This window comes from Ursus americanus, chromosome 19, assembly GCF_024610735.1.
Source record: "Ursus americanus isolate L20-20 chromosome 19, mUrsAme1.1.p, whole genome shotgun sequence".
NCBI lineage: Eukaryota > Metazoa > Chordata > Mammalia > Carnivora > Ursidae > Ursus > Ursus americanus.
In genome coordinates this window covers 29,083,505-29,660,220 of record NC_142145.1, presented here as the reverse complement: position 1 = coordinate 29,660,220, position 576,716 = coordinate 29,083,505, and the positions used below count along the sequence as shown (strand labels likewise).

Sequence of the window (576,716 nt, the reverse complement as noted above, 5' to 3'; positions counted from 1 at the left end):
TTACTGCTACTTGCTTTCACCACATACCGTGATTCATTTGCTTAAAACCACTGCAATAGTTGCTGCCATAACAAATGCTTTCCTGAGAGTAGATTAATGTTCCCTTTTGTTTCCAGCTTATCTCCAGCCTGTCTGCAGTAATATACTCAACCCAAACAAGCATATTTTTCACTCACAGCCTGCCTTTTATGAGTCCCACTGACAGTTTCTTAATAAATAATGCATTTCTAAATGTTCCTAAGCTTTTCTCCTTATTAATAATTCCAGTAGCTTTCCCATGGCTGAAAGGTTTTATTTGGTCACTGGCTAGATTTTATTCTTGCCTGTTTCTCTACATTTTACTTTCTTAGACTACTCCCTGGACAAAGAGGATGTTACAACAGTTCCCCTTTCAGAGCAGATGTTCGATAATTATGAGTTAGTACGCACTAAATATTCAGATCTGTAGCAGAGACTTTCTTGGATTTTGTTTGTTCGTGTTTGTAGCTCTGGTTCTTTTGTCATGGGAACAAAAGATAATCCTTACGTTCCATTGAGAGAAATATTAGTGCTGGTTCTCAGGAGGCATATTGGCATCACGTTTGCAAAATGCACTCTCAGGTCAGATTACCCCGTTTAGACATGAGAACTTTAGGGTTGGTGTTTGTGCAAAACTGTGTTTTGTTGATAATGATGAGAAATTGGAACTAATGCCCGAACATAGGCCTTTGTCACCAAAAGAACATTGGCTTAATTAACTCAGAAAAACACCAGCAAATTCAAGGAAAACAAACAGATCCACACCATTACTTTTCCACCATGTGTTCCTCTCTTCTTTTGATAACACTAATCTGGATGTCTTCTCTGTTTTACTACAGGAAGCCTTTTCTAGATAGCCCATTTTCATGGCTCCCTCTTCTGAAATCACTTGACTATATACTACCCAGCATATGAATTCAGTTTGTGTTCTCTTGTCAGATTCTCTTATCATTTCATTGTTAGGATTTCCTCCAAGTACACATATTGTAAATTTTGGGAATATAAGGCTTTGGCTTAGTCCCATAGCATTTAATATGTGATTTAGTAGAGGAAGGGCACTAAATATATTTATGTCCTGATTAATTGATTTGTTTACATCTATTTATGTTTTATCTTTTGTATGTTTTGTATCTTTTTTTTGGTGTACTTGTCAAGAAATTTCTTCTTTGATGGAAATTCCACAAGCCAGCAATTATGTTTTCAGCTTCTTTTGTATCTATGCTGACAGCCAGATTGTTCTCTGTACAGTAGGTGTTAATAAATGATGCTGTCCAGCAGAAAGAAAGAGGGGAAGTTCCACCATGATAAGGAACTGTTGAAGTAAATTCTTCTTTCTGGAAAATTAAACAGATCTTCACTGACTACAATACAATATATAATTTGTATCATGAGATTCCTTGTGCTGTTGTAAAACCGGGTTAGCATCTAAATTGACTGCATGTGCTCAGCTTATAAAAAGGAAAAGAGTGTTGCAAAAAAATAATAACTAAACTCATTTGAATTGTAGGAAGACTTGAAAAAGAAATTCCAGTAATTCTATTTCTGATAGTTTATGGTACGCATTATTTTGCAAAAGCATTTTGTCTTTGGAAGGCAGATGCTGCCATTTCCCCCACTTAACTGTATCTCTCTCCTCAGTGCATGCTGGTCAGCTGCCAGCTGCCAGCAGCGGGGTTTCTTTACTTGAACACTTTTCCTTGCCATGGGAAACCCCAGCTTTGCATCCTTTTGGTGGAATAATTCTGAGGTGTGGGTGCTCGGCTAACTCCTAGAGTTACCCTGTTGGCTGAATCTCCAGCCTCCTGTGGTGGTAGTTGGCTTGAAAATTTACCATTCACTCCTTCCCTTCCCTTTAGCATGCTTCCCTTTCTTATTTCAATTCCCTGCTCCCATACCAGCATTGCCTTCATTGTCCAAGTAAGATACTTATATTTGATTTTTTGAATCTATGTCTACTTTGGGGAAATTCAAATTAGGACACATTTATTACTCATGTCAACAGAAATTCCTCCTTGACAAATACAGAGTTCACGAAGAAGTCTTAATATTTTTTTTTTTAGGTCTTTCTTGAGAAACAGGCATAAGCGTTCTCATGAAGAGGGTCTGACAAACAAGCTCAACCTGTATCCTCCTTGAAATATACAGCCTCTTATTCTCTGGACTGCTAAAGTCTTTACTCTGACTTGGAAAGAAGCACTCACCTTCAGAGTCCAGGGAGAATTTCGGTTTTTACATTTATCCTTGGGATACTAAGGAGAAAGGAGTAAAATGAAGCGCTGATAGTGTGGGCATAACATCGCTGAAACAAAACTGCAAACCTAAGTAAGATGTTTAAAACCCAAATCACTTCTAATCCTCTAAATTGCCTTCATTTCCATTTCAGGGCTGATCCAGGCACATAGTTGCTCAGGAATAGCTGCAAAAAGTTGGTCCCTGAAATTAGAGTTGGGATATGAGGCACTGGCTCAGTGAAATAAAGAGATGTGAGTACCCTGAAGCTGATATTCTCTCAGATCTAGATCTACATATAAATACAGATGCCATATATCTCAGAGCTCGGTTTACCACTTGCTGGTGTATAATTAGAGTATTGAATACTGTGCACGTTCACTAAGAATGTGAAGTTAACATATTACGTGTTACACAAGATATAAATCTCAGAGTTTGTTACATCTTATATTTTGGGGTCCAGTGATTTTAGGTATGATATCCTGTATATATTATATGTAATTATTATTTGTATGTCTATTATATATGTAATAACTATACATACATTTTTATTGATATATTTGTGTCATATATTTTATATATGACGTTGTGCGGCACACACATACATGTATATACATGTGTAAAACCCCACTCATACTCCCATGAGCCTTCCTGAGGTCTGCTACTCTCTTCCCCAACCTTCTCTCCTAATTCTCAGTCCCCAAATGAACACTTCTCTACCTACCACTCCTTTGTTAACACGTAAACCACTTCAACCTCTGCAGCTTTGTTCCTGATGTGCCTTCTTTCCCCACGCTCTCCTTTTCAATCTGTTGAAAATTACCTGCCCTGCAATGCCTGAGGTCAGATGATATCAGATTTCTCAACCCAACAAAAACTTCCTCTGTTACTTCCAAGTTCTTCCTCTATATTGAATGTCAAAACCACTCCATGGTAGTTCTTATGGAGAAATTAGTTGTTCATGGGTACTGTCAAGTCCTTTCCAAGTTGACTGTAAACAACATGAGAGTTTTACTTATTCTTATTCTCCTGATAGCTGACATTTCCTGGGTACTTAGTTTCTCAACATTTTATTCAAACAAATGTAGGATCTGCTATATTAAATCATTAGCTGGACCCTTGGTATCACTCACCCTTGTTTTTCCCCCTTTTTATTTTTTTTAAAGATTTTATTTATTTATTTATTTGACAGAGAGAGAGAGACAGCCAGTGAGAGAGGGAACACAAGCAGAGGGAGTGGGAGAGGAAGAAGCAGACTCCCAGCGGAGCAGGGAGCCTGATGCGGGTCTTAATCCCAGGACTCTGGGATCATGCCCTGAGCCAAAGGCAAATGCTTAACAACTCAGCCACTCAGGCGCCCCTGTTTTTCCCTTTTTTTGAACATTCTCCTCAACAGTTGTTTCAAAATATTTTCAATCTCCACAAACCTTGTAAGTGTGCATCTTCCTCTGTGGTTTTAGAGGATGATGTGCTCCTTTTCCTGCTCAAGGGTGACCTTTCTCTCTGTGCCTTTTGTGTCCTGATTGATTCTCCTATTTCTTCAGCCTCTCTGTCTGTATTGATTTCCTGCTCAATCCTCGCACATCCTCTAATCTCTCATTCCATTCCCACTACATTCATTTCCTGCCTCCCATCCTGTCCTCACATGACTGGGATCCATTGTTAATCCCACTTCTGGACATATTCTAAGGGGTTCTCTTCAAGGACACTAGTTGTCACACACAGGAGACATTTTACAGTCTTACATTACTGGATCTCTCTCTGTATTACTTTTCCTTGTCTACTTCAGTTTTTTCTTTTATTTCATACCACTATTGTATAGTTGTTGTATCTTCTTTCTCTGTGATAATCCTTTGTTCTTCAGTGTTGGGCCCCCTCTTCTCCTCATGTACTCCCTCCTTGCTTGATCTCCTATCTCTGTATTGTATCAATTAATATTTATATGCTGTATCCCAATCAATATCTCTACTACCGAGCTCTACTTTAAGCTTCATTTTCACATATTTGATTGCATGCTAGATATATTCAGCAGGTATCTCAAACCCAAGTCCAAAATATACTTGCTATTTGGTTCTTTAACTAATTTTCCTTTTTATCAATCACCACGGGCCACAGAGTTTTCCTCCCAAATCTTTCTGCAGCCCACCCTAACTTTTCCATCCCTGTTACATAGTTCATCTGTTAAATAATTCCATCTCTCATGTGGACTATTGTAGCAGCTTTCAAATTGGCTACTGATCTATAGGGCTGGTTCCTCAAACCCAATCTCCACTCTGTCACTAAAACAATCTTTCTAAAGCATAAATTCAACCATATTGTTCTGCTGAAAATCATTCAGTTGATCTCTTCCATAATAGAGTATAGTTTACTTAATGCAGCATGTAATGCTGCTCATGGTCTGCTGCCAGCCCATTTCTGTAGACTTATTTTTCTCTAATTCTTGTCCCGAACTTTCATCTTAGCAATATAGAACTTATTGTAGTGCTCTGCTTAGTTAGTTACCTTTACTCTGTGCCTTTGCCTGTATTTCTGCTCTGTTGTAAGTAACATCTTTACCTCCCTTTGCCAACTGAGCACGCTCATTCTTTAAGACTTAACGCCAGGGGGGCGCCTGGGTGGCACAGCGGTTAAGCGTCTGCCTTCGGCTCAGGGCGTGATCCCGGCGTTCTGGGATCGAGCCCCACATCGGGCTCCTCTGCTATGAGCCTGCTTCTTCCTCTCCCACTCCCCCTGCTTGTGTTCCCTCTCTCGCTGGCTGTCTCTGTCCCTGTCAAATAAATAAATAAAAATCTTTAAAAAAAAAAAAAAAAAAAGACTTAACGCCAGGTGTATAAATAGACCATTCCATTGGAAGGCCTTGTTACTTACAGGAGTTTAGTATATAATCAAGGTTACAAATGAAATCCATATATAAAAAATGGATTATGTAATAAATGGTATTGAGACAGAATAGTTGCCATTAAAGTAAAATGGTCTCCTATGTCTTATACCAAAATGAAATCTTGGTGGATTAATTATTTAATTACCAAAGCAACGGCATTATAAAAATAATAAAAGTAAGAAGTATAAAAATAATAAAAGTAAAAATGGTGGCGAAAAGTATAGTAATATTAAGATTTAAGGAAGCTTTTCCCAGCATAATATCCAACCAGCAATCTTTCATAAAGAAACAAAACCAACCAATAAGCAAAACCTTGACGTATCTGATGACATTAAGAGAATAATACCTGTATGGCAACACATACAGAAACATGCACACCCCCTCCATATGTTCCAAAACAAAGACAAAATACAAACATCAAAGTATTTGCAATTCACAAGACATATCAGTGGGTATTTTTTCAAAATATTCTGAGTTCTGCGAATTAACTTGACAGAATGATGAACAGATAGTTCATAGAAAACGAAATACTAATAATTTTTAAGTAAAGATACTTGCCTTCATTCATAATAAGAGAAACGCACTTAAAATACACTGTGGCACCATTTTTTCACTTTTCTGAAGGGCAAAAATAAAGAGTTTGATAAGACATGGAAGATTGTAAGTAAATAGGAAATCTTGGTGTTTTTGCTTGGTAATTTTGAAATGTATTTTTAAAAAATATTTTATTTATTTGAGAGAGAGAGAGTATGAGGGGGGGAGGGTCAGAGGGAGAAGCAGACTCCCTGCTGAGCAGGGAACCTGATGCGGCACTTGATCCTGGGACTCCAGAATTATGACCTGAGCCGAAAGCAGTTGCTTAACCAACTGAGCCATCCAGGCACCCAACACAATATGTAATTTAATTCTTAATGAGAAATAATTTCTTAGCAAAAAAAAAAAAAATTCTTTTCATCACTGCTAACCTTAACTCTGATATTCTATGCTGTGGAACTAAAGGAGAAAGAAGGCAGAATTTTCAAAATGAAAGGAAAAGATAAATCAGAAGAGAAGGAAAAACGAGGGATGCAAATAGGAGGGGATTTCATTTTCTCATCATCGTACTTGAACTGTAGTCAAGTCACACCACTGTGTTGTCACATTATTGAACTTACTTCCTATAAAAGGAGTGAGGTGGTGGGGGAGCCCATCCACTCTGCTCTCCCGGGCACTAGGAGACCACGGGAGATTTGGAAGAAAAGCTAGAGAAGGACCAATTCACTCACCTCCCCGTCAGCTGCTTCACTTGTTCCCTTGCCTGAGACTTCTACACATTGGTCTTAGCTCTGCCCCTTGTAGCCAGGAAGAACAATGCAACTTGCCTTTCAGAAGATGACCTGTTGGACCTTGAGAAAGTTTCTTTAGTTGAAACTGAGAGTTTGATGGGCTTCCTGAAAATTGTATCCTCCCTTTACTGCCTACCAGGAAACAAAGGGTCTTGTATTTAACTTCTTATAGGTAATTGACCAGCAAGGAAGAATTTAGTTTTTTCTGGAACCATTTATGTTAGATAAAATTGAAACATCTTATTAAAATACATTGACCTTTGGTAGCTAGAGGCTGGAGTGCTAAAAATATTATTAATAAAATGAATCACATTCCATAACAGGACTGGGGCAGTTAAAATATTGAGAGAAATGCCAACTGTTTAAATGTAGAGAATTTGTGGACTTTTTTTGTTCTCCTCTCAAAAGGTTTTATTGTTCTCTGGAAACAAACTGGCTCCAAGCCCAGAGCCTGCTAACTATCTTTTCAAACTGACACCGTGCTAGAAATTTATCATTCTTTTTCGTTCAGGCAAGGAACTACATAACGTTAGGAATTATGGGTGCAAAATTCTCTTCAGGAAGGATTGTATTCTTGTAGTAGACTAGGAATAAAGACAGAAAGAGGTCGGGTTGGATCTCTATTTTGCCATTGCATGCCATGGCTCTTCACATTCTTGCAACATAACCCAGCATGTATGAAACTCCTATCTCCTTCTCTCTCTCTCTCCATCAAATTTAGAAAGGGGTGTCAGGAAATCTGTACTGAGGTCAGAAATCACATTTTGTTCAATAGATTGATTCATTTGACATCAAAATGCTGATGATTTTCTTAGACTCAAAAAACTAGGGTGTGGGCTAGGATTAGAGAGGTGGTGTGTCGGTAGCAGATGGTTTCTTCATTGCATCCCTGTTCAGGGGCTATTCAGCTGCTCTTGAACAGCCCCCCAGAGACAGCAGATGAGTCTTTAGAGATCTAGCTCCTAAAGCTTTTTCCTTTAACATAGCTATGTACTGCCTCCCTGCAGCTCTTACTCTTAGTCTGTGCCGTATTCGTTTTAGCCTAGTGGAACCACTTGAATCCGTCTTCCTCATGGTGGTCTTTTGCACACTACAGGAGTTACTTTATCTCTCCTTCGGTTTTCTCTTCAGGAAAATGCGGATTAATACTAGTATCAGGTTCTAGAGTGGTAACTGCCACTATTTATAATAATAGTAGGTGGTTAAAGCTATTGCTCAATGATATGAGTCCTACAAAGTGTCTAATACGTGTCTGGCACAGGTTAGCATTCAGTAAATGTTGGCTATTTGTACTATAATTTGTCGACAATACCACAGTCTAATTGAGTTTTCTATTTAGTATAAATATTCTTTACTACCCTTATTTCTGGGTGGAGTGTAAGAATTCCCTTTAACACAGCAGCTAGAACCGAACATGGCATCTTGGTTGGGGACTGAATGACAACACTGTAGACTATTTCTGGGAGTGCCCTCCTGGGTGTTATGATTTTAGCAAACTGCTTCTACCAACTTTACCTTTTCTAAAAGCCACTAAACTTTATGAAGTTCCTTGTGCTTGAAACTCCCAAACCTTCTTCATATGACCTTTACATGATCCAGATTCTAATTTGTGCCTTTTATAACTTAAAAAGAAATTTTGGCATTTATTCCTAATAAAGTTTATATTGTTTGATTTCCTTTTGACCTGTTGTAAACAGGTTCTGTGTTTCAAATAGCTATTTGTCTTTGATAGTATCCAAAACAAGTCAGATAGGCATGCTACTTATTTCAAGCATGTATTTTAAGTGATTTTCAATATAAGAATAATCTAAAAAAATTTTGGATTGCTCTTAAACGGTACCATCAATGACTGTCGAGTCATTCCTGTGTAAACATCGGGATCTGTTTAACTATCCAGATATCTAATGCTTCATTATTGGCAATATTCATGTGAAAGCAATATAAAGTGTAACAAATAGACCTAAATTTTGCAACTTTGGTCAATCAGTACTGGAAGCTGAGGAAGTAGGAATCTAAAACAAATTACTGAGGTGTTTTGGGAGGGGCCCAACCCTGCATATCAGGGTTCATACCTTTCTGGGTAGGGTGATTGGCCCAGCACTAGAAATTTAGAGCACCCAGCTGTCGGTACCAATTTGTTTTAGGCATTTTAATTTCTACCATGGGGAAGTGTGCTTTATCTTTACATCTACTTTATATTATCTTTTAGCAAATGAATGTCTATCAGCATTCTAGTCTCAGGCTGTCAATTCAGCACTTAAAATGATTTGCCTTTTTCTTTTAAGAAAAATATCACTGGGAACAAAGGAAGCAATCAATTTCATATCAGTGAAAGAGCTAAGGTTTCACCTTCTAGTTGGATTATTCCTGCACATCATTTCTGAAAAGGTAATTGGAAAATTGTGCACTTAGGTGGTTAAAGACTTGTTCAACCAAAAAGTAATATTTAATACTCTGTCTGCTAGGCAAAGCATTTGCTAGGAATTCAGAGAAAATCTGTCATTGACCATAGGGATTTAGAAGAAATGGCTTCTGAAGGATTGGTAGAGAAGATAAGTCGGGTCTAGGTCATGGATCTTCTTACTGGGTCTGTGGTATCTTCTATAACAAAATTTCATCAATTTCTGTAATAGAAATGAAAGCATTGTGGTTTTAAGGGTAAAATTGCTTTTTCACTCTGATCCTTCCCTTTTATAAGCAATCAAATAGTATAGAGATATTACACTTATTTCTATACTCACACAACTCCTGTTGTATGGGTGAACTTTGTAATATTTTATGTCAGCAAAGTACTCATTATTTAAAAATCCCTTTAAAAACTAATGTAATTAAGTTAACTTGCAAAGCATTTTTTTATTGTCTAATGTGCCCCCCTCCTGCTATAAATATAATAAGATATGAAAGAAGTATAATATGTTGATAGATTCTCAAGATAGAAAATTTTTGTCATTGAGGTATTGGGTTGACTGTTGTGGCCCAGTAACGAATGGCACCCAGAAATTTGGTAGACTCGGGAATTCTTGACATTCCACTGCTAGAATTTACTCCCCTCAGAAGCATTAGTGAAATACATAGATTTTATTGAGTAGATGGTGGGAGAAATAGAAGAGTCATTTTGCCTACCATGCCCCTCAGTACAGTCCATAGCTAAAACCTGTTGACATATCTCTTTTCGCCAGTTGTCCCCTCTCTCAAACCACCAGACTTTAGTCACCTCTTTTCTCTCTCCCCTTAAAACACTTCCTCACCAATAGATTTCACCCCACTATCAATAATGGGTAGATCATCCAGACGGAGAATCAATAAGGAACCAGCAGCTTTGAACAACACTATAGAACAAATGAACCTAATAGACATATATAGAGCATTCTATCTGACAGCAGCATAACACATTCTTCTCAAGTGCACATGGAACATCTTCTAGGAGAGAGAATATCTTAGTCCACAAAACAAGCCTTAGCAAATCCAAGAAGATTGAAATCATACCAAGTATCTTCTCTGACCACAATGATATGAAGCTAGAAATGAATTATGAAGAGAACTGGGAAACTCACAGATAGATGAAAATTAAGCAATGTTCTCCTGAACAACCGTTGAACCAAGAGGAAATTAATAATAAAATAAAAAGATATCTTGAAATAAAAATGGAAATGCAATATACCAAAACATGGGATGTAGCAAAAGCAGTTTTAAGAAGGAAGTTTACAGCAATAAATGTCTACATTAAGAAACAAAGAAGATCTCAAATAACCTAACACAATGCCTTAAGGAACTAGCAAAAGAAAGAAAACTGAGCCCACAGTTAACAGAAGAAAGAACTAATAAAGATTAGAACAGAAATAAGCGAAATACAGAAAAAAATATACTAATATTTGGAAGTCTGACCATAGTTGTCAATGAATAGAAAGAGGAAGAGTTTATCATAAGTGGAGTTTATTTCATACAGGGGAAGAAAAATCTTTCTTGTCAGTGGGAGGTGGTGCCATGAGAGAGCAGAAGTGATGTGGAAGAGCCCAGAGGCAAATGTGATGGGTTGTGAGGAGTAGAAAATGCTAGTAATTTGGAAAGATTCAAGAACATGTGTGATTTTTAATTCTCAGGCAAAACTAGTGGAGAGAGCATACTTCTGAGAAGGTCAGTATTTAGTAATTTAGTTCATACAAGGCTATATGTGGCTGATTATAAGTGAAGCAGTTATTAAGTCGCGAAGGAAGGAATGGCCATGGACTTCAGCAGCTGCCAATATCATGCCCAAAAGCCCAGGCTGGACCAGCCGTAATCTCACTTCTCTCAGTCCAGGGTAGAATGGGTAAGGTGACCCATGTGGCACCACAGTGAACAGAGCAAGGACCTGAGGTAGGGGCCAGGATCATGCAATAATTCTTCAACCTCTGAGCTGTAAATGTTTCCCCTTATCAGGGATGACCCTACTTTTAGAAAGAAAAGTCTAACATGTAGGAGGGAAATCCCCAAAGGCCAAATAATTACCACATAAAAACAAGCTGTTAGATGAAAGAGATAGATGAGCTTTGACACAGAAATTAATTAAAAATCACATTTTTGGCAATCTGACTAAGACTTTGTAAGTTTTGATCCTGCTGAAATAGTTAAGATTAAAATGAATTGTGAAAAGGAAATGTTATATGAGCTGGAAGAAAACATATGCTATGACAAGGGGAGTAGAAGGAGAGCTAAAACATAAGGGTGATTGTGAGCCTGAGTTGTCTGTCAACTAGAACTACAAACCGAAGACACCAGACAAGGTAGGAAGTCTGAGAACCAACTGAAAGTCAGTACAAAGAAAGCAGTGAGGGGAGGCCAGTGAACGATGCAGTAAAAATCTCTTGAAGTTTTGAGTTTTTTCTCTTTGGTTCTCCAGACTTGGGTTGACATGCAGCAGGTAAAGTAGCAGGTTTTTCAAAGCAAGACCGTGCTTGCTAGAAAAGGATGCCCTCACGTGAAAATGCCTGACTCTTCATTGTCTTTTCTCAGCTCTCCAGATGTGGGTTCCTTTCTAAAAGAAATTTTCCTTAAAGTAGAACCTTCATCTTTCACAGATTCCTCAGTGACAACAGTTGTAAAATCATCAAGGCTGGCAAATTTCCTTTAGGCTAAATAGCTTGCAAAAGATTGAAAGGGTCCCTTTACTTAGAGTTTTGCATCACTGTATAAAATTATAAGTATGCATGTTAGAAAAAATTCACCAAAGTTGAGCTTGGTCAAAAGTACTAAACCAAACAAACAATGGAAAAGTACATGCTTGAAATCAACCTGAAGATTGGATTTTTGTCTTCCGGCAATGCTCTTGTACTCATGAAAGATTGAAATTAAGTAAAAAACATGACTTACTATATAAGTTCTTATAGTATAAGTTTGTTTTGTTTGTTTGTTTTTGGAGGGGGGGGTTCTGTTTTTTGGGTTTTAGGGTTTTTTTGTTGTTTTTTTTTTTTGGTTTTTTGCATTTTGTCATAGTAATTTCTCTGGATTCTATGTGAATTGGTCTCTTTGAACTGAAATTCTTCATGTTAAACTTTTTTTCCCCCTAAGCTTGCATGGATTTAGATTTAAGTTCATGCGTAATTTACTCTTCAAACGTGACTGGTTTGGCTGGAAGAACTATAACTGAATGGCTCTCTAAGCACAATGGGCACTGTTACTTCACTGATTTCAGCATCTAGTCTTTGGAATCAGCATTTCTTCAAAATCATTCAAGAGGGACTCTTCCCCAAAGGTTCTAATTCCACGTCACCGAGTTTGAAGAGTGTGTGGATCTCTGTGCCTACCTTCCTTTTTGGCACGAATTACTCTATTTTGTCTGCTCCTAAGCTGGTTTCAAAAGGCCTTATTCCTTACTGCAACCAAAGGACCAGTTTGTTTATTTTAGCCATGTCATGGTTGGTTTGGTTCAGTGCTTGTTCAGAACAGTTAATCAATCAGTCACTGAGTGACTCAACAAATATTTATTAAACAGCCCCATATGCAGCAGTCTGAAGCAAAACACTGTATCTGCCCTCAAGGATGGAGGGTCCAAGACTTGACATGTTCTTATTGGAGGAGGAGACCCCAAAATACTGACTCTTGAAATACACGTAGAATGTGGATGTGCAGAATGGGTCATTGCAGACTAGGTCACTGACATGAATAAAAAGTGAACTGAGCCTAATGGAGGTTGAGACCCACAGAGAGTCAGCCATCCAAAGCGCTCTCTGTTTAATTTTGTGAGGATTATATATAATTTTGTGGTCTCTACCAGATTAACTTTCCTGGTTATGTAGAGTGTATTATTTTCATGTTGCTACTTAAGCAAATTACCAGGAACTTGGTGATTTAAATGAGCACCATTTATTCTCTTACAATTTTGGAGATCAGAAGTCCAGAATTAGCTATTTTGAGCTAAAATCAGTGTGTCAACAGTTGTGTTCTGTTGAGCTCTGGAAGCTCTAGGGGAGAATAGGTTTCTTTACCTTTTCCAGCTTCTAGAGCTGCAATCCTGGTATAACTTGGTACATGGCCCTTTTCTCCATTTATAGAGTGAGTGGCAGAGCATTTTGCTTCAGTGGTTATATCTCCTTCTTTATCAGTGTCAAATCTCCGTCTTCCTTATAAGGAGACTAGTGATTGCCTTATGGCCTGGATAATCCGAAATAATCTCATCAGAAGATCCTTAATTTACTCACATCTGCAAAGTCACTTTTGTTGTATAAAGTAACATTTGTAGGTTCAAGGGATTAAGGTATTTTGGGGGGATGTCTTTGGGAACCATCATGCAGCCTATCGCAGACTTCTATTGAAATGACTTCGTACTCTAGGAAAAAATAGTAACAAAAGAAAATGATCAGTCCCTCTGTTGGAAAGATGGGCGAGGATGAGGAAAATATGCCCAGAACCGGAAGTAGAGAAGTGACTAATTCAGAATGGATTATTGAGTATGTGTTTGGCCTCATGTTTGTCTTACAGGCACTATTTGTTGCATTTGAGATACTTCTTTGTCGGGCCCACCTTTGTCTGTCAGTGGGGATACTCTGAGGCATGGACTCAGACTCATGTGAGTAGGTTTATTCAAGGACCGAGACATTGCCCCTGATTGGCCACCTACTTTGAAGTCAAGAAGGACTCCCATGGCTTCACACCATCATCGTCAGGGTCTGGCATCTTGCTCTTTATCTGGCAGAATACCTTCTTTGTCTGTGCATCCAGCAGTTGGGATAATCTTAACATCTTCCCATCAAGGAGATTTCTATTCAAACGGACATTCACTCTGCCTCCGGGCCACATAGGTAGATGTTCTTACTCTAAGCCAACTCTCTTGTCATGCTGCCAGCCAAATTCATCCTTGAAGCACAGCACAGCCCAGTATTTCTTACACACAGTATATCCATGTGCATTTTTACATTTTTATTCATTCAAAGCCTATGGCCTATCTTCTTTCTTCACACATGGCATAGTAGCCCAGGACACCGAAACCTCCACATACTAACCCTGTGATTTCATGCTGTTCACTGTTCTCCCATTCCCAGGACTCTCAAAAAGTGTAAACTCTTCAAATACAAACATTCTTACATCATATTTATATATCTTCTTAGCCACTGACATCATCTTAAAATACCAACCTGAGTATCACTCACCATTAATTGCTCTTCAAATGAGCACCATTTCAGGGAGAAATGTGAAGCGATAGGACTTAAGTACTATTTATGTTCTGATAATATATTATTGGGGGCCTTTGATAAATCACTTCTCAACTTTGAGTTTCATACTTATCATACAGGGTGATGGTCGGGGTAAAAAGGTCATGGTTACAAAGGCATTCTGAAAGACAGTATTAGTACAGAGAGTTATTATTTTTTCAATCACAGGAGTTGTCATAGTCAATTTAGCTATAGGAATCATATGAAAACACTTTTAAGTTTAAAATAACTTCTGAGTATTTATCAATAAAGTTTTTGAGTAGAGAAGGATCACAGATGTTATCTGGTCCATATCCCAGAGAAATAAGTTCCATAAAGGCTAAGACTAGTTAGTGGCAAAGCTGGAAAGAGTCCAGACTCTTTCTTTCTTTTTTTTTTTTTTTTTTTTTTTTTTTAGTTTAAAGCTCTGGTTATTCTACCACTAAATAGTATATATAATAAATAATAAAAAGTGTGGCTGGATTCCTTATCTTTGATTTCTCCACTTAGATTAATAATGCTTTATGCCTTCTGAGTTCATTAATTAATCATATTTTTGCTGTTTTATGTTATACTTTAATATATTATTAAAGTTTTGCAATTTATTTTCGAGGCCAATTTACTTTGTTGTTTACCTTTGTAAATTGCCATTTTTTAGAGTATCGGCTTCATAAGGAAATGTTTTTGTTTTGCTTTGGAAAGTTTCTTCTTTTATTTCAGTCATTTTGGATGAGAATCTTCCAAATATAGACTGCATTAGTTTTTGTTACTTGGAAAAGATGAACCAAATTATAATTTTTCTCAGGTGATTGGTTATATACATAGAGAACCCCAAATAATTTACAAATATCACATCAATAAAGTTATTGAGTACATACGTTTTTGTTTTTGTTTTTTTTTTACTGCCTTTCTACAAGTCAGTAGACTTGTTTCCACCATCATTGTTGGAAAGGTCTGAGTCCCCTTTTCTCCCGCAATGTGATGGACAGATAATGACAGGCAGACCTGGGCAGGCAATGCAAACCTACCTAACTGCAATGGAACAAGTATCTTTTCATACCTCAACCTCAGTGATCTCATCTGAAGTCTGGTAGGAACAGTAGATGGTTCATTTTCATTACTGAATAGGATTCATTTGCCTGAACATCCAAAAGTTTTTCCATTCTGTCGATGGACAACTGGGCTGTTTTGGTTTTGTGTCTCTTGGGCTAATATTTAGGATGGAGATTGTGGGATCACAGATAAATATATCATACTCAGAATTTGAAGCTGCCTCATCCCCTCTGTGATGCAGAATTGTAGCATAGGATGAACAATGTGTTTCTAGGTCTCTGGGGCCACATCTCCTTGACTGAAGTCATGAAATCATGGATCACACATCCTAAGATGTTCAGAGAGGTAATTAATTAATTAGGGGTAAAGCTCCATTCCTTTTGTATATCTACAGAGCTAGAAATTCCTACTTACCTTTCTTAAAGACTGTAAAATTGAAACTGTATTTGCAGTGAGCTTTGAAAAATTGCCTTGCCAGGGAAGAGCTAAGTTGTATTATTATTCAGGAGACATATTTGGACTGGTGTATAAATTGTGATAATCCCGAGTCTTTGAAAGTACCGAGGGGAATGGATAGATCTATTTTTTAATCGGTTTAGACAGCTGTCTACACAGCTGCATCCTGGCTATTCGTCTTCACCCAGTCACATGGCCCAGGACATCTGTCTGGGCTTCTTCCCACCCCTGAGAAAACTAATGAGGTCGTCAGATACACATTCTAGCCAGATCTGGAGAGACTCAGTGAACACTGGGATGACTGTTGGTCTGGTTTTTTGTTTGGTTGTTTTTTTTTTTACATTGTAGGCACATGTTTTATAAAATATCTCATTATTTTCAGGGTGGCAATTCCAAGTGCTATGACACAGGACACCTCTTTTGTTTGGAGTGAACACAGCATTTGTTTCCCAGTTAATCTCTAATGCTGGCTATTGCTACTTGAAAGATTGAATTTTTTACAATGAGAGCAATTGGCTCTCCTTATTCTGGAAAGGGCCTCCCCCGAGAATTGGTGTGCGTCTGCCAAGGAAGAGATAGGAAATGCTTCCCTAAATTTGCAACCCCAGAAAAGGGGATATGTCCGTCACCACCCTGGCACCAAAATTCTGATCCTTAGAAATTGATATACATTTGCTTCCTTTGTTCTCCTCCCCTGCAAAATTTCTCTCTCTCAACCCTATTTAACTCCACTGCTGGCCTTTGTCCTCAGCTCTACCTGTCCAAATCTTGCTTGGTTTTCATGTCCAGTCATCTCCAGTGTTAAGCCTTATTCACTCCTCGAGTATGTTCTCATTTCCTTTCTGTTCCCACTGAACTTCATTTTCACCTCTATTGGCATTTGTGTTCTCTTGTCCACCTTCCTTACTAGTGAAGGCAGCCAAGATAATACCTTATTTATCTTTGTGTCTGACTTGTTACAATGCCAGTGGTTAACAATGTCCCAATAATTGTCCTGATACTTATTTCATATTTTTGGGTGATTTATGGGATAATCCACTAAAAGCATTCAGTATGTCCTTTGTATGAAAATCCTGAAAATATATACACTATAATTGTTGGAATATTCTTAGATAGACTAGCACACTAAATATTGCTATCTGCAAAATCATGATATCATTGTTGTAAAATAATGGCAACTGAATATAATGTGTCCCATTTCACCAGACGTGAAGAGTCAGGGAAGGAGAGGGGCTGAACTGGCGAAACCCCAAAGAATATGATTCCAGAATAGTATATTCCTGGCAGCAAGTTGTGAACAAAGTAATGTCTCAAAGACAAGATGCTTTTGAAGGGCTTCCTTCAGGTTTCTTTATTCATCTTCGGGTTTCTTTGGAAACATTCATTCTGATGGGTGTTTTGATTTTGTATAGGTTCCTTGGAAGAGAGATGTTCTAGAAAATGAGATATGAATATGCACTTCATGATTATAAAAGCAGCTCTCGTCATTGGAGCGGAGTGACATCTCCATGGGACCGACTACAGGATGAACTTGAAGCAGGCTGAAGAAAGTACGGTAGGGAAAGGAATGCTTCACTCCTTATTGGGTTCAAAAGAGGTTGGAGGCCTGTTTTCTGAGTAGATGGGGAGATGGTTAAACATATTCCATTTCTTGAAGGTAAGATTACCCCACTCCCATCCCCACCACAGAAAACTCAGGGATGAAATATCAGTATGGAGACAGGCAGGGGGCTAAGGAAGAAGAAGGACAGAAGGAAGCCTTTGGCAGATAGAACTATGCACAGAGGACTCTGGAAAAATTCCCCTTGGGCACCCAGTTTGTTTCTTTTTCCTTAACCTATCCCTAAGTCTTCAGAAAGTTTTGTCAAATTTTCAGTCTGGTGTTTGCTGTTCTGGGTGGAATGAAGGGAGGAGCCATGCTTGGAATGAGGTGGAAAAAGGAAAGCCAAAGCAATGTAGAGCAGGGGTGTGAGTGCGGACTGACAGGGGAGGCAGATGAGAGACCAGAGACAGATAACCGCCATGCATGATAGTTTACCTGGTCGGACTCCTTATTAGAAACTGGAGATAGAGCTGCCTGCAGTGAATCAGTATCAGGGATCGAACGATTGTTAACTGAATGTTAACAGGAATGATCTCCTAAAGGCTGGAAAATTTGGGGACATTTTGTTTTATCTTCATAACTGGAAGAAATAGACAAAACTCTGGGAACACCAGCCATCCGCTCTTCCTCTCTTTAATGGCCAGGCCATGAATTAGAAAACCTGAGACCATCCAGGGAGGAACAAATATGATAATGTGATTGGCTGACCTGAAGAACGCAGGTGTCCTCTCAGTGTGGATCATGGTGAGACTGACATTGAAATAGGCTGGAGAATGGAGAGAAGTGGCAGCATGGATATAATTTCCTTTCTGATCAGCCTAGGAGAGCACTGATGAACAGCCCCTCAACAAAGAGGCCTTCGCCCTTTGTACCACTAAAACACAATGTGGGGGGGAAAGCCTTGAAATACTTAGGCAATGTGTAATAAGATCATTTTCTTCCTAACTCCCCTGTTTTGCACGATCATATATATATGGTTAGACTAAAGCAGTTGGGTTTGCTCATTGGGCGGGAAAATCTCTAAGAACAGACTTTCTCCTAGCTCTGACTATGGCAGTGATAGCTCACGTGTGACCTTTGGCGGGGTGTTGTGGGACTTGCAGCACAGGCCCTGGCTATGTCTGGTAGGCACAGATGCTCTCCACTGAAAATGTTCAGATGGGCCAAAGTGAGAGGCTCTTGGCTCTGCACATGTTACCAAGATGAAGGTGGAAAATTAAACATAATTGCATCCATATCATCCAAACTAAATGACATTTTAAAACTCTGCATATGGATTTTGTTTCCCTTTTTTATTGTTATGGTTTTCAGAGGCATCTGTGAGCACTTGTGGATGTTCAAACTAGGATGCCATGGTGCACTTTAGTAAAGGTTTTTATCTTATGATAGAGCACTGAGTTTGGAGTCAGGCTGCTAGTGTTTACATCTTGGTCTTGAGTGCCATTTCTGCTTAATAAACGTGTTGCTATTGGCAAATTGCCATAATTCTGAACCTCGGATTCCACACGTGTAAAATAAAGTAGAAATATATTTTTTAGAACAAACCCTGCTGCTCACCTTCCTTTTGCTCAAAACACTTTAAGATCTTAAAGTATCTTCCTGCCTACAGGATAAGGTCTAACATCTAACATGGAGTCCTGGGAACTCTGATCTCCGACCTCTCTAAAGGTACTTCTCACTCCCCCTTCACATCTACCCCCTCACAAAGCTCCCCTCCATCTAGCCATCTTCACTCCTTATGTCTGCCACCATCATGCCACCTTGTTTCCTGCCTCCTTGCTTTCTCTTCTGATACTCTTTGTGACAAAAACACGGTCTCCATTCCCTTAGCCTTGGCCAACTTGATAACACTAGGTCCTTTCTGGAGTGTCACATCTCATCTCTTCCATTTAAACTCTGTCTTCATATTTTCTTTGTTCGTTTGTTTCATTCTCAAATAGAAACAACCCCCTCTCTTTTGAGTTCCTCTTGACTCAGAGTTTTTTGTGTTCCCGACATGTAACATAGAACTTAGCAGACAAAAAATGCTTAATGCCTTTGTTGAATGGCTGGGTCAATGAATGGCAAGTGAGAAGTCACAGGACTGTACATTAATGACACTGGAATAACCCGTAATGTTCACCAGTTAGAACATCATCCTTATGTCCCTGTCTTCAAACTCACTGTAGCATCTCCATCAAGATTAGAGAGCTGAGACAATGAGGAACTCACCATTTTAGAAAACGTCATTCAGTCATCACCACTGTAGTTGAGATCACTTCTTTTCCAACCTAGTTTCTTCAACACCTCCTCGTACAACCTCAGCATATCAGCCTGAAGAAATGTTTTCTTCTACATAAGCTATAAACACAACAAAATTACTTTCGCCTCCCAAAGTGGGAGTGAACAATTCAGGCCTGAAATAAGCACACCAATAGTGGGGGGGGGCGGTTGTTAAATGCTACCTGTTTCCTCCACCCATCCCTCCCCTCCCCCATGTATATAAGAGGCATCCATGTCTTTCTCGTTTCAAATACGAGCATTGTCTGGGTAGCCCTTAGAAGGCTTTGGAGATTCTGTTCCCGGTTTAGAGCTTAAAGTTTTGAATATTATTCTTCCAGGAAAGGAAAAAGAGTTGTATAAGAATAGGTGATAGGTGGAAGAATGACCTTTTCATAAAAACAAAATAGGAATTATGAATAAATGTTATTGTTACCATTTAAAGATGTTCAAATATATTTTAATTGAAATTTAAATATTTCTTTAATGAAATTCCTGGTGCATTTCTTTAGAACTCCAGAGCCTAGATATCAAAGCGTAAAACCCAGTTATCTGCACCATTTCACCAAATTGAACTCTCTAGCGCTCAAGAGTAGACCATAGATAGCGTAAAGGCCTTTGTCAGTTGACAAGTCCATTTTCTAGGATTTGTAACAAATCCTTGTTAAAACTAAGGCAACATTTTCACAAAGCCAAAAAAAAAAAAAAAAAAGGAAGTCAAATCCATTCCAAAGCAGTCACTCAAGATATTTGCCTCATGAATTAAAAAAGCAATTTTTAGTGGACATATATGAACCTCTCAATGATCCCTTTGTGCATTATATGGACACAGCCTTAGAAAAAGCTGCATGTGTGAGTTAAGGGGAAAATTATTCTTGTAGCAATAATTCATCATATCATGATAACATAGTTGAGATTCTTGACAAAAAGTCTAGCTACACCAGGGAAACAAATGATGCATGAAGCAGGGGTCTGAAGCATTTAGAAGTATGACCTGTGTGACCCACATCATACTGAACATCCTCTGGGGCAAGGCACACCTCTTAGTATTCTTTCTGATACCTAGAAATAAAAAATACAAATCCATCTCTCAAAATCCACAGAACAGTCATGCGAGTAAAGCAGGATGCTTCCATCACCAAAGTTCACTTTCCTGTTAAGTATGTTCATTGAACATCTTGGCTATATTTTAAATTGTATTCATTCTTACAAAATTATGGAGTGACATGCTCCCATTCAGGTGAGTTTGCTTTCACCTGGTAAGAACAGATGTTTTTGTTTTTTTTCTTTTCATTTTCTTTCTTTCTTTCTTTCTTTCTTTTTTTTTTTTTAATGTGAGCTCCACTGAATGTGCACAGCAGTTAATTTTGGTCAGCCTGATTTGCCTGTCATTCTGTTTCCTTGAAATGAATGGTGCTGAGGATTCAGGCAACAGATTTCAAGGTGTAGCCAGATTCTACAACGTAACTTTCAGAGGCCTCATATAGGCTATGTTCATACTTCCTTTTAAGTAGCTTATTTCAGAAATGGGGAGCTAACCCAACCACTGCTCATTTCATTGATGCCCATTCATGCAATGCTTGTAGAGAACAAAGATTTTTTAAAATTTTATTTTAAAGAGTGATACCTGGATTACTAAATTCTAAGTCACAAATATGTTTTGTTGACATCTTACTACAAAGAAGTTAGGTGTCAGTGGTCCAGTGTCATCATTTTTGGGGGAAGTAATTGAGGGGAGAAAAGGGTATTCAGTCATTCTCTAAAGTTGGATGCTCCATATACCGTGGAAATCACATAAAGGTCTGATATAAATCTTTACTTCATGTGTCAGAAAAGACTTATGAACTAGGGTTTGATGGAAGAAACCCTGCGCTGAGTCCCATCTCATTGTGCTCATCTCACCTTCCATGTGGAGTTGGAGCTCTTACCCTGGGAGTACCCTCTGTGGTCCATTTTCTTTAGATTCCTGACTCTTGTGTTCCCACTGCTACCATTGAATTAATCTGATTGCACAAAGCAGCTCTGAGTTGTTTGAGTTGCACTTCTGTGTGCAGTGGAAAAGGTACCAGGCTTGGAATCAGGAATGCAGTGCCAACCCTTGGCAGTTCTGTAATCTTGAGATGTGTTCAGTTTTCTTGAGAGTAGGGTTATTGTAATGTTCAAATGAGCTGATACCTATAAAAGCGTAGCCTATGAAGAAATCAGGAAAAGGTTACTAAGGTTACTATCACTATTTTGAATTGCTATATGCTCTGGTAGGAAGTGAGTGAAGTTCAATACGGTGACGTAGGAGAGAAGCATAGTCAGTGACTTCTGCGAAGTGAGATAGGCTTTATCAGGTAATATTCAACCTAAGAGTTGTTCTTCCGCTGCCAAAAGTCAGTTACTTATGACAACGATTCTGAAAATATGGTCTACAGCCCAGTATTATCCAGAATGGATAGGTCAGCAATCCTGACAACTGATGTCATAAGAAAAACTATCTCCATTATTAGGGGTCACTTGTTACAAAAGGACATTTAAAACTTTATAGCTCCATAAAAATGTACTGTGGTGTTAGAATAAACATGAATTGTTTCCTGACTCTGACCTGTGAGCCAGTGGTATTAATTTGACCCCTCACCATTCCCAAGACAAATGTGTCCTTTTATTAAGCAGAAATTTATTTTGAACACTTGAAGTATTGAACTTTTAATTGCATTTTTCCTCAATTTTTCCTGATTGTTTTTTATTTCACAAACTCGTCATCTTTGCATTTTCTCTGTTGCCTTGGCTTTTCTTGGAGAGGAGGTTTGTACTTGCTTTGGCATGCGTGGAACAGGGTGCAAAATGGTCGTCCCTTAGGATGGCCCATCTCTTGGACTTTGGTGATGCCCCTTTCTGCCTACGTGTATGAGAGAAAATGGCTGGGAAGCCTCTCCATCATCTCCTCTGAAATAAGTCTAAGGACGTTAAGGTTTTGAGCTAAATACTATAGGAATTAGACTCAGCTGCATCAGACAACAAAAGGCTGGTTATGCCGATGTGGAGCTAGATAGAGAGTGGCCGTTTCACGGTCAGGTTAGCCCAGTTGTCTTAACCACTAAATTGTTGTTGCCAGCTTGCAGAGATAAGATGAATTGCTAGGAGGCTGACTTGCAGATAGTCAAAGCAGTCAGCTGTAGAGACATAGGCAGTGTAAAATGGAGGTCAGCCACGCACACTGCGCTGGCAAGCATTGAAGGGTTTTGCGGCTTCAGGTCATTTATATGAAATGAGCTACATGGTGAAAGGAAGGAGACAGCTTCTTAGGAGCACTGAAATTGGGAATTCATAAGGATTCTGAAAGGAGTCTTGGAGAGTAGCTAAGCTAACCTCTTTCTGTTATTTCTAAAGAAATTGAAGGAAAGAGAGATTAATGCATTAGTCAGCTTCACTATAGTTAAGGAGAAAGCCCATTGTTTCAACTTCCTATTCAGTCCTCTTCCCATAACTAAGGGAGGGGATTTTGTGCTTCCTTCCAATATTCCCTTTTCCCAAAGTTGGAACTGAGGTAGTCTTATATTCTACTCTACACCAAGGCTGATGTGATTTTTGATAAGTGGATACATAAGAGGATGAGGGCAACATCAGCCTCACAAGGAGGTAACATGGGTGTCCATGAGACGTAGGGACCGATGTGGAACATGGGAAGAGGGTTTTCCTCTTGATGGCAGAATGCTCAGTCTTTAGTTCAGAGTTTGGACTCAGACTTCATTGTACATGTCTTACTATAATTATACATGCAAGGGATGCAAGGGTATTCTTAAAAATAACTATACTTGGGTTTAGCCCTGAAGAAAACAAGGTTTCAAATGTGTCATGGTTATTGTGCTGTTGCTATTTTTGTTTAATGCCACCCAACCGGTATTCGAATGCTGATGGTATTTCTGAACAGTGGACTGCATGATTTCCAGGTGGTGGAATTACGAAGTAGGTGGTTCTGCTGTTTTGCAAGGACTAATCAGACTGGAGGGACATCCTGAACTGTTAAAGATAAACTGTAGTCCATGACCTTGTAATGCATTTGGAAAAAAAAAAAAAGAACTCTTGCCTATGTACATATATTCCCATAATATTCAGTCCTCAAATAAAAACCAAAAACATAATGAAACAAACGAACCGAAAGCCCTGACAAAGTAAATGATGTATTTTATTGCCATATGCCTTTTATTTGGTTCCTGTGCAATACACAAACTCCCCCAATGTTTTGAGTTGCTTGACAAACGTTATAACAAATATTATAACATTTTTGGTATGAAAATATTTGAAATTGCATTTATTTCTCCTTATTTCTATTTTTGCCAAATCATTGGGCAAAACTTTTAGAAGTTAAAAGCATATGACTTTTACTTTTTATCTATTCCTTAACAAAGTTAGGTGCTCGATTATATTTAATTCTTTACATTGTCCAACATCTTAATTAAAAATTCATAAAGAAATGAGAAAAGTTGATGAAGATCTGTAAAAGAAAAGTTCACAATTTCTCCTGATAACTAGCACCGTAAACTTGGGGGTTTTAAGAAGGAAAAAAAGTCCAGGAATGACTTTTATAGCCTTGCTGCTGTAACTGCATTTATGGTTAAGTGTCAGAACACTATCAGTGATAACATCTTGCTGAATAAGCGGGTAGCTCACCTGATCTCCATCTCCCCAGCACCTAATAGATATTGTGGGCACACAGATAAATCTCATTTTATGTTATGCTTGGTAACAAAAAAGAATTAGATTGTGTTGTTCTATCAGGCAAGAGGATATATATCTGTTGTAATCATCCATAAAAATTACTCTAAGTTGAGTCACTATGAGCTTGTTGGGCACATGCAAAGTCTGGATAGTGTGTTGTGGCCTATTTCATGCTGACTTGAAAAGAAAAAAAAAAAAAAAACTTACACCTCTGAGTGATTTGCCACCAGACCTTTAGAAATGAGACGAATTTGTGGACTTTCTTCCTCAGAAGCATATTGCAAAGGAGAAGTATTGATTTTATTTCATTCAGGCAAAATTGGTTATTTATTTTTACTTATGACCATTATAAAACAGGGCTGAGCTGCCTTGTTATGATCAAATAAGAATGATCTATAATGTTTTCCCGCGTATTGAATAGAATCCAAACTGTATTGGGGTCAGCAGTGTTAGATAATTTCACGGCGTTGAGAGGCAGGGGCAGGATGAAGGCAGCCTGTGGACAGCATATCTGAGTTAGAGCAATGAACTTCGGCTGTGCATACACTTTTATTAGCACAAAGGAATCAGAAGCCTCATTTCAGAAATGATAATAACATGGGCTTAGATGGCCATAATAATCTTGTAATTATTTTTCAGTCAATTGGCCTATTTGATGATTCCTGGAATGAAATGCTCTTCCAACTTGACATTTATTGGACACACACACACACATGCACGCACGCAGACACAACGTAAATAGAGCAGTATATTAGTGTCAGATGCCTTTGACTTTCAACATCCCAAAGGACAATGCATCTAAAACTATGTAAAGTGAAATTATATACATATTCATCAAACACATTGAGTATTTTATTTTATTACTCCTTAATATAAAGGATGAGGAAACTGAGGGCTATTTCTCTATTGCCTCTATTACTTCTTTATATCTCTCTAGTCCCAGATCAGTACTTATGCCGCTACCCAATGCTGGTTTGTTCATGGCTCCACTGTGGATGGTCTAGGATATATGATAGAGGAGTCTTTATCCACAGTGCTTCGGTCTGGTTTGGTTTTACTCCATCTTGTTCTCCCGCTTCAGACCTCAGCCTCAGTTTTCCTCTTCAGATAGAACTTCACTGATGATCTTATCATCTGTCTCTCTATTATGCTTTCATTACATCCTGCCTAGTTTCCTATTAGTATTTAGGAAAACTTCTAATTAGTTTATGTAAAACCTGCCAGCAGGTTATTCCACTCTTTCTACCCCTGTGAAAGTTCCCCGAGCAGGATCCTCATCTGTGTTGTTCCCGGTCTATTTTCAGAATGTAGACAGTGCGTGGGGCCATGTAGGTGCTCAATTTATATTTGATCATTGAATAAAAGAAGGGAGAATGAGAGAGAAGCAAAGAAGAAAAGAAATTGCTAGTGTTTAAAGTCCAGAGGGGAAGGGATCAAGAATGTTAAATGGTGGGGCGCCTGGGTGGCACAGCGGTTAAGCGCCTGCCTTCGGCTCAGGGCGTGATCCTGGCATTATGGGATTGAGCCCCACATCAGGCTCCTCCGCTATGAGCCTGCTTCTTCTTCTCCCACTCCCCCTGCTTGTGTTCCCTCTCTCGCTGGCTATCTCTGTTAGATAAATAAATAAAATCTTTAAAAAAAAAAAAAGAATGTTAAATGGTATAATAAAAATATTCATAAATAAACCCTGTAGAGATATTTAAAAAAAAGGAAAAGGCAATGGTGTGTGTGCGCGCGTGTGCATGCGTGCGCCTGTACGTGTGTGTATCGTACAGGAAGTAGTAAATGGAGACAGAAGTAGGAGAGATTGAGAATGTTTGGAAGACATCAGAAACAAGAGTCTAGAGTAGGCTGAATGAATGGCCCCCAAAGATGTCCACATCCTGATCCTGGGGGCCTATGAATATGTTACTTTCCATGGCAAAAGGGACTTTGCAGGTACCATCAAGTTAAGGATATTGAGATGGTGATGTTAGCCTGGATTATCCAGGTGACTTCAGTATAATAACAAGGTCTTTATAAAAGAAAAGCAGAAGAGAATCAGAGGAGATGTGGTGATGGAAGTGGAGGTGAGAGAGAAAGAGATGGTGAAAGAGTTGACATTGCTCTGCTGCTGGTTTTGAAGACACAGGAAGAGGCCATGAACCAAGCAAAGCAGGTGGCCTGGAGAAGCTAGAATAGGCAAAGAAATTGATTCTCCTTTAGAGCCTCTAGAAGTGACCTGGCCCTGCTAACCCTTTCTGAGTATCTGATATCCAGAACTTTAAGATAATAAATTTTTGTTATGTTAAGCCACTAAAGTTATGGTAATTTGTTCCTCACTCATAGGAAACTACTGTGGGATCCTATTAAAGATATGTCTTAAGGATTAGTTCCTTTTCTCTTTTATAAATCTTATTTTTTGAATGAAAATAACAAATGCTTATAACATAAAACATGGAAAATGCAAAAAATATCTACAAGAGTCTAAGATTACCCTTTAACCCCATCACCCAGAGAAAGAAATCTTAATATTGTGTGTTTTATTTTCACAGATGGACTTTTGATCAATGAAGTCAGGGAAGGGGGAATATTAGAGCTGGCATTAAAAGCACTTTGCCATACTGAAAGGAGTACTTACATTTAGTTAATTGTGAAATTATAAATCATATTAATTAAGCATTATTTCCTTAGCCTGAAGTATAATAGAAATTAGTGCGATAAAGAAGAAGTATCAGGGGAAGCTCATATCAACCGCCTTCCCCCTTTTCTAGGTCAGTTTTTCTTATGAAGGCCTGCACATGGCAGAGATGACATTGCCCACTTTGTTTCACCATCGTGTCTTGTTCAGGGGGTCTGATAGGTGTCAGCCCATAATTAGAGTGAAGTGGGCAGGCTTGGCACCCAGCTCTGTTCCTAACAAGCCATGTGACTCACAAGTCTTTCCTTTTCCCTGTATCTCAGCTTACCCATAAAGTGTATGTCAGGTTATCTTCCAGGCCCTTCCAGCTCTAACTTTCTATGGCCCCATTTAAAGCACTCTAAGAAGAATTTGTGTTATTTCAGTTTCTGTAAACCTGATTTTGTTTCTAAGGGACTCTAGTGAGAACTCAGCTGTTTGCCCAAATCACATGGTAGACGGATTTCATTTCTGAAGGAGTTAAAGAAATCACAGTTTCTGGGAGAAATGGGAGAAATTGTGAAGAAAGATTTAGCTCAAGAAATTTATCTGAACCTACAACATTTTCATCTGATGATGAGCTGGATACATTTTCAGATAACCTTCAAGGTTCTCAGGATTTTGTTTAGAGACAGCCAAACAAGTGTCGGAAGAAGAATTGAATTTAGTAATAGTGTCTCTTTTACTTACTGTGGTCATTTTAAGCTTACTAGTCTGGGAGCGGCATAAGGAGTGTAAAAAAATGCAAATCGTAGTTCATTCACCTGGGTTGTCTGACGTGGGACCTCTCAGTGCAGATGGCCCTAAGTTTGTATCTCACATCCAAAGTCTGAGATAATAGAGTTGAAAAACCAAACAGACTTGTGTCTACATACACAAACTGGTTTTAGCGGGGGTACTAGTGGTAGCATTAAATTAAGCAGTTATTTAGAATGGGATTATAAATATCCAAATGTGGTCATGAATATTCAAATTCAGTAATAGACCTTGCTGAATTCAGCTACTCCTCTGAATTCTGTTTAAGCACAGCCAATGACCTTAAAATTAGTGCTAATAGCAAAACCCCTTTACCCATCGCAGACTTCCCTCTTGAGTCTTTCTTGAGGGAAGAGCTGCTCCCCTGGTGTGGCAGAAAGTGGATGAGTGTTTTGAAGAGCCATTCAGTTCATTATTTGCAATAATAATGAAAACATTGGCTGAATAATTTAAACGTCTGAATGAGTCATTCATAACCAAGATCTGAAAAGCAACTCTTTACATTTGAAACAATCCCAAGCTTTAAAAATGTTGTGCCTTGACTGGGTAAATCAGGCTAAATAAAAAAAAAATTGAAGGGATGATAAAGCTATTTGGAAAAATGTTTAGATGTTTAGAAATCAGAAAAAAAACATTCCTTAAAACACAGACCTTTATTAGACAAAGCGAGAGAAATGTCAAGGGCATTGCTGTTTGGGTAGAAAATTCATCATTTTAAGTACAAGAACTAAATTGTGTTACTCATGATAGAGAAGGGCTTAAGAACCTAAGCTGTGGATCAGCACATCCAGGATGACTCTTGATTCTGGCTCTGCCGTGTATAGAAGTTCAGGAAGATGACTTATCCTCACTTACTTCCCTGTACAATGGGGCTATTAGTAGCATGTGAAGGTCTGTCTGTTCCTGGAGAGTTTTGAGGGAGGTGAAGTAAGTTAATACACATGGTTCCTGAAAAATAGTAAGGGTCCAGTAATTGTTAGTTTTTCATAGCAGTAGTAGTATTTGTAAAATATGTTCTGAGCAATTCTTATTGGGAGGCAGCAAGCTAGAATTTGAGGACAGAGTGCCATTGAGCAGCTCACAGTTTAATGGAGTAAAGCTCCATACAGTAAATAGGTAAATAAGCATTATACAGTACATAAGCATATTAATATAAGAACCAAAGAAACATAGGTAAGGCATTATGAGCTTATGGAAAAGGTATGAAATAATGGTAGATGGCAAATTCAGGAAACACTAGGTAGAGGGGGTGATATTTGAGCCCTGGTTTGTATAATAAGTTGGAATTTTCCAGGAAGAAAATTATTTTAAGTGAGAAGGATTGGCTTTTTAATCCTAACAGAAGCTGAGTTTGTGTGTGCACCAAAGTAATTTTGTGTCCAATTAATGGTGCCTGATTCCATTTATCTAGTTCTTAGTATTTATGGGGTGTGAGGAGGAATATAAAGGCGTAAATCTGGAGAGGAGACAAGAGCCAGATTTTGAAAGACATCATTTACAAGTCTAAGGACTTTGGATTTAATCTTTTAGGCAACAAGTCGCTATCAAAACTTGACAAACTGGAGAGTGACATGATGACATAATATTTTCTTGTGTTTTAGAGAGACCACTGTGATAGCCTGCTTAAGGATGAATTTTAGGTGGGGAGATATGTAAAGGGAATGCTGTAGGAGACTATTTCAAGTCTCAGTGAGATACAGAGAGAGCTCGATTATCTGAGAGTGAAAGTGTTGATGGAGAGAAGAATCTAAATGTAAGGGGAAGGAGTTTAGATTCTCAGAAAGATGTGGAATATGAGAGACACAGAGCTGTCAAGGATCACCTAATCGATGCTTATAAGTTGGGTTGACTGTTTTAATCACTGATACTACAAATCAAGACAGAGGGATGCAGTTGGGGTTTAGATTGGGAAGTGGAAAGAGATTGTGTTGTTTCGGAAGTGAGTGTGAGGTGGTTAGCTTACATAAGAGAGGAAGATCCTGTGCCACGTGTGATTATAGATGAGTGACTGAGGGGAGACAGCTTGGATGACCATGCTTGGTTAGGGCGTTTCACATCTGCAAGAGTCAGATACACTGAGGTAGTCAATGTTCTTAACCAGATAGAGACTGGAAAAGAGGGTTCAAGGAACAAGGATCATCTTTACTGAAAGTGAAGACTTAGGATGTTCTGCTCACATTTAACCAAATGAAAAAGTAAATGGGGTAGAATGAAGACAATCAGTGTCTCTGTAAAAAGGTTGTATGTACTTGTACTATACTTGTACCTTTTCTCCAAGTTTGAACTTTTATCAAAATGAACATGTTACCAGAACAAACAAAACTTCACCATAACTATCAACAGTAACATTATCAAATAATTACTTACAAATGATTTTAAATCTAAAATTTTGTGTAGGATGGAGCAGATTGACCACGTTGATGAAATATTTTTCTTTAATTTTATTTATTAGTCATTTTGTTAATGTTGCCAAGATAAGATTTTAACTTCAGTGCTAAGTTCCCTGATAAAGATTAATGAAAGTTGACTAGTAATATGATACTGTGAAATTTCCTAGTTATTCAGAGTGAGTGATTAAGTGAATTTGTTTTCAGTTCAGTCAGTGAATATCAACTAGATTTCTTCATGAAAATTCAGGAAGGAATGGGGTGATCAGGTTACCTAAACTGAGGAAGTGCATTTATGGGAATTCAAGTCCGTGGGTTTTGGCACTGTTAGATGAATGTTCATATTAACAGTAGGCAGCCCATTTACAATCTCTGACTTGGGGCTCTTACTTGGTAAATGCCACAAACAATGGCATAGCCCTTTTTTTTTTTTTCCCTGTAACATTTTTCCATTTCCTTTAGCTTGAGAAAGTCTATTAGAGCCCAAGGGCTTGGAGGAACTCCATATTCTTATCTGTTTTCTTTGGGAGGGTATGCATAGAGAGACATGTTACTTTGGTTCTCTAGACGTGGTCATAATGTACCAGCCAGAAGGGTTTTTTTATGGGCTTTGCCACATGAGATGAAGGGGATTTTGTTATTAGAATATCAGTTCCAACAGAGATAACTCTTAAAATTGGCCATTTAACAGTGTCCTCTGCCATCTGGCCTTTAAACACAAATATATGTTTGAAAAAACTCCTCAAAATTAATTTTTAATGAGCAAAAACATCAGAAAAAAGAATTTCATTTAAACTTAGAGTTTTCAAAGAGCAGTGTAATAATAAAAATTTGATGTGAAAAAAATTTCATAATTTACATTGGGTGTTACCTTCGTAATAACCTCATCCTTTGATATGCTGTATGATGCAATTATTTTGGGTACAGTTTGTAATCTCATTCCTTGGTTGCAAACTCCAATGGTCTTTTCCTCAACTGCATGATCTTGTGTAAGTTATGCAACCATGCTAAGCCTCAGTTTCCCCCAAATGAAGATAGTAACAATGCCTACACCATCAGCTTATTGTATTAAATGAGATAAATATTTAGCATGGTGTTCAGTCTATTCTAAGTAATCAATGTACATTAGCTACTATTATCTTAAAATGAAAGCTTTAACAATTTATCCTTTCTGACTAAATGTATCTTTTATTTTAGTGGCACAATGAATCAAAATAGTCACATTGACTGACACTCTGAATTTACCTTTCTCTGGCCAATTTAAGTGAACTCACAATGTCGTTTTGTATAATAATCCATCAATTATATAGTCAGGTTTTGGAATCCACTTATGTTTCCTGTCTTAGCCCTTGTGGAGGATGCAGTATTTATGTTTCTCCATCAGGATTACTCTTTTAGCTAGAACTGAGCACCTGGCTACTGTTTGGATGTTTTATAATGAACTTGATACCTCTCTCAATTACTTCACTTCTCCTTAATTCAATAAGTAGATCACACTCTATTTTCATATGTGAGGACTGTGCAGATGATAAAGATGCCATCCTCAAGGGTCAGTCTGGTGGGGGAAATAAGTGATCCTAGTACAGTGATACATGTAGCCCAATAAAAGCTCCTAAATGGGAAGATGCTAGTGGAGGCTAATGGAATAAAATGATCAATTATTTCTAGTAGGTCTAAGCGGGCTGGATTGGGAATGGAACTTGAGCTGGGCTCTGAAGGATGAGTAGACACTCTGTTTGGAGTTGCAGACAGAAGAGCCCATATAAATATATGAAGGAATTAAATAGAAAGCATATGCAGAACAAGAACAAATCATTGTTGCAGAAGAAAAGTATTAAGTGGGTGGGGGAGAGGAAATGGGAATGGTTGGGATAGACAGAATAATCTGATGTATCTTGATTATTTCCATTCCCACCACATTTCTTTATGGGAAATCTAGTTGTCCCATCTCATTGGGCTTATAGTAAAGTACTCTGTCCCCCATATGTCCCTTTCCTGTTCCATGTGAAATGATGATGTGTGTATTCCATCATGGGTGATTTCCTTGCATGGAGGGATGAGGGAATGGACATCTCCAAACAACAAACACTCTTCCTAATGTCTCCTTTCTGATCTCCAGTGGGGCTTCCATTCATTATTCCATTATTCCAAAAGCTACAGTGACAGATTCTGTAGATTTCTGAGGGTTTCTTACTCCTCCAATAATGTCAAATCAATTCTTGATTCTTCTGGGAAGACTGTTTATTCTGAAGGGGTCACTGAGGAGCTCCATGCAGCTGCTTGCTCAGACTTTAGGGGAGACTGTCCAGTTTCCTGTCCTATCCTCTGAGAAGCCTGTGAAACAGGCCCTGCTGTCTTACTCCTTGTTGATTTTAGCTTTTTTTACCCTGATTTTCCAAGTCAGGTTAAGTTTTATTGCAATAGCTAAAGGAAAGTTCTGAAGTTCTCTAGAGGAACCTGCTAAGAGAGATGGTTTCTTGGCAGTACACAGATTCACTGTTGTAGGATATTTGGCCAAAGCACAGAGTTTATTTTTACACGTCATTTCTCTCCTTACAGAGGGTTAGAGAAGCATCTATAAAAATATCAGAAACGGGTCTGGGTTTCCCATCTTTCCCCAAATTGGACAGGAAACGGGTATAGATTTGGGGGCTGTCTCTTGATTAACAGTATCTCAAGTAGGGGGCATGGAGTCTGCCTTTTAAAACAGCACTGACCTCACTGTGATTCTTTAGCTTGCTAAAATTTTAAAACATCTGATATGAAGTAAAACAAAAATCAGAAGCTACTGAAGAGCTTTGAAAGTTGTGTTTTGGGAAGATTAACGTGCTAGCATGTACAAGATGGATTAGATCAGGAGAAACGGGGGGCCATGACACATTTAGAAAGTTATTGCACTTCTAAAGCAGGCGTAAGGGCAGGAGGATAGTAATTAATCTTGGTGTTTGGGTGGATGCATGACTCTAAATCATGGTAATGAATAGAGGGGATTGCTGTATGAATGTTTATTTTGATGTGTGTGAAAGGTATCCTCTAGCATACCAAACCCTGCCCCATCATTAAGAAATTGTGAAGGGATGGGCATGTGCTACAATTTAAAAGGGCCACATGTTCCCCTTAAGTGTTGACAGGAAAGTTAGAATTGAATATGACCATTTAACTTCTCAAAGAAAGACATGCACTGAATTAATAAGATCAAGAAAGCCTCATCTTGCCATAGCTGTGAATGCGACCAGATGGCCAGTCACACACGCCTCTGAGAAACACTGAAGTGCTTTTGCTTTCTTTCTTTCTTTTTTCTTTCGTTCTTTCTTTTTTAATCTATCTTATAATTATTCCAAGATGAAAGCTATTATGGGAAAAATCCATAGAGGTAGTCCAACAGTAAAACCAACAGGGAATTCACAAGAAACCGAAATAAAAATTAGAGTCCCCATGGAGACAGGCATAAAGAAGGTGTGCAGCTCTCCTCTAGTCATCCAGGTAAATGTAATTTCAGAACAGATTTTCTGGAAGTGACTATTGAGGGGCCAATGCCTTTCATTCTACAGATGAGAAAACAATAATCCAGAGAGGTTAGTGGACTTTTTTTTTTAAGTTTGCAAACTAATTAATGACAGAACCACAACAGAAACATTCTCTCCTGAAGACTCCTGCTTTCTTTCATCCACATCACAAAGTGTTCCTGTTTTCCTCAAAACAAATACATGCCACATCAACATAAATATGTGTTTTTATACCTTATTGATTTTTTTAACATCAACTTTTTACTCCAATAATAGCATAGGTACAGAAAAATAATGTGCAAGTCGTAAGCATTCTGATAAATGAATTCACAAAATGAACCAGGTAAAAACAATGCAGTTAAAAAAAAACAATATTATCAGTTATTCCAAGTTCTTGCAGTCTTTCCCATTCATCACTATCTACTATATTCTCCCAAGGGTAGCTTTTTAAAATTTTTAACAGATTAATTTTGCTTATTTTTTATCTTAGGTAAAGGAATTGTAACGTGTATATATTTTTCTTTTGACTTTTTTTTTTTGCTCAACATTATATTCGTAAGATTTGTTCCTGAAATGTGTAACTGTAGTTCATCATTTTTATTGCAGTTTAGTATTTTCATTGTATGGATATTTATGCTGAATAAATTCAGATGATGTATTTATTCATTCTACTGTTGGCAATTACTTAGCTTGTTTCTAGTTTTGGCCTATTAGAAGCAGTGCTGTTTTGAAATGTTTTTATACATGACTTTTATAAATAAATTTGCTCCTCTATTGGTTATATGCCTAGGAGTGTAATTACTAAAGCATAATATATGAGTACATTTAGCTTTAGTAGATTCTGCCTGTTTACTGGCAAATACTTATGTATATGAATGTTTGATTTATAATCAAGTTAGCACAACAGAGATGGGGGGGAGGATAGTCTGAATAAATATCACTAGAACAGTTAGATATACATTTTTTTAAATGAACCTTGATCTCTACCTCACACTGTATGCAAAAATTGTGTCAAGTGGTTTTTAGTTTTGAATATTTAAGTTTAAAGAATAGAGCTTCAGGAGGTTAGATAATATTGTCATATGCTGTCATGATTTGGGGCAGAGAAAAAAAACCTTTTTATCACCTATAGAAAGCATGTTTCCTAAAGAAAAAGATTAACCACATTGACATTAAGAACTTCTCTTAAGAAAATTAAAAGCTAAGCCACCCAATGGAAGAAGGTATTTACAAAACATATAACTGTTGAAGGGTGTGAATCCAGAATATATAAAATCTACAAATCAGTAAGGAAGAGAGAGAATAATAAAAATTGGGCCAGATCTGGAATGGGCACTTCATAAAAGAAGATATCCCAATAACCAATAAAAATAGAAAACTCATATTAAAACCCATATTAGATGCCCCAATAGATGCATCAGATTAGTTAAATAAAATTCACTGGAGATGAAGAAGAGCACTGGGTTCTCCTACACACTGCCGATTGAAGTGTTAATTTGCCCAACCACTTATAAAGACCTTTTGGTATTATTCACTAAAGTTATAGACACTCATCTGAGTCTACACTCAATAATAGCATGTACCCCATGGGACAGGTGTAAGAATGCTTACACAACTTTATTCATAATACCCTCAACACAAAAACAGCATGCACATTTTGTCAATAATAGTACAGATTGATAATTTTGGGAATCACATGATGAAGTATTATTTAGTAGGGGTTAGCAAATTTTTTTTCAAGGAAGAGCGAGGGAGTAATAGTGATAAGAAGTGTTGCAGAGAGGGAGGTGGGCTTTGGGGTATCATCAGCACTGTTTCTGTGCCTGGATGGTGTTTGTCCAGTTTGTTTAGTGATGCCTCATTGAGCTGTACAATTTTTGTGCACTTTTTAAATAATATGTTATATTTCACAATGCAAATGTTTTAGAACAATAAACTCATCAAAAATTTGATTGAAAGTCCTTACGTGAGAAATAGAAGGGAAGTAGTGTAGGGTGGGGAAAAAAACTACAGCTCTAAAAATTATCAGACTGCATTGAGAAATATGATATGGAGCTAAGTTCACTTGATCTTTTCATAACACCTTTACAATATCACCATGGTGGTCTAGAAGAAATAATAAGAGGTAAATAGAATTAGGGAATGAAGGTGGGAGCTATCTTTGCAGGACAGCATTCTTTAGTGATATCACAGCTTGGTTTGGACAAAGGTTTGGGAGGGAATAGTTTCTACCCGAAAGAGATTAAAAAAATGCTGGCTTTTCTAATGCAGTCATATTTGAAATTATAACCCCTCCCTCCATTTCTTAAGGTGGCAGCTGAATTTAGCAAAGTGGGAAAATACCTGATTAAACCCGTGTCATGGAGTGTTCCTTCTTTCCCTCTCAGGAGCACTGGATCTGTTCCTAAAGGGCATTGGCATGCCATCTTGCTATCTTCAGGACACGTTCACCCAAAGCTGGCTCTGACTGGGAACAAGGAAGCCGGTAGGCACCCAAGACTGAGGCAAAAGAGGCTTCAACACCAGAAACTCTTCTTGTGGTGAACTTGTTGAACCTTCATTGCTCTCTGACACCCGCCCCCACCTTCTCTCAGTCTCTGGACACATTCTGTTGACTAATTTAATAGGACTTTTCCCAGCCATTTCTCTCTGCAGCTCTCTTGCTGTTGACTGTTTCATGGACAGTTGACTCCTTGATTTGCCCTCTTCTCTTCGTAGGCTCATCCTTATTGTTTTCACTTTTGTTTACATGGCCTCTGGTCTGTTCATTTCATGTGTGCTCCGCTTCCTGTATCCAGCTCTTCACCTGATCATTTAAACGCCTGTCTCCCCTGACTTAACATGACCTTCGTAGATGAGCATTTATATGCCTGGGGCAAATGTGAAGTTTGGAGATACTAGTTTTATAAGAAGAGCAGACATAGATAGGGAAGAGGCAAGGAGGGAGAGTAATAGCCAGTAAGGCGTGTAAATAAATCATGAAAAGAGTGAAAAACAACTTGCTTAGGAACATGATGGGGTTGAGACTAAAGAAGAGTAGCTGCAGGAGATGAATAGAGGGTATGTATTGATTGGAGGACCACATATTAGATCAGAGAAGAGAGGATAGTTTATAGGAGGGTAATACCAAGAACCAATTTTTAAGGACAAATAAACATGTCTAGTGTAAAGCCCAACTTCAATTTCTATTAATGGAAAAGAATGCACTTTTGTTCTGAAACTAAGAGTTGGACATCGAACCCAGAAAGAAATGGCAGCAAATCCTCAAATTCCAGAGCCAGGCATCATCTCATACTGTATACTAAACCGATTCTAGCATGTTCAGTAATGATGTTACAACCAATAGCGGGGGTTGAAGAATAGTAATTTGATCAAAATTGTCTATTAGCTAGATGCTGTGAGAAGTTCTGCTGGAGATAAGATGAAAGCACAGGTTACAGACTATTGATAGGATATGGACTATTAATACCAAACCAAAGCAAAGAATCAACTCAAAATCACTGTGCTTCCGTTGACATCCCTGGGCCTCTTGGAAAGTGGTCTTTATCCACTTTCCTATATCATCATCTGTATGAGTCAACATCCCTGCTTTTGTCCATTTCTCTTTTCCTTTAACAAGGACAAAGCTCTCTTCTTGGGTCCTGGGGAAGTGCGCAGCCACTGCAAGCAGGGAACTTGCTCTCAAATCTAGTAGTGACACAGAAAACAAATAATTCATCTATGAATTATGTAAGTCAGTCCCATAAAAAAGCGCAGCTTGCTAAGAGAGTGTATAATTGGAGAATTAATCTGGACTGGGGATTCAAGGAAAATGTCTGTGAGCTAGTGATATTTATGCTGAATTCAACCTACCGTAGAACTCTTAAGATATAGAGAACAACATCCTTTTTCTGCCTCTCCCACAACCCCTGCTCATCCTATCCCCAGTCTGGAACTTATCCCTTGATTCCTCATGACAGTAGCCCAGTAAATTCCTTGGAGCGGCTGACGTCCCCTAAGGCTCTAAACAGATTGGAAAGGTGCATGTTTAAGTCATTTTATATATTTTTTCTGAGGTCCCATCATTAATTTTAGACCCTCAAATGTAGCACATCACACTGGAGTAGAAAGTTTTACTCAAAACAAATTGAAGAAAGCTGACAATGCACAGAGGTGGGTTTGAGATATAGGGGATTGGGCATCATCAGTTTCCATCACCAATTTGTGGTCTAAATACTTTTTCCCCCTTTAACAGCAGCAACTAATGTAAAAGCAGTGAATACTGAATATTCCTTCTTTGAAGGGTTTATACACTTACCATTTTTGTCTTCAGCATTGCGGTGATTATCCAGCAGGATGGAAGAAACAGCATGTGCAGAATAGCACAACACACTCCAAGAGTGCCAAGGAGACTCATCTTGGCTGGCGTGGTGTGCTGTCTCACTGTGGGGGGAAGGAGGCAGTCTGGTGTTGTCGTTGGGAGACCAGGCTTTTGACACAGGGACTGGGGTTAAAAGTCCTTGCCTCAGTTTCTTCATTTGTAAAATGGAGATAAGTATTATACCATCTCAAGATTGTTTTGAGAATTTAATGGGGTGTTGTAACTTTATACTAATAAAGACTATTCCTGCTGCAAATGATTAAAATCAAATTTAAATTAGCTTAAACAAACAAAAGTTTTTTTTTTTTCCTTTGTTACCAGTGAAGGATAACGATGAGGTTAATTGTTAGGTAAAATAAATTCAGGGAATCAAATTGCCAAAAGAGCTGCTGCTTCATCTTGTTCATCTTGCTCTACTGAGTCTCAGCTTCATTTTTTTCCTACTGCAGACTAGTTTCTGCTCTTTGTTGGGAGACACAACACAGGTTCTTCTAGAGTTCATCTTGCCTTTCAGTGTCCGTGGTTGGGAGTGGGTTTACATGTCCCTATTTCAGTACTATACAGATCTCCAAAAGGATTTTATTTCTCTAACCTGGGACTGCAAGTCCACACTTGTAGTTGTGGGCTGGGGGATTTTAGATTGGTATCCCTAGCAGAACGCTCATAGATGGAGTATGGGAAGATCCCCAGGAGGACCAGGGAGGTATCGTTGTAGGAGAAAACAGGAGACAGATTAGGGAATAATATAAAGTGCCACTGGAAGGTGAATGTTAAGTAGATGTCAAGTTTGGCAAGGTGGCAGAAATTAATCATAAAGTTTGGGAGTCCTTGGCTTAACAAAAGGGGCTGATGAATGACTTCATTAGAAGGGGGAAGAAGCAAAGGGAGAAATCCCAGCCAGTGTAGCCATTCCTTACTCTCACTTCATAATTCGGAATTTGCCCAAAAAGGAAGCCTGAGAGAACACATTTGTAATAGACAGAATGATGGTCCTCAAAGATACCTGTGTCCGAAATCTTCACAACATGTGAATGTGTTTCTTTCGTTGCAAAAGAGACTTTGCAGCTGTGGTTAAGTTAAGGCTCTTGAGGTAGGAAGAGGATCCTGGAGGGTGTGTGTGTGTGAGCCCGAAGTTCTCACAAGGGCCTGCGTTAGTGGAGGAGGGAGGCAGGGAGTGAGCCAGTGAAGGAGAGGTAATAGGAAACGTAGAGAAAGGAATGTGACCCTGTTGCTGGCTTTCGGTGGAGGAAGGGGCCACAAGCCAAGAAATGTAGGTGGCTTCTACATCTAGAAAAGGAAGGGAAATTATTTCCCCCTGCAGTGTCCAGAGGAAAGCAGTCATGTCTGTGACATCTCGATTTTAGCTCTGCGATACCCATTTCAGAGTCTGATCTTCCGAACTCTAGCATGATAATTTGTTTTTTTAAGCCCAAAGTTTCTGGCAATTTGTTAGAACAGCCACAGGAAATGAATACAGCATTCATGCATTCTTCTGATATCTCTCTTTTCCTGATCTCCCTCCCTGTCACCATACCCAGTTTGCTAAGTCTTCACCATAATTGGTATGACATTCATTGGCTCGTATTTCCCTAGAAAGTGGGACCACAGCTTTGAAAAATAACCCATCACTAAGTGCTCAGGAGAATAGACTACTTTCTCTTGCTGTTTCCCTTTCTACACCCACTGGTGATGGGCTTCTCCTTTGGTAAGCTCATTGAGGCAGAGCCCAGGTTAAAGACAAGTGATAGGTGGGTTTATAGTCTCAGTTCCTGTAGCTTGGATAGGTACATTTACTTTTTTTCATGCAAGTCTCTCTAGAGAGATTTCAAATGATAATTATTCAAATATTTTTGAGTCACCTTGAGAAGCTATGACTTCTCTAGTTTCTGGGAATCATGGGGAAGAGTGGATGGTTCACTGCTGGCAGAAGAATGGCAGAATCACCATGGGAAGAGCAGCAGAGCACATACGGGAACCTGGGGCTCCTCCTCACATTGTCCATCTCTAGCAGTTTGCTGTCAGAGCAATCGTTAGATCTCTAAGCCTCTGTTCACTAACTTGCCCTTCACTGGTATATTGAATATGCAGGAGTCACACATGCAATCAGAGCACAAATTTGTTTTCTTCTTTCATTGTTTAGGAGGGAAGGAGCCACTTTTCCTCCATAATCGAGAGGCAGACCCATAACTGATCTCTTAATTCAGCGTCCTACAGTTAGCTGGAGTCACAAAACAGATTTATGCCTGTACTCAGACTGTGCAACGACAGTTCCAACTCCTTTACTTGCTCCCCCAGCTGAGGTTGCTGCAGAGGGAGATAGAGCTCTGGGCAGCTTCTTTCTTCCCTTGATCTCTCTCTTCCCTTTCTCCCCAAACTTGCAATTTGTGAACCCTTCAGGGTTGAATCTTAGTGAAGGAAGAATGGTAAATGGAGCAGAAAAGTTCTTAGGTGGCTAGTATGGTCTCATAGTGGGTTCATGCTCTCTGACTCTGGCTACTGTTCTGTGCCCATGTGGTTTCCTCCATACGGTTTCCAGATAAAGTAAACAATGCCCAGCCAAATTTGAATTCCAGATAAATAGCACATTTTTAGTTACCTATGGCCCACGCAATATGTGAGATATACCTATATTAAAATATTATTTTTGTTTTTCTGAAATTCAAATGTACCTGGTACCTCGTATTTTTATGTGCTGAATCTGACAACTCTGTATCCTTAGGAACTCCCCATTATTACTGGCAACATTTAGCTACAGTTGCCTTGATGGGGGTGATCTTTGTATTCAGACAGAAATGCCTGTATATCTTGATGGGGTCTGTTTGCCTCTATGGATGCCTTATTAGATAAGATATAAGACAACTCTCACAACTACTGTCTCATGCTTGGCCTGCATTTGGTCAGTTAGAAACACTCATGCAACTTTTGTCCTGTTAACACTGGGAGTGCACATCATCAATTTTACCACCTCACCTTTGTTCCTGCTATCTGGGCTGCTACCCAGCTGTCTCTTGACTTTAGCTTTTCCAGCCCTTGGTCAGACACCAGTCTACTGCGCCTCAGCAGCAGCAGCTGATGATACATCACACACTCAGAGAGGTTACCCTGATGTTCATTCGCTAAGGGGGAGGGGCAGATACTTCCCAGGGCTACCCGTAGAGGCAGGGATTCACAGCAAAGAAACCGCTCCTTCCAAAGAATGTTTTCCACATTCCCTCATTCAAACTGCAGTGACCAAATTCTCTTATTCCTTTATCTCTTGTAATTGGGTTTCTGCATTTTCCTTTGGAAACTTGCGCTGTGGTCTGGTAGCTCACTTTGGTCCATCTTGTCTGTTTTATCTTCCAACAAAATTTCTCATTTAACATCCTGTCGGTGTAAAAGAAGAAAGAGTTTGGGGTAGATGACCTCCAAAGTCTTAGGCTAGTTTTCTACGTTTCTTTGGGGCTTACGTTTCTCTCCCTCCCCAAGTCAATTTTGTCCCCTGAGTTGTTAGACATCTTACGTCTGCTATACAAATTGGTTCTGACCAAAAGTTGCAGTGTAAATGTTCTTTTAGACCATTAGACCTCTCACTTGAGTAACTACAAGAGCAACAAGGAAGAAAAATTACTCTTACACAAGATATATGTATCAGCAGTGGATGTATCTTTCTAAAAAGCCATTCTGTAAAAATATAACCGTCCTTTAAATTTTCCAAGGTTCCTCATTGCCCGTAAGATAAAGTATGAAGTCCTTGGTAGGACATTCTTGAATTCCATAATCTGGTCTTTATTAACCCTCTCATTTTTTTTTTTCCTTTACCCCTCTTCGACATCTATCCTCTTTTTGGCCACAGTAAACCACTTAAAGTTTCTCAAATGAATTAGGCTACTTTATCCTCCATGCCTTTGCTTACTGTCTCCCCTTGTCTTAAATGCCTTTCCTGACTTTGTCCAAATGGTCAAAGATAGAAGTCCCAGAAATGACCTGTTATAAACAGATTTCATTGATGTGTTCTCATTTCCCTCTTCCAGGGAACTGGAGCACCCCGGTCTGTGATCTTTGTTGTATTGCACACTTCTGAAATGATTTTGCAGATGAGTGACTCCTTAGTACTTACTCCTTTTTGATATTAAGTTTGTCTCCCTCTATCAGACTCTAAGTTCTTTGAGGCAGGGTCTATATAAGTTTTCTCTACAACCCCAGCAGCTCATTTAGTATCTTGCATGTGGCATGTATTTCCTATATGTTGTTCAGAGAGTAAATTAATGGTGTGTGGGATCCCCTTCCATATGGTTACTTGGGATAGAACACCATGATTCTGTTCATGTTGCCTCTGCCCAAATTCTTTAAGGAAATCCCATTTTGAAAGTTGGAGCTATTTCAGAGCCATATAGGAAGGCAGTCTTGGTCTTCTATAATTTTTGTAATTGGAAATAAAATAAAACATAGTAGAATAAAATAAAAAAAAATTAAGCCACCTAGAATGTAAGTATTGACTTCCTTTGAGAAGATTTAGTATGGACATTAAAAAAGATTTATTTTTGAAAAGGAGTAAATGGCAAAGATGAATATATTTCTTCAACAACAGCATCCCACAATATCTAATGGACTATTGAAAACACTTTTACAATGGAAAGGACAGTCTTTTGTTTCTACAGGTACAGAGTCCTGAATTGATATTTTTTCCTAAATATTTTGAGTAATGTTTCCAGAGTATCTCAAAAAGTTTAGTCCATGCCCTACTAGGTATTATAGGTTCTGTGGCCACCTAAATATATTACCATTTGTTTCTTTTTTTTTTTTTTTAAGATTTTATTTATTTATTTGACAGAGATAGACAGCCAGCGAGAGAGGGAACACAAGCAGGGGGAGTGAGAGAGGAAGAAGCAGGCTCATGGCAGAGGAGCCTGATGTGGGGCTAGATCCCATAACGCCGGGATCACGCCCTGAGCCTAAGGCAGATGCTTAACCGCTGTGCCACCCAGGTGTCCCACCATTTGTTTCTTAATAAAATAATAAAATCATCTTGCTTGAATTCTTATAGACCTTAAAATATTTTATTCTTATTTGATGACCTAAATGTATGTGAGAGACTCTGTTTACAAATAGATAATACCCAGGCCATCCATATAAATAGAACTGTGACCCTGCAGCAACTTGCCTAGGAAACCAGCCTTTCATCTACAGTTAACAACCCAGGAAGCCAGCCTGGTATACGTCATACTTGCAGGAAGCCAGATTGCTACCTCTAGTAGCCAATCAATTCCCTAATTTTTGTCCCCACTACCAACTTAGGACCACCCAGAGAAAGCCAATCATGCACCTGACCAATCACATAGAATCCCTCCTTCTAGTTAGGCTGCCTGCATGCTCCCCATTCCAACAGCCTCCAGTCAGGGCATACCTGGAGCCTTCCCTTTTTTTTTTCTCACTGTTGTAGCTTTTCCCCTCCTCTGCTGGTCTTTGAGTCTCTGCCACCACACAAGAAATAAGAGCTGGCTATCTCACTGTATCAAGCTCTGTTTAGCCTTTGCCTTTCTCATTCAATTGGTCTTTGTTTATTTCTACGTATGTGATGCTCATGCCTTTTTCTTTTTCTTTTTTTTTTTCTGCTTTGGAACATAATAAATAACTTTACAATTATTTTAAGTCCCCCCCACCACACACACACACTTTTAATGAAAAATTATGTGGAATCCTGGCCACGATTTATCAGGCAATTCCTTTATTTTTAGACTACAGACTGTTTCAGATCTGGTTGGATTCTGATTTAACCTGATAGCTCTTTCTAGTTTCCTTTTATTCTCATTGCTCCTGATTACCTAGTCACTAATTGCAGTTTTAATTACACTCTCATCTTTTCTGAAGATCAGGAAATTTTTAAGAGAAGATAAAAGCAAAAGTAGTTAATTTCCTGCTCACAAAGGATCTCAAAATACGTTTCATCTTATGAATCAGCAGTCCCCAGTGTTTCCTTCTTCATGGCCCGTTTGAAAAGTTTCTTGATAGATGAGGAAACTATAGTGCAGAGTGCTTGAATATGTGCACCGTTGGTGCTGCTCGATGGGAATTACAGGGTAAAGTGCTGTGACATGCATTCTGCAAGCAGCAGCACAGTAGAATGTCATTCTGTCTTAATTGTTCCCCTTGGTGGATGGCTTCCTTGGGTTGCTATTTTGGAATCACCCTTGTCTTGGGGGTTATGATCATGAGATCTCTTCTCTGTTAGTCTGCTGGTCCTATATCATGTATCCGATCAAATGAAATGCTCTAAATGCTAGCTAGGTTGAGGGCTCCAGGCTGTTTGTATTTATTTACAAATGCTATGTGATTTTGTTGTTGTTGTTGTTGTTGTTGTTAGAATGCATTCAAGAGAAGATGAGACTTAACTAGTGTTGGGTGGCAGAGTAATACCTACCATGGTGCTTAGATTATACTTCAATAGGTTTTGTCCTTGAGAATGTGACAGATTTCATTAAATTAATTTTTAAAAATTCATTTAAAAAAACAGATTTTTCAGGGGCGCCTGGGTGGCGCAGTCGTTAAGCGTCTGCCTTCGGCTCAGGGCGTGATCCCGGCGTTATGGGATCGAGCCCCACGTCAGGCTCCTCCGCTGGGAGCCTGCTTCTTCCTCTCCCACTCCCCCTGCTTGTGTTCCCTCTCTCGCTGGCTGTCTCTCTCTGTCAAAATAAATAAATAAAATCTTTAAAAAAAAAAAAAACAGATTTTTCAAATCAAGAAGAGTTTTCAAGCTTTGACTGTGTGTCCTTTGCTATGTCAGACCATGAAGGGATTGAAAAATGTTTATACCCCCCTTTTTGAAGAGGAAACGTACATGCAAATGCAACAAAGAAAGAGGACTCTGTATTTTGTTTTTATGTACCAACCTCCCCCACTTTTTTATCTTAACTGTTTAGAACATCTGCAAGTACCCTCCAGAACCAAGCCTCTCCCTCTCTCAAGGTTTTCACAACTTTCTGGCAGTTGAGTTTCTCACTGCTCTAAATGCTCCAGGCATTTCTATCCTTCTCCTAAAGCAAAACGTAAATTGTTTCCATGGGCGCCTGGGTGGCTCACTTGTTTGAATGTCTGACTCTTAATTTTACCTCAGGTCATGATCTCAGGGTCCTGGGATCAAGCCCTACATCGGGATCCCTGCTCAGCTGGAAGTCTGCTTAAGATTCTTTCTTCCTCTCCCTCTGCGCATTCCCACATCGCCCATACGGACACATATGCGAACTCTCTCTCTCTTTCTAACACAACAGCAACAACAACAAACTTCACTGGTTTCCATTATGATGGGGCATACCCTTGTGACTGTGATTCCAAACCAATTTATACTGGGACATTTAGGAATCATCTGAGTTTTACCCATTCTACATGAATTTATATTTCAGCAGTAGTCTCTTGAGAAAGTCTCACTGTGGGGAATAACATACCTTTGGGAGGCCAGAAATGGAGGTGTAAAATGCTGCTGACATCCCCTAATAGGACATTTTGATGACCTGTCTGGCTTACCTGTGTTAAGTCCAACTTTAAGAGTGACCCTTATAGAGAACCAAATATGGTTCCAGAAAGTCTGAGGCCATCTTCCTTTAACAAGTAGATTGCTGTGAAACCCATAAAATGACCAGGATTATGGTTTGGTGTGTTCGTATTTTCTTTGAGATATTATTTCCTTTCACTCCATCTCCAGGCACTTCTTCAGAAGATGATAATTCTTTCTAGGAAAGGACTCCCTGACCATCCTCATCAGGTGCTAAGGTCTTGTTTGTTCTCTGTTCCAAACACATTTAGGTGAATACTTGCTCACCCATCCCTAGCAGAGGTTATAACAGAAATCCTGAAGTCTTGGTTGTAGAATCAGGACACAACCTCAGTGTTACTGTTTATAGGCCCACCCTTTGGTGAGTCTGTAATGTGTACTGTGCTTGCTGTCTAGGAGACCAGGAGTAGCTTCCAGATCCCTCTTGCTCTGTTGTTGCTCCATTTTGTTCTTGGCCCTTTCTCTTCAGTACCACATCTGTGGGACACAGACCTTTCTGTCACGGTCGGTTTGCTGCCACCTATCTTCCCATCACAAGGGTTCTGCATTGTCCAGAACTGAGATCATTTTTTTTTTTTAAGATTTTATTTATTTATTTGACAGAGAGAGAGACAGCCAGCAAGAGAGGGAACACAGGCAGGGGGAGTATGAGAGAAAGAAGCAGGCTCCCAGCGGAGGAGCCTGATGTGGGGCTGGATCCCAGGACTCTGGGATCACACCCTGAGCCGAAGGCAGATGCTTAACAACTGAGTCATCCAGGCACTGAGACCTAACGACACCCTGCAGACTCACTGTTTGACTTGGGCTATTAGATTACTTAATCTTTCTCAGCATTGTTTTGATGTTGTTTGTGTTTAAAATGGGACTGTAACATCTACCTTATAGATCTTTGCAAAGATTTAAAGCATTATGTGGGTAAAATGCATAGTTTGGTATATAAGTTCAAAGCTTAGTAAATGGTAATTCTCCTGGCTTTGATTTTTACTTTGGCGTGGTCTGATTCTGAAGGCACTTCAAGTCAACAAAACATCTTTTTTGTTGTTGTTAAGATTACACTAAAAGTTCTCAAAGTTAAAATACATTAAAAATTTTAAAACTAGATAAGGAATTCATTTTTTTAATAGTTACTGAATGACTTAGGATACTTAATATGCTATGATTGAATTTGTATGTTGTCTTCAAGGGGTACTTATTCATAAAAAAATGAATATGTGTTTGATTTTTGATGGGTAAAGAATGAATCACATGATCTGAAGTCCTTCCTTCATCAACTGAATCAGCTAGGGTCAGGAGTGGGTAAATCATAACTGGAGAAGGAGTTATATTCAAAGTTCTGAAATTGGTGGAGTTAGTCTTTGGTATACTGGTCTCTTCTTTCTGCCATGTCCAGTAACCTCACTGTCTCTCCTCTTCTTAAAAACTCATTAGAAACATAATAGTCAATATTTAAATACCAGACATTATATGTCACTGGTTTTCTCCCCTTTCACCCCTTTGTGTTTTTAGTTTTATGTATAGGAATAGAAAGAAGATTGGTGCCTGATTAAAAGGATTTGAGCCTTTTTCATGCAGGGCAAAAAAATGTTGAGTAAAAGGGAAGTCCTTTCCTAGCCCCCTAAAATTAGCTTTCAGTAATGTTCAGATTTTGTTCGTTCTTATAGACAACAATTTTTGAACCTGTTCAATTTAAAAGATAAGCAGATTAGAATACAAGCATGGATGCTTTAAGAGTTATGCATGCCTCTAAAAAGACTAAGAATGAATTCTAGGGCAGGTGGCAAATACGTAATGTTACATGCAGCAAGTCCAGATATAGGACAGCACAGCCGTGTTATGTAGCTTCAATAACTGTGAAATTAGAATAAAATTATTAAATATGAAATATGAAAACAAGACAACAAATGTGAATATTCTCTCAAAGCATGTTACACCTATGGGACTGAAGCAATGGAGTTCTCATGAATCAGAAACCATCATGTCTACGAGCAGTGTGGATTTTTGAGAACATCAGGAACAGTTCTTTCTTTTCATTTGAAAGTAAGTGAAAAGACAGTAAGCTTGCATTTTGCTGCAGTAAATACTATTTATTTAGGTAATTTGGGCAGTAAAATTACACAGTCACAATAATTGTTTTAATGACCCATTTGGGTTTTTTTTTTTTTGACACAAATTGTTTCCAATAAAAAGGAATTTATTAAATAGAACTCAGTATTTTTAGATGAGCTCATTTAGATGAGTTTGTTTACATTTTTGGGATAAATCACAAAAAGAAAATGATAAGAAATGGCGTTGATTATTGTCAAGGGTAAAATTGGGACTACTGAAAGGATGAGCACTGCAATATGATTAAATTAGATTTTCTTGGTGATTTTGATTCTAAGGGCTTACTGTTAGTTTAGGTTCAGTCTTTTGCCTTGATTGGAATTGTGCTTATGTGGATGTATCTGGTGAATGTGCTTCTAGATATGCATGCAGGTCTTATGAATTTCACTTCTATTTGAAAAATGCAGAAGTACTTTATGTTTGTTTGTGTGTATCTGTAGCAATAGGCAAACTTCTAAAAATAATTAGCTTATGGAATAGAAATGTAAGAGTGTAGTGTTTGCTTTGGCAGCGTGTATACTAAAATTCTTGCACAAGGATGACACGTAAATTCATGAAGCATTCCATATTAAAAAAAAAAGAAATGTAAGAATATAAATATTCATATTAAATTTCTAGGTTTTTTCCCTAGACATTCCACCACGAGCCCTATATATATTCCATATATCAAAGAGGCGCAAAATAGTGGGAATCTTTTTCATTTAAGACAGCAGATAAGACTTCTTATAAACTCTGGAGATTTTAAAGACTCTAGTCTGTAATTATACTGACCTCTCCACAAGCAACTCTTTATACAAAGAGAGGGTTAATCGTTCACTTATTCAATATGTATCGAGCACACTCTGAGCGCCAGTCCCTGACCATAAGGAATGTAGGGTTTAGGGAAAGTGACAAGAAGGCAGTAGTTACATATGAAATCAATGTTCTGTGACAATATGACATGAGACACATAATCCAACTATTTTAGGGAGTCAAGAAAGACTTCCAAGAAACAAAGTTTAAAATGAAAGCAAGGGAGAAGAGGACATGAAGTCGTGGGAAGAGCTTTAGGTAGAAGTTAAGGATTGCAGAGGCTCAGAGGCATGGGAGAGAATGATGCCTTCAAAAACTGTGTAGAGTTGAAGGGCAAGTGGCAAATTGAGGCTGATGAGGAAAAGGGACCAGGTCATGAGAGGTCTTAATAACTGATCTAAGTAATTAGAACTGTATCCTGTGGCAATAGCAATTCCTTGAAAGATAACACGCAGGGAAATGATATGACCAGGCTGGACCCTTAAAAAGCTCACTCAGGATGCTGTGTGGAAAATGGATTATTGGATCTAGAAGTTGAAATGAAGGATAAAGTGCTTTGAGGCTGCGCAATATGGGAAAGAATATTGGTAACTGGAAATGAGATTATGTACTGATGGTACCAGGAAGTACACACATTTCAGAGATGTTACATGTGGGGTAGAATCAAAAAGTCTTTGTGAGAGATGGAAAAGTGGGAATAAGAAAAAAGTAAAAACCAAACTCATGCCCCGGTTCCTGGTTCAGGCACCTGGGTTTATAGTGGTGGTGTTCAATGAGCAAGGTAGGTCTTTAAGGGGGATAGTTACTTAGTCAGGATCATTCTACTTGTTATAACAAACGATCCCAAAATCTCAGTGACAAAACACTGAGAATATTCGGTGTTCCTCACCACACAGTTTAATGGAAAAAAGAGCCTCCCTCGCGGCAACTCAGGGATCTGGGTTCCTTCCATCATGTGGTTTCAGAGTCCTCTGATTCCCTTTGCACTGGTGGAAGAGAGAGATTTTTGTCATTATTTGAAGGCACTGGGATTTTTAAATAGCGTTTATTATTATCCTCACTAATATAGAAGTAGAGTGCTACCGTCACAAACACCTAAAGCATGTGGCAAAGGAGAGTGGTCAGGAAGCAAAGGGAGAGGGTGCTGACCTTGGAGATGGAAAAGATGCCTGGTTGTGTACTGAGCAGCAGAAAGTTTGCAAAAAGTGTTTCCTTTAATAACTTAGGAAGCAGACTCCATGTACCCCAAGTGAATTAGCAGCACTAGGTAGAACATGCCAGATACAACCTCAGGTGGGTGTCATTGGTGTTAGCGATCGCCTTGGGCAAGTGGCGCCCTGCAGACAGGACCTCAGGGAAACAATTGGCTTTCAAGAAGCTTGGCGAAAGGTGAGGAACAAGGTAATATTGTCCCTAGATGTGTGTGTTGCGAGGGGAAGGTGGCGGTGAAAAGAAATTTTAAAACAAGAGAGGATAAGAAGGAATGTGCGAATGATCCACAGTGCCTCATTTCCCTTGAGGATTATGGGAAATCCTGTCTCATAAAACATTGCAGTTCTACCTTCACTTCTAATACTAAAAAAAAAATTCTGTGACTTACTGTAAATTCCCATGAAGTTAAATTTTAAACTTATTCAGTGCCGGGGATGTCTTTTACTTCTGTGTGTTCCCCAAGGCTAAATGCAGATTTGAACACAAGTGAGTGCAATACTTATCTTATTGATGTTTAACCACTATAGACATTGAGATTGCTTAATCGGGAAATGAGATTCTGAAGAAAATACTTCGTATTAGTTTTCAGAAATAGGAATCTAGTATATAAATTAGAAAAGAAAAAATTCCTATTTTGCAGAATTTTGATGAACGTTACCAGGGAATTTTTAGAACATTCTTGTGCAATTATTTTTAATTTTAGTTTCCAGGCCACGAACAATCTCCTCAGTTATAAATATGCACTGTACAGAATATAAAGCTGCATAGTTACATTGAGTCACAAAGGACTTAGGTATTTCTATAATTGTGCTTTTACCTTACCTTTTTATTTTTGCTTAATCTATTAACAATATTCAGACCAAGAAACTACTAAGAGCATTTTCGCTTACTTTATTGTCTAACTTTCACATTAGTTATCTAATCCTGACACAGCCTAGGAAGATAGGCTAGGAAGATACATTTATTACTACTTAGTGACAGATCTGGGATTACAATTCAGTTTCTCTGCTTCCTAGTGCAAGGGTCTTGCACTATATAAGCTCAATCAATGATTTTGTGACATTTATGTTGTATTTAGTTCATACGGTCTTGCCAGTTTTTTGTGTCTGCCTTCCTTTTCCTGGTTTCTTTGATACATTTGCAAGGAAGAAAAATTAATCCCACCTAAATAGATTTAACACATCCACCAATATTTATTTGGTAGATGGCTTATAGATGGTGAGGATTTGAGGGCCACCTCTACCTGAGAAGCCCATTCAAACTGCCTGAGACCTTTTTCACTGTACAGGGCTGACATTTAAGGTCTCGATTCTGTGTCCAGTCTTAGGGTTCTCTGGGAACCACACTGCAGTGGCTGAATCTTAGAAGCACCACTCCTCTTAGCAATAACGTTCCATCAGCAGGTGGGGACTGGTCAGAAGGGGGTATTTTCTGTGCCTCAAATCACCCAGTGTTATTTGTGTTATTTGCCTATATGCAAAGTTGACTGGCCACAGAAGGAGAGTGTTATAGGCAAAACTCCTGGATTGGTTATCAGGGAAACAATTTCAAACTGGAGCAAATTTTAATTTGCAGAGATTGTATCCAGAGTTGTATTTAGTTATAGGAAAAAAGGGCATGTAGCACTAGCTGAAGTGATAACTCTGTTATTATTTTAGTAATGGTCAACTTGCATTTTAATTGTCTCCTCTGTTGTCAGATTGCAGATAATGACCTGTCCCTTTCATGAAGATAGAATAAAAAGAACAAAAAGAAAGGAACATGGTCTAATGAATTCAGATGAGTGGTGCTGAGCTGTTGAGTTCACACCCAATTCTGTGCTCGAAATGACATTCTTAGTGGTCAGATCTTTTCAAACAGTATTTTTAAGCTATGAAAAAAAGATAATTAGTTGTCAGTTGGAGATATTTCCTAGTGTTTCATACAAATTCTTTTTCTCATGCCAATTTTGAACTAGGTCTTGCACCCAATTTTAAAATACCTTGAAACAGTGCTTATATTGGTGTTAATTTTGCCCAGAGAATATTAAGTCTCCAGGAAAGGAATGCCCCTTGGGAATACAGCACATGGTTTCAATTAAAAAGATGTGGACTGATCAGTGGGTATGCATTTTACAGTTAGATCCACCGTCAGATAGCTATGTATTTTCTTGAGAGAAATCTTTTAACTTCTCCATGTCCGTTTTCTCACCTATAAAATGGGAAAATAATGCCTGTGCCTTTTGCAGGAATTCTAGGGTGTCAAATGTACATTTTCAGTGGAATAAATATTTAGAAAATATAATCTCATTTAACAAGCCCAAGGTTGATAATTATGTTCTATGTCCTAGAATTCACTAGCCATCATGGACCTGGGGTACTTTGAAATGTAGTATACTTTTTTTTTTTTTAAGTTTCTATTTTCAAACTTGGCTCACAGCTTGGATATATTTGAGTAAAGCAGCTTTTCCTTATGGCCTCAATCATATGGCTCTTGAGCATATAGGGAAGAGTGTGAAAGAAGAGGGTGGGAAAGCATAACATTAAATATTCAAACTCCCTAGAGTTTTCTTGGCTTGAAGTGTTGTCTGTAAAAAGAAAAAAAGGTGGGGTGCGGTTAGGGGAGAAGAGAAAAGAAAGGAAAAAGACCGGAGTCTTTTCCCTTGTCTATTAAGACCCTTCCTATGGTCAGATTTACCTCCCTCACTTTTTGTTTTTTTTATTTTCATTAATTGCTATTAAGAAATCAGATTAAACTTCATTAATCTCTCCTGAGCTCTGGTTGAGTTTGTATACACAATCTAAGGCAGATCTCTGCTTAAGAGAGAAGCCCCCTCCCCATGCTTTCCATTATTGAATGCCCTGTTTAAAATTCTGCTTTTCATTTACGTCACCTGTGTATAGCTCACTGAAAGGATTGTTGAGGGAATGTACCTTGTTTGGGAGTAAGTAGCTCAGGGAAGCAAACCTAGCAAGTAGCATTCCGTTTCTTGGATAATGGTGCCATCTTCCTGGCACTTATGGAGACAATGAAATATTCATGAGTTTCTTAAAGGCTTTTGGAAAGAATGTGTGCTGGAATGGAACATTAATGAGCCAGTCTCTTCTGGTTTCATGCCAGGCAGGGGCTGTGAAATAATTAAGGTGTGACAAGCCAGAGTTTACACAGGAGGAGGTGGAAAGAAGCAGTCCTTCAGCATTGGAAATGTTCCCCCACCATATTGAAATGAAGACCCATCTGGTCCAAGTTCTCTTATGTGCCTTAGAGTACTCTCTTTAACAACCTCATGGTACCCAATGCGTTAAGAATTGTTTTGCTAAAAACCTGCCGAAGGAACACTGAACTACTTCAAACATGTTTGGGAATCATTCAATTAGCCTTTATTGTGATCAGCACTGAGTTAGGCATTGGGGGGAAAAAAAAGGACAATTGTACCGCAAGGTTCCTGCCTTCTAATACCCCTGAACTAATTGGAAAACTATGGAAAAAACTACTCTGTGATCAGTTGTTAAATTATGTAGAGCTCGAAATGATAAAGGGAGAGATACAGTGAGGACTTTTGAATCAAGAGGTTTTCATGGGCAATGGGGGACTTATCTTGGGCCTTGGAGAAAATATTAGACTTGTATGAGCAGAGGAGAAAGCGAGGGTTCATCTGAAGAGGAATAAGAAAATGAACAAAAGTGTAGAGAAAAGAATGCACAGAACTTGAAGAAAATGAAAATATTCTGTGATGCCATATCATCAGTAGACATGTGGAAAATAGCATTCCCATTTCTCACACACAAAAATATATAAATAAAATGAGCCTATGTCCTCTTTGGGCAAATGTTGGCTCACCATGACATCCAGACTCTGTGAAAGGGAAGGTGGCCTCCCAGGAGAGACTGACTCAGTCTTCCAGCAAAGTAGACAAATTGAACTCTGAGCAGTTTTTATGTGCGCGGATCTTTCATATCAGATCATGAAAGCAGACATTTTCACAGCTTTACATTAAATATGCAAAATCTCATGGTTCTTTCATAAGAGAAAATATTCATGCTGCTTCCCTTGGTCACCCATACATTATCCTCAGAGTTGTCAGTCTGCGGCTTTCTCTGCAAGGCTGGGCTTTGGAGGTATTTAATGGCTGCATTTGCCTGTTTATTTTTCTGCCTTCTCTTGAACAACTAACACTCTGCACAGAACACAAGGTTTTGAAAACCCATGTTTATCTCCATCTCTCTGGCTTACAAACCAGGTTAGAGAAATATGTAAATAAAAAAATTTAAGAAAAGTCACCCATGTTCTTACAGAGAAATCACAGCTAATGTTTCGAAAAATTTCTATTTCACTTTTTTCTTTTTTACCCTATATAGCATGTGGACATCAGTTATTCATTTATGTGTGTGTATATTTAGTGTAATTTTAATCTTACCAAATGCATAGTTTGTATCTTAATTTTCCCCTTGTGTTATGTTAGGAAAGATTTCCCAAAAAATGTTTTAAAAGTATGCCATTTCAAACTATAGTTAATCTCCACATAACACACCATAATTTATTAAAAATATTCTTTATTCTTGAATATTTGCATGTTCATAATATTTCATTATTGCAATTAACACTTTGATAAACACCACTTAACATCAATGTATAATTCAACACTTACTCTCTCAGGGTAAATTCCCAGATGTAAGTTATTTGGATCAAAATATATCAACATTTTTAGTGATTTGGGCTCATATTGCCACACTGTTCCCCTAAAAATACCAACTTATCATCCATTCAATGAAAGAGAAGGCCCATCTATTTCATAAAAGATTCATTGTCAACTTGAATATGATTTTATAGGAAGATGTTAGTCAATTTGATCAGTGAAAATAAAGGCATTGCTTTCATTGCATTGTTTATAAAGTTGAACATTTTCTTTTATTTCATGGGTATTTGTGTAGAGTGTGTGTGTGAGAGAGAGAGAGAGAAGAGAGGAGGAGAGTTGTTTCATCATGACCTTTACTCCCTTGTCTTTTTTTTTTTTTTAAGTAGGCTTTCGTAGCTATTAACAACAATTGTTATTTTTATGGTGCTCATAAAACTTCTAATAATGATAAACGTGGTTTGGAAAGTAATGAGGAATTATAGCCAGGACGTCTTTATACCAAAATCCATTTATCATAGCAATAAAATTGGAATCTTATGATTTTTTAAAACACATTTTAAAATAGGTTCAAGTCACTAGGCATGAGCTTTAGAGGCTGATCACTTTTTTCCAAGAACTGATTTTCCAGTCCCAAATCGATTTGTTGCTCCTCATCACTTAATAACACAGAAACTTCCACGTGGTAGATGCTACTGAGATTCAGACACAAACTTCCAGAAGAAAATGCTTGGTTTTTGTTTATGTTTTTTTTTTAAGTGACCGCAGTTGATACATTTCGTTATATTAGGGAGGAAGCGTTGTTCTTTAAATACATGGAAATATTTAATAAACAATTTTATCTTGGCAGTCTTTAACTTGCTTGTTCATCTCCCTTCTTCCCACATTCCCCAGGTGTAAGAGCATCATTCCCCAGAAGTGTAGTCTCGCTCTTCCATTACCTTCTTCCTTTCACCCGATTGTCCTTCATGAGTTATAGGGATTTTTAAAAAAATTTTTTTCTTTCTTTGTTTTGCTAATCTTTCAGTGTAATAATCTTACTTCCATCTGTTTTTCCTGTATCATTCACAGCTTAATAAAAACTGTTCTTCAAGAGAGGGAAGGGCTCTGCCCTTAAAATACCATGTGTATTTGTATTTTAATAGCATCTAATCTGTAGAGTTGAGAAACAGGAATCTTCCTCCAGAATGAGCTGAATCATTCAATATAATGCAACAAAAGGTACATACATATATAAAATAAATAATATATAATAATAATATAAATAGAAATAAATAATAGAGAAGAATATATATAAAATAGAGAATGATACATATAAAATATATTTTATAAAGATATGTCGTATGTATATTAAATGTTTTCATATTAAAAGAGCTTATGCTTAGCCTCATGGCTATAATCCCTGATGGATACAACCTAACAACATCGTTGCAACCTAAATACTTCACTGTAAGAGTTAAAAACGTTATCCTTGTCAGTGCAATAATGTCTCAGGGAGCAAGACTGGTTGGTGTACAAATCTAAATGAACTCCCTCTGTCTGAGCAGAAACCAAGAGTTGGATGCTTGACCAACTGAGCCACGCAGGCACCCCAGTATATCTTGCTTTGAACAGCACATATATATATTGTTTCTTCTAGAATGCAGCCTCCATATTTCATTTCATCTCCCAATGTTTAAAACAGTGCCTGGCGTAGGATAGCCCCATGATAACTAAGTGGTGAATGAAGGAGGGTATGAATGAATAAATGAATGTATAGTCTTACTACCTCTGCCTTACTTCATTGTATTGGAAATAATACCTCAGGCCCCTCAAACATTTAAATACTGAGGAAATCTCAGTCTTACTCTCAGTATAGTTTTCCAGGAAGAAAAATGAATATACAAGTTTGCTACGTCCAAAGTCACTAGACACCTAATAGATGAAAGGAGAATTTCTGGGATGGTATATGTATTTACTCATACCCCATCTCATCCTGCTCATTGAGGCAACTTAGGATGAGAATGAAGTTAGTAGTGAAGGAAATGAGACAAATGGAAACCGAGATCAGGAAAGGATGAAGTTAGTGCATGTAACTGCAGGCAGATGTTGCCCATTTAGCTTTCACTGCCCCGGTGTAAAAGGAAAGAGGAGATGGACATCAGCTCAAGATTTGTGTCTGTGAAGACAAACAATACCAGGCATGTGATTTGCTAACTCTCCATACTTGTCCTTATTAAAGCCTTTTACATTATAAATTCTTGCATCGTTTCCTGTTTTCCCTGACAACTGGTATGCTACAGGATAGCTGCTAAGCTAACTATTTTCTCCGCATTGCCAGGTACACAGTTTGGTTTTAATAATATTTGAGAACAAAAGAATGAATGAGTGAAGGAGTGAAGGTTGAATTAAGAGGATAAAGACGTTTAGGGCTTGTGCTGAGTTGGGGGGCTTCATGAAGCTGGAGCAGGTGACTCGGGACAGGTCAACTCTAGGTTTGGGTGAATGGCGGGTATGTTGACAAGTTGCAAAGACAGTAGGAATAGATTGAATAAACCTCAAATAATTAAATGGCTTTCTGCTCTGTAATGCAAGTCTAGCCAGCTCAAGAAAGCTCTGATTCTAAAGTCGGTATATTGATGTGGCAGATCTTAAGGAAGGGGTTAAAGTGAACGAGCAGTGTTTTTGTTTTTGGAATTCTTGGGCACACTGACATGTTTCAGTCACCGAGTGCGATCTACCCCCAGAAACAGTGGCCGTGGGCTTAGGATGGGTGTCTGAACCCGAATCCTGACCTTGTTCCTCTGCCTAGCTTGACTTTTGATCACCTTCATTTATTATTAATTTACTGAGAAGCTGCCTTTTAGCAAGCATTTTCTGATATTTGAGATAAAGTGAAAGATCCATACCCTGCCCTCACATAGCTCAAGTTCACAGAGTAGTGGACAAATAAAGTTGGATATTTGAAACCTTCCCGTAGCCTATGGCATCATTGCTTGGGAAACTCGGGGTCCATCTAGCCAGATGCCAAGCTGACTATTAAGTTTCCACTTCAAGCTGCTCACTCAAACCACAGCTTCTCTTGTCTCAGGGCTGGCCTGTCATGTCAGAGTCCCCAGGACTCACCCTGGAACCAGCCCCCTGATCAAATGTCTTACCATCCAAAGGATCTTTTCGGGTATTCTAAGCACTGTCCTACTCTAGATCATTCCCCTGCCTTCCTGACCTCTCTCTCTCTGTTGCTGCAGTAGACAGTCTGGTTTTCTGCACTTGAAGAACAGGATGAATTCAGCACAACTGAGCCCTGATACCCCTCAGGAATATGACCCTGCAAAATTATTTCAGCTCTCTAATCCACAGTCTGTAAACAGGAATCATATGCCTTTTTCTCAAGGTTTCTGTCACAAAGAAGATGAGATATTATTTTATCACAATGCCTGTCATAGGGGTTCCTGTTTTCTTTCTCAGTTCTTGTGAACAGAAGTATGGCCAGTAAACAATGCCTGGAGGAACGAAGTAGAAGCCTAGGAAAATTGAAAGAGTCCATTGAATTCTTAAATTGAAATGATTCCTCTGGAGAGTACCCTTAAGTAAGTTACTGAAAGCAATAATTTATTAGTAATATTTGGGACAGAGTGACCTTGGGAAATGTAGTGTAGTTTTCATAATCACTCTGGCTTATTGTATTCATTTTATACTTCAAGATACAGTGACCTAGATGCTATACAGAAAGAAATTTACAATAACTAAGAATCACCATGACTATGAATTGTTTTTAATTCAAGTCTATCAAGCTGCTGTAGCACCCATGTGAAATATTTAGCAATTAAACATAAAATTACAGAAAAAAGCTTTTCCAGAAAAAAAGATAATTTCTCTCATTTTTCTTTGAATAATGCCGGTTTCTGTGTGTGTATGTGTGTGTGTATTTGAATAACACTGAAGTTTGGGGTGTCATTGTACTCTTTAACTGTTGATTTGCATTTGAAGTCTTCCTATGAGTGTACTCTAAAGTGCCAATTTAGTTATATTTTTATTCAGTCAATCCCCCACACTTGCTCACACTAGCTGTTCCTGAGGCTATGAGTCTTTATTAAGGTTATAAAATGCTTCGACCTTCATAAAAGGCACAGTGACTTCCCTTGAGGTCCAAAGCATTAATGATGAGGTGAAATGCAAAATCATTATCTGAGGGCAGCATCTCTCCTACCACAGAAGCTATTCAAATCATCCAATTGAAAGGCAAACCTACCCAAAAGCTAATAAAGAATTCTCCATGGCAGTCGAAATATTGGACAAATTGCTTTTCAACCTATGATAGGATGTTAACTGGGTGACAGCCAAATGATGCTGCTTATTCACTATATTCCACCTCTGTAAGCTGGGTAATTGATGGTCTTTGGGTCCAGAGGTCAAAAGTTGTTGGTGAGTTTGCAATGAGAAACTTCGCTGTGGAAATGGGCAGTGGTGAGTGTTTATTACCTGCCATTGTTTCAGCACCAAGGGCTCTAAAAGGAGAGCCATGCTTCATTCTGGGTTAGTGTCACATTTGCATTCAAGTATTCATGAAAACTTGTAAGTGCATCGGTGGAAAATTGAATGCTGACAACATGAGAAAATGTCACTTACATGAAAACCAGCATATAAAGACAGGGTCTTACCTTCTTCCTTTCTCAAACACAGAGCTGTGTGCACCTATGTATGTAACACCCATAGGTGATGCTGGTGGCAAGTGTCTCTAGTAAAACAAATCTGTTCATTTCATCCTAGATTTGGAGGCTATATTAAAAAGAGCCTCCAGTATTTGAGACTAGAAAGTCCATGTTGACCAGTATTTATTCTACCTTTGTATATTGAAGCTTACTCATTTTTTGCATGATGAAAAAAAGAGTTCTGCATGAATACATCAAAATCCAAATTCCATATAGTCCTTATATTTATCATGAAGTGGGTGTTCTTGGGCTTCTATTATGTAACAAGAGCATTTGTTATATGATATCGGAGACAAAGAATGTTCTGGTTAAAAGGGATCTAAAAAATCATCTAGTTCATGGGTTTCCATCTAGTTCCCGAGTCCACAGAGGATCACCAGTCTATAAAGGTAGAAATGTAGGTTGATAATCACGTTCAGTATTTCATAAAAGTTGCTGGAAGTCATACATTTACTGGTTGATATAGGGTTCAACTTTATTTGCTTTTGACTGGCTTGATACCAACTCAGGGCATAAGGAATACTATTATGTGTGTTCTCACTGCTATTCAGAAGCTCTAGTTAACAGCAAAGTAATTTATGAGAAGGACATGAAATCTGGGTTTTCTGTTCAGGCTAGCCAACTAAACTTAACCCTTAATGACTATGTAGTTCTTGATACTGTGGAAGCATTTTCTCATATAAACTAGGCATGAAAGCATAAGAAACCATACTGGCATTTGCTTTAGAAGCACATACACTAAAATTGGAATGATACAAAGATGAGTGTGGCCCCTGAGCAAGGATGATATGCAAATTCATGAAGCATTCCGTAGTTTTAAAAGGAAAGGCTATTCTAACACACAAACTATTTTTGTACTGGAATTTGCAAACCTGTAATACGGAATTTTCCTTTTGGCCAATAATCAATCAGTATTTCTAAGTCACTTGGACATTGCTGATTCTAAGAAATTGAAACTCTAATCATTGTGACAGCTACATTGAAAAAATAATTGTACTGAAATTAACTTATCTGCGTTTGCTTTTAATTTTTAAATGTTTGTGAGAGGAGAGGGTATAGGGAAGAGGAGTGGGTGATTTCTTTTGTAGGTATAAATAAATGCACATGCACTGGGTACCAGAACACAAAAAACACTAGCACGGGAATGAGAATCAAGAGATCTGGTTTCTGGCAATGACTCGGTCGATGTCTATGGCAGTTTTAAACCATTTTTATTTATCTTAATTTTTAATTTCTAAAAATCTCTAAGCGTCTTCCAGTGATGCACTTCAGTGATGAAGCTACATTTTTTGTTGCTGAATGCCCTTCTTATTCTCAAGAAAGATACTTAGGAGATCGTGACCCTGGAGTTATTTATACTGGAACTTCAGGCATATTGAATGTAGGAGGTCTGCTTCCTAAAGACTCAGCAATTTTGTTTCCTCACTTTGGGGAGGCTAAGTGCTTTTAAGGGCATGAGTAACAGACTTCGAATAAGAAGGATTTTAAAGTAAATTTACCTTGAGCCTAGTTAGACTATGGTAACCCTATGAAGACTCAAGAAGTGAATTAAGTAAATGCTGAGAAGCATTTGGGAAATGCCTTCTAGTTACTCCCAGCATGGAGTGTTTGGACTCTGGTTTCTTGGGGGAAAAGAGAAGTCATGAGAGTAGCTTAAAGAACAAGTTGTGCTTGAACCCATCTCGCTCAATATTTCCTGCAATATAATGGAGAAAAACAGAGATCAACAGAACTACATGTGAACAACACACTCCACATTCTTGGAGATAGAGTGTGGCTTAACTTAAAAATAACTGTAACCAGAGTGAAGAATAAGGGAAAAAAGAGAAAAATAAAACCAAGTCCCAGCAGATGATCTCTTATGTTCCCACAATGCTACAAGACTTTGAGGTCAAGCAAGAAGTGTTAAAAAAAAAAAAAAAAAAAAAGTACAAGGAAGAAACAAGAACAGAACTAATGACCAGAGTAAAGTTAAGCCAAAAACATTGCCAGGAAGAATCCGTCTACTCTGAGTAGGCAAAATGGGTAAAGGGGGTTGAAAGGTACAAGCTTTCAGTTATAAAATGAGTGAGTCATGGGGATGTAATGTACAGCCTGGTGACTATAGTCAGTAATGCTATGTTGCATATTTGAAAGTTGCTAAGAGAAGAAATCTTGCAGGCTCTCATTGCAAGGAAAAAACTTCTCTGTGCAGTGATGGATGTTCACAGGAGTTGTGATTATTTCATAAAGTATACAAATATTGACTCATGTTGTACACTTTAATATAATGTATGTCAGTCATACCTCAATAATAATAAAATACAAGGGGAGCTAAAAAGGAAGTCACTTTAGAAAAAGAAATTGAATGAGTGAATGTAGTATGAACAGATTTTTATGTCCAGCTAAGGTGTTTGTCAAACATTAAGATTTTTAAAAACCTATAAAATGGTTTTTTTTAACATACAGCGTATTATTAATTTCTTGGGTAGACTTTAATGATTCAGCACCTGCATGTAATACCCAGTCCTCATCACATCATGTGCCCTTCTTCACGCCCATCACCCAGTTACCCCAGCCTCCCACCCACCTCCCCTTCAGCAACCCTCAGTTTGTTTCCTACAGTTAAAAGTCTCTAAACAGTTTTAAACTCCTACAACTTAGAATATTCAGTATGTATGAGCTCTCCATGAAGAATTTATTAGATTAGCTTTATTCAATTAATAGATGAATGGGAACACTTCACCAAACACTGATGGGCTTTTTATTGCGTGTAACTGTGGACCTAAGACAAAAACGTATCACTGGATATGGGTGAGGGTGGGAGATGAATACACGGATATTGTATTTTGTGGCAAAGCAGAAATAAAGCAATTAAATATGAGTGGAGGCGACAGAGGGGAAATAGAAAGTAGAATAAGCTCATTGGTTGACATATAAGGAATAGGTAGGATTTCAAGGGTACTGTTAAAAACTAACAAACCAGAAAGTCAAGTTATACTAGGCTCCAAACTGAATTTTTATCCAAAACTCTTTTCCAAAGAAAATATAGAACAGAGGGCATTATAGAGGATATAAATTCAAAGGTAACAAGTAGAATGAAAATATAATTTTTCCTAGTTATAATTTTTTAAAGATTTCATTTATTTATTTATTTGAGAGAGAGAGCCAAGAGCCTGATGCAGGGCTTGATCCCAGGACCCCGAGACCATGACCTGAGCCAACGTCAGATGCTTAACTGACTGAACCACTCAGGCATCTGGCTAGTTACCATTTTTAATTAAAGAGCAAATAATACACGTTTTGTAAAGAAATAAATGTGCAAGTATAACCTAATATACATAATGATAAAATTATTGTGACAAAAATTGAGACCAACAGAATTGAGACATTCAAGTTAGAGGACACACATCAGTCATCTCAATAAATATGAATGAAGTAAACTTGTTAAAACAATGTGATTTTCACTTTGGTTTACATAGCTGTGCCAGCCATATGCTGTATAGAAGGGGAATAATTAAAATGAGTCAGAAAAGCAAGAAAACAAAACAGACAAAGGTTTACTGGGCCCACAGAAACAGTGAGAAAGAAGGGATGTGAACTTGGTATCAGATAAAGTAGTATTTAAGCCAAGAAGCTATAAAATTGATCAAAGATATGTTTTAGTGCTAAATACCATGATTCAAAATGATAAGAAACTTATGAATGAACAAAAGAATACAGCAACCATGTTGATGTAGTAAAAACTCTAGAACATAGAAACGGCATATAGAAGTCTATAAAGACTGAATTATGAATTATAATTCCTAATTATAGAAGTACACCAATCTCAAATCAAGACAGATCAAGTAGACAAACCAAAAATTAAAGAGCCAGAAGACTTGAGCAACTTAATAAAATAGGTCTAATAATTATATATCAAATTTTAGGCTTTGATAATAGAAAATACACTTTCTTTTTGGGTGCTTATGGAACATTTACAAAGTTTTCCATATACCAGTTCACAAGGAAAACATCAAGATGTCCTATAATGCAGAAGTACTACAAAATACACCCTCCACTTACAATGCAATAGAACTAGAAATTATTAACAAATCAAAACATTAAGAGGCCTTTCCAGGAATTTAAAAAAAAAAAAACACAACTCTTCTATTGGACAATTCTTTGGTGAAACAGAGGCATACAGATTGAAACTACAGAATTCACTCAAATAATAAAAATGCTGCATATAAGAACCTCTGGGATATGCTGTAAGCAGTGGTCAAAGAAAAATTCATAATACAAACACTCCCACCAGTAGAAATTAAAAAAAAAAAATGAAAACAAATACCCAGCTCAAGAAACTAGAAAAGGGACAAGCCAAAGAAAGCCCAGGAAAAGAAATCATATAAAAAGGCAGAAGTTCAGTTAGATTATAGGACAACAGTAGATTTGGATGTGTGCAAGTGTGTGTGTGTGTGTGTGTGTATTTTTGCAAGTTTCCTTGGGATTGGATGTGGGGGGTGTTTCAGTGAGAAAACCATGTAGTCTTTTGGATTTGAGGAAATCTTAGGAAAAACACAGATAGCATTAAGATAAAAAACATTTATATGTACTTTTAAGTACACTTTTTTAATTGTTTGAACTGAAATGGCCACACAGCAATTCAGACCTACCCTAAACGGCACTTATAATAAAAGTGATACCACAAGCAAGCTGCTAATTCAGCAGGTATACACACACACACATACATGCACATGAATTTTTTTCTGTAATTTATTATTTTACAACTTGAAATTGGGAACGTATGACATTTTCATTACATAAACTGATTGCTTATACTGAAATGGCAAGAGGGGACTAATCCCGCACAGACCCTGAGCAGAGTTGTTGCGTTCATCTCTGTACCTGATAATAGGAATAAGGGACTCTCTAGTGTGCAGTGTCTGTCCTAGCCAGCGTGGTGACAGGAAAACAATGGACATTACTCTTGAGCAAATGAGAGCTATCATCAATGCCGCACTTCTTCAGTTATATTTGGGTTTTAGACTTATATTCTTCTAGCTTCCTTAATGCCCAGTGTTACTACAATTCTTTCAGGGGGGGCAAGCTCTTCAATATGTTGTCTGAAACGCTACCTCACTCCCCATTTTCCATGAAGCACGCCCGTGAAATGCTTTATTGTCAAAAACAATTGCGTCTTAGCCGAGCACTCATTTTGATTGGATGAGCTGAGACAGGATGCCTTATCTCGTAGAATATGTCTACAAGGTGAGGCTGAGAACAGTTTTGAGGGTTGAAATTGTATCTTACACAGGAGGACCTCGCGTATTCCAGGCTTTCAGCATATCTATCGACTGACTATGCCAAAGAGTGAACAGTTGTTTGTTTTTAACAATTTCTATGCAGATACAGTATTCCCTTCTTTAGACACATTATGGGCTGTCAGTTCCTTTTGTTGTTGATATCTCCCTAAAATTTCAGCCCCCAAAAACAAAAGAATATGCTAATTCTACAAGACTAGGCCTGAATTATATTTCCCTAGTCAGAAAAATAGTTTAATTACTTTATAAACTTTTCTCATTTAAAACAAATTTATCCTGTGTCTTTGATGATTACCATAAATTGCAGCCATGCTCCTTCTAATATATTATATTACTATTTGGTTTCTCAGAAGATTTAAAGGGTGCCAATTTTCTGTACAATTTATCAGACAATATTCAGCAGTGCTGTTTAGAGCAAACTTATAAAAATACAACTTACAAAAGATTTATCACATTGCTTGCATTTTAGCATGTTTCTAAGACCAGTAACCTAGTTTCTTCTTGCCTGCTTTTGACAAGAGTACGCTTATAATATTAAATATTAACTCTCCTCCCTGTAAAAAGGCACAGATATTATTTATTCAGGCTACATTTGTTATAAAATTATTTAGAGATTTTCATACTCTACTGCAATGCCTATATAAGGATAATTCGTCTGTATTTGATTTGATTGTCTTTCCCTGTAAATTTTATTTAGTAGCCTTTTCACCTACCCCTGCCTAAACACACACACACACACACACACACCTACACACACACACACACACACACACACACTTCTTCAGCATATATATCCTTTTGGTTCTGAATTTTGATGAATACACCTGCTACTAGATCTCTCCTATTTTCACTATTTGGCTGGCAGAGGAAGTTGACTACATAGGACCAATGCTTTTATTTATATTCTTTCTTTCTATCTCACCACACCCTATCCTTCTCACTGAATACTTTATTGGTAAAAATCTGGAATTTTCTTCTGAGGGGGGAACACCCAGACTATGGGCTCTGGCCCAGCCCAGAAACTTCCACATTAAGGTTTTTGGGTGCCTGAATAAGATGAATTGATCCCCCTCCTGATGTGCGCAGCCCCCTGATCCTCTCACTAAGGTGAGAAGGGCAAGATGAGCCATAGCCCTTCTTGGATTAAGCCAGTATCATTGAGTAAAACCCTAAATCCTACCTGCTCTACAAACATATCCTAATCATTAAATTAGTTAGGGGCGATGAGGGGGCAGTTCTAGGTTGCCTAAAGCTGTCTAAGTCTGGTTCCTTCAGAAGATGGCGCACCACTGAGCAAAAGACGATGTGGAAAAGAGAAGCAGAAAATCTCATCTGTTGAGCTCTCATTCCGTATCTACCACTAAGTTGTTTATTTTACTTTCTTATATTATTTAAAGTCATTAAATTCACACCGTAGTCTTGTCAGGTAGACATTGTCATGAGAACATTCAAGATCACGCAGCCTGTAAGTCAGAGCTGCAGCTGGCACGCTCCCTGACCCATGAAGAAGCGTCCCCCTGAAAGCTCCCACAGCTCCTCTGCTGGCCAAGGTGACGGAGATCCCAGACTCACATCAGAACTGAGGACTGGCCTTATATTTTAAGTCTCTGTGGATATTTACATTAAAATTACAAAAAATTAAAAAAAATTACATTCTTTTAAACACCTAATGAAAACAGGTCTCCAGTGAAATCCATGTTCTTCTTTCAAAAATACAGAATTGGGCTGGGTCTCACCTGTCTTACCAGGTACCCCATACCTCTGCCGTCTTTGCAGAGGCATTGCCATGTAACTGAATTCTCTCCTGGTCTCCCAAAATTTGGATGTCTTGCCGTATGTACTCTTTTCTTCCTACTGACTGAGATGAGCTGAGCACCACTGCTCATGAAGTCATTTGTTGAAGGTAGCAGAGCCATTGTCCCTCTGGGTCTCTGAATCATGGCATGTGGGTAGCTAGCTACCCATTGCCTAAAACAGCCATCCTGGACTGTTACCTTTTTCTTTCTTAAACCATTGAATTAATGTTGGGTGTCTTATGGCAGCAGAATAGCTTTGTCTATCCTAACCAGGGAGCACTTTGTTTATATGTTCTTAATTTACTTAACTTATAGAATTTTGCTGTGTAAAAATATGGTACACTGTAAGTAAATGTGTTTTGTTGGTGAGCTTATCCTGATAATTAAATTGATGTCTTCACACATGGCCAAATTAACTATCCAGACAATTTAAAAAAGGGAAAAAAAGATTCCATCAAACTGGTTAGTGGTCAGTTTGTAGAAACAGTAGCTGGTAATTTTGGACTGGTTTTCCCTTTCTGTTCTATTTTAAAAGTACCTGTGGACTCAATGCCAGATTAAGTGTTTTCTCACCACATACAAGCAGTAATTTTATTCCTTTGCTGCCCTCCGTTGTAGCTATGCCCTTTGTTTATCTCAAACAAATTATTTCTCCAAAAACATTAATAACAAAGAAAAACAAAGACAAGTATTTCTAGCATTTGTATAATCCATTTTGTTGATTCAATTTCTGTGTTGTCTTTAAAACTGTCACACTGCCTTCTTTATTATTGATCAGTTTGGTGAAGTCTTGCTGGAAAGGGGGCAATGGGATATATCAACTCTCATAGGTATTTCTTACTCTTTTTTTTTTTTGAGATTTATTTATTTTAGAGACAGAGTGAGAGAAAGCAAGAGCGAGTGAGAGCATGCACTGTGTGGGAGGGGCAGAGGGAGAAATCCCAAGCAGACACCCCACTGAGCAGGGAGCCCCATGTGTGGCTCAGTCCCATGACCCATGAGATCATGAACCAAGACCCATGACCCATGAGCACATGAACCAAGTGCTCAACCAACTGAGCCACCCAGGTCCCCCATCTCTCATAGGCATTTCTAACTTCCTACAACTAAGACATGGTTATTTTTATGGAATAATTATTGCAGAAAGTTATCATTTCAAACTTAGTACTTTTTCTTTCTTTATATAACAGCTTAAACCAGTGTCTCAACAATACACTTAAATTTGTTTTCATGGTCTTAGAACAGGTGGGCACATACTAAGAAATGTCAGATTCCATCAGCCCTGCTGAATATAGATATTCCACTTGGTGATTTTCAGTATAGTAGGAGAGAAAAAGTCAATCTGTCAAAATAGCAAGACAGTAATATGTAATTTCAGTCTTCATCTCTCACCTTATCCCAATTACAAATGTTTTATCTTTGTTTATATATCTACTTTTACCCTTCATGGACCTGGCATTCTCAACTGTGTGATGTAAGTTATGAAAACATCCACTGGATTCTATCACATTTTAAGTTAAAACCTATTACACTTGAGGAAAACAATGCAAAATCTTTAACTTGGTCCACAGTGGGCATGATGAGGCCCATGCCTTCGTAACTTTAAGTTGTGCTACTCTATGTCTTTATCATTTTCAACATGCAGTAGGCTGGGTTTCTTTTTCTTGTTTGTTTTGGGGTTTTTTGGTGAGTTGCGTTTTGTTTTGTTTTGTTTTTCCAACACCTAAGCACTTTCCTACCTTAAAGCCTTCTCCCTTACTGTTTCCTTTTCAGGAATACCTCCCCCCCTTTTTTTCTACATTTCAAGTTAAAGGACATTCCTTGAAAAAGGCTTTCCCCAACCTTCAAATATGGCGCCTTGTTATAACTGAGCACTTACCAGTATTCGTAATTTACTTTTGTATCTAATTGTTAGTTTAATAATCATGGATTCTCTTGGGGCACCTGGGTGGCACAGCGGTTAAGCGTCTGCCTTCGGCTCAGGGCGTGATCCTGGCGTTATGGGATCGAGCCCCACATCAGGCTCCTCCGCTATGAGCCTGCTTCTTCCTCTCCCACTCCCCCTGCTTGCGTTCCCTCTCTCGCTGGCTTTCTCTATCTCTGTCGAATAAATAAATAAAATCTTTAAAAAAAACAATAATAATAATCATGGATTCTCTGGAGTGAATACCTTTTATTTCCTCAGCATTCCTCTGCACAAAAATATCTTTCTGGAAACTTCTTCCCCATTCCATCTATGTTATCTTTCCTGGAAAGGTCTTTTATGTAATTGTAAGCCCACCCCAACAATTGTCTAGCAGAGATATAGACACCTAATTCTGTCTGAGCACCTTCTTCTAGTCACAATTGATTGCAAAAGGGGCCAGAGTTCTTCCCCCTAGGGGAAGATTCTTCAATCTGCAGTAATCACAATCAGCCTTTCCTTGAGCAGCACTTGGTGCTCTTGACAGCCTTATCTCCACAATTTGGTGAACTCCTAGACGTCCACCATGGGAGAGAATGGGGCTGACTTACAGAAAGAATCAGAGATGAGAAAAGGAGGGGGAGTACCAACAGTATTTGGGTGCCTGGTTCTGGTTGTTCCATCAGTGTTGTTACAACATTGATCCTCTTAGAGATACACTGACTTAATGAGATAACTCAGTCTCTTCTGTGCTTTTACTGAAGTTGGTTTGTGTTAGATTGCTGTTACTGGAAGTTAAGATGGCTGACTAGTAGTATGTCCTAGAAAATATAAGCTCCACAAAGTCACCCTTTCTGGCCAGGATGCCCATCCTCCATTTCTTCAAAACAAACATTTTTGTGTGATTTTGCGAAGGAGGCTCTATCTGCTTAGGGTATATTAAACTACAAAGGAACCACATACTAATAATCCTACTACTTTGATTTCTTTATTTTTCTCTAGACTGTGGATGTTTGTGTGAAAGTTTTTTGTCTTGTTTTGAAATCTAGAAAGTGTCCAGACTGTAAAACTTAACTTCAATATAGGATTTAATACTTGTTTTAAAACCAACCACTCTAGACTTTAAAAATTCTCCTCCTTTCTGTCCTCCCAAAATGTAAATTCTCATTTGAAAACAGGGTAAAACGTTGTCTTCTGAATAAAGTATCTTTTTCCGATTTTTAGCATTTACTGCTTGCTTAGTTCTGCCACCTTAGGTGTAAGTGGGGAGGAACCCAGCTATTGGGGCACATTTGCCTGAGAATATCCTGCTAATGAAGGATCCGGGAATCCAACTGAGCGACGTAAAAATGTAGGCTCCCCCTGCTCTCTCAGAATTCCCACCCTGGGACCAGGATCTGGCCACCTCATCATATGCTTAGAGTATTTCAGGGGGTAAAGTCAAATGCGAACCATGTTTCCTGCTGTTTCACCATGATTGTTTGTACAACAGATGCCGGCAATCCGTCAATGCCAGGAGAAACTAAGAGGAAACTGCTCTCATGACCATAGACACCAAAACACAGTCTTCAATCTTTGCTTAGAAAACAACAAAGACCATTATTTTGATCTTTGGGGAAAATATCATTAATATTAATATATATTTTAAACAATCCATTAGGAAGTAGATTAAACATAAGCCTTATGGAAATAAAAGTTGGATAATTGGATGGGAGAAATAATAGTAATAATGACTTTAATGAAATGTAACTAATCCTTTATTGTTTACAAACCTCTTAAGCCATTAACACATGTAATGTGTTCCTCTCACAAGAGCTCACATTTTAGAGATGAGGGAAATGAAATTTAGTTAGAGAACATGATTAAGTATTGCTAGATAATACATAGGGCATCTAGTTAAATTTGAATTTGAGATAAACATTTTTTTTTTTTTACTTTAAATACATTTCAAATAGCGCATGCTCATCTAAAATTCACATTTAGGTGGGTGTCCTGCATTTTTATTTGCTAAATCTGGGAACCCTAGATAAAACTAAGGTCACAAAGTTAGTAATGGGCTAATAAACAAGAAATCCTTAACAACCACTGGAGAAGATGATGGTTGACATGAACTTTGAAAAGATTGTAGTATACACCATTGTGGATTTATTGTCAGGACATTGCAGGAAACATGATTTCTTCACATTCCGGATTTCCAGGTGTGAAGCTAGTTTAGAAGTTATCCACGAGAGGCGCCTGGGTGGCACAGCGGTTAAGCGTCTGCCTTCGGCTCAGGGCGTGATCCTGGCGTTATGGGATCGAGCCCCACATCGGGCTCCTCCGCTATGAGCCTGCTTCTTCCTCTCCCACTCCCCCTGCTTGTGTTCCCTCTCTCGCTGGCTGTCTCTATCCTGTCGAATAAATAAATAAAATCTTAAAAAAAAAAAAAAAAGAAGTTATCCACGAATAGGCACCAATTCCGGTGGGCATCTTTAAAATATGTGTGGTATACTGACCCAGGGAGAGCTAAGAATTAACCAGGCAGATTTCTTTACTCGCTACCTACCATAACCACTAATGACTGAGGGTTGAAGCTTTCTTTGAGTGCAATTTATGCTCTGGGATATTTATAAAGAACAAGTCCATCATTAGAAATAATGACCAATGGATTTCAGGTCTCAGCTTGGACCCTGTAAGAAAATAGATTTTAAAAAGGGCAAAAGAGAAGGAAGATCATTTAGCCTTTGAACTCTTTGGGAATCAGTATGAGGAATAAGTTAATGAAGCTATGGTAGAAGACTTTGGTAGGCTTCTTTTGGTTCAATCTCCAGACCAGATCCTTATACATCATACTAAGACCTACATATATTTTTCACTAATATCAGGTTTAAGACTGCTAAGGCTATATATGAGTCCAAAGATAAAAAGGTAAGAAACCTATAGCTTCTATAAAACAGAAATTTTATCAAAAATTTAAGCTCTTAATTCCAGAGTTAGCAATCATAGAGAAATTCTCAAGGGAAACATATAGCATTTCTTTCTAGATGTGAAGTAATGAGTTCTGTAACTTGTTTTATAACTAGTATCAAGCTAGACAGACTTGGTCAGTGGACTGGTTGTGTTACTCGACTGTAAGATATATATCATAAGTTTGGGCTTAGCAAACATTTTCCTCTTTTCAATGGGCATATTCACAGAACACTAAGAATAAGTGCCCAAAGGGAAGTCAGGACTATTGATAATCCTGAGGAATGGGACCTTTTCCTTCAGGTGGCAGAGCTGAAAACAGAGTACGCCCTCCAAGGAGGGAATCAACTGAATGACATTTAATAAACTTAACATCACTTTATTATGTTTTAGATGGATCTACCAATTCAAACATTCACTCATAAAACTTGAGTATTTCTAGAATAAAGCAACTTACAAGTAACATTCCTGGTGTATTCTTAGAGTATCATAAGAAACGATGACATAGGCCTCTATGGCCTGTGTGGAATGAATGATACCAGTGAGAACTCATCAAGCCCCGATGTGTATGAACTTAAACTAAGTGAAAAACATTAAGAAGCTTAACACTTGACCACAACTGCAGCACTGAAAAGCATTAATTCCCAGAATGGTTTTCCAGGGCAGTGCTAAAATTTATGTAAAACATAGACATATCTGAAAAGGATGAAATCACTTGCATCTGAGGAACTTAATTCCTGTACGTGATGGTGAAAGAGCAGATCAAACTGCAGGTGGAAAGTAACGCAGATTGAATTGAGAAACACAGACATCACTGTTAGGGAAGATCTTTGGGAAAAGCTCCACTGAAGCTCACACTTCATGGATTCTGAAGCACTATTTCCATCTTACTGGGACAGAGAGGTCAATAAATAATGGTCATTTTGGAGTCAAGCTGCTGTTTATTCTCCATAAATTATTCCCTGTAAGTATTACGCTGTCAGAGAATGAATAACACATACTATTTCCTGCTTAAAATTCCTTCCTTTTGGGATGGAGCTTACTTGCCATTGGAGATGTAAGTTCCTTAACCGATTTGAGTGTCCCTTTTTTGACCAGATGTGACAGAAAAGAGAGGTCTAATGAGATTTTACCACAGGTGCAGGTATAGCGCAAGGGAGCAGGTTACAAATAAATTTTATCACAGGTTCTCTAGTCTTCATCCCCCAAAAAGGCACAAAACAAGACACTTCTGCCTTTTGCTGGAATGGTTTCACTGCCAAAGGCCATGGGTGCTGGTTGTTTGCCCCAAATCACAAGGGAACAATGCCAGGTGCACTCAGAGAAGCGAGGTGTCTGACCTTGACACAGCGGATTGAATGCAAGGTAGATAATAGATAAATCTAGTCCAGGCACCGCACGTGATACGAAGTAAAAGTTCTTGTAAAACACTTTCAGCGGTTTCTGTTATTTGATTCCTGTAGTATTTGACTCATTCCAGTTGCATAAACAAAATTCACGCCAGTCCTGAGGAAGAAAGGGTCTCTAATTTTGGCAGATTAAACAATATCCTCTGATTAAACAGACTAATGGCAATGCCTACTTTCTATCCTGAAGCCCAGTTGGCAGACAGCAAATCAAGGAAAACATGAACTCTGCCAAAAGGGTTTGGAGGTCCTTCTTCTCTTACCTCTTTATGAAATAGAGATGAGGGAGGAGAGAGGAGATATTAAACTGTGGGCCAGGGAAACATACATACAGGCATCGATCGAATGTGCAATGGCTACTCAGCCCACAGCTCCTCTGAACATGTTGTGTATCCCCCAAAGTAGGGAGGACCAAAAAGGAACCAGAGATACCCTTATCTAGGATGGAAAGTTTATGTGAAGCAGAAAATTTGTGTGAAGAAAAGAAAAGAGAAAGGACCTTATTGGAAATTTTAACAACAAAGGAGTGAGGTATCTCTCTTTTGCCCAAATTCATTGAAATAGTTACTTGCCTTACCAGGCAGATAAAAGGAAACATCCATGTAGCTCAGGACCTTGCATCTTGGATATTGATGTCTCTGGGAAGATTGCCAGTGTCTCCACTTTCCAACAAGGGTTTTTTGATGAGTTTTATGTAGTTATAGACCTATTCATTGTCAGAAGTGAATGGCGGTTGGACACATGGATTCTGGCTATGTCTGCTCATTCTGTAGGGCATATTCACCAGAGGTCTACCTCTCTGAGGGGCTGAGAAGCCTCACTGGAGAAAGTTTTCTCTGAAGAGAAGAACTGATCAGGAAAGTCTGATCCAGTAACACAACCCTAGTCATTAGACAGAGGATGTATCTCTTGGATTTAAACTGAGGCTTATAATACAGGTCAAGAGAAAGGACTGTGAGAAAAAATATTTAAAAAATTGTTTTTGGTAAGACCTAAGTCTGATACTACAGAGTAAGGTGGCTCTTCAGCAGTAAACTTCTGATAAACCATCACAGAAAAAGAAATAGTGAAATTTTCCTGCTCTTGATATCAATCAGATTTGGCCCATTGGAGGCTCCAGTGTATCTCCTCTTTGAGCCTCATTTCCATCTATAAAATAGGAATGATATTACCAGCATGTTATGTGATAAAGGGTAACATGTATTCAGTGTTAGTTGATATATCAGGAGTGGAAAGAATATTGGAGATTACCTATTCAATAAATGAAAAAGAAGGAAGGAAAGGAATAACTAGAATGAGTAAATTTTCTAAGATTCTAAATATTATTATTTCAACAAATCAATCTGTAGATTTCAGTTTTATTTACTCATGGTCCAGAATTCTCAAATATGCTAGATAACTTATATCTATGACTTACTTTAAAATACTCTGGCCCGGGCAGTGAGATATTATGTATACGCTAAATAGTTAAACTTCAGCTTTAGGGACAATTCTCCTCACCGAGAATCCACACTGCGGGGATGATAGCAACATTATGTGGAAAAAGTCTGTAGTTTAGAAGCAGCTACTACAAGGTATCTTGATCAACATCTCCTATTCAAGTTAGATTGGTGAATGACAGAAACATTTTTATTGATGAAATTATTTTGCAATTTGCTTAAGAAATGATAAAATAGATGCTTATTGGTGAAATTAGAAGGTATTTAAGACATATGGATTGATTATAAGAATCAGAATCACTTCCCATCTTTGCAAAACCAGTGTACAAATCTAGGAGATCACCAGTCTTTGGGGATAGTACCGAAGACTAGGCAGTCCTGACATTGGTATAAGACAATAGATGGGGTTGCATGATGATGATGATGATCATGATAAGAGTAACAGAATTTTACCCCTGCCAGGATGTCATGTGTGTCTTGAATGGATCTTTCAGGTGAGGTGGTGGTCAGAACATTGAGAAAGACAGCAGGGACTACAAGCTTACAGAGACTTACAGGTGGAGTGAATGGTTCTGCCTACTTACAAATAATGCTGCTTTTATTTTTTAAATAAACATTGTTTATGACTCAAAATTTGATCTATGACAGCTTTTCAGTGTAAATGCTGATTGCAAGCTTTTGAAAGGAGCATCATAGAGCCTCCAATATTTCAGTGGTTCCCATTGTCTCCAAAAAAACCCAAGAGTGGGGTGCCTGGGTGGCACAGTTGGGTGGGTGTCCGACTCTTGGTTTTGGCTCAGGTCGTGATCTCAGGGTCATGATCTCAGAGTCATGAGATCAAGCCCTGTGTGTTCTCTCCCTCTCCCCCCCTTCCCTCTGTCGCTCTAAAATAAATAAATATTTTTTTAAAAATTGCTTCAAAAGAACGGAAGAGTTAGCATAGACTGGCTTGAGTCAGTTCCCTTGCTTAAGAATTACAACTGTTCGTGGGTGTGTTAAGCACTGTAGCTGACCAAGAGGAGAGAGATGTGGAGGAAGGGATTGCATTTTGTTGCTATTCAATTCAGAGTTGGAAGGCAGTCTCCCAAGGTGTATGCGGAGCTCACACTGAAAAAAGTTCTTTTTTTTCAACAAATAATCATAGTTCAAGATGGGAAATCTAAGGGAAGTGACTAAGGAGAAAGATGTTATTAAGTAAGGATATGGATTTGAGGAGATAAGAGTAACACTTTTTGGAAGCACTCTCGAGAAGTTCCTTTTGGAGGGGGGAATATCGACACCTGGGAAAGTGGCATTAAATAAATAATGCTGCCAAAAGCACATCAGGAGCTCTGAGCACAGATTCACAGACCTGAATTAATGAGGACATCTTGTATTAAATCATTTGACAACCTGGATGCTATTTGTCATTGAAATGTAACTTAATATACATTTTATATGCTATAAAATGCTCACCTTCAGACTGAGAGTATTACGTTGTGAATATATAAGTGCATGCGGATGTGTGTATTTTTCTCAGCCAAATTCTCTATGGAGATGTGTACTGTCAGGGCGCACCCTTAGATGGTTGAGCCGGGGGACGGGGAGGGGGGCAATTATAGGGCTTCTGCAAGTGGCACCTGGTGATCTGTTGAAGAATTCCTACTAATGGGGAAGGTTGCATGGGCTCCTTATGAGGCATATGGATGCATTTTAACCCACTCCTTCTCCTCCACTCACCCATCTGTACACTGTTGCCAAATTCATGGTCCTCAATGCCCAAATTTGTCTTGTCCCTCTCCAGTGTACAGCCTTTCAACAGTTACCCATTTGTCACAGATGAAATCCAGATTCCTTCCCCTGGCAGTTCAGAGCTGGCTAGGTATAGCCTACAGCAACCCCTTCTGAGTAAGCCAGGGATTGTGATGTTTGATGCAACCACCTTAAATTTGCTTGACCATGCTTTTTCTCAAGACTTTTTAGTCTGCTTGCTTTGCAAAATCTCATTCTGAAAGAATCAAAGGTCTTATATTTATTAAAAAGGGAAAAATATGGGTGTGGCTCTGTTCCCAGTTTCTCTAGGTAGTTACAGATGAAAAGAAAGAAGGGAATTATTAAAAAAAAAAAAAAAAAAAAAAACCCTGTTCATAAAAAAAAGACAGCTTGCCCACAAACTCTGTCGAGGCATTCACAAGCAATTTACATAATCAACATGAATTCCAAGTATCTCTGTGCTCGATTACATTAGATAAAAACAGTTTGCTCACTATAAATCCAGTTGGCTCTCCTTTCTATTTACAGTTAAAGAAAAGCTCTTTTTACCTTAAATGGAAAGAGGGTGCTCTAGAATGAGAAACTTGTATCAAGACGCCAAGGAAGTGACAGTTTACCCTCCTAAAATGATCAATTATTCGAGCTTGAGTTTTGCCACTGGAGTAAGAAATATCTAAAGAAAGAATTAAGAGGAAGCGATGGAGGGAAAGATATCTGTGCAGCCCCAAATGAAAAAGAGCTTGGCACCATGCCCCCGTAGTATCTGCCAGCCCTCCCATCTGTGGCCAGGATGAGTTAAGGTATGATAAAAAAAATCTGTATTCTGATATTTGTGTCTATCGGTGTTTCTTTTTCCTTATTTTTCCTAGTTAAAGATGAATTACAACCTTAGATTGAGATGACAACATTGGTGGTTTTTTTTTTTTTTTTTTTTTTTTTTTTTTTTTTTATCTGAGACTTGTTAAAATGTTGAACAGGGCGTCAGTGGAGGTTTATTATGGTGGGAGCAGCATGTGGGGCAGCTTTGCATCCCAAAATGAATTTGGAAAGTGGAAGCAGAGAGAAATGAAACAAACAGCAATCCCTATCCTTTACTTTCCCACTAAAAGTATTCAGAAGATTAGAATTGCACACCTGGCTAGAGGCAGGCTGAAGAACATACCCTGAGTTACTTCTGTCTTCATTTAATACTTGCAATTTATTCCCTGAAATCCTAGATTGGTTTCACATCTCCCTCCTCCACCTGCCACCTCATCCATGTGAGGCTTAGTCCACACCAGACACACAACGATCTTCAGATTGCGATGGTGGTGGGGGCAGAGAGACAGCTGTGTTTGCAGGGGGAAGATATGTCTATGCTCTTTGCATCCCATTTCTCAGACCCTTTGGTGTGGCATTCTTGGTGGTAAAACTCGGGAGGGCACGGTTTGGTGATAGATGTGACTTTTGCTTTTGAGAGGTAAGAGGGAGGGAGGTTGGAAGGGAAACAGAGAGTTAGCCGTTTGTGGAGCCCTGGTGGGTATTTCTATTTCAGTTTAACAGGTGAGGAGAGAGGACAGGGACTTAAAGCCAACACTGGTGCAAGAATGAATCTTCTTCTGGCTTGAGAGTCAACAACTGAAATCTCTTAAAACGATGGAAAACTTTATCTGAACTTCCTCCTACTCATTCCCATCACCAAAGGTGGTGTGTGTGGGGTGTGGGGGGAGGAAGTTGCCAAATTTGTGGATCAGAAGATTCCGGAACAGTGAGTAGATTATGTTATGTAGTGAATGAAGTTACTCCCTCTTTTTTCTACTCTGTTAACACTTCAGAGAGAGAACATTTCATGTGCTTTATTTTCATTTCTCTTTTTGCCTCTCTGTCTCATGACAGTGGAGAATATATAATATATGATGACATATGATATGGTGTGTTGCTTTAGGACAGTGGTGCCCAGACTTTGAAATTTTATGGCTCAGTAGCATTTCCAGGGACTTATGTAAGCACGTTGATACTATTTTGCAAGTTCAACATGTATCTCTATATAAATAAGTACAATTATATATACCATTTTCCATAATCCTAATATAAAAGAAGTTTTAACATAAGAAACAAAGTAATCTCAGTGTTTCCAAAAAAAATAGTAAATTTGGATTTAAAAGAAATCTTATCAAATCTCTACTGATCACATGGAGACCATCATTTCGAAGTATTCAGATCTGAAAGGGAAAGTTTATTATTCACTGATACTAAGCTACTAATTTAAGCCAAATTCTAGATCATATTTTTTTTTAAATCAGTTAATATGGTGAATTGTGTTGATTGATTTTTAAAATATTCAACCAGCCTTGCATTCCTGGATAAACCTTACTTGGTCATAGTATACTTTTTATTTATGATTGTGTTAACATTTCTGAAACTTTCTTTAGAATTCTTCCCTTCATTTCATGAGGGATATTGGTCTGTAGTTTTCCTTTATTGTAACAGTTTTGCTCAGTTTTGGCATCAGGGTTTAGTTGGCTGAATGGTAATTATCAAAAAGATATGTCTAATACCCAGAGGCTGTGAGTATTAGTTCATATGGTAAAATAGTAACTATCACCTTATATGGCAAAAAATGTGGTTAAGAATGTTGAGAGGTTTGAGCTTATTTTGGATTATCTGACTTGCTCCCAAAGACAAGTGCTCACGTAAGACAGAGGCAAAGAGACATTTGGAATAGATAGAAAAGGACGGGACACACAGAAGAGAAGACGATGTGCCAGAGGCAGAGATTGAAGTGATAGGGCCACAAACCAAGGAACACCAGGACTGGATAATCCCAGAAGCTGGAAGAGATACGCGTTCTCCCCTAGAGGCTTTGGAGGAAGTATGGTCTTGCTGACACCTTGATTACAGACTCTCAACTCTAGAACAGAGAGAGAATAAATTTCTGTTATTTTAAGCCAGGCCACATTTTAAGCCATTATTACAAAGTTAGTTTCTAATAATTTATTATAGCAACCCCAAAGAAACTAACATACAGTATAATGATAGCCTCATGGAATGAGTTTCTACAACAGTTTGCAGAGAATTAGTACTATTTATTTTTCAGACGTTTTCTTTGAATGTATATATTTTTTAAAGATTTTATTTATTTACTTAGAGAGAGAGTGCACGCACGGAGGGGGAGGGAGAAGCAGACCCCCCCTGAGTAGGGAGCCAGAGGCAGGGATCCATCCTAGGACCTTAGGATCATGACATCAGCCAAAGGCAGACGTTTAACCAGCTGAGCCACCCAGGCGCCCCCAGAATGTATCTCTGAAGAGAATGTGTATATCTGGCTCTGGTCTTTTCTTTGTTCATTTTTTTTTCCCTACCAAGTCCTTTTCTAATGAGTATAGGGCCAATCAAGTTTTTTTTTTTTTTCCATAAATAAGCTTTTAAAGTTTTATCTTTCAAAAAATCGTCCATTTCATTTATATTTTCAGATTTATTGATATTGAGTTGTTCTGATGCCACTTATTATTTTTAATAAGTTTTAATATTTTTAAATAAGTTTTAATATTTTTAAATAAATCTAATATTTTTTCCTTTATAGTTGTTTTGGCATAAGTCGAAATGTGCTCCCCTTTCACAATGCCTGCACCCCCCCTCCCAAAATGTCATATATTGAAGTCCTAACCCTCAGTACTTCAGAATGTGACCTTTGTAGGAAATCACATCACTGGAGATATAATTTGCATTTGTTAAAATGAGGTCATACTGGAGTAGAATAAACTTCTAACCCTGTATGACTGGTATTCTGCAAAAAGGAGTAATTGGGGACACAGACACACTCCTAGGGCGAATGCCATGTGAACATAAAGCCAGATTTGAGGTAAAGTATGTACAAGCACAGGAATAACAAGGATTGCGAGGAAACCACTAGAAGCAATGGGAGAGGCCTGGACACTTTCTCTTTCATATTCTTGCCTCCAGACTGAGAGACGATAAATTTCAGTTGTTTAAGCCACCCAATTTGTGATACTTTGTTGCAGCCCCAGCCTTTAGCAAACCGATACAAAATGGGAAGGTAAATCCGGTGCCTATTAATATATCTTGGTCCATGGGGCACCTGGGTGGCCCAGTCAGTTAAGTGTCTACCTTCGGTTCCGGTCCCAAAATAGAGCCCTGCATTGGGCTCCCTGCTCAGCGGGAGTCAGCTTCTCCCTCTGCCCCTCACCCTGCTCTTGTGCTCTCTCTCACTCAGTCTCTCTCTCAAATAAATAAAATCTTTATATATATATATATATATATATATATATATATATATATATATATATATATATATATATATATATATATATATAAATCTTGGCCCAAAGCAGCAAATACACATAGTTTATATTATAACTGATAAAGGTTAGTTAGCCGACTCAGTTTTGGAAAAATGCCATATTGAAGGTCAGTAATTCCTTTGTTGTAGATAGCAGTCAAATGATGCTGCTGAAAAGTGCGATAATGAGAAGGGTAGAAATAGGAAATTGCTCCAAAATGAGAAGGGGAACAAAAGGTCCATTGGCTTGCCAGTTAAAATAGAGATTTCAGGAAGGACAGTAAATCATGAATCAGAACATACAAAGCAGGTACGGCCAGAGAAATCAGGAGCCCTGGATCTGATGGTAAGGAGCTGGAGAGTCCTTTTGAGGTAAGACTCTTCTCACCTCCTGCTACCAAATGTGGTGTGCTATGGAGTGTTTTCCCTAGGGATTGGAGCAGACTCACAATCCACACTCTAGTAAGAGCAGACCAAGAAAGAACTCTGAAAAGTTGCCTTTTCGGGGTTATTTCCATAATGCTTTTATAGTCGTTTCCTCTGACAAAGGATTTCTAATCCCATAAAAGAATTTTGTACGTGGTTTACATGTGAGGTTTAAAGAACAATTAAGTAGAAAAATTGAATTAAATGGGCCAAGTTTAAAGTGTAAAAAAGTCTTCTGTGATAGGAAAGCAAGTATTTCATCAAAAGAAGTAAATACTTTAAAGTTAACCATTTCTTCAAAATCCTTGCTATTTGTGATATTAACTTTTTAGGTCATCCTTTGCTCTCATTCATACGATAGCCCATGGCTGATTAACCCAAGACCCTTGCCTTCAGTTGTCATTTGTTTTCATGTGTTTTTGATATGTATCTAGTGGAATATTAAGAATGTATTGACTAGCCGAAATAAATGGGAAAAAGATTTCCCTTGCCCAATAGATCCATTGTCTTCAAATCACTACCCCAAAATTGTCAGAGCTAGACTTTTCACTCCCTGGAAAGACCAGCTTCATAGGTAAAAGATAATAAGCCCTTGGAAACATTAATTCTAGCTTCCCGATATTTCAGCTAATTGAGGCAAATGACCCAAGTGCAGAATTTGCCAGCAGCATAGGTTTTATTTAATATTAAAAAAACCTTTCTTATCTATAGAGAGCAGCAAAGAGAGATTTTGACACACACATTTGTCTATGAAGCAATAGTATCTTTTCTGGCCTTGCCCTCTGGGAAGAAAAAAGCAGAACAAAGCATAGGCATCTTGAATTTTGAATAGATATACATTCAGCTGCAGTTGTAGGTTACCTACAGGCTATGTGCCTCTAATTATTTCCCCTTATAAATTCTAATTTGTCTTCATGGTATCTTAAAAAAAAAAAAAAAAAAAGATTAATGAACATTTTCAGGGAAGGAGACCATAATCCCTTAGCATGTTTCCTTGACATCTTGTATAACCTTTCAGCATCTTTCTCATATTTTCTGGTTAATTTAATCTCGTAATTTTTGCTAAGGCCAGAATCTACCAGAGAAAAATACAAATAATAGGTCAGAGCTCTCTCTACTTTCTTATAAAGCCATTTTCTTAATGTGTTGTTACTCTTGGGCACTCTATTCTCTTGAATGTAGGTGTTTAAGTTTTGGGTATCTCCAAAGGGAATGAATGTCTTGCATTCAACAACACAAATGTTAAGTGCTTTTATGTACCAGACGTATACAAAAGCCTGAAAATTCCAAGATAAAGAAGACACAATTCATTCCCTCAAGGAGTGTTCATCCTGGCTGGGGTGACAGAGATATTTACCATTACCATAATGCAACATAGTAAGAGGTGTGTACAATGGGATGAAAAAACACCATGGAATCCCAGAGAAGCAAACAGTTTTTCCTTGTAGCCTTTGTATTCCACTTCACCTCCACTTAATAACTACAAAATGCAATCTCTTAGGAGTAATGAACTTGAATGTAATAGCTTCCAAAACAGTAAAATGGCAGTTTAGAGTTTGCCTTAGGAAGGAAGGTACCCTGAGTTTGATTTATCCATGACTTGAAGATATAATCATCTCAGACTGGAAGGATTCCATAGAGCAAGCATGGTGAAAATCTGAAGTTATCTTTGTTCTAGGCTGAAACACTTCGTTCTGCACACATCCATGTACCTACATAACTTTATACACCTTTAGAAAATTTATTATCTGGGTATTAACGGTGTCTCTCTGGGCAGGAGTTTACTCTGAGTATGTGAGAGAAAAAGATAACACAATTGATGATAAATGACTAGAAAGATTTTAATCTACTTTATTTGTTTCCTATGTACCATTTGGAGATGATTACATGGGTAAAAATGCAGGTAAGCCAACTTTTTCCCTCTCCCCCTCCCCACATCTTCAGGTTTATTGATTTTTTAAAGAAACAGATAGAAGAGAGAAACACAGCTAGCTAGCAAATGCTTTGGTTCTTAAAAATATTTCTATGTACTGCATATAATCTATTTAGATGTGTCTAATTGAGATTTAAAGTAGGGTAGTTTCTCTGTAATTATATAGGATTTATTAGTGAGTGGGGGGTTTATAGAGCCTGGGAAGGTATTAGAGTAACGATTCAGGGTGCAGAGGCCTTTCGTGTTAACAAATAACAGTTTTTAGAGCTTATAAGTGACGATCGATATTGCTGTGCTTGGTGCATGAGAGTTCTTGGATTCTCTTTTAACTTCATCAGGGATCCCCACGTTCTAGGACTGAGAGGGAATGAGGACAATTGCTTCTGCAATTGTTAAAAAAAAATTTGTTTTAGCAGTATTATTTACTCGAACTGTTTATTTTAAAATATTCTCAGATCCACAGAATGATTGCAGTAGTACATGCCCTTTCCGTAGTTTCCCCAGGTGGTGGCTTGGGCCACGTTTGCCTTAGCATTTTCTCTCGTTTCCATTTCTTTTTCTGTACCATATGACAGTAAATTGCAGTCATGATCACCTTTAATGCTTCAATGCATATTTGCAAGAAAAGAGACATTCTCCTAGTAACAGTAGTACAACTGTCAAAATCAGAAGATTAGTATTATCCAATTTTACCATCTTAAAAACTGACCCCCTTCAAATTTTGCCCATTACTTTAGTGATACTTAAAATGTCCAGGATTATGTGTTCTATTTCGTCATCATGTTATTTTACTCTCCTTCAATCTGGAGGAGTGTCTCAGCCTTTGCTTATCTTTCTGGACATTTCTATTTTTAAAGAGGATAGTCCACTTATTTTAGATTTGATTGTATTTATAATTTATGCAGAATTTATGCATACCCAAATAATTTGGGAGGAGCAGAAATATATTGAAAGTGATGGTGTGATCTTTTCATTCCATCATATTAAGAAACACATGATGTCAATTTGTTACTTTCCTGGCATATTAACTTTTATCACTTGATTAAGTTGGTGTCTGACCCATGTCGTTACTATAAAGTTAATAAGTATCTTAAATTATTAACAAGAAACAATTTGAGAGAAGATATTAAGACTTTGTAAGGAAGAGCTCTCCCTTCTTCCTCATATATTTTTTCATTTATTTACACCAGAATATAGTCATGGATTCTTATTATTTGAGTTATAATTTACAATCTGTCATGGGTGTATGTGTGTATATATATGTACGTGTATGTATATTACATATATATAAATGTAAGTATAGCTTATGCTCAGATTATCCCAGTCTTGACTCATAAGAAACCCTTCAAGCTGGCTTGTCTCCTAGGCAGACCTCCATCATTTTCTGCATACTTACTTACTTCCTGTTATAATTTGCTCTAGGTTCATCTGCTATTTTTTGTGCTTTAGTTTTGGAGTCAGCCATTTTTCCCAGAACATTTCATTCATTCATTCATTCTTCTTTTTCTTTTTTTTTTCTTTTGTATTAATGTTATCGAACCTGTCTTTGAGGTATTTAATATCAGTTGTAACATGGAGTATAAACATTTCAGTTATACCCATCTGACTCACTTTTATAATCATGTGTGATTACCCTTTGAGGTGGAATGAGGACATCTAGGGTCTACATAATTCTTTATGTTTTTCCATTAAGATTTGCCAATTTTTGCCCAACGGAAAAAATAGAAGAGGTAAGAACTATGACTGCAAGAGAAAGGATGACAATGAGGGTGGTTGTGTGTGTGTGTGTGTGTGTGTGTATGTGCGCGCGCGCGCATGTGCGTGCCCACATGAACAGATTTCTGTTTTTGAATTTTTAAGGATTGTGTGTTATTTTGAACTGACCTAAGCCAGTTTGGTTATGAACAATATCCTGATATTTTTGGTGAAAATTAATATATGTCAATAGTTAGAGATAAATGATGGATACACTTTTCTTCTACACTTATGGGGAAAACTAACTTCACACATACAAACATTTCTTAGCAAGGAGGCATAAAGTAGGCCCATAACCTTTTTTTTTTTTTAAGATTGTATTTATTTATTTGACAGAGAAAGAGACAGTGAGAGAGGGAACCCAAGCAGGGGGAGTGGGAGAGGGAGAAGCAGGCTTCCCATTGAGCAAGGAGCCCGACATGGGCTCAGTCTTAGGACCCTGGGATCATGACCTGAGCTGAAGGCATATGCTTAATGACTGAGCCACCCAGGCACCCTGGCACATAACCTTTTTAATAGACTTGACAGAATCTTAGATCTGACCCTTTGTGGGTTCTAAGAGCACTTTGCAAAGTAAGTGCCCTGAACATAAATGTGACAATATATTAGGGGTGAGATCCAGCTGACCCTGATAGGCAGAATCAGGTTACCAAGAGCCACTTGTTAGACACAAAGCCAGTTATGAATTGTGAAATATGAATAATGAAGAATTCACTAGATTCTTATACTACATGGAGACAATAGTGTGGACTGTCTCAATACTTAGGACAATCCAGGTATTTTAGCCACCATTAATTTCACCAAGAAAACCTCAAAATTTTACATTTTTATTCTAATTAACAAATCTCAAATTTTACTACTGTAGGGGTGCCTGGGTGGCTCAGTCGGTTAAGCGTTTGACTTTTGATTTCAGCTCAAGTCATGATCTCAAGTTTGTGTCGGGCTCTGTGCTAAGTGTGGAGCCTGCTTGGGATTCTTTCTCACCCTCTGCCCTTCCTCTTTCTCTCTCTCTCTCTCTCCCTCCTAACCCCGTCTCTCTTAAAAAAAAAAAAAAATTACTACTGCAAACCCATTTCTAATATTTATTATGTGAACTAACTTGTATATCAAATATACATTTTGGCTGAGTTGCCAGATGACTGAGTGTTAAGATGAAGATTCATCAGAAGCCAAGTGTGACGATAATATATCATCATTTTGACCACTCTGGTATATAGAGCAAAACTAACATCGCTTCCCCATCCACACAACATCAGCATCATCTAATAACCAACAAAATGTTCTCTTCTGCCCAAAGATGTCCTTCGTCCTTTTTCTGTCCCAACCATGATCCAACCTAAACCATACATTACATCTGGTTGTTACATGCCTTAAGTTTCTTTCAAGTTTCAAGTCATTTGTGCAATGTCATTCTACCAATTGACCTGTAAATTGTTAATTTGGGATTTGTGTGATTACTTCCTTGTGGCGTCATTTAATTTTTTCCTTTGTCCTGTAACTCCTATAATTTGGAAGTTAATTCTAAATATTCAGTTAAATACAAGTTAATTTTTCCCCCAAAGAGACCTCACAGGTGATTTCATATGCTTCATATTGATTTTCTCACCTTGAAGATCATTATGCACCAGTGACTTTTCATGGACTCATTGTGTTTCAATCAATACTGTCATTATTATCTTTTTGATGTTCACCTTGTCACAACTTGGGTCAGTGGAACCCCTTCATGCTGTCACCTTTGCTCTCTTGATGTGATCATAGTAATTTTTGAAAACTTCCCAATTTTCTGGCACAAAATATCCCGTGTTCCCCTTTTGCTGTCTCTGCTTCACACATGAAAATTAGCCATTTTCCAAGGAATTGGATTCTTTGGGTTGAAAAATATATTAGGAAAAACATCTGGATTCTTGGGTATATAACAAGTTTACATTATAGGGATGATCTGATTTTTTGACAGTTTTGATGGATACATAATGATGTATTTTTTTTTTAATCATGAGTGCAAATTGCTATTTCTGAATCAGTGCTAACAGTACAGTGTGGATATGGGTAGGGAGTGATTGTATTTATTTATGTATTTATTGGAGTATAGTTGACACACAATGTTACATTAGTTTTAGGTGGACAACATAGTGATCTGACCAGTCTATACGTTAGTATAACACCACTTGTTCACCACAGGTGTAGCTGCCATCCATCACCATGTGACACTATTACAATACCAATGACTATATCCCTTGTGCTGTACCTTTCATCCCTGTGACTTAGTCAACTCCGTAACTGGAAGTCTGTACCTCTGGAGTGGGTGCTTTTAAAATAAGGGTTGTAGAGAAGTCATCATAGAAGAAGTAACACGAAGAACGTGAAGACCATATTAGCAACTCCAAGGTGTTCCAGTTAGTAGAAGCAATCACAAAACCCTAAGGCAGAGATTTGCTTAGTGTGAGCAACAGTGAGGAATCTAGTGTGTGTGACCTGAGGGAAACCAAATGACAGAGGAGAGAATGAAAAAAGACAAAGATCAAGGTGTGAGGGGTTGAGGAGGTGATGGCCAGGTCATGTGAGTCTTTGTAGGTATTTTTAAGGACTTTGTATTTTATGCTGGGTAAGATAGACATTTCAGGATTTTTTTTTTTTTTTACTTTGAGATAACCAAAGATTAAAATGATTAATAACACCGAGGCCTGGAAAGGTGAGAAGATATAGGAGCTTAAAGACTTATTGAGTGTTGGGAGGAGTGTTATTGGATCAACATTTTGGAGGAATTTTCTGTAAGATGCATTAAAAGCCTGAGATGTTTATAAATTTTGATTTTGGAGGGCCACTTGTAAAAATGTTTCTTAATGAAAAGTAAAAACAAGTGTTCAGAATCATTTACAATAGGAAAAATTAGAAACAACAATCTACTAGTAGAGAAATGATTAAAACTATGATCATGCAGCCTTTAAAATGATAACATGAAACTATTTTTCACTTGGTAAAATATCATATATAAAGGAAAGCAACAAAGTAAACAAAAAAGAATTTAATGAGCTACTTCTTAAAAAAAACTTATTCTTAAATACGTACTCAACTTTCTGGCAGGAGTGATAAAAATCAAAAGACAGATGTAAGTAAAACATAATTTTAAAAAAATAAACAAGTCAGTTATAATAGAATTTAAAATATCATAATAAATATGACAATAAGTTTGCCAAGAAAAAATGAGAAGTAGAAATTCCTGGAAAATTCTAAAATGCTAAAGTGACCCAAGAAGAAACTGAAAAATGAATAGATCAATAAATTTTGATGATAGTAAAATGCTAAATGGAAAACAAAAGCTACTTCCCTTTTCCCATCCAAATATAACAATATTTGGCCTAGATAACTTTTTAGTATCACCTACCAAGCTTTTAAGAAATAGATAATATTTATCTTATATAATATTTTCCAGCAGACAAGGAGTGATTGTTATTTTGTGGGGCTTATATAAAATTTATCCTCAATAAGATATAGACAGAATAAGAAAAGACAATTATAAAAATTCAAAAGCAAATAATTAGATAGATTCCAACAATGCAATACAAAAATATTTATCATGATTAAATAAGATTTATACTAGTATTCAAGATGGTTACCAATACATTACCATACAAACCCCTAACCACGACCTATAAACCTTGCATGATGTGGCCTCTCTCTACCCTTTTCGACCTAATTTTTGATTCTCTCCATTTCTACTAGATTCTAGCCACATAGATGGCTATCTTGTTCTGTACAGCATCAAGCTCTTTATTGACTTACAGCCTTTGTACCTGTAATTCCCTCTTCCTGGAATTTTTTCAACAGCTTTCCTATTGACTAGCTCCTCTTTCCCCATCTCAGGTCACCTCTTTGCTCTCAGAGAGACCTTTTTTGACTACCTATTCTGAGAGTAGCCTCCCTGCCTACTCTTCCTTCCAGAATTCTCTATGTCTCTTTAAAAGTTATCATTAGGTTCTAATTTTCATCATTACATTTGTCACTGTCCACACTGTCTTGCCTGTTACATGTTCATTTGGGCATTGTGTAGTTCCCAGGACTAGAATACAGGCTTCCTGAGAGCAAAAATTTTCTCTGGAGTTGTGCTGATCACATAGGACCAGCTACACAACTTAACATAAACTTCATGAATGAAGGGAGCATGAAAAAGTTAGCTAGTACCTCAGTTCTCTCATATATTACTTGAGCTAATAACCAGTGTCCTATATACCTTAAAAGATCTTTATGAGTAATAAATAAGATATAGGAATGGCCAAGTCTATTTTTATTAGTATTATCACCTAATTGTGACCTTGGTTGTTTTCATCATTACAAAACCAAATAGAATCACAAAACACATTTTTATTCTAGTTCTTGCCAGCATCATTCATATGAGGTAGGTCATATGGCAGCTGGATGCTGTAATCATTTCTAATGTTCTCTCTTCAGGGATATAGATATACCATTCAGTACCTGCCTGAAAACCAAGATTATTACTATCATATTTTTCCACCACTGGGCTGTGTCAAGGATGTTTATGTGTGTTTTGTTGCCTTGTAAACAGATGAACAAGATCCAAAAGGGAAACTGCATTGGCCGTGCTGGGATGAAGGGCTGGCTTGCTTTTTAAAAGCCATCAACAAGAAATATGGGGCAGCTGAGAGCTGGTTGTAAATGGAAGGCATCTGAGACAGGAACAATCTGTCCATGAATGAGGCAAGCTCCCATAAACCAGCAATAAGAAGAAATGGGTGTGAGGCACAGGAGACACATCAAAGTATTAACTTTTAAAAAAGTGGGGAAAATTTGATCTTTAAAAAAGGAGTCCTGGGATAGGATTATTCTCAAACTTTTCTGTTTGGTTCACATTGTGGGTTTCTTATGGATATCGTATTTATTTATTTATTAATTTATGTAGCAGCACTTATGGAGGAATCAGAAGGTACCAAGTCTTCCTTTGGGTGTTCTGGAGGCCACAAGCATGATCAACCAAGTTTAGGACCTCGAGTATGGAAGATGGTATAAACATTTTGCATACACTTTTGAGTGTTTTGTAGTTTACCAAGTGGTTTTGTGGACGTTATCTTACTTGACTCCCAGAACAAAGTCTATAAACATATAGGACAATTAAACCAAGACTGTCTAGGCAAAGTGACTTCCCCAAAGTCCCTCAGTTGGTGATGAAACTTAGAGGTAAATCCAGGTCATCTGCTTCCCAACCCAGTACTCTTTCCTCTCCATTACACAAGGGCTTGCTGTCTCTAGGGGTGGGGGTGGGGCACACATAGTTATAACACAAACCATGACATAATGTCTGTCATGTGATAGGCTGCCATCAAGTAGCTGGAGAAGGAGAGCATACCTGGAGGAGTGAAGGTAGAGGTTACCTGAAAGGTGTGGCATTTCAACAGAGAACAAAGTCATAAAACAGCATCTGCTAACCAAGGACTCAGGATCTTTTTGGTGTTTATGATCTAGTCCATATCTGAAAATGTTGCAGAGCAGGCAGCACAGGCAAGCGATGTCTGAGAAATTGCCAAGTGAGAGCAATCGTTAAGAAGAAACAATAGTCAGGAGCCATAATCAAGAAACCTTCACTGCACTGGATCTTGAAGAAATGGCTACCTGAATTAATAGGAGGTTGGGATTACAGGGTGGGTAGCAGCTTCAGAGGCTCTGAGACATAGTGTTCTGGGGGATGAGAAGAGACCTCAATGGAGTAGAAACTGCGCTGAAGAATAACAATAGATATTTCCTTAATAATCATATGGTTTCTCCTGAAATAACCAAGCTCAAAAGAATTAACCAAATAAAACCTTATGATACTCCAGTGTGAGGCCGGATTTAATTAGTGTGCTATAATGGCAATTCATTTTGACAGAGAGCTCAGGCTGCTTTTTAAGCAATCAAGTGAGAATTTATTATAGAGAAGGTCTCTAATATTACTCAGGCTACCCCTGATGGCTATTCAAATGGGGACTATTATTCAGGATTTAAAATTTTGTTTCTTGTAAACACAAAGCTGCCAGTTGTGAAAAATTTAGAAAAGGCTGACATGAAAATGATTCATGATGTTAAATCCTGGGTACAAACCTATTGCTAAAATTGTAGAGTATTTTAGTCATTAAATTCTAGTCTTTCATTTGTAAACTGTATAATATGCATGTGCATACCATGGTTTTATCTATATGTTGGGTATAACCACATGTATATGTAATTGTATGAAATGAACACACATATATAGGTATAGATAGACATAGGTACAGATTAGACTTAGAGTATGATCACATTATGTATACAGTTCTGTGTCCTGCTTTTTTTTGCTTCACTTAATAATTGTGGAAATTGTAGTGTATTATGTAATCCCAAGTGCTAACCTCACCTCTTTCAAGAGTCTTCTTCTGGCAGACATTTGTGCAAAGTAGAATTTGCCAGACAATTGTCCCTGAGTCCAATCATCTTGCAGGTGTTCCATTTTGCAAGTTTCCTGCCCCTTTAGTGGCACCGTTTCCTCTGCAAAGGCTCTGTGACTAATTCTAAACCAACCCTGTCCTCATTCAATTCAGCCACCACTGCTGACCTCACCAAAGGGGTAATGCAGGGAAGGGCCCTATCTATGAATTTTTGTGAATATTACAAAAAGAAGAGTATACGTGTACAAGACACTTGACTAAAGGATGGGAAATAAACAGAGGTGTTTAAAGTTCTGGCACAGGGAGTAGGGTAGAAAGTAACTTGGATGCCAATTATGGAATTTTCTGGACTCTTAGGCACAGTAGCCAAGATTAAAATCTCCCTGGATTCACCATTTCCTGATTTGTTCCACTGTCTTTAGGTATGCTCTCCCTGACCCTGCCACTCCCCTAAAAGGACAGAATGCCCTAAAGCATCACACTTCTCAAAGTCTAGCTATTTGTTTTCAGAAATACACAGAGGTGGGGTGAAGGGAGGCCAGATGGAAAGGGGCTAGTGTACATTTCCCAGAAGACCAGTCCAGGCTGGGTGTGGTGAGGCTCCAGGTCTGATCCCCTGTGTCCTTTACCAGTGTCAGACGATAAGCCTTTCATTTCTCGTCTTCATGGGGAAACTATTAGATCAAACTCTCTCTATACATTTATGCATATGGACATGCATACACTAAAAATTGTAATTCTCACAAAGAAGATGATCTAAATCCATTTTATGAGAGCATTTTTTTCTGAATGCAGTAATACACCTTCCTCTGCTCATGATGAAGAGAGAGTTTTGTTTGCATGATTCGGTAGAAAATTATCAGATATCATTTCCTCTTTGTACATCCTCCTCCACTTTAGTGATTTGTAAGAAATACAGTCTCATAACTGTGCTCTTGAAATGATAGGCCATCCCTGAAAATAAAGTTTTTCTTAACCCTCAGAAAAATTTCTTTAGCTTGTTATGTTTCTCCCCTGAGAACTGGTATTTACTTCACTCCTCACCAACTGTTGACTATTTGTTGTTTTCATCTCTCTTGTTAGAGATGTCAACATCAACATTTATAAAGAAACAGGCATGTAGAGTTACTAATAATAGTGAAAACAACAAACTTTTGAAAAACCTGGATTTCATTGACTACCCCAGGGACTTTGGACACATTACTTCAACTTATGTGCTTCAGCCTCTTTCTTTTCAGAATTATAAGAGCAAAGCAGTCTCTGGGATCCTTTCAAACTCTCATCTACACCTCTAAGAATAATTAAATTGGTAAATCTTAGCCTGGAACCAGTTTATCTCCAAATACCTTCACCTGTCAATGATATCAGTCAAATAATTATCATTCACAAAACTAATTATCTTTGATTTAAAGTAGCATTGCATCTGTCCTAGTTATTTGGGAAGAATATTTATTGTATAAAATCAAGGCAAGGGAGAGAGTTGTGGAAAAGTTGGTAATCAGTGAGTAACTAAACCACTTGGATCATTATTGCAGGCTTTCTCCATGCTTTCCTTCACTGAACATTTACTGTTGAGCTCTTGTTATGAGCTGGACACTGTCTTAAGCACCAGGGATCTAGCAGTAAACAAAAAGATTTCTGCCCTAGAGACCTTAAATTCTACATCTAAAGAATCATTAAGGGATAGACTAAGGGGCTTGTCAGTGATGAACTGGGGAAAGTATGGATGCCCTCATAGATGTGAGGAGGTATGAGACTTTGGTTCCTAAATGGTGTTTGGGGAAGGATAACATGAAGAAGGATCATTTCTACTGAAACAAAATAAAAACCTCTCTAGCCCAAGTCTCAACAACTCATATTTTTGCTTATTTTGGGCAAGGTACCTGGCCTGAGTGATCTCACCTCTTTAGAAGTCTTTAAGTTACTAATATTTTCTTTTGCCTATATTTTGAAATGATGACCAGTAAATTTTGTCTTCTGATTCTATTCCCCAAAACTTCCAGATAGTTCTCAGATTCCATTCTCAGTGAGGTAATGATAAAGGCATTCCAACAAGCTGATATTCATTTATGGCTTCCATTTCTCCCCCCAGTCTTTGCCTGAACCAAGGTTCACAAGTCATGATACTCATGTTGGGATCCTGACAGTGGATATATGCTCCCAACCAAACGTTAGGTGTGCTGCCATTTCCACTGGAAATTGAACTGTTTTCAGACCACTGTTGTACTCAATGGAAATGTCACAGTGGAAATTATAGAAGCAATAAGATGAAGTTAAAGGAATTTAGGTTAGGACTGATAAAGATGAAAAGGAAAATCAGTGGCTAAGTACATAAAATGGCAAGATGATAAAATGGATATAGAGGCAGATCCAGATTCTAATATTGATATGACTACCCATAGTGCCAGTGGGTAAATCATGTTACATCTTTGAAATTTAGTATCTTCAGCCATGAAATTAAACAGTTGGGTTAGAATATCTCTAGTATCTAAATATATCTTGCTTGTATGGTTTAAGCAGTCTTAGTTAAAGCATATAACCCCTGAACTTTTCCAGAGCCACAATTCTATAATTCTTACTTCTCCTAGGATGGTTTCATTCTGGAGACAAGGAGGCTAAGATATGACATAATTACCTTTTTATGTTTTTAAGAACAGGAGTTACTAATAAAATACATAAAGGATTTTCTTTTACAAGTCCCTGAACAAAGAAAAAATAGCCTAAACTTTTGTAGCGGGAGTATCTTGACTTTCAGAGAAAAGACAAGGAACACTAAGAGAGGTAGCTAAGAAGATAATTGATAACCAGTAGTTTTGGATTAACTATTGGATTCATTTTAATTACAAATAAATCAGTTATTCATCTAATGGGAAGGCAGGAAAGTTGTGGTGCTTTATAAAAATAATTCCAGAAACTATTTGATAATCTTACCTTCAAAAATAGAATATGGCAAAATTTATGGTTTATCTCTTCTGAAAATGAATTGTAAGAAGATTGATTCTTCCACATTTTTCTTTCATTCTCTGTCTGGTCACTTGCTCTGAGGGAAGCCAGTGGCTATGCTGAGAGCTGCACTGTGGAGAGGCCCATGTGATGAGGTAGTTGTCTCTGGCTGAGAGCCAGTGAGGACCTGAGGCCTCCAGTCCACCTTCCTGTGAGGAACTAGGGCTACCAACAGTCGACTGAGACTGGATATGGTGTCCCCCAATCAGGCCTTCAGATGAGACTGCAGCACCAGCTGACAGCCTCCCTGCAACCTCCCAAATGACCTTGAGTACAAATCACCTATCTAAGCATTCCTGGATTTCTGACACATAGAAAATGGAAGACAAAAAATTGTTATTTTGAGTTACTAAATTTGGGAGTAATCTGCGATGCAGCATTAGGTCATAAACACAGAAATGAACCGTAGACCCTCTCAAATTCCCATTCCCTTTCCATTTCTTTGGAATCTCATTTGTTAAGAAGTGAAATATACACCTCTAAGTCTGATCTCCAAAATCCATTTCAAAGTTTTTCTAAATTTGTCACACTTCATTTCTATATAGACCTTGAGTTGCAGTCTAACTGAAACTAGAATTTTTGCTGAAATTATGTTTTCAGGATAAGGCTTTATATGTTTTTCTGTAGCGTGGAAGGAAAAAAAAAAACAGCCATTCCCACCAAACCATCCAGGAGTTCCAAGCACATCTCATTCATAGTGTGTCCCAGAGTTTAAATATGTTGACTTTGAGACAAAGGGAACTGAGTTTGAGTTCTGACACTGCTCATTGAAAGTTGTGTGACTCTAAGTGAGTAACATCCTTACATCTAAAAAATGTGCATAATACTTGCCTATTTCAAAGAATTGATGTACAGATTAAGATAGTGTAAAACACTGCATGCTTGACATGTTAGCATTTAATAACCATTTCTTCTCATTATTGTTATTCTGTTCCTTAATTATGGAGTTTTTCTGTGTTATCTAATTCAGATACTCTCCCTTTCTTTTGAAACTTGACTGTACTTTTTTGTTCTTCTCCAAGGACACTTACTATACTCTTTTTATTATAATTATTTTGACCTCCTAATAATGTTATGTGAGGATAGTAGCTTATTTATTCTCTGAAGTACCTTACATTAGTAACTGCAAGTAAGTAACTCACTCTAAAATATGCTTGTTGACTTGAGTTGAACCTTGGCTGTTGAAATGATTTTTGAAAATGACATTAGCTCCTTTTTTTTTTTTTTTTTTTTTTTTCAAATCTCACTGAAAACCGGGCCACCCAGGTGGGTAGATATTTACCATATTCTTAAATTCTCTGTAAAAAGACTTCCATGAGAGAAATGAACATGTGGGTTCTAGCTTAGGCTCTCGTCTTGCCTCACTGTATGATAGGTCAAGCCAGCCAACTTGACAAACTTAGTTTCTTCAACTCTCAGTCGAGGCCAAGATGTTTAAATTCCTTTTCAAATCTGACTTCTGAAAGTCATCCTTTCCTTGTACATAATCCATCCAACTCCAGGATGGCTTGGTGGAAATGGCTCTTTTTTTCCTTCCATGCTACAGAAAAACATATAAAGCCTTACATTGGGTTAATCTGCAGGTAGACCAAGAGATTAGCATTTTAGAACTCCAGTTTTTTTGTCCCTTTCTGGCCTATATTATACGAAATCATTTCCTTGAGGGACAAATAAAATTGACTTTTTAAAATGCTCACTTCGGTCTCCTTCCTTTGGTTTTACAACACGAGTAGTCTGACATGCGAATTTAATGACACAGATAAAATCCTGGTAATGCTCACAAAAACTGCTTTTATGTGTGTTCTGGTTCCTGAGCAGAGTGAAAGCTTATGTGCTGGTCCAAGAAACAGGGGAAAATGGTTATTTGAAAGATAGTAGAAGTTTATTTTATGCCCTAGTCTCATTTATGCCACTAGCTGTGATTACCTTAAAGTCTCACATATATATATGAGATATATATATATAAATATATATATTATATAAGGCAATATATAATAAAAGGCAAAGGAAAAATATTTTTGTTTCTAGCAAATTGTGCTGTTTATTAACCACATAGGTATATTGATAGAATATATTAAAATCATAAATTTTTGGAAAACTGGAAGAGAATTAGCTTGGGCATTATTTTATCTAGTGATTCCTAATCTAGGGTTCCTGAAGAGCGGTTTTCAAATATTTTTCAAAGCCCCATATAAATTATACATTGATCTATGATAGAAATATACAAGAACAATTTTGCAGAAACTTCAGACAAGAGGAGTGGGAATAATAACTGATAATGTTTGGGCTGGTAATTTTCAGCCTTATCCTTTTATAGATAAGGAAATTAAGCCAAAATATTTGAATTATTTTCTCAGGGTGAATCAAGATGCTGGTGTCAGGACTCACAAACCATTTGCTGATCTTGTTCAGAATTCTTCTACCTTCTCTTTTGGCTAAAAATCATCCTGAGTCTGAACTAATTCTTTGTGGTCAAACCAGTCAGGGCCTTATACTTCCATCTGTGGGCCAGAGAGTGCCCAGGTGAAAGCCTTCAGAAAAGTAGACTCTTACTTTGTTCCCTCACACCACCACACACCGCCATGTTTGTAACTCTCTGATGGTCACAGCCATCTCCTTTTTTATCCACTCCTCACTTCTTGGGATCTGTGCTATCCCTTTGCTTTCGTGCTGGTAAGAACCTGTCTGGTCCCTCACTGACTTACTCACAGTCAAAGTTGTTATTACTGTCTCTTTTTTTTTGACTAGCAGTCTAGAGACCAACTTCAGGGAATCTATGAACTCCATGAAATTGAATATGTACTTAGGCAAGTCTCTGTAAGTGTAGTTGTAGGTGTAGTTGAGTCAGTACGTGTACGCATATGTGTAAGAGCACAGTCATGCATGTGTAGGTAAATATTGTTATTATATTTTTCTTGAGACTCCATGCCTTTCACTAGACTCTCAAAAATAATTCAGGACACAAAAAAGATTTTAAAACTCCTGCCTTATAAAAAAATTTAGCATCCTTTTTCATGATGACTACATCTAAACCCAGGCAGATCCTGCCTCGCTTATTTCCAAGGATTTCTCATCCTTCTCCCAGATCCTTATGTACTTCTAACACATACTTCAGGCTATAGTGTAGGTCTATTTTTATTAGACTCAGAGCTCTTTGTATAAAATGAATATTTTTCTTGCAGCTCTGCTCTTTTTCCCTTCCTGTCCTGCTCATTCCACTTGATCTCTCTAAATACTTCATACTATTTCTCCTTCCCCTTGTCCCCTCACCAAATGTGATTATCAGGGTTATTATTCATAAGAATTAGAATCTCCAAATCAACCTTGTCCAGATCTCTGGCCTGATTGCATCTTGCTTCTATGATGATAATCTCTGCTCTCCACCTGAAGCTGGCATCATGCTTCAGCATTCTCATGAAATTCCTAATAATTTACATGAATTTAAGGAACACAGTGACAAATATTCCCTAATGAAATAAACTTTTCTTTTTTTAACCTCATTTGCTCCTTAGAATTGGGAGGTTGATAGGGTTCACTACTCTGGATTTTTTAAAAGACAAATCATAATATAATAAAAAATATTATTATAATAAAAGACAAATCCAAAGTCCAGAGAAATGTAAAATGTTTTCATGTTCAAAAATTCAGTCACTGATATACCTGACACTATGTTGCACATCCCTGAACTGTTCATCAAGGCCTAACTGCAGGCCTCTGTTTAGCTTAGTAACTGGGTAAGGCCAAGAAAGTCTGTACTACCAGAAGACAATGTGTTTGTAATAAGAGAAACTAGATTTAAGTCATAGCATTGTTGTTTACTAGATTTGGGACTTTATGCAAATTTTCAAATAACTTATCATCTCTGGATGTCATCTCATTCATTGTTTATGGGGGGGGCACTCATGTTTGATTCTCTCTCGTCCCTCTCTGCTCTAACACATTTAATAGTCTTTTGTTCATTGACTCTGCTCTCCCACTGGCTGAGGAGCTGCTAACAATCAGGCCAGATGTGTGCATAACTCCATCTTGCTTTTTGGCATTGAGGGTAAGAAACTTGTACTTCCTTGAAGGAAAGAAGGAAATTCTCCTGCAGAATGTAGGTTCATATGACCCTAAATATCTCATCATTCAGCTTCGTAAGGGCAAAGGGAACCAAACGACTTGAAGCGGGATTTTGACACGCCTGTCTTTGCCAATTCCTGCTAAATTGCTGATACTGTTTCTCTTTGTGAATCACTCCACACTCACTCATTTGTGCCATCGCCAACTGCTCTTGTTGGCAGGACCCTCTGAGGGCTTTCCAGGCCACTGCTTGTGGCGCGATGCCAAATGGATTGTGGACGGATGATTGACAATCAAATAAGCATCCTGCCTTGTGGCCGTGCAAAACATAACTGTTATTATTACGTATGGAGCCTTTCAAAACACCATGTTAAATAGCCCATGTGAAAGGAAATTAATGCCAAATTACTATGAGGAGCTACTTTTAAAACAGATGAGTTGAGAAGCCAGGGATGCTCCCTCCTAATCAGTCATGAAGATTTTTCTCATTTCTCTCTCTTCATGTCTTACATAGTTCAGTTACCCATCATTTACCCATTAATTTGCTGCAAGAGCCTCTTAACTAGACTTTTGCTCTTGGTCTTGTCCATTTCAATCTATGTTTCACACTGCTGTGTCTTTCTGGAAGGTCTTTTACATCATTCAAAATAAAATGCAACCTGCTTGGCATTATAAAAAAAACGCCTTTCCTGAGAGAGGCCCTTCCAAACTCTCTAGCTTCCTCCTCTGCCCCATCTCACTGCTCACCTTCCATATAACCCTGCCAGTCTTTTTGGTAGTTTTTTGCAACATAGGCAAGTCCTTAGTAACAATGAATACTTAAGTGCAAATTTTTAATGAAATCAGTTAGCTTTCGGAGTCCTGAGTCAGGTATTCCTAGCAGGAGTGGTTTTGGTTGAACTTCAGTGTATGCAGTTGGCCCTGATCATGGAGCACAGCTCAGAGAGAAATAGTTTATATTGAATGCTTTACTGGCCTGAATGGTGGCCTCCAAAAAGCTCTATCTATGCACTAATCCCTGGAACCCATGCATGTCACCTTACAGGGCAAAAGTGAACGTTAACTGTATGGCTTAGTCTGTTTGGGCTGCTACAATACAACACCACATATGGTGGCTTAGACAACAGAAATTTATGGCTCACAGTTCTGGAGGTGGAGAAGTCCTAGGTCATGGTGCTAGCAGATCTGGTATGTGATGAGGGCACTCCTCCCGGAACACAGAGAACTGTTTTCTCATATCCTCACATGGTGGAAAGCACAGGGAGAAGTTGCAAGCTCTTATGTGTCTTCTGTAGGATTCGTGTCCTATTCATGAGGGCTTTACTGTAATGACCTAATCACCTCTCAAAGACCTCACTTGCTGATACCATCACACTGGGGATTAGGATTTCAGCGTACAAATTTTAGAGGGACCCAAACATTTAGATAGTTAAGGGTATTGGGAGGAAGTGCTCATCCTGGATGATCTGGGTGGGCTCTAACTGCAATCACAAGTATCCTTATAGGAGAGTGGCCAGGGAGTCTTCAGACAGAAGAGTAGAAAGCAGTGTGCCCAGGGAGGCAGTGATTGGAATGAGGTAACAAGCCAAAGAATTCCTGGAGCCACCAGAAGCTAAAAGAGGCAATGAGGAATTCTCTCCTAGAGGCTTTGGAGTGAGCATGGATCTGCCAACACCTTGATTTTGGAACTTATGACCTCTAGAATGATGAGAGAATACATTTCTGTTGTTTTAAGCACATTAAGTTTGTTATAATTTGTTACAGCAGCCACAGGAAACTGATACAAGCATTTTAGTAAAAAAATATAGGTAACTAGGGAGCGTAGAATCAAGCAGAAGGAGTAACTGAAGGCTTCTAAAAGCATGTAGATGGTTTGCCCAATGCCAAGTCATCATCCTCACATCAAAGGTAACTTAGAGATCATTTCACTGTATATTTTATATGACAGAGAGGAAAGCTCAAGATCACTGACATTCATTGGCCTCCCAAAGGTGAGTGGCAGAACTGTGACAAGCGCTCAAGTCTCCCAAGGACCCCAAGGCTCCCTTTATCAGCCCTCATGGCCACTCAGTTAAAAATGGCACACTGTTCAATATAATTCTATTTCTAATTGTAAAATGTTGAAATATGGCTAAGTCTCTAATAATAGCTTCAGCTGAATTATGTTACCTTATTATTTTTTATTTCAATTTTTTTTTGAGTATAGTTGGCCCACAATGCTAGTTTGGGGTGTACAACATAGTGGTTCAGCTTCTTTAAATGTTATGCTACACTCACCCCAAGTGTAGCTAAAATCTGCCCCCATACAGTGCTACTACAGTATAATTGACTATATTCCCTATGTGCTGTACCTTTCAAAATCAATTTTTTTTTAATTTTTAATTTAAATTCAATTAATTGACACATAGTGTAATATTGTTAGGGTACCGGGAAGTCATTAAAAATATTCTAGTCATCGAAATAGATACTATAAAAATTTAAGAATGTACAGGGAAGTGAATTCACCGTATACTTTTAGGGAAAAAAAGAAATTCACACAGAAGAATTCTGAGCACAATCTCATTTTTATGAAGAAATCATAAAAGATACTTCAAAATATAGATTTGAAAGGCTATACACCAAAGTGTTACTTGTAGTTCTCTGTGATCACAAGGATTAGAGATGGCTTTTATTTTTCTTTATTTTTATCATTTCTCTATAATAAATACATATTGATTTTATAATAAAAAAGGTTTTTGTTCTTAAGTTTCAAGGAACTCTTACTGTATGTCTATCCCTCAGGTGCTGCTCAGGAGACCAGATATAGACATCTATATTTCATCTGAAGATTAAGTTAGGGGGTTGGGATTTAGGGCTAGTACAAGGCAGGAGGTAAAGTAAGAATGAACAGCAAAGAAATGAGAATAAATATGGTTGACAGATGTAAAAAAAGGGTGGGGGGAGCAGATACACAGGCTGGAAGGTAGCAAGTCTGTAAAGGGCCTTGACATCTTCTCAGTTAGCTAGCTATGTATCCTGTTTTATATTGCCCTAATCAATTCCAGTGAATAGATTACTTTGAAGACCCAAAGTTTTTCTCTAAGTCCGATCTCAGACAGGGCAGTCTCTGGAACATCTAGGCATCATAGTCTGAATGGCATAAAGATGCACCTTCCATGAAGATGGGAGTCTGCTGAAGTCGGCCTGACCAGGGAGGGGATGGCTAGTGATAAGAGTGAGGGGTGCCTTGACCTGAGAACAGGAGAGAATTTAGTCAAGAAGCAAAAGTGTATGCAGATCTATGTCTGTATTCATGTGACCTTCAGCCCTTATGCTACCTTGCTGGCCTTAGGAATTTTGTGAAATTAGTTTTTCATTGAGAGTTGACTTTTGAACAGGGCAGAAGAGAGGATCAAGAGCACTCCAACCCGAAACTAGAATGATAAGAAAAGTAAATCTTTAAAAAAAAAAAATTACTGGTGTTTTGTATCTTGCCCCATAGCCGGTTCTAGCTGTGCTTATAGCCGAAATAAATTGTTATTCATAGCCTCTTTTGGGGATTGTAAATTGATATGACATACTTTTACTGGGAAACAGTTTGGCACATTTAGCAATTTGTCCAAACTCTTGAGGACATAATTTGAAAAGCAGACAAAAATCGTGTATAAATATGCCATCACTGTGATGTTCATAATATTGAAAACCTAAACAAATTAAATATTCAATGTTAGATGAATGATTAAGTATTATATGATAGATTAATATGATGGACTTTTTTGTAGTCATTAAGAATTATGTTTATAAATAATTTAGTGAAAAAAGCAAGTTATTGTACATGAAACTTTATACTAACCACACATAATTTGCATTTGTGTATGTGTGTGGGTATATATATATATATGTATACATATATACACGTATGTATATACATATATATACACATCCATACAGAAAATCCTTTGAAGGGTAGCTTTCATTTATTAAATTTATAAAAAATTAGCTTATGCATACCACTTTGCAAGAGTGTATCTATTGGATGCAGTGAAATATATAAATAATGTCATATTGATCCTTCTCTTCGCAAAGTAATGAATACCTTATTTTTTCTATATCAGAAGTTCCAAAATATTAAAGATACAGACTAATTGGAAAAATGGAGAAAACATCAAAATAAATTTCCTTCTTTATTTTAAAAGAATGGCGTATATTGATAGAATTCATTTCCTCTGTGTTTTAACAAGTTATTATTTGTAGGTAAATTCTATTAATGCTAGGATAGTTCTTCATAGTTCTGGGTCCTAGAAGAGACAAAATATGAAATACAAAGTCTCCCAGCTAATGAATTCCTTAGAGGCATGCCTTAACACACACACAAAGTAAAACAGGAAAGATGTATAAATAGAATTGCCAACATTAAAATTCCCTCCATATCAAATAATGATTGACATCTTTACTTTCTCATGGACACTGCCTGGCTTACAAAGAATTCCCTGGCATATAGAGGCTGCAATTGTTGTGAACTACTCAGAAGCCTACTCTCTCCTTTCCTCCCTATTAGCAGCCTTTCCTTGCTAAGGTAACTCTCATTTTGTCATATTATAAAAGGCTATGCATTTCAAGAAAGGCTGGATCAGAAGGCAAATCTCGCTGTGTCTAAATCAATCATGGTAGCAACATTCCCCACACCACTGATACGTGAGGTGGTTCTCATCAATGAGATGTGACGAGAAGTCTGCAGATGTTGCTTCTGGGAAGAGTTCTTAGCTCTTAAAGTAATAGGGAAGGGATAATGCCTTTTCTTTCTTATGGATATAGATGCGGGGGGATGTGATGCTGCAGCCATCTTGCAACTATGAAGAAGCTAGACAAACATTAAGAATGACCGAGTAAAAGCTCGGAAGAATGTATGTCTTTTTCAAGACACTTTTCAAGATCCTGAATTAGCCGATTAGGAGCTACCCCAGAGCTATCCTACCTTATACTTCTTTTTATGTGAAGTGACAAAGCTCTTTTATGGTTTAAGTTCTTCTGAGTTGGATATTCTGTTGTTCAAATAATTTGAACTGATATTGAAGGTAAAGAAACTGTTGAGTTGAATTCAGTTATAAGTATTACGTGAGGTCTGGGTTCCACCAGTAGACGCAAAGTGCCGGGAGAAAGTTAGAGAGGGGCCTGTTCATATAGGAGTTTAGGATCTGCATTAAAGCTTCGCAGTGATGAGAAGCCGTTAGTGGTTCTGAACAAGAAAGTGGTAAGATTTGATTTTGCTACTTTAATGCATTTCTGTGTGTCCTCAATTGTTTCCTCTACCCTATTTGGAGTTAATTCTTCAAATATAATAAAGCCGTTTGCTTCTGTTCTTCCCATCTTTTCCCTTAGCCATTTGCCTTTTCATTGATCTTTTATAAGTCTTATGATCTTAACCCTAATGCTATTAATCCAGCTCTCAACTTTTGACCGTATTTCTCTTCTGTTCTCTCCTCTGTTTGGCCCTTGGCTCTGGGTATGCTTTTCAGGGCTTTTAGTCTCTCCAAATATAAAAGTCTTTTAAATGCACAAGGTCAGGGTGAGGGCTGCATTTACTAAAGTGAATACCAATGTAATTGAAGAATCTCTTTGCAAATTAATAATTAGTCTTGAATGAATTTTTCTTTTAAATTGAATTTCCATGCTAAGAATTGATTTTTTAGAAGGCCAACTACAAATGAATATTTTTTTTCTCATTTTGAATTCTTCATCTTTTTCATAACATGGAGTCCTTAGATTCTCTCTGAAGACTTAAATTTGCTACTCATATTTCTGTGGAATTTGGAGCTTGAGTGAAATACAATGTATTTAAAATTGAGATGCCTTTTCCTTTTCCTCTTCTCTGCAATTACGTTGTGTTCTGTTACATATCCTCTGGAATATGCCTGCTTAAACATTTAAGCAATATTCATCAAAGACCTTTTAGATTTTATTTCCTTGAATAATTAAAATAGAACTAAACAGATCTGTGCATCACAAGGGCATTGGTTTCAAGCCTGTTGGCTGTTCTGCTACATTGGGGAAATTGCATGTCGAACATCAGTTTAATTATAGAGCATTTAATAAGTTTACTGACGTTATGACATCAATGGAAAAGGTTCTTTTTTTTTTTTTTAAAGCCTTGATTTACTTAAAGGTCAGTGACTTGATTAAGAAATGAGACGTAGGCAGCAGTGACCTGCCTTTCAATAGAGTTGGGCATACTTACATCCTTTTGAGACTTCATTCTCCACTTTCTGGGCATTTTAGCAGTGGTACCTACCAGGCTGAAGTTGTAGTGGGAGAACCCTCCTATCTGACCTTCCTTTGTAGAGTGCAAAAGCAAAAATAAAGATTCCCCTCGCTTCTGTCTTTTAAGGATCATAAATTATTTTGTTTTGCTGCAAGCATGCTGGCTGATTCACTTCTAAAAGGAAGAAGGCTAATATTTTCCAAATGGACTCATGTGCTCTCTGACAAGGCACATTATGACAAGACATTCTCATCTTTTCTATGGAAAGCCTAGAGCACAAATGCGTTACTTCACCAGCACTATCTACATTTATTCATTTACTTACTCATTTAACACCCACTGTGTAAGAAATTCTGCAGTGTTTCTCAATGTACATAACCTCATTTATTATTCACGTCCATCTGTGAAATAGCCTTTTTTGGGGGAAATATTATTCCCATTTTACAGATTAAGAAATTGAGGCTCAGAAAGATTATAACTTGCCTAATACTATACGGCTTATTTGGTTGTTTAAGATCATTTGAAATCAGTGAGGATTAAGTGATAGGCAGTTTTGAAAGAACAAAGATAGAAGCTTGTTTAATAGGATTAAAAGAATAGGTAAAACAGACAAAAAGGCCGAAGAAGAGAAGGCCCTGGGAAGGTTGACTTTATCGTCCTGCCATGCGCTGGTCCACAAAGCAGCCTATCCCAAGAACTGTCCTCTGTGCAGACTTTTCTTCTGTCTAGCCTCTTCTATATTTATCCAGTCCTCTCCTTTTTGAAGATCGCATGCACTCTCATCATTTTATTTCTCTCTGAAGAGCTTCCTGTAGCCATTCCAAAAGCTGGACCTAAAAAGGTCTGTTAGCAACAAATTTTCTCCCTTTCCTGCCACCTGAGAATGGGTCTATTTCCCTTTCATTCCTAAAGGATCATTTCACCCGATATAAGATATGGGTTGCTAGTTCATTTCTTTCAGTATTTGAAAAATGTTGTGCCACTTTCCTCTGGTCCCCTTGGTTTCATGTGAGACATCTCCTGTCATTTAAATTGTTTTTCCTTTTACTGTTAATGCATCATTTCTCTCTGGTTGCTTTAAAGATTTTTTTCCTTTGTTTTCAGTTTAATCATGGTGTGTCTTAATATAGATTTCTTTGGGCTTATCCTGTTGATAGTTTTCTCAACTTCTTGTATCTGTATGTTTGTGCGTTCCACCCTGGTTTGAGAGATTTTCCGACCTAACTTCTCTGAATTATTTTTCAGTCTGCTCTCCTGTTTTTCTGGAACTTTGATAAAATGAACATTAGATCTTTTGTCATTATGCCACAGAATGCTGATGCTCTGTTCTTTTTTTTTTTTTTTTGAGTGTAATTGACATACAATGTTACATTAGTTTCAGATATACAACATAATGATTCAGCAGCTCTATACATTATACTGTGCTCACCACGAGTGCAGCTACTGTCTGTCCTTGTACAATGCTAGTATAATACCTTTGACTATATTCCCTATGCTGTACCTTTCATCCCCAAGACTTATTCATTCCATAACTGGATGTCCGTACCTCCCAGTCCCCTTCACCCATTTTGCCCATCCCTCTCCCCCCATCCCTGTGGCAATCATTAGTTCTCTGTATTTATGGGTCTGTTTCTGTTTTCGTTGTTGTTGTTGTTGTATTTCTTTGTTTTTATTTTTGTTTTTAGATTCCACGTTTAAGTGCAATTGTATGGTATTTGTCTTTGTCTGACTGATTTCACTTAGCATAGTACCGTCTAGGTCCATCCATGTTGTCCCAAATGGCAAGATCTTATTCTTTTTTATGGCCTAGTAATTTTCCTGTGTGTGTGTGTGTACACGACATCTTTATCCATTCACCTATTGGTGGACACTTAAGTTGCTTCTGTATTTTGGGTATTATAAATGATTCTGCAATAAACATAGGGGTTATATTTGAATTAGTGTTTTCATTTTCTTTGGGTAAATCCCCAGTAGTGGGATTACTGGTTCATATGGTATTCCTACTTTTAATTTTTTGAGGAACCTCCATACTGTTTCCACAGTGGTTGCGCCAATTTACATTCCCACCAATAATGCACAAAGGTTCCCTTTTCTCCACATCCTCTTAAGACTTGTTATTTCTTGTCTTTTTGATACTAGCCATTCTGACTGGTGTGAGGTGGTATCTCGTTATGGTTTTAATTTGCATTTCCCTGATAATTAGTGATGTGGAGCATCTTTTCATGAGTATTGTGTTCTTTGGAAAAATGGCTACTCAAATCCTCTGCCCATTTTCATCATTTTATTTGTTTTTCTGGTGTCGAGCTGTATGTTTTTATATATATTTCGGGTATTAACCCTTCTTTGGATATATTGTTTGCAAATATCTTCTCCCATTCAGTAGCTTGCTTTTTTGTTTTGTTGATGGTTTTCTTCACTGTGCACAAGAGACTGTTCATTTTTGTTGCAGTCTTCTGTTGTTTAGATTGGGTGAATTCTATTGATCTATTTTCAGATTTACTAATTCTATCCTCTGTCATCTCCATTCTACTTTTGAGATCATTTAATGAGGTGTTTTTTTTTATTTCAGTTATTGTATTTTTCACTTCTATACTTTGCATTTGGTTCTTTTTTAAAAAAATTTTTCTTTGCTCAGTTTTTCTACCTTTTCTTTTGTTTCAAGAGAATTCATAACTGGTTGTTGAAGCATTTTTATGACAGATGCTTTCAAATCCTTGTCAGATAATTTCAGCATCTGAGTCATCATGGTATCAGCATTAATTGATTGTCTTTTCTTATTCAGATCATGATTTTCCTCATTTTTGGTATCTGTTATATCCTGGACATGTTAGTTATTTTGATAGGAGATTGTTGATCTTACTTAATTTCCAATTCAGATAGATTTGTTGCTTAGGTACATTGCAGAGTTCTGTTCTACTTTTGTGCGCTTTCGTTCCAATGACAGCTCACAGATCCCTTGCAATGTTAATTTGCTCTGCTTCATTATTCTGGTCATTATTCTGGTAGTGCTGGGACTCAGTCTCTGCCGGTGCTATATTCATGGGCAAAAGGCACTACCCTTCTATCACAGTCCCTGTTCTGGGTAGGCAAGAGGGCAGAAGCCACTGAGTCTGGGTCTCTCTATGCCACTAGGTAGAGGCCAGAGAAGCAGGGCTTCGCTGAAGCTGTCACTTCCAGATTAGATTGCCACCTAGGGCCTCAATCGTGGGGTGGGGGCTGTAGTGTTTTGAAGTTTTGCTATAGCTCCTGGTGATGGTAGTCCTCTACCCACATTGCCCTGGTTCCAGAATGGAACTCTGATGGCTTGGGGTCTCCTAGTGCTAGTGGATCAAACTGCTGTCAAGTCAGGTTGTGAAGTAGAAGCTTGTATCGTTCAGGTCTGTCTTGTGGGCTGTTGCTGGCTGGTTGGGCAATTGCTGGGGTCTCAGTTGTGAAACAGAGCCTGGGACTCCCCATTATGCCTCTTTTGGGCTTTATTTTCTCTGTCCTCCCTCCCTCCCCCTTTTCTTTCTTCCTCTCCAGTACCTAGTCTGGGAGTATATGAGAAATAATAAAGAGACTCTGAGAACTTATATTGTCATTCCTCAGTTCCTGAGGTTCCTAGCTGGTCTCCTCTTCCAGCTTTCAGAGTTATCATTGTCTGATGAAGAATTTCCAGGATATTTTATTTATAGGAGAGAATCAGGGAATAGTTAGTCTCTGCCCTATTTTAGAAACAGAAGTCTCCCCAAACTCATTTTAATCAGTACATGTTTGCTGGGAAATTAGGGTTTCTGTTTGAAATTTCTACAATCATTCACATAGGTCAACATTGGTGTTTATATAATAGCCAATAAAGGGTAACACCTCTACTTGTCTCTGCCATAGTGTATTTAAAAAAAAATCTGATTCAGCCCCTTTTTCTGAATTAGAAGGGATAACAAAGGAATGGAAATTAGGAATAAGGAGCCTAAGATTCTAAGCTGGGAGCCTCAAACTTGTTTTGAAACATATATGTAGGGGTGCCTGGGTGGCTCAATCCTTAAGCGTCTGCCTTGGGCTCAGGTCATGATCCCAGCGTTCTGGGATCGAGCCCCGCCTCGAGCCCCCTCTCGGGCTCCCTGCTCAGCGGGAAGCCTGCTTCTCCCTCTCCCACTGCCCCTGCTTGTGTTCCCTCTCTTGATGCCTCTCTCTCTGTCAAATAAATAAATAAAATCTTAAAAAAAAAAAAAAGAAAGAAAAAAACGCATATGTTTAACTGCATCCCTAGTATCAGGTTAGTCTTATAGGATAAATAACCTGCACTTTGTGAGGCTCGCTGCACTTTCCTTTCTTCTACTGAGATCAACAACAGGGTCAAACTAGAGGTTCGGAAAAAGTTTGAGGGGGAAAAATGCCTTATTCCCTTGTTTCTCACAGATGTAATATATCCTCACCTCATTCATTTCCGTTAGGCACAACCTCTTAAGGCTTGCTGATCTTCCTTCTTTATAAGAAGAGTCTCCAAGTATTGAGCAAACACATCCTGTTTTCTATTAATGAGGTTTGATGTCTTCATCTTCCCTCTTTCCTTCATCTCTAAGAGCCTGATTAGCTTCTCAATTACAATAAAATAGAACACAACAAAAGAACCTCAGTCAGTTTCTACAGATTGTGTTCTGAGTCTCCAGGAAGTGACCTTAATGAATTGGGATGGGTTGCAGGAATCAACATGTTATAATAGGCAAAGGACTGATGTGTGGAATACCAGCATATTAGGGAACTCTCTAAGGATGTTCAGTGCAATTGTGACCTGCTATAGCCATACTTTCGTAGATAGAGTTGAAAGGATCCTTTCCTAGATTTAATTGAAAAGATATAGTTTAATCAGTTTATTTATCTGAATAAACTCCTTAGTGTGTTCAGAGAAGGGCTTTGTAAAATTCGATGGGAAAAGGAGGAAAGAATATATGGTCATTGCTATGAAAATGACAGCATCACATTTTCCAGAGTGACCTGTTTTCTCAAATTTTTATTCAGCTCTGAGTAAATTATAGGTATTAAATTACATAATTTCTGATAAAACAGAGTTATGGTATTTTACTCTATTCTCCTTCCAGTCTGTTCTCCAGAGCCAGAATTACCATTTTAAAAGGCAAATAATTTATAATTCATCCGTTAAATCCCTTTTACAGCCTCTCATTTTTCTCAGGATAAAGTCCAAATTCAACTCTCACCTGAACAGACCTGCATGGTTTTGTTCCAAATTTCTCCTCCTGTCTCCTCACGTCGTGGACCTCTTCTCTTTTCCATCCCTGCTGTACTGACCGACCCCACTTACCGTGCGTCCGCTTGCCTTGGGGCAGATGTGCAGGCTGTCCTTGATGCCTGCAACGCCTCAACATCCTCCCTCTCCACTTGGGCTAAACAAGTCGTGCTTCTCCTTCATATCCCACACAATCTTCGTGTCTTCAGGGAAGTCCTCACTTCCTTAAATCCTCCCATTATGAATGATATTTACATGCCATCACTCTCCTTACAGTATTGGTTATAGTCCCAATTTTAATAGTACAAATTGAAATATTTTATTGCTCTCTTTCTTCCTGATTAGACTCCAAGAGTCCAAGGGCCATCACTGTTTCTGTACAGTTATATCCCCAGATAGGCACTCAGAAATATTTTTTGATATATGTATGAATGGTTCAGCTTATTATGTGATTACTGAAAAGTTAGTAAAAAATGTCAAGCAAGGTGTGCTGTATACAACACAAGCTCAAAAATATTAAGTGAATGAATACATGAATAAATATTGAGTGAATTAACATGATTAAATGTATTTGAGTGAATTAACTACTTGTGAATTAGTAGATCATCTGTCATTTTAGTTTGACGGTTTTGGCCCTAGATTTGCATCTGTAGAGTTCCTCTTTCCTCTCAAACAGGAGGAGGGATACAAATAATTTCTATTAACCTATTAAAAACCTAATAAATTCACAGGATATGCTATAAAATAAATTATGCAATGTATGCCAAAGACCAAGATGAACCATTCAAAAAAATATCCATCTTTTTGTGTCTTGGCCCCATCCCCATTTTATGTGGAAACTGATTAGCACTCAGAAAGGTGAAGGACTTGAATAAGCCAAAGTCACAAAGTCTGTGTGTGATTTAGGCACGATGTGAACTTTGTGTCTGTAATTCATAGTTGTTTTGGCTTTTCCTGTGTCTCGAGGGCAGTGGTACACTGAGAGTGCTTTTATTCCTCTCTTTACCTCTTCTGCACATAAATATACACTCGAATTGCTGTAAGTCCAGCACTTCTCAATAGTGATACATTTTAAATCTTGGGTAAACTCCCCTTAATTGACATGCTCGCCCCCTTGTCGGATGCATTACCGGGAGGGATGACTTACGATAGCATTGCCCTCAGTGTCCTATTGGCCTAAGCTAAAAACGGAGGTAAACAGTCCTCATATTTCATAGATTTTAAAGAGACACTATGGATCTACTCTAGAAACCATATTTTTTTGTTAATTTATTACCTGGTTTTAATTACACCTCTAGAGAAAGCTGAATGATACCCAAATTGCAACATAGCCAGTCCACAGAATAAATTATTGTTGTGATCTTAGTGGCATGCTGGGCACATCAGAAAATATGTTTTCCCTTCATTTGAGATCACTTTTACTAAAAATGGAAGTGACAATAACCTAAAGTTATTCTAGCAGAAATTGGTGTCTGGAGTTGCTGACACCTCACGAGCCTGAAGTTGTCACATCTCTCTTCCCTCTCTGCCTCCTCCTTGAGAGAGAAAAAAACATTAAAGGAACAGGCATTTTCAAATTGGTTTTTGTCCTCTTAGGACCCTACTGGGCAGTGAAGGGCATGAAATGGAGGACCAGAATGAGGGTGAGGAGACATGGCTAGAGGATTCTCTTTGCTCTGAACCTCAGAGGGAACAGGGTTAAATGATTTTTATGGTTGCTTGAAGCACTAGTATTTAATTGATTAACTTACTTATTTTTATTTAAAGTTTTTTTTAATATACAAAGGCTAATTACTATGGAATATATTTTTTAATATTTATTTATTTGAGAGACAGAGAAAGCATGCATGAGTGGGGGGAGCGGCAAAGGGACAGAGAGAATCCCAAGCAGACTCGCTGCTGAGCCGGGAGCCCAACATGGGGTTCAATCTCATGACCCTGAGATCACAACCTAATCCAAAATCACGAGTTGGATGCCTAACCAATTGAGCCACCCACGTACCCCAGTATGGCATATATTTTTTTTAATGAATTGAATACATATCACACTGATATTATCATTAATTTGATAATACTTTTATAATTACTTTGCACCCGTTTTTACAGAGCTGAAATGTTGATTGATAGGCTTTCCTAGACATAAAATTTAATTATTTACACCAGGATTTTGAAGGGAGAGAATTACACCAAGTTATCTCAGTATGTAATAGAATATTAGAGGCAGAGTAGGACGTGAAGCCAAAAGGGTGAAGGAAGTAGGACATAGTCTGTCCGTGTGAGTTTTGTGTACATGCTTACTCCCTGCCCAGCTTCGGTGGTCAACATCCCTTTGTCCTTGCACAATCCTGTCACCTTGTTCTATCCTGTACGTCCCTCGTTCCCAGGTACAGAAGGCTGCATGGACCTGTTATCCCCCAAGTGATGCATGGTTTAGGTGCTCTTGACTCATAAAAATTCACATGTTCTTTTCCCTTCTACTATAGGCCCATCTGCTCTGCTTTTAAAAATAGCAACTAATCATATGACAAATATATTTATGTTGTTGACATTTTAATGAGAAATTTTCTACTTTCTTACACTTACATTTATAGTGGATATATGGACTGAAAAAAATGATGGCATTTTGCCATCTAACCCCATATAGAAACTCTAATGGGAAAACCTCAAGCAAAGCACAAGGTTTCAAATGCAAGCTGACAGTAGAGGATTTAGGCTAATTTGGCTTTAGGGCATCTCCTAGTATCATGTAAAGACCCAAACCAGAAGAACTACAACTTCAGTGTATACAAATATGTTCAGAAGACTTAAGGTATTACATGTGTGATGGGGATCTTTATGTTCTGAAATATTTTAAAATATTCTATCTTAAAATTTTTTTTTGATCCATGGCTTTTTTTAAAAAAGTATGTGACATCTTTATTGAGATAGGTTTCCATATTTCGAAGCAGTAGATTTTGGTGCTTCGGAAGAATAGAAGCCACCTACAACAAGCAAGGCATTTCTCATCTTGGACTATTAAATTCTATTTTCTTATTTATTTTGCACGCCAGCATGTTGTTGAAGGATAACTTAGGGAAAAAAAAAGCATGCAGCCTACTCCCTTCTAGTAGGTGGCTTGTGGAAGAGAGACATGAAAAACAAATGGACTATACATCAGGATCCTCTTCCTAATCCCACACCCCAGGTCCCTCTGACTGACAAATTGTGGGAGGTTCCTTACGACCAATGACAGGGAAGTTTGAGAACTTGGGCTAGTAACCAAGTTTCCCGTGGTCATGGACACAGTTAGTGTTTATAGCTGATATGGTACATTCTAATTGATCGATGCTGGTATATCACTTTTGCTAATTAATCCTAAGAGTAAGCTAGATTCCTTTGGGAAGCACATGAGCTCAATAGAGGTGGGGGGCAGAGCTGCAAAGCTTGACTGAGGCAGTGCTCAGGAATCCCCATGGCCTGTGTATGAGAGGTATAGGTGCTGGTAAAAGTGCCTAGAAAAGACCTGGGGTCAGAGTAAAGACACTGTGTTGAGAAGGACCTTGAGATCCAAAGGCAAAGAGCAATTTCATGCACACAAGTAGAAAGTGCCTATTTACCATGGCCCAACCTGCGTACCTCCAACATATCATCAGAGTCAACCAGTCCCATAACAGAATTAGATGGTTGCCAGGGACTGTAGGGAGGGGGAAGTGGGAGTTACTAATCAAAAGCCATAAGGTTTCAAGCAAGATGAATAAGCTCTAGAGAACTGATGCGCAACATTTTACCTCTGGTCAGCAGTAATATATCATATAGTTAAAAATTTATTGAGGGTAGATGTCAATGTCAAGTGATATTATGACAATAAAATGGAGTTTAAAAAAATCAGGCCAGACCCTTATACATTGATTTTGTATCTTGTCACTTTACTGAATTCATTTATCAGTTCTACTAGTTTTTTGGTGGAGTCTTTAGGGTTTTCTATATATATATACTATCATGTCATCTGCAAATAGAGTTTTACTTTTTCTTTACCAAGTTTGTAATTTTTATTTCTTTATGTTGTCTGATTGCTGTGGCTGGGACTTCTAGTACTATGTTGAATAAAAGCGGTGAGAATAGACATCCTTGTCTTGTTCCTGACCTTAGGGGAAAAGCTCTTAGTTTTTCACCATTGAGTATGATGTTAACTATGGGTTTTTCATATAAGGCCTTTATTACATTGAGGTATGTTCTCTCTAAACCTGTGTTGTTGAGGATTTTTATCATGAATGGATGTTGTACTTTGCTGAGTGCTTTTTCTATATCTATTGAAATGATCATGAGGTTTTTATCCTTTTATTGATGTGATGTATTAATTCTTTTGGGAGTACTGAACCACCTTGCATCTTGGAATAAATCCCACTTGATCGTGGTGTATGATTTTTTTAAATGTGTCATTGGATTCCATTTTCTAGTATTTTGTTAAGGATTTTTGTATCTAAGTTCATCAAATATATTGGCCTGTAGTTGTCTGTCTGTGGTACCTTTATCTGGTTTTGGTATCAGGGTAATGCTGACCTCATAGAATGAACTTGGAAGTTTTCCTTTTCTATTTTTTTGGAATAGTTTGAGAAGACTAGGTATTAACTCTTCTTGAAATGTTTGGTGGAACTCCCCTGTGAAGCCATCTGGTCCTGGACTTTTGTTTGTTGGGAGTTTTTTGATTACTGATTTAATTTCAATGCTGGTAATCAGTCTGTTCAAGTTTTCTCTTTCTTCCTACTTTAGTTTTGATAGGTTATATGTTTCTAGGGACTTATCCTATTCTTCTAAGTTGTCCAGTTTGTTGGCAGACCCTTGGTTAAAAAGATTAAAGAGGATGATGATACTATAGGACTTAGAAGATGAGGAGGGAATTCTGCCATGAGATCATGTAAGCCATGCCTTTCCCCTATAACCACATACAGTTTTGGAAAGGAAACAGGACAGAAATTTGAATGATCAAACACTGACCTAAGTACACAATGCAGAGGTTGTGTTATTTAAAGATATTTCTTAAATTATTGCCTCATATTGGCACTAAACTACTGCAATGAATTAAAATTTAGTACCCCCTTGCCCCAGCTACCCTTTAGTCAGGGGCTTGTGAGAAAGAACAGATGAGTTAGAAATAAAGTAGCTGTTTGTTCCTTGCACATCTGAGTATGATGTGAGTAATGTTTGACCCAAGTGCCCATATTTTTTCCTCACTGGCATTTTCTGTGGAAGTTCCCAAGCTCAACCTGTACCTACTGACCACAAAATATAGTATTTTAGACTGCTATTGTCTCTGATCTGAGAAATTATTTTATCATGGGGACCTACAAGATAGTGAAAAACACCTAAAAATAGATAGATGATACATTTCTGGGTAGTAGAAAACTGTGTTTAGAATTTCCCAAGTGCCTCATTAAACTCACACACACGAGTGTGAGATCTAGAAAAGTGCTTGGTACATAGTAGGCTTTTGGTCACTATTTGATAAATTGTGTTGGGTGATTACACAGTCATCTACAATGGACATGGATGCTTATTTTCAAGACTTTCTTGACACTCCCTTAGCAATGCAGTCATGTGTACTTTGTGGTTTTCTTCTCTGAGCTTTTGAGATTGACTTAGATATTCTAGGTCTGGTTGGAAGTTTTCAGGGATAATGATCAAAAACAAGATCTTGGCACTTAGGTCTTATGCCAAGAGAATGAATCGATAGCCCTTGGGCAGAAATATCTAGGTTTTATTCTTCTGGAACATTTCCTTCTGCCCAGTCTTCCAGAAGAAAGACTGGTTTAAAAGAATGCTTGAAGGCTGCCTTAATCTCTGCTTATAATAACTATCTCAAATCCATGCAGCCCCCAGGTGATAAATTACAGACCTCTTTCCTTCTATAGAGTGAAATAGTAGGACTTGCCAAGTGTTACCCAATCTAAACCTCACTAAAAGTTTCTAAAATATATAAAATATTTATTAGCATTCAAAGAGTATAAAGAAAGAAGAGTAAAAGAGAGATACAAAACTCTAGAGCCAAAGGCAGTGGAGCTTACAATAAAGACTGAGTTGTGTTAGGAAATGAACCAAACACTATTAGTATTCATAGATTAGGTACTCGTCAGGTTTTCAATGATGGAGTTCCATCATATAAAACTAAGTGCCACGTGCTATGTTTCCTAGATTGCATACTCTAGCAAACAGAAGAGTTCACAGGATCTCCTCAGACGTGGAAGGTCAGGGGCTCCAGGAGGCAAAGAATGTACTAACCCCTTACGGGACAGAAACAGAGTATTAAACATTCAGAACCAATGACAGGAGGAAGCAAAGACCAGTTCTGTAACCCTAAGAATATCTTTCTTTATATCATCTCCATGCGTTCTTTTTTAAAATTTGGTTTTTCCCTTAATTAGGAATGCCTGAGAATGAAAAGATGAAGTGGATTTGGTTTCAGGACGCTGTGGAATGGGAAAATACTTTGTGCCCTACACCATAGAATATGAGGGTTGAGAGAACTCAAAGGGAGAGACTTGGCAGCATTTAATTGTATGACTAGTTCATAGGAGCAAGAGCAATGAAGTCCCTGTGGTTTTGACAAAGGCCTTGGTTCCAAGCAATAAAAGGACCCACAAGTACACTATTCTGAAAGGCTGAAACTTTAGTCCACCAGTTAAATATTTATGATCTCTAAATTCCTTCCAGCTGTATCCATGTTACTATGTAAAATGTGTTCTCTCATCTCATAATGTATAATCCCACTGTTCTACAGGCAAGTGAGTTTTCCAACTGTATGTTAAGCTACCTTGAGTGAGTCATTCCTGCATTTTCAGAGATTAACAAGTTCTAGGGGCACTGAGAAAAAGAGAATGAGTGTTTACATGTTGTATGATAACTATGCCCTTCATCCTTCCTTTTCTCTGATTTATGATAAAAACTGTCCCCAACCCATGAAGACTGGTTGGATAGATTCCATCTCATATTTATTATTTATTTAATACTTGTCTGTTAAACATTCAGAACTGTTCAGGTAAGGTGCTTTCTAAGCTTGAATTTGAATAAAACAAATCACACAGTGGGATCAATACGTGAATAGACAATTTGATTTCCCATGATGATCCTTTGTAAACAAATAAGAAAAAGAGCCTCTAACTGGTGGTGGTTCATGGTTTGAGTAAGAAGAGAGAAGAAATTATGGCAACAGAGGGAGAATATAGGGTCTCTGGATTAACAAGTTTCTTACCCTGCAGGTGGTTGGTCCCAGTGTAGGTGAAGCAGTCCTAGGAGGGACTCCCACTGCAAGGAAGCAGGGTGTCTTTTTATGAACATCAGAACCACCAAGTTCCTATTAGCCTCTCTCCGCCTGCTACACAGACAATATCCTTTTGCCACAGCTCAGTGACTTCACTGTGATAATTTTGCCAAAGCCTAACAGGGCAGAGCACTGCAAATACAGGGATATTTCCTCTCAGCCCCCCAATGACCCACAACTGGTTCCTATTATTAATAATTCCTCTATCTTCACAAAAAAGCACCAAGACTTCTACAGTTAAGACAGGGCTGCAGACTCCTGCTCTGAATTGCTTCCTGAGCTGCTTCATTATTTACTGAGATTCCTGAAATGCAAACAATCAGAGTCTTATCAGGCAAAGGCAGATCCCCTGAGCCTTTTATCATTCTGTCTGCAATTTTGAATTTCCTCTATAACCAGACAGCATACCAAATGAAGCTAGACTCTTTAAAGGGAAATGAGGCAATTGGAATGTCAATTTTATTTAGTAATATATTGTAAAAACTTAAACAGCATATCCGGCTGATTGACAAAATCCTTCCAACGGTTAAGGGCAAAACAAAACTATCTCAAGAGGTACAGTTATGCAGATCTTCTTTTACCTATAGGCAGATATTTAAAGAGAAAAGGAGAGAGAGACAGAAAATATTGAAGCAGAATGCAACATCTGGAATTGTCCGACTGATAAAATTCAGAGAGAAGGGAGTTAGAAGCAAGGGTATCATGTCATGTTTTCTTTCTTCTTCTTCAGTGAGCCTTTTAACTTCTTCCACAGGCTGTCTTTTCTCTTCAGTTTCTTTTCCATCAGAGATGGCATGGACTCCTTCTTGCGGATTTCCCTCACCAGACCGTGAAAGGCATCATCAATGCAGAATCTGAGGGCCGCAGAGGTCTCAAGAAAAGCACACTTATATTCCCTGGCCAGGCTCAGGCCTTCTTCTGTGGAGACCTAAGGGAAAAATAAGTGATAGTAAAAATAGAGAGAGGAAGAGATGCTTCAGTCAAAAACTATGTTCTCAGGATTGTGGGCATGTTATATGAAAAAAATACATAACAGAATTTGTTGTAAATGGATTTCTAGAATATCTTAACTTGAAGGACAAATGAGAAATCAGAATCCTAAAAGGGCAACTGATTAGAACTTGTGGTCAAAACCAGGGCTTAAGAGTAAAACTGCTTGGTTTCTAAGTTTCAGCTCTCCCACTTTTGAGTTTTGCAAACTTGCATAAATTTCTTAACCTTTCTGGCGTCAGTTTTCTCATTTGTAATCTAGAGTAATGACACCTACCTCCAAGGCTTTTTGTTAGTATGTCTGTATGTCTGATGCACTTTTTACAGATAATGTTGTTGAGTATATATTGAAAGCTTTATAACTACTGTTTTTAATTATAGTCCAGAGCTTTCAGTTAAGAATAAGCAAGGATGAAGTTGTTGTGAACCTGAGAAATGATCTTCTGCCAAAGGAAAACAAAAGCCAAACACCACCATTGTAAGTCTCTAGCTAAGCACGTCAGAGCACGGTTAGAGCTCTACACGAGTTTTGTGGCACTAAACCCGGCTGTGGTGGATGTTATTGCAATGGGTCTTCTAGGGGTGATAGACTGCCTGAGGTCAGGACTATGCCTTAACATCTCTTTACTGTCCACTACAGCGCCTGGCACCTCAGTCACCACTAGAGAAGAAAGGATGATTACAAAAATACCTGGATTTAAAAAGTATGAATTAAGATGCAAACATAAGTGTTGCCCATATATTTAAACAGGAGATGATATGACACTGTAGCTGGCTGCTAATAATCCTGCTCAAACTTTAGCATCCACATTATGCTCTATTAGGTTATTCACACTGGCTTGAAGAAAGCAGGAATAAGGCTGCTTTGACTCAATGTGTTCTGAGTGAGAACTCTCTTTGTCCATTTGTATGTTCATATTTCCTGCCAAATGGGAGTGTATGGTGAACTGGAGAATCCATAAGCCTGTACCCCTGACTGTGACCAGGACTATGGGGGGTAGAGTGCCCAGTTCACCAGGGTGGATATATTCACCAGACATAACTAAGGAACTTTATTAAAGTTCATCATCTTAAAGCTTAAGCATCAGCTTAAAGCTGACGACATTTTGGAGTTGTTTGTAACCAAAACAGAAACCACTTTTCTTAACTAATACACCATGCTGTAATAAATGGTTGAGCTGGGATATAAAAACGTATCTGATTTCAAAGCCAGGTTCTTTCTAGTCTTTGAAATATCAGCCTCACTGAGGGCTTTCTTTCCTACTGGCAAACACACCAGTACTTTGTTGAGCTCATTACTATCTTTTAGTAACTAAAGAAATGCAGCTAAAAGTAACCAACTAAAATTATTAAGATTCTGTCTTACCAGCAATTAGACAGTCATATATTTATTAACTTGTCTGCTTTCCAAGGAATCACAGGTGACAGTCTTACCAAATGTTTTGACACTGCATACCATGTGTTGCCATTTATTTCTCAGTCTCCTGTAACAATTTGCCCAACTCAGAAGGTCACAGACACATATTTGGTGTTCTTTTATAGCAACACCGCATTTCTGGTATGCTTTTCTAGATCAATCGCTTCATTAGGCTACACACACACACAGCCTCAAAATCTCTGTGGCTTGCAAAAGTGTTTCTTGCTCTTACTGCTTATTAGCAGCTAGAGGGCAGACTATGTCAGTTCAGCTCCAGGCTAGGGGATGATATCTGGTTTGTCCTTCCTGTCGTCTTCTTCTGAGACTCAGGTTCAAAGAGCCCATCTTCTCTGGGATATGATGTTCCCATGACAGAGCAGTGGGCAAGAAGCAGGGATAACTTTACTTACCTCTCAAAGGTCAGAAGACAAACGGGGAAACCTAAAGTCAATGAAGCAGGATGTATACTCAGCTCACAAAGAATTGTAAAGAAATAGAATCTACCAAAACCATTTATATGTAAGTGCAGCACACTATCCAGTTAAAAAAAAGACAAACAAACATTGTGAGACCAATTTTTTTAAAAAACACTTGTAGTCGAAACACCTTACATGTAAGGATAGAGAAAGAGTGAAATTTGAATGGAAATTAATAAGAAAGGTGTTATATTGATATAATATCAAAGTAGAAAGTTAAAACTTACTACTTAAAAAGATGAATCTATTATGATATACATTTGTATGTACCAAAAATCACAGCCTCATGTAATAAGCCAACGGAACTAAAATCCAAAATCATAGTGAGAAATTTTAACCATTCTCCCTCAGCAGTTGAAAGAATACATAGATAAGTCAATAAGGACGTAGGTTTGAACAAAACACCACATTTGATCTAGTTTATATAGGTAAGATGCTCTACCCAACAACTGAAAAATTCACATTTTCTTCAAATGAACCTGAAGCATTTATAGAGATTGACTTCATGTGAAGCTATAAAGCTTGTTTCAAAACACTACAAAGAATCAAAGTAGAAACTCAAATTTCGTGATCAAAGTAGCAACCTCAAAAAGTTACCCAAAAAAATCAAATTAGACCAAAGGAAGCAGAGGGAAAGAAAGAATGATAGAAATAAATAAAGTAGAAAATAATCATGCAGTGTAGAAGACTAAATCTGAAGATATTAAATTGATAGAGCCCAAGCAAGACAAGGTTAAAAGAAGTGGAAAAGGGTACAAATAAACAGTATCAAGAATGACAAAGTAGACATAAGCACAGATCCTGCAATCATAAAAACAGTAATTAGGGAATATTCGTGTCAAGAAATCTAACAAGTTAGATGAAGGACAAATTCCTAAAACAAAATTTACCAGAACTTACACAAGAAGAAACAGAAAATCTGTGTTATCCTACATCTTAGACAGGAATTAAATATGTAATTAAGACTTTTCCACAATTAAGTCTCTATAACCAAAAGCCTTCTTGGTTGAATATGTGTGGATATATGTACCAAAAGGCTTGTACAAAACAGTTCATACAGTTCATATCAGCATTATCACAGATTTAAAAAACCTAAAAGCAATGTTACAAGTGAATCTGATAATTTGTTGTATATAAATAGAATGGAATACTGTTAAATGCAAACAAATCATACATTGTTAGATAAGTCTTACAAACATAATAGTGTTTAGTGACAGAAATCAGACCTATGAAGCATTTTTAATAAACTAGTATAGTTGTAGATTTATAGAAATGTGGCAAAGATAGTACAGATAGTTCTCATATACCCAACATCTAATTGTTCTTCTTGTTATATTAATATGGTACACAATTACACTCTTAGAAAGTTGAAACACAAGAAAACTAGGTTAGGAGTCAATATGTATTTCCTTTGGGAGGTGTCATAGGGAGTCTTCTGGGTGCTTTTTATTATCATCCTTGATCTGTATGGTGGCTTCAGGTGGGTTCACTTTGTGATAATTTACAAATTGTATACTTATAATTTGTGTACTTTATGGTGCATCAATGAAAACCTCAAACAAATGTACTATATAATAGGAAGTACCCCTCTGAATTTGGAGCATCACCATTTCCTTAAGTTCAGTAGTATTTCTATAGCTAAATGTTTCAACATCCATAGTAAATAGGATATGTAAAGTCTCAGATCACATCAGATCATGGCTTGTCACAAAATGAATCAGGTCTGGTCAGATTTTGCAAAATTCGTTAAAAAATTTTGTATTTTCGATTTCTGAAATCAGATAACATTGTGGACTTAGGTTTCTAGTGGGAAGGTTCAATACCATAAGGATTGCAAATCATCTCTAATGTGTAATTTCAATAAAAAATATATTCAAATCCTGAAATCTTTTGAAATGCAGACTGTTATAGTAAAATTCATAGGGAAGAATGAAGGAAAAAATGGGAAAGAACTATTTCAATTCTTGTAAGGAGGAGGCAGCCAGAACAGTAACAATGGCATTAGACTCATCCTACTACAGTTCTCTGTATATTTATAGCAGTGCAGATAGTGGGGTATTAGTTAAGGGCTAGACAGACAGACCAGTACAATGCAATGGGGAATCTAGAAACAAGATGATAAAATATATGGGAGCTTGATATACTATTGGGTAGCATTCTAAATCAAGGTTTGGAAGTGAAGGTACATTCAGCGGTACCCTGACATTGAGTCATATTCATTTTGGGTTATTCTTGATGTATGGAGATTATTTCTACCAGCACAGGAAGGTAGTTTATATTGGGGAAGAATAGAAGTAGAAGGGGGTTGAAGTCTTCAACTGAACATGTATTTTTTTTCTTACACATTTGAAAAAATCTGTTTATACAAACATGTTTATGAAATGTTTCCTAGTTATAAAAATGAATTATACATCATTGGAAACATCAAAATTCAGTTAAAGTCCAACGTAATAATCTTAATCTGAAAAAATTAGAAAAATTCTATCCAAAGGTTCATATTGAAGTGTAATATAAGCAAATAATGATGTAACTGCTTGTTATTGTAGCAGGATGAAGTATTTTTAACTCTATAGCTCCTCGTTGCTTTGGTAAGCAAAGTAGTAATCATGAAATGTAGTTGCATATATTCTTAGATTTATTATCAGAATATTAATTCCATGTTACAACTCAATAATTTTCACATTAATGAAATCCAAAAGGAAATTAAACTTAGTAAAATATTCAATCTCTTCTATAACTCCTGAAAAATTCTTACTAGATCACCTAAAGTTTTTAAGAAAAATATTCAAGTGTGAAAGCATACTTTAAAATTCCCATATTTCAATAAAGTTTATCTCACATCAATATTGACAAACCATAATTTGTCATCCCTACATCAGACATTGAGATCAATATACTATATAGCCAATGGAAGAACTTGAGTCCAAACATGTAAAAAGAAAGTAAATTCAAAAAACATCATTAAATTTTTACACATTCTGGGCTTTATTAGTAATTTTGGTTTTTTCGAAGACTAGAAGTATTTCAGCAATATCACTGGGAATAATTTTTAGTCCACTAATGGTTCTGAGTGGTTCAGAATCAGAGTAACATAACAAGAAGTAACAACTTCAAATTAGGCCTCAAAACCAGGGTATGTAACATATTCATCCAATATATATTATCATCCTAGCTACCCAAATTATAAGTAAAATTAAGTATTTTTAAATGCCAAATATTCATCCATGCCATACAGTAGCTGCTAAGAAAGAAGCACAGTGTTAGAAGGAATTAATATTTTTTCTTAATCTCCCAAATTAGGAGTTTCAGCTCAAAAAAGTTAAGGTCACATACCTAATTAAGTAGAACAACCATCAAGTTCTACTCTATTTCATCAAGTATTGTGTCCAATCCTTGCTGTTTCTCATGGGGTCTTTCCAGTTCTCTCTGCAAGTATTCCATATATATATATATATATATATATATATATATATATATATATATATATATATATATATATATATATATATATATTTGATTATTCTGATCTGAGGTTTTATAACTTGGGATGATTCTTAAATTACAAACAAATGGCATGGAGCATTTTACATTGCATTTACAGAAAAAGAAAATTTTAAATAGACAGGGAAAAATATTGTAGAAAGATTATTTGGGGGTCAGAGAAGGAACAATTGATATGTATTGTTGTACCACTGTGCCCCTCAACTGCATGGATGGGGAGTTTGTGATTAAATGTGCCACCTGCAGGCCTTAGAAAGCATTGGCAGAAAAGGGAATAAAGAAAAATGTTTTATACAATAGAAAATTTCAATAACCCAGGGGAGTCATCTTTTTAATAGATGTGACCTTTTTCACCGAGAAAGATCACTGTGTAATATGCCAGGTACTCCCTGAAATGCCATTTCCCATCTGCCCGAGGAGGCATTAGAGCACAGCCACAGCTGCATGGGGGGTTGAAGAGACCATTGGGGCATGATGGCAAGCACAGCCTGTGCTAGTCCTGGCCCAGCTGCTGGTGGGAAGTGGCAAGCATGCTGGTCAATTAGAGTTCTAGTCTCAACAATCTGCTCACTTCAGGAGCTTCACTGCTCTTTACTGTAAAGGTACTCAGGGTAATGGTGGTCATCTAGTAACCTACATAATTCTGAGTAGCACGAAAGGAAGCTCTGATACTGAGTAGCACAAAAAGGAAACTCTGGCAGAAAGATGAGTCTGACTCTTCCAAGTGAAGCTTCACAAGTGTAATATCTTTGTGGTTCAGCCTACTGGGTACTATTAAAGTATTCAGGGTACAGAACAAATTCTTTGGGATTTGTTTAATGTCTTCCTGTGTTTCACTTGATTCTTACCCATGAAGATAGTAATTTTCATTATAGAGGCTATGTCATCAAGGTAACAGGAATCAGTTTCTTGAAGATTTGGGACCAAAACATAAGGAAAGTTTGCCGAAACTTAGTTTTCATTTTGTTTAGTTGTGTAACTGATTTTGATCAGTTTTAACAATGAGTAGCCTTGCCAGTTTCCTTGACTAGCTCTAATGAAAGTGCTTTTGATTTGTTTGCTGGTTATTTTTTTTTTTTAAGATTGATTTATTTTAGAGGGACAGAGAGAGCACAAGTGGGAGGGGTGGAGGGAGGAGAGAGAATCCCAAGCAGATTCTGTGCTGAGTAGAGCCTGACACAGGGCTCAATCTCACAACTATGAGATCACAACATGAGCTGAAACCTAGTGTCAGATACTTAACCGACACTGCCACCCAGGTACCCCTACAAGTTATTTATTTTTTTTACAGTTATTTTCCATGTAAAGTAAGTGCATACATGTCGTCTTAGACTCCTTGCAGGGAAAACCAATACACAGCAAAGCCCTGGCAAGAATTTCCCACCCTCAGCTGCAGTCACTGACATATGAGAAACTCATTCTTTTTAATTTTCATTCCAGTGTACAGTGTTATATTAACTTCAGGTATACAATATAGTGATTCGACAGTTCCGTATATTACTCAGTTCTCATCGGGTGTACTCTTAATCCCCTTCATCTATTTTACCCATCTCCCCACCTACCTCACCTCTGGTAACCATCAGTTATTCTCCATAATTAAGAGTCCGTTTCTTAGTTTGTGTCTTATTTTCCCTTTCAATGTTTTTTCTTAAATTCTACATATGAGTGAAATTGTATGGTAATTGACATATTTGGCTTAGCATTATACTCTCTAGCTTCATACATGTTGTTGCAATTGGCGAGATTTCATTCTTTCTTATAGCTGAATAATATTCCATTGTTTATATATATATGCATATACTGTAAATTCTTTATCCATTCGTCTGTTGATGGACACTTGGACTGCTTCCATAGTTTGGCTATGGGGAATAATGCTGCAATAAACATAGGGGTGCATATATCCCTTCAAATCAGTGTTTTTGTATTCTTTGGGTAAATACCAAGTACTGTGATTATTGGATTGTAGGGTAGTTCTAATTTTTTGAGGAACCTCCATACCACTTTCCACAGTGGCTGCACCAGTTTGCATTTCCATCAACAGTACCCAAGGGTTCTTTTTTCTCCACATCCTCAACATTTGTTGTTTCCTGAGTTTATTTTAGCCGTTCTGACAGGTATGAGGTGATATCTCATTGTAGTTTTGATTTGTATTTCCATGATGATGAGTAGTGTTGAGCATCTTTTCATGTGTCTGTTGCCCATTCAGATGTCGTCTTTGGAGAAATTTCTATGTATGTCTTCTGCCCATTTTTAATTGGATTATTTGTTTTTTGGGTGTTGAGTTGCATCGGTTTTTCATATATCTTAGATCCTAACCCTTTGTCAGATATGTCACTTACAAATATTTTCTCTCATTCAGTAGGTTGTCTTTTAGTTTTCTTGGCTCTTTCCTTTGCTATGCAGAAGTTTTTTTATTTTAATGTAGTCCCATTAGTTTATTTTTGCTTCTATTTCTCATGCCTCATGAGACCTATCTAGAAAAATGTTGCTGCAGCCAATGTCAGAGAAATTACTACCTATGTTCTCTTCTAGGATTTTTATGGTTTCAGGTCCCAGATTTAGGTTTTTAATTCATTTTTAGTTTATTTTTGTGTATGGTGTAAGAAAGTGGTCCAGTTTTCCCCAACACCATTTGTTCAAGAGACTTTTTCCCGTTGCATATTCTTGCCTCCTTTGTCAGAGATTAATTGGCCACATACTTGCTTATTTCTGGGCTTTCTATTCTGTTCCATTGATCTACGTATCTGTTTTTGTGCCAATACTATACAGTTTTGATTATTGCAGCTTTGTAATATAACTAGAAATTTGTGTTGGTGATACCTAAGTTTTATTTTGCTTATTCCGGGTCTTTCACGGTTCCATATAAACTTTAGGATTGTTTGTTCTTGTTCTGTGAAAAATGCTGTTGGTATTTTAATAGGGATTACATTAAATGTGTAGATTGCTTTGGGTAGTATAGTCATTTTAAAAATATTTGTTCTTCCAATCCATGAGCATGGAGTGTCTTCCCAGTTCTTTGTGTTGTCTTCAATTTCTTTCATCAGTGTTTTATAGTTGCAAAGTACAGGTCTTTCACCTCCTTGGTTAATTTCTAGGTACACTTTATTATTTTTGGTGCAACTGTAAATGGGATTGCTTTCTTATTTTCTCTTTCTGTTGCTTCGTTATTGGTGAATTCATCTATCTGTTCTAGTAGTTTTTTGGTTGAGTCCTTCAGGTTTCCTATATACAGTACCATGTCATCTGCAAAAAGCAGAAGTTTTACTTTACCAATCTGGATACGTTTATTTCTTTTTGTTGTTTAATTGCTGTGGTTAAGAATTCCAGTACGATGTTGAATAAAAGTGGTGAGAGTGGACAGCCTTGTCTTTTTTCTGACCTTAGAGGAAAAGCTCTGAGTATGATGTTAGCTGTGGGTGTTTCATGTATGGCGTTTTTTGTGTTGAGGTATGTTTTCTCTAAACCTACGTTTTTGAGGTTTTTGTTTTTTTTTAATCATGAGTGGTGTTGTACTCTGTTGAATGCTTTTTCTGCATCTATTGAAGTGATCATAGGGTTTTTATCCTTTCTCTTATTGACATATCATGTTGGTTGATACACAGATATTGAACCACACCTTGTATCCCAGGAATAATCGCAGTTGCTCATGACGAATGATTTTTTTAATGTATTTTTGGATTTGGTTTGCTCATGTTTTGTTGAGGATTACAATTGTATTTCTCTGGTGTTGGTTGCTACCTCTCTCCTCTTTCATATGTGATTTTGTTTGAGTGCTCTCTGTGGTTTTTTGTTTGTTTGATGAGTCTGGCTAGAGCTTTATCAATTTTTTGATCTTGTCCTGGTTTCATTGATGTGTTCTATTGTGTTTTTTGTTGTTGTTTAGTTTCCTTATCATTTATTTCTACTCTATTATGTAATTCCTTCTGCTAGTTTTAGGATTTTTTGTTCTTTTTCTAGCTCCCTTCGGTGTAAGGTTAGGTTGTTTGAGATTTTTCTGCTTCTTGAGGTGGCCATTTAAACTTTCCTCTTAGAACCACTTTTGCTGTATCCTAAAGATTGTGGTTTATTTTCATTTGACTCCATGTATTTTTTGATATCAATTTTGATTTCCAGGTTGACCCATTCATTGTTGAGTAGCATGTTTTTAACCTCCATGTATTTGTGCTCTTTCCCGATTTTTTCTTCTGGTAGATTTCTAGGATCATAGTGTTGTGATCAGAAAAGATGCATGGTAGAATTCAGTTTTAATTTGTTGAAAATTGTTTTTCAGCCTAATATGTGACCTATTCTGGAGAATGTTTTCTGTGTACTTGAATGTGTATCCTGATGTTTTAGGATGCAATGTTCTGAATAAGTCTGTTAAATCTGTCTGATCCTATGGGTCATTCAAAGCCACTGTTTTCTTGTTGATTTCTCATTTGGATGATCTGCCCATCAATATAAGTGGGGTATTATTGTATTGCTATCAATTGGTTCCTTTATGTTTGTCATTAGCTACTTAAAGTATTTGGGTGCTTTCATGCTGGGTGTATAAATATTTATAATCATTGTCTTCTTGGATTGTCCCCTTTATTCTTATATAGTGTCCTTTGTCTATTATAGTCTGTTTTGTCCAATGTAAGGATCGTTACCCCAGCTTTCTTTTGACATCCGTTTGCGTGGTAGATGTTTCTCCATCTCCTCACTTTCAATATGCAGGTGTCTTTAGCTCTGAAGTGAGTCTCTTGTATAGATGGGTCTTCTTTTTTTTAATCCATTCTGTTACCTTATGTCTTTTGATTGGAGCATTTGGGCCATTACATTCAAAGTACTTATTTTTCTCCTTATATTTTTAAAATTTTTTAATTTGTTAATATACAGTGTTATATTAGTTTTGGGTGTACAACTCAATTGTGATGTATTTATTGCCATTTTGGTACTTGTTTTGTGGTTGTTTGTGTAGTTCTTCTCTGACCCTTTCATAATTTGCTGGCTTTCTTTAGTGATATACAAAAAATAAAGAGAAAGGAATCCAGGTATATCTATTACTGGTTTTTGATTTGTGGTTATCATTAGGTTTGTATATAACATCTTTTGCATATGGCAGTCTGTATTAAGTTGATGGTCACTTAAGTTTCAACCCATTCTTCTCTCCCTGTCATGTTTTAGGTATATGGTATCATATTTTATGTCCTTTTATTCTGTGAACCCCTTGACTAATTTTTACAAATATACTTATTTTTACTGCTTTTGTGTTTTCCACTTTTCTTATTCCTATTTATGGTCTTTCCTTTCCCCTCAAAGAGTCCCCTTTCACCTTGCTGGTTTAGTGGTCATGAACCCCTTTAGCTTTCATTTCTTTGAGAAACTCTCTCTCTCCTTTTATTCTGAATGACAGCCTTGCTGAATAGAGTATTCTTGGTTGCAGATTTTTCCTTTCCTCACTTTGAATATATCATGCTACTCTCTTCTGGCCTGCAGAGTTTCTGCTGAAGTATCAGGTGGTAGCCTTATGGGATTTACCTTATAACGGTCTTCTTTTGCTGCTTTTAAAATTCTCTCATTTTTTGCCAGTTTAATTACTGAATGTCTTGGTGTGGACTTCCTTGGGTTGATTTTGTTGGGGGATTCTCTGTGACTCCTGGATCTGGATATCTGTTTCTTTTTTTTTTTCTAAGATTTTATTTATTTATTCGACAGAGATAGAGACAGCCAGCGAGAGAGGGAACACAAGCAGGGGGAGTGGGAGAGGAAGAAGCAGGCTCATAGCAGAAGAGCCTGATGTGGGGCTCGATCCCAGAATGCCGGGATCACACCCTGAGCTGAAGGCAGACGCTTAACCACTATGCCACCCAGGTGCCCCACTTATAACTGTCTCTTATAAATGTTCTGCCCCCTTTTTCTCTCTTCTCCTTTGGGGATCCTTATAATGCTAATGTTACTATGCTTGATGGAGTTTCTGAGTTCCCTAAGTCTGTTCTCATTTGGCATAATTCTTTTTGTCTCTCACCTGCTCAGCTGGATTACTTTCTTTTACTCGGTCTTCCAGGTTGCTAATTTGCTCCTCTGCTTCCTCTAGCCTGCTATTTATTCTATCAAATGAATTTTTAATTTATTGTGTTCTTCATGTCCAGTTGGTTCTTAAGGGTCTCACTGATGTCCTCTACTCTTTTCTCAAGTCCAATGAGTATGATCATTAATCTCTGTTTTAATTTGCTCTCTTGCCGTGGTTTTGTTCTATTCCTTTGTTTGGGACATATTCCTCTGTGTTAGGAAACTCAGCTATGTCTCCTGCTCTTGAAAATAACAGCCTTATGAAGAAGTCCAGTAGTTCCCTACAATGCAGTATTCCTGTTCACCAGAACCTGGTGCTTCAGGGGGTGTCTCCATTGTGTGGTGCATGCACCCTGCTGGTGGACAGTGGTCGCTAAAACTCTGAGCCCCACCCTGGCAGGGGTCCAAGTCTGCTTGCAAAATGAGACCTGCAGTCACCCCTGGGACTGTGTTTGGCCTGGACAGATCTGCAAAGCAAGCAAAACGAGTAGGGTGCACAGTTGTAACAACAAGGTGTACCTGGGCTATCTCAGGGTCCGCCACTGTTGGTGCCCAGGCTGTGCAAAATGCACAAGTGGGGAGACATGGTGTCAAGGAGAGAGGGGAATCCAAGGACTGAGGCAGACATGGCTGGGGAGGGTAGATCTGCTGAGGTGGGGAGAGGCAGGGCTTAGTAGTGAATGTCAGCACAGTACTGGTTCCTGTAGAAGTCCTTCAGCAATCCCTGCCCCTCTGGGACATGCTTCAACCTGCCCTGAGACCTACTTCTTCTCATGCCCCCTGCAGTGTTCTGGCTTTTTGAGTAATTGTACATTTCCTTCTGCCTGGAATGTGCTCATCCTAGCACTTTTTGTGGTTGTTTTCTTCTCATCAGTCATGTCACAGCTTAAATATCATCTCCTGAGGTACCTTGCCTAACTATTCTACAGAAAATATTCTGCACATTGCCAGTGATTCTGTTCCATTGTTCTGCCTTATTTCTTTCTTGGCACTTAATTATTCTCTGAAATCATTTTACTAATTTATTCCTCTGTTTATTTTCTGTCTTCCTTTGGTACAGTGTAAGTTTTGTTATAGCAGGAATCTGTCATTCTTATTCACCTGCCGTACCTGGACCCAGTACAATGGCCAGCACTTAGAATGACACTCCTGGATGCCTGGCTATAGGAATTATAGCGCTGGGGTTACAATAAATAGAGGAGCTAGTTGTCAGGGCAATAGGAAAATAAAAAGGAAATTCCAAATCACTATAATCAGTGCCATGACAGGGCCCAGCACAGAGCACTATGGTGACATTTCTAAGTAGTGCCCAGATGCTTATTAGTGGTTCTTGGCTTCCTCAGGGAGGATACCTTTGTAGGAGACCTAAATGATAAGCAGGAATTATATAGATTGGGGGGGGGGGGGCAGGGGAACTGGAAGTAGTCTCAGATGGAAGGACTAACAATGGCCTAAGGCAGAGGTGATAATGGTGCTTTTGTGGGATCATCAGCAGTTAATGTGGTTTAGAAGAAAGGAGGAAGGAGAAGATCAAAAGCAGCACTATCAGAAGAAATTTAATGAGCTTAAATGCCTAATCTATGCAGATTCCTGTGAAATTCGTTTGAAACCCATCAATTAAATTTTTTTTAAAGCCTGAGTGCCTACTCTGTGCAAAGAAATGTAAAAGGTGTTCTCTTTCCTGCTGGAGAGATATTGATTGAATGGAGAGAAAAGCAGGACATAATAAATTATATGGTGTAGCCAGTCCTTCTGAGGCACAGGATGGTAATGGCTCTAGGGTAAAGGGTTTAGACTGCTTTGTACGAGACATTTGAAATCTCCAAGGCCTTGTGCTTTTCATCCAAGAAGCCCTGGTATGCTAGGGGGGGAAAGGTTGCCATGGCAGCCAGTAGTTGCTATGAAGGGAAAAAAGAGAAGGTTAATGCTAAATATTTTGCTAAGAGCAATATCTGGCTGCTTCTTTGAATTTTTCTCCTAAGGACTACTTTTAAACTATCTTGTTAAAATTATAAATCAATAAAGCTAGGCAGTCTATGAAATATATATGTCAGAATATATCTATGTAAGTATGCATACATGTACATCCATCCTAGGATATCTTCCTATATTTGCACTAATAAATGTGTATATTTGATGTATATTAAATTACACTTTAAAATTTTGGCCACTTGGAGTACTTCAGTGTCAAAAAATATTTCACCAGTTAATGAATTTATATTTGGTAAAAATAGAAGGAACTTATGTATTATAACAACAATTATAATTAAATTGTATAGCTGCCTAATGTCTGGATCCCCTGCAGAATATAAGACTGTGAGGGCAAGGAACATTGCTTTCCAAGCAACACCTCAGTGTTTAGCACATGAATGAAGCTCATCTTCCTTGAATGGGTGGGTGAATAAAGGGATAGAAAGGCAACCAAGGGGGAAGCAACCAACTGCTACTGCAAAAACTCTCCATAGAGAGCTCATAAGCCCAAATCTCATTTGAACTGTCAAGGGTTTTGAGTCCCACAAATGCCCTATTTTATATGTACATATGCATACTGTCTGTATAAGACATGTGCGCTGCAGAATCTCTAAACAGAAAAAAAGAAAAGGGCTGGGTCATGCTGCTTTCTAGAATGGAATCCAGGGATCACAGTGGTAGATGACTCTGATGTGGCCCAAAGGAAAGCCAGAGGTGGTATAAGGGTTCCTCCAAGTTTATGGTTGGTCAACATATGTATCCTTTTGGATTATATTCAGAAAAGGTACGCCTTGCAGAGAAGAATGAACCTGAACAAAGTACATTTGATGCAAGTTCTAAGTCTTGGATCTACAGAATATAAAACTGAACCAGTGTTCCAGGGAACTGGGCATTTTTTTTGAAAAATTTATAAGCCTGTGCTTATTGGCACTACTATAAATTTAGTTTTCCAATTTTAGCAGAGCCATTGGTGCCCTTGTCAATCATTTTACTTATTAGCTAGTGGCCTTGTCTATTCCTCATTTAGGTCTTCAAAATCTTCACTTCTCATTTTCAGCAGATGTCCTTACCCTCTTACTTCACCTCAATGAGAAAATAATTAGTATAACATTCAAGACCAGCACCTAGAAGCTCACCTGTGTTATTACTCTCAAATGAAGATAGGTTACCAATTCTGTCAAGTCCAACGCCTCCATCCAGGCTCTGTCCTCTTCAATACCTGTTTTAGTCTGGCAGCATGAGTGAGTTGTACCCCCATCTGCTCTATATTTTAAGCCTTTCTAATAGTCCCTTTTTCCCCCAGAAAAATATTCAAGTCACCTATTTTAAGAGTCCAATTCTTGTTACTTTCTTATATCTGTCCTTTTGTTCACCATTAACTATAGGTAAACCCTTGTACAGGGTTAAAAAGGTGAAGAATGGAGCTGAGGCATGAAAGTCATTGGGAGAGGATATTTGGTAAGGGGTTAATATTCAAAATACATGAAGAATTTACACAACACCAAAAAGCAGTCTGATTAAAAAATGGGTGGAGGACCTGAATAGACATTTCCCTAATGAAGACATACAAATGGTCAACAGACACATGAAAAGATGCTCAAAGATCGCTAATCATCAGGGAAATGCAAACCAAAACCACAATGAGATCACTTCACACCTATCAGAAAGACAAAAATGGCAAGTGTTGGTGAAGATATGGAACAAAAGGAACCCTCATGTACTGTTGGTGGGAATGTAAATTTGTATGGCCACTATGGAAAACAGTATGGAGGTTCCTTAAAAAATGAACACTATAAATACTATATGATCCAATAATTCTGGGCATTTACCCAAAAGAAACAAAAACGTAGGTTGCTTTCATATCTTGACTATTGTAAATAACACTGCAATAATAGAGGTGCAAAAAAGTCTTTTTAAGTGTCCACTGATAGATGACCAAATAAAGAAACTGTGGGGTACACACACACATATTATTGCTCATAATATAACTGAGCCATAAAAAAGAATGAATGAAATCTGGCCATTTGCAATACTATGGATGGACCTAGAGGATATTATGCTATGTGAAGTAAGTCTGACAGAGAAAGACAAATACCATTCAATTTCACTTATATGTGGCATCTAAAAGAAAGAAAAGAAACAGAAAAAAAAAAAAAACTAGTGCTGCCAGAGCGGAGAGAGGTGGATAGGCTAAATGGGTAAAGGGAAGTAAAAGGTATAGGTTTCCAGTTATGGAATGAAGAAGTCATGGGATGGAAGTTACAGAATAGGGAATATAGTCAATGATATTGTACTGGCATAGTATGGTGACAGATTGCAGCTACACTTGTGGTGAGCATAGCGTACAGAATTGTTATCACTATGTTGTACACCTGGACCTAAAGTAACACTGTGTTTCAACTGTACTTCAATTTTTAAAAAAAGGTATCAGAGGTTTATATGCTGATTTAATCATCACTCTGGATTCTGCTCCCCTCCCCACCCATTCTCCTAAAATGGTTTTGAAAGGTATAAATATGACCCTTGCTGCCAAACCCAATAGGTGCTTCCAGTGATCTTTCAGCATCTGCGATATTTGACAAATTGACTACTTTCTTCTTTAAACTTCTCATCTGACTTGGTGACCTTCTTTCCTGATTTTTCTAACCTTTTTCTGATTACTCTTTCAGTATCTTAAAAATACTATACTATTCTTCACTCACTTTTCCCGTAACTATGTGCCCATGGATTCTGACCTTTACTTTGCTTCTGTTCTTATTTGGCATTTCTTCCTTACATATTCTTATTCAAGCCCATAGCTTTAGTCAGCATTAGAGTTCTCATGAGCCTCTATGCATGAGCCTCTATGAGGTCTTCAAAGCTCATCTCTCAGTTTAAGTCCAGAATCACATGTACCAGTCTCTGCTGGGCAGTTTCTCTGAAATGTCCCATAGGCACTTCAAATTTGTGATCAAATTATTTTTCTTTGCCACATGTTCCATCTTGGCTAATGGCACCAATATTCCTAGTAATCTAGGCAAGATCTTTAAAATCCTTCCAGATTCCTCTGTGTCCCATATCCTTAAATCTAACTGATAACCAAGCCATTTTATTTTCATCTTTTTATTATATACTGACATCTTCCTTCTCCATTTTCATGGTCAGTGCCTTAATTCGGGGCTCTTGTTAAATTATCCCCTAAATGATTTTTCTACCTTCAAGACTTGACCCCCTCAAATCTGTCCTTCATACTCTAACCAGAGAGAAATTTCTAAAAGCAAGTATTTAGTTCTCCAGTTTATTTTTGTGATTCCCCCATCATCAATAACAAAGCAGGTGGCACATAATAAGTGCTCACAAAACAGTGATTTATTCCTACAACGACTGATACTAGATGAAGTCAGGCTCACCTCTTGTTTGGATAAATAACTGCCTCTCAAATCCCAATTTCCTCCTCAAGATAGAAAGGATAATACCATCTCCTTCAGAAGGTTCCTATGCAGATTGTAGATTATGTAGTATTGTGGTCCATAACCCCATAGCACACAGAGTGTACTTAATAAATATGTACTTAGTCATAATTACTAGTGGAGCAGTCTGGGCTCTTAGAAGAATCAAGGGCATCAGATGGGCTACCAGAATTAACAGGATATGGACCATTGAGAGACTATGGACTCTGGGAAACAAACTGAGGGCTTCAGAGGGGAGGGGGATGGGGGATTGGGATAGGCCTGTGATGGGTATTAAGGAGGGCACATATTGCGTGGAGCACTGGGTGTTATACGCAAGTAATGAATCATGGAACACTACATCAAAAACTAAGGATGTTCTGTATGGTGACATAACATAAAAAAATATTATAAAAATAAAAGGATACGGAATATCCTCAAAACAAAGAATTCAGGATTGCAATGGACTTTAGGGTCATCTTTAAGCCACTAAGTCATTACATGTCATTCCACAACAACTCTGTCTGTGACTACTTTTGGTAGGCACACACCAATTGCACAGTCCTCTGTAAAATGACCCCTTTTTATCAAAGGTTCTTATATTTAGTCATAAGAGAATTTGAATTATAGAGCTGAAATTGCCCCGAGGCATCCTATACTCCAAATCTTAAACAGTTTGAGAATTCCTTAATTTTTGAGATACTGCAGTTCTTCAATGCTGGAGTTGGCACTAAAACCCAAGACTCTCTTTACCACCACAGATGCCCCATTGTCTACAACACAAAGACTCTGGCCTGAAGAAACATTGCCTGGGACAAGTAGAGCACATGGGCTGTAAAAGTGCAAAGAAACTTCCTGAAGCAAGCAGGCTCGCATGGAGTTGAGGGCAAGACAGAGACTAGAGACTTTCCCCTATTTATTCAACAGCTGAGGACTCTGGGCATCTGGATCTGGGGCTTTCACTTTACTAAATTTAAATTTTTATTTATATTCTATGATTTTTTTTATAATAGAATGTGTATCTACTAGTTTCATCCCTTCGGATCTGGAAGACATATGTAGATTCAAGCGGCTGCACAGATGACAGCTTTTAGCTGTTAAAAGAAGCCCCTCTGTGGCCTTAGCAACAACTTCCATTTGTTGCTTCTCAAGCCCAGTTGCCCAGTCCCTTCCCAGGTGGACAAAATGACCTGTTTTCCGATGGCTGTGCACACAGCGTGCCGGAGAGAGGAAGGTAACCTTGACAAGTCTGTTAGGGAGCAGCAGCCTGAGACTGCATCTCCAAGTCAATGACACCTGTTTTCTCTTCCAGATTCTGGTCATGTCAGAGCACAGAGCAAACAACACTATCACAGCGCTGACTTGTCAGCTCCCTGACATTATCTGTGCTCCATCCTCCACAGAAGCAGCTGAGAACATAGTCTGCGTTAGTCAAAACAGCAGGTCTTAGTCAGATACAGGGAGAAAAGTATGCTGCTTGAGAGCATGCTTTGTGAAACCGAAGGGCCTGAGTTCTAATCACATCTCTGCTGCTTACTAGTCGAGTGACCATAATTGAGTTACTTATCCTTTCTAAAACTCAGTGACCTCATCTTAATGGGGTAAGAGATAGAAAGGAAATAACAGAATGCCTCATACTTATTATATGTTAAATGTACTACAATTTGAACTTTTTTGTTTATGCATTTAGTACATAAAACTGGCTTGTCTCCAGTCAGGAATTGTGCAATGCTGATGAATGAGAAGTTTGATTCTTGTCTTTACAACTACCAGAGTGGGGGAGGGGACCTTCTGTCAGAAGTAGATCAACTTGACTCCATTGCCATATCTATCCTCAGAATGGTTCAGTTCTCCTTTGGGCATATTTTACTAAATGTGTCATAAGAGCATTTTGTTCAAACCACAAGTCTTCCCCTACCCCACACCTCCCCCCAGCCACCATAGTTAATCAGTAGGGGGTGCAGTTACTATTTCTCCTCAATCTACTAAAAACCATGAATACTGTTTTACTTCCTCTATTGTTTCCCTCACCTTTCTCCAGCATAGCCTCTTAAATTTCTTATTTTCCTCCATTTTCCTATTTTCTACCTTTACCTTTTCTTCTCATCCTTCTCTAGATCTTCACCAGCCAACATTCTACTAATCCCTTAGGTTTTTTAAAGTAATTCCCAGACTATTCCTTGAACTGTTTGTTGATCCCCAAGACTCAGTATGATTTCTCCCTCTTTTTAAGTCCCTAAGCATTTGTCTTTTGTCACTCACTCAGTCTTTATTACGATTAATATTTTTCTTGCTCTGTACCAAGGGTAAGTTTCATGGGCACACAAGTAGTGCTCCTTTTACCTGTGTGTCTCCTACACTTGGAATCATCATTAAATTGGCTCCAAAACTGATGCCGTTATTTCCTAAAACTAACTGTTTATGAAATTCTCCCCTCCTCCCAATTAATTCAGTGTTTGCCTTAGGGATTCAGCCCCCCTCCCTTATGGTATGTGCCTATCAACACAACCTAAATTTGCTCTTGTGGTCAGATCTTAGTCTTTCACAGTGACATCTAATTCAGCAAAATTCCCAGTTCCCTTAACCAGTTGTGATTTGGCTAAGTGCAAGCCATGCTGAGTAGAGAGGTAGACCATGGAATCACAGACATTAGAGACAATTAGTGTTGGAAGGAAGTCAGACATCATTGCTTTTATGGCACTCCTGTGAGATGGGGGCACAGAGACCTTTTATAGACACTTCCAGTGATGAGTTTATTCCTATATCAGAGAATCCCAGGCTATCATGTATCTCTCTCACTGGCTGAAAGTCAAGAAGAAAATGTCCTCCCTAGATTTCCTAATTCTGGCCTTGTAGAGACATTCAAAATACCACCTCCCCTCCATCACCTTTTCTTCCATATGACAGCTTTTTTAGTACTGGAAAACATAAATGATGTCTTCCACTCATGGCTTTACCATTGACTGTATTCTGAAAATGGCACTGTCTTATTTTCAGAAGACAGTCTTCATCTTCCAGAATCTTAAACTAAAAAAACTCAGAAGAAAAATGAGCAGATGGTTCCGTTTTGCTTTGTTCTTAGAGTAATATGTGACCCAAAAAAGTATCTATAAAACAGATAAATAGCAGCAACAACAGTGAAACTTTGGTTGTAAGATCATTACTTTTCTAACCACAGAGGATGCATAACTGCTTAACCACACCAGGCATTAATGTTTTTGTTTTTTAACTATACTTGTTACTCCCTCTGCTAGGATAAGGGAAGATAGTTGGGCCATGACATTTTAATTTCTTTGATAGACAAGCAAAAATGTAAGAGGATGATATATACCCTCTGCAATGGCATTATTGGCACTACTTCCTAGGAAATAGCTTCCTTTGGTGACTCATTCAAAAATATATACATCTTCCCTACCTTTTAGCCTCTTATGGATAGTTGCAGTGCATTTATTCATCTCAAATTAACCAACACACTGAATTTGTCTACTGTAGCTCCTCAATACATATTTACTAAACTAGAATAGTTAAGGTGAACATTAGCAAGAAGAGTCCTGTAATGTATCTGCTTTTTGTGTGTCTAAGGTAGGCAACCCTAAATGGACAGAGAAAGAGGAGGGTGAGCTGGATCAAATAAATAATGCTCAAGGGGAAATCAATGGAATTTAGAAATGACATCGACACGAGTTTCATTCTATGGAGGTGAGCTACATTTGCTCTGCAAAGGAACATATTGACCGCACTGATTTGGACACCAGTGTCCTTATCTATAAAATCAAGGGAAATGATATCTAAGGTTACTTTCACCCCAGTGATTTCTCAGACTCATTATTTTTTTCCCTTTCTCTTGTCATGCCTGCCCAGTCTTTTTTTTTATGTCCCATTTCCAAGAGTATTACCACTGTTCACCCAGTTGGTAACCATTCCCTATCCTCCATACCCTACCCATTTAAAAGTCCCTGCACTTTCCTGGATGCATCATTTCCTCTGCCTAGATACATTGCAAGGAATGTGCCACATCTGTTAAAAGTTTAACCTCCAGTGTCTTTGTAGTAGTAAAATAGTAGCTTCACCCTCCACCCTGTGTATCTATCTTCCCAGCTGCCTTACAGGCTAGATGCCCTTTTGTCCTTATAAATGGCACTTCTTGAGGGTAGAAACTATCAAGTTCATTTTGTACTCAGAATTTAACCATAGCAGGTATCGATAAATATTTGTTGAATGAGTTGGATTCACACATAAAGTCACAGCATCACTAATGTTATCTTCTTTTCTTCAGACTTGTACAAGAGACTGCTATGGAAAAATTTCTGACTGACCTTCTTATTTCGCTAAGTCTGTACCATCTCTGAGAAAGCTATGAAGTATTAGCATAAATAATTAAAACAAAGGCTCAAACTAATTTTTGATGCAGCCGTATAGTGTTTACTTGCTAGCTGATCTGAGAAATTTGAGAGTCCATTTATCCAGCTATCTTGCAAAGTCCTTATTGCCTTAATATTTAGGGGCATTCAATCTATCCATCATCAGAAAGCTTCCCTGAGCCTATGTTTTCTTCTTAATGGGGGCTTGGAATATCCATTAATTTTGCCATTAGTTTATGGATCCGATGTTTGGAATGAATAGTGAATGCATTTACAAATTAGCAGGGTGAATATTTTGCAATTATGAAGGCAATTAATATTTTGTGTCAGAAGAAAAAAAATCTTTCCATAATCAGGCATTCAATAATAAGAAATGTTGCCTGTGCCTGTGTTGTAATTTCAGAAGAGTAATGCTAATGATCCAATTCACGGACAATTTAAACTAACTTGGAAAATGTCTTCATCTTTTCTAAGACCAGTTGCCATACAGCCTGTCCTCATGAAAAAGGAAATATTTACTGTCTCCGTGAGGTATTTTACAACATTAAAATTCTGTTTGTGGCTTTTGTAAACCTCCCCTGGAAAATTACAAGTGAGATTAAAAGGAACTCTGACAGCCTGGGGAGGAATTGATAGATGACCTGCCATCCTGAAGACAGCCGTCTCTCTGCTAAGGTCAGCCCTCACATACCGAGAGGACAAAAGCAAAACACGAGGTCCAGGGAGAGCCAGGAGGCTGAAAGAACAAAGCATGTTGACATCAGTGATCTCTAGTCCTGGCCTAAGGGGAAAGACTATTCTTTTATGTATGTTTATATATACACTTAAATGTTTACTTGCATATTTATTTATACAGGCACATAATTATATATATATATATAATTTATGCATGATTTAATATATATCGTATGTGTGTGTATCCACATGGGGGCAAAAAACAAAATACAGTGATTTTTTCCATGTCCTTGACTTAGCCTTCCGGGAGATTTCTGCCCCGCATCCTGAACTAGTTGAATTTGTACATTCACCCTTCTGAATGAGTTTGTCAGAATGATACTGGGATCAGCCCAGGATAGATTTTGGTGGGGAGTTGCACCATTAACAAAAATCATCTAAATCAGGATGGCAGGCCCAAGCACTGGTCTTGACACAGCCTAGCAATAAATTGCCCTCAGGGTGCCTAAACCTGCCAACCACCAGTCATTAGAAGTTCAAGGTTTCCATGGATACCTCATCCTGGGTACGGGTGAAATGATAACTCTTCAGAAGCCCTTTGCACAAACAGGGTGGCTTGGAGTTAAGTGGGGGTTAGCCTAATTAGTTACCAGAGGGAAGCAGATTTCTATGAATGGCTTTCAAAGCCCACTTTAATTAAAGGTCAAAAAGGGATGAGAAGTGAAATTTTTAAAACTCAGATGTGATTATATTGCTTCTCTAATACTATTGAGTGATTCCATATTACCTAAGACAGATATCCCTAGGTTTCTGTTTTTCACAGACTAAGTTTTTGGTTTGTTTGTTTTTTAATTAGGAGTGAGGTGGGCTTCTGTAGGCATCTACAGAATGTAGGATTTCAATGATAGACATCTATTTTTGCCTGCCCAGATGACCTTTTCCCCCTTTTTGAAATAGTAGCCCGATATCCTTTGGGACAGCTATCCTTTTTCTATTTATCAGCCTAATAATTATAGCTCCAAGGGTATCTCCCTACCTAAAATTTTGGTTGCAGAATTAAGTAATGATCTAAACAAGGCTAGCCACCCTGCTCCCTTGGAATTTCACTAGCACTATTCAGAAATAATCATGATAGCAATAGATAGGTAAGCACTTGCACTTCGCAAACTAAAGTCAATAGAAAAGTAAGAAAAATGGAAAGATTCTGATGATATTGTTAGGGGCTCTGAATCTAGTTACGCCTGAAGCGAACGGAATTGGGTTTTCCAGTTAAAGGACTTAATGAATTCATTTTTGTGTGTTTTGTTGTTGTATATAGAGAGTTATGTAAGAACTGAATCGGTTCTGACTAATATACTTGTCAAGTTTTTATTTCAGCAAATATTATAAAATGATGTAAAGTGTTACTGAGACTCTTTTCTGGTCCCCTGCGGTTATCAACGACTATAGGAATTACTCTGGAAAGAACCCGCAGTTGGAAACAAGATAAATTTCAAATGGCCAGGTTTAATGAGAGCCTGATTCCTGGTGCCAGGCATTCATATCTTATATCAAATTTCAAACTAGCTAGGTATTATTTGCTTCAGAAATATTTTTAAAGAGACTAAAAAAAAGAAAATTAATTTTAGGTGTGCCAAGAACACAGTGAGTGCAACACTCTTTTCAGTTTTCCATTCCATGAGGGCTACTCTGTGATTGCTTGTAAAATATCCCATTTCCTAGCTGGACACTGGATGTTTTCTGAACCGCAGAATATGCCAACGTGCTCATTGGACTATGGAAATGAACCTTAGGGAGAGGGCAGAGCAATGTAATACACTGGGAACTCCAGTCCTGATTTCCACAGATCCAAGGTGGTCATGGCTGAAATCCCTAGGCTATCTTGTGGCCTGGATTAGGTTTGGGAAGAGATTTCAGTTTCTAGTTGGCCAGGGACTGTCCCGGAAAACCAAGACTTGGTGTCTGGGAGACAATGCAGAGATGACTGTATGAAAGGAAAGAAGTGTAACCGCAACATGGAATGTTAGAATTATTTCAGATCTCCTGGGCACTGATAAACAAGCTAATGTAGCAGAGATAATTTGGGTCCTTGTCAACATCAAAGACCAACCTGTAGAGTAGTCTCTAGTATCCACAGCCAGCAGAGAAATCACAGTGACTTAGAACCAGATACCAATCCCTTCTCTGTAATTCCCTCTCTTAAGGTTGATAGAATGGGGAGGGAGACAGTAAGGTGAATTAGCATTCCCTTCCTTTGGCATGAGTCTCATTCTGGATTTGTGAAACCTCAGCCCAGACTTTTAAAGATGGAACTCTGAACCAGACAGTGGCAAACCATAACACCTAGACTTGGTTAAGTATTTACCTAAATTAGGATAGCCTTAAACTAGAACTGATTAAAAAGATTGATATTTTTTAAAAGATTGAGAGAGAAAGAGAGCACAAGCAGGCAGAGCATCAGGCAGAAGGAGAAGCAGGTTCCTGACTGAGCGGAGAGCCCAATGCAGGGCTGGATCCCAGGACCCTGGGATCATGACCTAAGCCAACGGCAGATGCTTAACCGACTGAGCCACCCAGGTGCCCCCAGGGTTAATATTTTTAGGAAGTGATAAATTGGCAATGTAAAATTTCCTACTTTCCTATGCCAGTTTACAATGGATAGGGACTTTAAAAAGCAAAGTAGATTTCAGTTATGTCTGAGTTGAGACTGCTCAATACAATTTTCCCATCCAAGTACAGACACTGAAAGAAGAATGAAGAAAGGAAGGGGGTGGGAAACTAAACCTATTCTTACCATCAATTCATTAAAGAAGTTCATTTTCAAAGCAAAATATCAAATGAGGTGGAAAGAACTAAAATGAAAATAAAAGATATAATTTCATGTAGGGTAAATGTGAAAAATCACCTACATGGTCCTTTTTTGCTATTTCATGGCGGAATAGTGCAAATTGCATCATGGACTGGCATTTGGACACAATACAGACTTGCATGACACTTCTGTAATTCCTGCCCATTTACCTTTTCAGAACCATCTCTCACTTTGCCCCTAGACTCTTGGCTCAAACCATGCCAAATAATATAGATTTTCTTGAATGTGATTTATTTGTCTACCCTTCATGATTTTTGTGCCTGCTCTTCCCTTAACTGGAATTATCTTTCCTTACTTGTTGGCCTTAACAACCATCAATTGTATATCAAGACAGAAATGAAATGTCACTTTCATTGTGATGCCATTCTTGACCCCTCCAAGGTGATTTAGAAGTTTTCTCTTATGTACTTTGTGCATTCTACATAGTATTTATCACATTTCTTTCCATATTTGTTTTCATATTGATTAACTTGAAATTAAGCTCTTTGAAGACAGGGAGAAGCCTAATGTAGTGGTTATAAGCATGAATTCTTATACTAAGAGAATTATAACATGTTTATAACATGTTATGTGAATTCAAATGATTGTTCAGTTCTTTGCTCAGGCACTTGCTAGTTAGTGGCATAGGCAGACTATTTACCTCTCTGCACCTTAGTTTATCTGTTATTCATTGTACCCAGAATTCAGTATACTGTTTACCATATTGTGTGTGTATATGTATAGATTATTAAAATTATGGGTGAATTTATTTGAACAAATGCATTGAAGATATTAAGACAACCTTCACCTTGAATAAGAGGAAATGTCCCTAAATAATTTGTAAAATTTTGTTTCTTTTCCAAATGGAATTATGTTATAGCTGATACAGTATAGCATAAGTAATTGAGTTTGGTGCTTTACTGACTGGTAGCAATGTGATTCTGGGTATATTTATCCCTCAAATGTGAGCTATATTGTAGTGAAAAGAATTACATTGACCTTTTGTGTAAGGCAGGAATTAGAAATATTGACATATTTCCCTTTGCAACCTTTTTAATGACTGTCAGTCCATGTATTACTTGTTAACATGGCATTTATCTTAGGTCCGAAGAAATATAAAATTAAGATCATTGGATGATGATGGCAGAAGACATTCCATTGAGGTTAGTCAAGGAACTATAAACTGAAGGGAACTTGGAAGTTATCCAGTTCTAGGACTTGGGATCTCCAGAAATTAAATGACTTCTCCTAGGTCACCCAGCAAATTAATGACAGAGCTAACATGAGCCCCTATGTCTTCTGACACCATGGTCAATGCTTAATGACATGAGCGGGACATAATGAGTGCTTCTGCCTGCCTCAGATTGCTCCTTGGAAATCAGTTTCTTTGGAGGCAGAAAAACAACCTGGCATTGACACAAACCTCCTCACTATTCTTAATGGCAGAGTTTCTTGACCTTATTTTTTTTCTCCAAAACAAGGATCTTCCTCCTGAATTTTAGTTCCGTAACTATATGAAGGCCTCTTCAGCTGCACCCTCAAGTCTCCAACCTTTTATTCTTTGATACAGAAATCCTACAAACTTCTAAGCCTCCTTTAAGTACTCAATTCTTGCCAGATAAAATTGTTCAGACCTCCAAGTTGATTCTTGACAATTTCAGCTGGATGCTCAATCTTTGGCAACCATTCTTTTGCTTTTTTCTGTGGCCATCACCCCTTGTATTTCATATAACTGCTTGACACATTCCTCCTGTCCCAGAGCCAGCTGCTTCCACCATCCACCCAAGAAGATGGCCTGCCCCTCGACTTCCCAAAGAGTGTAAGTGGACTAGGCAAAACTGTCTATTTTCTATCATCAAACATCTGGTTTGGACTCTATTGTTTCCTTTTTAGCCCTTAAATGCTTTTTTTTCAAGGCCAATTTTCACACTTGACCTATGGATTTTACTCCTTTTCACTTCCTTCAGAAATTATTTCTTCTCCCATTCACTCTTGCCCTCTTTTTCTTCCTTCGAGCTTCCTTCCTTCACCAAATAAGAGACACTGTATCTTCTATGTTTGAAATTTTTTTTTCCTGGATTATTTTTATTTCCCCTGGTCACTATCTAGCTTCTCTCCTTTTCCCAGTGTGATTTACTCAACACTCCATGCTCATATACTACCCATAGATCAACTCACTAAAATTAGGCTTTATCGTTCCACTGAAACTGTTCTGACAAAAATAAACCATTACAAATACATGGAAAGGCATCTCATGTAAATGGATTGGAAGGCTTAATATTATTAAGATATTAATACTTGCTCACCTACAGATTCAACAAAAGCTACCAATACTAATGACATGTTTTACAGAAAAAGGAAAATTCATCCTAAAACGTATGTGGAATCTCAAGAAATGTGAAGTAGCCAAAACAATCTTGAAAAAGAACAAAGTTGGAGGTCTCATACTTCCAGATTTCAAAACTTATTACAGAGCTGCAGTCCTCCAAGCAGTATAATACTGACATAAAGATGACATATAGACCTACGGAATAGAATAGAGATCCCAGAAATAAGCCCTCACATATGTGGTCAAATGATTTTTGACAAGAGTTGCCAAGATATTTCAATTGGAAAGTATATTCATTCATTCATATTCATAAAAGATGTTGGGAAACTGGATGTATTCATGCAAAACAAAGTTGGACCCTTACCTTACGCATACATTAAAATTATCTCACAATGCAACAAACACCTAAATGTAAGAGCTAAAACCTTGGAAAAACTTCATGACATTGGATTTGGCAATTTCTTGGATATAACATCAAAAGCACAGGTAATAGGAGAAAAGAAAATAAATTGGACTGCATCAAAATTTTAAAATTCTGTGCAAAGATATAATCAACAGGGGCGTGCCTGGGTGGCACAGCGGTTAAGCGTCTGCCTTTGGCTCAGGGCATGATCCCGGCGTTATGGGATCGAGCCCCACATCAGGCTCCTCCACTAGGAGCCTGCTTCTTCCTCTCCCACTCCCCCTGCTTGTGTTCCCTCTCTCGCTGGCTGTCTCCATCTCTGTCAAAGATATAATCAACAGCATGAAAAGGCAACCCACGGGAGAAAATATTTGATAAGGGGTTAACATGTAAAGAACTCATTCAATTCAGTAACAAGACAAGCAAACAATCTGATTAAAAGATGGGCAAAAGACTTAGACATGCCCAATAATAACATAAATAATTACTCAACATCACTTATCCTTAGGGAAATGTAAATCAATGAGATACCACCTCATACCTATTAGAATGGCTACTAACAAAAAAAAAAAGAAAATGTTGGCAAGGATGTGGAAAAACGGCCACCCTTGTGTATTGTTGGTAGGAATTAAAGTGGTACAACCACTATGGAAAATAATACAGCAGTTCCTCAGAAAACTTACATATGATCCAGCAATCCCTCTTCTGAGTATATACACAAAGTAATTGAAAACAGGATGTTGAAGAAATATCTGTACACCCTGTTCATAGCAGCATCATTTGCAATAACTAAAAGGTAGAAGCAACCCAAGTGTCCATGGACAAATGGATAGGCAAGATGTGGTGTATACACACAATGGAATGTTATTCAGCCTTAGAAAGAATTTTGACACATGCTACAACATGAATGAAATGTACTTAACACTACTAAATTATATACTTAAAAATGGCTGAGATGGTAAATGGTATGCTATTTTATGATTCTTAAAAATATTTTAAAATAAAGATCCTACCCCATGTTACTAGGAAAGAATGGAGTAAAGATTCACTTAGTGTTTATTCTTAAAACAAAACAAAGCAAAACAAAAAAACCCACCCTTATTATCATCTCCAAACCCAGTATTGTTTTGCAGTCTTGGCTTTCAAAAAAATTATCTGTAGTATTTATGACTACTACTCTTCTTATAAATTCCATCCTCACTGGATTTTGTAAAATATGATTCTCTATCTCTCCTGCTGGCCCTTTGTCTTCTATCCATACACTAAGGATAGGTATTGCCCAGAAATTTGAACTCAACCTCTGAATACTAGTAGTAATGTCCTTGGGCTTGAGTGACCAAGGCCTTTGCCAGGTAGTCCCTGCCCTATAAAAGAGCCCTCTTTGGGCCTCCTTTGCTGATACCCACCCACATAGTGTGAATAGGTCAAGATTAGCTACTAACCTGGATTCCATACCTTTCTACAATTTGGGACCTCGGAATTACCTGCCCAAATGGTCTTAAACCTGCTTCCTGGGTCTCATCTGTAGATCCATTCTCCCAATGGAAGTCTTCCCTTTACCAGTAAGCAAACCCCTGTAGAGGGAGGTGGTCAGTTGGTGGCTCTCTGAGGCAGATGGCGTGTGAGGAGGTATAGAGAGTTTGGATATGTGGGTAGAAGGTCTCTTGAGATGGGGCACCTGGGTGGCTCAGTCGTTAAGCATCTGCCTTCGGCTCAGGGCGTTTTCCTGGCATTATGGGATCGAGCCCCACATTAGGCTCCTCCGCTGGGAGCCTGCTTCTTCCTCTCCCACTCCCCCTGCTTGTGTTCCCTCTCTCTCTGGCTGTCTCTAATAAATAAATAAAATCTTAAAAAAAAAAAAAAAAAGGTCTCTTGAGATGAAGTACAAAGTCCTAGATGAAAGGAAAGTATGGGCTTGACCTTGGAACCTCCAATGGCATTCATTTTTACTCTTGCCCAGGCAAGATCAAGATTACTAGAGACCTGACTGTATACATTCCCTAGACATATTTATTCACTCCCATATTTTAAAATCTCACCTGCTTGCAATGGATTCCTGCATCTGTGGCCTTGACCAGTATTCCCTCTGCTAAATTCAAACATGAATTTCTCATTGCTCCCCCCTGAATATATCTACCTGGATTTCCCCTACTCTCAAATGTCTAAAGATAAATTCAGCATACCCCTTTCTCACAAACATATTTTGCACTCCCTTGAGCTACTTTACCTTATTAATAGCAAACCAACTTCCTAGCGATTCATTGTAAATCCCTATTTCTCCTTCACCCCCAACAAGCAAATCAATTATTAATAATGTCCCATTACATCCCAGGAATCCCAAATGCAATGTTCATGAACTATTGTGATACCTTCAGGGACAGGAGATAATGATGGATTTTAGAGGCCAGCTGAATGTTTACCCTTCTTCATGGGCTACTGAGGTACAACATGTATAGTATAAAGAAGTGTTTATAGCCACCAAAAAACAATCGGGATCATTCAGGAAAAACTGATTCAAAGTAAAAGTGAGCAAATTTTCTCATTGGAGATGTCCATCAGAACTAACGGGGTTCAGGTCATGCTACCCTAAAATATATATTTGTTTTTTGTGGGTTTTTTTATAATAATTTTTTATTATGTTATCTTAGTCACCATACAGTATACCTTAGGTTTTGATGTAATGTTCCATGATTCATTATTTGCGTGTAACAACCAGTGCACCATGCAATATGTGCTCTCCTTAATACCCATCACCGGCCTATCCCAGTCTCCCATCCCCCTCCCCTCTGAAGCCCTCAGTTTTTTTCCCAGGGTCCATAGTCTCTCATGGTTCATTCCTTCATTCTTCCCTTCCTTCTCCTACCGATCTTCCTATTTCTTATGTTCCATAAATGAGTGAAACCATATGATAATTGTCTTTCTCTGCTTGACTTATTTCACTTAGAAAATATATATCTGAAGCTGAAGGTATTTGAGAAAACAGCAGAAGCAGGGAGGCCACTCCCAACATTTCTCCCACTGCTATCCCCTAACATAGATCTAATACCCTCATGTGAAAGCTGCCCTCCCTCTACCTGGAAGAAAGGAACATTCTTATCTTCAAAGACAAAGGAACACTGAGAAGAATCCAAACAAACAGGGCTTGCTGAGTTCCCCCCAGTTCACTTCAGGGTCTTTAACCTATCCTATTCCTCCATGACTTTCCACTTCTCATCAAACCCAGCTGAAAAACACTCAGGTCTTTTTCTTCTGGTATTTGTTTTCCTTATGAAGTCGCCAATGTCATGCAAAACTTATATTAAGTAAGTTTGTATAAAGACAGTTAAGTATCAGTTTAATTTTCAGATGAAGGCAAAGACCCTAGAAGGGTCAAAGAATACTTTCTCTTTCCCTCCAGAACCTAACACTAAGTTTGCTTATATTAATTCATAAGCCTTGGCCTTCAACGATTGAGGGAGGGAAAGGCTGTGGTAGTTTGAAGGATGTTTGTCTTTACCTTTGGGATGCTCTTTATAAATGCTGCTGCCACACACCAGGACTAGGGTTACCTTGGAGAGCCGTTGGTCTGGGTAAAGGGTCAGGAGAAGAGTGCAGACATGTATATTTAAAATTCTCCTCCGGTTTGACATGACTTATCCTCTGAAAAGAGTCATATCTGTACACAGAGCCCTGTTTTTTAATATACTTTAAATATCTACTCATCCAAGGAATAGTAAAATTGTTTTTCAGACCCCTTCTGTGCAAGGCAAAGAGTAAATATTGGTATTTTCTTAATAAATATTTATGTGCATGTAAATAAGTAAAAGTCTTTATTTATGAACTGATCATAAAGTTTGAGGCAGAACCGACATCTCTGGCTCACTGAGAAAAACAGATCGAAAGGAAATCAATTCAAACCAAAGTAACAGAAGGTAGCTCTTTGTATATGCTTGGAATAAATGAGAGAAGCAGAGCAATAACATTGACAAACAATTTAAGGTATGAATATCAGGGATATAAACTGATAGATGAGAAAATAGTTTATTTTCTAGATCTTAGGCATGGCATGCTAAGGTATTAACAATGGCGGACTTCTGTAGTTAGCCCATACAGAGATAAACCAACTGAAATATGTCCTTTTTTAAGCAAATTTGTGCAAGATCTGTGCTATATGCTCGATGAACAAAATCAGATACAGTCCCTGCCCTCAATGAATCTATATTCACTGTGTAGAACACACAGTAATTAATTATTCAACATAAAATAATTGCTATGAAAGATAATTGACACTTTAATGAATACAAACATTTGAATATATCCTATCAATTAAGGCAGAGAAATGAGCCTGAAGAAGTAATAATTGAGTAGATGAGGACAGAATGTTTGGCATTAGCTAGATTTCCCATGTCTGTCTCTGTGATGTGAAAGCTGGATTAGTCCGCTATTATAGTCTTTAATAATTATTTTAAAACACAGGAAAATATCTCCTTTCATTTTATTTGACTTTTCTGTAAGTTCTAAAGGCTACATAAAAGAGTTTGTAGAAAATCTTGGACCTGGCATGCATGAGAAGGTAATGGAAGTGACAATTTTACCAATGGTGTGAAAAGCAATTAATCAGTGTCATTAGGAGCCGATAGGTTAGCACTTCCTTTAAACAAAGTTAAAAAGATATTTCCAAGCCCATAGAACTTAAAAAGAAGGAAGGTAATTCAGACCACTTACAAAATGTTTTCTCTCCTTTAAGTTTCAATTCAGGACTAATTCTGTTTCAATGTCTACATATTTAAATGGTAGACTCAAGGGGGTTGATTTTACTTCTTTTTCTAACTGCATGGGTGACTTAGCTGGGTCATTTTCTCAGACACTATCTAATAATTTGACTCTAGGGCAGAAATCACTAAGAGGCCAGAAAGAGGATTTTTGCCCTTTTCCTTGGAGAGTAGCATGCTCTCTCCCTGCCCTACAAATTGACAACATCATTCCACTGTCTGTGAAAAGCCTGGGCCCGAGCCCAGAAGACAAAGCACAGAAACACCACAATTCTGTCTTTTCCCTAGACAGTATCTATGTGGTACAGAGACATATGGTCAGTCAGTTAACAAGACATTTTCTCTACATAGAATCAAGGGTTCACATTGACTACGATTTTATTAACCAAACAACTAATTGGACACCATGGAAATAGAGCCTTATTCCATTTGTTCATTTTTTAATATCAATATTAGCATAAAATAGAAGGAAAATCAGATTTCTAACTAGGTGTCATTTTCCCACAAGCAAACATTTTTTAAATGAGAGGCTCAGAGTAGATTCTGAAATTTCATCTTTGACCTGTAGTGACAGAAATACAAGCACAACCATGACCATATGTATGTTTTTCTTCTAAGTTTAGATGCAAAAGTATGACAGCATACTTAAAATTGTATTATGCTTTTGACTACTTAGCATGTTCCTTATTTATATTTTTCTCATTGCAAAAGAAACAAGTAGAAATGGTATTTTTGTTGAGAAGGTCAACTTATGGTAAGTCAAAATAGGCAAGATTATGTTGTAACGACACACACTGTAAATCTCAGTGGTACAAAATGATGAAAGTTTGTTATCTACACCAAATGTTTGTTACAGATTGCCTGAGGACTCTGCTTATTGTAGTCACTTAGGGACACTACCTACTGGAATAGCTACCATCTTTAATAAGGTCAGTCACCATGCTCAAGAAAAAGCGCTGGAGAGCCTCAAAGTAGCAATTAAATGCTTTAGACTAGAAATGACACATATCATCCCACTTAAAATTTACTGGTCAAAACCAATCATGTGGCTCTACGCAAGCATAAGGAAACTGTCCAGAAGGCAAAGATCCAAGTATATTTTTGTATACAGTATTAATGACTGTCCTATCCTTTTAGGAGGAAACTGATAGATTTCAGATAGGCATTGATGCATTTCCTCTTTGCTCAATTTCCCAAAACTAGTTTCCAGACAGAAGAAACCTAATACACGTTGTGTACACACACACATATTCATACTTTCTTCTTCCTAATGCTGCTTAGTAGAGAAATAAATATATATTTAAGGCAGTAAATTGAGAACATGAGAGATCCCTTAAAGGCTCAAAGGTAGGTTCAGCTTACTTTAGTAAGAAAAATGGACAGCTGTCAGTGTGCTGACTTTTTGGATGTATTGTAAAGCAGAGTAGAAGACAGAGTGAACAGAGAGGAAGAGTAGATTCTGAAGAAAGGTTTTTCCAGGTCTTAGGAAGATGTAAGCATATGAACAGTTGGAAAAGAGAAAATCAAAAGGTGAAAAAGGAACTGAGGATAAGGATAGACAATTTTTATAAGATTATTTCATTATTTCATTCATTCAACAATAACTTATTGGTCTGCTGATAGGTACTAACCCCATAGTTAGCTCTGGATGTGGAATATATAAGATAAATGCAGTCTTGTCTTCATGGAATTCACTGGTTCAAGGAGGAGATAACAACATCATCATGATAATCTTTAACCTTGAGTACTTAGTACAGACTCATTCTCTGTGTTCATTAAAAATTATACAAGAAAGTAGAAAATTCCAGTTTTAAGTGATTCTTATCAAATACCTTATTTAATTCACAAAACTAAGAACCTTATGAGGTAGTAGTATTATTATGCCCATTTATAGATAAGGATGTTGAAAGCTTAGAGAGGATTAGTAATTTGATGAAAGTTCCAGAATAGAGTCTAGATTAAAATCTAAGGATTACGACCCTATATCCCACACTCTCAATTATTGATTACACACACATACACACACAAAAGATAGCACACATAAAGCCCTATGCAGGAGTTAAGTGTGATGAGAAGCCACAAGGAGGAGATTAAGAAGAGAAGTGACATTATCAGAGTTACATTTTCAGAAAGATCAATATGTATGCGAATAGCCACAGGGACTCTACAGTAGAAAAAAAGGAAAGAAGGACTCTATTAAGTATTTTGAAAATATATGATAGCAGTTCAGAATGATGGTAGAAAAGGTGGTGGAAAATGGTCAGATTTGACTTTGAAGGTATTGCCCTTGGGTTGCATGTGGGTTTAAAGAAAAACTAGAGATTGTTCCTAATTTTTGGTCTGGTTAATTGGGTGAACAATGTACTATTCACCCAGTATTATTTACTGAAATGAAAAAGCATGGAAGGAAAAGCTTTAGGGGTAGGAAAAATAAAGAATGTTGTTCATAAATCTTTAAGTGTGAGATGCCTTATTAATTATTCTGTTGGAGAAGAGATGTTAGTCTGGCAGTTGAAAATACACATCTGGATTTCAAAGTAAAGAAAAATAAGGCTGGAGACAAAAATTTAGGATTCAAAGGTAGCTAGATAGTGTTTAAGCCATGGTCCTGAGGGTTTGAATCTAAATAAGTCCCTGGGACTTTCCACATTTGCGCATCAGGAAAAGGAAGAGAACCAGTAAAGGAGACTTGTAAGCAGCATCCAATAAAATAATAAGATAATCTGGGAAATGTGGAAACCTAGAAGCCAAATGAGGGATGCTTCAACAAAAACCATGATCATTGGCACATGTTGCTTATAGGTCAAATGAGATAGTCTTGAGAACTAAGCATGGGATTCAGTGCAGTTATGATGGAATTCATCGGCAATATTCATATCATTTAGTTAGAGGTCATCCATCATTTCTGATTTATTGGAGATTTCAGAAACAAAGCCTTATTCGGTAGTCTTATTCTATCTGTGGAATGTAATATTAACAAAAAATTGAATTTTCACAGTTTACCCCATCAAAGAGGCTGGCGACCTTCTCCTAGAATTATATCCTTGCCAGAAGGAGTGTCTGGTTATTATGTGAACACTATAAGATTAAGTTCGTTACAAACATAAAAAACGAGATTATAGAAATAATACCAAATTCAAGTGTAGTATTCAGGCATTAAAATAGAACTATTAAAGGAAGCATAAACTATATCATCTTTAACTATAAAATAATCATAGATAGACAAAATATATTCTATAAAATGATCGCCAGTACATAAAGAACAGTGGTGCCATTCTAACTCCAACTTTACTTTTTCCTCTTATTGATCTTCATTTGTAAATTGGTTTTCAGGAAAACTTTTTTTGGTCTGTCCTACAGCTACCATCAGGAACTTTGCTATTCAAAGGCCTCGTGTTGTCTGTGGCTGGCTGCTATGCTTTTAAGAGCAAAGGCACAGAGAGGGACTGATGTATACATGTATTCTAAAATCCTATCATTAAGCCCCTTAGTTAATTAGGTCTGGACTGCTCCCTTCAGCAGTCAAAGCAGGAATTATATGCTCATTTTCTCTCTCATAGTGTCACCAAAAAAAAAAAAAAAAAATCTTTACAGAAAATATGGCAGCTCCAGATGGTGAGTTTCTGTCAATTAAGAGAACAGATAATTTTAGTTAACCCTTGGAAATCTCACTGACAGACATTTCTCCTCTCCTTTTCATCTATAAACTCCGTAAGATGTCCTCACGTGTGATCACTAATGATTACTTGTACACAAATATCTACTGGACTTTCCACAAGGACCTTTTTCTAAAATATACAGACATAGATTAAAAATGACATTTATGAAAGACCAAGAGATTTTCCTGGTGAACACTTTACATATAAGTAAAAATGACAACACACATACATGGAGTACTTGTAGAAGCTATTCTGTTGCAAGGCTTCCCTCACCAGACCATGTCAGTGACTCTCCAGTCACCATCCCCAACTTTATTATCTTCCAGTTGATGTCTACATCCCTTTCCCTTGAGCCCTAGAGGCTACAGCCTGCATGTAAACATTCCAAATGTCTAAATCCGAACAGCCAATTTCTCATTTCATGCATTTTCCTTATTTCTTGAGCATCTTAAAACTTTTGAGCACTTCCACCAGAAAATGGGCAAAGACAGCACATACACACAAAGAGGCAATATATTTGACAGTAAGTTACAGCACTAAAAAAAATTGCCTGGGACGAGACATTCATTATGATTCATTAAACTCCCTGACTGATTCATCTGACTTCTCTATGTAACTCCCTCAAAAAATATTAACACAACCCATACACATTGTAAAAATAAGCTTCAAAGCAAGAAGTTTGACTAAGAGCTTTTTGGATTCCAAGGAACATTAAAGAATAAATTAATAAAGCATTAGAGCATTTATTTTTGAAAATTTGCAATTGTAAATTCATTCTCTATCTTTTTGAGATGCTAATCTTCTACAACACAGGAATGTTTTCCTCAAGGTCCAGGGAGCCATTCCTTTGAAACATAATCACTAAAAAGGATAGGATCCCTGTCCCCCATCTCAATGGAAGGGTAGGAACCTGACTTCAATAAGTAGACAAATAGCAAACACAGATGGCCTAATCACACTGAACAAATTCTCTCCACCATCCTCCAGTTTGGTTGGTCGTTTTTTAGTTTTTTTCCCATTACCTCACCCCCATGTTTAAAAATCCTCCCAGCTTTTGTTTCCAGGGAATTGAGTTCAGTCCCTCTGCCTTATTGCAGCATCTTGACCCCTATTGCAATGGTCTTGGATAAAGTCTTCCTTTCCATTTTTAACAAGTATCCAGTGCAATTTTTCTTTTATAGTATTATAGCAGGGGCTGAGAAAGATGTGGAAGAAATATAAATACTATTATCATCCTACAGAGTTTATAATCTGTTTAATAAATAAAAATACACAAAAGAATTAATGCAAAAGTAAGAGGAATATAGGTTCTATGAAAAGTGGTCAATGTGATTTGAAAATAGTCTGTAAATGAAATCATTAGTTAACACCTGTGTGAACACAAAGGTAATATCGTCCAAAGGGTATCTCTGACTTTGCCATTGACTACTCTTTAACTTAAGCAGGTTACTCAATAATATCTGTGCATTCTTGGGGTGCCTGGGTGGCTCAGCTGGTTGAGCTGTCAGCTCTTGATTTTGTCTCAGGTCATGATCTCAGGGTCCTGGAATAGAGCCCCACATTGGGCTCCATGCTCAGCCAAGAGTCTAGCTGAGGATTTTCCCTCTGCCCTTCCCCCCACTTGCACACACACTCTAAATAAATACATAAATCTTTAAAAAATACTAATATCTATGCATTCTTTATGAAATAGGGAGAGTAGCTGATTTACCTATGAGACTTAAAAATAGCCAATAATTATTGAGCACTTAGGATGGGGCAGGTGTTATGTTCTAAAATGCTTTACCTGTACAAATCATTTCATTCTCACAACTTTAGGTATAACTATTTTCATCCTTATTTTACAGGGGAGGAAACTGATGCACAAAGATAGTAAATATCTTGATCAAAAGTATCATCTTGTAAATGGCCACCCTAATGAAAACCCAAGCACTATACCCTACTGTTTACTTAAATCTGTGGAAGTGTTTTCAAACCACAAAAACCAAATACATGGAAAATAAATATAAAAAGAAATGAAGGTCCACTCTGAGAAAAAGGGAAAACTTAGTTGATTTCTGAAATTTCTCTGATTTTATGCATTCTGGTATGCAGGGAATAATAAACATAAACTCTGTAAATTGTAATTTCCTGTTACACCTTCCAGTTTCTACATTCTAAAAGAACACAAATCTGTCTCTCGTTTTATTTAAAATGCTGCTTAAATATCTATACGCTTGGATCAGAAGCATCATCTCTCATGAATGTTTTTCTTCATAATACTGAGAAGGACAGATGGGAATTCGTGCCTTCTCTCCACTGAAAGCAACAGGGAGAAAGCCTTGGAGCTGTGAACCCTTCCTTTTGTTTACTCTGCCTGGCCCCCCGCCCCATAGCAGCCTCTGGGATCTCTCCCTGAGAGCTTCAATGGCAGCTATTCTGAAGGTCAGGTCTGTGCTCCACGTATCTGTCACTATATCCCTTACGATTTTCAGGCAGAAGACTGGTAGAATTGAGCTGAGTTATTGATAAATATTGATAGTTGTATATGAAAATGTACCAGTGCATATGAGCTAGTTCTGATGTGGGAGGGATTTCTGCTCTCTTGACTCTCCTCTCTCTTGCTCTTTGCTTTTCAGTTATTTGCATACTTGTTAACACACATCCTGTAGGACACGCAAGGACAAGGAGAGCTATGTAAACTTCAATGAAACCATTCAGGTAGAGTTGTAAGTAAGGGTCTGACAAGACCAAGCTAGAAATGACAGACTTCTGCTCTTTGATGGTGGAGCAATAAGGAATTTTCCTCTTTTTTGCATTGTTTTTTTCTGGCATATTTTTCATAATTATGAATAAAATAAACATACTACTTTGCAAATGCATTAAATGTTAGCTTCATTTTTCAGAAAAGAATTAACCATTCAATATCTTTGAAAACATAAGCAAAATGTGCAGTTTCTTTGTATGTTCAATATTGATTTTATCTGGATGCCAAGTATTGGATCAACCCTAGAAGTCTAGAAGAAAACCATTTAACCATCGATTCAACAGACATTAAGTTGGGCTACTCAAAAATTGTCTCTGGCTCCTATAGATTATTAGTAGCATTAACAAGAATTACTGCTCATGTATTATTGAGCACCTAATATGCTCCCAGATATGAGTGTTACATGATGTGGTACTCAGCTTACTCGAACTAAATTATTACACCAAACAAGCAGCAAGATGATCTATCTTTTCAATGTAGATATTTATCCTCTATAAATTCTTATTCCTTCATATATTTTGCTGCCTGGCTAGCAAGATGATTGGTAGGTAGGTAGAGGATACATGTATATGACATAAGACAATAGTATTTTATAAATTCAAGACAATTCAGATTTTAAAAAAGAGGGGCGCCTGGGTGGCACCGCGGTTAAGCGTCTGCCTTCGGCTCAGGGCGTGATCCCGGCGTTATGGGATCGAGCCCCACATCAGGCTCCTCTGCTATGAGCCTGCTTCTTTCTCTCCCACTCCCCCTGCTTGTGTTCCTTCTCTCGCTGGCTGTCTCTATCTCTGTCAAATAAATAAAATCTTAAAAAAAAAAAAAAAAAGAATAGCATACAAAACAACATGCAAGCTATAAAATGAACGTTCTAAGAATAAGATTTCTGGAGATCAATGTTCATAGGGTGAGTCAAGGAAACTAAAAAGTAGGTAAGGTCTAGCAGTTTTGTTTTTAAGCCCAAGCACAATGTGACCCCCAAGAGAATCTAAATGCTTCAGTAACAAGACAGAGAACCTTAAATGTAAGGCCTGGGGGAAGTTTAATCTTCTCTCTTCTCCTGGGGAAAAGTAAAGTGTCAAAGATAGACACAGAATAAGGAAGATTATTTCTAGGGAGCCAGGAAAGTGAATGATCATAAGGAGCCAAAGAGAGAAGGTGAGAAACAGAGGGCAATCACCAGTGCGTAAAGTCACACATGATCCGTCACCAACTAGTGCAAGAGCCGGATTATTCCAGGAACTAAGCTGGCGCTTATAAAGTCTATAGATTCTAGTATTGGGAATGTGTTTAAGTCCCATTCCTTTGGTTCTAAATATTAGCGCTTTACTAAACAAATGCCTCTGCAGATTCTAACACCATAAGTGGAATTAATTGTGTGACATGTATACCTGTCACTCAAAATACCCAAGAAATTAAGAGGAATGTGAAGATTAGTGAGGGCTGGAGTGGCCAGGGGAGGCTTCATGAATGAAACAGAACCTGAACTGGACATTGATGAATGGGCAGAAATGGACTGGCGGAGAGTGGTGAGGGAGAAATCAGGGCAAGAAAAATTCTAGGAGGAAAGGAATGGAAGCAGCAATGAGGGAATGTCAAGATTTGTAGAAGGAAATTAGGCATTTTACATGAATTGTTCCAAATTCTAGTTGGCCTGTGCAATTTTAAATGCACTCCTGAACACTAACTTCCAAGAGTAACAAAATTATATGATTTGCTCAACTCAAATAACAAAATTTATGCTAGTTGAAGTAAAAATGTTGACTTCTTAGTTTACAATTTTTTTTTTTTAATTTTGCGGTGGCTGAACAGAAAGGATGATGGAGTACACAGCCCGAGTGAGGCCTGCATTGAAATGTATGTGTTCAGAGTTACATCAAGCACTATTTAGTTCGCTTGAAGCCTTCCATGGGCAACTGTGAAGAGAAGACTGAGTCTGAAGAGGGAGAAGAGAGAACTCAATAGTTTTTCCCTAGGTTTTCTCAAATATCAGGCAAGTCTCACAGAAAGTGATACTGTATTGTCAATGCTGACTTCACATTAGGAATAGTTTAGTTTATGTGTGAACATTTAGCGGACAGAGACAAAATGGTCAGATTATAACTTGATATCCAATGGAAGGTGGCAGTTCAATTCTGGCAAGGTCATTCATTGTCCCTTTTGGGTAATATATTATGGATATTTGTTCCTCGAACCTTTGGTCAGTCATAACTCAACATCCATGTACTCCCAGTTGTTCAAGGAAAACTTTCAGTGGAAGAAAATTTCAAAGAATTAACACTGGCAAAGCCGTATTTTCCTTGTTCACTAGTTGATTAGAATGAATGTAGTTGTACATACACAGTGCAGCCATAGTTACAAACTCGTACTCACATTAACATATCTTCCCACACCCCTTTTGCATATCTAAATTGTACAGTGTATATCTAAGTCTCTTAAGGCCAAACTCAATATATAGTCCCAGAATACAACCTTCCTTGCCAATTCCCATCTTCACTAATCTCTCCCTATAGACTTTTTTTTTTTAATCTTAAAATAGAATGAGAGATTAAGGCAACAGAGCATTATGGTTTATGAACTTAGGTGATGGATTTAGATAATACTTCAGTATGGACCATTGTTCTGCTATTTTCTTTAGGCTATCAGGCAAATTACTTAATCTCCCCTTAGCCTCAATTTTCTCTTTGTTAGAATGAGACCAAGAGCAGTCCTCAGGAATGTTATGTGAATTGAATGAGACATTTTCCAGTATGCTCTGCATGGTGCTTGACTGTAAACTCTCGATAAATGGAAGGCATCTTTGGAAATAATGATAGTGATATTACTATTAGTCATCCAAAACAGAGGAATTTTTAAAAAATGGAATGACAATTTTTGATACTGTGACTACAGTGCTTTTTCTGTCAATAAAAATCCTAAATATCCTTTAATACTCTGTTCAAATCTTACATCTATCATTAAGACTCTCTCAAATACCTCAGTAACCATTAGTCTCCTTTGAAATATCCTACTAGTCAGAGGAAGTTACGCAAAATTTTAACATGATTTATTGAATACAGAATGTGCTTTGAATTCCAGCACATCTATGCTTGAAACTCTTCTCTGTAATTTCCTAGCTATATAGCATTAGACAGGTCTCTACAATTGATCAAATACAAGGGACTTTCCAAGTTCCAAATGAGAGGATCCAAAAGAAGTTTTAAGTTTGTAAAGTGAATTACCTATTTAACATTTAATTCTAAATCTAGTAATAGATTCAAAAGGAATTATTAAATAATGTATTTAAGGCATTCTTTTCTGTTTTAAAAAATGTATCTAAACTCTTCATAATCAACTTTGACATCGATTATAAACAGAAGCATTTGTAAGGTCCTCAAATACTGTTTTCCAGATCTGGTTGAGACACTGCACTTTCGAAATTTCTGAAAAATGCAGTCAGTGGAAACTTTACTTCAAGTCTCAAGTTTTTTTGCAGAGCTTTGGCACAGTTGATTTTTATTTCCATTTGTTTTGTAGGAATAACTGAGATCCTAATGATTTACTCTATTCTTTTTCTAAATGATCTTCAAAAGTCTTATTTATACTCATCTCCATTATTTGGAATCATCATTAAACCCAGGTTAAATTTCTTGGCATTAAGTGTTTTGGTTTTTTTCCCCCCAACTCTATTTCTGTAAACACTTAACACTAGCTATGACTGAGGTTTTTCAAGCTAGGGTGTCTTCCCTGTATGCCATTTTCTTGTGGAAATAAGGTAATTTGAGAGAGTACTCCAAATCTTGAGCATAACTGAAGAACTCAGCCATAAGGCTATTCCTTTTTTAAGGGATAGTTTCATATCTGAGCATATGTGGAACTTACCTTCCTTGAGCTTCAGCCATCTTCTAAAATGGTGCTATCTGTATCTACAGTTACAGAACTGTTAGATCGTTAACTAAATGAGATGGCATGTAGAACACCTGGTATTGTGTCTAGCACATTTTGCATTTTTTATACATTTCAGAATTATAAGGAATCACAGTTATCATCAAAGAATACAGATGCCTGGATCATTTGCCCAAAGCAGTGCAGCTAAAATGAGAAGCCAGGTTTCCCCAGTCTATATTCAGCTCACCCTTGGGTAAGCATTTAAAATGCCTTTTTTTAAATTGAATATACTATGGATGAAAGTAAATCATTTCAGAACTAGATTAGTGGAATACTGATTTGTAGCAGATTTTTAAAAGATGAAAAAGAGAGGTGAGTGGCCCCAATCTCTGGCATATGGGGGTTAAAAAAAAAAAAAAGTCAATGACTGGGGAATTGTCACAGAAACGTAACTGGCAAGGAGACAATACATTGACAATTAGGTTATCTGTTAGGACTTTTTGCTTGATAGTTGCTTGATTCCTGCTAGTGTAAGTTTTAGGTTTCCAGTACACAGAAGATCTGAATTTATTCTGATCATGTTTAACCTTTCAAATAAGAAGAGTTTTCTAATCACAATTGTTTAATTAGGTATCTGCATTTCATATGTACTATTATTTACTTGAGGCATTTAAAAATTGACTCACTATTCCAGAAGTTAATATATTTATAGAAGAATTTTATATCACTACAATTATATCTTTGTAACTAGTTGGGTATATTTGTTACTAATAGAAATTAAATTCACTCATTAAAATACATACACAACTATCAAAACATACAGATATTAAAATGTAAATATATGTTTCTTTAAATGTGCTTGCCTTTGCTAGTTCACACAGCGGTTTGGGAGCACATGTTTGGCAATTAGATAGAGTCCCAAGTCCTAAGTCTCAGGACTGCCCATCATCCTGTTTCATCACTGGTGGTAATTATCACTGGTCTTTTATGTGAACTCTTTGCTGTAGTCAGAGCTCCTCATTTTTACTCACATGTTCTTGTAAAAATTCTCAATATTATGACTTTGTGTTACACCTGAAAAGACTACCACTTTTCTTGCCATCTATCAAACTTGCTGATTTTTCAGATCCACTCTTACCACTCCAGAGAACTTCCCTATGACCCTGTATTGTCTTAGCCCCATCTCGTTCAGAGTTCATATAGCTCTTACTGTCATACTAGGCCATGTAGAGTTTCCAAGCAGAATGAAACCTGAGAGGTCATGAAAATTATCAGTAGGAAGACTGGAGCCCCAAAGGGCAAAATGAAATTTCCAGATAAGGGAAATATGTTCATTTTAGCCTGTGTTGCTTGTGCTTTTGTTGTTTCATCTAAGAAATCATTGCCACGACCAATGTCAATGAGCTTTTTTCCTATTTCCTTCTAGGGTTTTTATTACAGTTTCAGGTCTTACATCTAAGTCTTTAATTTATTTTGAGTTAATTTTTGTGAGCAGTGTAAGATAAGGGTCAGGACCCCACTCTTAAAAATTGAAAATTCTATAGCTCTTTTATTCATAGGGGTTATATATTAAAACAGAGACTTTAAAGTCTTAACACATTTTAAAAAATAATAAACCCCATTATGTGTTGACATAAATAAATTCTATGAAACAAGTAATTTACAAAACAGTATTTGATGAGAATAGTATTGTTTCACATTTTTGAAAATCCATGTGTCTTAACGAAAGACAGGTTTTCATACCTGCTTCTTCTATGGCTAATTTTATGTGGAGACTGGGCTAAGGAATGTGTGGCAAAACATTAGATCTGGATGTGTCTGTGAGGGTATTTCTGAAAATGATTAGCATTTACATCAGTAGACTGAGTAAAGATCTACCCTCCTCACCACATCAACTGAGCATCATCCAATCCAATCCCTTGGGAGACTGAATAGAACAGAAAGGAAGAGGAAGGGTGAAGTTGTTCTTTTTGCTTGACCTGGGACATCCATCTTCTGCCCTCAGACATTGGACTGGGGACTTGTCCCCTAGGATCCCCTGGTTCTCAGTCCTTCAGATTCAAACTGGATACCACCCACTTCCCTGGTTCTCTAGCTTTCAGATAGCAGATAAAACCCTTACTGATACAGCAACTTAATTCCATATTTGCTAATGTTATTTGGTTAAAGTATATAATGAAAATCTGGGCTCACACAGATACATAGTTGGGAGGTTTTTTTCCCAGATAGTTGCACATATTCCCTTTTGATACTACACCAGAAGCTGGAAGGAGTCGTCTCTTAAAGGCTAGTTTCAGTGTGGAAATTTAAGACCACATCAGTAAACACTTTAAACCTTATTACATTTAAAATCCATTGGTCAATCTTGAATTTTGAATGAATCTTTTTGCTTTTTAAAGATTTTATTAATTCATCTGAGAGAGTGTGTGTGTGTGTGCTCGCGTGGGCACCATGCGCAGGAGCAGGGAGGGGAAGAAGGAGGAGCAGACTTCCTGCTGAGCAGGGAGCCAGATGTGGGGCTGGATCCCAAGACCCCGGGATCATGACCTGAGCCGAAGGCAGACGCTTTGCTGACTGAGCCACCCTGGAGTCCCTGAATGAATCTTTATCCATAAATTGTTTTTGAAAACAGCTACAACTTTCATTTGGAAAACACTGGTTTATGATCAAAGCTGAATTTCTAAATGTTGACACATTTCATTATAAGCTATCAAGAAGTCAGATTCATTAACATTGCCATTGATTTCATCAGAAACGCTTTTAAGTGTTGGACAGCTATCCGGGCTCACATGATACATACAGATTTTCCAAACTACTAACTTTTATTTGAAAGTTTGATAATACGGTCATTTGTTTTCCTTGAAGTAACAAGCTCATTCATTTGCTTTTGAGAAAATACCTAAGTCTGAATAACTGTATTTTGTCAGTCAGTCATTATTACAAGTAAAAAGTGATTTTTCTGTGAACAGAGTGGCTAATTTAGCATGCCACTGGATTGCCCAAGTGGTTTTCCTGGAGAAAACCATCCAACGTCACTATGGGACAGAAGTACTTTATGTGCACCTACCATTTTTTTCATACGGAATATTAAAGACATATTTTCAAGGGTAGAAATTTAATAAAATTTCTACCAATTCACCAAAGACATTCTTAAATGAAACTGATATATTTTTACTGCAAGTGTGGGGTGACCAAAAATAAAAAGCATTACTAGTATAATTTGGTACCATCACATTGACTTATTCTAAGGCACCAGCAGTTTTATGTATTATAATTTCAGTACTGTCAGTGCACATGTCAACACACTGAGAAAATGAAACACTGAAAATATTAAAACACACTGCTTTAGTAGTATTATAAAAAGAATTTTGACATTAAGGATTCTCTGAATTGGTCTGGGGATCCCCCAGTGGTCAATGTACCATGCTTTGAGAACCACTGATTTAAAGTTTAATATTTTATGTATATATGGAGAGAGAGAGACACACACACACCAATGACTGCTTTGGCCAAAATATGTTTTCCATAGCCAACAGCAGTGCCACAAATTTTATACTCTCTCAGAAAATAATTACTTCCTCCTCTTAAATCCAGGAACGCTATTTATAAGGTCTCTAAGTAACAGTAGTTTCCCTAGTGTTTGCTTTCTATTCTACAACTGTTAATCATTCTGAACTACCAGCTCAGTTAGGATCAAGCACAGACTCATAAATTGACGAGTAGCTAATGACGATTATTATCTTGACTGTAACCCTCTCTTCTGTGGAATCACTTTGACTCTCAACTATCAAATCACCACCACAAAGCACTTCATATTATCAGTTTGGGAAATACATGGGGGTATGTATTAGAAATACATTTTTTAAAGCACTGGTTTTTTTCCCATCTTTCCTCTTAAGAATATTTATTTATGAAGCATGGCACTCTTTTGCACAACACCAGGCAGCTTTCAAAAGAGAAGCAGAACACCAGGAAAAGGAAGAGAGAACAATGAAGAGTGAACATCTATCTACCTGATAGTTGATAGTAATGCATTCCAAATACCTATGCAGAGATAAATATTTTAGGAGTGGAGATATGGAGGACTACATATGTGTGTGAAAGGAGTGCTTGCTTTTAATTGTGTTTAAGGTAAAAAAACAAACAAAAGTGAAACCCCAGTGCTCAACAATCTTAACATCTTGGGAAAATAGCTTATTGTGTCACCACCTAAAGTAGCCTGATGATGAGATAATGCTCCTGATTCCTCACTTGATTTTGTGTGGGCCGTCAGCTTAATAATGACCATAACAAAGGCAGTGTTTCCTGAGATGAGAAGGAAAGAAGTAGACCCATTTGTCAGGTAGTTCAGAAGGCTGCATGGAGTGTTTGACATATATGACCTGACGTGAGTCCTCCCTAGAGTCCCCAGACAAGAGGCTTCTGCATTCCCTGCATGTTCTTGCTTGGGGGACTATAGTTTAAACAACAACAACAACAAAACAACAAAAATCGGGAAAACTGTATCAGTCTTCAGTGTCTTACTGCGAATTTTTCCATTGCCTTGTCTTACATATTTTTGTGTGTGAGTTTTACTATTGAACATGTTGTTTGATTTTCTTTTTAATGAAATGTTTTTTTTTTTTTAATGAAATGTTTTTCTGTTTCCTTTTAGATTCCAAGAGACAGTTGTCGTGTAGCACATGAATAGGGCAGATACGGTTCCAAAGGTTTATTGGGTTTATGAGCCACAATATTGGGATAGTTAATATTTTCTATTAAAATATAATTCTGCTTATCACATTAAAAAGTAGTTAAAAGGGTAAAAAAAAACTGAACTGAAAGGGAGAAAAACCTGAACCCCAAATTAATTTCTTGTTAGTCATAGGACAAATAAAAATTACCTGATTAATGTCAGCTTTTATTCCAAGGTCTAATTCTAGTCTTTCTGCCCTCCTGTGCAAAACTGTAGTGAAAGTCATGTTCTGTTAACCGTACTTTCCTCCTCCAAAGTAATAGCTAATTATCGAGTACTCTTATCCAAACAGCAGGGTAAGTTTGGGAACCTCTCCTTCCCCATGAACATCCTTACTGTAAACTTCAAGCCCTCAAAAAGAATATGTGTTTTAATACTAATGTTTTCATTAGTTTCCAACTCCTCATTAGAATGGTTTGAATTGGCTTTAGCAGTAAGGCAACCTGGTATACTATTTGTGGGTCCTTTAAATGTGTAGGTTACAGGAGGGGGCAGCTACATGTAAAATACAATTCATCTTTTAAGTTTAATTTTGTCCATAAAATGATCCTAATCAAATTTTCTAAGTATTTTTCTCCATGTTTCCCAAAATCCATTCTCCATTTAAACTGAACTATTTTACTTCTTGGCCCCGTGGACAGGACATGGGCATTTTTAACCAAGTCCTATAAACCGCACATATCCTTCTTCTCTGTTTAGAAACCTATTCCTTCATTTAAAACTAGCTCAGATCTCACGAGTTCCACCAAGCCCATCCCCACTTCTTAAAAACCCAGTCATCTTTCTTATCTGAACACTTCTTATTTAAGGGCATTGTCTTACTTAGAGAACCGGGGGACTTCGGCATAGTGATGCTAAAAAATGTCTTGAAACTGAATGAGATCACGTAGCAATTGAGTGCAGTTAGAAAATAAGGTCTGAACACTGGTAACATAAGGAGGAACCAGAGGAAAAACAACTAAGAAGAATCAGACAGGAAATCCAAAGTGGAAAAAAAAAAATCAAGCAAAATAAGACAGTATTTCATGGAGGAGAGAGTTGATCTACTCTGTTGAATACTGATAAATCCTGAGTTATTTTACTCCCAGATTCTTTTTATTAAGTGTTAGAGGAGATGAGGATGAAGATTAACTAAAAAGTTTGATTTTTTTTTCTTTTCATGTTTTTCCTTGGACAGCCTGATAACTTTTGGGAATGCCTTCTCTCATCTCTAAGCCTTTTTTTGTTTCCCATTAGCACCCCACCATGAGCACTTTTTCTGATACTTCTGTTTTCTGTGCTACCCAGTTTAGCACTTAACTAATGTACATGAAAGAACACAGTAATTTCATAAACATGTATTTTATTTACCCCCAAGAGGGCCAGACCCTCCTCCTCTTCCCCCTTCCACAGTAGGGAGCTCGGCCACACATTACCACTCACAGTAAGAACTGTACCAAGTGTAAGGTGTAGAATGTACTTGTCCGGGCTCTAACATGGACTCAGTACCCAGTCAAGTCACTTGTTTTTTAATCATTGGGGTCCTCATTTTTAAAGCACAAATATCTATGGGTCACATCAAGTCAGTCATTTATATATCACATTGAATAATATAAATCATTGAATAATTTATTATATGAAAATAATGGGTTTAGCTAATTAACTTGTCAGTTCTGCATTTGTTACAGTGTTTGGTTCTACATTATTCTTTCAAAATTCTTGTAAAAATTCTCTGCATTAGGAGGGTAAGAAATACAAGTAGCAAGGGTTGGCTTTTCTTTTTAATGTTAAAATAGATAGTGAGGTCTTAGAACAGGTTATACCTCTGATTTCTACTTTTGATTTTAAAAACGGCTTACATGGATGTCTCAGAACAAACAGCTAAAATAAACTCCAAATCCAGTAAAGGCAATGGAATTGTCATATGGTACACTTTTATTATAGGAAACAGTTCATATTGTACGGTTAAAGCTGATTCATATCATGCCATTTATCAAAAGAGGAATGAAAAATCTTCAAGTCCTGCCTTGCTAGCTGGGAAGGATGTGATTTTTCTTTCAACATTATGAGAAATAATACATATTAAAAATGATGAAAATAACTGTCAAGTCAGTTGACACTGGTGAGAGGCATACACTGTTTACCTACGGCACCTTCCACAGAAAAATCTTGAATATGTCAAAGGTGTAGAAAAATTGTCATTAATGTTTAAATTGTTCCCCTCCCTTGAAACTAAGGAGGGGGACAGGCAAGAGCACCCACATCTGCTCCTGAACACAGTGAGCTAGGTGTTAGGTACAGGGGCTTATGGGATTTTTCTCACTGGGTAGTCTTTCATTAGGCATCTGTATGAGGTGGACACTACTATCCTGGTTTTCAAAAAAAAAAAAAAGTTCATGTAGTATGTGATAGGATTAAATACAGTTCTAAAAGATGTCCATCTTTTATTTTTGTTGTTGTTTTTTTTTAACCTTGGAATGTTACCACATGTTTCAATATTTTTTTCCTTTCACTTCAGACCTTCATCCAACCTCCTCTAAACTGAACTCATCATAGTTCTTCAGAATCTGCTCCTCTTCCTGTTTCCTTAGTCAACAGGACTAGTATCCTTTGTGTCTCTAAAATCCTCTTTAACAGTTTCCCTCATATATATTCTGGGTTCTTCCAGAGTTCAGTTAGGAGAACTGCAATGTAAGGTCAAAATGGGATGAATTGCAAAGATTATTTGACACCTGTCTTGTAAAGCATCGAGCTATTGTTCCTGCTTTCTTTGGTAAAGAGAGGAGTTAGCTTGGAGCGTCAGGGTAATGGAATAAGTAGACTTTTGATGACAGCATTACAAATAAGTTAAAATCCCATTTTTTTCTGCAACCATCTGCTGCCTAATCTTAGATATCCCCAAATTCCTATTTGCCCATTTGTAACAAGAACTCATAGAACCTCATAGGTGACTGAGAGATTTAAGGAACACAAACATGTGTTCTACAGAGAGCATCTATACATTAGGTCCTCACTACATATTAATCTCCTTCTCTGCTCTTTGCTTACTTTATAGCCAGGTAGAAGAAATGGAAAGGATAGGAAACCAGGCACATAATCTAAAAAGAAACTCAAAGTCCCAAGAAAGGATCACTAAAGAAATTAGAACACTTCATGGTTGCGGATTGCAGTACCAAGAAGATGGAGACGATGGATTTACTTTAGTGGTGTCGCTTTTTTCACTGAAAACCCAGGAAGAGAACACACTTCTCTGTGAAGTCCTGGGATCTATAGCCAAAATTTCATCTCTTTCTATTGCACAAGATTAACAATTACAAAAACCCACAAGGGAATAAGATTGAGTATTACAGAGATTAGATTACAGCTCTCTATTTTGTTACAAGTAATTAATTTGAAAAATTGGGCATTTTATATATTGTTTATTACATATCATGAGGAAGAGCCCGCAAAACCCACCTCAGCACAGGCAGATCTAAGACAATCAAGACTTGGTTGTGACTGTGGCTCTGGGTCACTATTTGGCTTTGAAGCAGGACTGCCCTAGAGGCTTTCAGAATACATTTGCCTCTTCAGCTGAGGTCCAACTATAAACTGGATTTACATGGGAAGAACGCATGGGAAACAACATAGTTGTCCCTAGTGGGAGGAACTAAGGAATTTACTTATTTAAAAGGCAAATTTAAATGTCTCAGAGAACACTAAAATGACAAGGTATGATCTCCTAGAATACAGTAGCCAAATAATGGTAACTTTGGTAGAGTAGAAGTTAAGACCTGGATTAAAATTCTGCCTCCATCATTTTGACTAGGATTTTGAGTTTACATAACTTAGATCCTGGATTCTCTGTACACTTACTTGTCCATCTTCTTTATTTGCTTTCATGTCTGCATATTCTGTTATTCTAGATCATAATTCTTAACTTCTGTAAAGATAAGTAGGCTGTTACATGGTTCCATGGAATATATGATTTTCTGATCTTTGGAGACATTACCACTATAGAACTTTAGCCTGTGTTTCATTCAGCGTATGTATTTGAGATTGTTCTGTATTTACTACTCGTTACCGCTGTCTTCAATCACTAATTATTCATCAAATACCCCCAGGTATGAAGAACCATTCTGAGTTCAGAAAGCCCTAAACAACTGTCTCAAGAAATTTGCTTTTGGATTCATTATTATTAATTCTGAAGGAAACAAAACCAGCCTAGGATTTATGAACCTCATATTACAGAAAATTTTACTCTACAGTCAAATGAAGTTAAAGCTGAAATCACTTCCAGGAAACGGTCCCCTTCTTATTTTTTTAAGCATTGAGATTATGTATAGTTGATGAAAACTAATTTGCTTTAATTCAATTTCCAATAGTTTATTATAATATTGGCTTTCCCTCCTAATAAAGTCTATTGAGCCAAAATTAAGTATTACAAAAATAAATAGAATAGAACACATAACCAATAGATATTAGATTGGAAAGATAATTACAGATCTTCAATCAGACTGTCCTGTCTAATGGGGCTACAGGAAAGCAAACTTGTTAAAGGACATTAAATTGTGCTTTATGTTCAATTCTGACCTACTCTCTCCCTAACCTCTTCCCCCTACTATTGGCACCTAGCCAATTAATGGCTACACTGCTTGTTGAAAATTGTGTTGCCACAGATTTCCAGACAATTGCTTCAGAAAAATGTTTTGTCTTTCTTCACAAAGGCTTAATTGGAAACCTCCTGTCCCTCTGTTAGGGAAAGGCTAGTGATAACTCAGATGCAGATGGAGCCATAAAGAACCCTCCCCTCAGGAGCTCAGCATGCTGGAAAGAGGATTTTCACAGGTCTTTAATCATGATCAACCCAAGGAAATGCACCCAATCTTACTGCCTAAACTGTTTATTTTAGTTTTAGTGTTTGTTTGTAATTACTTGTTATCCTCCACTTCTGTCACACTGTCAACATATTAACTTTAGCAGTTACCAGGAGGGAATTAAGTAATCTGAAAAATAAATAAACAGGGCACCTCTGTCAGGCCTTCAGAGGTTGAAGAAATAAGAATACAGTGAATCACATAAAATTCCACCTCCTTGCCCTCCCTGCCCCTAGTGAAGCTTTGACAATGGATTCAAAGTTTGTTCTCTTTTCATGAAATTCCAATGTAAGTATGTATTAAGGTGTTATAGCAGAGTAAGATTATAGACTTTCCAGGAATGGACCTTAGAGATAACCTAGTCACCCCCTTTATCCAAAGCACAATTTCTCACTCCTGGATTTCTCATTAAATATTCATCTTTCATATCCATTCAAACACCAAGATGAATGTGTGAAAATATACTGAATTCGCTTGTTCATCTTCATTGCCATTACTGTAGCCTAAGCTAATACTGTGCCCTGATTGAGCTATTGCAATATCCCCCTAATTATTACTTCCTTACACTCAGCTTCACTCACCTGTTTTCCTCTCAGCGGCTGGAATAATCTTTGAAATCAATCCATGTCACTTCTTTTCTTTGATAATTACTGCTTCATGTTAAAATAAAGATTAACGTCTCACAGAACCCTGAAGGATCTGGATTCTGCCTAACCTTCTGGTCCCATCTAAGAATACCCCTCCCCATGATGACCCCTCTCCAGCCATACTGGCTTTCTTTTTGTTTTTTATTTGCAATGAGCAACCTTCTGTCTCCTGTTTTTGTGCTTCCTCTGCCTCTTCATTTGGCAGGCTTCTCAGCTAGAACATCACCCCAATTAGGCTAGTCTGAGAGACTAGCCTAATTCTCCCACTGATGAGGAAGCAGAAGGCTAGCTGAAGACAAAGGATAAGCAGACACCCTGCAACCTCCCTCAACCCCCCAACTCCTGGATGGAATATGTGTGATACTCTTCCAGGAAGCTCCCAACTGTCTTAAGGTTATTGCTTTACTAGAGGGAAAGACAACCTTAACTTGACAATGGCAAGGCCTCCAGTATCTTGTAGGTCCTCTTCAGCATATGAAAGTTCTTTTGAAAATGCCCCTTTTCCCTTACCTTCCCCAACCCCATAGTATCTAATCAGCTGCTCCTCACAGCCCCAATGCAGCTCTTTCTGCCCCTAGGTCTTGTCCCAGTGCTTTAATAAAACCACCTTTTTGCACCAAAGACATCTCGAGTCTCAAGAATTATTTCTTGGCCGTTGGCTCTGGACCTCACCCCACCACACCTCACCTATGTTCCAAAACCACATCACCACTACAAGTTATTATAGATCTTGCACTTGTGTTTCATTGAGTTTATCATAATTGAAATTTAGGTATTTGCATATAGGTTTTATATCTCCCCTCCTCACCTAGGCTATAGGCTCCATGAAGTAAGGAATGTTCTTATGTCTGTCTTCATTTTATCCTGGCACTTTAAAAAGTATCTGACATATGGTCTGGCTCAATAAGTGTTGGTTAATCAAAAGAGTAGCTGAATAAATGACATTCATTAAAAAAATAGCATTTCCAACTACTTTGTGAGATGGATCATCGCACAAATGGCACAACAAATTCCATCCATTCTTGGTCTGGTTCTCGAGCTACAGACGATTGGTCCTATACGGGTTTTGAGACAGTATATTTCTGTATGCACTTACTGCTATTTTTTTAGGATGACTTTTACTCTAACTTTATCTACTTTACATAGCATTAGGTTTCAACTACTAGCTGCTCTCCTCGGGATCTTGATTTCTATGTTACTTCAGGGATTTTTATTTAAACCATTATTCACACTCACTTTAACCTGCTCAACTTCCTCCAAGAGGTAAACTTCAGAGCTGAATCCTTATGGTAATTGTCCCTCCTTTTGTTCTCAGGACAATGATTGGTTCTTCAACCTCCCTCACATTTTCCTCTTAGTTTCCTTTTCTCTCTGAACAGCTCCTACTTTTTTGAATTAACAATCATATCCTCTACTCCATTCTATCAGTTCTGCACGCATTCCCTTAGCAATTTCATATTCTCGCATAGGCTTCACTAGCACCAATGATTGGTGACTGCCATTCTTTACCTCTCATAATCAGCTTCTGAGTTACAAGGAAGAAGCTTAAGCAGCTATTTGAAAGTGTTTCTCAGGACAGTCTTTTGTATAATATGCAAAAATACTAATTGGATGTTAGTGCTAGTAGATATAGCTGCAGTTTGTTGAGCAATGTACTCACAGCTTATGACACTGGACCTCTGCTCAGTGTCACTTTAGACATCAGATTTGAAGAACTACAGGGCTTTGCCTGCAATCCTGTCTGTAGTTTATTTATCCATCTATTTTTATTTGACATAAAAATGACTTATAAAGCAGGTATGTAAATAATACAAGAAACAAACTGCAAAGCTCAAATGCAAAATATAGGAGATATAAGAATCAAAATTGAATTGAAATTTCAGAATTAAATAGAATTAAAAATCGGGTAAAAATTGAAAGCATGAATTTTAATTAGGATTATAATTAGGATCAATGTTATTTATCCTAATAGTCTTATACTTGCATTCAAAAATCATAAAAAATACAGAGATGCTTGAGATCTTATTTAAAAACCGGTTCATGCAGAATGATAGCAGTTTATTAGGCTGCATGCTCAATACGATAAGCCCAGGGGTATGCTGTAGTTACAAAGAGGAGATGCAACTTTAGGTTGAATAAATATAAAAATATATATAAATATAAAAGTGCTAAAAATAAGAAATTGAGCAATTGTATTGCTTTTGGCACAGGTCAAAAAATATCTGTTGTCTGCAGTTTGGAGCAGCATGTTTTGATGAAAATATTTATTGAAGTATGCACTAACATGAAAGACTGATGAACAGTGTCTAATATCATTTCCTATTTGCACACTGACAATATAAAAATAGGAAACACTGCTAAAAAGAGTAAAGGCTAAAAGGATGGAGGCATTATTTCTTTTGTAAATCCTTCCTGGGATTGACAGTATGTTTCATCATAAAGTGACTCTTTAAACTACATACAGGGATCTTTTTTTTCCCCCTCTATTCATTGTTAGGATTGATTGTCCTGATAACTTGATATTGTTGATTATGTAGATGTTTATATTCTCTCTCATTTACTCTCTATGTGGGTGTCCTAGAATCCCAAAACTATGTTGATGTCAGGCAATTTGAAAGCTTATGCCTTATCTACTTCTGAAACAAAGCAAAACAAACCTCTAACATTTCATTTTATGCTTCTTTCCTGGCAGTAACTATGGGTTTAGGAATTAGCCCTCAGGGAATTGTGGCTCTGTCACCTACCTGCATTGTGACCTTGGGCAAGATACTTAAGTCTAGTTTCCTCATCTGTAAAATGGAGATAACAGTGCCATTAATCCCTTTATTCACTGATTCGATACACATTCACTGTTTTATCAACAGTAAATTCCAATAACTTCATCATCTCAACCTGGGCTTCCTTCAAGTTTTGTTTGCTTCTTTGGGTAAACTGTACCAAATTTTCCCAGCCTCACATTATCCAAAGAAAAGAACTAAGCGACATTATTTAATACGAAAATAAATTAGGAGAAGAAAAGAAGTAGCTTGTTGCCTTTTTAATTTACTAATGTCTTTTTATTTACAGAAACCACCTACCTCTCAAATGGCCATTTATTAATTAGTCATTGTTTTTAACTTATGAATACTATAGCAGAAGTGATATTTTAGGTGATGGAGTTAATTATCTTTCTATTCCATTTACCTCTTTGTTGAAATTTCCCCTAAAGTTATCCAGAATTATGTCTCCCTTATCTGGTAAGATTACTGCAATTCAGACTCAAAAGGCATTTTCAAACAGGTTTTGGTAGTAATTTTGGTCAAAAAGATCAGTGGTGATCAATAGAGCTAGAAAGTAAATTATTAGTCTATATGTATTAAAATAATCTAAAAAGAGTTTTGTAGGTGATGTCATAAGGCAAAACAATGTTTTTTTAAAATGTAAAACAAGTTAAGAAATGTATAAAAGCATTCAGTTTAAAATAAAAATATGTTAATTCTCAATGAGTTTTGATATAATTATCTTTTTTTCAACTGAATAAATAACACATGTTTTAAGTTAAGATAATGGCACATATCTCACTTGATATAGAAATTTGATATTCTGATAACTTTAGAGTTCTTACATTGGTAATGGTTTTTATTATCTAAAAATGACTCCAATAAAATAATATCTGAAATAATTTTTAAATTGTTCACTAAAGAAGGAAATGTTAAACTATCTCAATAAGCTAATCTTTTTATGATACATTAGTTGACAAGCAGTAAGTTTCTAGTGTGATAAAGCAAGCACAAAAAATTCCTGTGCAGATGAGTGACATCAGCAAGATGGCCAAATAAGATGCCCCTTGTCTGTATCCCTTCTCCCTCAACAATAATTAGGCATTCATCCACTAAGTGGCTTTGTGGGAGCTGTGGGATCCAGTGCAATACACCAAGGGACTCAGTGGGAGTCCTGCTGAACTCTGCCTTGTGAAATGCACATGCAAATCTCAGTCCCACTCTGAGCCCTGAGGGGGCTCATAAAATGACTCTGGTCTCCTCGATTATAGTCCAGTAGCCTCTGGAGAACTCTAATTTAGATAATTTGCCCATGGTCAAGAGAGTATTTGTGGAGTCCAGAAGTCCAGTGGAGAAGTTCCAGCACACCATTAGAGGGGAAAATAATCATCCAAGTTTGAACACATAGGATAAGAGAAGAGAAACCATTTGACTTTTCCCACATCACCCGTCTCATAATGTGGCACAGCTAAGTGTCAGAAGAATCCTTCTCAGCCATGATTTCTTTGGCGTGGGAAAGTGAGAGCATGTGAGTGCCCAGCCTCCCTAGCTGTGCCAGACACTGCCAAAGAGATCCATTTCTCTCTTGTTTTATCCAGAGTACTGAGTCATGAGCTGTACAACCAGGGGGCAGTGAGCTGTTGGGAGAACAGCACCCAGGGCTCTGAATATATCTGAAAGTACACAGATCCTACAAACATTGCCCTGGACTCCTTTGGGAGACCCACCCATGAGCCACAGGGGTGCCTTACTTGTGCCTTTCCCCAGATGGCCCATGGGCATCCCAGCACTCCACATGCCTTACCCATACACTTCCCCATCCCATGGGCAGCTCCCTATGGGCACTCCCCAGTGGCTGTGAAAGCAAGCTCTCACAAATGGCTAGTGAAGAGAAAGCCAGCTAATTCTGTGGGTAGGAAAGACCACAAATTTGAGCCTTTACACTGCCTTGGAGAAGCAAAAGGGAGGGTGTTGGCATCTGGCATGGTGTATGACAAGAAAGCTTACAATCTTAAGAATTCTGCCACAGGAAGGAGCAGTAAGTGCAGGGTAAATGCATCTATAAAAGGGTCTGAGAAAGTCTCAGAATCCCTAGCAGGGCTAACAGAAGGTTTTTCTCTCTGGAAGGAGTCAAAAATAATTAGAGGAGGTGACTGCTACTTAAAATGTGAAAATGGCAACGCAAGACTTGAAGGAACATGAAAAATCAATGAAACAGGACACCAACAAAGTATCACAGTATTCTTCCAGTAACTGACCCCAAAGAAATGGCAATGTGCAATTTACCCAATAAAGAATTCAAAATAGCTGTTTCAATAATTTCAATGAACTATAAGAAAACACAGTTCAATGAAACCAGAAAAACAATACACACCCAAAATGAGTTTAATGAAGAGATGAAAATCATAAAAAAAAAAATTAGAAATTTGGGAGCTGAAGGATACAAAGAACGAAATGAAAAATGTAAAGCAGAAATAAATGGAGACCAGGAAAACAACAGAAAAGATTAATGAAACTAAGAGATGGCTTGTTTTTTGTTTTTTTAAGATTAACAAAACTTATAAACCTTTAGCTAAACTAAGAAAGAAAAAAAAATCAGAAATGGAAGAGGAAACATTACAACTGATACTACAAAAGAAAAACAGATTCATAAAAGACTACTATAAACAATTATTTACCAACAAATTGGATAACCTAAAAAAAAAAAAATCCCCAGAAATGCACAACCCACCAAGACTGAATCATGAGGACCCAGAAAATCTAAGCAGACCAATAATGAGTTAAAAGATTGAATCAAAAACCTCCCAACAAATAAAAGGCCAGAAACAGATGGTTTCATGGCTGAATCCTACCAAAATCCTACCAAATGCATAAAGAATTAATGTCAATCATTTTCAAACTCTTCCAAAATAACAGAGGGAACACTCCCAAACTAATTTTACAAGGCCAGCATTACCATCAAAACTGAGCCAAATAAGGACACTATAAGAAAAGTACAGGCCAGTATTTCTGATGAATATAGATGCAAAAATTCTCAACATAGTATTAGCAAACAGAATTCAACAGCACAGTAAAAAGATCATACACCATTATCAAGGGGAATTTATCCCTGGGATGCAAGAATGGTCCAATACGTACAAATCAATAAATATGATTCACCACATTAATAGAATGAGAGATCAAAATCCTATAATTATCTCAATAGATGCAGAAAAAGCATTTGACAAAATACAGCATCTGCTCATGATGAAAAACTCAACAAGTTGGGTCTAGAAGGAGTGTACCTTAACTTAATAAATGCCATATACGACAAACCCACAGCTATCATCATACTCAACAGTAAAAGGTTGAAAGCTTTCCCTCTAAGATTAGGAGCAAGACAAGTGATCCATTCTAACCAGTACTGAAAGTATTAACCAGAGTGATTAGGCAGGAAAAAGAAATAAAAGGCATCCAAATTGGAAAGGAAAAAGTAAAGTTTTCTCTGTTTACAGATGTTATGATCATATATATAGAAAATCCTACAGACTCCACCGAAAAAACTACTGGAACTAATCAACAAATTCAGTAAAGTTGCAGGATGCAAAAGCAACATGCAGAAATCAATTGCAATTCTATACACAAACAACAACCTAAAAAAGAAATAAAACAATCACATTTGTAATAGCATCAAAAGCAAGAAAATACTTAAGATTAAATATAACTAAGAGGTGAAAAATCTATACCCTGAAAACTATATGACTGTGATGAAAGAAACTAAAGACAACACAATATAAAGACATCCCATATTCATGGATCTGAAGAATTCATATTGTTAAAATGTCATTACTCTTCAAAGCTGTCTATAGATTCAATCCCGATCAAAATTCCAATGGAATTTTTCATACAAATAGAAAAAAAAAAAACCCTTAAAATTTATATAGAAACCCAAAAGACCCCCAATAACCAAAACAGTCTTGAAAAAGAACAAAGCTGGAAGCATCACACTTTCTGATTTCAAACTATATTACAAAGTTATAGTAATGAATACAGCATGGCACTAACATAAAATAGACATAACCAATGGAACACAATAAAGAGCCAGAAATAAACCCTTACATACAACTATTATTTGGCAAGGTACCAATAATAATGGGGACAGGATAGTCTCTTCAATAAATGGTACTGGGAAAACTGGATAATCACATCCAGAAAGATGAAATTGACGCCTATCTTATACCAGTTACAAAAATTAACTTGAAATGGATTAAAGACTTCAATAGGAGAAGGAAGGAAAGAATGAAGGGGGGGTGGTAAACAGAAGAGGGAATGAACCACGAGAGACTATGAACTCTGAGAAACAAAATGAGGATTTCAGAGGGGAGAGGGGTAGGGGAATGGGCTAGGCTGGTGATGGGTATTAAGGAGGGCACGTATTGTATTGCATGGAGCACTGGGTGTTATACGCAAACAATGAATCATGGAACACTACATCAAAAACTAATGATGTACTGTATGGTGACTAACATAAAAAAAAAAAATACTTCGATGTAAACCTGAAACCATAAACTCCTATAAGAAAACATTGGTGAAATGCTTCTTGACATTAGTCTTAACAATGATTTTTTCAATATGACACCAAAAGCACATGCAAAAAAAGCAAAATAAATAAGCAGGACTACATTAAACTAAAAAGCTTCTGCACAGTAGAAAGATCAACAAAATGAAAAGGCAGCTAGAGAATGGGAGAAAATACTTGCAAACCACGTATGTAATAATTGGTTCATATGCAAAATATAAATGGAACTCATATAGTCCTATATCAAAAAAACAAAAAACCCCGAACAATCCAATTAAAAACCGGGCAGAGGACCTGAATAGACATTTTTCCAAAGAACATATACAAATTGCCAACAGGTGCGTAAAAAGATGCTATCACTAATCATCAGAAAAATGCAAATCAAAACCACCATCAGATATCACCTCACACCTGTTAAAATAGCTATTATCAAAAATATAAAAGATAAACGTTAGCAAGGATGTAGAGAAAAGGGAATCCTTGTACACTGTTGGTGAGAATGTAAATTGGTACAGTCACTATGGATAATAATAAGATAATCTAGTATTCTTAGTTCTCAGGATATATCAAAAGAAATGAAATCAGAAACTTGAAGACGTTTGTATTCCTAGGTTCATTGCAGCATTATTCACAATAACCAAGATATGGAAACAATCTAAGTGTCTGCTGATGGATGAATGCATAATGAAGATGTGGTATAGATATACAATGGATTATTATTAAACCATAAAAAGGAGGAATTCCTGACATTTGTGACAACATGGATGGACCCTGAGGGCATCATGCTAAGTAAAATAAGTGAGACAGAAAAAGACCAATACTGTATTATCTCCCTTATATGTGGAATCTAAACAAACTAAATTCATAGGAACAGAGAGTAGAATGACTGTTGCCTAGGGCTGGGGGTGGAGGAAATGGCGAGATGTTGGTCAAAGAGTACAAACTTTCAGTTATAAGAAGAATAAGATCTGGGAATCTAGGATGTAACATGGTGACTATAATTAACAATACTGTATTATATACTTGGAAGTTGCTAAGAGTGAATCTTCAATGTTCTTACCCCCCCCCCCAAATGGTAATTCTGTGGGGTGATAGGATGCTACTTATCTCTATCATGGTAATCATTATATAATACATAACACATCATATACCTCAAACTTACATGATGTTATATATCAATTATACCACAATAAAGCCGAAAGAATTCTTATGCACTTTTGTAGTTACTTAAGGTATTGACCAACTCAAATCCTTACAAAAATTCAAAGTTGCTTCCTTTCTCTGAATGTTAAAATAATGGAGAAAAAAAATAATAAATCTTGACCTTATCAGTTATATGTATTAATTTTCTCAAAGAGAAATATAATGACTATCCAGATCAGCGTCACTGAGTCTCCTCTAAATGTTTTTTCAATGTATAGGAGGCAGTCAGTGTTTGTTATTGCTGGTAAGATATCAGATGGGGAAGAATTTTTTTTCAAATTTGGTATTTTAATATTGTACCAAGACTTTATGTGTTTTCATATAATTCACATGCTAGGGTATATTTTATTAAACAAATAGGAAATTATCAATTGGTTATTTTTTAATAATTGGTTATTAGTTATGTATTTTGGTACAAGGAATTCTTCAAAGCCCTAATACCACAAGGAGCAAGACAAGATTTTCACAAGTGACACAATAAAATTGAAAATGAGGTATGTATAAATTCAGAATTTTAAGAATTTATACTTTCAGAAGAAATACAGAAAAGTAGAAAGCAGGTGAAAGAAGACTGGTCAGGGAAGTTGTCACGGGAAGATAATTACTCTTTGTTGAGTTTATTTCACATGTGTTATCATAGACTTTTTCTTTGTTAAACTGAATGCTTTGGGGAGCAGTCTGGATCTTTTTTTTAACATAAACCGTTGGTAAAATGAATATAAATTCTGAATCAGCTATTGAGAACTTCTACATAACCTCCCAACCTAGGGAAACATTCTTAAAGAAAGGCCTATACAGAGCCTTTTTGAATATTTCATACAATATATTCTCATAAAGATCAATTGCCTTTTTTAGTTTTTAACTATACCAGTCTCCGAGCCAGTGATCTGATTGGTGAGCAGACAACATTATGGGGTTTAAAGGAGACAATTAGACCAAGATCCAGATCTCGTCTCCTGTTCTGATTAAATATTGAAATCATTTTATTCATTTTAACAGCTTGGGAAAATTATTTGGCTGACTGTTGAGGAAAAGTTGGTGAAGGAAGGATTACAGTAGGAAACTGCACAATACTTAACTATAAATATCCTCCAATTATAATAAATTCTAGTATCAGTTTTAGAATCTCTGCTGGTAAGATGTTAAAAGTCTCCAGATAATGGTGTTTTTTATGTCTCATTAACCAGTTTTCTAGCGTATGTCCCCACTGTAGATAGAACTGTCTTTGGCAAAACTTCACCATTTTATTTGTCACATACATGTATTTGAATCTTCAGTGTCTTAACTTAGGCTTTTAGAATTGAAAGGGAAATCAGAGGCCAACTACTGTATCCAGGAAAGTTCTCAGAAGTGATCCTGATAGATTATTTCCAGAGATAGCTGGCCTCTTAATACTAAGAACCTCAAGACCTCATAAGGCAACTCTTGGAATGGTTAGAGGATTCCAGTGTCTGTCAAAGAATGTATTCTACTGAACAATATTTCCTGCTACCTTTCTCTACCAAATTGTCTCAGTTCCTCCTATAGAACTATGTATAAGTAAGTATAATTTCTGCTTCACTGGCACTTCTCTCCTTATTTAAATACAGACCTCATCTCACCCCAGTGACAGGCACTTACTGAGTGCCTAGAGTTTTATGGGCAATATGCTAGCCATCCCAAGTTTCTTCAGTCTTCATCTTATGATTTGCCCTGGGGCTTGGATCACCTCTGTTCTCACCAGGTTCCGCTGAGGGATTCAAATATCAATGAATAGACATCCCACTCACATATTATGAGTACATGACACACAGGCAAAAGCTCTGTAGAGTGAACACATGTCTTTCACTATATAATCCTTATATAGGGCATCTGAATTCCTTACTGTGGTAGAGATAGGCTAAATGCTCACCAGTCCCAATTCTTCTTTTTGGACATGTAGGAAGACTATTTCCCAGCTTTCATACTTACGCAGGGGCCATGTAACAGGAAGCTGACAAACGTAGGGTGGTCAAAGTGAGGTCAGGTATTTCCAGGTCTAGCATAGACCCCTGTGTCATTATCACTCTAATTTCCAAACCACAATGGAAATGGCACAAGCCTGAGAGAAGCCTGGACCCCTGAGTCATCCTCTGGACAAAAGCTGTCCAAACGACATCAGATTCTAATATGAGTAGCCTGCGTCAAGTCCCTGAGAGTTTCTCTTTTACTGCAACAGAGTCTAACCTTCTTCAGTTTACTGAGTGATGCCTGAAGTAGGATGCTGTTGTAACCCCAAATTGGTTTGCTAATTGGGTGGCCTGCAAGCTAAAAACTGATATCAGATGCTAGAAAGACGGAATTCAGTGATATACAGTGGAAAACATATTAGCAAAATTGTTGCTGAATAGATCCTAGAAGCCAATGCACTTGCCTAATGAGATTATGGCACTAAGGCAAGATTTGGAAAATAAAAACGTTAGCCTTATGTGTTGGGTTTTATTATCTGTGCTTGGCAAGGGGTTCTAAGAAATAATTGTCTAGTTTCAAAAAGATATGAAAGAGAACGTAGGCAATCCAGAAAAATGGTACCTTACTTGGACAATTGCTTCTAGACCATTATTTTCAAATAGAAATATGAGTCACATGGATAATTTAAAATTTTCACTAGGAAATATGGCTACTAAGCCATATTTAAAAGGTAAAAAGAACCTGGTGAAAAAAAATATGTCTTTTAAAAATTTTTATGAACTATTATTTCAACATGCAATCAATATAAAAATGTTATTTTTTACACTTTTTCATACTAAGACTTCAAAATCCAGCATGTACATCACATCTCAGTTTGTACTAGCTACACCTGGATGTTCAGGAGCCATATGTAACTGGTAAGTACAACATCAGACAGTACTATCTATCTAAATAGATACAGAATTCTGTAAATGTTCTGTGTAGCAATGGGCCAATTAAAGTTCTCGGTTGAGTAAAGTGATTCAGGAGAGACCAGGTTAGGTTACAGCTATCTCTGTTATTATAGAGGACATCTCTAATGTGGCTGCCAGCATAGAAAGAGACACAGTATAAAAAAGCAAATAAATTAGATTTAAAAGTTGTATCTTGCAAAGAATATTGAGAGTAGTTACAAAAGCACATCGATCAGAAGTTTAATAGCTTTTTCTGGGAAGTGCATTTTCAAAGAAACCATACACTCAATTTAAACATGGCTGACTATTCAACCCTTAAAATTGAGCTTTCAGCTCCCAACGTTTCATGGACAAGAATCAGCTTTTAGGTCTATATAGGCCCTGAAGACAGTATGTTTCCCAATGCTCAAATCAGAGATTAAGATCAGGTATTATAGATTAGGTAACCCACCTTGACTCCTGGTAGGGAGTCCTTTAAAATAACTGTCAAACTCAGCTTCAGAACTACTAAGGAGAGGTGACTGCTATATTTCTCATTTGTTCCCTTTACTGAATGGTAAAGTCTATTGGATTATTCAGTTTGTATTCTGTCACTATATGGGATGTGACAAGAGGTCTATAACATCTTTTTTTTTTTTTAAAGATTTTATTTATTTATACGACAGAGAGAGAGATAGCCAGTGAGAGAGGGAACACAAGCAGGGGGAGTGGGAGAGGAAGAAGCAGGCTCACAGCAGAGGAGCCTGATGTGGGGCTCGATCCCATCACGCCGGGATCACGCCCTGAGTCGAAGGCAGATGCTTAACCGCTGTGCCACCCAGGCGCCCCTATAACATCTTTTTTGGTGCATAGGTCACTGGATGAAGAATCACACACACACACACACACAAAGTGAAACTGACTGTACTTCTACCATAAAACCATCTGTGTAATCACACATTTTCTTACTCTCTGCAGCAACTATAGATACTGTGTTAAAGAGGACAGCTTCGCAAGGTGGAAGAAGCCTAGTCCTTGAGTCACTACTTGGAAAAAAGCCACCCAACAGAGTTGCTCAACCTACATCAGATCATGGCATGAACTAGAATAAATCCCCCTGCTGTTCAGCCACAAGATTTTCTTCACAGTTGTGATAAGAGCTAGCAAGCATGACCCTCAGGAACCTCCTTACTCTAGTAAAGCTTCTAGACTTTAGAATCAAAAAGTAGCCACCTTCTGCCACTATCAAGGCACTTTGCACTTAATAAAGAAAAACAATGCATGAATAAATAATGAGGCAATAGTTCAGACACCCGAAGGTGGATCATGCTTAGACTCTCACTTGAAACAAAAGATTGATCGCTTTTTTCATGCACTGGGAACGTACTGGAAAGTTAAGAGAATATGTTCATGCTCATGCATCGTGACTTTAGTGCCCATATGGAAAGCCTTTGCTGTCAGTTTCAAAGGTTCATTGAAAATAGCTGGTATCTGACCTGTTTTGTTCCCATCTAATGTTGTTTGTAACTGAATACTTTGTGTCAGTGTGAGTGTATTTGCAGTCGAGTGTAAACAATGAGAACTCTTCATTTCTGTGCAGCTTTTCTGTTAGCCTTTCTGTAAGTGGAGCATGGAATTTCCTATGCCCTCTTTTAGCCAGAGTGGCATTGTAGGATGCAAGAGTTGCCTTGGCAACTCCACCTGATTTAAGCAATAAGACACAACAGAGCGTGTTTTATGGGGCAATTAATACATGTTTTGGTACATTTCAACCTGATATTATTTGCTGCCCAAGGTGCTTATTAATAGTCCTATAAAGCATTTTGCAAACATTGCTCTGATAAAAATGGAAGCATTCATTTTAAAAATCCAATTTCAGCAAGAACTCTTTTAATTACTTTTCAGAGATGTTTCCGTTTTAAGAAATAGAATCTGATTCTTGGCTAGAATAGGACTGGACCCTGAATAGGACAGAGTACAGGTAAGTTTTGAGGCATCATGCTGCTTTAAAACAGTCTGTTAACGTCACAACTTTTATTACATTCAGATCTAAAAAGAAACCATGAGCCGAAGGGGCTTAAGGCATTCTGACTAGCAAGTGAATCAAGCCAGTTATAGGTGAAGAATTACAGTAATAATTGAAGTATGGAGTCACAGATGGTGGGTTAGATATCAAAAATATGAAAATAAACTTTTAAAGACAGGATGTCCTAGGGGAGCTTTTTACAAATACATCAGCATTTCTAGGCCAACAATATACCTATCAAATATAAATTGGAGAAGAAGGAACATTCATCCCAACGTGGATTAGGATTTATATTCTTAGGAAATTGAAGATAACTATCTTCTATGTATCCCCAACCTTTCATCCGTATCTAACAAAATACATTTGATTAACTTATGGCCTTGGTCCTCAAAGTAGGTGTTCCCTATCCCAGCCCACTGTGACCCAAGCCAACTGTCTCTACTTGTTTGAGACTCCTTATCATCACCACCTGACCAAAGCTGATAGTCTCTAACTCCCATTTTAATTTCCAGGTAGGATGAATTTGAAAACCTGTACTCTTGTCATTCTGTTTTTCTAGCTATGTCCTAATTAGGAAAAGAGAATATGAGCTAGGGTGTGCAGTTTGAGGACATGGGAGATGGAAGATTATTAATGGAGAGGAGTAAAGGTTATTAAGGCGATCTTTACCACTTTTAACAGCAAAAGCAAAACCAAGAACAAAACGAAAACGCCTTTCTTTGTATATCAAAATCTGAGACTAAATTTCTAGATCAGTGGCTTCTAATGGTTTATATGAATCCTACCTGCTGATATGTACCATTTTAGATGTTAAACTAAGAATTTTAATTATATTTATTAATTCATTTAAAAATAACAATGATAAATCATTGTTTGTTACCATAACTTTTTTATTAAAAGGGCTTTTTTCCAAAACAAAACGTTTGTGAGACGAATGGCATTGTGTTACCTTTCTACAAATCTTGTCTCAGGACAAATATAAGAAAGTTGAATTCTGATATTTGGTTTTTCATTTAATATGGTAGAATATATTGTTTTGGGTAGTACATGCAGACGGTCTGGGCTTATGAAGTTGCAAAAGGAAGGAGTATTTGAAGAGACTTTCTGGGTAATGGTGGATATTGTTGTTTGCTATCATACCAAAACAATAACTAACAGTTCCTTGTGCCATAAAGACTGAAACTGAGTGAATGGCTTGTACCTTCTTACATTTAAATTGATTTTTCTATCTTACATTTTGAATAGATTTTTTACTCATGCCTGATTTTGTAACCTCCTGTATCGATCATTTGGAAAATATTGGTTCACTGAGCAATGCTGATCTTCCAAATGTTAACACATTGATTTTATAATATCAAAGAAATCATATTTATTAATATCATGGCCAAGCTCATGAGAGAAATCTTTACGTAGAGAAGCTGCAACTACTATTGGGCTTCTCTGTGCCACAGAAGTGTCTTTTGTGGACTTTCTATTTCATCGATAAAATACTTTTAAAAAGACATGTACTCAAGGGAGGAGATTCAAAAAAATTCATAATTTTTACTGACTTAGCAAGGGTATTTTTAAGTGAAGCTGGCTTTCTTTTTTCCTTTTTTTTTCTTTTGGACCGCATGGCCATGAAGAATACAAGGACTACTAATGCAATTCAGTACCACTGCCTTGATTTTTGCTAAAGAGCCAACAGCATCATAGTAAAGAGGCTAGTAGCAACTTAGTATTATTATGAAAATAGTTTCCATTTGTAGGGCCTCAGGGGTCTGTTGTTTGTGTTTTGACTGCAACTATTCTAGATTAACATTTTGCAAAGAAATTAACCCTAAATTTACTTGATTTAAGTAAATGACTCCTGAATTTGCGAATGCCATATAAAATTTTCAGTCCTCCCCTAATAGAGGAGGCATAATTAAGCAATACTGAGGAAATGCAAAACGCTTCATTGTAAATAGGAATTTCTAGGCTCAGCATGTGAAAAGAATTATTTTTCTTTTGAAGGAAATAACTTTTTATCACAATAATTTTGAAGGATGATTCCTATGATATGTTTATGGGGAGTGTATGGCTTTAAAAATACCTTATATGGGTCACAATTGTTCATATATAATTACATTTTTGTTTTGATTTATTATCCCTGTGGTATTGATTTTTTAAATTATGTGTCTCTAAGTTTTCAATGTATAAGTTTGTTACCTTAAATTAAAAAAGAAACAATAATAAAAGACCCTTTTATTATGGGTAGGTCATTTCTTCCTTAGAATTTTCTTGATAAGACACAGTCCTTAGGCAATTCTGTTTTTTAGAATGGGTTATGACATTTTATAGTTTTAGACAGCCTTGAATAAAGCATTCATGTTCTGAGAACACTGCTGCTATTTTAAAACCTGGTATCTGAAAAAAAGAAAAACATGGTGTCTGAAAACTGTATCATAGATACTAAGTCAGAATAAAAAATAAATAAAAACTATTTCCAGTCCTTGTGCTTTTGCTATTATAAAAACTACTGTCCCTTAAAAGCACAAAGGCTAAAGAGACAAGATTATTTTAATACAAAGTGAGTGCATATCTCATCTGAAATAAAATAAATTAGATGTGAGTTTGCTTGGAAGCTTCAGCAGGTGTTGGTAGAAGGAACAATCGATGCTAAAGATGTTAAGGTAGGATTTTTGATTATACTGGCTTATAGAGAAATGAAAAAAGATTCAGGACTGGTTCTTTTAGCATATGTGGGTGATGTGTTAGGAAGAACCCAGCAGACTTACTGAGCTGTCAGGTGGCTGTATAGTCAGGATTTTCAGTATGCTGGAATAAATATGAACAAAGGCTTAATGACTATCTGGAAGGCTTAGCATGGCATCTCTCAAGGTTGTTTTGCTCAATGAGCAAAAGCAAAATCATTTAGCATCTATCCCCTCACCTCAGTGTTGAATGAGCTAACTGAAGACACTGAGTCACTGCCGGGAAGGAGTAGAGTATTGACACAGCGTCCTACCTCACAGATGCCGGCTCTTTAGCATGCTTTGGGGTCTGCATTCTGTTACAACACATCAAGAGAATCTGGAAAATGATGTACTTCATAGGAAAGTACACTCATGCAAAGAACACACATAAAGGACGTGTAAAGTCATGATTTTGTAGTACATAATCACTAAAGGGAAGAGCTATTGTTTCTTCTCTAAAGAGAAAGGATAGTTCTATATCCTTTTTCAACATAGATGCCATGATTAAAAAAACTAAAATCTATGTTTTAATTAACTACACGTCATATGAATCAGAAAGCTGACTAAAAAGGAAAGAAAAGGATTTAGTATCTTTTCTTGGGGAGCAAGAGGAAAAGGGGGCTACCAACTGAAAGTTGGATTAAACTAAAAATTAAATCATCTGTGCTTAGTATAGTTTCTTCATAAAACTACTTTGGCCTTACTTTGTAAATATGTGAAAGAATGTAGGAGATATAAACCATCACTATGTGTAAAAATTCACCAAAGGCTGGACTCAGTAAGTAGTTGTGAACAACTCTAGCAATAACCAAACTACAATTCTACTCTTCTATTTAGATGAGTTCTCTACCAGTACTAGTTACTAAATGTAAAATGATATGGATACTGCCAGAAATTTTAGCCTCTTAAGGTTTGCAAAAATGAGCTGGCTTTCCCAAACTTTATATTAGTACCATTCCAATAAGAGGACTTAATTTAGAATGTGTTTACATTGGGGGAAATTTGTATTAGATTTAACCTCGTTTTCAAGGATTTTACAATACTGGTGAAATAGGACAGGCAAAACAAAAAATTAAGGTCATATATACTCATCACATTATATGATAGGTAACAAAGATAGCAGAAACATGAAATACAATGTTTAAAAATTCTGATTTTATTATGCTATGAAAATAATCTGGGTCATAACGTTTTAGTACTAGAAATAAATTTTGAGAAAATGAAGCAAATTATTTATTCAAATGAAAAAAGTAGGGATGACAAGATTAAAAGACTTGACCAAAATTCTCTAACTAGAGGTAGACTTAAATTACTTAAATTCAAATCTCCTAAATCCCTGTGTTATTTCCTCTCCATCACACTAAGCTACTCAATCATATGTTACATGGATTTTCATCAAACAAAGCTTCATTTTGAGCCATGAAACTAGAAAATTTCAAATGAATTTTCAAAGCCATATTGAATTATTTACTTAGTTATCAAGAGACAGTTCTAAATAAAATCTTGTATATCTCATCCATTGGGATAAATGTTCAACCTTTTCAGTCTCACCTGTATGCCTACTTTGTACAACTAATTATTACCAGCCCTGAAAAATGTTTTACATGAATCTGCATGTAATAAAGTAACTGTCTAAAGAGAAAGGCAGAGAATTAAAGAACTGTAGGGTAATATTTAAGAAGGTATGATTTGGGGTCATACTAATAAATAATGGGATTCATTGTTGTGGGTTATTACAAATACTCCTGTCAAGATTACTTACCTATGGAAAAGAAATTATTGCTAGCCTTTATAGTTAAACTCCTCCAGTGAACTTGCAACACAATCTAAGAAAGACATGCTCATTAGTGGCTCATTACTTAGCTGGATAATTGCTGTTCATATCAGCAACACAAATCACAGAAAAAACTTATTAAGGTAACCTATTAATTTTTTTTTCCTGACGAGCTTCATTATACAGTATCTTCTCCTAATTAATGTAATCAGTACCATAAAAAATCCAAGATGAAAGAGAACTATTAGGTCATCTGCATTCAACTACCTAGAAATGGAGAGGCCATTCTCTGCAATGACCAGTCCATTAATCTCAAGCAAAGAACCTCATAGACTCTACTATAAATAACAGCTTTCCCTTTAAAAAGCCCTACTACCTATGACATTAAGTCTCTTTACTCCTGAGAAAAATTCTTTGATTTCTTTAAGAGGAGGCCAGGAGCTAAAATTCAAAGCACCTCCTCCACATGAAACTTTTAATGCCGTCTCACTAACTCCAGGATGAAGCTCCCAAATCTTAAGGTATGAAATCTAAACTATTCCCTTTGCATGGCCTTTAAACAGTGTGACCCACACTAGCTTTCCAGTTTCAGCTTCCTAGTATTGCCTGCTCTCTTAATTTGAATCCTAAAACTTCAGATACGTCTTCCCAAGTGTTATCTCCCCAAGAGAGATAGCTTTGCTTTAGTCTATTCCATTTTCCCAGTCTGGAAGGCCAGACTCATTCCCTTCAACTTTACGAATATGCAGGAAATTTTAGACTTTGGGTATGAAGTTAGAATAGATAACCCCAAACCCTCTTCCAATACTTGGATATTATTATTTTTTATTTCTTATCAATCCCTGAGATGTCATCTGTCATTCAGATCATATAGACCATGCAGACAAAATAGAAAGTCTAGAATGGGATGATTAGCACAGACAAAAAAAAGAACAAAAAAAACCAAACCAAAACAAAAAAACAAAACACAATCTCCAATGCTGCCTTGATTCTTGACCAGTTGCAGCATTATCTATGGTTTCCCACTGAGTATTAAATGATAGGATCATATCACCAGTAACAGAAACTGTCAGAGTTTACAAACTGTTCACATTGAAGGCATATTTGTAGAAGACAACTATGTGCAAGGATATCTAAAGCAGAAATTGTTACGCAGGGCCACAGCCAGAAAATAAAGTGCTGAACTAAAATTGAAGGATCCTACGAATACTTGAGGCCACAAAGGACAATGTAACTATCTAGGAATGTAACCCAGGCTAAAAGATCTAGCAAGAATTGAAAAGTTATGTACAATCAAATGATTAAACTTTGTGTTTAATCTCCTTAGTAATGGGGCCTGAAAATTTTTGTCTTTGGGGGGGGGGGAGGGTAAAAGAGATAAATTTTAAAATAGCTGGTAAAGTGAGAAAGTGATAAATAGCCAGTAGATAAAAATAAATACTATCTAGAAATCTACAAATCACCACGTTTAGTTGAACAATATAATGAGAATTGAATGATTCATTTGAAACACAGGGTAAGGTACTAGAATTTTGGATTTATGATCACTGACAGGCACAAAATATCAAGAGAACATATATAAAGTGGGGAGGAAAAAAATCAACAAATGTTATAGAAAAATAATTACCCAAAGAATGCAGGGACTCATATTTAATGGCAAGCAAGCATCAGGTAAACTATGAGGGACTTGTAAGTATTGAACATTTCTTCGATTTTATTTATTTGAGAGAGAGAGAGAGAGCGTGCACGAGTGAGGAGGGGCAGAGGGTGAGGAAGCAGCAGACTCCCTGCTGAGCAGGGAGCCCTACACGGGGCTTGATCCCAGGACCCTGAGATCATGACCTGAGCCAAAGTTAGAGGTTTAACTGACTGAACCACCCAGGCACCCCAGTATTGAACATTTCTATACAAATATGGAAGTCCTGGACCTGTAAGTACATAAAGAGGATACCTGCAAGCAGAAGAAACCCCAGAGATGTAGAAGTACGCAGAGGAGTGCGCTGCATTAGATAGGAGCGACACAAGTCTCTTGTGTGGACATTATTAATGCTATTCAACTATTTCTATTTTCTAGGACACAGTAGGATTGTGTATATATAGGTCGCCTTTAAAGTTAGTTGTGGCCATGTGACAGGTTTTGACCAATAAGATATGAGAAGTTTTTAAAACTGTGTATAAGTCTTTATATTCCCATATTCCTGCCTTGAGTGCTATTGACATCCAAATAAGGAGCTTCCCTCAACTTGGGCCACTTAGCAAGGATCACATGAAGTAGAACTTTCTGCCAACCAACCCAAAATTGACAAGAGTGTGAATAAAAAAATAAATTTTGTTGTTTTAACTCACTGAAATTAGAGAAACATTTTCAGTATGAACTATGTCATCTTGAATGATATATTTGCCTTGGGAGGAATTGTTAGAATGCATCTATCTCTTTACTTTGTTATATTTGTCATGTAACATGGTGAATGTTTGATTATGACTATTCCGTGCCTAAACTCTTTACCTTCTCAAAGACAAGATGTATATCTTCCTTATTTTGCATCCTTAGGGCCTAGCACAATACTTGACTTTTAACAAGATCTCTAATGCATTTTTGTGGAAGGAGGGAGAGAGGAAAAGAAATGAAGAAAGGGAGGATTAATGCAAGTCTCTTGGGTTTTTCATGCTGATTGCATATCTGAAAGAATGATCTATTCTAGAGAGTTTGTGACTTATATTTAACCCTCCCAGAGATGAATCCATTCTAAAAAACCTTCAAATAGTTGTAATGCTCCAATCATACAGGGAATATTTCTCAAAATATGGAGTCTGTAAACCTTTTAGTTTGTTCACAAGTTTAACAACAAATTTTTAAATTTAAGTTTCCAATGGATATCTATATTGTTTTTAAAGGATATTCTGTTTTATTTGCATGACCACCTCAAGGAATAGTGGATCCTGAGGTTAGGTTCATGTTACAGTCGATTTTGGTCTACTTAAAAGCTAAGTGACTTTAGGGGAGCCTGGGTGGCTCAGTCATTAAGCATCTGCCTTCGGCTCAGGTCATGATCCCAGTGTTCTGGGATTGAGCCCAGCATGGAGCTCCACATTGGGCTCCCTGCTCAGGAGGAAGCCTGCTTCTCCCTCTCCTGCTCCCCCTGCTTGTGTTCCCTCTCTCCCTGCCTCTCTCTCTGTGAAATAAATAAAATCTTTAAAAAAAAAAAAAAAAAAGCTAAGTGACTTTATGGCATGGAGCAAAAGAGGAAGTATAAAAACGCAGTGAGCAACTTTCATTTTGCATATATAAACTTCTAAGAATTCAATAGCAGTTAATTGAGTAGTCAAAGTGAATGAAGAATTTTTACTGAAGGCTATTTTTATATACTCAATATTTTGTTTTGAAGGTGTTTAATGAGTTGCCTTCTTTTCGTTGCCGGCAAACTCCCAGAGGGTGCTATACTGATGGTCTGATGACCACGCTTCAGATAACAAAAATCTGGATTTTAGTAAAACATTTGTTTAGTTTCCTCAGACTACAATCTGTCTCTGAAGTAAAAGAGAGAAAAGAGCTAGACTGATCTTCCTATTCAAACTTGGTCAAGCTGAAATCAGAGCCCAGATACAGCCTGAACACAATTCCCGAGTATCTCAGAAAATGGCATTTTTAGACTCAGCCAGGCAGCATGCAGGATTGGTAGAGAGAAAATCTGTTTGAATTACATCAGCATTTTTAACAGGTCTGAACTCACTTGGTAGGTAAAACATTCACAATTCCGTTGAAGCTAAATTGATCATTTGATCACGATGTTCTCAAAGTTTATTCTCTTTTAATACTTTTCATCTACTTAAGTGGTTTCGCAGAATGAAAGACAATGGATTAGATTTGCAGAGTTTTGTTGGCATAATGGAAAAGAAAATCCATTTTGTGACCAGTTTGATCTATAATAATTAGTTTCACAATTATTATCCAACAATGTCTTTGAATAATTAATTGGATAATGTTCATGTAGGTTTGAAATTACTTCCATCAAAAGGTTAACATTTATTAGATGTCATAATTATGATATGTACTAAAGGAGTTTAAAATAACAGATTAGCATAGATTTGAAGGCAATTGCAATATAATGGAAGTAAAACTGGTTAAAATTCAAAATCTGTCTGCATTGGGTTTTTTTATGTTACTTATCTTTAAAGGGGGATTGAGAGATGGAGCTTAGTCCAGGGGAAAGAGGGAAGATTTTGGAACCAATGGTATATCTGGGCTTGAAATTTTCATTGGCCAAGTAATAATTATATGACCTGAGACAGGCCAGGTTGTCTGAACCTCAATTTCTTTATAGATAAAATAGTAAGAATCCTATCTTTCAGGACCATTGTGAGTATAAGATATAATAAAGTATCTAGTGGAGTGCATACACAAAGCAAGCATTCAATAATTAGCCATTTATAATAACCATTATCATGGTTAATATGGAAATTTTTATATTTTCTGTGCTACATTTTTAAAAATAATATATAACATGAATAATTTATTTAAATATAAAGCTTACATTTATACTAGAGTACATGTTAAAGAAATATATTAGTCATGTTATTTTGATACTTCATGAGTTTTTATTGAAAACTGTAATCACTATTATTAATGAAACATCTGCTTAATCTGCTCAGTTAAGATAAAATGAGATACTATATGTGAAACTTCTTTTAAAAACTATAAAGTATGGTGTAAACATGCGTTAGCTCATCAGTCAAAATGAATTGGCTACCCATTACCAGATATACACAGTCAAAATACTGATGCTCAGAATAGGCAAAATTAGGCAAGCTAGATCCATAGGGGAACTTTGTAATACTACTTTTGCCTGTTTCTACTATGCATTACAAATGGTACTATGAGAAACATTTTAAAATTGTAAAAGATGATCCTTTTCTCCTACGAAATGTGGGGACAGAATTCACACATGAAGCAATTAGACTTTTAAATGGTAGAGTGTATGGTGCTATTTTTTTTGTATATGTAAATATTGAGAAAAGAGTGCACTCTTTGGGTAACACAATCATGGAATAAATCTGTGTGGAGGTCTTGGTGTCTAACGTTCATCTTTGAAGGTTCGGTTGGATTTGGAGTGGTTGCTGCAAGCAGCAATAGATCACATTCACTTAGCTGAGGATGTCAAGGAGCACGGGCAAAGCGTAAGGAATAAGCAAAGAACACTGTAAGCACATCACTAATTGTAGTGAAAAGTGGATCCGTGGAAGACATGGTCAATATAGTTGGGTAGATAGCATGGGGCAAATTATGGAGCATCTGGACTAAAATACAGCAGCATTTGGGAGCAATGTGAGAAAACAGCGACGCAATAAAGGCAGTGCACTCAGTCAACAATGAAGGGGTGTTCTATGTCAAAAGAATTGGAATGGAGAAAAATTCAGTCACCAGAAGGCTCATAAATATTGAATAAAGTATTTTCCCATTTCTCATTTATATTTCAAGTGTTAAATGTGATGAAAACACTGCACAGAATTGAGAAGAGGACAAAAAGCCCTATCACTGATGTACAAATGTTAGATCAAAAAATCATTTGTTCAAGAAAACAAATTACAAATGAAGACAGAGATGGTAAGAAATTCAGTTTGTGAGCAAAAGTGGGATATTTTTACACAAAACAAGTGTTTCTCTTTCTGCATTATATGATAAGATGATATAACTGAAAAGGAACTGGTAGCATCCAAAATCATGAGAGTTACCAAATTTGTATTCAGCATGTCATAGGATTATGCAAAAACAACATAAATGCTACAGTCCTTGCATTTGTATTCTAACACTTGATGCTGAAGCCCCTTAGCTCCGTTTCATTAGAAATCACCAGATATTTGGACTAGCATGTAAACAATATGTCAAACATAGAAAATACTGCAATTCATAGAAGTGTTTATTTCCAAAGAATATCTTGTTAAATCTTTATTATTTTAGATATGATTTTGTCTTTCTTCTTCTAAAGCAAGCCTGTCTTTATGATGTTGTATTCTCCACACGGTGGGCTTTTATTAACTGTTTTTAATGCACACCCTTATGCATAACTCATTATACTTTACATATATGAATTAATTCACCCTGTTCATATTATCCCCAGGTCTTAAAAGATGGAGTTCCTATTTTATATTACATAGGAAAACAGTGATTTTGCTAACACGTACCACTGATATGACTGAACTCATCACCCAATTCCATCTACCAGTTAAGTTCATTCAACAGAGAATTCAGTAAAACACCACCAACAAAAAGCAATAGGTACAAAATACAAACCAACTTGTACACACACACACACACACCAAAAATGACAATTTGGGTCACGAATTTTTTATCCAAATTACTTGAACAGTTTAGTGAAATTGGGTGCTTTCTATGTGACTCCAACCTGAGTATTCAACTGCATTTTTATTATACCACTGGCATTCACCTGTAGTTTAGCTTTGGAAGAACATTCATTCATTCATTCATTTGTTCACTACCTTTTAAGTATCAGACACTATGCTCAAAGCTAGAGATCTGAAGATGAATATCATCAGGACCCTGACCTTGAACAGAAACAGAATGTCTAATGTGAGGCAGAAACGATGCAGTTTAACCTCATGGCAAATTCTGAGGGTTCTTACAAAAATAATGCATGAGAGGGCATATGTTCATTCATTCATTCGTTGGCAGTCATGGCAAATTCTGAGGGTTCTTACAAAAATAATGCATGAGAGGGCATATGTTCATTCATTCATTCGTTGGCAGTCAAGGAAAAGAGGGCACATAAATTCATTCACAAATGAAGGATGCAGGAGCCAGAGAAACCTTGTTAGGATTAGAGGACAGTTTAAGCTTCTTGAAGGACGAGTAGGAGTCTCCTACATGAGTACCTGTGGGATGTTCCAGGAAGCAGGAACAGCAAAAGCAAAGGAGCAAAAGAATGTGCAAGCCTGATATACTTAAAGAATTCATAACTGTGCAGTATTAACAAACTGTAAAGTGCAAGTTGAGAAAAAGTGGGAGCTTATACAAATGTGATTAAAGCAAGACCATTGAGAAGCTAGAGAGCTCTAGAAAGGTTTAAGCAGCAGAGTGCTATGATAGCATCTCTATTTCAAAACACCACAGTGGCAATATAGAAGAGTGAATGGGAACAAGGTACCATTAGGGGACAGACATTCATTAGCAAGTTATAATCTATCTCAACCATATAGATTTTATTAAACACAGCATATGCAGGGACCTGGTAGTTCATTATGGGATGCAGTCACTCCGTTGATATTTTACCCATTCATCCTTCACTTTCTCCCAGGGCTGACATACAGCCAAATTATAGTTAAGCTGTACTAATTCCATACCAGATGGCAGAAAACCTCTACCTTGAGCCCCAGTAGAGCCCTCCACTTGCTGTTCCACTCATATTAGTCTCTCTTTGGCATCCCAAAACTTTCTCAATCTACAGGATCTTGCTCTAAGTCTATGGCCAGCGTCCTTTTTGGTAGGTGGGTGCCAAAACTATATAGATTTTAAAATACTTTGAATATTAATCCTGCTATCATCTACATCTTGTTTTATACAAGTCTCCCTCTTGTTCTCGACTTTTGGCTCTCTCTTGGTTGATCATCTTTGTTTCTCTTCGGACTTCATGTTTGCATTCTGTCTCTCCACCTACTGACTTTTTTGTGATCTAACTGGGAGCTATTGACATTTTCTCACCGCTTTTGACTAACTTAGTATTGTTGACTTTTTGAGAACTATTTCAAATCCCTGGGCTTGGACGGACAGAACAGATTCCAACCAGTTCTTACGTAGAGCACACAAAAGACAGGAGATTCTGATAATAGATAATGCACAGAGACCTGGTCTTTCATCTAAAGCACATTACATGAAGGATGAGATACAGCAAACAGAACTGAAAAAGTTATTTAGAAAATAAACTACATAGATTTATAAAGGATTAACTATGGTTAATTAGAAAGGGAAGCTGGGTAGGATATTAGCTAGGATTATTCTGAGGTTTTTGATGATTCTGAGGTAGACAGCATTGCTGTCATTTGACACAGAGAAACCAGGATGAAATGCTACTTTGGGAAAGAACACTAAGTTTAATTTTGGAAAAATTTAGTTTGACGGCCTCTGGGACATCACATGATGATGCTTGAAGATACACAGGGAGGGACTATGAGTACGTAGGCATAATTTATATCAATGAGTAATACACAGTATTACCTAGGAAGAATATTCAGATCAAAAAGAGAAATGAACATAGAGAACACTACCATTTAGAGAGTTCATAGAGAAAATGGGACAAAGTAGAAGAAATGGTCAGAGAATTAGGAGGAAAAAATTCATTGTCCTAGAAACTGGTAAAAGACAGTTTTAAGGAAAGGACAATGTCATCATTATCAAATAATGCAGGAGATTCTGATAGGAAAATGAAATGGCACATCTACTGATACAGACTAATATCAGACCAAAATTCAGTGCCGTGAAGAAAGTGGCATACTAATTACAGTGGGGTTAAACGGTAAACAAGAAGTGACAACCATTTGCAACAATGTGGGTGGAGCTAGAGAGTATTACCCTCAATGACATAGTCAGTCAGAGAAAGACAAATACCATATGATTTCACTCATGTGTGGAATTTAAGAAACAAAAAATGATCAAAGGGCGGGGGAAGGAGAGGCAAACCAAGGAACAGGCTCTTAACTATAGAGAACAATGATGGTCACCAGAGGGGAGGTGGCGAGGGATGGGTGAAATAGGTGATGGGGATTAAGAGGACACTGAGTGTTGTATGAAAGTGTTGAATCACTATATTGTACACTTGACACTAATATACTGTATGTTAACTGAAATGTAAATAAAAACCAAAAAAAAAAACATATGGGAAGAAAAAAGTGACAAGAAGGGACATTTTGCTTTAGGAAGTTGGTCAAGATTAGAAGAGAACAAGAAAGAGATGTTTGTACTTGTCATGCTTTCCACTTAGAAATCAAAACTAATGTAAATGGTAACAATAATATTACAGTTTTAAAACCTGTCTCTAGTAATCGACTGTGTCCAAGAGAAGGCACTAAAACACAGTCCCTGCTTTTAAAGATGTTCAGAATCACTGTCATTGTGTGCTAACACATAAACAAGGGAGGATTTGTTTTAAAAAACAAACCAAGGCAATTAAGGAAGAGCTGTTGTACCATAGAAGTTAATTTCACAGGAATAATACAAATTATATGTTATAAATGCTCAAGGCTATTCTGTTTTGTTTACGAAGGTAGAGAGAAAAGGTGGGCTGAATAGTCTTCCATTTGTGTCTCCAGCTTCACACTATCTTCTGCACTCTGATCTCTACAAAAGTTTGATCCACAGGGGCTTTCAAGGCTTTCTTACTCTAATTTTCAGTAGGATTCAGCCAGTGGGGAACCATGGAAGTGACTGATGTGAGGCAGGGTAATATCAGACTATTTATTTTCCTGGCTTCCTCCTTAAAGGGTCACCTTGGTTTGCCTCAGACCCTCTACTGAGAGGCACAGAGCCTGTCATATGGTGCCCTTTCTTCCTGGTTTGGTTAGCCACTCCTGCTCTCTATTCTGTCAGGTCTTAGTGATGAGGGAACACAAGGCTAGCTGAAGACGAAGCATAAGCTGACACCCCGCAGCCTCTCCCCACGCTCCTACTCCTGGGTGGGATATGTGTGATACTCTTCCAGGAAGCACCCAACTGTCTTAAGGTTATTGCTTTACTAGAGGGAAAAACAACCTTAACTCCACAATGGCAAGGCCTCTGGTATCTTGTAGGTCCTCTTTAGCATATGAAAGTTCTCTTGAAACCTCCCTTTTTCCCTATCCCAAACTCCCAAGTATATAATCAGCCATGCCCCCCCCCCCCAATGCTGGTGCAGCAGCTCTTTCAGCCCCCAGGTCCTGTCCCTGGGCTTTAATAAAAACCACCTTTTTCTTTTTTTTCTTCAACCAAAGATGTCTCAAGAATTCTTTCTTGGTCATTGGCTCCAGACCCCACACCACCAAACCTCACCTATATTCCAAAACCACATCATTAGGATCTTAACAACTATGGGATACCATACGTATACATTTTTTTTCTTGACTACAACTTTGCCTACCCTTGCATATAGTCCTTTTATCTTTTTTGAGTGGGTCCTCTGTTTCCTGTTAGGACCCTGACTGATAGAGAAAGCTTCATGTAACTGATGGAAATTGGAACCAGGCTCTGTAGAAAGAGGATTTGAGGGACTGAAGTCAATGAGGAAGAAGGAGCAATGAACAAAAATACCACCTTAAACAATGGCCTAAGGATGGTATAAGGTAGATTTACATGACTATAATAATTTTGATAAAGTAGACAATTCATGCTGTGAAAATGGTGAAATAGGCTGTAATTATTACTTTAAAGCAATGGTTGTCAACCAGGGAGGATTTTGCCCCCAGGGGGTATTTGGCTACATGTGGAGACATTTATGGTTGTCAAGACTGGGTGGGGGGAGGGGGGCCGGGGGAGGGGGGCCAGGAGAGGGGGAGTGGGTAGTGAGGGAAATGCTACTAACTTCTAGTGGCTAGATCCCAGGAATGATGCTAAGCATCTTACCAGGCACAGGATAGCACAACAAAAAATGATCTGGCCTAAAATGTCAATAGTGCCAAGGTTACAAAACCTTACTTCACAGCCAATTGTGGAGCACATTCAGGAACCCTTCGTTGCTTGTCCTTCCAGAAAAACTCAGCCAGGCAGGGAAGATTCATGAATTACTTCAGCAAATACTGATTACACACTTTGTGCACAACACTATGAAAAGCACTGTATTACAAGAGTATCAAACACCGTCCCTAAGCTCCCAGAGCTTCGAATCCTATGGAGAAAGAAGACATTTGTCAAATAATTACACAAATAAATGTGAAATAGAAGCTATGTTAAGTGTGGCCACTGAAAATACAGCAACTTAAAATAGGCGGTAGGAAGGATTGGTCTAATCAATGAGGTCAAAAAAGACTTGCGAGGGGAGAAATTCAGTAGGAATTAAGTAAGGCAGGAAAGAAAGCTAAATCCAGAGGAGACAGCATGTACAGCCATTGGAGATATGAACCGTTGGCCAATACCATCTATGTGTGTGTGTGTCTGTGTGTGCACACGTGCGTGCACGCGCGTATACTTAAATTGTAAAGCATACTGTTTTCTTGTTAAAGTATTTTTATTTTGGAACACCTGCGTGGCTCAGTCACTAAAGCAACTGACTTCCCCTCAGGTCATGATCCCAGGGTCCTGGGTTTGAGGCCTGTATCAGACTCCCTGCTCAGTGGGGAGTCTGCTTCTCCCTCTCCCTCTGGCTCCTTCCCCCAACTCATGCTCTCTTTCTCTCTCAAATAAATAAAATCTTTTTAAAAATAATGTATTTTTATTTCGTGATTGCATTTGTGTTTGAAACTGTTTAATCTCGGGTGCCTGGGTAGCGCAGTCGTTAAAGCGTCTGCCTTCGGCTCAGGGCGTGATCCCGGCGTTTCGGGATCAAGTCCCACATCGTGCTCCTCTGCTGGGAGCCTGCTTCTTCCTCTCTCACTCGCCTGCTGTGTTCCCTCTCTCACTGGCTGTCTCTCTGTCACCTAAATAAATAAAATCTTTAAAAAAAAAAAAAAAGAAAGAAACTGTTTAATCTCCAACTAAAGAATAAATTCACTAGAACTAAGAGTTGTTTCCCATTCCTTTCAAGGCTTCCATACCTACAAGGAATATTCTGTAAATTGTACGAATTATAATTGGTTCAATGGCTAATCATGTGCAAAACTCTAGATCCAAAATTTTGACAATGTCACTCATATTGAAGAAAACGTGAGTGCATGTTGATGGAGAGATGAGGGTGGCAGTCTGAAAAGGAGCTGTCCCAAATCTCCTTAGACCTTATATTCTAGACTGCTTCATCTGTAATGCTTGGTTCCAGTATGCTATAAGTACAACATTAATAAAGACACAAACAACTTACCCCAAACTGGAGCAATGGCTGAAATCACAGGAAACTGAGCGCAAGACCAGGCACCTACCTTCTGTTTTATCTCCAACTAAAGAATAAATTCACTAGAACTAAGAGTTGTTTCCCATTCCTTTCAAGGCTTCCATACCTACAAGGAATATTCTGTAAATTGTACGAATTATAAGCTCTGCTCTAACAACTCTGATCCACAGAAACTTCCTTAAACTGTAGGTCTGCTGCTCTCTTGCTAAAGAGGTGTACTAATAAAATTTTCATTCTGCATTTTTAAGACAACAATGATACCATGTCTTTGAGACCGCAGTAAAAAGCACAAAGTACTATGCCTACGTAAGGGCATATGCAGCAATTTGAGAAAAAGAATTGGGAATTCACAGCTTAAAAAGCATCCACATGAAATTCAAAATGCAAAACATTGGCCAACATCCAAAGAGAATAACAACCACAATAAAATTGGCAAGGCAGGCATTTACTCTTGGCAGCACAGTTCAAACACAGGGAAGAAGCTGATTGATACCCACTGCTGAGACTACCAGAGAAGGCTATTGTGGGAAGCCCATCTGTGGCAAAGAAATCCACATCAGAATGGCCACAATATGGCATCTAGATCCTATAGAGGTCCTGCTAGGCCAGATGTATTGATAACTTCAAATCAGACAACTCTGAAGTCTGCTTTTTGACAGGTTAGGACAAACAATACTTTGATCTTTCATCAGAAAAAGCTCTAGGGGCGCCTGGGTAGCGCAGTCCTTAAGCGTCTGCCTTCGGCTCAGGGCGTGATCCCTGCGTCCGGGATCGAGTCCCACATCGGGCTCCTCCGCTGGGAGCCTGCTTCTTCCTCTCCCACTCTCCCTGCTTGTGTTCCCTCTCTCACTGGCTGTCTGTCAAATAAATAAATAAAATCTTAAAAAAAAAAAAAAGAAAAAGAAAAAGCTCTAGGAATGCTCCCTCAACTGTACTACTTTACAAAATAAAACTGCAGAACTCATCAAATTCAACTGTAAGGGCATGTATCAAAAAACGTCTCACGCATTTGCTTCAGAATTATGGAAGTGAACACAGCAAATAACTAATCCCTGACAGATATTTAGGCTTTCCCCTTACACAGCTTGGATGAAAAATCAGCCAGAGAAAAATGAACTTGTTGTCCATACATTTAAATCCCACGGGCATTTGTCAAATGCCTACTTTGTGTGAAACACTGGTAAGACTATAGAAACAAATATTAGGCAATTAAATAATTGTTAGGATAAAAAGCATATTTGGTGGAAATAGCATTGTAGGAGAGTCATATGATCAAGCTTCTTCTAAGATCTGCCTAATATGCTTATGTGTGAGGCTGGCAACTTCCCTCTGTACACTTCAGTTCACTAATAGTAAAAAGAGAAGTGGATTGGAAAAAAATAATAGTAAAAACAATGTGTAATTTATTGCCTATTATGCATGGATACTATACCAGGACTTTTTACATCTATAACTTAATGTTCACAGCAAATGTTTGAGGTAGATATCCATGTTTAATGAAGAAGGAAACTGAAGGTGAATTCACAGAGCCAAATTCACAAAGTGGGCAAGAGACAGAGCTGGGATTGAAGCCTATTCTTTGCCTTACCTGTTTCCCACTCTAGTATGGGGGTGCTGCGTGGTGGGGGTTGGTGAACAAGCATGTGTTCAATCTAACTACATTTTGTAAAATTTGATAATAACATCAATCATTGTCTTTTCAGATGAGGTCTTTTGGTTCATCTTCATATAGCTTCCATTCACTTCTTTATTTATATCAAAATAACTTGTTAATAAATCACCAAAAAAGATCAATTTTACTATTACCAATGGCTTCTAGATTCACAAGTTTAGGACTTTGGAAGAAAGATTTGAACTTCCATTTCTCTCTTTCAACGTGTAGGACCTTGTTAATTTTGAATGCCACACACTGATAGAAGTGAAAGTGGAGTTGGTTAAATCCTCTTGGTTTAATTTCGTACATTCACTATTTAAAAGTGTAAGAACGGGGACGGGGTCGTAACACAGGAAGTCAATTAGACTGTAACAAAGAATAGTCATAAACAAGGAATGACTTATGAAGATATGTGCTTTCACTCCATTGTCCCTTCTTGCTTGGAATTAAGTCAATATGAGGGGGCGATATTCACAGCTATTCTTGACACTACATTTCCAACTGTAACAGTAGACAGAAGATTCATATCCATGCTACTTTTCAACCTTTTTTCTCAAAGATGCATAAAATTATATGGTAATCTAAGTATTAAGCTGAGGAGATAATAACTGACATTTCAGATCTAATAATGCATAGTTATAAATCAGATAATTTTATATCTCTGCAGATATATTAATCTAAAAATCCATTTGAAGCAGTGGGATTTTAATAATGATATTCATATCAAATTATTCTCCTAGGCGAATCTCTTGCTAAAGCTAGTTTAAATCCTGTTTTTTTTTTTCTTTTTCATTACAGGAAGAAAGAACTAAGGAGAAAAATTGTGAGAAAAAAGAAAAATGTAGACCACATAATATCACTGCTTTATTTGTAGAATTTCAAAAAGTTATGTCTGCGTCTGATAGAAGGTCACGTTCAGAGGGCCATGTACATGAAGCTGAATTAACTTCCATTTACAGGCTAAAAGGAAAAATATTGGATTGGACCATTCTCATCAATTTCAATAATTGCAGGAATTTGACATTTTGCACACATAACCAGTTCTACAATTTTGACTGAATTAATAATTCTGTTTAGTCAAATAACTTGATGATTTAGTTAAACTTATGTTTCTCAATTTAATGAAAAATAATGGTCACCAGTTTTTTTTTTAATTGGTCAAAGCAATTTCCATAAATACACATAATTCATCAAGACAAAACAAATATTATATGGAGAAAATGGGGCAAAGAAAACAGTAAGAAAAGTGCAGGAAGCCAAATTCTTTCCATAATCTCTTCAATATAAGCTAGAGGTGGATTATGAATTGAGCTCTAACCTTTTAGTAGACAGTGCAAACAAGGAGACATGGCCAGCCAGCCACATGAGTGTCTTTTAGATATTAAACGACTGCTCAATGAATACCAAATATTTCTAGTACTAGGACCAAATAGAAATTTTTCTTAAAGGAGTAATTCCTTGAATCAATGTTCCTTAAAACATCCTCCAAGTATACGCCACTGGTATATTAACATATAATGTTGGCTAGAATATATTTGATTAAAAATATATAAATAAGGCATTCCATAGAAAATTATAGCCCAATTTACTTAAGCATATAGATATAAAAATGCTAAGGTATGAATAAACCAACTTGACTAGTATATAAAATAATATCAATGACAGTAACAGCTATAATGACTGAATTTTATGTACACAGTATATAGTTTATATCTATATATATTAATTCACAACACTCTCTAGGGAAAATTAGGATTTTTAAATGAAACAAAAAGATATTGTTCATTTGAAAACTCGTGATTATCCAGCACATCCTCTGGGCTTATCTGATTCTATAGACTCTCTGTGTCTTTCATTGTCTTTGAGCTATTTCACAGCTCTAAAAATTATAGAAAACTGATTTAATGCAAATAATTCTTGAGTATAGAAATGCAAATATTTGTGTGTTGTGGAATACAATTTATTATTGCCCTGTGGCATATAAGTTGGCATATCTTTGTAAATTTATTTCAATATTGCTTATTGCCTATATGTGTGATACTTTTAATTCTCCTTTGAATCAATTGTGACACCTTGATGAGTCCCTCATTAATTAAATTATTGATGCCTGTTCATTTCATTTTCGTATGAAAGTCAGGATTTTATATTTTTCTTAAAAAAGTTATTTACACACACACACACACACACAGACACACAATGAGGTAGGCACTCTTTTATATCCATTTTACAAAAGAAAAAGCTAAAATGTAGAGGTATCAAGTAGCTTCTCCGAGTAGCACTTCTACTCACACAGAAGTGATATGGCCAGAACTGAAACGCGAGAGTAGTTAGGTTTGTTCCAACATTAGGACATCTGTTATTGTAATAGAATACAGGAACAGGGGTGCTCGGGTGGTACAGTTGTTTAAGCCTCTGACTCTTGGTTTTGGCTCAGGTCATGAACTCAGGGTCATGAGATTAAGCCCTTTAGAAGAGGTATTAGAAATTGTTGGGGAAAAGGACAAAGTTTTAACAAAGAGTCTTGAGACAATTGACTTGCCATTTGGAAAAAAAAAAAAAATAGCCCAAGATTCCTTCACTGAATCACATACAAAACAAACATCAAATGGATTAAAGATCCAAAAAGAAAAATTAAAACACAGAAATTATAAGAGGCTGACTTTAAAACCTCAGGGTAGTCAAAGATCTCAAATCAGACTTAAAAGGCAAAAATCATATATAAAATAAGAGACATTTTTGTTTAAAAATCAAACACCTCTTTATAGCAAAGGGCTCCAACAAGGTAAAAATCAAAGGATAAGTAAAAAACTAGGTAAAAATATTTGAAGCATAAAGTAAATAAGGGATTCATTTTTGGGAAAAAATATAAAAAGAATTTTCACACTCTGTGGAAAGCAAACAAATAGAACACAATAGAAATTAGCTATAGGCTATGAGTAGGCAAGAGAAAATGTAATGGTCACTCAACATACAAAGATTTCCAATCCATAAGTAGTAAGAGAAATGTAAAATAAAACAACAATGAAATACCTTTTTATCTCCACAGATTAAGAAAAAAAAGGGAAGAAGTTTGACATGCCAAATGTTGATAAGGATATATGTTGATGAGGAACTCTGAGACTGCTAGCAATATCATAAATTATTACAGCCACTTTGGAGAGTGGTTTGTCAATATTTAATATATTTTACATGTATATTCATCAATCCTAAAAATAGCTTAGGAAATATTTAGTGCAATTATTATCCAACACTTACAGCAGTCATTAAAATAAACCTCACAGTTGTATGCCAATAGAATAAATATATTATCTTGAACATTACTGGAAGCATCCTTAAAAATTATATATTTGCAAAATATCTACTTAAGGTGACTTGTTTAATTTGCCAGTGGATTTCTCAGTTACCATCCAATTACATGATTAGAGGCTTCCATTTAAAGTAGTAACCCTAGTTTTAGAACAGTTGACATGTAGCCCTTCATTTTGGCAGAAATTAACAAGATCATTAAAAGAATTTAATTTGTTGAGTTAATGTAAAACAATCAATCAGCCAGCTTAGACAATAATGGGTCAAGACCCTTCACAGAATGAGAACTGACCCAGGGTGGTATCTTGAAAGGAGACTTAACATCAATCCCAAGGAGAGAAATGTGGAAAGTCAAGGGAATTGTCATCATGTCCTAGAGCCTGAAGATTCATAGAATCCTGCTCTCCCGTGGGAAACAAACAGAAGACTGAAAAAACCTTGCCTCGGTCTCATCATGTTTCCCAAAAACGAAATCTGTGTTCTCGAAGTACGATGAGCATCCTTCTCCTTACGCTCTGCTCTCCCGTGCAGGAAGAGAGTATAATAAGTCCTGGAAAAATGGGGGTTCTGACAACAGGAGCACAGCTTTTGCCTATTTTGAGTACACCTTTCACCATGGTCTATTGGTTGTGAGCACAGAGAAGTGCCCGGACGCCCTGCCTGGATGGTTGGAGGAGATCTTTAGGGATGTGGAAGTAAGTATACTAGAGACGGATCAGAGCCAGCAACTTCACTGTTCTCCTTACACAGCCCATCCCTGGAGCTCCAGTTCTGATTCTTTAGAAAAATCAGTCCTGGCAGAAGAGGATGGGAGAGAGAGCAAAGAAGGCACTTCTCTGAGGAAGACTTACCTTTTTTCTTTTTTTGAATAATGAATAACAGATCACAACTCTTAAAGCAGTTTTAAAAACTAAGATTATAGAAGTAAAAGATAACCTTAATTTTAGAAAACACACATCCCCTCGGATATCAGGTCTAGACTGTCTAAGCTGACAGGAAGTAATACCTTCACAGAAGTAAAATTATGCTACCTATACAGGGATAATTAGTCCTTGTTGGAGGGTTGACTCATGTGTTTCCTGTGTTGCTAGACAGAGCTTAGCAAGGAGGTATTCTGAGGAAGAGGAGAAGAGCTCAGGTATGGCTTCCAGTACTGGGCAGCATATGGTAGCAGCTAAAGGTCAAGGAGAAAGCCCCCCTGACTCTGTTGTTGGACTGGACTTTCTCAAACCAATACCATCTTCCTATATATGCTTCTTAAAAAATCGGTGAAAAGAGCAATCAAACTTAAGGAAACTAGGAAAACTATAAGAAACAATGTAAATGTTGTGGGAGGTAAGGACGTGTGAATTAAAAAGTAATTAAAATGAAAATAAATAAAAGTAGTAAAAACAAAAAATACAGTATAATTAAAAGAATTAAAGGACCAGAAAATAAAAATATTGCAAAATTGAAGTGAAAAAATTAAATAGATGGGCTTAAAAACCAATGGTAGGAATTAAAAAATAAATAAAATGGAATAAAGCCATATTTAAATGACAAACAAAAAAAAGAGTAACACATGAGGAAAGGGGGAAAATTAAAATTTCTAGAAACAACCGAAGAGAGAGAATTTGTAAGAGGCTTCAGAGCTGCCCAGCTTTCCTTCTTGGTATTCTACAATGCCCCATCACGTGATACTCACGGGCAGAACTCAGAGACAGTGCCTTGCCAGCTGTACCTACTCAGCCATCCCTTCCTTAAGGAGCAAGCTGATAAAGTTACTATCTGTAAAGGTAAAAACACGAGTTTTTATGGCAGAGCTATTGGTATAGTTTCTGACTTACAAAAGCAACTGCCAGTGTAGGCTGATAAAACATCTTCGTTTGGTGTTGCCTGGTCAAATGTTTTCTCTTCACAGCAATCGTTGGAAAGAGCAGCGTATACTACTCTCCACTCTAACATGGTCAACCTAGTAATGGTTTCACTTGATTCACGTAAATGGATGCCAGTGAGAACTCTTTCAATAAAAACTTCACTTGGTTGTTGAGGAATATTCCAGGAGGAGAGCCTCTATAAAGGGCTGAGGGGGAATTATACACTGCCCATTCACTGAACTTGATAGAATAGTGGAAGATTATTAAACTTTGGATCTATAAAATGTATAGACTCAAAATCTACCGGAACTAAAGACAGGAAGTTTGCTAATCATCTGGAGCTAGAAACAGAGCTTCTGTTAGAAAGTAAAACTCAGGGGTCTTCCCTATCACTCTGTACATCTTGGCTGAATGCCCTATAAGTGTAAAACAATAGGTGATCTGAGAATTTGAGGGAAGATAAGGAACAAATCCTGATCCAATCATAGATAGGCTTGTAATAAATGTCTTTGATGATAGTGTGCTGGAGCTTTTTCCTTACCAGGACCATTAAATGAATCGAAGCTGATCAAGGTTTCCACTTAAAATCAGAATCACTGGGTCACCAATTTTACTTTCTTTCCGAAAGTAATTGGTAGAAATGGATTCCTTGTCCCATAGTATTTTCCAATTTCCTCTTCTGAAGAAGGGCACAGAGCAAAGATGTAGGAACTGGAAGTGCTTTTCCTTATTGCCTAATGAAATTCTAGTGTGCTGACCTCTTGACCGTGATATATAAGCCTAATGATTTTAAAATTACTTTTGCCTGCTGAGTTGTACATTCTAGCCTGGGACTAACTAATTATCATTTTAAACTGAACAGATTATGTAAATGAGTGTGCTTGATAGTTTATTCTTTTCTTTGTGTATACTAGGAGAAGCAGGAATGGTTTCTCAAATAAAATGAATTAAACATCTGTGCTTAGGATCATCTCAGTGCTAAAACGCTTGTTTTCTCATAAAGCCGGTTTTATATCTAAACAAGCAAATGCTTCAGAGGAAGATTGATTTGAAGGACAGCAAGAGGCTCCCATTCTCCACAAAACTAGCTCCTGTTTTTGTTTTTGCTTTTCTCCTAGATTCTTCCTTTTGGGTTAAGAATTGCCCTCAGTGATTTTTTTTTTAATATAAATCCACTAATAGTTGGGACATATTTCCCATGGTAGGATGGTTTATCTTATCCTCTCTTCTTCAAATTTTTTTATTTAAAGTCAATTTAATTAACATATAGTGTATTACTTGTTCCAGAGGTAGTGTTTAGTGATTCATCAATTGCATATAATACCCAATGCTCCAAGTGACAAGAGGACAAGGGCATATATGCTCAGTGTGAGGGTGGAAGTGCCTTTTGTTTGAGGTCCTAAAGGAGAGTCTCCAAAGAGCAGAAACTGACAGAGTCAAAGGACATTTCTTCCTGGGGAAAAAGAAGATTAAAGAAAGAAGAGAATTAAGTTTACATCTGTGAATGTTAAGAAATCTTACATTTGATCCAATTCCTGCAAGGCTGAAACATAGACAAAATACAAAGTAAACTTGCAGAAGTATGTCCAAGGAGAGTTGACCGTTGTTTCTCCTCCACTCCCTCATGTCACGTAAGAATCCCGGTTGGGAAAATCATCTGAATGATCAACCCTGCTTCTATTCTTTGCTGCCTCTTCCCTTCCCTGCAACAGCTGAGATCCTGCAATGATCTCCTGGCTTCTAGAACACTAATTTGGATGATCAGACTTGAAACCCACCTGATTTTCTTTTGACCCTACAAGCTCTTGGGCAAACCCAAACCACAGCAGATCATGTCCCTTGTTTTCATCGTTGAGTTTCTTTTCCTAGGTCAGGTGCAGACTCAGAGGAGAAAGCTTCGGGGCAGGCTACCACCAGAGAAGAAGTTTTATATGAAATTCTGGAAATGGGTTGGAAATGAGGAATCAGAGAGGAGGTTGGTGAAGAGGCAGCTAGTGGTACAGTGTGTGCCACTAGATTTGGCCCTTAATCACTCAGTGTTTGGTCCAAGAATGAACCCAACCATCAGGCTTAATCATAAGACTGAAGCAGCAGCAAATAGCCCAGTATTTTAAATAAATACGCAATCAGGCAGTTACCAAATAACATAAATGCCAAGTTAGAAAGCATCGGTGAAATAAATTTATAGTCACTTCTCCACCCCATTTACAAAGTCATAAGAACAGGTATTCTCCTTCTCAGTTATTTTTTCCTCAAAAGCTGATTTTCAAGTAATTTCCACTCAGAATATGGCTTAAGTGCTCTCCTAATAAATAGTACTGAATGGTCCTGAATGCAAGTCTTGACTTTTAAATGAGAGCACATACTCTCAGCAATAAAGTTACTTGAATTTGTATAGCACTTTGCAGTACATGTGCATTCACATATACTGGCTCATCTAACAAAATAAGTAAAATAACGCACCCATGATCATGAAGGTTGAAAGTCACAGATGGACTCACAATGATTCTCTTGAGCCAAAATCTCAAGTTATCTCAATCGCAAATTAAACTAGAATCACTTATTCAATGTATTATTAATTCAACTCAAATGAGTTAATATAATTCAAGCACTAACTATGTCCAGCATTTTTTGTAAGCATTGACAGAAAAAAAAGGAAACAAGATATTGTACCACTGTCAGGAAAATTGTACAGGAAGACTGTAGTGAAAGGCATATAGCCAATAAAAATGGAAGGGGGAAGAAACATCATGTTGTCTTATTGTCTCCCAGGTAAGATGCGTGGTAATTTAAAACATGCTATTTTAATCTTACAAACAATCATACAAAGCACCTATCGCTCCATTCTACGTGGTGAAATTGCAAACAGAGAACTTGTGTAACTTGTTGTCACCCCCTTTGAAGCTGGTGTGGCATGAACGTCTTCAGCCTCATCTTCTCCCCACCATACTATGCCCTTTCCCTGAGATTATAAAGAAATAAAGGGCAAAACTCATCTACTAAACAATAAGAGAGACTATCGAAGGACCCTGTTTTGTTCATGGTATGATTGAAAGTTTCCTAGATTGAGGATCAAAAAGTCTGCAGTCTAGATTTCTATCTGCTTTAAACTCGTTTTGTAGGCTGGGGCAACTCATGTAAAATACACTAAGAACCTTAGTTTTCCCACCTATAAATGGATGGGTTGGATTGGACAAACTCAAAGGTTCAGCTTATTTCTAAAATAGTGCTTTAACTGATCTTGGTCCATCTACAATAATTACATCACTGAATATTTGTGACTCCACTATTTATATATGCAATAGGCCGGGGGGATAGAATTTTGCATGCTCTCTCTCTCTCTCTCTCTCACACACACACACACACACTTCCCACAATGGTTTTGAATAGCTTTCAAAATTTCTTTCCAGTGATAACAGGATTATCTCTATATAAATTATTTTCTACTAAATAATAAAGGAAAATAATTTGAATTACAGAGATAAAGATTTTAAAAATTAGAAGATATGTAAATGTAAAGTTATACAGTGGAGACTCATATTATTTTCTCAAAAATCACACTAATAGGTCTGTACAATAATTTTGAAAACTTAAGTACGAACCTAAAAATTAAGCTGAAAAGAGTTTGATGCCACAGTGAATTCATTGCATCTTTCAGAATGCTTTTGACATGCTTGACATAAATTAGTCCCATAACAGACATGATTGCTAAACTATCTAAGCACAAAACAAAATTCATTAAATTTTGCTGAATGAACTGGTCAAACAGGAGTCCTCGAACTGTCCTCACTCTACAGTTCAAAATAAGAAGACAAATGATTCTACTTGAGGTCCACATGCAGTTATAACTCAAGACTCTTCCAAGTTAAGATTTCTCACTTTATTTCTAACCAGAGTGAAATTTCAAATCAAATGATTCTGGAAATCTATGTTTTACTTTGGCCATACCCAATGCACTTGTAAAGACATTATTTCTCCCAAGCTTACATTAGTCCACCCTATTCATTAGACATTTTCTTTTAAAAACTTCCACTTCTATTTGTTGATTCAAAGGTTTCTACTCAAGATTCAATAGCTATGACAGGTCATGTACAAACATGTGCAGAGAAACACACATGAAATTAGAACTGTACCTTAGAATGGCAACCTTTGAAAAGAAGGTTTTCAGTATGAAGTAAATAATGCCTGCAAATATTGAAACCAACTTCAGATAACATGGGGACCAGGTACTTTCAAACTCAAAATTCATGAAGAGTCTTAAATGAATGGGTAACACATTGCTCTGGCCAGAATATTTGATTTGCTCAAAATGGAATTACTTAAATAAAATTAATAAATTTGTATTCATCTAAATATGAAATGGTTTCATTATCATCAATAATGTATTTGTTTGTATGAAAGTATCCAAATCATTTCACTTTTTAGGGCTTCATTTTTTTACTTTGTAAAATGATGGTAGAGAACTAGCTAATCGTTAAGTTCTCCTCCTGGGTACAATATGCTTATTTCTCACCTAAGAACTTATTTCTTACATTCTTCCTATGAGTTGTGGATAGAAAAGAAATTGGGACAGTAATAATCCATAAAGGTATATGGTACCAAAGGTATATGGTACACAAACTTTAACCAGACCAAAAATAAATAAGTAAACCTTCATTTCATATTTGATCATCTTTTTTGTTTTTCAAGAAAGTGTCTGTACTTCCTTGACTTTCAGCTCCCTGCTAGGTTAATGCCTCCCAGAAAACAGTGATTTACACAGCCACCATTTTAGATTTAGACTCATCAGTGTCTGATAGAGGCTCCAGGAGATGACTCAGAGTAGAATGGGTGGGGCTGGGGCCATAGCAGAAGTCTCCTGCTCCGTCTTGGGAGCCTGGACCTGTGGAATAGTTGGAGACCAGGAGGCAGCATGACAGTCCTGGGCATTGGACACCAGAAAGTCAGAAGACAAGAGAAAAGAGAGTGATGAGAAGGCAGAGTAGGTAAACCTCACTTCAGAGTTTTACCTCAAAACGGTACTGAGGAGAGCCCTGGGGATGACAACTCAACTTTTCCCCCATACGAGGTTAATAATCACAAAGGAAAATTAAGCCCATAGAAACGATATGGGGGTGCCTGTGTGGCTCAGTTGCGTAAGTGTCTGACTCTTGATTTTGGCTCAGGTCAGGATCCCAGGGTGGTGAGATGGAGATCTGTGGCAAGCTCCTTGCTGAGCATGGAACCTGCTTGGGATTCTCTCTTTCCCTCTCCCTCTGCCCTTCCCCCCTCTCTACATGGTCTCTTGCTCTTGAAAAGGAAGGAAGGAAGGAAGGAAGGAAGGAAGGAAGGAAGGAAGGAAGGAAAGAAAAAGAAAAAGAAATGATATGAACAATAACAGAAAACAAAAACACCACCAGGCTGTTTAGCTTTTGTAAGGAATAGCTATGCCCTGGTAATGATCACTTTACATTGAGATCACCAAATTATTCTGGGAGGAGAGAGCATCCTCTATGCCTAGCCTTCAAAATGGAAAGAGTTACAAGTTGAGTACTTCAGGGTTGTTTTTTTTTTAATGTTTTGTCATTTGCATACAGATTTAATCATGCCTTTCCCTAATATCTAGAACCGCAAGAATGCTGTTCTTGATGGTGTGGACTGTGGCTGTGTGTAGTACAGGCCTGGACCACGAGAAACATCTCAGACCCACTAACGTCATTAATGCAGTGTTTTTCTAACTTTCTGTGGGTAAGGCTCACTTTTTTATTTTCTTTTTCCAGCCATCACAGGTGGATACACAGTCCTGCTGTGGTCTCCTGTGTAGCTCAAGCTATCTGGAAATAACCATGTCAATTCAATCACATTCAAAACAGTCTATCTCCTCTTCAGTGGAACAGTTCAACTCATTATGCCCTTGAATACGATGACAATGTTAAAATGCTCTAAAAAATTTTTTTTCTAAGATTTTATTTATTTATTCGACAGAGAGAGACAGCCAGCGAGAGAGGGAACACAAGCAGGGGGAGTGGGAGAGGAAGAAGCAGGCTCACAGCGGAGGAGCCTGATGTGGGGCTCGATCCCACAACGTGGGGATCACGCCCTGAGTTGAAGGCAGACGCTTAACCACTGTGCCACCCAGGCGCCCCTAAAATGCTCTAAAATTTTTGAAATACTTTCCAGTTTTGTATTATTTCATCTTATACTATTAAAACACAGTTCATGGACTGGCATCTGTTCAGAGGACTACTTTGAGCAGAAATGCTATTCAAAGCTGTTGGTTGATTTGAATATGAATTTGAAAAATCCTCTCCAATAACAAGATTCTCTACATTAGGGGAACACAACTACATGAAAGGAAGATGAATAAAGAAAATACTGGAATTTAGAGCAAATCATGGTTTTTCTGTAGTCCCTGTTTGAGCCATTAAATGAAACTAGGGCAAAACTATTAGTTTTATTAAATTACATATTTAAAAACATTCCTTTAATTGAAATTAGGTATTTTAAGAACCTGCATACTTGAGGTTTGGGTCTACATAGTACCAAGGATATTAGGTAAATATAGATAAGGAACAGTGAAACATTGCACAGAAAAATAAGTAAAGCATGTTACCAAGTATAATTCAGGAAGGAGAACACGTGAGTGAATTTTTTTGGCGGGGGGAGAAGGGTCGGGAGGAGGGAGGGTGGATTACGGAAGAATGAGTACAGATTATCAAGACAATATAAAAACTTCACCAACTTAAGGATGACAAATTTCTTCTCTGAAGTGCTGGAAATCCTAGGTTGCACATGCAATCTGACCCCTGATTATATTCCACTGTACTGCTAATTGTTTTTATATGTTTTAGAGACTTTTATCCAAGCAGATTAAAAGCTCATCAAAGGTCAGTTTCATTAATACTGTCCTTTTTCTTTGACTCCATAGAACTGATGTTGATTTCTGCTGTATAGGGCAGAATAAGGTCCCAGGGAATAGCCCTACTTTTTTCAGCCCTTTTAAAAATATTCTTCCAAAAGTTTACTCTTCAGTAGCACTTTTTTATTAGAAAATATGGTGGACTGGAGCCCCATTGATTTTTAAAAAATAACTTCTAGAAGTCCTTCATCTTCTAATTATTGTAATTACTAATTATTAGTGGTACATGCTGATATCAACACTCCATGTTATGTTTTATAATATTGCCTCTAATCTGCCACAGCACCTGGGTATTATGCCCTACTTTATATATGAGAAAACTGAAATTCAGAGAGGTCCCATGACTTTCCGTGTTCACATAGCTACTAAGTGGCAGTGTTATTATGAAGTATTAAAGCAGTTCTGTCTGGATCCAAAACTTCTTTTTCTTCATAGTGCTTGGTGTTTCCTATAGAGCATGTTATCTTTTCAATTCCCTATATCTTTTTGTCTGAAGGTCTCAGAATTTGAAAACCGGAAGTATCAACTTTTAGATACCCTAAAGCCCACGGGTTCCGAATAAGCACTAGATAGCTTGCTTCAGCTGTTATTTACAACCAAAAAGAACAAGCATCAGAAACAGCCACATATGTTATTGAAACTGGCATACACAACTTTCCCTCGCTTGAGAAGAAGGAGCTTGCCAGAGTTCATGCACACCTCAGCCTGCAGAGCAACTTCCGGCAACAACTGCCCAAGCCAGATGGGTCCGGGCGGTACGCATCACAACACCCAGCCCAGAATGACAGGGTGAGGGGAACATGACAGAAATAAGCCCAGCTAGTAAACATGTAAAAAATCTTCCCTCATCCCAAACAATCCATTGTACACTGGAAAATGAGAAGAGCAAAATCCCAATAAACCAATAACAAAAATCAAGAAAGGCCCACGCTCCATGTCTGACTTTAGCTGACCCCCATTAGAGAGCCATTCCTTCAGAATCAATACTCCTAATGCATAACTATAGACACCACCAATCAATGGGAAGTGATAAAGGAAGCAGAATCAATAAACATTAGAGGGGCTAGAGAGAGTGAAGAAAGGGAAAAAATGCAGTGCGAATACTGTACTTTGTTAAAATGAGAGGTATGGGAATTGCTTGAGAACCACCTGCTTTCTCCCTAATCTAAACTATTTCCCTCCACCTGAAAAAAAGCTTATGTTTTGGCCTTAGTTGACTTTATGAGCAGATGGTTAATAGCAGTGCGACTTGAGGACTTCATTGACCTAAAAAGTCTGCTCAAGAAAATACCATGGTCTGGAATGACACCATGAGAGACTCACTTTGTCACATTAAAGTGTTCTGTTCTCATTGGTCTTCTTATAAAATGCAAGCGCTCCTGGAAGATTAACATGCCATGTCATTACCACTGAAATATTAGTTATACAGCATCAACTACTTAGCAAGTACTTAATATTAGTGTTGCCAGATAGAATTCACAACACCAAACAATACTCAGGGCTAAGAAACCGAATATGTGAATGGACAAGAGCCCGATTTTTTATACATACATATTTTTATATATTTTATTATTTATATATACATCGAACTCTGACCCTTAACATCCAGCAACCTGTCAAAGAAGCCAGCTGCAGAAGCCAGATTGCTATAAATCAGACTTGTAGAAAGCCGGACCGCTCTCTCCAGTGACAATCCAGGAAGCCAACTACTCTTTTATCCACTGGCCCAAAATGGCCAGGACTTGACAAATAACTGATTAAGCTTCCCTCATTTTTGTCCCTGCTTGGAATTTAGGACCCCCCAAAAGAAGCAAACCATACACCCCTAACCAATTACACAGGATGCCCACTTCCAGTTAGCATACGTGCACCACTTTATTTTTAACGGACAGCCTCCCTCCATCAGGTTATACCTGAAAACTTCTGGGTTTTGTTTGTTTTGTTTTTGTTTTTTATTATAAAGCTTTCTCATTCCTTTGCCTGCCTTTGACTCTCTGCCAGAATGCAAGGGACAGTGGCTGATTCCCTTGCTATGAATAAATAGACTTTGCTTGTTCTCATGTGTTGGTCTTCATTTATTTTCACAGAAACTACTTACACTAAAAAAAATTATTGTTTATCTGAAATTCAAGGTTAACCAGGTATTTTGGTTTTTTTTTAAAAGATTTTATTTGAGAGAGAGTGTGAGTGAGAGAAAGAGAGCGCGCGCACATGAGCAGGGGGAGAGGCAGACGGAGAAGCAGGCTCCCCCACTGAGCAGGGAGCCTGACTTAGGGCTGGATCCCGGGACCCTGAAATTATGACCTGAGCCAAAGGCAGATGCTTAACCTACTGAGCCACCCAGGCACCCCTGTTTTTTGGGGGGGGTTTGTTTGGGTTTTTTTTTTTCTTGTTTTTGTTTTTGTATCTGCTAATTCAGGCAACCCTACTTACTATATACCAAGAACTGTTGTGAGCATTTGACATATATTGCTTTTACCTCACAATATTCTGAAGTAGCTATTGTCATTCCCAAATAGGGCAATGGTGGTTTAGTGACAATACGCCCCAGTGCTAGAATGAGGGAGTAGAAACTCCATCTGTCAGACGGCAAAGCCCATGCCCTTTACGACTTGACTTTCAAAGTCTGGCGTTTCCACCATAAAATTTGCACCAAATTCCTACTTAGGAGCACCTGAATGTTGATCTGTGAGCCAGAGAGAGGCCGAAATTGGGACATAAAGATCCTAAGTAGAGAAAACACAGCTGATGTGCTAGATCAGGGAGAGGAAGGAAATGAGAGCAAGTGAATGACGTGGACGGCATGTTTCTGTACAAGCTCTGATGAAAATCCCATTTAAAAAATGTCAAATAACAAGCATAATAATTATGATAGACATATCAGAGAAACTCACACATATTTTCCTTTCTCTCTCTGCCTTGCTTACCTTAAACTTGGAGGGAAAAAAACAGCCTTCAGTTAGCATTACCGCAGCTTCTCATTCATAAAGCCTAAACTAAATACACCAACAGCTTCCTTGAAGGAAAGTGTGCAGTTTTTAAATTATGGAATGATAAAATGTTGTTTTCTAATTTCCCTTCTCTAAAGAGCTATATGATAAATTTAGGGGAAATGTGGTTCTACAAAAATATATATAGATATATTTCTTGCTCCTGATAGTTTGCTTCTATCATTTAACAATAAAAATATATAACCCATAATTTTTCCTCTTTATATCCTGGCAACCAAAATTAGAGTCTAATTTAGGACTAATCTAAATTCTAATCTAAACTGCATTTCAGATTGCACACCCTAAGCTTCTTTAAGATCTTGCCTTCTCTCTATATTTTGATATCTACCATTCAATAATTTTATTACGAAACACCAATAGACTCAGTATATTAATTTAGACTGTTTCAGTTATTTCCCTTTCCACTTATGGATTTTAGTTTTCTCTTTTAAAATTATAAAATACGTAAATGCTTCCATGATTGTACAAGAGAGCAACCTCCTTATTTTTATTAGTTCAGCCTAAGATTCTCAAGTTTTTAAGGCAGTTAATTTTTGCCATGAGGGCACATTGAGTCTCTGTTTTCACTCAGCCTTCCAGAGCTGTGTCAGATAGCTCATGGCACCTCAGTGCCGTATATACCGCATCCTATATTCATATAATGGAGGCTTTTAAACAAAGTCAGAACTTCACATTTATTCCTACTAAATTTCATTCCTGCTGTGTTTCCCCATTGTTCCAGGTAACTTCCAATCAATTGAGGTGGTAAAAAAGCATTTATTTGCTCTGGGATGATATGCAACTAATTTGTCTATTAATGACGTTTTTCTCCCGGGGAAAGTATTCCTTCAGGATCTTTGCCAGATTCACCTTCTGCTGTGATGCACGTCTGACTGTCATTTGTTAATTTTATTTGCGCTCATTGATCCATTAATATATATCACACCCACAACTTAACTTAGTTTCCATCTGGTGGAAAGGGTACAGGGATGTTATCAAATTGTCTAGGAAATAAAATCGCCTTGGGTCTCTCATTATCGATGTCTGTCATCCTCTAACAAAAGTGTATAAATTACCTAGTCAGAAAGAGGCTGAAATTGAAGATGCAAATATAAATTACTGATGTAAAATATTTGATTTCCCTCAAACCATTTTATTGAAAATAACTCTGTATAAAAATTAATTTATGTACATCTCTATTATAGGAGGTGGAGTGACTAGAAGTCTTATAAATATGTTCCTCAGATGTTTATCAAACATATAAGCAGAGCTGGAACTTTAAGAGAAAACTCATTTACTTCACCTTCCTACCTCAAGCTGAGATAAAATTTCAATCCCTCACTTTAAGAAGAAATGTATTACAGCTTGATAAAGAAAATACCCAGTCCTGATAGTTTCTGCTATGGCAAAACTAAGTTTCCACCAAATCACTTATTAGCTTAATAAAGAAGTCAACGCACATAGTTAGCATATGGTGAATGTCCAGTGTTGGCCTTAAGCTAGGATAGATGTAAGGAAGTATAAACATGTGAAACTATTTTTAATGATATATACCAATAAGAGATGAATGTCAAATAAGGTATAACTTGAAAATACAAATTACAACACTGAGTAGGATCCATATTCTTTTTAACATAACAAAGTTTCCAAAGGACATATATTAGGAGGGAATGCTTTCTCTCCAGATGTTAAATTTGCACTTATTTGGGGTACTAAGTGTTAATATTTAGGTTGTTCATTCATTGTAGTGGGCATTTGTGAAATTGCTTTTTGAATACTCACTATGCTTTCTCCTTACCTAGGTTAACAACATCAAATTCTCCATATGGTAATTATCTTATTAAACATTTATATGGTTTAAATGAGGCTGACTCAAGCTCCCAACCCAGATGTGAGTACGCAACCCATGCCTAAATCAATTAGTGAATTATATCTCCTCTCACAATGGTGATGATGGGCATTGGACCACATCTTTCAGGTCAATGAGAATCAGGTATAAGACTTTCATTCAAGCTATTAGGGAAGAGAAAATCTCTTTGCTGTTTGTATAGTCCTTGAGATGTACTATTGGCAACCATCGTGCAAGCACGAGGAATGACTATTTAGGAATGAAGTCATCTAAAAGAAAATGTGCTCAAGAAGTGAAGAGGACCAGGTGACTTCGACCCCCTTAGAATTGTAATGTTAGAGTGGAAAGAAAACTTGGAGATAATTTCTTCTAATATCATTCTAAGTTATAGAAAACTGAGGCTCAAGGAAGTTCAGTGAATTTATTAGGTCTCCATCAATCTCTAAGCCAGTGATATTTTTAATATCATGTCTTTGTTGGAATCAGTTAAATTCACCATATTTACCTAGCAACTACTGTACAGTAGATATTATTCTAAGCGTTAGGGATATAATGGGGAATAATGTTAAGTGTCTTGTTATCAAATAGCTATTGACTTCTTGTCAAGGCAGTAAACAGGCAATCACATAGAGTGTAATGAGTGCCATAGTAGGGGTAAGGACAGTTCTGTGGGAGCACCAAAGAGACACCACGCTTGAATTATAGGAGAGAATGAGAAAGGGACAACATGTTCAACTAAAACCACCATCCACGAAGACTTCTTATATTAATGAGTAATGCCTAAAACCCATGAACTTTAAAATCTGCCATCTCTGCCTTTCAAAAATCTTCAGCTGCTTATAGGTCTCTTCTGTGAACTCCTGTGTCCCCACTAATAAAATACCAAAAGGAAGCAATAAAACATTAATCTCGCGATAATAATTTTGAGATTATCAGATAAAGTTTTATGAAACCCTTTGATGCTCTGGTTAAGATCCCTTCCATGGCATGACTACCTGTCTGAAAATTTGGTGCATAGAACTCAGACACAGAGTCACAAAGGAAAAGAACTAAAGTAGGAATATGCGCACAGACACACACGCACACACACACGTCTTTAGAGCTCCAGATTTAAACTACAACTCTCTTCATTTATCATTTTATTGGCCTCAGTGACATTGGAATAAAGCAAGCAAGCCTAGGGGTTTCCCAATTTAGAAAGTCATTGTGACCTATTGCTATAGAATTTTGGCAGGTATACAACTGAGACTTGGATATCAGAAAATTGCTGAGGTTTGTAGCAATGACCACAGAGACAGTGATGAAACAGGGTCTCTCAGCTCAAAAGATGTCTCAGAACACAGATTAAGTTTCCCAAAGGAAGTGATGTAAAAAACAGCATCTGAAAGACAATTTGAGTTACTCTGGTAAAGAAAAGGGATAAAAATATTCTTAGAAGAAGGGTATATATTACTTGTGGCAGAGATAGGACTAGAATGATTTAAGAACTATTAACAATGCAGAATCTAATTGATAACTAAAACAGTGCCATACATCTAAAAGCCATTTGAAAATATGTGATTATTAGTTGTATAGAAGGATGGTGAGGTAATTAAGGGTAATATTAAAGTTTTTGTGCACATTGCTGCCATTAATTGCCACACAAACATAAGAATGTTTGTAGGAAGATGAGGAGTTCAATTTTTAATGCCTTGAATTTGAGAAACCTATAGGATATAAAAATTGAGAAGCTGGATATATAGGATTGTATAACCTATATATAACCAGTAAAAAAAATTGATAATATAGATTTAGTATCATTAGCATATTGAAGACCACTGGAACTATGAGAATGGAAGAGATTGCTGAGATCTCTATTTAGAGAAAAAGAGTTGAAGATAAAACTCCATGGGGCAGTAAAAATTAAAGGCTAAAAGGAAAATACATTAGAGCCTAGGCAGTAGTTAACCTTTTCAGTAGTGTGAAGAGGTCACATAAAATACTAAACGAAGAAGTCCATCAAATTAGACAACAAATAAGTTATTGGTAAGCTTGACTAGGGTAATCCCAATATGGTATTTGGAAAAGAGGACTGAATGCATTGTGATGAAGAATGAAGCAGGTAATCACCATGGTTTCTTCGATAATTAGCAGTGGCTAAGTCAACATCCTTTGAGAACCTTTACAAAGATTCCCTGATCTCTTGTCTTTGTGATGACTATCAAATGTAGCCTGCATTATTTTGTTTGCTATATAACAAATTACCACACATTTAATGGCTTAAAAAAACACCCATTCATTATTTCATGGTTCTGTAAGTCATATATCTGGGATGACTCACCAAGGTTCTCTCCTTAAGATCTCACAAGGCCAAAATAAAGATGTCAAGTGGGCTGGACTGTCATGTAGATGCTCAGGGGAAAGAGACCATTTTCAACTCATTCAGCCAATTGGTAGAATTCAGTTCTTAATAGTCTATAGATCGGAGGTCCTGGTTTCCTTGGTGGTTATCAGACTAGAAGTGTTCTCTGCCCACATTCCTTCTCTTATGGCCATCTCCATCCTAAAAGCATCAAGGCTGACAATATCTTTGACTTCCCTTCTTTCTGCCGCCAGCTAGGAAAAACTCTGCTTTCTAAGAATTTATGTGATTCGATTGAGCCTGCCTGGAGAATCTTCCTTTCTTCAAATAACGTGTCAGAATCACAGAAGTGAGATCTCATCATATTCATGCCCAAGTGGAGGGGATTATATAAAACCAAGGGTCATTTAGGGTCATCTTATCGAATATACTTCCCTCTTTTCTTCAGGAGAATAGAAATTTTTACTAGAATTGTCACTTTTCTTTTTATATAGTCGAAACCAATTACAATAACTATAAAGTCTCTGTATTATACTATGAATAATAGGAATAAAATAAGCACTCTGAATTATAATAAAATAACTACTGGTATTTTATTTCTAATAGTGGTACAGGAACATTGGATAAAACGTCCTGTGAGTCACACACACACACACACCCCCAAACAAAAAGGAAAAATCAAAGCATGGACTTGAAGGCATCAGAGAGCTACAAAGACAGTAAAAAGCTGGAAAATATGAAAATCCAGAGTAGTCAGCACAGAACTTGGTATCACTTTTCCCTTCTATGAAAATCGTCCTGATTCTTAAAAAATATAGGTGAGAGTCTCAGAAACAAACCACAAAAAAAGTTCAGATCTTCTGGGAGATAGAAGGATAAATATTGGAGCCCTGGATCCACTAACATTTGGTCCTGATAGATCCATATGCCCTGGATTGGGACCATAGAGGGTTTTATCATAGGAATGAGCCAGAAATGAATGAGGTCTTGAAATGTTAAACCCAAATTCAAATAATCTCAAACACTGAAGATAGATTGTTTAACTGTCCTTTGTCACCACCCAGAAAAAAATAAAGTTTGGCTAAAAGGAAAATACTAGGACTTATGCTAGTTCCAAAGTATTTAATACTCAGGTCTTAAAAAATTAAGCATATGATTAAAAAAAGGAATTAAACCCAAAAGAAACAATGGGTATTATAAACAGAACAAGAGTGGATCCAGCCAAGCACAGTTAGCCAGAATAGACTTTTATATAACTATGACTAACATATTCAAGAAATAAGACAAAGTTGAAAATTTAAGGGGTACACTTCAAAAGTCCAAAGAAAAGTTCATAGCATCAGAAAAATACAATTCCAAATGTAGATAATCCTAATAACATACTCAACCATGTGACAAAATTGACCTAACTTGACAGATAAAACTGACAAAAATTTCAGTAGAAATATACATTTAAGGTGCATTGTTGGGAAACTTGACCTATTTACAGAACAATATACTCAGTAACTGTAATATAAACATTCTTTTCATATGCACATGAAACACTTATAAGTATTGACCATGTATTTGCATTAGGAAAGCTTCAAATTCCAAAGAACAGAAATCATGGAATATTCCAAAACAGTGGAATTAAGCTTAAAAATCATTTAAAAATGGAAGGAAATTTTTATGTTTAGCTATTAATAAATATATAAATAACCAAGGCCTGAACCACACTAAAATAAAAAGCTCTGCCCAGCAAAGAAATCCATCAATGGAACAAAAAGGCAACCTATTAAATGGGAGAAGATATATCTGAAAAGGGGTTAATATGCAAAGTATATAAAGAACTCCTACAATACCAAAAATAATCTGATTAAAATGAGAAGAGGACCTGAATAGACATTTTTCCAAAGACGACATTCAGATGGCCAACAGACACATGAAAAATGCTCAACATCACTAATCATCAGGAAAATGAAAATTAAAACCACAGTGAGGTATCACCTCACACCACTCAGAATGGCAAATATCAAAAAGACCAGAAATAACAAGCATTGGTGTGGTTGTGGAAAAAAGGAAACCCTTGCATACTGTTAGTGAGAATGTAAATAGATACAACCACTGTGGAGTGGAGATTCCTCAAAAAATTAAAAATAGAAATACCATGTGGTCCAGTAATTCCACCACCAGGTATTTACCCAAAGAATACAAAAACATTAATTAAAAAAGATACACACAGCTCTATGTATATTGCAACATTATTTGCAATAGCCAAGATACAGAAGCAACCCGAGTGTCTATTGATAGATGAATGGATGAAGATGTGATTCCTCTCTCTTTCTCCATTTCTCTCTCTCTCTCTCTCTCTCTCACACACACACACACACACGCACGCGCACAGGAATATTACTTGGCCATAAAAAAGAGTGAGAGCTTTCCATTTGGGAAAATATGGATGAACCTACAGGGTATTATGCTAAGTGAAATAAGATAAAGACAAATACCATATTATCTCACTTATATGTGGAATCTAAAAAATAAAATGACAACAGAAACACAGAAAAAAGACTTTTAAATGGAGAGAACAAATTGGTAGTTGCCAGAGGGGAGGTGGGTGGAGGGATAGGTGAAATAGGTGAAGGGGATTAGGAGGGGGGGAAATCCAGTTATAAAATAAATAAGTCATGGAGATGAAAAGTGCAGAATATAGTCAAAATATAATAACATTGTATGGTAACAGGTGGTGACCACATTTATCATGGTCAATACTGAGTAATATACAGAATTTTCAAATCACTGTGCTGCACTCCTGAAACTAATATAACATTGTATGTCAACTATACTTGAATAAAAACAACAACTAATGCATCAAAGAAGAAATCACTATGAAAATAAGAAAATGCTTTGAAATAAATTATAAAGAAATAATATGTTTAAAATGGGGAATATCGCTAAAGCTGTGTCCTGAGGGAAACTCAAAGCTTTTTTCTTTTTATGAATATATGAGAAATAAAATCTAAATATTAGAAAGGTAAATATCAATCTTAAGAATTAAGCAAAATAGAAAATTTAACTCCAAGGCATAATAGATGCTAAAAAGCAAACAAGCATAAGAGCATAAATTAATCTAATAAAAAAGCTAAAAAAAGCCCTGAAAAAAACTAATAAAGTTGAAATAACTCCTAGGCATACTGAACAAGGAGAAAGAGAAAATGGAAAGTTAGCAAAATTGGGGGGGGGGGGGGAAGGTGGCATATATACCTCCTCTATTAGACACTGAAAAAATGACAAGGAAGAATACTGTGAAAAATTTTTTTTAAATTGACAAATTCCCAGAAAAATACTTAAAGCTGACAAAGAAAAAAAATCAGAATTGTCTTATAATGATTAAAGAAGATGTGTCCATAACTAAGAAATTTTACAAAAAAAAATGGTAAATTTCACCATGAATTTTACCACATACTTAAGGAAAAAATGATCTTATATAAATTCTTCTAGCTTGGTATTGTGTCAGTTTTGATAATAAAGTCTAGCATGGGAGTTACAACCATGGAAAAGTACAGACCAATCTTACACAGATGACAAAATCCTAAACTAAATATTAGCAAACTAAATCTATTAATATAAAAAAGGCAATACATCACAAGTTGAGTTTATTCTAGGAATTCAAAATATTTTAAAAAGCCAAACAATGTAATTCACCTCATTGACAGAAGGAGGAAAAAATACACAATCACCTCAGTAGATGAAGAAAAATTCTATAAAATATTTATTCATATTAAAATACTCAGCAAACTAGGAGTAAAAAACGGGAATTTCTTCAAACTCATTAGAAGTAACCAGAAAAAATCCAGAACAAATATCATACTTAAACGTAAATGTTGAAATTTTTCCTTTAGTTAAGCTTGAGTTTTCCATGAATAACCATGACTGTTTTTCTGTATTCTATCAGACTCCATAGGAAGTAGTTTTAAGTTAAAAGGGAAAAAGTGCAAATTGTCCTTAAAGATATTTTTCTGTTCTAAATAAATTGTAGGTAATTCTTTTAATAAATAGAATGAACCCCAATCTAGATGGTCAAAACTGCGTAGGGGAACAAATTTTACCACAAAGCTATGCCTCTTTGATATATATTTGCAGATACAAGAGAAGCTCTGAAAACCTAATAGAAGTTACCGTTTTGTAAGAAACATTTATAAGGGAAATTTCCATTAGTTAAAATATTTCCCTTGCTCTACCAGGAAAAGGGAGATAATTCAATCTCTAGAAACCCTTATCAATGGAGAAAGCATGGATTTATAACTGTATAACAAACTTACTGTTCTTACTGTGCTACACCTGGTAACTTCTCATAACTGACTCCACATTCTCAACATCATCTTCTGTCTTTGGGTGGAGATGGTATTTACAGTGATGGCTTCAATTATATGGGGAAGTTACCCAATTTTCCTGGGTCTCTCTCATGTATATAGTAGGTATGCAAGTCATTAAATTTTATTTTTCTCCTGTTCACCCATCTCATTTCAATTTGATTCTTATACCAGCCAGAAGAATTTAAAAGGGTAGAGAATTTTTTTTTGCTCCACAACACCTGTCATTTTTCCAGTTTCCAGTTTATATAACCATGATTTCTAACCTTTAAAAATACATATATTTTTATCAAAGAAATTTAACTTTTACTTCATATTTTCTTTGCTGGGCAGATAGCTGAAATAATTTAATAACTATGCTCTATGTAGGCCTTTGGGGAGTAATAATTATAGTCTGAAATATCATAATTTTTAGGGTTCCAAGAAGGAAGACATTATATATATATATACACACATTATATATATATACACACACACACATTATATATATATATACACACATTATATATATACACATTATATATATATACACACATTATATATATATATACACAATGTATATGTATACATACACATATAATACATACAAATTTATATATAATATACACATTATATATATGTATACACACACATAATATACACATACACGTATGTATATATGCATATATACAAACATTTTATAAAAACAAAGGAAATGAGCATTAGCATTTAACAGAGTGATGCATGTCCCGGGCAGTCAGTCAGCAGAACCTCAGTAAGAGAGATAACTAAACATGTTATCAGGCTGGCTGTCAAATTTATAAACCTATTTTTTCATGAATTTACAAAGTTTTATCATAGACACCGTGATGTTCCATTTAAGTCCCCCTACAATAAAGACCTTATTGCCTAGCTTCCAGGAGCATGGTGGTCACTGGACAGTCTTCTTTATTAGCTCCTTTGGGAATTGGCTTTCTCCAAACCGCCCAGCCCAAGTGCCATTCCAGTGTGATTCCAGGGTGATACAAAGTCTGAACCCATGTTGAAATATAAAGGTCTGGCCATCTTGACACAATTGAGGACAATCCAAGAAGGCAATTCAAACTCTCTCAAATGGATTTGGCTGAGACTGTCCTTCGGAATTTATTGCAACACGAATTCTCCCTCTGTTCCCTTCTCCTTTTTCTCTTCCCTTTCTCAGGCGTGGGATCCCAGTACTCCTTAATAAATATCATACATCCTAAAGTTTCATCTGAGAGTCTGTTTCCCACAAAATCCAACCTATGACAAGTCCTAAGGTTTTAAAAGAGTTACAGTAGCATAACCTTTCCAGGAATGTGAAGCCTGAGAGGTCTTTTCAATTTAAGTTAAACAAGTGTGTATCTCATCACATATCACAGGTCTAAGTTGCAACAATTAGAACCTGGCACTTAGCATAGAATAATAAGATAGCTAACATTTATACAGTACTTATCATTTGGCAAGTTTCTGCATATTTGTTTATGTATTTATTCCTTATAACAGTCTTGTGAGGTAGGAATTATTCTTCTATTTTTTTAACAGATGAGAAAATGGATGACATACATAGTAAAGAGCTAGTCCAGGTCATAAAGACAGAAAGTGGCTGAGCCAAAATTCAAACAGGCTATGGGGCCACAGTGCTTTTATCTATTAGGCTGGACTGCTTATTGTTCGCAGAAGCAATTTATAAAGTTTTGTTAAATAGGAATAAATAGTTTCAAAGTATAGTTCCGAAGGGATCATTAGAGCGCTCCAATTTAGGAACTAGTAATTGGAAAAACTTGATTGAAACAACTATTTTGGTGCTTGCAATTGTTGACCTAATTTCAAGAAAAATAAAATCGCTGATTATTGTCATTTTTCTAAGATAATTCTGTAAGTATGTAGATCACTATTTCCAGGTCTCCTATCCTTTTGTAATTATGAAACCAAATTATGGGAAACCACAGGGATGACTCTTGATTTAGTGTCTGTGTTTCCCAGTGCATCTAAACATATTTTAGTCAGACTACCCGAATTCAAATCCTATACCCCCTCCCACCCCTTACCAGCCTTAGGACCTTAGGCAAGTTATCACTCATTTGAACCTCAGGTCTCCCATGGGTAAGAGCAGATGCACAATATTTCTCAGGCTAACTGTGGGGATTAACTGAGATGATGTATATTAAGTGTTCATCATGTGTGTGGCATGTGGTAAGCACCCAATACAATTATTAATATTGGTATTAGTACTACTGAAGCACCAAAATTATTTTTGAGAGTGGGCTTTGTCAAGAAGAAAAACAAGAAAAACCCTCTTCAACACAAACTCTGTAAATCATATAGGGAATCATGGGAGTATATCATCAGGGAATCACCCCATATAAACCTAACAGGATAATGTCTATGAGTTATCTATCTCTAACCAACCTAGCATGATGAGCTGGGAAATTCTCAAGAGGCAGGAAATATAGCAGGTTCTTAGCTCAACAGCCAACAATGATCTAACCTGGGGTAAGCCATTTAACCCTCTTGGACCTCAGTTTTCTCATCAATTAGGACTGTATGAAATAAATTCTAAGTTTCCTTTGAAATATAATAATACATAATTTTCATGCTAAGTATTCTAAAACCAAGGCCCAAAGTACACTTCCCTCCCAGTTCTAAAATATTCTAGGGAGCAAAATTTGTATTTAAGCAAAACACCGTGTGTGTGTGTGTGTGTGTGTGTGTATGTGTGTGTGTGTCAGAATAAAGTAACAAGGTGAATAAAATGTGAATAAATCCATTTTGGGGCCACACGGGGACATCTAAGGAAGAAAGAGATCTGTCAATGATAACTCTTTGGAGTGCTCCCCCTTTTACATCTCTCTGTTTAATTTGCTATCAAAACAATCAGTTAACATCTGGCCAGGAAATTTAAAATGCCACCAGTTTTGAATCATTTTACCCTGGGGCATGGCTATCACTCAGTTTCACCATTACCCACATTATCTAAATTGCTTGAACATGTTTATGCACAGTTAATGGATTGTATTGTAAAGAGTAAGGATGGTCTGGACATAAATCTGGTGGCAGACCTCATTTGATGATGAATGTGTTAATAGCCTTTACACATGTCAAGCAGAATCACTGGCATAGATATTCCTAGAAGATGGAATGATTTCAAAGGCTGGGACAGATAATTGAAAATGGATGAATGGAAAGAAAAAATGTCCATAGAAGCCAGGTGTAGAAGACTCAAATTTACCTTTTGATGTTCCTGGCCTTCATAGGAGATCAATTAAAGTTGTCTCTTTGACAGAGAGTTTCAGGTGCCTACCTACTCCTTCTTCCTGGTTGCAAGTCCCACTTTGTCCAGGATGCTTCCTTAACTCCCTGCTCCCAGACCCAATGATCTCATCCACTTCTGAAATTACCATCTTGACAGCTCATTAGGCATTCTCTCTACTACCATGTCCTGTCACTGTTATATGCATCGTTTCTCCAACTACTCTCTAATTATCACAAGTCAGGAGCCAGAGGTTATAGTCTTTTATATCCTCCACATTGCCTCCCACAGTCGTGTACATATAAGAGGTAGTCATGAGTAAGGAAATGAAGAAAATAAATGAATTCATGAATTCACAAACTAAGTGGTAATGTCAACGACCAAAAACAAAAAACAAAACAAACAAAAAAACCAAGAACAACTTTGCCTAATTTTGTTCGATTCCACTATTTTCTCAGATAATGCCAAAAATCCAGCAAAAATAAGACTGCTATGACTCAGCTGTCCCGGACCATTTGAGGAGGTCATTCTCTTTCCTGCCTCCGCAAAACCACTGGATACTTTATAATTTACTTTCTAATATAGGATCTTCTTTAATCTTGACAGTAAGCTAGAAGCCGATGTAAAAATCCTAATTTTGCCTGTAAATTGTCTTAGAGTCTTAGTATTACAGAATAGGACATTGGGAAGTCATGTGTTTTGGAACTATAAAACAACAGCAACAACACGGTAACAAAACAGAAACAGAAAGTGAGAGATTCTTCAGAATTGTGCTCAATAGCTCCTAACACGTCTTACGTTTAGAACCAGAGACACTGGTGGAACAGTTGAAAGGCAGTTGTTTATAACATTTTCTTCCTTTCTACCTCTGTCCTCTTGAAAGACAGGTAAGGGTCTCATAGCAGGAAACTAACACTTATGGGTAAAGTGTGCTCAACGAGGGGCTGTAGAGCTGAGATGGACTGCAGGATACAGGAGATTCTGTGTATGCATGCAAAGTCACCCCTGATCTCTGCCTGTTGGCAGACTCTAGGCTTGCATCTGACTCCAGTTAGAAGTCCAGCACAAGGACGCAGCAGTGCTAACCTCTGCACACTATCACTCTCAATTCTCCACCATGGATTTGTAACCTCTAAATTAAGTCATTAATTTCTCAAGACATTGATTCACATACAAAGTGTACCTTAAGAGAATAAAGTGGCAGATTATGATACAGCTCACTCTCATTTAAAGTTTAAAAACATCTAGATGAATTAGTTAATCAGGCTCCTAGGTGTTGCTTTAAAATCCATGAATATGGTTCTAAAACTTAGGAAAGGTCAGTTTTGATAGAAATTGAAGGTTGTAAAAAAAAAAGGCTATAATGAATTTAGAGTACAAAGGATCACAGATAAAAACCCTAGTGAATTAGGGGACATGAGCAAATACCAATAAGGCGCTGAACAGCTGAGCTGAGTCTGAAGTAACGTGGCCTTTATCACACAGTTTTCAGACAGGAGCTCCTTCCTCACTCACTCGCACCATGTGTTTGCTGTTCAGAGATGTTGTTGAGCAATACGGAGTCAAAGGTAAATGACAATGAGGTCCATTTCCAAACATTCTCCTTTTCAAAGATTCACCCTCTTTTGTGATCACATGTCCTCTACAACTATATTGCTTCTGCCTATACAGCTTATAATTAAATGTCTCTGTAAAATTAAGTGGATTCAATTTAACTCTCTTTTGAAATGTTCTTTTAAGGATTCTGTAATAACTTGAGATGAATCTATGATACCTTTCTTGTATGTGTGCTTAAAGTTAGCTCCTTTTGCCTTTACTATTGATAAAGTGATTAAAAAAATAGTTCTATCTGCTAGGACATTTGGGCTACTTAATGACTTGCTGTAGGATTGTCACAATGGAGACTGCTTTGCTGCATGTGACAAGCTCTTATATTTTCATAAACCTTGATCATGCACAAGTCAGAACCCAAATGAATCACAGGCACAAACTCAGGCTATGTCTAAGCATAGCAACTAAATACATCATTTAGAATAAATGGATAAAGTCTCTGTTCTCTGAATTCCTATTACTTCATCATGAGCACTTATTTTTTAACATTTACATGTTAAAAGCATAAAATATGAAGGAAACAGAGAATCTTACACTTGAACAGACTGCCCATTTTCTTCACCTATGACTGTATTTTAGGCTCCTCTCCTCAGACCTTAAACTATTATTATTTTAATTCTGATTCTGTAGAATTTCTGAAAATCTGAGGTCCCTTTCTTATAGATCTGTAGCTCTTACAGAAGCTGTTGAAGCCCTGTATACATGCACAATAGTTTTAACTAATTACATTGGTTTTCAAACTAGTTTTGGTTCTGCAAAAAATGCAAATATTTCTTCCTAAATCTCTCACCTCTGTGTTTAAAAACAGGTTGAAATAAATGCTTACAGAGAAATTCTGGGTTCATACACTGATCAAAGGATTAAACTTGATCCATGCAAAAACCTTATCTTCCACTTGGAAGTTCCTTTGAACTTCATAGAAATATCCTTCTCTACCTTCTCTTCTTATTTCACATGACTGGCATAGCTTATTACATTGATCCTTTAACTGTATCATACAATTTAGCAATTTTTAACTTAAAAAAATTATTCTTTACAAATTTGCTGTCTCTACAATTAGGTTGTGAACTCCTTGAAGGTAAGAGCCACATCTTACACTTCTTTGGTTTCCATATTCTATAGCCCAGAACTTTGCCCAAAGTGATTACACTATATATACCTTTATTGCTTTCTTGGTTAATAAGGATCCCAATTCCCCAACCAATAAGTCAGAGAAAGATAATATAACTTTTGCTTGATTGGCAGGGGCCAATGTATTGTTCATATTATATCTCTACAGCTCCTTGCCTAGGATCTTTAATACAGTGAGCATATAATAATGAACTGGCAAGTAAAAGATCTGAGAAAAAAAATTCCACCCTATGTTCCCAATAAACACAGGGTTAGAGAATTCTTATGTGGGGTTATTTTGGACCTTCTGTCTTACCCAGGATGCTCTGTTTTTAATATTAGTCTCTACATTTCTTTTAGGATCTTAATAGTAACTGTGAATTTAAATTGACCTTTGGAACAGAAATGGACATAATTTTCCTTCCCTGTCTTATTGGAATCAGGCATATTTTCCTGTCTATGTGTTAAACAATAAAGGGACCAGGCATACAGTCAACAATACTGAGAATGAGCCGAAAAAACTAAATTATTTGATCCAGGAAATACTTCTAGAAGGTAAGATTATGACCCAACTAAAATAGCTTTGTATGAAGGCTTACAACTTGCTTATCAAATTCACATTAAGACCTTACTGTATCCACCAAGTCAAAGCCAGTATCTCACAAATTCTAAACTATCTCAACCATATACTCTCTTTGCAAGACCCGCTTAAAAATTACACATCCTAAATCAAAAATCATAACCTCCTCTGATCTCCCCACTCTGAGACACAGCTAAGAGCCTCTAAAGGTGGTGCTCTCTCTTATTGCATTTGATGTTAATAAAATAAATTTAAGTTTTTTACAAGTTTTTATGGTGATCCTCTGAGAGAGTCAACAGTAAACAAACCTTTAGGGCAAGAAGGAAATCAGTCAGGTGAATTACACATTATAAGCATTCTCATTTCTGGAAACCAGCACAACGTTTTGCACAGCTAAGACATGTCTTTCACGAATGTTATTTTAGGAGATTTGAAATATTTTTTACATTCTTCACATAACAAAGCCTGTTGCGAACTTGCTTTTGTTTGAAATCAGCTTATCAGTAAAAACTTTTCTTCATCAAGGAAATACTCTTAACCCTTTTAAGAGTTTCATTTAAGCATTACCATTTGAAATTTATATAGAGATTAAAAGGTAAATTTTTATTCCAGAAGCACTTGTAAAGGGCAGAATAGTCACTCAAGATATACAATTATAAGAGAGGTTAACCATCTTCTGCTCACTGCTATAATTCACCAAATGTATCACACAATAAAATTCTGTGATAACTCACTTTTCCTGACAAAACCTGTAATGAGAACAGAAAATGGAATAAATTCATCTATTCACTTGACCCGACATATAAGTAGAAAGGGGGAAATGCCACAGAATTACACCTTTTAAAAGTCACCATTCAGCTATAATCTCATGGTTTTCCTTAGATTACTTAGCAATATATCTTTTATAAATCTTACCTCTCTTCCATTTAAAAAAAGTTCAGAAAGTCTAGTCAGCATTGCGGACAGTATTATAGAGTTTAACCTAGAAGAACACACAACCTGGTTCTTTCTATTGTCTGTAGGACTACCTTGTTTCAGACATTATATCAAAGGCAATAGAAAGAGGAAGATAGGCAAACGTTTGATAAATATTGAACTATATACCTGTCACTAGTTCAGTTGAATCATAAAATTAGTAAAATTTCAGTGTTTTAAGATCTAGTATGTCTTCATATCTTTATTGAGGGTGATATCAAGAGGAACACTGGACAAGAAGTCACAAAAGTCCTCTAACAGGATTTTGCTTTTACTTGTATGTCACCAAAATCAACTCATTTGAAATCACTAAGCTTCAATTTCCCTTCTAAACATAAAAGGGTTAGACTAAAAAGTGATGCTTGCTTGGTGGGGGAGAAGAATTATTGCTCTCTCCCCTAAAAGAAACGTTGTTGATTGTCATTACCTGGGTGGGGAAGCTATTGGCACCTATTCAGAAGAGGCTGGGAATGCTAAGCATCCTACAATGCAACAAAGCATTATCCTTCCCAAAATGTCAATAGTTTCGCAGTTGAGAACCTGGCCTAGAGTACTCAGAGACCCTTTCAAACTCTATAACTCTTGTCTAACCGCTTTGTCCAAGAGACTCTTTTCAGCTAATTTTTACATCGAACTACACATGTGTACAACGGCACTGAATTCTTATGAAATACACTAGTGTTATTTTTTATTCTAGGGTTTGTTTTTTCTGACCTAGTCTGCTCCTTAGCACATAAAGTTATAATTATACATACAAAATAATAAAATAGAAATGAATTACTAGAGAAAAAGATACACATTATAGAACAAGACATTTTAGATCAAAGAGCTCAGCCTTGCTGGTGTATTTATACAATGACACCCCATGCACATCACAGCCAATACTTGGAAAAGGCCTCCATAATGCACAATATTAGAATTGTGCAATGAAGTGGTCGTGCATCCACTGATCTAAATGGGGTCCTTACTTTTGCAACTGGGGCACATAGAATGCATTGGTAAGGAGTAGGTTGTAGGCTAAAGACAGCTTTATGGAGAGAATTGCATAGTATCTGAGCAAAAGCCTATGGATAGAAAGATAAGAGTAAAAGCTGATGGAATAACATTCATTAAAGACTACTATTTTGGGCTCAGGTAGAACTTCCTTTGGTATGTAGGCAATAAAATATGACACAGTTATGGAGAGAGGGCATCACTCTGCTCCTGTATGAACACACATGCTGCTCTGGAACTTGAGAGCTTTCAGAAGTATAGACATTAGAGCTGGGGAGAGAAAGAGGCAGCGAATGGGGCATGTTAAAATACTGCAAAGCTTGGGAGAGTCAGACATGTTTATTTAATAAATACTCATTGACTGCTACAAGCATATGGTTATTGTTCAGAGGTGTGAAAAAGTTGATTTTGACATTTTTTGAAAATGTTCTCATTAGGTTTATGGTGAAGATTTTTGGAGGCCCTTCGCCATTTCATAAGGGCTCTTCTGTTACATTATAACTTGAACAAAAATTATTATTATTTTTAATCTCTAGTTGGGGAGAGGAAGGAAATAATAGAGTGGGAATACCCTTCCTTGGAGGAGTACTCCCTAGGCTGAGATACAGAAACATTTCTGCCAGTCCCTGAGTAGCCCTCAGTAGGCTGTTGAGGCCTTTGTAATAAACCTGCTGGTTATGCTTTTTTTTTTTTTTTTTTTAATTTCGGGGGCAAGGCTTTAGGCAGAGGCTGAAAGAGATGAACCAAAGAGAAAAATGACATCACTCTGTCCAGCCATGTTCATATACTCCCAGGATGGCAAGGGTCTCTGAGGGTTATACTTCATGTAAGGGAATGATTTTTCTTCCTTATTACCTACCTCTGAGAATTAATCTTCATCTTTACGAAGGGTATGTGTATGTGTGTGTCTGGGTCACAAGTCTATTCATATTGTACCCAAATGTACAAAGATAAAGTAACATATCTTGTCTCTAACTGATCTGATCTTTCTTATAAGACTTATACCTATGCATAGTGAGGAAATAAGACAGCTGTATTTGGGGCCATCTGCTTTTAAGTCTGTTAGGACTCAATAATTCAAATGCTCCATTTTGATTTACATTGGATGATTTACTCAATATTCCACATTCGTCTCCTCTGCTGCCAGACACTCTCAAATGGCATGTGAGTATGGAGAAAGTATTTGAGCAACCTAGTGTCTAGGCAAGATTTATCATTCCTTTCCTGGGTGTCATCCTCTGAGATGTATCTGACCCTGTTCAACCTCTGGATTCTACCAGTAAGAGACTATGATTTGGATATCTGAATCTATTTTTGGTACTCTGACAGGGCCTGCCAGCTGCTTCAACTTCCTCTTGTCTCTCATGCCTCTATGTCTCTGCCATGTGTTTAATTAGGTACTTATTTCAGACTCTCCAACCCACGTCTCTGTGGTGACACCACCAGGTACTCTGACACAGTATGACCAATAGCAGGCACATTAGCTCTCGGTGGAACATTCACAGGAAGGAGAACAAAGTAGGGCTCAGAAATACAAAGAGTTCTGTTTGTCTGACAATGCTGTTCCACCCTTATTAATAATTTGACATTTTTCTTATGTTGGTTTGGGTCATTCATTTTGTTCAGAGATCCTGCAGAAAAGTGTTCCTCAATAGTTTCTAAAAGTGTGTCAATAATCTGTCTTCTATTTCTGTCAATTTATCCTCTTCGCTAGATGCTAAACAGGGCCTAAAGGAGATTAGAAAATTCTCTCTCAGTGATAGCTGGCTTTTGATCCTGTCATCTCAAAGCATACTATAATTTTGATTTCTAGAAGTTCTAGCTTTCTCTGTATTCCTGCTACCACATCTTAATCCTACCCTACACTCTGGAAGTTGGATTTTTAAACTTTATGGGGGGATGGGGGAGAAGGTCAGGCATGTTGTTTTTACTGTTTTTCTTTTTAAAAAATACTGCCATTTCATATGTCTGTAATGTGATTCAGAGAGGCAGAGAGATGGTCTAATTTATGAAGCCAAACATTTTACCATAGTGCTTAATAGAATTGCATTAATCAAAGATTAGGAATCAACTTGAGGCCACGTTTTCCAAAGTATAACTTGTGAATGTCATGTAGATTCCATATTTTTTTTGAGTTCATCAAAACCTAACCTAATTCTAATTCTCACAGGATCTCTACACAGTTTTTGCCAATGTCCTTAATCTAGGTTACATATCATACATTGTGCTCTACGACCTAAATTCAACCTGTCTGAACGCACACCTACAGTGACCCAGCCTCCTGACAAGGTCTTGCTTTTCACCTCAACTTAACTCTATTGCTGGCATATGTAATCCACCTAGTAAGACTATGAAACTTCTCAGAACAAAGGACACATGTCTTAATTCTTTATATTTTCATCAACATCTATGATTAGGTTGGGCATAATGCTGGAGAACATAAAATACATACTAATACATACATATATAAGGTACATAATATATACATCTATTAATACTTAGAATCTGTAAATCCCCAAAAAGATATCAATTTTGGATTTGCATGTTTCTTGTTTTATTCTGTTACTTCTGTTTTGGGGGAGAGAGATATCAAAAAGATCAACTACTTTCATGCAATGATTTGAACAAAAGCCTCAGTCCGGGTAATTGTAGACTAATACTTGTAGATCATTGATCATACTCATAGAATTTACTATGTTGACATGCCAATGAAATAAACTCCATTATAGATGAGAATTTTCACAGAACTATACTTCAGTAAAATTTCCTTGAGGTGCCTGTGTGGCTCAGTGGGTTGAGCGTCTGCCTTCAGCTCAGGTCAGATCTCAGGGTCCTGGGATAGAGGCCCACATCAGGCTCCCTGCTCTGGAGCCTGCTCTCCCCACAGAGCAGGGAGCCTGCTTCTCTCTCTCTCTCTCTTTCTCTTTCTCTCTGCCTGCTGCTCCCCCAGCTTGCACATATTCTCTCTGTCAAACAAATTAAAAAAAATCTTTTTCAAAAATTAAAAAAAAAAAAAATTTCCTCTTGTTGCCTTTTGGCATTCAAGAGTGTGTGCATGTGTTTAAATATTTTGGACTTCTAATTGGTCAAAAGGCCACTTTGAAGAATACATGTTTCGACTCAGTAATGGCCAGAAAGATTTCCATCCATGCATACTCCTTCATAATCCTCAAGAGTACTTGTTTTAAAATGCAAAATCTTAGGTCCTATCCCAGATATACTGAATCAGACTGGTGAGTTAGGTAACTCAGTCTGCTTTTAAAAACAAAAATGCTTTCTGGGTTAGACGAAGTTTGTGAATCACTAATTTAAACACACTGTGGGTCCTTGGGGCATCGATTCAGGCTGTTGTGGATTCAGTGAAATACAAGAGTGTATGACACATCAATCCAAGGTTGGCCATAGCACAAGTGTAGGAGGAATTAAAATCTTCCTTCAGTGAAGCTTGAAAAAAATCAAAGGAGTCTTAATTGAAACTGTCATGGTTTACCATTATTTTCCCATTAAATATGCCAATATTTAACCATTCTTGATTTTCCTTTTGTTTTTAAAAATGAGAAGAGAATTTTCCCTCTATGCTTCTATGCTTTTCCTAGTTTCTGTAGTTCAACTAGAAAAAAATTCTCTGGATGAAGCAACAAGGAATTTATCTGGACCTCTTATAAAATAGTAAAGCAAATACTTTTCAAGTTAGAGTTGAAAGCCAAACATGCTCCCTTAGGAATTCTAGGAAACGGACTTCACAATTATTCTTCTATATTAACTCCTATGACATTCATGGAATCTTCCCCATTTCTCCAGCCTTGTTTCCACTACTGATTACTGAGTTATCCTCCCAGTGCATAAGCTTGGAATAGGTCTGCAAAATACCTCACTGCTAATCTCAGGTCATGCTATCTATTTTCAAATAACCACAAAAAGGTGTGTATTTCAAGAATAACTCTAAATTAGAGAAAAGCAGAAATGATTGATATCTATGAATTGGGAGACTGAAAAAACCAATTAGGTATTAGTTTCATAGAAAATGAACAAATAATGAAATATCATAAGACATTGATTTGGGGAACTAGCAACTCTATCCATAAATTGAATAAAAAGACTATTTAAAGAAATGGAGAAAAACTATAGAAAGGTAATACTATTAAACCGAATCAATCAACCCTTTCAATAACTTCCTGAACCAGAACACACTAAATAACACTTTTTTATCCATCACTCATGCCTGCCTGCTGCTTATCATGCCTGTCTTTTACTTGAAAAGCCTAAACCATCACAGAAGTAGGACCTGGTATCAGCTCTTGAGATACCCACATCACTAATGAGATTTTCAATTTGCTTTTCAATTTCATCTTTTTCCACGTTATGCCCCTGAATAATTGAAAAAAAAAGTTTTATAAATTACAAATCCCCATGAAACCTCTGTGTACAATAGTCATTTAATCATTCAATCCTTTCTACTGTTATCATTAATAGAGCAATTGGCATTTCCACTGCACACTCTGTGCCCGCTACACTGAATGGAAACTACCGTTCTTTCACAGAAATTAGCAGAAGTCTGGGCCCTGACTCAGAATGAGAGAAACACAGGAAAGAAACTAAGAGCCCTTTCTTTAGTTAGTTAGATACTTCAAAGAGACTCACTCATATTGAAATTACCGGTCTTTTTTTTTTTTTTTTTTTTTTTTAAAGATTTTATGTATTTGACAGAGACAGCCAGCGAGAGAGGGAACACAAGCAGGGGGAGTGGGAGAGGAAGAAGCAGGCTCCCAGCGGAGGAGCCCGATGTGGGACTCGATCCTGGAACACGAGGATCACACCCTGAGCCAAAGGCAGACGCTTAACGACTGCGCCACCCAGGTGCCCCAGAAGTTCTATGCTATTAGAACCATATCACTTAATCTGCCATTCCCTCTATGCCCTGTAAAGAACCATGATCCTTTTTTCACCAAGCCTAAGTCTATACTACTTTCCTCATTCCTGTCCAGCTAGAAATTCCAGGAATTTCAGCCTACAGGTTCAACACTGCCCAGTCCCCCACTAAACCTTACTAAGACAGGTGATTTTTAGGAGGCTCCATATGCATTGGCAGATGAGGGTTGCTTTAGACCCAGCCCACCATATGACCTATGTGCCATGGTCTTTGCTGATCTATGAAAATTTTTGCCTAGTGTAAAGCCCAAAACACCTTCTTCGTTTACTAGGTAGACTGCCAGCTATTCTATACCTGAGTATCCCGATGAACTTCAATCTGATTGACTACAGTCCAGACTTTGTGACTCATTCTTCTGAGCTCTCATTCCCAAGAGGACTGACTCAGTACTTCATATCCAGAGCTGCTTATAGGCCAGTTACTAACTGAACTAACTGAACCAGAACCACGAGCATTGTAATCTAATTTTTCCTGAAGACCCCTGTAGGACCTCAGCATAATAATGCTAATCTTAATCCATCATAAATTTTGAGGATTGTGATAGGTGCCACCCCTATGTCTCCCTAGACCATGGTCTTCTGGGTCTCAGTCTACTGTGCTTCTCAGTCTAGAGCTGTTGAAGCCCCTGTGCAACTTAGACCCAAGTATATCTCTTATTGTTGTTACCAGCCCACAAAGGTTGAATTCTTTGACAAAAGCTTTCCCTGTGACTTTCACATGGTATATGGTGATATTTCTAAAAAATGGGCAGATGAAGATGTATGTCTATTACCATGAAATTTAGCATAGGAGATCTTCCCCAAATTTGTAATACATTCTAGATATCACTCACTTATTCATTTAAGAACATATTCCTAGATCCTTTTGCAGGATAATAAGCAGCAAAATAATCTAGAACAGTATTTTGCTGTATCTGGTTTTTAAAATAGAAATAAGACATTAAAATCCTAAGAAGAGATTATGGTTTTGAAACAGTTGCCATGAGAAGCTCATGGGTTATTTCTTTCCATCTCCACCGTCTTAAAACATTTAAGTTAGCAATGTACACCTTAAAATAATGTGCGTGTCTTATCAGTCCTTGCTCAGAAAAATATTTAATGTTTAAAATGAACAAATGTACATCTAGATTAGGACACCCAGAATATTGGCTAATATTTGTAAAACAAAAATACACCCGTTCATAGGCAAGTAATCTGTGGGCAGAGTCAACACTGGGCAAAACTCTGAAGAAAAGATTATATTCTTGTCCCTTCCAGCCCCTAAATTCTCCATTAAACTACCTTCCCCTTGCTCTCGAATCTCTATTTTATCCCAAATCAAGCATGTACAACCCATTATTCAAATTGAGAATGGCATGCTTCTTCTCCATGTTCTAAGGTTATATACCCTTCAGAATTGGCCTTAGTGCTATCAAGAGGACAATTATTTCAATATTTATTTTGTGCCAGTAAAAGAATGATGTTGAAGACATCGTCTTCTGGGGTCATTCTCTTTGATAATTTATGAATGTAATTTTGTAATCTTTAGAAAATATCTGCAACCCTTTATTCTAAATATTCGCCCACAGTATTACTTAGCTCAGATGAATAATAAATTGATACATATATTTAAAAGGGTCATTATCCTTTGGATTTAAACATCTTGAGACAAATCAAAAAGTCCTTACTGTAGAATCTTATTTCTTATATTCATGTAATGTACTTCTTTTGCCCTGTTTTGCTTGATTATACCTAGTTCTAGGTCACCAAAGGCACTTAGTCATTTCATCCCGCCTCAGGTTTAATACCTTCACATTTTAAGTTAGAAAAATCTCTATTTTGTCAAAATGGAGCCATCATTTATTCAACTTGAAATATGATTTAATGCTCCTTACAAGATTGTTCTTTACCTTAATTAGGAGGGAAGCTTCTTTATGACCTCCTCCTGATTTTCTTTCACTTTAAAATTTTACTTTTTTTTTTTTTTAACACTGCCAATTCTGCTAACCTGAGAATGTTAATTAAATGTGGCTGGTGACAAGAGGCTTTGCAGGGATTCTTTAAATTTTATATTTCTTATGGCAGTGATTTTTAAGTGAGAATGCATTAAAATCACCTGAACAAAACATAGTTTTTGGGCCCTAATCCTAGATTTAGATTTCAGAAAATGTGGGGTTGATTTAAAAAAAAAAGTGTATTTCTAACAAGTGCCCAATAGATGCAACTGGTCCAAGGACCACGCTTTGAGAACCACAGTCCTGTAGAATTCCGTCTCATTGTACTCTATCAGCATTTAGTCCAACAGGCAATCAATACCCTAAATAGAGCAGGTGATTTAAAAAAGTGCTATTCCTGCCCACATGGTTCTCAGCAATGGCTGCATGCTAAAATTATCTGCCATGGGTTGGGGGGGGGGTATTCTTAAATCTCTGGAACCCCAGGTCAATTAAAGTGGAATTTCTGGGGTTGGATCTCAGGCATAGTAGTTTCCATAGGTGATTCCAACATATAGCCAACCTCGAGATCCACCATTTTACTTTAAGGAGTATTTTCATAGGATAAGTCAAAATCAGTAAGTTTGAAAGTTGGGAACACAAAATTAGTCTTATCAATTTACACTATATGATTTACCAATCTACAAAAAGGACACACGCAGATTTTCCATAATTCTTTTTAAGTCACTAAGTTTATTTATCTACTTCCCTGCCCAACCACACACATTAAAAAGAAAAGAGATTTAGATCCATGGTAATTCACTTGTGTATTCCTGTGTTTTCTTCCCCAGTAGGAGCTCTCATACATGCCCCTTTATCTCCATGTCCATACTGAATAACTTACTAATGACAGCCAACATTATGCTGGCCATTTGGGGAAGAAAAAGGGGTGAGGTTCTATTTTGAAAACCTAATTTTAAAGAAACTGAGAAACCCGAGGCTGGATCAAAGATATTCCATAATTTTCTCAATGTCTTATGACTAGCAAGTTGAAGTATAGCAGACAATAGTTTTAATTTCACACATTCTTTCACTGAAAAACTATTAAATGAGTGTTTATTATTTACTAGGCAGCAGTATAGGCACTGCATACACTTTTAACTTCTACTGTGTAAGAAGTCAATAAATACTTGAGTAATGCTCAACTATATGAAGGTTCAATATACAGAGATCTCATGAGGAGATAGTGCCATCTTCGTTAACATCCAAACAAAAGGATCTGTGCAGTGAGGCTCATCAATGACTTAGAGCTAACCATGTGCCAGGATGCTACAATTCATTACTGGCAGCAGTCTCTTGGAAATTGGAATACCATAGAATCACTGGAGAATCAAGAATCTCAATGGCCATCTTTTTTCTCAACCTTCCTCCTAATTTAGTATACCTATCATAAAACATCTTTCACAGATAATGATCTAGTCCTGGCTTGAGCACAGAATGAAGGGGCTCTCACTTCTTTGCTAGACAGCCTGTCACATTGCTAGAAGCACTAATTGGTGAATTCTGCCCCAAATGTGTTTCTATGCACATCATCCCTTTGGCTTAAGTCATAACATCATTTGTGGGACAAATATACCCTTTATCCACATGATCGTCTTTCAATCCTGGTTTCTTAGATGATAATTATTTAGGGGCCATTTGTCTCAATACTTTGCTGAGCTTTAGAAAATATAGTTTTCTCTTCTGATGACCTTGTTATCTGGTTCAAATTTATATACAAAGCAAATATTGATAACCAGAATTCTTTGTAGTAATAGAACCAAGTGAGGTGTACCTAGTTAATATTCTGAGGATGTTCTACCTTCTAAAGTCCTTTTTTCCTAGGATTGTATTGTTACTTAATTATTAAACGACATTCTAAAAAGTATCACTTTAGAAACAAGGACTCATCTTTGAAGTATCACTAAAGAAGACAGCATACTTGAGGGAAATCTGAGCAGGAAGCCAATCAACAAGACCACCTCACTCACTGTATTCCATGTGAATGGTTCCCTATCAAGTTGCGTAATATGATAGCTCTGCTGAGACGATAAAAAATAAACTCATTGATAACAGCACTCAAGATAGAAGTTTTACCTTAAATCCTGGGAACTTTACTCTCAGCTGTTCGCCAACATCCCACTTAATTTTCTTCCAAAAGACTGAGTATTTCATTTCAGGGATTAACTTTCTCATCAATAGAAACAGGTTATAATCATTGTTATAATGTGGACTGCTATTAAGCTATTAATTAACAAGTTACTGTGTGCTCTGACTGTGATGACCTACATCACACAATGGGCCACTCTTGCAATAGCCACCTTATGATGGGAGATAAGTATTCAGTTCATGTTTGTAAAGCACTTCTAACAGTAAGTCTTCCATAACTGTTCCAGTCAATATTTACCTAAACCCTCTTAATGCTATTGCATTAATAAGCAATAACACATTTTACAGTTATTCCTTAATATTCCTCTATTTGTCTGCTCTTTCATCTAAGAAACTATTTTTAAAATTTTATTTTTTTAATTATATTTTTTAAAATTTATTTAAGCTCTTCCTGGAAGTCATAAAAATATTTATGAAGTGAAGATATGTGTGTCTGTATAGGTATACATGTGTATATGTGTGTGTGTGTGTGTGTGTGCGCGCGCGCGTGTGTGGTGGTGGTGGGTGGGTGGGTGGGGGACTTGCCTTGGCCTGCAGGAAGAAGAGCTTGCAAATAGAAGCATTTCAGAGAAACTGTGAACCTCATCCCTTCACAGGCAAAAAATGTATAGGCAGCCTAAGAGCTGCTAAGTAACTTCGTTTTTCTAAGTAAGGAGCTATTTCAAATGATCTGTGAATCCAGAAACCACAGTAGGGAATGCATACAAGGGTCCTAAAATTACCCTCGTGTGTCAAGAATATGGACATCACCAATGGCCTTGTCACAGGCTTGCTCAATTCAGGGAACTAGCTCCCTGCTAGGTTGCCAAATGAAGGAAGGGAATGAGCGTTCAAGGCTATCCCTGTTTGTCTCTTATCAAAGTACTGTAAAGAGTGATCCCTCTATATGTAAATTTGATATTTAAAAAAAAAAACAGGATTTTACAGTGTTTTATCTTTCAGTGTAACATTTTATTTTAGTTACAGATAAACTGGTTCTCAAAATGGCTAAGACAATAAAGGGAATTGCTTGGCTCATATAGTTTAAAAGTCCAGAGACAGGACTGGATTCAGATGTGTCTTGTATTAGTCGTTCAGTTGTCACAAAGACCCCAATTTCTTTCTTCCCCCTTCTTGGTCCATTGCATTTGGCTTCATCTTCAAGGTCTGCATTGTAGACCTATATAAATTCCAGACACCCCAAACCCACCCCTATGATCACAAAATCACTGCCAGTGAAAGGGGGCTCCTCTTCGCCATAGCAGCTGAATAGCAGCCTCATCCTAGAACTCATTGGCTAGACTTGCATTTTGCGTCCAACCCTGAATTCAGCACTGTAGTCCAGGTGAGCCCAAACTTTTTCTGCGCACATCACCCTGTCAATAGTTTTGTGGGGTTTTTTATGCCCCAGTCTAAATAAAACACAAAACACTTCTGTTTACTTGGTGATTAGGTCCAAACATCTTAATAAGTATGTTTTAACAGTGTAGTAGCTGTTCAAAAATATAATGTTAAAGTTATTTTTATTTTTAAATAATCACAATTACTAATGGGATACATGGGCCCCACACAACTTCTCAAACCTTGGAATCAGATGGGACACCTCCACCCTTGTTTCCTGTTCCACTTCAATTTTTCATTCAGCACCGATTATTTTTATTACAACCACTGCTGAAGAACCAATTTCACAAACATAAATGCTATGAAAAGTAAGGCTTTACAGTCCAGTGTTGTTTGTAATGTCCAAGAGAAGACATGGATCACTGTTTCTCTTGAAATTTTAGAATATCCCATGGCGCACAGTTTGAGAACTATGAACGTCATCAGAATGACAGAATATACTATTTAGGTTTAGCTGTTAACTCAGTCCCTAACCACAGGGTGAGGTTGACTCCACATGGCGGAGACTGGGGACAGCTGCTTCATGAAGGGGAATAATTCAAGGTGCTGTTTGTTAAAACCATTGAGAGTGTTGCTGGGCGGTAAGATGCCCATTATATCCAGTTTGTTTTCCTTAGGACTGAAATGTAACTATTTGCTTCTCGTGTTTTATCTATTGAATGAAACTTTTGGCTCCCCAAAGGAAGAAACTTTCGGTAGTTGAAACAGTTACATTTAAAGTCTATACTTTTCCTACATTAAAGTCCTTACAATTCATATTATTAGATTCCCTTCTGTGAGTAGAGTGATGCTGATCGAGTAATAGGTGGTGTTCAAGAACTGATTACTGGCTGACCGTGAGTGTGGTGAATTCTCATGAGTGAAAACAAGGAAGCAAACCAAGGAACATTTTCATTCTAAATAACGTTCCCTCCATTTATTTTACAGTTCTTGAATGTTTTTTGTTCTCCTAGCTGCTCCTTGATGTCTTGTTTTTTAAATTTAAGTATATTAAGGAGAAAGAACATTTTTCTTAGGCTGAACAGAAAGAATATTCAAGATGATGAAAGCAGATATTGGAAAAATTTTAAAGCAATTCTTCCACAAAATTAAAAGGAAAGAACACTGCATTCCTAAAAAGTCATTTCTCTGCAGAATGAGGGGGCACATTTCTAAGCTAATAAAAGAAAATTAACTTCTCTGTCCTTGGCAATGGTTTTGAAGCAGGAGGAGGCTAGATGGCATAATGCAGAGAATACAGACTTGGGAATCAGAAAACACAATGGTGAATGATCTGTGGTCCCTAGGAGAACACAATGTCACTTTCTTGCTGATAATTGCCGAGTTTAACTTAGAGAGTGCAACTCTAGATACAGAATGGGAAATAAAAGCTGATTCCCCATCACAGCATCATTCCGCTGAGAGATGGACGGGAGCAAATTATGAATCAACATAACCCTGCTCTCGCCTCTGAATTATTGAGTATAAAACTAAAACCTTGGAGAGGCTGAAACAATCTATCAGCTGCTAAGCTTTCGTTAGAAAATTAGCTCGTGATATGTAATGGTCTTTCTTATACATTTTAATTCCTTTAACAGTTTAAATAGAATTTGAGTAATAGCTTCTTAATGTTCACCACAGAAGGTAACTAAATCTTTAATGGACTCCTGCTGCAGCCTTCTTAATATTGTAATTTAATTGAGGTTATGTAAAAGATTTTTTTTTCATATTTATACTTGCAGATTTGTTGAGATCCATGTTTTCATCAAACTGTTTTTGCATAAACACAACTAATATTCGTATGTGCCTGAAATGGGGATCTTTACAATAGACGAAGCCTCCTTCTCTTCTGCATTGTCGAATCCCTAGATTTGAAGATATTGGATTTTAACAGAAAAAGTAATGGTTGGCTAAATGCTTAATTTTTATTCACACATGTACAGAACCAAGAACCTATCTTGTCTTTCCCTGGTCTTGCCACTGTGAACCCTCTGTTTGACTTCCTGGTACACCGCTCACTTTTCTCCATAATCAAATTCTTCATCATAGTTACAGAATCTTCATCATAGAAAAACAATTAAAAAATGTTTTTCTCCTTTAGTGGGGAATTAAATTTTTCTTAGGGACCAAAATGTAAAGCTGTAGTTATAATGATTTGCCTACCTCCCACAGTTGGGAGGAAAGAAGTGAAATCCATGTAAGGGACAGTTTGCACAGACTGCAGAGAAGGCTCATTCAGGGTTGCCTGGAGAATCATACCACCGAGTAGCCCGTAATCTATTCCTGCTAAGTTTGAACTGATCACGTGCATGAAGCCTGTGGTTTCATAGTATACTCCCATACTTGGGCTGAAGCAGGTAGAAAAATTCAGAAGCAGCATAGTCAACATGTCACCATGACTGGCATCATGGAGAGCCGTGGCCTCCAATAGATGGCTTCTGCATATTGCTGTCTCCTCTCTTAGCTTGCCCTACAGCGCTGGGTGTCACCACTGTTCCGCAGCCCCTTCCACTCAGTCTTCTCTTTCTTCTCATCTTTTGTATTCTCTCTGTAGCTTTAGCCTGGTATTCTTGTTCTTTTAGGCAAATGACAATGGCTATGGTCTCACTTTGATTCAAATTCTGGCTCTCCCCCTTGGACATACTAATTTACTCCTTCCTAGTACCAGTTGGAAGCCTTCTTGTCTTCTCTACTTAAAAAAAAAAAGGCGGGGGGCGGGGGGAAGGGGGGGTGTTCCTGGCTGGTTCAGTCCAGAGCAGAGCTCACCACTCTTAACCTCAGGGTCAGGAGTTCAAGCCACGTGGTGACTTGGAGCCTACTTGAAATAGAAAAGAGAAAGCAAGCAAGCAAGCAAGCTATCCTATCTGCTTCACAGCACTGTTGTGAGGCTTGAATGAGAGAGTACGTAGAGCATAGCACTTCACATACTATAATGTACTAGGAAGGGTCTCTTGTTAGTGATGCTTTTATTTCTGCATGAATAACAAACTTTTCAAGATGTAGAAACAGAGATGATTGGTGGTAGGCAGGCAAAACCTTCAGTTGATGCCATTTCTGTACTCTTTATTCAATGTTGATTTCATGCAACTACACTATTGTTTAAAAACTTATTTTATATTTGTAAAAAGTACATTTAGAAACCAGGATGATTTTTATTACCATTACAGATAACTTCAGGAAAAGTAGAAAAAAAGATGGGAAAAAAAAAAAAGAAAAAAGATGGAATAAACTCTTTCACTAATACCAGCCCTCTTAGTTTCCTTTATCCAGCTCCACCCATTCTTTTTTTCCAGCCTTTCCTCAGCGGTGGAGGGTGATCTAATCAACTGAAAGAGTTCTAGGGACACAATATACTGCCTGATTTTGCTATTTGCATTTGAGAAGAGCACAAAAGGGGAAAGAATGCTTTATACCAAGGATTTAACCTTAGGTGATGTCATTCTTAGTGTGGAGTTTAGGAAGGAGATGGTTCAGCACTGTGTTGTCTTAAACTAGGATCCCTCTTAAGGCATCAACCTAATGACTAACCTAATGACTAAATGTCAATTCACTCACACACACACACACACACACACACACACACACACACACTCAACTCAATTAGTCACTGGATTATATTAGAGTCAAAAAAGTTTGGAGCTGGAAAGGTCTTCACAGACCATTTACTAGTTCAATATTCTGACTTTTTAGTATAAAAATTAGGTGTCAGAGAAGTGAGGTGATGAATACATCTCTCATTAGGATAGCCAAGATTATATAACTCAGGCATTCTGGCTCACAGTTCAGCTTATTTTCATCTCATATTCAAATACTCATAATGCATCTTGAAATCAAACATCAATTGAATTGTCTATGAATTTTTTTTTCCAAGAAAATACACTGACTTGTTCAGAAAGATTGTTCATATGAGTTATTACTTCTAAGGGAGTAGAGAGAAAGGGAGTATCTAGGATGATGCAGAAAAGGAATGAGGTATTAAATTAACTTTGTTTTCAATTTCATGCCTCTTTGCTCTCCTTGGTACCCACCACTTGTGAGAAAAGTAATCACAAGGGGTGCAAGAAGTAAAAACATTGAATAACATTATTACTGGATATTGTAAAGTTAATAAATAAAACTAGAAAATACATTTCTAAGTAGTTTTGAGTAATTCATTCTTCATGTCCATTTATTTAGAATTCCATATTTATTTTAGTATTTTTTTTTCTAATAAGTAACAGATAATGGTCTGGAAAGCAAATTGTTAAGTGATAGCATTTGTACTATTGTTTTTTTTTTTTTATGGGTACATTCCGTTTTTTTTGTTCTTACACAAATTAACACTTTGTGAAAATTAACTGCTATCACACGCATGAAAATATTTGAAGGTCAAGTCTTAAGAAATTCAGAGATCTAGATTTTTAGAATTCCTGCCAGTCCTGGCAAGTACAATGGAAAATCTAAGCCCTTTGAGATATACCCTTCAAAATTTTAAAGTCTACTTTCCCTAGATGGACTACTTTCTGTATTGAAAAATGGCATGGATCATTAGCGCTGGAGGAAATTTCTCCTAGTTTTCAAAACCTTTCTCTTTTACAGATTGTCTTAAGAGTTCCATATTTCCAGGGCACCCAAGGAGTAAATAATAATTCTGTGTTTCTTTCACCTCCCATGACCCATGGGAGGTATCATTTTCAGAGTTTCACTTTCTGTGAAAGAGAAAGGCATTCTTGAAGCAAAACAAGAACACTACCAAACTATGAAAAGAATCAAGTCAGCTCAGATATAGGGAGAAAATAAATGATTAGGATGTATATACACACGAAGTTAATGTGATCATGTTTCTCTAGAAATTCTCAACATTATGTTCATTATGTCCCATTACGTTAAGCGTTCAGTGGTCCATTAGATCAAGGGTGAAGATTGTATCTTATTCATGTCCAGTAACTGATTACTTAGGTACCGGGTAAGGAAGGTGTATTGGCTGAATGAATGAAAGCAAGGTTGAATGAGCAAAACTGACTCTAGTTATGAACACCACCTGTTGTGTATGTACAGGCAATGAGTAGAGAGAGGTGAATATCCAAAGAGACACATTTGGAGACAGGAAGGAGTTGGGAGGGAGAAGACCAAACTTGAATTATTCATAATTTTGCTCAGATTTATTCCCGTCTGTGTCCATCAGCCTGTGTGGAACAAAAGAGAGCTTATTCCTAATTCAGATTGTGGTATGACCAGTCTTGAAATGAACAGAGAACAGCTGATTTACTATATTCAGTCATGCTTTATAGTAAGTAGTGAGGCAGTTGATTGGACTTACCATGCAGCAAGGCAAATTTAAAACAACCAGTCAGCCAAGACCCTCCATATACTATTGTCTGAGTTCACTTTGAGTTTCCATTCTGCTTTCCTCTACCCAGTTTATGCTCTGAATCACATCATCTGAATGTTTTATAATGGAAGCATGTATCTTAAATTTCTAATTATATTCTGGGCATAGGAATGGATCATTCCAGAGCTCATTGTTCATTTTTTTTCCACATGATTGTAAAGATCTTATTTTCTCCTTGCTACAGAAAATAAGCATTTCATGCTTTTTCCAAATTAGCCTCTGGTTGCCATTTACACCTCCACATTTCAGATGAATGAGATCATGTTGGGCTCTTGCCTTCCACTTGATTAGTTTTTAACTATTTATTTTCTGCCATTCAAGTTTATTGCTGAGCAGTAAAAGACAAGCTTAATGGGCCAGTATTCAAGGATGGGAAATCATCCAGCTATTGAGGCATTGAAGATATCAGATTAGAGGCAATGCTGATCCATTCTCTCCACACTTGACATCTGTCTGCAAATGCTTGTTGGCCAGAATGTAGGCTGGATCTCAGACTGTGGTGTGCTATTTATTATAAGGCTGAGAATTTTCCATTCTTCCATTTCTATTTAGAAATGTTATCCTTGTAGCAGTGTTTGTTAAATTCAATGATGACCAATTACTTATAACTGGGACTCTGGCTATATACTTTAAGTACTTTGACCTGGAATTAATTATCAGTCCAGTTAATTCACACTGATGCTTTACACTGCATGTACTAGTATTGGCTGATGGAACTGACTAGGTAATTCAGTCAAAGGGGATGAGTTTTTCATGTCAGCACGTAAAAAGGCTAAAAGTTGATATCAAGATCATGAAGTCTAGTCACCAGCACTGTTAGCTAGCTTGACTTGGGTCAATGAGTGAAACTCTAAGGTTTGATTTTTGCTTCTGGTAAATGAGGTGCTTAGGTGAGAGGAGGATCACAGTCTACTGCCGAGCATATAGCTCTACTTGGATAATGAATTCTGGTCCCGGGACACCTCTTGCAGTCTATGGGTATGCTGCTTGTAATTCTAGTAAATTATGGAGAACTAAGAACATTTTTAGATTTTTAATATGCCTTCCCCCAAACTTTATTTTTTATAGTGGGTAAGAGGGTTGATATCCAAGGGGGTCATTGTAGGACCAACATGTATTTTGCAGATAGGGACTTTACTGACAGCACCTGCCTGTAGCCTTACTTTTCCAAATAGGCATCTTACTCCAATAAAAATCCTATGTTTACAGAATGTTCCTTGTGTGCCAGAAACTATTCTAGGTGCTAATATCACAGTGATAAATAGTCCAATGTCCTTCATAAGCTCACATTAATTGCATATGTGGGTGTGGGTATATATGTATACAAGTAGTGATTTTCTCCACGCAGAAAAGAAGTAGTTGGGGAAAAAACCAAAAACAAAACCTTAAGAGGTTATATTTATATTACGATGTGAGGAAATTTTCTTCCAGGAAAATTTTTACTCTGGAATTGTACATACAGGAGAGTTGTAAGTTTGTTTTGCCTAGAGCATTTTCCAACCAGATAAAGATAGCATCCAGGAGGATTTGGATAATCTATTTGGAAGCAGTAATAATAGCAGGGAATCTGATAGTGAAATAATTTCTTCCTCGATAAAAATCCCTTATGATATTTAAAAAATTCACACATAACATACAAATATGAAATTATCATATATGAAACTATAACAAAAATGATATATTAACAGAATCATTTAAGAATTTAAAAAAAATTCTCACCACACAACACACATCACTACTTAGGTCTACAATACAAAATAAGAGTACTTTTGGATTGCAACTAAAGAAAGAATGAAGTGGGGTGGGTGGGTGTGTGTGTGTGTGTGTGTGTGTTTTAAAAATGCATTTCAGAACCCTGGGTAGACCTAGTGTGTTCACATATGTAAAATCCTGAGTGCTACACAAAATACTACTAAGCTAAGTTAGTTTTGTTCCTCACAATAAAGCCAGTAACACAGGAAGCTGGTGATCTAATATTGCTTAATGGACTACTGCACAGTGCACGATGTCATTGTAATTGCTCTGTAGTTAATTTGAGGTACTTTCTGTATTTGTTCCGTCTATGACTATGTTAATTTCCTTGCCAAACATTATCATACTTCATGTGTAAATCCTCTGTCAAAGAAATTGGACATTAGAGCCTCAGCAGGAGACAGATTCCAAATAGCACTTTTGCAAATTGGTTACTACAGGTGAATGCTTGAGGTTTCTCAAATTTCCTTTGGCTTTGTCCAACATTTGTGAGGAAGAGCAAATCTTTTCTCTCAGTGGGAAGCCCCAGTGCTATTTTCAGAAATAGTTGAATTGTGAATATGTAAATAATCCTTTGAAGTAGCATTTTATGATTCTGGGCATATAAAAAGAGTAAAGTTTTATTCATAGGTTGGGGATCCCAAATGTTTGGGACGTTTGACTCCCCAGTGGATCCTCTGTTCAGATAACTCTTCAGTAAAACTATTACTTCTAAAAAAGAGGACTTCAAGGTCATGAGTCCAACTGTCCTCATTTTCTGATCAGAATCCTAGTGGGGTTAAACAGTATCCCTAAAAGGGTGTGGCTCATTAGTAACAAACCAGTGTCTTTTCTCCCATATTGTAAATAATATAAGCTTAAGGGTAATTCAGCCTTAAAAAAAATCTTTAAAAGTTTGCAAGACAATAACAGTATACATAAGCATACAAATAAATGTAAATTATAAGTGTCACAACATTAAGAGTTCTAATGTCCTGAGACTTAATAGTTTAGAAATATGTTCTTAAAACTCCTGCCGGTTTAAAGACAGAGCGTAGCAGTGAATCTCAAAGGCTTTTCTAAGAAGACAAGGGTAACCCAGGATCTAAAGCAGCCCCTCCTGGGAGCTGACAGCTCTTGAACTTTATATATCTTCTGAGGCTGACTTTCTCCATGGACTGTCAGTTGAATTTTCGAAGCACAAAGGGTACAGACTCTCAAAGGAAATCAACCTCTCACACTTCCCTAATGTTAACAGTTATGATTATAACTATGAGAACCCAAAGGCAATTCTAGTCATCTGAGAAAAGTTCCCTTTGGAGATCTCCGTATATAACCCTGAAATAAACAAAAGGAACTTAAAGTCTAACCTTTGTCACAGTTGATGGGTTTCTATCAAATATTTTCTCCATCAAGGTTGTTGATGTTATGTAGACCTCTTAGGTTGTGTCATTCCAGACATGCTGCATGCCTACTTCTCAATATTCATTCTCCAATCCCACCCCCATTATTAGAGATGTTCATTTGATCTGCATAGAGAGTTCTGTCAGTCCATATTTATGTTACCCAGAATACTAATCCAGTAATTTGCTCTTGTCCATAGATCACAGATTTGTCAGATGAGCAAAATATCACCTAACAGGCTCTAGTTCACCCTTTACTCAGTTGCCAGAAGCTTCTACTACAGAGTCCCATTGAAACTGTTCCTACCAAGGTTATCAAAGTGAATGGCTTGGTAGCCACTAGATCATTCCACTGGACTGACTCCTAAGTTGCCATACTGAATTGCTTCTTTTGCTACTTCATCTTAACAATTGGTTAACTTCATGTTAACAAATGGTTAAAAGAGGTGTGGCTAGAAGCAAGCTAAAAAGAGAGCATTGAAATGGAAGCAGAAAGCAAACACAGATAACTCAAAAACTTTAGGTGCTGCTTTTATGAGTAACATTCGTTTCAAAGGTGACAAATTGGACTCAATTATACCTCTAATAAAAACACTGATCACTAATGGAAACGAGATGGGAAGAGCGCCCTATTGCAAATTAGAGAACAGTCAACTGGAATCCACAGTAGGAAGAGATACAGGAAACATAAATACATTTTCATGAATGTTTACTATTAAAGGAGAAGGCTAGTGGGATAGCAGTAATATCCCAGTAGTCTTCATATTGTAAGACTTCCTATAGAGATATTAAAGACCAACAATCAACGTCACTTAAAATAAATGTAAGACTTTTTTGAAAGATTCAAAACTTATTTGCATATACAATTTCTGGGATTCTTGCTTAATAATCAATTCCACAGCTTTATACTTCCAATGCTCCAATATTTTACAAACTTCATCAATCACCAAGGGACCAGACATGGAAGTGAACTTATTACATTAGTTCTCTCACATGATAACTAAAGGATCTAAGTCTAAAAATAACACTGCTTCCTCCTTAGGAAGTGTTTTATTAGCAACAAGAATGTGTGATTAAATTAATTTAGTGTGGGTTTTTTTTTCCTTCAAAATGAATTCAAGTTATTCTTTAAATGAAACTGGGAAATAAAAGCAAAGTGGTCAAAACAAACAAAAAAAAAAGCGAAAGGGTCATCTTTGATTTACTGCTGCCTGTGGTTTTCCATGATAAGCTGCCGATTGAAGCATATATTTTAAAAGTATAAATTTTGAAATATATTTCTATTTCTGTCAGTTACAGTATTTGCTTCCCACCTAAAAATCATGAAAACTCCATCAGACAACAGAGGGATGAATATTTTAAACAGATTTTAGTAATTGCATTGTGAGCAGAATAATATAATGAGCTTAATAACAAATAGTGGGGTATAAATAGATTCTAATATTAAAATGATGGCATGCTAGATTTCAAAATAGGAAAAGATAGACCATTAATAAATTGAGCTGTCTGGATTTTATGAACCTATATCCTAGCTATTTTGCCTCTATTATGAACAGAGAAATTCCAATGCCAGTCTCTCACATTCTTTCATGGTCAAGTAGGTCTGCAGCAACATTTGGGAAATTATGTACGTTGTTGTGAATCTTAGAAAAGGGAAGGTAACTGGGCACTTAAGTTTTATTGCCCTTTCTTCATTTAATGAAATCTATGCAGTATGTGAGTGGATTGGCAGATTATTTTGTAGCACATAATGAATGCTAACATGATTTCTGGTGCAGTGCCTTAATACAACAAATGAACCAATATAGAGAGTAATAGGAGGGGAATGTATAAATTAAACTACAAATAATCACAGTAGTAAGATTGGCTGTTTTCTAATTATGAGATAATGTGAGGGATGCCTGGCTGCCCCCAAATTTCTTTGTATTAGATACAATTTATCTAGAAAAGCACACAAGAGAGGTCTAATATTCTCTCTTTGCAAGAACTCAGTGACACATTCACAACCAAAGAATTAGAATTGAAATCTTATGTCATTTAGGGTTGTTCCTAAAAAGAAAAGGTAGAAGTTGACAGGGTTGGTGTGCTATAAAATTATGATGTATAAAATAATTGTTACTAAAATTTGTCTACATCTGAATAATGTTTTGCTCCATTTCGTTCATTTTAAAATGTGATTTGGGAGAAAAAGAGATGTAATGCTGCTGAGACTAATCATATCTAGTCAGATACAAGGCTAAATAAAAGCACCAAGAACCTAAAAGATTTGTTAGAGGAGTTACTATGGAGATAACATATATACAATACAAATAATCAATAAATATTGCACAAATATGAAGAGAGAAAACAGGGGTTTTCCTTAAGGAAAAATATAACTTCTAGATGGAAAAAATAATCTTAACTAGAATTTTATACGAAATGATGTACATATTTGATTCCATGGTAGCTTCTCCTTGAGTTTGACAAGCAGTATGAAATAAGAAGTTTCAGAGTTTAGGTTTAGTTGATGATGTAACAACTGGGTCAATTAGAGCTTCCGGAAATTCAGATAAACAGATGGCCAAGTTCAGAAAGGTGCAGAGGTGGCTGACACATACTGTCATGGAAAGGTGGGGAGTACTGGCAACATGCTACAGGGGCTCATACACGGAGCATGCAATTCAGTGTAGAGAAAGTTAATACTCTGTCCTTCTTGGAGAGTGCACAGTTGCATATTAAAAGAGATACAGAATCATGTAGTCAGATTTCAAGCCATCCTTCAGTACATCTAAACTTCACTCCCCATCTATCTGAACTCAAGAACCCCTACTTACTGGGCCATCTGACCCAGTCTAGTTTAAGAAGCAATCTATTTTGCCCAACGGTACACTCTCGAAAAATCACCTCCACATGTGGTCTCAGGGGGGTACACTGTACCCTAATCAAGTAGTACTCTTTCTGCTTTTGCCCTCAGAGGGTCTTTTAGGGACATTCAGATGCAAGAAATCCCTAGTACCCAGAAGTATAAACTATAGAGACGGGGAAGAAGTGAAAGGGTACAACTGAGTCAAGCAAAGGGAAGAAACTATAGTTTTAGAAATCAAACTTGATAATGGGAGGATGTTGTAGAGGCCAGGTATAAAAAAAGTGCAAAGTAAAGAAAAGCATGGGTTTTGGAGTCAGGCTGACCTTTATCAGAACAAAAGATGCCAATATAACTTGTAAAACTTGGGAAAGATATTGAATTTTCTCTAAGATTTACGTTCATCATCTGAAAAACTAATATATTACAGATTTGGTTATAAGTTTTAACAGTATGTTGTGTTTATATTATTTATATGTTTATTCATATTTACCCATAGCAGTGCTTGGCATTCCATGTGTGCATAATCAGTAGTAACTGCTTCTATTAGTATTTCTGCTATTCAGTTTGCTCCAAGTTAATCAATAAGCTATGCCTCTAAGGTTTTTACTTTTTCCTTTTCCTTCCTCTTTCCTTGGGAGTTAAGATGAAGACAGTTCAGATGTGCTAACAAAGGCATGCTATATGGTACTGGTCATAACAACCAAGGCAGGGCTATTTGGTGCATTACCTTTAATATGAAAAACTGTTCAGAAGCAACAGCAGAGATTCAAATATGTTCAAAGTTCAAAATGCCCAACTTATCCTGTACCCTGTGATAACTGATTCATAATTGTGTGTCATAGAACAACTCTCCCGACAAACTATCATCGTCAACATATCTTACAAGTAACAATGCACAATTCTGTAGATTCCTGGGTGGTTTTTTGTTTTGTTTTGTTTTTTTAAAATAGATGTTTCATTGTTTAACATAGTGATTTTTTTTTTTTAACATCTTAGTTCCAGACCTGCTATCAACCTTGATGCAAAGGAATTGGCAGCTTCAGGATCTTATTTACTGAGATGCTATCATATTGAACAACAGAAACAGGATCCTTCTTGATGTCTATAGTCTTTGACATAAGAAAAGTTTTTCTTTCCAAGCAGGATTTTATCATACAGAATGAAGGAAAACAAATCATCCATCTGCTCTGGGCCCTATAACCCAGGGACTGTTAAATAAATACATCAGAATGATAAAATGACTTCCAAAGATACCATCAGGAGCCAGCTAAATCACTGAAAAAATCCAATTTCTTTTCTTGTCCGTTAACATAGAGGAAATGGATAGTTAGAAAGCAAAGGACTAGGAATGAGTCACAATAAGGTGCTAATATGTTTTTTCTTTGTATTGTGTAATAAGGTATTACGTTTTCTCTGCAGTGTACTAAAGATTTTCTTCTTTTCCTTTTCATATCCTGCAATGTAGCCTCTAACCTGGAGTCCCCAGCCAATGGCCCCAAGCTAATCTTAGTTTCCCCAGTAATTTGCCAGCTGATGAAATGGTAAGATTTGGGGACTGATCAGTGTTTCTAAATATCCTCATCATATTATATAGTAGTGATTTACTTTGCCTCAAAGCATGAATTTTGGGAAAAGAATTGAACCACATCTTCACAAGTATGGATTAAAATGGGGTGAGGATATAAACCCTTAGGTTAATTCCTTTTTAGGCAATTACCAAGAAGATTGCTGATTTCAATCTCACATTGTAATATTTGATTTTAATAATGAACTAATTAATGGACTCAATTTCTTTCAAAATGAAGAATAGCTTCTGTGATACTATTCTTTCAGCTGCCCTTAATTTGTAGATCTGGATATACTATCACCATCAAAAGAGTGGCTGCTCTATTTTATAATTGTGCAGGGAAATAATATTTTTCTTTTATATGCTCCCCCAGATCCATCTGCCTTGTCTAAAACACATCAAATCAGACAGGAAATTTCCTTTAATGAATACCTTACTCAGAATGTTAGTTATTAATAAATTAAAAGGATCTATAACTTGATCATTTTAGCATCCTCTCTATACCAGTGTACACGTGAATGTCTACCACTACACCTATAATTGGTGTTAAATGTGTACTAACTTTGTTGTTGCAATGAATCTTGAGACATAACCAATAGAAAACTGGTAAAACTGTAAGAAGTAGGTGAATCCACTAATCTAGTTGGAGATTTTAACACCCTAACAGAAATGGATAGATCCAACAAGCAGAAAACTGGTAAGGTCATAATACAATTCAACAGCACTACCATCAACTGGATAGAATTGGCATCTATAAGCAACAGCAGAATATGCATTCTTCTCAAGCTTACATTGAACATTCACCAAGATGGACCACATCCTGAGCCATAAAGCACAGCTTAAGTTTAAAAGAATAGAAATCATACAATGTCTGTTCTCAATGACAGAATTAAATTAGAAATCAATTACCCCTCCCCCCAACACACACAAAAAGCTGGACAAATCCCCAAATACTTGGAGATTAAACACACTTCTAAATAACATTTGGGTCAAAGAGGAAAGTCTCAAGAGAATTTTAAAAATACATATACTTTTAACTAAGTGAAAATGAAATCACAATCTATCAAAATTTATAAAATACAGCAAAAGTAGGACTTAGAGGGAAATTTATAGTATTGAATGCATTTATTAGAAAAAAAGATCTAAAATCATCTGGTCCTTTGCCTTATGAAACCAGGAAAAGAATAAATTAAATCTAAGTAAGCAGAAGAAAAATAAAAATTAGAGTAGAAATCAATGAAATTGAAAACAGGAAATCAAGAGATCAATAAAACAAAAAGGTTGCTCTTTGAAAAGATCAATAAAATTAATTGCTAGCCAGAATAACTAAGAAAAAACAAACCACGTCACTAATAGTGAAAATAGTAGAGATCATTACAGATCCCATGAACATTTAAAGAAACATAAAAGAATCTTATGAACTCTGTTCCCGTAAATTTTAACCTAGATAAAATCAAGCAATTTCTTGGAAAACACAATTTGCCTAAAATCACAAAAATAATCTGACAACCTGAATAGGTGTATATTCATTAAAGAAACAATATTTCAATAAGGGATAGCTAGAAATCAACAGGCCCAAATTGATTCACTGTAGAATTTTACCAAATTATGCCAATTCTCTATAATCTCTTCCAGAAGTTAGAAGCAGAGGAAATCTTTCCTGGATCATTCTATGACAGCAACATTACCCAAAAGACATTTCAAGAAAACTCCAGACCACTATCTCCCATAAGCAAAGGTGCAAAAATCCTCAGCAAAATATTAGCAAATCAAATCCAAAAATGTATTAAAAATTATACACCATGACTGAGTGGGATTTAACCCAGGGTTCAAGACTGGTTCAGTTTTCAAAAACCAATTAATGCAATCGATTACATCAAAAGGCTGAAAAAGGAAAATATGTGATCATATCAATACAGAAAAAACTTTTGATGAAATTCAACACCCATTAGTGAAAGAAGCTCTCAGCACACTAGGAATAGAGAGTAACCTCCTCAGTTTGATTTTTTTAAAAATCTACAAAAAAAAAAAAATCTACAACTAACATCACACATAATGGTAAGAAACCTGAAACTTTCCTGCTAAGATCGGGAATAAGGCAAGGATGTCTCCTCTCACCATTTATTCTCAACATTGTAGTAGTAGTTATCCTAGCTAATTTGGGGGTGGGGGGAAGTGTGTATGTGGTGGGGGTGGGGGTGGATAAAAGGTGTACAGATTGGGAAGAAATAAGACTTTGTTCACAGGTCACATGACCCCATCTATGTAGAAATCTAATGAAAAAACAAAAAAATCCTACAGGTAAAGCCACAATAGCAAAGTTACACAATATAAAGTTAAAAAAGAGAGGAAGTAAAGCATTAAGACACTCTTAAGTATGGAGAACTGAGGGTTGCTGGAGGGAAGGTGTGTGGGGAGTGGCCTAAATTGGTGATGGGTATTAAGGTGGGAACTTGTGATGACCACTGGGTGTTGCATGTAAGTGATGAATCACTAAATTCTACTTCCAAAACCAATGTTACACTATATGTTAACTACCTAGAATGTAAATAAAGCACTGATACCAAAACAACAACAACAAAAAACACCCAATACAAGGTTAATGTCCAAAAATCACTTGCTCTCCTATATACCAGCAATGAACAAGTGGAATTTGAAATTATCATAGTGATCATTTTGTAATGTACAAAGATATCTAATCCCTACCTTGTGCATCTGAAATATTGTATGTCAATTACAGTTAAAAAAAATACCATTTACATTAGCACCCCCAAAATGAAATACTTAGATATAAACAAAATAGTACAAGATTCATATGATAAAAACTATAAAACTGTAATGAGAGATATCAAAGAACTAAATAAATGGAGAGATACACCATGTTCATGGTTAGAAAGACTCAATATTGTCAAGGTAACAGTTTCTCCAAACTTGATCTACAGATTCAATACAATCCCAATCAAAATCCCAGCCAATTATTTTGTGGATACTGACAAGCAGATTCTAAAGTTTATATGGAGGCAAAAGACCCAGAAAAGCCAATACAATATTGAAGGACAAGAACAAAATCAAGAGGACTAACACTACTTGACTTCAAGATTTCCTATAAAGCAGTAGTAATTAAGGCAATGCAGTATAGGTGAAAGAACAGGCAAATAGATCACTAGAACAGAATACAGAGCCCAAAAATAGACCTCCATAAATACAATCGACTGATATTTGCCAAAGTAACAAAGATGATACAACAGAGCAAAAAATCTTCAACAAATGTTATTGGAACAGCTATACATTCACATGCGCGCGTGCACACACACACACACACACACACACACACAAACAACCTACATGCAGACTTTTCGACCTCCGCAAAATTTAACTCAAAATTGATTAAAAAAAAGATAGATTTAAATGTAAAAGGCAAAACTATAAAATGCCTAGAAGATAACATAGGAGAAAACCAAGATCACCTTGGGTATGGCAATGACTTTTTAGAAGAAAATGCTTTTTAGATAGATTTTTTTCTCATAATCCATGAAAAATTTATTGGTAAACTGGAGCTCACTAAAATTAAAAATGTCTGCTCTGTGAACACAATGTCGAGAGAATGAAAAGACAAGCTACAGACGGAAAAAAATTTGCAAAAGACATCTGATGAAAGACTGTTACCCAAAATATGCAAAGAAAAACTTGACAAGAAAACAAACAACCCAATTAAAGAATGGACCAAAGATCTTATCACTCACAACGAGGATATACAAAGACATATAAGCATATGAAAAGATGCTCAACATCATGTGTCACTAGAAAAATGCAAATTAAAACAATGAGATAAATGAGATGTCACTATGTACCTATCACAATAGGCAAACTCCACAACAGTGACACCACCAAATGCTGGTGAGAATGTGGAGCAATAGAAATTCTCATTCATTGCTGGTGGGACTGCAAAATGGTAGAGCCACTTTAGAAAACAATTTGGCAGTTTCCTTAAATTCAATATTATCCTTGTTGTACCAAACAGCAATCATGCTCCTTGATATTTACCCAAAAGAGTCGAAAATATATGTTCACACAAAAGCCTGCACATGGATATTTATAGCAGTTTTACTAATAATTTTCAACATTTGGAGGTAATCAAAATACCTTTCAGTAGGTGAATGGATAAACTATGTACATCCAGACAATGGAATATTATTCATTACTAAAAAGATATGTATTATCAAGCCATGAAAAGACTTGGAGGAACCTTAAATGCATAGTACAAAGTGAATGAAGACAATCTGAAAAAGCTACATAATGTATGACCCCACTGTAGGACACTCTGGGAAGGGCAAAACTATGGAGACAGTAAAAGGTTAAATGGTTGCCTGACATTGTAGGGGCTGCGGACAGGTAAATAAAATACAGAGGAAATTTAGGGCAGTGAAGCTATTTTGTATGATACTATGATGGTGAATACATGTCATTATACATTTGTCAAAAATCCCTAGAATGCATACCAAGACTGAACCCTGATGTACACAATGTTTCAACTTAGATTCATCCATTTTGACAAATACACCACCAAGATGTGGAATGTTGATAGTAGGGAAGGTTGTGCATGTTTGGAACAGAGGGCATATAGCAACTCTGTACTTTCCACTCAATTTTGCTATAAACCTAAAACTGCTCTAAAAATATAAAGTTTGTTAATTTAAAAAGATATAAAAATTAAAATGCATTTTAATATAACGGACAGTTCAATCGATTGTATTTGTTATATATGTTCCAAAAATAAATGTTATATACCCTTTATAAAACATCTAGGTATTCAGCTCCCGTTGGGTATACTGATATATGAAAAGATTCTATACTGACTCAACACTAATCAATGTATTTGCCAAGGTATAGTTATAGTATGTAATTAACTTAGATAACTTCTCTTTAACTAGGATTCCTTGCCTTCACCACATGCTAAAATTTTCAATTTCACTTCACCTTAGATTATATTATTTGTCATTATAACTATACGTGGCTAGTTGCATTGCTTTCTTGCAATAAAGGAGACTCACCATTGACCATACGACACCATGGATATCTAATTTCTTAATATCCCTGCCATGGTGGGAAACTTATGATCTTGAACATGTTAATTCAAAAGGGTTGTTGCTAGAAGAAAGGTGCTGTTTTTACAATGTTCCAACTGGTTAAGTCAGTTGTCTGCTTTAGAATGGGATGATGAATGGCAAATATGCCTTAAAGCTAAGGAGAAAAGTCATTCTGTGATGGACACATTATTGACAAGCTTCCTTTTAAAAATGTATACTGCTATCAAACATTTATACATATAATTACAGAAGATAAACACACACACTGTATCTCATGTAACATAAGCAGGCATGTGTGTTGACAACAAAGGGACAGAGAAATGCAGAAAGAACATTAGGTTGTATTGATATTTATACCCTTTTACTTGAATACTCTCAAGTAGGGATAAGAATCACCACTCATTTAACCAGACTTGCCCTTGTGCTATGAATTTGTTTTGTTTTCTTCTAAGAACATACATCTATAGAGATGAAACCTCCTCTCATTTCCTCCAAATGATCAGATCCTTTTGAGTTCTTTTAATTATCATTAAATATATTTACATGTTTAGGCATTATATATTAAACATTATGCTATCTTGCAAGGAGCTGGGTGATTTGGGCACCATTTCTGGCTACCACTGAGATGACCTTAAGAAAATCATTTGACTTGAGTGGTTTCAACTTATAAAATGTGAGTTTTATGGTAGTTTATCATTATATTGCCTTCCAGTTCTAAATGTCTATTTCTTTATGAAGCAAACACAGTTATTCTTTATTTTTACTATTCATTACCATCCTATTTTAAGCAAGTCTAAACAGAAACTTTCAAAGTTCCTCATAGCAAAAACAAAAAAACCAAAACAACAACAACAACAAAAAAACAACATAGAAAAATGTACCTAACATTGTGAATTGTTCTTTAAATACGATTTCCTAGATAGCGGGAGGGCCATTTTGCAAAACAAACTTACCTTTTGTAATTCTTGAAATGTGAAGAAAGGAAGAGGAGGGAAAAAGGACTGAAAAGCCAATAAAAAGGCCCAGAATATTTGCCATCTTAGACATTTGCTATGTAGTGGCCAAGGTCATTAATGTGCCTGTAATTGAGACTCAGTTTGGTTCCATGTACCCTTAGCTATGTTGCCAAGTCTAAAAAGCCAAACATCAAATTAAAAATAATAAAGATAAGTCCTCTCACCTCTGCCTTCTTAAGTTTCCATAAACACAGAGCTATTTTAAGGAACAGAACAGCTGCCTGGGGTATAACTGTGGGAGGGAATCTAAAATATCATTGGAAATAGACACAATGAAGAAATTCATATCTACCAGAAGTTATTTTCAGTTTCTAGTTGGGAGATCTTGATAAGCCTTTTTGGGTGAAGGGGAAGTTTGAGCCCTCTGATAGACAGACTCAACTCAAAATAGATTATTCAATGGCTTAAAAATGGAAAGAACTAGTTAACTGCAAAGCTTGTATTTGGCAACGTGCAGAGCACGGGGACAGGGCACAGTGATACAGCCAAGACGGACACTGGCATCATCAGCTCATCTTCCTTGCCTTTCTCTAATGCTACATTCAGCCTCAATCTTAAACTAAACATTTTGCTCATATTTTAAAAATAGCCGCTTGAATGTCCATCAAACTTACCAGATATTTACATGCTTCTATTTGTCATATGGTCCTCTATCTCCATATTACAAACCAAATGATTATGATGATCTCAAAATAAGTTACTCAATTTATTAAAATGTTTTCTCTGTGTCTTATCTACATAGGTCATAAAAACCCCACCAAATGTCCAAACAAAAACCTGCACATGGATGTTTATAGCAGCTTTATTCATAATTACAAAAACTTGGAAGTACCCAAGATGTCTTTCAGTAGGTGAATGAATCACCTGGGGTACATCCAGATCATGGAATATTATTTACTGCCAAGAAGAAATGAACTATCAAGCTATGAAAGGACATGGAGGAAACTTAAATATATATGGCTAAGTGAAAGAAGCCAATCTTAAAATGGCTACATACGGTATGATTCCAACCATATGACATTCTGGAAAAGGCAAAAGTATGGAGACACGTGTTTGCCATAGGTTGGGAAGAGGGAGGAATGAAGCAGCAGAGGATTTTTAGGGCAGTAAAATGACTCTGACACTGCAGGGGTGGATACAAGTCACAGAAGGTAGAACACGAATGTAAATTGTAGACTTTGGGTGATCATGACATATTGGTGTAGATTCATTGATGGTGATGAATGTAGCACTCTGGTGAGGGAGTTTCGGTAGTCAGGAGGCTGTGAGTGTACAGGGATGGGAGGTGTATGAAAACTCTGTACTCTATGCTCAATTTTACTATAAACATGAAACGTCTGAAATAATGCAATCTATTAAAAATAAAAACAACAATGAACCTATCCACGGTCAAAGGCCCAGATCAGTGTTACCTCCTGCCAAATTTCATGCTTGCCTCCTCTGATCTATACTCTGTGTGCTCACTTCTGAACTCCAAGCACTTCTCACTTGGAGCACTAATTCAGACCTTGCCATACATCCTAGCCTACATTGTTAAAAACTCTTTCATAGGTGTAGGCCACATTTTTCATCAAGTGAATATTTTTTTGTAAAATCTAACCCAGGGTTGGACTTATTATGATCACAAAATCCTCATATTAATGTATTTAATACTAACTTAATTGGAACTCATTGAATTATACAGATCCTTAAGCTATTTAAAAAAGACAAATCTCTGTTCTTAGAATATCTTGCTGCTTCAGAGAAAATAATCCTGCTTAAGAAGTTGAGATCTGCATTCCTAAAGGATTTTGCCCATATTAAATCTTATCTGCCATTGTGCTGTCTGAACCTCGAATGTTCAGAATCTGGAGTTGCTTTGAATCTAAACAAGACACACCATTTGAAAATGTAGCTGGACAAAACACCAAAAGCTGTTTGGGAAATAAAGGGACTAGAATTATGTATATAAAATATCCATTAGTGACAGAATGCTTCTGAGAAAACCAAGAACACCTATTTTTTTTTCTTCAGAGAAAAATGGCTAAGTAAAATTACCTGCAATTCTGTTGTCTTATAAAAAGATTGTCTAACTCATTCTACTCTGCCTGGGAGGAAATTTGCTTACTGAATTCACAGTGGAGTATTAACAGGTCTCTGGTTGGTCCATTCTCAAAGTGGTCTAAGTTAGGTTCCTTGAAATGTGAGAACCAACACTGCTTATCTCTGCTTACTGCTTCAACCTTTACCAGACTTTGAGACAAAAAGTCATGACTACAGCATAGTGGACTTTATTGAATTTTTATTACATATATAGTATCAGTGAACCCTAAAATCCAAAGCCCAGGGCATTTTGAGACCTCAGATTTACACCAGGCTCTTTAAACCTGATAGTTGGATCTGAAAAACATGGAGTTGGTTATATTAAGAAATGAACCATAATAGAAATGAAACACCACCTTTGAAATAGCGTCCTATATGTTCTTGTTAGTAGGAGGGTTACAAATATCTGTAACAAAGATGGAAGAGAAAAAGAGGGAGTCAAAGATAGAAAGAGCCATCATCTTCATTCTATCATGGGCTGCTTTACCACCACTCTCATTTTTATTCCTCTGATCTTTTTTGCTCTTAGTCAAAACTCATATTCATGGAAGTGTTTTTTAGCTCATCAGCTTCAAACAATTGACACTGGAATATGACTAAGCTATAGGATTCATCTCTTCGTGAAATCTTTACATCTAAAAGATCAAGATTTAGTAATAGTAATTTACCAGTGGAGAGATTGCGAGCTGTGTCCAGGATAGCAAGCCTGAGAGAGCTCTTTGTCTGTCAGAAGGCTGACAGCATTCAGTGGCCACAGCACAGCTTAGCTGAGCCCTCGCAGCCATACATCACTACCGTCAGATCCCAATGTACCCTGTGGTGTCAGCGACGTAGAAAAATGTGGAGACGAGACATTGTCATAGTCAAAGCAGCAAGTACTTTGTAAGGTAGCTGGCAAAACAAAAAGATTGTCTATCAAAAAGGCATAGATGTCACGGACTATGAATTTCTTGGAGGCAAATTTTAGCCGAAACCAACAGAAAACCAACGGGAACCAATCATTATCAAGACATATGGAAAGATTTCAGTCTCAAGGGAAGCAAAACTTAAGAAAGCAGCAGGCAGAGGTGGGTACAAACTTCAGGGACAAGATGAAGAAGATCTGAGGATCTAATGTCTAACATGGTGACTACAGTTGATAATACTGTATTATATAATTGAAATTTGCTAAAAGGGTAAAACTTAAGGGTTCTTATAAAAAAAAAAACCCTAAATATGTGAAGTAACAGACATTTTAATTACCCCAGGGTGGGAATCAAATCATCATGTTGTGAATGTTAAACATATTACAATTTTATTTGGCAATTAAACCTCAGAAAATCTGAAAAAAGTAACTATTCAAAACTGTAATTCCAATTTGTTAAAAATAAAATATTCCCTTTTAGAGAAGGTCACATCCACAGTTATTGAGTATTGAAGCACAGACATCTTTTGCAGGCACAATATTCAACCCACTACAAGGTGTAAGACATCTGACCAACAAGAAACCAAGTTCAGATGGTAAAAAGGAATCTGAGTCCCTGTAAGGATATCTAGATAGTGAAAAAGAATAAGCAGGTGAGTGAGCAGAGGGTGAATAAGGATGGACCAAATGATGTAATGCGAGACATATGTTAATAGCCTGGGTAAAACAAAGAGAATGAGTCATCTCTGGATAGAACTGAAGTTCTAGATCAGAGCTGTCAAAACATCACAACAGTGAGTCTGACTTGATAACTGGAGATTGGGAAATATAATATGGGCTCCATAGGAAGGCTGAGTTAGGCTGTGTTTCTCACAGAGTAGTGCACAGACCATCTACCTGTATTAGCATCACCCTGAGTCCTAGGTCATCATGCACCTTCTGCTGCCCCATCATGGCCACAAAGAATCTCAATCTGCAGGTAAGGAATAGGAAGGTTCAAAACTGATGCTGGGTTATTTGTATGCCCACAGAAAGGGAGGAACTTTTGAGGTAGTTGAAAGTTAAGATGCTTCCACTATGGGGCTTGGTGGGTGAGACAGAGATGCAGACTGGTGAGAGAGATTGAGAGTTGAGATTCCCGTATATAGAGAGCATTTATAGAGAACAAGGCTGTGTGGTCTGTGATGCCCACCTCTGCCTCTTCTGTGCCCCTGTCATCTGTTCTTCCTCAGCATTTCCTCATTTACTCTATACCTAAAGATCTTTTCCTCCTGTATCTATTTAAAAAAAGTTTCCCCCATTTCCAAGACTCTGTTCATGTTGGTTTTTTCACATGTGTTCTAGGATAATCACCTCTATTTTGATGCACGGTCAAAGGCGTGAGGTAATGCAAACCTGAGGTGCACTAAAAGCTCAACTTTGAGGTGTTCATTTCCTTCTTGAAATATCACTTAAGATATAAAAGTGTTTGAACATGCTCTGGAATTTGGATATTCTAATGTTCAAAGCAAAGGCCTATCTTGGCAGCATCTCTTTTTCCCTCTAATGGGAGAATTTCAAGGCAATTTTTCTATACACATTACTCATTCAGATGAGTTGGTTGTAAAATAGCTAAGAAAACATGACCCAAGACATTTGTGTAGTTAAATGAATCAGGAAAGAGTATTTTTCTCCAAGGGATTACAGTATTTAATTCAAAGGGCAGCATTCAAAAAGTATTTAAGAAATCTCCGTAACTACATAGCACCATTTAACAACAGTTTACATTAAAAAAAAAAAAAAATCTTAGTAAAGGGGTGCCTGGGTGCAGTCTGTTGAGCACCTGACTTGATTTTGGCTCAGGTCATGATCTCAGGGTCCTGGGATCTAGCCCTGCACCAGGTTCTGTGCTCAGCCTTTATTCTGCTTGTCCCTCTCTCCTCCTGCTTGTGCTCGCTCTCTCTCGCTCTCTCTCTAATAAATGAAATCTTTAAAAAAAATCTTAGTGAAAGAACATATTTCTTCAACAGTGTGCTACATATATAATCCTATATATTATTAAATCAAGCAAGTTAGACTAAAAATATGAAACTATACAATCTCAAAAGAATTAACAGAATTGAATAAATGAAATTAATGAAAATGAATCAGAAACTAATTAAGTTGATTATTAACTAAATCCCAGTAATATTTAATAATCAATTAGTACATACAGAACATGCATTATATTTCTTAATTTAAATTAAGTGTGTGATTAAAAAAACTTAATTTAACTTTAATGATGTGATTTTCATTCTACAAAAGTTAATGCTGTATAATTTGGGTGAAAGTTCTGCTTCTCTTCTCAGGTGGAAGATACTACAATACCTCACATGTGACAGATACTTCACAGTCACATAATGAGTTTTAAAATTAAAAGTCTCTGTGGTTTTTTTCACAAAACCTACCTTGGAGTCAAGATTCTATGTGGGAAAGTGAGATTAGTAGTCCATGCCATGACAGAGGCAGGCAAGCACCTGTTGAAATTAAGCTAATCCCCAGATCCAAATGATTAGGTTTTGCATGTGCCAGGTTAGCACTGCATGGCTCTTGCACTTATTGTACCATAGCTTTCAGAGAGAGAAGGTAAAAAGCACACCTGTGAATACCTTTCAGTGAAAGAGTTTCTTTTGATGGTACTGGCTGTATCTAAATACCATGCCATTATCTCCCTGGTTCAAACTTCTACCACAGGCTTCCATAAAAGGATAAATATTCTATTAAACAACATTCCCTTTTTAAAGATCAATGTTGATAGTATTTCAGTGAACAAGATATGTGTGGATAATAGAGATTCGACTTTGTAGGCTGAGTCAGGAGGGCTCAAGAGGAAAGAAAAAAGTTTGAAGGATGTTAAATGGAAAAAAATTATGTAATGATATACCAGAAAAAATAACAAGTGATGCAATCAGAAAGTAAAGAAGGTTTATCTTCAACAGTGATTCTCAAATTGTGAAACATAGAATTTTGGGCATTCTTAAGAGTTTTTCCGCAGATCTAAAAGGTCAAATTATTTTCATACTATTGCTAAGATTTTATTTGGCATTTTTCCCACTGTGCTGGCATTTGTACTGATGTGTGCAAAAGCAATATTGGGTAAAGGGGCTGTGGCTTTAGCATGAATCAAGGTAGTGACACCAAATCGAACTAGTACTGTTGTATTCTTTGCTGCCACATACTCATAAAGGATAGCAGTTTAAGAATAAACTTGATGAAGCAGTCAAAATTAATTTCATTAAATATTGACCCTTGAATTAATATATTTTTAATGAAATGTGAAGTGTGCATAAAGCAGCTCTCTGCCGCCAATATACAAGGGTTTTCTAGAGTTAAAGCACTTACACAATTGGCTTGAGTTATGTGCTGAGCCAGCCACATTTTTAGAAAACACTACTTTGCTTGAAAGAATGATTAACAGATAAACCATAGTTATTCAGGCTTAAATATCTGGCATACATTTTTCTTGACAATTAAGGAAATGAAAGTTTCATATCAAGGAGTACTACTGACAATATTTGTGGCCAATAAGAAAACTTAAGCATTCAAGCAAAAATTAGAATTTTGGAAACCTTGCATCCTCAGTCGTGGACTTCCCAATTCTAGAAGACTTTTAAAATGAAACTGATAAGTAGAATTAATGAACCTGATATTTTATAATATTTAATCAAATGTGTTACCATTTGGATGATCTGTACACCTTAGTGAACGAACCAGTATTGTCCAAGAGACCAATGTATATTACAAAACCATGTGGATTTTCATAAAAGGTCTATTAAAAATGCAAAGTAAACCAATGAATTTTAAGATATGAGAGTATGAAATTCCATTGACATGGCTTTAGATTCTACTAAGCAACTAATTTTTAAGAAAATACCCCTTCTTGAATTTTCTATGTTGTCAAAGAAGAATATCCATGGCTATCTGTAAGAGCTATGAAAATGTTTTCCCTTTTCTAAACTTAAATTTTCTCCATGTACTGAACCAAAACATGTTCACTGCAGATTGAATTAAAAAGCAGATGAGAATTCAGCTGTCTTCTTTTAGGCCAGACATTAAAGAGATTTGCAAACAGTATAAAACAATGTCACTATCAGTAAATTTGGGGGGGGGGAATATAGGTTGATTTCATTTAAAAAATATGTTATTGATCCTAACATGTAATCAGCTTACTATTAATTTGAATCATGTATAATAATAAATTTAAAAGTTGTTTTAATTTTTAATATGGTAAATATCAATAGATAAAACTCAGATAAACAGGTCTTTGGGGGTCTTCAATAGTTGTAAGAATGTAAAGGGATCCTTGAAAAACACTAGCCTTTATGTTTGTTCACTTATAAAATGTGTATAAATGTCATGATGATGACTAGTGCATAGATACGTAGTAAAAGTTTAAATTAAAGCAAATTACTATGAATAAAAGTTCAGAAGAGGACAAGAGGAAAATGAAATCATGTAAAGGCCTAGAGGGAGTTTCAAATGTTACTAAGAATGCTCTGATTCTCTAGTTGGATGTAGTTTATTCATGTGCATTTTATTATTATGTATTTCATAATTTACATACATTCTGTTACATCTACTATTTCAAAATCTTAAAGTTAGAAGTAGGATTCTAAATAACAATTAGAAGGTAGGAATGGGAAAAATTGGAGGGCAGTTGAAGCATGCTAAGGCTTCGTTTCTCAAAATATAAGAACACCTACTAATTGTGGCTTCTCTTTGGGAAAAAGATAAATATGTTGGTAGAAACCTGGAAGATAACATATGAGGTATGAACCAGAACTCCCAAACAATGAGATAAAAAAATTATTAACTAAAGACAGGAATACATCAAAAGCTAAATAAAGAGAAATATCACAAATGGGGAAACATTATATAAATCTTAATATATAGTTATGAAATATGCAAATAGTTTACATTGCTTTTCTGTCTATAATACTGGATTTAAAATTGATACAATATTTTTACATGCTAGTTACAAGAAGGACAATTTAAACAATATGACAGAACATAAAGGAATAGAGAACTCAAAAAAGGTATAGTAATAGAATGTGGGATATAGAACAGTTTAAAAAAAGAGATGGAGAAAAAATAGTAAGAGAAGCAATCTGGAGACTTCCAGGGAGGATGGTGTAGTAAAGTCTCCTAGGCTCACCTCGACTCATGGATACAGCTGGATAGCACCCACATCAGTGTCAATAATCCAGAAAATGATCTGAAGAACAGAAGAACAAACTCTCCACAGCTAAATTTAGAGAAGGGGCCATGTTAAAGAGGGTAGGAAGGGCAGGCATGTAGTCAGGGACCACACAGACCCATGGGGCTATCTGGTGGATGTAGGGACACAACAGGAGCAGAGAAGAGAGAGGAGCAGACCCCCCACCAGAGGCACTTCAGGCTAGGGGACCCACATGAAGAAGATAAATCCCTGTAATATCTGACTTTGAAAACCAGAGGGGCAAAACTTAAAGGTCAGCAGGCTCAGCTCTGGGAGAGATGGAAGGGCAGAGTCTCTTCCCTTGAAAAGACAGCACAACAAAAATCACACTGAGATACAGAAAAGAAGAAGCAGTTTGAAACCAGACCTGGGATCTGGGGAGGAGACCAATATGCTGGAGGTGTGAGGAACTTTGGGAGAAACCTCCAAGAACAAAAGAGCTGGCAGGCACCATTTCCCTCCCCGTCCCCCAGTCTAGATACACAGATACCTGCAGGAACCAGCAACGTACCAACACTCTCCATCTAGCTTGCCACCAGTACCTTGCCTGCATGCACTTTTGCAGATCCATACCCTCCAATCTGGCCAGCCTGGGAAGGAGTTTTCTCAGGCAGCTACATGTTCCCTCCTACAGCAGACCAGCAGGAACTTTGCTGGCATCACCACACCCTTGATCTTCTGTGGACCCACCTCTCTTACTCAGCAGGCCTCAGCAGTTTTCCTAGGAGCTATAAGGACCTTCCTGCAGTGGTCCAGTGCAAACCTTGATGGCACCGCATGCCTCACCACTGCGTTCTTCTGCAGACCTACTCCCTCCAATGTGCCCTTGGCCACAGTCCAATCAAAGTGGGGTCACAAGCCTTGCAGTATGCAAGCAGCCATGACAAGGGAAAGCACAACTCCAAAGTGACTTCTGCCCCAGGGAGAGAGGAAGATAACCATCAGTCTGATTATGGCCCAGGCAGTGAACAGGGGGCAGATATCAGGTCTGACTGCAGGCCCATCCACCAATGAAAACTCAAGAGACAACACAGGGGAAGCACCCTCTGGCCTAGTGCAACTGCATCTCTGCTAAATGCCTCATATGATTTCTTTCAAGCCCAAGGCAACCCCAGACTGGCCCACTAACAGCACAGGGACTAAATCTTGCCTCCAAAGGCAAAGAGAGCTATTGCAGACGACTAGACTGACAGCAAATACAGCTCAGCCACAATAGCGTGGTATATGCAGCACACACAGGCAACACCCTTGGAGTAAGAAGTTCTGATGAACAGGAGACATTGCACAACAGGGAACTATACAACCTCTTCTTCATAAGGCCACTGTTTTCAAGAGCAGGAGACATAGCTGACTTTCCTAACACATAGAAACAGACACAGAGAGTTAGACAAAATGAGGAAAGAGAGGAATGTGTCCCAAATGAAAAAACAGGACAAAACCACAGCAAGAGAACTAAAATAAATGGAGATAAGTAACATGCCTGATAGAGAATTTACAGTAATGCTCATAAAGATACTCACTGAAATTGAGAAAAGAGTGGAGGACATAAGTGAGAGATAATTCAATAACTGAAATTAATAATATGCTAAGTAGAATAAGTCATAGACTAGAGGAAGCAGAAGAATGGATCAATGACCTGGGAGACAGTCATGGAAAGCCATCAAGCTGAACAGAAGAGAAAAAAATAACAAAATGAATAGACCAGAGGAATGCAGCGGCACCATTAAGCATAATAACATTTGCATTATAGGGATCTCAGAAGGAGGAGAGAGAGAAAGGAATGGGTTCAATCTTAAGTGACCATCAATTTAACATAGACTGCTATATGCACACAATTTATATACAAACCTAATGATAAACACAAATCAAAACTGATAACAGATATGCAAGAAATAAAGAGAAAAGAAGTCAAGTACATTGCTAAAGAAAGCCAATAAATTTGTTACAGAAGAGACCAAGACAAGAATGAACAGAGAACTACAAAAACAAACATTAAACAAGTAATAAAAAAGAAATAACTATATACCTGTCAGTAATTACTTTGAATGTATATGGACTAAATGTACCAAACAAAAGACATAGGGTGACAGAATGGATAAAAAAGCAAGACCCATCAATATGCTGCTTACAAGAGATTCATTTCAGACCTAAAGACACATGCAGATTGAAAGTTAAGGTTTGGAAAAGTATTTATCATGCAAATGGAAGTGAAAAGAAAGCCAGGGTAGTAATACTTATAATAGACAAAATGGACTTAAAATAAAGACTGTAACAAGAGACAAAGAAAGACATTATAGAATCAAAAAGGGAACAACCAACAAGAACATATAACAATTGTTAATGCATCCAACATGGGAGCACCCAAATACATAAAGCAGCTCATAACAAAGTAATCAAGAGCAATACATTAATAGCAGGGATTTTAACACCTCACTTACATCAACAGATAGATCATCTAAACAGAAAATCAACAAGTAAACAATGGCTTTGAGTGACATATTGGACAAGATACATCTAACAGATATATTACTCAGCATATTCCATCCTAAACAGAATACACTTTTTAAAGTGCAATGGAATTTTCCAGAATAGATCACATATGAGGTCACAAGTCTCAACAAACTGAAAAATATTGAAGTCATACCATACATCTTTTCCAATCACAACACTATGAAACTAGAAATCAACCACAACAAAAATACTAGAAAGTGCACAAATATATGCTATTAACAATGAACGGATCAACCAGGAAATCAGAGGAAATAAAAAAAAATTATATGGAGACAAATGAAAACAAAAACACATTGGTCCAAAATCTTTGGGATGCAGCAAAAGCTCTTTTAATAGGGAAGTTTATAGCAATACAGCCCTACTTCAAAAAGTAAGAAAAACCTCAAACAACATAGCCTCACTCTTAAAGGAGCTTTAAAAAAAAAAAAAAAAAAAAAAAGAAAGGACAAAACCCCAAACCAGTAGAAAGAAGGAAATAAAGACTAGAGCAGAAATAAATGAAATAGAAACTCAAAAAACAATAGAACAAATCAATGAAGCCAGGATCTAGTTCTTTGAAAAGATCAATGAAATTGACAAACCTTTAGCCAGACTCATCAAAAAAAAAAAAACAAAAAAAAACAAAAAAAAAAAACAAAAAACAAAACAAAAAAACAACAGAGGACCCAAATGAACAAAATCCACAAATGAAAGAGGAGAAATAACTGACACAACACAAATTTTGTATTTATAAGCATTATAAGAGAATGAGAAATTAGATGCCAACAATTTTGACAATGTAGAATAAATGCCTAGAAACATAAAATCTACAAACCCTGAAGCAGGAAGAAATAGAAAACTTGAACAGACCAATTACCAGCAATGAAATTGAATCCATAATCCAACAACTCCCAACAAACAAAAGCCCAGGACCAGATGGCTTCACAGATGAATTCTACCAAACATTTAAAGAGTTCATACCTTTTCTTCTCCAAGAATTCCAGAAAACAGAAGAGGAAGGAAAACTTCCAAGTTCATTCTATGAGGTCAGCATTACCCTAAAACCAAAACCAAATAAAGACCCTACAAAAAAAGAGAACTACAGGCCAATATCTCTGATGAACATAGATGCAAAATTCCTCAACAAAATATTAGCAAACCAAGCCAAATAATACATTAAAAAAAATCATTCATCATGATCAAGTGAGACAGATTCCAAGGATGCAAGGGTAGTGGTTCAATATATGCAAATCAATCAATATGATACATCACATCAACAAGGGTAAAAAACCCCCACATGATCATTTCAATAAATGGACAAAAAACATTTGACAAAGTACAACATCCACTCATGATAAAAACCCTCAACAAAGTAGATTTAGAGAGAACATATCTCAACATAATAAAGACCACATATGAAAAACCCATAGCAAACAGCATACAATGGGGAAAACTGAGAGCTTCTCCCCCAAGGTCAGGAACAAGACAAAGATGACCACTCCTACCCACTCTCATTCAACATAGTACTGGAAGTACTAGCCACTGCAATCAGACAAAAAGAAATAAAAGGTATCCAAATAGGTGAGGAAGAAGTAAAACTTTCACTATTTGCAGAAGACCTGATACTACATATAGAAAACCCAAAAGACTCCATCAAAAATCTATTTGAACTGATAAATGAATTCAGTAAGGTCACAGGATACAAAATCAATGTACAGAAATTTGTTGCATTTCTATACACCAATAATGCAGGTACTGAAAGAGAAATTAATTAAACAATTCCATTCACAATTGCAACAAAAATAATAAAATACTTAGAAATGAACTTAACCAAGGAGGTGAAAGACCTGTACTCTGAAAACTATAAAACTGATAAAAGAACTTGAAGACGGGGCGCCTGGGTGGCACAGCGGTTAAGCGCCTGCCTTCGGCTCAGGGCATGATCCCGGCATTATGGAATCAGGCCCCACATCAGGCTCCTCCGCTATGAGCCTGCTTCTTCCTCTCCCACTCCCCCTCCTTGTGTTCCCTCTCTCGCTGGCTGTCTCTATCTCTGTCAAATAAATAAATAAAAGCTTTAAAAAAAAAAAACAAAAAACAAAAACAAAAACTTGAAGACAACACAAAGAAATGTAAACATATTGCATGCCCATGAATTAGAGGAACAACTATTGTTAAAATGTCTATACTATCCCAAAGCAATCTGCAGATTGAATGCAATCCCTATCAAAATACCAATAATATTTTTCACAGAACTAGAACAAACAATCCTAACATACATATGGAACCACAAAAGTCCCTGAATAGCCAAAAGAATCTTGAAATACAAAACTGGAAGTATCAACATCCCAACGACCAAGATACACTACAAAGTTGTAATAATACAAACCATGTGGTACTGGCACAAAAGTAGACAGATCAATGGAATAGAACAGAAAGCCCAGAAATAAACCCATGATTACACAGTCAATTAATCTTTTATAAAGGTGGAAAGACTATGCAATGGGAAAAAGTCTCTTCAACAAATGGTGTTGGGAATACTGGACAGCCACATGCAAAAGAGTAAAACTGGACTACTCTAACTATACACAAAAAAACTCAAGATAGATTAAAGACCTAAATCTGAGACCTGAAACTATAAAACAACAAGAGGGCACAGGCAGTAATTGCTCTGACATTACCCAACATTTTTCTAGATATGTCTCCTGAGCAAAGGAAACAAAAGCAAAAACCAACAATTGGGAATACATCAAAATAAAATACTTCTGCACAGCAAAGGAAACAATCGACAAAACTCCCAGGGAGCCCGATGCGGGGCTCGATCCCAGGACTCTGGGATCATGCCCTGAGCCAAAGGCAGACACTTAACGACTGAGCCACCCAGGCGCCCCGAGTATTTTCATTTTAAACCTTGTCTCTCCCTTGGAATGAAAGTTTGCATTCCCCAATACTGATTAGCAAGTATCAGTAGAGGGAGAGATGTGTTCTATGGTTGAGAGCTGCCAGCCAGCCTGAATTCACATTACATATTCAGTTTACGCTCTGCCCATTATTATGACTCTCTTTGCCATCAGGCAAGAACTAAGTAATACAAGTTTTCTTTTATTCTCAAAACAAAAACCAACCCGTTCTCTCTTATAATGTCTCATTTTTATAGACATATACTGAATATACAGCAAAACAATCAAAGTGCTGAAATCACATTAATGTCATCACTGCATGAATTTCTTTATAAGAAATGTCTTTTTTGATTGTCTTTATTCCTTGATCTTTTCTATTTAAAGCAAATTTTATAAGAAAAAGATAAATCTTAATATAATAGTAACATGATATACTTAAGATATTCCAACAATGTTTCTGATATTATTGGTCTCTTAGAGAAAAACCATCTTCTATCCAGCCTCTCCCCTGCTGTTCCTCATGGCAATTTTAATTGCAGATTCTCATTTTTGTAACATTACTGATAGACTGGAAACAGATGACATACATCATTAATTGGCTGTGTATAGAACACTGCATTTCAGAACCTGTCTTCTTTTGCAAGAGATTTTGTCTGATATTAGGAAATCACTTAGTTTCCTCCATTAGGACAATCATGACTGAAAACAACGCAGCTTTTCCAATTATTCCCAGTTTCCTTACACTACACTTGAGGCTTGGACTAGCCTACCTTCCTTCCTGGTAACTTTCATGATTTCCATTATTACACATAGTGTTGGTGCTTTAAAGGATGTACACACATATTTTCAAATTGCCTTTCCTTAGCATGGTGACATTCCATGGGATTATTATCTCTAACTTTCTGTTTCTCTCCATCTTTCCTCAGTTTGTGTCTAACAAAAAGAACCAAAAAGCAATATTTTTTGCCTATCTTTGTTTAAAGTCTTTCTTCTGACTTTTTAGTTTAGTATACAAGAAGTTCCTCTTCCATTCAGTGCATAATTTTCGTAGGCAGATGTACACAAAATGGATACAGCGTGAAAAGTACAAAGGCACTCGCAAGTGTAGAGGTCACAACAGGAAGGGCACCCCAGTGTGTGATGTTCAGCGAACAATTGGTTTAGTGTGCTGATGGTTTAAAATTCAAGGCATGGGAAGTTGGCATAACAGAGGTACACAAGGGCTGTGATTAGATGGGATCAGGCACTGGACTTTACTCTGCAGACTATCAGAATGATTATGTACAAAGGACAAAATTACCAGATACATTCATATTTAGAGAAAAACAAACACAAGGCTCAAAGTAGGGACCTACCAAGGGTGTTTGACACAGGCTGGGAAAAATCTACCATAACCCCTTTCCCACCTGTTGGTGATTGACCCTGCTTCCCTTTACTTCTACCATCTACTAACTAGGCTTCTGCCTCCCAAGTCCCAACAGAGGACCAGATGGGTATAGTCGGTATAGTCCTGGCTCTTATCAAGACTAGTGGGCCCTCAGGGGCCAGGATCTGGTATATGTAGCTCACAGAGTTTTTCAAAAATAAAACTTAATCCTACTCATTGGTATTTAATTTATGATCAGTTTAGAACAGCTAGATGTATGTACAAGGCCGGCAAGCTTAACTGCTATAACAAAGAATCCACTGGCCAATGAAAGAACATGTCATTAAAATTTGAGGGTAAATTCTCATTCTGGCAATAGCCTACCAGGTAATTTGGAACAACCCTTCCACTGAAATAAGCTAGGAGACTTGGAGGGATAGATCATGACAAAGTTCCTGATTAGATCAAGTTGATGTGGGACTTTTTTTTAATTTTAGTCTTTCTAGTTTCCTACAGAAGTAAATTTGATAGGTCACAGTGACTCAAAAATGAAGAGTAATTAAAAAAATTTAGGTGGATAAAATAGCTATTCATCACATTTTTAAATAAATGTGTTTTGCATTTTCAAAGACATAAAAGATTAAATTCTTTAGTGAGATGAAATTTTAAAAGAATTACTAGAATTTAAAAATACAACAGTTGAAATTAAGAACTCAGTGGATGAGTTTAAATCAAATTAGGTATAAGAGAAACAGTAAACAAAAAGAACATTCAGAAGAAGATATCTAGAACAAAACATAGGGAGATAAAATGATGGAAAATACAGGGGGGAAAAAGTATAACTCAGATGCAGGATAAGGTGAAAAGGACTAATATAGGTCTAACTGAATCTTAGAAGGGAATACAAAATAATATAAGAGTAATATTTGAAGAGGTAATGACTAAGAATGTTACAAATATCATTTTTTCCAAAAATAAGCCCTAACTCAAAGAGCACAGATTTTAACAAGTAACACACACCCAGACAGAGAGCAAATAAGCAAGAGAGAGAAATCCACATAGGTACATCAGAGTAAACTTCTTGAAAACTAAAGACAAAAAGAAAAATCTTAAAATCATCAGGGGTGGGAGATGTGGTATAGGAGGTGTGGTGCAGAGTACCTTCAATTAACAATTGGATGGGTATCTGATTTTCCAACACAAAGGATACCAGAAGAAATGGAATTCTATCGTCAAATTGTTGAAAGAAAATTACTGCAAATTGGCATACATGAACTGCCACCCAAAAGTATATATTCTTATCAAATATATATGGGACATTTACCAAAAGTGATCATATGGCATGTTAAAAATCAACACTTAACAAATTTCAAAGGACTAAAATTATACAGAGTATATGAAAAATGGTGGAAAATAAGTTCAAGAACGAAATACCTCATAAGTCACCACACGCCCAGAAATTAAGGGCTGTCCTTCTGAAAAACCCATGACACAAAGCAGAAATCACAATCAAAATTAGAACATATCTTGAACTTAATGATAAAATAGGACATAGGAATTTAGGGGATGGCTATAGCAAAGCCTTCAGCGGGGGGACAGTTACAACCTTCAATGCACATAAATCAGAAACAGAGAGATGAACAGATGAAAGTCAATGATCTGAGTGTCCATCTCAAGCACTCAAAAAGAATAGTAAGTACAATTCCAAATAATTAAGAAAAAGAACTAATCAAAATAAAAACCTGACAATTATAAAGTAGGAAAATTCCAAGATAATCTAATAAAAATAGTGAGATATATAAAGGATAATATATGAAGACATGGGTTTATTCCAGAACTCTTGGTATGTTTTATAACTAAAAATGAATAAAATTCACTATTAATAAAATAAAGCCCAAAGTTGTGCTTTGAAAAGACTAACAACATTGACAAATGCATGCCAGTGCAGTTCAGTAAAAAAAGAAGCACAAATTAACACTATCAGGAATTTAAAGGGGTTATCATTTCAGTTTCTACAGACACGAAAATGATCAGAAGAGCCTATTACAACAATTTCATGCCAATAAATTTGCAAATTTGACAAAGTAGAAAAAATACTTAAAAAAAAATTATTCAAAGAAAAAAAGACCCTCGCTGAATGGTCTATATGGTAAAGAAGGCAAAGGACTGAATTAGTAAATTAAAGACAGATCAATAGAATGTACTCAATCTGAACAGAGAGAAAACAGATCAAAAGAAAAAATGGAATCCTCTGAAGTATTTCAGTACAGAGGGGATAGCTTTTCCAATAAATGGTGCTGGAGCAATTAAACATCCATCATCAAAAAAACCCCAAAGTAAAAAAACCCAAACACTTCATATAAAAAATAATTCAAGATCTGTGTTGCCTGGATGGCTCAGTTGGTTAAGCAGCTGCCTTCCGCTCAGGTCATGATCCTAGGGCTGTGGGATCGAGCCCCGTGTCGGGCTCTGTGCTTAGCGGAGGGCCTGCTTCTCCCTCTCCCTGGCGCTCTGCCTACTTGTGCTCTCTCTTGTCAAATAAATAAAATCTTAAAAATATAATAATTCAAGATGGATTGTGCTCTTAATTGTAAAACATAAAACTTCAAGAAAAGAACATAGATGAAAATCTTTGGGACCTAGGACTAAGTGGTAGTCTTTGATTTGATACCAAAATCATGATTTATTCAAGAAAAAAATAGACATCATCAAAATAGAAGTTTTTCCTGCAAAAGAGCCTGTTAAAAGGATGAAAAGGCAAATTACAGACTGGGAAAAAATATTTGCAAATCATATATCTGACAAATCTCAAGTAAACAAAGAACTCTCAAAACTTAATAGTAAAAAAAATAATAAATGGAATAATCTAATTATACAATAGTCAAAGGACATGCACAGACATTTTACCGAAGAGGCAATACAGATGGCAAATAAACACATGAAAAGATGTCTGATATTATTAGCCATTGGAGAAATGCAAATTAAAACCATAATGGGATATCACTATACACCTAACAGAATGTCCGAAACGAAAAATAGTGACAACATCTAATGCTGGCAGGGGTGAGAATGTAAAGTAAGTACAGACACTCTGGAAAATGCATTGGTATCTTCTTTCAAAACTAAAAACGGACATATCCTAAGACCCAGCAATTTCACTCTTGGGCCTTTATCCCAGAGAATTATAGACTTGAGTTCATATAGGAATTTGTATATAAATGTTCATAGCAGCCTTATTTATAATAAATGAAAACTGGAAACTATCCAAATGTGTTTAAAGGGTGAATGGATAAACTGTGGTTACATCCAAACTGAATGTTATCCAGTAATAAGAAGGAACACATTACTGATAAACAAAACTTGGATGTGCCTCAGGATATAGTCCTGAATGAAAAAGCCAATCTCAAAAGGATGTGTACTGGATGATTCCACGTATGTAACAATCATGAAATGAACTATTTGTGTAGAGATAGAGAATGGAGTGGTGGACTGATGGTTGCCAGGAGATAGGGATTGGGGTAGGTAGGGGATCCATGTGGCTATAAGGAGTAACAAGGGAGTCTTATGGTAATGGTACAACTAGGTATCTTGATTATAGTGGTGGTTATGCAAGCTACATCAATGATAGAACACATATACCCACAAATGAGTATAACTGGTGAAATTCAGTAAATTCTATGGATTAAACCAATATCAATTTCTCATTTTTGATATTTTATAGTTATGTAACATAATACTGGGGATGCTAAGAGAAGGGTGTACAGGGCTTCTCTACCCATTTGTTTGTGATCTCCTGTGCCTGCACAATTATTTTAAAATAAATTTAAAAGAGGATTATGTAATTTCCTAAACATATGGTCGAATGAAGTTAAAGAGTTTCCAGTATGCAAACAGGAAGTGTTCCTCTTTCAGAAAATAGGTTTCCTTCACTACCAGAAAGTTCACTTTAGAAAACTCACTTTTGCTAAGACCTACATTCGTATCTGTTTTTGCTATTGGAATGAAATCTGAAGATGATTTTTTCACTTTTACGGAATTATTTACTTCTTTGCTTTATGTCCTTCCGGCTCATGAAGGGTTTCATAGAAACACTCTACTTGGCAGATAGCAAGGAAAACCTGTATTTGTAATTCAACCTATCAATATCATTCTTTTGAATTTACAGGATTGTCTTGGTCTCTATGATACCTATACTTATACATATACCTGCAGACATACAATGTTTTGTTTTGTTTTGGATAAAGCCAGAAGCCTGAGAATTGAAAATTATCACAAATGTCAGAGTTTGGCTACACAAGGATACCTAGGGAAGGTCACAGAAAGCTGAAATCTCCAGTAGGATAAGAATTTTAAAGCTTCACTTACTTGGTATTTCTTTTTGGACAGCCCTTTTAAGTGATAGATTTAAAAAATTATAAGTGATCAGAGCAATTTTATAATCTTGAATTTCATTTCGGAGCTCCAATCTGATTCCCCATGTAGCTTTTCTTTCCTCTTTTCCTTGAAAAGAAGCTTATTTCTAGATGCCTCTAATGACTTGTCAATTTTACAAATGTGACCAATGATCCATGAAAACCAAACAATTCACTGTAACGCCATTTTAAAAAGGAAGGGAAGCAAACAGTTATGTCAGTTCAAACTGAATAGACACAACCTTTGTTCTAATGAAACACGACACTGCCAAATGGAATGCCACTTAGTTGTAGGTGCCCAATATATGCGCAGCAAAGTTTAAATTTTTTATGACACATTTGACTGGAGAAGTGGATTTAATTCGTGTTATTTTCATCACTGTTCTTTTGATATAAGCATTAATTTTTATTTAAAAATTTTTATTTTGTATGTATGTAGGTGCTTGTGTGCATATGCGTGTGCGTATGTGTACGTACGTGTGCATGAAAGTGCATGTGTTTTTCTTTTAGGTTTCTGATATCTCATTTAAGACTTTGGAAAATGCGTATAGGGTCTAGATTCTCTCATATGGAGTCTCAAGTATAAATGATCTCATGTCCTTTCATCAATATGCCTTCTAGCTCAATGGTTCTCTAGCTTGCTGCAAAATCACCCCATTTGTTCAAACAGACTTTTGTGCCTACTTCCATTGTTTCTGATTTATGAGGACTAAGAGCCTGAGAACGTGTGTTTGCAACAATGTTTCTACGTGATACAGATTCTTTTGTTTAGGGGACTATTATTTGAGAACCACAGATCTCATCCAGGTTGAGTTTGTCCATACATGGAAATATTAGCTTTTCTGGAATGGCCAATAATCTTTTTTATGTCTTTCTCATTTATTGCCAGTTTTTACTCAGTTTGACTTCATTTATGATCTAACAGAAAAAAAGCGCTCATTCCTCCAAAGCTTTGTTCAAAATTCATTTACTCCAAGATTGCTACTTTGTTTCACATTTGAAAATTAGGAAAATAATTCCAGAATTGATTTTACAAAGTCTGTGCACCAAAGCCTATACACTTTGGTTATCAGAAAACTTGCTAGGCCTTCCTCCAGTTTTAATTTATCTTCCTTTTGAAACAATCCTTACATATTTCATTTGCTAGAGTCTAACTTGTGAAACAGATTAGAGCATAGTAACACAAAGAGAATTTAAATGATCCAGGTGAGGCATGAGGATGGTAGTACATAGTATTTATTGAGTCCCTAGTTTGTACTGAGTACTGTGCTAGATAAGCTAATGACATTATCTCATCTACCCTACCCGAAAACCTATGAAAGTGGTATTATCCCTGTTCTACAGAAGCAGACACTGAGACAGATTTTGGAGTGCACGAGATTGGTTAGGGATCAACACTTGCGAAGGAAGAAGTAAGAAACTGGATTGAGTCAAGGGAGAAGCTGAATGACAATGCAAGCCCAACAGAGTCTTTGCCAAACCAGCATGCAGATCTGGAACAAGATTTGCTTGTCGTGATGTCCCACTGGGTTGCAATGGCTAGATATTTATGTCCACACTTCACTGGAAATGGGTATCCCTGGGAAGAGTATGACCTGACAAGGACGCTTTGTGTAGCTGGGCATAGCCCTGAAGTGGTCTACTGACTATGCCTCTTATCTCTGTGCTGGGAGGATGTACTTCTTTGAAGGAGAATTTGGGTGTTCGTTGAATTTGCCACTGATTTGTCCAAGAACACAGTGATTGTCTCAGTGAAAATTCAAACTCAGGACTATCGGATTCTTTTGATGATATACTTTGTTATTTTCTGAAAAATACTTGCTAAGTAATGCCTTAACCTTGTCTTGAGGAGTCCATCATGGGCATTCACTGTCCTGTGTGACAATGCAACAATGACCTCAGGTACCACTGAACAATGTAGCAGTTTGTCCCTACATGCAAGGTCTCTATCCTCACTGTAATTTTGTCACCTGTCATCCTGTCAGGGTGCTGCATGAGCATGGAATCCATGAATAGTCTATTGCTTTCACCCAAGCTGCCATCATTCTTCATCCTGATGACTAAATCTCCTGACTGGTCTTCCTACCTTAGTTCTTGTCTCCCTCCAAGAACTAGATGGATAACGAAAATGTATTCATGCCACAACTCTGCTCAAATATTTGAAGTTATTTCTCTTCCTATGTATGTATATACAGATGTATTCTATGTGTGTATAGTTTTATTCCTGACACCATTTTTACAGTGTGCAGTTGATACATACACACTGAAATCGATCATTATCTCCCCTATTATAATTTCAGATTCTTCTAAAGTTTTTATTGGTCATTTTCATTCCTGAACAACCAGATTCTAAAAAAATGCCCATTATCCATTCAGTTATCACTACGTATTTCCTAAATAAAATGAATGAAAAAATGGTGTTCACAAAAAGAAAAAAAAGATATATAAGGATCACAAAACTGATTTGGGTTCAAATTCTAGTTTCAAAACCTACTCAAACTAGATAAATTACATCAAACTCTAACCTTTGTTTTTCTTTGTCTTCTATCTCAATTGGAATTAATGCATTGGCATTTTTAATGAAATGAAATAGAATAAGGCAATGTTATGGAAAAAGATAAGTAGGGCTAGATAATTGTGAAATTTAAATGTGTATCCCTATAATATTGTATAAATTACAACTCTCTTCCCATAAAAAATATAAACCCTCATCATTGGGAAAATGTGTTGATAGGGATTATCTAATGTACTGATAATAGATGAATTACTATTTTTTTCCCACTTTTTAAAATCTAAGTGGTATTTGCAATTACTGCATTATAGCATATCCAAGACACTCTGGTACATATTTATGCTTTGTGTGTGACAAAGTGTGTCTTCAAGGCAGGCCCTATCTCTGAAATTATTCTGAGGCTACTTGATATGTATGTACCAGGCAGGCTGGTCTTCCCAACCCCTCCTCCTCAATATTCCATGGCTTGTGCACACCCACAGCCCCACGATTCATTTCCTCCTTTATCTACTCTTATTGGCCCTTCCCAAAAGAATTGTCACCATTCATCTGCTCCTTCGTACCTGGTTGGGATGCTTCTCCATTCCGCATCTCCCTTCCCCCAAAATGCTGTCTCTACTGGTTTTCAGCAACAATTGCACATATGCGTGGTGTCATACTGTTCAATATTTAGTTCCGTTGTTTAATATAATGTTCTGTATCAAATGCATAGATCCTTTCTGAGACGAGAAAGTCCCTGAGAACAGAGACTGGATTACTCATTCCTTTACTGTGCTGCAAAGCCACCACCGCTCTGAAGATAAGCAGATGCTTGGCAGAACTCTAAATAGATGTTATTTTTCTTAACACAGCAATTTCCGATCTCTGCAGCTTTTATAGGCCCCCTCTCAGTGAAAGAATTGAACCGTTTTCATTAGATAGATAGATCACTGAAGAAGAAATAAGGAGTATTTCATGATCCCAGATCTGCATTCAGAGAGTTAGTCAGACTGTGGAAAGCAGAGTTTCAAGGCTTCAAACTGAGTATTAAGCTGCAATTAGATTGTCAGCGCTGAAAGGGTTGTCAGGGTCTATCTTCAGGATAGAACAGTTTGTGGTCTGCGACTGATATAAAACTTTTCTAAACCAGCTCCCAGATCCTTGGAACTCACTCCATTTGTAGCACCATTTTTACTTTGCACAGGTGGTCAGGGTCTTACAAAAACAAAAAAGCAGAAATTATTGCCTTTGACTCCCCAGTGTGACAGCAGGAGGCACAGTAGGGACAAAGACCATGCAAGCTCAGGGACCTAATGTAGTCTGGGAATCTAAAAAGGGCTGTATCATAGTCTGGATGGACTCTGGACAAAATTGTGCTACTGATCAGAAAACAGTGCTTTTCAGTAGTTTTGAGTATCATTTCCTTGTCCTTACTTTTTCTCACATTCTTCCCAAGTTCTGGCTATTACTGGCTTGTTCAGCACCTGGAGCTCCTCATTCCACCTCCAAAGAGCTAGCATTCTGTTCCTTCCTGCTCCAATACAATGCAATTGCTTATGTTCTCTCCTCTGAGGAGCATGCTAAGATCCTGAAGCTGATGTAAAAAAAAAAAAAAATTCAAGAACAACAACAATGGTTTAGAGGCCAAAAGTGAGCTTTCAAATCAGAAACGCTGGACATGTTCTCATAGCCCTAATTAGCTATGTGACCTTGAGCAAGTCGCTGAATCTTTAAAGCTTCAGATGACTCATAGCTAAATAGGATCATAAAGGAGTGTACTTCGTGGCCTTGTGGTGAAGATGAAATAAAATTACGTGTTCTCAGTGCCTGGTATGGAGACTTGCAATACTAAATGCATCATCAGTATCAAAAATGAGTATTATTCTCAGAGAAAATACTCAACTTTAAACAGAGCCCTTCAATATTTTTGCTTAAAGATGTCATTAATGATGAAGGACATCAAGCACTAAAACTTGTTTCTTTTTCTTGGTATAAATGGATTTAGGATTCACCAAAATGGATTCAGAATGCAGCCACCCACTCTACCAAACAAGCATGACAAGAAACAGCTGTCACCATCAGCACTTTCCCTTCAACCACTTTCTATGAGGAGGAGGAAGAGCTACCAAGTTAAAACCCTACTTCTCTGCCTCCTAGCACTGAACATAAGCACCAGCATGATTTCTTTCAGAAACTTCCAGAGTTTAACGTTATTACTCTAGGACTCTTCATAAAACTCCTTTGAGCTGGAGATGATGCAGGTGTCGGCATCTTTTCATTTTTACATGGAGAAAAAAAAAAAACTCTGAAATGAAGACCTAACCTTTGAAGAACATAAGAGTACACGTGATCAGGGTTTTAGTCTTAAATTTGTCACTAACAGCATGCTTTTATTAAAATCAGTTTCTATCAGTATATTTACTTCTCAAATATCCTCATCCATCAACTGCTTGCCTTACAACTACACAGGGCAGTTATGGGGTTAAAATAAAGTGTGAACGGAAAGCATTTTGAAAAGGAACAACCACTCTACAATTATAGGAACAATTATTCCCATCACAAACACCACAGCCAGAAGCCAAATTTGCATCTCAACACTTCATTATTGGAGACGTGGGTACATGAGCCATTTTAAAAAGATTGTAATTTGAGTTTTCATGGGTTTTGCACTTTCTGTGACTATCTTGTTTACTTGCTTTTATCTGAAAGGAAAAGTCTGTCAAATCTGCTAAATTACTCAGCTTACTGTCATTTTTCATATTTGTTTCAGTGATATATGTGCTGCTCGAGTCTCATCACTGCTAATCTGCAATTACCCAGACTAAGACAGGGGTCCCGTTGAATACCTTGTGAGCCGAGGGAAGCAGAAGCAGAGCCAGGATGGTGAGGGGAAGGCACATGCTAGCCAGTGTTGGAATCATGGGAGCAATCATTCTAGAGACAATCTGATTAACTTTTGCCTGAAGAAGGTTCCCTCACATTCTCACAACCACTAGCTTACAAGAGCCACTTGTAGCTCTTGACTGGCATTCAGTTAAAGGTTTATGTTCTCTAGGAATTCTGAGAAGTGCAATAAAGGTGGTCATGTTATTGCTGATGGCATACTTCTGTCTCCGGGTGCTCCCTCATGGCACTTCCCGGAAGTCCTTAAAAAAAAAAAAAAAAAAGTAGAACATTCCCACTCTTCAGAGGAGTATCTGAAAGGTTCACTGCTAAACCTATACTTCTCTTCTTCCTTTTTGTCAAGTACTGCAAAATAGATTCGTATTTAGCTGGTGAGATACACTTGAATTCCTATCTCAAAGCCATGTAACCATATCATACTAACCATATCAAACCATTTGCTTTGAAGAAAGAGAAGTAACAAAGGCAGGAGAACAAGTGCAGAGGAGACAAATATTATAGCTCCTAAAAAATAGCCAGCTGCCACTTTAAGAGGCTTAGATTTTCAAGTAAAATATAGAAAAAAATGCCACTACAAAAATTTATTGCACTAAATCATAGACCTGTTTCTGTATTAAGTATAGATTTATAAGCATTGAATCTATATGATATTTTCACTTTAAGAAAACTTAAGATGCATTAGATGCAAAAATCCAAATATATGAAACACTTAAAATAGGAGAGAACAGTTTTAGTGAAGATCCTTAACCTTAGCAAAAGGATTTATTAGCAGGCTACTTTAAGTCTAAAAATCATTAGCTGGAAACATACAAACTATTAAAATCCAGCTCAAATTTAAGGTCAATGCAAATAAAGAGAAAGCATCTAAAATTAGAACTAAACCATTCGATTTAGAGAATTGATTTATAAAAGTTTGATTTGCATGCAACTTCTTAGTACTTTAACTTTGTACAAAGTAAGTCATGGCAATAGAATTGTGAGATGATTCGCCTGGTCCCTGAACTGGGTTTTGGTCGTTTAATCTCTTCAGGAGTACTAAGGAGCACGAGGAGGACAAAGGACAAGTATTATTACCCTGTAGAGATGAGGCCATCACAGCTTGCCCATCAGGCCCTGATAGTGTCTGATCAGAGAATAAAGGAACTACATGAAATCTGGTAATGGATCACAATCCTTGGTTCCCACATTATCAGAAACTAGCCATGTTTTCTGCTTTATCAATTTTGTTGGTTTGGAGAAATGAACTGAGGATCACAAATGATACAGCAGACGCAGCTTGAAGCAGATTGATGGTATATGGAAGGCATTTCTTATTCAACCTGACTTGTTCTGATTCTGGAGGGTGGGAGGGGTCCTGTGAATTCTAATGGTTAGTTTGGTCTTTACATTGTAGCTGGATCCCAAAAGCAAGCATTTTAAGTGTTAAATGCAGAAACCTGCAAAACTCTTAGGGCTCAAACTCTGAAAGTACACAGCTTCACCTCTACTAAACTCTAGTGCCCCAAACCAAACATAGGGCCAGCCCAGATCCAAGGAGATGGGAGAAACAGGTTATGCCTCTGGTCGGAGTGGTAAGGACACTGCAAAGTAGCACGTGGAATGGGGTATATTGTGGCAGCTGATACAATCTACCATAGGATTTCAAAGATTTCTCAGGAAAATCACACGCATCATTTCCTTCTCATAATTCTCAGTATGAACCTTGGAAAGCAGCCATACTTTACCAAGTACTCTGTACCCTTGGAGTTAAGAACAAACAAATAAAAAAATGTGGCACTCACCTGGCGGAACTGTTCTAGGTCAATTTTGTTGCCCACCAGCACCAGGGGAATTTCATAGGTGTGGCGGACTTGAAAAATGAGCTCTTTAAACTTGGCAGCTTCCTGGAATGATTGGCGGTCGGTGACAGAGTAGCAGATGATGAATCCCTCCCCACCTCGCATGTACTGCTCCCGCATGGCTGTGAACTCTGCCTGCAGGAAAAGAGTGACATTGTTACGTAGTTTAAAACAGTGAAGCCAACATGTAAATAAAATGTCAAAAGTAGATAAATTATGAGATGAAGTAGTTTGGGTAGAAACTTTGTAAAAGTTTATTTCTGGGCGTTGCATATAGAAAAGCAGTAGGAGATATAACTGTACCATTATGAAATCTGAATGCTTTAAAGTGTTCCGAGTGTTGATCTTTAAGCATAGAAAATTTGATTCAAGAGATCTTGGGGGAGATATGTTAAATAGCAGGTTAACTAATGAATTCTTAGGGATTATATATATCCTTTTAATAGCTTTCTACTTAATGGTCTAGTTTTAGGAAAGGGAATCTAAATTTGTATACTCTAAAACCTAGAGGAACTAATTTTCTCCTCAAAAAGATGAAAAGAAACACAAGTTTAACCTTGATTATCCCTGTGAACAAAGGAAGTTATTAGCATAGATAATCCCAGACCCAGTTATGTGCTTGGGTTTTCTTAGATTTGTCTCCCAGAGTGGTGTAAGAAGGGGGAGCTTGACAGCTGAGTCATGCGGCACTTTCCACGTTCTGCTCACTCTTACATCCTCTTCTCTCTTGGAGGAGGAGGACAGGATCACCTTCCAAAGGTACCGATGTCCCAGTCTTGGAGACACTGCTGTCTCAGCTTTGCATGTTGCAGCCCACCTGAACTACAATTTCCTGGCAACTCAAAATTCAGTATTTGGTCTGAGCAGCTATCTGAACCATTCCTTTTAGTCTGAAGTATCTGTTTTCCTTCACTGTTACTTTGCTGAATCCATTGTTAAAATCACAAGGGCTGGTTAGATACAAGCCAGGGGAAATATAAAACTTAGACTCTGGAGCTGTGGAACAAGCCATGTGAAATGATAAAAGAACGCAAGAACGTATTGTGACTTGGAAATAAATCATCGAAGAAAGCAAGCTTCACACGAGCTTAAGCTGTATTTGAAGATCTTGAGATGTGAATTCTTCACCCAGCAAGCTATTTATAAGAATTACTAAAATGCGGTCTTCAGAGTAATTGTTGAAAAAATGTCAATTTGATTTAACATAGCTTGATTTTTGAGGGGTGGAAGTGTTTACGTAGATCCAGAAATTGTGGAAAACTGAGGGTCTTACAAGTGTAGAGAGTAATAAAGTTAACAGGGTATGGAGTTAGTGGGTGAATCTTTGAAAACATTTTCAGTCAACACGGAATGGGTGCAAACAGTATCACTGGGTTCAACCAATCATTTTAAAGTTTTACGAACTTGAGCCCAGAAAGGGGGAGAAAAGGAGAGAGAGAGAGAGAGAGAAAGACTTGTCCAAGGATGAACAGCTAATGTCAAGTTGGTTTAAATAATTTATCTTCTCTGATTTGCACTATCTCAACTTACTTAGTACTAAAGTTTACTTTACCTCAATCCTAAATTTCACCATGTAAGTGTCATGTGCTAACATGGGAGAAAGAAATTCTACTGGGCCTCAGTTTCTTCATCTCTAAGACAAAGTTGGCTTATAAAATTTCTGACATCCCTCCCAGTTCTGGCATTCTCTAATTCTGAAAACCCTTTGCCTCAGTCAGAATCCCATAGCTGATGTGGACTGACTAGAGCAGTATGGACTGAAATTGCTAAATGAGGTTTCCCCGACTTAAAATTAAACGTTTTTCAAATAGAAATGGTAAAACCACTGTAGAAATATGTGATATTTAGGAAAATATAAATGGATTTTTTACATCAGTGTATATAATAAAAGTGCACCGTAAAAGTGCAAAGTAACCTGGAAAAAATTTATTTTACAATTTATAGTTCACTGTATTTGCTAATTACTACCTTAAGAGTTAAAATTCTTTATTTTTAATTGCCCATTGAAAAATAATATACACGTTGCAAAATATTCAAGAGGTACAGAAGTATATAAAATTAATTTTTCTATCTCCAACCCTAGTTTTCTTTTCCAAATGCAGGACAGTTAATAATTTACCCTTACAGAAATCGTCTATGTACACACAAGCAAAGACATCTACATTCCACCTTTACATACTTCTTATACTCAAATGGGCACATAATGTATACAATGTTTACTTTTCACCTTAAGATTTAACATCCCTAATATACCTTGGAGACCATTCCATATAAGCACAAATAAGTATTAGTTGCCATGAATGCATCATAATTCCTTTAATACATGTACCATAATTTATGTAACTAGTTGCCTGTGAACAGATATTTAGAGGTCTTCCTTTTCCTATTATCAACTATATTGCAATACAGATTCCCAAACATCCACGTTGCACAGATGTAACTGTGAGAAGTAGCACTGCTAGATGAGGGAGAACACAGATTTTTACTTTTGGGAAATAGTGCCAGTCTCACCAAAGATACCGTACCAATAACCCCAACATTATAAAAACGTACCTGTTTCTCCTCATTCTCACCCATGCCACTTACCAAATTTTTCTACCTTTTATAAATTTTAGGGTAAAAAATAGAACCTTGTTTCTTTCATCTGTAGTTACATGCGAGTCATACTGAGCGTCTCCTATGTTTCTTATACATTTACAAATTCTCTCCTAGACAGGATTTTAAAAAATGAAATGTTTTTTATTCTTTGATGTGGGGATTGAAAAAAAAATTCTAACTGGAGAAGGTTCTATGTGAGACATAAAAAAAAAAAAAAACACAATACATTTGAGTACATTAACAATAACTACATCATACAGAAAAGACCAATAAATATGAAGAAGTCCAACACCTATTAGGCAGGCAGGCAAAGTACAGGAAAGTAAAATTCACAGAGAATATCGGATGAATGAATGAGTGAATATTGTGCTGGTTAACTAGACTCCAAGTCACATATACGTGATATTAATAGATCCACCAGTCCTCCCATTTGCTCTGAATTGAAGTCTCCAGGGATGAGGTTCTAGCATTAGTATTTTAAAGAGTTCCTTGTTTGATTTTGCTTTGCACCTAGATGCAGGGGTATATAACGGTGTTTGTGCTCAAAAGTGGTCTTTACGATCAGAGCGCAGAACCTGGGAAGCATAGTACATGACTTCTAGGTCTGTTACTCAGAATACGTCCTCTAACAAATCACCTAACCCTTCAGCACCTCAATATCCTTTGTCAAAAGGGATTAGGACACACATTTAACTCGTCTTACAGGGCTGTAGAAAGGATCAAATGAAAGAAGAGATGTAAAAATGCTTTGATCAATTTTTAAAATACAATACAAATTAAGCCTATTATCATCTCTGGTACAAATCCTGCAGGATAGAAACTTTCACTGGGAGTACAGGCATAAAATCCTCTTTGAGCTGCATTAAATATAAATGTAGACATATTTCTCAAATATCCTTAATCAGAAAATTAAGGTTTTGGGTTTTTTTTTTTCCCTCCAAATAGGAAACTCTTTTCCACCAATAAAACAGATCTATTAAGCTATCCCAATGAAAGGGGAGGATACTTCCTCTTAGCTGACCTTACCTATACTAACTCTTTTCATACCATCTATGGGTTTTTCTTAAAGATGTACTGGAAACTGGTGTGACACATAAAGTTGAGCAGAATCTCTGCAGCTATTATCAACTTAATAATATATGATACTGAAATCACTTTATAAGAAAAATGTTATGTTCAACATGTTGCTTCCGTCTTTATTCACCCATGAATTAAAGATCTCTGTGCTTATGTTCTGCGTATCCTGAATGTTAATATCTTCTTCATTTGCTTCTTGCTATAAATGAAACTTGTTGGTTAATTATTCAGGAACGTGACTAGATTCCATTTGCTATCCATAAGTAGAAAAATATCAATGAAAGAGGCCTACTGTGTAAAATGTTACAAACGTCCATTTCTAATATTATTATTATTTTTTTTAAAGAGAGGGAGGGAGGGTCTTTGGGGCCATGGGGTGAGGGGAAGGGAGAGAACTCCAAGCAGGCTTGATGCCCAGCACAGAGCCTGAGGCAGGGCTCAATCTCGAGGCCCTGAGATCATGACCTGAGCCGCAATCAGGAGTCAGACGTTTAACCGACGAAGCCATTCAGGTGCCCCTTTCTCTAAGATTTTCTAAGCTATTCCAAGTACAACAGTGTAGCTTCATCAGTTCCCTTTGATAGGTTTCCTTGCATTAAAATAGGGTGAGAATACTCTTAATTCTGAACACAAAGTATTCTGATTAATCTCATATTCCAGTTTCTGGATTATCAGAGTATTTTAAGCAGGCTTTCAGAAGTATAGGGACTGGACCAGCTCCCCGTTTTATTTAACGAGTGCTACTACAATATAGGAGTGCCACACTGTTTACAACATGCACTAGCGCTATGGTCAGGCCAATCCCCAAATGCTTTCCAGCACAACACACACATATACCATTGTCTGTGGTTGCCATACTCATGATAGCCACCTCTCCATACCAAACTTAGGTTCCTAGTACACAAAAAGTAAATGAGAAAATAAGTCACTCATGCCAAGTGGTCAGATACATTAACTACCAAAAAAGTCTAGCTCTTTCCTGGTTGGCCAAACGTAAGTAGGCCAGGAGGAAACAAATGAAGAGCAATGAAGTGCTACATGATCCATGGGGATTTAGAAAATGCCAAGAGCAGTCTGCAGGAGGAGAGCAAAGAGGACGTGGTAGACAAAATGTGTTATTTTTTCTTAAATTTGTCAACTGCAAAGGGGTCCTCAACTTTCATGCAATCTTACTTTCAAAGATTATGTATTGTTACCCTTAAATAACCTTTCATGACCCAAATTCAGTATTTGCATGGCACTTAAACATCAGGGGCCTGCATACCAGTCCACAATTCAGTTTTTGAAGGGAGGCTGTCAGAGGAGCAAAATGGCTGTTGTTGCTTTTGTTTGCATGTTTTTAAAGAAGGAATAAAAACAAGAATGAAAATATTATCAAAGTGACAAAAGTGTAGGTATCATAAATTTGCTGTAATTGATGCAAAGTACCAAGATTGAAATCAATAGTGGTGGTGGTTCTTCAGCCTCAAACTGAAGCCTTAAGGTCGTTGAGAGTGTTCAATTAAAATGGAAATGAACAAAGAACTGTTAGAAATGCTAGTAATGAATGGTCAAAGATGGTATCTAAAAGGCCAAATATAATTAATGAATTTATACTATTTTGTAATTTTCAGAGAACATAACCATGTCCATTATCCATTTGTCTATCATTGTCTTTCAATATTTGACATTTCTGTATTTTCAGGAGTGCATTAAATCATGGAATACTGCCTAACTCATTCATCAAATATTTATTGAGCACTTATGTGACAGACATGTCAGATTTGAGATGGCTTAATACATATAATGAAACAAAAATATGAGTAAATGTGGAAAAGAACAAATAGAAATTAGAACATTGAAACGAAGATAAAGTGGTTTGATCTACAAATTTGACTCAACTTGTAGAAAATCAAAGCTACACTGGGAACATGATCAATTCCATCACTCTTGTGGTCAATAAAAAAACATACTGATGTGTCAGGTGACATGAGTCTCTCCCTGAGCACTTAGAGGTGAATGCATTTTCTCTTATGAGGTTTCAAATAGGGCACAGTGCCCTCAATGTCAACAGGATCTGCAGTAGCAGGTTTTCTAAGACTAAGTCTCAAATTGTGTTTTTTCAACTTAAATCTCACCAAACATTTTGTAGATTTACTCACTGATACTGCTGCAACACTCAAGCAGGGTAACAGAAAAGCTGCTTTGTAAAAAATACTACATGTTAAGATTGTGAATGATAGTTAAAAATATTTTGATTTTCATGCTGGAAAAAAGTGGAAGTCCCAGATTTAATGCCTAGATGTGTCATTTAACACTGGTGGATTCATAGTGCCTAAAATCTGGCTATAATAAAGATCACTCCTACATGTGAGGCTCTTACCTCAATACAACTCAAAATGAATGCTGAGGTTGCACTGCACGCTACGTAATTCATGGACTCAGCGCAAAATGAAAATGTGGGGACCCCTGTTCAAAAATTGAGCATTTCAAGACAGCAGCAGCAGAGCATTCAAGCAAGTACAGGACCCTTCTCAGCATGGAGCCCTGGGTGATTGCACAAATTCCTAGCCCATGAAGCCAGCCCCGTTGGCATGGTAGAATCACAAAAGAACATCCAAGAGTGTATGTGAGAAGAACTCCAAAGAGACAGTCCCTGGGCAGGTCTTTCAGCAAAAGGGGCAGTGGCAATTCTGCTCTGACACTAAGTCACTTCTGAAGCTTCCTGACCCCAGTGAGGGACACAAGATTAGACAAAGGGTGGGAAGTGTGGGATTGGGGAGAAAATGACGGATATGTGGTAGGGGACTGAAATATGTACTTCATATGGGAAATGTTATTACTGAAAAAGACAGGAGTATGGCATATGTAAAGGGCTGGCATGTTCCTATTGTTGAATGAAGTCACATTCTGGAAAGCCCTGACAACCACGTTTCAGATTTGATGTGATAGGAAAACAGAACTCAAGAGAATTTTTTTTTTTTTTTTTTTTAAGGAGGAAAGTAACCTGCAGCCCTATTTCAGTAGGATTGATCTGGCAACAGGAATAAGGGGGGAGAGAGGTTAAAGGCGGGGGGCGGGGGGGATGAAGGCTTTTACAGTAACCCTGAAGTGAATTTCCATAGGGGAAAAAAAAGGGAAAATACTTGAATGAGAGGTCACAAAACAGAAAAATGGAGAGAAGACAAATATTTCTGTCATTTCAAGGAATAAAAAGACTTGATGCCCACCAGTTTGAGCATGAGAAAGAAGAAATGGAAGCATGCTATTGATGGTTCTATTAATAATACGAAGCAATAGGTTGGGCTTTTGCACATGCCCTGACTCATTATTAGCTCCCACAATAATAGGGGGGGGGGAGCAAAGCAGAGAGATATTAAATGATATGGCCAAAGTCCTGGAGTTGCCAATTAGGAAATCAGAGACCTATCATGTCACACTTCCTCTCCAAAGACAGGAATTAAATTAAATCTAGCACCAGTTTTGGTAGTTCTGGAGCCTGGGAAACTGCAGAAGTGTAAGACAGAAGTGGATTGAGAAAGTCAGGTATTTAAGGCCCATTTTGTCTCACCCAGATTTGTGCTTGTTCAATCAGAATTGACCCTAGGCACCTGAAAGGAACTGTCCACAAGTAACTGGAAATCTAGCTTATGGGAAATAACAACTGAAGCGGGGAGAGTGGAAAGCCACAATCAGGAGACATGTCTTTTGGACTGACCAGAAGGGCAGGGGTTACGGTGTAAAGCAGACTTATCTGGATCAGTTTGGTGGGGGAGGGCAGGGATTGTTTTCATCACTTTTTCTTTAAAAAGTCTGGAGCTCTGTCCCATTGAGAGTGTATTTTTCAATTGTAAAGGAAATTTTATGAAAACAGTTTTTGACAGCTATTTTCTCATTTTGTTCCCTCTTGCCAAACACGCTCAGTACTTCAGTTTCCAGGTTTTTGCATTTTTAACTCTATGTGTTGTAATTCATGTGCTTTGCTCTCATTCCCAACACTAGACTAAGCTACCTGAGACTATTCAGCATGTATTTTCCAAAGCACTAAGGGACCATGCCTGGATCAGAGCCCAATAGATAATTACATTATCATTTGGTTAACTACTTACTTTAAGCTAAATGTTTTTAAGAGACGTTACTGTTCTCTGGATGATGTACATTTAAGGAGAGGCTAGAGGATGAAGACAAAAGGAAAATGAATCAAATCTCTAAACTAAATGGATAAGATGTTTAGTTATTCAACCCTATACAGGTAAGGGCAGGTCTAGTTTAACTTTTTATGTAAACGCATATTCCACTGAATTCTGTATCAGTTATAAAGTAATTGAATGCTCCTTATTTCATTTTCTACTTTCAATCATTTGTCTTATTCTAAGAGAGGATGAATTTTCTCGTCTTTGGATGCATCAGGAGTCTGCCTTTCCCCATCTGATTTGTATTTCCTCAAAGACTTAGAGTTTCATGACTGCCTCTGGTGGTATAAATCCACTAAAAGATATTTCTCATCACAGCTGGTTTCCTGTTTATGTTGGAGGTCACTCACACTGGGAGCTGCTTTCCTGCTGATAAAACCTACAGAAATGCATCTTGGAAGACGGTAGCATAACTGTGCCATGAAGGATTCTGTCTACTGCATTTTAGTCATTCTCAATGCGATACTGAAGTGATGATCCCAACAAAAGTTCAGTGAATAAGAAAACCCACATGCCAAAATTCCATTTTCTAATTGACTTAGAGCATATGATAGGAGACTATTCTAAAGAAAAATGGTACGTTATATACACATGAAATATATAGTATCTAAGAAAAATGTCATTTATGTCACATTCTCTAAAAAGCTTATCACACAAGGTAATTTGTATTTCTATAGCTGAATGGGAAAAATAAGTTACTCTTTGGTTCCTTCCAAGGTAAAAAGTAAATCATCTTGTTTTGTAATACGGTAATTTGTCACTAGATAGATAACCCGAAAATTTTAGAGTTGTATTGAGAAGGTGGCATATTCTCCCTATATAAATGAGGAAAAGATGCCCAGAGAAGATGTGTTTGTCCTCCTTAATATCAGTATTACAGTGACAAAATTTCTTTCTTTGATCAAATTCTGCTTAAGCTCTCCTGAACCTATCAACTAGGTCTCAACTTTTAAGCTTCTGTCTCTCTGCATTGTCAAGTTTTAGCAAAACTCCTAAGTTCATTTAGCTAGAATTTTCCATCATCCGTATCTCATCATCCTCAATATCTAATTATGGTCCTCAACCTCTACCATCCTCCAGGTGATGTCTGATCACCCTGGACTGGCTTCAGTAAGAATCCTGCTTTGTTGATTTAGCCAGAATTCCCCCTTATACCCTAAGGATTTTTCTTAGCAATTTCCCATCCACTGATTCCCCACTCTGCTCCTCAGCTTTAAATTCCCACTTGTTCATGCTGTATTCAGGAAACAAGCTTGATTCTGTTCCCCTTTTGCAGTATTCCTGACTACAACCTACTTTTTACCACTTGAACTGTCCAGCTCTGATTTTCCTTCAACAACTGGGCAGAGATTGCAGGGCTCCCGACCCTCGTCAAGTACGAGCTATACCTCACCTTCCAGTTTAGTTACAGCCTCCTGTGTGGCTGCTCTAACTCCTAGGCTCTCTTTTCCAATCAATCCATCATTCATTCATTTCTCTGTCCAACTAATCTTCTTTAAGTACTGCAGATTCCTTATGTAGTTCATCCGCCTCCAAAGGTCCAATGGTTACCCATCTGCTTTCACATCAAATCTATACTCATCTGCCTGATTTTAAGACCTTATATAATCTGATATCATGCTGCATATCCACCTTTATCTCCATTTAATCCTAAATATGCACTCTCTGCTGTAATGGGGTCACTTCCTTCAATGGCTTGATATTAGCTGTCTCCTCTCTCAATTGTGTCTTCAATTACGCTGTTCCCCACACTTGAACTTTTTCTAGCTGATAGAGATTTTAGTGATTATTGACTACAACTCTTACTCTGCAGATGAGAAAATCTAGGTCCAGAAAATTAATGATATCATCATTTTCTCATGCCGGGTCAGAAAAACTAGTCTTCTAATCTCTTTTATATTGTTGGAAAGCCAATTTTCATCTTCAGTGACCTGAGTGCATACTCTTCATGGTCAATTATTTTTTTCTTCTTTTATGCATCTATGTTAACAAACCCAGCCCTTACTGATAATTATTCTGTTTTGTATATTTTCCTCACAAACCTCAAAAATTAGCAATTATTTCTCTAACTCAAATATATTATTTGAGTTAGATTATTTTTTTTTAAATAAGATTTTATTTATTTATTTGAGAGAGAGACGGAGAGTGAGAAGGAGAAGCAGACACCCCGCTGAGCGGAGAGCTGGATGCAGGGCTTGATCCTAGGACCCTGGGATCATTACCTGAGCCGAAGGCAGATTCTTAACTGACTAAGCCATCCAGGGCACCCCTATTGGAGTTAGAGTTGTATCATCAAGTAGATTCTGGGAGTCAACATCAAGGCTTAAACTATTTCTAATGTTTCTATCAACCAGATTTTGGATATATGAAAACTTCAATTAAATTGCTATTTAAATGGCCAAATGCCATTTCAGATAAATTATGCTTGTTCTATATAGAATGCATATGCTCTAGAAAGGAGATAAGCAAGCTTCTAGAACTACAGGAGTATGTAAGAGACTTATAAGACACGTTTTCCTTGATCAATCTTAAAATCTGGAGGAAAAAGTTTTAAAAACTTATACTTTTAAAACCTGTCTACATAAGCAAAATCAGAATTTTTGTTCATGTCAGCCAATATCCTTCTTTCAAAAGAAAGAAGTTTGACACTTTGTATGCCAATATATAAAAACTTTGAATACATAAAAAAAATTATTTGTCCCAAATTATTTCAACTTCCTACAGTAACTGTACTTTCCAAATAATTTGGTTATATGAACATAATTGTGCTTCATTCCATTTTTAAATTAACTGAGTTCCTCAATGTGTTCCTAAAAACAAAATAACTTTGTAATTCTAGTTTGATGATTTCAGAATCATTTTCATCTAGCTATTTAAAATGCAATAATTTCAAAATTACGCATTTAACTATAAGCCAAGGAAAATGATATAATGAAAAAAGATAATGAGAAGTGAGTTTTGAAACTTAACATGGGTTACTTTCATTGCGTTGTTTGTGAGATGCCTCAAAATGGATTTGGTGGGGAAGATGACAGGTCTTGTGAATTTAAGTTGAATAAAAAGCCATAGATATTAATATATGCTTGTATAACATATAGACTTTATTATTTTAAAAATGCACTTGGCACCTGGTCTATATAAAAATTTGAAGCATTCTCAGAAACCATCTCTACTGCAGTGATATTTAAAATTTGGAAATTTGCTGTTCAAAATCATTGACAATTTCTCCGTCCTTTGCCCCTCAAAAATGCAATTGTCATGCTAGATTTTTAAAATATCAATAGTATCATTGGAAACAAAATGATGGCAACAGTACCTCAAAATTTCTAGAATATTAAAGGTAAAAACAGAAACAAGATCATCAGAAGGCTTCCTAATGAAATCTTGGGCATGTCACTGAGTCACAAACCTACAGAAAAAGTAAGAGTGGGTCAGGGAGCAGTTATCATGGTCACTAAAGGAATAGCTGGGAAAATAACCCCTCTTTACCCCACTTCAACAGCTATGGTTTTTTTCCCTGTGAAAAGCCATGCTGATGCTATTAAAGAGAGTAGACTCTCTAGCTGGGGAATACCTTGGTGTGAATTTGAGGAGGGTAGAGGGAGAGAAAGCAGATACTGAAGTGATTCTGAACTGCTTCACAGGACAACACAGTGGGGGCAGTGGTGAATGAATGAGGCACTCCTCAGATAGAAAAAGCACCAACAGAATCCCCTACATCATCCCTAGAGCACACACCTCCACACCCCTCACCTTTTTGTGGAAAAAGACCTGCTTGCAAGTCTTTCAGATTTCAGCATTTATGGATGCTTCCAGACTGGTTAAGTGCCATGATGTCCTGCGCTAACCTATCGTAGTGCATGACAGACAGTGTTATTGCTATTGTCTGCGGTACTCTGGGGGGATTATAAGATCCATGAGGGCAGGGAACCTGTCTAGTGTGTTCATCCTTCTATAGCCTTCACACAATAACATCTGGCATAGTAGACACATCGTATGTTGGATAACTAATAGACGAACTTTTAAAATCACAGTATCAGGCATTATCATTTAACCGATGAAATTTTCAGGATGCATATAAACTTCCATTTCCCAACCAGCTTTTGTCATAACAAAAGTGGAACCCAAATTTCTACTCATACTGGATAATATTAGGAAAGTTGAATTTAAGTATTTGAAACAACCAAGAAAAGTACAAATGTCCCCTGTCCTGGAACTCATAAATAAGAACTGTTCTCAGAAATTTTAGAAGACTGACATGAAAAATTAGAGATACCATACATTTTTCTAACCTTCTCAACATTTTTCCTCAGTCCTGGTCACTCTGTGATACACATCTTTTAGGAGCTATCATACTTAGAACATCAGTATAATCCTGAAATATAGGTTCTATTACATGTGATGGTCTTATTCCATATCAAGGTCAGATTACAGATTATCATCAAGATGAAATTACAAAGAGAATATGATTTAAGAGTCCCATAAACATGAATTTGCTGGGTAAGTTTCTTCACTTTGTTGACCATCTATTTCCTTATCTGGAATATGAGAAATCGATGCTTCTCTAATACCATTAAGTGTAATAATGTGTCATTATATAGAAAAGTGACTTATACTATGTTTGGTTCTAAAATGGTTTGCCACTGAAAAATATTAGTTATACCTCTATCATTTTTATCCATCTTCTTGGAAACCAAAGTAACGAACCCTGATTTCAATGTTTTACTACTGAATATTTTAGTCACCAATTTAGTTTGCAGTCTTTGAAAACACACTTGCTTTCCTGTGCAGTACCTATGTAGAGAGTACTGTTATCAGAGTGAGTCTAAAATTATGTTTCATGCTATTTGGACCTCAGAGGTGTATTAGAGAAGCTGAAAAGGGAAATAGTAAGAGTTTGACATACCAGAAATATGGTGGCAAGCAGCCTGTCTTGCATGGTTTCAGAGGTAAGCAGAAGAAGGAAAAAAGGATAAGTGGGAGATGTGCTCTGGAGTACATCAAATCCATCTGCAAAACTGATTTAGTTATCAACTAACCACAAAGCTTCCTGCTCTACATATTTCAGAGTTGAATCCAATTTGCTCAAATCTAGATTGAATAAAAAAGAACAAATAAGACATGGATGGAATATTTCCGGGAGTTACATAAATTTACAAATAAAGATAAAAATGCATTGGGGAAAAATAAAAGCCTTCCCAATCTTACCAGATCAAAGAACCCAGGAAATGTTAATTGTGACTATTTAGGGAGATAATGGGATAAATAAAAACCTTTCAAGAGGCAAGTGATTGGCCAAGGTTATAGGAGAAGCAAATGTAGGATGGGGTCCAAGGCCTCAAGAGCTCTCTACCTCTGACAGAGGACTTAATGGCTGTACAAGGTTGCCTCATGTTAACAAAACCTTGGAATCAGGCAGAAAGTATAAATGGAAGATTGTTCATATATGGGTCTCCAAGGTAGTCTGAGAGTTCAGTATTTAACAGAGGTAATAGGATTGATGTGAGAGAGAAAGGCAAAAGAAGAAAAATTGCCACTGTGCTCTTGATACAATAAATGTTTAAAATTTGATATGTGAAGGTTGTAAATGAGACGAGAAATAGTGTGTGGAGTTTGGCTGAGAGGATAAAATAATAGAATGAAAGAAAATGAAAACAAGACATTTTTAATCAACACATGCAGAAAACCTTATGGTAAAAAGTCCCATCTAGGAGATATTTGCAGTGAGACTGTGCAAGCTTGAAGCCACGTACTTCATGAGATTTCTGTCCCACATGGAGAAGAACAAGATGGCACCTAGTCTTCAGGGTTGAGGAGAGGTGATCACAGTTGGTAGGCACTTCAGAAGTTTCCAAGTCTTTTTCTTCTCTCCCTTAAAAATACCACTTTTCTAAGCCGCTGAAGGAAAACTTGACCAGGTGACAAATTTTAACTTTAACTCTAAAGACGATGTTGCTTCCACAAATAGCAAACTGTCTACTCCAGTGTTAGAATTTAGCATTAATTGAAGAATGATCCAAATATGGAAACTATTCTTTTTATATTAGGGAAAAAAATCAACATTAACCTACTCTGACAAAAGATTAGTCATATACACAGATTACATCTGATTTGTTTAGAAGAGATTCAATACAATTAACTTAGAAAGGTTTGAATAGAGCCATTCAGAACATAAAGCAGAGGATTTGAAGTCTGGAAAATGTCAGAAAATGAGGAGTAGGAGGAGAGGGAGACTAGAACACTGCTGCAGAGCCACCCTGCCTGGGTTTGAATTCTAGGACTCCCAGGGACTCTGCTTTTTCATCTGTGCAATGAGGTTAATAAGAGTATTTACCTCACAAGGGTTTTATGATGATTAAGTGAACGAAATACAACCATGGCTTTGTGAAGATTTCTCTTTGTAAAGCACTTCCAAGAGTTTCTGTGACGCGGTAAGACCCCTGTCCTGTTGGTTTCCTCTGCTTAAACCAAGATAGACCCAACAGCTTTACTTGTCATAAATGATCAAAAAAGGAGTGTAGAAGTTACAATTTGGACTTACCCTTTTTAATCACCTCTTTTAGACTCACGGGGTTACAAAATGAGTCTAAGGCAACAGATAATTTCCTATAGAAGGGAATTTTAATTATCCCCTAAAATGACTTACTAATGCTTAACCCAGTCTAACTACTACAAGAAAATAATTATTTTAAATTTAAAATATGTTTTATTTCACATTTATTCCAAATGTGTGTTCTTTAGTTTTAGTTCTTCGGCATTAGTTTTTACTTCCAAAAACTGAATTGCAATTCTGGTTACAGACCTCATTCTCCCTTTCAGCACTGTGCTAGAAAACAACGTGACTTTTGATAGCTCTTGGCACATCATGTAATATAGAAAACAAAAATACTTCAGTTTTTTAAAATTTCCATAAGTACCAGAGTTTGAATATAGAACTCAAGCCAGAAGGATTTGCTTGAGATGATTAAATACAAATTCATGGCAATTTGCATTAATCTGGCCATTTCCCTATTGTTTGTCTACCTGAATGAAGGTCTTGTAGGTATAAATCATATAGATTAACGCTCTGAGAAGCAGCCAACACTGGTGTTTTAACGCATTTGTGCAAGTTAATGTAATGGAAGCTGAATAACAATGCCTCAGGAAAGATATATTCTAACGTCCCTATGCATTTGCTTATGCAGTTTCTGTGCCTTAAATTCCCTTTTCATTCCTCGAAGTTCAGCTTCAATGTTGCAGGTCAAATCTTCTCAAGCTTCTGTTCAAAGTAGAAATGCCCGCTTAGATTTTCAATGTCTCACAATGCATTCTATATATACCCCTGTTGTACATGCTCTACTGCATGGCGGTAGAGAGACCAAATACCTGATAAGGCGCCTGCGCACTGCACTTAGTAGGCCCCTCATAAATATTCATGAAGGGAATGAAGAATCACACTTTATACAGTTTAGAGGACTCTTTCGTCAGCTTGATACAATGGTATTGAAAAGTATTAATAGTTTTACTTAACAGGTTAGGAAAATGAAGCTCGGAAATATTCAGTACTTGAAGCAAACTCACAGAGTTAATGAGTAGAAGGATGAGGATTTGAATTGAACTCCACCTGATGCTAATTCTGATGCACTTCCCACAATTCCATGCTGGTAAATTTGCTAACTCTTACAGCAACAGTGCCCTTTGTTTCCTTGTACAAAATCCCAATAGTCTAGGACTTTAAATGCAACCACTGATAGTGTAAACCGGGGCTGCATTTATTCCTAGTTTATCTTGAAAATTGCATTCACTCATTCAGGCTTGACACTCAGGTTTCTTCTAATACATATATTTGGCTTACTGACATTCAGCAGAAGGGGAGTTTTAAACCACATCTAAGGGAGAGAAGGACTAGTTTAATCATGAATGTGGGGAAGGGATATCCAGACTGAGATTCTATAGAAGCAAAGAGAAATGAGCAAGTGGTGTATATCATTTTAAGCAGATTTGCATGACTGCAGCCAAGAGCTTCTGTCAGGGAAGAAAATAGACTGGTTGTACACAAAATCGGGATAGGAAACTGTCAAGATGGCATGATTTGAGGGATACTAAAAGCCATTCCCTTGCCTAAAAATACTTTCCCTACTGACCTCCCTCCCACCCAGTAGGACTTATTTTTCCTGAGTTAAAGCATCAAAAGTTTCTGTTTACAGACATATTCGCTTTCTGGGAGAGATGAAACTTCCATTGTTTGCTGCTTATAGGCATAATGTAAAGTAGTTGATTAGCAAACAGTAATGCAAAGGGTAACTAATTTCTTAGAACTGTACCAGTAAATCCAGAATGAGGCACATAGACAAATGTTTCTAAAAATATCTTCCTTGAATTCATTGCTCATGTTACTCACGTACCCATTTACAATGTTTGCCAGAGCAGTCAGGGATAATAATCAGAACTTGAATAGTCTCAGGATACTACAGTTCCACATGCGTAACATTCCATAGGAAATAGCACGTCCTTAAAAGGAGAAACACCGCCAATTCATTATGTGATCTTCAGTAAGTAAGTAAGTCATATAGTCCTCACAGGCCCAGTTTCTTCATTTTTAGAGAAGGTAATGATAATCCCTGTCCTTCTCAACCAACAAGACTTCTGTGAATGAGTCACATCAATTTCCTTCTGGAGAAAAAGTGCTAGACCAATAGATTTGCTTTAAAATACTAATATCTGATACATTTAAATAGAATTAAGAACATATCATAGTTATTATCAGTCAGGTGTTATTCTGGGACATTATACATATAAAATTTCACTTTATTTTTTAAAAGATTTATTTATTTTAGAGACAGAGAGCACACACATGAGTGGAAGGGGCAGAGGGAGAGGGCAAGAGAATCTCAAGCAGACTCTACATTATGCCTAAAAGTGTTGAGTGAGGAGCCCAGCGTGGGGCTCGATCTCACAAACCTGGGATTAATCACAAACTGGGCCAGAACCAAGAGTCAGATACTTAACCAGATGCCCCCAAATTTCACTTAATTTTAATAACAATCTGATGAAGGAGCTAAGGAACTAAAGAGAAGAGAAACTAAGGAAATGAGAGGTTAATTTTTTCAAGGTCTCACAGCTAGTTACATGATAGAACTAAGATTATTGTGATAGGTACTTTTATTTTTTTTCATTTCCACTGTACCAGTGTATAAAAGAATAAGCTATTTTCTTACTGGTACTCAAACCCTCAAGGTATCATTTACATTTAAATCCTTAGACACACCATTTTAGAGCTGTTCAAGTTAACAAAATAGTATGTCAAATACCTACACTGATTTAGCATTTGCCTTTAAAGGTAGAAACACTCCCTTAGAACCTAGAAATAACAATTGAACATGCAAAAACTTCTCAATCTGGATTGGCATATGGACTGTTTTCATCTCATGTAGAGGCTAGAGGATACTGTCACAAGGTCTCAACCTCTATAATTAGGCAATATGCATGTCCCTCCACCACTGGTACAGGAGAGGAAGAGTAGATTCTCCACATCTGAACCCTCTCACTGCTCGGGGGTCCCATAATTTACTTCCTCATATACTTAATATGCAACTGAATTTCAATGCTACATGCAATCTTTCCTTCTTAGTTAATAGTCACTCTAGCTTCAGTCCTAAATTATGGAATCATCCTTGACTTTTCTCTAGTTTTCTGTGCCTTAGATTAAATCAGCATATTTTGTCATTCACTGTCAAGATACATCCAGACTCTAGCTACTTTTGTTTCACTACTGACATCACCTTGGTCACGTCACCATCACCTCTCATGAGGTGACCACCTCAGGTCACCATCACCTCTCATCCACTTTATTATAATAGCCTCTTACTGCTCTTCCTGATCCTACACTTGCTTCTCCCAGGTCTGTATCAACACAACATACAGAATGAGCCTCTTAAATATGTCAGATCAGGTCCTTTTCTAGTACAGTCCAGGACAGGCTATTGTCTCCCCATATCATTCAGTGGAAGAAACAAAGTCATGACAATGGGCCTCAAGGCCTTATTTCAGACTGCCCCTCATCCCTTACCTCTCTAATCATGTCTTTTAATACATTCCCCTTGCTCTTTACACACCAGCCATCCTGGCCTCTTCTCCGCACTTGAAACATGCTGATCATGCTCCTGTCTCAGGACTTTAATATTAACTGGCCCTCAGATGTCCACATGTCATACTCCCTCATCTCTTTCAGGGCTTTACTTGAATGGTACCTTCCAAAAAGAGCCCCTCTTACCCCCTCTACACTCCCTGCTCATTTTTTCTCCACATTTCATAGTCCATCTAACAGACCATTGAGTTTGTTTATAGGTCTCCCCTACTACAATGTAAACCTAGGGATGTCAAAGATTTATGTCCCTTTTAGTTCCCTAGGATATGCCTGGCACAGGGCAGGTGATCACAGGGTCTGAGGAAGGGGTGATCAGCCAGGTGGGCATTTGTGATTTGGAGAGGAGGTCTATATCTTAACGGCACAGCATCTGCTTAGCTCTATAGTACTGTTTTCACATGGTAGGAACTGCCAGAAATCTAGATTTTTGTGATGTATCTCCTAATTTCAAGACTGAGAAATGATTTTTTTTTAAAAAGTTATTGTTTTAGCTCTTCAAACCAAACAAATCCTATATAGACAAAGGTAGTTATGCCCACAAGTTCCAACTTTGGGGGCTCTACTCTGAGTCTCTAATGTTAAGAATTCTTTTAGAGCTAACACTCAAAAGATTTCACCTAGGTTCTGCTTACTGGATCACACTTATTTCCATGAAAATGTGTAATTTATTAGAGCCAATATTTTCCACCATCCCTGGAGAGGTATTATACCACTTCTGGAAAGTCTCTCCATTTAGCCTTCTAGGAGAGACAAGAAGGCAGTCACAATGACTAAAGGAGTTTGGAGAGGGACTGTTTTAATTATTGCAAACTAGTAAAACTCAAGCATTAGTTTGGGGGTTTTGTTTACAAAACCACATTTTGCAACATTTTAATGACTAATTACATTACTGAATGTGGTAGATTTCTTTTTTGATCAAATGTAGTTTTTTTTTGTCTGATAATTTTAGCACTTGTACTTTATTAGATATATTATTAGTTCATTTAGGTCACTGGCCACTTAACATTAAACTGCTCGTTGATACCTATTTCATAAGAAATTTCCTGCAAAGGGTAATCACATTCTATCAACATGAAGAGCTGATGAGTGAATTTAACGATTTTAAAACCCCTTGTCTCAAGGAAGAGAAAACGTTGGGATATCAGTTTAACACACATTTAAGCATAGGACTCTTTCTTTGAAGAGTCAAAGCAGATTGACAAAGATCCCTTTTGTTAGAATAATGCAGGCTTAAGATGCCTCCGAGAATTTGGGCACTAACCCCACGTGAACTGGGTATAGTTTTTGACACTAGAAACCTGCATGAGCAAACATGAGTTTGTTGTTGAGCATTTCCCTATGACAGAATAAACATAGGCTTATTTCAATCAGACAGCGATCAGCTTACATTTGATCTGGTTATTAATTATTTTGTCTTAGTGTGATCTTTAACTTCTGGTCTTATCTTTTTTTCAAAAAAAAATTACTTCTCAGACTTGTGCAATGACTCATTGTATCTTATCTGTTAAAGACAGTGTTTACAAGCAAGCTACACAGAGCAAATCTGACAGTAAGATCAAATCAGTTTATCAACAACCAAGAGGCAAAATTAATCAAAACTTTTGATGGATTTTCAGCTAGTTATTGAATTTGATGTATGTGCCTCAAAAAACACAGAAAAGAGGAATATCAGACAAATAGCGTTGTAGACCAGGAAAAAAAAAAAGCACTGATTGGGTAATGTTTTTACTTCTTTTTAGAAAATCATACAGAATCAAATTTTAAAGTTTATGAATACTTTGGAGGGAGGAGGTTAAGATGGCGGAGGAGTAGGGGACCCCTCTTTCAGCTGGTCCCCTGAGTCGAGCTGGATAGGTACCAGACCATCCTGAACATCCACAGAATCAGAATGAGATGCAGGAAGATACATCTGGATCTCTACAAATGAACATCTCCAGCACTGAGTATTGAGGTACGAAGCGGGGAGCCGTGAAACCGTGCACAGATATCAGAAGATAAACGGAAGGGGGAGGGAGCCACCACGTTCAGGTGCTGGGAAACGGTAGCCACCTGCACGGGGGAACGAGCGGACTCGCGGACCGGCACCCGCGAGAGAGCAGACTGAGACCGTGAGCCAGGAACGTGCACCACCAGACTGAAACAGAGCTCCAGTGCGCTCACTGGAACCAGACTGAGACCGGGAGCTCCGGAGCGCGCGGGGGCGGCTGGCGGTGTTAGAAACACAAAGGACAGAGATGCGCCGGCCCTGGAAGTGAGGGCTGGGAAGCCGGGTGTGGGGCACACAACCCAGGACGCTGCAGGGTTGAGCAGCACCAACAGAAACAGAGTTAAAGTGGCCAGAACATCAGTGGAGAACGGTCCGCGATCCCTCTGTTCTGAGACAGAGGCTGAGACTCGGCCACTGCTGCTCTGACTTTCAGAAGAGGCACAGCAAACTGCCAGGGAAAGCCACCAGAGAACAAAAGCCTGGAAATACTGGCTCACAGTGTGCCCACCCCCATCCCCCCTCGCAGGGGACACGGAGAGTCTACCCAAACAGGGTTGCCTGAGTATTGGCGTGGCAGGCCCCTCCCCCAGAAGGCAGGCTGAAAAATCAAGAAGCCCACATCCCTAAGATCCCTAAAAAACAAGTGCATACTGCCTGGGTCCTGGTCAATAATTTGGGCTCTGGACAACGCCACAACCTCTCATCAGAATGACGAGAAGGAGAAATCCCCCCCTCCCAGCAAAGAAAAGACAATGAGTCTGTGGCCTCCGCCACAGAACTAATGGATATGGATATAACCAAATTATCAGAAATGGAATTCAGAGTAACAATGGTCAAGATGATGTGTAGACTTGAAAAAAGTATTAAGGAAAATGTTAATGAGAATATAGACTCTCTAAGGGCGGAACGGAGAGCGAATCTGGCAGAAAATAAAAATTCTATGAGCCAAATGCAGTCAAAACTAGAGGCTCTGATGGCCAGGGTGAATGAGGCCCAAGAATGTATCAGCGAATTGGAGGATGGGTTAGTAGAAGACAAAGCTAAAATAGAATCTGGGCTCAAAAAAATCCACACTCAGGAATGTAGGTTATGGGAGATTACTGACTCAATGAAACGTTCCAATGTCAGAATCATCGGCATCCCCGAGGGGGTGGAGAAAAACAGAGGTCTAGAAGAGATATTTGAACAAATTCTAGCTGAAAACTTCCCTAATCTAGCAAAGGAAACAAGCATTCGTGTCCAAGAGGCAGAGAGGACCCCTCCCAAGCTCAACCACGACAAACCTACGCCAGTCACATCATAGTGCAATTCGCAAATATTAGATCCAAGGATACAGTATTGAAAGTGGCCAGGGCAAAGAAATTTCTCACATCCCAAGGCAAAAGTATCAGGATTATGTCAGACCTGTCTACACAGACCTAGAATGAGAGAAAGGGTTGGGGGGGCATTTTTAAAGCTCTTTCAGAGAAAAACATGCAGCCAAGGATCCTTTATCCAGCAAGGCTGTCATTCAGAATGGATGGAGAAATAAAGACCTTCCAGAATCGCCAGTCACTGACCAATTTTGTAACCACGAAACCAGCCCTACAGGAGGTATTAAGGGGGGGGTTCTATAAAAGTAAAAAGGCCCCAAGAGTGATAGAGAACAGAAAGTCACAACCAATAGAAACAAAGACTTTATTGGTAACATGGCATCATTAAAATCATCTCTCTCAATAATCAGTCTCAATGTAAATGGCCTAAATGCCCCCATAATATGCCACAGGGTTGCGGATTGGATAAAAAGACATGACCCATCCGTTTGCTGTCTACAAGAGACTCATTTTGAACCTAAAGATACATTCAGATTGAAAGTAAAGGGATGGAATACCATCTTTCACGGCAATGGACCTCAAAAGAAAGCTGGGGTAGCAATTCTCATATCAGATAAATTGGATTTTAAACTAAAGACTATAGTTAGAGACACAGAAGGGCACTATATTATTCTTAAAGGATGTATCCAACAAGTGGATATGACAATTATAAATATATATGCCCCCACCAGGGGAGCAGCAAGATACACAAGCCAACTCTTAACCACAATAAAGAGACATATAGATAAAAATACGCTAATAGTAGGGGACCTCAACACTCCACTATCAGAAATAGACAGATCACCTAAGCAAGAAATCAGCAAAGAAACCAGAGCTTTGAATGCCATACTCCATGAGTTGGACCTCATAGATATATATAGAACACTACACTCCAGAACCAAAGAATACTCATTCTATCTAATGCCCATGGAACATTCTCAAGAATAGACCATGTTCTGGGTCACAAAACAGGTCTCAACTGATACCAAAAGACTGAAATTATTCCCTGCATATTCTCAGACCACAACGCTTTGAAATTGGAACTCAACCACAAGGAAAAATTTGGAAGAAACTCAAACACTTGGAGACTGAGAACCATCCTGCTCAGGAATGAATCGATAAGACAGGAAATAAAAAATCAACTTAAACAATTTATGGAGACCAACGAGAATGAAAACACAATGGTCCAAAACCCATGGGATACTGCAAGGCAGTCCTAAGGGGGAAATACATAGCCATCCAAGCCTCACTCAAAAGAATAGAGAAATCTAAAATGCAGTTTTTATATTCTCACCTCAAGAAGCTGGAACAGCAACAGAGGGACAGCCTAATCCATGCACAAGGAAGCAGTTGACCAAGATTAGAGCAGAAATCAATGAATTAGAAACCAGGAGTACAGTAGAGCAGATCAACAGAACTAGAAGCTGGTTCTTTGAAAGAATTAATAAAATTGATAAACCACTGGCAAGACTTATCCAAAAGAATAGAGAAAGGACCCAAATTAATAAAATTATGAATGAAAAAGGAGAGGTCACAACCAACACCAATGAAATTGGAAGGAGTATTAGGAACTTTTATCAACACCTTTATGCCAATAAATTAAGCAATCTGGAAGAGATGGAGGACTTCCTGGAAACCTATAAACTACCAAGACTGAAACAGGAAGAAATTGATTTTTTTTAAACAGGCCAATTAATTATGAAGAGATTGAAACAGTGATAAACAACCTTCCAAAAAACAAAACTCCAGGCCCGGATGGTGAATTCTACCAAACATTCAAAGAAGAAATAATACCTATTCTCTTAAAGCTATTTCAAAAAATAGAAGCAGAAGGAAAGCTACCAAACTCATTCTATGAGGCCAATATTACCTTGATCCCCAAACCAGGCAAAGACCCCATCAAAAAGAGAATTACAGACCGATTTCCCTAATGAATATGGATGCCAAAATCCTCAACAAGATCCTGGCTAATAGAATCCAACAGTACATTAAAAGGATTATCCATCATGACCAAGTGGGATTCATCCTTGGGATGCAAGGGTGGTCCAACATTCGCAAGTCAATAAGTGTCATAGATTTTATCCAGAAAGAAAAATTTAAAAAATCATATGATTCTCTCAATAGATGCAGAAAAAGCATTTGACAAAATACAACATCCTTTCCTGATTAAAACCCTTCAGAGTATAGGGATAAAGGGTACATTCCTCAATCTCATAAAAAGCCTACAGCAAATATCATTCTCAATGGGGAAAAGCTGGAAGCCTTTCCCTTAAGATCAGGAACTTGACAAGGATGCCCACTTTCGCCACTATTATTCAACATAGTACTAGAAGTCCTTGCAACAGCAATCAGACAACAAAAAGGGATAAAAGGTATCCAAATCGGCAAAGAAGAAGTCAAACTGTCTCTCTTCACAGATGACATGATACTCTATATGGAAAACCCAAAAGAATCCACTCCCAAACTATTAGAAGTTATAGAGCAATTCAGTAACGTGGCGGGATACAAAATCAATGCTCAGAAATCAGTTGCATTTCTATACACGAATAATGAGACTAAAGAAAGAGAAATTAGGAAACCCATCCCATTTACAATAGCACCAAAAACCATACGTTACCTTGGAATTAACTTAACCAGAGACGTAAAGGACCTATATTCTAGAAACTATAAATCACTCTTGAAAGACAATGAAGACACAAAAAGATGGAAAAATATTCCATGCTCATGGATTGGAAGAATTAACATAGTTAAAATGTCCATGCTACCCAGAGCAATCTACACTTTCAATGCTATCCTGATCAAAATACCGAGGACATTTTTCAAAGAACTGGAACAAATAGTCCTTAAATTTGTATGGAACCAGAAAAGGCCCCAAATCGCCAAGGAACTGTTGAAAAGGAAAAACAAAGCTGGGGGCATCACAATGCCAGATTTTGAGCTGTACTACAAAGCTGTGATCACAAAGACAGCATGGTACTGGCACAAAAACAGACACATAGACCAATGGAACAGAATAGAGAACCCAGAAATGGACCCTCGGCTCTTTGGGCAACTAATCTTTGATAAAGCAGGGAAAAACATCCGGTGGAAAAAAAGACAGTCTCTTCAATAAATGGTGCTGGGAAAATTGGACAGCTACATGCAAAAGAATGAAACTTGACCACTCTCTCACACCACTCACAAAGATAAACTCCAAATGGACAAAAGACCTCGATGTGAGACAGGAATCCATCAAAATCCTAGAGGAGAACATAGGCAGCAACCTCTTTGACATCAGCCAAAGCAACCTTTTTCATTACACATCTCCAAAGGCAAGAGAAACAAAAGATAAAATGAACTTGTGGGACTTCATCAAGATAAAAAGCTTCTGCACAGCCAAGGAAACAGTCAAAAAAACTAAGAGGCAGCCCACGGAATGGGAGAATATATTTGCAAATGATACTACAGATAAAAGACTGGTATATAAGATTTACAAAGAACTTCTCAAACTCAATACGTGAGAAACAGATAAACAAATCATAAAATGGGCAGAAGATATGAACACTTTTCCAATGAGGACATACAAATGGCTAACAGACACATGAAAAAATGTTCAAAATCATTAGCCATCAGGGAAATTCAAATCAAAACCACACTAAGATACCACCTTATGCCAGTTAGAATGGCAAAAATTGACAAGGCAAGAAACAACAATTGCTGGAGAGGATGTGGAGAAAGGGGATCCCTCCTACGTTGTTGGTGGGAATGCAAGTTGGTACAGCCACTCTGGAAAACAGTGTCCCTTAAAAAGTTAAAAATTGAGCTACCCTAGGACTCAGCCATTACACTACTGGGTATTTACCCCAAAGGTACAGACGTAGTGAAGAGAAGGGCCATATGCACCCCAATGTTCATACCAGCATTGTCCACAATAGCCAAAGCGTGGAAGGAGCCGAGATGCCCTTCAACAGATGACTGGATTAAGAAGTTGTGGTCCATATATACAATGGAATATTACTCAGCTATCAGAAAGAACGAGTTCTCAACATTTGCTGCAACATGGATGGCACTGGAGGAGATAATGCTAAGTGAAATAAGTCAAGCAGAGAAAGACAATTATCATATGGTTTCTCTCATCTATGGAACATAAGAACTAGGAAGATTGGTAGGGGAAGAAAGGGATAAAGAAAGGGGGAGTAATCAGAAGGGGGAATGAAGCATGAGAGACTATGGACTATGAGAAACAAACTGAGGGCTTCAGAGGGGAGGGGGGTGGGGGAATGGGATAGGCTGGTGATGGGTAGTAAGGAGGGCATGTATTGCATGGTGCACTGGGTGTTATACACAACTAATGAATCATCAAACTTTACATCAAAAACCAGGGATGTACTATATGGTGACTAATATAATAAAAAAAACATTAAAAAAAAAGAAGTTTCAGTGCAGTAGAGGAAATCTAATATGACTGCCACTGTCCAGCAAGTCTATTGCTTTGTTTTATGTTAAAGACCTATGCTAATTTGTGTTACTGACTTGTGTACCAAAGCAATGGGTGAATTTATGAATGATAAAATGATGAAATACCTAAGAAGCAATAAACCAAAAGATTTAAAAGTATATAAAAAAATAAAATTTATGAATACTTTGGATGCATATCTTATGTAACTGTACATTATCCTTTAAAAGATCTTCAAATATAAAATTAAATACACTGCCCTTGATATGTGAACACTATTAGAGAATATAGTGATTTAGTCTAAAGGGGTACAAAAGTTAAAAGCTGATTTGGCATTGCTCTCAAAAAGTCAAGCTTTAGTCAACCTGTAATGTAGACCACTGGTTTGGAAACTAGCAAGCATCAGTATCACCCTGAGGGTTTCTTCACACAGACTGCTGGGCCTCAGAAATTGCATTTTTAACAAGTTCCCCAGGGATACTGATACTGCTGGTATAGGACCTACACTTTGAAAATCACTGATGTAGCCATCTCCTCCTTTTCAGGAAGTCTGTGTCATGAGCAAGCTATGAGGGCGCACGCGCAGTTGTGTCTTCCCACAAGGTCAGCTTTGTTCGATCATAAGGCAAAGTGGAATCACAACAATAAAGCAGGTTCAGGATTCCAAACTCAATGACAATTCACTATGTGATTAAACTTGGCTTCTAACACAGCACACAAAGCAGGACAGGAGACAAGCCACGTAACAAGAGAACAGAAGGGCGCAGGAAGTGAACGAACCAAACGCGCAGTCAGTCTGTGAGCGCACAGTTGAGATAGGGCCTCGATTCTGTGTGGGTCAGCTCTCAGCACTCACTGCTTCTGATGTTCAAGCAGGGAAGGATCTCGGTTCTGTTCAGAGATCCATCGGGCAGAGCCCTTGGTGGCAGTTGCTTTTTAAATGGTCAGACACAGAGGGGTCATGTCTGAAGAGTCTGACAGTTTGCTGCCAAAATCCTCCCCTTCTTAAAGGGATGTAATCAGTTTTGAGTCCCTGCAGACCTCCGTTGGTTTTATTTATTACGAGTTCTGGGGTGTCAGCTGACGTTGGTCCTGGCGATACCTCCTAGCGTCAGTACCTTAACTGCTTGAGTCATTGCTTGACACAGGCCCCTGCTTGACATGAGAGACTCCATTTTGCTCTCTACAGTGTGTTACAACTGTATTAAACACAACACAAAATTCTTCTGTTCAGGAGGTAGTCTACAGTCTTTTAAATCACAGTGAATAATGCTTTGAAATTTAGAGGGTATATTTTTTAAACATTCTATTTTCTCATGTATACTATACCTATAATTCAGAGAGATTACAATTGCTTAAAGGCTATTTATATGTTTAAAAATATTTTATTTGAGAGAGAGAGAGAGAGAAAGCACAAGCGGGGGGAGGGGCAGAGGGAGAGGGAGAAGTAGACTCCCTGCTTAGCAGGGAACCTGAGTCAGGGATCTTTCCCTAAGAATATGACCTGAGCAGATGGCAGATGCTTAACTGACTGAGCCACCCAGACACCCTATTCATATTTTTTATTTGCTAATGGGGATATTATTTTAGGGACAGAGCATTCTTGCTAAACCGTTTAAGCAGCTTTATAATCTAAATCTTGCCAACTTCATTCTTACTAAAGGAGTTGGAAAACAACTAGGAACTAGGAATGACCAAGGATAATGTACTGACCTAAAAATCTCAAAAATATCATTCCTGCTATAGAAGGTTTAAGATATAGTCCTCTACCAGTCCAAAAAGACATAAGTAAAAGTATATTCAGTCCATCAGTAGGTTCCAAAGATAAAGAAATTAAAAAACAGTGCCAAAGATAGCCCTGAAAATCCCTTAAAAGCTTTGAATTTCCTGACCAAATATTCTTTTAGAAGCTCAAAATATGGCCCTTTTTGCTTTTTTAAAGGCTCATTTTGGTTGGTTCTAGACTTTCTTTCCTGGCAAGACTTATGTTGGACAGAAGGGATATGGGTCAAATAAGGCAATCTCTCTCACCTCTCTCTGTATATAAAAAGTATGACTAAGAATATGAAGAGGCATTTCAGAACTTCCAGCTGAGCAGATCAGGGAGTGGTTCATGGAAGAGCTAGGTCTGTTAGTTCTTGACCCAGGGATAAAATTTAGACATTGCAGCTTCAGGGCAAACTCACCCTATAAGAGCAAAAGGGTATTCACAAAGCCAAGGAGGTTGAAAATTGAGGTGCATGATTCTATCTGGAGAGGAAGCTTAAATGAAAGTAAACTGAATTCCTTTGTCTTGAAAACAAAGTTGACAGATTAATTCATTTGTGGAGTTCAGGTCAAATTGTTTGTGAATCCTTGATCACTTGAATCTTTACAATTCAGTGGGAGCAAGCATTTCATTGCCCATGGCTGAGCATATTAAGGCAATGGAATCGAGTTTCTCCAGTGGTTTGTTTTGCATTTCCAATATTGACCTTTTTTACTTCTGATGTCATTTCACACTGATTTTGCATGGCATATACACAGAGAGCCCCTTAAAAATCACTTGATTAAAAATTACTGCACTTAATAGGAACTTTAAAAGGTAGAAACCCCAAATGAAGGATTTTCTGTACAGAGAACGAGGTCATGAATCATCAACATTGCTATTATTCAAGCAAAGTATACTAAGCATGAGGCAGTCAGAGGAGTTAACACATAGAAAAGAGGGTCAGTAGCACATAAATGAAGTATAGCTCAAACTCAGAGCAGAGAAAAGAAGAACTGAAAACTGATATACAATCCCACTGTTCATAGTAACTATATAGAAAATATAAGTAAACCAAACAAAATGTACATAGTACTTATCCTAGAGAGTAGGTGCTATTTTTCCATATTTTTTGTCTTATGCCTAAATATCTGAACTAAAAATACCTCCAGGTATAATTTGTATATATTTATATCTGTGTCTGTACCTATACAAATTAGATGAATTGTACCTAATTAAAAAAAGTTAGCAGAACTACTTACAGAATGCAGTTTTCAACAGACTTATTTCTGTCTCTGTGTGATACATCATACCTCCTACCGTTCTAAATGTGGCACATATAATATGTTTTTAATTGGAATGAATTAAATTTAATTTTATGCAGAGAATATTGAAGCATTTGTGATATCGTTAAGCATAAAGAAAGATGGGAAATGCGGATTGGGAATAATTTTCTTATAAATACAACGGTCTCATATGTTGTTCAAATGTTTAAAGGCATTAGCAAGCTCAGAGGAGAGGGGGTGGCTTGGCCCTTCCAAGTTTACACCCAGTGCCAGATCTTTGATATTTGATCTTCCTCGGCAATAGTCTGAGATCTATAGAAGCACAGGAGGGTTTGCAATTTAGACTGAAGTAACAGTGTGGCAAGTTCTAGGGCCATGACAAACAGGCATCTTATTATTGAATTATATTAAGATGAGCCACATCAGACGAGAGGATAAGAATGACAATCAACACAAAATATAAGTTCAGGAAGTACAATGTGTTCTAGCTGATGGCCCTGGACAGAATGCAAACTAGGGAATATCTCTGTTTGCCCAAGGGGTCCCGGATTATGCCTGACTTGTCTTGATTCTTTACTAATACATCCCTTATATGCTGAAAAGTGTCTGCTTTGGATGATAAACTACATGGTCATCTTAACCAGAGAAAAATCACAAGAAAAACACTTTATTTAAAAGGGGATCACTCCTTCAGGTAAAGTAAGCAGAATGTTCTACTACCAGAACACTTCTCCCAAGTCTCCCTCAGGCCACCCACTTTTCTCTCCATTTCACCTCAAGATACAGCCACACCCTAATGCACAGAAAGAGAAATGAGAAAGTCAGAGAATCCTGCCCACCCTGGAAGCTTGGAACTCTCAGAGCAGCTCTGCTCTTTTTAAAGCTTCATTGGTTTTTCAACTCACTTTTCAATTCTTCCGATTTCCCACAGCTCTACTTCCCATCTGTGTTTCAGCCAGTTGCACAGCTGGGGAGAAATTAAAATAGAGATTGCAGAAGCAATACTCACCACTAGGAGCTCTAATTAGATGCCCTGTGACATAGACCAGGGTTTCCAAGTCAAAAAGAACTACATCACACATCTTCCAGCTCCAAAAAGTGTGTGGGGGGGAGGGCTGAGAGGTGGGACCCTATGAAGTGGCAATCCATCCCCTTTGATTTGAAGGTGGTAGGAAATTGGGAATGAAGGACCTGCAGAAGGACAGGACAACCTGGGGCTTTGGATTTAACAGCCTGAGAGCTGTCCCACTGGTGAGGAGAACATTTAAAGAATCAATTTTGTTGAATACAAAAGGAAAAATCACCCTGAATTTCCATCCCAATTGATCTGCATTCCAATCTGTTCCCCAAAGGGGCTGTCTCATGGTATAGACTCTATATACACAGGAAGAATCATACTTGCTTCTCAGTAATATCCATGAGATAGAGAAGCATTTCTTAGCAGTTCTACGTTTTTAAAATTAAAACCATTCAAGTACAAGATGGAAAAAATTGAGTATTTCAAGATGCATTCCAAAGAACACCAGTTAACTATTCTACTCCTCCCAATACTTTATCCTTCTACATAAATTTTCAGCTAATTCCTCTATACTTAACCTCAAGCCTTATCCTTTTTTAGCTAATAAAAGAAATTTTACAATTTCATTAAATACAAAATTTGATTACACACACACAGATATACAGTTATATACATAATATCTATAATGGGTAAGGAATAATATAGGCACCACCCAGCTTAAGAAATTGAGAACAAGGCTCTTCTTCCTGAGGTACACATTATCCTGCATTTTTATGCTCCCTTTCTTTATAGTTTTATGTTTGTTTTTTTCAGTACATAAACCTCCACTTCTTAGCTTTACCAGGAGTCCACAGACTAAATCACATTATTTTTCATTGTTATCTTTGTTCACGGACACCTAGGTTGTAGCTTCCAATAATCTACAAAATCATCCCCATTCATCTGCTTTGTTTCTTCTGAAAATGTGCTGCAATCTCTCATCTATTGTCTTCTCTCATCTATTGTCTTTCGTGAGTATAATTTGTCTTTTAATATCAAGTTTGTCTTTCAATTTTAATGTTTTGAAAGAGTGAAAATAGACACGTTAACAATCTGTCATGTTTACCTGCACGTCATGACACATCATTTAAATATAAATTTAAATCTCTCCCAAAGCCTTATCCTTTATTATGGTATTGACTCATGACAAAGGGATTCCAAGAATCAACAATGAGAAGGCCAAGATATTTAATGGAAGAGTGAGACATCTCAGCATTTCCTAAGACTGCATACTCCACACTAAGGCCAGACAGAGCAGTTGCTTTGGAAGTACGGAAGGAGGACAAAGAGGACGTTATCCGAGTGTGGGAGGCATTTGCAGAGGAGCCAGTGCTGCTTTGACTCCCATGGCCCTCTGATTCTGGCCTATCAGGGCAGGAATCCTCAAAAGGCGTCCAGAGCTCAACACCTGGTTAAGACTATTTGCTTCTTACAGAGTCATCAAAACATGTGCCACAGAAGGGTCTTGTTATGCTTGTAAATGACAACTTTAAAGGCTTGGATTATTCCACACAGTCTCTTTTTCCATAATATACCAAGTTCTTCCCAACTTTGGTGTGATTCCCAGTGTCAACCTTTTAAAAATTATCTTTATAAATAAAAGTTTAAAAGAAGTATCAGGAAGAGTGAGATTTAAAAAATAAAATACTAAAGTTAACACTGGAGACCAGATGATATCTGGAGTCCTCCCAACTACAATGTTCAGGCTGAGCACTGACACCGTTCTTAATTTTCCAAGAGAGATTCTATTTCTCACCTGAGATTTGAAAAGAAAGGCTCTCAAGTTTGCTGAACACTATTCCCTTGCGAACTACAGGGTTTATGTTACTCAAGTTTCTTAAGTGGTAAGAAAAAACATCTCAGAGAAGAGTGGGGGGAAAAAGTCGTCTTACATACTATAAATAAATAAAATTTCTAGGGGGTATCAACATCAAAAAGAAACCAGATAGATGAAGGATAAAAATTTGGTCTTATATAGGATTTTTTTTTTTTTTATGAAGCATGTTCCTTCTTATTCAAAATGTCGACCACCCCCCCACCAAGTTCCATATTATGTAGATTTCAGTTTTTTTAATTTCTTACTAGCTTGACACTGAATATATTTTGAATTTTCATTTTCTTAAAATAACATTTTATGGTCTTAATTAAAGACCTATGTAACCTCATAGCCTTTTAAGGGATTTTCCCAGTGCATCTCCAGTTCCTGATACCCAGCCCATTCCGTGAGTTAGTGCTTCCTTCATTTTCTACCAGAAACGCCTCTCTCCAATAGACCTGGCTCATAGGATGGAGCAATGATTCTTATCACTTTCTTTGGTTTAAAAGGACTGATGTGAAACTCTCATTTTTTCCTAATACTGATATGAGTTTTCAATTCTAGTGAACAAATATAATAAACATATCATCTCACCCCTATTGTTGGCAAAACCATTGCTAAGGAAGTGTTCTAATTATTGACAACATGGCCAATTAAAATGTTGCGCAGAATTATGCAAGAAATACCCAAGAAATATATACAAGAAATTGTCCCCACTCTTTTCTGCCCTTCTCTCAGAATCATGCAGAGAAGTTTGGGAACTTATGTGGAATAGAGAGACCAAAAGCACGTGTACTAATAAGTGTAAAACAGTTGCTTAAATACAGGTAGAATTCTGAATAAATATATTCATGAACTGGATACAGCTAAACTATTATGAAATGTATTTTTAATTAGTTTACTCCCTGAAGTATAAAACTATACTAAACTTCTGGGAAGACTGAACTGTGCCTCTTTCAATTATCAAATGGAGACTGTCCATCCCAGTTTCTATCCTCTCCATTAAAAACTTCTATCTTTATTCTCAGCTTTATCCTCTCAAAAATATAAATCATTTTGCATTCATCATCTGATTTACCACCTTCATTACTTGAAATACGGTAAATCTAATCACAGATTGATTTTCATTGCCATCTTCACCCCACTTTTCCCTCTCTGTATAGCGGAATTAGGTCACAGGAAGTGAGTAAGCAACAGGTTGTATTTTTCTTAATACTACTTGTGTTAGGAAGTCTATAAAAACATTTTACACCAAACAACTTATTACATGTAGAGCTCTAGAAGGCCAGCCGGGCACCCTATTGTTTCCATGTTAGAGATGAAGAGATTAAAAGATCACATAATGTCATATTTTAACACATTTCTGAGGAAGTCATATAAGCAGTGATCAAATTTTCAGAAAAAAAAGTTGTGTATGATAGTTCAAGCTGTTTCAACACAGAAACCACAAGAGCCATATCCACAGGTCGAAAGTTCAGTAGCACTATTGCTAAGTCAGCCAAGAGTTACTGCTGTTGGAGGCCAAACTGTGTGAAGAAAGGGAGAGCCTGGAAATACCCAAGAATTCAGATAAAATTTGGGACAAATAAGAAAACAAATACCCAAAGATACTAGGTTGATGTAAAGACAGAGGCCAGTTGACCGGATTTGCACATGTACAATAATGACTTGATTATGACCTTTCTTTGGTATTCACATTGCTCCAAAACTTCCTCCAGTAAAGTTTTAAAGAGGGTACTGTCAGGTGAAACCTTAACATAAGGGTCACAAAATCCTTGCATTTCTCACCTTGTATGATTTCATGGTTTTTCCACGTGAAAGAGCTAGTCAAAGTTAGAACAAAGATCTCTATTCCCTAATTATTTGCCTGAGTCTAAGTCAGATGTTCTGATCTAATTGGTCTGGTATAGCCTGATCCTCAGGATATTTTTAAATTTTAATTGTTTGAGATTTAATTCTTATAACATTTACATTTTAAAGCACACAATTCAGTGTTTTAGTGTATTTACAAAGCTGTGTAACCATCATCACTATGTCTAGAATACTGTCATCACCACAAAAAAAAAAAAAAAATCCCCAAATCATTTGCAGTTGTGCCTTATTCCTCCTTCTCCCCCACCAGATCTTGCCAACCAATGATTTACTTTCTGTCTCTATGGATTTGTCTATACCACAAGATTCATATAAAACTGAATCACTGGAGGATCAATGAGTCTAGGTTTACTCAGGGCATTGAGACAATCCTTGGCATTCAGGAGAGACTGACTTCCCTTAGCATAAGACCAATGCTAGTTTCTACCCACACCCCAAATCCCTGCTGGGGAACACTAATGATTAAAAGAAATACATCAAATCCCTACTAATCCAGCCAACCCTGACTCAGTGTCCCAGAAATAGGAGATCACTTTTTATTCTTCTATCTGTGCCCTTTTTGTGGCCTTTGTACTGAAACTTTGATCACTTAGGTATCAAAATAGTGCATCTATAACCTCCACAGACTATTCAGGCTTTGTGGCATAAGATGAAGGTTAGAGATAAATGAAATGTACTGAAATTGGATTTCCTCTCTGCCTCATTTCACTGGTTTGAGATACGGCAAATCTAATCACAGATTGATCTTATTAAGGCTAATGACCTAATGATTAACAAGAGAAATGCATCTGTAGTCAAATTGCCTGTTTTAATTATTCCAAGGAGCTGCACCATCAACGGGCAGCAGGCTCTTGCCTGAGCATTTGCTTGCACCTGGTGCTATCTCCATTATTATTCTCCTGGTATCTAGCAGAGGAAAAATAGCCAAAAACTCAGATGTACTTAATTTCTCTCTACTTACAACAGGCAGTCTGTAGCAGAGGTGAAAGTTTTGATCCAGATACGTGTCACAAATTGCCATGGAATCCAGGTGTTAAAGAAGGCAGCTAAGAGAGGAGATGAGAGCAAGCTACCGAGGCATTTGGCAAGAGGTAGACTCTTGTGAATCAGGGAAGCCGTATTCTGACCCAAGAAACTAAAGATCTAGAGGACAACATTTACTGATGATTTGGGCAAACAATATTTGGTGTCTGGGCTGTCCGATGGCCAGGGACTCTTAGGGACAGTAAAGACCTGAGCTGGCCTCATCCCGCTAAATAGCATCAGTTGAAAAGTATAGTAATTTTAGATGATAAACATTTTATATTCATCTTAAACATACAAATGTGTATTCATCCTCCAATCTTTGACGGTGAGCCAACACACCCCTTTTTTAAAATAAGTCTGCCAAATGGAGTTATATTTTTGCACAAAACATCCATAATGCATCGTTCATGCTTTAAAGTTTTGGTATCTTTAACGTGGCGCAAAAATTTAAGACACTTATGAATTCAGAGTTCAAAATCATAGATTTTTAATGCCACCTTTTAAAATCATCTTGCCTATCCCTGTTTCAGGGTCCATTTGAGAGGCAGGGGAGCGGAGATCCATCATTAACACACAGTTTTAAGACACTCAACTTTGCTTAAATGATGACTGTCCTCTCACAATATTTTATCAGTCCATGTAACTTACTAAAATTATATCATTACAAAATTACATACAACTGGAATAAACTGGTTGAGGAGCAACATCCCCCAAATCTTGATAAGCCTACTGGGGAGAGCTGAAGTGGAGAACAATTTGCCAGATTGATCATATAATTTTAGAGAGGAAGTATGAACACTGGTTAACCTGGTGAGTGAATTAAAGACAGGTCTGGTTAAGAGTTCCTATTTTAACAGGTAGCAGGTATTCTGTCATAGGCTTTGGGAGCCAAGGGACTGCCCATTTTTATAAGACAAAACATGGTCTATAAAATGAATTTTTTATAAAGACTTTATTCCAAGAGCAGCAATTTAGAGACTTTGCAGTTTTATAAACTTAGATCTACATTTCTGTTTTTAAGTATAACTTTGCAACAGCATTTTAGCAATTTTCATCTGTCATTCTACATAGGGCATAAAGTCCAGATCTGCTACGTTACAAAATATATAGAAACTTATTGACCAAGGTATTAGCATTCCAATGCCTAAATAAACATTCAGAGACAAGAAAAGACCTTTTAGATGGTTCCAGGTGCTGGGGTAAGTATAGTTTCTGATCAGCATAGTAGTATCAGCAAGCCAGGAGTGAGTTAATAGAATAATACACCCTATGCTCAGAGTACCTAAATAAACTAGGAGTATTTTTCATCAAAATTATGGGAGAAGTGTTACTATAATAAGATCATCTTACAGAACGATATATAATTTGAACATGAAAAATATTAAACATCAGACCATGACTAGAGTGTCATGATACGGTCAGGTTTTTTTATTTTTATTGTGTGTTTTTTGTTTTGTTTTTTTAACTCTGAAACATTTCCCTGAAACTTATTTCTACATCTGAAATAACTCTGGAATTTGCCACTTCTTTCCATCCATCCAGCCAGACTATGATCCTTCACCTGGAATTCTGTAATGGCCTCTTAATCATCTTCCTACGTTTACTCTGTCTCCTTACAGTTCTTTCTCTACACTATACCAAAGTGAACATTTAAAAAAATACAACCCTGATGCAATCCCTATCAAAATACCAACTTTTTAAACAAATATAGAATAATCCTAAAATATGCATGAAACCACAAAAGACCCTGAATAGCCAAAGCAATCTTGAAAAAGAACAAAGGAGGAGGTATCACAATCTCAGATTTTAAGATATCCTACAAAGCTATAGTAGTAGGCTGCAGCTACTATTGGAACAGGATGGCACTGGAACAAAAATAGACACACAGACCAATGCAACAGAATAGAAAGCCCAGAAATAAACCCATGCTCATATGGTCAATTAATCAATGATAAAAGAGGCAGGAATATACATGGGGAGAAGAGAGTCTCTTCAACAAATGGTGCTGGGAAAACTGGACAGCTAAACTGGACGGTATTCTTATACCACACACAAAAATAAACTCAAAATGGATTAAAGACTTAAATAGGAGACCTGAAACCAGGAAACTCCTACTAGAAGACATAGGGAATTCTTTTTGGACATTAGCCATTTTTCTAGATATGTCTTTTTGGGCAAGGGAAACAAAAGCAAAAATAAACTATTAGGACTACACCAAAACACAAAGCTTTTGTACAGTGAAGGAGGCCAACAAAATAAAAAGGCAACCTACTGAATGAAAGATGATGTTTGCAAGTGATATGTCTAATAAGGGGTTAATATCCAAAATATATAAATAACTTAAATAACTCAATACCAAAAAAAAAATAGTAATTCAATTAAAAAATGGGCAGAGGGCCAAATAGACATTTTTTTTTCAAAGAAGACATACAGATGGCCGACAGACAGAAGGAAAGATGTTCAACATCACTAATCACGGGAATGCAAATTAAAACCACAATGAAATATCACTTTACACCTGTTAGAATGGCTAAAATCAAAAACAAGAAATAAGTGTCAGCAGGGATGTAGAGGAAAAGGAACCCTCATGCACTGTTGATGAGAATGAAAATTGGTGCATCCATTGTGGACAAGAGTATGGAGGTTCTTCTAAGAGTTAAAAATAAAATTATAATATGATTCAGTAATTTGACCACTGGATATTTACCCAAAGAATAAGAAAACACTAATTTGAAAAGATAAATGCACCCATATGTTTATTGTAGCATTGTTTGCAATGGCCAAATATGGAAGCAACCCAAATGTCCATTGATAGATGAATGGATAAATATGTCACACACACACACACACACACACACACACTCTCTCTCTCTTTCTTATTCTCTCTCCCCCCCATTGTGGAATATTACTCAGCCATAAAAAAGAATGAAATCTTGCCATTTGCAACAACATGGATAGATCTAGAGGGTATAATGCTTTGTGAAATAAGTCAGAGAAAGAAATACCGTATCATTTCACTCAAAAGAACAAAGTGAAAAAAAAAAAGGGACAGTCTCAAATAAAGAGAACAAACTGGTGGTTGCTGGGGATGGGTGAAATAGAAAAAATTTGTACAACCCTGGTTACAATGGCTAAACTTGACTGGCTTAAAAAAATAGGACCCTGACTTTGTTATTCTCCATCAACAACTTCCAGGAGTCCTGGATAAAATTCTGAATGATTAATTTGTGTTGGTACGAGCAGACCAACCTTGTTAGCCCCACCTTGTCACATCGGTCCTCCCACACGTGACCTGTCTGGGACGTACTGGACCTCTCAGTTTGCAAACCTACCATCATCTCCCTTGCGACAGACACCTCCAACAAGCCAATTCTCATGCCCGGAATAGTTTGTTTCTTCCCCTTCTATCTGCCTCGTGAACTCAAACTCCCATCTTAACTTAAAGCCTTCACGCAACCCTTCACATTAGGCCAGGTTTTCTGCAGTTCCTTTAGTGTACAGTTTTTTGTCTTCTGCACAGAAACAGGCTCTGTGAGATAAGAACCCATCTCTGCTTCGCTCATCCACTTCCTCGGTCCAGTTGCATAAGTTAACAACATAGTCTACTAATCAACATTTTCTGACTAAATCCATTACTTGTATTGTTTACAAGATAATTTGGGCTCTTATTGTTTGTGTAATTGCTAGAATTAAAAACTGCAGGGTATTTGTTAATATTCAGACGTAGGCATTTTAAGACAACCAATGAAATACTTCTATAGCATTTTAAAAAGTTAAAGTAACACTTCATTTCTGGTCAAGGATAAAATACACACATATACCATATATTCTAAGATATGTATCTTTTTCATATATAATCTGTATATAAAATGAGACTATGACAAGTATTAAATCATTGCTCTTAAACTTTACAGTTGAACAGCCTTCACTGTAGTTCCTCAACAGACACTAAATTTAAGATGACAGCTTTGTGGCTTTTTGAAAATTTTCATACATCAGTCTACTCTCTGGGATTTACATGTTAAGAGGCAGTTTACTCTATTTTGAAGCAAACCGAATGGAAGGCCCAGGCTAGAATGTTGCTATTTTCCTAATAGGCTATAAGGACGAGTCATTTGTCAGATTTAGGTCACTGCACCCTGTTTAAGATTAAATCATGTGATGAAATTGTTGCACTAATAAAAGTTTATAATTTACTTTTACTATGAACTACTTGCTTAGAGGTTTACCTGTTCCCAAGGGAATCAATAGCCTAGTGAAGACATTACAGCTTTTAGAATATAACGGAGTCATTTATCTTATGCCAGATGGATTTCCAAGAAATTTCTGAGATCATGACTATGCATGTAGACCCCTTGAAGCAATCAGCTGCTACCTCTTCACTAACAAATTTAGCAAAAGTCAATTTCCAAGAAAATGTGAATAAGACTCTGCACAGAGGAGATCAAACATATTTTTTAAAAATGGTATCAACAAATGATTTGCAAGTTCTTTTCTGTCTATTAATCAGAATGTCCCAAACACTGTTCAAGTTTTGCTCTTCTGTGGGAGATTTCTAAAAAACACAGAATCTTCATAAGCGTTCACTATTCTGAGGATCACCTCAGAAAGAAATTTAAGAAATAGCACAGAAGTCTGTATTACCCTACATCGTGAACAAACTTACACGGGCAAAAATCCTTAGAAGGCATGTGAAATTCAGAAGATTTGGGACAAACTCTTTGAGTTATTGCCAGTGTTTGCAGTAGAACTCATAAATGATCAGGGGTCCAAGCTGATGGTTAACACCAGCTCTATCATATTAATAAGCTATGGAGGTATTTCCCAAGTTAATTTTCTCAACAGATCCTATACCTGTGGCATAAGCTAGCACGTATTCATCAAGATTATATACCGTTCACTATTACGGCGAATATGTTGACTGTGTTTTTTCTAGACGAGGTATTGCTCGTCATGCCCTAAGTATAGAAAAATCTTTGTGTTATTCAACATGCTTCTCAAAATATCATATTTGCATATTTTTAATGAATCACCTTTTCTAAAGTTTTTTTTAACATTTAAAATTACTTATTAGTTTTTCGTTTTATTTATGCTCCTGAAGTTTCTCAATGCATCTTCGAGAGTCTGATTTGTAGGATTCCAGATGCAGTGCCATATTTCAAAACTATGTTATTCATAGGTTGCACAGCTAATATAGCTTTGGGGATTATTTTAAAAGTCATTCCGGTTTATAGGGTTTATACATAAAAATAAAAAAGCATAAATGTTATAGTCACTATATATCCCCCTAGCATTTACTCTAATTCTCTACTATAAAAGAAATTCAAGAACTTCAGTTTTTTCTGGTGACCCCAATCTGCATGGTCTTCCCTCAAAGATGAATAAATGGGGGCACCTGGGTGGCTCAGTTGGTTAAGCGTCTGCCTTCAGCTCAGGTCATGATCCCAGGGTCCTGGGATGGAGCCCTGCATTAGGCTCCCTGCTTGGCAGGAAGCCTCCTTCTCTCTCCTTTGCTCTCCCCCCACTTGTGCTCATTCTCTCTCTCTCTCTCTAATAAATAAAATCTTTTTTAAAAAGATGAATAAATGTCGGGTTAGAAATATTATTAATGTTGTTACCAGTGATTGTAGAAGTGGAGTTTTGAAAATGACTACACAGTTTATTGCTGGACATATAAACTCAGGTTCCATACAGGAATTCTGAATCCCTAAAATGATTATACACATACTGAGAGTTCTCATCAAGACCTTGCTAAAGCTATTCAAGACACAAGCAAGCTTCTTTTACTACTACCCCCCCCCCACTGCCCTGCTGTCTGTCCCTCAATTGTAACCACACATTTGTAGTCCAGTACAATATCAGCATCAGAGCAGACATGGCACCTGTGACCAAGTCAAGAGAACAGTTGTGGCATCATCAAGTCTATTGTCAAGATTTTTGACCATATGAATGATTGGACTCCCTGGAGCCACCGCCCATATCACTATTTAGGCTACATTTCCTATGGTCTCACCAGAGCCACAAAGTGAAAGCAGCAATAGATTCATCTTTAACTACCACAGCTACTAAAATGAAGTTATCTACTAGTTTACTACCAATTAATGGAAGAGCTTCCCCAAATGGTATTTGTGATGACTAATTTTAGGTGTCAACTTGACTGGGCTAAGGGATGCCTAGATACCTGGATCTATCTTTGAGGGTGTTTCCAGAAAGATTAGCATTTGAATTGCTGAACTGAGCAAAGCAGATGGCACTCCCCAATGCCGTTGGCATCATCCAACCTGTTGAGGGTCCAAATAGAACAAAAAAGTGGAGAAAGGATGAATTCATTCTGCTTCAGCTGAGACATTCATCTTCTGCTCTCAGACACTGGAGATCTTGGTTCTTGGGCTTTTGGACTCATACTGGAATTGACACCATTAGGAGGACACCAGTTCTTAGACTTTTGGATTTGAACTTACACCATAGACTTTCCTGATTTTCCAGCCGGCAGACAGCATACTGTGGGATTTCTTGGCCTCCAAAACTGTGTGAGCCAATTACTGCAATAAATTTCCTCTTAACCATATGAATATTGATACTTTTATTGGTTCTGTTTCTCTGGAAAACCCTAACTAATGCAGTATTCTCTTAGAGGGGAGAGAGGACAGTCCTTTCACATAGCACCAGATTTCCTGTAAATGTACTGGTTCCATTGACTTTCTATAGTTTAATGAAAAGATGTTCAACTGAATTTAGATCATTATAGTTTAGATAAAAATGACTGTCTCACTTATGTCATGTCTATTTTTTATTGCTCTATAACTCAGTATTCTAAGTACAAGATTAAAGGAGAGAAACGTTTAGGAGTGAGCTTGGGTAGCTGTAAAGGCAGACTTATACCACATTTATACATGAAACCTGCCCCAAATAAAATAGTCATTCTACAAGGAAGCATTTTGGCTTTCCCAGAACAGCAACTTGGTTTTGAAATCAAAGCTGAACATTTGCAAAGAAACGTAATAGCATTTTATTGTAATGGGGCTTTCCTGTATTATGGTTGGGGAAAAAAAAAAAAGTGGGAAGGGGAACCCATTTAAAATTGTTTTAAAACTATTTCTATCCTTTGAGGAACTCAGCTCATGTACCATTAAAAATATTACTGATAAAATGCATTTTGAATTTCCATTAGATATTTTAGCTTTCATTTGAAACTTGAATTGATTCAGGATGAGAGAACAGCACTTTTGGATAATAAGCTGCAAGAACCTAGATAACTGTCAGAGCAACTCACAGAAGTATTATGTTTAGGTATGAAAGTGTATTTATCTAAAGAGCCTTTGGGAGTTGAAAGCTTTGCTTCAAAGATGAAAGCTGGGTGCAAAATTTTTGGTTTAGGAGCCTGGCAGGAAAAACATGTCTTTTGATTTCTTAGTGATACTAAAGATATGTAGTAGATGAACTCATCATTTAGTTTCAAACTGCCTGCCTAAAAGAGACCCCCTATAACTTTGAGTAATTGCTAAATGAGGTGTTCATTATCATTTTCATTTGTATTAAAAAGAATTCAGAATTTAGAGGATGTTTGGAATACAGATAAACTTAAAGAGTCTCTAGGATAATTCTATTATAAGTGGCTCATCAAATTCCATTGATTAGAAGTTTCTTACTTTGAAGGCACTTAATGGCTCTGGGGCAATATATTTTCTAATTCTTTTGGTCACAGTTTGTCTCCAGTTGCTCATTGAAGCCAAAATCAGCGTGCTGTTTACCAGTAGTTGGTCCTAAGAATAACCCAAGTTCCTTGAATGACAGCAGGTCTACTGCCTAATTGCAGAATTGATTTCTAATGGAGAAGTTCAGTTCCCCAAACTCCATCTCTTTCTGAATTTCAAATGAAATGCAACACACTTATTTTCCAGAGCTTTTAAAGATTCTGAGGCATAAGAATAGGTTTAACAGAAAATAAGTTCACCAGGAGTCTTGAACCAAAAAACAAAAAAAGTTGGACTGATTCTTTTCTTCCCTACTTGATTAAAAACAAAACTAATGAGACACTAGACAGTGACATAAGACATAGTCCCTCACTTAAAGGACTTTTTAATCTTACAGAGGAAACTGGCCTATTTTGGATATATTAACTATGAAGTATATAAGGGCTACTGGCATTTCCCAAGTGATTTTCTACAGTATTCTGTTTACCATGCTCAGGGATCCATACTCACACCAGCCAAATTCATGTCCTTATTTCTGGATAAGTTTTCTTCCCTTTATTATATGTCCCCAATGTGCTAACCTGGGCCGCAGAGTATAGAATTATGGTCTACAAGGAAACATCACACTTATTCCTTTAAAAGCCTTGATTTAGTTTCAAAAACCCAATTTTCTATTTCCTTTTGAAACTGCTTAAAAACAAAGTTGAACAAAAATCAAAATGGCTGCACAAATGCTTCAGGGAAGCTGGATTTTAAAGTAACTTTTTCTATAGCAAAGTTACGTTTATTAACATTAAAATGACATTAGCATAATATGAATTGACACAACCTTTTCTCTTCTCTTCCTTAAACCTTCCCTCCTCAAGCCTTTTGTTTCAGGAACCAGGTACCACCCCAAAAAGGACTAACCAGGCTGGCCACACAGACAACCCCTGTCCAAAGAGGCTAGATCTTGTATATCCCTATAAAACTCCCCAGCCCCTTCCTCCTGGCAGGCCAAAGTTTTTGAAGGCCAGAGCCTGCTGCAGCCTCCTTTGCCCCGCAAAGCAATAAAGCTATTGTTGCTCTTTATCCCAAACTCTGTCTTCCTGTTGTATTTCAGCTCCCAAGCACAGAGGTGGATTTTCGACAACTTTCCTCCTATTCCTGTCCCCTTGTAACTTTCTTGATTTTGCAAGATGCTCCAAACACACCCAGAGTCATTCTATTCCCCGCAAAAGAATACAGAAAAAAAATTTAGCATAGTCTTACTATATTCCGGGAAAAAAAAAAAGAAAGAAAAAAGAAATCAAATCAGGGGGAAAGTTTTTCTAATACCTTTGGTTTTATCATCAAAATTATCTACTCCTAGAAGGTTTATGATGATAGGCATTATCACCTACTTGATTTTAATGAACTCGGTTATTGGAAGTTACCTGTATAAATATTCCTCTCGGTGAAATTAACAACTTATTGGGAGAAGCCCTTCTGTGTTATCTTTCTCTGCTTATCGTTTTGTCTGAGCAAAACAGTTGATTTTCATTCTTAAACTTAATTGAGAAGTACTCTTATGACACATTAGTGACATTTTTTTCTTAACAAATCAGGTATCTCTTGCCTCTACTACTAAATTGCAAATTTCTTAAAGGCAGGAAACATTTTTGAAATTTGTTCCAATCTGTCATAGCTACTAGCACTGTTGAGAGCAGGAGCAGTGTTTGGTACATAATAATTCACTGTTGAATGAAACAATTTTGAGAACAGAATAATACAGCACAAATAATAATCTAAGCTATTTTAAGAATGCTAAGAGTGATTTAAAGACAATATTTGTCTAATTCTACATACCCCATTTCTGCTGGAAATGGGAAATATACAGGTCATATGCCCAAAGGCTTTATTCACTTTTTGGACTACTTATTCTTAACTGGGTCCCTACTTCAAGATATAGATGTACAGGAGTTACAGCAAGTGGTATGGGCTGACCCTACTGTTCTTGCTAATTTGATCATTCATAGAGAGGTCAGTTGGATACAATATTGTGTTTAATTTATATCATTTAAATATTTTCCTAATGGACCAATATACTGAATGTAACTCAAGGAAAAAAAAACCTGCAAATACCCTTCACATTTAGAATTAGGGGAAATAAACTCTTTATGCAAAATGTTATAAAATAAATAAAGGGAGGGGAAAATGATGGCGAACAAACTCTCGTACTGATAGCATTCTTTTTCCTTAGATTCTTCCTTGGTTTTACCATTGTGAGTTTTTGATTCATTGTTCCTGTCAGTTCCTTGAACTGCTGGTTTCCATCTTAGATTCTTTTAATCAAAATATCATTAGTACTGTCAAAGAAGCGATACATTAATAGCAAACATTACCCGTCATGAATGGTTTAATGCTGTCCACAGAAATGGCTTTTAGAGGAGGCAATGTAGCCACATCACTGCCTGATTTCTGAACAATTCATGGGCCTAGCACAAGCTTCACTCTAAGGGTGGCATTTAAAAGCCACGTAAAGTAATTACCTTTTCTGAACACTAAGATATGTGACCTCCAAACCCCCTTCTAATTTTGAGTGTTCACAGTTATAGTCATTTACATAGGTATTAAGGATAAACATTTAGGAATTGACTGGGGATTCTACTAAGGACTATCTTTGTGCAGGTTGGGTCTGCACAGTAGCCCACAAGTAATTACAGGGTACAGAGCTCCACACTGTCCACCACAGAAGTGGAATACCAAAGGAAAGGCTTTGAGTGATGAGGTCATTGAATGACAGCCTGCTTTTCAGCTATTTTTATCAAAAATATAGTTCAGAGAGTCTTGGGAGTCATTTTACTTAGTACATTTAGGCTAAGTATGTATCAATTTTTTTTTTTTTAATTTGGCAGGTTTGGATTTGAAATTGCCAAGTTTCAGCTAAAAATATAAGTGATAAATATAAACCTTAGTGTTCCACATATCACATTGGTGAGTAATTAGATGCTTACAACATGGTTTAATAAGGAACACTCACTGCTTATAAGAGAAAGCTAGAGGTGACAGGATGAAGACAGCAATGAAACTTCACATGTCTTTCCTCAGTTCTGAGTCTTCATGCTTTTTTTAAACATGTACAAAAGTGCAAGCTCTTCAAGGCCAGGGACTATAGTGATTTTGTTTCTTTTGTCCTTATAAAATGATTAATCCAGTGTTGTAAACTTCTGGATGCCCAATTAATCATGTTAGGAATGAGATCTGTACATAGATATATACAATCTCATCACTGCATTTCCCATATGCTGAATTACTAAGGACTTTGTGATGTGCCCCTGAATCTTCCACACACTTTTATACGATTCATGGTCTGGCTCTTTTTCCCCTATGTCAATAGAAACTTATATTTAGAACAGCATTTTAAAATGGTCATCTTGTAGAAGCTTTATATACCATATTTTGTCTTTAGTAGAAAATCCAAAATATCATTTATCATTTTTGAGAGTTTAATGTTATTTTTGAATATCATTGTACCTAGCTATAGAAATGCTTGCCATTACATCAAATGATCCCAGATTTACATGCTTCTAAAATATTACATTTCATCTCGTGTTTTAAAATAATTTTCTCTTGCTTCTAAATTATAGGTTGTCAGTTTTTCTTTTTCAACTTATATAAAAATATTTACTTCCAGAAACCCACTTCTGAAATTCTGTTTCTAAAAGTACTGGAGGGAAAAAGCAACGGCCATGTATGATACCTACCTCCAACAACAAATAGATGGGGACTGAGAACTGACAATCTCCCCCTCACCCTCACCGTGAGAAAATTCTTTAAGAAAACAGGAAATTTATTCCATGGATTTTATTTATTTATTTATTTATTGACATTTGTTTTGGCTATTACAAGTCTTTTTTTTTTTTTTTTCCTGGTTTATAGTCTTATTTGCATAGCGGTGTGCTTTCCTGACTTGCATATTGACATCACAAGTGGCTTGTTTTGGTTTTTTCACCATAAGTACACTCTTTAATCCCCATCCCCTATTTCCCCCATCCCTCCACCCACCTCCCCAACAAGTGGTTTTGTCATCACCTTTTAGAGCCATTTTATTGGAGAAGGAAGCTAATAGTTTATAGTTTGGATGAATATATGAATTATCATCCAAACAGAGCATTTTTGAGGGAAAGGCAATGTTAAAAAAGAATTAACAAGCAACTAATTCATCTATACCAGCAACCAACTAGGAATGTCCTTGGAAAATTAGGATTCAGAGCATTCCTATTTGTAGTAATGCTAATAGTGAATTGTTTTCAAGTGTCTCAGACCCAATACAATCAATCACCATGACTTGGGCCCGTTTTCCCCAAATCAAAATCTATGATCGATCTGTATCAATTTAGGACATAACTCTGATTATGAACATGCCCTCTATATTTAAAACTAGACTGACCTTTGTTCATCCTCTTAATGCTAACGCTGGTAATATCAGTTTGTACTTTAACCTCTGTCTATATTTTTTAGTGTATTTTAAAATATTTCTTTTACTTTCTCTTCTTATATTTCTGACTATTATGGTAATCCCTTAAGATAAAGCCTTATTTCTAGAGTTAAAAGAGTTTATATAAAAATAAAGAGAAACCCCACTAAGTGCAGTCAGGAAGCTAGAAGGGGGAGCCGTATCATCAATGTCAACTACAGGAAGAATTGTCAATTCTAGACCCCAGGAGAAGAATCAAAGAAAGAATCATCAATTATAGGCTTCAACAGGGGAAGATGTACACTGAATCTTCTACAAGAAATCAACTACCTCTGCAGCTCAGTCAATGACAAACCATCACCCTGAACTCTTGCTTTTCTCCAATCAACTTGCATTCAAAACAATCCCTGTCAGCTTCATCTTTCTCCATAAAGATAACGTTCTTCCCCTTTGTTGAACTTGTCTATGGTTTTGCCATAACTTGCATGTCCTGACCTGCAATTCTCTACTATTCCTGAATAAATTCATTTCCAATGGTAAAATAATTTTTATTTTTAAGGTTAACATTATTTAATAAGCAGAAGTGGGATCCAGAAATGACCCCCAATAACTGAAGCTAGTTAGCAAACAGGTTCTGGTACCCACAGAGCCAACTGAGCTCACTGCTTTCTCGCCAGCTCTGCAGTTTGAAGTTAAGTTTTCACCTGGATTTTGAGCTTTCCAGGCTTTACTCAGCATCTCTTTTAAGGCTTTACCTTTTCTGAGAACACTCCTTTTGCTTTGAGTCTGACTCCTATTTGGGACTGGACTATTCCCGTTGGAACTGTGCTGGGCTTTGGTTCAATTCCTTTGGAACTGGGCTATTCCTGTTGAAACTACTGTTTAGGATTTTTTTTTCCTCTAGAGAAAAACCTCTAAGTAACGAGATCACAACCATCAAAATGCTTTGAGGGTACCCCTCACCCCCATTCTGAGACCCTGGCCAGATTTTTGTTTAAATATTATAGTCTCCTCCTGATTTGCATTTTTTAAAAGATTTGTTTACTTGAAAGAGAGCGCATGCGTGCGCAGGGGGAAGGGCAGAGGGAGTGGGAGAGAGAATCTCAAGCAGACTCCCCATTAAGCATGGAGCCTGATGTGGGGTTTGATCCCATTACCATGACCATGAGATCATGGCCTGAGCCTAAACCAAGAGTCAGATGCTTAAGTGACTGAGCCACCCATCAGGTGGCCCCTGATATGCATTTCTAACTAAATGGACCAACCCAACCAAATTAGAACATTAGTGACCATTTGGGGCATTTTTGATCTCCCAAACTTTTCTCAAAACTGAGTTGGACAGTATGGTACTAAATTGTCAGTGAATGGGATGTCTATTGTTGATCAGTATTTTGAAACTTCCAAACATCATCAGGAGTCTAAAATTGCCTCTGTGCAAAATTCAATTGCTAGACTAACTGAGGCAAGCAAACAAAGTAACAAAAAGGCTCTGAGGCTTTTTCCTTCCCCATCTTCTTTGTCTCAGGACACAAGGCAGCCACCTTATGCTGAGGTCCCACCTTTCATAGCATTAACTTCCCCACTTGCACTGGGTCCACCTCCTCTATAACTCTCTTTTCCTATTCTAATTCTCCCACCAAACTTCCATTTTCCTCCTCATCTCTCCCCTGGTCTCCTTCCTCTGTAACCAATTAAAACTGGCCCCTTTAAAGTTAAGTCTTTGGATGATTCAAATAAACCCCAGATTTATTCTGTTCCCTGGACTGGGGGGGGGGGGGGGGCGGGGGACTTGTGAGCCATGCATTTTCCTGAAGTGACTCAGGAGCCTCCCACACAATTGCTGAAGAATTTGGCATAATTATTCAAACTTACCTACCCGGTTTCTTAAATTTACATCTAAGTTGGTCAAACACTGGAAGATACTAGTCTGACAGGAACAACCTGAAAGGGATTTAGAGAAACTGACCCCCTAACTTTTGGCAAACTGCTAGAACACTTGCTGGATAGATATCTCCACCAAGCAATTACAGTAGTCTTTCCTAAGCTTGTTGACTGAAACAAAATTCAGGCTGGTACACAAAGCCTGATGAACCTGTTTATTACTGTTATAATCAACCCCAAATTGTCTTTAAGGAAAATTCTGATCTTTCTTTAGATGTTGAATCCACCTGAGTAGTTTTAACTTGATTAGTGAGCTGAGCTGTGATCTCTTTTAGTTAAAAGGACCAGGATGGGATGGAAAACTATATCCAATCCCAATTCAGTTCATATGGCAAAACAGTACACTGGCACCCTAGATGAGTCACCTAAAAGAGAGACCTCTAAAATTTTTAATTTTCCACCTTGGCAAGTGAAGGCCCCTACACAAAACCAAAACCTCCTAGCTTCTGCTGTTATCGCCAGGAGCCAGGATGTTGAAAAAAACACAACCATCTTAAGTGCTCCAGGCACCTTCAGCCCTCTAGCCAGCCTCTTATGTCCTCCTGATTCTCAGTGAGGGGGTTCTGAGGAACTACAGGGGCTCCTCCTAATCCTCCCTCTTAATTGGTTCCAAGAAACCACTCTCCAGGAATGAATCTCTGTCCTTATTGACACCAGAGCTACATTCTCAGTGCTCAACCCCACTGTTCTAAAGCCCCTGCCTCAGCGTACTAAAACAGTTTAAATAGTGGGCGTGTCCAGTAAATCTCAACAGCTTCCTGTCTCTGAACCTACTCCCATCATCGAGGCCCTTTGAGAGGTACACACTCTTTTTTCCTTAGTTTCTCTGCCCCTATTCATTTAAGGGGTAGAGATTTCTTTACAAAATGTGCCAGAATTCCTTTCTCTCAAAAGGGGGAGATAATTCTAGAATTTGACAATAGTAATCAAAATAGCCAGCCAGGTGAATTAAATGGACCTTCAACATCTTCTACTTGTGCCGTCTGACAGTAGTACTGTAGCGAGTCTGGGGATACTGACCATTTGTCCTTATCAGATCAGCTACCATCCTCTATATGGGCAAGATTTTTAACTGGTATTGACAGAATCCATAGTGCGCCTTCCATCAAGATTCAGATAGACCCCTCAAAACCTCTTGCAAGAATAAATAACCTATAAATAAATCCATCAAGGCATCAAGCCCCTGTCAGAAGATTACAAGGCTTAGAACTTCATTGTTCTGCACGAGTGGCTGCAATACCACTCTTTTACCTGTGAGAAAACCCTACATACAGCCAAGGATGGAGGTTTGTCCAGGACCTCTGAGAAATGAAGGACACTGGTATCCCTTGACACCCTGTTGTTCCTAACTCCCATTTGCTATCAGAATCCGTTTCCACTGAAAGCAAATTTTTTCACATAATTGATTTACACGGTGCCTTTTAGTATTCTAGTTGATAAAGACAGCCCGTATCTTTTTGTTTTCACTTGGGAAGAATGGAAATACACCTGGACAGTAATGCGTCACCGTTTCACAGAGTCTTCTTTTCACAAACCTCAAAAGCAGATTTGGAGGAAATCGAGTTTTCTGCAGGCTCTATTGTTATAGTAAATAGATTATTTGATTCTCTGCTGTTCTTCTGAATCCTCTTCAAAGAAAGGCGGCATCTACCTATTAAAATTTTTGGCCTTAAAGAGACAGGAGTTCCTGCAAAAAATTAGTTGGCTCAAACTCAGGTTCACTACTTAAGGTGTCTGATCTCAGAACAAGGACTACATTTGGACCCAGGTTGGCTTCATAGCATCCTGGACTTCCCAAAATCTAAAACTGAGTGCAAATTAATGAGATTTTCTTAGAGTGGCTAGCTGTCAAAATTGGATTCCAGGCTTCTCTTTTATGTCTCAACCTCTGTCTGCTGGTACTAAAAGAAATGACATACCTGATCCTATGATACGGAAAGATCAGGAAGACAGCTTTTGGGACTTCAGAGAAAAGCCTAATAAAGCTCCCTAAGATATCTTAATTATCAACTGTCCCTTTTCCTCTTTGTATGTGAAGAAAGGAAATGCTTTGGAGTACTCACCCAAAAACATACAGACCATCATGAACACATAGAAGACTGTAGCACAGGGCTGTCCCCCTTGCCTCAGAGCCATTCCTGACACTACCCTTTTACTTAAGGTCACTGAAGAAATAATCATGGGATCCCTCCCTTAACCACCCTGTATTTTCACCAAGGGTAAAACCATAAACATTTATACCAATAGTCAACTATGCCTTTGGGATAGCTCATGACTTTGGAATGTTAGGAAACATGAATAGTTTTCTTACCTACAGTGGGGATAAAATTAAGATGGCTCCTTTATCCAAAATTTACTAGATGCCGTACTTTTGCTGGCTGTTCTCCCTATTAAGGGTTCTGGACATTCCAGACTCAACTCTCTGGAGACCAAAGGAAACCATCTGTTATTTCCGCCAAAAACATTCACTCAAGCAAACTAATAGCCAAAACTTTGTCATGGTTCAAAAGGATGTTCTCCCAAATAATAACTTGGAAAAATTGATAAGAGATACCCAACAATTGGCCCCAGAGAAAGTATAGCAATATTGGCAATTTAGTAATTTTTCATTCGATAAAAAGAGAGAACTCTCCTTGGACCTAACAATTTGGTCCTATGGGAAATTCTAAAATTCTCACTACTTACCACTATACTATTGGCATTAAACCATTGGCTTACTGACAATGATAGCATTCTTTAACCAATATTGGTGGGAAAATATTGATAAGGCCACAAAAAAATCCCTACTTCACTTGTCCCATCTGTTTAAATTACAATCAAGGAAATCCTATTCACACAAATGAGTTTCATACAGTTTCCCCCATCTCATGGATATTAATATGTTCTAGTAATGGCTTGTATGGTTCCCCCCCCCCCCCCACTGGACTGAAAATTTCCCTTGTAGTCAGGACACTGCTTCTTCTGTGGCTAGAATTCTTTTAGAAAAGATGAACCCTACCTAGGAATCCCTCTTAAACTCTATAGTGATCAGTTAACCCATTTTACTGGTCAGGTGCTTCGACAAGTCTATGCTGTTTGGCTGGTTTTACAACACTTCCATTGTGCATATTGTCCTCAATCCTCAGAGTCAAATGCACTAATGGCACTACCAAGACAACCGGAAAAATTTGTCGACCTCCCTAAACACCTTGGCCAAAAACATTGCCATTGATCCTTTTAAATCTCAGATTCACTCCGAAACTCAAACTCTCATCCTTTGAGATAGTTACAAGATAAGCAATGTACTTGAGCCCCAATTCTTTTGACACACAGTTAGCAAAAGCAGATCTACTTAAATTGTAACGGTCTAACTGCTTCTGTGAAGAATAACCAACCACGCTTTAGCCGAGCAATCTTTACACAGTGCACTCTTGGGAGAGGACTTTAAACATCACACCTAGCAACCTGGACACCTCCAGAAAGATTCTTTTGAACCTCACGAGAAGGGCCCTTATAATGTATTGCTAACTGATCCTTGTGCTGCCAAACTCCAAGGAATAGACTCTTGGATTCTTGTGACCCATCTAAAGAAAGCACCAAACTCTGACTGGACCTACACACCATCTGGTGAAAGTAAAGATTTCCCAGAATTGAAGCAGCAGACAACATCTGATGAGACAGCTTTCCCAAGATGTCCAAACCAGGCCTGTCCACCTTTTCCTCACTGTTTGCTTCTACTATCTGTTTTGTGGAAAGAAAATTCCCTTGTTCACATTTCCCAAATCCTTGAGAAAGGGGGAATTTTTTTTTTTTCCTGAATATAGCCTATCAGAAACTGCATCATGACTCTGTGACAATTTAATTTTGCACTTGCTTTTTCTGAAGGGTTAGAAGACTCTGAATTCACAAAAGTCTTTCCTCTGAACTATTATCTAACTGGATTTTTATCCAAATTTGCAAATTTATAGGCTGTATTATTGGCTAACATTTGTTTACAACATTTTTTGAGACACTAATTTAATACGTCCTTGAATTTTTGCTATTTTTGTAAAAAGTTCATTAGCTATTGCTTCATGTTTATACCTGCATTCTATCTTCTCAAATGCACTTGGTTAATTCTTTAAGTGTACTCTTGCAGTATTTACTATTTTGCTTTCAGTGCCTGCTTTAATCTGGGACTTCCAGGAGGCATACATGACTCCAGGCTTGCCTCCATAAGAACTTTTCTACCCTAAGTTGGAATAAGTGCCAATAAATATTTCAGTTGGCTACCTTCAGATCTAGGGTCCCAGTTCAGACCCATCAGACAATTTGTAATTGTTTTATTACTTCTCTTCTGTATAATTACTTTAAGTTTTGCATTTTCTTGCCTGTCAAACTTTTGTAAAACTGATGTACCCAATAAGACAATTTTCAATGTTTACGATCTTAATAGACTATAGATGAGAAGAACCTGAAAGCTTTCCCTCCTCACCTCCCTTGTCACCCAAACATGGCCATAAGTGGTTTCCAACAGTTTGTGCATTTACCTTCTTATGTAGAACATGACAAGCAGAAAAGATCCTTCCTGGCACCGAGGCACAAAACCACTAAGGTAGAAAATCTGCCTTTTGATCAGTGATGCTTCCAGAGAAAGATCTTGTTCAAAAGGAGAGAATGCGCAAATTAAGAAGAAACCTCTCTTAAGTGGAGTTAGGAGGCTAGAAGGGGGACCCACAGCACTCAGTATCAGTTACAGAAAGAACTGTCAATTATACGCCCCAACGCGGGTATCAACAGGACAGAATTATCAATTCCAGACCTCAACAAGAAAATATACACATTGAATCTATAGGAAATGGACTACCCCTGCAACTCAGCCAATGAGAAGCTATCATCACCTGAACTCTTGCTTTTTAACAAAGGACTTTATTCAAAACACTTCCTCCCAAATTCCTCCTTCTCTATGGAATAACATTTGTTGGGCTTGCCTGTGAGTCAGCAGCAGTGAGGAGGACGACACATGAGGGAGTAACAGAAAGAGCAGAAATCTCTAGACTTCCTTAGTGCCAGATTGGCTGACCACAGAGTTCGTTAGGGGCTAAACCAAATACAAGGTTGCAATGACATTTCTCATTGTTTCAGAATATATTAATATAGGAGGTAGCCAGGTATTGGGGGAATGCATAGGTCTAGGAAGTTGCAGTGACTGGATATATTAGCACACCAAAAAATATATAATTTCAAGTGTTTGGAGGATAATTACTTTTATTATTTCTAATAAGAAAGAGGAAGATTCAATACATTTATAATTAAACTGAACTTATGTTAGTTTCACTAAATCCATGTAAAAATTGTTTTTTAAGCCCTTCTATTTGACTGATTTTTTTTATTTATTTAGGCCAGAGCAAAAAATAATTTAGGCATCCGAGATAACCCATTACCAAAATTTCTACACTTCTGCTATACTGCTTATCGGAATTTGCTGCACGTTTAGTATTCTCCCATTGCCCCAAATCTCAAGCATTTTAAGAACAGAGGCCAAAATTTATTCTATTCTGCCTTTTTAAAAAGGTTTTATTTATTTATTTTAGAGAGAGAGAAAAAAAGAGAGCAAGTAAGTGGGGGAGGGGGAGAGAGAGATGGAGAGGGAGAGTGAGAATCTCAAGCAGACTCCCCCCTGAGCTGAAATTGAGTCAGACGCTCAACCAACTGCATTTTCTTGATGTAGGATAGTACTTCATCTGTACTAAGGGATTAGAAACAAAGTAAGAAAGAGCTTGAGTAAGAGTATAGACTCTGATAATAGCTGGCTCAATAGCTTGTCATTGTTTTAGTTAAATATATTAACCTCTGTAAGACTTAAATTTTCTATTTATAAAATGAGTAATAGGATTTTTTTTCAAGGAATCTGAGACCAATATTGGTTGGAAACTATAAAAAGGAAAATTTAATCTCATTGTTAAAAAAAAAATCCTTACAAATAATTTAAGTTTCTTAAAAGCTCTATTTGTCTGTTTCTAGAAGCAGAGTGCCTAATCAATTGAAGTGGTCAAACACAGGCTTAATGAGCATTTGGCAGGGGCACTGAGCATTGAAAAGAGAATTTAAATGCTGGAAGAATGATTAAGGTAAATGTCCTTTCCAACATGGCATTTGGTGATGGCCAATGATTCTTCTGTGGGATTACTGTAGCATTGCAAGGCTTTGTGCATTAACACAAACACTTTGGCAACTGGTCCTACTAACCAGTATTGCCTCCAAGGGGTAATTTCTTTGTATACCATTTTACTCAAATTCTAGGTGGCAACAATAACTTTTCTACTTCCTGGATTTGTTGTAAGGATAATAAATTTCAACAAATGTTAAATAGAAATAGTTACAAAAGAAAAAAAATGGTACTATTAAATATGTTTCAATGGTGTTCTCTACTGTCTCCTGTGACATAAGTCTTATTAACTCAGCTGTATAGATTATCTCTTGCATGTGGGAGATTAATAGTTTGGAAGCCAAAAAGTCACCATCTTTTGAGCCTGATCCATTCCTATGTTTGGCTGCAATTGAAGCTAGCTCAGAAAAATAAGGGTATACACGTGTAATAATTTTTCAAATTGTTTATTTACAATTTAATTGATTCCAGAGCATAGAATCTCAGAGTTAGAAAGCACTTGAGTCAAGTATGCAGATTTCTCTTTCATCACTTACCACTTCATCTACCAACAGGTAATATTGTCCATCTTTAGGCACACTGAACTAATGAATGCTCCTTTAATATGCTGTATCAGTCAGCTATTGTCATGATAATGCTGCATGACAAAGCTACTCAAACTTAGGAGCTTGAAGCTACTATGTTCATGGTTTTTCTACTTCACCAGTCTGTGTGGTGACTGGAGCAGATGTACTTCAGGCTATGAGTTGGCTGGGCTTTGCCGTAGTATTTGATTTGGGTTTAGGTCTGTTCCATGTGTTTCCCTCCTTCTCCTGCAACAAGGGTTAGCTGCCTCATCTTTGTGCATGGCAGTGCCTCTTAAGACCTTGACTCAGAACTAGCAAGTTGAGTCATATGCCTACATTTCATTGACCTGAGCAGTGATCTGGCCAAGACTACACCAATGGGGAGGAGAAACATCCAGCTATTTGTGATTACATTAGTACCAAATGGGACCAGGTAAGTGTTCATACATATTTGCAGACTGCATAACTATAAGAAATACAAAGGATTTCACTTTCTACCAAAGCATAATTCTAGATGACTATTTTGGTTTTAGTATTTCGGTTGTTACAAATGTCTTATTATATTGAGTGAAATTTAACCTACTCAATCTTCTTCCAATTAGGCTTAAAGTTCCCCTGAAAAGAAGTATATTTTTCCTTGGATAACACAGCTCTTTCAAGTAACTGAAATAATTTCTCCATTCTAAATAGCCCCAATGGCTTCAGTCCTCCTCCCCCACCATAAGCCCATTATCCAAATGTCCCTCGAAACAAATGAGTTTGTTAATATATGGATTTCAAATAGTCTTAATAGAGCTCATAAATATAGAAGAAAACCATGTATTTCCAGTGGCTTATACCAATATGCCAGTTAATGCAGTTTTTTAAAAAAACAGTTCCATCAAGTAGATGAAATAAACATTTCAACATATACATTCTTTAAGTACAAAAGGAAAACAATGTAACGAAGATCTGTGTACCTATGACCTAGGTTTTCAGCTGTTAACACTCTCCTTTATTTCATCAGAACTTTATGAAACATGAATCATTACATATACAGCTGAAGTCCACTTTGTATCTCTCCCCTTCCTGCTGGAGAAGTAACCACTAGCTTAAACATATTCCAAAAAATTATCACAACCTACACCACCACGTAAAATTATATATATCAAATAATCAATCTCCTATAGGCCACGTTTTTTACAATTAGATTAAAAATCAATGAAAAGGATAAAAAGTTATGTGGAAAGAATGCCTGCTCACATACTGACTGCAGTGTTCTATTTCGGTTAAATGTGTTCTCAAATCTACAATGGCACTAACTTTTGATGTAGCACTTACTGACAGAGGTGCATTTAAGTTTCCCACTATACAGGCTTTTGGATTTGTGCTTTTTAGATTTACACATAATTTGTCTTGAATGTTATAGACCAGAATTTATCTTTGATTTTTTTTTCTATTGCAATCTGACATTTTTACACCTTAATAATGCTTTCTGCAATAAAATCTATTTTGTCTGATTTTAATACAGATATACCCACTTTAGGTTTGGTTACTTTTTGACTATTTTTTTTTCCTAATGATTCTTTGATTTGCCAACTCTCTGTACTCTTATGTCTCTTTTAAGCCAGAGAAGTACAGGCTAGTTTTGTTCTTTTATGCAATATAATGCCAACAATTTACTTGACTATTCTGGGAGAGAGAGTGTATCAATTTCCATTTATTTTGACTCCTGATAGGTTTATATTTATTACGTTTCCTGTTTCATCTTTCTTTTCAACTTCAAAATGTATCAATTTTTAATTTATTTTCCCATTCTCCTCTGTTAGTTCTTAAGTTATATTTCTAAGACCTTTTTTTTTTTTTGAACAGTTTGAGGCTTACAATTGAGAGGTGTTTTATGTCTAGCATTTGATATGTTTATATTTTAACATGATCATATTTAAAATATGAAATAAAATCTCCATCCTCCTCCCAAGTACAGCAAGTCTTTTTAAAGGTTTTTTCACTCTCTTTTTGCCCATTTTACTTATACTTGCCACATAGTGTTTTAGTCCTAAATTTTTATATACACCAACAATGCTCTCCTCCTCCTCCTCATAGCCTTCCTTCTCCTTCCTCTTATGTACACATTTGTAAATTAATGTACTGGATTACACTACATCTTGGTTATGTCACCCTTTCCACCTAACTATCTCTAGCCTTGGTTGCATGAGCATATATGCTAAGTAGACCTTCCTTTTTTATGTCACTAAAATGTTTTAAAGAAAAACCACCACCAGATTAGGGTCTAAGACAAGTTTTGCATTCATCTGAAGAAGAATAAACTATTCCGTTAATTTTATCACCTTAGATGGCAATATTACATCTACACTTACATTTTTATGTTTAAAAAATTAAAGGAATGTTAAAATATTCTGGTTGGCAATGAGTCACGTTTTCCTGCCAATTCTTTTCTTATTTAATTTCTCATCACTATTGCAAATCTGCTCTTCTGTTTGAATTGTTAAACTCTATTTTAGGGTAAATGTATTTGAGATTAAAGCCTAAATTGGCCTCAGAGATTAGAGAGATTTAAAAAAATTACCTACCTGGCCAGCGGTGTCCAAAATGTCCAAATAAGCTGGCTCATTGTCGATCCTAACCTGGGTCTTATAAGCATCTTCTGAAAAACACAAGACCGAGTTCACATTCAGATATATTCAACTGAAGAAGCATGATTCATTTTTAGATTTCATAACCAAGAATTTCTAAATAGGTTAAGAGAATGAGATATTCTAGTCAAGTACACAAAGAAAGAAGGATATAACCCAGGGAAATATAGGAGTGTGTTTCCACTTAAAGTGAAGTCAGGTTTATTTCTCCATTAAGAGAATATTATGATTTGAGGTACCTTGGTCATATTACCTACAGAACAAATCTTGAAACAAATTCATCAGTTCTTTTTTCTGTCTTGCATTGCAAATTTGCATCCCAACATCATATTCAATGACAGACTGAAAACTTTTCCTCTAAGATCAGGGACAAGTACACCCGCTTTAACTTTTATTTAACATAGTACTAAAGTCCTAGCCAGAGCAATGAGGCAAGAAAAATAAAAATCATACAAATTGGAAGAGAAACAGTAAAATTTTGTTTATAGATAACATGATCCTATAAATAGAAAGCTCTAATGATTACATGGGGTGGGAGTGGAGTGGAGGGGTTTTTGGAACTTCTAAAAAATTAAGCAGTTGCAGGATACAAAATCAAACACACAGGAGTCAGTTGTCCTTCCATACACTGATGAGAAACAATTTAAAATAAAGTGTTTTCATCTATAATGGCATCAAAAGGAATCAAATACTTAGGAATAAACTTAACCAAGAAGTTAAAGAAATGTATACCAAAAACTATAACAAGTTTTAATGTATTTGTGTACTTATTAATTTGTACAAATTTATATATTCTGGATTCTAAACATCAGATAGGATTTATAAATTTTTTTCCTATTCTGTAGGTTTTTTAACTTTATTAATAATGGCATTTGATGCATGAAAGTTAATTTTTATGGAGTATGATTTCTTTTGTTGTTCATGTTTTTAGTGTCCTAAGGATCTATTCTAAAATTCAAGGTCATGAATATTTAACCCTGTTTTCTTTTAAGAGTTTTGTAATTTTAGCTTTTGCCTTTAAGTCATTGATCCATTTTGGGTTTTTTTTTCCCTTTTTAGCACCTTTCTCCTTTTAAAATTTTTTAAATTCAATTAACATCATTAGTTTCAGATGTAGTGTTCAATGATTCATCAGTTGCATATTTTTTCTTTTTTCAAGATTTTATTTGTCAGAGAGCGAGAGAGTGAGAGAGCACAAGCAGGGGGAGTGGCAGGCAGAGGGAGAAGCAGGCTCCCCGCTGAGCAAGGAGCCAGATGCAAGACCTCATCCCAGGACCCTGGGATCATGATCTGTGCAGAAGGCAGACGCTTAACCAACTAAGCCACCCAGGTGTCCCAGTTGTGTGTTTTTTTAATATGTTGTTTGGTAAGGATATAAATTCATTCTTCTGCATACAATTCTCTTATTATCTCTTTATCTGATTATTCTATAAGGTTGGTACTGATGTCCCCAATTTCTTGAGTTAACTCTGTCTTCCTCAACCTAGCTAAAGCTTTGTCAATTCTCTTCATCTTTTTGAAGTAACTTAGTATCATTTTCTCTTTTTTCTTCTATTCTCTATTTACCTCTCTTCTAATCTTTAGTATCTCCTTCCTTCTATTTGCTTTGGATTTAGTTCCCCCTCCCCCATTTCTTAAGGTTTAAAGTAAGGTTATTAATTTGAGATCTTTTTTAATGTGAACATTTAGAGTTATACACTTTCCTTTCAGCGGTGCTTTTCTGCATCCTGTAAATTTTAGAATGTTGTATTTCATTTTCATTAATCTCTATTTTCTAATGCCTTCTGATTTCTTCTTTTACCTATTGGCTGTTTAGTTTCCACATTTTTGTGTATCTTTTTCTTCTGCAGCAGATTTCTAGTTTCATTAGAAACTAGTGACTGGAAAAGATAATCTGTATGATCAATCTTCTGATATACACTGGGAAAGTTAAGGAATGCTTCCTGGAAGAAGTAGCACCTAACCTGAGTAGGAGTTAGGATAAAGTTAAGACAGAGAAAGCCAAACTGAAAGCCAGAATCCCAGAGGTTATAAAAACGATGAGAGAGGGGCACCTGTGTGGCTCAGTCAGTTAAGCATCCAACTCTTGGATTTTGGCTCAGGTCATGATCTCAGAGTCCTAGGATCAAGTCTGGTGTCGGCGTTGGGCTCCCCCACTCAGCGGAGAATCTGCTAGCTTCCCTCTCACTCTGCACCTCCCCCTGCTCATGCTCTTAAATTTTTTTTAAAAAATGATGAAACAAAAGTAACCTAGATGATTTTCAGTGTGATTAAATCCTAGAGTTTTGGGAAGAGAATATGAAATTTATGAGATAAATCAGACTTGCCTATGAATATATTAAATGGAATCATATTTTTGAGGGAGGGAGTCAGACTACCGGGGTTTAAATCCTGGCTCGATCACTACCAGCTGTCCGATTTTAGGGGAGGAAAAAATCACTTGGTCTCTCTAAAATGCATATTACTCTTTTGAAAGTTGTGGTAATATTTTTATTTAACTCATGGAGTTGTTCAGAGGATTCCGGAAGATAATGTGTGAAGGGCATCCAGCACAGTGCCTTAGTGTGTAGAACATGCTTAATAATGCTTACTTATGGTTTTTGTTTTTAACAAATCTGGACTCTATCATAATACCATTATCAGATACGCATTTTGGAATTCTCACTTGGGCTGAAATGTGGCAAACAGACCCACACATGCACACACACCATCATGGTCTCTACTCTCAAGAACTTAATCACGGTGGAAGACACACACACACACACACACACACACACACACACACACACACACACGCAATGAGATGTTAAGCTCCAAAAGGTATAGGGCATATAGCATACCCCTTTCCAGGAAATCCGTTCCTTATGACTGTGCTCCAGAAATGAAATTGTGGGAAGTCTAACTAGCAGGGTGGTCAGTCTGGTATAGTTTGAGCAACTACCAGCCATTCTGTAACACCATTCAGTATATGGGCAACCACACTATTTTCCATTCCACTGTTCTTTGTACTTTCACTGATCTTCCTCTTACACAAGAGAGACCTTGTGGAATTTTTTTTTTTTAATACATAGGGTTGTTTTTCAATTTCATAGGGAAATAAGAATAGTTACTCTGAAAAGGACGCTGTGACCTGAGAATCACATGTGAGTCTTTCAGATTTCATGTTTGTTTATTTAACTCAAAGGCCCCAAAAGGAGCCTGCTGAGGCCAGGAGCATGCTGAGTAATCCAGAGGAGAACTGCTCTGTGTGATTATCTGAGCCCCAGATAAACCCAGCACATGAAACGTATATCAAATAAAAGCTTCTCCTGGGATCAGAAAACTCCTTCAAAGAGACTTGATGTGAATTGGCTGGAAATTAAGCCAGGCCTTCTATCCAAGATTTCCTTCTCTCTTTTAAGAAGTGTCTATCACAGAACACGTTCCAGTGTTGTGAATCTAGGTCACCTCCCTGGCCTCCATAGAAACTAATCCCTTTCATTTCCTTCCAATAAACAATCTTCCCTCCTGTTTCCATCCATCCACTCCCTTTGAGACCTCCCATGTAGAAATGCAGTGACAGAAATACTCTCTTGAATGCATATAAACACCTCCCTGAATTTCAATCATCCGCTTATAGACGAAACCCTGAAGTGAGCTCATTTATCTTCCAAAGCAAGAGGCCAAATGTATACAAAGCTTTATCAGGCAGAAATAGTAGCAACTGCCTGCTATGGTTTTTGCACCGAGAAGCACAATGGAGCTAGATTCTTAGAGGCATCCTAAAATTCCACCTTAAATTCTAAAATTCTACCTTAAAATGCTCCTTAAAAATTTGTTTCAAAACACTGGTGTTTGAGACCTTTACTTCTCTTAGGATAGGTCTTCTTCACTTTCCTTCTCCAGAGTTTTACAGGAGGAAATCACCAAAGACCTGTATTAATGCTTCACACCCATCACTAAATTTTGGTGTTATAAGGGCCAACCCAAGATTGGAGTTAATAGTACATGCTAGTCAGTGCATAGAAGTTCTAGAAGGATCAACTAAAGTGGAATATAAAATGGTGAAAGGAGAAAGAAAGAAAAAGAGAAAGAGGAAGGAAGGAAGGAAGGAACAATTCAAACTCAAGGCATGTTATGTAATAACTTTTAAAAAAATATTGCTTCAAGTAACCATAAAATCATATTAAAACTAAACCACTTCTACTTCTGCCATTTGTATTTACCAATGTGGGAGTATTCCCCCCCCCCAACAAGTAAATCAGAGGATTTGGTAGGACAGGTTTATAATAATCTTCCAAAAAACAAAAGTTTATAATTAAAAACCCTTCAGATGTTCTGAATAACCTGTACAAAAAAATTCATTTAATTCCTTTACAGAATATATTTGAATATCTTTGAGATACGTTGATGTAAATATGAAACTGGGATAATTAAAAACCACAATGTGTAACTGAGAGAAAATATTACATTATTGTTCTCACTAGAAGACCTTTTAAAAAATCTTAAGATACTTGAATAATTCTTATATGGTTTGCCATAGAAGAAATGTATGATAACTGGTATTCCACTGACGATATGTTTCTGTAACTCTGAGGTAATATACATCCCTAAGGTATTAATCATTAACCCAATTCTTTAAAACATAAAAAGGATCGGGTTCAGATCATTTACAACTTTCTCAAAGAATTTCTTAAATCATCCTAATTGTGTGTTTGTATATGTATAAAACAGAAACATCTTGGAACAAAGTGCACTGGGAACTTTCTCTTGAAAGAGAAATCATGGCTGTATCAGTAATGATACAAATCCAACGTATGAACATGTGCTTGAGTATGTAATCTGTGCTGCACAGGCTGAGAGGCACAGAATCTACCACGTCGACAAAGACAGTTGATTTCTATCCACAGTTTGTAATCTTGGGAGAGTACAGAAACAGGCAATTGCACTGTATTGTAATGAGTGTTAACATCAGAAGCGTTTGAAATGGCCTTATTTAGAAAGGGAGCAGAAGACACCCAGCTGAAGTTGAGCTGAGGTCAGTCCTCAAAAGCAGCAGATAGGAAACAGGGTTTGCAAGGGAGAGGCCTGGTAAGAGGCCAAGACAGACAGGGAATTGCATGGATTCTAGCACAGCCCCTCCTCTTGAATGTAAACATTCAGGGAATTCTAGTAAAGGTATATATGCCTGCTGGATTTGAAAAAGGTTTTGAAAAGTGGCTGAATTTAGCTTCAGAGAGGACTCAAAGTGAATGAGAACACACTTCCTTACCATGGAAATAAGAGCTGTAAATAGGAGTGTCAGACTAAGTCCTGCAAATTCATGGGTATTATAAAGCAGAATTTAGATTTTTTTCTCATGCTATAAAATTGAGAACTGAGCCACGTTTATTTACATCTGGGAAGGGTAAGAGCTCTGTGATGATACTGGACTTACACGGTAGTTGAAATCTTTCCTATAGGCATAGAAGTAGATTGTAGGGGGGTAGTTCATACCAATCAGCATTTCCCTGCTGCTCCCAGGGAAATGCCCAATGTCACTGCTCTGGGAAGTTTAATTCCAAGGGGGACAACCACATGCATTCTGCAGGGTCCTCGGGTAGATTTTCCACATCAGATCTTTTGAGATGGTGCAAGCTGAAGTGTTTCCTGTGGAATCAGAGGAGACCACCTGGAGATTTGCACCTGCAGAAGGCCACTACTGGGAGAGGCCATTCCAAACAATGGCTTCTCACAGCAAGGATAAGCCAACAGAGAGGTCTTTGGAAAGATGTAATAGTCTTCTTTAGTGAGAAGACCTGTAGCCTGGCAAGAGGCTGCTGAGACAGCAGCAAGATCAATGTTCTTCCCCAAAACTGCCATTTACAGAACATATTTCAGGACATCCACATCCTTTCAATGTTAGAGCCTTCTAACCCTTTCCTTTCAGCCAGATAGAGAAGTTTGTGGGAAACCTGATTCCTTGGCTGTCTTCTGACAAATAGAAGTGAGAGGTAACAGGATTGGGCTACAGTGACATTGAGTGTTTCAAGTCCTTTGTCTCTACCTCACTTCTTTTAGGGTCAGGGAAAGAAAAGAGTAGATGTTCTCCTCTCCCCAGCTCCTTCAGCAAGAAATGACAAGTCTCATTGCTACCTTTCTTGCCCCCATTCACATCATCATGTCATCCTGATGAAAGGCTGCATGATCCTAAGGCCATGATCTGTGAAATGGTTGTCTCCTAGATTTTAAAATAGGATGCATTTACATACAGACTATCTCTTCACAGAAATAACCAGCTTTTCTGCTTAGAGCAACTGTGGGAATGCCACAGTTGTATCAGCTCTTCACTCCCTTGATGGATGCCTCCAGGAGGGTTCCGTGAACTTCTGCAGACCACAGATACAATATGAGAACATCTGGTGGCAGAGATTTGATTTATACCAAGACCATGGTTTACCGAGAAGATGAAATAGGTGTACTTTTCCCTATGCCTCCTGCAACATACAACATAAAACCACAAAAATTGTTCACAGAACAAGCTCAAGATGACTCTCAAAGGTAGAGAGGAAAAGGCAGCCTGGCTAAGGACTTCAGGATCCAAGGTATAACCCAGTGGTAAGTTCTCTGGGTTTTCTTTTTGCCACAAAGACTTGGAACTGAAAAAGCTGGCAGCCTGGAAACACCAATGGGTACAGACAAAACAAAAAAGCCCAGGAGAAATGAAGCGGAGCCTAGCAAGACAGAACACATTTAGACTAACTGATCTAACAGTGAACCAATTTAGAACTGTTCAACAAATTAAATACTTAGCTGTAAATAGAACAAAACATGCGCAGACCTTATATGCTAAAAGCCATGTAACACTGATGAAAGAAATTTTAAACAATCTAAATGCAGAGGCATACCATTTTCATGCTTAGAAGACTCAATGTGGTAAATATGTGGATTCTCCACAAATTGATGTAAAGATTTAACACAATTTCTATCAAAATCTTGGAAAACTTATGTGTATGTGTGGATACGGGCACAATTTTTAAGTCTCTTATGAAAAGAAAAAGGAACTAGAGAAACTAAAATATTTTGAAAAGCAAAGTAGGAGGAATCCGTTTTCCTGAACACACAACTCACTGTGCAGCTATAGTAATCACGACCACATAGTATTGATACATAGCTCTATAAAACAGAATGGAGAATTCAGAAATAAACCCTCAAAAATATAACTACATTTTGACAAAAGTGAAAAAGTAATTTAGTGAAGAGCCTTTTCAACAAATGGTGTAGGAAAAATTAAATATCCATTGGCAAAAAACAAGCAAAACTCCAGCTAAGCATACACATACTTTATACACAAATTAATCTAAAAATGAATCATAAGCCTAAATATAAAACTACCAAACTTTTAGAAGAAATCTAGGAATAATTTTTACAATCCAGTGCTATGCAAAATATTAGACTGCATATGAAAAGTCCATAAAAGGATAAGTTTATAAATTGGACTCCAGAATTTTAAAACAGGTTTTGCACTATAAAATACCCTAGTAAGATTAAAAAACAAAAACAAACAAGCTAGGATGGGAGAAAATATTTGCAAACCAAATATCTGACCAAGGACTGCTATTTAGCATGCACAAAGAACTCCCAAATCTCAAGAACTATCTATTTAGAGAGTGAACAAAAGACATGAAGAGACATTCCATGAAATAGGATACATACACGGCAAATAAGCACATAAAACGTGTTCAACATCATCAGCCTTAGCTGGCATCATGGACATGCCACCCGTTCAGTCACGCAGTACTCTACACTTAGAAGGGTCTGTGCTTGGTTTGATGCTTTGCTTTCACTGTAATTCTTAATTTTAGAATAAGAAATCTGCATTTCTTCTTGCACTGGACCTCCAAAAAATTAAACAGTTGATTCTGATTACAATGTGGGGAAAGTGGCCAATAGCTATAAGACTGAAATAAGAATCCAAACTAAATTGGGTAGGTTACAAAATCTTCTAAGAGCTTGAAAGTCAAATTAGAGGTGCCAAGACACAGTGATACTGTTGGTGGAAAAATGAATACCAAGTGAATTCTTACAAATGTGAATACATAATTGGAAGACAAAGACCCCACAGACCAGTCTCTTAGTTGTTTCACAATAGAATCCTGATCCATCCTGGAGATACTGCCTAAAGATAATAGATGTAGAAGTCCCTTGCTAAAAAAAAGTATTAGCCTTAGGTAAGTGCAAATTAAAGCCACAAAGAGCGGGGACGCCCGGGTGGCTCAGTCTGTTTAACATCTGCCTTTGGCTCAGTTCATGATCCCAGAGTCGGATAGGAACCCCCTTCAGGCTACCTGTTCCGCACAGAGTTTGCTTCTCCCTCTCCCCACACCCCCGCTCAGGCGCTCTAATAAAATCTTAAATAAAATCACAATGAGCTATTACTACATACTATCAGAATGGCTTATAAAAAAGTGATGAGTTAAGCCTGGTAAGGATATGGAAACAGATTAATAAAAAAAATTTTAGGGGGGTTGCCTGGGTGGCTCAGTCAGTTAAGCATCTTTCTTCAGCTCAAGTCATGATCCCAGGGTACTAAGATGGAGCCCCAGGTCCAGTTCCCTGCTCAGCAGGGGGCCTGCTTCTTCCGCTCCTCTTTGCTCATGCTCTCTATCTTGTGATCTGTTTCTCTCTCAAATAAATAAAAATCTTTTAAAAAAAATCTTCTGTAGTATATATTTTTTAAAAAATATATTCCACATGTTGGGGCACCTGGGTCACTCAGTTGGTTAAGTGTCTGACTCTTGGTTTCAGCTTAGGTCATGATCTCATGGGTCATGAGATTAAGCCCCCCCTTGGGATCCCTGCTCAGCAAAGATTCTCTCCTTCTGCCCCTCCCCCCACTTGTGTGCATGTTTGCTCTCAAAAAAAAAAGGTTTTATTTATTTTAAAGATTTTATTTATTTATTCAACAGAGATAAAGACAGCCAGTGAGAGAGGGAACACAAGCAGGGGGAGTGGGAGAGGAAGAAGCAGGCTCATAGCGGAGGAGCCCGATGTGGGGCTCGATCCCAGAATGCCAGGATCACGCCCTGAGCCGAAGGCAGACACTTAACCGCTGTGCCACCCAGGCGCCAAAATAAATAAAACCTTTAATATGTCTATTCCACATGGAAAATGTAAAGCAGCAATTGCATTCTCGGGCATTTATTACGGAGAAAGGAAGACTTACGTTCTCATAAAGACACACTAATTTTTTTCCCCTAAGTTGTTTGTGGTAGCTTTATTCATAATAGCTAAAAATGGGAAACGTCAAATATCCTTCAATGCGTGAATAATTATACAATCTGTGGTACACCCATATCATGGAATACTATTCAACAATTAAAAAAAGAATGGAATGTTGAGACATGCAACAGCCTTGAACAATCTCCACAGAATTATGCTATTTGAAACAAGCCAATTCCAAAAGGTTACATATTCTGATTCTGTTTATATAGTATTCATGAAGTGACACAATTATAGATATGGATGACAGATTAGTGGTTGCCAGGCATTATGGAGGAAGTATGTGTTGTTCTTAAAATCTACATAGAGGATCCTTGCGGTTACGAAAATGTTTTGTATCTTGACTATCTGTATCCTGATTGTGATGTTGTACTAAGTTTGAGAAGTGCTACCATTGAGGGCAACTGGTTAAGGGGGCATAGAATCTCTCTGTATTTCTTATAGTGCCATATGAATTTATAATTATCTCAAAATAAATTAGATCAGTATCTGCTTGGTATAAAAAAGTCCAAAATCTCAAAAAAACTTTTTAGCAAGATAGGCATAGAAGCAGCTTGCTTTATCTCTAATACTGAGTAGCCAAAAAAAAAAAAAAAAAAAAAAAACAAACCTTAAAGCAACCATTATGATTAATGGACAAATATTAAAACCATTCACTCAGGTTGAATACAAGATGAGAATTTTCATTATTAAAGACTTTTATTTACTCTATGTTGGTAGTCCAACCTGTTCAATTAGGCAAAAATATGACTGGTGTAAAAACATTTAGAAAGGGAAAATGTCACGACTCATAGAAAATGTCTTTTGGATATGCAGAACTTTTCAAAGATTCTATACATAAATTCATAGGTTGAATAATTTAGAATTTATTACTAATCAGTTTTCTGGCAACAAAGTCAATACAGGAAAAAAAATCAACAAGCAACAGAATAAACGAAATTATGGTATTAACATAGCATCAAAAATACCAAATCCTAAAGAATAAATCTGGCAAAAGTTTTGTAAGTCTTCCCAGGAAATTGTGAGACATTATGAGAAGAATTAAAGATGAAAAATAAGTAGAAGTGTATCCCACATTTATGAATTCATAAATATTTTAATGAGGTCAATTTTCCCCTAATTGATCTATAAACACATATCACAGAATTGGGTGGTGGGGGAACGCGGATAGATTCACCAACTGATTCTAAGTCAATATGGAAATGAAAACGGCAAGAAACAGTTGAGACAATCTCAAAAAAGAACATAAGCTCTACCATATACCAAGACTTACTGCTAATCTATAGCAATTAAAACAAGGTGATATTGGCACATAGAAAAACTGACAGAATGGGAACATACTAATGAACACTTTTTTTTTTTTTTTTACAGGACAGAATTGGCATTTCAAAGCAGTAGGAAAAAAAGTATTTTCAATAAATAGCACCGTTGAACAGGTATAAATATTGAGTAATGGAAGCGGACTGCTATCTCACAATGTACACAGAAATCAATTATGGTTGGGTTGTATATAAATATGCAAAACAAAACAAAACCTCTTGGATACTATAGGATAATACCTTCATGGTTTGAAGCGGCAAGACTTTTTTCTTTAAGATTTATTTGAGAGAGCGGGGGAGCGCAAGAGCAGAGGGAGAAGCTGGGGGAGAGAGAGAAGCAGGCTCCCTGCTGAGCAGGTATTTCCCCATGTGGGGCTCTATCCCAGGACCCTTGGATCATGACCTGAGGTGAAGCCAGACGCCCAACTGAGTCACCCAGGCACCCCTGGCAAAACTTCTTAAAAACTAATATAAACACTAACTATAAAGTAAAAGACTGACAAATTAGAATATATTTATTAAAATTGTGAGTACATTAAAACAACAGATTGGTTTATCAAAGGCACTATTAAGAGAAGGAAAATATCAGCCAGAGTGTGGAATAAAGTATATGTATCAACAAAAGGCTCATATCCAGAATGTATACAGAATTTCCACAAATCCCTCAAAGAGGTGAGCTTCTCCAATGAAAAGTGGGCAAGACATTGAGGGTTTTTAAGTGATAATATTTATTACTATAATTCATTAAGCACTGAAATTGTGCTAGCATGGTAAAATATTTTTCATTATGTCATTTAAATCTTATAATAACCATATGAAGAACTATTCTCACCTCAAATTATAGATAAAAAGTTAAAGGTCATACAAGTTATGTCATTTGCCCATTATCACACAACTTGTAAAAAGCATGCTATTGTAGAACAATTTTCACTTATCCATTTATGGATACTGGATATTAGGGATATGAAGATCAGTAAGTAATACATGGCCCTTGTCCTTAAATGAGGGCACAATGGAAGTATAACAAAGTCCATTTGGAGCTGGAGGTTGGTGAATAGGCAAAGACTTCATAGGAGAGCTCACCCTTGGGCTATCTTAGAAGGTATCTCACTGAGAAGAGTAAGGAGAGAAAGAGTATCCGAAGTGGAGGGAAGAGTATCAAAAAGAGTATGATGTCTCTTCCTCTTCCTTCCCTTCCTCGGGGTTGGCAGGCATTGATAGTATGGGATGCTTCACAAATTTTCTCAAACTTTCCAATTCAAAAAATTTTAATTCAATTTTAAATTTTAAAACGGTTCCAATTTTAGTAAACATAAAGTGAGCACCTTTAATATGGCTGATAAATTTAAAGCTGTACAAGCTTATTAATGATCAGTAAAAAGTGAAAACTATAGGATGCAAGTGTTTTCACAACAGAATAGCAGATTTTTTTTAAAAATGGCAATACCGTAAATAGTGCACTAGTGGAGCCATGGAGAATGATCAACTGCTACAGGGGGCGCATAAACAGAAAACTATCTGGGACTATCTACTAAAGCTCATCATACCTATAACATGTGTTACATAGAATTGCTGGCCTCCGTTCTTCTCTGTACAGCTATTACATCTGTATACCCTTACCATGGCCTTACAGTGGGCGGAGTATGCTTACCCATTCTTTGAGTTTAGGCTTGATCATGTGACTTACGTTGGCCAATGGGATGCCAATGGATGTGATGGGCATGGAGGCATGCAATATACATGTGCAGTGGGGCTCATGCTCTTTTGAGGCTTTTATCACTATAAGAACATGCCCTGAGATACCTACCGGTTTCAGAAGATAAGACATTCCAACTAACGTAGAGGTGTGTGAGGGAAAAATACATTTTTTTACCAGATTTGGGGCAGTCTGTTATAGGCAGTTGCATTCATCAGGAATATATGCACATGTGCACAAAAGGTGTGAATGAAAATATTTGTATTAGCCTTGTTCATACTATTTCTAAACTACAAACAACCCAGACTTCAGCAGTGGTGTACTATACAAATGAATTCTAGTTCACTCATACAGTGGATTATTTTTGTATGAAATTTAGACAGCTACAGCATGCAACATTGAATCTTATAAACCATTCTGAAAAAGCTAGACATGTTTCCATTTATATAAAATGGAAAAATGTACATATTTACCTTGTGATAAATCATTGTTTTTTTTCTGTATTTGTATTATACTTTATTTCTTAAAAAGGTTTTGTAAAGGAAGTATTGTGAGCTCAAGTTTAAAAAAAAAAGGGAGAAAATACCCAGTTCCAGTTCTCTGATTGTTCATATTGTTTCAGGTAATGTAAGTAGAGAGTTAGGGATTCGTGGAAAAAGATAGAACTTTCTTGACATAAAAAAGTCATTTTAGGTCCCTAGCCATCTTGTGATGGGATATATGGGCCGCCAGTACTAGTTGCCCAAAGAACATTTCTTGCAGAACTTCCTGAGATATACAGATGAATAGAATCCCATAGATAATGATTTTAAGGGAACAAAAGAATGTAAGGACAAACAGCCACTATCAGGCCAGGAGACAATCTAATCATAAGGACAGTAAATCAGTGGTCAAACTCCCCAGTACTGGTTCAAAAGTAAAGATTGACCTGGCACACATACTTGAATTACCTTTGCAGAATTTAAACCCCTTTGAGCACTCAAATACCAGACACTAAAGACAGAATTGATGATGCTGACTCTTGCTGGCCATCGTGACTTTGACCTGATCTATCACCTTGAGATGACTTTTCCCCCAATTGTACGCTGAACTTGCCATTGGACAAGCCCCTTCATGAATATGTATGCACCCTAGGCTTAAAACTGCCCCAATTTTGTTGTTCAAGGAGACACTGTATTGGAAAACACCCTCGATGTTCCCCTTTACTTGCCACAAATAAAATCCTTCCATTTTCTAGTCTTTGGTTTGGTTGTGTCTTTTGGCTTGATACCCACGAAGAGGGGGACCCAGTTTTGGGTAACAGTAACACAATATTTGCACAAAACTAAATGAGGACTTCTTTTTCTAACAATTCTTTTTCCTTTAATCTGTATCAATTCTATCTCATGTATTGAAATGACAACTTCTAAGATATTTCACCTTCAAATTAAATACATTCTGACAATGCCGACAAATATGGATTACAGAGATGGAAACCAGAATGGTGCCAAAGGACCTTCCTGTCCAAACTACCTGTCTCATTGGCCTGGCATTATGCCCCAAATTCCATCCCTTCTGCTTCATTCTCTCTAGTTAAGATAAGCCATTTTATTTCCAGGAACTCTCTATTAAAATGCAATAAAACTACAGGAGAGGTAAAATATTAAGCTATTATCAAGCACAAACACCTTACTCTGAGATTACTTTTGCACAAAATTAGCTGTCATGAGAGAAAGCAGAAAAGCAGGGCCCGGGGGAATGATTAGGAGGGATGATAAAGGGGAAGGATGGGAAGGAAAAACTGCTAACAGCTGTGGGCAGAGAGACTGGGAGTGTGGGGGGAAACAAAGGACTTACAGCAGGCTTGCAGGCACCAGAGGGCAAGCAAGGACCCCAGGCTGGGGCAGCAGCCCACTCAAGACAAATGGGTACAGAAGAGGAAACAGTTCATTCTCCCTCCTTCCCCAAACTGATGACGACATGAAGTTGTTCTGTGCCCCAAGCTTGCAAAGCATGGTATTTTAACAACTGGACCCTACACATAGAGGAAAAACATTCAGAATTCTAATCTTGCTTCTTGTGAAGCTGGATCATCTTTACTCTGTCAGCCTCTCTAGGAATCAGAGCTACGAAAAGGAAACTTCTACTACAGATGGAGGGTTAAGAGGGGTATTTTTAGGACAATGGGCTAGAGCAATGCTGCACAAACTCTCCTGTATAGACAAGTCTCCTGGGGATCTAGTTGAAGGGCATGGGTTGATTCAGTAGGTCTGGGGCCAAGTTTCTGTATTTCTAGTAAATAACCATGCCATACCCATGCAACTGGTCCAGGATGAATAGCAGTACGGCCCAACAGAAACAGAGTACAAGCCACCTATGCAATTTAAATTTTCTGGCAGCCACGGGAAAGCAGAAATGGAAAAAACAAATTTTAATGTGTTATTTAACTAAATTTATCTAAGATATTTAACTGTTTAAGCAGTACAAGAAAATATAAGAGATCTTACATCTTTTCTTTGTAATAAGTTTTTGAAAGCCACTGTGTATTTTACACAGGAAGATACAGAGCTCAGTTTGGGCCAGTCACGTGGCAATTGCACCACAGCCTCATAGCTACTGAATCGGTCCTGGCAAATCTTGAGAAAAGCACAACTGTGGCAAAAGCAGATACCTCTACAGACTCAACACACAAATATGGAATATTCTGTCAGTCATTGGTGGCCTTTTTCATTATAGAAGAACGGGTATGAATTTAAAATATAAGTGATTGTATGTTAACTACCATGGAATTTAAAATAAAATACAAGCGAATGATGTCCCTAATTATGTTGCAATCCTTTAAGTGATATTTTATAATTTCCTTTGTCAGTGTTGTCCAGAGAAACACGGTATGTAATAGCTTTATTTTAGATTTTATTTTAGAGCAAGAGCTCAAGCAGGGAGAGGGAGAGAGAATCTGAAGCAGACTCCCTGCTGGAGATTGATAGTGTAAATTGTAGTTCAAGTTCAAAGGCTTGAAAAACAGGAAAGCCCACCGTGTAAGTTACAGTTCAAGGGCCTGAAAGGACCATTTCTTCAGCTCAGCCAGGCAAATCCCTTTGACTCTTTGCGTTCTATTCAGATATTTACCTAATTGGAGCAGGCCCACCCATGCTGGGAAGGGCAGTCTGCTCTGCTCAGTCTAGGACTTCAGATGTTAATATCATGCAGAAACATCCTTGCAGACACACCCAGAACATTTAACCAAATGCCCGGGCCTGATGATCCAGTCAAGTTGACACAAAATTAACCATCTCATTTCCCTTTGAAGCCTTCCTGTTCTTGCCCAATGAGAAATTTTATACCCCATCCCATACTTCTATAATACCTTGCAAATAGCTCTATTAAGGCACTTTGAACATTCTATTCTAAATAGCTTTCTTAATCTTAGCTATTTGAAAGCATAGAACATAGCTTATTCAACTTTGCATATGCATTTTCTATCATTGGGACAGGCACATAAGTAGTCAATAAATTCAGTTTACCTTCTGTGTCTACACACTGCTCAATTCTCTCAGATGTGTAGCTTAACTTGGACATCACTGTATATATCGCAATATGCCCAATTTAAATATGAGAAAAAGAACAGAGGTAATTAAACTTCACAAAACTCACAAAGCTATAGTAAGAGGTGGTTAGAGACTAAACTTGGTCTGTTAGGTACAAGAAGCTGTTTTTATTTTGCCACACTGGTTGTTTGTCAAACATTAATCAAATGTGTAAAGAGTTTTACTTTGACAATTAAGTGCTGTTTCTTATATGAATTGAGTGAATACATAACTTCCAAAGCTGGTCCAATCTTAATACTCAAATATACAGGGCTGAATCTTTGATGAAACTATATTTAGTAAAAGAAAGACAACAACAAAAAACATACAAATACCACCCAGCATAGTGGACAATTGTAAAGTTTGTGGTCACCCTGCATCTTTTAGGTCTTACATTTCATGATTGAAATAGAAGCAGCAATCCACTTTCCCAGCTGCCTTTGCAACAAGGCTACAGACACATGACCTAGATTCTGCCAAGCTGATGTGTCCAATCAAACCCTTGATTCAAATATGAGCCATAGGAGGATGCCTGTGCCCCAGGTATGTGAATTTCTGGGAGGATGACAGAGCATGGCAAACACCACCCCCATGCACAGAGGCAGCAAGGGCAGCCTCATTGCTTAATTGGTGCAATCACCGTGTAATTTAGACCCCATTCAGGATGCATATCCTTGGAATTCACTTCACTGGATCCCTTTGGTGGTTATATGAATGATGTATGCGTGTAAGTTCTTTCCAATTTGGGGCATCTTCAAATCATCCTAGAGGATGGACTACCTACCCCTCTTTTGAGAGGACTTGAGCTTGACTACCCACTAGCCTGGCTCTTCTAGTGATATGACCCAGCACTGGACCCCCCCCCCCCCCACTTCTTAGAAAATTCTACACCAGGCAAGATTTAGTCTTCTCATCTTGTCCACAGCAGCAGTTCTCATTTAGAGCCTGTGTCACCTTCAAACATCTGGTCTCCATTTACCTTTCTACCAGTCTGTGGGAGCAGCCTGGTGTTTCAGAGCTATGCATTAGAGCAGAAGACAAGGGCACACAGCTGCTGATTTTTATAATATAGAATTTACACTTCAGTTTCTTCCTCCCTTCACAGACACCAAATGTAGAAGATATATGCCAAGTCTGGAGGCTGTGTGACTGGCACATGTCCCTCCCTACTTGGTTAGTTGCTTACAGATGTGTCTGTTTTCCCACCTCCTCCTCCTCTCTCTTATGTCCCATATGTCATGGTTGAATTTTGGAAAAACAATGTTTGAGAAGCAAACTAACCTGGAGTTGTTACCTGTCTAAAAGTTCACTGCGATCCGCACATTTACGCCAGATGGTGATGCTGGTCCTGTAAACCACGTGTGTCATCGCAGATTCCATCTACTCCCCCCAAAAATATTTTGGCCACTTTCTACCTATTTTGTTCTGGGGCATAATGTTAACAAAACAGATATGCTCACTGCCCTCACATGTTTATCTTAAAGGCAGGAAACCCAAAGTAATACACAATGATAAATACTCACGTACAGTTTTATTAAGTCAAGGTGTTCTCACCAACTCTTGAAAAATAGCCAATGATTTCGAAGAGGTTCAGGACAGCCCCCTGCCCCTAAGAAGGTGCCACTTTGGTATGTGGATTATTTTGAGCTGAAGGCTCAATTTCAGTTTCCAAACTTGCTTCCACTCACTGCTATGCATCCTGTGTTCTAAGAACACTGGACTATTTTTTGCTAAGAAATGCCTTCTTCCACATCTCTATTACGAAAAATGCTGCTCACGCTTTAAGGCACAGCCCAAGTATAATCTACTTTGTAAGGGTTTGCCTTACCTGTCCTTTTCTGAGTAATTAACATCTCTTTTCAACTACTCCAAACCAATTTACCACACCTAACACCACTTAACTTTTGCTTCTGCTATAAGATTTTTCACAACAGAACAATAGGCACTGAACAATACTCACTACTTTGATCAGTTGATATTAACCTGAAATTCAAAGTGCAGGATCACATTTTTGAAAAAAAAAAAAAAAATACCATAGATTATATATGGTACAGTTCCAGATGGTCCCATTCCCTTAAACTCCAATATGAAAGAAACCACCTGGAGTTGTGAAAAAAACAGAGGCTCAGATAGGAGGAAAAGGGAGGACAGGTAGTATATTTAGGTGCATACGTGCACTTCCTACTCGCAGCTAGAGGAGGTGTTGGGATATTTGTAGGGCAGGAGAGGATGTTTCTACTGGAGAGATAAAGTCAAGCAGTCCAACTTGGCAAATTAAGGATGTGTTTCAAAACCAGAGATGGCCCAGATAATTATGAAGTGATTTAGGAGAATTGGATGAGAACCAGTACTTGGCCCATAGGGACATTGGGGATTTTATCAGGAGACGTGAAGGTTTTAATTCCACTTCTTTCAGACTTTAGAGAAGATTTGCAAAAGATACAAAAGACATTGTATCCAGAAAGATGACAAAAGGCATGTGTAATGCTGATGAATGGCAAAAACATCAGAACTCCCCCCCCCTTTTAGAACTGTATCGAGAATCAAAAGATAAAACTAACATTTGTAAAGAGAATGAAATCCTAAGATTGTGATCAGATTTTAAAGGAATATGTAGCTACTCCAATGGAGTGCAAATCTGTCTTAGATTAATAGCATTTTAGGCTCCCACAAAGTATGCGAATGGCATTTTGAACCATTGCTGTGCAGGGAAATGGGATTCTGATGGGTGTTGGTCTTGCAATCTCAGTTGATAAAATGCAGAAGTATAGACTGGTACCAAATATGATTGAAGGGATTAGTAAATGTTCAAATTACTCTACCCACAATGATAAATGGTAAACTGTTTCAGTATGTATGAAGTTTTCTAGTAGTCTGCTTGATACCCTGTCATTTGCCACAATGCGTTTTCCATTCTTATTAATAGTTTTGATGAAGGTACAAAATGATACATATTCACACAGAGAGATGGTTAAAAATAGAGATAGCAAATACTTTAAATGATAGAATAGGTATGCAAAAGGTCCTTGACAGGGTTGAAAAATGGACTATTTATAATAGGACAACATTCACTGGGGATGGATGTAATTTTCTGAGGATATTTCCTACCTCCCTTAATGTCTATGGGCAGCACGAGATTTGAATTCAGTATTACCAACTACATGAAGATTCTTTTATTGAAAAGGATCCTATCATGAGTCAAGGAAATAAGGTATCTACAAAAACTGGGCAAAATCTCAGGTTGGAATTGGAAAGGTGCAAACATCTCCATTTATTTAGGAATGAAGAACCCACCATATTCTCTACTGGTCAGGCCATAAATCAACTCTTTTATTCATCGCAGTGAGAAGTCATTCCAAGTGAGACAGTGATAGACTGATGTACACAGGGAGGGACAGGAGGAGTGTCTGAATTTGAGATCTTGGTATAGAAGAGATTAAGGAATAGAGGATACTCAGCCTGGAGAAAGGTCATGCAGTAGATGTTTAATATCTTTGAATATTTTAAGTGCTTTCATGTGGACAAGAATTAGACTTGTGGGGGGGGTGGCTTTGAGGGAAAGGAAGACACAGTGGTTAAAGGACAAGGAAAAATATATTAACAATATAAGGGGGGAAAATACAAGTAAAGAAGAGTAATTGCCAAAAATAGGATGAATTTTCTTGAAAGAAAATACGTACAGGCAAACATGAGTTGTAGTCAAGGAGATTTGGAACATCAAATTCAAACAAGAGATCCAGTCTAACTGTCCAGCTTAAGACTTACTCCATCTTCTTGAGGAGGAACCACAGAAGCAGAGGAGTGAGATGGCCGTAAGGACATTGGGGAATTGAAATTAAATGAGCAATAGGCATTTGGGATTTTATCTGGAAGCTTAAAAATGTATTCTCATGCCTTTTAAACTTTATTTTGTTTCTCTTTATGTCACATATCTTCTCACTGCATTTTCTTTTACTCTTATCAAAGGTCCATTCTTGAGTTACCAGAGGATTGAACTTTTTTTTTTTTTTAATTCTATTTTAGGCCTGGCAAAATTAAGAAAGCTATGAATGCCTCCTACCTCTCCTGCTGTGTGTGTACATGTACAATAGGACTGAAATTTCAGAACTTCAGTAAGAACAATTCAAGAAGGATTCCTTTGTATCAAAGGTAATTTTTAGAAATACCCAAATGTTACTGACAAACTATCACCCTCTTCCTGAAGATGCACCTCAAGGCACTCATAATAGAGCAAATTGGCTTCAACTTCCAGCTGAGCCCTTGTAGGGATGGACTACTGTATCACTGAACCATGGAGGAGGGATTATCCTGAGCCACAAGAAATCATGATCCATTATAGTATCTGTGGTAGGCAGAATAATGTCCCCCCCCCCATCAGTTTCATAGGTTTTGATTCTCAGAACCTATAAACGCATTATTTGGCAAAGGAACATTAAGGTTACAGATAGATTTAACATTGCTAATCAACTGACCCCAAGATAGACCCATTATCCTGGATTATGTGCCCAGGGTAATCACACGGGCCTTTAACAAAGAGAAAGAGAGACAGACAGACAGACACACATGCATGCCAAAGGGGAGAATCAGAAAGACATGACTAAGGAAGAAGGGCTGGAGAGAAGCCATGTTGCCAGATTTGAGGATGGAGGAGAGCCACAAGCCAACCAATGTAGGCAGTCTGTAGGAGCTGAAAAAGGCAAGGAAACAGATTCTTTCCTGGAGACTCTAGAAAGAAATGCAGCTATGCTGATGCCTGGATCTTAGTCCAGTGAGACCTATATCAAAGTCCTGACCTCCAGAAATTTACAACAAATTCGTGTTTTTTTAAGCCATTACACTTATGATTTGTTATTAGCAGAAATAGAAGACTGGAACATCCAATCATAACCTTTATTCAGGAAACAAAGGAGCATATCTAAGCAAGCAAATAGGATTTCATTTCAATGCAGTTTTAAATAAGATTTGCCAATGCTAGATTTCCCCTCATTTGCATAAATATAACTTATCTTTGCATGAAAACACTAGGACCTTGGAATGCCTTAAGAATAGAGTTGATTTGTTTAATTCTTTCAGAGGGAAACCTCTTAATATATTAAGGATGAGCCTCACTTTTTCCCTTGCAAAAATTCACTAAATCAAAATGAATTTCTTCCATGCTACTCACACCTACTTTGACTTCCATTTAGTTGACCCTGATGCCAAGATATTTAATAATTCGAAAGGAAAAAAGCTCCAAAGCTTTGGGGGGTTATTCTGCTTACCTAGCTAGTAAATTTAAGACTTGAGATTAATACTTTTGTCTTCCTGATGCTAGAACTCTAATTCTCTCCACTCTATCATTTTCAATTTTTTTTCTCCTCAGTGATATATGCAGAGACCTATTTTGATGTTCCCATGGACTTAACCAATAATTTGAAGAATGTTCATTATAGTCTAGAATAGTGTGTCTTACACTCCACTTTGAAAAATCTCTCATGCCCAACCCACTTCCCAAGATACTCAGTATAACCTCCTTTTGTGGCAACAGATTTTCTTCCTCTGATGCTTCTGTGTCCCATTCAGCACATTAGGAGAAAGATTTAGGTATGATAGAGATTGCTCCCCCACCCCCAAGATACCTCCTTCAACTGCCAGGAGCAGTACAGAAGTTCTTTAATCATCAGTAATGATGACTATTTTGCTTAGTCTTGAGAACTTTTCTGCTTAAAACTCTGTGCACTTATGAAAAACTCTTTCATTTCATACTACTATTTATAAGCACACCTTAGAGGTTGAAGAACGCTGAAGAACAGGGTCTATCATAAGAGATCCAATTACTAAAACTTTCCCATTGCTGTGACCTAGGCCTGACTCAACATGCAATCACAGGGCGGCACTCTCCAGCAGGTCAGATTTCCCTGCCCTGCTTAAAGTTTAGCTCGTTCAGAACTGTGGCTAGAGGGTTTATGGAAACGTGACCTACAATCCTTGTTGTGCATTATGGTATTTCCAGTATCTCAAGGGGTGCTATAAACATTTAAGATTTTCAAAAGCTTTTTATTGTTAGCATGGGCCATGTAGCAGGACTTCCTAATAAGCAGATTTAAATCGACTGGGAGAGCTCAAATGCCCCCCATGCGCCCTGAGCTTTCTGGGAAGCACAATTAGTCCATTGTGCTGACTCTGGGCTTTGCTCTCCACTGATCTTCTCTCTGGAATGCCCTCGGACCTGCTTCACAACTCAACCTCGAGGACTCCGGCTAAGTACTTCCTCCTTTTTCATGAGCCCATTCACTAGATCGAAGTAGTAATTGCCCTTTGCCGCTCTCACTCACTGATTACCCTTTGTTGTGAGGTTTTCCACAAGACACTACTGTAATTATTTATGTTGTCTATTATCTGTTAGAGCATCAGATCTGCAGGCTCAGTGACCGTCTTCACGTTTGCCTGTCTGCACAGCCTTGACCATACTAACTGGGTGACAGAAGGGGAATCAAACCGCCAAAGAGGGGTCAGGCAGAGAAAAGACCACTGCACCAGAATCTACAAAAATTATGTGTAAGCCCTAAGATTCCTTAACTGTGTGCCCGTAAACAAATCACTGCAGTCCTTTTGAGACTCTTCCTTGTATAGAAATTTCTGCTGTAACATTTGCTTTATAAATGCAAATTGGTTTCAAAGCACTTGATACCTTAGCAGATCATTTAAACACGAGTTTCTTCTTTTTAAGCACAATTTGGTCCTTGAGAAACAGGTGAAAGACCTTGACCTACACGAACTGAGTAAAAATACGACACACACCTTTACACACACAACACATACCTCTCAGTGACCTAACGACACCTCAACTCACCACGTATTATGAGCCTCACTAATTCCATATTGGGTTATTGCAACTTTCTGTCCAGTTTCAGATCGCTTTTCTTCCAAAACTTCATAGTAACTTAAAAGCTACAACTCTTCCAACACCCACTTCCACAAGGACCTTTGGGTCTTTTTCAAAGAAAAGAGAATTATAGTACTTACGTTTTAACTATTTAACATGTGTGAAACTCTTATCAGGTTCCTATCTTTTTAAAGTTTTAATAGGTCATTGATGAAGTTTGAGTGTTGAGGCTATCCATTTTTCCCAATAAACATTTTTTTCCAGTTAGTGTAATTTTACATAGCACAGTTATTTTTAGGAATGTATGTTTTATTTAGAACTGACTGGGTAGCTCAGTAGGTTAAACATCAGACTCCTGATTTCCGCTCATGTCATGATCTCAGGTCATGAGACAGAGCCCTGCATCTGGCTCGGGGCTCAGTGGGGAGTCTGCTGGAGATTCTTTCTTTGCCCCTCTCCCACTTCACATACGTGCTCTAAAATAAATAAGTCTTAAGAAATAAGAACTGACTGTATGTAAAATGGTAATAGAAATTTATGTAATCTCCCTACCTCATACTTGTTATTGTAATATGCTAATATAATATCAAAGTGCTTAAAAGGTTAGCATTATAAGTTTTGCTAATATATTCTCTCCCTTTTCCAAGCTTGCCTGTATTTCTAACTGCCATTATTTGTGGTGGATTCTGAAAGGTGTTTGCTCTCTTATTCCTATTCTTGTATCCGTTCCCTATTGCTATTACGCAGTTACCACAAATGTAGCAGCTTCAAACAATGCTGTTATGGACAGAGATGTGTTCCTTCAATATTCTTATGTTGAAGCCCTAACCCTCTATGTGACTATATTCAAAGATAAGCCTTTTAAGGAGGTAACTAAGATTAAATGAGATCATAACGGTAAGGACCTACTCAGATAGGACTGAGGTTCATTAAGAAGAGACACCAGAGTGCTGTGTGTGTGTGTGTGCGCGCACGCACATACACACACACACACACACACACAGAGGAAAGGTCTGTGAGGACACAGTGAGGAGGTGGCCATTAGGAAAAGTGGCCTCACCAGAAATGAGCCCTGCCACCACCTTGATATTGGAATTCCAGCCCTCAATACTGAGAGAAAAGTTCTATTAAGATACCTAGTTCATGGTATTCTTTTATGGTAGCAAGAAGGCAAATATAAATGTCCATTTATTAATCCACCGTCCTTACTCGTCAGAAGTCTGGGAATAGCACACTTCCTCTTATCACAGTTTCATACGGCTAGAATCAAGGGATGAGCAGTTAGGTTATAATCCACAACTGTGGGTCATCACGCAAGTTCATTTGGGTCATTGGCACAATTCAGTTCCTTGCAGTTCTTGGACTGAGACCCCAGTTTCTTGTTGGCTGCTGACCGGAGGTCATTCTCAACTTCCAGAAGCCACCTACCTGCACCCACCCCCTCAGCATGGTCCCCTCAACACAGTGCCTTTTGCAATGCCAACAAGAGAATTTCTGACATCCTTAGTCTCTGACCTCTAAACTTTAGGGGTTTATCTCTGTTTTGGTTGACAGACTTCATCGTAAATGGGACCTAAATTCAACTAAGAAACCTAAAAGACATTGGAGAGATACCTTCACATTTGTCAAGTCATGTAGTATTTCATGGGAATGACGTCCTATCATCTTTGCCATAATCTAGTCATTAGAAATTACAGGTCCCTCCCACACTCAAGTTGAGAGGATTACATGATGATATAAGTCATGGATGTCATTTTACAATTCTGCTTACCATGAGGGAAACTCCAGTTCTGTTCTGTAGCAGTGTTCTAATACTCATTAGCCCCCTAATATTCTCTTGCAGGTAGGGACAACAGGACTGATTTATGTCAATTTCCTAGATGAGGCTTGCAAGATGCAGCTTAAAAAGGGAAGAATGGTCTTGAATCTGGTTTGTCCTTTGATGTATACCTTTTTTCTGTCTTGAATGTACACATAATGTCTAGATTTCCTGGAGATAACCTTTTGTTCATAAGAATTGTAATAAACAGGATGGTAGAACAGAAATTCATGAGAATATTGGTCTCAGAGTCCTCTTTGCTGTTACCAATTCTGGATTCCATGCCTCCAGTACTTTTTATATGAGAACAAGGCATTTTCTGATTAAACCCTGTCTCTATTATCATAGATAAATAAACTAGAACTGGTAGCACAATCACGAGTAGCTCCCCCCTGTGGCAGTGCTAGGAAATGTTACCATTAACATCCCTTCTTCCCAACACAGTTCACTTCAAATAGTGCAAAGAGTCTAAGTTCCCTCGTGCACTCCCTAAGGCTTTAGAGAAATAAAAATCTGATGCTTTTAAGCAAATATTGTATAACCTTTATGGGAGGGAGGGAGCACGAAGTAGGGTAGTAAGGAAGGAAGGAAGGAAAATTAAACAGGGATTATCAAATAGAATTACTAGATTGTTTCCAGTCTTCAATGTTTACAACCAATGCTTGTGATAATTCTATCTCATTTTATTCAGTCTGGTTTCAAAGCCTGCTGTGATGAACTCTTGGTAATCAGACAGAATATGAAATTTGATTGTAAGAAGTAAAGGTTTTGCTAGTTATTCTGAAGTTGATTTACAAAAATGGGGTGTAAATTGGCCAATTTACAATAATTAATATACAATAAATTTCTATTTCTATATACAGAAGCAATAGTTTACAATATTTTAAATATCCACAATAAAGGGTTTTATCATCTGAGATTAGAAGATCATGTTTTGAGGCCAGAAAAATCTCACTAAAAGGATAGTGAGAAAACAGTATGACACACACACATCTATTTTCTCATTATGGGGGGGGGGGGTTCACTGTGTTACCCCGAAGTCCCATGTTGGCAGGGATGGCACTGCCCAACTCTATGGCAGTGATGTACAACAGAACAATTAGTGTTAGGTTTCTCAAGAAGTTAAAGTTGGATTCTGGGAGGAAAGTGGTGGCATAAGTTTTGAATCTCCCTCAATCCCAACCCCCAACTAAAATAATCACTCAGGACAAAACCATAACCTAAATGACAAAGTATCTCACCTACCCTAAAGAACTACAGGTCCTAGTTAAGGTTGACATCTGTGCAGGAGAAAACCGAGGTAAGCCACATGAGGTCTGATGAATTTGCGAAGTCTAGTAAGGCCGCCCGGTACACACTCAAAGGGGCAAGCAGCCAAGTGGAGAATAGTAGCTGAAAGTGGGAGGGATTTGCACACTTCAACAAAGTGGGCAAGGAATGCTCAGGAAACATGAATGTGGAGTAGACTATTCCCCCCAAATAATTACAAAACTAAGCAGCTTTTTTCCATGAAAGAGTGCTACACCAGGAAGAAATTTTGGGGGAAAAAAATTTATTAAGCATGACAGGCTTAACAGAGACAAGGGGGGGGGGGTAGTTTTAGGTAAGAGTAGGGGAAGAAAACGAAGAGAAGCACCCAGAAAATAAGCCTCAAACAGAAAAAGTTGTACTTTATAGCTGTAAAATGAGAAGCTACCATAATTGGTGCTTCTTTCTCAAAGTTTGGGAAGACATTTCCTGTAAAAATGTGTAGCAAGATTGAAGTCGATTTCTATACAACAACAATAGCAACAACAAAGTAACATCCCTGTAGACAAGAAAAGTAGGCTAGAAAGAAAGCCCAACAACATTTGGAAAGGTTACTAAATATTTGAGTTCAAACGCATTAAGAAAATACAAAGTAACACATCGAACTGGAAGAACTCAAAAGTAACAGGGTAGAAAACAAATGTCAGAAATAAAGGCTAAGGAGGAAAGCACACAAGAGTAAGCAAGTAAATACATGTAATGCCCTAAACAGAAGATTAGAAAATCCTTTAAAGGAAAATATTAAAAATGAGTATGATTCAAGTACAAACATATAAAACAGGCAAAGAATTTCCAAAATATTAATAGTAGTCTCTAAAGGAAAACAAAGAGCGAATATTAAAAAACTACTCAAGATGATTTACTGAGATCAAAACAAATTTGAAACTGTATTAAAAGAATAGATTGTGTACCTGAGAAACTAACCCAGAATTATCACTAAGACAAAGCTTAAGATTATTAGACTTTATCAAAAACAAACAAGTTTCTGGGAATCCATGCAAAAAGAATAAAAAATAAAAAGATAATTAGATTGTCATCATACTCATTAGAAGACAGTATTATATTTTCGGGTACTTAAGAATGTAACCAAACTAACTTTCAAGTATAATGGCATTAGACACACTATCATCAGCATGCCCAAACTTAGGAATGCTGACTTGATAAGCCCTATCTTAAGAATATACCCAAGCAGCACCTTCAGGTGTTACCAAAATGGGAGACGTGGATGTAAATGGTGATAAGCATTATTTCTAGGTTACCTTTATATTTGGAATTATGACCACATAAGGGAGCTTATGTAATGGCCATATGCTCAGACAATAGAGATACACTACAACTATACAAAAAATGAAGAAAATGGGGCCAGCATGTGTGAAATTTCAAGTTTCAGTAATCATTTCCCAGCTCTGTTAACTGTAAAGGTCTAGGATCACTGATAGCTCAGTAGAAATGATTATTCCTAGCACATAGGTTACGGTCTTGCATCACCATTTTGCATTACAATAAACAAGGGCTTCTTAGAGAAATGGCTGTATCCAGTTGTGTGGTAGGAAATGAACAAAACAGCCCAAGAACATCTTGTCCTAGCAGAGAAGAAAGCTATTAGTGATTACTGGAGGTGTGTTCAAAAGCCTCAGGAGTCAACTTGGAAAGACCGCCACTGGCAAGAAAGATGGTGTAAAGTAAACATCACTAAGAACAATGATTGCAATGAAACAAAACCCGTCAAATATGTTTAAATCTATAAAGTTGTAAAAGTCTAATTGACCACTTTTAGAGGATCCTGGAGAATCAACTCATTTCTTTGAATACTAGTAAACAAAGGGAAAGACTCAAGCAAATATTTCGCCATTCCTGTACAACCAAGTCACTGAGTAACCAAGTAGCTTGAGATTAATGCATTTAACTACATGATGCATAACATTAGAGGATAATTATACATTTAAAGCAATCAATTCCTTGGAAACAAAGTGATAAAGGGGAGATCTATAGATTATGGGATTATAAATCCTTACATGTAAAATCATAATATATACATATAGATATATATTCAGGGAGTCTGGGGAAGACAAGACTCAACTACAGTGAATTGGATGATAAAATTATAAAGGCAAGTTCAGAAATAATTTCATAAAACATGGGATCACATGTAGTAGAGAGGGTCTAGAGAGAGCTTTTCAGATGACTGGCAAAGTTCAGTTTTCTTTCATGGGTGGTGGTTACAAGAATTACAAGGATGTTTTCCTTATAATTCATTCTGCTGTACCATGCTTTATGTTATCTTTAATAAAGAGCAAGTTAAAAAAAAAAAAAAAAACAACCTTAGGGGCGCCTGGGTGGCACAATGGTTAAGCGTCTGCCTTCGGCTCAGAGCGTGATCCCGGCGTTATGGGATCGAGCCCCACATCAGGCTCCTCTGCTATGAGCCTGCTTCTTCCTCTCCCACTCCCCCTGCTTGTGTTCCCTCTCTCGCTGGCTGTCTCTATCTCTGTCAAATAAATAAAATCTTTAAAAAAAAAATAAAAATTAAAAAATTAAAAAAACTCTTAGAGTTGGTCATTCCATTTATCTAGATCATTTATTTCTTTATGAAATAAACCTTATCATATCATTCAATATCAACCCTTTGAGCACATCTTATATTTCCATGAGCTTAAGACACAAAGTTTGGGTAGTTGTACATGAATTTCTTTCTGTCCTATAAAAAAAAATGTTCTTAAAATAGGAACATTAAAGATAATTTATTCTTTTAAAAACAGCATAAATATATGTTATAGCAAATGAAGAAAGGATTCAGAGAAGTTTCTAACTATAAACCTGAGAAATCAGGTCTTTTTGGAGCTCAGTTTCCTAATTGGTTAAAATGTGTAAGGATTAGGTCTATCCTGTTAGAGTTATATGGTTAAGACTCCATTGAAATCAAAGGGCAACAAAGCATTATTTATCAACAGGAAATGTGCTAACCTTCCACCATTCCAAGTAATCTTCAAATTTTAATAAAATTTTAAAGATTTAGTATTTGTTCTGAAATATAATTCAATACCAGTCAATAGGAATGTCAGTCAAGAATCTCAAACTTGTCTAAACATAATCTAAGCCATTTCAATTCCCCATGTCTAACTCAAAGATTTTAGTTAAATATATACAACCCAGTCAAACATTATAAAAATATTTAGAAAATGTAATATTGTTGTTTTTCAAAGAAGACAAACAAATGCAAGAAACTTTGGTTCTATTTTTTCAATAAGTTGATCTTACTGTATGGGTGGGTCATTTAAAACAAAATGGCCCAAATGGAATTTGTACTTAGTTTTTCTAGGGTACTTTGATGTCAAATGTGCAGGGATAGGAAGCAGCAGCCTTCCTTAAAGAGTTAAAATGCTTCCACTTTCAATACAAATGGAGTAGAAAAACAAGTGTCAGGCAACAGAAAGTTTGTCATTGGTAGAGTTTAGAGAAATTTGGCAGCTGGAATATTCTCACAACCCATCCCTTCTTTCAACAGCTTGAATATTTCCATGGTCTTATTAAAGACAATTTCAGAAATGTTTTTCTGCATCACTGGATACCATTTTAGCCAGACTAAATCTTATGGAAATTTATGTTTAATTCTAAGACATGTTCCACCCACCACCCTATTCCAATTAAAGCATGACATTGACACATCCCATGCCCCCGCCTGATACAGTGTTCAGAATCCACACGATTTCACATGCTGGTATCTCTCCAAACCAGGAAGCCACTTTCACCTCTAATTTGCATGATGCATTCATTTTCAGATCAGTCACGTGATTAATGAGCATCTTGGAGAGTGTCCAGTTTTATCCACTCTGTCATGTACGCCTTATTCCCATCACCAGACTCAATTAACTCTCCCAGCTGTTGCCAAGTGGTTGCACTCAGTATAAATTATGCTTGTTCATTTGTTCCAGAAAACAATCACATCCACTGCAATTTAAAAATTGTTTTCCATTGGTGAGGATAATTAATTGTTAAAATGTGTTTCAGCAAGTATTTCCCCTTACTACAAAGACCAAACCTTTCAACTATTCAATATTCAATATTTATCACACGCCAAACTTGTACTCCACAACCTTCATCTCTGCTCTCTGAATAACACAGTGCAGGTTTGTGGAAATTCTCATAGTGAGCTATTGCAGTGGAACTTGAATTAGGCTTCAGGACTGTACTAAAAGGGGATTAATGTAAAAATGGCTTTATAATGAGGAAACTGAAGAGATAAGTTATTGTTTTCTATCATTTTTTTTCTCCCCCTCAAAACTCGATTGAACTTTGCAAATTTTTATGCCTCGAATATTCAGTCAGAATATGAAAATCAAGTTCTCTTTGTCTTCCACATCATTTCAATTTGACAATTTTTCCAATTCACACGTATTAAAAAAAAAAAAAAGATCCTATTTCTTCTCTAACAGGTTGGAGTTGTTAATAAACCCTTGAAAATAAAGGAGTTTCTTTTTAAGATGGTTTCATTTTCAGTGGAAGTTCCAGGCTGTATTTCTGTTTCACAAAGGAAGAATAGCATTTGGGGTATCTTGGTTCTGTGTTGTTTGTGGGTAAAATAACAGTTTAGGGGCACCTGGGTGGCTCAGTCATTAAGCGTCTGCCTTCAGCTCGGGGAGTGATCCCAGGGTACTGGGATTGAGCCCCACATCAGGCTCCTCTGCTGGGAGCCTGCTTCTTCCTCTCCCACTCCCCTGCTTGTGTTCCCTCCCTCGCTGGCTGTCTGTCAAATATATAAAATCTTTAAAAAAAAAATAAAATAAAATAACAGTTTAATTGAAGAACTTTAGATTTTTTATTTGAAAATGCACCCACATGCACGTGTAACCAGAGCTCTAGGCTGTGATTAAGTTTCACGGGAATAGAAAAAAAAAATGTAGAGATAATTGTGTTATAATTGGGAAGTTTTCACATGCTTAGCTTTGCATAATGGTTTGGTGAGAAAAATGGTAGAACATTGCTTTTCAAGAGATAGCAGTTCCCAAGATACAATTCTGGGGGCTGGGGACACAGCATGGAGGTAGACTAGGTCTCTGTTTCTGTGATAAGACAATGAAATAAATCTATATCCAAGAAAAATAGCAGATCTTGATAAGTGTGATAAAGAATTTTATAAAGGTGGTATAACAGAGGGATAAATTCTAAAGAGAAAACATTTATGAGAATACTTGAATAACAAAAAGAATTCAGCTGGAGTAGTAGATGGAAAGGTCTTTGGGTAGAACTAACAACTAGTAGGTACAGTCACCAGAATCAGGATCAAGGTTGTTGTGTTCAAGGTATAGCATAAAGTTGATGCTATAGGCCTGGAGAATAATAGGCAAGGGGTAGTGTGGGACCGGAAGCAGATCAGAGTCACACCACACAACTCAAGTTCCAATACAAAGCAAGGGGTGGAGAAGCCTCTCAGACTGCTGGATGGAAGAGGACAGACCAGAGAAGAATCAGGGGGGACCAGGGAATTGTAATCTGTAGCATAAATCAGCTTTCCCCACTTGTTTTAGCTCAAACAAATTTAGATTAAGGAGGACTTTAGTAAAGAGAACAGAAATTAAAATCCGACAAATCATCTCTATCCTGAAAATGAACTATTCCTAGGCCTAATTGAAGAAATTTACATTAAAATCCACTGATAGGAATTTGATCCTTGTAACTCTGTTCACTCTTCACCTCACTTCCATAAATACTCCTTTCCTTCTAATCCTACAGTTATTTCAGGCTCAGACCCAGTTTTATGTATTCCTACGACTTCGAAACTTCGCTACCTTGAGGGATCATTTTTGCTTTCCGCAACTTCTGAACAGTTACAAATGCCATTTCCTTGAAATAGTCAATCAAGTGTTAAGTTTCATAGACATTGACCCTGGAACAACATGGGGGTGAGGGGCACCAACCACCCCCTCTGTAATTGAAAACTGGCTTAGAACTGTAACTCCCCCAAAAAACTACTAATAGCCTGTTGACCAGAACATTTACCAGTAACAGTTGATTAGTGCATTTTATGTTAGTGGCACCTGGCTGGTTCCGTCAGTAGAGCATGTAATTTTTTTTTTTTTTTTTAAGATTTTATTTATTTATTTGACAGAGCTAGAGACAGCCAGCGAGAGAGGGAACACAAGCAGGGGGAGTGGGAGAGGAAGAAGCAGGCTGATAGCAGAGGAGCCTGATGTGGGGCCTGATCCCATAACGCCGGCATCACGCCCTGAGCCGAAGGCAGACGCTCAACTGCTGTGCCACCCAGGCGCCCCGAGCATGTAACTCTTGATCTCGGGGTTGTGAGTTCAAACCTCATGTTGGGTGCAGAGATTACTTAAAAATAATTTCTCTTAATAAATACATTTTAGGGATGCCTGGGTGGCTCAATCAGTTAAGCGTCTGCCTTCAGCTCAGGTCATGATCCTAGGTTCCTGGGATCAAGTCACGCATTTACTTCTCCCTCTGCCTGCTACTCCTTGTGCTTTTGCGCTCTGGCAAATAAAATCTTTAAAAAAAAATTTTTTTAGTGCATTTTATATGTAATATATACTGCATTCTTTCAATACATATTTTGTAGGTTTTGTTTTTTCAGTAATGTTATTTGTTATTCTCAGATATGTGCTTTATCTACCAGTTCTCAAATTGTTCCAAATCTTCAAAACCTTTTCTGATTTATTGAAGAAAAAAAAATCCCCAAATAGACCCATGCAGTTCAGACACATATTGTTTAAGGGTCAACTGAACTTAAATAGGTGTCATCAATATTTTGATATAAAGTCAAAGACTGTATGCTATACATGGTAAGATATTAGGGTCAGAAGAGCTTTCTGGGGGCTCTAATGTTACTCTAGTGGCTATTCTTAGGTCTGCTTAACTCAATCCATAACCTTGGACAGCATTAAAAAGAATAGAGCTGTGCTGTGAGCAATGCCAGTTGTGAAAGGGTTAATACTAAAATTTAACATTCTTCAACGTTCATTTCATTTCCTTTATATATGGTGTGACCCTGAAGTATAAATTACTGGGGACTGAGTATTATTCTGTAAAGGTCAAGACTATTTGTTTAAAATTTACTGGATTGCCAAGCTGTGGAAAAATACCTTATTGCCTTTTCTGCTTTTTCTTCTATAAATCAAAATTAGTGTTTTTCAAATGGGAAAAAGTGATATCTATATGTGACCTCTCCAGAGCTGCATTCTAAACTCAAATTGATGTACGAGAGAGTAGTCTTATTTAAAATATAGTACCGATCATTTATTTTGGGAGATTCATGTATCATACTTCTGAGGATACAAGAAAAAAATTCAGATTTCAGTGAAGTTTACAGAAATACAAACGGTTGTAACTTTATCCTGGTTTTTCCCATTCCTGACTTTTTGAGGGTTATCCCCACTCTTTTTGGTTTTACTTATACTCCATGCCGAGGATAATTCAGCAAATTATATGCTTATATATAAATAAGAGTTAGCATATATTTACAGGGTATGATTATAGAGATTTTATTTTTAAATCAGGACTTCTGATGGTTTATTAAATCACGTACTATGTTGACTCAGTCCTTATCATACCCCTATATTTTGATAAGGCAGATAGATATCAGCCATATTTTATGATTGAAGAGACTCTGGTCCTAAGAAGTTTAAATAACCTGCTAAAAACAGATAATTTGGGGAGGGGGAAAAAAAAAAGACTCCACCCCAGAGAGGTGCTACAAACTTATCAAAACTGATTATTTTTTTAAAAAAGATTGAGACACCGAGCACAGAGGGAGAATGAGAGGGAGAAGCAGACTCTCCACTGAGCAGGGAGCCTGATGCAGGACTTGATCCCAGGATCCTGGGGTCATCACCTGAGCCTAAGGCAGATGCTTAACTGACTGAGCCACCAGGTGCCCCTCAAAAATGATAAATATTTTAGTTCTTCTATCACATAAATTTCATTGCGACTTGGTAGTAAGCCCTATAAAGGAGAAAAAGCAGTACCACACCTTTTGTATATAAAACGCACTTCTCCAAACCAATCACCTAACGTTTTTCCAGGTGTCCAATCCTCTTTAAAAGTGAATGTTGGTATGTACATGTGAGTACAGTGTACAATAGTCCTATTTTCCAAGATTATCATTAAAATGATGGCTATTCTAAGCGATTTTTTCTTTTTAAGATTTTATTTGAAAGAGCTAAAGAGAGAGTACAAGCAGGGGGAGCACCAGGGAGAGGGAGAAGCAGGGTCCTGCTCCCACTGAGCAGAGAGCCTAAGGTGGGGCTCCATATCAGGACCCTGGGATCATGACCTGAGCTGAAGGCAGACACTTAACCCACTGAGCCACCCGGGCACCGCTGAGTAGTGGTTTTGAAGGAAACATGTGAACCACTGATTCTGGTACTTTTGTTTACAAACGCTTACACTATGATGATCAACCAGTTGTTTTGTTTGTTAAGAGCAAACGGAGTATGCGATATAGCTAGTGTGCATGTGTGTAGTGAATAAAAATAGGTCTCATTTTCACTTTTCCTAGTGCTATTTAGTGATATTGTGTCTGGGGACCAGGACTAAGAATCACTGCTCACAGTTTGATTCCTAATGGGAAGAATGTTAAACTTTCATTATCCACTGACAAAGTTTATTGCTCCTAGTACTTGTAGATGAGCTCAGAAGAAGAAAACACAATTCTAACAGAAGCACATGCAATCATTTGGGGCCAAGACAGCAGGGATATTTGTTATACTGCCATTTTTTTTTTAATCACTTTGTGATCGTGAAAATGTATTAGGTCAATGATAAAATGGCTATGAGGAATACGTGTTAAGGAGGACTACTCCTACTTTTGGAGTTTGGATCACTAGATAGATAGCAGTGTCATTCACTGACAGAATAGTGCAAGAACAATGTTGATAGAGGTCAGATCATAAGTTTAACCTGAAAAGGTCCAATTTGAGAGACATCAGGACATCCCAATAGAAAGGTCAATCCAGCAGTTGGATGTGCAGGTCTGGAGGTCAGGAAATAAGTTGGATAGAATTCTTTATATGCTGGATATATGCATTTGGACATCATAGACCTATCAATGCTAATAAACACCATGATAATGGGTGAGATTGTCTAGGAAGGAGTTTTCAAAAGCAGATGACTGCCTAAAAATAAGTAAAGAACCAGGAGGTAAGGACACTGAAGAAACGAAAGCTTCCCCAAGGTCATCAACAGTATTAGTTACACCTTAGAAGATGAGTAAACAGATGACCACATGTGTTTTGGATTTAGAGCATAAGGAGAACTTATTGTTTTTCCTCAGGCAAATATTAGTTGTGGAAGCCAGGTGAAAGTAGCTTGAAGAGCTAATAGGAATTTAGAAAATGCAAACAGCTAGCATAGACAACTCTCAAAAGGGTGATAGCAAAGAGGACAAAGGAGCAGCTCACTGGAAATCTACAACTTGAAAAATTAACAAAGAGGGGAGAATATATGGAAGTGTAAGGGAACTACGCAGCTGACCACACGCTGAAAACCAGAGCCCTTGCCTTTCTGAGTCTGTTGTGCTCCCACGCATCCATTGCTGAGCAGCTTTCTTCAGTTAACTTGGTTCTGATAAAGGGAGGTTTCACTATTTGTAGATGCAGGATATATAGGACCTTAGAAGAAGAAACATGGATTTTTTTTTTTTAATGCAACTATCTAGCTTCTAAATAGAAACAATGAGGGTTTTGTGTTTTTTTTTTTTTTTTTTTTTTTACTGTATGAAATATTTAGATAGCCAACTAAGCGTGAGGAGGAGTCACCTTCCCTTACGGTGGCTGTGATTCTAACCCTGAACAACTTGGCAAATATGGGTGAGCTTCATAGATAGAATCCGTGTCTGGAAAACGGATTCCTGTCATTTCACATGACCAATGAGAAGATAAAGCAGTTAAAATGGTCCATTATAAAAACAGGTGCTCCCATTGGTGTGGTCCTTTCAAACTGATTTTCTACATAGTTAATTTTTGCCTCAAAACAGGTGTTTGGTTGTGTTTTTTTTAAAGGAAAATCTGTAAAATAATGTCTGCCACTAAGAAAACAAAGAAGCACTTTAAAACATGACTAATTTGTTCTCTGTGCTTCGGACATCTAATCTAGTCCTTTCCCAGCATACAATTTCTATCTTTGCAGGACTTACTGTAACATGAAGTCATAAAGGTTGTGCTTTTTCTGTAGATACGTCACACACAGACACAGCAGCTTAAATTGCCAAGTCAGGGAAACACTCCATGTTAAAAGAGTAATATCTTTGTCCTGGTGAGGATGCACACTATGAGACAGTCTTTAATCAGAGGAAGAAAATTGTAGAACACGGACAGATGTAGGACATGTTCAATTTGTTTTTACATTAATCCTACAAACCAAATATTTCTAAAGGTCTCTCCCCATGTCCTCATTTCATGCTGAGTAAATACTTGCTGATATGGACACTTTGATGTGAAACGTCAGTGTTGACCTCTTTGTTCTCCAGGAATCATCTTAACATAGTAGTTAAAATTAGCCTAGTTAAAAGCCTTAAGTAGAATCAGCCATGGCTAATAACAGATTCTCTTTGAAGAGAGCATAAATTAGGAGACAATAGTTAAACGTTGCGACTTCGGGGTCAAAGAGAGGTTTGATTCTAGTTCTACAAACTTCTAAACATACGGTACTGGGTAAGTTAGCCCTACACAGATACCTACCAAGAGGTAGGTTACACTTTCTGAAAGTTTTTCTGAGAATATTTTACACTTGCCATTTTTTTTTTAATTGCATGAATTGGGGAAGGTAAGATTAAGTTTGTTAGCTCTTCTAAGATACGCTTAAAATAATTTTTTCAATCAAGTTGCAACCATCAGCCAATTTTTAGGCCATACCAGTATGGTTTTTAAGATTCCACTTACTAAGAGCCGGGGGCGGGGGAGGGGGGGGCAGAGAGAGAGGGAGAAACAGACTCCCTGCTGAGCAGGGAGCCAAGGGGCCATCCCAAGACCCCGGGATCATGACCTAAGCCAAAGGCAGACGCTTGGCTGACTAAACCACCCAGGTGCCCCTTTTGTAATTGTTTATGGCAGTGTGCTCATTAGGAACCAACAGAATACTAGAGAGGTTTTTAAAAATAAACTTCTGAAAAAAAGTATTAATACAAGTCCTTTGACTTCATACTAAGTTTCCACTTATTATTAAGCAAAAGAAATGTTGGGAAGTGCTTCTGCTGTAGCACAGGATTTCCCTTAAGCGCATCTAGAGCTACATGAAATGACAGGGCTGGTGGTCTCCTTGCTTAGATTGACCACAGATCATTTTCATCAGCTGCAAAGAGTCATCATAGATGTTAACTAGAAGTTTCCATGGTTATGGTACGATTTCGCAACTGTAGTGAGAGTAATAAGAACGTTGTTGTTACATAACTTAGTTATTGACCAGATTTTGGGCCAAAGAGTTCTCTATCGTTCTATTTTTAAAAGCCTCTTCCACCCCTTCCCCCACCTCTTCCCCCGCCTCTTCCCCTGCGGTCTCAAGCAATTTGGGGCAGTTTTAGTCATCCCATGGAGTATTTATATTTCAAAGACGAGGAGTTTTACATCTTCAAGGAACAGCTAAAGAGTAAAAATTTTTTTCCTCCTAGGAGATTAGATGCATATTTCTCTATTATCAGAAGTTTAGGATAATTATTAAAGTTTTTCTTTGTATGAGGGGGTCAGACTGCATGGAACTCTTCATCTGTTTCTTTGTTAATCACTAGAACATTCTCCCCCTTTGTGTTCCTCATTTCCCCTGGGGTTCCGCCTCTTCGATTCAATCGGGCTTTGTCACAAGCTCTCAAATCTTAATCTGCCACAGTTTGTGTCCTCCTAGCTTTGCAAAATGCCACGCTAAGGTCTCCACGTTATTCTCCTGCTCTCCTACCTTGCCTGCCAGCCCTGAGACTAGCAGAGTAGTAACAACCGCATGTCCTCCCCTGATCCTAGCCCTTCTTCCAACCTTCCAATAGTAGCTTCAGCCTCTAGCCAGGCATCAGTAGCCACCTGAAGTGCCCACGAAAGAGGCCACCCCACTGCACAGCCGTGCATTTCCCTTCTTCGCCACAGTGCACTATGCACAGTTCCTCAAACAAGAGCATTAGAGCAGCTGGTGTTCGGAGGCCAATCCTCATATGCATGGGGGGGGGGGGTGTCCACAAGTATCTACATGGCCCACCCCTCCCCACATAAAGGTCAGTAACCAATTCGGGAATTCTCTCAGGGCTGCCTCTTCCACAAAACCCTTTTCTTTGATGCCTGGCTGGCTCCCCAATTGTTGGTTCAAAAAATGACCCTTGTCGGTGGAGGGCATGGAGAAACCGAGAAAAGAGTCAGAGTATTCCAGGTTCGTAGGCGGCAATCTTAATAAGTAAGGGAACTTACCAAGACCGCGGTTAGGCTGCTGCAAGACGAACAGCCCTCTGCAACTACCTGCCAACATCTTGAGCGTTTATATAGGAGCGTTAACTGGGCTCATTCACGTGCACCATGCAGATGGCGTCAATAATACATCACTCTCTCAAGGCTGTGGCCTTGAAATGTCTCCAGGTGTGGGAATGGTAAACATTCCAAGGAAAGGGGCAGGGGTGAGGAGCCCCCTATTGCCCCAGGAGAGTTTTCAGGTCAACCAGAGGTCATGTCCTCTTGACGACCTCCTCCAACAGCAGTACTTAATACTAAGATTTACTTATTTAAGTACTAACAGTACTTAGATTTATGGGATGTTTACAGTACGCTACGTTCTATCCTGGGCAGTTCACATCTATTTTCTCAACTAATCCTCATAGCAGCTTTACGTAGGGACGATTATTATTTTCATTCTTCAGGTGAAGAAACAGAGTCCAATGTGGGAATATAAGCATCTTCCCTGGGTCAAACAGCCGGGCATCCCATGGTATTTAAAGCCAGATACATTAGTGCTTCACGTATAAGGTGGTATGACTGGCCTTCGGTGGTAGAGGGTTCACATTATTTATAGTGAATCAATAATGTTACTAATTTGGGTAACTATAGGAAGATAACTTTTTGCAACCTTACACACACACACACACACACACACACACACACACACACACACACACAAGTCCAGAACTGCAGAGTTGCTGCAGTGTTGCTGGGTTTGTGCCGATGTGAACGTTCTCCCCGCCCGCCTTGCTTTTTTTTTTTTTTTTTTTTAGCTCTCTAAGATTTGGTAAGAAGGTGCCCTAGAGTGTGAGCACAAGGTCAAGTAGTTTTGTAAAACTTGTCAAAGTGACGACACTTGGTTCAGGCCAATAGACTGTGACATAAATAAAGAAAACTGAGGCTTCAGGGCTACTCACTTGCAGGGGTCCCTTCCAAAGGCTTGTTCCTAATTTCATATTCAAAATCGTATCACTGTTTTTCTGAAAGAGGTAGGGGTATTTCTGGATTCCATACCAAGTGAGCTTGCAAGAACTTCCCTATACCTGGAAGTGACTGCCACTCAAATAAATATGTGTGTTACACTCAAATAAAATACATCCCCACATTATCCTCCTGACATTATGTATTTATTTGTAAGTTTGTGTGATTTGTCTCCTCCACTGAATTGTAATCTCCGCGAGGGCAGAAACTTGGTCTTGCCCATGGCTATCGTCCAGGTCCAAAAAGAGTGCCCGGCACACAATAAGTGCTTATTAATTATTTATTAAAGAATGAATGGACGTAAGCGAGACTACCAATAGGCAACACAACCTAAAAGAGTTGGAATTACTCCTAAGCCACAGAACTCAACAGAAAAAAAATTATGTTAATTTACATAAACAATGAGTGTCTCATTCGGAAGGGAATTAGTTTATCATATATACAGAGAAAACAGCAAGTGTTATTTCAATTATTTCCAGGAGTGATCTAAGTTTAGTTTTCTCTGGAGCCAAGAAGGAGGTGCCGTAGGCTATAGTTTGGAAGTAGGTCCTGGTGGATGCTTTCCCTTGTTCTTAGACTGTCATCATTAAACTTCCAGTTCTATTAACTCCCTTTAGACTGATTCAATGCCTAACAGGTAACTTTTATATTTCCATGTAAGATAGCCGTCATGGAGATGATATGCTGCTCATATCTAGTTTTTTTGATAGAGACTTTACATGGTAAATTGAATCAGGGGTTTGTAATTATGATTTGTTCTCCTTTATGTAGTCTGGCCACAGGAAAAATGTCCATAATCATACATGCTTTGAGTAATTCCAGTCACAGTGACAGTAACATCATTGTAAGTTAATAAATTGTCATTCTGGTTACTTTGCCATCTTTCTGGGATGGATACTCTGGGCCTTCAAAAAAGAGCACAAATTCTAGGTGGTCTTTTGCTGACAGCTTTCCTTATTACCATTTTTATCTTAACAGTTCAATTGACTCCTACCGAGGAAATTATAATATTCATTTTGTCTTGAACAGAGTGTGAAGCAGTCATATCTATATTATCTCACAGAACAATTATGAGAAATAGGGTCATCACCTCATTTTTATAGATGAGGAAAGGTCAGCAACGTATGCTAATTTATTCAAGGTTGAAAGGTCAGTAAGTACTTTAAACATTCATTCCTTCAATTTATTGATCAGCTGCTATGAACCAGGTGCTGATCTAGGTTCTTGGGAGACTTTTGTGACCAAATCAGTTTAGGTTTTAGCTAAGGAATACAAATGTAACCATACAGTGAATTAAAAGGTAATATATGCTGTAAGAGAAACAGGAGAGAGTGCGTATAATCAGGAGTTCTGGTGGTGGTTAGTATAAGCCTGGCTGAGAAGAGGCATCTGACCCAAAGGAAAGACTTGAAGTAGGTAATGAGGTTAGCTCTCTGAGTATCCCAGGGAAACAATGTTCCCAGAAAGGGAAAATCAAGTGCAAAGAGGCCAAGAGGAGAAATTAACTGGCATGTTCCAGAAACAACAAGGGGATTTCATGTGGCCGAAATCAAATGAATGGTGAAGAATGGTAAGAAATAAAGTCAGAGGGGCAAAGTATGTTGTTTCTGGGAACTTTTTAGGCCTTTGTCAATATGTTAGCTTTTCCTCTGAGTGAAATAGAGAACTACTGAAGGGTTTTGAACAGAGTGACATAAGGTAGATTATTTTTTTTTTAAAGATCATCTTGTCTGCTGTGGTGAAAATAGACTGGGAAGCAGGAAAAGTAGAAGCAGAGAGACCTCTTGGAGGTTAGAGTAATAATCCAGCCTGGAGATTCTGCTTGTGCATATCAAGATAGTAGCAGTACCAACAGTGAGAAATAAACAGATTTGGGATATATTTTGAGAGTAAAGCCCACAGAATTTCCGGAAGGCCTATTGTATGGGCAAAGAAAGGATTCAGGGAAGATTGAAAAATTTTAGGCATGAGCACCTTGAAGGATGGGATTGCCATAGAGATAAGAAAGGCCAAAGATAGAAAAGTTCTTTTTTGTGGAAAAAAACCAGAAATCAGTATTGGGCAGGGTACTTTGGGATGTCTATTAGGCATCCAAATGGCAGAGGAAGCTAAATATTCAAGTCTGGAATTCAGGAAAGAACTAGGAGGTGGAGATGCACATTTTTGAGTTGTGGCACATAAATAACACCCAAGGCCATGACACTAAAGGGAATCATCAGGGAAGAATATGTGGATACAGACAGTAACAGGACCAAGCACTGAGTCTTAGGGTCACTCCAATATCCAGAAGGGGATGAGCCAGAGCCAGGCCAAGAGTCAGAGAAGCTGACACAGTAGTTAGAGGAAAATCAAAAGTGGATGTCAAGTGAAAAAAAAGTAGATGAAATCTGAGAGTGGTTGACCATATCAAATGCTGTTGGTAGGTCAAAATAGGTAAAATGAAAATCAACTATTGGATTAGCCCCTATAAAATCAAATTGACCTTGATCAAAGCAATTTCAGTGGAGTGATAGGATTGAGAATCTGGTGAGAGTTGATTAAAGAAAGTAAGAGAAGGGGAATTAGAACTGGTGGTACAAACAACTCTTTGAGGGGCTTTACAGCCAAGGCAGTGGGAAAATGAGGCAGAAAGTGTTGGAGAAAAATCAATCAAGATTTTTTTTTAAGAATTATAATTAGGATGCATGAAATAGCAGCATGTTTTTATGATAATCAGAAATGCTCCACGAAAGAGAAAAAAAATTGTTTGAGTGGGATTCTTCAACAGAGGAGGAGAATGGGATCTACTGAGTAGAAAAGGTGGCACTGGCTTATATAGGAGCATGGATAGTTCATCTAAGTAATATCTAAGTAATAAAATTAGTAGGAGGACCAAGCATGGTTGTGGAGAGGTGGGTAGCTTTGGAATGAGAGTCTTTGGAAATTTATCTTCTGATCGCTTCAATTTTTCTCAGTAAAGAAACAAGTAAGGACATGGGGAGAGTGTGAAGACAGGAGAAGTTGCTGGTCTAATACCAGGAGTGAGTATGTGTAGACAATGACCTACATGTATCTGCTGGGCTTAACTCAAAGTTCATTTGGGATAATACATTTAAGGTGAGACGAGGGAGCACGGCCATGTTCAGTTGACCCAATGCAGTCTCAGAACAAGCAAACATTTGGGTTTAGCCTGGGTAGTGCTTAGCTTACTACATCAAACATGGGAGAAGAAAGAGATCTGAAATTTTGTGATTATGGAGTATAATTTAGGTAAGAGGGAAAAAGAAGACACCGAAGTGACTCACACATTCTCTAATTCAACAAGTATTTTGAGCATTCCCATGCACTGTGCTAGGTCCCGTGTGAAATAGAGTGAACAGGCAGACATGGTCCCTATCATTATTCAGCCTACATTCCACATGGAATGACAGACAAAAACTAGCACAGTTTTTAAGGCAGAATTTGATAAATATCATTTTAAGGAGAAAAGCCACGTGGTGATTTTGAGAATAAATCTGTATGTTACACATGCATATGCCTGTGTGTGGGTTTATATGTTGAGCAGTTAATTTAGGTAAGGTGGGTAAAGAAGACCTCTCTGGGGAAGTGATAGGCCAGCAGAGACCTAAAGGATAAAAAGGAACCTGCTAGGTGAAAAGCAGAGGAAAGGTGTTCAAAGTAGACAATGGCATATTGGCAAAAGCTGAAAAGCCAGGAAGAACTTGCCTGGAATATTTCAGGAACTGAAGGAAGACTGGCGTGGCCAGAGCACAGTGAACAAGCGAGTGTTACCAGATGAGCAGAAAGAAAATCAGGGGCCAGCATGAAGGCAGAATTCAACTTCTAATCTATCTGATTCAATACTAATTTCCTTACTATTCTAACATGTTTGGCATTCTAGAGTCACTAATAAATGTAATTCTTCAATTTCAGTTTTTTTAAGCCTTGATTTCCTTCAAGAATTATACCCTAGCCCTTATTCTACCTGGTAGTAATACCCCCCCCCCCAAATCTCATGCTATCCCTTCAGTGCTGCGCTGTAGACCATAGCCTTGTGGTTTGCTCACTAGAATAATTGGACACATTAATCTATGCTAATGTATAAATGACTCCTAATGGTTCTGGCAGTACCATCTCCCCTGAGCATTTACATTTTAACAGGGATTTTCTAGTGACACAAAGAAGTGACTCTATTAGTGCACATTTTAGACACTGAGCAGGCCATTTCAGTGTGATTCAAACATACTATTTCTTTAAAATCCTTGGCTTAGGAATTTTGAATTTCAGCAGAGATACTGAGAAATGTATACTTAATGTGGTACCTTTCTCCTACACTGGTCTAATCACATCGATATTTTTCATGCTCATACACTGTGGTGCCATCACAGTCATTAGACATGGTGCTGTCCACAGATGACCTGGCCCTAGCGTTAATGTACTTCACTGCCAAGGTGAAGCCCTTGTTTTTTTGAACTTCCTAAATCATTCAGGAAGACTTAAATCTCTATATGACATTTTATTCTTTTCTTGTAGAGCTTGTTACAGTCCTTACCAATTATTCAGAAAGAATATAAATCTTTCAGATGAGTGTATTATGCAGTATTCATGGCCTGTAAGTGAAATTGGAGGTCTAAAATAATAAGAGAGGAAAAGCATTCACAGCTGAGTCAATTACAAAAGTATGTGTTCCTTGAAGATACGATACGTAAGTATAGTTAGAAACCTGTTGGTCATACGAATTTCTGGACACTATGAGAACAGAATAAATGTATGGACAGGTAGATTAATAAAGTGATAATTCATTCCTGGGTTGTTAAATTTGTTTTCCTTCTGCAGGAAAGCAATCCAATGAAACAATTGGATAGGTCCTTAAGGCCAGTTTCCTCTAATCAAATTGTGTGCTGTACTTACACAATGACCTCAAGTCATCCTAATGCAATGAGGAAAAAAAGGATAATTTGACTCTGGATAAAGAGATATGATCGACTCTTACAGATAATGAAACAAAATTAGGCAGGGAAGCTCAATGAGGAATGCATTGCTGCTTATTTTTGCACACCATTCATTTACATGCCTTGTACAATGCCCAAATCATGGTAGCTACCCAACAAATGTGTTAAAAAATTAACAGGGAATGGAGAAGAAGAGGAGAAGGAATAAAAAGAGAAAACAGAAGAAATAATAATTAACAGCATAGCACTTTTAATTTTTCAAAGAAATTTTCTTCTGGTAACTATTTTAGGTCAAGAAATAGCTATTAACATACATAGGGAATTCCTAGTAAAGACACTAACACACTTTTGACTAATTATTAGTCTAATTGCTCCCTAGAACTCTAAAGTTAACTGTAGCAAAATGTAAAAGTGATTGATCGTTTTCTAGAAATGTATTCATTCATCCATTTTTTATTCAACAAATATTTATTGAGCATCTACTATATGTCTGGCATTCAACTAACATCTGAGGAAACACTGGTGATTAATATTGAAGTTCCTATCCTTAGGACACCTTAATTAAACAAATAATTTAAAAAGTTATTTTATTATATATCGATAAATAATATTAAGGTGATAGCCAAGGTTCTGAATGAATATATTTTATTTGGGGTAACCAAAGGGGGCTCTCTTGAGGAAGCAATATTTAAGCTGAAACTTGACCAATGTATGACTTACCCAGGCAAAGATGGAGAGTGGAGAGTTCAAGAGCATTCAGGGTTAAAATATATGCATAAATGTTCCAAGGTGGAAAGGGGCTTGGGAAGTTTGTTAATTTAAAATAAGGTAGGTGTGATTGAAACCCAAAAGGGGATGGAGCGTGACAAGTCTGTAAGCAAGAGTAGCAAGACCAAGTCTTATGCTTAGAATTTTATTCTTCATCCCAATCATAATTAACAACACTGGGAACTATTAAGAAGAGCAAATTTGTGTTTTTAAAGATATTTCTGGATTCTGTGTAAAAAAAACAACTGGAAGAGCTAGTCTAAATTGGAGATGGGGTGTAGCTTGGAATAAGAAGGCAACAGAAGTTATGGAGAGATGGGTTCAGGTTCAAGATATTTTTAGGAGGTAGCAACAATAGAGCTCAGTGAATGATTAATGTAGGTAAGCTGAGATAGGTATCCAGGATTCCTGTTGGGTTTTTGGCATGAGATTCTGGTGGATGAAGAGGCTTACCATGATAAATAATCCTGAAAGAAGTAAAAGTCTACTAAGGATAATGAGTTACTAGCTAAAGTTGGAGCATGTTTAATTTTATCTTCCTTGGAGGTATCTACATGTAAAAGTTCAGTGGCCTGTCAATAATATTTATTTTTATCTCAGGTAAGAGTACCAGACTGTAGATATTTAAACCTTTAGTCAGTCCTACAATGTCTTTAAAGACCTGACCCCTGAGGAATCTTTACTTCCCTCTTGCCACTCTGCACATTGTATCATTTATTTCTTCTTTAGGACTTCTGGTTCCAGACATGCCCCATCTCAGTCACATTTTGTACTGTCTTGCTTGGGCGCCTGTATTTTTTTGTTCTTCTGGGAATATTTACTCTTTCTTCCTCTTCACTTGCCTAACTCCTGTGCACTCTTCAAAACTCAGTATGGAGAAGGGTTGCTCTACATGTATTTGTGCCCCTGCAGGTCAGGTGAGATGTTCCCACATTGTTCTTCTTCTGCACCTTATGGTTTTCTATTTCAAGAACTCATTGCATGATCTTGTTTGCTGATTTATCTTCTCCACCTAACTGGGAGTGCTTTGGAAGCACAGCTTGTGTTTTTCTCTCTATATATCCATGTATACCATGGTACCTGGCACATAATAGGTGCTAAATATATATATGATAAAAATTTTACAGGCTTGCAGAGAAAGGAGGCCAAAACAATAGTCTTTGAGGACAGTGAGGGATAATTACTAATTATGTATATGACTTGATCAAAGTTATGATACCCTGTAACTGAGAGGGAGCACAAATCCTTCATGGTTTAGAATTTTCCATCTAGTATCAAATGTCTTATTTGGAGAAATCTATTTGGTACTATATCTTGTTTCCATCTGTATAATTTGCCAAGTGAATGTACCTGGTTTTCTCCGCTTATATGTTTGCCTTCATTTGATTATCAATAAAAGCATGATCAGAAACAATTCTCAACATGTAAAGATATCAATAAATAATTTGGACTAAATACACAGTCCACAAATGAGACCCTGATATTTACATTGTGGGTTTTAAGGAAAGGAGCACCATATTTTATTTCAGAAAAAAAATCAACTTGATATCTAATTGATATTAAATTAAAATTATATACAACAAGATTTTTAATTTTGAGAAAGTTACAATAAAATTTAAATGACATGGCAAAACAAACCATCCTAGGTCATTTTCTCAAATATCTCAGGTCTTTGAGAAATCCAGACTTCTCTGAAAAGTCTCCTTAAAGGATCCTGAATTTTAGAATGGACAGTAGGAAAGCCAGGAGGGCTTTTAAAATATTTGGAAACTGTGATCCAAAATCACAGTGAATGTATCTTTAAGAGAGTGTTACTGAACTCCTTCTCCATCCTTTCAAAACCCCTCAGCACTTTCTTTTTTACAGTAATAACTGACATCATAGGTAGCATAAATGTTTGTGTATTTGTCTGAATTCTTCTTGAGTTGAAAATTCCTTAAGAGCTTGAACTGTGCTATATTAATCTTTTCTTTCTAGAGGACAAGCAGATTGCTTGGCAAAGAGTAGGCATTTACATTTTTTGCCGATTGAACTGCATGCAATGGTTATCTCTAATGATTTACTGCTAATTAAAAAGTAGCATGTGTGTTTATTACAAAGGGTTGAACATCAGGACTTTGGTCAAAACATTTCTTCTTTTTTTCCATAATTACTTTACTATGGAAAAATCAAACCATACTTAATGTCTAATGCTTGGAGATACTCATTTTAAAGATTAAATTAAAGCTTCAATTTATCCATATTTGGCACCTAATTAAATTAAATTAAGGAACTTAATTTAATTTTTGAGTGAGGTCTTCTCATGAAAGAGTAGATTCAATACCTTTCGATAACCCTCTCATAGGTATCTTCTGTGGATTGGATGCTAGGCCCATTGGTTAGTGACATTGAAAATGTTAGTTAATAAGGAAAGCAATGACTCCTTTGGGTAGGACATTCATTGGTATCAGATGATATCCCTAATTCTTGTCAGTAATAAAAGGAATCTAAACTTTCAGAATTGGTGTAGATTTGAAAGGAAAATAATTGTAAGATGAACATAAGGAAGAAAATAAAACCATGCAAATCCTTCAAACATCTCAGAGAAAAACTCTTCAAAAACTTCAGTCAGTAGGATGACAAACAAATCTGCACAGAATTGAAAAAATACTCATTTCCTATATAAATTGTGAAATAAATATCCTCGAGAGGCATATTCTTCTCTAATTTGTATGATTTTCAAAATGTAGTAATACGAATTTCCTCTTGAGGGGTCATTAAATCAGCCAGACTGAGTTATAGTTACATAGCTTGAGCAGATGAAAAATAAATTATTGAGACTTTTACCTTCCTCAAACAGGATACCAATGGAAAATTATTAACCAATATTTTCATTAGAGAAGACAAGAAATGAAATGATGGGAAAATCAAATTGATAATAATAAAGTGCTCTGTGTCTCCACTTTCAAACTTCTTCCTCTAAAGCTATTTTATTTATAGCCAGAAAAAGGTACGATTTTAGCTGTTTGTTAGTACAGAATGTCCAGTTAGCTTAATTTCAAATGATGGATGTACTTCATGGAAATCTAAAGAAATCATCATCATATTCTTCTCATTTCTTCCTCTTGAAAGAGCCATTTATAATTTATTCACATAAAATGCCCTATTCAAGCCATTAGGTGGGAGAGGCTGGCGAGCTAAGGTAGTTTTTCAAACACAAACCCATATAAAGCTTAAACGATGATGAAAAGTAATGAACAACAGAGTGAATTTGTGATATCATAAATGATATATTGTACTGTTGAATTTTCCAACGAGATAAAAGATTCAGAGCTTTTCCCTAGAGATTTCTCCTCTTCTGTAATTCATAGTGGGTTATGCAAAGTCACCAGCATTCCAGAAGCAAGATATTTGGAAAATGGATTTAGATGATTGCTTCTAAATCTTTACAAAGTGATTATTCTCTCTTCAGAAACAAAACTCAACTTCTTAAGGAAGTGCTTTCTGATTAACAATGCATACATTTCTTGCACTGCAATCTTACTAATCTGCTCAACTAATGAAGAAGTCTTGCTGAATTGTGGGACATTTTGTACTCATTTCAGCATAAGTACTCAGGCAAATATCCTATTCCATATAGGATAACATTTTATATGCACAGGAGAACATTGAATTAAAATTGCCTGATGAGCAAAATAAGAATTAGGGGATCATACCCGTTGCAAGTAATGGTAGGAGATACTCAGACAAAGGGAACAGAGTGTAAGGGATGAGGTGTATAGTCAAAATTTCTCACAGTCCAGGCAACCAGGCAACCATGAGGGGTCCAGAACTATGTGTTTCCCTCAACGCTAATTTGTTTCTAGACAAAGAGTGCTATAGCAGATTCTGGGAATTTCCAACTGGTCCTTTGGAGTAGCTCCTTGCAAGAGTAAAGACAGTGTTAAAGACATCTTTTCTGCTTTGACAGAGGAAGGAAACTTGTTCTCAATTGCAGTGTTTTTGCATTTAATACAGTAAAAAGAAAATCAGATAGGAAGAATGAAACATGGCTGGATTTTTGGCTCTAACAATATTTTGACTCTTTGGATCTTAGTTTCCTCATCTACCAGATGAGAATGGTGAACAAAATTACATCTATATCTAATGTCTTTTCCAAATGCACCATTAACATGGTTAACTAATTCTGCAATAGAAGATCCAGACACTGGATTCAGACACTAAATGAACAAATGACCAAATAAACATACAATCACATCAGTTATATTATCCAGAGCAGAGCTTTTCAAACGCAGGTAGATAGCCATTAGTGGATCCTGAAATGAACTTAATGTATTCCAACCATCATTTATCAGGAAGAAATAGAGTAGAATGGAAAATATGAGAAAGCACAACAAGAAGTAAGGACAAATATTGTTTCTTGAAGCTTGTATTATGGTGGCTTATATATTCTATATTTATGTGCATGTTTACTGGGTCATGGTAAAATATATTTCTTATTCTCCATAGACATCAACAGTATTTGTCAGCCACTTATTTAGAGTTTCTTTATTTGGGCTAAAGGAGAAAAAGAGGCTTATACTTACCAATAGTGGGGTCATGATAATCAGGGAACTGATGACTAATAAACTGCATTGTCATTGCTGAAAAAAAATAAATTCAATTTAATAAAAATTCACTGATTCACCAATAAGTTATTCTCCAATGTAGTTCATCAGTCTTTTAATAAGATCTAGTGACTTATTTCTCTGAGTGACTAATTTAATTATGCAACATGAACCACCAAATGATAGAGAAAGTTCTAGAGGAGAAAAAATGTTATCTAGAAGGAAAATAATGCCAGATACTTGTCTGGAATAAATATGTCAAAATTTTCAGTGTATTTTAATAAAAATTGCATTGTTGTAAAAATAAGAAGGTTCTAGACATAAAGAGAATATAAAGTATCTATAGGATCCTTCTTGGCTTGCTTCGGTGTAACAGTTGGTATTGGTTGGGAAGATCTTTTCACACAAGGTCCTATACGTATTCTGGGACTTACTTACCCTCCTCATCTTTGAAATAAGGAGATAATCTCTGAGGTCTCTATTATTTATAAAGGTACATGATTATATGAGTTTTACTCTTAGCCAGCTTTTTAGTTAAAATTATTTGCCACTTTTATTTTGCCTGACCCATGCTATTAGGTCCTTTTATTAATTTTCATTACTTTTTGGGGGTATATCCTCCAAATTCTCCACATTCTTTTCAAATCAATAATTTTATAAAACATTTATAATGTTTCTATTATGGTTTCTTCATATGAATGTCCATTATTAGGAGACAAGTGGAATGCTGAAGTAAAGCAACAAAACTTGGAGTAAGAATTTGTACATAGTAGTTCTCTTCCTTTTCCCCCTTCCCTGTGTGTGTGTGTGTGTGTGTGTGTGTGTGTGTGTGTGTGTAAGAGACAAAGACTCCCTGATCAAACTTTAGTTAGCCTCTCCTGAGTCTTCCTCTCAACCAAACCCTGAGCTAGGTCCCTGCCCTTGCTAGACCCACATAGCCCAGTGGTAGCAAGAATCCTGCCAAATCAGGTCGGTGAGAAACTCCCACCTTGGCATTGGATCCCCCTGGCCTGCCTTCAGCAAGAATCCTTTAAATCTGTTCGGCAAGAATCCCCTTACTTCTGATGGCTCCTGTTGGTAATTTTCCATCCCCCAAAGCCTGTCCCCACTCCTTGCCTATAAATCTCCCCTTTTCCTCACTGTATTCACAGTTGAGTACAGTTCTATAATGAATTCTCTTTTGCCTTATTGCAATAGTTCCCGAATAAAATCTATTTTTACCTTTTTACTGTCCAGCTCTGGTTTCCTTTAACAATGTGTTCATGCTTCAGCAAATGTTTGAAACAGGGAAGACAGTTAAATTCAACAAACCTGTACAAGGCACTAGTCTAACCCTGCTGAGAAATGCAAAGAAACAGAAACTGACCCAGTGAAAGAGAATTTCTGTTTACACTTTGATAGTGTTTACTTCCTGTCTTTGCATTGACAAAGGAGGTCTCCATATGAAAGTATTACTCAATTTGACAATTTAGGGCAAATTTTTGAAATGCAAATTAACATTTCTTAGTGAGGGCTTTAGGACTTAGAATATTTCAGGTAAACAAACTGAAAACAACATGTTTATTAAGTAGATATCAAGGAGAATTTGGAAAATGTTTTTCTTGTGTTTTAAAAAGAGCATTGTCCTCTGTCTCTTACTGCCTGGCTGGTTTACTCCCAGCTAGAGTACAGAGGTTGGAGGCCTGGCCTTCCCATGAACACTTGATGTGGCTAGTCAATCAACTAAATTTCAAAGATAGCTCAGACTTGGTAACTTTAGAACTAAAACGAGATTCTCTGCTCTACTCAAGACAAAGAGATACACACCTATTCGCTATGTGACAAGAGCCTCATCACCCATCTTATGATAATCGGTCATCTAGGCTAAAGTCTTGAAGATGTTTTTGGACAGTCCCCCTCTCATATCTTCCAACTAGTCTCCATGAATTTTCATTTACCTCCAAAATATATTTCAAATATGTCTTTATTCTTTCTGAAATTACTCTAGTTTAGGATCTTATATTTTAAATCCTTATTGCCATAGACTCAAAATTGATTCCTTTGTAGCTATTTCCTTTACCTTCCATTAACTTTCACAATGACACCAGAATCATCTTTTTTAAAAAATCTGATTATTCATATATCAGCAACTATTAGGATGAAGAGTAATGTGGTCCTTCCTGGGCCCATCATATCTCTTCAGGCTTGACTTCCACCACTGCCCAAATAGCTGTGCTGTGTTCTCAGATTTACGGAAAGAAGGACTTTCCACCCATGAGCATGCCTTTATCCACCCACAGCATGGCCTTCACCTTCTCCTTAATTTTTCTATCATACTAACAAAGGCTCTCCTTGACCAAACCTTCATCAGGCTCCTCTGAAGCCTCCTTCTAAACCAGGCCATGACCTTCAGGCATCCATGCTTATCTCTGCTTTGCCAAGTTTTAGCAGGAATCCTACTAAGTCAGTTTAGAGAGAATTCTCCACACTTGATGTATGGTCACTCTTGGTATCTAGTCAAGTTCCTCATCTCCAACCCCCATGATTACTTTGGCCTACCTTCAGCAAGAATCCTATTAAGTTTATTCAACCAGAATCCTCCTTACCCTTTCAGTGATTTTCTATCTACTGACCCCCAACTTGTTCCTTGGCTATACATTCCCACTTGTCTCTGTATTTGGAATTGAGCCCAGTTCTAGACTGAGGGAGTTCACTTTCCCCTGTTGCAATATTTCCTGAGTAAAATCTATTTTTACCACTTTACTGCCCAGCTCTGCTTTTCTTTAACAATGTTAATAATATCTTCACCCAAATGTCATACTATTCCATCAACACATTTAAATTTTTCATCAACCAGGAGCCAGTACATGATAGTCCTCGAAGTTCCCAAGCAGCATTAGAAAACACTGTGTATAACTAGGGGCTAGGTTAATTTCTATAAACCTAGGAAAGAATCCTGAAGGTGAAGAAGTTTGGAACAAATTTAAGGAAGAATATATAAGCATTTTAAGAGCTAATAGATATATATGATATAACACCTGAGAATCACAAAACAAATTCTGTATTCAGAAACAAATGAACCAGTCGAATATTTACTTCTTACACTTATTTATAATTATACCTAGCATATATTTAGATGATGGAGTTTGTGCTTTCATGGAAACCTGCTGCTTATTGTATAATTGAAAAAGCCCTTCAATTCTCAAATCCTCTGACCTACCACTGAGACAGAACCAAAGAAGAGAGAGCCAGCTGAGCTTTGTGCCAGAACTTCAAAAGATAATTTAGAAAGATTGATTTGTAAAAGTTTCTTTTGTGTTTTACAAAGTGGATGCCTGATGGGATAGCTAAGAGCCAGTTCCCTTTGCGGAGATGATATGTAAAACAAACAATTTTTGAAAAATCTCTCCTAAATACATGTCAAATTCAATGTTGGAGATAAGTCATCTGCTAAATATCTATCAATTGTACTGGAGACTAAATTTTATTTATTTTATGACATACAGGTTTACATCCTTAAAATCTGGGGATTCTACTTTGTTTTGCCAAAGAGCCATTCTGTCAGAAACTCAATAATAGCTCCTCCTTTGTCTTTAGAGATTTTATGGTATTGACTTTATAATATCTGAATTCATTGGTTTTTAAGTATCTAATCAAAATGAAGGTCTACGTCTCCTTCCCAAAATACAAATTCCTAAACACACATATACACAATATTGAGAGATATTGTCCTAGCAAATAACCATAAATCTCAGATATCAGCCTTTTGCTTAAAAAGAAGACAACCATAAAAACTGATTTAAGAGCATCTGAGGACCCCAACCTCAAATCTGCCTCTCCAGAATTCCTAATATTCAGCATAGATATCCATTTCTTACTATGCATTTTTGTTTGTTTGTTTTGTTAAGTATTCCTTGAGGAGTAGTACACAAAATTCCTAAACTTGAGTGTGACCCAGTTTGCTGGATCAATTAACAAAATCCACCGGACAGTCATGAACAAATCATAGTCAGTATATTCAGGAAGAAATAGGAAAGGAGGACAAGATATTACTAGAAATAAATTTCACAAATACTCTCCTAGAGTTACTTTGTGGCTTTCCTGTTCTGTAAAAGATAACAAGAGTCATTTTGGAAAATTTTGAAGAGGAGCGATGTCACATTTTCCATACACTTGAGAAAAGCTGCTACATCAACAGAGTCAGAAAGTTTTTCAGGGTTTACCAAAAAAAAAATTTAGTCTTTCAGTAATGAGAGAGGTTTGTTAGTTTTTTTGAAATTTCAGCTCAAGGAATTATTACAAAAAAACCCCACCTGTTTAAATTCTTATAAGTTGAAGCAATCTATATGGTGGGAATCTATGTATAATTTTGTAGATTTAAAAATTAATTCTCTAGATAGGGGTATATCTGAAATGATGGGCAAAGTTTTTGTTGTTGTTGTTTTGTTTTGCTTTGTTTTTTTCAGCTCAACTCTGTGGCCATAATGAAAAATCTGGGACAGGAGATAGTGATGGGAGGTTTGTCACACTCATGCACATGAACACTTCTCCTAAGTCAGTCTGTCTTTCACTGGCTTTATGAACACAAAAAGCAGAGTGCATACAGGTAGAAAAGACATTTAAATATCAGAAAAGTTGAGTCATCCATTGTAATCATCATCAAAATAATCAGGGATAGAAATAAAGTATATTTGGTGGACGCGGACTCTATCTTTTTGATTTGTAAAATTATTACAGTTAGCGGATGACCTTTGTTAGCAAACAAGATACTTCTCCTCTCTCCCCCATTGAAATGGACATTGACTTAATAACGAGCCACAGATCAGGAAGTACCTGATGGATTTTGTATCAAAGACCCTTTTCCGTTTCTAGTGGCCATCCCATTAACATATGTTATGTAAATATAGTGCTTGCCTGGACTTTATAAAATATTCATTAAATACATACAATAAATAATGGGCAAATGCATCTTCAATGTTCATACAAAACCAGTGGTGAGAGATTAAATATAATCATTTTTTAAAAAACAAACCCATTTTGATTGGACTCCTCTTTTTCATGCATATATTCTTTATTTAAATTTCCATGTTATTATTCAGATAGTCCAATAATTTACTATTTCATTTTAAAGTTAAATTTAAATCAACTGCTTCTTGTTTTGCATAATTCAGTATTAAACCATCAAATTTACCTACATGAAAAATCTGACAATATTATATATCACCTTGGTTGGAATGTCAGTGGTATTTGCCCAGAGGCAGAGACTAACACTTATGAAAAAGGAAGTTTATAGAAAGAAGGGAGTAATTTTCTACAAATTTTTCAAAAGATTAAAATATTGCATAAAATCACACTACTTTATTATTACTCTCCTCAGCTCCCCGACCCCCAAAGAAGTTTAATATTTATGAAAAGTACTGAACTGAAACTTTGGAGAATGATATAATCTAATCACACAGAGATAGAGGTTGATAAGTCATTGCTTTCCCTTTGGGTTATTCAAGCCTGTCAGTTGAGTGGGAAAGATGATGGGAATCTGGTCCCTAAGACTGTACTTCCATTTGTCTCTTGGTCTGTTGTGGTACCTTAATAAAATTACTTAACTCCCTATGTCATTTTTCTTATCTGCAAAATAAGAGGAAGAAGGAAAGAACTTAAAAACGCGCCCAGATTAAGCATTCTACAATACCTATTTCTTCATCTTGTTCTCACTACCATCATTTGTTCTTCATCCATTTAGAATCTGTTCTGCTTTCTCTATTCTAATTCTGTCTTCTATCTAGTCATTCTGTTCCAGCCATACTGGCTTCTTCGGGGTTTTTTAAACATTTCCAGCCATGACCCTTTCCAGAGAAGTCTTTGCTGGTGCTATTTCTTTTGCTGAAAAGCTCTACGCCCAGATAACTGCTTGCTTGCCTGTCTCGGATTATGATTCACATGTGACCTCCTTTGGGAGGTGTTCTCTCACCAATGAATTTAAATAAAAACCCATTCCCCCTCTCTAGAACTCCCTAGGCTCCCTTCCTGATATTCATTCATTTATTCTATTCAAAAATATTTATCATGTGCCAGACACTGCTTTATATAATGTGCCACACGATGCCTTTAGGTGCTTCCGACACAGCATTGAGGAAAATGGACCCCTGCCCTTTAGGGGCTTACATTCTAGAAGGTGGGGAATTGGAGAGGGAGACAAAAATAAAAATGGCACACATTTGCATATACATCAATAGTCTGTTAGATGGTGACAACTACTACTATAGAAAAAGTAAAATTATTATAGGATCATTGCTAAAATATAAAGATATATTACATTAGGATGAGTTTATGTGGGAAAAAATTTGGTGTATATATAATTTCCAGGAAGAATAGGAACAATGTCACAGTTTTCACTATTAGAGAACTTGTTCATGTAGTTTTTAAAAGAAGAGTATGTCTTTTATGCCTCAATGGATATATTTATAAGAAATATATCATTACTTACAACATCATTATTTAAAATAAGCTAAGAATTAAATCCTTTAAAACAATTTCAATTTAGGATGAAATTTTTAGATAATAATCTAAAAGTGTACAAGTTGAGGGCATCCGGGTGGCTTAGCTGGTTAAGCATCCACCTCTTGATTTTGGCTCAGGTATGGCCTCAGGGTTATAAGATGGAGCCCCGTGTCCAGCTCTGCACTCCAAATAAGTAAGTAAATAAGTAAGTACGTAAGTAAATAGATAAAATCTTAAAACAGAAAGTGTACAAGTTGTGTACCTAATCTTTCAAAACTCCTTTAAGGAATAATGTAACAAAAATGTTTTAAAATCTATGCATTCACTGGGTGTTATACACAACTAATGAATCATCGAGCCTTACATCGGAAACCAGGGATGTACTGTATGGTGACTAACATAATATAATAAAAAATCATTAAAAAAATAAAAAATAAAATCTATGCATTAACTTGATCAGGGTCACAGATCTATCACAGAACAAAGTCCGTTGGGCCATAGGACTCACTTTCTACTGTGCTAATTGCTTCTTATTAATTCCTCTCTCTCTTTCTCTCTCTTTTTTTTTTTTTTTGAGGGAGAGGGGTGGGGGAGGGGCAGAAGGCGAGGGAGTGAGAGTGAATCTCAAGCAGACCCATGCACAGCTCAGAGCTCCATGCAAGGCTTGTTCTCCCCACCCTGAGATCATGACCTGAACTGAAATCAAGAATCGTTACTTTTCCGACTGAGCCACCAAGATGTCCCTAATTCCTTTCTCTTAACTGAAAACGTGAGCTCTCTCATGAGTGGGCCATTTGCTGAATAATAGCATGGATATGTGAGAAAAACTTACATTTTTGAATGAATAAATAAGTGAATAAGTCTAAAATTATCTGCTGACTTACAGTTAAACTCAGGTGAAAATGGTTGATAGTTCTCTTATTTTTCTACCAGCACTCCCGGGTACAAACATTTTCTAAAACTCATGGAGTCAAAGTGTCATGAGAAGCTGCAGCACAGGGTGTTCCCCAAGGAGGGCAGGCCACCCTGTTGAGTACTTGAACGAGAGGAGGTGGCTTTCAACCTGGAATGCTCCCAAAGAGGAATAATAGGATCCCTTTAAAGTCAAGGTAATAGGGAAGTAGTAACAATAGAGATATAAGAGGGTCTTTATGGAGTTTGGCAAAGACATCCTTACAGTTTGGCAAAGATTCCTCCTTACTTCTTTGAGGCTTTTAATACTGAAGAGTTTAAACTGTTGGGTAGACCGTAAAGAATACTGACTCAGAAATTAGGTGGGAGCGATCATCTCCACTCTGATGCCACTGTTCCTTTTCACTAATTCATACAACCCTAACATGAATGGGATTTTCCTGTTCTCTCTAGGGCTACTAAAGTTTCTAAATTTTTACAAAGTCAACATTTAGAGAGAGGAATTCAGCAACGGGAGTTTAGTGCTTCTAAATCAAAAGTATAATTCAATGTATTTATATAAAGATGCAGGAAACCCAGTAACCCAGACAGATGCCAAACCTATGCCTGCAAGATCTGGATTTTCTCCACCAATAATTATTTTCTTAGAATAGAACCATCATGGTTCAAATGTGGACAGGTAATCTGAGAATGTAATTTTTCATTCAGTTATAAAACATTTGTTGCAGGTCTGGTATATTTCCCTGTGCCCACACATTTGTGGATACAGGATAAGGATGGTTGAGAAGGAAGGGATGAGATCTGGAGGTTAAGTGGTAGATTAGAAAATGGCACCATTTGGGGGCTCCTGGGTGGCTCAGTTGTGTGAGCATCTGACTCTTGATCTCAGCTCAGGTCTTGATTTCAGCGTCGTGAGTTCAAGCCCCACATTGGGCTCCATGATGGACATGGAGCCTACTGAAGAGAAAAGAAGAGAAGAGGAGAGAAGAGAACAGAGGGGAGAAGGGAGGGGAGACGGGTGGGGAGGGGAGGGGAGGAGAAGAGAGGAGAGGAGAGGAGAGGAGAGGAGAGGAGAGGAGAGGAGAGGAGAGGAGGAGAGGAGGAGAGGAGAGGAGAGGAGGAGAGGAGAGGAGAGGAGGAGAGGAGAGGAGAGGAGAGGAGAGGAGAGGAGAGGAGAGGAGAGGAGAGAAGAGGTCACCATTTGGTTGGGGGAATGGCACTAAGCCAGGGAGATGGATGGGAGAGGCAACCCTTGCAGTCTCCATCTCCCTGAGGGTTTCCCCTTCCATGGAGTACTCCCTTTCACTTCCGTTTTTTTTCTTCTCCCCATAAACTCTCTGCCAACAGAGAAATGGTGCTTTCCAGGACATTAAAAATTCTATTTATCTTCACTGACTGATTTTCAAGGATGATTGATGGGACACAAAAAGAAGTGATGGATATTAAAATTCAATATTACCAGTCATTCCTTTTTGCTCTATTCTGACAGTTTATTTTGTACTCAATGAAACTAAGAAGAAAAATAGACATTTTCACCAATCATTTCCCAAGTATTTTATCACTTAGGATAAACCTCATCACTTTAGGTAAATGAAATACTACCAAATGCCCTGCACACATGTACCAACAAATAGGTAAATATATCTTTCTCCCTAACTCTACTATTAGAGTATAATAATTAATGGAGACAAGTATTGGAATCTGATTCATGTGAATGGGTGATAGTAACCAGAAAGTCTTAAAGTGCTCAGATATTAGAATGTATTTGGTTTGTCATGGGAGTTATAATAGACATTAGTATTTAGTCTGTATCTGGATTTATATTCTTATCGTTTGCTACAATAAGAATTTACTCTGTCTTGATGCCTTGATCCTGCAGTCAAAGCATTTCCTGGCATTTCATCATGTTAGTAACTGATAGACATCATATGTCTTGGGGCTGAAGGTTTTTCTTTCATAGCTTTGGAAAAAGATTCCCAAAGCACAAAACACCTGTGATTTATAGTACGATAATATTTGCATATTTTCTGAGAATTTTTCTTTTATTGATGAATTTCCATCTTATTTCTAGGAATTTTGTAATACTCTGTAGACAAGGTCGTAGGCTAAGTAGTGAAGTTCAGGACATGCTACCCCAAAATATGGCATGTTGGCATATTGACTATTTTAAAGTGAAGGAATCTGAGCAACAGTAGTTGTAGGAAAGATTCTCAGTCTCCCATGAAGCAGGTCCTAGGACCTTCATGTGAAGGCTGGCCTCCTATACTTGGAGGAAAAGAGCGTCCTATCTCTGAAGAAGGAGGGATGCAGAGAGAAGTAGAACAAACTGGCCTTGGGTATCCCCCCACCCCCTTTACTACCCTTAGGTCATACCCTTTTGTCCTATCGCATTTTTTATAACTTTCCACTCTTCCTCAAACCTGCAAACATAATTAGGCTTACCCACCTCTTCAGGTCTTCATTTTCTTATGAAGACTCCAGGGTCATGTAAAACTGAAATAAATTTGTACGCTTTCTCTTGTGACTCTGTTGTCAGTCCAACTTATGGGGCCCCAGCTTAAGAACCTAAGATGGCTAGAGGAAGGGATTTTTCCTCTCCATGCTCGTCAGCTGCTTACTTGACCAGAAGGACGTTGGCGTGCATGGATTATTTTCTCCTGCCCCGTTACAGCTCCCTTCTTCCTAACTGCAAGTTCCCTTCTAATGCCTTAAATGATTCTGGATTCCAGGACTCTCTTCTTAAAAGATCTTTAGTTTCTATCAGTTTTTATAGTCCTTCATGGCACAATAGACTCTTCAGACAGAGAAAAGCTCTGGAAAGTAAAGATGGGTGGTCCCCTGAGTAAAAGGCACACTTTTTCTGTGGCCTCACCCAGATCATCCACGCTAAAAATTGTAATAACCTTAATTTTTTAAAGATTTTGTCTATTTATTTGAGAGAGAGAGAAGAGAGAGCATATGAGCAGGGAGAGGGGCAGAGGGACAAGCAGACTCCCCACTGAGCAGGGAGCCCAATGCAGGCTCAGTTCCAGGACCCTGAGATCATGACTTGAGCCAAAGGCAGACGCCTAACTGACTGAGCCACCCAGGCATTCCTGTAATAACCTTTATAACACTACACTTTTTTTTAAACATATAATGCTATATACTTTTAAGGACATTTTTTGGTTTATACAGTATTTTAAACTTTATGCTTCTTTTCGCAACATATATGAAATGACATAAATCTAAAAGTAAAGGCTAACAGACCAGGTATCAGAAGGAAGGGTTAGGGCAATCCTGACAGAATGGAATGATGGAACAAAGCCAGAAATCTGAAAAGTAACAGATTAATGCAAAAGTCTTATATTTTAGCTAGAATAATCAATTTTACAGTTACAAAAGCATAGAATGAGCTGGACCTGGTACAACATCTGTTCAAATGGAAAATGACATGGAGGTTAGGATTAGGTCTACATAATTATGACTCCAGATAAAATTTAAGGGGGATGCACGGTTTAGGGCAGATTGTGACTGCATTATTAAATCTCAACATATTGCCAGTTGGTCCTTTACACTGGATTTGTTACGGTGACATGAACAAATCCGCTGGCTGGATTCAGCACTCATCCAGCCTCCATGACAAACATGCTTCCACCCCAGCACAACTCTGGAACGAAGTCTGCCTGCAACCGGGCTTCCTCAGGGGCTTTCCAACAGCGGATGGGGCAGGGTCTGGGCCACCCGGAGACTGAAAGCGCAGCGTGGGTGGACAGACAGGTGCTGGCTCTGTCCACATTTACAGAACTGAATCGTGCTCATTCTGTCTAGGACAGCGGTTCTCAGAATGCAGTCAAATAGCTCTGAGGATCTGAGAGGCTTTTCACAAGGGTTAATGGAGTTCTATGTCTTCCGCCTTCAGATCTGTATGAAACTGGATTTTTTTCATAAACAACCAAAACAATATACAGCAGTGTATTGAACAGAGAAGCAGACAGGTGACTCCAACAGTCTTTTCAGCTAGATATCTTCAGAGATTTTAAAATACATAAAATCATGTCATTCTTCTCAAATTCTTTTGTTGTTTTGGAAAATGCAGATATAAAATGTTATTTCTTAGGGCACCTGCGTGACTCAGTTGGTTAAGTGTCTGACCAGCTCGGGCCATGATCTCAGCCCCACATTGGACTCTCTGCTCAGAAGGGAGTCTGATTCTCCCTTTCACTCTCCTTCTGTGCTCTCTCTCTATCAAATAAATAAATAAAATATTTTTTAAAACGTTTTTTTCTTGGGGTCCCTGGGTGGCTCAGTCATTAAGCGGCTGCCTTCGGCTCAGGGCGTGATCCCAGAGTTCTGGGATCGAGCCCCACATCAGGCTCCTCTGCTAAGAGCCTGCTTCTTCCTCTCCCACTCCCCCTGCTTGTGTTCCCGCTCTCACTGGCTGTCTCTCTCTCTGTCAAATAAATAAATAAAATCTTTAAAAAAATAAAATAAAATAAAATGTTGTTTTCTTGCAATATATTTTTAAATTAATATTATTATAAGTGTTTAATTAATTGATTCAGTTTTATAAAATTTTACTTTATAATATGGTACATAGCAATAGAAATAACCCATATACTCAAAAGTTTTTTGGGGTCCGCAATAACTGTCAAGTGAATGAAATGATTTTAAGACCAAAATGGTTGAGTACCACAGATCTGGAGTAAAACCCGTGCCCTGGTTAAATAAAGGCTGGTGAAAAGAACTATGATTATTCATACATCAAGTAATAACATTTTAAAAGCCTATAATTAAAGATAAAACAATAGGGAAGCCTGCCTGGTCAAGATACCTAACGATAACTCCAGATCTCTGTTTTTCTTCTTTCTCATTTCCTTTTTTCTACCTTCTCTTGCTTGTGTCTCTATGTCATCTATTCACGGCTATTGTGCTGATGTGTTTTCCTTTCTCATTTTCATCTTTCCTTTTCCCCTCTCTTTGTCTGTCTTCCCACAGACGCCTGTTTCTCCCCATTCCTATCTTACCTTCTTCCCAGAAGCTGCTGCCAGAAGTAGACTTCACCACTACCGCAAACGCATGTAATATCAAATTATGGAATTAAAAATAAATGCTTGGTCTAATAAATAAAGTTTTAGTATATTTCTATAAGATCGCTCCCTCTACTCTTCCCTCAGGATAGCTAAAATTAAAATTTTGGTGATGTTTCCAAAAAAAAAAAAAAACCAACAACAAAACCCAACCAAAAACTAAATTTCTAATTTATATTTTAATGTAATGCTTGAGTTTTTCTTTAGAAACATTTTTAACATTTCTAGAAAAAACATAAAGAGAAAATAAGCATTTATTTATTTATTTAGAGAGGGAGAGAGATGGGGAGTGTGAGGGGGAGCTATGGGAGAAGGAGAGAGAATCCCAAGCAGGCTCCACACCCACCACAGAGCCTGACATGGGACTGGATCTCACAAGCCTGAGATCATGACCTGAACTGAAATCAAGAGTCTAATGCTTAACCAACTGAGCCATCCAGGCACCCTGAGAAAGTAACCATTTAAATAAATATATTTTATTTATGAAATGGGAAGTGAGGAGTTTATGTGAGAAGAAAAGTGAAATGTGAAGAAAAAAGGAAGAAACTACTATGACAAAGTCTAAAGCCAGGAGCTTATTATATACCAAGATTTGTTTTAAAAGTCTGCTTCTGGAATGATTTTTATGATTTCTCCTAGAGAGAAGGGACATGCCAGGGTGAAACACTGCAGTGGGTTATGGCTAGAAAATTTGAGGCAATTTAATGACAGATGTTAAATTTGAAGTTTGTTTTTGCTTTGTGTTGAAATTCCATTCTGTTGTTCCTTTTGTTTACTGAAACTATGTTACACACAGAACACTGGGCCATGGGGTGGAAGCTGGCCAGCTATGGATGGTGGCAGCCTTAGGAATTGACAGCGAAACTGGAAGCTCGTGAGACCAGTGAAGTGGCTGTTGATGGAGCTTGACCCAGGGAAATTTAACTCACCTTTGGAATCACCAAAGGATCTGGCCTTCCCACAGTGTGTTGTACTGGGGCTTGAACCATGAAACTGAGAGATTTTCTGACTTCTAAGTCAGTTATTTTAACTACCATTGTATTACATTAGTGTCATCTTCCACTAGAAGTCAAGTTAGATTCAGAGCTAACTGAGTGCGATCAGAGACAAGGATCCTGTTTTTCTTTTGTAACCATATTGGTATTATCCATTATCAAACATGATACTAAATGTAGTAGGTATTCAGTAAAGACTGGTGCCTGATTTGCCACTGATAATAAATGAATACATCAAAATTTTTGAAACCAATAATTCAAAGAGATGGATGTTTAGGTTGTAAGATTACACTCAACTGTCAGTCTGGTGAAATAGTTAAGGAAAGAAGTATTGGAGGATTAAGACATTTTCTGGATTCGAGTTTTGACTCAGATACTTACATGTTTGTGTCTTTGAGAGAGTCAGGAAATACTTTCTTTTGTCCCTCAGTTGTCTCATTTGTAAAGTGGGGTTAATAATAATATGTATAATGGGTTGTCATAAAAAAAGTAAGTAATACATAAAAAGAACTTAAACTAGTGAGTGGGCAATTCTAAGCCCTCAGTGACCATTATTTGTCACGATTTTTAGAACTCTTTTATTTGGAATGATTTATATGATTTCTCTTTTCCAATATTGCATTGTGGTCTCAGGGTCAAATTGGCTAGAATATGATGTTTTTGTAAACCATGGCTCACATATGTTCATACGATGCTATCCCATCTGCTTGAAATATAACATTTCAATCAACTGGTGTTTTGCTTTTATGAGTACACTATGTTTGATAGTCCTTGTATTATCCTGGGAATGCCAGTTGTTCATTTATTTTTTTGTTGAATTAATGAGTTAGTGGAGAAGAGAATATAATCAATGTACTGGTTTCTAAAATTGTTTCGACCATGTTACACTAAAATGAAAAGAATTTTTTGTGCCCAGAATATGCACCCTGCTTACTTGGTTAGGGTGGTTTTCTGTTATTTGCTCTTTTTGGTATATAAATTGCACACTACAAACATAGCATCTAACTCTCTGAAGCAAAAGTTAGGTGAATTATGAAGAAATAACCAGCAAACCAGCATTAATATTCATGATGAGATTGAACACTGGCATGTGAAATCTCAAAGACAGGCTGTACTTCCCTTTATAAACAATGACACAGTAAGAACTACCTGGAATTTGTCCAGGGTTTGATAGAAAGATCATTGAGCAATGGTGTCATGAGAGCTGAGTTCTCACAATGGCAAATGCTAGCTCATTAAGTTAATACAGACAAATCACAGTAACAGCTCCAGTTCAATTTCCTTAGTGCTAATCCACAAGGGCCATCCTAGATATATTACTAATTTTCATTCTTCTGTACTTTTATTTAACAATTGCACTACGCTTAGACACTGTTAAGTTTTGGGACACAGAGTTGAAATACGTAAACCCTGTCATCAAGGAACTCAGAGTAGAGTACAGGACACTAAAATGTTATGATAGTTAATCACAGGTTCTTATTTAGGTGAAGAGGAGAGAAATACAATCTAATCTCAGAGGTGAGTATTTTTCTGAATGGGAGGGGGTAGCCCTGAATCTTGAATAGGAATACGTGTTAATAATGTGCATAGAGTGGGACTAGTGGAGACTTCCAGGCAAAGGAAACAGCATGCTCAAGAGTCCCAAAGGCTCAGACGACATGCAACATTTAGGAATTTCTAGTAATTCATTATAGATGGAGCCCAGGGTGTGGAAGGGCCAGATGGAGAATAGAGAGAGAAGCCAAGATCATATTACCAAGGGCCCATTATGCCATGCTAAACATTAGAAAGCAATGGGTAATCACGAAATGATTTTTTTAGAGGGAAGTGACATACTCAGAATTGCATATTGAAAATAAAACCCAGAGCAAAAATGAAAAAATAGATATGAAGTGGCCTTATTGGGTACAGGGATACCTGTTAGGAAACTGCTGTGGGAAAGCTAGGTAAGAAAAAAATGAAGGCTTGACACAAGACTCCAGCAGCAGAGGTGGGAAGGGAGGAATGGAATTGATAAATATTACAGAAGATAATCTGCTGGAATTAGAGACTGATTAAATTTATGAGATGTGAAAGAGGTTTATTTTTCTGGGTGGATGGGGTGATACCCTTTCCTGGGAGGTCATAGGAGTGGAAAAAGTTCAAAAAAGAGGATGAATTTCCGTAGAGGATAGTTTCAGTTTAAGGTTCCTTTGCATTTATAATGGAAGACAGCCATCAAAAAATTGGACATGAGTCTGGAAATCAGATGATCCCTGAAATGTCTTTTCAAATAATATTATAACTCAATTTACCAAAAAAAACCATAACTAAGAAAAAAATTTTAGTGTTAATTATATGCTAGTCACTAGTCTAAATATGAATAATTTAACAAATATCGTGTAAGGTTTTTTTTTTTGTTTGTTTGTTTGTTTTTTTAAAGATTTTATTTATTCATGTGACAGAGAGACAGCCAGCGAGAGAGGGAACACAGCAGGGGGAGTGGGAGAAGAAGAAGCAGGCCCACAGCGGAGGAGCCCGATGTGGGACTCGATCCCGGAACGCCGGGATCACGCCCTGAGCTGAAGGCAGACACCTTAACGACTGCGCTACCCAGGCGCCCCACGTGTAAGTTTTTGTTATATGTATTGCTCTTGCTTTGAAGTAGTTCATTAACTCAAAGGGATATGAGACTTGTCTAATAACTAATCCACTAAATAGGAACTTAGAAATGTAAAAGAAATTCAATTTTTAAGTCTTTAACGTATTTTAGGATACCCCTCAGTCACCTTTACTGAGATGAAATTGGTACTTTTTCAAATTAGAGCTTCCTTTGAACTTCCTTTGTTTGCTTCCCACTCTTTCCTTCTCTTTCTATGAGGCATTTTGGATGATCACAAGACTGCTCATATCCTGTATGACTTAGAAACCGACAGAGGACTTGGGGCTCTACCAAAGTTTTACAAACCAAGTATTGCCAGACAATAGCCTCCTGAATAATGATGCTTCTAGCATGAATTCATCCTAAGCTTTTTCTCCTTTCACTGCCATTGTCCTTCTGTTCAACAATAGCTAATAAATAAAAATCAAGTCCTTTTTCCTTCTTACTATGTCAACCTTTAATTATTGTATTAACTTTTATTACATATATAATTAAAAAGTTAAATGGTACCATTGATGTATGTGAAAAAGATATGAACCTAAATGACAAAATATGGATGCTCTAAGACATTTAATTAGGATGGCATAAAGAATGAAGAGCTCTGTATAGGAGTGATTTATTAATTGGGCTTATTTGTTTCTATTATAATGTCCATGGTGATTCATACAATATAAAATCTAATTTGAAAACAGATGATAATATTTCCGAACACTTCCTGAATCATCCAGGGGATATAACATATAATCCCCCACGTTAAACTCTCATTGCATATTGAATCAATTCCAAACTCTCTGGTTTGATGTTCAAAAATCCTTCCTAATGTGATAGATTGAACTTGAACATAAAACTGTGAACTCCACACCTGTGGTTTGGCTCCAGCCATGCCACTTTTGTGCCTGTTTCCTTCTCTGTCTAAACTCAACTTTTAGCTCAGTTTTTCTTATTTTCCGAGAACTTCCCTGATCCTTCCAATCATCAGTGATTCATTTTAAATACCTTAAGCATTTATTCTCTGTCTCTTTTCCCACTTTCTTCATTTACTCATAACTGTTTCCCCAAATAGCCTATGAAGGAGAGAGAGGGTGGGGGAAGTGGCTTTAGGAGTGAACAGGAGATAAGTTACACCTTGCTTGCTAGTTGCAGGCACATTGCATGATTTCTCAACTCTCAAAAGAACAATTAGTATTTGTGGATAATTAAATGAGACCCAGAGAGGTTCAAATAACTTGCCAAGGCCCACTCATCTTTCAGTGGGGACCCAGATTTAAATCCAATGTTGCCTGTGTGTTCTTGCTCCTCTTACCCATGGCCAGAATGCAGTGGGCGTGGGCTTTGAAGTCAGGGCACTAACAAAGCTGCTGCTCCCTAACTGTGTAGACTCACTTTTAAAATACCTTCTGTGTTCTCTGCCAAGGATTTCACACACGTTATTACAGGTAGTATCGTGAGCAAAATCCCTAAGCTGTGGTACTAAAATTACCCTCACTTTATGCATAAGGACACTGAAACACTGGGAGGTTGGGTAACTTACTCAAGGTCATGGAATGGGAGCCACAACTGGACTTGAATCCCGGGCAGTCTGAGCCCACACTCTGAATCACTTTGTTCATCATTATGCATCTATGGGAAACCACCATAACTTCTTTAAACAGCAAAAGTGTCCTTATGTATAAAATGGATATAGAATTGTTTTGAGGATTAGAGGGGATGATAGGGAAAGACGAAGCTTAATAGCTTGCATTAGTAGTAACTAGATATATAATATTTGTTGTTGTCTTCATTATTTGACTGAAGGATGGGAGGGGGACAGCAATTCAATCTTTTTATCTCTCTCTTTTTATCAAAAAGTAGTCCCGTGCATATAGTTACTGCCTCAATACTTATTGATTTTATTATTTAATGTATTAGCTGTTTTGAAAGATGGTGACGAGAAAAAAGGTTGTTACCAAATATTGACAGATACATTTGTATAGTACTAAACTATTTGAGGTTTAAACCATTGTGAGTAATCGAGCCTTGTTTTATGCTACCATATAGAAAGGAGCTGCTTGTGGAAGAAATTTCCTCATTGGATCTGACACCTATTTCATAGAAGAAACCATCAATATAATCTACCTCAGGATCTGAGTACTGGCTTTACTCATAGTTGTCTATAATACAGCAATTTAAATGTATTTTGGACTTTGTTCTATCATTTTCTATCATTACTCCATTTAGGATACTCTGATATTTAAAAGAGCCCTCAGCAGACCACCTGGCATGCATCAGATATGTGGAACTTTCTATTTGCAATTCCATACCAGGAGAGGAAAAGTTTCGGTCAGCCCTTTGTTGAAAGTTAGTTTTACTGTGTCCCCACCTCCAAATTCTAGCCAGTCTACCTCTAAATATCTGTCCATGATAGCAAGGATGACAAGGCTAGAGTGTGCAGCTGGGTCAGTATTCAAATATGTCCCCTGGAGAAAACTGGATGACCTGACGGTAGATAGGAAAATGACATCACCCAGCTGAGCACACGGAGAATTCCAGGATGAGATCCAAGAGTGTCCCTTTGAGGCAATTTATAAATGTGTTACAAATAAGATTAAAAAGATTGCTGTATCTCAGAAAGAAGGCTAATCTGTAACTCCTGGGAGCTAAAGTGGATGATGTCAAGTAACGTGTTAAGAAAAAAAAACAAAAAACAAAAGGTACACAGATCTTCCTCAACCTGCAATGGTTTACAGTCTGATAACCCATTGTAAGTTGAAGTTGTAAAGATAAATTGAAAATGTATTTAATATACCTGACCTACTAACCATCATAGTTTAGCCTAGCCTACCTTAAAAGTGCTCAGAACACTTATATTAACCTGCAGTTGGGCAAAATCATCTAATACAAAGCCTATTTTATAATGAAATTGCTGACTATCTCATGTAATTTATTAAGTACTATACTGAAAGTGAAAAAACAGAATGGTTGTGTGGGTACAGAATGGTTATAATTGTATATATTGTTTACCCTTGCAATTGCCTGACTCCCTGGGAGCTGGGGTTCACCACTGCCTGTGCCCAGTATCACTAGCTCAGGAAAAGATCCAAATTCAAAATTCGAAGGACAGTTGCTACTGAACGAGAATCACTTTGGTACACTGTAAAGTCAAAAAATCATAAGTCAGACCATCATAAGTCAAGGACCATCTGTAACAAAAAAAAAAGGGGGGGGGGCGTCCATATGGAATCAAGAAAATTAATTGAATATCATACGGTTTCACTCATACTTGGAATATAAAGAATAGCACAGAAGACCACAGGGGAAGGGAGGGAAAACTGGGGAGAAATCAGAGAGGGAGACAAACCATGAGAGACTATGGACTCTGGGAAACAAACTGAGGATTTCGGGGCAGGGGTGGGGAGATGGGGTAGCCGGCTGGTGGGTATTAAGGAGGGCACATGTTGTGATGAACACTGGGTGTTATACACACCTATTGAATCATCGAACACTACATCAAAAACGAATGATGTACTATATGGTGGCTAACTGAACATAATAAAAAAAAAAGAAAATTAATTGAAGAGTAATCACATGCCAGGGCTCCAATAATGTCCAAGGAGATATAAATGGTATCTGGAAAATGAGTATTTTAATCATTAGGAAGACAGACTCTTAGAATAATTTGGATAAAATTTTCCACAGCCTTTTCCAATTTCTTATACTCTGTTTCAATTTTTAAAAACTGTTTGCTTTCCTCTTCTGTTTGCTTGGTATCTTGATAATAGACGGGCTTCCTGGAATAATAGAAATCTGTTTCTGGTCATCTGAAAAAGAATAACTCTTATTGTAAATTAGCTATTCTGGTTCTTAAATTACTCTTTATTTCATAAAAAAATTTGATTAGAGTGTATTAGACTCAGGATTTATTAATCCCATGGTGCACTCATAAAAGTTTGTTTTTAAATCTGAAAAACAAAGAAGATCTTGATCCTGTAGAGACGCTCCCATGGTGTTATTTGTGGCTTTCGATCTGCTGATATTTTTCATCTACTCTCTGGTTATTAAATCTCGCTGTGCACTGAATTCACCTTGGTTGCTGTTAAATGCATCAGTTCATGGGTACCCCTCCAGACCTGTGGAATCAGCCAGGGGCAGATATAGTTGTTACAGTAAAAATTTCTCCAGCTGATTCTGATGGTGCATTTACTGTGCTTTCTGAACTACAATGACGCCATGTTTATGAGAAAGGGGCAGCCTGATAAATTAGGATAGCTTCTCGATTGTTCATGCAAATAAACTCGAAAAATAGAAAGAGATAGACATCTTCTCCTTATGGAGAAAAGCTGGGCGAGCAGCGTAATTCCCTCTGTGTGGGGCCTCATCAGGGCCATGTCCTCTGGTAGAGTTTGATGGATGCCTGATGACGAAAACGATGATGAAATGGCGCTAAGAAACCAAGACAGAAATTATATGGGTCTTGACAACTCTGTGTCAGAGGCTGAATTAGAAGCAGATCAGTTAGGTCGGTCTCTCAACTTCAAGTGTATCTACCTCAAAGTCAGAACATGATGTTCTTCAAGTCCTCCAGAAAAGAAACAAAAACGATTAAGTAATAGACGCAACCTTATCCACAACAGGGAGGATGCTTTTTTTTTTTTTTTTTTTTTGGTATTTCCCTTAGTAACTCCTTAAAGTTACAGACAAAAAACGGTTCCTCCTTGTGTCTGAGGAAAATGATGTAATTTAAAATAGAGCAGAAAGTGAAAATCCAGTTCTCACGCAGAATAGATGACATTGTCTCGTAATAGGGGCTCGGGCTGATTTTGAGGTTTTGTGCATGCTGTTGGCCTCAGAGGGAAGAATTTGCATACAAAGGAATATAGAAGTTTAAACTATGGGAAACAATGGGTTTACCAAGCTAGGATATTTGTGCAGAGGAGGAAAACAAATGAGGCAGGAAGATACTGCAGGTGTTGGCAAAGAGGTCTTCAAAGGTTATGGCTTAGCGATATCAACCTCAACAATCGGTTCCGATTAGGTGAATTCTGTACTTAGCCCTCAGCTGTTCTCTGAATTGAGTTGGCTTCCTTGATGTATGCTCATGCAGAAGCAGAGTCCCGTCCTGTTTGCAAAAGTCAGAATTATATGAGGTCATTCTCAATAACCTGTCTGCGTCTACTCACAGCGAGTGTTCAATAACTGGTCGTTAGGATCACACCTACCGAAGCCCGAGCTGACCGGGAATGTCTTGCACAATGATATACTGAATGGTACAAGTAGTATTTACACTTTCAAAAGTTCCTGGTAAAGACAAAGTCCAGGATGCTAAAGGATGACTCGAGCTCTCGGGAAAGCTAAGCCATCGCTGCAAAACCCATCGATACCCCAGCACGCTGAATGTGAAAACCAACAAAAGTAATATTCCTCCCAAGACTGTGCAGACACTGTCATCAAACGTAATAAACATTTATTGCAAAAGATTATTGGGAAGCTTCCCAGGGCTGTTTTCTCCCAGGGAAATACGTACTTACAGAAGCCGTGGTTTAAAGGCAACTCAATCCCCCATCATATTTTAGGTTGAGAAATGACCACTAGGGGACAGTGTAAGCGGTAGCACTTACGAATCAAGGACTCGCCACTTGACAGCCGTTTTATTACAGTTTGAACATATTGAAGAAATAAGTCAGGAAGGTAGTAAAGAATTTGGATTTCTGAACCCCTCTGCTTGGGAATCAAACCCCGTGGAGTCTCAGAAGATGGCTTGTAGGCACTGAACACATTCAAATGGCTCTGGGCATCAGTAAGGACCTCTGCCATCACAGGTCCCCCAGGCCTCGCCAGAAGGAATGACCAGCACAATAGCTTTTCACTGAACAAAACTGTTCACAATCTTTGAGTTACCTTCAGCAAACAAAGCCAACTCCCTCTTTCCTTACTCTTGCCTTCCCATACTAAATAAACCAAATACAAAAGAAACTTTCATTTAAATATATGCATGGAGTTTTGCTTTTCCATGGTCTGAGTTCAGGAAGAAAGAGGAAAACAAGCAAGCAACAAAGAAAGTTCTTTGTTCTTGTTCTTATGATGTACGTTAGATAAGCAAGTTTAACCATCCCAGAGTGTTATATAAATGTGGGGTGCCAGTGAAGACTATTTCTGGATATAGTACATTGTGTTATCCATTTATTAAGACAGGAAACATCACTAACAGAATGAAATGCTTATTCACATTTGTTGTATCCTGATTTTTATTTTTTTGCCTCTTCTTGCCGCTAATATATTGTTCTAATCAGCAGACCTATTTTCTGCCTTCTTTGATACCACGATCTTACTTATTGTTTCAGTTAAATCACAGAAGGCTCTAGCCCTTGGCTTCCCCAATGTGAAGCACTATATATAAAATGAGTTACTGCAAATAAGACAAGGCCAGTGCCATAAACCTGTCAACCTCATCTCCAGGATTTTCTTTCCAAATAGCACCACACACTTTCTTGATATTACCTCGCACTGAAACAGGGCAAGCCTCTATTAAAGTTAGGCATTTATGAATCTCATGTTTCAACACATTCTTAGTAACATAAAGGATATGGGAGTATTAAGCATGGATCATTTTGAATGGCTCTTGGTGGGGATTCACCATGTGTGTGTGCATTAAACCCTTCCCTCGCAATGGTCTCAATATTTAGTTAGCACGAAAAGCAAAAGGCATTTCAGTTTGGGTTTAAGATTTGGTGAAAGCATCCTTCAGTTTGCCACACTCCATCCAAGAACATCAAACAATCATGGAGCAGCAGATGTTGGTATTTTCTCTAGCAATGGAGCTAACCTCCAAAGGATCGACACTTACTTTTTTGTATATCATCTAAAGCAGGGCCAGCTGCAGCAAATGGCTTTGGCCAAGAAATTAAAATTAGATCAGAAGCCAAATATCCTTAGGAGGATTTTGGTGTGTCCTGCTGGGCAACACACAATACAATATTGGACTTTCTGGATCTCTATGAGAGGAAGCAACACACAATGAACAAACAAAGCTAATTGGAACTGTATCGGGAAGATTTTCTTTTTAGCATGGCATCTGGTCAGTTTATTATGTCTAAGTAAAAGTGGTAATTAAAATGAAAAAAAAAATGAAGTGGGCAGTGGCTTAGAAGCCAAGTACTTCACTGCCATGCTAGATGGTTTAGAATCACAGTGTGGCTGTAACTTTGTTTACAGTCACATTGAGGCATTCATATATATGTGAATATACATATTAAATAAAAGTAACTACTTGAATATACAGTGACCCAAAAATTACCTTTGGATCTACACAAGAAGGAGTCAAATATGTGGCCAACATGAAAGGCTCAGCTCTGAATTCAGAAATTAAGATTCTACATTACCTTGCTATTCAAACAGTGGTTCGACTTTGGATTCTTCAGGGACCTTGTTAGAAATGCAGACATAAGGCTACACCCCAGACGTACTGGATTAGATCACATTTTAACAAGATCCCTGGGTGATTTGTATGGACATTGAAGTGTGAATGCACTGCTCAATTACACTAAAAATATGTGACGTGTCTGTGTTTGTGTGAGTGTGCAGGACACACACTTAAGAATCACACTGTCATTGAAAATCAGTTTATAAAAGATGCTCTTTCATTTTAAATATACAACAGTCTTGAGTCGCTAACTAACACTGTTTCCTGTCTTCTGCTCCTCGGAAATCTCTTGCCCCCAATTTTCAACATGGTTTCCCATCCCTACTGACCTCACACCAAGGACAGCTTTCGCAGGGGCTATAGGCTTGAGGAATGAGGGAATAAAAAATCCTCTATATTTTTCCAATGAAGGATGCCATGAAATTTTTTTAAGATAAAAAGAATAATCGCTAGTATTTATTGAGCACATACAATGTGCAAACCTGTCTCGTTCGGATTTCATATGCATCATCTCATTTATCCTCCTAATGACACTATGATGTGGGTAAGATTATTCCCCCATTTTATAGCTGTTGATAGTGAGTTTCAAAAACTTTATGTGAATTACCTAAGATCAAACATGTAGCATGTGAAGAGTCTACTCATGTTCATATTCACAGTAGCCATTCAACATAAGCACGGTGTTAGTCTCATTTTGAGTCATGCCACCAAATTACAAGGATTTGGGACTAGTTCAAGCTTGAGCCATATCAGGATTTAAACATCTGAAATCTAACTAAGAAAGCATCACTGGGTTAGAAATAAGAAGATAAACAGAATTAAGTGAGTCCACTGTCTTCTCCTCTTACCTAAATCATTTCAATTTTTAATACCTGATACACAGCTATTCCAACCCTTTCTGAACTTCTGTAAAAACTTATTGGACTCAAATTGCTTACACTACTTACTAGCTTGAATTGCTCTATTGCCACGAGACATGTGTCATTTCTCCGGCTATACTGTGAGCTTCTTATGGTGATGGGAACGACACATACCTTTGTCTTTTATCCCAGGGAGGAGATGGCACTGTGTCCTGCTTTTCCCCCCTTCCCTTAGCTTTTAACATGTTTATAGATTAATTGACTGGCTGGCTCTGGACAATCTCTGATTTTAAGAAATGCCCTAAAGTAGGTCCAGGGATTTAGATATTTACACCATATGGGAAATAAACTGGGTCATCTGCCTCTGAGGTAAGTTCTAGGTTGTTTGCATCAGGGACGGTTAGGCTTAAGGCACAGTCTTTATTCCCTTTGATAACTGAATTTTATCTATGACAACATAGAGTTTTAAATAAATAAGTCATTTGAAAGCAAGTATTGAGAGGTACTTTTCAGAGAATAGAATTTTAGAGCTGGAGAATGCAGAGAACAGCATTCCAACTCCCTGAATCTGAAATCAGGGTTCATAGAGAATAAGTGAATTGCCCAAGGTAGCAAAGAAAAACAGATGAGAATCAAGTCTGATACCCTGATAGCCTGTCCAATATTATCCCCCTTATTGGATGCTGTATCCACAAACACATTTACTCCTTTGACTGATACAACTCCCCAGTCAGGGAGGATGCTGAATGCCACTAATCACTTTCGATGAGGCACTTGATTCCAAATCCCACAATGTAGTTCTAATGATGCCAAAATAATCCAGCAGCTAATATTGTGCTTGTACTTGAGTGCCCAAGTAGTTGGCAAAGGGATCCGGAGAGGCTCTGAGAGAAATGGCAATCCCTCAGCGCTATTCTGGAGGGTATATGGTACAGCTTCCACTATCAAAGCCAGATCCAATAATTTGGCTGATGCCAATGACACTAACCCCATGGAGGAAAGGATTAATAAACATGGGAGCTTTAAAAATATGGTCGTATATTAATTGGATAAAATGCACCCAAGGTAATTCAGCAGAAATTAAGCAAATGAACTAAAAAATGATCACAGAATGTCTCTTGTGTATGGTAAGAGAAGAATCTCATGTTAGATTGTCAGTCAGAATCAGGCCTTATTCAGCTCCATCTTTATGTAAAACCGAGTGTCCACACCACTCCAATGTGAGGATAATATCTTTATTCCTCACATGGGCTACGGACAAGCATGGTAGAGAACAAATGCCTAGGACTTTCTAAATCATTATTATAGCAACTAAATAGTTGAGCATAGCATACTGTATGCCACATGGTAACCACACACTCATTTAAATTATTATAGCAATCCCTGTGACCAGACATTATAACCCTCACTTCATATATGAGGAAAATGAGGACCCAAGATACTGTAACCAGCACAACATCACATAACAGATAAATGACTGAGACAGAATTTGACTTCTGATTTGCCAGATTCCAAAATCAGTACTCACAACCATTTTATGATAAATTATTTCCTGACTCCCTGAGACATTTTGCCTTAATTTATTGTTTTTTCTTAATAATAACTTTGCAACTCTATTAATTAGACTCATGTGAAAGAATATTCCACAAAATACACTGCTGTTTCTCAAACTTTTTGAACTCTCAAATTATTTTATTCCATATATAAACTTATTCACAGAAGATTCAGGACTTTCTTGTCTGTGACAGAAAAATAATAAGCATAGGAGACCAGACTCTTTTGTTAGGGTCCTGTATGCTGCAGGGAAGGTAACATGCCTTAAATGTTTTATACAAATTGCTATTAAGATATTGGGGATATGGTTGGATAAAAAATTATTATAAGGTTATGGTTATATTTGTTATTTATTATCATTATGGGTTGATAAAAATTAAAAATAATTTTGCTGCATAATATATTGTGGAAACTTTCTCAATATCCCTCCAGGAAAGTTGAGAGTGAATATATACATTGTATTTCAACACATAGAAGAGGAAATTCCTCTGCAAGCTGGTACAGCCACTCTGGAAAAGAGTATGGAGTTTCCTCAGAAAGTTAAAAATAGAGTTACCTTATGATTCATCAATTGCATTACTAGGTATTTACCCTGAAGATACAAATGTAGTGATCCAAAGGGGCACCTGCACCCCAATGTTTATAGCAGCAATGTCCACAATAGCCAAACTATGGAAAGAGCCCAGATGTCCATCAACAGATGAATGGATAAATAAGATGTGGTATATATGTACAATGGAATATTACGCAGCCATCAAAAAAGAAATCTTGCCATTCGTAACAACGGGGATGAAACTAGAGAGTCTTATGTTAAACGAAATAAGTCAATCAGAGAAAGACAGTTATCACATGATTTCACTCATATGTGGGATTTAAGTAACAAAACAGAGGAGTATAGGGAAAGGGAGGGAAAAATAAAACAAGATGAAATCAAAGAGGGAGACAAACCATAAGACTCTTAATCATAGGAACAAACTGAGGTTTGCTGGAGGGGAGGGTGAAGGGGAGGAGGTAACTGGGTGGTGGGCATTAAGGAGGGTACGTGATATAATGAGCACTGGGTGTTATATACTACTGATGAATCACTGAACTCTACCTCTGAAACTAAGTATACACTATACCTTAATTAATTGAATTTGACTTTTAAAAAGAAGAGGAAATTCCTCAACACGGCCAATTACAAATAAGACTATCACATTCCCTTTCCTTCTATATCTTCTATGTATCTCTAATACACTAGAGTATCAGCTACAATCCTCAGTGACCGAAGAGGTTTTGCTGAGCCCTACTTTTTGCAGTTATAATATGGGAATTATGAATCCTGATATTCTATTGAAAACAAAATTGGATTATAATATTGAATATGCATTTTCAAATTGCATAATACTCCCAGAGATTTGATAAGCCACCCTTTGTCCCCATGAGAACTGGCAAGCTCCACAACACTAAGATCATTAGTTTCTATATCCTCTCCAACAGCTTCAACTTTCTAGAACAATACTGAAAAAAGTTAATACACTTTTGATAAATATTCATCTTACTTGACAGAGTGGAATGACTATGTATTAGTGGTGCAGTATCATCTCAGTGCATGAAAAGAAAAAGCAATTCTGACATGCAAATAGGCATTCAGAGTGGCATATAAAGCACTGATTAGATGACATTTTCCTAAGTCGAGTAGAATGTGGATAACTTAGAGAGTATGTGGCAGCCAAGATAAATGAACTTTATTAAGAAAAAAAATAGACACTTATTTTTAAAAAGGAAAGGATGGGGACACACTGACGCTAAGGACATACTAAAGAGATGGTCCCGGCAGCAGTTACAGGTCTACTCTGAGGGTAATAGCAAGAGCAAGAAGCTTAAGTCACAAAACAGCAGTTTTAAGTAAAACTATAAAGATTAGACTATGGCTGGAATCATGCCTTTCTTTTAAATTGTTTTTCAAAAAAATAAAAATAAAAAATAAATTGTTTTTCAGTAAATATTAGGTTTGAGTAAAAAAGAGATAATATGTTTTATAAGTTTTAGTATAAAATCATTATATTGTACAATCAATCTATTGGAAAAGAGGGTGGTTTAAAATAAGAGTCACCATATGTGCGTCTGGAACTTTTATTCCCAACCAGCCATTAAAAGCACAGAGTCTATACCTTCAGCTTGAGAAGTGTTGACCAATATGGACTGACTTGCTTGGCTCTGTGGGTGATCCTTGGGGTTGAAGAAGTAGCCAACCTCTGGTTTATATGCAGGAATTAAACACAAGACCCAACCAAGAACTTCCCATTTCTGTAAGAAATGGGGACACTGTTAACTCGAAGCCACTGGCACAGTTGATAAAAGTCACTTATTTTACCTCTTTTTTTTTTTTTGAAATTGATTTTAAACTTCATTGGAGAAGTTTTATGCCTCCCTCTTTTAGTAATATGCTCCAATCAAGAATCCAATCCAAAGGCTTTAAAGTTCAATGTTGATTCAAAGTTATTTTCCTCTCTTTAGGGTATAGATTTTTCTGTCAATATGAAAATGAAAATAATACAATTCTTCAATGACAGCTTAGAAAATTAAGAAAATAGGACTAAAACATTTTTTCTCAAAATCAAGGATTACAGACTTCTTCCGTTTTCTTACTAAACAGACAACTAGGCATGTTAGGCTACAGATGAAAAGTGGGCCATGGGAATGATGATGGAAATGTCCATTAGGGGCCCAAAAGAGCTGGGAGTTGCAATTCATGGAAATCACAGGAAGGAGTGAGGCCTCACCCAGGTGCCAAGTCCTCAGTACAGAATTCCAGTGTCTTAGAATGAAAAGCATCTTAAAACTTCAACCAGTTTTATATATATAAATATAAATATAAATATAAATATAAATATAAATATACACACACTTAGGTCCAGAATAGCAAAGAGATTTGGTTAGGGACACATAAGCTAAGCAGCAGCAGTACTGGATGGATGCAGACATAAGATTTCATGACTTCCCTAACATTCAATCAATAAAGAGTATTAATGGATGGAGGCCCTCATAAGGTGGTCACAGATTTCAGGACAGAAATGAGTAGAATCCAATTTTAAATTTTGTTGAAGGAAAATAGACTAAGTCAGAGTAATGCTGGAATCTTCCCAACTCCAGAAATCCCAATTCACCATAAAGTCACACACCAGAATATATAATAAACTAATAAAAACATTTGTTAAGCATTGGTTTCGAAGTTAGAGCAATGCATGGCCTTTTCTGAAGAGCGTTCAGTGCATTTATTATGGGTGAATAGCTTATTCCCCTGACTGTAGTACCCCTAAGTGATATACATTTTGGAGGGGAGCAATCTCCTTTTACATCCTGTTCCTAATCTATGCACATTTCCTCAGGATAACACGGGAATTAAATAAAGAGATGTAATTTCAGACAGAACACAGTACTTGGGATCAGTAGATGCCAGGCAGATCTCCATAAAACATTTAAGGAACACCAGAGCAATATGATTTCTGAAGCAATTTTTTTTCTGTGTTCATAAGATGTACTTTAACAGAAATGTCTTTTATAATGAAGTTCTGAAATAACAATGGTCCCAATAAGGATCCTCTTCTAGAAATCAGAACACCAAATTCTAATGCTTAATGAGCTAACTGGCCACATGTCACTCTAGCTACAATTTCACCAAAATTTTTGTATTCTCTAAGTTTCACAATAAAAATTCAAATAGATTTATTTTATGGAGAGGTATTAGGTGTTAGAGAGTTTCTTCATCGTGAGCTCTGTCCTCCCCCATTTTTACCTTTCCTAAGCATGTATAATAAATCACAGGATGGCAACTTATTTCATTTTAAATGGATACATTTCTGGTTTTGCTTTTATTTTTCTATGCTTTCCTTCAGTTAATGCTAATCAGTACAACTTTCTGGGATATAGGGCAAACATCTTCAACCACTGGTACAGACAGGTCCTTTAACAGTAATCAAAGTGGTTTATTTTCTTTATTCATGCAAATGAGTAACTCTTCTATTCCCACCCGCCCAACCTATGGCTTAAAAAATGGAAAATACTAGAGACATAAAGATGCCATTAGGAATTGTGTGGTAAGCAACAAAAAAGGGGAACAGAAAGTAGAACTAGGTAATGGACAGTATTATAGAGAACAGAGCATTTGAGTGAGAAAATGAGCAAAAAGAGGCAGAAATGGCAGGTGGAAAAATCTTTCATAGGTGTAGATAATGGCCTAGTCCAGAGCATGGAGTTGAGGAAAAGCAAAGAAGCTACTCACATAGTTTAGTGAGTAGCATTTATGTTTAGACTATAAAATTATGTTCAGATCCATAGAGAGCTTATAGTGTAAGTAGATTTTTAACTCATAGCAATATTTCTCAAGTTTAAAACCTTGTGGATCTCCAAAAAAAAAAAAAAAAAAAGTATTCTGATGGTATGAGGGATACAGATTCCAGGTGGACTAAATCTGAGTGGCAACGAAGTGAACACTTCATGCATCATCATCCTATTAAAATGTAGGCACATGCACTGAAACCAAGTGGCAGGTCTGAATTACAAAATGGCCATCCAGAATGATCCAGAATATGCTTATATTGATTTATAAATGGGTATTTAAATGAATTCATGCAATTAAAAAGAAAATCCATAGAGAAATTCCATACCCTGATAGTAAAGATCTGTAAACCCCAGTGTAAGAGGCACTGTTTTATAGTCAATGTAGACCCATTAGAGTTTAAAAGTACAATCAAATTGGCACTTTAGAAGAAATATTTCAGAGAATTTCATCTTAAGAGACACCAGGGAACTTTTGAAATAACTCGTTCATTGAAGTATTCTGTCAACTAACATTTAGCTAAGCCCCACGATTCTGCCTAGGTGTTAGGTGCTAAAGAAACAAAGATGAATACCTGGTTCTGCCATAAAGCTCATGGTCTAGTTGAGGAAATAGTCCTCTTGACATATAAGAGTAATAAAATACAGAGATGCGATGGTAGAGAGCTTGGCAGAGAAGTGCCATTTAACCCAGCTTTGAGGCAGGGGGAAATTAAATGATTAGCCTAAGTGTTTCATAGTGAATTGAAACCGTGTTTGAGTTTGAGCATTTGTGTACTTGTAGACACAGGGGTGGGAGCATTTAAAGAAGGAAGAACAGCATGAATACACGTTCCTCTAAAACACTGCCAAAGGGAAAAGTCTGAGGCAGGAGATGTTAGAGAATGAAACTGGAAATGTAGACAGCCACCTGTAGTCAACTGGCCCCAAGGTGCTTTGTCTTTAGGCCATGAGAGCTAGTGGGGCATGGAAACCAAGGGATGACACAGTTGACTGGGTCTTTCAGTAAGATAACTCTGGGGAAAAGAATAAAGAGGGTAGACAGCGGACTCCTGTAATATAACTCGCAGTGATGATGAATCCCTTGGGCTAGAATATTGGTGGTAGAGATGGATAATAGAAGAATTAAAATTATATTTAAAAGGTAAAATCAGTAGGATACTGACTTTATATAGGGAGTGACAGAAAGAAGAAAATCAAGGATATACTGGTTTTCCAGCTTAGAGATACCTATCAAGTAAGAATGAAAGTACAATGAGAAATATAATGAATTTAGTTTTTGATATGTTGAGAGTATAGGGCCTCTGGTATACCCAATTAAAGACTCTACTGGCAGACGAATAGACAAGCCTAAAATGGTATGGCCTGGAAATGCAGTTTTAAGATGCAACAAGTTAATAGTTGAACAATTTTGTGAGAGATACAACTTACTGAGTGATTACAGGAAGGGTTGGACTCTTTCCAAAGTCCTTTAAATGAATTATTTCATCTATGACTCACAACAAACCCACAGAGTAGGCACTAAGAAAATGTCCATTTTACAGAGGAGTAAATTAAGGATTGGTGTCAAAAAGTGAATTGGCCCAAGGTCATCCAGGTAGGGAGGGTTGGTGCTCAGACTGAAGCTCAGGAAATCTGACTCCATGGAATCCACCTGTAACCCCTTGATTGTATGGGAAATACATCCCCACATTTTGCTGGGAAAATGTGTAGTAGGAGGAGCTACAGGCAATGGCAGAACACTGGGGAGCACCAGCATTCGTGTTTCATATTTATTTTCTTGTTAGAAGATAGAGCCTGTGAGTGAGACAGAGATCAGAGAGATTCATGGAGAACCAGGCCGCATAGCGTCATGGTAGTCAAGAGGCTGCAGAAGAAAGCAGTGGTCAATTGTATAACTGCATTTGGGAAGCCACGAAAAAGTCATCATTTGGTTTGGCAATTATGAGATGACATTTGTGAAAGTGGCTTCAGTAGAATTTTGGAATATAAGAGGTATTACAATGGGTAAGGTAGTAACTGATTAATGTGACTATAGCTCCTATTTTGAAAGTTCAAAAGAGAAAAGTGAGAGATTCAAGGAGGAAGACCGGAAGCTTTGATTCGTGTTGGTGCCAAGCTGCATGATTATGTAACTTTGAAACTTTCCCTAAATTCAGCTTGTTCTAGATACTCCTTAGTGTTATTTCTGTTAACTTGGAAATGCAACCAGTTATCTCACCTCCTCTTTAATCCCAGCTGGATTCAACTTGTCTCCACCATCTAAGCAGCCTTCCTGCTTTTGTCCTTGCCCACCTAAGTCTATTGTTCATGGAACAATTTGAGTGATACTTGGAAATATAAATCATGTAATATCTTCTGCTCAAAATCCCCCAATGCCTTCTCATTACACTTAATATAAAAGCTAAAATCCTCACCAAGAGCTTCATGGCCTTCCTGATCTGCCCCCTGCTAACTCTGCGACCTTATACTTTAATGGGCCTTTTTCTGGAGGATTCTTTCCCCAGATACTCATACATATTTCCCCAGTCATTTCCTTCTGTTCTCTGCCCAAGGTGACACAGCCTCAGAGAGGACACATTTGAACACAATAGGATAATAGCCTTTCCATGACTCTCTACCCCTCGTTTCTTGTCTTATATTTGTCATGGCACTTCCCATTACCTTCATTACATAAGAATAAGTATATTTATACACTTACGCTTATATATGTATGAGCTTATATATAAGCATACGTAAATATATATTTGTATCTTCTACAATGTTAATTCCATAGGTCCCTGCAGCTAGAACAAAGTCTTGTAAACAGAGTAACATTAAAAAATAGGAGCTAGATGATTAGACAGAGAAAGAATGTTTATAGCAATGTGGTACATTCCTGGAAAATAAGGAGAGTACTTATTCCCTTTAGAAGTTTTCTCTGAAGAAAAAAAAAAGTTTTCTTTGGGAAATAATTTCCCAAGGCTATATTTAAGCAGGCATAATGCTGCGCTGTCAAATAGACAATTTGAGGTAGCAGAAATTGATAATCAATAGATTACAATCACTTCACCAGGATCTGAAAGCTCAAGAATGCAAAGGAAAGCTATAAGCACAATGTCTCTTTCTTCGCCTAGAAATATTTCAAAAGGCAAATCCTGCTTTGCGTCTCTAAATTCTCCCTTCATATCTGTGCAGAATACAATTAAAAGAGTGATGATTTGGGTTCAACTCAGTAAAACTACAATGAGTCCCTGAGTGCCACGGTCTGTGCTAGACACCAACAAAATGTGCCATTTTAGAAAGAAAAATATGGTCTGGCCAAAAAAGCATGTTTGTTGTCAGGTCACACGGGGTGTATTTTTAACCAAAGTGCATGCAGCAGGGGAAAGGAGAAGCAGGTTTATTGATCTTGCTATTTATATGAAAACACGATTTGCCTGTTTACCACAGTGTTCATTAAGTGCATCAGCTATTATGTAATGAATTTCTCCAACACAATGAGTATATTCAGTTGAAAATTACCAGGGCAACCCTTTTATAGAACGGTGATGCCTGGGAGAAATACAACAGTAATCCAGTCAGTTAAATGTCTGCCCATAGATTTGGGTACTGCTGTAACAGTGCACATGCTTCCTGCAGTTCTAAGCCAGCTCTATATTTATCAGCTTATTTTCCATATACAACCAGTTTTATCACCCCTTATCCCTGTAAAGGAGCTGGTAATTAACCTTTTCTTGTTACACATGTATAAAATGTGCCTCTGAAACAACCTAGCATAGAAACACGTAAGAATAGTAGCTTTCCTGTGACTTTTATTACTTCATAGAGAAATGTTTATTTTTCCCTGTCATTTTCTGGATTCCTCCATGTGAACGATAGAAATCATGGAGATTTATTCCATCGCATCTGTGAAGAATGAGAATTTCTAATCCAGAGGCTCACTGGAGTGGCTCAGTTCCTCTGAAATTTGAAAGTAAATATCTTTAAAATTCCTCAAGATCCTTTCCTTCAAAACTGCCTTGGAGTCAGGCTTTTCTTTGATAATTCTGAATTATTAGAGTCTCAGGTTTTGTTTTTAACTCTAACATATAGTAGTATCCCCAGAGAGGCCAACGTAAATACAACTAAATGACAAGTTCTCATTTAAGGAGGTCGGTGAATTTGAATGGGTCAAAAAGAGAGTATCTTTATTTTTGACTAACCTCTTATTGACAGTTGGCGTTTCCTTCCATTATGAATATAACTGACCAGCCGGAGTACTATGAACAGTACCCGTGACTTTGTCACCAAGAGAAACAACAGTTATTCTCAAATCATCTGTAAATTGTACAGCTTTCTCAAGACGTAGCTGATGATCATTACTACTTTGAAATTACGCCAGTTTTTTCCCTTCTGATTGATCTCATGTGATGTGCTATTAGACAAGCATTTATATTACCGTATCACATTTATTAATACTGTGATAAGTGAATTTCAATGTAATTGGCTTCTTTTGTGATTCCATGTCCTTTACTTTCTGTGTTTGAAAGCATTGCTCTGAGGGGAGCTCTATGGGCTTCCCAGACTGTCAGATGTGTCTAGGACTTAAAACCCGACAGGTTGGTGGAACCTGTTCTTTTTTTGGTTCACAAACTTAGTCTCCCTTGAATCAGATGATTGCCAAAGGAACTGTCAGTTTTCAGAATATTCCTTCATACCTCTAGGTGCTCTAATTGTGGGTATTTATATTCCTGTGCAGTTCACCAAGAAAGTTCCAGAGGTGGAATCTATTGTCTAAATCTTTTTCCAGCTCAGTCTGCTTCTAAGATTGTTGGCAGAGTTAAAAATTCAGTCAGTCATTTAGGGCTAAGAGTTCTTTTGAGCTGTATAGTTCTTTGACTATACAGAATTGCACAAAGGAAATAAAATGTCACTCTTCGAGATAAATGGAAAGAAGCCCTTCGAATCCTCAGGAAATTACAATCCTAATATTACAGTGAAAAACAAAACAATCCATTAAAAAGCTAGTCATCAACTCCAGCCAAGCAGCTAGGATGGATTGCTGCTCTAGTTTTTGGTCCCAGGACACTGGGGATCTTCCCCCATCCTGGTTTCTTGCACAAATCGTTCCCTTTAAAAAAAAATCTCAGTTCTACATTGCATCTGCTTATTTGAAATCTCATTTGCTCAGGCTTCTTGCAACTTCGTGTATCTTGCAAGGTAGTAACTAAGTTAATCTCTTAATGGAATTGACACTGATGGGGGGAAAATGGAAGGAACTCTGTTTGCATCAGCTTATTCTTTCATTTAACATTTGCTAAGCCTGCTAGGAGTCTGCTGCTGTGGGGAGTAAGGAAAATAAAGCTGGGTCCCTCTCCTCAAGGCCTGTTAGGTACCCCAGTTCCCTCTTCTCTCTGCACTTTGCCACCCACACATCCTTTTGGTGTGTTTCAACAGATACCAGAAGCACCTGATTTTTAAAAGTGACCTCCAAGTAAACTGTTGTTTCTAACTAGAAGTGCAACTTGGACTGTCCAATAGGGCCATATTCCAGCTGTCTGAGGAGAAAGGAGGAAGGGGGGGGGTACTTGGGAGAATTTAGTGTCTCCATCTCCCCAGACAGATGAAGTCTGGCATCCCTTTGCTTCGTGTCAGTCCTGGTGGACCCAGTAAATCTTACACCAACTTGTTTATGTATTTTTAAGCCAAAATGAGATCACATTGTGTATACTGTCTCATAACTTTCCTTTTCAGCTAATAATTTCCATATTTCCACTTGAATAAATGTAGATTTTTTTCTAAAATTCAGACCCCATTCAAAATTTCCCCAATAATTCGTGAGATATCCTTCATAGATCATTGGTCTGAATGAGGATTCCATCCAGATGGTGCATTCTCCCTATTTGTTTTGTGTCTTAAGTTCCTTTTTAAAGACATAGTACCAAATTGTGTCTTAAATTGTTTATCATTCTTAGTTTTGTGGTTGTTGTTTAAAGCCAAATATATATATATTTACTTTTTATATAAATAGCTCTGCCTTGGGGCACCTGGGTGGCTTAGTTAGTTAAGTGTCTCCCTTCGTCTTTGGCTTAGGTGATGATCTCAGGGTCCTGGGATTGAGCCCCACATGGGGCTCCCTGCTCAGCAGGAAGTCTGCTTCTACCTCTCCTTCTGCCCTTCCCCCCACTCTCTCTCTCTCTCTTTTTCTCTCTTTCAAATAAATAAATAAAATCTTTTTTAAAAAAATAGCTCTGCCTCTTTTATTTCTAATATGCCCATGATTACCAATAAAAAAAAAAAATCCATTCTTTCACACCAATCCTTGTATGGTACAAGCAAAAAAAAAAAAAAATACTAGTTTGTCCTCTCATGAAAGACTATGAACAGAGAGTATAGTAACAAAAGTTTGCTGGCATGTTCTTCTTTTGCATGTCCATGAATGAATTTCTTGACAAGAAATTGACTCCTTTGTAAATGTTAATGTTTAATTAGTTCGGAAACTGTCAGAAGCTTAGATATAGCCAGTCCTGAGTATACTCAATATATACATATTTTATATTTCTTTTACAGATTGGCCTTTTGTAGAAAATTAAATTGAATTCTGTCTTAAGGCATACAATTTAAAACATGTAGGTCCTGTGGACTTTGCTTAAATATGTTACTTGTTTCTCAGCCTAAATATACATGCATATTATTTTCAGCATAATTCAATCATAATTGGAATGGTAGTTGCACCCATCATTCAAAATTGCAGCCATTTTGCATCTTGGCACAAAGGTTCATTCTGCCCCCCTTCCGTTTTGTCTAAGAACTCTGTCAGCCTCATCAAATGAGCAGAAATGCCCTAGCTTCTTTTCAAGCTGCACTAGACAAAAAGGAAAGGGGAGAAAAATGGGCTTTTTGAAGATGATTGAATTTTGTATGAATCCAAAGCTCATTTCCTTTCTGGCTTTAGTGAATAAAAGGATATTTGCAAAATCCTGCAATACCAAGTATCATTTTTTATCATTTTAACATGGGGAGCTAATTCAATAGAAACAAGCTGAGATGAAGGACAGTAACACACAGGCCTGGTTTTAGAGTGTTGTTGGCATTCCTAGAAAGGGTCCTTTTTTGTGATAATATCTAAGTTCTATTCAATTTCCTCCGCTTTATAATGGGGTACTTACTTTACACTATTTGAATTCTGAGAATATATTATTTCTTCCTACTAAAGAGCTTAAAATAGGAGTGAAACCTAGAAACATAGGGTATTGGCAAAAACAGGGCAATCCCCAAAATGTGTTGACTGATTTCTGCGGTTCCTTCAGTGTTTATGAAATGTCCCTCTACTAAAGATGCACAGTTATAAACTTCTTTCCCTGAAATTGATATATATTTTTTTTTCAGTCAACACGTATTTCTTGAGCATCTACTATGTGTGAAGGCTGGGATACAGCAGCAGTGAACAGAATTAAAAAAAAAAAAAAAAATTCCTGCCCCAGAGAGTGATAAGTAGACAATAGGAAAACAAAAGGTGTAACATGAATTCTGTTGGCTATGGTAAGTGCCAAGAAGACACCTAAAGTATATGCAGGGGTTGGGGATGGGGCAGTTGCCAGGGGCAGTCTCCTAGAGAAAGTAACATTTGATTAAAGCCCTACAGGAGATAAAGGAACAAGCCTTGCAGCTATGTGAGGGATGTCTCTGCACCACGATTCTGATTCCGAGGAAGGCAGGGAAGACTCCTGGAACCACAATGGATGGGGCTTGAATTAAATCCTCAGGGAAGTCGGTTTTCACTGTAGACTCTCACTCTGTCTTGCTGAAACTCCGAGCAACTCGCTGAGCTTCTAGACATCGTGTGGAGGCTCAGCTGGGTTTTTATCACCTTTTTCCCCCCTCTTGAGTCATAATAGAAATTATTTTAACAACTTCGGTCCTTAATACTTGCCAGGCATTTTCCATTCTTTACTGACAGTGTTTATTTTAATCCTCTCCTCAATTCTCTGGGACAAACCAAGGCTGCTTACTTAGCAAGGGCGGGCACTGAAGTCTGTGGTCAGTTCTTCGTGAAGAGCAGAGCCAGAGAAAAACCCAGGTTCAAAGCCCGGTGTCTGTCTGCCTCCATATTGTGAAGTCTTGAGTGCTTCAATTTTTGAAATAAGCTTACCTTTATTTCTCATTTGTCTCTCATAACCCCCTCATCGCATCAATAAATTTGTGTTACCCTCATTTTCCAAAGGAAGAGTAGGCTCAGGATTATGAAAATATCTTCTCCAAGTTGCATGCCTCGTAATCTGGTTTGAATCCTGCTCCTTGACAAGGAGTCCACAACTCTTTGCACTGGCTCTAAAGTTCATTTCTAAAATGTCAGAGGAAGTGGGCATAACGGACAGTCACCAATACATTACATTTCCATACTTAAAATCTTGTTATCATATACAAAGCAGTCCTTAAAATGGCCTCCATGAAAATTTTAACTACAGGCAAACCCATAAACCCATACACACAGACCCACATATATTCCATAACAGTGAAATATTAAATTCCTGTAACATATTTTTTGCATGTAAACCATGGATATGTGAAGTATTAAAAACGGAAACTGGTTTATTTCATGCCAAAAAAGGGGGGGAACCATAGGAATGACAACCATCATGAATATGATAGCAGCTAATACTTAATGAACACGAAATACGCGTCAGTACTTCACATCATTAATTCATTTGTTTAGTCCTAATAGCAATGAAGCAGGTACACACACTAACCTCATCTTACAGAAGAGGAAACAGAGCCCCAGAGCAATGAACTCAGTTGCTGCGGTCGCACATATGAATTTCAGAGCCTGGTCTTGAGGGGCGTCTGCCCCTAGAGCTGCATTGTTACCCACGGAGCAGTCCTTCCTCCTGCCATCAGCCTGGGTGATTTCCGCCCTTCCAGGACATCACAGTTAAGACCCAGAGGGCTTGTTTTGTCCTGAGACAACAATGTCAAAGACTTAGCTGTTTCTCTTTAAGAGGCTCATTTCCAAAATCTTCAGTCAAATACTGCTGTGACCTATACTCTCTGTTTCTTCACAAACCCTCCCAGACCAAGCTCAGGTAGGGGATGAAGAGGTCAGGGGAGTGAACCATAAGAGAGCTTTCTATAGGTAGCTACGGGGTACGCAAAACTCCGCTTGTGCATAGTACATGTGTATGATAGAATCAGACCCCCAAAGTAGCAGTCTATCAGTAGTAATAGCATCGAGGGCAAACTCACAGTTGGGGCAAAAATTCTTTGCTCGTCTCCCTGACCGGACAGCTGAAGCATCTCCTTGAACACTTCCCTCTGTGACATTTTGTAGTTGGAGAGCTTCTATCCCAGGGAAATACTTCTTCGTGTTGAGTTTAAGTCTGGCCCTTTGTAACTGGAGATCCTATCTGTTTTATCTCTATTACATTTTCGTGAGAATAATGCATTGTCAGGAGACTCAAGTTCTAGTCCAGTATTGAACACTAACTAGCTTTATGGCTGTGATGATTCATGTACCATCTCTGGATTTAAACTGTAACATGAGCAACATAATAAGTCCTTTTTGCTCTGACAGCTACTGTGTCTCCTATGCTCTCAGCCTGTCTAGATCTACAGCCTACACAAAGTCGGCGTGCATTTACCTAGGTAGTCCTTACTAGACTGAAACAATAATGTCCAGAGCACACAGTATATAGCGTTTTTCCCAGGACACTGAATTTTATTAAAAATGGCATTATGTTTCTGTTTTCTGTGTAAGGTGAAGCAAAAGTTACCTAGATATTTACTTCTCACCAACAAATCCAGCCTAATATTGCCATCAAACCCTAGTATTTACTAAAACATTTGTATTTTCCAACAGACATTCTCTGTTTCCTCCAAAGACATTTCTTGCTAGAGGGATGCCGATAAAGGAGCGTCTTTCCCTGTCTAGGCCCCGTCTTATCCTCAACCCCAGAAAACTGCATGTCATGGACAGGTAAGCTTCCCACTCTTTAAGTTATGACTGGGAATACTTATTTTGTGTTGTGAATACCTACTTTGCTAATTGGCATTTCCTTGGCTGATATCTCAAATCTCTCCATAGTCTGTCCCCATCTCATTCCTGTAACCACAGCTCCACTTCTGCACGAACCTGAGCCCTCCATGTGGGGAGCCAGACCTCTGCTGGACCTGTGTGTATGCCAGGGACACTCTCGCCTCAGGCCCTGTGTGCCAGGCTGACTGGAAGGGCCTGCTCCTTTCCTTCCACGAGTCTGCCTTCCACACAGAGCTACTTCCCCACCTTTCCTGATCACCGCAACCTCTTTAAATCTATGACCTCTGAATTCCAGAAATGCTACAATCTATTGTTATGGATAAGCCCAACCTCCTCAAAGAGTCTGTAAATTCCTTTAAACCGCATTGATCCTTGGACTGTACGCATGCTAAATATTGCTGGCTCCACAACTCCCTAGCATTCACTTCCTGACTTCCTCCAGGAGGAGGTGGGGAATAGCATATGGATACAGAGTTGAGGCAAACCAAGGAGAAGAGTGAAGGGCAGCCCAGACTCCTGCTCCTCCAGATATTACAGGCCTTGGCAATGGAGCTCTGGATCCAGGAGAGCTAGAAGAAACATCTCAGATTTCCTTTCTGAATTATTCTTCTGATTTGTTTCTCTGCAACTGCCTCCCTTCCATCTGAGCTGTATCAGTCTGTGTTTGAACCAGAAGGGACCCGTGCACAGCTCAGCAGAGCAGACCAGGGGACATGGTCAATTTAAAGGCTGTGCCCTGGTTGTACTGCAGGAGTACTCTGCAATGAAATGTCATTCCAGTGACAGAGCAGAACGCAGTCAGACCCAGTAGATTCTGCTTGGATGCTGAGTTCTCTCTCTCTCTCTCTCTCTCTCTCTCTCTCTCTCGGGCAAAGACTAAAGATAATTTGTTTCATCTGAAAAGAGAAAGAGTACTGTTCAGTGGCTTTATAAATGTTGTTCCAAACGGTATCCAGATTATTTATAGAAACAGAGAGCCTTATAAACCACCTAATTCGATCTTTTAATTTTTCAAATGAAGAACCAACAAAACAAAAGAAAAACACTACCACTAACAACAAAACAACGTCACAGGGGTTTGTAAAACCCACTCAGGACCATCCATCAGGGAATGCTGGAGGAAAGACGACTGGTATGTGTGTGGATTTGCTTTGTTTTGTTTTCGTTTCGTTCCTCTTTGGGGCAGGGGGAAGGGGGCAGGCAAAGATTGAACTGAGAAATAAGAAAGGGTTTATTGGATGCAATATAATTAATGTATTTTTAACTCATTATGAAAATTTGGCGGCCAGGTGACCAGATATTAAGAAAATGTCCGTCATTCTGATATTTTCATCTGAATTCAGATACAACTAATTTCCCAGTGGAAAATTTCCATTTTTTTTCTATAGGACTGGCAGCCTCCCCATGAGTCATCCTACAGTAGAGCTGTGATGACAACGAAAGCCATCACGTGGGCGCCATGTAGTCACTGAAAATGAGGATGACCTGATTTATGACAGGTGAGCCCAAAAAATGGTTCTCCTTCCTCACATCTGAAGTCAGTGTTATTTTTTCTTTTGTATTCTCCCCTCTAGCGGCATGTCCAAGCAAGCTAGAGACACACTCCCTGTAAAAGTAAGTTCGGAGTCTGTAATTCTGGTTTCATCAGGCTCACTATAGGCCCGTGAGTTCATTATTATAGGACTTCTCACCCACAAAGAAAACAAGGTCTCTCCTGTCTCCCAAGTTCTGAGCTCTTGTCAAATTAGAATATGAGCGACTCCCGAGGATCAGGATTCTGCCGCTGTCGGCAAAAAGTGCCTTCTGTCCTATGCTTGGGTCCTGTCACAAAGACTGCAAAACTCACTGTCATCACATGTGAGGAAAAACGCTATTAGACACTGTGATTTCATTAAGATTTTGGCTAATTTCTTTTTTTTTTTTTTTTTTAAAGATTTTATTTATTTATGTGACAGAGAGACAGCCAGCGAGAGAGGGAACACAGCAGGGGGAGTGGGAGAGGAAGAAGCAGGCTCATAGCGGAAGAGCCTGATGTGGGACTCGATCCCGGATCGCCAGGATCGCCAGGATCACGCCCTGAGCCGAAGGCAGACGCTTTAACGACTGCGCTACCCAGGCGCCCCAGATTTTGGCTAATTTCTATCTTCAAAAAACAATCAATGAACTGAGGCCCCAAAGCTTTACATTTCGCTCAATGCAGTATTCACTACACTCAGTTCTTACCTTTCTATGTATTTATTAAGAACTAAAATCTCTGGGTCTTACTTTTAGACCCCAGTCTTTACTCAGTTCCTACCACATGCAGAACACCGTGCTCTGTCAGAGAATGTGTACACATTGCCCTAATTCCTCACCTTGACTCTGCAAAGGCAAATATTATTGTTCCGTTCTACTGACAAGAACAATGAGGTCCATAGATGGTCTAAGTGTTTTGCTCAAGGCCACACACCTGGTAAGTGGCAGCTGTGGGATCTGAACCCATGGCTTTCTGATTCCTCATGTCCTCCTGCCACTTATTTATTGCTTGTGAACTACGCCACTGAGTAGGCTTTTGCACATTTGCATGTCTGATCACATTGACCCAGACAACCAGCCCACAATAACCCCAAACTAAACGGCAAAATAACCCACCTGCCTACCTTACTGCCCCTACTTTTCCCTGCTCCCCCTTTGTTTTTTCTGCCACTAGATTGAAAAATTGGCATGGACATTAAAGAACTCATTTTGCTTTTCAAAACCCGTTACGTGTTTATTTCATTGGATACTCTCAAAAAGCAAGGGAGGGAGGGAAACTGAGTCTTCCAATGTACTGCAGGAGAAACCGAAACCCAAGGAAGCAGTTCAGTGACGGGCTTAATGTTGCCTGCTGCCACCCACTTCCTTTAAGGACAGGACCCTTATTCCTATCATGATCTGTGCCCTTTCATGGGGTTTCTTTTTCTTAAGAAGGATGTGCATATAATTTATCACCCATGCCAGGATACTTTTGAGAATGAAAGAGCCTTCTGTTAGTAATTAAGCCAGCACAACAGGACTAAACCAGGATCCCTGGGCAAACCTGAGCAGATGGTCACCCTCGTTGTAAGGAACTTGCAGTTCTCTTTAAAAATCATGATGCTTGTTAGCAAACTGCTAGAAGTTCAAGTGACATGTGATGGTCTCTGTTACATAAGAAAACTCATCTAGTTTTCTCAGTAATTTATATAACAATCACTTTATATATGTTTATTAATGGAGGTGTACAAACACTAGTCAGAAGACTTCAAAATATTTTATTATTTGGGCTTTTGAACTTTTTATACATAGAAGAACTTAGAATAATAATTATAGCACTGCTCGTGTCACAACTTTTGTGATTTATATATTAGCCTTGTAAGCAGCTAATATAATTGTTTTACAAAGTATATAATAATTATCACAATGATCATAATAGTGATGGTTTGTATTTACTGAACAATTACTATGTCCTAACTGCTTTAAATGCATTCTGTCAATCAATACTCTCAGTAACTAAGGAGTATTATTGTTTTCTCTATATTATGGAGATAGAATCTGAAGGACAGAGAGGCACAGTAACCTCATTGTCACGCTGCTGGTTAAGTCTGATTCTTCAACATGTATTCTTTTTTTAAAAAATTTTTTATTATGATGTGTTAGTCACCATACAGGACATCATTAGTTTTTGATGCAGTGTTCCGTGATTCATTGTTTGTGTATAACACCCAGTGCTCCATGCAATACATGCCCCCCTTAATACCCATCACCATGCTAACTCATCCCTCCACCCCCTACACTCTAAAACCCTGTTTGTTTCCCAGAGTCCGTAGTCTCTCATGATTCATCTCCCCCTCTGTTTCCCCACCCCCCTTCATTTTTCCCTTCCTTCTCCTAATGACCTCCCTGCTATTCCTTATGTTCCACAAATAAGTGAAACCGTACATCTTTCTCTGCTTGACTTATTTCACTTAGCATTTATCTTAGCATTATCTCCTCCCGTTCCATCCATGTTGATGCAAATGTTGGGTAATCATCCTCTCTGATGGCTGAGAAATATTCCATTGCATATATGGACCACATCTTCTTTATCCATTCATCTGCTGAAGGGCATCTCGGCTCCCTCCACGATTTAGCTATTGTGGACAATACTGCTATGAACATTGGGATGCATATGGCCCTTCTCTTCACTACGTCTGTATCTTTGGGGTAAATACCCAGAAGTGCAGTTGCTGGGTCATAGGGTACTACTTTTAATTTTTTAAGGAACCTCCACACTGTTTTCCAAAGTGGCTGTACCAACTTGCATCCCACCAACAGTGTAAGAGGGATCCCCTTTCTCCACATCCTCTCCGACATTTGTTGTTTCCTGTCTTGTCAATTTTTGCCATTCTAACTGGCGTAAGGTGGTCTCTCAATGTGGTTTTGATTTGAATTTCCCTGATGGCTAATGATGTTGAACATTTTTTCATGTGTCTGTTAGCCATTCGTATGCTTAGACATGTATTACGATGTGCTATTAGACATCCAAATGTTATTAAAGGATTATTAATGATTTATTATTTGAAGCAATCTTGTGCTCACTTCGGCAGCACATATATTTGAAGCAATCTTTCTGGAGATGTTTTGAGCTACCTAACATTTTTTTATTTTTTATTATTTTTTTTAAGATTATTTATTTATTTATTTATTTGACAGAGACAGAGACAGCCAGTGAGAGAGGGAACACAAGCAGGGGGAGTGGGAGAGGAAGAAGCAGGCTCATAGCGGAGGAGCCTGATGTGGGGCTCGATCCCACAATGCCGGGATCACGCCCTGAGCCGAAGGCAGACGCTTAACCGCTGTGCCACCCAGGCGCCCCTACCTAACATTTTTTTAAATGAATGATGTATACACAATGATGCCTTGTTACAAGTTCTTCAGTGCTGAAGTATTTCTAAAAAAACGGTGATTTATTTGGAGGCAGTACAGTAAGAGTAGTTAATCAGAAAAATGAAACAGCATGAAAAGTTGCCTAGCCCCTATACTTTGAAAACGTAGGAGGTAGACTTTTATGATGCCTTTCTTACATAAATGCTCTCATCGTAAAAAAAAACAACTGTTGTAATTCAGGGCTAGAATAGAAGCAGGATAGTAGGAAAAATACTAAGTTGTAGCAAATTAGTTTATCATAAATCATTTTGTGATTTTAACAGCTAATAGCAAAATTCAAAATGAATTATTCATGAAATTTGTTCACAAATACTTTCTTGAACTTGAAGTGAACTTTGATGAACACAGTGCATTTGGTAAAAAAAAAATATTTATTGTTATTTTCACAGTTCTGCCACTTTCCTTGGATCACTATCAAACAGCCACACTGAATTACCTGAATCCATAGTAACCAACAAAGAGAAACTCGACTGGGACATATCTATGCTCAGTATTATCCACATAATATTTGTCCCTGACAGAGTCAGTTTAAGGAGATTTATATGAAAGTGTTGTCTGTGGGGAAAAGATACTATAAAAGTTTTGTCATCAATTATTGGGGAAAAAGAACGAAAGTACATTGAAAACAAAGCTAACTGAAAGTCAAGCTATACTTGTCCAGGTAGGTTTTTCTTTTTTTTTAAATCAAGTCTCCAAGTTTTTCTCCTAAATGTATTTGTTTATTTGTTTTAAAATTTATTTATTTACTTTAGAGAGAAAGAGAGGGTGGGAGGGGCGGAGGGAGAGAGAGAAACTTTAAGCAGACTCTGCATTGAGCATGGAGCCCCATGCAGGGCTCGAGCTCACAACCCATAGATCAAGACCTGAGCAAAAACTGAGTTGGACACTTAACTGACTCCACCACCAAGGCTCCCCTCTCCTAAATTTAAAAGTCAATAAAGAGAATATGTTTCGTTCATTCTTTCTTTTAACATACATACATTGAATGTTTACTCTTTTCAAGGCCCTGGCCTCTGTGCTATACTAATTCATAGAGAAGACCAGTCTATTCATACAAATCTTGAGACAGAGGCATGCTTTGTCTTTTGCTTTTGTTTTGTTCTCACTATGACCAAACTTGTTCGAAGTCTGAACGTCTGTCTTGGCACTTATATTGTGCATTTGCTTTGGGTGATATAACAAATGAGGGTATGACACACGTTAAGGAAATAAAATGCTGAATAATGCAGCCTTTCCCACGGCCCCACCGGGGACTTCCTTGCTTCTGTAAATGCAGTTATATGCACTAGTTCCTGATTATCTTCATTTGGACCCTCCCCTGTGGCTGGGACTGTGAGCCCAACTGCTGGGGAACCACATGTGCCCCTGAGTCCTTCACCTTAAACTGATCATTCTCCAGAAATGAAAACAAAATTGCCTGTTCAGTTACATAGCAGGAAGAAGATGTGCTACAAAGGAAATTACATTATATGCTCCAAAGACAAAGATGACCTTTGGATAATCTGTTATTTAGGATTCTTATTGCTCATGGTTCCATCCCTGCCTGTGATAATTGAGAGAAGATATCATCTGTTTTATTTAACCTTTCCTTCTTTAGCAATATTTTTAAGTCCATTCTTCCTTGGATCTTAGCTACATCCAGCTAAGCACTGGCCACACGTATCTAAGTGAAACAATTCCAAGCATTGAAATAATTCCAAACATTGATATCCTGAATCATTTGTCACTCTATATGCATTACCTCACGGATAATTTCAGTGATAGTTATGGTTAGAACAGGTCACGGCCCTCTTCTATCTATGGCATCACATGCAAACATGGTTTGTTGTTTTTTTTCCCCAATGTCTGCTTTCTAAGGTAGCAGGATATCCACCACCTCTGTAAAATTGTTAGAGGGCACAGAAACAGTCTTTGGTCTGAAGATGCACACTCAGGAAATATTTGGTTTTTTAGCAAGAACTCCATGGAGGTCTAAATTCTTAATCCCCTAGGTTAAGGCTCTTGGATTTAGAAGACTCGAGGTCCCATCTATTTTCAAGAGCCACAATCCAAGACCTAGTTCTTCACACTTAAAATGAAGAAATCATACCTGCTTGACCAGCTCACCCTGTTATGAGATTTGAATGAGATGCTTTGAGATACTTTGTATAAAAGTGCTTTTATTCTCTGTAATCTATTTAATTAAAATTAAATGTTTGTTATATCACCACATGAAAATGATATCTCGCTGAATGTGGAGTATATATCTGCGTTTTACAGTCTCAAGATTAACTCTGGGCATTCTGGGAGCATTTTAGACAACTTTTTGCATGAGAGACCAATGTGATTGCAAACTGGGAGGATAACGGTTTCAAATGTAAGCTCCATATCGACTTGTAAGGATAGACGCTCGGCAGGCAAGAAACATTTTGTGCTCCAAACAGCTTATTATCAAGCAAATGCCCGAGAATTGACAGGGACGCAAGATGGCATTCTGTAATTACAAACAGTATAGTATTATTAAAGCAAGGAATTATGGCTGGAACTTAGGTCTTATTATCATATAGGTCTCTTATTTTGCCTTTGTGCTGGGCCAGTCTGAAATGGCGAGGGGAAGTTTCAGTCTTTCTGTTAGTGAAAGAGACAATTTAAACAATGTGATTTTCATCACCAAACATTAGCTAATGGAAGCTTTGACAAAGACATGGTGTATTTTTATATGGATGCAGGGTTATTTCTACACAATTTCTACACAATGCCTATCACAATTTTAACAAAGAATGAAATTACAGTGTAAACCTACTAACACTTATTTTATTAGCTTGAATTGAACAGAGAAACTACTTGAAGAATCATGTGAGCAGGTGGGGGAATTTTTTTAAGCGCTGGAAAGCATCTCAAGTTAAACTAATTCAGTGCTTTCATTTTTTAAGTGAGAGAAGTGAGCCCCCAAGGAACGAAGGTTACTGTGGTATTCCTTATTAAATTGCGTCACTGTCAGTCAAGGAAAAACGCTCATCTTCCTGAGTCCATCAGAGTCTCCTATAATTCATTGTCTACTAACAATGGCAAAGCCGAACAGCTGGTTTTCACAGAGAAGATGAAAATGTGCTTCCCTGATTTTCTGTAGCAATAAACACCCTTACTTTGGCTGTATCTCAGGGAAAGGTGTTTTTTTAAATGTTTGTTACCACCACCAATTTAGTGTTATGGACCCTGCTCTTCTACTGATGCCCTCACTCTGTTTCTAGTAACTGAGAACTGGTGGGAGATGTGTTTCTCAGAAGCAGATATATGTAAATATGTGAGGAGGGCGCAGAGAGTGAATATCCTACGGGTGATGGAACCTGTCAGCATGGAGAAGACAATGCCTTCCTCAGAACTGAAACTTCCAAAGAAGTCACTTCTGCACTAGCTCAGTGAAAAAGAAAAGAACACTTGGCTTCTGCATGATTTACTTCTAGCACTTTGGTTAGAGAGAAATTTGAGGCAGAGTCATCCAACTGTGGGATCTAGTTGCCGCTCACGTCACTACTGACACTCTCTCTTAGGAAACTAAATTTTACTTTCATCACGCAATCTTCATTTTTACAGTATATCCAAAGACTTTATGCAAGAGAACTATCAAGTTTTGGGCTACATAGGCAATAATGTATATGCGGAGCAAAATTAAAAGCCAAGATGGGAATAGGGTGAGGCAAGCACAAAATTTAGGGGGAGAGGCAAAAAAATCAATAATCAAAAAAAATTTTTAATGCAGTATTTTAAATTTAAAAAATTAATGCAAAAAAAATCCACCCAAATCATTATTAGTGTTTTTTTCATTTTTGCCTCAGGCTCCTATGCCTCATGGCTCTGATGGAAGGCATGGAAAATCAAGGGAAGCTGGAGGAAAATTGAGAGATTATATATTTTCATGGCATTGACTATCATAGCACTGGGATTACAGAGACTGAGTATTTACAGAATTTTGGTTGGAGCTGGGTATGAAATGTCTGCATATAGATCGGCTTTATATTTATCTCCCTCTTGCTTTCTAGTCATTCTATACTGTGTACGTATCAATGGTCTTATAGTGTGTAATACATTTCCTCTTTAACTGGCTCTTGATAGCACTATGAATTTTTAATTACTTTGGATTGAATCGAATGTCATTCAAAGGACTGAAGAAGACATTCAGGACAACAGGGCTTTGATGACACAGAAAATGACAGCGAGTTTCACGTGGAAATATGTTTGGGGAAACTGTGTTGAGAACATGACTGCTCTGTTGTTATAAAAGCTTCACTTAATATAGAGATTTGGAAGGGCATATGGAGAGATAGTTTCAAGAAACGAGGGATTAAAAAAAAGTCAAAATAACGGACATAAATTAACAAGCTGTTGTTCCCACCAACTAGAAAAACTGAGGTGATAGATCCAGTATGAAAACATAGACAAATACACAAATACATTTAAAACTTACTACTTAGGAGAAAACGTATTCAAACCACCAGCTCATATGTAAAAATACAAACTTCATTTAAAATTTAATGTCATCATGTTATCTAAACCAAAATGGCATAAGGGAAATTATATCTCTAATATCTACTTATGCATTTATCTGCAGTATAACTTCATGCACTGGCTGATTGAGTAATACTTCAAAAATGCAGATTCTAAGTATTTAACTCAATTGCCAAGACAGTTTGATTGCACAAGATGTTTAACATTATTTCTGAAAAAAAATATATGTACAGAATTTGGATATTATCTACTCTGCTTCTTTCTCTCTAATATCAAAGGTAAGGAATTTAAAATTAGGCGATATTTGTTCCCTTGACTCTCAGTTGAGAGATTCTGACTTACTAAAACAGAGTGAATATTTATATACAACAAAATCTATATTTATAATAATCAAAGCTTTGCAGAGATATCAACAATCAGGAAAAGTCTCTTATAGGCTACGTGTTCAAAACCCAGAATAAGCAGGGCAGGTAGAACATTGCACACTGGAGAACAAGATGGAAGGAAGAAAACACAGGAATGAATATAAACACCTATTTGTCAACAAGTGTGTACCTACGGTCTGTCAGGAGGTCCAGGAATTAACATTTTCTAATTAAGACCGTCTGGATCAGCCCCAGCCAAACAGACACAGAAGAATTGAAGAGAATTGTAAAATTTGGCCTACTTGAATTTTCATTGTCCATATGTTAGTAATTCTATAGAACTGAGCCATGGATCGTGTTCTCCTCTTGTCAGGTTATTAAACACTATCCCTTGAGATTTAGAAGGGGACAGTCCTCTTAAAATCAAAAATGAATCCACATTTTTAAGAAAAGCAAAGAATGCTCATCGTATCACAGGATTGTAAAGATTATTTCATAACCTGCCAAATTCCTGTTCAAGTAACAGTAACAGTACTCATATTTTTGCTCCATTCAAGGATACATGCTCTCATGAAAACATGTTATATATGTATTATGTTTTGATGACTGCTGGAGAGATACTTCCACCTTTATATCTCTCATATGTCAAGACTATAATAATATCTAGAATGGCTTGAAAATCATGTTAGTTTGGTCATTAAAGATATTTAATAAAACAACTAAAATTACCCATTTTAACTAACAAATATATGAGTGTCCAGTACATGCTTAGGCTTGGCCATTCTGGGAGAGAAAGAAAGCCTTGTGGTAACATTACAACTGATACTACAGAAATGTATAGGATGCTAAGAGACTACTATGCACAATTAGATGCCAATTAGATAACCTAGAAGAAATGGATACATTCTTAGAAACACACGACCTACCAAGATAATCAGGAAGATATAGGAAAAAAGAGAAGTGTGATACAGAGTACTGATTCCCTAATATTTTTGCACAACATAAACATGTGGGGAGCTTTGCAAACATCCCAATGTCCAGGCTGCACACCAGACCAAGTAAAATCCAAATCGCTGGGAATGGTACACAGGTGGGAGTATTTTAAAAACTCTCCCAAATGATTCCGATGTGCAGCCAAGTTTCAGGACAAGTTTGGTGTTCACACTTGAGTTTATAACAGTATCACCGAAAGAGCTTGTTCAAGTACAAATCGCTCAGTCCCTACCTGAGAGCTTCCTTCTAATTCTGTAGACCTGGGATGGGACAGAATTTGCATTTCTCACAAGTACTCAGATACTGCAGCCACTGAGGACCAGGGGACCACATTTCAAGAACCCTTGGCATAGTTAAAATATTAAACTAGACTTTAACTTAAGGAATTTGTAGTATAGTGAATGAATAGGACAGGCACAGAGAAACTTAAAAATATAAATCAAAATACATTAAGTGTTAAATGAATAGTATAGCTATTCTTGTAAAGTTAGGAATATTGAGAGGAAGACAAATTACGAATTTACAAATTACAGTAGGTTTGAATGTTCACCTCCTGGTTCTTCAAGAACAAATGGAATTTAAATAGGCAGAGAAAATTCCAGAGGGTCATTGAACCTGGATGGTCATTGAGTATGACTACTTAAGCAAAAGTTAGTTAGGGATGCATAAAATTTGTTTAGGAGACAGTCGGGTCCAACTGGGAGCATCTTCTGGAAGTTGGTACTAAAGGATCTACATAGAAATATGGGTAAAAAACCAGAACAAAACAAAACAAAACAGTTTATCCACTGGCAGTAGTAAAGTTCTCAAAGACCTGAAGAGTGTCCCTTATTAGGCTCTTTATTACAATGATCTCCCATGGCACGTTTCCAGCTAGACTCCAGGGAACTCAATATTACATAAATCAAAACCAGAGTCCTTTCCTTTGGAAGACCATTCATCACTTTCAGGAATGAGGCATTTTTAATATCAGCAAATTAAACACAAATGGATATTAAAAACTCCAACAGATAATTAATCAATAAAGGTGGAAGCATAGGACCTTATCAGTTAGATAGGGATTAGCTGGTGTAGCTCAAGTGCTAGCTATAAAATTTGAAAATTAAAAATAATTGCACATGCCAGGAGTGATGGAGAGCAACCCAGAGGCACGTACGAGCTGTGACCTTCCATCATGAGCTCAAACTGAACAGACCATTGAAGCTACCCTTGCTTCTCTACTTCTCCTTTGAATTCATTTGATTCTAAAATCTCATTGTACATGGGGTTTTTCACTTAAAACAGTAGACAAAAGCTTGCAGTGTTGGAAAAAGTATTAGAAAGTCCTTCTTTGAATGTTCGGGATGATTCCAGGCAGTGACCCTTTATGGTCAAACAGAGAGTTTTCTAAAAGGGAAGAAATACTTCTCTTGCTTTCTGAGAAGGACCGGAGGCTTGGGATTTAGCAGCCACCTGCTTTCCTAGAAACTGTTTAGAAAATCTGGCCTTGGCTCCCCATCACTCTAGCCCATTTGTTCAGGGTCACATAAATATGTTTACCTTAAACCTCAAATAGCAGTTGTTGCAGGTAGGGAAGTAAATGAGAAATGCTTTTCTGGGAATAAGGAGAAAGGGAAGTCATCTCAGTACTGGATAAAAAATAGAAAACCTTGTCTTCAGCCTGAATTAGACTGAACAAGTTCTTGGAAAGACATAATAATAACAGTGAGAATAGTGACAGCAATCACAACAGTAGCTAGCACTTACGGAGAAGTGCCAGGTGCTGCTCTAAGCACTTCATTCTCATTAATTCATTGGAAGCGCATGCATTAATTCCTTGCAAGACCAGTGTATCATCCTCCTTATTTGACAGCGAAGGAAAGTGAGATACAGATACGCCGAGCAACGTGCCCAAGATCACAGCACTACTAAGTGAATGACCCAGCATTCGGATGTTGGTAACAGGATTTCAGAAACGTGCTCTTCAGCACTGTACAAAACAAACCCAGCCTTGGATGAATGAACAGTCACATGGGTGTTTGGGATGAAAGAGAGAAGGTGAAATAGGAAGAACGAAGAAGGTGACGTCCGGGCCATGAACCTGGGAGAAACCTCCATGCTATTGGCAAAAGACTGTGACAAGAAAGGATCAAATAAGGACAGCAGAGGGGGGAGATTTCTGATTTTCTATTTTGGTTCTGTCTAACTCACGTAAGGCACATTTATGTGGAAAAGATAAGCAGAAAAGTGAATGCCAACAATATCAGCTTTAAAGCTTTGGTGCTGGTAATTTTCCCAGTCTCTCTTTACCATTATGCTAGTTTTTGTGAAGGTGGGGGCGGAAGCTGTGTTTCTCAGTACCCAGAACAATGGCTGGAAAGCAGGAGCTCAATACCTCTAAGCCACGTATTAAATGCATGAATAGTTTGGTTCAAAAACCTCCTTAATAGAGGGAGATTTCCAAGATTACCATGATCTATAAATAAGTTTTTACTTACTCTGTTTCCACTAGAATGTGTAAATGTAAATTTGCATACTTACATTATACCTATTCATGTTTCTCTTTCTTACCTCAACTTTGAGCTATTTTATTAATATACAGAAGAATTTCAAACATTTATCTAGTGCCCACTCTAAGTATGACCTCTGTTTCATTTGGATTTAATCTTCATATCAGACCTGCAGTACAAGTTCTGTTTGAAAAGGTCTCCAACCCAACTGGAATATAAGCATCTAGTGATTTTGAATGGGTCTCTGTCGTGTCTCTTTACAATGTCAAGAGCTATGTATACTTTCTTCTGCCACATAAGATTTAGAGGGGGCACCAGGCTGGCTCAATCAGAAGGGCATGCAACTTGATCTTGGGGTAGTGAGTTCGAGCCCTATGTTGGGTGCAGAGATTACTTAGAGAATACTTACATAAATAAAACTTTAAAAAAAGAGAGAGAATAAGCTTCTGGGTTTTTAGTGCCAAGAACTTTATATATAATAATCCTATTTCACTCAATGGCAAAAACCACCCTTCTAATTGCTTGGTCCGACAACCATTTCCTATCAATTCTTTCCTTTTCCTTTTGATATTTCTTTCAAAAACTACCCAGGATCTTACTACTTCTCTTCTCCACTGCTGCTACCTTGAATCTTACAATCCCCTGGCAAGGGTGGCATTATTATCCGTGCCTAAGAGATAAAGAAATGGAGTCTTCTCAAGTTTAGGTAATTTTATTTCATTTATGTACTGGGAACTTGAGAAAACAAAGACATTCTGGTTGGGGAAAGCCAACAATAACCAGTAACATAATAAATAATTGAGTTAGAAAATAATAGGTACTATATAAAGAAAAAAGTGGACCCAAGAAAAAGATATTATGAGGAGGTGTTACACGCAGGTGAGATTTTCAATAAAATAAGCTGGTTTAGGATAAGCCCATTGAGACAAAAACGATAGCACAATCTTGAAAGAAATAGCGCAAGCCTAGCAGATATCTGGGGAAAATTATTCTAGGAAGAGGAAAAAGCTAGAAAGAGGCCCTATGGGGAGAGTGTGCATGTGGCAGAAAGCAAGAGAGATGGTAGGTGGATCAGAGAAGTGACATGGGCCACTAAGAACACTGTGAGTGAAACAGGGCCTGTGGCAGTGTTCTAAGCACAGGAATAACAGAATCTGAATTTTAGTTTAAAGGGACCATTCTGAGAAAAGACATCCCTGGGCACTGTTAGTAGAAATGTAAATTGGTGCAGCCACTATGGAAAACAGTACGGAGGTTCCTCAAAAAATTAAAAATAGAACTAGCATATGATCCAGCAGTCTCACCTCTGGGTATTTATCTTTAAGAGATTAAATCACTCTCAAAGAAAATTGATGAATCTCAATGAAATCACTTTAGGCGTATCACAACATTACTCACAATAGCCAAGATGTGGAAACAACCTAAGTGTCCATCGATGGATGAATGGATAAGGAAAAACTGGTGTGTGTGTGTGTGTGTGTGTGTGTGTGTACATATGCACACACACAACAGAAAATTATTCAGCCATAAGGAAGGAAATCCCGCTATTTGAGACAATATGAATGGACCTTAGTAAGGGTATTATGCTAAGTGAAATAAGTCACAGAGAAAAAGACAAATACTATATGATCTCACTTATATATAGAATGTGAAAAAAAGGACCACTGTAGCTGCTGTGTTGAGAATAAATAACAGGGGATAATGCAGAAGCATGAAGAAGAGTTAGGGCAATCCCGCAGATGGTAGACGGTACCTGGGACTAGGGTGGTGACAGATTGTAGATGGTACCTGGGACCAAGGTGGTAACAGCTGAGTTTTGAGAAAAGGAGACTTCTGGATACATGTAAAAGATAAAGTCGAAAGGGCTTATGACTTGGATGTGGAAGTATGAGAGAAGGAGAGGAGCAATGGCAGCCTAAGATTTGGGGCCTGAGCAACTAGGAAGTTGGAGGTGGCATCAACTGATAAGAGGGAAGCTTTAAATGAAACAAGTTTGGGAAGATCAATGGTTTAGTTTTGGACATATTTAGTTTGAAATTGCTATCAGCTATTTAAGTGACGATGTCAAGTAGAGAGTTGAATACATGACTGGAGTTTAGGAAGGAAGTCTGGAATGGAGATAAAATGTTTTAAACCGTCATAAATCTTTTTCTCCCTGAAATTTACTATACTTTAAGAAGGTACACAAAAGAAAATTTTACAATTCTATGACTGATCACAAAGTGAACTCTCATGCTACCACCACCCACATGGAAACAAAAGCATCTCCTGAACTGCAGAGTCCCCCAGGCCCTTCTCAATGACCACCTCCTCCCTCCCTCGACAGGCAACTAATATCCAAATTTTGTGGCTGTGCCTTCCTTTGTGATTTGTGTATATATATAAACCTTATATATGTAATGTCAAATCTAACACAATGGATTTATTCACTCTTATGCAGTGAGCATTTGGGGGATTTAGACTTTTAATTTGGAGACATTAGGAATAATGCTACTATGAACACTCTGGCCATGCCTCTTGATCCACATGTGTGTGAATTTCTGTTGGGTATATATAGCTAGGAATAGAATTGCTAGATCATATGGTCAACTTACCATATCTTCAACTTAATATGTAGTGCCAACTCATTTTCCATGGTGGTTGTATTCATTTATACCCCTATTACATCCTTGTCTCCATTTGGCATTGTTAGTCTCCAATTTTAGTCCTTTTAGTGATGTCTCCTTCTGGTTTTAATCTACATATAAAATTAATTTAATTTCATCTAAAGATACAAAGATCTATAAGGACAGCCATAGGGCTGAATGAAATAATCTAAGAAATTAAAGATGAGGTAAAGTTCAAGGAATAAAACTCTGGATCCTCCAACATGAAGAGATCAGGAAGAAGAAAAAGAAAAATCCGCAAAGTCACCCACCTTATAAGTAGCAGAACTGAATTTCAACACAAGTCTATTCATCTTCAAAGTCCACACTGTTTCAAACATGCTGGGCTGTCTCAGAATTACACTCAAGGAAAATGCAAATAAGCTCAGAGAGGCAGATAACTTGTGTGCTTGTCACAGCAGCGTACTCTATATAAGTATGTTTTCCATTTGCTTTTGTGTGATGAATGAAGTAAGTGGGAGATACGTATCTGAAGGGCAGAAAAATATTAAAGGTGTTTGTGGCGTGGGTCTAAAGAAATTATGAAAGCTGATATTAGATTGCTTAAGCTCTTTCGTTCTAACAAAACATGTAGCAAGAAGTAAGTAGGTAAACAACAGGGAAAAGGGGGGCACAGAAAATTTTCATTTTGTCTTTTAATAGCAGCAACAATTTTACCTATGAAATGGATCTTGCCTTCTTGATTTTAGAGCTCCCTAAAACCAGAAAGAAAATGTGATACCTTGATTATAATCTGGTCCTGTGATTGTCTGCTATTCTTCAGGGTACATCTTTTCCTTCATTTTAGAGTAGAGGTTGTCAAAATTAAATCATGACCTGGGATGATTTTTACCCTCATAGGAAAAATATGTTGAAACTTGTGGTTTCTTTAGGATTCAGAGTTATAATCAAAATCTAACTCAGTTTTTCTCAGTGTTAATCAAGAAATAATTTTTCACTAAGTTAATAAGCATTTTGAACTAAAAAATGCAGGAGTAAGCAAAGTTCTACAGGCTCTTCATTAAGGTTTTCCAAGAATATTTCTTTTTTTTTTCCCCCTTAGGATTTTTATTTATTTATTTGAGAGAGAGAGCACCAGCAGGAGAGCCAGAGCACAAGCAAGGGAGGCAGGGAGGGAAGGAAAGGAGGAAGGGGAAGAGGAAGGGGGAAGGGAAGGTAAGGGGAAGGGAAGGAGGGGAGGAGAAAGCTGGGGAGGGCGATGGGAGATGGGGAAGGGAAGGGGAGACAAGAGAAGGAAGGGGAGTGGGAAAGAGAGGGGAAAGGGGAGGGGGAAGGACAGAGGGAGAAGCAGACTCCCAGCTGAGCAGGAAGCCTGATGCAGGGCTCCATCCCAAGACCCTGGGATCGTGATCTGAGAGGAAGGCAGACATTTAACCGACTGAGCTACCCAGGCACCCCTGAGAACATTTCATAAAATCCTTTTCTTCTACCCCACCTTCCTTCCAGTAACAGGTGGAAAGTGATTTGGTAAATAAAACATGAGTGATTTTCAGTGTCTCATCTGCGTTCCGCTGCCAACTGCCCCGTCATTCGGCTTTCAAGGAATGTGCACTGGTCCTGACTCTATGGTATCTGCCTGGCACACCACCACTTCTTGCAACACGGCACATGCATCTTACTTATTCTTGCCTAGCTGAAATTTTGGTTCACGGCCTTACTTTCACCTCTTTGTGTTACTGAGCATCTTAAACATAGAGCAGACTTATTCATCTTCAAATCCATTGTCACCAAAGAGTATTCATGCTAGCCTGAGCCTGGGTTCCTCCCAAACCATAGCCTCCCCTCCGTTCACATACCTACTATGCTTCTATTGGTTTCAGTTTCTTTCTCTATATCCAGGGCTCTTTGCATCACAGAATTTTAGAATATTGCTTAGTTTTATTTCACCACATAAGTGTGGTGTCTTACTCCCTATCCTTTCTCAAAGATGAAAGAGGGAAATTGAATTTTTAAATATTTTTGAGAATTTACTATCATAGGCTTCACAGGAGAGAAAAGACAATATAAAATCTATTTCCTATCTTGTAGGAGTTTGCATTCAAGATGGGGAGATAAAGTATAAAAAGACTGAAAGTTACATAAAAATGCAAGATTTAAATAACATTTTAAGACCACAACCCAGACACTAGAAGAACCTGTGTAACTGTGAGCAGTGATGAAATGAATAGTCAGAAAGAATTTTAAGCATAAGGGGACAAAGGCTAGACTGGAGTAGACTGGGAAGATATGAAGGAGCAGAAAATACTTGTGCAGAATCTGGAAGGAAAGATAAAACTGGAGACATTGAGAGAAAGGAAGAAAGAGCTTATGTTGGAATAATTATGTGAATACTATAGGGAAGAAGCCTCAAGAATTTGAAGGATAAAAGTAGAATAATTTGTCTAGAAGACAGATCGTTCTGGTAGTTATGGGTCTTTTTAGATCAGAGCATAGCTCACAGTGAGGAGGGGGAGAGACAGACAGAGACACAGAGACAGAGAGATCAAGAGAGAAATGAGAGATACAGTGCAACAAATCCTATCATACCAGAACCAACATAAAATGACATTTCTGCACCATCTTGGCCTTTGTAACCTCGGTTCTGGATCTTCAGGCTTGTACTTCATCGGACTCCCTCTGCAAGGTATTCTTAATTTTCTACTTCAGCCCCTCACTGATCCCTCCTGACTTCTGACATTTGTCTCTGTTGCCCCATTCCCAAATTTCTGCCCTGTCTGGATTGATTCCTCTACGCCATCCAACACAACATTGCTCCCTATGTGATGAGCCTTGGGGATGCCTCCTCGATGATTCGTTGCTGGATAGTCCCACGTGGTCTCAGACATTAGGAGTCCTGTGGACTTTGGATGTCAGCCTGTGGGCAACGGGCAAGCCACTGAAGATGTTTCAGTAGGAGAAGAGAAAACCAAAATGGACAATTGCCCTGATGGTGAAATAGGGAGCAGAAAGCAGTGAGATGTCCACGTGGGTTAAAAGATGATGGGAGGAGACCAATTAGTTAAAGTACAATTCAATTTCAAATAACAGATGTGCCCCTCGTGCTTCTAAATAAAGAGTCTGATTTCTTCCATTTAACAAAAATCAGTCCAAATTCAAGCACAGGCCTGCTGTGTTATAAACCGTAGCCCCTACAAGCAAACCCTTTGGGGCTAGTGTAGCAGGCCAGGCGACTATCCTCAAACCCTCAAATCCTTTCTCTCTAAGGCAGTGTTGTGTGTGTGCGTGTGATGGGTCAATTAGGATGAATACAGGGTTTGTTTACTAAGGTAACTAGCAAGCCACCATTATTATTGTCAGTGAAATTGCTACTCAAGAGACTAAAGCCAACGAATCGATATAAGGATATAGAGAGCAGGAGTAGGCATAGAGCAAGTGGAGGTACAATGACACATTTACAATATTCAACCCAAATCGCATTTTCCTATAACCCATTGAAAGATCTGCCATCTCCCGCTCTACTGAGGTGAACTGCCTTAGGTGGGGATGTGGGAGAGAGGGGGAGGGGAAGGAAGAAAGGAGGGAAGGAGGAAGGACAGCAAGCAATGGATTTATCAAGGATGGAATATCCTGGGCACTATAATTCACCGTATTTAATATTTTCTAATATCATCGATGTAGCAATCCTCTGAGGTGATTTTAAATAATGTCATTTTTTTTTTTTTTTTTTTTTTAGGATGGAGAAAACAGACACTCAGAGTCGGAGCAAGCTCAAATGGTATTAAGGACAAATAGTTAAAGACAAATTATCCATTTACATTACACGCGTTATCTGGCATTTATCATGTGCAAGGTTTTGTTACACACACTCAAGAATGAGTCGTTGCGGTCAGTATTGGCGTTATCCTTATTTACAGATGAGAAAACACAAGTCTGGGTTTCTGCACACTCAGGCCTCCGGTTCACATTGTTCTGTCATAATTGCTACACCAAGGTGTCATCCTACAGATCAAGGGCAGGTGGGGAACATGGGCAGTTCTGAGCAGAGGATGTGACAGAGGCTGACTCCCGCAGGGCAACGACAGGTTTTGGGTTCCTGCGAGAGCTCCGCAGCCTCCCCCAGCCTCGCTTCTCTCTTCGGTCATCTAAGGATAATCACCACAGCCACACCGCGGTGTCTTGGAGGATTCCACGAAATAATGTACAGAAAGCACTTAGAACAGTATTAGGCACATTAAAGACTCAAAAATCCACGTTATTTTCATTGGGGCAAGCAACTGAAAGACAGAGACATAGTTTGGACAGAACGCAAATTATCCCTCCTGGTGTGTGTACAGGGGCTTAAGCACAGACAACGCTGACACGTTCCTCACTTGAAAGCGTGTGAAGAGAAAGTAGGGAGTGATCAACTCTCTAAGGTTTCCTTCTCCCTTCAGTGAGGAACTACCCAAACACCCAAGCAATGCTTTCCCTGTACAAGCTGTCTTCTGAACAAAGACCTTCCCCTACTACACAACTTATCAAACCACTTAAAAACCCTTGTCTGTTGTCTTATTGTGAGACCGCCAATTTTCTCTACAGTCTTATTCTAGTTCAAGTAGAGATTTTTTCCCTGGGATTCTCAACCTTGTGCATCCTCTGATTTCCTTCTCAACACAACATCCTCAGCTTCCTCCAATGTCCTCCAGCCTGCTCTGGGCTTTACTCACACTCCAGGGAGAATCTGGCACATACTGCCATCTCCCCAATACACTGGGCAGCGGCGGGATGCTCGAGGACCTGCGAGCGTGGAGACCAGAACAGCGCCTATGCCAATGCTGATGTGATGGTGCTGGCAGAGCAGGCAGAAAGGGCAGGACAGATTACCTGGCACAACTGTCAGTAATGACAGTTCGCTGGTGTCCGCTGATGAACCAGAAGAGCAGATGGCACTGCTAGCCATGGTCGTCAGAGAGCTGACATTAATGCGCAAAACCCAAGTGACTGAGTTGAGCACATTGCTGGGCTTTGAAAATAACAGCCAAACTCAGCAGTCAGGGAGTTTCAGGCATGCTTGTAAGCAACGCAGAGAATTGCTCTCTGTCAGTGTACTCAGGACCCCACCACATTGCCAAGACACACACACACACACACACACACACACACACACACACACACACACACCAGTCACCATCAGCAGCCTAACCTCCAATTAAGAGAAGCAGACTTTATGCCGTTTTATTTATAAGAGGCACCATAGTCCAATGGGAAAATCCAGCATCCAGGAAGTCAGGAGGCTTCTGGTTCCAGTGCTGGAGCTGAGCAGCTAAGCCACCTACGGGAGGTTCCTCTAACATCTTGAGCCACAACGTACATTGTTTTCAAAATACTATGTGTACATCGCTCCCTGTGCACCTACCCCATTGCACAACAGTTCTCTGTTCATGCATCCTTTTCACCCCACTAGACAGGGTGGGGGGTGTCATTGTTGGTAATAGTTCAGGGCCTTTCATAGGTCTAGATACACAGACATACACAGATACTCACACACGCACGCAGACACACGCAGACATACACACACACACCCTCTATTCTTAATAAAAGACAGAGAAGGTTATTTCCCATTTGTGACTGGAGTTTCTTTCAATTACTCTGTAATATACACATATAGAGAAAATATTCTCCCTAAAACTGATCAGCACCCAAGAGATTTCAAAATCCACCTGATATATCCAGCACCCCATTTATTTTCTTCACTAATGTAATTCCAATTTTTAATAATTTCTTATTACTGAGTTACTTGATTTTGTCAAGCTGAGGGGCTTGTCCTCACTTCCCTATGTGGATGAGGCCCCCAGGGGTCTCAGAATGAACCAGAACACAGGATGCCCTTGGTGCCTATACCTTGTTGACTCAGAACATTCCATGCCTTTCCCACCTAATCAGGGTAACACTCCGTAGTTTCTACACAAAATTAAAATCTGCCACGTACTTTGGTGTCTGTGATTTTGCCTGATGTCTGCAATGGATCTATGGAGATTCAGCTGAAGTCAGAACTCAGGTTTATTGTACTGTCTCCTCAAGAAACACAATGAAAACTCTCAGCATGGGAAAATGAAAACAGTGTGAGCACTGAACTGATAGATACGTGGTGCCGCGGGCTCATCATCTCATAGCTCTGCGTCTCTGGGTACATCACTTTTTTCTGTGGGCCCAGCTTTCTCATGTATGAAGTGCAGACACTGACGTCTACCTCACCAGATCGAGGTGAGGAGTAAACGGGGTCAGGTGAATGCCATAGATCATTGGCCATTGGGGCTCCGAAGTGAATGTGTACGTGCAAGGCACCCAGCACGCGGGTAGTCAGGGATCGATACAAGTTCATTCATCTCCAGGCCCTTTTTCTGATAAAGACATAGGATGGTACTAAGTCTTTTTTATCAGTTTAAAATCTATAGAGTGCATATAATTGTGGAAATATTGTTCGTCAACATCTTTTACCTGAATTACACTTTCAATCATTATTTGAGCCAGTGGCTATCAATTTACTTTTCTACGGAGCCTTACTGGGCCCTCTTGGCCAATTCTCACCAAGGATCGCAGTGAGTGATAATGTGCTGTATGACTAGGGTGTTGACAATTAAGGGGGAGAGCAGAGGGCCGCCCAGTCTTGAAATCTTTTCATTTTTCCCTTGTTTATCTTTTTCCTTTGCCTTTGCAATTCAGAGGGTTCAAATAACACATGGTCATGATGTGGCAATTATTCAGCTTTGTCAGATCCAAAGTTCTGCTAATGAGGTAAAACCCAGAGCCTTGGGGACAGGGATGATGCACGGGGTTGTTTGCCTTGATTGAATTCATCAGATAAAGGCTCGATTTTCTACCTGCTTATACCAATCCATTGTGGTTGAAGCAATTGGTTTTGTGCTGCTTTCTGTTTACCTCAGAAAATATTGTTATTGCTTTCATTTTATAAAACCCTCCTTCACAAAACTCAATGTATAAAAGAGACAAATTGTAGGAGAGTGTGGGGCAGAGTAGGATTGCCTATTTTGCAAATGAGTTTCCTCTTAAAAAAAATCACAATGGATGCATTCTAATCAATTCTGAGTCCCCTAAAACTCTGTTTGCTTTCAGCTTATTTGTTTTGTTTTGTCTTACTTTTCAGTTTTCTGAGATAGTTTGACAGCGTGACTTAGGGGAGATTTTTCCAAATGCCCCCAAAGATACCAAGTTATCAAGGTCCCTCCATCATTATGATAGCCCTCACATGGCTTTTTCTCTTCACATGCCCTGTTCCTGTTAAATTCTCTTCCTCTCCATCCTCTGCTTTCTCTGTACTGTTCCTTCCCAACTTCAAGAAATGCCATTCATCCCTTAATACACAATGCAAGTATCACCTCAGCTGAGATGCCTTCTTAGCTTTTACATGCAAATCTAACCACCACTTACCCTGAGCTTCCCCAGTTCTTATGTCAGAGAATGAATATAAACTTCTCAGTTTGTAGTAAACAATATATTTCCCCCCATGAACCGGTGAGCTCCCGGAGGGCAGGGGTCATGGCTAGAGTAACAGTGAGGAACAACACCCTTTCCCGACCCAGTCACTTGCATACTACTTCAAACATATTTCACTCTTGACAAAATTTCACCAAGGTAATTCCAAAATGCGTCCTAGGGAGTGGCGAAGTCCATGTCAATCTCATCTGATATTCGAATACTTCCCCTACTTTTCTCACGAATTTGGTGGAAAACAATTTCAAGTTAGAAAACGTGAGTTACTTTCTTATTTCTTACTTCCTTTTGTATACTCTTGGACAAAAATCAATACTTCCATGCCTCAGATGCCTCGTCTGAACACAGGGACCAGATGACCTGCTTGCCTCAAATTATTTCATCCTCAATTCAGATCATAAAACAGAGTAGGAATAATGTATCTTGGAAAGTAAGGTCTTATTGTTATTGGATAAGATCTGCTGTTTGAGTCTGAGCTGGAAGGACCGGATGGGAATGCAGGGGAAGGAAGCAGACACTAGCCATGGTCTGTCATGGGAGAAAAGTCTTTATGTTCCAAACTACAGAGACAGAGAAAAGTTCACGCTTAAAAACAACAACAAGGATTGTTTAGACTCCATTAAACTCTTAAACTATAGCTGTGAGTTTTTACTTTTTTCTCTGTTTTGAGGGAGGGGAAAGGATGGTAGGCAGTGGAACAAAGAGAGGGAGGCTAGAATGTGCCTAATTCACACCAAATTCACTGGGTAACTGATCCAATTTCTTTGACAATACCTTGTGTAAAAACTCAGATATAGAGTAAAAACAGCTTCAAGGGGGTCAGGAGGGTTGTGTTCTAGATTTGACTCTGCCACAACTGTGGCATGAATTTGGCAAGTCCCTTCAACTTCCCGGGCCTCGGTTCCTCCAGCTTTCAGACAGAGTGAGGAGTCTTTCTTGTTCATCCTGTTTTCTCAGTATTTACAACACTCTTGGATAATATTCACTTTTAATTATATAAATATAAATATGATATAAATATGTTTTCATTTATAAATAATATACATATTATGTTTGTGTACTATAGATTTAAAATCTTTAAAGCTATAGATACATAAATAAGAGTGTTAGTCTAGATGGTAGAAATCACTTTTAGATATAATATTCAAGAAGTAGAGAATGCATTACCAACAGGCCTGTTCTTTTTTTTTTTTTTTCCTTTTTTTCCTCTTGTTTTTAGAGAGAGCGAGTGCGTGGTGGGTGGGGGAGAAGCAGAGGGAGAGGGAGAAAGAGAATCCCAAACACGCTCTACACTCACAGTAGAGCCCACATGGGGCTCAATTTCATGACCCTGAGATCATGACTTGAGCCAAAATCAAGAGTCTGATGCTTAACTGACTGAGCCACTCGGGTACCCTATTTTCTTCTTGATAGTAAGTGGTAGAACTCTTTGTTCTTTCTTCTAGGGTGTCAAATAGAATGTAGAAGAGTCAGGTAAAATGTCACAGAAATCTATTACTACCTCCGTGGCCAAGCACAAGTGGTCACCGTGGGCTTCAGTTTTTCCATTTGCAAATTGGCAACAGCTATTTAGATTGTGAAGACTGGAGATTAGCATGAAAACCACGTTTCCATAACTGCCACAGGAATGTTCACTTCCTTCTTGCTTCCTCTCTATGGGAACTAGCACAGGGCCCATGCATAATACCTGCTCAACAACTTGTTGATTGGTGGTTTGAGATTTCTCAAACACAGTACTGTTATTTACCCATACATTTTAAATCTTGTGGGAAATCCTATTTCAGTGAAGTTGCAAATCCTTCCAAAATTTCCTACTCACCAAAAGATGTCTTAGTAAAATATGGATAGGGGGAAAAAATCTAATTTCACAGTAAGCATAGACAATCTCCAAGATTCTGTTCATTTAAAAATTATGGTTCCAGTAAATTGAGTTTCTCATTCATGTTCAAGGCAGACTCAGAATGACTCAGAATTAGAAACAGATGATAGCTTGATACATCTTTAGTTTCTTCAGAACAGCAGATTTCTCCTCAAAATCCCTTCACACAACCCACCTGAATAGGTTTGTGCAATTCTTTCACATAAACCATTGAAAATTGTGGGAAGGAAAGTAAATCGGGGCTCTGTTGATCCAGATATTCAGCAACACAAAAAGTGGCTTTTTTCTTAAAAAAAAATTCAGTTCACTTGAAAGCAAACATTTTAACCTTCAAAAGAGGTTAATGTTGAGAATCAGTGCTTGAATATGTATATACTGTCAACACCGAATGAATCAGAGGGCGAAGCTCAAGAGTAAGATATGACTCGATCACTCTGATTCCCAACGTTTAGCCACGAAGACAGCATGTTTTGGACCTGGAATTGTCCTGTGAATTATATTCTCTCTAAAGTAACAGCACAGCAGAACTATTAACCATCTTTTATTCTTAACCATCTCGGAGGTGAGCTGGCTACTCCTGTGTTAATCACACTGAAAAAGTTTTGCTCAACTATTTAATGTAGACAGTGAAGGGAAGAGCAGCCCAGCGTGTTGTTATGTCAAAGATTTCTGCCAACATTCCATCATGTCAAAAATGTCTGGTTATTGGGAAGGTGACAATGATTAGTCAGTACAACAGTATACGGGGAAGGTCAAAACAGTAGACATAATATCACCTCCAGGATAAGTATACTGCTAAAGAATGCCCTATCCTACATCTCCTCTCTCTGTGGTCCATCTCCATGGAATATATGACTAAAAACCAGTCACGCTATTCCCACATCCCCCAAGCTCCTGGTGAAACAGGAAAATACCCAGCCAGCAAGCAAAGGTAACCCACAGGCACACTGTGGGGCTCTCGCAGCATCCCTCTGACCTCACAGACAGCTGCTAGCATTTCTGTTGATTTGTCTCCTGCCTTTTTCTTAGAGCTGTTTCTCTCCTATTTTATTCTCACATTGTTCTTCCTCCTTGCATCTGACTATATTCTTTCAAAAGATAGTTTTATTTCGGATTATTTTCTCTTTATCCTTCCTTCTTCTTTCCCTCCCTCCCTAATCCTTATCTATTTTGATATTTCCCCTTCAAACTATTAAAAAAAAAAAAAAAAGCTTTTAGAAAATTCCTCATTCCTACCCAGTTGTAAAGTTTTTCACTTCACGTTTCCTTATTAGAAGAGATGACTTATTTTTCTCATTTAGACCAAGAATTTAGTAATTGACGAAATCCAGATTCACCTATTTCTTTTATTTTTATAGTAATCCATTATGGTGTTTTTTTTAGGGGGGAGGATGTGTCAATTTTATCTCTCTTCCTATTTTTCTAACCTCTCCACCTTTGTTGTCGGCTAGAGTCTCACTCCCTATTCTCCTTTCTTTACTGATCAACTTTCTTACCACCTGTGGACTCACTACCAAATTATCAGCTTTTTGGGGGTGGGGATATTTCTTATGCCAAAATCTTGGCCTCAACTTTGAATCCTTCTGTCAAGCACAAAACTATGGAAGATATATATATTATTTATTTATTTATTATTTATTTATTTATTGGTCCATGTTAACTCTAATATTTCTTCTGTTTTCTGACATCCCCACAGATGTATCCCCCATGGGGATCTTTTTGAATTTATATAAAAAGTTATATTTACCCTTTTATTTTCTAGTGCTAACCACAGCCCCAAGATAGTCACCGTAAGATCAGCCTGAAACACTACTACCTACTGTTTGAATTTGTTATATTTGGCCTTTTGAGCCCCACAAGAAACCCCACCACTGACAACTTCTTTTGTTGTTGCTTCTTTTTAATGTAGCAAAATAAATTTACCAGTCTTTACCTCCATTAGCATCCCCTATTCACTTAAGCATGTAGCTTTCTCTTCTAAACCTGTTAACCACAAAATTTGGTTTGATCACCCTGCACAGTTCCCACAAAGAATACCACTCCTCCAGCCCCTGCCACTTTCAGAAACCAACTTTCTTCATGGCTTTCAAAGACCACACCATACTATGTCAGCTCAGAGACAAGGAAAAGGGGACAGGAAGCTCCTAATCTCAGAAACAAACACAACAATGAGCATTGATAATCCTGCCCCTGTGTTTGTGTTTGCGTGTGTGTTTCATTGACTAGTCATAGCACCTCCTTCTTCATGTGAGTATTTTTGAGAACAGGAGCATATTTTTCTGATATCATGGCTATTTCATAAATATCATGTTATTAACTTTAAAAAGGACATATAAATTACGATCAAATATCACCCAGCAGGAAATCAAAGGAAAAAAAAAAAAAGCTCTTCTTTAAGTTCTATACATTATCTCTGGCTCTTTCCATTCTCCTGACTCCTCTACATCTTTTCAACAGTCCTTATCACTTTTAAACATCCTTTCAGATACTTGTGTTTAACTGCTACAGCTAGCTAGCCTCCCACGGCATTATTATTATCATTACCATCATTATTCGCTCTATAGAGTTGCCTCTCCAGAGCTCCCTCCTTCCCCAGCATTTGTATTAAAACTTACCGCTTTTACCAACTCCCCCAGCTCCCAGCATTACAACCTTGTACTCTCTGGACCCGCCTGATGCGCGGCTGGGGGAGCAGCTGGCTTCGTTTTCTACCTCCATCTTACCCGAGAGACGGGAGGAGAAAAAAGAAAGAAAAAGTCGCCCGTGTCAGGTGCTCGCTCAGATATTAAGCAACTCTAAAACTGTGTCAAAAGAAAGGTTTAGTACGAGGTAAGAACTATCAGCGTCGGGCTGGCTGCTGGTCCTCTGCTCGAGCGGGTCTCATAGCAACCACTTCAATTGCTTCCAATAAAAATCTGCCTTTTACACCCACCCCCCTCCTTCCTATCCTTCACTCTCACGTCTCCCTCAATTTCTCTCATTCTCTGTCTCTGTTTGTTGTGTTTTTGTTTTGTTCCCCCCCTTTCCCTCCTCCGTTTCTTTCTTCATTCCCCTTCCTCACTCTGTCTCTCCTTTCTCTCTCCTGCCCCCTGCGCGGTCGCAGTTGTTAGAAGCACGCATTTGGCTACTTTCCAGGCTAGGCTGCTGGAATGGAGTGAATCTGAGACTTAGAAGATGCTATATGTCTCACAGGCTGACATCTGTAGCTACAGCTTCAAAGACACTATTTTCTTTTAATCAGAGTCAATTAATTAAGAAAGATGTCTGCTGCTTATCTCCTTGCTTCCATCTTCTTGCATGGTTTTTCATTCTGGGAAAAGAGATGTTACCAATTGAAAAGAAAAAAAAAAAAAAAACACCCAGTAACTCAGGGCTCTTAAGGATGGGTCTTTAGTGTTATTGAAATAATAGCTGGCTAGCAGAAATCGTTTCAGCTCACTTGACAGCTGCAGTTCTAACATAAGGAGGTATTTGAATTAGGTCATTGTCATGTTTGGACACGGATCATTCTTGTTTACACTAGTTTATTAAGGATAATCTAAAACACAAGGATTCTGCCAAGCATGAAAGAGATACTTAATAAATATTTTGCTGACAATTATGACAGTATTAAAGATCCCAGAAGATTCTTTTTCAAATGTCCAGACTCCTACCTCTTATTTGAATTCTTTCAAATTCTGCTCTTCTCTACTTTGTCTGTTTTTCTTTGGGAAATTTCTAAATTATAGAGGTCTTGGAATGCTTTCAGTAATCACTAATTGTCATAGTCAGACCCTGTCTTTCAAACAAGTGATAATGATGTTCTGTATGTTTGTTGTCTCTTTTCAAATTGTGAAATTGTATCATGATTAGATGCAGTCAAGGGTTTGGTGTACACAGGCTTATCTTTCTGTTTAGATGTTAAGTTTCTCTAGGAAAGAAACTATATTTTATCAGTTCCTTATGACTCTACAGTGTATGACCAAGCACTGGGCACAGAGGAGATGCTCAACATATTTTTGTTGGTAACTGGAGAGGTAGCAAATAGTCATAGGCTCTAGAGCCTGACTGCTTGTGTTCAAATCTGGACTCAGCCACTTCATAGCTGTGTGACCTTGGGTAAGTTATTTTACCTCTCTGTGCCTCAGTTTCTTCATCTATAAAATGGATTATTAAAACCCTGCTCTATTAACTCATTAAGTGAGCTGAATGTTTGCACAGTGCTTTGAACAGTGTCTGGCAAATTGTAAGCACTATTTAACTGCATGATTATGATTATGATTATTTTGAGTTAATGGTGCTCCCAGCCCCTGTTCATAAGCTTTCACCAGAAGAGAAAATCATCTCTACAAGTGTTTATTGGCCATCTGCATGCCTTCTTTGCTAAAGTATCTGTTCAAAATTTGTCAAAATAGATGTATCAAGATGTTTGTTTCCCCATTACTGAGTTTTGAGCATTCTTTCATATTCTATATAAGCCTTTTATCAGATACATGTTCTGAAAATATTTCCCCCCCAGTCTGTGGCTCTTCTACAGTATCTCAAAGAGCAAGAGTTTTAAATTTTGATGGAGCCCAGTTTGTGCTTTCCCTCTGAGCTTTAAAAATGAACCTGCCTCCTGGACGCTGCCATCAAACACCCTGCTTGTATCACTCATCCTCAGCAAGGTCAGTATCGTTCTCTGTCTCTGCAGGGAGCATGCCACCCTCCAAGTTCTAACTTCAGTTCAGCCTCTTCTTGTATTTGACCTCTGTGCCTGAGGAATCCTACAGCTTGTCCTGCCTGAGGACAGTCTCCCTGCCCTTTCCCCTTTCACACTACTCAATTCATTCTGTACACGAATGTCAGGGAAATCTACCGAAAATGTTAACCTGACTGACCCTTTTGTACATATATTCATGAATCAAATGCCTAAATAACACAATCTAATAGCCTAGAATGCCACATAGGGACACAAAGAATTTATTCCAGTCTTGTGTCCTCACACTCCATAGAACAGAGTCAGGCAAAGTGGGCTACTTGCCTTTCTTCCAACAAAACTGTCATTTCCATAATTGGATCTAATAAAGAACTGTAGCTGTAGTATAATTATCCTTTAATTGATTCATTGAAACTTTATTCCTCAATGAAAAGAGATATGTAAACAGTAGCATTTCGCTTCAAGGTCTTTCTGGTTTTTGTTTCTACTTCTGGTGCAAAATTCTTATGACCTTGAGCAAATCATTTGCCCCTCTGGCTATCTGTTCCACCATCTGTTACTGTGTTTTCCATGTCAGCCATTCTGATTTGGTGGTAAAACACAGGAATTGTCATGCCAGCTGTGTCCTTGGTGTTCTTTTGTACAATTATTTTAATATTGGTTAAGAGGAAAGAGCCTATGGAAATGTCTTTTAACAGTAAATAGATGAGTAGCTTGTCAAATATCAGCGGGCATTATGAGAGGGAAATTTAGTGTGTTAGCCTTCTCCTGAATGTTTAATGCCTCTGTCCGTACTCCTCAAATGGAAGTCAGCAAGATTTTTCCCTATTTATAGGGAAGATGAAAAACATGAAGGGCAGTGGGACTTTCCCAGTCATAAAACTTTCTTTGTCTACCTCTTTTTTGAAATTCTAAGGTACTCCACTCTAGTCCCTTCTCTTGAGTTACTAAGGGCCACAAAACTGACTGATGTTTGAAGTTTGAAGCATTCTAATGCTACTGATCTTCAGTTTTAGTTAGTGAAATTTTGTGAATTTGCATGCCTGGTTCCTTAACCAATGCACCCAAAAGTCTAAGGGAGTGTGTGTGTACTCCTGTGCATGTGTGTTTGCATGTCAGAGATGAGGGGGAAGAGGGAGGGAGAGAGAGAAAGGGAAAGGGAAAGAAAGGGGGGGGGTGAAGAGAGAGGAAGGTATCTTCCAGGTGTATACATGGTCATTGAAATGCAATAGTTAAGTAACTGAAGTTATTACATGGCAGATTACTAAACGCTTAGGAAAATCATTAAATGATTGAAGTTTATATTTGCTTCCTCTAACCTACCCTGGCACTTGCCATCCATTTTGAATGTCACATGATTCCCTTTGAGTGCTCATGTCCGTCAGATGAAGACCCAGGTGTTCCATGTTGTTTCAGAGCCACTCAGCTCCCTGAGCAAGATCCAAGTAAATGCCACCTCATTTCTGTCAGCTGCTGCTCACCTTTCCAGTCCTTAGAGGACAAGCATTCCTTCAAAAGGAATACATTAACCTATTTACATGGATATCTTTCTAAAGTCCTTTAGGGACAGCTAAAGTATCCAGTCGCTATGGAAGCCATCCTACTTTTTCTTTAGGGGGAGCTTAGGCACATCCATCTCTTACTTCTCTAGTCACTTACAGGCAGACCTTTCGACACCCTTGTCAGCATAAGCCACTCTTCCCTTTATTAGAGTATTTACGATATTTTTTACAATGATTTATTTATATTCCATTTCACTTTACTAAAAAATGGTGACCCTGCCACCATATTCATCTTTATCTCCCCAGAGTTTAGCACGGTGCCTGGTGTGTACTACATGACGAAGCCATTTTTATTTAATGAGGGAATTAATTGTACCAAGTGGGTGCCTGTCTGTTGCACTATTAATTAAATTAACCTTTCAAAGTGTATTATTTACTATTTGTATCCTAATGAAAAGATAAATCATGGAGGGAAGAAATAGTTAGCAACTTAGTTGATAACCTCTGGGTAAATTCATGTTTGACATGCACGTTCTCACCATGAAATGTAAGACCTTTGTAAGCCAGAAGAGAGCACAACTGCTCAGGACAAGCAAACAAAACTGGAAACATCAAGTGGAAAAGAGCTGATTTTGCAAATGGGAAATAGAGTTCCATCTGCACCACACAGACTTCTGTATCACATTGACCTCCTCATGATAATACTCAGTAAAATTCACATTAGGTGTTAATAATTCTTGTGGAATAACTAAACTTTTTTCCTGAAGGGTTATTAAGGTTGAAATATCTGAAAACAGGGCTCTTATACATGATCTAAGTAACCTGCATTCATTCATTTATTCAGTCTAACATGGATTCATTCTTTAAATACAGATTAACTTGCTTATTCTCAAAATCATTCATTCAACTGTGTTAGGGTTTTTCAAAAAATAGAGGAAAACACAATATAGTCCTTGAGTTTGAAGTGATTTTGTCCTCATGTGGGAGAAAGACACCTACATACCAGTTTCTGGAATAAACCAGCATGTAGTAGGTAATTGAATAGATGAATGAGAAGAGTCGAGTCTGATAGGAACATGGGGGGAAGGAGAGACTGATTCAAATAAAAAGACAAGGTGAGGTGTCAAGGAAGAGGGAGTACCTTGGACTACACTTAAAATAGGACTTCAAATAGAATATATGACAAAAACAGGGTATTCAAAGATTAGAGAATAGAGTGTTTGGTGAACTGCAAATTAATACTATATAGTTGATGCATAAGAACCTAGGATCATTGTCTAAAATTTAGGTGGTAGGTGAATTACCATGAGCTTTAAATTGCAGCATACAGAGTTTGGATTTCTTTCCTTTCCTTTCTTTCTTTTTTAAACTTTATCTTTAAACAAAGCATGGTGCCCAACTTTGAACAGTAATGCAAGCTTCTGATTAGAAGAAAATCAAGGTCTTGATCAAGTTACTTTTCTTTAAGTTTTGTGACCCTTTCAAATTCCAGTCATTTGAAACTAAGCTCAATTTCTTTATATTTATTATTGTTGTAGTCACTCATTTCACTCAGCTGTCCATAATTTGCTGAATTGTAATCTACTTGAGAAGGGAGCCCCTACATTTTTTTTTTATATTTCCCATGGTTCTGGGCCCAGGTGCTGACATATCAAAAAGTATCAATAAAAAAGTTAAGACTTTTTGACCAATAAACTTCATAGTAAAATCTGATGTGGTTACTACAGATTGCAATTTTTACTCTTCAGTCATCAAAACTGACTTTCACCTTGTAAAAGCAAAATATTAGGGCTAAGCCTATTTAAACACATGGACAAGATAATGGTATGAATATCTAAACCATAGAAGACCAAAAAATTTTGTATACTAATAAGTTTCAGAAAAATATCCAAATTTTCTATCTGCATTTTATTGACCAGAGATTTCAGTTGTCTTTTACTTTCATACGTCTATGGTATAATTATATTAATATATGCAATGATAACTCTGAGGCTATGTGAGATAATGTAATATTCAAGAAATATTTAATTTTATTCAGTATAATTTTGATACATTTTACTTGCTATGATTTTATCTTGTAATAGATGCCAGTCAATTAATTATCAGTTTGAATTGTTGACTATCCAGAATACATTGTGTTCAAGTTCTGGATAAATAAGAAGCTACTAAAACTACATTAATATACAAAATGGTGCTATATCAAGCTTTTTAATATTGTACTTGGATAATTTATATTCTGTTACAAATACCACACAGCCTTGTTATTAACATTAAGATAGTAGTTTTCTACACTTAAAAATTGAGATAGTGTTACGATTCTACCAAGAGTTAGTTGTGAGACTGTCTCAGTTTCCCCTGAGAGTAAAGAAATTAGAATTGGGGAGGTGCCTTGAATACATTTAGGATAACCTTCCATCTGGGGAAGAGATCTCATACTCACTGATTACTGATCAATTCTTTGAATAATGAGTAGAAGAAAGTTTAATACTTTACAAAATATCCCACTATGACCACCTATGATAGTGGAAAAACAGATTTTGGAGTAAGAGAGCCCTCATTATTGATCTGACTTCTTTCACCAACTTATTAACAGTGTGAAAGTGGACAAATCTTCTCACCTCTCAGAGCTTTAATTTCTCATCTGCAAAACAAAAACCTAAAATATTTGGTATTTGTGAAGTTCCAATGAGATGATATAAATTCAGTGCCTGGGAACACTCATTTATGGTGTAAAATCAGAATATTAGAAAGTTCACTCATTTATCAAATACCATCCAAGAAAGAGAGAAATGGTCTGTGGGTGTTGGTCATTTCAGTCCCACACAAGTGGGTACTGAGTTGAAGCAAGGACAGAGCAATGGGAGAGGTGCACAGTTTGTGCCAAATCATGGAGGAAATAGCAGTTAATGCTTGAGGCCATTGTTCCGTCTAGTATGTGCTATGTAAGAGGGCGTGTATGTGTAGGAGGGAACACTAGGTGTTATACGTAACTCATGAATCATTGAACACTACACAAAAAACGAATGATGTACTACTATACAGTGGCTAACTGAACAAAATAAAAAATTTTTAAAAAAGGAAATATAAAGACCATAGTTACACTAAAAGAAGAAGAAGAAGAGGAGGAGGAGGAGGAGGAGGAAGGAGTAGGAGGAGGAGGAGAAGGAGGAGGAGGAGAAGGAGGAGGAGGAGGAGGAGGAGGAGAAGGGGAAAGAAATCTAGGAAACATAGTCTGGAAGTAAATTGATGGCCCCCCATCCTTTTTTTTTTTTTTTTTCAATTCTGAGAAGTTTGGACTTACCCAAAAGGTGATGTGACACAAGGGACAGTGTTTAAGCAGAGATGTGAAATGAATGAGTGTGTGATTTACAAAGCTTGCAAAGCTCTCGCTAAAGGTACTATGGAAAATGGATTACAATGAGAATATGCTAGAGACCAATAAGATGGCTTGGGTGGCTCTTTCAGTCATCCAGCAGAAAGTAGATGATAATTTGAACTAGATGAACTAGTCCACAGCTGAGAAACTAGGAAAGGGGAATGTGATCCATGTCACATTACTAGAGGAAACTTGTCAGATATTAGTGCTCCATGGGCCTGTGGGAATAAGAAACAGACAGGAACCAAAACTGGCTGAGGTGTGTTGCTTAGATCACTGGTTACACCAGAAGGTTAACAGTATCACTGCTTGAGATACAGAATCGAGAAAGAGTGGACAGGTCTGAAGTCAAGGAGGGAGATGTGAATAATGAGTCAAATTTCTATTGCATTAAGTTTAAATTACTTTTGGAATATCTGGTTAGACATATAAGGAGAATAGTTTCAAAAGACAGATTTGGAGTTCAGAGGAAAGGCAGAGGCTTAGAGATATGGATTACGGATTAGGAAATCTTTAGTTTATTAGTGGTAAATGAAATCACAGCAAGAGATGAGATTCTCTATGGAGTTCTTCCTAGAAAGAAGAGAGCATAAAGGGTGTCTTTAATCAACCAGGATAATATTTGCTGAGTTCTCTGTGCAAGGTACTTGGATAAGAAATTTTTTGTCATCTTCTTATTGGATCTGCAGAATAATACTATAATATGTAGATCCATATTGCCAAGAGAATAAAAAAGAAATATACAGAGATATGGGAAAGCCACCAGAAGAATAGAATGCAAGCAAGGAGAGCTTTCCTGAAGCAAGAGTTGGTCAGTCCTATCGGTCATGTAAGAATAGAAGTGATAATATGCCATTCCACTTAGGAAATGAGAGCTCATTCATGAAGAGAGCAATCTTGGTAGAAAAGTGAGCATGGAAGTAAAATAGCAAAAGACGAAGAAATCAGTAGGACTTGAGGAATTAAGCACAGACACATATATGTTTTATTTCAAAAATTTGGTAGTGACAGAAAAGAGTATGATAAGATCACTATTGTCCTTGTTTAAGATATGACTTGGAGGGGCGCCTGGGTGGCACAGCGGTTAAGCGTCTGCCTTCAGCTCAGGGCGTGATCCCGGCGTTATGGGATCGAGCCCCACGTCAGGCTCCTCCGCTATGAGCCTGCTTCTTCCTCTCCCACTCCCCCTCCTTGTGTTCCCTCTCTCGCTGGCTGTCTCTATCTCTGTCGAATAAATAAATAAAATCTTTAAAAAAAAAAAAAAGATATGACTTGGAATGGTTATAAAACTGATGGGAAATTATTCCTAAAATATAGTGGGCACAACAGTCATATGTAGCAATTAATGTTCTTCTCACTATGCATATTTAAAAATAGCTTGTCAAAGATGCTACAATGAGGGAACAGGAAATACCGAGACTTGATCTTAATTATGACAATGAATACTTAATAATCATTCATCTTTAGTTTTTAAAAATACATTTTTCTATTCCTGTAAATTTTTTAAACAACATTTTATTACAGGTCTGTGACAGATCTTGACTTTTGTGTGTTAGTTATATTATTTGGTTTTGCTTTCAACTAAAAACTTTCTCTTTTTATAACCTATTATAAACTTTCCCTCACTTAACTCCAGACAATCATTCTTGTCCTATTATCTTTTGTGACTGTAAATAATTTGCTTTGTTTATTTTGTTACCTTGACGATATTTATAGATCATGTCACAAAGATCCTCCCTCGGAGACCTCTCTTTTGTAGACTGTGTAAATTTAGTCCCTTATGTCTAAACTCATATGTCTTGTCCTCTAATCCTGGGATATATTTTGTTGACCTTCTGAATTTTTTTCTCAACTCACCTCTATAGCTTGTCAGTATCGCAAAAAGAAATTATGGTGGAAAGCTAATAATTCAAAATGATATCTAGTAAAAAGCCTCCAACATTCTAATTAAAATAGACAAAGCCAGGGAACAAAAAGACTAACTAGAGAAAACAATATCACTGACATTTCTGGATTTGGCTTAATGAAATCCATCAGTCTGCTGTCCCAAAAATTAATAGGGAAATTTGTGAAATTTATATACTCTCTGTACCCACCCCCAGCTTAGAGATGAGGGTTTGCACCAAACACAAAATGAGACATGAATTATTCCACTTTCCAAATGCTGATTTTGAGATGGTCAGAAGCCCACTTTCCTAAAATCTCTTGAGTAAATCTATTCATAACTGCAACTCACAGAAATGGCAGTATGTCAGGTACATGAGAGGGGTGTGGATATTTAAGTATCGCACCCTGGAAAGATAGTCTCAGGAAAACCAGAGAAATCAATGGCCCTAGAAGGAAGGCATGCTAGATACTGTGGATTATCTAAATACTCCGGGTTCAAGTAAGTAAGAGTGAGGACCATTAGTCTGGTCTAACAGGTTCAGACAGAGCCACACATCTGAGGATGGATGAGTAACCAAAAAAGGAGTTTCTGAAAAATACTGTGGCACCAGAAATAAAAGTTGCCATTACGACAAAGAGAAAACTAAGACCTCTGAAAATAATAAAACTCTAATTTTTGCTCCAAAAGAATATTTACAAATTCTTAAGAGTATGCCAGAATATGGCCTCTATAGAAAAGTAGAAAGCTCTAAAATGAATAGAGTCTCTACGCGAAGGTAGAATGTTACCTGAAAACAAGGATCTTAGAGTAAAGTAGAGTAGTGGGAGACACAACATAGCAATCATAAAGTAATGCATGTTACTTTAGTACCAGAAACTAGCATTGGCACATAGTAGGTTCTCATTAAATATCAGTTCCTATATGCAATGACAACAGACTGATTAAAAATAATAATAATAATAATAAAAGAAAATAGTATTGAAAATGTAAAGAAACTTGTTTCAATAATGGAGTTTAACCCCAAACCAAAGATGGTACAATCAGATTTGACATCATTAAAACTTAAATCAGTGAAAGTGGAGGAGAAACTTAAGAATGCTTCCCAGAATGCAGAGGAAAGGAAGTTGATGACAATGATGACAGAAGTAATAGAGTTGGAGGACACTGTACTCTCACTCTACTCATTCTTCTTCTCCTCATTCTTCTTAGAAAAGAAGGGGTAAGTGCACAGGCACAGTGCTGGGTTTGATACAAAGCACCAGTAAAACCATAAGGTCAGAAGCCAGTTGCTGCAGGAGCAGGTGAAGGACAGGGAGGAAGTAGAATTTTTTTCTCCTCCATTTAACTGCTATGTGTGTTTCTTAGGCAAGAAATACAAGAAACAGCATCTTGGAAAGATACCAAACAGAAGCTAAAAGAAGCTACTCTGAGGAGGATGTCCAACATCACACCAATGTGGAAACAATGGAATTCCAGCAAAAACAAAAGAACCCAAATCAGACTGTGGGGATGTGGGATCCAGCCAGGAGAAATTTCCTGAACTGATAAATCCGTGTTTAATTAAGTGCCCTCATGTGTTATATGGGAAATAGCTCTTCCAGGATTGAACTTTGCCTAGAGAGAATCTGATTTCCAGAAAATATCAGTTAATTATTTAAATCTAAATAATTAATTCATGTGTCAGGTTTTGAGCCCCCAATAGAGGTCTTATTTTGTTACTGAGCATAGTTCATTAAGAAAGAGTGTGATGGTCTAAATGAAGACGGATGGCAAGAAATCTAAAAATGAGATGTAAGTCAGTGGAGAAAGAGTTACCAGGGCCTCAGCCCATGTACCTTATGTCAAATCAGGAGCCCCTGTCTGTGATTGGGAGAGTTCTAGGAGCCAACAGAGCCTGCCGCTGCCTTAAGCCTTGGATCATGTTAGTTCTGCACTCATCAAGCAGAATTCTGGTTATCAATTTGTCCTTTGAAGAAGATAATGTGAATCCCGAAATCCAGAAAGACTTTGTCAGTCACCTAGACCTACTTCTCCATCCCTGCAATATCTTTCACATCCCAGAGTTGCATTCATCCATCTTTGGCTTGATACCGCAGAGACTGAGAGCTCAAGATGAAATAATTCAGTGTTTTATCATTGTGATTGTTACAAATCATTTATTTATATTGAGATGAAGTCTTTCTCTTATCTTCCGCTTATCTTACTTCTGCCTTCAGAAGCAACATGGAAACAGTCGGCTCCCACTTTGATGAGAAAGCCCTTTGCATCCTTTAGCACAATTACTTTATCCCTTCTGCTCTTCTTTCTAGGCACAACATTTCCATGACAGTTCTGTCACACAGATTAAGACTTTTTAGTATCCTAATAACCCCCATATAAAGGTCCTCTGCTACCTTCTTCCTGTTGCTATAGCTCCGAAAGCTCATAATCTCTGTCTGTCCACCCAGCCAGCAAATCTAAACGTGTCACTCCTCACTGAGACTGGAGACACTGCTAAAAATCACTTGCAATTGTGGTGTCCAACAGACATCCCGCACTGTTCTATGTGGCCCCAAAACCCAGCTCCAGTGATTCTTGGGTTTAATTGCTGCTTTATATATGTGTGGGGATGGTCTCCACTTTTTCCCCAAATGTGGACTTGCGCTTGGATGCAGACAAGCCTCGATCAACTTCCAAGACAGCAGAAGCCATGAAATATTCACTAGCTGTGCACTTTTCTTTGCTTGCTGAGGCACTTAGAGCCTCTCATAAACACCCCAAAATAGACCAGGAATGTAAAGTGTAGTGGATTTTAGTGGTTAATCTCAATCTCCAATGGGAGAAGACATTGGCAACTCCAAGAAAATAATGTGGACTAAATGTTAGACAAATTAAAAAGTAAGACAAAGTCCTTATTGAGATTAGTAGGTATTGATTGATTGTGAGACTAAGTACACACATTAAGCCTCTTAAAGCATCAAAAAAAAAAAATGCTACTGAGGTACTATTGGGTTTGCAGAAGAAAGATCAGGATACCTGATGGAAAAAATTATTATTCACTGAGAATTACTGTCCTCAGTTCTCTGCAGGCTGTGAACAGAATGAAGTTGGCTAAGGACTGAGGCAGAAATATCATTAGATATCTGTTAGATGCTTAAAGTAGAAATTAAGAGTCTCCCAAACTGAAACCCAGCTGGGCTTTCTAGAGAGAGCAGCACGGGGAAACTTAGATTTTCAAACAAGGAAAAGATTGGTTGAAAATAATTTATCTAAGCTGTTCTTAGCCACGAACAAGTTTAACAGAAATTGTCTTATGAATTATTTTGAAGACTCTACAATTAATAATAATAATAAATAGTCTCAGAGCAGCAAAAGTGCTGAAAGTTTGTCCCAGAGAAATTTGCCAGCTAATTAGGGCCCCCCACAGATGGTCCTGCTGTGTCTCCTTGAATCCTTTCAGTGACAGACAGCAAGCCAGTCTTCAGCATGAATCCAAGGTACCAGTGATGGCTCAGTTAGGGACCCAGCACCAGAAGATATTATTTAATTCTCAGTTCTGCCATTTACTCCAAGGATGAAGCAAGATGCTTTACAATTCCATTATATATAAAACAAACAAAAAATAAAATTAGGAATAGCATCCGTTATAGACTATACAAATATCAGTGGGTTTTGTTTATCCTAAAATGTACAACAAACATATGATACGTGGTTCTTTCAATATTAATTGGTTGAGGACTACAATATATTGAGTTAAAAGTGGTTTCTTTATAATTTCTTCCCATTTGCTTGAGTTTTACTGTGTATAGCCTCAGAGTGCAAACACAACCCTTCTCGAAAATAAATGTTCAAATGTTTGGAAGAAGTTATTTTTCTCCAGCTTAGATTTGTCTTTTGGAGGAAAGTACCCTAAGTTACTGCCAGGGTTTCTCTTTAACACACTCCTCATTATACTGCTTACCCTCCCCTGAGCATAGCATATCTGGTTTCTCAGTGCTGCTTACAAGGTGGGCTAGAAGTGAGCGTAACCCTTCCGGGATCACTGAGGGCTCCTGGGTACAGTGGGATGAATCAGAACCAAAATTCTATGCTTTTGTTTAGGCATCTTTTAGCCTAGTTATCCGTGCATTTGTTAAAAAAATTTTCATTTGATTTTTGCATATGAATGTTCATTCAAATCCTCTTCCCTTGACTATATTTTGTGACTGTTACTTCACTAAACGGATGGTCAAACTTTTAAGAGTGGAGATTATTCCTTTGAAACCCTAATGCTGTCTGGCATAGTTCTGGGCTCAGAGTGGGTCCTCAGAGAGATTATATGTTAAATTGAGTCTAATTGAACTGTACTTGAAACTTCAACAGACAGCAGCCTAGCTAATGTCCCAGCAGTCTCCTAAAGGAATATTCTTTAAATATTCTTCTCACAGAAGGTAAGAAAATTAGAATCTCAGGAAAGGAGAAAGGAAGCTGGCAAAGACCACCTGCCTCCAATGCAATTAACCTCTGTTCCCTAAAAGCCTTCATTGTGAATATTCACAGTGTCACACGACAGCATTGCCACTGCATCATGTCAAGGCTTAGGACAGGCTAGCTACTTTAGGAAAATGGGTCCACCTTGATCAGAACTTGCTAATGTGTCAATAAGTGATTATTCCCTTTAAAAAGCCCACTTTGCATCGCAGTCTTTGCATTCCTGAATAGCACCCCAGTCTCCCAGTACGTTTATTTCCAGGTCATTAACCATTTGATTGAGAGACCATGGGGAATGGGGAGAAGGGGAAGTGGAATTTAAAGCTACAGATTTGGAGCCACTCCTAATTGAAGGTCAACCCGAAAACTATTGAGCATCTGGGAATGAAGACCTAAGTCAGAAGGAAGCAAGGATTCTACTTGTAAATGCTGTGTCTTCTCAGAGCATTGGGCATGGAGCTGACTGCATGGGGTGGGGATGCTGAGCCCTCACCCAGCTCCCCTCCACCCCCCGCCCCGCCCCCATGCCACCACTGTGCGAAGTTTCTGCAGGCTGATTATGCCTCTGGCGCTCAACCTGCTCTGAATCCTGGCTCGTCCTTTTCACAAATGATAGCTTTTTTGCTCTATCCTCTCGTGTGCAATTACAGCCTTCATTCTTATATTTTTTTTCATTCTTTTCTTTTCCTCTCAGCTTTCTTAAGTCAATGTATTCCAAATTGTGAGCATTTTCTTTTCTTGCTCTTCTTTTTCCTTTCTTCTTCTTCCTTTTCTTCTTCTTCTCTTTTTTTTTTAGCTATTTTAGGAAAATAACCAACTTTTGTGTAGCAGAAATTCTGACATTTTTCTTAGATCAGGGATATGTTTTTAGACAGTTGAAGACTCCTGTCACATGCCTTAGATTGGGAGGGGAGTCCCATAGAGGGAAGTTTGAGTCAGTTGGCTGTAAGAAATCCAAGAAGTAACCCAGCTGGCCCTTGCACCGGCGGTGGGAAGGATAGCACTCGGGATTTCACCCTCAGTGGAGCATCAAGCTGCCTTTGCAGCTGAGGGAACACGGGGCTTTCTGAGGCAAGAGGTCAGTGTGGATTCTCCAGATTGTGATTTTGAGATTAATGAGCCCCCCAGGGAGCTCCACTGGAGAGGATTTTAGAGAAATAAGTTTTCAAATAGGGAAGCCAAGCCTCTTTGAGCAAGGTGTCTCCACACCAACCTGTCTGTGTAAGAAAACAGGCTGTCACTTCGAGCGCATGGCACTCTGCTATGGGGGAAGATTCAGAACTAAAAAGGGTTTACATTTTGAGTTGAAAACAACTGATTTTCATAAAATGACCAAAATTTGCATGCAGCTCTTGCTAGTCCTATACTTATAAGGAACAGAAATCAACCCCACATGCCAGCAGGCCTAATTGGAGTTTTCCTTCCCCATCATTTTTCCCTCTAAATAAAAATATTAGCTCTTTAAAAAACTAATCAAAATCACATTTCTGCACAGATTACAGATACAAAAAAGCCCAGGAAGGCTAGAATAAAAGTTAAAACTCAAAGAAAAATTAACATTTTGAATATGAATTTGGGAATTAATGCCACCAGATATGGCCTTATTTTTCGTGAAGCTGTGTATGAAGGAAGCTGACGGTGAGACTGGAGAAAGTCTGCCTCACACTTCCTGGCAATATATGCTACAGGTGAATGATCTGTTTTTAATTTAAATGCTTGATTACCATTTCTAAATAACAACCTGATGAAATATGCATTTTCATCTGAATGGGAAATAGGACATTTTGAAAGGAAAATAAAATTTTACTGTGATGTACAAAATATGCTAAATTTTGATTACCAATTTGCAGATGGAAAATAATTCAGGTACTTTTTCTGATTTTACTTAAAAATCATCTCAAAGACACTTCTCAAGTACTTGGAATGTGTACAACACAGTTTTCTGTGATATCACTTTAGATATCAACCTGGCCCGGTCTCTTATCCACTCATATATCAGTGTATGAGTTTGCATACTTTGCTCAGGACTGTCTATGAGCTGAGATTGTGTGGGAATCTTGTGTAAATTGGTCTTATATGTAAGCAGAGTATATGGTCACCTTTATGAGGGATTTGGAATCTTATCTTCAAATGTCTACATCACACAAATGTCCCTGTGTTACAAAGTCTAGTGATTTAGATACTGACAACATGTTTGAGCTGAGAAGCATTTTTAGAGATGGTTTATTTACATCTCCTCATTTTACACATTAAAAATCCGAAATCTAGAAAGACTTGGCAATTTAACCAGGCTCATCATCTATCTCGTTAGTAGCTGGGCGAAGACTTTAAGCCCAGGTACCTTGATTTCCAGTCTAATGATGACTACACACTCCACTTCTTCCTAAGGTCTACTTTTGAAATCTGAGTTTTCCTAAGACAAGTTAGGATCAGACAGCAATGCGGAGTTTTTCTCTTTGTTACTTTCCTAAATGTGGGTTTGCCGTTGAGGCCCACGAGGGGCAGGGATGGGTGGGGAATTGCAAGATGGCCCAGCTGGAAAAGGAAGGGTGAAAAGATATCCAGACAAATTGGGCTGAACCATTTCAACACACTATTTTAGAGAAACTGCAGCATTTGAGAAATATTAGATCACATCACAGTCACTCTCTCAAGACAGGATTCTCTGATGATGCCCTTCCTATTTGATCATCCCTATCCCATTCCTTACTCCTCAACCCCTGGGAAGAAAATGCTGTAATGAATATGAATGCCGAGGCACAGAAGCCAGGGCCCTTCACATGCCATTTCCAGTGTGGAAGTGAGTTTCCCACACGTGGAAGGGTAGTCTGGGGGGAGATGGCCCAGGCAGGCCCTGGAGGCTTCCTACGAGGTGTGTAAGCACTTACGCTTCCCTTTCTTTTTGTTAATGAAGAGATTCCCCCACAATCTCATTTTAATAAGTGTATTATAATTGTGCCTCTTTTGGTATTTAATATAAAATATCACACGCCTGATCCACATAAACGGGAGCAAGAACCAGCTCATTTTTGATGGGTCAGAAGTGGATTGATTAGAGACAGAGTGATAAACTGGCTGACAAATGCACTGGATGTGTCCAGAGGGCAAAAGTCTAAAAATGGCAGGAAGGACTGAGGAACTCAGCTGGAAAATAGAAAAAGAAAAACACCAGAGGGGATTTAAATAAATTGGGCAGGCGCTAGCTTTTCCCTCTATTATTATGCACCTGTGCAACCTTCTCATTTCACGACAGAAGAACCCTGGCTGAAGAAGTGACTGGGGCCCGGCTGTGTGTGGTGTCAGCGGGAGGAGGAACTGGGCTGCAAGTATGAGTAACATGCATGGGTCCTGTTGCCTCGGCGTTAACGCCTTACAGGGGAAGATGGCCAAACAAATAGGTAACTCAAGGGAAAGCAGACAATGACAGTACTGTGAGGAGAGCACTGATTGGTTTCCTAAGACAGAACCCCTTAGACTTTGGGGAAAGAACGAATGTCCTCACTGAGGGGGACACATTTGACTGGGGACGTGCACACTAGGAGAAACCAAAGGAGGGTTAGTCCAGACATAGAACTTCAACAGAATGGTGATACGATGCACACCTAGCTCTTAGGCAGATCCTGCACCTACCCTCTCATTTAATCCTTAATTAAGTGGGCATGAGGTAAGGATTAATACCACCATTTGTCAATGAAGAACAAGAGGTCCGCAGATGTTACTAACACACCCAGGGCCACCATGGCGGGAAGAGAATACAAAAGTTAGATTGTAGCCTTTCCATGATGCCTCACGGCTCCTCCTACATAGGCATATTATAAAAAGCAAATAAAGCAAATAAAAAATATATAAAAACATTTTCTGAGGATTTTTCTGCTATGTGCTATTGAATAGTAAGAGTAGATACTACCTTACAGGGTAAGTTCCTGCAGGCACCGGAACTTGGAGGAGAAATCAGCACCACTGTATTCCCCAGGGTCTCTCTACTTACTAGGACACAATCCTTCCCCACGAGTCTGACACTGGTTCCTATAGGCCACAGGGACTCCCACTTCTTTAACTGATAGAAAACTTACGTTTGAACTCTTCAATACATTTGTTCTTCTGTAACAGACAGCCTACTTTTTCATACTCTCTCTCTCTTTGATCCTAAGTAAAATGCACATAAATTCAAAAGCTGTATATCATGTCAGTGGACTAAGGGAAGAAACTGCTGTGCGTAGTCTATGGTTTGCTAGGAATTCAAAGATCAGAAATCCCATGATAATTGCTTCCGAGCTTGAGATGGTTAAAAATGTCAGTGTTGAGACTCAGAAGTAATGCAAAGGAAGAATATCCCAAGCATAAGAAGCCTCTGGATGATCAAATTCCATCCCACCTTGCCATATTCCATTCTTTATTATCCTGTTGATAGAGACAGAAGTGATAATTACTGAATTGCAGAAGTACCTATAGACCAAGGTGAAGGGTACGTGACCCATGTGATAGCCCATGGTTTTCTCATCGCCCGCTTCATCCTCCTTCTCCATCAGCATTACTTAGTGTAGCACCTTGTGGGAGTTTTCCGGAGACCATTTTTAATGGATAGAATTTTGAATATTGCAACTAAATTTAAATTCATCCACTTTTCAAAAATTGCCATTGCCTTAGCCATAAGAAGATACTACAACTTTGGTCTTTCGATATAAGGAAAAATGATTTCTAAATTGAAAAGGAAAGATTTTTTTTTCCAAAAACATAGAATGACCTGCCTCTCAATTCTATAGGCTCATAATTACAATACTGGATGTGATCTTAAATTAACGGGACTGGTATTTTTATAAGTAGATTACGCTCATGCACGTTACTCTAAAGCAGTCCCCATATAGCCCTATTATAGTTCTTGTTGCTATTTTCAAGATGCCTAAATATTTCAGCAATTCTTCTTCTGGTCTTATCTGCAGGTTCAGTTCACACAAGGCAGAAAGCATAAGCCTCATAAATTTACCGTGTTTGGAATCATTAATTACCCTATCCAATAACTGTATCCAAAAAATTTACCTCATACTCTATGGAAATTCCCAAAGAGAATATCTAAGATTATTTTTGGCAAAACAGCATTTTTGGTCTAAGTATATAGTATAATGGGCCCACTGGTATCCATTAGCAGCACCTAAGATATGGAGTTGTATAAAAACAGCTCAGAGGAAGGAGATCTGAAGAAATTCTGAACTTCATTTAAGACCAAATTTACATGTGTTAGCTCCTAACAAAGTGGAATATTCCTGAATTTAGTCTTATTCCTGGACTTTGGGGTTCAAAGCTCTCCAGAAAAGTTCTGTGGGCCCCTTTGAAATTTTGTTACTGGGACTCATGGCCCTTCCCAGATCTGGCCTCTATGACTGCATAGGCTGGTCCTGCTTAGGCCCCTGGTTCTGATTATTCTCTCAGGATTCCAGAAGTGATGTGTCACTTCCCAAGATCCTCATTTGGAAATCAAGGAAAAATAACTTTCTCCGGAATATGCAATCCTAGTGTTTGTTTAAAACTCAGTCACATTACTTGGAACCAATAATTAATAATTACTTGTCTCAAGAGTTGGAGTGGAATTAAATTCATTTTCCAAAATAAATATGACCCCGATCATATGAACAACAGCAAAATATGGCAGAATATGAACTAGGCATGTGCCAGTGAAGACAATCCATGTTGCTCTTCTGTTTAGAATCCTGTCCCCAGTTCTCCCCTTAAAAGCCCCATTCAAGTGATCCCTCCTGTTAGAGCTGCCTTGAACCATGTTACCATACAATGGCCTCTTTTCACATCTATGACATCACTTCCCAATCGCTCATCCATTTGCCTGTAACTTCTGCTATGTTCTGTTAAAATATCAATTTAAACCTTTAATATTCCTTGATTTCTTGACTTGCTGGTATGTCTCCCTGAATCCCCTTATTATGCTGTATGCTCCTTTAGAGTGCCAGTGATGTCTAGCCCTCCTTTATATGCCCTATGCTGTGAATAGGTTTAATGTTACTTGTTAATTGATAATTGAAGAGGATTTCTTGCATGGACTTGTTTATCTTGTAGGTGTAAAAATTCCATTTCTGAAAGTGCTGCAATTTTATTCATATTTCCTATTTCTTTTTCTTACTTTCTTTTCAGACAAGTGAAATTGTGGCAAAATCTCCGGGTTTGGGAGAAAGGGACAGGCCTTAGTTCCTGAGGCTCCCCCTGTAGTGTGCACTTGACTTGAGCTGAAACATGACTGCTAAGGCTTGCTGACTTTAAGGAGAGTTAGGGAATAACAGAAGAAGGCTGGGAGAAAGGAGCATTTTGCTAGGACTAGGGACCAGAAAATACCAGAGGACCTCATTTTATTTGAGAATTCTCTCTGTGACAATTGCCTATGATGTTTGTAATTACTGTTTTAGATAAAGTCCCAGAAGTCCTAGAATTATAAATGTGCAAAATCAACATGTAGCAAATTCAGGGCCCAAAAGACAAGCTGAAATTTAACAGAAATAATGTTAATTCTTACACCTAGATTTTTTTAAAAAGATTTTATTTATTTATTTGAGAGAGTGAAAGAGCACGAGCAGGGGGAGGTGGCAGGCGAGCCAGAGGGAGAAGCAGATACCCAGCTAAGCAGGGAGCCCCATGTGGGGCTGGATCAAAGGACCCTGAGATCATGACCTGAGCCAAAGGAAGATGCTTAACCGACTGAAGGGTTAAGGTGCCCTTTATACCTAGATTGTGTGTGTGTGTTCTAAAGTATCTATCTAAAAGTATATATTAGCAGATGAGACCAAAAAAAAAAATCTCCAGATTTTGGTTGACTACAAGTTACAGATCTGACCTCTATGAAAACCAACATTAGCTTACATTAACAAAAATACAGTCTAAATCATACTTTTCTATATTTCACACTCATCAGCTCACACCCGAATATAGTCTTCTGTTCCGGATACAATATTTAAAAGAGTTATTGATAAACTAAGGCAAATGCATAGCAGACTGGCCGGGATGATAAGCAGCTTAGAAACAAAGTTATATGAGTAAGAGCTACAGGAGGTAAGGATGTCAATAAAAGAGAAAGCTAAGAAAAATAAGATAAAGAAGAGTTCTTCAAATATTTGAAGCACTAATATGGGGACAGAGTGCTGTTTGTGTTGTTAAAAACTATTGCTAATCACTATAAATTAAGAGAAAGTTGAGCCAAAGAGAGAGGTTGCCTAACAAGTTGAGTGCGCAGTGGGACCAGATGACTCCATGGACAGGAACTTCCCATAGTGGGGCTGTTCCCTAGATATTGAAGAAGCACCGGTTCAACATCCTATGAAGGGATTTGAATTGTGCAGACAAGATGGCCATTGAGGTTGTTTCTCTGCATCCCGAGATATAATTACAAAAAATAGAGAATCGGAAGGACTTCACTTCTACCATAAAATTCAAAGATACCATTAAAATACTCAATGCTTTTGAGACTTTCTAATTCTTTAATATGTTAAAAAACATTCGTTGAGGTTTATGTACAACACAGAGCAAACTTACAATATCCGAGCAAAAACAACATTGTCTCCCCATGGTATGTTTGGCCTCACTGCGCAGTAACTATACCACAACCTTTGGCTATGTGGGACAACCTTGACCGTGTAGATATTTGTCAAGAAGAATTTTAAAATAGATTGGTGTTCAATTAATGCCTCTGTTTTTATCCTTTTCCATAAGCTATGCTAAGCCCATGTCATCAAGGCCAGGGAAATAAAGTGAACTTCATCTTTCAGGATCACAAGCAACATTAATTCTCATACAGCTCCTGGGAACTAGGGGGAGAAACCTACCATTTCCCACATTTGTTTTTATTTTAGAAAAGTTCACCTAATTTAACTGCCACCTGACTTTTATTTCCCTTCATGAAGAGATGCCAGATATGATAAGAACCCAATAAGTCAAAAGCCACTTTTGGCCTCATTGTCTCTTTGTGTTAACAAAGCCTCATAAAAGCAGATGGATAGCCCAGGCCAACTTTGTTCTATGATCAGCCAAAGATAAACACTCTGTGCCTTATCAGCTGAAAGGGGAATTCTTCATTTTTATCAGAGAATAGACTGTAGTTGCTTAGTTTGAAATAAAAATCGATGGCTCCATTTGGCATTGTTTTTAAAAACTCCTTTTTTTTTAAATTTTATTAAAGCAGAGAAAAACAACTAGATCTTCCAGTTATTTCCCTCCCATATAAATCCTGAGTTAAACAGTGAATGCTAACTCTTGGCCAACAAACTGAAGGGAAATGGAAGTGTAGATTCTATATAAGCTATCAGGAATTTTAATGAGATCATAAAACTAAATTCTCTCATTATAATTATTTAAATGATTCATAAAACGTTTGTATTTCATGTTTCTATCCAAAGTCTTACCTAATATAATGCACTTTACTAACTCCCATTGTACTCTCTCCCACACCTCCCCCCACCTTACCCTTTACAGACTGCTCTGATCCTATCCCCCCAAACCTTCGGTTCACAGTGACCCCCTACCCTTTTATTTTTATACTTTTGTAGCAGTCATTTGAAAACCATCTGTTGCACCACTCTGGTATTTAACTTTTGACATAGGCCATCCTGTTTCCTGCAATGGACTGTAATATTCTCAAAACTGGAAACCATGTTACTCTAGTTTTGCACTGAGAGGTGCTTTATGAGTGAACAAAGGACACTAAAATCAACGAACGTATCTGCAGAAGTTGGTATGCCCAAGTAGTGGGAGACCTGGAATTACAACATAGGTTGCCTGACTCATGAGGCCAGATTCTTTCTCCTTCATCACCTGTATCTGTCACATCTCACTCCAAAGTATCAGTCACTATGGAGAAGGCCTAAAGAGCTATTAAACCCATATGATGCCTTAATTCCTCTTTCCTCTTTATTGTGAAGGAGGTAAGGGAAAGTCAGTGATGAATGTCAGGTATTACAGTAATTGGGGAGATGGTTTTGATCAAGTAGGGCCTCTGAAATATCATAAGTTGCATAACAATATAAACCACTGTCAATTCTGCTTATGTAAAGCCAGTCTCTCCAGGGAGTGTGCTGGGATAGTGATAATGCTATAGTCCAAGCAAACCGGGCTCCTCTGTCCTCAGGGTAGCTGTACTTGGACACAAATATATGTCATCTTTGTCATGTTCACCATTATTTCTCCCAAAGCTGACAGGTACAGTCTGGCTTTCTGGCCCCTGCATTTCATCTTTATCTGATGTAATATAGTAAAAGAGAAACTATAAACATAAAGAGAAAAATAATCAAATTCTGTTTGTCCATTAACAATTATTAACGTAAAAGATATAATTTCCAATTACTAAACCTAAGTTAATGGTACGGAGATATGTAGTAACAATAAAAATATTCATAACAATTTCCTGTCTAATCACTTTGTGGTTTTGTAAGTACAATTTGTGCCCAAGCTCTCAATCAGCAAAGTAAGAGAAGCAAGAAGGAACGCAAAGGGAGCATGAGAAAATGCCTCATCTTTAAGGAAATGATGGATCTGAGGAATTCTTATGACAATAAAACATGAGGCAAGTGAAAAAAAAAGAGGGCGTATCATTCTCTACACAATTGTTTGTTTGTGTAATAAAACCAGAGTGGCTGAAATACAGGAGAGGTGACTGTGACCTAAAATGGTTTGTGAAATTATTAGAACCATGTCTCAGAAGGTAAGGGTTTTAGCTGTCGCATCTGTCCAGTTTCTATCCAACTACTTTCTGTAGTCATTTTCTTAATTATTGGTAATAATAGCAATGAGAACAATTAGTTATAATATTGATAGCTGGCGTGCTTGGAGCTTACTATATGACTGGCATTGATCTCAGGATTTTACATATATTAAAAGACTTAATTCTTCACAACCATCCTTTGTACTAAGTACTCTTTTTGGGCCTATTCACGGATGAGAACATTGAGGCAAGGAGTTGCTAAGCAACTTACCTATGGTCATATGGCTACTGGAACTCATCAGTCTCATCCATGATACAATACTGCCTCTTTTAGCTATACAACATTCCCCCTTTTATACACATTTATTGAGTATGTACCTAAGAATTTAATTTTAGTCCTATCTTGACAGCCAAAGGAATCAGAGGAAAGTAAAAAGCTAGCTTACAGGGGAGCCTGGGTGGCTCACTTGGTTAACCATCTGCCTTTGGCTCAGGTCATGATCCCGGGTCCTGGGATGGAGCCCCATGTCAGGCTCCCTGCTCAGTGGAGAGCCTGCTTCTCCCTCTCCTCTGACCTTCCCCCTGCTTGTGCTCTCTCTCTCTTGCTCATTCTCTCTCTCTCACATAAATAAAATCTTTTTTTAAAAAAGGCTAGCTTACAGTGAACTTATAGTATAGATAGACATTAAACAATTATAATACAAATGGTCGGTCCCTTCAATGACTAAATAGAAAATAGTCAAGAGTTCTTCTAGGAACCATGGTTTGTATGCATGAGCTCTTGCTAGCTTGATTACCAGAAATTAGCCTACTTTGAATGCTCCCCTGGTTTCTGAAAGTATCCACAGCTGCTACCACATGTAGACTCAATCTCAGCCTCCTGGAGCCTATGTGTTTTTGTTGCTGTCTCCTTTGATGATGCCCCTCTGAAAATTACTTTCTCCTGGATACAACTCTCTTTCAGTTATCACCACCAGGCCACCTACACCTTAATCCACCAGTAGACCCAATGGTTCCATAAATCCAAAAATTTTTGGTAAAATCTCACTAAGGAAAGCAGAATAACATAGAGAACTATTGCTAATTGAGATAGCAGTATTTCAACTTTCTAAAGCTGCCTTCCTAAGGCTACTTAGCACTCATTCCATACAAGCTCAGCTTACACCCACCAGAAATGCCCAGAACCTGTCATGCCCTGTACTCTAAGCCCAAATGACATATGTCTCAGAGAGAAAACAATGGTTCTTCTTTACTCTTGTGTAGAGCCCATCATCCACATTCTCATCTCATCTTCCATTGATGATGAACAGCAAAATCTTCTATTCCTATGGGTTATTGCATTAGCCTAGAATCTTCATTTGGACAATGAAATTACATCAAAATATAATGGGCTAATCTGTTGTGTTCAGGACGTTATGAATTAGTCAGTTTCTAATGAATCAGATCATTGGTCCAGTCCAGCTATTCTTTTCTGACTTCTCTCATGTGAGGTGAAGCTCACGACTTTCGGCAGCTTGGATGGATTGGATAGAAGGGGCAGATATTAACTCTATTTTCCCACTCAAGCAACTACGAACTCACATGTATTGCTGAGGAACAGATAAGTTACAGTAACTCAAAAGAGGTAATTAAACCGTGTTTAATAAAGACTGGTTACAAAGTTGACCAGTACTAAAGGAGGCCTAAAAGGAATGGTAGAGCTTGTAACAGCAAGGGAGCCATTATAAGTGGAGAAAGCTATTACGGACTGGGTGAGACCTGTAGGTTTGAGAGATGCTCACCCCACAGAGGAAAGAAACTCAGCCAGTACTGCACAACCACGCATCAGCAAGGCAGAGAGAGAAGGAAGGAAATACCCCAATTCTTTCCTCTCTCCTCTTCTGATGTCTTGCTGGTGTGTCCCCTTTGCTAAACACAACCAGAAGCAAAGGGCAAGGGACCTGGTTGATGAAGTCCATAAAGGTCAGCACTGACAGAAGACTGAAGCCTGGACCTGGAACAGCCTGGAACATTCTCTGTTCACTAAAACACATGACTCAGTGTGGGCAGTAGATACTTTGAATATAAAGAAAGTGTAGATTTATCCAGACGTAGCTTCCTGTTCCCAAGCAGAATGAAAGCCCACAGAGGCTTGGCTCTGCCAAGACTTTTTCTGAGAATAAAAAAGCAGTAATTTATCTCAAAGGTAAATTCTGTTTTACATTTAAATGTAGTTGTCTGAAGGGAACAAAGATGCTTATAAATTTTAATTACAGTTGTTGTTAGTATTATTTTTTAAATCTATCTGGTATTTAATAGTACATTCTTGCAAAAGGACAAAAGAGAGCCAAAACTGAAGTGGGTGTGGTAATTCCAAAAGAAAATCCCAGCCAAGGACACTTGCTGAAATTGGGCATAAAGTTTAGTTCAAGGCATTCTGGAAAACTAGAAATCTGATGAGTTATTGATCTCAGATTATAATAAGAGAATTTGTTTGTCAGGAGAAACAGCCTTTTGTCTTGTGAATTTTAATCAGGAGCAAGATCAGAGCAATGATTTAGAAAAGCAACTGGGTTTAGATTAATGAGGAGATAAGAGGCTGGAAGAGCTCTTGGCCAGGGCGGGGTGGGTGGGGTAACAGCTCTGCAGAAGCATGAAGGGGGGAGGGGACAGAAAGAGGTGCTGGGTCCGGTGATGTGCTAAATGAAAACAGGATTTGGTGATTTCATGCAAATAGAGGTTGATAAGGGGAGAAGAGTTTGAAAACAACACTTAGGAGGCAGGATAAGGAAGATGGTACGATGAAGTGGGAAAGGAGTCCTCTACGGGCCAAGAGCTGGGTGTGTTTGGGGATGTCCACAGCTTCATGCTACCCTCATCCATGCCCATTTTATGATATTCATGGAAAGAGCTAGCAAAGGATTCTATCTTAGATGGACAGATCTCCAAAATATTTATTTATTGATAGACATCAATATCCGCATTCACTCTCTTCCTCTTATTCTCATGCAAAACTCCTCGAGAGAGGGGTGTTAGGTGTGCCCAGGACTACACGCCTATCACCAGGGCACACTCAGTGCGAAGCCCGACCTTTCCCTGCATCTTGGTTAAGGAACAGAATGCTCTGTTTGGGGGAGGCGTGAAAACACCTGTGGGTTGGAAGCAACGGACACTACTTGTTGGCGAGTGAAGGAGTGAATGAATCAACGGGTTCCGAATTGAGGAAGCTTAGAAGAGTATCAATCTGGCAGCAAATGTTACAAATTTGTCAGAGATGTGAAGATCACAGCAGCAAGCCGGCTATGTTAAACAAATACTTAGTTTCGGCTCTGTGCCAGGAAGAGCGTCAGGAGCTGCAGAGACCACATGAATAAGGAAGCGGGACCTCCTGCCCTCAGGGATCTGGGGTTGCAAAGATGCAACTTACTTTTGCAAATGCCTCAGCTCAGGAGCTGCAAGTTCGCAGTGAGCAGACAAGGTGAGAAGAAGGAAGCAGGCTGGTAAGTTCTCGCTCTGATTAAGGCATGAAGGGAGAAAGATGAAATAATATTTGAGGCTTCTTCAAAGTCTGGCCTAGTGCATCTCAGGAGAAACACAAAGGAGAATTTGGACAGAAGCTTTAGCCAGGGACATACACTTGTACTGCGCTGCGAGCTCCCTGAGAACTGAGACCGCTTAGGTCTTGTTTTATTGTGTCTGGCAACTCGTTAGGTTCTCAGTAAGCCTTTGCTTTGGATAAAATAAAGGAAATGCATTAGTCCAAAACAATGAACAGTTAAAATATTTTGAAAAAATAAAAATTAATCAACGGTGGCATTTTTACTCAATATTCAAAGAACAATGTGGTACTTTTGTAAGAATTGATAGATTAATAAAACAAAACAGATAATCCTGTAGCAAACATATGTGTGTATGTATGTATATAAAGTTATGAATACATATGAAATTATGAAATATGTACATGAAAAGTGAAGCATCATAATATTACATAATACATTATTTAGGGAAATAAATGATCACATCTTATACTGTGTACAAAAAGATTTTAAGCTAATTTAAAAAGTTAAAGTAAAAAAATATATAAAACATAGAAAAAAATGCGAGTGAATATTTAACATGCCCGTTCTTAATGGTTCACATTAACCCAGGGCCCTTGTGAAACAGGCCTGACTTTCACAAATTATTTTTTACTATTTCAATTCTGCCTCGGGCTTATAGCATTAGCAATAAGCGATCTGTAAGAGTTATGACCACTAGAGGAGAAAGGCATAAAGTATTCGAAGATGTCCAAAACATTAGATTCCTTTTGTCTAAACCAGTCAAGGAACCTAAATCATTTGTAGTTTGAGTTTTGAGAAGCGTATGGACCATTCAATTTTCCCTGCAATAGAGTGACCAAATTTAGGGCTTGACGGCCAAGTTCATTTGGATCGAGGAGTTATTACTGTTGTTTTGTTGAGAAATAGTTTCACTACTTTTCTTTCCCTGGAAACTTTCTTCAACTCCTTAAAAATTCACTCAGGAGGTTCTAAATTAGGTACTAGAGTTATAGAAATAAACGGTAGCTAAAACATCTAAAAATACCCTCTACAAAGGATTTTAAAATCCAGGGAGAATTTTTAATCTCTGAGACTCTGTCCAGTCAATGACATCTCTGTAGGAATCTGGAGTAATAGAGTGAACACAACTTCCAAACAGGCCCTTCTTCCAGTATTCAGTTCAGCTTTAGAAAGTCTCATGGGACCTTAAATAGACATTTCAGACCTCCTGAAACCTCATAGTTCTATACAATCACAAGCCTCTCCCCGGCAAAATCCCCTAAAGCTGCTCCATTCTATCTTTACTAAAATAATCTCTTTTATCTTCGATGTGACAACACTTCAACTCCATGTCTGCACTGTGCTTTTCGTCCAGGAGTTGAGGTCATTTTAATGAAAATACAGAAAACTTGATTTGGTCTACAAATTTCTGGGTCTGATCTTGGCCTAACTTCTTAATCACCTGGGCTTCATTGTAATTACTGACAACAATAATCGTAAGCTACTATGTTTCAGCTCTGTGTATATATTGACTTCACCCATTGGCCAATCTCTCGTTCATCTAATCTACATGGCCTTTCTTTTTCCAGTCTTTTCTATAATTACTATTTATAAAAAGTCAAATCAGTATTAACTAGGCTATCATTTTCAATGTGAAAAACATAAATTAATCTCTCGCCAGAAGAGACAGTAAAACATGATTACAATGACTATACATCCTTGGAAATAGGAAAATTAGAGGTGATGAAGATTGGAGACTCATTATTTAGTGATAACCTTCCTTAATACTTTCTCCCCCCCCTTTTTTTTTACTAAGGATTCTTACTTTCAAAATTTCTTACATTGACATTTTCTTCAATCATCACTTGATACCCACCCACACTTTGATGGTGCTGGATACCCAGCAGCATTTTGTAAATAATTGTTGAGTTCAGAAACTTCTCTGGATGGTCTTCCATATTTCTGGATTGGCCAGTATTACGCCACTCATCGAATATTCACAGTAATAAATTTTATGATTTTTTAAAAAGATTTTGTTTATCTATTTGAGAAAGAGAGAAGGGAATAGAGGGAGAGGGACAAGCAGACTCCATGCTGAGAATGGAGCCCAACACAACAGCAGGGCTCCATCCCATGACCCTGAGATCAGGACCTGAGCTGAAATCAATAACTGACTGAGCCACTCAGGTGCCCTGAAGTTTCGTGGTTTAAATGAAATACTCTGTGTGACACAGCACCCATCATACAGGAAGCTCTCAAATGATGTTAGCTATATGTTAGCTATATGTTTCTCTCCCTGTGTATTTTATAAAGCATAATTGAAATTCATTGAATTTTGACATAAATTTCGAAAAGTTTTGAAAAGTACTGGCCTTATTTGCAGCAACTGTTAACAAAGAACAGAACAAAAATCTTGGAAATCATGCAGCACCAACAGATAAGGGTGAGAATTAGTTAACAACGAATATGAAAGTAAGCTCATTTGTGTTTTCAATCCAAAGAACAATTTGTGTTAAGTTTTGACTGCTTTGGAGTGACCACAGTAAACTTCCTGTGCCTTACTCAGCAGTGACAGGCAATTCATCATATATCACAATAAATATAAACGTGGAGTTGAAGATCAGAATGAATGTTATTCCAAGCAACAGTGGTTGAATTGGCAAATTACTCTCTACCATAAATAGAGTAACCTTGGAAAATTGTTGAGCCATAAAATTCACATCACAAAGACATCTGATACTTGAAAAATGACCCTGCATTAACCAGCAAAAGGGGCTATCAGTCTTCCTGATAGATGGGTACAGATTAATCCTGTTTTCTGGTCCATAGCAAGTCATGTAATGCTGATCTTCTCGTACACCAAAATACCACTGCCCGAATGTCAGACGGTCTCTTTAAACATAGATTAATACTCTCCCACCTTCTACGGCTACTTGTAAGCTCATTCTTGTTTCAGCTATAATAACCGCATCCTATTTTGAATATGTTATGTTTAAGGCCTCTTTAAGGGGACTGCTTGTATTAGACGTCATTATATTTAAGTGAATTGTATTTGTAGCTTATTTATGTGTGTTAGAAATTTATTTTTTCCTCTGATATATTTAAAGAAATTCTATTAAAACTGCTAAAAAGTTCAGCCTAATATGAGGCTATACAATTGATTATTAACCACTATTTATCTCTTCGTTGATGACATCAAAAAGCTATCAAGTTTCATTTTTCATTTTCTTAGGTTTTGAAAGTTGATATTATTATTACCCATAAGCCATATTTTATGGTTAGACATTATATCACCCTGCTAGTAAATATAAATATTACCCATGTTGATTAAAACTTCATCCATACAGGCATATAGGGGGATCATACATTTCAGACCCAGTTGTCATAAATAAACATGGATTAGCTTGAGAAAATATTTTCATAAGTGGTACGCCAGTTAGAATGGCAAAAATAGACAAGGCAAGAAGCAACAATTGTTGGAGAGGATGTGGAGAAAGGGGATCCCTCCTACATTGTTGGTGGGAATGCAAGTTGGTACAGCCACTCTGGAAAACAGTGTGGAGGTCCCTTAAAAAGTTAAAAATTGAGCTACCCTATGACCCAGCCATTGCACTACTGGGTATTTACCCCAAAGATACAGACGTAGTGAAGAGAAGGGCCATATGCACCCCAATGTTCATAGCAGCAATGTCCACAATAGCTAAATTGTGGAAGGAGCCGAGATGCCCTTCAACAGATGACTGGATTAAGAAGTTGTGGTCCATATATACGATGGAATATTACTCAGCTATCAGAAAGAACGAGTTCTCAACATTTGCTACAACATGGACAGCACTGGAGGAGATAATGCTAAGTGAAATAAGTCAAGCAGAGAAAGACAACTATCATATGATTTCTCTCATCTATGGAACATAAGAACTAGGATGATCGGTAGGGGAAGAAAGGGATAAAGGGGGGTAATCAGAAGGGGGAATGAAACATGAGAGACTATGGACTATGAGAAACAAACTGAGGACTTCAGAGGGGAGGGGGGTGGGGGAATGGGATAGACCGGTGATGGGTAGTAAGGAGGGCACGTATTGCATGGTGCACTGGGTGTTATACACAACTAATGAATCATCGAGCCTTACATCGGAAACCGGGGATGTACTGTATGGTGACTAACATAATATAATAAAAAATCATTATATAAAAAAAAATAAATAAATAAAAAAATTAAAAAAAATATTTTCATAAGTGGTTCTCAAAACAGAGAAATCATAAGCCTTGTGCATTTTTTTCCTGAAATACTAGCTTTCAAACACATAGATAATAAGATCGCCTAATGTGTTTAAAAAAAAAAACCCAAAAAACAAAAATAAAAGAACTACTAACTCAAAAATTCTACCTCTTTTCATTTTTCTGATGTATTTTAGAAGTGTTCTCACTCTTTTACAAATTGCTAATACATGAATATCTGTAGCATTTATTTTTATAACTAATCACATGTACTATTTGACATCCGTTCTGTTGTCTCTAAGCAAATAAATGTTGCTCGTTAACTTTTCTCATACCACTATGAATGTAAGTACAATTTCTCATGCAACTGTATAATCATTAATGATGATCACAGTTTGTTAAACCTGGGGCGAAACAACCCTAAAGTTTATCAAATACCTTCATTCTATAGATATTAGCAGTGAGGTTCAAAGAGTTTAAGTGACTTGTACAACATCATCCTAATTATTACAGGCAGTTCCAGGAAGAAAATGAATATCTAGCTTCTTGCCTGATGCTCCTTCCTGTCCTCTCTTTGGCAATACATATGGCTAATTCTACTTAGGGGGTCCTCAGTTTCTGTGCTGAAGAAAAGACACTCATTCCAACCATAGACCACTTGCCCTGCCAGAAACTTTACATCTCGCCTCTTTGTCTCTTCTGGTGCCATCTCAACACATCACACACACACATACACACACACCCACCATGGCATTTAATTGACATAAATTATTTATAAGTTCAGCCTAGAAAACATGCACTCACTGGCACAACTTGCCTACTATTGTCTTTGGGCACTTCTGTGAACTCACAAATCATAACTTTGTTTTACTTCCACTGCTTTGTCATCCCTCATTCACTAAAGCATTTCCAGCATCAGGGAACAAGTGTGACCAAGGAGTAGTAGAACACAAAATTCCCCATGGTCAGTTCCAAGGAGAGAGAGAGAGTCATGGCCAATAAGATTACCTCAGAGTGTATCATTCTCCACAGAATTTGGTGTCCCATAGATGGTAGGCATTCAAGTATATTTGTTGATTTGGTTTCATTTTGATTTAAAAATAGGATTTCTAGCAAAACATTGACCAACGGTTCACAATTAATTGCCCATCACTTACCTACTGATTTAACTTGGCCAAACTTTAGGCAGACTTCTCTCTCCCCTGCAATCCCTAAACTCTGGCTTGCCCCCAAGTCTAAGCAACCACTTAAGTATAGAACTTCCCCTCTTAATAGCTCATTTAGAGGACTGACTGACCATAGCTAAAAATATTTCCCATCAGCCCACCATGATCACGCTGTCACCTCCGTTAGCTCTCCCATCTTCCCCTCAAAAGTTCCCACGAGCCCTGCTTGCACTGCCCTGCAGAAAAAAGTCTTTTTCTGCTTGGTTTTGAGATGCTTGCAAATCCAGTGGTTGGGACACTATTGTAATAGCCTTTGTAAAATGATGTTTCTCCTTACCGAAGTCCAGATTTGTTTTTATTTGATGTTATTATTAGTTCGTAGAAGAGGAAATTTCTTTACTATGTCACATGTTACTCTCCTATAAAAAGCAGAAATCTAATAGCATTATATTTTTGGTGTTAGAATACCCTATGAATCAAACAAAGCTCTCTATATTTTTATTCTTAATTCTTTCAGCAAATTCAAGCAACAGTGTTGGTGTCAGTGGGTTTGTAATAGAGAACAACGAGGCATTCTGAGCAGCTGTCAGCAATGTCACACTCTTAACCATAAAGGGACTGACTACAGGGAAGACTAATCAGAATTCATATTTTATATCCCAATTTTATTTTTGAACAGCAATGAGACAGTCTCTCTCAGGAAATTCTGCATAACTGAAATCAGTGGAACTTCAGTCTGGTGTCTTAATACCTTCTGAAATGTACTGAAGATTGCTGCTTCAGAACGATAAGGCTTGAAATATGGTTACTGGTTTAAACTTAATGTACGAAGAATAATAAAACCATTTCACAATGAAAATAATGTAACATAAAGGGAGATAAGAAAAGACTATCAACACATCTGGCATTCAGAAATCTCCATGTCAGAACATTATTATTAGAACAATTTACTATTATATCTTATTTAAATACCACATTATTTCCAAAGCTGTTACTACCAGATATGATTTTCACTTTTCTCCTGACTCTATTCCATGACTTCAAAAAAAAACTGAGCCACAATTTTAAAGTTATCTTCTTTTCAAAAGTTAGAACACGAGGGATGGAAAGGGTAAGTTGTTCGGAGACAGCATCACGGATTGGGAAAGTGCTCCGTAACCCTTCTTATTTCCCTTGCAGCAAGACCCTCAGTTTATTGGGGTTCATGTAGTTGGACCCTCATTTTAATGGAGTCTGAATTCTATTATCTATGCTTTGTAGAAAGTGGTGTAATTCTAGAAGATGGAGGCGTTGAGGTTTTGGCGCTCTTTCTATATTTTAAGAGATAATATCCAAGGAATACGCTGAAATAACTACGGATGTATTTCAACCATTTCTACCTCTACACCTACAGTTTGGAAAACCAGTTACGCCACTACGAAGGGGACAAAGAAGTATAAACCACAGTGGGATTTTTGCTTGTTTGTAGTTTTTAGGTTATTTTTTTACTGAAGTATAATTTGCAATAACTGAAATGCAGAGTTCTTAGTCACTATAGGTTACTGATTTATATGTGACTCTCTCTCCCTATATATGTATGTTTATAAATATGTACACATTATATATAGATATATAGATATAATGTGCAATAGCATATGTATTGTGTGTGTGTGTGTGTGTGTGTGTGTATAATTATATATATATAATTTTACAAAACCATGGAGGCAGGAACACACAAAGTGTTTTAGGGACCCAAGGAGAAGTCAGGATCAGACAGGATAAGGGCTCACTGATCGAGAAAACTAACAGGCAATCTTAGGACTAAAGCATGGAGGTTCCCGAAATCAGGTGGACAAATGTATGTCCTTTCTTATGGCTTGTTAAGAGTAACTGATGCCAGATTCTGATAAGCTTAAAAAATCATCCCCATAACTTTTACCTGATGTAGATATTCTGAAAGGTTGTGGGTGGTAAAGCTGAAGGCCTTTAGATTATTTCAAAGAGTGTTGTACATAAATCTTTGATGAAATAACAAGAGCCAAGGAGAAGAATGGTAGAGTAGACTGAGCCTCTGGTTTTGAGTCAGTCAGAAGAGAGTTCATGAAGGACCACAGGGGAGTCACTAGCCTTCTCTGAGTCTCTGTGACCTCATCTGGAAAACAGGGAAAGCAACACCTGCTTCATCAGAGTATCATGAGCATTAAGGGAGCTACCTCGTGCAAAGTTCTAAGTATATGCTGCGTTTTAAGTGGAAGACACAACTGTGTGAGAACACCAAGGAAGAAGTAAAGAATTCTAGCCAGGGAAGGAGAGAGGACGTTGGGGAGCATTTAACGAAGACGAAATATGCATCTGACTTGGAAGATGACAGACTTTCAACAACTGAGTTGGGCTTACAGGATTTTTGTGACCTACTACGTCTTTAAGAGGCTTTCTACATTTGAATATTAATGTTAAAACTGAAGCAAAAAATATGAAAAATGATTTTATAATCTGACAATATATGTTCTGAGTAGTCTTTATTTCGGTGAAATCGGTTTGTCTGAATTTTTCTTCTTATCGGTACACACTTTCTGTTACTATATGAGTTTCTGCACAGGCAAGGAAGCCCAGAAGCAACATAGAAAGTAAATATGTTATAATTTTCTTAGGCTGAGATAGTAACATTTTGTTTCCAGTTTTGAGGAAATCATTCCTGGCAGCCAGTCTTCTTGTGATTGATTAGAATTCAGGAGAGATAGAAAGAATGTTGGCAAATTGGATGAAAAAAAGGAGAGTCTGGGCCTGTTTTCCAGGATATTAAATGGTTATGGTCCATGGAGGTGTTGCTTGCCCTCATAGGGTTACATTAATTTCTGGTGTTATTAAACTTAACAAACCCTGACACACTCCGAAATTCTAATTGAATCTAGATTTTTTGGGAGAATTTGTTAATAATGCCAATTTGGCCTTTACCTGGCAAACCACTATGAGCTAATTCTGAAAGTAGGCTGCTATGAACTGAGACCTGAGACATATAATCTCACCGCTAAGTTTGATAGTACAATTACCAATTACGAAAGCCATTGCCTCTGCCACCGTGACCATAACAGGTCTGTAAATATTTCAGTAAGGCTTTTCCTCACCTTCCTCCTCTCTTTACTCCTATTTTGCAACCACTCAAAAACAGAAGTTTCTTCCTGAAACGGTGGAGGAAAGGCTGGCTTTGCTTTGTAATATGGGTTACACTGGCTTCAGGCAGGCAGTGAAGAGCACTTGTCAACTCAATAGAGTACAGAGTGATTCAAATGCTCTGACAAGGGCATAGAAAGAAAAGAACAGTGCTCTGTGGTTTGCCAGGAATTCATCCAGAGAGCACTGCCGTTGTTTTATGGAAAAGAAAACTGTGTATTATAAATCACTAAACCCCCCTATTTATATTACAATATATGCCACCCCCAGATGAGAGCACAATGACTTCAATAAGCTCTCTTTTAATACACAATAATAATAGGTTGATAGTTCAAAGATGTTTCCATCAAAGCATCTGAGGGAGCTTTATTTGCATTAATTGACTTAGCATTAGTTACTGATTGAAAGGTTAGTATTATTACTCTTCTTATTTTCTGTTAGTGAATTTTATTTTCCCCCAGTTGATTCATTTTATTTTTGTAGGTCCCATCATTAATTCTGATAATAGAATTCATCAGATATAATTGATATAAAGTGTTTGATATTATTGCAATAGTAAAATAATTGCAGGATTTATAATATGAATCAGATTTTTTTTTGCTAGGTATACTTTTCTTCCCAAGGTCTCCTCTGTTGTTTGACATTTTATTTCATTATACTGTTTATCAAAAGCTATTATGGAATAATTTGTTCCACAGAGCTCTTTGCCTATTGAGAGTTTTATTTTTCTTCCAGGATCAACTTAGTTCCTACATTCTCAGAGAAGACCCCCCCAATCCAATATTTCTTTTTCTTTTAAATTTTGAAAATAGTTCTACGATAGGCCTCAAAATGACTTACATAATGTCTTTCAAAGGTTGAATCTGTAAATTGTTCTCCAGCAAGATTGTTCTATTCTTATTAATGCATTAAAGGCGATTCTGATTCCTGTTTCTGGCTTTGGTAGGAGGTCATATCGGACTGATGCCCCCGCTGGGAAGAACTGGAAGAACTGGATAAAGTTTTTTTGGGGGGAAAAAAACTTTTTGAAGGCTTTGGAAAGCTACCATGCCTCCAAGATCTGAGGGGCTACGTTCTTTGACATCAGGGAAACAGGTAAGCCTGACATTTGGTGCTCCGTTTTTCCTCACAGTATTTTCAAATTCAAAAGCAGTGTCTCAGGAGCTGGAAGAACTCTGGGCAGTCTGACAGAATGAAGGAGGGATGGAGTTCAGGTTCCACAAAATGGAGTAGCCAACTTAAACACTCAAAGTTTCGAAGGGTGACTCTAACATCTATGTCCTTGGATTAAATGTAAAGCAGCATTCCTCAAAAGAGTACATTCAATATTTAATTAATTAAATCCCTGATATAAATTATGGCAAACTGTCCCTTACTCAAGTATATTCAAAAAACAAATTCCTACAAAGCAACAGCAATCAAGACAGTGTGGTATAAGCATAGATAGACATATAGACCAATGGAATATAATTAAGAATCCAAAAATAAACCATCAGATTCATGGTAAATTGTTTTTTGACAAGGGTCCCAAAACAATTCAATGCAGGGAAAGACTATTCTTTGCAACAAACAGAGCTAAAACAACTTGATATTCATATGCCAAAGAATATGGTTGAATTCCATATACAAAAATTAACTCAAAATAGATCAGAAACCTAAATGTAACAACAATATAGCTCTTAGAAAAAAAATAGGAATAAATCTTCATGACCTTAGATTTGGCAAAACATTCTTAGACATAATACCTAAACTACAACCAAAAACAATTACCAAAAGATAAATTGAACTTCATCAAAATTGAAACTTTTGTGCTTCCAAAACACTGTCAATGAAGTGAAAAGAGAACTCACAGAATGGGAAACAGTATTTGTAAGTTGTATATCTGATAAAAGATTTGTATCTAGAATATATAAAGGACTCCACAAGTCAACAAAAAGAGAACCCAATTCAGAAAGGGAAGTGGGTTTGAAAATATATTTGTCCAAAGAACATATACAAATGGCTAACAAGCACATGAAAAGATGCTCAACATTGTTAGTCACCAGAGAAATTCAAATCAAAACCACAGTGAGATACCATTCCACGTTCAGTGGAATGGCTATAACAAAAAGATAGAAAATTATAAGTGTTGGCAAGGGACTGAAGATATACACAGCTGGTGGGAATGCAAAGATATTGAAGACCTGAACAACAGGTGCATAGATGTGAACAAATTGATCTAATGTTTTTAATATACATATTTCTTTAAAATTTACATGGAAAAATTACTAAAATTAATTTTAGCCAAGAAGCTGGTCTTCTATTTTAAAAGACTGAAATAATTCAGAAAATGTTATCTGAACATAAGAGAATTAAACTAGAAATATAAATCCCAAAACAGCTTGGATATTAAGCAAAAGGGAATTAAATAACCCACGGGTCAAAGAAGAAACCACACTTGAAATAAGATACAATTTAAAAAAATGATACTGGAAATATACCCAACTTTTGAAGTGCAGCCTAAGGGATGCTTGGGGAAAATTTTATTATCTGATATAAGGCTAATATGAATAATAGACTTTTCCCATACACAAATAATAAATAATTAAAAAGGAAATTAATAAGTGGATGCCTTTTGAAATGTTAAAAATAAATCTGAAATAAAAATAATTCATTGGAATAAATCCAATGAAAGATATGGAAAGCTTTTACTTAGGGAAATATAAAATCTTGAAGTAAATTCGAATTATATATAAAATACTAGATATTACAAAAGTGCCCATTTTACTAAATAGATCTTTAAATTCACTGCCATTTTAATCATAATCCCTGCAGAAATTTGTTGTAGATATTGACAGGCTGCCTCTAAAACACAAAAGATCAAGAAAACTTAATTAGTGTTGAGCAAGATCAACACTGGAAGACTTGGTATGCTATCAACAACGATTAAAATAAAATAGTAATAAAAATAATGCGGTAATGAGACATTAATAAACCAGTATCACCATTAGTACAAAATAGTCCCATGCAGATATGGAAATAAGAATTACAAAAAAGGTGTTACTTCAGAGCAGTGAAGAAAGGACAGGTTTATCAGTAAATGGCACTGGGTCATTTGGATATCCCTACAGATGACTAGTTACAGAAAATCCCTTTACTCAATCAGTTTGCAGATCCAGCAAGTCATAATTCGGATGATCTACAAGAATGGACAGCTTGGGCCTGCCCTGGCCACACATGGCCTCATATACTGGAAGTCCAATGGTAGTCTCCTCTCTAATACTAATTTTTAAAGTGCCTGGGCATCATGTCCCATTTGTTTTTGTCTAGAAGACTTGTCATGTTCCCTATGATAGAATTTCAGTGCAGTACAGAAGTGGTGAGAATCTGTAGGAAATCAGTACGCAGTGATTAAGATATGAAAATGAACAGCATGATTATTTGTTTTATTTAATCATTAAGATGGCTTGAACATTTGTATCCAGAACATACTACTGTTCTCTGTGTCTTCCCAACTGGATAATCTGGTTATGAGTCACTTTGGATTTCCAGCAGAGAGGATAATGTCACTGACTCTGGGTCGTTCAAAAACTGTGTTAAGCTCCTTCTACGTTAAGGAACTGTGCAGGCACTGTGGATACGTCAGTGAACAAGACAGAGATTCTTTAATTCTATGAAGTGTGAAAAATGATGTAAATTGAGCCATTTTTTAAAAATAGATACAGGGCAGCCATTCCATTTTGGAGGAACTGCCTTGCATGTCCTGTTTTCTAAACCTCTAAACTGGGGCAAACCACCAACATTCCAAGTCAGCAAGAACAAGAAAATCTATAAGAGCCCTGAGTTCACCTCCTGTAAATGGGACATTATGTGGGTTTCTACCCATATCTGTGTACCCTTCATTGCAATTCTCTAATTCCCAAATAAACACCTTGCTTTTTGAACTGGTTTCTTGGTTTCAGGTTGACAGACGTTTATAATTTAAAGTGATATTATGAACATGTTGGTATTTGTACTACAATGGGTCATTATTTGTCAATAATGGGTCAAAACTATTCATTTCTCCCTAATGTCCCACAGCGCTTAAGCACCTGAGACTGTATGCTTTTCAGCCTGTATTGCCTCTTAGGAATATTATATTTTATAATCTTCCTTCTCAAACTGCAGAGGAGAATTTCTCTAGTTTTAAGACACTTCTATGTTCCTCCTTGTCTCCAGGAATATTCAAAATAATCGAAAAACCAAGTTGCGTTCAGCAACTCAGAGAGGCCTACAATCTTTTTACAGTAAACAGGCCCTCTGTTTTTAGTTTGAGGAAAGCATTGTGGTCATAATTATTTTATAAATAAGAGAAGTTATTACACCATATTGCATTCCAAATCCCAATAGGTGAGAATAGCCAGCTTGCAGGGACTGAGAATTTTATGAATGCTTATTGGAATGAAACAGAAATCCTACTTATAATTGAAAGCATTGATTTACCTTTGAAAAGATGAATAGGGAAAATGCATGGGGGGAAAAACAAAAGTGAGTGAGACTCATTGGAAAAATTTTAGTTGGCAAATCTTTCTGCAGGCTTTCAAACTGTGTTTTCTTGATTATATCTTTTCTTGTACTGCATGGTATGTTTGACACCATACAATAGGACCTGTCAAAAGCAATATCACAAATGGAAAACTAGGACATGGCAGATTTGGGGCCTCTGAATTGCAGGTTGGTTTTTTTTTTTTTCTTTCATATTTCTTAACAGCTTCGATTTCCCACTATATCGTCAAAAAGAATTCATAGACTTACCTCTAAAATTGTTCTGTGATTTTTGTTCAATCCTCCCAAAGTCTCATTTTCTTAAAAAAAAATAAAGAAAATTTAAAAATTCACATTATTTTAGGATGTGATAAGACAGTAACCTATAAAACTATTTTTTAAAAAGGTAACTTTAAGGGGCATGTGGGTGAGCATCTGACTCTTGGTTTCAGCTGGGGTCTTGATCTCAGGGTCATGAGATCAAGGCCCAAGTCAGGGCTCTCTGCCACTCCCCTCCTCTTTAAAAAAAAAATAAAAATTTAACCCGATTTCCAAATCATTTTTAAAACATTTTAAAGCAGGTAATTTTATTATGTAGGAGAAATGTGCTATAACTCAGTTTCCAAAGGCCAATCACCAATTATAACTGGAATTTCCAATTGGATAGCTTCTCAATCCAGCGTTCAAGGAGGTGCTCAAGCAAATTCTGAGAGGTTATTGAGGTCTTTGTAAGAAGTTTTCAGTGAGTGCTTTCATTTGTCATGATAGCATATATTCTGAGCATATTCTGCCTTGTCCGGTTACATCTGTAACCCAGTACAGCCACTTAGTTTCACTGCCCACTTTTGCATCTGGGCCTGAGATATTATTTCCTCCAAGTGAAGGCACAATCATCTCTCAGTACATCTAGCATCTGATGAGTCCACTAAGGGAAGAAAGAATTTTGGTGAGTGTGGTGGTATAGCTCATGGTGGTGACGGTGATGGGAAGGCACTCAGAGGTCATGGAACCACGATGTGTTTTAGGCAAGTCAACATGTGACGGTTCTTGGCAGTAAGTTATGAATACTTACTAAAGTATATTGTGGTTCCAATGTTAGCAAATGATTTTATTAGAAAACAGATTTTAGATAGACAGATTTCAGTATAGTTGCAGTATTACTGGGAAAATTCCATAGAGTTATCAAGCAAACTTCATTTGAAATGAAGAGTTTAGTAAAATCTGAAATCTGATTTCCCCTAACAAAAAAGCTTTGAAATTATTGGTAACATCTATGTGAAAAATCTTAGGAGGATATTCTCAGAATAAATATTATTGATATCTTTAAAAATATAACAACCCAAAGATTAAACCTCCTCCCAAGCTACATTTTCATATTAGACCTAACATTAGTGATTTAATTTCAGAGAAAAAAGCATAATCTAGGACAAACTTTTAATGTTGGTTATTAGAATTTATGGGTTTTATAGATTGGTCTTTATCTCATTTGTAAATTTTTTTGCTCATAAGGTTATATGAGAATGATAATCATGTAGATTTCAGTTAGTTTTATTTTGGCCCATGGAAGATCCAGCAATAAGTTTTTCCCTCTCGACAATGGCCATAAATATGGCACATATATACTTTATTGTCCCACTGGGATACTTCTGAAAGTGAAAGGGAACACAAATAATAATTACTTCGTGAGGCCTGGCATAAGTCAGATCTTTTCTGGGCAAACGGAAATGTAGGGTCATTTAATATACATGACTCAAATTTGGAAATTATTGATTTAATCCAAATGTTTTGTTTTAATGATGAAAAACTGGCATCCAGAGTCACATGACTTGTTAGTGGCTAGGCTGACAGTTTATCTTATGATTTCTGAAATTATTCCTTTGACGCCCTGGTCACATATAGAATTATAAAAAGGATTTTCAAATCACTGCAATACATATCTGTTACCAACTTCCAACTGGCCACAGAGCCAGGGAGGCTTAAAAAAAAAACAGAATACGAGGCCCAGCACTGATTTTCCACTCTGCAAGTGAGTACATACACAGAGCAAAGAAGCTGCTATTCACCAGTACCCTTAACTAATAGAAGTTACCACATTACAATGTGTGGTGGTGAATGGCAACAACGTAGGTCAGAGTTGCAAACACATTTGACGTCTCAGGTATGTCACTTGCAAACACCATATCTAGGCATGTGTTAGGCTCAGGGCAGTTCGATTCAATCTACTATAGCTCATCTAGTTTCTACTCTCAGCATTTGGCAAAAATATATGATCTGTAAGTCCACTTTAATAGCATTCATAAAGCCAACATTTTAATCTGAGAAAGTGAATATTCACTTTTTACAAAGTATTTCAACAAGTGTGAAAGTGGGAAGGGAATTCAGGGTAATCATCCACAGACCAGGAAATTCAGGTGGCTAGAACACTTTTCCCTCTTCAATAGCTTTCCAGATGATGGAGGTTTTCTTATAATGTGCTTCACATTTGCTAATGCAGTTCTACTAAAAGTCACATATTCTAAAGTGGCATTTTACTCCTCCTCTCTCTTCCCCGTGCATGCCATCATTAAACACCATTGATACAGAGCCACCTGTGTATACAGCACTCAACCAAGCATGGCATTTCTGAAGTAATTTGGAGAGAGATGACAGCAGGTGAAATTGGAATATTCCCAGGGGTTGCTCATTCTGCATTCAGAAGCATTCCGGATATTTTTGAAGAATTTCTTTTTCCAATTTGCATTATTTCTAAATACATTTCACATACTTTTCCAAGTTTACTAGCTGTATTGCAATATGTACATTAATATTTAAGCTTATGTCAGGCAGGCTTAGATATATGAATTAACTAAGAGGCATAAATTAAGTGTACATTTATATAATATTCTGTGGAAGACATGTTACTGTGGCTCATAGCTTTGGAAAGGAGACAAAGGAGGCTGCGAAATCCTTTCTTACTGACCCTGCAATGCCTGAGAGTACCTTTTTGTACCATCCTTAGACCGCACATGATGGCAAAAAAAATTGCCAGTGGACTTCAGTAAATAGAAAATTGAATGCCAATATTTTGACTCACACTTATAGAAGAGAATCGTTTACTGTCAGGGTTGGAAAGGGCCCCTCCTCAAAACAGAACAACACCAAACCTTATGTTTGATCTATTCTCTCTCTCAAATGTGTCTACTTGAAACTTTCCAATGAGTGAACCATCACTACTTCTGAAAGCTACTCATTCTAGCTTTGGACAGCTCTAGCGGCTCTTTGAACACCAGGTATCTATGGTAGGTAGAATTGTGGTCTTCACTAGCTTCAGTCCTTGGTTGTACTCCCGTGGTTTATATTCCGTTACATGGCAAAGGGGCTTTGCAGATGTAATTGAAAGCAGAAGAGGAAATCAGAGATCGAAAGCATGAGAGAAGTTCAATGTACCACTCAAGGAAATGGAGACTTCAGTTCTTTAACTCTGAGGAACTAAATTCTGCCGGTGATCTGAAAAAGCACGAAGCAAATTCCTCTCCAGGGCCTCCATATAAGATCCCAGCTCAGCTGACATGGTGATTTCAAACTCTTGAGACCCTAAGCAGGGAACCCAGTTGAGCTACTCTATGGCCAGGTTTCTGACTCATCGAACTGTGAGATAATAAATAGCTGGTGCTTCAAGTCACTACATTTGTGGTAATTTAATAAAAAACAATAGAAAACAATACACATTAGAAGTATACAGGATCCTACAGAGCTACTTACTCAATACCCATTTACTCATGAGGAGAGTGACTCGCCCAAGGTCCTGGTTTATAAGTGGCTCTGTCACAACTATTACATACTAGTCTCCTAACCTTACCTACTGCATTACTTTGTTGATTTGCTCATTAGAAATATTCTTTGAATGACTCTTTTGTAAGGAACAAAGAAGGCAGGGAATTTGGGATCCTCTAGGGAGTATATTTTTGAGCTACTACTGTATACTCAGTATGATGTTTGATGCTTTAGATATATTATTTATTTTTAAAAGTTCTGGTATATAAATGACTTCGCAGAAAGAGTTATGACATGTATATAAATAAGAATATTAAAAAATATAATAAGCATTAAATCATATACAGGAGTTATTTGGTAAAAGGGAGTTCAGAAAAAGAAAGCTTAAATTTCCATGGAAGTTATCAAGGAAATTTCCATAGAAGTTCTAACATTGGCCCTGGGACTCATACATGGTGAGAGTATACTGCCTTTTAGCTGCTCTAAACAGTTCTGGCTGTTCATAGGTTGTCTTTGAGCAGCCCGTCTAAAGGCACCAAGAATAACCCATGCTTGTGATCAGGGCATTTTCCCTCACCTGCCTTTCTTCAATCCTTCAAAATGTGTTTCTATTATTGGAAACCCAATTTGATTAACTCTACCTAATATGGTTTGAATTCAGTAACCAATTTTATTCGGGTATCTCTTATTCTTTCCTGATTTCTCTCTTTCATGACTTCTTCCAATACTTTATTCTTAGTATGATACACCACAACCATAGGCAAAGGTATTATTCCTATCGGAGCTAGTCCTATATAACAGGCCTCACTGGTCCATAAGGGATACCTAAAGATAGAATGAGAATACATTAAAACAAGGAACATGACAATCCCTATAGATGAAATACATGAGCTCAAATGCAGGCTGGCATGGACGACTTCTTTACCACAGTAGTTGTATTGTTCTGTTTACTTGGAGTATAGGGTGCGTGAAGATGAAAAGCCTATGTTACAAAGTTAAGTTGTCACGAGATAACAGAAGATCTTAAATACCAAGTTATGAAATTTGGAGATATAAAGACTTTTAAGAAAAAAAATGACCAGATGAAGATTTTATCTCAAAATTAAAAAAAATAAACCTTTGTTGAGAAAGTAGAGAACTAAAATTTATTTATTGAATAGCTAATAGATTCACATTTAGCAAACCCTTGAAAATATAAAAAGATTTCAATAAAAATTTTCACACCCATACTTTTTCCTATCCACCCACTTCCCATTCCCGAACATATAATCCATTATTATTTTTGTTTATGACTCCAGAGTTTTTATACACATACAAGTGTGTGTCTGCACACACACGCCTGTGCATGGACGTGTATGCTTTTATCTCCTTTAGTCTTAGAAAAACGTTAAAATACTTTGATGTGTTTTGCTGTTTTTATTTGACAATGCATCTTGGATAGCATTCCACAGTAAAAAAGAGATCCCATTTATTCTGTATTTGTAAAACTCTGCGTTAAGACATTGGAAAAATTCCAACCTTTTATTCCTTCAGTTAATGCTGAAATCAATAGTCACATATTCATACTATTTGCACAATTAGAGGTATAACAGAGACGACATTCTGAGGCCTGGAACTGCTCTGCCAGTGCATCCTGACCATGTTTCCTCAGCAGAAGTTGTATATTGATACTCTAACCAGCCAGTGGGAGAGCTGAACACTGAAAGTTAAGTCAGATTTCTAAATTCAGGGGCGCCCGGGTGGCTCAGTCATTAAGCATCTGCCTTCAGCTCAGGGCGTGATCCCAGAGTCCTGGGTTCGAGCCCCACATCAGGCTCCTCCACTGGGAACCTGCTTCTTCCTCTCCCAGTCCCCCTGCCTGTGTTCTCTTGTTGGCTGTCTCTCTCTCTCTGTCAAATAAATAAATAAAAATCTAAAAAAAAAAAAAAAAAAAAGATTTCTAAATCTAAATAAATAAATAAATAAATAAATAAATAAATAAATAAATAAAATGGGACGAACAATCACCATCATATTTATCAGGTATTAAAGGAGACTCCTTAAACTGCCATGTATACTTTTACATGTCACAGTACTAACAATAAAGTAACATAATGGTGAATCCGATTAGAAACAAATTATATCATGCCTTTCACTGTTTCTGAAACAGAGTAGACTAGAAAAACATTTGAATTTTCTGCTTTTAATCTGTTGATTCAAATAAAAATCATGACCTGCAGCTCCCACCACACACACACACACACACACACACACACACACACACACACACACACGTTCTCACCTCTATCTGGTGACCGTCCCATTTTTTTTAAAGATTTATTTATTTATTTTAGAGAGAGAGCATCTGAGTGAGGGGGAGGGGCAGAGGGAGAAGGAGAGAGAGAAAATCCTCAAGCAGACTCCCCCCTGAACTCGGAGCTCAACAAGGGGTTGGATCCCAAAACCTCGAGATCATGACCTGAGCTGAAATCAAGTCAGCCACTTAACCATCTGACTCACCCAGGTGCCCCTGATTATCCGATTTTTTAAAAAGATTTATTTATTTATTTATTTATTTATTTATTTATTTGAGAGATGGGGGAGTGGGAGGGGCACAGGGAGAGGAAGAGAGAGAATCTCAAGCGGACTCCCTGCTCAGCGCAGAGCCCCACACAGGGCTTGATCCCACAACCCCGAGATCATGACCTGAGCTGAAATCAAGAGTCGGATGCTCAACTGACTGAGCCATCCAGGTGTCCCATGTCCCATTTTTGTTTATGAATAAGAAATACCTTAAAGCACACTTGACTGAACATTTGGCAGCTTGGGGTTCTTACTCTAATATCCTGATTCTCCCTTTTTTTTTTTTGGACAAATTGAAAACCTTAGCCCAACCAGTTAATGGCCAAATCCCAGAACTAGATGAACTCCAAAGTTCTCTTTGTTTTTGTGTTGGAATGATTTCAGAGTGTCCCAAGTCAGTTCAAAATTCGAAAATAATTTTAATCTCCTTCCTTACACAGATGTCCAACCATTTCTAAAAATTTAGTTAAGTCCACAATGTTTCTCAGTTTGTACTTTCTTTCAATTCCAATGCCACTGTGCTACTCATGTCCCCTTTATTTACTTGTATTACTACAAAACTCCCTAAAAATTTATATAAATAAAAATTTATATATATATGTGTGTGTGTGTGATCTATCTATCTATGTGTATCTATCTATCTATCTATCTATCTACCCACACCCTCCTGGGATTATCTGTATATTTCAATTATTTTTCACCACACTTATTTCTCACAGCAATAAGCAGCTGGAAGTTCTTATACAGACAATCTTATGAAAGTATGCAATAGCTCTATATAGGAAAAAGCTATATGATATTGATTAATATGCATTATATATAGAAATTATGTAAATATTATTTTAAATATTTTAGGTTACGAATAGTCTCTAAATTTGTTAAATTAATAAAATGAAAGTAATTTCAAGAAGATATCACTTGAAATGCATGCTCCTGGAGTATAAAAAATATATTATTGCTGGCACCTCAGGAGGAAAAAAACAATATAATATCATGAAAAAATTTACCTCAGAGAAGAAAGCCAGTGGGAAAGAAATGAAAGTCAGATTGGTTTATATATAAAAACAGCTGGAAAGCCCCTAGTTGGCTGAATTCAGTAATTTCTAGGTTATTCCAAGGTAGATATAGGTGTATTTTAGGTTGTTTTTAAGATGTCTCACAATTCAGACAACATTTTGTACAATAAATGTGTTTATGATTAGAAAGGTTATATTCATGTCTGAATAAGAAATTGTCTTTCTTAAAAAAATGTACGAGTGAGTAATATATTAACAATGTCTAGTTATAATCTGGTTTGCACTGACTATATTTTAATATTACAAATATTAAAATATATTTCTCTTTTCATTTTAGATAATAAACAAATGATGTTGAGAACGTGACACTGGAGTTGTAGGGCTAAGCTGGAAGGTTAATAAAAGATTAGTCTTTTATGAACATGAGCTGAGTTTAATCCCTTCTGCATTCACTCACTGTGTGATATGGGGAAAGTCATTTTACCTTTATAATATTCAATTTCTACATATGACAATAATCTTAATAATTTAAACTTCATTCTGCCATTTTTAAGATACCTAAAATAACATAAAGCATTTAAAACAATGTTAGGCACAGTATTTTCATCATTACCATCATCATCACCATCATCTCCCGTAGATTTAGATTATGTTGGGCCATAATACATGATCTTGACCCACAAGGAGCTAAAAAACTGGATTAAATCTCTTATAGGTAGGTTATGAGCCCCTTGTGGGTAAAGATCATGTGTTATTCATACTTAACTCCCCAAAATAAGGTCAACAATAGAATAAACCAGTACTAACAGAGCATCTACTGTGTGTCATACAATCCATTAAACATTTTCCAGATATCTTAAGATAAGTGCTGGTAACTCTTACTGAACCGTAAGTCCTTTAATGCTAAAGAACTGATACGTAGGGAACGTGGCTACAGACACAGGTCCCTTCCCTCCAGGTTGTAGATTCTCTATAACCTCCCCTGATTTCTCCCCAGGACCTAGAATGGTGTCAAGAACACAGCAGATGTTCAAATTAGTGGAATAAAAAAATAATCTAAGAACTGAAGCCTGAATATCTGATTCTTTATGAACTAAAGTTAGCTTCATTGTACACATCTTTATCTTTCTTCTTATAACTTTTCTCAGGGAAAATGACTCTTTGTTCTGAATTAGAACTTAGGCTCATTTTCCTCCACTGTTTTTATGGAAACTTTGAAGAATTATGTCTGTGTATCACTAGTAAAATCAATTGAACTAAAATATTACTTTGGCTGGTAACATCACAGTATGTCCCTATTTTGCCTTGACAAGATAGTGCACATGATGAACTTAACTTGGCCCATATTTTTAATTATAACTGTTATTACAGAGTTTTTACTTTAGTGTCTGTAGATTTTACTTCCAAAGCCAATAAACATGAATCCCAGCAGTATTTTATGAGCACCACTTCCACTGTAGGTGGGCTCTGAATTAAACCCACCACAGTGCAGCTAGTGTCTGCCAAAGATGAGCCCCGAGGAATGGCTATCCACAAAGCTGCATGCTACTTTCAATATGGAGTTTTCAAGGGCTGGTTCTCATCATTTGTTCAGTTCATTAGTCATACTGCCTTCCAAACAAGCAAATCGGATTACTGTAGGACCATGGGCCAAATATTAACAGATAGTACTATCCTGAGAATTCATTTTCAAGTTACAGTGTAGATATGCTGGAAGAGCTTAAAATGACATTCTTCTCTTGAATCATTTCCCCATCTGTCAGCATGAACTCAACTCATATCTAACACATTTGAGACCATTGAGAGTGAAGTTCAATTTAAATTAGACACAATTTAAGTCTGAAAATAACTTGACTGAAAAGGAGCTACTTTCTTAAATGCACACTGAGATGCAGATACGTACATATAAGCTAATGAATTGGAATTAAATATGGTTATTGATTAACCTAATAAAGTCTGGTTTCCTAAAGTGAATAAACTCAATGTCCTCCAAAGGAGTTCAAACTCACTCAGGCTGGTTTCTCCTTTTTACTAATTTATTTAGTGTCTTTTATTTATATACTTGAATTAAAAAACAGACTCATGCTTGCTTGTTTGTTTTACTCAGGTACGTAAGTGGATAGGATTATGATTAATGTAAACAGATGAGATTAGCATTTAGTTTGTAACAGGCCCCTGGAGGCGGAATCAACAAATCAACATCATTAAAGCACCTGCTTTCCTTGGAACGGGTTTCTTCACAATGGAGTTTTATCTCATGTCCAAAGAATTAAAACAGGTCTTATAACAGCTCATTATGCAGTTTGAAAGAAAAAAATATCTACATGAATTTGTGTCTTCTCTTCTAAAAATAAGTTTACACACCTCATTAATAATCTACAAGTATCAAAGTCAAGTTGCTCCAAAAATAAAGAGATAAAGTAAAATTCCAAAGAAATTTTTCAGTAAGATTATCTGTGTAAAGTCTCTAAAATGACCAGTTTGAATGCCTAAGCTCATGGAAAAATCAATTTCTGAATCAGAGAACCAAAGCTCCTTAAGTTAAATAGAAATAAAATTATCATCTGGTGATAAAGAAAAGACCATCAAATTAGATGGGGCCTATGAAGAATTTGGACATTATTACACACACTAGTATTATCGTCTTCACCACCATTGTCATCATTATTAATATTTTTCTGATATTATTTCAACACTCAGGAAAATTAACACACTCAGTGAAGAGAACTAAACCCCAAATTTGTTACCTAATTGCACATTTAAATCTCACCCAAATTCTGGTTTAAAAGGCAAATATCAAGCACAAGAATATAGTGTTACCAGATCCAGTTAAGGGGAACCTTAATAAATAGAACTTTGTTCAAATATCACCTTTTGATATAATGTACATCATTCTACTTATTGCTTATTAATTTATAGGTGATTTGTCTTCCCAGTTCATTTTTTCTAGAAGGAGGATGTAATGTTTTAAGCACAAACAGATTATTAAATTCCCATATGACTATACTTTCCAAATATAATGAAAATACATCTAGTCATACCCAGAAGTGTGACTTGGCACATTATCCTAAAACACTTTCTTATAAACGCTAAATAACATAAGCTATTATTTTGATGTTGAATTATGGGTTAGAATGCCAAATTTATATGAACTCTAGTGATGAGAAACATAAATTGAATTATTGTTCCTATACATTATTTGAAAAAGATAAAGAAAAATTAATTTTGTCATTGACTGGTAAATATTGTTAAGAGTCAAACTTCCAAGTTTATGTTTTCTCTGTGCCACTTGATTTTTCTGTGATCATAGGTAAATCCATCTTTCAACTTCTAGGTATCTCATTTTTCAAAAGGGGGCATATAGGACCTAGCTCACAGAGTGGTTGTGACTACTATAATGTATAATACATGTAAGACACTTCACGTAGAATATGGAAAATATTAAGTGCTCATTCTTAGGCACTGTGAGTAATATATGGTTCACAGTACCCATTTTCTTAAAGAGGAGAGAACCTCAAGAAAGCACATAATGTGGAAATGTACAATGTTATACACAGAGACAGGAAAGTGATGGAGGAAGGCAAGTAAATTTCTACATTATAAGAGGTCATTCCTCTCCTCTCCTCAATTTAACAATTTATTCCAAAGACTGTCACTGGGAAGTCATTGATAAAGAAGTCCACAAGGACTTTGCTTTTCTTTCTAGAGGGAGAAGACAGAGTATCAAGGAGTATCAATGACTAAATAAGCACTACCAGACTCATATTTCCTTGTTTATTTGTAAAGAACAAAGATATTAATCATAGAATTACACTAAAATGTATAATAATTGGAGAGTGACTATGCCCTGGTGACATATCGGGAGAGGTGAGTGACTACATATTAAGAAGTTTTTACATAGTAATGTACGTCCAAATGGGCTCCTCTGAAGAACCTCCAGGATTACAAGATTTCTAAAATGATCATGAATTTATCATACAGGAAGGACAACCAGAGATAAAACATTTTAACTTTAATCTATTAATTTACCAGGAAGGAAATACATACTGACAAAGAAAGAGTTCATCAAGTAGCCCACTGAGGGGAAGTCCTAACTTCCGTAAGTGCTAAAAAGTGGGAGTTCACAGTTGTCATATATATTAGCACACTGGATAGGACAGAATGAGTCCACGGATTTGCACACAGTTGGTCAAAAGTCAGGTCCAGCAGCAGAAAGAGAAATTAAAAAAAAGAAAAATTTACAACTGAATGAGAAAGAATAAAATCCTTAGGAATAAACCCAACCAAAGAGGTGAACAATGTATACTCCAAAAACTATAAAACACTGATAAAATAAATTGAAGAAAACACAAACAAATGCAAAGATATTCCATGCTCATGGATTGGAAGAATTAATACTGTTAAAATGTCCATAATACCTAAAGCAATCTATAGATTCAATGCACTTCCCTATCAAAATACCAACAGCACTTTTCACAAAACTTGAACAAATAATACTAAAATTTGAATGCAACAACAGAAGACCCCCAAATAGTCAACAAAGAAGACCCCCCAACAGCACTTTTCACAAAACTTGAACAAATACTAAAATTTGAATGCAACAACAGAAGACCCCCCCAAATAGCCAAAATTTGAATGCAACAACAGAAGACCCCCCAAATACCCCCCAAATCCTGAGAAAGAAGAACAAAGTTGGAGATATCACAATACCAGATTTAAGATATACTAAAAAACTGCAGTAATCAAAACAGTATGGTACTGGCACAAAAATAGACACACAGATCAATGGCACAGACTGAAACCTCAGAAATAAACCCACGGTTATATGGTCAAGTAATCTATGATAAAGAAGGCAAGAATATACAATTGAGAAGACTGTCTCTTTAATAAATTGTACTGGGAAAACTAGTCAGCTACATGCAGAAGAATGAAACTGGACCACTTGCTTACACCATACACAAAAATAAACTCAAAATGGTTTAAAGACCTAAACGTGAAGTTTGAACCCATAAAATCCTAGAAGAGAACGCAGGCAGTAATTTCTTTGACATGGGCCATAGCAATATTTTTCTAGATATGTCTCCTGAGGCAATGGGGGAAAAAGCCAAACTAAACTATTAGGATTACATCAAAATAAAAAGCTTTTACACAGCAAAGGAAACACTCAACAACAAAAAAGACAATCCACTGAATGAGAAAAGATATTTGCAAATGATATATCCAATAAGGGGTTAATACCCAAAATATATAAAGAACTTACACAACTTAACCCTAAAAAAATAAACAATCCAAATAAAAAATGGGCAGAGGACATGAAAAGACATTTTCCAAAGAAGATATACAGATGGCCAACAGCAAATGAAAAGATGTTCAGCATCACCAATCATCAGGGAAATGCAAATCAAAACCACAATGAGATAGCCATCTTACACCAGTTAGAACGGCTAAAATCAAAATGACAAGAAATAACAAGTATTGGCAAGGATATGAAAAAAAGAACCCTTGCGCACTGTTGATGGGAATGTAAATTGGTACAGCCACCATGGAAACAGTATGGAGGTTACTCAAAAAATTAAAAATAGAAATACCATATGGTCCAGTAATATTTATCCAAAGATAAGGAAAATGTGGTGTACACACACACACACACACACACACACACACACACACAGAGGAATATTATACACCCATAAAAAGGATAAGATTTGCCATTTGAGACAACATGGATGGACCTAGAGGGTATTATGCTAATCGAACTAAGTCATACTGAGAAAGACACATACCATATGATCCCATTCATAAATGGAATCTAAAAAACAAAAACAATAAGTAAACAAATAAAAGCAGAATCAGACCTATAAATACAGAGGACAAACCAATGGTTGCCAAAGGGGAGGGGACTGGGAGGTGAGTGGGTGAAGGGGAGAGGGAGATACAGATTTCCAGTGATGGAATGAATAAGTCATGGGAATAAAAGGCACAGCCTAAGGAATACAGTCAGTGATATTGTAATAGCAAGGTAACGAGACAGATGGTAGCTACACTTGTGAACATGACATAATGTATAAATCAGTCAAATTACTAAACTGTACACCTGAAATTAATGTAACAGTGTGCATCAACTATACAGAAAGAAAGAAAGAAAGAAAGAAAGAAAGAAAGAAAGAAAGAAAGAAAGAGAAAAAAACAATTGGAAGGAAAAAAATGTTAGGTCCAGTGAAGGTCTAGTGTCCTGGAATCACTCATAGTTCATGGTCTTTTATTAATCCCATCTGGCTAAAAACAATTGTAATGAATCATATTCTATTTGTGTACCAGGCTTCTGGTTCTTAAAGTGTGTTGCCAAATCTACACCATCAGTATCACCTGTGAACTTGTAAGAAATGCAAAACCCCAGGTCCCACTAAACACCTGCTGAATCAGAAACTCCGGGGTGTGGTCCTACAATCCGTGTTTTAATAAGCTATATGGGTGATTCTGATGCAGACTAAATGTTTGAAATTCACCATCCCGGGTAAATATTTATGGAAGTGACTTTTTTCCCTTTTATAGAGTCCTTTTCTTGTTAGCACAAAATAGTACATTAAAGAAAAATCTACGGCTTCAGTCTGCCAATAGTCTTTAGTATCTGGGACATACTTTTTCAAATGATAGCCGATTCCTCTTCTAGAAAACTATTCAGTAAAACAGGACAGAAAGCCTGTAAGACCAAATTAAGATACTCAAAGCACACATGTTTGTTATACCAGTTTAAAACATTCAACAGGAATCAAGGAAAAGGAGATGGGGTAAGCTAACACCCTTGGAGTGGAGTATACATATGATTGAAATACTACTATGTCTGTTGTGGGTTGAATTGTGTCCCCCCTCCCAAATTCATATGTTGAAGCCCTGATCTCCAGAGTGACTGCAATTGGAGCTAGGACCTCTGAGGAATTAAGGTTAAATGACAACATAGAAGTGGGACCCTAATCCAACAGAATTAGTGTTCTTATAAGAAGAAAATACCAGAAAGCTCAGGAATGAAGGAAAAAATCACATGAGCACATAGCAAGAAGACAGCCATCTACAAACCTGGGAAGGGGCCATCACCAGGAACCAAATCATCTAGCACCTTGATACTGGGCTTCCAACAAGTCTCTAGACTTCTGATAAATGCATGTGTGCTGTTTCAGCCACCCAGTCTGTAGCATTTTGTTAGAGCAACCCAAGTGGACTAATACACTGCCTGAATCCTCTGTCTTAAATGGTCATATGTCTTTTAACTCTCAGCCTACCGCACTGGTGGTATGGTGACAAGGACCAGAGTAGAGATTTGAGAGAAGAGGCTGACAGATGGAAAGTGCTAAGAGCCAACAAACCATACTTCCTCTGTTAAAGCATGGAAGGGTGCTGACACCTGCTACAGCTGTAGCTTACTGGCTAAGATGCTTAGCAGCTCTAGGTTTTATCTGCATGAGGCCAGAACTGGGTCATAATGGGTATCACAAGTATAGTTTTCCCAGATAAAACACAGGCCCTGAGTTATATTTAAATTTTGGATTTAAAAAAAAAACACCTTTATTTTTAGTATAAGTATGTCCCAAATATTGCATGGGTCATTCTTAAACAAACAAACAAACAAACAAACAAACGAAACTGCATTGTTTATCTAAAACTCAAATCTAATTGGGTGTTCTATATTTTCATTTGCTAAATTTGGCAGTCCAACATCAATGGCTGCCTATTTATGTCTGATGATGTTGTCCAACAGGAGCTGTCATGATTTGTTTCCTATATTTAAGATTTACTTGGTGTTTCTATCCTTTTCTAAGACACTTTTGATTATTCCATCTTTTTTATCTATATTCAAAACACACATGCTCCTTTAATTCTCTGACTAATATGCCTCACAAATTATTAATAATTATGTATATTTATCACTTCTCATGAGTTTCACCCATCCCATTGTGTTTCTTCCCTACCAGAGCTGAATAAAATACTCTCAAAGAATAGCAAGCATTTATTGTGCCAAAATTACCAATGATGGTCATAGAATTTCCATCTCAAACCATAATTAGTTGAGGAACAGAGTATGCATTTGACTCATCTTTGGGGGTGACCCTATTGCACCTCAGCCTCACCCATTGTTGAAGCTAAAAGTTCCTACCAAGATTCAACTGATCCAAATTTTGGACCAATACCTACAGAAGTGGGTGGAATTTCTTCTCAATGAGAAAGAGATATGGAAGCATAGAAATAAGACCATTGTCAGGTGGGCTTGAACCTACCAAGTCAGTAAGCCTTTGTTTTCTCCTTGCCATTCACACGTCACTCCTGTCTTAACATACTTGAGCGGAACATAACTGCTCTTAGGAAAAAGACCACTACGTCATCTGGCTCGCAAGTTAGCCCCAGGACACATTTCAGTTCCTTGAACGTACATTTCCTTTCAAGGGTTAGACACTTTTTATAGGGTGTACCGTCCAGTGGCTTTTTTTTTTTTTAACACCAATCTCCTCCAACATTACAAACTTATCTTCTGTATCCCAGATAAAATATCACTTTCCTCATTCTAAATTAGGTCCACCTATTACACATTTCCATACCACTACGTTCTGTCCTTCACAGCATTTCTCTCAAAGGAAGTTTGGGGCCTATTTTTTTTAGTTAATTAATATCTGTGTCTGCCAATAGCATGTCAATTTTATTGCAGTGTTATTTATGATGAGAACAATAATATCCAGAATGTTCATTAGTGGACAATTTTGTGTTTACATCCCCTACACTTAAGACTGGTGCATGGCGCATGGATACCAGTCAAGTGGGGATGGATTTCTATTGAGCCTGACAAAAATAGGAACCCAGATAAATTAGACTAATATTCTTATACAATTTATAATTTAATTTTTTAAAATTTTATTTGAGAGAGAAAGAATGAGAGCGCACAAGTGGGGGGGGGGGGGCAGAAGGAGAAGCAGACTCTCCCCTGAGCAGGGAGCCTGACGGTGCAGCTCAATCCTGGGACCCTGAGCTGAAGGCAGATGCTTAACCAACTGAGCCACCCAAGCACCCCTATAATTATATTTTAAAGATAAACTCCAAGGATATTTCTCAAATGGGTTTAGGAAAAGCAGCACTGGTAGAATGACTATACACCTCTCAAAGGGAGCTTTATGAAGGCTTACCTTTACCTTTTTAATGTTGGCATGTCTATTTAAGGATATTCTTGTTCTCTGATAATAGTAACAAAAAGTTATGATTTTGTTTTTACATCTGGGCTAATTTTAATTTTTATTGCACCAGAGACCTGAACTTCGGCAGTGCTTATTTATGCATTTTGGAGTACCCTAACTCACTGGGGGCGCTCTTCTAACGAAAAGTCTAATTGGAGCAAAACTTCATGCAACTGGAACTAGAAACCTTAGCTCCTAGGAGATGATGACAAAAAGATGCCACGTGCAGGTAAAGCTGACACACGCTTCAGAATGAAGTGAGGAGACAGGTGTCGTCAAGCTTTGTCATCTTCAGTTCCCAAGATATTTTACATTTTTCTAAACTTGACTGCCTGAGACATAAGTTAGAAACCAAATGATATCATTAAAATTCAGTCAGCATCCCAGGCTAGAATTTCACTCTGTGTTTAACTCAAATCCCCGGAAAAACTTTTGGATGCCATTTTTGCATAATTTTCAAATGTGCCTTGTTGCTCTCAGAGCTGCATCTTTCTGTCTTCTGCTTCCAAATCATGGCTAACAGCAAAACAGACAAGGCAAAAATAAGAGAAATATGAATGTTTGAATGAGAACTAGTCTGGGTAATTCACCATACCAGGTAATAGTTTTCGACTTATTACCCATACCCTCCGCCTTTACTTTCCATAATTGGGATAATCAGTGTAAATAGACGGAAGAGGCTGATAATGTAAATATTGGCCACATAATATGAACAGAAGCTGACTTCACGAAAAGAGAGAAGATATTATTTACACTTCTTGAAAACCCATCATAATCAATTTTACTAATTTCAGAGGTACCTAGGGGATCACAGGAAGGTTGGAGTAAATGAAGACTCTCCCGCTGCCAACCCTTTACACCAACATCTTCCACAGAGGGTTGGGCTCTTTGTTCATTGAGAACTCTGTGAGCTTTTTATCCTCCTATAAGCAACCCATCATCTGGATTGAGGACCAGAGTGATAAACTAACATGCTCTACGACAGGAAACCATGCCTCTCCTGAGTGGCATCCAAGCACTCTCTCTATTTGTGCACAACTATTATAACACTGAAACTTAATGATGCAAGAAAGAACTTCAGCAAAAACTAGTAATAAAGCTCTAACGGGGGTGGCGTGGGTGTGCAGTCTTGTTTCAAGCATCTGAGTGTGTATGTATGTGCACATGCATTTATGTGCATGAATTTGTGTATGTCTGTATAGGACAGACTGACAGAGACAGAAAGCCATAGAGACCAGAATGACATATAGACAGGAAGTTAGCTTCAATGGCAAAAACTAGTGCAATCATGTCTTCAAGCCAAGCACTGTGCTTAGCCCTGAGGAAACTTCTAAAATAATATATGGTTGAAATGACCAACCATAGGTAATTTACGAGAGAACAGAGACATTGTTGGGTCCGCAACTTACCATGGAAAACCACATCTTAGCATGTTTTTGTTGTCTAATAAAAAGCACTTTAAAAGCTTAGAAATGAGTGCTTTGAGTCTGTAAATTGGGGCTTTTTTATGTTTAAGTTTCTTTGAAATTAGGGTCCAATAAAGGCTGTGTAAAATGAACATAACACTTCAAGAATAGTTGCAAAAAATTATTTTAACTTAAAGCTGTCTGCATTTCAGTGATGATTCCCTTGTTAAACAACTGGTGGTATTTTAAGGGAAGCTTTTATTACTAGGAGACTCACAAATGAATATAAACAGGGTACTACCCCTGAAGACTGATCTTTAAAAACCTGTCAAATGTTCTTTATTTCCATTTTCCTCACTGAGTGAGTTATTTCAGCACTAAGCAATTTGTGCATCATGTATATTAGTTTTCCAGGCTCAAAAAAGGTAATAATTTTCTGATTTAAGCTCTTTTGAAGAGGTATACTTAATATGTCAGGTGTTAAGTAAATGAATGAACTTTATAAACTCTGGCTTATAATTATTAGAAAGTCATCACAGAATTATTGAATCTTCAAGTTGGAAAATGGTCCATCGTGATCGTTTCCATTAGAGAATCAATTTATGCAAGTAAAAACTTAGGCAGTAATGTAATACATAAGAAGATAAGTATTTAATTACCATACATGCATTTTATGAGTTTAAATTAATAATTATATATTACAAAACTAAATAGAATGAGTATTTTATGACCACAAAAATTTCAAAGCTACAGTTTTATATATGAACTATCTGGCTCAATATTTACTTCTGTAATTTGTTTAGGTTGAAATCCTGATATAACGAGCTATATTATTACCATGGTAACATTTTAATCTATGATTATGAAATCTATGATTTTTTTTTCCAATGAATTGGCCGCAACATGAAAAATGGAATTTTCTGGGGCACCTGGGTGGCTCAGATGGTTAAGCATCTGCCTTCAGCTCAGGGCATGATCTCCAGTTCCTGGGATCTGGACTCACACTGGGCTCCCTGCTCATGGAAAGTCTGCTTCTCCCTCTTCCTCTCCCCTCCACTTGTGCTCTCTCTCTCTCTTTCTCTCAGATTAATAATGAATAAATAAAATCTTTTAAAAATATTTTTTAAAAATTTAAAAAAAGAAAAATGGAATTTTCTTTCAATTTTGAACAGTTTTAAATTTTCAAATTTAAATTTTTTTATTTTATTTTTTACATATTTGTTAATTTCTAATGAGATTATTGAATAATTTAATTAGACATTTATAAATACTCAATGTTTAGCCAAAATATTTTTCTAATATATCTTATAAAGTTTTAAGGCTTGAAAATGTCAGATACATAGTAGGCTGGCAATATAGATTAAACTTTTAAAAAAGAATTGTTACAGAGATAACATAGCACATTACACAGTTCAAAAAATGAAAATTTCATCATGTAAAATGAGTCTAGTCCACTTTGACACAAATCCTGACTCATCACACATTACTATTGTCAAAAATGTATGATGTCTTTTTCTACACACATATATAGATGTACTATAATTTATTTAGTCTATTTCCTACTTATGATACTAGCTTTTCTCAGTTTTTTTTATATCAATGTTGCAATCAATATCCTTGTACATATATTTTGGAGTGCATGGGTGAGTGTTTATGAAATATGTTGTGTTATACTATCAACTCCTCAGTGATTCAACCAAAGAGTTTATTACTCATCCATAAAGTCTGCTGCAATTTCAAGGAATCTCCTAAGGAATGGTCCTCCATGTGGTGACATGGTGCTTCTGATATTTTGAATTTTTGTTCTGTTATCTCAACCAGTGGCTAACTCCATGATCACCACAGCAAGAGAAGAAAGATTGAAGAATCATAGCAGCAACTAAATGCTACTGTGTATAAATGATACTTATCATTTCTGCTCCCAAGCCATTGGCCAGAATTAGTTACAGGAGTCTAACTGCCAAGGGATGTAATATGGTAGTTCTCCCATTTGTCCAGAAGGAAAGAGGTGGACGTGTGGGGGCAATAGAAGTCTCTACCACAGATAAATTCTAGAATTGATATTACTTTGTCAAAGTTCATCCCATATTCTCATCAATAAACTAAAAATGTAATATTTTGAAATGTCAGGAATCTCAGTGCCCATAACTATCAGATGTTCATACAAAATTTCCAAGGAAAAACTTTTATTTAGTGTTGCAGGTTGAGGCTAATTTTATTTTATCTTTTTAATTTTCTTTATTTGAGAAAGAGAGTGTGAGAGAGAGCGAGATCATGAGCAGAGGGGAGGGGTTGAGGGAGAAGCAGAGCCCCCCCCCCCCCCCGGGTGGGGAGCCTGATGCAGGACTTGATCCCAGGACCCTGGGATCATGACCTGAGCCAAAGGCAGATGCTTAACTGACTGAGCCACCCAGGCACCTGATTGAGGCTAATTTTAAGTAGGCTAACTTTAAGACCCAGCACATCTGAAAGGTGATTATTTATCTTACTCAATTATAATCAGGAAGTTAACGAATTACAGTACACTACTATAAAAAAGAAGCTGGTTCCATGTTCACCTGCTGTACAACAATCACACCAAGACAAGAGTGTGAGACTGGAAGGCTCATCTGAGTCCTTTCCCATGTTCAGTATAAGTAAGGTATCCATTTGCCTCAGTTTTCTTCAGTTAGTTGTCCGGAATAAGCAAAACCAACAAAGAAAACAATAAAGGAAACAATCCAAAGAAAAAGACCAGTAGAGAGCTGAAAACTTGCACAATGAAACATTTCCAAGAAACTTAACTGTGGGTACAGCACTAGTGGGAGTTTTATTCTCTAAACTTCACGGAAACAAATTAAACTTGGCATGTCAAGCCAATTTGTCAGTCATTTCCTGTTTGTTAAATTTAATATGTAACATTTGTAACGTGATCTTGTTAATTCCCTAAATTAGGAATATGTTAAAAACTGATTTTTAAATAAGCACTTGTGTATAAACATATGAAAGAACACTATGTACCCAAGGACTCACAGAGAGATGTTCATTTCATTAGAATGTAACGTTTAGAGATATGGAGTAAAAATCCAAGAGGTCAAATAGATTTTAAACAGCATAAAAAGCTGCCATATTATCAGAAATTAGTTAAATTAAAGCAAGCTCCAATTTAGTTTAAATGTGATTTTAGTGGACTTATTTATCCTTTCGAATTTGAGGTATTTTCCTTGGTGGCTAAGACAGAAGCAAATTCAAGATTTTCATAATTCATCTTTACATGCCTCTTTATGTATCTCTCTTTCTTGAGATATAAGACATATGTAACATAAGACCCATAAAATTAAGTCATTAGGCAGTTATCTTGAGACCAATTATTTTTCCAATTATTTTAAATGCTGCTTTTATAATTTACTAAAATGTTGAATATTTTGTAATTTCTTACGGATAGCACATTATGATTCTAGTATCACACCATGTTAAATATCATGGCATCTGTTTGAATGTATTTCATGTATATATCTTAAAATATGTGATAATATTCTTGTTCAAAAAATTCTGGAAGTTATTCCTATGTAACATTATTATTTAAAATTACTTATATTATTATTTCCCATGAAATATATATAGTATTTCCCATATATTTAAGTTTATATTATTAACTTTAAAAAAAGTTTTTACTAACATTTAATATTATTTAATTTTAAAATAATTTTATCTTTATAATATTCTGCATTACTATCTTAGAAACAGCAACTTTATTTATTCAATATTATTTTATATTCCTGGATATAGTATAATTGTCTTCATATATATAGAATAATTAAATAAAAAGATGCTGTGAATATTGTACATCATTGCATGTAATATATAATTGTATGCTGTTCAAAAAATATATATATTGAAACAGCAAATTATCTGTTTACATAATTTTTCCCATAGCTTAGTATTGAAATGAAAAAATAATGATTTTGATATTTGCACATTTATTGACTATTTGATTACATTACTAAACATTTATACTATTTCAAGTTTTTCAGGTTTTTTTTTTTTTTAAGATTTTATTATTTATTTGAGAGAGAGCACAAGCAGGGGGAGGCACAAAGGGAGAGGGAAAGGGAGAAGCAGACTTCCCGCTGAGCACAGAGCCGGAAGCAGGGCTTGATCCCAGGATGCTGAGATCATGACCTGAGCTGAAGTCAGATGCTTAACTGACTGAGCTATCCAGGTGCCCTTCACTGAGTTTTATTAGGTTTTTAGGTGAACAATTATATCAATCTAGAATAATGGTTTTTTTAAATCATCTTTTCCTTTTTTTTTAACTTTTTGATGTCTAATCACATTACTCCTATCTTCCGCTAGAATGATGAATAATAGATAAAAATCTTTTTCTATGATTTTAGTGTTTCATCTGTTCGCATGAATCTAATCATTGGTTTGATTTAGATATTTTATTCATATTAAGAGGACATTCTTTTATTATTAGATTTGGTATGGATAATTGATTTTATTGAATATTTTTCTAGCATCTATTATCCTTATGACTTTTCTGAAGTTTTAATATAATGAATTATATTTCCTAATATCATAGTCTTTTTAAAAATTTTTATAATAAGACTTAACTGATCTTGTTTTCTGACTGAATATACTAATTTTTTAATGAAATTTGCATCTCTACATGCAATATTAGAATCAGGTATGTTTTAACTTAGTAAAATGAATGTGCAGGTTTTTTTTTTCCAATCTCCAGGCACTTAAACAGAAGTGAATAAATGATTTGGTCTTTAAAGAAGTTAAAAAAAAATTGCCTCCATATGAGGTAGTATTTTTTTTTTTTTAATTACCTGATCTATTCATTTTGGTTTTGGTAACTCATTCTTGAATCAGTGTCAATCATTTACATATTTCCATAGAATTCTTAATTATATCAATACTTCCAAACTTATTACAAGGATTTGAATGTGATAATTGCTTAAAATTTTTCCATCTTTGCTGCATATATATTCTATTAATTTTTTTTATTAACTGTTGTGTTTTTCTCAATTAAAAACATATTGGCCATTTTTGTATTTTTATCTGTCTATTCAAAGAACTAGCTCTTCAATTGAATTATGAACATTTTTGCTGTAATAAGATCAATGTATTAAGTAGTTTATTATTAATAAAGAACTTAATTTGCTTATTAATTAGTTTTTAAATTTATTAGTTTATGTTTCTAGGTCTTATAAGACAATGATCAGTGATCTCTTTGCATTAATGCACTCTGTAAATACATAGGCTTAAATATTCCTTCAAACCACAAAATCCTTGCCATTCACCCTTTGATTTTCCATTGAACAAAATCATTTCAGTATTTTAATATACCATCTCAAATCTCCATTCTCCTTCTCACTGTAATGATTTTTTTTTCTAACCTAATGAAAGTGGATTCTTCATTATTTATCTTAGAAATGAGAAGAAATAAAACAGTCTCCACAGCCTGTAATCCCATACTGGAGCCTTTTATAAATATCACTCTAACTTTTATGATCATTTTTTCTTAATCATTTTACTCCGAACAGAGATTAAAAGCTGATTTTAGACATCTTACCTACCATTTACAAGCTTTTGTTCAAAGTGCTATCCTTTTGATATTCAAATTTTACAGACTTACATTTTCTGTGATTAATGTTTCTTTTTCTCTGTATATTTATTTTTATTCCTTTCTTAGAATTGAGCTTTTCATAGAACTTACTAAGTAAACGAATAACAGACAATAGGTTCAATCTGGCTTTCTTTGTTTGATTGCTTCATTCATACATCGTGTTTTTGTTTTTAATCAACTTCATTTAGAAATAATTTACATAAAATTAAAGGTACACATTTGAAAGGTACAAACACAGCATACCAAAACATTCCATATGCAGCAAGAGCAATACTAAGAGGGACGGTTAGTGCTAAATGCTTACTTTAAGAAGGAAGATCTCATATAAGCAACCTAACTTTCCACTTCAAGGAACTAGAACAAATGAAAGAGATAGAAGAAAAAAAAAAAAGAGAACAGAAAAGCAAGAAAATAAACTGGGCCTAAAATTAGCAGAAGGAAGGAAACACTAAATAGCAGAGCAGAAGTAACTGAAATGGCCACAAGTAAATACAAAAGAAAAAGTCAATAAACCAAAAGTTGGTTTTTTGAACAGAGAAGCAAAATTGACAAACCTTTAGCTAACTAGGTTTGATGAGTTTGTCAAATGTTAGTCTAGCTAACTAGACTAACTAGGTTTGATGAGTTTTGTCAAATGTTTATCACCCAGTAACAACCACCTATCAAGACATACAACTTTTCCACATTTTCATCAACCAAAAAATTTCCAAAACAACATTCAAGCCAATTCCCTCTCTCATCCAAACTCACTACTGGCTCTAGGTAACCACTGCTCATTTTCTGTGACTACTTATTAGTTTAGTTTGACCTAGAAAAACAACATAAATAGAATCATCTACTCCTTTGCAACTGAATTATTTTCACTTATTTTAATGTTTTCGACTCCCACAGAGGTTGCTGTATATATCCGTGGATTGTTATTTTATATTATGAAATAATATTCTATTTTCTAGCAATACCACAATTAATTTATCTATTTACCTATCAATGGACATTTGATGTTTTTCTAGGTTTGGATGTTATAAATAAATTTACTATGAATACTCCCAAACAAAACAGACACATAGAACAATGGAACAGAATAGAGAGCCCAGATATGGACCCTCAACTCTATGGTCAGCTAATCTTTGACAAAGCAGGAAAAAATATCCAATAGAGAAAAGACAGTCTCTTCAATAAATGGTGCTGGGAAAATTGGACAGCTGTATACAAAAGAATGAAACTTGACCATTCTCTTACACCATACACAAAGATAAACTCTCAATGGATGAAAGACTTCAATGTGAGATAGGAATCCATCAAAATCATAGAGGAGAACAGAAGCAGTAACCTCTTCAACATCATCCACAGCAACTTCTTCCAAGACACGTCTCCAAAGGCAAGGGAAACAAAAGCAAAAATGAACTTTTGGGACTTCATCAAACTAAAAAGCTTCTGCACAGCAAAGGAAACAGTCAACAAAACAAAGAGGCAACCCATGGAATGGGAAAAAATACTTGCAAATGTCAGTGTAGATAAAGGGCTGGTATCCAAGATCTATAAAGAACTCCTCAAACTCAACACCCAAAAAACAAATAATCAAGTCAAAAAATGAGCAGAAGACATGAACAGACACTTCTCCAAAGAAGACATATAAATGGCTAACAGACACATGAAAAAATGTTCAACATCATTAGCCATCAGGAAAATTCAAATCAAAACCACATTGAGATTCTACCTTATACCAGTTAGAATGGCAAAAATTAACAAGGCAGGAAACAACAAATGTTGGAGAGGATGTGGAGAAAGGAGAACCATCTTACACTCTTGGTGGGAATGCAGGTTGGTACAGCCACCTTGGAAAACAGTATGGAGGTTCCTCAAAAAGTTAAAAATAGAGCTACCCTGTGACCCAGCAATTGCACTACTGGGTATTTACCCCAAAGATACAGATGTAGTGAAAAGAAGGGGCATATGCACCCCAATGTTCATAGCAGCAATGTCCACAATAGCCAAGCTGTGGAAGGAGCCAAGATGCCCTTCAACAGACAAATAGATAAAGAAGATGTGGTCCATATATATAATTGAATATTACTCAGCCATCAGAAAGGATGATTACCCAACATTTGCATCAGCATGGATGGAACTGGAGGAGATTATGCTAAATGAAATAAGTCCAGCAGGGAAAGACAATTATCATATGGCTTCACTTATTTGTGGAACATAAGGAATAGCATGGAGGACATTAGGAGAAGGGAAAAATGAAGGGGTGGAAGAAAGAGGGGGAGATGAACCATGAGAGACTATGGACTCCTAGAAACAAACTGAGGGTTTCAGTGGGAAGGTGGGTGGGGGCAGGGGATGGGTTAGTATGGTGATGGGTATTAAGGAGGGAATATAATGCAATAAGCACTGGGTATTATACGCAAACAATGAATCATGGAACACTACCTCAGACACTAATGAAGTACTGTATGTTGACTAAAATAACATAATTTAAAAAAATGAATACTCTCAAACAAGTCTTCTTTGTAGAGAAATATTTTCATTTGGGGATAAATGCCTAGGAGAAAAATTGCTGGCTTATATGCTAAATGCATGTTTAACTCTATTAAGAATTGCCAAGGTGTTTTTTACATTGGTTAATTTTACAATTTTACAAACACAGAAATATATGACTTCTAGTTGCCCCAGACTCTCACCAATATTTGTTATTGTCAAGCTTTTCCTTTTATGTTAGTCACGCTAATGATATCTAGTAGTATCTCATTGCATTTTAATATGAAATTACCAGATGAATAATGATACTATGTACCTTCTAATGACTTTCCTATGTCTCCTTTTGTTAACTATCTAATACTTCAGCCTACTTTTTAAAAGATTTTATTTAAATTCAAGTTGGTCAACATATATTGTATTATTAGTTTCTGGGGTAGAATTCATCACTTGCTTATGACATCCAATGCTCATTACATCAAGTGCCCTCTTTAATGCCCATCACCCAATTACCCCATCCACCCACTTCCCCTCCAGCGACCCTCAGTTTTTTCCTTATAGTTAAGAGTTTCTTATAGTTTGCTTCCCTCTGTTTTTGTCTTATTTTATTTTTCCTTCCCTTCCCTTATGTTCATCTGTTTTGTTTCTTAAATTCCACATATGAATAAAATCATATGGTATTTGTCTTTCTCTAACTTATTTCACTTAGCATAATACATTCTAGTTCCATTCACATCATTGCAAATGGCAAGATTTCACGCTTTTTGATGGCTGAGTAATAATATATATACATATATATTTATATTTATATATTTATATACCACTCTTCTTTATCCATTCATCAGCCCATTTTTAAATCAGCTGCTTTTTTTTATTGAGTTCTAAAGGTTTATATATATATTCAGGATGCAAATATTTTGACAGATATATGTATTGTGAATATTTTTTTCCACCCTGTAACTTGATTTTATGTTCATGATAATTCATTTTAAAGAGAAGATTTTTTTTTTTTTAATTTCGGTGTATTTCAACTTACCAACTTCTTTGTGCTTATTTTTTCTTCCAGTATTCTTATATTTCAACTTTTATATTGAGGTCTATTACCCATTTTGAAATAATTTTTGTTTATGGTATGTGATAAGATTCAATATTCACATTTTTTATATATTTAGTTATGCCAATCCCATGTGTATTTTTTAATAATTTTTATTTTGTTATATTAGTCACCATACAGTACATCCCCAGTTTTTGATGCAATGTTCCATGATTCATTATTTGCGTATAACACCCAGTGCACCATGCAATATAGTAGGTCATAAAATTTGTTATTGTGTCCACTTAAGTTTATTATTATTTTAGTTAGAGCAAATTCCAGCTCTAAAACATGCATTTTCTTTCTTTTATTTATAAATTTATTTACTCTGTTTCCTTATAGAAATCATATTTTTCTTTAATTACCTGAGTATATTTTATAATAGCTTCTTTAACATGTTTACTAAGTCTAGTATCTGGATTATGTGAAGGTTAATTTTTACTAAGTGCCTTTTTTTCTGAACTATGGGCACCAGTTTCCAGTTTTATGCTTATCTAGCAAATTCTTTATTGCATCCTGGACAATGTAGATAGTATGTTGTAAAAACTTTGGATTCTGTTATCTTCCTCTGAAGACTACTGATTTTTGTAGTAGGCAGTTTAATTACTGAGTGACTACCCTGTCCTACTGTAGGCTTGCTTTCACACATTGTTAGGGCAAGTTTCTGGAAAACCTACAATGTTTCTCAAACCCCTCTAACTAGATGGTATTCAAAGTCTGTCTTTCTTGCCCATCTTGTAAGGATTTAATTTAGAGTGGATCTAGAATAGGTCCTGTTTTAGGGTATGGTTGCTTTTTACAGGAGAATTTTCTGAAGTCTCAGCAGGATATCTGAGTGTTAATGAGGTCGAGGTATTTCTGCCACTCTTTGAAAATATAATGCCCCTCACCATTACTAGACCTCTTATTATCTGTTTTGATCTCAGCTTCATGACCACTATTCTTGGTGACCCTCAAGTAGTCTTATTCTGTGGATGTGCTGCCCAGTCCTCAGCTGAAAACTCACCTGAGACCCAAACAGTTTTCTGGAAATTACCTTCCTTCCTCAATTCCCCCTCTCTACTGCATTGCAGATACAGACTTGCTTCAGCCTCCCTTCTCACACCTCCTCCTCTCAGCAGATCTACTGGGTTCTGATTCGATTCTAGCTCATTATGCTGTGTCAGTTATTTCTCCAAGCAAAGAATTGAAACAATTCGGTAACTTACCTCTTGAGTTTCCCACCTCTCTAGACTTGCAATCTTGCTCTGCCTGCTGTCTGTGACTTTGCCTTTTCTTCTCTGGTTCCTGGTTTTTTCTTTTCTTTTCTTTCTTTCTTTCTTTCTTTCTTTCTTTCTTTCTTTCTTTCTTTCTTCTTTCTTTCTTTTTCTTTCTTCCTCTTTCTCTTTCTTTCTTTCTCTTTCTTTCTTTCTCTCTCTCTCTCTTTTTTTTTTAAAGATTTTATTTATTTGACAGAGAGAGACAGCGAGAGAGAGAACACAGGCAGGGGGAGTGGGAGAGGAAGAAGCAGGCTCCCAGTGGAGGAGCCCGATGTGGGACTCGATCCCAGAACTCTGGGATCACGCCCTGAGCTGAAGGCAGACGCTTAACGACTGAGCCACCCAGGCGCCCCAGGTCCCTGGTTTTCTAATCTAGAAAATGAAAATTGTAATACTGATTGATTTCTGAGTTTCTTCCCAGTTCTAAACTTCCATGAGTCTGGAATATAGAAGTTATTTTCTTTGCAATGTAGCTTTTGTTTTCCATGTTTATCAGGTGCTGAAGATTTTATAAAGAAACATTGATATATTTTATAATGATAAACCATTCAAAGATATATAATTGGCTTAAATAAACAAAAATAATACATTGCAATTTCTTGAAATTTATGTCTAAAATATTGAAGTGTAAGTTACATTAGGTTTATAAATCATTTCTGTTAGCAATATCTTTCAGTATTTCAGCCAAGCATTCAAAAAGCATTACATCTAAGAGGCTGAAGAATCCACTTCTCCAGCTACTCGATTGCCCTTAGAAGGGAATAGCAGAAGAATTTCCTCATAATCACAGCAATTCAGTCTCATTTATCCAAGAGTATAATTATCAGAGGTGATTTTGCACCTGGCTTCATACCTAGTATTGGACTCACAATGAAGAAAACACTATCTAAATTATTCAAATTACTGAATTAACTAACTAGGTCAAAAAGCACCTTATAAAGAAACTTTTTTCTGTTTCTCTCTAGATTAAGAAGGTAAAATAAAAGGTCTTTCTTAAATACGATTTCAATGAAAAAAATCTAATCAATTTTAAGTATATTTAAAATTGATCCAGTCCTATATGTTAAAGTAAATACTTTACAAAATAGCAATAATCAAGTGCTGCAAACAATTGAAAGTGTGTTGAATGTGGAGAAAATATTAGCAATTTCTGAGCACATTCAGTGATTAAATTAAAAATAGATTTGAAAGGAAAGGTTAAAATGGTTGTATTTCAATTTGGATAATAAAAAAATGCTCTAAACACTCAAGAAAATTGGCAAATTGGCATTTTGGTCAATCTCCACTTCATACTTAATTTTTTATTAATCATAATATACTCTTTATGATTCAGTTCTAGATTTAAAGACATATTTTATATATATATACATATATATATATATATATATACATATATATATATATATATATATTTAAAGAGAGTTAACTGTATATTTATTCACTAGAAGACTGGGTAAAATAAATTGGATTAACTTGTCCTGTATGCTAGTGTGTGCGTACTATTTGAATGAAGATACCAAGGATGGAAAACTGGGATGGCTTTCAAAAGATACTAAGTCTTGGAAGTCTTAAAAATCAGCCTACTCTCCTCTTATAAAATTTAAAGCCCTTTCTTATCTGTAATAGAAATCAGCAGTCATGTTCAAAACCTAGGCTAACGAAAAGAATAGAAAAACAGATTGATGTTACAGAGTAGAGAGCCCTGAGTAGGAACACACAAATAAGGTCAACTGATCTTCGACAAATGCAGAAAAAAAATACAATGGAGACAAGATAGTTATTTCAACAAATGGTCCTGGAACAACTGGACATCCACATGTTAAAAAAAAATGTAGACACAGAAAAATATTAACTCAAAGTGTGTCACAGACCTAAACGCAAAGCACAGTACTATAAAATTCCTAGCAAAAAAACATAGGAGAAAAACTAGATGACATTGGGCTTGACAATGACTTTTAGATACAATATTAAAGGAATTATCCACTTAAAAAGTTAATTGATAAATTGAAATTCATGAAATAAAAACTTCCACTCTGCAAAAGACATTATCAAGAGAATGAGAAGACAAGCAACAAACTGAGAGAAAATACTTGAATAAGACATCTGATAAAAGGACTGTTACCCAACATGCATGAGGCATTCTTTAAACTCAAGAATAAGAAAATAATCCTTTAAAAAGTAAGAGATCTGAACAGAAGTCTTACCAAAGAAGATCTGAATATTGGAAGAGATGCCCAATGTCACATGTAACTAAGGAATTGCAAATTAAAACAAGGAGATAACCTACACATCAATTAGAATGGTCAAAATCCAAAACACGGAAATCAATTGTTAGCAAATATATGAAGCAAGGGACCTCTTCCATTCTTAATGGGAATGCAAAATGGTACAGCCACTCTGGAAGACCGTTTAGCAGTTTCTTAACAAAATTAAACACCTTTTCACCATATACTACAACAATCATACTCCTTGGTATTTCCCCAAATGAGTTAAAAACTATATCCACACAAAAACCTACATGTGATGTTTATAGCAGCTCCATTGATAATTGCCAAAATGTGTAAAAACCAAGACATCTTTTAGTAGCTGAATGGATACATCAGCAGTGGTACATCCAGACAGTGGAATATTATTCAGTGCTAAAAAGAAATGAGATATCAAGTTATGAAAAGACATAGAGGAAACTTAAATGCATAATACTAAATGAAATAAGCCAATCCAAAAAAGAATACATACTATAGGATTCCAATTATATAACATTCTGGAAAAGGTGAAACCATGAAGACCGTGAAAATATCAGTGGGTGATAGGACATAGAGAAGAGGTAGGGATGAATGATAGCCTACAAAAGATTTTTAGGTCAGTGAAGCAACTATATACGGTACTATCAGAATGGATACACTTCATCATACATTTCTCAAAACCCACAGAATGTATAACACCAAGATTGAACCCTACTGTAAACTACAGATTTGGATGATAATACTGTTCAATATAGGTTCATTGATCACAACAAATGTGTCGCTCTGGTGCGGGTTGTTGCTAGTGGCAGAGGCTGTACAAGTGGGGCTGAAGAGGTTACTTAAGAAATATGCACTTTCTGCTCAATTTTCCTACAAACCTGAAACTGCACTAAAAATGAAGTCTTTAAAAAACCAACCTATATTAACTTCAAAAGAAATGAGTAAAAATACGTACTGGAAGATGAGTATGGAAAATCTGTACAAATCTACAATTAATATAAATAATATCATAGGACTACAAACCTATCACGAGTTACAATATTGCACCCATTTCTAATGTATGGCTTTTTCCCCCCTACATGAAGCAATTCTCAGACACTATCTGTTATCCTTTAATTTAACTCAATTCTGTCACAGTTTACCAGGAGATAGCATCAGATGCCACAGGTTAAGGGCTCAGTCCTACAAGACTGCCTCCCATACACACACTTAAGAAAATTGCAAGTCCAGGGGCACCTGGGTGGTTCGGTTGGTTAAGCATCTGCCTTTGGCTCAGGTCATGATCCCAGGGTTCTGGGATCTAGCCTCACATAGGGCTCCCTGCTCAGTGGGAAGTCTACGTTTCCCTCTCCTTCTCCCTCTGCTGTTTTCCTTGCTTGTACTGTGTCTCTGTCAAATAAAATCTGAAAAGAGAAGAAAGAAAAGAGAAGAAAGAAAGAAAAAAGAAAGAAGAAAGAAAAGAGAAGGAAAAGAGAAAGAAAAGAGAAAGGAAGAGAAGGGAAGGGAAGAGAAGGGACAGCAAGTCCCGGTCATCACTTATGCTTCTGCCCAACTGGCTATAGATGCAAGGTTCCCAAAACCCCATTTTGGGTTTAATTTGCTAGAGAGCAGAACTCAGAGAAACATTTTCACGAACAGATTATCAATTTATTAGAAAAAGCTGTAACTCAAGAACAGCCAGATGGAAGAGATGCACAGGGCAAAGTATGGGGGAAAGGTAAGAAGCTCCCATGCCCACTCCAAAAGAGCCTAACTCTCCCCAAATCACCCCATGATCATCAACCTGGAAGCTTTCCAAACACTGTCCTTTTGGGTTTATAAGGAGGCTTCATTACTCAGGCATGACACAGGCATGGGCCATTGGTGATCAAATTCAAACTCCAACCCCTCTATCTTCCCAAAAGGTCTGAGAGAAGGACTGAAAATTCCAACCCTCTAATCACATGGTTGGCTCCATTGGGAACCAGCCCCCATCCTTAGGTACTTTTCAAAAGTCACCCTACTAACCTAACAAAAGACACCTTTATGGCTATTGTCACAGGTATTTCCAAAGGTTTTAAGAGCCCTTGCCAGGAAAGGAGTTGAAGACCAAATATGTATTTGTAATTCACAATATTGTATGAGTCAAATGGAAAAAAGGTAGCAGCAGCTACTAAAAACATCTAACCACATCTTAGATTCCATTAATTGAAGATGTTTGCTCAGAATAAAAATAGATAATAGTTACAATATAGTCTGTGCTACTCAAAACCTATTAGAGGTGTGTCACTTTGAGCTTGTTTCCACATTTCCATACGAATATGCCAAGGGGTTGGTATCAGAGTGAGAGAAAGAGACAAAGTTAATTACAAAATTCTTGGGTAGAGTTGACATTTTACACTTTGTGTCACCAAAGGCATTTTCTATTGTCAGAAAAAAAAGAAAATTGGAAGTGTCTCCTGGGATAAAAGATAATTCTAAAATAGTCTTGGAAAGTGTATAGAATTAGCGATATGTTATTCCAAGTAGGGTAGTGTTCAATGATAACAGATAAATTCCCAGAGTTACCCAGCATAACAAAGGTTTATATCACCAGCTTGTAATATCCAACATGGATGCTACTGGTCATGTTCTCCAGGCCATTATCCTCCATGTGCTGTTTCACGGATTCCAACTTCCTCTGGCAGAGAGAGGACTGCCATTCACCATTCTTTGCCTCCAGGTGCATGAAAGAAGTTAAAGCACCCAAGAGAAGTTGTACGGCTACAGACCTAGAAGTGACTTATATCACTGCTCTCCACAATCCTTTGGCCAGAATGAGTGATACGTCCTGGCCTAAATACCAGGAGGAGTGGGACATGGAATTTTCCCATGTGCTCAGGAAGTCAATGACATGGGTTGGTAAAAACAGAGCATGTTTGTCTGCTGTAGACACCTCTCTCCACTATTTTCCTTGGTAAACAATTTATTTTTATTTTTATTTTTTTAAGATTTTATTTATTTATGTGACAGAGAGACAGCCAGTGAGAGAGGGAACACAGCAGGGGGAGTGGGAGAGGAAGAAGCAGGCCCCCGGAGGAGGAGCCCGATGTGGGACTCGATCCCAGAACGCCGGGATCACGCCCTGAGCCAAAGGCAGACGCTTAACAACTGCGCCACCCAGGCGCCCCGGTAAACAATGTATTTTTATAATAATAGTTTGGCTGCATACAGTAATTGGTTTCTATTTTTTAAATACCATTCATCGATATCACAATAATATTTACATTAATAATAATGTATATAACCTTCAAAAACTTTCATTTTTATAGGATCTCAATTATCCTCACAATTACACTGTTATTATGTTGGCATTTCAAAAATGCCCCTAAGCCATTTATGTAAACATAGAGGTACCACAAACCGACTTGTATTAATGTTTTTCAGCTGGTTAGGTTGGGGACTGTCCACTGCACAGATTCAGCACTTTTTTGTTTTGTGCTTAGAGAGCTCCCTATGAGACTTGTCTCAGAGACCTTTTACTAATCCGGTATTCACGGAGATTTCTTCAGCTGACTTGGGTAACAATTATTTCTCCAATTGCTCTGGGATTTGGCTGATCTTTTCTTCCTCAGCATACCCATTTTCCCCACTCAGAAGTATATGATGTGCTATAATATTCCATTAAAGTCATTTCTCTCAAAACAAATGTGAATGTATCCCTTCTTAGCAGAACTGCTTTCTCCGTGGTCATCTGAATATTGGCGACTATTCACAGTACATTTTCCCCCAGGATCTCCTTCATGGGTTTGTGACTCCCTTTTTTCAGGTCTTTCCTGTTTTCGCTTCCCTTCAGCCTACAAGTTCTCTGGCCTTCCCTCAGCCTGTTGCAAGCTTTCTATTCTATGGCCCCCTGAGGTGTGGATGTCATGGCGTGGGTATATATTGAAATTTCTCTTTCATCACCCCTTAATATTCATCATCTTTCAAATTCCTTTAACTCCAATTTCCAGTCCATGAAGACCTTTCAATTTTCTGGGGCTGTTTCAGGTCAGATCATAAAGTAAAGCGAGATTCTACTCGGTATCGGAACACACTATCCTGTATTTCCTTAGCCACAGTCTATATTTTCCATTTCCTCTTGTTTGACTTTTTGCAGTTCATGTGCTCAATTCCTTTCACCAGCCGGGCTGTGACTTACCTCCAGCAGGGCTTTGACTCTAAATAGTCACTTGCGTCTGGTCTGTTTTTCTTCAGGGATCTCCTTGGTAAATTATTCCAGGTGTGGTCTGTTTTTTTAAAATAGATTGCAGATAGAGGGTGGAGACCACCTCATCCTACCATGCTTCCACAGATGTACACACACACACACACACACACACACACACACACACACACACACACCCCTCAGGGAATTTAGTGAAATCTAGCAATGGAACAGTTCAATCTGAGAAAAGATTTGTAACGGCCTCAAAGGTACAGATGGGTAAGCATCTTTTTCATGTACGTGGACATCTGTAAGAGAAGAAACCAGTAGCTCCCATTGTTCATGGCCTCACGGGAAACATGATAGATGGGGAATACGGAGAGAAAAAAAGAAAGAAAGAAAGAAAAAGAACGGATCCACATGTGCTGCTTCTACAAAGAAGCCCCCCTCAAACGATGACGAGATCGGCGGCCAGGTGGCAAGCGGCAATTCCCACAACAGACAACAGGCACACACCAGAGCAGCACTAGATACTGCTCCGCACCTGACTTCAGGTTAATTAAGTCTGGTGTGAATAAATCACAGTTACTATTACCTACAGATGTGATCCCAGGGCTAGGCAAGTTCAACTCGTTTGCAAGATCACACGGCTCTCGAGCGAATGTTTTCTTACCTTCATTCCAGTATCTCTGGCGGACACACGGCGGCTCTGCCTCGGCACCGTCTCTCCCGCACAGCTTCCCCTAGCAGAGCGAGCGCGGACACAGGAAAGAAGGCTTTCACTTCTGAGGACCGGTTTAGAATTGCCCAGACCTGCAGCTGTACTACAAACTGCATAGACGTTCCCGCTCCCTTCCTTACGCCACCCCTGCGCTTGCGCATCTCCAGCTCTGCCTCAGAGCAGCGTTCAAGACGAGCAGAACACGTGCGGAGAGTGGTTTCCGTGTCCGGGAGCCCGTTCCACTCAACAGCGAGGGCAGACGGTCGCATGCATGTTCTGATCCCTTCACTCTAACCGTTAGACAACCTTAGACAACTTTTTCACCATCTCAAAATATTCTATGTGTGCATCCAATCAAAATCAAAGCGATTTACTATGTCTGCTCATTTGTGCTGCTTATCTAATAAAATGCATAATTCCTCCAAAGGTAGCGTTCATTCCCTAAACTCTCTTTCTTAGGACTTTCAGACATCTTCCCTTCTTTCTCCTTTATTAAAATCTCTCTCTTGGATGTGCGCAGTGCCTCTTCCATCAATCCTAAAAGTCTGTTTTTAGATTCTCTGGTTTCCTGTAAAAATGTTGTCTCCTTGACTTATTTTCTTTCCAAGGAGAAGTAATGAAGACATTATCAGCTGACTGCATACATAAGATTTTTCTTTCAAATATACAATTCTGTTGTTCTATGATTTATGAGAAGGGGGGTAGAAAGCAGTACCAATGGTAGTAAGATTTTTTTTTAAGAATTCTATAATAATTGAAAAAAGTGAAAGCAGCATCAGCAGAGGATATCAGGTGATGGATGGTAGCAGGAAGGATCAGGAATCTAGTGAAACACAGAGTGGCAGGGGCAGTGTAGATAGCCTTTCTTCCAGTGAGCCCTGAGCAGAAAAAGTCACCAAATATGGTTTAAATGGTCATCTCTTGTTCAATGCAATTAGACCCTTTTTGGAACCTAAAATCTTCATTCAGCTAAGTCACCCACTCTGGCTATGGAAGACATAAATCAAAAAAGCTCAAATAGACACGTGGCAATAAGGAAATCCCTTTCTTTTCTGATGCAAAACTCCAGAAATGAGTGGAATTCCAAGCTCACACAGATGTTAATGGGCATTTCTTTCCCAGGAAAGCCCAAATTCCCTGTTGCAGCAGGAGTAGGAGTTGTTTTTTTAATAAACTACCCAGAAACTGCTCATTAGTCTTTTTGCCTTTTATATTCAATAAATAATTCATCCTTCAATATTGTGTCTATAAAAATAAGAGAAGTCAATCAGAAGCAAATGCTTTTATAAGCCGTGGGAGGAAATGTCTCAAAGATTGCTCTGTGTCATGACTTTCTCACAAAATGACACTAATGAAACAGACCACAGTGTTTCTTACAGTCTGTTTATTGTTAATTTTTTTCCCTTCTGCCCCAGTAAAACTCCTGTTCTGAACAGTGACTATTGAATAATAGATCCTCCAGTAAAATCATTCTTAATAATTGAAGGAGGATTATTTTAGTATTGTGGCTGTTAGCAGGTCCTCCTTAATCTCCAAATATGGTGGGTTTTGTTTTTGTGGGGTTTTTTTTTTTTTTTGTCTGTGTCCCTCAAAATTGGACATTGTCAATTATGTCTCATGTCAGAAGAGAGGTCACTGTGATGTGGGAAACAAAGGCAGAAGAAAAATTATTAAATTTCCTTACTACCTACAGCCCATTGACAAGTCCTTGAAACAGGCAGAGTGACATTCCTCTAGGAACTCAACTGCCTCGATGTTCAGGCAATCCTAGCCTGAAACCCACTCTCCCAGGATCCTGTGAGTCTACTTTGACATATAAAAATTCCTTGGGAGACTTCCTTTATCTCTAACCCCCCCAAGATACATGTTGGCAATCACCCCCCAAGCATATGGCCCACTGATATCCATCTGAAGGGCCTTATGACTAAGGTTTTATTACATGGTAATAAATGACATTCCCCCAAAATAGCTAGCCCCCTCGGGGTCCTGGAAATCTTGCCTCCAAAATTCCTTAGAGACTTATGCTATTCCTGACCCCCTCCCAACATGAAAGCAAATAATGGACCACTCCTCATGACCCCAGTGCAGCTCTTTCTGCCCACGGGTCCTGTCCCCGTGCTTTAATAAAAACACCTTTTTGCACCAAAAACATCTCAAAAATTCTTTCTTGGCCTTCGGCTTCTAACATCTTTCCTACAGCAACTGGATTTGAAAAGTGATAGGGCTGTATAACATAGAAGTCTACGGCCATAAATAATCACAGTTGACTAGACCTTTATCTATAAACTCCTTTCCTGGCTGCAGGTTCACAACCCTCTGGGAGATTTCCTGCCATTACCTGAAACCAGCCCCCATGTGCAGAGAACAGGGAGAGACCAAAGAGGCAGGCCACTCCAGGTTGGCAGGTGGCAATTCTAATGACAGCAAAGGGAACTTACCTAAGAAGCCTGTCTTCTGTGGCAGCAAGACAAATGGATCCACGGACCCATCCTCTAAAACTTAAAAGCTTTTAAGGAAGGTCTAAGTGGGTTCAGGTGTGTATACCGTGCAGGTGTTCTCAATATCACACCACCAGCAAGGCTATGTCCTTGGAGCAGCCTCTGGGAGCAGGAACGGCAAGCAGAACCCATAGTCTGAGGACAGGGGAGGGGTGAGGAGCCTCTGAGTGCCTGGGTTCAGCTTAGGGGTCAATTGCAGGTCACGTCTTTTCAATCACGCCCCCCAACACTGGCATTGTAATGCATCTGAACTCTTTAGGGAATTGTTTTTGTCTCTTACAATGGTCTCTGATCAGGTGCTCACAAGAAAGAAACTTAATCGATTTGAGATGTATTTGATATGATGATTTTGTTTATCAATATTTCTTTGGGGAGATAAGACTAAATATTCTAACATGGGCTTAGGGATTTTTCCTGGATTTTATTATAAACTACTTAAACTTAGTTGGCATGACTAGGTTTATTGCAAGGCCAATAAATCAGTTGATGTTCCCCAAAAATAGTTGTTAAGAGCGGATATGCTCAGCATTGTGGAAACTCACAGAAGGAAAAATCATTCACCTACTTTGGGGAGATCTGTAAGAACAGGCAGCTACTTAAGAACAAGGCCCACATCGTTGCTAAAATGATTGGAAAAGATGCTCACGTGCGATAGTTCTGAGGCAGAAAGCCCTGTAGGCTGCCATCACCGGCTGAGGTGCCCTGGGAGAGGTGGTTCTTGAAAGCAATATAGATTTGATTAGACAGAGAGGAGGAGTAGAATTTTAGGGGGAGGTGTAAAATGAGGAAAAACATAGATCTGAAAGTTAATTGTCTTTAATTGTGGGTGAGTAGAGGAGGCAACTGAAGTTTTCAGGCTAATTCAGAGGGATCAAATATCACAGGGGTCCTTTGCTGAATGCGAAGTGTTCATTAAGTAACCAATCAGCAGGAATCCATACATGGCATCCACATTGATTGATACATTGATTATGATGGACTTGAAATAAAACGTAATATGATGGGGTAAAAAAAACTGAGTTTTATCATGATTCTGTCGCTAACTAGCTGAGTCATCTTGGAAAAGTTTATTAGTTTCTCAGTACTTGAATTTCATTATCTATAAAATGAGCTGGTTGAAAAGGATAACCTATAATATATATTCTACCTTCAAAAAAAGAGTAATAAGTAATGAGTGTCAAGTTAGAGGACTAACCTAAGTGAAATAATATGTTTTCAAATAAATAACATCTTTTCTAAAAAAAGAAATCATGTGTCGGGAGCCTGGGTGGCTCAGTTGGTTAAGCATCTGACTCTTGGTTTCGGTTCAGGTCTGAGCTCAAGTCCAGCTCTGTACTCAGTGGGGAGTCTGCTTGAGTTTTTCTCTGCCCCGCCCCGCCCTTTCCCCCTGCTCTTTCTCTCTCTCTCTCTTTCTCGCTTTCAAATAAATAAATCTTAAAAGTAAATAATCATGTGTGAAGGTTTTTTTTTTCCCTTTAAGTCCTATGATTGCTATCTGATTTGCTTATAGGAAAACTTTCACATTTTCTGTCTCAGTCTACAACTGTCTTTTCAAACTTAATTTCCTCCAGGTAGTTTCACCCTGTTCTGGAGGATAATTTTTTTTATTCATCCATTCAAAAATGAACGGCTACCGTGCACCAGAGACTGTGTTATGTTCTGACAAAGTAGTGAATAAATCACATGTGGTTCTAACTATCATATAGTGCACAGGCTTTTAGGGATAGCACGGCAAACTTAGATACACAAATAATCTGTATGAAACTAAAATTAGAAAAGTGTATCAAAGCAACAGACGGAAAGCCTGTAACTGACAATATGTGGGAAGGGGCTATTTAGAGAGAGGTCAGGGAACGTCTGAGTAGATAAAATTTGAGCTGAGACCTAAATATTGAGAGGGGCCAACCATGTGAAGCATCAGGGAGAGGGAATTCCAGGCAGAGGGGCTGCATGTGTCAAGTTGGGACAGCTGCTGACACATCAGAAAGGAAAAGTCAGTATGGTTCAAGTGCAGTAAGCAAATAGGAGAGTGACGTCAAGGAAGACTGACAAGCAGGCAGATCAAGGAGGAGTTTATAGTCCATGTGAGTTAGCTGGAACTCCTGTAGATTCAAGTGTTAGAAACCCAACTTACCCTAAGCAAAATGATAAAAGGGAATGTATTAACTTAAATCGCTGCAAATTCCAATGCGGAACTGGCTTAAAAGTACAGCATGAGGTAGGAATGAAAGCAAGCAGTCAGGAGACTCTCTCTCTCTCTGTCTCTCTCTCAGGTGAGTTTTATTGTTTCTTTTCTTCTCAACCACATTCTCCATTCATACATCATGGGAAAGATAGCCATCAGCAATTCTCCTCTTTCTTCTCCTGTGCATTCTCAGAGGAGAAATTGATCCTCCTTCCATTCTTCCCTGTGAAGATTCTCATTGGTCAAGCTTGGGTCACACGCGTGTCCATAACCATGTATTGAGGCCATGAAGCAGGTGCGTGCGGACTGAGCACACATGACTCAAATAATACTGGGCATAAAGTCAGCCCTGCTCCAATCATGTGGGCTGAGGTAAATTCCCAGCAAGACACACACACACACACACACACACACACACACACACACACAAAGAGAAAAAAATCACTGAAACTGTAGCAGATGTTCACATTACAGGAAGGAGATCAGACTGCATGGTAATGAGATGGAGAAACATAGAATGGTTTTAAGCAGGGAAATGTCATTTTCAAAATCATGTTTTCAAATGTGGTTCACTGGTTTTGGTCTGGGAAAAGCTTTCAGAGGCGGTACGACTTCTGTGCTGTGGATTGCGGTCAAGTGTATTTCCATCACTGCAACCATGTGGAAGGCAGCGGAGCCCCTACTTTCACAAGCAAATCATCCTCGATACCCAAAATATTTGGACTTATTTGAGATTATTCTTTGGCTACTTAGTCTATAGAAAAAAGCTTTCCATGTGACCTAAAGGCTGTGGGTATGTAGCTGAGGTTACAAGAGAGCTTTTTGGATTTTTCTTTAGCATTCTAAACCGTGGGGCCACTAGCATCAGTGAAGTGACCGTCATCTGGTGTGGTACCTATGCATCCATGGAAAAACTGAAGCAAGTTTTGGGAGGTTTGAATCCAAGCCTCACGAGCAATCCTCGTACTTACTCTGCTTCTAACTAGTTAGGAATCTTGGGTAAGATGCTTAACCTCTGTGACCTCCTGGATCCTCAACCTCACACGGGTCAGGTGAGGACTAGTTGTAATAAAACTTTTGTCACACTTAACACAGTAGTGAGCACAGCGTAGACAATCAGTAAATGTTCTCCATCTTTATTACCTGTGAAATGGTATACCTGTACCTAATAATCCCTAAAGTCTCTTTTTCAGGGCTGGCTGTCATGGATCCCAAGTTATTTTTTTTTTCTGTGCCTCAGCATTATTTTATGTAAAAACACAGATAACAACATAAAGTAAAAAAAGAAATTACCGTGAATTAAAAGACTGCATTGGAAATGTTGAAGAATGCACTGTAGCAGTCGTATTGCAAAATTCTTTCTGGAATTGATCATGACATATTTCCTTTTAGAGTCCCTCGTGCCCCTAAGCCTTAGCCCTCATAAGTACACTACACATTGCAGAAATGTTGGAATTGCACTATGCGGGATGAGATACTCTGTGTGTGATAAAATGGGAAAACATTGGAAGACCCGGACTCTTATAGACTCCGATAGTTTTTATTCTGCTCTGCCCCACATTAGCTGTGAGATTTTGAATAAATTATTTAACTGTTATGTTCATTAGTATCTTTACCTGTAATAAAAAAAAGGGGGAAGATAGATGGCTAATATTATCTATGTAGCATTGGTATGGGGATTAGTGATGTTTGTAAAGTCCCTAACAGAATTATGATTCAATAAATGATAGCTACTAATTCTAGGCATTGAAGAATTATAAGTACATAAGAAATGATCCTTTAAAGCATATTTCAATCTAGACAGAAAACAAGAACATATGCTTGCCTCTCTCCTACATCATTGAGGGGGAACTTCTGACATTAGTCAGACCATTGGAGTACTGCCGACATCTGGCCTCACATAAAAATAAATACCGCCATGCTTGGAGTTATTCATTAGTACCTGCAGCTATCAAGTAATAGGGACACTGTAATGATGCCCTCTGCTCAGTTAGCATTATCTCTGGGGACTTCAAAGTAATTTGCAGGTGGAAAATTAAATGATGCAGTTCAGGATAAAATTGAATTTCAAATAATTGTTAGAGAATTAAAATGCAATTGAACCAGAAATTCTAATCAGATATGAATGCAAGCATGTTCCTGCTGAACTGTGAGGAAAACAATTTATGCAAGAGGATGTTATTTTGCTCCCACAAGGGCTTCCATGACATATATTTATATCCTCTCTCATTATAGGGATGTCGGAGTGGGGAATGGGAAGGGGGAATGGGAAGAATATCCAGAAGAGCTTCACCATGGACTAGTTCCGTAAATCGTGGGGCAGTCCTCTTCCCTCCCTGGGACGCACATCTTACACACTACCGTTCACACTTTACTCAGTAGGAACATTAAGATCCAAATCAGATCTCCAAAGTTCCGTCTTGCTGTCACCTTGTAACAGACTCTGCTACTCTGGTGTGAATGGAAACTGTGATCAAAGCGAACAGATAGGGACATCAGAAACATGTTCTTCTTTATTCTAGACAATGGCAAGAAATGGCTGCATACAGGGAAGCCCTTTCTACCACCCTTTCTAACACAGGGAAAACATCCAACAGAGCGCTGTAGAAACGAAGGCTATTCAAACTCCATGGGGCAGAGTTTGTTGAATGTTTGGAGAGATGTCTGACCCCACCCTCCTTCTCTTTGTCTCATTCACCCTGTATGTCAGAAAGCAGGGCATCATGGCATCTGCAGCTGTGGCTGGCCATGTCCAAGGGCAAGGTGCATTGCAGCACCTCTCTCTTTGGTACCACTAATTCCAGTAGAGCTTGCTTTCAACATGATGCTTTATCCCTGAGAGACATGGTTCTCTGCTAAACAGAAACACTCTGACTCACCGTAGTTCTTATAGCTTAAAATGTACACATTCCAAGAACTCCTTAAATATGAAGACAGAACGACACAAAGGCTGCCCTTTTTTCCCCTTCTCAGGGGTTACCATAGATACCAAGATTGCAATGGCAACTGCTGGCAAGTTCATCTAATTGGATTTAGATAAGGGTAAAAAACAGTGCAATTACTAACATATAGGCATGTGGTTTTATTGTGAAATACTTAATTGCCCTCAATTATTAGCAAGCTTCTCTATAGTGCCATGTATTGTTTGCAAACAGCTTTCCCATTTATTTTTCCTCATTATGCTTACAATAACTCTCAGTACTATCCCAGAGAAAGAAATGCGTATGGTGTGTGTGTGTGTGTGTGTGTGTGTGTGTGTGTGTGTGTGTGTGTGTTAGAAATGATGGAGGCGCAGGTCAGGGTAAAAACTCCAAAAAAAAAAAAAAAAAAAGAGAGAGAGAGAGAGATACAGAGATATAGAGAAGAGTCACAAATTGCCAAGTTCCTTCAATGGTTTTGACAATAGACCCACTGCTTTATTCAGTTCAATTTTCTAGACATTTGTTGGACCCTCTACTGTAATGATATGTGTGGCCCTAATCACCTCGATCTTGTCTCCCTTTTCCAAAAGTAATAGAAAAAAAATGTGATGATTCCAAGGATTGCAACATGATTGGAATTTAACTTTTTCTTTGTCCCTTCCTTTTCCAGGGCATCATTTTTCTCTGACAAATATTGTCAGCCTCTGCCTGGTAGGAATGAAGTAATTAAAATGCCAGGGTTCCCATGACACATTGGGAAGTTTCTGCATCAGACCTCTACAATGTCTCACCCTTAGGGACTAGTTCCTCAACAGTTCCTTCAATTTACCCTTTTGCAGTTTCCTCACATTACCCAGAGAGTTAATTATACCCTTTTGTATCACAAGTAATTCAGCATTTTCCCCTGGTATTTACATCTGTATGGACTTGTAGATGGTTATCTTATCTCTAAGACCAATGGTCTTTCTTCCCCAGACAAACAAGAACATACTCACCATCAGGCCAAGTCCAGAACGTAAATAATTCAAGTCAAGTTGACATTTAAAAAACAAGAGCAGTAACAAGGAAGGAATTAAAAAATAGTTTGGTGTCCTTAACAACTAAGAGTTCCTTTCCATTTTGTTCTGTTTCGATTTCTTTTCACCTTAACAACTATTTTTTAAAACCCTGGCTACAGGGATATGTGAAAGAGTCCCATTTTAAATCTAATGTTTTATGACCAATTTGCATAGAAAAAAGTAGGCACAAGAAGAAAAACAATATTGCGTATAACTTAGGGACAAAAGATCCATATTACGGCCATGCTTCTTTGCTTTCAAGTTTTGCTTTGGTAAATTAATTTCTCTGGGCTTGCACCTCAGAATCTAATCCAGCTTAGCCACAGACCCAGCACTACAGTCATTTGATAAAGGGTGCCTTCTCTCAAGAGCTTAACTGCCACCTATTTTTCTTGGCTTTCACTAGTTTCCCCAACTTATTCAATCTTCTCATACTTTGGCTCAGTTCTTACCAGGAGGTATAGCAGAAACCCAGGAAGCTCCAGATTCTCTCCCCTGTTAGGACTATCGTTGACAAATATGTTCATTTTAATTTCATGTTTCCTGAGTCACATTCCTTCTGTTTTACTCCTACAGATCTAATTTAGGTTCCTGTACTCTTTACCTAGACTACTATAATAAACTCCTAACTCATCTCCTCACCTCCACAGTCTACTCAGTTCTTCACATGAACATAGTTATCACCAGTGTGTGTGCGCGCGCGCGCGTGTGTGGGTGTACGCGCAATAGCAGAAGCTTCCAATGATTCTCTGTTGCTTTCTGGACGAATTTCAAACCCACCGAACAGCATGACAGGATAACATTTCTCTATTAAGATGCCTTTTGTTGAAGTCATTCCTTATGCTTAGACCACATTTAATTGTTTGCCAAAAGTTCACTCTGCATTCAAGACCCAGATCAAAGGTTTGCCTTAAAAAATCCTCTTTTGGCTTCACCTGGAAGTTGGTAACTCTTCTCCATGTTTTTTTCTGTAAATGCTGTACTTGCCTTCAGAACAGTAACTGGGTAAACAAATGAGCAGATGGATTAATGAATGAAATGTAGAGAATTGGTGTAGAGACTCTCCACAATCACTTGCACCTCTAAAGTTCTACAATTCTTGACATTATCCAGCTACTGGGAGGAAACCCAGACTAATTAAAAGGGAATAAGCAATGTGCATGGGACAAAGCATGCAAGTAGCACTTCTCATAATTATAATCATAATAAACATATAGTCATCAGCCCAAATATTATCTCATTCAAGGCCTCATAAAAACCCTAGAGATAAGCATAAGTGATGTTATTACAATACAGATTCAATGATAAGGTGACTGGCAGGGGGCACCTGCATCAGGTTCACCTGGAATGCTTGATAAAATGCAAATTTCTGTTCCCCATCCTGTATCTACTGAGTCAGTTTTAGAAGGATGGGTCCACAGAATCTGCATTTGTACCTTCTCTCTCCATCCGCCTGATTTTTATGTATGCTATCATTTGAGAACTATTTTAGAAGAGGATATTTTGGTTCATTAGTAATCAGATTTCATGCACATATCTGAATCTCCCCACTTACAAGAGAAATCTTACAGTTGACAGAAGTAGACAAAAACAGAAGGGGTTGAGAGGTTGGCCAGGGGAATCAGAGATTAAGTATAGGTAGAAAGCACAGATGATAAGAATAAGTGGTGGTCAAGAAGGCAAGGAGTATGTGGTATATCTATACACACACACATATATACACACAATAAATAAATTTAAAAAAAAGAATGAAGCCTTGTCATCTGCAACAACATGGATGGACCTAGAGGGTATAATGCTAAGTGAAGTAAGTTAGAGAAAGACAAATACCATGATTTCACTCATGTGGAATTTAAGATACAAAACAAACAAACAAAGAAAAAAAAGAGACAAAAAAGCAGACTCTTAAATACAGAAAACAAATTCATGATTGGGGGGTGTGTGTGAGGGGATGGGTGAAACAGATAAGGGGGATTAAGAGTACATTTATCCTGATGAACACTGAGAAATGTATGTAATTGTTGAATCATTTTATTGTACCCCTGAAACTAACACTGTATGTTAATCATACACTTGAATTTTTTAGAAAAAGGAAATCAGGAAGTAAGGGCAGAATCCACATTTGGCTGAGCAGATCTGAGATTGACAGTTTATTACTCCAAAGTTAATATTTTGCTTATTTAAGTCATTTGCACTAATCTGTACTTGAGATTATTACCTTGTTTTTTCCATGTTAAAAATTTCGCTCTTAGGGGCACCTGGGTGGCTCAGTTGTTAAGTGTCTGCCTTCGGCTCAGGTCATGATCCCAAGGTCCTGGGATCCAGCGGGTATTGGACTCCCTGCTCTGCGGGAAGCCTGCTTCTCCCTCCCCCACTCCCCCTGCTTGTATTCCTTCTCTCGCTGTCTCTCTGTCAAATAAATAAATAAAATCTGTAAAAAAAGTAAAAAAGAATTTTGCTCTTAAAGGGGATTTCTAAGTGATGAACCTTCACTGACGTTTGGACTGGCATGGACTTCTTCTTCTTCTTCTTTTTTTTTTTTTAAGATTTTATTTATTTATTTGAGATAGAGTGAGAGAGAGCATGAGCCAGGGGGCAGAGGGAGAGGGAGAAGCAGGCTCCCCACTGAGCAGGGAGCCAGATGTGGGGCTCAGTCCCAGGACCCTGGGATCATGACCTGAGCTGAGAGCAGATGCTTAACCAGCTGAGCCACCCAGGCGTCCCTGGCATAGACTTCTTTAAGAATGGGCATATCTGATAATATAGAAATAAGCATTAAAGCAAGTCATGTAAGAACATAGTCATCCCTGGGTCCACTTTGCGTATCTAGAAAAATGGAAATGTAGATAGTCTCTATCGATATTCTTTGCATGTGTTTTGTTGGTAACTTCCTCGATGAAAGCCATCTTTTGCTGAAAATAATTTTTTAAGCAACCTTTGGTCAAAGAGAAAACTTCTCTGATGGTTTACATTTGATCCTGTGAGAAGTCAGTACAATACCCCATCCTGCCATACTTGTCTTGATCGAGCAATAAAGCAGTGGATAGAATATGTGTCTAGAGCTTTTCTAGAAGAGAAAAATCCTTTCATATGTTGAACTAACGTCCTTAATTCTTTTCTTTAATTACTTCACAAGATAAAATGAACCTCCCTTCAAGACTGCGACTTCCAAAGATTTTGAATGAATTTAAGAGAATACTTCTCTTTTAACCGAATACCTCTAGTTCCTTCTTCACTCCATGATACAGTTTGTTCGTAACTTCACCAGCTGAGTTCTTTCCTGGACAGGCTTCGTCTCCTCAGTTAATTCAGTGCTCGGGATGTGATGCAACCAAGGAAAAGAACAATGAAACTTGCATGTCCTCAATTCACGTAGTCTAGTTCTCTCTTTGAAAACTAAAATAGTGTTCTCTTTTTGGAAGCAGTTTTGGTATTACTAGAATACAGGCTTTAAAAAAAAAATGGAAGAGACCAAGATTTAATCCCAGCTTCACACTCTTATTAGCTCTGTGCATTAGTCAGGTTGTTTAACATTTTTGAGCCACATTTATATTACTTATTTAATGAAACACTTTAATGAGAAATGCGGGATTATTTTGAGAGGATTAAGTGAGATAATTAGGTAATTAGCATAGAGTGAGTCTTTACCTTAACTAAAATCGTCAAAAAGAAATTTTAAGGCAGCCTATCCCTGAACAATTGCCTAAAACTACTTTTGTATAGGAGAATGCATTCCCTTAATTTAATTAAGGGATGTCTGACAAACCACTCTGCTAAGCAAACATAACGTAGAACAATTAAACTTTATATACATTTCAATTTATACATTTTCCCCGTTTAAATGTCGCTGCTGCCTACTTAATGGTGTAATACAGGCTTGAGATTGCCAGCTTATGCACATGTGTTTTATTGCTTATGCTGAGACTGTACCATTTTGATACCGCAATACCTTCACAGAAACTGTCTGACGGAAAATGCCAAAATGTAGACACATACTCGAGAACATTCAAAAGAATCCAGGAGTACTAACGGGGATCTCGGATGAGCAGAATAAACATGCTAGAAAGGCACGGGAGAAGACTAAGAAGGCAGAAAAGACTAGACTCAGCTTGGACCCCGCCCTTAAGCCCGGTGACCAGGCTCTCATACACAAGGACATATGTGTCATCACCTGTAAAATGGGGAAAACATTCCACCTACCAAGTAACCTACAAGATTAAATGTGAAATAGAGCAGAGGACCACAGGGGAAGGGAAGGAAAACTGAATGGGAAGAAATCAGAGAGGGAGACAAACCATGAGAGACTCTGGACTACAGGAAACAAACTGAGGGTTACAGAAAGGAGGGGGGTGGGGGGGTGGGGCGATCGGGTGATGGGTATTAAGGAGGGCACATAATGGGATGAGCACTGTGTGTTAGATGCAACTAATGAATCATTGAACAGTACAACAAAAACTTATGATGTACTATATGCTGGCTAACTGAACATAATGAAGAAAAATAAAAAAAATAAGATAGAAACTGGTCAAAGTTATTTGTGACATATATAACAGAAAATACTCTTGATACCTACATTAATGAAAAAAATTACACAAATTATTGAAGGAAAATTTAATGGGAAAAATAAACGAAGGATGTGAATAAGAGACTCACTAAAGAGGTACACTGATGAGCCCAAAATATATGGCAAATTATGTATCTTCACTAGAACCATCTAAACACAAACAAAAGCAGCAGTTATATTATAATTTCACTCGAAGCACTGACAATAATATCAATAATAGCAATAATTGGCCAAGATGAGGAAAACCATAATTTTTTAATATTCTTATTGTGTATAAGGGAAGAGCCAATTTTAGGAGCACTTTGATGGTATCTAGTAATACTGAAGATATATTTACCCTACCTCGCAGAAATTCTCCTTCTAGTTTTATTCTCCAGAGAAGTCATTCTCAAAGTCTGGTCCCCAAGGTCAGCAGAATAACATCGACAGGGTCTTGTAAGAATGCAAATTCTGAGTTCCGCTCTTTTTCTACTTAAATCCAAGGGTGGGGTCAGAAATCTGTGTTATCAGGTCCTCTAGGTGATTCTTTTTTTTTTTTTTTTTTTTTTTTTTATTAATAACGATTTTTTATTATATTATGTTAGTCACCATACAGTACATCCCCGGTTTTCGATGTAAGGCTCGATGATTCATTAGTTGTGTATAACACCCAGTGCACCATGCAATATGTGCCCTCCTTACTACCCATCACCGGTCTATCCCATTCCCCCACCCCCCTCCCCTCTGTAGCCCTCAGTTTGTTTCTCATAGTCCATAGTCTCTCATGTTTCATTCCCCCTTCTGATTACCCCCCCTTTCTTTATCCCTTTCTTCCCCTACTGATCATTCTAGTTCTTATGTTCCATAGATGAGAGAAATCATATGATAGTTGTCTTTCTCTGCTTGACTTATTTCACTAAGCATTATCTCCTCCAGTGCTGTCCATGTTGTAGCAAATGTTGAGAACTCATTCTTTCTGATTGCTGAGTAATATTCCATTGTATATATGGACCACAACTTCTTAATCCAGTCATCTGTTGCAGGGCATCTCGGCTCCTTCCACGATTTAGCTATTGTGGACATTGCTGCTATGAACATTGGGGTGCATATGGCCCTTCTCTTCACTACGTCTGTATCTTTGGGGTAAACACCCAGTAGTGCAATGGCTGGATCATAGGGTAGCTACCTCTAGGTGATTCTGATTCATGTTGGAGTTTAAGAACCATTGTTTTAGAGGAACCTTTAAATTGAGGACAGAAGACGTTTACAAAAGATAATTGATTGCAGCATTGTTTGAAATAACACAAAGTTTAGGAAAAAAAGAAAACAAATTGAATGACCTATAGGCAGGGAGCAGATACACAAACGATGCTATATTCACACAATGGAAAACCATACAAATATGGTGCAATTTAAAAAACTCAATGTTGGATGAAAAAAAGCAAAATGAGGAATTATACGTAGTGTCATAATATTGCATATATATTTTATATAATGTACAAGGAGAAAATCCAATATACTATTCATATTCTTATATATATGATTGTAAAAATTAAAACCAGATTGGGAGACTATCCCTGAAATTATCTATCTAGGTTATATCTGGGAATAAAAATGGAATTACAAGAGACAGTGTTTTATATCATATATATACAAATATAAATACGTATGGATGAAATGTAACAAAATGTTGACAATTGATATGATAAAAATGTAGATGTTTATTTTATGGTTGTGTTTCTACATGATTTTGTTTAAGTTCTCCTGAAATCAATTAATTTATCTGAAAGGTGATCTTTGAAAGCAATGAGGCCGAAGGGAGAAAAGCCACGAGAATACTGTACTCTGAAGTTTCTTCTGTCACTCTGTCTCCTCTCTCTAAACATCTCTATAAGCTAATGAAATTCAACCACTTAGTATTGTCCATACACATCCTATTTACTTCTTTGCTGTTCTCATTTGTCTCTTTTTATAGACAGCTTCCTATCCCAAGCTATTAATGTCCTGTCCATCACACACACAGCCCTCCATGAAGACTTTCCAAATTCCCTGGCCAGATGTTAATTTTTCCCCTTTGAAGCTCATTTTAAGGAATGCTTTTAGTCCTTTTTGTAGTGTAAATAGCATTACTGTCATATTTATGTACATTTTTTTGGCCTGCTCATGGCTTCATATCTATTATTTTATACCCCCATAGTTTCTATAGTATAGTATACCAAGTATCAGTTCATTGATGAATGAACATTAATTCATTAATGGCTACTCCATGCCCAACACTGTGCTAGAGACTGGAAATGCAAAGACTAATAAGAAAACAGTTCTTGGGGGCGCCTGGGTGGCACAGCGGTTATGCGTCTGCCATCGGCTCAGGGCGTGATCCCGGCGTTATGGGATCGAGCCCCACATCAGGCTCCTCTGCTATGAGCCTGCTTCTTCCTCTCCCACTCCCCCTGCTTGTGTTCCCTCTCTCGCTGGCTGTCTCTATCTCTGTCGAATAAATAAATAAAATCTTAAAAAAAAAAAAAGAAAGAAAACAGTTCTTATTATGAAGCAGATTATAAACTGTTGCGAGCTTGATCTGGTTCTATATATTTAATTGAGACAAACCTGGAGGAAGAGATTTATTTTTTCTTTACTTACTTACTTTTAGTTACTGAATTAGATTTACTGAATAACTCTGGTCTTCTTAAGTTTAAAGCAAGTAATATGGCCTCATTACCTGCCTCATGAGACAGAGTTCAACACTATTGTTCTCTTACTCTCACACTGTCGCATATGAATGGGCTGTAAATTATTCTCTTGAATATTCTACATGTCAACTTCTTACTTGATTTTTAGCCACTGGGAGTCCTAAGTAGGGAAAAGTAAACTCTACTAGAACGTCTACTCCATCTCTTTGATGGTTGTTATCAGAAAATATTTTCTAATGCTTTGATCAACTCAATTATAAATGACCTTAGCAAGAGAACTTTTGCTAATTCCATTAGGATAGCTATTTACCTTACATGTTATTCTTTTATATCATACTGTATCAAACACTTTTTTTTTTTTTTTTAGATTTTATTTTTAAGTAATCTCTACACCCAAGATGGGGATCAAACTCATAATCCTGAGATCAAGAGTCACATGCTTTACTGACTGAGCCAGCCAGGGGCCCCTCAAACGCTTTTTAAATTCCAACTTAATTACTTCTACTCTTTGGTCTTTTTAACTTTCACTGTCAGTTTCTTAAGAAAACATATTCACTACTTTGGAGAAAAAGACTGATCTAAATAGTTGCATGTTGACCTGGTCCAATTTTGTGTTTTGAATACATCTGGAGTTTGAACATTATCACTAAATTCAAATATTCAAATTTCTCTATATCCTCAGAAAACTAATATATTTTAAATAAATTTAGAGTAAATTAGAGGAACTTGAAAAATATTCTGCTGCTTTTACTATTAAAGTCCTATTAATGCACTGGTTTGTTTGTGTATCCACCTCACCACCATCAATGCAAGAAATGATTGAATTCAGTCATCACCCCAAATTTTGTGATGTAGAAACCATATACTTTCTTGCTTTTATAGAGAAAATCATGACAAAATTGGATTTTTTACTTCCTTCATCCATATATGCTCCATAAAATTTCCTCTTAGACCCACTTACAGGCTCAGAATTCTTTTATTTTTTTACAGATTTTATTTATTTATTTGAGAGAGAGAGAGAGAGATAGAACATGAGAGCAGGGCGAGGGGCAGAGGGAGAAGCAGACTCCTTGGAGCAGGGAGCCTGACGTGGGGCTTGATCCTGGGACCCTGCGATGATGACGTGAACCCAAGGCAGACGCGTAACCCACTGAGCCACCCAGGCGCCCTCAGAATTCTTTTAAACGTCTTAAATCTTGGAGTGATGATGCCATATAAAATAAGTACAAAATGAGGTGGAAAAAAGCTGTCATGTCATGAATTTAAACGTATTTGATAATTTTGTTTTTATTTTTTTCATATTTCAAAAAATGACCACAGACCAGTCACATAATCTCTTCAAGCTTCTATTTCCTCATCAATACTTTTTATACTGTGTGTTTTTATACTAATTATCTGGATAATTTAGACCTAATTGACTTTGTCTGCAAGTTTTCCATTTTACCTTTTCCTGTAGTTTATAAGATGTGAGATGTCCTTTAAAATCAGCTTAATTCTCCAAGCCATGAAGCAGGCACGAGCGATTATAAACTCCGATGAATTTCTGTTTAGAGCTTTGAAATTGTGAACGTAAGTGTAGCAACTAGTACATTTCGCCTTTCATATAAGGTGAAATTTGTAAAGGAATAACTTTTTTCTCTTCTCTGCCCCGAGAAGAAATATTCATATGCTCATATACCCAAAAAGTAGGAGTGTGATTAAACACACATCCATACATCCAGTTTTCTCCAGCATCTGAAGATCTGATCTCAAGTATCACCAGAGATTGAAGTGTTTTCCCTGCTCTGTCCTTATTTTCTGGTCCCTCTTTTGTTTCTCCTACAAAATCAGAGACTTGAAGGTTGAGCAGCACTTTGTCTCTATTCAGACTGAAATTTCTGTTGGTGCAGATTGGTCGATTTCAAAGTGCTGGAGAAGAATAGGTGATATTACAGTAATGGGATTGCCATAACTCCATCAAGTAATTTCTTTGCATAAATTCCCCAAGTATCTACGACACACTCAAAACTGTAAGTGTAAATTATAGAACGGCACATACAAAGGTGTGAGATATAAATCAGAGATTCAAGATGAATACACAATAAGTAAGTTAACCTAATGCAACATATAAACAAAACTAGATATTTATTTATGTGCCTTCGATTGTAAATTAAGAATGGATGCAAAGAAGCAGAGAATAACAAGAGGCTAGAAGAGCGAATAGTGGCTTTGCAGAAATGGCGGGTCTTGATCTGACATCAAAGGAATGAGCTGAATTTAGAAAGGAAGAGGGATAGTGGTAGAGACTAGTGGGCAGGACACAAACACAAATAAGACCAAAATCTTATGTCAAAGGACGAGATAGGTATCATGAAGTAATAATATGACAAGGAATTTATTATTACGGACACAAAGCTCAGCTCTCCACCTGCAGCTTTTTCCTCACACTGTATAACACGACACTGACTACTAACTATAACAACCGGAAGAGAAAACACTACCGCATTGTCCGCAGCCTAGTGGTTTATCTATCTTTCCTATAGACGCCTGCTAATATGCTTATCTTAGCACTGCTTAGACTCTGTCAACCCTTAAATATTTTCTGCCGAACAATGTCCACGGTTCTAGTTTTGCAGTCACGCCCTTCAGTGAACTAGCTGTAATCTACCTTTTCCAGAGTATCTCTCGCTTCTCCTCAGATATATCCTGGACTTTAGCCCAACCTGATTTTGCTTTTAGTAGAAGGTATTTGGTTTGAAGCCTTCGCTTAGAGTGTGTCTCCTATATCCCAGTCTTCACAATTCCTCCAGTGACTTAACACTGACTTTGGTTTCATCTGTTCCGTTCTTTGGATAATCCAGATGGAAATAATGGCTCACTCTTCAATGTGCCTACATTTATTTATTGCATTGCTCTGAGATGTTAGCTTTGTATACTATACTCTAGCTAATTCTATATGTCTTAGCTTCCCCTCTGGTTCAGGTAGGAACCATACATCACAAATAGCCCAGGACCAAACATTTAGTTATTGCTCAGCAAATGGATGTGAATTGAACTGAATCAAATAGAATATATTATGCATGAGCAAATGTCATGGCCTGTGGATCCATTTATCTACAAAAGGAAATTGTGAGGATAATTGCTAATTTTACAGAAGAATTTTCCTTAATCCCAACAATGACTTGAAAATGCATTTTAACATATTCTGCCATGAATTTCTAAACAGACTAGAAAGGTAGAAATATTATTACCCTATTTTACAGACAAGAAAACTGAAACTCAGAGAAGGTAAGTGTTTTGTTGAAAGTCTTGCAATTAGGAAATTCCAAAGCTAAGCTTAGAAATCAGTCTTCTCATTCAAGACTTGAGTTCCTAATAAACCGCTATGAAACATGCACATCAGATCATGGTAAATAGGGGATACATGTACGATGGGATGGCTATAACCTATCTCTCCACTTCTCCTATAAACCAGTAAAATCAGACCCATATACCTAAAAAATATTTCTTCATTGCCCCACCATGCATGTATGCACGTGCACACACACACACACACACACACACACCACACACTGTCACTGGGATACTCATAATTGCTGGAGCTCCATAGGGAGCCTCCCATTACTCTGGGGGATGGGAAAAAAATAGCAAATGCACCAGTCATCTGGATGTTTCTCAAATATCCAAGAATTAGACTTCTTCAATTTTAAATTTACCGGCAAATGTTTGATGTCCCATTAAACATAATCTCTGCTTACATGAAAATGAATCTAATGGCTTTAAATCATACAAATTCAGTGGTTGGATTTGACTAAAAGAAAAGCAATCAATGAATGAAAGTTTAACACAAAGCCAGAGAATTTTCACTGAGGTCTCAATAGAAACTAGATCCAATGTCTGTATGCTAGGCATTCCACAACTGTAGTGTCTTTTTTGACACTATGGATATTGATAAGCCCTCTAGGGTCAGGATCTCAACCTTGGAAAAATTGCTTATTCAAATGATCTGCAATCCTAAGGCTGCCGAGTGAGATACAACTCAGCCTCTCTGTGAATATATTCCCTGGGCTTCTCATCCATCCCTGGATGGAAAAGTGGGCAGATGTGCTCAGCTTGCAGAGCCTACATGCCATTTAGGTCAGTTTCCAGATGGAAATACAACTTAAGTTATGTTGAATGATGAAAACATACGAGGAGTGAGAATGGTGGTAGCATTGGTCTCTAAATACATAAGGTAAAAGGAAATGAGGTCATGATTTAATTCACTGGGTCCATTTCTTGCGCTTACATACTTATGTGCTTATAATTGACAGTCGAGTGCCTGTGACTTTTAGCCCACATTTTGTATTTCTCAGTATCAGCACTGCTACTGATAGCACTAAGCAAGCAAATACAGGATGGACTAGACATGGTTCTATGGCTGAGGTACAGTGTACAAGGACTTCTTAGTAAACAAACAAACAAAAAGCATGTGAGGCTAACTTGACTGCAGTAGGTAAATACCAGGTAAGAGCTTAAGGTTGCTGCTGAGACCAGAAAAAATAAATTTGACTCCGGAGATTCTATGTTGGTATCTGAGAAGGGCCAAGCAGAAGAAATGATAAATACGACATGTGAGTAAGTGTGCTGATGTTGAGTCAAGAGAAATGTAACATAATGCAAGGATAGTAAAAATGTCATTTATAAAGTTTGGAAGGAGTCTGTGTCCAAAATATGAAGAGGAAAAAACTAGGAAAAGAAAAGAAGACAGAGAGACTTGAGTATGGCTGAGCCCAGGTGATTCACACGCGCAGGTGTATATAACAGCATCACCATGCCAGGCAAGCACGACTCCAGCCAGGTGTTATCTGTTCTTGATCTTGGTGTCATGCAGCCTTGCTGTAGGAGGAAAATGAAAGGGTAGCTGACAGGTGTGAATGTTCTGCAAGGCAGCCAGTATTCTGACCAGCTGGGCCTGCTGATTGCAGTAGAGGAGAGGACAGATTCAAATTTGGAGCAGATTTTTTTTTAAAGATTTTATTTATGGGGCGCCTGGGTGGCTCAGTCATTAAGCGTCTGCCTTCAGCTCAGGTCATGATCCCAGCATTTTGGGATTGAACCCCGTATTGGGCTCCCTGCTCAGAGGGAAGCCTGCTTCTCCCTCTCCCGCTCCCCCTGCTTGTGTTCCCTCTCTCGCTGCCTCTCTGTGTCAAATAAATAAATAAATAAATATTTAGAAAAAAAAGAGATTTTACTTATTTATTTATTTATTTATTTATTTGACACACACACACACACACACACACACACACACAGAGAATGAGAGCACAAGTAGGGGGGAATGGCAGGCAGAGGGAGAAGCAGGTTTCCTGCTGAGTAGGACTTGATCCCAGGACCCTGGGATCATGACCTGAGCCAAAGGCAGACACTTAACCAACTGAGCCACTCAGCCCTGGAGCTGAAATTTTAATTGCTTCCAATCATTAGTCATCTATAATTTGTCAAGCATTTTACATGTATTTTCTCATGAAGGCCTGCAGGGTAGGTATTCATTACACCATTTTACAGCTGAAAAAAACAGCTCTCAGAATAAGTTGCTCAAAGTCACAGAGCCAAAAATTGAGAAAGATAAGGGTCAAACCATGATCAGTCTATTGGCTAGTCTATACCACTTTCAGCGATGCCAAGCTGCCTCTTGGTCAGCCAGAGTCCTAGCTACAACATCAGGGGTGCTTATCTGAAGTCAGTGAGGACTGGGAGTAAGGAAAATAAGAGTTTCATAACTTTATAACTTTATGACTTTATAACATGCTTACGTGTAATAAGGGGACTGCCAACACAGCAAGTTTAACCCCCTCAAAAGACAACACTATATAATAGTAGTAAGTTTTGGAAAGCTGTGATGCTGATGATAAAGTGTGACACTAAGGACTAATAATAAGGAAAGTTTGCTCTAAAATACCAAGAAACAGCATCTTCTCAACAAACATAACCAGAAATACGTGCACAAACATTTCAATAAATGCAACATAAATTTCTCCCCCTGCTACGATGAAATGATCGACTGATTCATTCTTTTCTGGATTCCTTAGTATTCAAAGAGAATTATGCATATCTTTCTATTCTCTGGAATAAATTTCAACAAAATATGCATAATTGGAATAGCATGCTATCTGATCTGAAAATAAATGGGCTTGGCAGGGGGCTACCTGAGCTCTCTCGGCAGTTGTACTTTTACCATACGACTCCAGGCCTGCCAGCTTTTCCTTTCATCTCGCACAAATAAATTGTCCTAAATTCATAGTTTAAAAATAGTATTTGGGTCCTCCACTCGTGTTGGAATGAGACACTCTTCAAACACATCTATGGCATGTTAAAATTAGGCTTGAAGGCAGCAAATTTTGTAGTGTTAAAGGAAGGTCCTTCTACCACAGCATCGGCTTTGACAAAGGCTCACCATGGGATGGTTCCAAAAGGACAGGCTAGTTGAGCAGCGTAGCCAGGGAAAGGTTAGAAATTAAGTCTGGAAGAAAAGCAGAGTGAGAACATCACAAAACTGATCGTAGGATTCTAGAATACTTTGCTTCAAACTCGTTTGACCCTGGGGAAGTCATGTTCCTTCTTAGATGAGCAGTTCTGAAACTTGGGGAATAATCGCAGTTAACACACAACTCCCAAATCTCAGTGGCTTTAACTACAGCAGAGAAGCCCTGAGCTCAACTCTGCATCCCAGAAGCCAGGAGCACAGAGCAACAGCTCCAACTGAAATATTACTAAATACCAACCAGGGCAGAGGGAAAAGGAATCCGGCAGAGTATTTCAGCCTCTTCAAAATTCCATGTCAAACAACAACACAATTTTTGTACACATTTAATTGGCCCAAATAAATCCTATGGCCTCACCCATCTTCAAGTATGTGGGAGAAGTGTAATCTTTTTATGTTGGCAAAAGAGTGGGAGATCAGAAGCTGGGAAGAGTTACCGGCTATCTTCTACCACGCCCTGGGAACCCTACTCCCAAGACCGCAGGTGGAGTGTGAGGAGGCAATGATCTACATGGGTCCCTTCCAGCCAAAAGGAGCCATGACACCAGCTACCATCACTGCCAGAAAGTAGAGTTATCTCCCAGAAGCCTTCAGGAAACAGGTTGGTTTTCACTTGATCAATTCTTTCATACCATAGCATGGTAGCACAAGCCAGCCAAAACAATTGAATAGGTTGGCTTACCTGATCAGCTCATAAATACCCATTTCTTCCACACCAAAAACAGAACCTGATCGTAATAAGAAATGGACAAAGTCTGTTTTCGTAAAGGGGAGGGAAGTTCCAGCCCTGGGAGGTAAGGTGTCAGGTGGTTCCATATGAAGAAGTAGCCTAAAATTCTGGAGTTTGAGGAAAAAGGGAAGAGGCAGGACAGTTCCTGAAATTAATTCTTCTTATTGTTGGTGTATGTAATCATGATGATAATTACAATTTTATATCTGGAAGTTCTATACATTTATATTATTATCACACTTGATATGGTAAGAAACTACAAGACAGAAGTGACTTTCTTTGGAACTCCGAGAGAGGTGAAACCAGGCCCATGTGATTAACATACGATACAGTCCCAAGAAAAATACACTTCATACAGAAAGAAAACCAAGAACTGAGACGTCCACTTGGCAGGCAGAAGATGGCAGGAGGGGAATTCTATGATTTCATAGCAACCACTCATCAAGATATACACCACACTACACCACTCCAAATTTATAAGCAACCCTGGGGAAAATATAGGACATGAAATTTAACTTTCAGTTTCAACTTTTGTGTCCATTTGCCTAGAATTAGAAATACATATTTAAAGAGAAAGAATTTTTCAGTCATTTATTGAGATTACATTTTATTGGGAAGAAAGAAAAAATAAATACATCAAACCACCTGGTATGTGAAACTCTACATCTGTTTCCTTCATTCTTTGGTTAAAGACCAAACACAAAACTGTAGGGAAACAATAGCAAACAACTGTCAATTTATTCCGTATATACAGAATAATATTCAAACGCCTTAGTACATCATTCAGAGCCTTCCAAACTCTAGCCAAAACATACATTTTAACTCTCTCTCCCAAACACTTAACCCCCGAGCACAACGGATTTCTTGATAATTTTTGACAAGCCATGCATTTTCTTTTGTTTTACCCTTATTTTCCCTTGTATAAATGCTTATTGATATCAAACTTGAAAGTTTTAGCTTAAAGTTACTTCTGCAATGCCAGTAGTTTTTGTGTTATAATTACTCTGTCCATTTCCTACAATCCCGCCTTCCTTTATATCATTATCACAACATGGAACACATTCTTCCTGTACTTTAAGTCTTGTACATATGTCTACTTTCTTTTTGTGGAGGCCTTGAGGGCAAGAACCATGTTTTATTGATCTCTTGATCCCATCACTTACAATTCTACAAGCATTGGTATGCCTAACACTTTCTTTGATTTGAAAGAAATTCCCATTGCTTGTCCAGTATACCACTTGCCTCCAAAGTACCCTGCCATCCACAAGTATCATTTGCTACTTCTGAAACATTCCTGGATCTTTTTAAGACCAGACTTTTTAGATCTAGGTAACTGAGCAATTTCAAAATCTCAGAGCCCTGGTTTAGCTTCTCAGAGATAAGAATTTGTCGACTCATGATGTCACCATGATAATTTTGTCAAATACTTAACTCAAGCCAGCACTTTAGTGCTGGGAGAATACTAGAGGTCATCTGACCCACTGTCTCCACTTATAGGCAACAGGCGTCTACCCAGCACAAAGCTGGCATCTGCTTACCCTGGGATTCAGGGATGGTTGGAAAACATGTAGAGGTCTTAAAAGGGTCCTGCTAGTGTTCTTTTTACATGATGCCATAGAATCCAAAGAGAGAAAAAAAATCGGACTTATAAATTAAATCCAAAGGTGGTAGGGTAGCTCTATTCTTAAGATCTACCACAAAGATAGAGATGTAGTGAAAAGAAGGGGCATGTGCACTCCCGTGTTCATAGCAGCAATGCCCACAATAGCCAAACTGTGGAAGGAGCTGAGATGCCCTTCAACAGACGGATGGATAAAGAAGATGTGGTCCATATACACAATGGAATATTACTCAGCCATCAGAGTAATGGAATATTACTCAGCCATCCAACATGGATGGAACTAGAGGAGATTAAGCTAAGAGAAATAAGTCAAGCAGAGAAAGACAGTTATCATATGGTTTCACTTACATGTGGAACATAAGGAATAGCATGGAGGACATTAGGAGAAGGAAGGGAAAATTGAAGGGGGGGAAATCAGAGAGGGAGAGGAATCATGAGAGACTATGGACTCCATGAAACAAACTGAGGGCTTCAGAGGGGAGGGGGATGGGGAGATGGGTCAGCCCTGTGATGGGTATTAAGGAGGGCACATATTGCATGGAGCACTGGGTGTATACGCAAACAATGAATCATGGAACACTACATCAAAAACTAAGGATGTACTGTATGGTGACTAATATAATATAATATAATATAATATAATATAACATAAATAAATAAATAAAAATAAATCCAAAGGTAGTGCATCAGAAACCGGGGGCATTGCAGGAAGATTGTTAGTACCACAAGAACTCATTCGTCTTCATTTCCACCACAGCCCCTTTGGGGGCTGTCCTGGGCAACGGCACATACAAATTATGGCCACAGCTAACTGGCAGAGTGAAAACCAGAAGGCCTTGGAAAAGGATTATCTGAATTTGGCTACAGGAGAGGGAGAATCTCTAGGATTCATCCAATTTGACACAAAATTAAGAGGCGAGGAATTTTCCACATGTCCGTGGAAGACAGGATTACAGTGTGACCTCCAGGCTCTGGAGAGTACCACACCGCTTGCACTGGCAGTAATGGTGGCCTGGGCCAATGGAACAGCTTCCAACAGGAGATATTTGTTTGCCGTCTGAGCACTGCCAGCAGAGCTGAGGCCAGGGCAGGAGGAAGCTCAATGTGACTTTTAGGGAAGACTCCCTGGAGACTGTGATGCTTCCAGAATGTCACCACAGGAAGAGCACCTGTCTAGCGAGTGGGAGCAAATGGCCGGTGTTGAGAATAGAGCATATGTGTGCATCTGGGTGATGTTTCCCAGGAGCTCTCACAAGCAGAAGATCATGTGGGGCTGGGATGGGAGATGAGCCAGGAAGGCTGGGACCAGAAGCATTGGAGGGAGGATCTCAACAGCTACTGCTTCTCACTGTGCATGTGATAGTCGTCACCCTAACCAGTATGGCCAGAAAAAAGAGCATCTTACAGAGGAGCAAACTTAGACCAAGCAAAATGAATTTTTACAGAACTAGTGAGTGAAAGCTGACATTTCATTTCCTAGTCTTTCTGCAGTGGATTCTAGAGCTCTAATTCCCCACCCTCCCTTTCCCAGAGAATCAAATACCCTTACGCTGCTCTTCATCTGGCCAGGGGATCTGCCTTCCCATTCTCAACAATGCATTTATTTCCAAACCTCTGACTCCACTTCCAAATAAACTATACACCAAGCAAGCCAGGCTCTTCCTTTGTGATAATGCAAAGGGCAATGCATGAGCTCTTCAGAAAGCCTGAAATGTGAGGGACTGGAAAAGGATGGTGCCTTGCCTGTGTGCAAACCCAGCTCTGTGAGGCGGTTTCTAATACTCCGATCTGCTTGTTTGTAGGTTTCCCTAGTGACACTGCTGTTTACTGGGCACCTCACCCAAGTCTTGTTATCTATTAATTGAGGATGTTACGTTAACTACATCTCTAGCTTATCTGCAAGTCCTCAATTTCTATCACTTGTATTCTGATTTAAGCTTGAGATTTTGTAAGAGAGCCTTGCATATTTGTTGCCACTCCTGGAAACTTTAGGGCTGCAGGATGCTGCAGGATGGGGCATCTCACACAGGAGGGGGGAGCTGTCTGCCTTCAGCTTTAAGCTCACAGACCTAAACCCCTTCTGTTGATCTGTAAGTCTTATGTAACATAGCGTGTTATTGGGTAACATTTTCATCTCTTGCAAGTTATTTCAAATCACAACCCAACAGAGGGGCAGTCTCCTGTCGCCAGGTGGAATTGCATCACATGCCGCTTTGCTTCTAGAATGCCCGTGACAGATTGAGCCTTTTCACCTTCGTTGCAAAGTGAGAGTTGTCAGTCGAAAGCAGATGACAGTCTTGTTCCAAAGGTCAGGCACAATTTCTGAGAATATTTTGTGCTTAAGATTCAGGAGAGAAGGTCCTGCATACAGTTGCCTTTCAACTTTTTTTTTTTCCTATTTGAGCCTTCCAAATTAAGAAATTGGATAAAAGTGAAAATCGAGGAGTCCAAATTGTGTTTTCAGCTACTTGCTTTCATTCCTTTGCCAGTCTTCCTGATGGTGACTAATTAGGGACTCAGGCTCCGAAGATGCCCAACTATTGTTAAGTTGCAAATTGCTAAATACATTTTTAAAAGGCATCCTAGAAGGAGGTGGGGAATAAAGTCATGTGTTGAGGAAACAATGAGGAGACTGGCTCTTCTCATCCACTATTAGACATCAGAAAATACAAATCACTCCCTAAAGTATCCCAGGGAATCCTAACCTCCGGGTCTGTTTCTTTGCACTCCATGGATTCCAGAACTGCCACACAAAGGATGGGGTTTGGAGTAAAGAGGCACGACTCACAAACATCGAGTGCAAATTCAAAAACTTTGCTTTTAACATTTGTGGGCCTCGTTTCTCTCATGTATACATCTATTTAACAAATGTTGAGTCAAGTGCTCAGAAGGTATAAGACATGGGAATGAAGAAACTGAGCTATTACTCTAAGGTGGGGCCTCCATTCTGGCGGTTAGAGATGGAAAAATCAACAAATAAATACTTTCTCAGGAGGAAATAAGAGATACGGAGAAAAATAATGAAGGTGGAGGTGGGGCAGGAGATGGAGTTCACAGCAAGTTTCCCTGACGAAGGGACACGGAGTTTACCTCTGGAGGAAATGAAGGAACAAGGTACATTGCAATTTCGGGGGCTGGGGTGGTGCTTGCACAGGCTCTGAGAGAGCAGGTGTTTGACATGTTTCCAACACATGGAGTAGCATGGTGGCAGGGGAGACGGTGAGGTGTTTTCAGGGCCAGATGTGCTACAGGCTGCTTATGTGGGTATGAGAGAAGGACAGGAATTTAAGTGACTATATGATTGGGGACTGAGTACCTGGAAGCGAGGAAGGGCCATTTCCTGAGAAGTGGAAGACTGTGGTAAGAGGTTTGCAGCCGGCAGGGAGCGGATTCATTGTGAGTTCGCTTTTGGATGTGCTAAATTTGAGACACCAAATTTAAACATCCAGGTAGAATTCCTATATAAAGCAGACAGAAGGAAATGCCAACTGAAAAAAACATCTATACTCTGATTTTTATACATGAGAAAGAAATTCTTCACATCTCAAAAGAACATACTTTTAAAAATAGTCTCTGTAGCATGATACTGAAGAATGGATATGAAACTTAAAAATAGAAGACTTAAGCTCAAATCCCCCTTTCTTCAACTTTGGACAGTAAGCTATATAATGTCCCTGAGCCTCAGTGTCCTCATCTGTAAAATGGGCTCAAAAAATAACTATCCTAAATTATTCGCATGGCCTTTTTATTGACTATTTGATGAGTTAAAAGTGTATCAAGGTATTTTATAAACCAGTGTTGCTTAAAAGTTGCTGGCAGTCAGATGTCCCTGCTAAAGTTTCATTTGGTTTTGGTCTGCTGTATAGCTGTATGTTTGCCTTTTTTTTAAAAAAAGATTTTTATTTATTTATTGGGCAGAGAGAGACAGAGAGAGAGAGTGAGCATAAGCAGGGGGAGCAGCAGGCTCTCCGCTAAGCAAGGAGCCCGATGTGGGACTCGATCCCAGAGCCCTGGGATCATGACCTGAGCCAAAGGCAGACACTTAACCAATTGCACCACCCAGGTGCCTCTGTATGTTTGCTTTTAAAACTTATTACATAACCCCACCTGAAGTCTACTGAGACAGAAACTTCAAGAGGCAGGCATGTTAATCTTTCCAAAAAGTCAAGGTGCTCAACTTTCCATTTCTCCTAGGTGTAAAACTCCTTACTCCAAATCTAACAAATACACATACTGTATTTTTAAAAATTTTATCTCCTTATATAAACAAGTCAGTATTAAATAGGATTTGATACACAAAACTTGGCTTTGTTAAAAACTTTCCTATCAGTATGTTCTTTGGATAACCCAATTCTGTAACAATTCTACGGCCATGCCTACAGGACAATTTTGAAGAGCATCACGTTTACCTTCAGAATCTACCATTCTTTCACACATTCTTTCCCTTTTCATTTGCCATCTTCCCTCACAGATAGGAGCCCAGGACCTCTTGTTCATGTCAACTGAGTGATTCACACTCATTCACTTCAGCTCTTAACATCTTACGTATCTTAAGTAATGTCAGGTAATATGTCAGTATATTCCACAGTGAGCATCTCCAAGAGTTAATATTGAATCCTAAGGAAGAAACAAAACAAAACAAAACAAAAAAACCAAAAAACAAAGTATTTCCGATAGGTAGCTATTTAAAGGAAGGCACTATTTTTAAATTTTTTATACCATACTCTTTGGGAAGTCATCTCTTTTACCTGCAGAGAAACTAGATCTCCATCGGTCTGAAGGAAAATGCTGAGGGAACATCGCCACAGCGGATGTCAGTCTCTGAAGTCACCTGATTCTTTTATTTCTCATCTGTCATGTCTGCGTGAGAGCGATGAAGGAGCAGCTGGGAAGAAACCGCTACAGAAAAAAAAAAAAAAAAAGGCCCACGTGGGCCAAATGTAAGCTTGATTTCAACACTGTTGCTTCAGATTTCTCTACTGTCTTTTGTTTTTGTTTTTTTCTGGACTGTCCTTCATGAAAATGTGGAAGAATTGAATTGACCAGAGTTGTTAAGGAACTAAGTGATATCACAACAGAACTAAGTTATCTTGGGTCATACATAATCACAGGACCTTAAAATATTAGAATGAAATTGATTCCCTATGCTAATAATAGAGAATGGATTAAAACGATATTGAAACTACCAGTCCTATTTCAATGCAGCACTGTTTCACCCTGCCTCTCTATGATTTTTAAATTTAATATACATATTTCTATGATAATTAATATGATAAAATTATGAAAATAATTTGACATATTTTATGACAAATTCATTATTACTTTTAGCAAAAAATCTGGTCTGTGGTTCATGGAATGACTAGTTTTTCTCTAAGTAGTGAAAAAGCCAACCAGCATGATATCTGCCTCTCCTTTTTTATTTTACTAAAAATATTATTACAAGTAATACTGAAATGCTTGTTACTAGTTTATTCCCACAAAATGTATCTTCAGAAAAAGGTTACAATGTTTACACTAACTCTCTCTGGACAAACATGACTGCCCTTGTGACTGGCTTTTGGGAATAAACAGACCCTGTTGCCCACATACTTCAAGGGGAGGGCAAATAGAATAAGAAAAGTCTTGATATTGGGGCGCCTGGGTGGCACAGCGGTTAAGCGTCTGCCTTCGGCTCAGGGCGTGATCCCAGCGTTATGGGATCGAGCCCCACATCAGGCTCCTCTGCTATGAGCTTGCTTCTTCCTCTCCCACTCCTCCTGCTTGTGTTCCCTCTCTCACTGGTTGTCTCTATCTCTGTCGAATAAATAAATAAAATCTTTAAAAAAAAAAAAAAGGAAAAGTCTTGATATCAATATGGTATCCAGAAGTTCTACAATGAATATAAAATAACATTTCAGTATACACTTGGGGGAACAAATTTCACTCTCTCTTTCTCTATTATGGGCTGAGTTATGTCCCTTCCCCCCAAATTATATACTGAAATCCTAGTCCCCAGTATCTCAGAATGTGACTGTATTTGGAAATAGGGCTTTAAAGAGGTAATTAAGGTAAATGAGTTCATATGGGTGAGCCCTAATTCAGTATGACTGGTCTGCTTATAAGAAGAAGAGATAAAAACCCAGAACATACACAAAAGCCAGGTGAAGACACAGGAAGAAGATGACCATCTATCTACAAGCCAAGATAGGCCTTTGAAGAAATCAGCCCTGTGAACACCTTAATGTTGGACCTCTAGTCTCTACGACTGTGAGAAAATAAATATCTGTTGTTTAAGCCGCCCAATCTGTGCTATTTGTTACAGCAGCCCTAGCAAACTAATACACCATCTATCTTTTTTACAGTCCTCAGAGTGCAAATCTATACACTGTCACTGTATAATTAAGTTGGATTGTTTGCTTCCATTATAATTGTTTAAATAAAATTATTACATAAAACTAATGATACTTAATGATGTTCATCTTTACAAATACTCCAGAAACATTTGCCTTAGTATAATTCTTTTTACAGTGTTGAAAAGTTAAGAAAGTAACAAATTTTGCTTTTGCTCCTAGTAACCCGTTCGGTACAAAGCCCCAGGGTTCTGCATGTATTATAGTAATATGCAGGGATGAATGCAGAGCTGCATTAACACAGCAATAAAGTAGGTTGACCAATAAAAGTGATGTTACAATTACTCCAAAATAAAGCATTTTTCTAATTTTATTTTAAATAAAATATTTTTTCATAGAGGTGGTATTATCTCCTTATTCCCTTGACCGCATCTACTTTCCTCATCATTCATGCCGTGTCCACATCATGATGGTTTGGAATTTATCTAAACCATAATTCTTTCCCCCTGTTTTCTGTGTGCTTTGGCTCTGTCTTACCTTACCTAAACTCTGATTGCTCTGTCCCCCCAGTCCTACGACTTTTTCCATCGCCCCAATTGCCTCCATTGGTAAAATACAAAAGTTAATCTCTGATAAATCACCAAACTTGCAAACAATAGAAAAACAGTATCTTTCCTACCATCTTCATGAATTCACTGTAAGGATTAAATATTAAAATGGATATAACAATATGATGTAAAATAGAACTGTAAGCTTCTAGAAGCAGATGAACTACTAACAGATATCAATACCTATTTTAAAAGACTTGCAGTTTAATTTACTAGATTTTCTTTTTTTGCTTCTTTGGATCCAAAGAAGTTCAATACACATTTTTCTGAAACCCATCTCCACACAGAATTAATCATTCTTACCACTATCCTTCTATGCAATCTGGACATTGTGTTATGATGGAATTGTTATCAGCCCTTTTGTAGAGAGGGAGAAATTGAGACACAGAAGTATTTAATAACAAACAGTCCTTACACAGTTAATAGGAAATGAAGTCAAGATTCAGACCAAGGGAAACTAAATTTGGAACCTGTGCTTTTTTTTGGTTTTTTAATCCATTAAGATTAAGAGATAATGAAAATATTTTATATGAAAAAGAAATTGACCTAATAAAACGATTTAATCAATTCACATTTTACTAACATAAAATCAAGAACTATGGAATTTTACTTACTAGAGACTGAATGGAAATGTTTCCTTTAAACTAGGAAAAGCACTTTCCAGTACATAGATAATTAAGCCCATCAGGTTTCTGTTAAGACCTGATTTGGCCTCATAATCCATCTCAGCACCGTTTTCCACATAGGCATGACTGCTGGATTAACACTGGTATTCACAATGACGTTGAGTTGTCACCTCTGTGTCAAAGTTTCAAACATGAATGTTCAGAGAAATAAACAGAAGTTCTTAAAAACTTTTAATGGAAAACCCACATATATTCAGTTTCATTTTCTATCACTGTTAAAGAGAAAATGTTACGATGCTTGTTAAAATACCAGGGCAGACTTTATTCAAGATTATTGTAATAAGGGAGAGAGATTGAACTCCAATCAGAATACAGCAAAGATAACTGGGGATTTATAATCAATGAGCAAAGTGCAGGGTCAGTGGATGTAAGATTACTAAGACGAACTTCATTATGTATCAAGAGTAGAAGGATTCTTAATTAATTGGATTGACAGAATTCTTGCTAAAGGCAGGTCAAGGACTTAGCTATCAAAGATGGGATTGAGAGACAGGAGCAGATATCAAGTGTGGGGGAAGGGATTTTCAATAAACTGGCTTAGTAGGATTCTTTGCTAAAACTTGGTTCAACAGGCTATGGTTGAGGCATAGACAAGAAGAGGGCCCAAGCCTGACTAAAGTTTGGTCAAGGAAAGAGTCTTTGTTGTATGATCAACGTTAAGGAAGGAAGGAAGGGAGGAAGGGAAGAAGGGAGGACGGGAGGACGGGAGGAAGGGAGGAAGGGAGGAAGGGAGGAAGGGTGGGAGGTTAGAAGGAAGAATGAATGAACAAATCTAGGGAATTAATGCAACCATAATTTCACAGTATTTTCAGTGTTTGCCGTATGTCTGACATTATCACAGGAATTGGGAAAGAAGCAAAACACATGATTCTGTGGCAGCTAAAAAGCAGGTCAGTGTGATGCTTGTACACAATGAGGACTTTGTATTCGGGAGGCCCTAGGTTCCATCCCATCTTTGCCACTATGTGGTTCAAAATTAGATAAGATTCTGAAATTTATCTTTATCATCAGTAACTAAAGGAATATTACCCACATCTTGGGTTATGCTATATATTGAGTGACATGATATAAATTAGAAAATGCATTGTATTATTGTTTTAAATTTCAATCCAATAAATGTTTGCATTACCTACAACCATGAACAGATATGGGGGATTCAGGAATGCATATCACAGAGAGATTCCTCATCAGAAAAGAATTAAACAAGTAATTCCAAGTGCAAGGTAGTGGTTGTTAACACTAGAGGTAATACAGAAGCTTCACTAGTATCATCAGTATTCTTTGTGACCTGGGTCAGGGGGGCAATTTGGGGTTGAGAACTAGACATATTTTCCCTCCAAAGGTCATATGTCTCTATGGGTTCTCCGTTAAATGAATGGCTTGTCATTGTAGCAGAGCACAAGGCAATACTTTCAGTGTGCTCCTGCCTTCTCCACCTGTACCATGTGGACATTTGAGGTGCAGGCCTGGGCATCTACTTGCTTACTCGGATTTCCCAACTGCTCTCTGCATGACCTTGCATAGGCCGCCTAAGTAGGTCCTTCAGGAATTTCCTGATCTTAAAATCTTTCGCTTCGATGAGCTTTGGTATTTCACTGGGCTATCTTTCATGTGTGTTATACAACCTTAATGTTAGGTTTTCAAATCATCCACAGGAAATATTCTTTTTTCTTTTCTTTTTCCGCATCCACAGTAAATTTTCAAGTGAAATCCATATCCTACTTGATTTTAAATTGTCTTTCCTTGAGCTCAGATGATGTCCTGTCAGGGAATACAGAATCACTTTAGTACTAGCTTAATGCTAGAAATTGCAAGTGTAAATCAAGTTCTAAGAAATAAACAATAAAACATAGTTCATCCCAAAACTAATTTGAAGAGTTTGGGATGTCTATTATATCCATATTCCTTCTCATATATAATAAGTTATATCAGAAGGACAAAGAAATCCTTTTACATCTTGTAGTGTCTTCTTTTCTACTAGTATTCCTTAACAATAGTGGTTTTTACAATTTTTCCCATATAATAATCAATTAAATTTGATTCAAATCTGACACTTATGGTGACTTACACCTTAACTAAATAAATATTCATTGAGCTTACTATATGCAACCTAGCTACTTTGGATATGTAAAGATGAATAAAATACATGAAGGCCTAATGTTATAATGGGAGAATAAATACATGTTCCCAAATAGCTATTTAAAATTGATGCTGTGAAGATTACTCTACAGCCATAAATCGGAATAAGGGCTTGCTATATATGCAGCCAGGGAGTGATCTTCATGACATATTGTATAGCATGCCTTTGTTCAAATAACAAACAGGGAAATATGAATAAATGCAACCATTTGTTTATATTAAAAGTTAGAAGGATTAAATTATAACTTTTAAAAGTCATTATGTATGGGAAAGGAGAAATGGTTGACTGTAGAAACAGAAGATGGGCTGTTAATGTACTTTGTTTTGTAAATGGATGTATAGAAAAATGTAAGTATTACATAAGGAGGGCACATGTTGTGATGAGCACTGGGTATATATGCAACTAATGAATTGTTGAACACTACATCAAAAACTGATGATGTACTATATGCTGGTTAACTGAACGTATTATAAATAAATATTTCATAGAACTATAAAACAAAATTGAATTTAGAAATCAATTTCTTAAACACAGAAATAAAAGCAAACAAATAATTTGCTTTAATGAAAGAGTCGGTGGCATACTTACATAGGAACCATCTCAAAAGACCTTACAAAGCAGTCACCTAACTATATATTCTTGGGGAGATAATATGTTAAGAAAAATGAATTGTCCCAAAAGTGTGTTAAATATTATTAAAATTCAGAAATCATATTGCTGGTAGTAATGTTAGTATTATTACCCCTTTTTGTAAAGGGGTTATAAGTGGCTTCTATCTTATGCTTTTTTTTCTTAACAGTTTTATTTAGGTATATAAGTGGCTTCTATCTTATGCTTTTTTTTCTTAACAGTTTTATTTAGGTATAATTTATATATAATAAGCTGCACACATTTAAAGTGCAGGATTTGATAAATTTTGACATGTGTATATAACAGTGAAACCATAATCACAATCAAGAAAATGAACATACCCTGGGTCGCCTGGATGGCTCAGTCGTTAAGCATCTGCCTTTGGCCCAGGGCATTTGCCCAGGGTCCTGGTATCAGGGCCCACCATCAGGTTCCCTGCTCCGTTGGGAGCCTGCTTCTTCCTCTCCGACTCCCCCTGCTTGTGTTCCCTCTCTTGCTGGCTGTCTCTCTCTCTGTCAAATAAATAAATAAAATCTAAAAAAAAAAAAAAAAAGAAAATGAACATACCCATCACCCCAAAAGTTTCCTCCTGTTCCTTTTTAATCTCAGTCATGCTTCTCCATACTCCCCCTTTGAATTCCAAGTAAACACTGATCTGCTTTTTATCACTACAGACTAGTTTGCATTTTCAAACATTTTCTATAAATGAAATCTACATTATATATTCTACATTGGGGGGGCAGGGGAGATTATCTTGCTTCTTTAACTCAGTATAATTATTAAGACTCATATATGTTGCCGCATCTATCAGTAGTTCATTTATTTTCATTGTTCAGTAGTATTCCACCATATAGACAGACCACAAATTCATTTACCCATTCGCCTGTTGATGAACACTTAGGCTGAATACAATTTTTGGCTATGACATACAAAGCTGCTATGGAAATTCATGCACAAGGGTTTGTGTAAACATATGATTTAATTTCTCTTTGTAAATACTTAGAAGTGGAATGACTGGGTTGAATGGTAGGTGTAAGTTTAACTTATTAAGAAACTGACGGCTTGTTCCCCAAACCAGTTGTGTATTTTACATGCCTACCAGCAGTGCAGGAGAGACCTAGTTCTTCTAAAGCTACACCAACACTTGACATGTTCAAACTAAATTTCAACCACTGTCATCGATGTGCAGATTATCTCACTGTAGGCTTACTTAGCATTTCCCTAATGACCAATGACCTTGGAAAATCTCCTCAGTGTCTCTGGTTGCTTTTGGCAACTAAAATATATTTGAACACTTTAATACAAGGTCCAACTAACTCTTTTGACATACCTGTGCACCCTCCTTATATACTTAATATGATTTGCAGTAAAAATATAATGGCAAGAGATTCTAGTTGCATGCCATTTATAAGGCTGTTTTTCCAAACGTGTTAGCATGGAACACCTCCATATAGACTGATGTTATGAACAGTAGCTGATCCTCCAGTGGTGGGTCCCATAGTTCCCATTCACCTTAACTGGTATTTGATGGGAACAGTGTAGATGTCCTGAGAGATTTTTCTCCCCCTTTCCAAGAAGAACTAAGACTTCCGTTTCCACACCATTTTTCTAACCAGATCTATCTGATGCAAGGACATGGGAAAAATGGAAAAGAAAATAAA

General features: G+C 37.5%; 1 protein-coding gene and 1 pseudogene across 2 annotated transcripts; one reads left to right on the top strand and one right to left on the bottom strand.

The window, feature by feature from the left end:
* Nucleotides 1–59,519: 59,519 nt before the first annotated feature.
* On the top strand, nt 59,520–59,619 carry LOC123787583 (U6 spliceosomal RNA; annotated as a pseudogene).
* Nucleotides 59,620–116,374: 56,755 nt separating this feature from the next.
* RIT2 (Ras like without CAAX 2) lies at nt 116,375–539,939 on the bottom strand. 2 transcript variants are annotated; one of them, XM_087869855.1, is made up of 6 exons: nt 539,867–539,939; nt 504,660–504,709; nt 396,778–396,834; nt 347,241–347,314; nt 289,297–289,488; nt 116,375–116,877 (listed from the first exon to the last, which is right to left on the bottom strand). In XM_087869855.1, the coding sequence occupies exons 3-6, from the start codon at nt 396,830–396,832 to the stop codon at nt 116,650–116,652; spliced, it is 549 nt and encodes a 182-aa protein (XP_087725981.1). In that variant the 5' UTR covers nt 396,833–396,834; nt 504,660–504,709; nt 539,867–539,939; the 3' UTR covers nt 116,375–116,649. The 2 variants fall into 2 exon arrangements, with proteins under 2 accessions (XP_087725981.1, XP_087725980.1); XM_087869854.1 differs by lacking the exons at nt 504,660–504,709; nt 539,867–539,939 and adding an exon at nt 464,866–465,098.
* Nucleotides 539,940–576,716: the final 36,777 nt, after the last annotated feature.

Excerpts from the sequence above, each read along its gene's own strand:
- RIT2 (XM_087869854.1), bottom strand. The coding sequence starts at position 464,968 with ATGGAGGTAGAAAACGAAGCCAGCTGCTCCCCCAGCCGCGCATCAGGC. Across the intron at positions 396,835-464,865 it reads TGGGGGAGTTGGTAAAAGCG|CAATGACAATGCAGTTTATT; the intron begins GTAAGTTTTAAT and ends ATTTTTTTTCAG. Across the intron at positions 289,489-347,240 it reads TTTTGGACACCGCTGGCCAG|GCAGAGTTCACAGCCATGCG; the intron begins GTAGGTAATTTT and ends CTTTTCCTGCAG.